This window comes from Erpetoichthys calabaricus, chromosome 8, assembly GCF_900747795.2.
Source record: "Erpetoichthys calabaricus chromosome 8, fErpCal1.3, whole genome shotgun sequence".
Taxonomy (NCBI): domain Eukaryota; kingdom Metazoa; phylum Chordata; class Cladistia; order Polypteriformes; family Polypteridae; genus Erpetoichthys; species Erpetoichthys calabaricus.
Genome location: NC_041401.2, coordinates 23,393,877 through 23,970,592, shown reverse-complemented (window position 1 = coordinate 23,970,592; position 576,716 = coordinate 23,393,877). Strand labels below are relative to the sequence as shown.

The 576,716-nt window shown below is 40.8% G+C and overlaps 3 protein-coding genes across 5 annotated transcripts; 2 read left to right on the top strand and 1 right to left on the bottom strand.

The window, feature by feature from the left end:
- Positions 1-75,924: 75,924 nt before the first annotated feature.
- On the top strand, positions 75,925-105,962 carry b3galt1b (UDP-Gal:betaGlcNAc beta 1,3-galactosyltransferase, polypeptide 1b). The gene is made up of 2 exons (XM_028791310.2): positions 75,925-76,004; positions 104,568-105,962. The coding sequence occupies exon 2, from the start codon at positions 104,834-104,836 to the stop codon at positions 105,812-105,814; it is 981 nt and encodes a 326-aa protein (XP_028647143.1). The 5' UTR covers positions 75,925-76,004; positions 104,568-104,833; the 3' UTR covers positions 105,815-105,962.
- A 56,503-nt stretch (positions 105,963-162,465) lies between these two features.
- stk39 (serine threonine kinase 39) lies at positions 162,466-297,301 on the bottom strand. Of its 2 annotated transcripts, XM_028806362.2 has the most exons (19): positions 297,034-297,301; positions 274,529-274,641; positions 257,140-257,248; positions 256,701-256,842; positions 249,594-249,649; positions 246,787-246,896; positions 246,595-246,696; positions 246,198-246,331; positions 245,459-245,507; positions 238,672-238,737; positions 225,226-225,297; positions 224,727-224,849; positions 213,649-213,675; positions 213,021-213,077; positions 209,001-209,062; positions 188,661-188,713; positions 187,595-187,663; positions 186,979-187,043; positions 162,466-164,568 (listed from the first exon to the last, which is right to left on the bottom strand). In XM_028806362.2, exons 1-19 carry the CDS (start codon positions 297,140-297,142, stop codon positions 164,494-164,496), a joined length of 1,593 nt encoding a protein of 530 aa, XP_028662195.1. In that variant the 5' UTR covers positions 297,143-297,301; the 3' UTR covers positions 162,466-164,493. The 2 variants fall into 2 exon arrangements, with proteins under 2 accessions (XP_028662195.1, XP_028662196.1); XM_028806363.2 differs by lacking the exon at positions 225,226-225,297 and having other exon boundaries at positions 297,034-297,299.
- A 27,911-nt stretch (positions 297,302-325,212) lies between these two features.
- cers6 (ceramide synthase 6) lies at positions 325,213-540,560 on the top strand. 2 transcript variants are annotated; one of them, XM_028806360.2, is made up of 11 exons: positions 325,213-325,599; positions 398,916-399,021; positions 416,583-416,713; positions 426,572-426,629; positions 490,895-490,945; positions 497,578-497,670; positions 507,507-507,635; positions 510,851-510,957; positions 526,938-527,094; positions 529,796-529,819; positions 539,755-540,560. In XM_028806360.2, exons 1-11 carry the CDS (start codon positions 325,430-325,432, stop codon positions 539,911-539,913), a joined length of 1,185 nt encoding a protein of 394 aa, XP_028662193.1. In that variant the 5' UTR covers positions 325,213-325,429; the 3' UTR covers positions 539,914-540,560. The 2 variants fall into 2 exon arrangements, with proteins under 2 accessions (XP_028662193.1, XP_028662194.1); XM_028806361.2 differs by lacking the exon at positions 529,796-529,819.
- The last annotated feature ends 36,156 nt before the right edge of the window (positions 540,561-576,716 follow it).

The following is a 576,716-nucleotide window of genomic DNA, read 5'->3' as shown; positions in this document are numbered from 1 at the left end:
CTCATACCTTCATGTTCCTTTGACGATTCTCCCCTTGGATATCATTCACTGCGCATTAATTTTTTTCTGACGTTCACAATTATGCTTGGTCTTCATGTTCCCTTAACAGATTTAGAACTTTTCAGTCGTGATGCATAATCTAGCCTGTCTATAAACAACCAAGGGTGCATCAATGTTCATTTCTGGGGTATACCATACATAAAATACACCAAAAGAGTATTGAAAGTCTGTAATGTCCTGATGCCTAGTTAACCCATTCAGCACAACCTCACATTACATATCCCATATATGGGTGGATGAGGTACCACAGGTGATTTCCTGATGACTTCTCTCCACCTCTTCCTGTTCATCGCAGCTACCTGGGAGTCACTAAGGTGCAGGTCTGTCCTCTTTTTAATGTTGCCCTCCCACCTCTGTTATGTCTGTCAAGGTTGTTGAAAGGCCTAAAGCTTTGACGAGGTGCCCATGCCATATGAGAATCCATATATATGCAAAGTGTAAGCAGATCATCATGAATTCCAATGGCCTGTGTCATCTTCTGGTAGACTTCTTCATTTGTAAAACGTCTGCTGTATAAGTTGTTCAAGAGCTTCTGATATGATTTCACTTCCATGCCTTGAACTTTTCCTATGGCGGCTCTGTTGTTTCACACTTATACAAGAAAACTGACATGACAGGTCTCACTTAAGAATCTAATGGTGGTCTTGTTGTCATTTCAGGTGGGCTTAAGTCACGTGAGTCCTGCTGCTGTTGAAGCTGTCCAAGCGGGGATATCAGGCTTTGAACCTTCATCAGAGAAAACTGCTAATCAGGTACTTGTAGCTCAAAACTGTTCTAAGCATCTGGATGTTGACTTGGATGGTGATAGGGTGGTCTTTTCTTCACTGATTTCCATTCCATAAGCCCTTGTGGTGGGATCCAGGTCTACAGCTAAGCTGACCAGCTGTTTGTCAGAAGGTTGTATTGAAAAACTACAGGCTCCCTCTTTTTTACCTTATCATGTGCCCACTCTATAACTGTTACACCAATTCAGAAGAACTCATAAACTGAATGGATGTTGACTGTTTCTTCACGTCTGGCCTCAGATGTGCTCATTTTCAACACATTAACCCAAATGGTGGCATTCACGTACAACGAATGAGTCATTGAGTATTCCAGTCATCTCCACTCATCTGCTAAGAAATTGTTGTCAATTCTCTGCTGCAGGCATTAGAAGAGAAGAGATGTCACATTTAACTCAATTATTTATTTCTTTTATTTGTTACATTAGACTTCTATAATTAAGCATATTCTACAACTGTTTTGTCTCAGTAGCCATTGATTGCATATACTGTAGCAGCAACAAAAACTCAGTGTTAAAGTTCATTTGTTAATATAGTGCCTACAAGAAACAGGGCTATCTGCTTTGCTCTTCACTCCGTACACTTCTGACTATAAATATAACACCAGGTCAGGTCACCAGCAGAAATTCTCAAATGATTCTATCCTAATGGGGTGTATTGATAATGGGAATGAGACAGAGGAGAGGAGTCAGTTGAAGAACTTTGAGAACTGTCTGCACCTTAACATCAGCAAAACCAGGTGTATTGATAAAGGGGATGAGACAGAGGAGAGGAGTCAGTTGAAGAACTTTGAGAACTGTCTGCACCTTAACATCAGCAAAACCAAACAACTTCTTAATGACTTTTACCGTAGTAAAGAGTCTCGATGTCAAAATTCAGGGAGTTGTCAAGTTGTTGTGAACAGCTACAGATACTTGAGGGTTCACATCAAACACTTTGACTTGTCTCAGAGCACAAAGGAGCAATAGAAGAAAGGGCAGGCTCTTCTTCTTTAGGGGACTGTGTTTTTTTTAATGTGGGAAGTGACATCCTTCGCATCTACTAGGACTCTGTGATGGTCAGTGAGATGTTCTACACTGTGGTGTGCTGGGCTGGTAACATCACTTCAAGAGAAGCCCACCAAATTACCAAGCTAATTAAAAGGGCAGGCTCAGTAATGGGGTGTACTCTGAACCCCCTGGATGTAGTAGAGAATTAAAACAAAACACGCACATCCCCTCTCTGACACACAACAACTGAGGACTTTTGGCCAACAAATTATTCAGCAGAAGTGAGTCAATCAATGTGACTGGGGCTTCTTTATACCAACAGGAACACACATGTGTAACACCTCACTGGGACAGGGACTGTGGAGTGCTGGGCTGCTAATATCACTTAAAGAGAAGTAGAAGTGAGTCAAGAAACACTACAGGGGATCATTTATACTAACGGCAATGCGTCTGCGTAACGTCTCACTGGGACTGTGACAGCCAAGTCAGAACATTTGTGTCTTTTTCATTTTCTTCTCTTTTAGTCATTCTGGTATGTGTTCAGACCAAAGTGTATATATACTTATCTATCTATCTATCTATCTATCTATCTATCTATCTATCTATCTATCTATCTATCTATCTATCTATCTATCTATCTATCTATCTATCTATCTATCTATCTATCTATCTATCTATCTATCTATCTATAATAATGGACAGCTGGGACTCCTACCCGGCTGGGATGTCTTCTTAGGGAAGGACCAGGGGAAAGATTTTGCACAGGGCAGTACCTCCCCTGGAACAACAGAGGGCAGTACCCCTGGTTTGTTACAGTGCCACTGGTTTGGAGCATGAAAGCTCAACCCTGCAGGGGCCCATGGTCACTACCAGCGGGCACATGGGGAACAGCTGAGCCCTTTTCTGCAGGACTGCCACCACACTCAGAAGTACACCCTGAAGGAGATCAAGGGACACCTGGGGAACTTCCGGGTGCTCTACAAAATGAGCCACCTCACTCAATTTGAGAAGCCAGAGTCGGGAGGAAGAGTACAATGCTTGCCTCAGGAGGAGTGGAGGAGGAAGAGAGAAGGAAAAGAAAGAAGAAAATTGATGCATTGTGCTGCGTGTTTGTGATTATACTGTGATTAGTACTGGTGGGAAACTTGTGAAACGTTTCCCACTGAATAAAATCCTTGTGTTGTGCTGGGACTTTTGTCTATGTCGGTTGTGTTTGGTGTTGGGGAGCCCACTGGTGGTCTGTCTGTCTATCTATCTATCTATCTATCTATCTATCTATCTATCTATCTATCTATCTATCTATCTATCTATCTATCTATCTATCTATCTATCTATCTATCTATCTATCATATAGTGCCTTTCACATCTATCTATCTATCTATCTATCTATCTATCTATCTATCTATCTATCTATCTATCTATCTATCTATCTATCTATCATATAGTGCCTTTCACATCTATCTATCTATCTATCTATCTATCTATCTATCTATCTATCTATCTATCTATCTATCTATCTATCTAAATGATTTAGATCGCTTGTGCATTAGCAGCGAAGCAACTTTGTATTTTTTCGGAGGTTTCGTTTTGCCAACGTGCTCGCCTTACTTGTATATTAGCTGTGGGAGGAAAAGTAAAAGGGATACCATTTTGCCGATTTGCTCGCTCACCTTGCTTCTGTATTAGCGGCTAAGTGAGTGACTCTTTCTTTGGAGGTTTCGGTTTGCTGATGTGTTCACCTCGCTTGTGTATCCTCAGAGGTGGAGCCCTTACCCCGACTCCACCTCTCACTTCCGGGCCGGAAAGACAGACACACTTCCACGCATAGACGTTTATACTTAAGATATGATTAGGGCAGTTGACGAAACTGAAGTCATAACAGGAGCAGTGGGTCTGAGCCAAGGGGTCATAAATGAGAGGCAAATAGGTTTCAGCTTATTATCAAAGACAGCCATTTGTTTAAATACACATAGAGGGCAAAGGCTACATCAGGAACAGAGGACGTGGCAAAGTCAGAGATCTAACAGACAATTGAAAATGTCAAAAATCTCAAACATGCAAAACAAAGACGATGGGCAGGGAAGTCTGGAGGCACAAAATGAAACAAGGCCCAGAGTGATGCAGTTGGGCCTCCCAGAAAGAGTAAGGCAGATAATACCTTAGAGTGGAGCCTGAGGACAAGATGTGGAGAACGATTTCCTATTTGGGAAGCAGGGCTGCGTAATATGGACTTGTGATTTTATCAACCCAAATTGTGATATTCAATATTTCTTAATATGCTCTTTTACATGATCAGATTTTCACTGATTCAAGGAAGTTAAAATACACATAAAGAAGGTTAATTGAAAAAGAAGAAATCCGTATACCCCAAATGGCACCCTGTACCCTCCAACAAAGCCATCCTCCCAGTAAAGTGAGCCTAGCAGCACAATTAAAATCAACAAATGCAAAAATAAATAATCAGGATCATCGCCAAATGAACGTAAGTGGGCCGTAACGGCATTAAATAACAGGGTTTTAATATTTGAAACTGAGGAAGACCAATTCTCAATGGATCCTGAGGATGCTCCCATAATCCGAGAGGCAGCCAGTTCAACAAGAATTAGATTTAAAAAGGAAGATTGCCAGTTCTCAAAAGAAAGAAGCTCAGGAGATTTTCAGTGAGAAGCAAGAAGTAATTTAGGTGAACTCTAGTGCCAAGACAGAGTCGTTCACGCTGGTGAGAGGTGACAGAAAGCTTTGAAAGGTCCAGCAGAAGTCGAGTCTGAGGAATAGGAACGAAGTTTACTGACATAATGGAAGAGAGGAACTGGCTTATCTATAATGAGAAAGAGAGAACAGGAGGGTCACGCCATTTCTCGATATCTTCTCAAAACACCTTAAAGACTGAAGATCAGCGACATATAGACAAATATAGTTACGGCAAAAAGTAGGTTAGCCCTTGCGATTCACAGGTTTATGATTTGTGGATCCACTTATTTGAGAGTTTGTCATCATTAGTTAAATGGAAATTATTTTGCAAGTTTTGTGATCTATTGCTGAAACCACAGATGACACTGTAGCAGCACTACTTAAACGGACTGCAAATCCCAGCAACCCTAGTAGTACTGAATCATTTGACAGCTTTGGCGGTTGATGCAAAGGCTGCTGGGTGAAACAAGATGAGAACGCTAGATTTAAAAGTGAGCCGTAAGAAGCCAGCAGGATCACAAGCAGTGGTGTCTTGTTGTTTCAACGCTTTACTGCACAATTCAATTACAATTACACCCACCGGATTACAGTTTTCTCAGGATTTATGTTCTAGTCCTGTGCCTGCTAGTTCGCGTGATTTCGTCTGAGTTGGAAAACATCTTTGTCTGGGAAGTACTTTTGACTGTTAAAATACAGCAAAATACTGAAGAAAGCAAAAAGACAATCCAAAAGCAAACAAGTTCTAACATAAAATAAAGTAGAATCCTGATTATCCAAGGTAATGTGGACCGATGCAACCGCAATTAACTAAAAACTTAGATAAAATAGATGGTTGCGGCCATCATCGTTGTAGATACACAAAAATCCTAAAGTGAATGAAACAGTAGAGCCTGTGTACACAGTCAGTGCTGGTGGCACACTGACAATGGGCGAGGGGATCAGTTGGGGAGGGGCAAGTGGGCCAAGCCCACATTCCCACCATCACCAGTTCCTTGACCACCCGCCCAATACAGTGAAGGTTAAACATGTAGGTGTAGTATTTACACTTTGTATAGTATTTATGGAAAAGCTTTTATAAATAACTATCTGTTTAAGCCTGTGCTGTAAAAAGCCTGGGGTCCTAGAAACTATTGAAATCATCCGAAAAAAAATTGAAATGTAGAGATGTCTGTTAATTGAAAGGAACTACTCTGGGCATCTCTGTTCTAGGAGGATTCGTTTTGCCGGTGTGCTCACCTCGCTTGTGCATTAGCGGCGGGAGGAAAAGTAAAAGGGATACCGTTTTGTCGATGTGTTTGCCTCGCTTCTGTATCAGCGGCTAAGTGAGTGACTCTTTCTTCAGAGGTTTTGTTTTGCCGACGTGTTCATCTCGTTTGTGTATTAGCGGCTAATCATCATAATAAATAATTCAAATTGGAAAATGAACCAAAAAGACAAGGTAAAGGAATTTAAACATAAGGTAAGCAATGAACAATGGCTAGAACATGATACATGAAACAGCAATATCAGGGGGTCCCATCCCCTTTGGCTCAAAGTACAAAATAGGCTATGTAACCAATTGAATAGACATAACTGAAGGATGGAAGGAAAATACCAAAATAGCAAAAAAAGTATAAACACAATAAGACATTAACAAAAACACTTTAACAAACAGATGAAAATTATATACTGTGGCCACCAGCTCGCCAAACACCTGACACAAACAGTCCTAGACACAAGTCTCAATAAGCGATAGGTGTTTATTGTGGGAAACCCTTCCTTTCCAAACATTTCCCACGTCACAACCATAAATACAATTAACAGTAACATATGGGTTGGAGACGGTGGCACTGACCAGAAAGCAGGAGACAGAGCTGGAGGTGGCAGAGTTAAAGATGTTAAGATTTACACTGGGTGTGACGAGGATGGATAGGATTAGAAACGAGGACATTAGAGGGTCAGCTCAAGTTGGATGGTTTGGAGATAAAGTCAGAGAGGCGAGATGGTGTTGGTTTGGGCATGTGCAGAGGAGAGATGCTAAGTATATTGGGAGAAGGATGCTAAGCTGCCAGGGAAAAGGAAAAGAGGAAGGCCTAAGAGAAGGTTTATGGATGTGGTGAGAGAGGACATGCAGGTGATGGGTATAACAGAACAAGATGAACAGGACATGAAGATATGGAACAAGATGATCCACTGTGGCAACTCCTAACGGGAGCAGCCAAAAGAAGAAGAAGAAGATCAAGGCTCCGTACGACAGAGCAGGGTACATGCTTATATAATATGCCACCGTAATCAGTTACAGGCAAAATAGTACAGCTTCCACAAGATTTTTCTTGGCACTGAAAGTAAAGCAAGATCTATTTCTAAAATAAAAACCAATCTTCATTTTCAGCCTCCTAACTAATGTAGCTATAAATAAATAAAAGTTTATGGTCTATTCATATTTCCAGATAAGTTATATGAAGGCACCTTTTCAATAGATTGTGAAAATCATCTAAAAACTGTAAATGAGCTTTTGGAAAGACCATTGTGATGGAAACCGGGTCACCAGCAAGCCCCAAATCCCAACACGAACCCACAACCACAGTCCTGGGTTCAAATAAAGGATGTTTTTATTAGATAGATAGATAGATAGATAGATAGATAGATAGATAGATAGATAGATAGATAGATAGATAGATAGATAGATAGATAGATAGATAGATAGATAGATAGATAGATAGATAGATAGATACTTTATTAATCCCAGGGGGAAATTCACATACTCCAGCAGCAAAAAATATTAAATTAAAGAGTAATAAAAAATGCAGCTAAAAAACAGACAATAACTTGAATAATGTTCAGCGTTTACCCCCTCTGGTGGAATTGAAGAGTCGCATAGTTTGGGGGAGGAATGATCTTCTCAGTCTGTCAGTGGAGCAGGACAGTGACAGCAGTCTGTCACTGAAACTGCTCCTCTGTCTGGAGATGACACTGTTTAATGGATGTAATGAATTCTCCATAATTGATAGGAGCCTGCTGAGTGCCCGTTGCTCTGCTACAGATGTCAAACTGTCCAGCTCTATGCCAACAAGAGAGCCTGCCTTCCTCACCAGTTTGTCCAGGCATGAGGCATCCTTCTTCTTAATGCTGCCTCCCCAGCACACCACTACGTAGAAGAGGGCACTCGCCACAACCATCTGATAGAACATCTGCAGCATCTTATTATTCACAACTCCTCAGTTAAGTAGATAGTATATAAGTATAAAGCACAGTTTCTCTCTCTTCCACAATTACTCTCCCCTCTCTCCACCGCACTGCCCTCGTCCAGTCGAGTGTTGCCTTTCTTCTTCCCAGCTCTGACTCGCCTGCATAAGGGAGTGCAGTCCCTTTTATTACGGACCCAGAAGTACTTTGGGTGTCAGGGCAGCTGCCCATTGGAAGCACTTCCTGGTCATACAGAAGTCCAAAATCACAGGGCGCACGCCTCCCTGCAGCAACATCTTGTGGCACTCACAGACACCAGCAGGGCTGTTCTGCTGGATTACATCTCCCAGCATGCTCTACTGGTTCCCTATCGGGTACAAGATATCCGGTGCCATTGCTATCTAGTATAGAGTCCCCACTGACATCTTTTTCTTCTGATGGACTGTTCATCCATCCATCCATCCATCCATCCATTCTGGCCATCTCTTCCAGGTCTGGCACCTTTCTTTCTCCAGGCCAAGATGCTTATCTGCCTTCTAGGAGCCTCCTGTCCCGGTTAGGAGCCATCCCCTCTTCTGGACAGGAGGTTCGTCCAACCCATGTGGCACTTACACCATGAACTTTGTTTTCTGAGAATTTAAAACCAATTTTAAACTCAACACAGCAGTCTGTAATGATTGAAACACAATCTGAAGCCTCTTCACTGCCTGCGTATAAATAACATTATCATCATTGTAGAGATGTTTTTTACTTGAATGCCCTAACCCAGAGAACATAATTGGACCCTGAATGGAGCCCTGGGGGACACCTTTGGTTACCTCTAAAAAATCCAATTTGTGGCCCTCTGGATAAATGCACTTTGTTGGACTTACAGAGGTTGACTGTTTATTTAAAGGATGTGCTTATCATGCAATCTACCATTTGAGCTTTACTTGTTTTCATTTATGACACCTGGTAATATCTTTACCTGTGCTCCATATTAGCTTAAACATTACACACAGGATTTCTTCTCTCTCTCGCTGTCAGTGAAGACATTCCAAAAATGAAAGGCTCTCCCAGTCATCTGTTCACGTGTTACATAATCTCAGTCTCTCGTGAGCTGCTCTTCTGTTGCAGTATTTTTGAAATAGAATCCCAACTCCCCGACTTTCTCCTGGTGAACAGTGTGTGTGTTTTGACCGTTATGTGTTCCTCAAATGTGGATGTGTTGGATCTCTCAATCCCTGGATTTCTGAACTGAGGTTCAAGTGTACTTAACCCCACTATGTGACGATCAAAAGACTCAGGCATTCAAAAATTCCAAAAAGTTTAATTCAACGTCAAACTTCTTTACTTCTACAGAATGGAAGATTGCAGCAGACCATAACCAAGTAAGGATTTACGTTACACAGAGGATCTCATATGCTGGATGACATACCTGGTGTGCTTTGTTTTATTTTCGTGATGAAATCCTGAAGTTTAAATAATGTTAATGAGCAACAGAAACAGGTTTCTCATTAAATAAATATATATATATAAATATATATATATATATATATATATATATATATATATATATATATATATATATATACACTATATATACTGTATATATATATATATATATATATATATATATATATATATATATATATATATATATATATATATATACATATATATTAGGTGTGAATTGAATAAACCCAAACAGAACAAAGCACCTGCAGCTTTGTGGAAAGCTCTGGTAGACTTGGGTGTAATTTGGGAGTCAAGCTTGGGTCGGATGTTCACCCATCACAGGGCACACTTGTGCCCATGTCCACCCTTGCTCAGGGCAGGCTAGTTTCAGTACATTAATAACAATATATTAAAGGAACAGCTTATTATTTCACATGTAAGATCTTTTTCCATCAAGTAATGGTGATAATAACGTTTGTATTATTGTAACATGTAATAACATATAATAACATAGATAGAAACACCAGGGGCCTCATGTATAACGCCGTGCGTAGAACTCACACTATAACATGGCGTAAGCACAAAAGCGGGGATTGTGCGTACGCACAGAAAAATCCAGATGCAGGAATCTGTGCGTACGCAAATTTTCACGTTCTTCCACTACATAAATCCCGATCAGCGTGAAAAGTAACACACGTGCACGCGCCTTCTGTCCCGCCCCAACTCCTCCCAGAATTACGCCTCTTTGAATATGCAAATCAATATAAATAGCCTTCTGTGAAAAGACAATGGGAAAAGCACGGGGGAAAATATAAGAAGTTCAGCAAATACCAAGTGGAGGCAAAGGAAAAACGTACTATTTGTTGGTTTAAACAGTGGTATAATCAACAAAAGAAAGTTGATCGAGTGACAGAGTGTCGGAGAAACTCGAAAGCTCAAGTTCACAAAGTCGCACAGTGCCTGAAATAAAAAAGAAGTTGTCACATATCAAGTCGGTGTGAAAAAGCGACTTGTAGCGGACTGTCTGAGTGTCATATGAAAGCTTATTAGGGTACAGAGAAAAAAATAGGCACACAGTGGAAAAAAGCACGAAATGTCAACTTTAATCTCGAAATTTCCACTTTAATCACATAGTTTATTTTGTCATTAAAGTAGAACATCATAAACTTCATCTTAAAATAATTTATTTTACTAGTTTCTCAAGTAGCACGTTAAATGCTTTGTTCTGTGTTTGATCTTCTATGTGCTCTATGTGTGTGAATCACTACGTGCTTCCGTTCTTTCTCTTTCTCCGACAGGGCACAGAATCCATTACATTCGTGATATTACAGCTCTCTGAATAATTAAAATACTGATATGTATAGGTGATCTTTTTCATGATGATAGGAATGAAAGCATGTTATTAAACATGGGAACACCGTGGTGCAGTGATTGTTCATATCTCACGCAAGAAGCTTGCTGCGCCATGTGCAACCTTCGATGAAATAATTTATTACAGAAGTACTGTCTCTTTCAAACGTACTAACCTCCAATTCCTGTCCTTACTTTTCTTTCTCCAAATACCCAATCGCCACACAATCACCTCTGTAATAGACGTTAAGCCATATGTAAGCATAGAACGCCGATTCTTCAAAACTTTTAAGGAACATTGAAATATCTTCGTAGTACATGTTTAATTATTCTATCCGTCTATCCTTCCAGTGTCGCGTCAGTACCAGCAATAATACAGCGCAAGGCAGGAGCTATCCCTGAACTAGCTAGCGCTGCAGCACCGTGTCCTCACATGTTTAATTATTAACAATACAGATTATTTAAATGAAGTTAAAGTTTTATCTGTATACTATAAGCAACATATTTTGCTGCATTTCATCTTAAAAATGATATCGTCATCATACGCACTTTATAAAGTGGCGCAGGTTGTGCAATATTATAACTGTAGAGCAAGTTTACAGTGAGGTAATTGTACTTATAAGTACAAACAGTTCTACAAGGAGCACTTGATGGACTGATTGAGTGCGTTTATAGTTCTTGGGATGAAACTGTTTCTGAAACGCGAGGTCCATACAGGAAAGGCTTTGACGCGTTGTGGCTGAGGTAGTGTGTGCTTGAAACTGTATACCGATAATTCTCTTTCTGATCAGCTGCTGCTGTGATTCACACTCAGATACAGTGATATAAATACTCCGAGTGGTGCAGTGAGAGTAATATGGATAAAGATGATCCGCTGTGGCAACACCTAACGGGAGCAGCTGAAAGAAGAAGAAGATGCAGTGAGCGTAACAACGCTAAAGCAGTTATGGTATTTGGAATACTATGGCTATTCCCTGGACCATTATATTGCTGCAGGTTAATTACAATCAGATGCATTACACTAATAAACAATATGCAGTTAATTTCAGTGTATTTATAAAGCCGCGTCAGGAATGTGGGTCTAAGAAAGAAAGGGTAACCACACAGGAATAGTAGCACTGCTTTGACGCTGGGTGCCGCCAGTCTGCAAAACCGAGCGGAGAAATTGCGTACGCCAGGGTATGATGTACCGTGGAAATGGGCATGGCTTTATGCCAAGTTTAGGTTTTATACATCGTGATTTGAGCGTGGAAACATTCGTACGCAACATTTCTCTGCATACGCACCGTTTATACATGAGGTCCCAGGACACCCGATGGAGTCCAGTTTCAGGCTTACAGTCTTTTCTGCTCGCCTAACAAGAAGCCTCAGCAGCTAAACTCTGAAGCTGTTTTCTGATCCTTTCTAAGGGTAGCAGGGTCTGCACATGCAGACGAGTATTTTGTTTTTTGGGTCTTCAGATTGAAAAAGTTTGGGAACCCCTGGCGTAGTCAATGTGACTGAAGGTTGACTGGTTTACGTCAGTCCCAGATGTGCAGCACAAGGAAGGCCCCCTCTCAGATTCGCCTCCTTATTAAACCCTCACACCCTTCGTCATTGACACAGAGGTTTGTGATTCTTTTGTGAAAGTCCACCCTTACGCATTAGCGATTCTTATTTTTCTAGCTGAGATTGGAAGGGAGGAACCCACAAGTGGTCATCAGCTTTCTCATCTGCATCATCGTGACCACATTTTTTCAAAACTCATTTAATAAATAAGGAGTACAGTAAAGAGTGCAGGAGAATGCAACCCCACCCCCCCAACCTGTTAAATATCAATCAGATTACCAGTCGATTGTCATGCCGCACACACCACATGATTAACACAGTGGGATCCCTCATTATCAAGTCAAATTTAATTAAAGTTTCTGAAAAGAGAAAGCCGCGAAAATTATGACCTTCTACAAAATCTTTACGGTGTCTCAGCTCCTATTCAGACCCTGTGATGTACCGCAGCAAAATAAGCCATTTGATCTTTCGGATTAACACCTAGGAGTGCACCATTTCATTGGGTTCAAAGCCTTTGCAGGCTGAAGATGGGTTTAAATTCATTAATTTTTTTTTGGAAGTGGTTAAAAAAATATTTCTAATCTTTCTTTTCGAATTTTAGGATTTTGCAAAATGTTGTGGTCTCTTGTCCAAGTGCAAGCTACCCTTTCCAGGTCTGAGACACTCTAGTTTAAGGTAGCTGCCTAGAGATGAGGAGAGAGCCCACCCCATCAACGTGCTCTGCAGTCCAAATCAGAAGCCAGTGAAAGAGTGGTGTTCACTCCCCCAGCAGTCCCCACCACGGTCTGTAAAACACCCACCCAGACCCCTGTAATACTACAAGCTAGTGCTCAAGAAACACCTTAATGCAGTTTTATCCACTGTAAGGGATGGCCGGCCATATATTCCGGTCCACACCTCCAAGCCGCCAGATGGAGCCCTCCCAGCAGCACAGAGGTCCCCCGAATTCCAGCAGGGCCTCATGGACCTTATAGTTTTTACAACCAGCCCTGTTGGATACCATGGGGACCTCCAGGAGACGCTGTAGGGAGGCTCAGGGAATTCTACATGCCCTATAACCCAGAGGTACGTCGTAGGCAAGGCGAAAAGGGAAATGATGTGCTTTCGGGATGAAGAAAAGGACTTTTTATCTGACCCGGAAGTGATAAGGAATCACATGGACTGTACAGTGCATCCGGAAAGTATTCACAGCGCATCAGTTTTTCCACATGTTGTTATGTTACATGTGTGGATAGCGCTTTGAGTACTGAGAAAAGCGCTATATAAATGTAATGAATTATTATTATTATTATTATTATTATTCCAAAATGGATTAAATTCATTTTTTTCCTCAGAATTCTGCACACAACACCCCATAATGACAATGTGAAAAAAGTTTACTTGAGGTTTTTGCAAATTTATTAAAAATAAAAAAACTGAGAAATCCCATGTACATAAGTATTCACAGCCTTTGCTCAATACTTTGTCGATGCACCTTTGGCAGCAATTACAGCCTCAAGTCTTTTTGAATATGATGCCACAAGCTTGGCACACCTATTCTTGGCCAGTTTCGCCCATTCCTCTTTGCAGCACCTCTCAAGGTCCATCAGGTTGGATGGGAAGCATCGGTGCACAGCCATTTTAAGATCTCTCCAGAGATGTTCAATCGGATTCAAGTCTGGGCTCTGGCTGGGCCACTCAAGGACATTCACAAAGTTGTCCTGAAGCCACTCCTTTGATATCTTGGCTGTGTGCTTAGGGTCGTTGTCCTGCTGAAAGATGAACCATCACCCCAGTCTGAGGTCAAGAGCGCTCTGGAGCAGGTTTTCATCCAAGATGTCTCTGTACATTGCTGCAGTCATCTTTCCCTTTATCCTGACTAGTCTCCCAGTCCCTGCCGCTGAAAAACATCTCCACAGCATGATGCTGCTACCACCATGCTTCACTGTAGGGATGGTATTGGCCTGGTGATGAGCGGTGCCAGGTTTCCTCCAAACGTGACGCCTGGCATTCACACCAAAGAGTTCATTCTTTGTCTCATCAGACCAGAGAATTTTCTTTCTCATGGTCTGAGAGTCCTTCAGGTGCCTTTTTGCAAACTCCAGGTGGGCTGCCATGTGCCTTTTACCAGTAGAGCATGCTGGGAGATGTAATCCAGCAGAAAAGCCCTGCTGGTGTCTGTGAGTGCCACAAGATGTTGCTGCAGGGAGACGTGCGCCCTGTGATTTTGGACTTCTGTATGACCAGGAAGTGCTTCCAATGGGCAGCTGCCCTGACACCCAAAGTACTTCTGGGTCCATAATAATACTAAGGCCATGTGCCTTTTACTCTACCATACAGGCCTGATTGGTGGATTGCTGCAGAGATGGTTGTCCTTCTGGAAGGTTCTCCTCTCTCCACAGAGGACCTCTGGAGCTCTGACAGAGTGACCATCGGGTTCTTGGTCACCTCCCTGACTAAGGCCCTTCTCCCCCGATCGCTCAGTTTAGATGGCCGGCCAGCTCCAGGAAGAGTCCTGGTGGTTTCGAATTTCTTCCACATACGGATGATGGAGGCCACTGTGCTCATTGGGACCTTCAAAGCAGCAGAAAGTTTTCTGTAACCTTCCCCAGATTTGTGCCTCGAGACAATCCTGTCTCGGAGGTCTACAGACAGTTTCTTTGACTTCATGCTTGGTTTGTGCTCTGACATGAACTTTCAACTGTGGGACCTTATATAGACAGGTGTGTGCCTTTCCAAATCATGTCCAGTCAACTGAATTTACCACAGGTGGACTCCAATTAAGCTGCAGAAACATCTCAAGGATGATCAGGGGAATCAGGATGCACCTGAGCTCAATTTTGAGCTTCACGGCAAAGGCTGTGAATACTCATGTCCATGTGCTTTCTCAATTTTTTTATTTTTAATAAATTTGCAAAAACCTCAAGTAAACTTTTTTCACGTTGTCATTATGGGGTGTTGTGTGTAGAATTCTGAGGAAAAAAATGAATTTAATCCATTTTGGAATAAGGCTGTAACATAAGAAAATGTGGAAAAAGTGATGTGCTATGAATACTTTCCGGATGCACTGTAGGGTTGGAACTATTTCCAGGTCAGGGAATATAAAAGGACCATGGGTAATCCCAGACGACGAGCTGAGCTGGGTGGAAGGGTGGCAACACGTCTGGGAGTGAGGAGGATTAGTGTTATTATTGATTAGTGATTGTGTATTTATTTGAATATTGTGGAGAAGAGGGTGCTTTGTTCACGTTTTGTCTAAATAAATATAATATTTGGACATTTACCTGGTGTCTGACATGTGGTCAGAGGGTTCAAGGGGTCAAGGGGACCCTTAATCTGTCACACCACCCATAATACTCCTTAATCAAGTCAAGAAACTGCAGGCCATCCTCTGTACCCTGATCTGGGAAACATGGTAGTAGAGCCCCCCCGAGCCCACCCCACTGAGGCACTCTCGGATCTACACTAGCCCTTACTGGCCTATGCAACACCACAGTGGTGTTTATACCCACAGCAGTCCCCACCAGGGCCTGAATAACACCCACCCAGACCCCTGTAATACTACAAACTAGTGCTCAAGAAACACTTTAGTACAGTTTTCTCCATCCACAATACCCCTTAATCAAGTCAAGATACTGCAGGCCATTCTCTATACCCTGATCTGGGAAACACGGTAGGACAGTCGTAATGTAATTGTCAATAAAAGCCTTTGAAACTTCTGAAATGCTTGTCATTCTACTTCAGTCTACCATAGAAACATCTGACAAAAAGATCTAAAGACACTGAAGCAGCAAACTTTGTGAAAACCAACACTTGTGTCATTCTCAAAAACTTTGGCCATGGCTGTAGAGGCCCCCACCCCTCTTGACCAATCCACACCAGCCCGTACTGGCCAGTGAAACACCCACAGCAGTCCCCATCAGGGCCTGAATAACAGCCTCCCAAACCCTTGTAATACTACAAGCTAGTGCTCAAGAAACACTTTAGTGCAGTTTTCTCCATCTACATGACCCCTTAATCAAGTCAAGATACTGCAGGCCATCCTCTGTACCCTGATCTGAGCAACAAGGTAATAGAGCCCCCCAACCCTCCTGACCAGAACCGTTTCCCAATCCACACCAGCCCTTACTGGCCTGTAAAACACCCACAGCAGTCCCCATCAGGGCCTGAATAACACCCTCCCAGACCCCTTTAATGTTACAAGCTAGTGCTCAAGAAGAACTTTAGTGCAGTGTATTCATCCACAGTACTCCTTAATGGAGTCCAGTTACCGCAGACCACCCCACACTGGTCCAGAAACACGACAATGGGGTTCACCTCCATAGCAAAGCTTCCATATTCTGGGCAAATATTCAGGATCACCCCTCCTAGGTCTGGCACAAGCTAGCATAAGGTGATCTCATTGCCGATATTCCCAAACTCAATTCAGCTGCATCATGGTGGCCGGATCAGGGGCTCCCCGTTCTCTTTCCCTAAACTTATATAAATTTTGAATTTAAATGTTTTATTGCCAGGAAACATCGTTGCTAGGAATTTCTCTTGGCATTCCATCCATAACAAGGTAAATACAATTGAACAACACAATGGACAGTACACCACCATGATAACATTACACACAGTGATAATATCGCACAGAACACAAACATATTAATGCCCATTTGCACTCTTGTCCAGTAATATATCAAGTAAGTCCTTAGGAAATAAACAGAATTGAGATTTGATGGAGGAGAACAGAAATCAGGAGAAGACAGAGGTGAACCCGACACCGTGTCTACCATAGTGACTGCAGTAGAAATGAAGCTCTTTCTTCATCTAGTAATTCCTGCCTTTGGTGACCAGTAGCATCTCCTCGATGGTGACAACTGAAAGAGCCGGTGGCCTAGGTGAGGGTGGTCTTTGTTTATATTTCCATCATGTTTCCTGACCCCGATGGAGTCTAGTTTCAGGTCTGCTGTCTGCTGCTGATCCACCCAAAAAATATAAGGAACCTAGCAGAATTCGGTCACATACTTGGAAACTACATAATAAATAAATGACAAGTTATTCATACGTAACAAAAATAATAACACATTAAACATATCTACTAAATAATAAATGTGCAGAACAATATTAACTGACATGACCATAACAAATGAACAATCCTGAAGACTGAACGAAAACGACGTGTCACGCATGTTTCCTTGGCAGGAGAGCTCCAATGACGGTAATTTTCCAGCCAAGCCAGGGGTGGTTGCTCTTGTCTGATGCCTTCTCTCTTCCACCCTCTGCTCAACGGATGATTGACAGCCTTTCCACTGCTGATTTCACTTCCATTGCCCGCCCTACTGGACCTTCCCCTTCTTGCCTGGAATCCATATGATGTCTAACCCGGCCATTGCTGTCAGGTCTTTGTTTTGGACTCACATCTGAAAAGACGTTGCTTTGTCATTGAGAAAATACCATTCTCTCTGTTTGCTTTAAATTATATGGGGTTACAGACGCATCCCCAACCATTTTTCAGTGTAGGCACTCTTCTTTGGCAAACAGAAGAAACAAATTCACACATAAGCCAGGAGAGCAACCCATAACATCGACATTACATGTAAATTGAGCACTGTAACATTTAACAAATCAAAGCATGTCTGTTTGCTTTACTTCTTGACACCAGAATGATTAATTAGGCTTGTCAGTCAAAAATGCAGTTCCTGCCAATTAGGGAGCTGCTTCACTCTCTGTCTGCACCGAACATGGCCAGCGCTATTCATAGTTTATAATCCAGACATAGTGATGTTACTCAGTTTGTGCAGCCTTGGATCAGAAGTGAGGTTGCTGAGCAGGACTACAACTTTAGACATTACAGCAAAGTATTCTGGGATACTTGACATTAGTCTAATACTTAAATTTTCCACATCTCTAACTGATCTTTCAAACACATTATCTTTCTCTGAACCTGAGACAGACTTCCTCCTGCCCCCTCATTTATTTTGCCACTGGCTTCAGCTTTCATAAAAGAATTAACCATAAAACCCAATTCAAATGCTACATTTTATACCTGACCATTCTGAATCGTGATTAGCTCCGTCTGTGTTATTTCATTAGGAGTCTGATGTGGCTGACTAACATCAGCCTTCTTTCTGCTGTACCATCCTGAAGGTTATAAACTCGTTCAGCAAATGTTTACCCCAGCCTTGGCTTCTCTGATTCTACCACACCTTTTGACATTTCTGTGAGTACTCAACAAATGAAAGGAGAATTTAATATCAGCAGAGTTCACCGAGAGCTGAGCAGCGCAGTCCGAGCTCCGAGTTTTCTTTTTATTTATGACTTGATATTTGCTGGCCCTTTATTCGCATATGACAGCTGTGCAAAATTACACTGGGCATCCCTCGGGTACCATAGTGCATTTAATGGCCCGTTCCCCTTGTGAAACATCTCTTAGGTATACTTCAATCTAAACTGAATGGGAAATGCACGGCGCTGGATTGTAAGTGGCCTGATCTGTTTGTATATTGGATCGGACTAGCTCTCCCTTTTATTGTGCATCTATCTATCTATCTATCTATCTATCTATCTATCTATCTATCTATCTATCTATCTATCTATCTATCTATCTATCTATCTATCTATCTATCTATCTATCATATAGTGCCTTTCATCCATCTATCTATTTATTATATAATGCCTTTTTTTTTTTTTTTGTTCTTTATTTCGCCTTATACAATTTTTTGTATTAGGAATTTGTTAGTTTTCGCATACCCCTTGGGGTCAGAGCGCAGGGACAGCCATTGTACAGCGCCCCTGGAGCAATTGAAGGTTAAGGGCCTTGCTCAAGGGCCCAGCAGAGAAGGATCTCTTTTGGCAGTGATGGGTATTCGAACCGGCTATCTATCTATCTATCTATCTATCTATCTATCTATCTATCTATCTATCTATCTATCTATCTATCTATCTATCTATCTATCTATCTATCTATCTATCTATCTATCTATCTATTGTGATGGAAACTTGGGTGTCAGTGAGCCCAAAACTCCCAAACACGCTCACACAGAGATTCCTGGGTTCAAATAAAGGATGATTTATTCACCAATCCCTCCACAAAGTAACACAAGCACAAGTATACAGGAACTCTCTCTCCACAATACCTCTCTTCTTCACACCACTGCACTGTCCTTCTCCAGTTGAGTGTTGGTCTATGTCTGCCTGGATAAGGGATTGTGTTATCCTTTTATTAAGGTCCCGAGAGTACTTCTGGTGCCAGGGCCAATGCCCGATTGAAGTACTTCCAGGCCATACAAAAGTCCTATTTATTAGGGGGCTCATCTCCCTGCAGCACCCCCTTGTGGCACCCATGGTCCCAAGAAGGGTTGTGTTGCTGGACTACATCACCCAGCATTCTCTGCTGGTTCCCAAATAGGCACTGATATGGAGGGCTGCTGCCATCTAGCGTTCTGGGTGCATACCACATCCCCTGAAGCGTTTTTCATAACTGATGGGCTTTCCATCCATCCCTTCTGGCCATCTCTCTTGGGTCTGGTTCCTTCCTCTCCCCTGACCAGAATGCCTGTCCAATCCATGTTGCCACGACTGAATCTATCTATCTATCTATCTATCTATCTATCTATCTATCTATCTATCTATCTATCTATCTATCTATCTATCTATCTATCTATCTATCTATCTATCTATCTATCTATCTATCTATCTATCTATCTATTATATAGTGCCTTTCATATCTATGTATCTATTTATGTAGACTGCAATTCCTATGTAATTATCTATCTAAATTAATATTCTAAATCTCTATCCCAGTATATGTAGCATTATTGTCAGGTTAGTGGAACTTATAATATTCATTATTGGATTGGTCTACATTCACATCCTAAACTTCACACACACACACACACACACCCCATCCACTTCAACACTGATCATGAGTGATGAGTACACAGTTTATCACTCCTCAGTACTCCACAATGGGACTCACTGGCTTCAGTATGAACAACACACAAGTGGCCCCAGATACAGCACACAGTAATTTAGACCTAAAGGCTGATATAACTTGGTCACCAGGAATAATCTGGACATATAAAGGTTGACACACCCTCACCAAGTGCCCAGATATAGCATAGACCTAATGGCTGGCACATCTTGGTCCCTAAGAATAATTGTGACACATTGGGTCCCCGAGAACTACTGTGACATATGGAGGCTGATCTGTCTTGAGCAATTGCACTTACAAACCAGTGATGTGTTACTCCCACCTGGTAATGCCTCCACTAGGAAAGACAAACAAAATGAATTGATAAATGACCAAGAGCAGTAATGTTAAGCAATTCAGTAGTTGCAATCAGGAATCAAAGAAAGAAACAGAAGCCAAAAGACTAGAACTGGGAAATCTAAATAGCACTGCTCTGCACAAAAATGAAGGGTATTTTATTTAGTTATCTGCAAAATTCAGATGCTGATGCACATAGCAATCTTTATAGTGGCACTCCAATGATGCAAATTATGCAGCCGTCAGGACTGAATATCAGTAGTAACAGTCGTGACAACAGCAGAATAGATAGACGATGCCCCAGAAGAAATAACATATAACAAATGTATATTACAAAAAAAAAGACCCAAGAAATCCTGCTTAATGTCTTTGTCTGCTCTTAAATGGAAAGGCGTGAAGGGCAGGGGTAGGTGGTGGACTGCTGAAGGGGGGCTGTAGTAATAATAGTAGTAGTGACAGCCCAGGTGATCACAGCCTGTATGGTACGGCGTCCTGTTTTGGAAATGGTGCCATCACATCTCCAGCCGTCAGGCGTCAACATGTCGTGTCATCAGTCATCACTTGAATTCTTTCAGTTTGAGAGACATCCATCACTCATCTTTTAATTTGGTACAGATCTCAAGTCACGCCTCATTAACGTTTTCTGCCATGTTCCATTCATATCGTTGTCACTTCTCACTAGTCATTCTTCACTTCACTTTTTCATCATAACAAAGGGTCGTTAATGTTTTTCCCTTTAAACCCACTGACGGTGTGCTACACTGCTGAGAAGATCAAGCGGAGGACGTCAAAGCGAATCCATTGGTTTGTTCGAATGTCAATCAAAAGACAGCTGCATTAGGCATACCTGTACACACTCACTACACTCTAAGGACCACACTTTATCTACACAGACCCCCCCATTTCAGGGCACCATAATGTGTGGGACACAGTCATGGCAGGTCTAAAAAAGCCATCATATTTAGGACTTTGTCACATATCCCTGACATATCATGACTATTGATAGACTGAGGAGATCGTTCCCCCCAATACACACACACACACTATGCGATTCTTCAATTCCACCCGGGGGGGTAAACATTAACTTTATACAAAGTTATTGTTTGTTTTACCTGCATTTTTTATCACTCTTTAATTTAATATTGTTTCTTTATCAGTATGCTGCTGGAGTCTGTGAATTTCCCCTTGGGATTAATAAAGTATCTATCTATCTATCTATCTATCTATCTATCTATCTATCTATCTATCTATCTATCTATCTATCTATCTATCTATCTATCTATCTATCTATCTATCTATCTATCTATCTATCTATCTATCTATCTAAAGTCTACAAATTACCGAGGGTCTTCTCTGGTGATGCCCTGCCAAGCCTATAATGCAGCCATCTTCAGCTCCTGCTTGTTTAGTTGGCTTGTCCCCTTAAGCTTTCTCTTCAGCATATGGAAGGCCTGCTCAGTTGGATCTAAATCAGGTGACTGGCTTGACCATTCAAGAATTTTCCATTTTTAGACAGACAGGCAGACAGATAGATAGATAGATAGATAGATAGATAGATAGATAGATAGATAGATAGATAGATAGATAGATAGATAGATAGATAGATAGATAGATATGTGAAAGGCGCTACATAATACATGTGTAGGCAGTAGTAGGCTTAGCTCAGGGTCCTGTTCCAATGCCTCTCATTTAAGCAGGTCAGTCTCAGAGGACTTCTCTTCTCTTCTCTTCTCTTCTCTTCTCTTCTCTTCTCTTCTCTTCTCTTCTCTTCTGCTGCCAGCTCAGGCCCAATAGAGATGACTCCTTGCAGAGATGTCCAGTTTTTACTTGGACATCTTTTCAGTGCTGTGGATCCCCTTAGGATTGTTCCGGGGTGGTGTCTCTTTTGCAGACGACGCTGATATTTGGTGTGTTTTTAATGAAGAAGCCAACTAAGGACCTGTAAGGTGTTTGTTTCTCACGCTACAGATCCTGATGCTCTTCTTCCTCTCATGAAAGTGCCTATCTGGTCCTGCCCCTTCTTTTTCTTAGATCAAGTTCGCCCTCTTCAGTCAAGACAATAACAGACACTTTTCTATGAAATCTTCAGTTTCTTGTCAATCTGTTATACAGAATGGGCTTCTTTCCACAAAAAGAGCAATAGACTGACATGCTTCTTGGGAAAGCTGTTTCATTTTGGCCAATTTTGAACCCAGAACTGAACTTTAGGAATGACAGGACTTTGCAACCCAAGTGAACAGAAATGCAGGTTGCAGTGATGCTAATGCAGTCACAAAGGTTTCTCTAATAACCAACTAGTATTTCAACATAACTAATTAAGGATAAGCTAAGGGACTTGACCGTGAGGACGGTAGAGGATTGGCTGCTGAAACTGGTGCTTTGCAGCCATATGTGATTAATTCAACATCAGTCATTTCAAGCTCTAATAACCATTAGCAACACCAGTAAAGTCTTGGCTGTATTTTTAAATCAATTTTATGATTTCATGATAAAAAGGTATCACTTCCTATTACAAAACCAAACATTTCTGGCCATGTCCCATTTGACTTGTACTGTAGTTTGTAGTTCTGACCAGTAGGGGGACTCAGTGCCTCTTACTGGTTTAAGATGTCTAATCACAAGGCCCAGTTAAGAGAGAACTGTCATTAAGTGGCTGCTGAAGTTGTTTTCTTTGATAGTATAAATATTAGGAAACTTCTCGATTTTATTTCTTGCTAAATGCCATGAAAGGTTCATTATATATTCTTAAGGAAGAAAATCTAAAAATTTGAATTAGAATTTGTTATTACACTTCTCGCTTGCTTCTTTTATTGTTCAGCCGAGATTACAGACCTTGTAATTGCCTCGGACGCTTAATCTATCACTTTTTAATGCACGTATTAGCCCATTAACTCAGCCCCTTTTCTTATTTAATGCGTATTTGTAGGCTGGCAAATTGCTTGAGACGCACGTTGAAGCCATGGCTGTCTTTCGTTGGCATTAAAATTGACTGATTGTTGCATAATGTAAGAGGGGCGCCTGTGATTCCACGTAGGTAAAAGTCACACTGGAGGCAAATAATCTCTTCTCCACACTCCTGTGATTGAAGTAGTCTTATCTATCCGCCTTTCACGAGCCTTTTCTGTGCAGTTTGCTTTCTTTTAATCATTCCTGGCTGTAGTTAGAAGACTCTCTTACTTTCCTTTCTCTGAAGATGGCTTTCTTTGCTTGCTTCTGTTGGCAGTGAGGCCCTGTGGCTATAGAAACTGACGTCAAAACATAAAAGGGCCTTTCGATGCCAAGGGCGTTGATATATCTGACAGCATTCTAACTGAAAACACGATAATAATAATTTATTTAATGACTTAATAACAATAATAATAATATCACAGTACAGTTGTCTGCATGGATCCCTCAAAGCTCAGACTTTCATCTTGACCCTTTAGCTTTTTTTTGTGGAGTCGGCACCTTCTCCATGTATTGTTGTAACCCTAACCCCCTGACATTCCAGGCAAGAGCCCTCAGGTTCATGTAGCTTCCCACCCGGGTCGGCTGCAATTTATTTTCTATTTAAATCAAATTCAGAAAGCCAATCTCAAGCCCCAGTGCAACTTTTCATGTTCCACCCTCATCACAGAAAACACTCTCAGTCTCGCTAGTTAATGAATAAGTCTGTGCAGTGTGTTAAAGAAAAAAAAAAGGACAAAACAAAGATACAATATTCACCCAGCTCTGAAATTCAGACCTCCACATGGCTCTTAATTCCCTCACGATTAAAACCCCCAACCCCCTACTCTATCCACCTTAATAAAAGATTAAGTATCTGTCTGTTTGTCCATTTGCTGTGTCTCTGTCATTCCAACAAATGGCACATCACAAACATTAATAACACTGCTTTAGTGAAGCCCATACCAAATAACACACAACAGAGATGTATGCTTTGCATTTTTCATTCCAACAGATGGCACATCACAAACATTAATAACACTGCTTTAGTGAAGCCCATACCAAATAGCATACAACAGAGATGTATGCATTGCATTTGTCATTCCAACAGATGCCACATCACAAACATTAATAACACTGGTTTAATGATTCCCATACCAAATAGCATACAACAGATATATATGCATTGTGTTCGTCATTCCAACTGATGGCACATCACAAACATTAATAACACTGCTTTAGTGAAGCCCATACCAAATAGCATACAACAGATATATATGCATTGTGTTCGTCATTCCAACTGATGGCACATCACAAACATTAATAACACTGCTTTAGTGAAGCCCATACCAAATAGCATACAACAGATATGTATGCATTGTGTTCGTCATTCCAACTGATGGCACATCACAAACATTAATAACACTGCTTTAGTGAAGCCCATACCAAATAGCATACAACAGATATATATGCATTGTGTTCGTCATTCCAACTGATGGCACATCACAAACATTAATAACACTGCTTTAGTGAAGCCCATACCAAATAGCATACAACAGAGATGTATGTATTGCATTTGTCATTCCAACAGATGCCACATCACAAACATTAATAACACTGGTTTAATGATTCCCATACCAAATAGCATACAACAGATATATATGCATTGTGTTCGTCATTCTAACTGATGGCACATCACAAACATTAATAACACTGCTTTAGTGAAGCCCATACCAAATAGCATACAACAGAGATGTATGTATTGCATTTGTCATTCCAACAGATGCCACATCACAAACATTAATAACACTGGTTTAATGATTCCCATACCAAATAGCATACAACAGATATATATGCATTGTGTTCGTCATTCCAACTGATGGCACACCACAAACATTAATAACACTGCTTTAGTGAAGCCCATACCAAATAACACACAACAGAGATGTATGCTTTGCATTTTTCATTCCAACAGATGGCACATCACAAACATTAATAACACTGCTTTAGTGAAGCCCATACCAAATAGCATACAACAGAGATGTATGCATTGCATTTGTCATTCCAACAGATGCCACATCACAAACATTAATAACACTGGTTTAATGATTCCCATACCAAATAGCATACAACAGATATATATGCATTGTGTTCGTCATTCCAACTGATGGCACATCACAAACATTAATAACACTGCTTTAGTGAAGCCCATACCAAATAGCATACAACAGATATATATGCATTGTGTTCGTCATTCCAACTGATGGCACATCACAAACATTAATAACACTGCTTTAGTGAAGCCCATACCAAATAGCATACAACAGATATATATGCATTGTGTTCGTCATTCCAACTGATGGCACATCACAAACATTAATAACACTGCTTTAGTGAAGCCCATACCAAATAGCATACAACAGATATATATGCATTGTGTTCGTCATTCCAACTGATGGCACATCACAAACATTAATAACACTGCTTTAGTGAAGCCCATACCAAATAGCATACAACAGAGATGTATGTATTGCATTTGTCATTCCAACAGATGCCACATCACAAACATTAATAACACTGGTTTAATGATTCCCATACCAAATAGCATACAACAGATATATATGCATTGTGTTCGTCATTCCAACTGATGGCACACCACAAACATTAATAACACTGCTTTAGTGAAGCCCATACCAAATAGCATACAACAGAGATGTATGCATTGTGTTTGTCATTCCAGAAGATGGCAATCACAAACATTAATAACGCTGCTTTAATGGGGAATGCTGTGACAGTGCGGGTCGCTCTTTGCTCCCACTTCTGTGTAGGGAGCCCTTTGAACCCAACACCATCAATAATGTAGCTGCTGGCAGATGAGGACACATCATAAAGCAAGAGGTAGATGGAAAAATGCTTTAGTTTGAAACAATTCAAAAATCCAAACAGTGTCCAAAAGTACAGTGCAACAAAATGTTCAATAAATAAATAATTCAATAAAAAAGTGATGGTGGAGGTTAAAACAATCAAACACATATTCCTTTAAAACACATCAGGAAACTACTCCTTAAAAACCATGAGCCCAGGTGCACTCCTTTAAAAAAACTGCCGTCTCCTTGGCTTAACCCTAACGGGTCCTTGCAGCCAAGGAGGCACCTAATCTGCTGTTCAGCCACCCTTACACCCTCCCATGTGCACATGTATGACAACAACAACATTTTATTTCTATAGCACATTTTCACACAAATGATGTAGCTCAAAGTGCTTTACATGATGAAGAAAGAGAAAAAAGACACAATAAATAAGAATTAAAATTAGGGAACACTAATTAACAAAGAATAAAAGTAAGGTCCGATGGCCAGAGAGGTCAGAAAAAAACAAAAAAACTCCAGGCGGCTGGTGAAAAAAAAAAACAAAATCTGCAGGTGTTCCAAGCCACGAGACCACCCAGCCCACTCTAGGCATTCTACCTCACATAAACCTGATACCCGGTGACACCATCAAGTCCTGCAGATCACTACGGGAATCAGGGGCAGGAAGACTCTACAAATGTTTAATCAGCAATCGTAATGGATCTCTCACTCCTCAATAATATGCGCATACTACAAAACCATTACATTGTAATTTTGAAACCACATCCCAAAATGTAATGGTCAGGCTCATTGGTGAATCTAAACTGGCCCAATGTTAGTGCGGCCTGTGATGGCTTGGCACGCTGTCCAGATCTTGTCACCGCCTCTCCATGATCCTAAGGTTGGGTTTATACTTCACAGGATGTGTGCAACCTGTGGACGCTACTGCTACGCAACTGCTGTCCTGTTCATACTTGTGCTCATGCTTTATGTAAATCTGGAGGATTCCACCAGGTGGCAGTGTGAGATGTCATCACGGTGAGAACAGGTGTGGCTTTGCTGTGTTGTGAATTGCCTGAAACATCCATTAAATTCCGAGGACACCTTGCTACAATATCTCTGAAACAGGATGGACGTTTCATGATTAAATCCATCAATCCAGCGGTATGCCTATTCCAGCCAGCATAGGGCGCAAGACAAAAACAATCCCTGGACGGGGCATCAGCTCATCACAAGTTAAATACAAGCACACACACACACACACTGGCGTCATTGTAGTGTCACCAAATCCCCAAATCTTCATGTCTTTGGAAGGGAACCAGAGCTCACTGTGGAAATCCACCAGGAAAACATGCAAACTCCAGACAGGGAATACCAGCGACGTGACTCCCTAAGCCACCGTGTCACCCCCACATGTGTAATTATTAACAGTATTCATTATTTAAATGATGTTAACGACTCATCTATAAAATGTATCGTACATACTTTAACTTTTTGAGGGCTGAATATTTTTTTCTGAAAAGCGTGCAAAGTGAGGGTTTCACACATAAATTAATGTAAAATGTCTGCTGCTGTGTGTGCCTATCTGGGGAGGGTGGCTCGATGGACAGCACGGATGCACAGTGGGCCGGCTACCAGGCTGTCTTTACGTGGAAGGTGTGCGGTGGTGGCAGTCGCAGTGAGATGCAGTCTGTCATTGTAAGCAGAGGTCCTCCTATGTGAACGTTGCCGAAGGTGCATCAGGTACATGAACGTGTTCAGCACCACGATGAGCTGGGGACCGATCAGCTGATGCTGGTACCCCTTTTTGTTATCCATCTCCAGATCACTTGCATCAAAATCAGAGTCTGATTCAGTGATAATCTCAAAACCTCGTCCGCCAAGTATTTTGCTTTGGTTGATTGATGCCGGTTTAGAGGCTGTTTGCTCTTTCCTACTCTTCTCACGTGCATCGAGGTCAAAGCAATGAAGCGAACTTTCCTTCTAACAAACAGGGTCCAACTAAAATGTAATGGTGAGTTTTGTCAAAAAGTTACAGCTGATTACGGTCCTCTACCCCTGAATTGTGACAATAGTCGACATCCGTCCTGAAAGAGTTAATGCATTTCATCATGAAAGTGATATCAAGTATAAATCTAAGGATTCTCAATGTGCAGAGAGCTGGCATATCATACATTTAATGTGTTCTGTGGGACAATCGCTGCCAGTACAGGAGGAAGCCCCAGAAGCTCATAGCAATTAACAACTGGGTCGGTTGTAAGAGGATGTTTATGATGGTCTACTTTAATGTCAAAATAAACTACAAGATTAAGGTGGAAATTTTGAGATTAAAGCTGAAATTTCCACTTTAATCACAAAATATTCCTTTTCACTGTGTCCCTAACTTTTTTTTCTTACATTCTTGATGCTGTTGTGAAGGTGCAAAAAAAAAAAAAGATAGCACTGAAGATGGTATGTGAGACCTGTGAAATGTACAGCATCATTACGATGGGGAATATACGACGCTTGAATGTAAAAGCACCACGAATGCGTTTGTATGTCAGAATTTTGCTTCACCACATCTAAGCATTCATCAAACATCGAAGCATTCAGAGTGATCCTGTAAGCTCCATAAAGTGGCTTGCTGTCACTTGTAGATAGCAAAGAGAGACTCCGATGTCACATTCCAACGTGAACACACTGCGCCCTCCGATTTTTTGCTGGTACTGCAACTCGCGCACGCGTCATTTTAATTTCTCAGAGGACGTGTCAAATGAACGCTGGGAACGTGTGGCAGCCATTCTGAGCGTGAAGTATAAACAGGCCCTAACACTGCATGATGTCCATTCACTGAATGGACGGGTAGATATTTTTCAAATTTTCGTCTTCCACTGGTGGCCACAAATGTTATTAAAATCAACTCTTTTTCTGATTTTTTTTCCCATTTGAAATAGTAGTTTATAGAAATATGTAAATATAATATGAGGTGGGTTAATGTTGGGTCAAGACATCTCCAACAACGTCAACCAAACAGAAGGAGTGGAGTCTATTAAGGTTAATCAAGCTTCTTCAGTTCGCTAACAGCCTCTAACATAGCAAGACGTTTTTTGCAAGTCTCAGCTACAATGCCTTGGGAGTTTGCTCCTGATCACACCCGTACTTGATGGTTTCCATTGTCAGCCCTACCAAGATGAGGACAAGGATAGAAAAAGGAAGCAGCAGCAGCCAGGTGACTCATGTGAGTGTTATGGTGGGCCGAGGACCACCTTTATAATGAAGGACTGGTCAGACTACATTTACATTTGCTTAGCATAATTTTATCCAAAGCGACTTGCAAAATAGGTCAACGTAATCAAGTCAACATCAATATGAGGGACTGCTTGGGAGCAAGTGCTACAGAACAAGGATTCCAAACTGATCACCAGTGGTGAAGAGCTCAGAACAGAATACAAGCTGTTGCAATCCATCAGTTACAAAAGCCTATCGTCAGACAGAAATTCACCAAACGTGTGAGTCTTCAAACACTTCTTAACCAAATTGAGGAAGTCAGAAGTTCAAATCGAGGTGGGCAGCTCATTCCACCAGTCCAGTCCAGATTGAGATTTGATGGCATAGTGAGGTGACACCACCAGACACCTTTCACCAGCAGACCCAAGTGGTTGAGAAGGTGTCTGGGACCTCCCAAGTGTCTCCATATATAGGGCTGCTGACCCATTAACTACTCTGTAAGCAAGTATCAAGAATTGGAACTGAATATGTGCTGCTACATGGAGTTAATGTAGTCTGTACAGTATATTGACCTGGAAAATTTTTACACAGGATGCCCTTTCAGATGTTACCATGCCCATTTATCCGGACTTGGGACAAGCAAGAAGTAACACACTGGTTTGGGCATCCCCCATGGCTTTTACTGTATGAGGAAGTTGGAAGTGGAAGAGAAGTATATAAGAGTGGCACAGGATATGTACAAGCGGAGAGTGACAGTGGTGAGGTCTGCGGTAGGAATGACAAATGTACGTAAGGTGGAGGTGGGACTACATCAGGGATCGGCTCTGAACCCTTTCTTATTTGGGATGGTGATGGACAGGTTGACAGACAAGATTAGACAGGAGTCCCCGTGGTCTATGATGTTTGCTGATGACATTGTGATCTGTAGCGAGAGTAGGGAGCAGGTTGAGGAGACCCTGGAGAGGTGGAGATATGCTCTGGAGAGGAGAGGAATGAAGGTCAGTATGAACAAGACAGAATACATGTGTGTACAGGAGAGGGAGGTCAGAGGAATGGTGAGGATGCAGGGAGTAGAGCTGGCGAAGGTGGAGGAGTTTAAATACTTGGGATCAACAGTACAGAGTAATGGGGATTGGGGAAGAGAAGTGAAAAAGAGAGTGCATGCAGGGTGGAATGGGTGGAGAAGAGTGCCAGGAGTAATTTGTGACAGACGGGTATCAGCAAGATTGAAAGAGAAGGTCTACAGGATGGTAGTGAGACCAGCTATGTTATATGGGTTGGAGATGGTGGCACTGACCAGAAAGCAGGAGACAGAGCTGGAGGTGACAGAGTTAAAGATGCTAAGATTTGCACTGGGTTTGACGAGGATGGACAGGATTAGAAATGAGAACATTAGAGGGTCAGCTCAAGTTGGATGGTTGGGAGACAAAGTCAGAGAGACGAGATTGTGTTGGTTTGGACATGTGCAGAGGAGAGATGCTGAGTATATTGGGAGAAGGATGCTAAGGATGTAGCTGCCATGTAAGAGGCAAAGAGGAAGGCCTAAGAGAAGGTTTATGGATGTGGTGAGAGAGGACATGCAGGTGATGGGTGTAACAGAACAAGATGAAGAGGACAGGAAGATATGGAAGAAGAAGATCTGCTGTGGCAATCCCTAACGAGAGCAGCCAAAAAAAGAAGAAGAAGAAGACATGGAGACAATGAAGTGATCCTTGTTGGAATGTGTCCTTCTTGGCTGGCTTAACATTTTGAATCATCTGCAATGGTTTTGTAACACATGCCAGTATTCCTGCCAGCAGAGAGTTGCAGTAGTCCAGTTGTGCATTACCAAAGTTGTGCCGCATACTCTGTCAGTTGCGTGTGACTATATGAGAGCAGTTGGCCAAAAGATGACAGCCACAGCATGCACTGATCCTCAGAGCCACCGTGTCATTTCAGTCATCAAGTGCATCCCCAGGGAAATAAAGCCAGCAGGCTGAGGGGAAACAGCACAGAGTTCAGCCCATCCATATTGCTGTTTTAAAGTGAGCTGCGTCTGAGCCTGCATGAAGTAAAACAACATCTGCTCTGGTGAGTGAAATCATCACGGGCAGTCGCTAGCGGCCTGGCAGCTCTGGTCGCGGGAGGAGCAGTTAAATTACGGAGCTCAGCAGTCCAGCGACTTGATTGGCAGCTGTGTACTTTTCCAGTATGAACAAGTGAGCGAGTGTGCCCTCTGACAGGAGGCGTCTCCTGGGCATCACAGCAGGTTTGATTTTTTTTTTTTGCCCACTTTGTCCAATCTTGATAAAGCAAAGAAAAAAAACTAAGATTCACGTCATGATAACTGCAGTTTGAATGCATTGCATGAGTGGCGCGGTGGTAATCAAACACTGTAGAAGAATTTGATGTTCAAGCAGCTTTGATTCTAGTTATGTAGCGAAAGAAAGAAAGAAAGAAAGAAAGAAAGAAAGAAAGAAAGAAAGAAAGAAAGAAAGAAAAAGAAAGAAAGAAAGAAAGAAAGAAAGAAAGAAAGAAAGAAAGAAAGAAAGAAAGAAAGAAAGAAAGAAAGAAAGAAAGAAAGAAAGATTGTCTATCAAAATACACAAAGAAACAAAAAGCAGTGCCCTGTGAGATCGACGATCAAACATGCTAATCTTACACCATGAAAGTGATGCATGCATGTGGGTGATCTTCTTCTTTTTCTTCATCTTCCTCTTCATCTTTTCCCATTTCTATGTGGGGTCAATGTTCATGATCAACCTTCTCCATACACCTGCACCTCCTCCCCAGTCAAGCCCTTTTCCTTCAGATCTTCTTTTATTTTATTCATCCATCTCCACTTTGTCCTCCTTCACTTCACATCACAGGTCTCTACAACTCCAACCTTCTTTCCTGTACTTTCTTAGATATCTCACCCACTTTTGTTGTACCTCTGATTGTCTCATTCTTATTGTTGTTTATGTGTAACTCCACATATCTATCTCACCAATGTTACTTCTGCCACATCCAGCTTCTTCTTCTCCTGCACTCCCTTTACTGCCCTTGTCTCCGGTCCATACATCACTGCTGGCCTTACCACTGCATGTGGGCGATCACTTTTCAGTAAATGTTAATGTAGTAAATGTTAACCAGACATTCCAAAATGAGCATTGTTAACACAGTTTTAGAGGAGTTAAGTCCGTAGACATGACATCAACTATACTGAGAATATGTGGCTACTGGAGAGTAAACACAGAGCATCATACAGCTAATTGAAAGCCACCTGATACCATTACTGTCATTAAATTGAAGCATGAAGCATGTTAGTGTGTTCCCTCAGCAGAGCTTGGGGTGTTGTGATAAAGAGAACTTCGTTTCTTGGTGCAGAAACAACTGTCTGTGACTTAACATCAGCAAAACCAAGGAACTGCTTATTGAGTTTCACTGCACCAAAGATCCTCAATGTCCGGTCACAGTTCAGAGAGTAGATATAGAGGTGGACCACTCCTACAGGTACTTGGGGGTCCACATTAATGACAAGTTGGACTGGTCTTAGAACACAGAGGAACTTAAGAAAAAAGGCCAGAGCAGATTCTTTTTCCTTAGGAGACTGTGTTCCTTTCAATGTGGGTAATGACATCCTTCACATCTCCATCAACTCTGTGATGGCCAGTGTGGTGTGCTCGGCGGGTAACATCACTTCAGGAGAGGCCCACCAAATTAACAAACTAAAAGGGCAGGCTCAGTTATGGGACACACTCTGGACCCCATGGATGTAGTAGAGAATTAAAAAAAAACAAACACATCCTATATCTATTATATAGTGCCTTTCCTATCTATCTATCTATCTATCTATCTATCTATCTATCTATCTATCTATCTATCTATCTATCTATCTATCTATCTATCTATCTATCTATCTATCTATCTATCTATCTATCTATCTATCTATCTATCTATCTCTATCTATCTATCAGTCTGTCTGTCTGTCTGTCTTTCCCTCTCTTTCTGTAAACTCTGCTATTCAAGGAGCGTTCCTTTTCAAATCATGCTCAGAAGCTCAGTATTCTCAAGTACCTTCCTGTTGTTTGATAACAGACCTTTTGCTCACAGAGCTGTGTTTCTGTAAATAAACCAGAACCAGTCTGCATCAGCGCAGGCCTCCCTAATTCAGGGCGTTCATAAGAAACATAATGATTTACTTCACGAGGTAGAAGTACATAATTGCAGAGCCCCAAAGTGGATGTGGGTAGAAAGAAATGAATAAATTGTTATCAAACCAGGTAAACAACTTCATGCAGTGACTCTCTGACCCATGGGATGACGTTGAGAAGGTTTAATCACATGAATGGTCTCAACCTGCAAATGCAAATGCCTACAAATCAATAACAGATACTTGTAGAAACATCAGGTATAAACATTGAAGTATGGCTGCCATCTATAAATATGAGCTCAAGTGCTGAAGGTTCAGTCAAATAACATGTTACAAATATAACATTAGCTTTAACACTTCACTGGCTATGAGTTACTTAAATAAAACATAAAATAACTAGAAAAATGTGCTAACTTACCATGGACGCCGTCACAAGTGCTAACTAAGGGAGCAAACACACCACGCCTGCTAATGCTGCTCTCATACTGCACTCAACTAAAACTCAGAACTCGTCATTTCTGAACTCCAACTGGGAAAATGGAAAGAAAATGTGCCCTGAACTCGAAATCTCTACTGTACTCTCAAACTTGAGCCTGGGCTCCGAAGTCCGAGTTCGTCCGACTTCAGCATATGATGTCAATCCAAAACGGCAACATACACTGCAATCAGGAAGTACATTTACAATTTATGGGTTTAATTTGCTTATTAGAAGAATTTACTTTTATATAAATGACCTCAGTCCCCAGTACTAAATATGGAGAAGCTAAACGTTAATGTTACCAGAATGTTAGCATTAGTAATGTTAGTAACAGACTAACCGACAATAGCTTGATAGGCACTACAGTTGTTTTGTGTAGTTTTTTAATTGCAGCTTCCAAGCAGAAATAGGGCTATTCATAGTGGCAAAGAACAGCAACTGTTCAAAGTGATGTTACGGTGATCTTTGTGCCGTGTTGCTTTTCACTCCTTTTTAGTTTTTATGTTATGTGACAACAGGAACTGAATCAATATGAGACGATATTCTCACAGGTTAAGCGACAGCTCTTTTGCTTTCAACATATTTTTGTGTACAACAACCAGCACTGCAAGGCTATGCAGAGCGCAGATGCAAGACAATAACTAAACTATGGGAAAAGTTTTAATTAAAACGTGCGCACAAATTACATAACTCGAGAGAACGTTTAAATGAAATGCACGACTTAACTAAATCGAGAGAGTGTTTTAATTAAAATTTGCACATAAATTGAAAATCGTTGCCATGGTTTATTATTTTTTCCCTACCCACTTCCTCTCCGGGACTCTGTAAATAATAAATAAGAATAGCTGACATATTGTAATGTGTGCTTCAATTTAATTGTATAATATTCTCGATTGTAAGAGGAATTTGTCATTTCTTCACCTTCTGATATGTATTCTATCTACAGTATATATATGGAAGAGAAGGTCTGTGATACGGTTTGCATATTTGCAGCTGGAGATCCACAAAGGGAGAAAATGAATCATGTATCATAAAATAGTTTTTATTCCTGAGCTTTCAGCCCCTACCAGGGGCCTTCATCAGAGGATAATGCTTAGACTTACAAGAATCAAAGGCAATATATAGCAAAAGTTTCGTGGGGGGGACTATATATTGACTTTGATTCTTGTAAGTCTAAGCATTATCCTCTGATGAAGGCCCCTGGTAGGGGCTGAAAGCTCAGGAATAAAAACTATTTTATGATACATGATTCATTTTCTCCCTTTGTGGATCTCCAGCTGCAAATATATATATATATATATATATATATATATATATATACTGTATATACTAGCCATCCCCTGCGGCTTCACCCTCGTATTAGTGAAACAGGACAGTGTGCTCCTACTCTCTACTCCTGAAGTCACTCTGCCCCCTCCCCTCGGCCCGCAGCCTCTGTCTCAGATTAGCGTGAATATACTGTATCACTCCTGCAAGCGAACTATGATTCTTAGCGCGATGAGAGAAGTCGCAAAATCAACCAGAATGTTCAAGCAAATTATACAAAAAAAAGAGATCTAAATCCATTAAGTAGTTCTCTCGTTCGCTAACTAAGAGGAGTTAAGGTTACGCCCCGAGGCAGACACGTGGGTGAGGATGGCCCTGCCCCCCTCCCCGCAGCCCGATGAGTCTCTCTCGAACTTGTGCTAATAAATTGGTTCCGCAAGCGAACTATGATACTAAGCACGATGAGAAAGTCGCAGAATCAACTGGAATGTTCAAGAAAATTATAGAAAAAAAAACAGATCTAAGTCCGTTAAGTAGTTCTCTCGTGAAAGCAGACAGACATACGGGTCTAAAAAACTATAAGAAGTTTCACGCTTGGACCACAAAATTTTTAAAACCGTTTCTTAGTGAGCACCTATGGGCCAAGGGTAACCTACATTGCAAATTTCAAGTCCCAAGTCTTCATGGTTTGGGAGATTTTGTGATTAGTGAGTCAGTGGTGTTTGGCTTTTATATACAGTATATCCAGTGGCTGTGGGGCATCTGTTGGTGAAGAAAGATTCACGGATCTTGACTTTGCTGACGATGCTGTGATCTTCACTGAGTCAATGGAGGCTCTAATCGGGGCTCTCGAGAGATCCAGGTCTTTAATGGCCTCTTGAGCACAGCCATCAGCAGTGTGTCTGTCTGTGGAGAGAGTGTCGACCTTGTCAAGAGCTTTACTTACCTTGGCAGTGACATTCATGTCTCTGGTGACTCTTCCTATGAAGTCAGTAGATGGATTGGGAGAGCATGGGGGTCATGAGATCGCTGGGTGTGTGTTACTTCCGATCAGACAAAAGGACAAAGGTCCAAGTCTTTAGAGTCCTGCTGCTTCCTGTCTTTCTATATGGTTGCGACACATAGATTCTATCCAGTGACCTGAGATGAAGACTGGACTCCTTTGGTACTGTGTCTCTCCGGAAAATCCCTGGGTACCGCTGGTTTGACTTTGTGTTGCTCATGGAGTCCTGAATGAGGCACATCACCTGCATTGTGAGGGAGTGTCAGTTACGACACTATGGCCATGTGGTGCGGTTCCCCGAGGGTGATCCAGCTCGTAAGACCCTCATTGTTTTGTTCTTTATTTCGCCTTATACAATTTCTTGTATTAGGAATTTGTTAGTTTTCGCATACCCCTTGGGGTCAGAGCGCAGGGTCAGCCATTGCACAGCGCCCCTGGAGCAATTACAGGTTAAGGGTCTGGCCCAAGGGCCCAGCAGATTAGGATCTCTTTTGGCAGTGACAGGGATTCGAACCGGCAACCTTCTGGATACCAGCACAGATCCTTAGCCTCAGAGCCACCACTCCAAGTGGGACCTGAGTGGCTGGACCAGGCCAAGGGGTTGCCCATGTAACACCTGGCTGCGGCAGATAGAGGGTCATTTCCGGAGCATGGGATTGGACCGTGTGTGTACCTGGGGGGTTGCCAACCGGGATCCCGAGTTGTTTCGTCATGTAGTGGGTGTGGCAACGCACTGTACCAGTGCATGCTCCCCAACTTGACTTGACTTGATATATACTGTATATATAGCAATGCATGCACACCAGAGGGTCATCGATTTCAGCCTCACCCACCCTGGGGTAAGATGAGGCTCTGCTGTTAGCAGACTTGTCTTCTTCTTCGCTCCCAGCCTGGAGAAGCCACCCCTTAAGGGCAACCATCTGAATGAAGCACAGCATTTACGAACAGAGCGACCACAGAGATGGTCACCACATTCTGATGTTCACCTAGCTGAAGTAAACTGAAACCCACTTTATTCTCCTGTATTGTGAAGAAGAGCAGTTTTGTTTCCTTTTGAGCAACACAAGAAAGTGCAATGTTCATGATTTCCTCTGTTACTGTTTGTGAAAATAAAAGCAGTTTTGTTGCCGGCTGGCACCACAGCCTCCGTCTCGACCTGTGATCATTTATTTATCATATATACAGTATATACTCTGTATGTAGTCTGGTGCCGTTTTTAATGTATAGTGCTGTATTCCTTCTCTGTTGCTGATGCTGCATTACTCTCTGTGGGAGACATGCAGGTAAGAATCTCATTTTGCGGTGTACACATGGTTGTCCGTTTGAACTTGAACCTGATATTTCACACAAAGTCTCCTTACCAGATGCTATGTAATGCAAATGAGTTTGATTGAAATTGGATTCTGTGGAACAGATTTATTAACCTGTGTACACCATGTCGGTCTCATCAGTGCCTCAGGAGGCTGCTTGATGCCGTCTGACCCTTTTTTTTTGTTTAGGTTTAGTTTCACTGTGTTTTGTATTTTTCCCCCTCTTCATTCTACATTTTAAGATATGAGAGCCTGTCTGCTCCCTGTGAAGTCTTAAACTGTGCCTAGCCATACAGGACCTAATTACATTCCATATATTTACTTGGTGGAGGTGTGGGCTGGTTTGATTTCCCACGTTTGTTCGGTTTAGGATCCCTCCTGTGAGTGTAAACGCTTGTGTTCTGCGGCAGGTAATTGCAGCTGTCCGGGGTGCTGAAGTTTTCATTTCCTCAAAGGGAGGATTGAGAAATTTGCACGGCTGGACATTTCTAGCACTTCCTAGTGTTTTATCTCATATCGCGTTTAGCTGGGGGCTGTGGTGAGTAACGTTGTGGGGGGGGGGGGAGCGGGGAGTGGGGGTGTCCTTCACGATCTATCAATTCTTAGAGGAGTTTAAAACACAAATTCTCGGTTCTTTCCTTCCTCCCCGGCTCCCCCAGTAGACTCTTTTAGGTTTTGATCTAATCCAGCTAGATTTAGTAATGAAGGTGAATTTCAACACTCAGTGTGCTTGTCTTGTCTTCTTAATGAGCCATGGCAGCTCCACGGTTTTGTGAAGTCTAATAATGTATCGCCTACTGCACAGCTTAGCGTCGAGTACTCATAGGCCTGAAACTTCCTTCATTTTCTGAAAAAGTCCAGAGAGAGTCTGCTGAAATGTTACTCAGTCTGGAGATGGTTCAAAGAATCAGATCTTCATTAACATGACATTGTGAGAGAAGATACAGCCCACTATTGAGTTCAAGCTTTATATTAACAGCAACGTCATCATCGATCAGAAGAAGCTGTAGTGATATTACAGGACACAAGTGCCAAATCTAACCCACTTAATTTGATTCAGGGTCACAGGAGGCTCAAGCCTACACTGGCATCACTGGACTGAATGCTGGAAACAGCATTCTCTGGAGCCTTTTCAGATTCACCAGTTAGCCCTAACCTGTATGTCTTTGAAGGCACTGGAGGAAAACCAACAAAGGTACAGGGAGAACATGCAGACTCCACACAGGCAATGACTGGTCGCAGGATTTAAACCCAGGACACTGGACTAGTGAGGCTGCAACTCTAATCACTGTGCCACTCTGCTGCCTTGGGTGTAGAGCACTTCTTCTTCTTTTGGCTGCTCCCATTAGAGGTTGCCACAGCGGATCATCTTGTTCCATATCTTCCTGTCCTCTATATCTTGCTCTGTCACACCCACCACCTGTCACCACATCCATAAACCTTCTTTTAGGCCTTTCACTTTTCATCTTACCAGGCAGCTCTATCTTTAACATCCTTGTCCCAAAATACTCAGCATCTCTCCTCTGCACATGTCCAAACCAACACAATCTCGCCTCTCTGACTTTGCCTTCCAACCTTCCACCCTGAACTGACCCTCTAATGTCCTCATTCCTAATCCTGTCCATCCTCGTCACACTCAGTGCAAATCTTAACATCTTTAACTCTGTCACCTCCAGCTCTGTCTCCTGCTTTCTGGTCAGTGCCACCATCTCCAACCCATATAACATGGCTGATCTCACTACCATACTGTAGACCTTCCCTTTCACTCTTCCTGATACCCGTCTGTCACCAATTACTCCTGACACTCTTCTCCACCCATTCCACCCATGCCCGCACTCTCTTTTTCACTTCTGTTCCACAATCCCCATTACTCTGTACTGTTGATCCTAAGTATTTAAACTCATCCACCTTCGCCAACTCTACTCCCTGCATCCTCACCATTCCACTGACCTCCCTCTCATTCACACACGTATTCTGTCTTGTTCCTATTGACCTTCATTCTTCTCCTCTCATATCTCCACCTCTCCAGGGTCTCCTCAACCTGCTCCGTACTATCGCTACAGATCACAATGTCATCAGCAAACATCCATGGGGACTCATGTCTAATCTCGTCTGTCAACCTGTCCATCACCATTGCAAATAAGAAAGGGCTCAGAGCCGATCCCTGATGTAATCCCACCTCCACCCTGAATGCATCCGTCACTCCTACCGCAGACCTCACCACTGTCACACTTCCCTCGTACATATCCTGCACAGCTCTTACGAACTTCTCTGCCACTCCCGACTTCCTCATACAATACCACAATTCCTCTCGAGGCACCCTGTCATATGCTTTCTCCAGGTCCACAAAGACGCAACGTTATAATAACTTTACTATAAATTTAGACCTATCAGGATACTGGAAATTTTTCTGAATTATTTTCAGGTTACTTTCTGGCTCTGCATACCATTATGGTGGTTTTTGACACCAAGTTATCCAATTAAATTGTTTGGTATTTGATTCAATGCTTTGTTCTAAAGTTCCTTTTAGATTTGGGGCATTTGTTTTCTGTTCAGCTGCCCTACATTGGCAGGTTTGGCCCAGTAAGGCGTGTGGCTTCAGAGGTCGTGAGCCTGTCAGTCATTACTCGACAGGATAGAAGGGTCATTCCAGGTTCACTTCCTTATCTGACTACTTGGAATCCAAAACCCTTCTTGTGCTTTCATTTTGTCAATTTGTGTTGGATATTTACTGATTTTTGAACTTTGTAATCCTTTTTGAAATATTTCTTGTCTCACAGTTTTTGGTTTTTGGTGGGTTTTTGTTCTTCTGGTTCAGACCCGTTTTTCTCTACATTGTTTTCTTCTAGTCATTCTCATTTTCTCATGCCCTCTGGGTTGAACAAGAGTGTCATGTAAACATACACTAGGTGCTCTTAGATTAGTACACACATCAAGAACAGAGAAGAATGCACAGTGGAAGTCAGTTGAAATGAGAGGCTGTAACTCAGTAACGCACATTAAAGTCCACTTAAGAGACTCAATCCAGGAAGGTGGTGTCATGTTGGGTTTGTACTTTTATCTATATTACATTTTATTATTGTTTTTGTCATATTCAAATTGAGATTTTTTTCATATTACTATGTACTGCCCTTTTAAATATGCCTCCATGCCCTGACATCACCATTTCGGAACCCTCTAATTGGCTATTTAAGGTGAGAGCAAAGAAGGCTCAGAAAAAAAGATCATTGCGTTTTCCTCGACTTATTTGTTTTGTAGGTACTGCTGCTGTTCTCATCTGATTCTCTTTTTGTTTTGCGTCCTCCCCGACCATAACCTATGATCTATGGGGGAGGAGCGAAAGCTTTAGATTTGACAAAAATTTCAATTCCAGTTTTCGACATCCCCTGATACTGAAAACATCTATATCTCGATGAGGGGTGTGTGTCTGTCTGTGTCTTACAGTTTCTTGAGAACGGTCTGGAGCCATATCAGCTGGACGGAAAAATAGCAAACTGCTAAACGATGTGCTGATTAGTTTTGGAGTCATATCGTGCAAGAGAAAGAGGCACTCCAGAGGAACCCTCAAATACTGTAATAATGCAATTAATTTTCAATTCCTCTCGTCAATTGCAATTGTACTGACCTATTTTATAATCAGAAAGATCGGAGTGGTAAATAATTACTGAAATGTTATAGAATAGTTCCGGTAACTTGGTTCCTAGGCCGCAAAGCCCACTGACGCGCATGTCGAAATTTTATTTTTTTTTTTGAGTATTTTCTGTTCTGTCTTTGGATTTTTCTGCTGAATTTGACTCTTTTGCTGTAAGGTTGCCTTTTAGGCCGCTCCTTTTTGCCTCTTTTTGTTTTTTTGGAGCATTTTTTCCAGGTTTTCTATTTTTTCTACTAAACCCTCTATTTATAAAGATTTCCGTAACACTGAGCTTTTGAACTGAAGATCTGCCTCTCACCCTCCTACACTGGTCAAGAGTCCTGTCTTCAACTCCAAAGCACTGAATTATGTTTGGAAGTAGACAAGAACATGCTGAGAAATAGCTGTGGGGTACCAACTGGCCCCCCCACTCCATTAGTTGGAATAAAAAAAGACAGCTGTTAGGGTTGCAAACAAAATGAAGTGGCTTTTTGTCGTAAGAACAAATAAAGCTGGATTGTCCTCCTTGATTGTCAGATCAAAATGAGATGCCTCCTTCCACAAGCAGCTGCTATTCCTACTGTTGGGCCCAGAAAGGATGGAGCCTTCTCCAGGTTTTGTGGGCGTGGCTAGCCAGCCACCTTGGGCAACTACTCAATGCTGCAGGGAAAGGAGAAGATACTGTTAGAGTCAGCGCCTCCTCTCATGCTGGGGTGGTACTGCTTACTCGTTAGGGCTGGGCATTTAATCGAAAAGTAATCGACATTCAGAACCTATAATCGATCAAATTTTTCCAGGTCGATTATTTTGATTACTTTCCCTTTAAAAACACTACCGCGTGTGGAGTCACGTGACCCCGCTCCGTTACGTTACGTTATTCCGCCGACATGTCGAGCATGGACAGCTTAAACACTGACACAACTGAGCAACAAGAGCAGCTTGTACCAAAGAAAAACGCAGTCTCCTTCATTTGGACACATTTTGGCTTCAGTAAGGATGACATCGAACAAAATGAAGTCAGATGTAGACACTGTAGAAAAACAGTTTCGACGCCCAAAGGTAACACCACCAATTTGTTTCAACACTTGAAGCACAATCACGTTACTGAATATGAACAGTGCATGGCTCAAAAAAAACAAAAAGAGACTGACAAGCGCCCAGCAACAAGTGCCTCCGCAAAGCAGATGTCGATAACACAAGCGTTCACAAATGCCACACAGTATGAGAAGAGTTCAAGAAGATGGAAAGAAATAACTGACGCTATTTGTTATTACATCGCAAAGGATATGACTCCCTTGGCTACAGTGGAGCGAAGCGGGTTTAAACACCTCGTTAAAACTCTCGACAGAAGATACACTGTGCCATCGCGATCACATTTTTCTTTTAATAAGAAAAACATTGAAAATAATTTATTTTGTTTCCAAAAGTGCAAGTTATTTATTTTTACTTTTTTTATAAGAACAACGTGACTGTTCGTTTTAGGCAATGTGTGCTTTAATTTCAGTTGTTCAACATTGATGTTCAATAAATAATCACAGATAGTAGATAGTGTGTTTCCTTCAATTATTTTAAAATCAAGTAATGCACCCTTCATTCAAAAATCTCTCACTTGTAATATGTGAGCATATTTACTGTACAAAACTTGTCAGTGAACTATGAGGGCAAAAAAAAATAAAATAAATAAAATAATCGTTCATTAATCGTAATCGAGTTAAAATGTTCAATTAATCGAGATTTTGATTTTAGGCCAAATCGCCCAGCCCTATTACTCGTCAGAGCTAGGAAGGTGGTCCCCAGGCACGCTTGCGTGATAATGGGAATGTCTTTTCTGTTTATGTAGGTTGGGTTGTAAGCTGTTTTCTTGTTAATAATATTTTAGCAAAAATCACAATTTTCAGCATATGACTAGAAAACGGACATGTGGATTATATGACACAAGTAACATGAGAATTTTTTTTTTCCTTGAACGTTTTTCAGCATTGTTTGAATTTCCCAGTGCTGGGTATCATTAGGGATTATCATAAATGTTTCTTCCACATTCTGCGTTAAAAAATCTTTCTCAGCCATCACTAAAAATGACATGGGGTAAGTGTTCCTTTAAATGTAAGATTGCCAACTGCCAAGCACTATATGATTGAGAAATTCATTAGCTTACCATGGCACGAAGTTAAAACAGTCAAATTTATTTTGTCCTTACTGATAAAGATTCAAGCCCAGGAAAACTTGCAGCAATTTAAAGGCGGCCTTTGTGGCATGGAACAGAAAATCGCGAATTGGCAGATGCCTACGGACATCTGAAAAGATGTGTGCTTGGAATTTGATTATATTTCATCGTTTTTTGTCACATCTCTCATCTGTAGGTGCAGCAAAAGAAAAAAAAATCACCTCTGTTAGTCTCTGTTTGAGGTTTATGAGCAAACCGGAGAGTTCTGAGAGGAAACCGAAACTACAGGGGAGCGGCAACATGGAAAACGCCACACAAACAGAGCAAACGAAATAAAACCCGCTGGCTCCCCGGGCCTTCCTAACATGGCAGTAGTGTGGCGTTCCCTTGTTCTCACCTCTCAAAGCACTTTCCCTCTTTCTCAGTTCAGATATTTTCAGATCCAGTAGCTGTCTCAGCTAAGTGCTTACGGTGATTTAGTTATAAAATAGCAGCAGAAAAATCTAAAGGCATTCGATATTCACAGCCATACTGTAGTCATTTGTGAGGGAGAAAAAATTAAGAACACACTGCTCGGGAAGTGCCAGGGCTGAGACAAAACACAAGGGAGGTGGCAAGGATCGCAAATCACTCTCAATTTGATGACTGGCGAACAAGGACATTGTAAAAAAGACAGTCGATGCTAAAGCTGAAGTTGAGTTCCTAATGTAGTAAATCTGCGTCTTTGACAAACTTGGATTCTATCGGTCTAATATTTGGGCTGCTTGTATTTGTTTTTTTTTTTATTGTTGTATATACAGTGGTGTGAAAAACTATTTGCCCCCTTCCTGATTTCTTATTCTTTTGCATGTTTGTCACACAAAATGTTTCTGATCATCAAACACATTTAACCATTAGTCAAATATAACACAAGTAAACACAAATGCAGTTTGTAAATGGTGGTTTTTATTATTTAGGGAGAAAAAAAAATCCAAACCTACATGGCCCTGTGTGTAAAAGTAATTGCCCCCTGAACCTAATAACTGGTTGGGCCACCCTTAGCAGCAATAACTGCAATCAAGCGTTTGCGATAACTTGCAATGAGTCTTTTACAGCGCTCTGGAGGAATTTTGGCCCACTCATCTTTGCAAAATTGTTGTAATTCAGCTTTATTTGAGGGTTTTCTAGCATGAACCGCCTTTTTAAGGTCATGCCATAGCATCTCAATTGGATTCAGGTCAGGACTTTGACTAGGCCACTCCAAAGTCTTCATTTTGTTTTTCTTCAGCCATTCAGAGGTGGATTTGCTGGTGTGTTTTGGGTCATTGTCCTGTTGCAGCACCCAAGATCGCTTCAGCTTGAGTTGACGAACAGATGGCCGGACATTCTCCTTCAGGATTTTTTGGTAGACAGTAGAATTCATGGTTCCATCTATCACAGCAAGCCTTTCAGGTCCTGAAGCAGCAAAACAACCCCAGACCATCACACTACCACCACCATATTTTACTGTTGGTATGATGTTCTTTTTCTGAAATGCTGTGTTCCTTTTACGCCAGATGTAACGGGACATTTGCCTTCCAAAAAGTTCAACTTTTGACTCATCAGTCCACAAGGTATTTTCCCAAAAGTCTTGGCAATCATTGAGATGTTTCTTAGCAAAATTGAGATGAGCCCTAATGTTCTTTTTGCTTAACAGTGGTTTGCGTCTTGGAAATCTGCCATGCAGGCCGTTTTAGCCCAGTCTCTTTCTTATGGTGGAGTTGTGAACACTGACCTTAATTGAGGCAAGTGAGGCCTGCAGTTCTTTAGACGTTGTCCTGGGGTCTTTTGTGACCTCTCGGATGAGTCATCTCTGCGCTCTTGGGGGAATTTTGGTCGGCCGGCCACTCCTGGGAAGGTTCACCACTGTTCCATGTTTTTGCCATTTGTGGATAATGGCTCTCACTGTGGTTTGCTGGAGTCCCAAAGCTTTAGAAATGGCTTTATAACCTTTACCAGACTGATAGATCTCAATTACTTCTGTTCTCATTTGTTCCTGAATTTCTTTGGATCTTGGCATGATGTCTAGCTTTTGAGGTGCTTTTGGTCTACTTCTCTGTGTCAGGCAGCTCCTATTTAAGTGATTTCTTGATTGAAACAGGTGTGGCAGTAATCAGGCCTGGGGGTGGCTACGGAAATTGAACTCAGGTGTAATACACCACAGTTAGGTTATTTTTTAACAAGGGGGCAATTACTTTTTCACACAGGGCCATGTAGGTTTGGATTTTTTTTCTCCCTAAATAATAAAAACCATCATTTAGAAACTGCATTTTGTGTTTACTTGTGTTATATTTGACTAATGGTTAAATGTGTTTGATGATCAGAAACATTTTGTGTGACAAACATGCAAAAGAATAAGAAATCAGGAAGGGGGCAAATAGTTTTTCACACCACTGTACCTTACATCATTTACTGGTGACATTATCGTGTTCTTTGTTTTTGTATAGTTAGCCCCATTTTGTGGTGTCACAATAAGAGTCCAAAGACATTGAAAAAGGTTTGAGGCAGCCACCCACCCGTATATTATGCTTTGGCTGCAAATGGGTAATTTTGCTGGGATCTTCAAAGGTTTCAGTCTAAAACAGAACTGAACCAAGAGGGAAAATATGTTGACTTTAAAGGCCGGGACAGGAAGTGATGTCATCTGAACAGGAAGTGATGTCATTAGGACTGGCAGTGACGTCATCAATAGCGCCGGACCTGGAAGTGACATCTTCTGGCCCGGACGTGATGTCATCAATGGCGCCAGTACTGGAAGTGATGTCAATGATGGTGCTGGGACCTAGTGGGATTTTCCATGGATGGTCTGCAGAGGATTGACAGAGAAAGTCAGTCCAGCTAGCCACCCCCTGGTCTGGTGTGGTACTAGAATTATTATAAGAATTATTACAAGAACAAGAAAATACCAACACATAACTCCAGTTCTTAAATCCTTACACTGGCTCCCAGATAAGCTTAGGGCAGATTTCAAAAGCCTCCTTTGAACTTATAAAGCCTTAAATGGCCGCGGTCTGGCTTACATGTTTGAACTTATCATGATTTACAAACCAGAGTGCACATTAAGATCTCAAGATGCCGGTCTGCTCATGATTCCAATGATTAATAAAATAACAGTGGGAAATCGAGCTTTTAGTTACAGGGCCCATAAACCGTGGAGTGGTCTGCCTGCTACTATAAGAGATGCCCCTTCAGTCTCAGCTTTTAAATCCCGGCTGAAGACTCACTACTTCAGTTGAGCACACCCTGACTAGAGCTGCTGATTAACTGTACAGACTGCATCTCTGTTGTCAGTCATTAGCACTAAAACATAAGTAACATGATAGTTAGAATTTGTTAGTAACCCTCACCTATTCTGTTTTTTCTGTTGGTACTCAAATGTGGCATTGGTGCCACAGCCCACCTGCCAAGTTGTTTTGCCTGCCTAAGGTAAAGTCATTCCTGATGGAGGATCACTGGAATCGTCAGGTAGAGGGGTCCTTTCATCGGATTGGCTGGCCCAGCACTGACTCAGCTGTGGAATGGCCAATAGGGGGAGGCAGCTTGATGGCCGAGGTCTGCAGAACTCTGAACAAATCCAAATCATCTACTGTTAAACACTTGTAATATTTCTATTGCACTATTATATTGTATTGAGGATTATTTGTGTTCTGTTCTGTGTATTGTATTGTATTGACCCCCTTCTTTTGACACCTACTGACATCCTGCCTGGAATGGGGTCTCTCTTTGAACTGCCTTTCCCAGGGTTTCCTCCATTTTTTCCCTACAAGGGTTTTTTTTTGAGTTTTTCCTTGTCTTCTTAGAGAGTCAAGGCTGGGGGGCTGTCAAGAGGCAGGGCCTATTAAAGCTCATTGTGGCACTTCTTGTGTGATTTTGGGCTATACAAAAATAAATTGTATTGTATTGTATTGTATTGTACTACTATTATGCAGGCCCTCCAGCTGCCTCCCAATCGCACGTGTGTGACAGTGGCTATCTTTGCACGGTGTGGCCATGTAGTTTACAGTAAATACACCGATCAGCCACAACAATCAAGCCATTGCCAGGTGACGTGAAGAACGTCGAATACCTCCTTACAAGGGCACCTGTCACTAGGTGGGATACATTAGGCAGCAGTCAGTGAGCAGTCAGTGTTGGAAGGAGGAGAAGCTGGCAAATGTAAGGATGTGAGCGACTTTGACAAGGGCCAAATTGCAATGGCTGGACGACTAGGTCAGAGCATCTCCACAGCAGCAGGTTGTGGTCAATGGTCTATGAGGAGGCCTGTGAGTTACTTGTCCTTGTAGCAAACCCTTGACTTCTAGAAAGCGTGGAGATTGCCAGCAGATTTACGTAGCAAAGAAGCCACTACATTTTTAAAATGACGGGCGGATAGAATCAGGCCAAGACCGAAACTCTACAGTATTTCCACCCTGACAGATATACAGTATGAATATTCCTATTGTACTATAATAAGTGTTTACAAACACGGTAAAGAAAAATAACTTAAAAAGTGCCAAACAAACACCACGAACAAACCCCCATACGACGATATTTACAGTCCTGTAGTGGATCGGGAAACATAAACAATGGTTAAAGGATGGAAAGATGTGGCGGAATTCTCATGTTTAATGGTGTGCTTTCCCAAAACTTGGGTAATGAACACAATCCTACCACCAGAGTCCAGAAGCAGAATAGTCTTCGGAGATGTGCCTCTTCTCAAAGAGCATCGGTGGACTGGATTGGGAGGAAGAAGAACCCACTGCCGTCCTTAAATTCGATGGCCATGCACCATCCACAATCCGCTATGAATGCCCAGTTAATAAAAGGCTTAGGTATTGCTGATGATGGAGTCAGTGGAACAAATGGAACAATCAGCAAATTCCGCCACATCCTTCTCTTCCGGTTTTTACTGTACAGTGCCTATAAAACACAAACTACAAATCCCACAAATCCCCTATGCATCATTGCAAACCTGTTTAAAGACACAGACCCCAATTTATAAACAGGAATCTGTGCGACCAGCGTTGTTATTCACATTTAGAAATCGCTCAACAGGACATACGTACACAAAAATAAACCCCCACTATGTGGCATCGCTACATCCCCTCAAATGGCCAACACGATGCCCTTTTGTATTCTGTGTGATGACTTTCTGCCAGAGACTCTCGATGTCTTTCACACGAATGTGACTTATTTCGGAGACAGTTATATTGCGAACTACCCTCTGGAATTCACTGCCCACATTACTGAATCGAGACACTCTATGACAGCCATGTGGGTTCCTTTCTTTTCACCGTCTGTGCCACCCTGTGTGTTTTTGCAAGCTTCGTAGTCTCTTGCTAGCTGGTCAAAACATCCAACATACTGTATACTGTACATGCACCATGAAATTGAATCTCACTGACCTTCGGGGACTTTCTCCTTAACTTTTTATTATTCAGCAAGGCATTCACAAATTACTTTTGAAAGGAAGTCTGATGGAATAATGGCAGCTGCAAGAAAGAGCTATAAATCAGAGACCTGGCATGTTCCCGAGAATTTCCATTTGTAGTAATAATCCTGCGTTTTGGCTTTCAAGCTGTCAATTACCTGCTGAGTGGCGAGCATGAGAGGAACACGGGGTAAGTCGCGATGCACCTGAAGGCCCCGCGGACTGCGCACTATCAACCCACAGCCGTATACCGACATTTAAAATGGCAACTGGGAAAAAGCAAACCACCTTTGGATACAAGGGAACGATTCGCCACATCTGGTGTTGTATAAAATATCCATAGCTTCGATGTAGGGAATACTTTGGGATGACCTGTGGTCATGTTGTATGACAAACACTCAGGTCGTCAGCATTAATACAGAGGTGACAATCAAGCAGAGTGGGACGTGTGTCTGTTCTGTCGGCCATTTTCATTATTATGTGATCGGCACGGCAGTTCTTACAGTAAGTTCATTGAAACACAATGCAGTGTTTGATTATTTGAAATTTGGATTAGGTGGTGAGGTTACTACAATCTGACAACAGTTTCAGTTTAGCTCACAAATAATTTACCCTTCCAAGCCAAAAACAGATTTTGTTCTATTCTGTGTATGAAGCAGTGTAGTCAAAATATAACAAAAGTGCCTGAAAGAATAAAAAATAAAATCGGGAGTGGTCTCCCCTCGACCTTCTCGTATACTCAGGTATGGGGATAGATATTTGAGGAGTAAACCGCAAGACAATGATTATATCTTTATATTATGTACATTAAAGAACCATCAACAACAAATCAAATCAAATTAATAATATATTGAACAATTATTATAAAAGTAAAGTTGAATAACTGGGACTCTGCACCTGCATGAATAAAAAAGTACCACTTCCGGTTAGTGGAAATAGCTCAAAAGTTGATAGAAATCTACATTTTGTACCAAATACTTGTATGCAAAATTTGGTTGTCCTAAGTCAAAGTGTACTCAGGTTATCGTGTTTACACACAGACACACGGACACAGACAGACACACTGACATAATTCCAAAAATGGTATTTTCAGATTCAGGGAAGTCTAAAATGTCGACATTCATCAAAATCTCGAGGTCGAATATTTGGACGATTACAATACTATCCCTATACTTCGTATACGAGAAAGTAATAAAAATGTAGAAAGCCTGATGACTAATTGAGGACTTCATTCCTCCAGTTAAACAATATACAGTAGATAGACAAACACAGAGTGGTTTTTTTTTCTATTTTATTTTTGCTATTGTTACCTTTTGGACGTAGTGGATAATATTCCTCAACATGGGTCTGCATTTCTCAGAGACTCCAGAAGGTGGCGTTCATCCATTTTCACAGCCTGTTTTTAGCCCTATGTGAACAGGATTAGCTTTGCACCAGAAGGTGAGTAAAGTCAGGTGGGTATGTGCCAATACTTCAAACTGGCATTTTGGCATCCTTACCTCATAAGTACTGGTAGTGAATGTATGCATACTGGTGTGTACTGACTAGCAATCTTTATCTACAACAGCTATATAACAAGTCTGAACCGCTTAAGGGGACCCACCTGGATTTTCAATATTAAATTTTTTACTTTCTTGTATACAAAGTACAGGAAAATGTTGAAATTGTACAAAAATTCGATGTCCAGATTTTGATGAATCTTGACGTTTTAGACCTCCCTGACTTTCTCGTATACGAAGTGTAGGGAACGTATTGGAATCCTCCAAAAATTCCATTTTGAGAATCTGATGAATCTCAATGTTTTAGACCTCCCGGAGTCCAAAAAATACCATTTTTGAAATTATGTCTGTGTCGTCTGTCTGTCTGTGTGTGTGTAAACATGATAACTTGAGTGAGCTTTTACTTAGGTAAACCAAATTTTGCATACAAGTATTAGGTACAAAACATAGATTTCTATCAACTTTTGGGATATTTCCGCTAACCCGGAAGTGGTACTTGATCTTTCATTCATGCAGCTGCACAGTCCGATTTATTCAACTTTACTTTTATAGTAATTGTTCAGTGTATTATTAATTTTGTTTGATTTGATTTTGATTATTCTTTACTGTACATAATATAAAAGTATAATCCTTGTCTTGTGGTTTACTCCTCACATATCCATCCCCATATCTGACTATACGAGAAAGTCTGGGGGAGACCACTCCCGATTTTTTATGTTATCATGCTTTCGTATCTCTGAGGGGATACTCCAACACCTCCAGGTATTCATCTCGCACAACAAGGAGTTACAGCGATTTTTTTTTCCACTTCCACAGACATTGGGTAAAGTAATAATTATCAAAGGACTTCTGCAATTTTAGTTCCATCCGAATTGCTCAAATGATGGAATTCCACTGACATGTTGATTCACATGGGACTAGAAGAACCAGCAGACTCCTCATAGAAGGAAAAGGTCTCCATAATCTTTACTGAGACGTGAACACGCAGTACATAAAAAGGTACTGACATGAGCGACTCTGAGGGGACTAAAATTACAGAGGTCACCCAGCGATCACTCCGCTGCTGCACCTCATGGAGTAAAAGTAATCGTGTACAGTTAGGGCCTTAAAGTGACAGGTCATGGAGGCAGGAACTAACCCTGGACAAGTAGTCACTCAGTGCCATTTTGGGACGCTGCTTCCACTAACTGTGCCAAGCAAACCGTGATGCTGTGCTGATTTTAAAATAAATAATCACACCCAGTGAGATGCAGGCTATAATCAGGCATGAGGGTGCAAAAGGGGACAGTTGGGGAGCCTGGCTGAGAACCCAAACACATGCGAATGCGAGGGTCAGTCAGGTACCTCATTATTACCTCACTGGGAGCAGCGCCTCATACCCACAGCCAATTAGGCAGGCGAAAAAAGAGGAGCTTGCACAGCAGGATATTGGGGGGCAGTAAAAAAAGAAAAGCAAAACAGAAAGATGGAGGTTAACAGATGGAGAGGAAAGCAGGAATGGGAAAGCTGGTACGAGAGTGGGGACGAGAACCACATAGGGGAGCGTGAGACCGACACTGTTACATAGTGCCTTTAATCTATCTATCTATCTATCTATCTATCTATCTATCTATCTATCTATCTATCTATCTATCTATCTATCTATCTATCTATCTATCTATCTATCTATCTATCTATCTATCTATCTATCTATCTATCTATCTATTGTGAACAGTTCTCTCTCTCTCCCTCTCTCTCTCTTATTTCTCTCTCCTCCAGTGGGTTTTGCCTGCAACTCCCAACTTTGGCTCCCCAGGGTATAGCAGCAGGTTCCTTTTAAACTGGACGCAAGAGTACATCCGGTGGCACGATGTGGCTTGTTGGAAGCACTTCTGGTCATATGGAAACCAGGGAGGTTTTCCCCCAACAGCGTCCACTACCATCACCCAAGGACCCCTACAAGGCTGCGCTTCTGAACTCCAGTTCCCATGCAGTCTTGCAGGTGTTCAAACTGGGCTTACTTGCAAATGACACTGCCACCTGGGTTTAACTGTTCATGGCCTCCAGCTCTCACCAGTCCATCCTTCCTTCCAGTATCCCAGACAGGATAGGAATTATAAGGCACCCTGGCCAGGTAATGTTCACAGTCTGGCCATCCTTCCATTATGGCTTCCTGGCCAGGCAGCAAGTCCTCCTCAATCCTGGCTGGGATACCTGTCCATCCTCCTGGACACTAACATTATCTATCTATCTATCTATCTATCTATCTATCTATCTATCTATCTATCTATCTATCTATCTATCTATCTATCTATCTATCTATCTATCTATCTATCTATCTATCTATCTATCTATCTATCTATCTATTATAAGTAAGTAAATAAAGTTTATTTATAAAGGGCATTTCACAGACAAGAAGTCACAAAGCGCTGTACAATCTATATACAGTATATAATTCACTAAGCCGGCAGGGCAAGCAAGACAACCATGGGATACGCACGACATAGCCACGCCCGCAAAATCACAAAGACACACCCACCAACTCTAAGACCATGGGATACGACGACAACTCACCAACTCTAAGAGAATGGGACGAGAACGCCTGCCCACCTGCTCGCCCGCCCGCATAACTGTTACCAGCATTCACCGCAATGCATTCACTGCAATGTACTGGAGTGTAAAGCCATCGCTGCTTTTAACTCACAAACTGCAACAACTCACCAAACACCGCCACCCTGTCTCTCGAGGCATTCACACTGCAGGAAGACAACCATGGGATACGCAGGAAATAGCCACGTCCGTCAACTCACAAAGCCCCGCCCACCAACTCTAACACCGCATCAGACGCTTTCTATATCTAAGAAGATATATAGATACTCATTATTCCACGGCACACATCCACCCACGCTCTCAAGGCATTCACAGTGCCTGCTCATGTGCCCGAACGCAACAACTCACCAACTCGCTTTCGTCTCTGCTACAGTACACATGCACCACTGAGCCACGTTGACTTTTCATTATTCTTTTCGGTTTCGGCTGCATTTCTATATATAATCCACCAAGTCGTCCGACCATGGGATACGAATGACAGAGCACCGCCCAACAACTCAAACCGCTACAGAGACATGCCTACCAACTCTAAGAGCATGGGATGAGAACGCCTGCCTGCCCGCCCGCCTGACTGTTACCAGCGTTCACCGCAATGTACTGGAGTGTAAAACCATCACAACTACTAACTCACAAACTGCAACCATTCACCAAACACAGCATCAGATGCTTTCTATATCTAAGAAGATATATAGATACTCATTTTTCCCCAGCACGCGTCCACCCACGCTCTCAAGGCATTCACAGTGCCTGCTCATGTGCCCGGACGCAACAACTCGCCACACACAAATTTCGTTTAATTTGACTCAACACGGGAAACCTCACCCGGCCCGGACACGGAGAGGATTGATAGATTGATAGCTCTTTCTCGATTCTGTGAGTGGTGGTGCATGGCCGTTCTTAGTTGGTGGAGCGTTTTGTCTGGTTAATTACGAAAACGAATGAGACTCCCTACTGCTAAATAGTTACGCGACCCCCGAGCGGTTGATGTCCAACTTCTTAGAGGGACAAGTGGCTTTCAGCCATGTGAGATTGAACATTAACAGGTCTGTGATGCCCTTGGATGTCCGGGGCTGCACGCGCACTACACTGAATGGATCAACGTGTGTCTACCTGGCGCTGACAGGCATGGGTAAGCCGTTGAACCCCATTCGTGATGGAGACCGGGGCTTGCAATTGTTCCCCATGAACGAGAAATTCCCATTAAGTGGGGGTCATACGCTCGCACTGATTACGTCCCTGCCCTTTGTACACAACCCCCCTCGCTACTACCATGGTCGGGTGACTTGGTGGATTATATATAGAAAAGCAGCCAAGAACAATGAATGGTGGGGGGGGCCGGGACGGAGGGGGCGGAATGGCCGGCCTTCCCCTCTCCCCCCATTCCGCCCTCTGCGTCCGAGCGCCGTCCAGCCCCGTCCCTCGCTCTGGGAGGTGGAGGAGCGACAGCGGTCCTCCAGTTTTCACTCACAGACAATTGTATGTTGGTTCGTAGCGTGCATTGTAGCAATGTTACTTTTCTTGATGGTTTATTAAATTACGGCTTTTTCAAATGTTCATTTTTTTCCCTGTGCTTAAAACTCATTAAAAGAGTGGCGTGATTAAGCGGCGTTGGCTAGTATAAAGAAAAGTTAAAAAAGATTAATCATAGACACAATAAGATAAATAACAGAGTAAAATCTATCAAATACATTAAGTAAATTAAAATAAAATAAAACAAAATAAGTAAAATAAAAACAGTAACAATAAGACTTTAAGCAAAAGTCTGGCTAAACAAGAACGTTTTTAACTGCTTTATAAAAGAGTCAGCCATACAAAGGTCAAGATGGAGATTGTTCCAAAACTTCAGTGCAAAGGATTAAAGGGCTCTGTCCCCCCATGTTTTTAATCTCGTGTGAGGAACAACCAACATATTGTAAGTAAAAAGCAAGCCAAGGTCAAAGATGTGAGGCACCTTGTAGCCAACCCTATATCATCAGAATGAAGGATTTTGAAAAAAAAAAAAGTGTGTAAAACACAAAGAAACGAATCGTCCAGACTGCTGTCTCAGGTAGACTGCCTAAGATGGCGGCTCCTCTGGATTTCAGGCATTCTGGGAGGAAGAGGCGTGTCCAGGTGGACAGACCCCAGATGTGATGTCAGAGATGAAACACTGTCAATCTTCCTTTCTGCAGAAGGGGAAGAAGAGAGGTTGTTAGACCACAGCGCCATCTCCTGTCTTGGAGGAGAATTACCATCACCTAAGCCTTCAAGCTGTGTCCCATGTGCACATACTGTATGTGACATTATCTATTTCTATTATGAACGGTATATAAGACAGCTCTAAAAGCTATTTGGGCAGAGTGGTTGCTCTGAGGATGTGGATATGCGCTGACAATTAGAAGGTTCAAATCCTGTAAATGCCAGAAATGACTCTACTCTGTTGGGCCCTGTGGTGCTGAGGTGTTGCATGGCTGCACTCGGGTCCCAATCCGGGTGGGTGCAGCAATGCGGTGTAATCAGCAAACACTCCCAGCCTCCTCTCTCTAAAAGCTGTTTGACATCTTGAGCAACTGAAGTGGAATCCATTTCTGTAGGTGACTGGGAAACAATCTGTCTTACTATGAAGCTGAAAATGTAGTGAAGTCACAAAGAGCTTTTTGTCTTGATGGAACTGCAAGGGACACATGTGTCATTGTGAAACATAATGCACAAGAAGCATTTTGTCTTGATGGGACAATTTAAAGAGCCTAGAAAGTATGTGCCCGTTATCCGCTTTCTGCTGATTTTTATATAAGATTACATTCTAAAACCCATCAAGAGCGTATTTAGAAATCTCTTTGGACCTTTTTCTCACTCCATCGGTCAATTTCTTTAAGAGAATGGGATTTTGGTTTCAGATGCCACGGAATGAAGGGTTTTATTTTTTTTATACTGTGTTTGTTTTTACTTTAAAATATAGATAGATAGATAGATAGATAGATAGATAGATAGATAGATAGATAGATAGATAGATAGATAGATAGATAGATAGATAGATAGATAGATAGATAGATAGATAGATAGATAGATAGATAGATACTTATATAAAGAGCAAAGTAAGTTAATGCTATAGATCAATTCACATAAGTATTTGCTTAACTAGATTAGAATATTAGTTTTATAACGCTGCATAGATAATGGGAGGTTTTGTTTTATATGGAGGAATATTTTGGACCCAACTAAATAAATGAATGACTTAATTAATATGCAAAGAAATAAATATATTGTGAAATGTGGCAACATATAAATAAAAACATCAATAATTAAATATATCATGTGTGGATGAGGAAAGGCATTGGAGGAGTCCAACGAAATGGTAAAGTGCTGGCCGGGTAATCCCATTTAATCAGCTGGCACTAAACACAAACAACATGGGCACACAATGGGACAAAAACAACATAAATGATAGCCAATGGTCGCCTCTTTCATAAGAGTACAGCTCAGTCGAGCGGGTCTATGTAGGTGGAACTCCGCCCTGCGGCCAGCTCAGGTCCAAATAAGAGGCCTCCTTCTGGGGACGTCCAGCTTTTATAGGGCGCTGACCGGAAGGGGCGGAGTCTGTGGCACTCATTGGGCATCTTCTCTGTGCTGCGGATAAAAAACAGAGATAAAACAATTGGCAACATAGCCCCCTCTTGTCCTCTCTTGAGTGGTATTGCATACTTCTGATGAGCCTGGAAGGTGTCCTTGTGAAGTGCATTTGTGACACATGAATTATGGCTTTTGTGGCTTATTTATTTATGTACCTTTTTAAACTAATTTATTTGTTTGGTTTAGTAACCCAGCACACCACATGTAATATGCAATGAAATGAAAATTGGCATTTTCATCTGTCAAAGTTGAAAGGGTGGCCTTTAGCACAGGGCCGTCTTAACATGTGGGCACAATGGGCACTGGCTGGTGTAGGTCCCAGAAGCACAAGGGGCCCGTGGTGTTTCTGATGCCTATTTCCAGTATGTTTCTGTGTTGCTATCAATCAAAACAGGGGTCCCAGCACACTACTTTGCCCGGGGACCTTTAATGATGTTAAGACGGCCCTGCTTTAGTGAGTAGGCTACTGTGTTTTGGTTGGCAAATCATCCGAATCATGGATGTAATTTTTTTGTCATCAAGGTCCATATTTGCAATGGACACTTCAGATGCAAACTCCTGATGATGAGTTCAGAGATTCGTAAATTCAGTAATTCTGGGCAATGTTTATTTTGCACTTGTATCCGACTTGTGTGGTAAAAATCAACATCTTAATTAAAGAAAGAAACATATCCTTTAACAAGACAAGTCAGGAGAAAACTTTTGGTCAACAATTAGGCAGAAGAAAAGACGCTCATTGCATCATTTATTACTCTTCAGCTAATGCTTGAATAGGGAGCACTCATCTACGGCATGATGAGATAGATAGATAGATAGATAGATAGATAGATAGATAGATAGATAGATAGATAGATAGATAGATAGATAGATAGATAGATAGATAGATAGATAGATAGATAGATAGATAGATAGATAGATATTAATATTAATTAAAGAGTGATAAAAACACAGTGCAAGTTAAAAAATGCAAGGTGGAGAGTGTGAGGCAGGTATAACAGACAATAACTTTGTATAAATTTAACAAATACCCCCCCGGGTGGAATTGAAGACTCGCATAGTGTGAAGGAGCAACGATCTCCTCAGTCTGTCAGTGGAGCAGGACAGTGACAGCAGTCTATCGCTAAAGCTGCTCCTCTGTCTGGAGATGACACTGTTTAGTGGATGCCATGGATTCTCCATTATTGACAGGAGCCTGCTCAGCGCCCGTCGCTCCACCACAGATGTCAAATTGTCCAGCTCCATGCCTACAGTAGAGCCTGCCTTCCTCACCAGTTTGTCCAGGCGTGAGGCGTCCCTCTTCTTTATGCTACCTCCCCAGCACACCACCGCGTAGAAGAGGGCGCTCGCCACAACCGTCTGATAGAATATCTGCAGCATCTTATTGCAGACGTTGAAGGACGCCAGCCTTCTAAGAAAGTATAGTCGGCTCTGTCCTCTCTTGCACAGAGCATCAGTATTGGCAGTCCAGTCCAATTTATTATCCAGCTGCACTCCCAGGTATTTATAGGTCTGTACCCTCTGCACACAGTCACCTCTGATGATCACGGGGTCCAGGAGGGGCCTGGGCCTCCTAAAATCCACCACCAGCTCCTTGGTTTTGCTGGTGTTCAGTTGTAGGTGGTTTGAGTCGCACCATTTAACAAAGTCCTTGATTAGGTTCCTATACTCCTCCTCCTACTCACACCTGATGCAGCCTACGATAGCAGTGTCATCAGCAAACGTTTGAACATGGCAGGACTCCGAGTTGTATTGGAAGTCCGATGTATATAGGCTGAACAGGACCAGAGAAAGCACAATCCCCTGCGGTGCTCCTGTGTTGCTGACCACAATGTCAGACCTGCAGTTCTCGAGACGCACATACTGAGGTCTGTCTGTAAGATAAGAATGGTCATCGAAACAAAGGATAGAGGTAATAAACTACTGAATGTACATACAGTGTCAATCAATGCATATATTTCATACTCTGATTGGTTAAAAAACATGAGGTGTTCAGCATATAGCACATTAGAACATCAGAACAATCTGGACAAGAACAGGCCATTCAGCCCAACGAAGCTCACCAGTCCTGTCCACTTAATTCTTCGAAAAGAACATCAAGTTGAGTTTTGAAAGTCCCCAACGTCTTACTGTCTACCACACTATTTGGTAGCTTATTCCAAGTGTCTGTGGCTCTCTGTGTAAAGAAAAACTTCCTAATGTTTGTGTAAAATTTCCCCTTCACAAGTTTCCAACTCTATCCCCGTGTTCTTGATGAACTCATTTTAAAGTCGCCATCTCAATCCACTGGACTAATTCCCTTCATAATTTTAAACACTTCAATCAGGTCTCCTCTTCATCTTCTTTTGTTTAAACTGTAAAGGCTCAGCTCTTTTAATCTTTCCTCACAACTCATCCCCTGTAGCCCTGTCACTGGCCTAGTCGATCTTCTCTGGAACATTTCTAGTGCTGCTATGTCCATTTTGTAGCCTGGAGACCAAAACTGCACATAGAAGCTAAGTATGTCTTGGATGGCAGACTATTTAGGACAAGCTTGGGTTACTGCCTGAAAATGTGCTGGTCCATTTGCTTCATATGAAAAGGTTCAGCTCCCTCCATCTTTCCTGATAACTCATCCCCTGTAGCCCTGGAATCATCCTAGTTGCTCTTCTCTGGACTTTCTCTAGCACTGTGATACCCATTTTGTAATATGCAGACCAAAACTGCACCCAGTACTCCAGATGAGGCCTCACCGGTGTGTTTTAAAGCTTGAGCAGAACCTCCTTGGCCTTGTACTCCACACTTCAAGGTGCTATATAACCTGACATTCTGTTAGCCTTCTTAATGACTTCTAAACATTGTCTGGAAGTTGATTGTGTTGAGTCCCCCATGATTTCCATGTCCATCTCATAAGGTGGACTCGCAATTTTTAGACCTCCCATTGTGTGTTCAAACCTCACATTTTTACTTCCAACATGTAATACTTTACATTTACTGACATAGTACTAGGGTGTTGTACCGTGTTAGCCATTATGAATGTAGAGAAAAGCCAAGCAAAATGACACCTTTTATTGGCTAACTAAAAAGATTACAATATGCAAGCTTTCGAGGCAACTCAGGCCAGCCAATAAAAGGTGTCATTTTTCTTGGCTTTTCTCTACATTTACTGACATTAAATGTCATTTGCCACAACTCTGCCCAAGCCTGTATGCTGTCCAAGTCCTTCTGTAATGATATAATGGATTCCAAATTATCTGCTAATCCACCTATCTTGGTATCATCTGCAAACTTCTCCAGCTTGTTCCTTATATTCCTATCTAAATCATTTCTATATATTAAAAATATTACTGGGCAGCAAACATACAAGCCATAAAAACCTGGACACAAATAAATGAACATACACAGGCTTGGTCCGCAATAGAAGTAAAATCCTGTAGTACTTCTTTATACTCCCTGCTCTGCGCTCCAATAAATGCGAGTTATTGCAAATATACTAATAACCCAATTGTGCTTTACTCACTCAGAATATGGAACCAACTTAGAAAGCATTTTAAGATGGAAAATCTTTTATCTGTGGCACCTCTGCAAGAGAACCACCTCTTTCAACCCTCGCAAACATATCCAGTTTTTAATATCTGGAAAAGTTTTGGGATTAAAATGCTCAGAGATCTTTATATAGACAACATATTTGCATCTTTTGAACATACATTCAAAATTCAACCTCCCAGCTACACATTTCTTTCACTATCTTCAAATTACAAATTTTGTTAAACAGAAATTGCCCGATTTCCCCCACCTCGTACCCTCCACAATGCTGGAAAAAATACTGCTCAACTTCGAGGAATTAAACACCATTTCCGCATTATATAAAATCCTATTAGAGTCCCTACCTTTCAAAGATCCAAGACGACATTGGGAAGAAGATCTCTTAATCAATATATCAGAAAAGGAGTGGAAGGTAGCAAAGCAGAGAATTCACTCGAGCTCCATATGCGCAAAGCATAGAATTATTCAACTAAATATTATATATCGAGCTCATCTGTCTCGCTTAAAACTGTCCAAAATGTTTCCAGGGCTGCAACCAAGCTCCTGCCTCACTGGGTCACATGTTCTGGGCCTGCACCAAACTAACATCATTTTGGACCAAAATTTTTAAGTGCCTTTCAGACAGCCTTGGGGTCACAATCCCTCCTAACCCATTAACAGCTGTGTTCGGTGTTCTTCCAGATGGACTTGACGTGGAGAAGGACAAGCAAACGGTGATTGCATTCACTACACTTTTGGCACGCAGATTTATTCTGTTAAATTGGAAGAATCCTAATTCTCCTCTTATAAGTCAGTGGGAAACTGATGTTTTATATTATTTGAAATTGGAAAAAATCAAATTCTCAGTTAGAGGATCTGTACAAAATTTTTTCAAAACCTGGCAGAATTTAATCAATATTATTTTAGAATAAGAGAAATAACTATTACTGCATTTAATTCCCTTCTCCATCTCTTATTTGCCTATATATTTATTTCTTTCTTTTATTTATTGTTGCCTTATTAAAAAGCCTAAGCAATTCTCCTTTGGCTTAGCTCTCCTTCTCAGGGGTGGGGTTTGATTTGTCTTCAATTTTGTTTGGTTATAAATTGATCTATTTGTATGGAATGATTACAATAAAAATTAATAAATAAAATTTTTAAAAAATAGCAGCGGCCCCAGCACTGACCCCTGCTGGTCACCACTCTTAACATTGTCCAGTTCTGATGAAGTTCTTCACACCATCACCACCCTGCTTCCTGTGCCTGAGCCAATTCTGCACCCATCTACAAACATCACCCTGAACTGCCACTTCTTTTAGTTTGATGCCCAACCTCTCACAACCTGTCCAAATAAAAGTCTTTCTCCATTATATCCTCGTTCTTCAATATGTCTTAGTTTAGATATCACCCTTGAAATCTCAATGCATGTGAGGAAGAAAAAACATTATTACAGTAACTATAATGATTATAAGTATTTAACTCACAAATACCAAGGACTGTGTTTTGTATTAATCATGCTGAAGAGAGCTATATGATTTTCACTTCTATATGATTTGTTTTTCATATATGTAGAAAAAGAATTAAGCTTCTGCACAGTTTAAGGGACTAACTTGCATTCTCTTATGAGAAAATGCTGACGTCTTGATACTAAGAGAACACCCTGTGATATTATAAATCAATGTGAAAGTTTCTGAATTACTGCTTAAAGTTATTTGAGCCTACAGGTACTCCTCACTTTACGACCGAGTTCCGTTCCGATGACTACGTTGTTAAGCGAATTGGTCGATAAGCGAGGAGCTTCCGCTGGGAATATAGGATCATTGTAAAATTATAAAATTATGCAACAAACTTCAAATGTATTCATAAAAAGACATGCATATGTACATATTATCATTTGTAAATGATTCTGTCGATTTTTCGCCTTCACGTGCCTTCAAAGTCTCAAAGATACTGCGTGCCATAGCTTGAATTATTAAAAGGGTTATCGGAATATTATTTTGCATCTGGTTGTCAAACCACATCGCCAATAATTTCTCCATCTCATTAATAAGACCTTTTCGCTGCCTAGTTATTATGGCTTTAAATCCTGACGATGATTTCACCGCCTCTTTCACTCTAACTTTATCCTTTAAAATCGTTGAAATTGTCGAATGTGCCAATTTCAAGTCACATGCTATTTCATCCATCCATCCATCCATCCATCCTCTTCCGCTTACCTGAGATCGGGTCGCAGGTGCAGCAGCTTGAGCAGAGATGCCCAGACTTCCCTCTCCCCGGCCACTTCTTCTAGCTCTTCCGGGAGAATCCCAAGGCATTCCCAGGCGAGCCGAGAGACATAGTCCTTCCAGCGTGTCCTGGGTCTTCCCCGGGACCTCCTCCCGGTTAGATGTGCCCAGAACACCTCACCAGGGAGGCGTCCAGGAGGCATCCTGATCAGATGCCCGAGCCACCTCATCTGACTCCTCTCGATGCGGAGGAGCAGCGGCTCTATTCTGAGCCCCTCACGGATGACTGAGCTTCTCACCCTATCTTTAAGGGAAAGCCCAGACACCCTGCGGAGGAAACTCATTTCAGCCGCTTGTATTCGCGATCTCGTTCTTTCACTCACTACCCATAGGTCATGACCATAGGTGAGGGTAGGAACATAGATCAACTGGTAAATTGAGAGCTTCGCCTTGCGGCTCAGCTCCTTTTTCACCACGACAGACCGATGCAGAGCCCGCATCACTGCGGATACCACACCGATCCGCCGGTCGATCTCAAGCTCCATTCTTCCCTCACTCGTGAACAAGACCCCGAGATACTTGAACTCCTCCACTTGGGGCAGGATCCCGTTTTACCAGCTGTGTAGTTTTGTATGATTTTTATTTTCATTTCAAGGTCGATAGCTTTCCTTCGTTTCTTCACAATTTCTCCAGATGATGCCATATTTTTTCTTTTTGTCGACACCTGTACTATTTTGGGGTTAGAAATATGTAAAAAAAAAAAAACGAGGTTACACAGTGACTGCTTGTAGGAATAAAACTGACTGAAAAAGCGCATAGCAAGCCTATAGTTCGCTCAGTGCGCATGTCACCATTTGCCACTGACTGACACGCAAGATGAGAAAGGGGATTCCCCGAATTGCAGGTCGAAACTAAATTGGTTGTAAATGCGAGTGGTCGTTAAGCAAATAGGTCATAAAGTGAGGAGTACAGTAATCCCTCCTCCATCGCGGGGGTTGCGTTCCAGAGCCACCCGCGAAATAAGAAAAACCGCGAATTAGAAACCATATGTTTATGTAGTTATTTTTATATTGTCATGCTTGGGTCACAGATTTGCGCAGAAACACAGGAAGTTGTAGAGAGACATGAACTTTATTCAAACACTGCAAACAAACATTTGTCTCTTTTTCAAAAGTTTAAACTGTGCTCCATGACAAGACAGAGATGACAGTTCTGTCTCACAATTAAAAGAATGCAAACATATCTTCCTCTTCAAAGGAGTGCGCATCAGGAGCAGATCATGTCAGAGAGATAGAGAAAAGCAAACAAATCAATAGGGCTGTTTGGCTTTTAAGTATGCGAAGCACCGCGGCACAAAGCTGTTGAAGGCGGCAGCTCACACCCCCTCCGTCAGGAGCAGGGGGAGAGAGAGAGAGAGAGAGAGAGACAGAGTTTGTTTTTCAGTCAAAAATCAATACGTGCCCTTCGAGCTTTTAAGTATGTGAAGCACCGTGCATGTCGTTTCAGGAAGCAGCTGCACAAAAGATAGCAACGTGAAGATAATCTTTCAGCATTTTTAGACGAGCGTCCGTATCGTCTAGGTGTGCGAACAGCCCCCCTGCTCAATCCCCCTACGTCAGGATCAGAGAAAGAGAGAGATAGAGAAAAGTAAGCAATCTAGCTTCTCAGCCATCTGCCAATAGCGTCCCTTGTATGAAATCAACTGGGCAAACCAACTGAGGAAGCATGTACCAGAAATTAAAAGACCCATTGTCCGCAGAAATCCGCGAACCAGCAAAAAATCTGCGATATATATTTAAATATGCTTACATATAAAATCCGCGATGGAGTGAAGCCGCGAAAGGCGAAGCGCGATATAGCGAGGGATCACTGTACCTGTATTTCTTAAAACTGTGAGTGCTCTGATAACCTCTTTATCTGAAAGAAGCAATGTACACATTCCAATTCAAGGAGTAGTAAGCTATTATAATTTATGTATAACCACAAAATGAACTGCCATGTATATATTTTTTTTTGTTTAATACATGATGAAGATATTTAGAGGGAGGCCACACGTTAGACTGCAGATTGTCTGTTCTAACTAGTGACTGGTGGGGGGGGCTCTGCAGTCTCTTTAACTCACCAAGAATAAAGAAATTGCTTTTAATTTTAAATTGGTGTTTGTTTCCCATTGCTTTCGACTTCAGCGTTCACACATGTGACAGACAACTGTCCAGTTTCATTGTTTGCAGGACTTCTGCTAATCTCTTAATCACACATTTGGTGTATTACATTAACCTGCTCTCGGTACATTCTTGTCTTTGTTGTTCACTTGACCTTTATCTCATTTCCTATTATAACTGAGCAGGTTTCTGACATGCATTAACCCTTTAATACTTCTAAGATGGATGCTATATTTTAATATAGAAAGCCTATCAAAACACTTTATCCCAAATGGCTGTGTAACTCCTAAGTCTAATTCTTCTTCCACACCTACACAGACACAACTTTGACCATGCGCTTCACTGATGACTGACCAATCAAACTACAAGAGTCACAAGAGCCCACCCTTTCAAATATGATGGATGCAAATGACAGTTTTCACGTATTTCATTCAGTGAGTATTGTAACTGGAAAAAACAAACAAACAAATAAATTTAAAAAATCAATAAGCAACAAAAACATATTTTAATTCAATTTGATTTTATTGTCCCAAGGGGGAAATGTTGTTTGTCAGCAGAGACCACGACGTAACAATAAAACCTCATTAACAAGGAACACGGCAGTCAAACAAGTAATTAAAGGTAGCAGTGAATATGATACTGGCGGTATAACATTCATATTACATATAAAACTTAAAAGCAACATCAAGATGTGACTAATGATTGATGCGAATGATAACTCTTTCCACCCTAACTGCAGTTTGTAGATGTAAAGTTGGGGCTTATCCCGATCAGTAGGATGAAGGATTATTTATCCTTGGTACCCTGAACCTGAAAGTGAGAGCATAGCGGTGAGTCCTCTCTGACAGAAGACGCTCTGCTGCTCTTATTAAACAGGTCTGGCAGATTTGACGAATGAGGTCTTGTTATTTTACTGCTCCATTTTACAATTTCATTTCCTCTGCTTTTGTTGCTAACATTAAGATTCCTGAACCAAGACAGCACAGCACCACACAAGTAAAGATTCAACTCAAGATTTATAAAAGATTAACATACTGGTAGGAGTCACGCTAAAAGGACTCTGATTCCTTAAACGGTAGAGATGCTCCTGACCCTTTTTCCAGATAACTTCTATATTTCCATTAATAGTCAGGTGTTGGGTCACAAGGTACTGATGTATTTAATGGCAAGGGGTTGGGGATGGTTTGTGACGTGGACTGTGGTAGGTCGCCACGGGGTTGATTAGCACTTTGAATGTGAGGTTCAAGTTAAGTCGGATCTCACTGAGCCCTTCAATACGAGAGAAGCCATATCACAGTATACAGCCATTGTAGATGCTGCCGGCTAGTTACCTGCTATAGTGCTGCCATCTAGTAGAGAGCCATGGAGTTTTTATTTTTTGGTGGCAACAGAGCCTTTCAATCCTTTGCACCGAAGTTTTGGATCAAACACCATCTTCATCTTCGTATGGCTGACTCTGTGGACTGTTTTAAAAAACAGTTAAGAACTTTCTTGTTTAGCCAGACCTTTGCTTAAAGTCTTATTCTTACTAGTTTAATTTTATTTATTTTATTTTAATTTACTTAATGTATTTGATAGATTTTACTCTTTTATGTATCTAATTGAGTTTATGTCTTGCCTAGATTAATCTTTTTTATTTTTCTTATATTATACAGCGCTTTGTGGCTTCTTGTCTGTGAATTGCCCTTTATAAATAAACTTACTTACAGTAGATACAAACACAACCGACACAGACACAAGTCCCAGCACAACACAAGGATTTTATTCAGTGGGAAATGTTTCCCAAGTTTCCCACCAGTACCAAGCACAGTATAATCACAAACAAGCAGCACGATGCACCAATTTTCTTCTTCCATTTCATTCTCCTTCCTCCTCCACTCCTTCTCAGGCAAGCATCGTACTCTTCCTCCCAACTCTGACTTCTTGAATGAAGTGAGGCGGCTCCTTTTGTAGAGCACCGAGAAGTGCCCCAGATGTCCCGTGATCTCCTTCTGGGTGTTCTTCTGGGTCTGGTGGTAGCCCTGCAGAAAAGGGCTCAGCTGTTCCCCATGTGCTCTCTGGTAGTGTGGATAGTGTAAGTGTCCAGGATGATGGATGGGCATCCCAGCCAGGATAGAGGAGGATTTCTTGTCTGGTCAAGTAGCCACAATAGAAGGATGGCCAGACTGTTGACACTACTTGGCCAGGGTGTCTTATAATTCCTGTCCTGCCTGGAATACCAGAAGGAAAGATGGACTGGTGAGAGCTGGAGGCTAGGAGTAGTTCATCCCCCAAATTAACAGGTAGCAGTGTCCCTTGCAAGTTATCCCACTTTGGACACCCACAAGGCTGCATGGGAATTGGAGTTCAGAAGCGCAGCCCTGTAGGGATTCTTGGGTGACAGTAGAGGGCTTTGTCAGGGGAGAACCTCACTGGTTTCCATATGACCAAAAGTGCTTCCAATAAGCCACATCGTACCATCGAATGTACTCTTGTGTACAGTCAATGCTGGGAGTCGCGTGCAAAACTCACTGGAGGAGAGAGAAAGAGAGAGAAAGAGTATTTCAATTGTATATTGGCTGTTTTAATTGTTGTAATGGAGCCAAATGGATTAAACATCTGTTAATAGAACCTGGAGCTGTGTTGGGTCTTGTGAGTCTGGGATTTGGGGGCTCAGTGATGCTCCCAACCATTCACGATAGATAGATATATTTATTTTTTTTATACTGTTTTTTTTTTACTTTAAAATATAGATAGATAGATAGATAGATAGATAGATAGATAGATAGATAGATAGATAGATAGATAGATAGATAGATAGATAGATAGATAGATAGATAGATAGATAGATAGATAGATAGATAGATAGATAACAGAAGGTTACGCCGTGTTCCTGTCATATTAATACATATTAATAGAATGTCCTAATCTATTAACCTATTATTCTGAGGAGAAATAACTTGAAATTGCAGGATAAAGGCCCATTTATTCTTTATGCCCACTTATACCAGTGAGGGTCCAGGTGATGTATGTTTTTTTGTCAGTGGCCATGTGATCACATGCCTAGAGGTTTTTGTGCCCACACCACCCTGTGCGTGAGTCGACAGCGCTAGACAACAAAACACAGACACCTAAAAAGAGAAGGCCGTTGCACGAACGTCTAGCGATTCTGCGTCAGCACGGTGCCATGCACACACGTGTGTGCTATAAACAGAACAGGGCGCCCATCTCGTCCGCAGCTATTCAAGGGCATATAGTTGCCTGACAATACAATAGCTTGATGAATCCTTCAGCATTTGCTTAATGCAGTCTAAGCACAGAATATGTCGTTCAGAAGAAGCTCAGAATGTTGACCTCTTCAAAGGAAACCTTACTTGTGTGTGTGCGTGTGTGTGTGTGTTTGAGTTTTCTTCTCTCCTCTTTTTCACTTTTTATAATTTTTTTTTTTGTAAATTTCAGTAAAGTTTCCAATGAATCGACATGAACTATGGAGGATGTACTTCAGAGTTATTTCTCACACTAAACTTGGGAATTCGTGGCATCCCAGACATTGCATGACTTGCAGCAGAAATAAAAACGACAACGAAAAGAAGAAAACTGTAAATAGACAACCGAACACCTGGCCGTCTGTTTGTTTTGATTATATGTTATATGACAATTACAAGGATGCAGAATTTGTTATTTTGTACCGTGGTGTGAATTTAGTCTTTTGATGATCTCTTCAGCGGAGGAGAGAAGATGTTTTGTCTGTTTAATTATATGCTGCTGTTCAATTTTACATATTTCTTCTTATGGCACTTACGTATATGGTGTACCTCTTTAGACAGTAATTAATATCTGTCAGGCATTACTTTCTGTAGAAATATTTAAAGTGAGCACTTTTTGAATCAGAGACCTTCATTTTATACAGGGTGTCTTTTTAGCGAGCACCACTGAACATTTCCTCACACTTTATTTTATACAGCACCTTTTGTACTGAGCTCTGCTGCAAAATTAGGACACTTCCTCCACACAGAGAACCAAAAAGACATGGAATAAGTGACCAAGTACTGTGGTGGACAGTAGAACTTTAGGGACCTTCAAAACTTGACTTGATGTTATTTTGGAAGAATTAATTTGAATGGACTGGTGAGCTTTGTTGTGCCGAATGGCCTGTTCTCGTCCAGATTGCTCTAATGTTCTAAAATCCTTTGCACGTTAGCTAACCCTAATTTTAATTTGTTGTCAAGCCCATTCAGAGTCATGGGGCAGAGGCCTTGGGTTGGGCTGAGACAACTGGACCCCATCCCTGTAGCATCAGTTGTAGAGTAGGTGTGTAAGGTGCCACAATTGCTGGATTTGGCCAATTTACAATCATCAGCCAAAGTCACAAGGACATCTTTGAGGATAGGATGTAAAAGGATAACCAAAGTATTAGGACCAGCAGGAGAACAAGCAAATCATGACTGGGCTTGAGACTTGAACCCGGCACCTTGGTCTCATAAGGTAAGAGCACAGACCTCTGCACCATGATGCGGCACTAACATTCATGAACTTGTTTAATTTTAGTGTGCCTTTCCAGTAAGCACTGCGACCACAGCTTGTAGCTGTCGTGAAGATGCTAAGGTTCTCGCTGTCTGAAGACGGTGATTTATTTATTTTACGATGGCGACCCCAGGAACACACCCAGCCTTGACCAGACACGCACACACACTCACACATACAGATACTGATAAAGAAGCCCTATAATAAAGAATGTACTGTGCAGATAATGAAGGAAAGAAAAACAAATATTTAACAAACAATTCATATGCAAAAGCCCTCCCACATTTCCCGGCGGTGAAGATTTCTTTAATGCACTGCATAAATGAAACCTAACAAAACAATAAAAACTAGACCATAAACACCAAAGACTCACAACCCAGTCCAGTACAAAAGGTGAGTGAGTATGATGGAGGGAATGAATTGAGATGCCAAGTGAACTGTAGAATCTGGGAGAGCTCCCTGACCAAGACGCTTACTGACCCAGACGAAATCACACAAACCAGCAGGCAGAGGACAAGCACATAAATCCAGAGTGAAACTAAAATATCAGGGGCTCTTCAGCATAAAAAGATTGCTTCATAAGTATATAAATTATTTCAAACCTTTATATCGGTTGTTGCAGGTGGCTAGGGGGGGCGACCTGGCCAGGATGCCCCAGAGGACCGGAAGAGGGCTTATGCCCACCTTAGACCACGTTGGGGCTACCACCCTGGTTGCTATGGAGACCACAGGTACAGAGCTTTGAAGCCCGACCCTGTAGGGGCCCATGGTCACCGCCAGGGGGCACCCTGATGCCTTGGGAGCCCTGGACCTCAGCAGTTCCGCCACACCCAGAAGTGCTGGGGGGAAGAGGAGCAGGGACACCCGGAGTGTTTCCGGGGATGCAGCCGGTACTTCCGCCACACTGGGGCGTGTCGGTGGAAGATTGCTGGAACATACCTGGAGCACATCCGAGAGAATATGAAAGAGGCCGCCTCCCTTCATACGCAGGCTAGAATCGGGAGTGAAGAAGGACGAGGTCTCTGGAGGAGAGGAGGAGGTGGCCTGAAGAGAAAGTAAAGGCATTGTGTGGTGGCCAGGACTTTGGGGACTTTGTAAATATGGAGCACTGTAATAAACGTGTGTGGGGTGATTCAAACGTGTCTGCCTGTCTGTGTCTGGGTCATATTCCACACGGTTCAAATACTGTGGTTTACATATACAGTATACATTGGTTTGAATATCTGCATTCAAATATATACATTGCTCCAGATACATTGATTTGTATAGGTCTGTTCTGATATATGTAGCTCAACCGATGTATATATCTGAACTGATATATATATGTATATATATATATATATATATATATATATATATATATATATATATATATATATATATTCTGACAATAATTGAGTCCAGACATCATAAAAAGGTTTGGGGCAGCCACCCGTATAACATCCCTGGCTGCAAAAGTAACAGAGATATTCACCAGACCGAGTCGAAAACAGAACTGATTCATTGTGAGTAAGATGGCAGTTTTAAAGGCCTGTATAGGAAGTGACATCATCAAAGGGCCCATAACCGGAAGTGGCATCATCTGGGCCGGAAGTGATGTCTTTGGAGACGCTGGAACCTGGCAGGATTTCTCTGGAAAGGTCTGCAGGGAACTGAGAAAGACAGTCAGTACACCCCGCTGCCCCCTGGTCGGATGTGTTATTACAATTATTTAAGCCCTTTAGCTGCCTCCTACTCACACGTGTGTCACAACATATATATATATATATATATATATATATATATATATATATATATATATATAGGGCGGCACGGTGGCACAGTGGGTAGCGCTGCTGCCTCGCAGTTGGGAGACCTGGGGACCTGGGTTCGCTTCCCGGGTCCTCCCTGCGTGGAGTTTGCATGTTCTCCCCGTGTCTGCGTGGGTTTCCTCCGGGCGCTCCGGTTTCCTCCCACAGTCCAAAGACATGCAGGTTAGGTGGATTGGCAATTCTAAATTGGCCCTAGTGTGTGCTTGGTGTGTGGGTGTGTTTGTGTGTGTCCTGCGGTGGGTTGGCACCCTGCCCGGGATTGGTTCCTGCCTTGTGCCCTGTGTTGGCTGGGATTGGCTCCAGCGGACCCCCGTGACCCTGTGTTCGGATTCAGCGGGTTGGAAAATGGATGGATGGATATATATATGTATATATATATATATATACACTAAATGTGTAAGCCCGTGCTGTAAAAAGCCCGGGGTCCTAGAAACTATTGAAATCGCCAAAAAAAAAAAAACTTGAAATGCAGAGATGTCAGGTAATTGAAAGGAACTACTCTGGGCATTTCTCTCCTAGGAGGATTCGTTTTGCCAACGTGCTTACATCGCTTGTGCATTGGCGATGCGACGAAAAGTAAAAGGGATACCTTGTTGCCAATATTAACAGCTAAGCACCTTTGTCTTTCTTCTGAGGTTTCATTTTGCTGACGTGCTGGCCTCGCTTGTGTTATTAGCATCTAAGCAAGTTTTCTGTTTCCTCACAGGTGGAGCCCTTACCCCGACTCCACCTCTCACTTCCGGTGCTGGACAGACATACACACTTCCACTCGTAGATGTTTATATTTAAGATAGTGACACGTGAATCCTGGTCTTGCACCCCAAAACACGAGGCTGAGTCTCAGTACTTTAGCAAAACCAGCTTTACTCAACTTGAAACAGGAGCAGCAGAGTTATTTATTATAGTGTGATCTACCACTCTCCTATACACAGACACAGCAAACTGGCAAGGTCGTGGCTAGGTTAGTGGCCAAGTTATGCTGTTCCCTGCATTTATAATATCCCTTGCATCACCCATCGATGACAGGTGCATACAGTATAGCGCAATGTCAATCAGCTGGTAGTTGTTTCCGCGGCTCTCTACTGCTGTGCGGCGAGCCTGTGGTTGCCTCGGCAATGGAGAAGCAGTCCTCCACATGCACAGCAGGCACGCTTCGGCATGTCATCCCATTGGGGGATTTCAGGGACAGTATATACTATATATATATATATCTCGATGGCGAGCGCCTGGTGGTCGGGCTTACACCCATGGGGCTCGGCCGGGCACAGCCCGAAGAGGCAACGTGGGTCCCCTTTCCCATGGGCTCACCACCTATGGGAGGGGCCAAGGAGGTCAGGTGCAGTGTGAGTTGGGTGGTGGCCGAAGGCGGGGACCTTGGCGGTCCGATCCTCGGCTACAGATGCTGGCTCTTGGGATGTGGAATGTCACCTCTCTGAGGGGGAAGGAGCCTGAGCTTGTGCGCAAGCTTGAGAGGTTCCGGCTAGATATAGTCGGGCTCACCTCGATGCTCAGCTTGGACTCTGGAACCAATCTCCTTGAGAGGGGCTGGACTCTCTACCACTCTGGAGTTGCCCCCGGTGAGAGGCGCCGAGCGGGTGTGGGCATACTTATTGCCCCCCAACTTGGAGCCTGTACATTGGGGTTTACCCCAGTAGACGAGAGGCTAGCCTCGCTCCACCTTCAGGTGGGGGGACGGGTCCTAACTGTTGTTTGTGCGTATGCACCGAACAGCAGTTCGGAGTACCCACCCTTTTTGGAGTCCCTGGAGGGTGTGCTGCAGGGCATACCTTCTGGGGACTCCCTCGTACTGCTGGGAGACTTCAATGCTCACGTAGGCAATGACAGTGAGACCTGGAAGTGCGTGATTGGGAGGATTGGCCCTCCTGATCTGAACCCGAGTGGTGTTTTGTTATTGGACTTCTGTGCTCGTCACGGATTGTCCATAACAAACACCATGTTCAAGCATAGGGGCGTTCATATGTGCACTTGGCACCAGGACACCCTAGGCCTCAGTTCGATGATCGACTTTGTGGTTGTGTTGTCGGACTTGCGGCCACATGTCTTGGACACTCGGGTGAAGAGAGGGGCGGAGCTGTCAACTGATCACCACCTGGTGGTGAGTTGGCTCCGATGGTGGGGGAGGATGCCGGTCAGGCCTGGTAGGCCCAAACATGTTGTGAGAGTCTGCTGGGAACGTCTGGCAAAGCCCCCTGTCAGAAGCAGCTTCAACTCCCACCTCCGGCAGAACTTCGACCATGTCCCGAGGGAGGTGGGGGACATTGAGTCCGAATGGGCCATGTTCCGTGCCTCTATTGTTGAGGTGGCTGACCAGAGCTGTGGCCGTAAGGTAGTCGGTGCCTGTCGTGGCAGCAATCCCCGAACTCGTTGGTGGACACCGGCGGTGAGGGATGCTGTCAAGCTGAAGAAGGAGTCCTACAGGACCATGGGAGGAGTTTGGGGAGTCCATGGAGAACGACTTTCGGACGGCTTCGAGGAGATTCTGGTCCACCGTCCGGCATCTCAGGAGGGAGGAGCAGTGCAGTGTCAACACTGTGTACGGTGGGGATGGTGCGCTGCTGACCTCGACTCGGGACATTGTGGGTCGGTGGGGGGAGTACTTCGAAGACCTCCTCAATCCCACTAACATGCCTTCCAATGAGGAAGCAGAGCCTGGGGACTTGGAGATGGGCTCCCCCATCTCTGGGACTGAGGTCACCGAGGTGGTCAAAAAACTCCTTGGTGGCAGGGCCCCGGGTGTGGATGAGATACGCCCGGAGTTTCTCAAGACTGTGGATGTTGTAGGGCTGTCATGGTTGACACGTCTCTGCAACATCGCATGGACATCAGGGACAGTGCCTCTGGATTGGTAGACCGGGGTGGTGGTCCCCCTCTTTAAGAAGGGGGACCGGAGGGTGTGTTCCAACTACAGAGGGATCACACTCCTCAGCCTCCCTGGAAAAGTCTATTCGGGGGTTCTGGAGAGGAGGGTCCGTCAGATAGTCGAACCTCAGATTCAGGAGGAACGGTGTGGTTTTCGTCCTGGTCGCGGAACAGTGGACCAGCTCTACACCCTTAGCAGGGTCCTGGAGGGTGCATGGGAGTTCGCTCAACCAGTCTACATGTGTTTTGTGGACTTGGAAAAGGCGTTTGACTGTGTCCCTCGGGGAATCCTGTGGGGAGTGCTCCGGGAGTATGGGGTACTAGACCCCCTGATAAGGACTGTTCGGTCCCTGTACAACCTGTGTTAGAGCTTGGTCCGCATTGCCGGCAGTAAGTCGAACCCGTTTCCAGTGAGAGTTGGACTCCGCCAGGGCTGCCCTTTGTCACCGATTCTGTTCATAACTTTTATGGACAGAATTTCTAGGCGCAGCCAGGGTGTTGAGGGGGTCCGGTTTGGTGGACTCAGGATTGGGTCACTGCTTTTTGCAGATGTTGTTGTCCTGTTTGCTTCATCAGGCCATGATCTTCAGCTCTCTCTGGATCGGTTCGCAGCTGAGTGTGAAGCGGCTGGGATGGGAATCAGCACCTCCAAATCCGAGACCATGGTCCTCAGCCGGAATAGGGTGGAGTGCCCTCTCAGTGTTGGGAGCGAGATCCTGCCCCAAGCGGAGGAATTCAAGTATCTCGGGGTCTTGTTCACGAGTGAGGGAAGAATGGAGGGTGAGATCGACAGGTGGATCTGTGCGGCGTCCGCAGTAATGCGGGCTCTGCATCGGTCTGTCGTTGTGAAAAAGGAGCTGAGCTGTAAGGCAAAGCTCTCAATTTACCAGTCGATCTATGTTCCTACCCTCACATACGGTCATGAGCTATGGGTAGTGACCATAAGAACGAGATCGCGAATACAAGCGGCTGAAATGAGTTTTCTCCGCAGGGTGTCTGGGCTATCCCTTAAAGATAGGGTGAGAAGCTCAGTCATCCGGGAGGGGCTCAGAGTAGAGCCGCTGCTCCTCCGCATCGAGAGGAGTCAGATGAGGTGGCTCGGGCATCTGATCAGGATGCCTCCCTGGTGAGGTGTCCCGGGCACGTCCAACCGGGAGGAGGCCCCAGGGAAGACCCAGGACACGCTGGAGGGACTATGTCTCCTGGCTGGCCTGGGAACGCCTTGGGATTCTCCCGGAAGAGCTAGAAGAAGTGGCCGGGGAGAGGGAAGTCTGGGCATCTCTGCTCAAGCTGCTGCCCCCATGACCCAACCTTGGATAAGCGGAAGAGGATGGATGGATAGATGGATATATACTATATATATATATATATATATATATATATATATATATATATATATATATATATATATTTAATAGTATTTTTTTTTTCTTTTTTGTATGTCTCAATGTCAAACTGATTATTAGATGGTTACCTACCAGGTAACACCTGTGGTTGGTTGATCAGTCGGCAAACATCCGCCACATCCTCTCAGTTGCGAGAAGCAGCTCATAGATATGTGATGCAGTATCTGCCAAATAATACAAAGAGTACATGACACGTGTTTCACCCTAATTGGGGCTCATCAGGTGTACGCACCCTTTGCATCCCCTTACAGGGATCAATGCTCAGACATCAGCACCTGAGGCAAAGCCTCTGACGCTGCGCCACAGCGGCCTGTTCACTTATTTGGCAGGGTGAAGATCAAAGTATTACATTCTATTTTAAGTTTGAATCGACCAACCACTATTTGCTTTTAATAGAGACCACTTAATTATCTTTCTTCCCAACAACATTTGCATCCTCTGAATCTGCCCAATGGTATAATACTGCAGGGCCAGCTAGGAAGTGTAGACGATTTAAGTAGCGCTGCAAAAAGCTTTAATGAAGATTAACACTGGAGAGTCCATCATCATATATTTTGTAGCAAATATTATCAAAAATTGCTATGCAGAGAATAATAACTCTAGTCAGTCCATACTGTATAGTGCAGAGTACTTTTGGAGATCGCCTGGCACAACTGCTCCTCTTGACAATCCATTTGTGTTTTTTTCTGAATCAGTTTATTTCTTTAGGTCAGCATGGTGGAGCTGCTGCCTCACAGTAAGGAGACCAGGGTTCATGCCCCAAGTCCTCCCAACGTGGAGTTGGCATGATCTCCCTGTGGGTATTCTATGGGTGCTCCACAGACATGAAGGTTGGCAATACTAAATTGCCGTGTGTGTGTGTGTTTGTATTTGCCCTGTAACGGACTGGTGCCCTGTCCAGTGTTTGTTCATGCCTTGTGCCCTATGATAGCTGGGATAGACTCCAGTGCCCCCAACCTTGCTCTGGATTAAATGGGTTAGAAAAAATATATTTCTGTACAGACTCACAGCGGAAATTCTGTGTTTTGCTTGCTTTAAGCGTCATTGGTCTGTCCAGTGATGATGACAATTTGGACCTTTCCGTCTTTCTTCTTCTTTTGCAGATATCAGTTAGCATTTGCAGCTGAATCATCACCTTGAAGTAAGATGAATCTTGAAAAGATAGCTTGTATGACAATGAAGAAGCACGGTAAGTAAAGACATGCTTGCTACAGCTGATTTAAGGTACCACTGAGATTCAAAATGTTCTTGTTACTAAGAAATCAACAGTTGTTTAATGTCATATAGTTTTTACCAGATCTTAGTAGCCTGGTCTATGCTCACCAGACTTTATTTGCCTTTATTTGTAGTGCTGCATAACAACAATCTTCTTGATAGTATCAATCTAATTTCTTTTTTGTCCCTTCTTTACATCGTTGGATAGTTACAGTCATATAGTATTTTCTTTTCTAACCTACTTAAAATGCTTTACTGTACATAGACAGTGGGGAGCCATGTCAACCACCACCAGTGTATAGCATCCACCTGGATGATGCCACGGCAGCCTTTCTTGCACCAGTACGTTCAAAAAAGATTAGCTGTTGAAGAAGTGAGAGAGACAGCTTAGCCAATGAGAGACAGGGAGTGATTAGGGGGTCAGAATGAACAAGGTCATGGGGATACACCCAACTGAAAGACGCCCAGGAATCTTTTTTGACCATAGAGAGTCAGGACCTTGGTTTTACATCTCATCCAAAGGATCAAAGCATTTATTCAACACAGTGTCCCCGTCAGTGCAATGGGACACTGGGATCCACATACAGACCACACGGTTTGTGCCTCACCAACACCTCTTTCAGCAGCAAACCAAGCTTCCCCTAGATGGTCTCCCATCCAGGTACTCAAGATATTTGTCTTTCCACAGATCTTTAATACGAGTAGCATAAGATTCACAAGCCAGCTCAATCCAGATCAAGGCTGACAAAGCCTTCTTTGTTCATTTCTTTTTTTTTTCTTATTTTTCACATTATGTTATTAATTGCTGTTTTATATTTATAATATTTCTGATATTATGATTTTATTAATAATGTGTAATTTTTTACTCTGTTAACATTATGTGTAATAATTTTCTGTGTTATCTGGCCGGTTTCCTGTATGTAGAGCAGAGGTACAAATATATAAAAAAAGAAACTGTACTGGTCACTGCAGGTTTGGCATTGCATTTTTGTTTCTCCATTCCTCTTCTGGATGTGATTTATGAACCACAAAATAACAAAAAAAGGTGAGGCCTTCAGAAAGACCCACAATACAGCCTTAACCTAGGCAATCACTGTTTTTTTTTATCTCCATCAGACATTTTCTGAAAAATGCTGCATGTGCTGTCTTCTAAATGTTGCTCAACGGTGCTAATTTAAACACGCTATGTCTCTGTATACAGTATATAAGTTCACACCTCTTTTGAATTATAAACACACCCCTTCCTGTCTCTTAGGATTTCCACACCCCTGTCTTTGAATTGTTGCCGCCCTCTTCTACACACCGTAGACAGCATGCATGATCTGTTAAAAGTGTGCAGTCTCTTTGCACGTCTTGGACACCGAAGACTAGACCCCATAATGCGGCATTTGTCGAGGGTTACAAAATAGTTCAAAATGCAGCTAGCAGAAAGACGTTCTAGCACACAGGTGTCGAACTCCAGGCCTGGAGGGCCGCAGTGGCTGCAGGTTTTCATTCTAACCCTTTTCCTAATCAGTGACTTGTTTTCACTGCTAATTAACTCCTTTTCCCTTCCTTTTCATAGCCCTGTTTTTAAGGATTCCGTCGTCTGAATTGATTCGTTTCTTCATTAACCCCTTAACCGCCCTCTGCCGGATATATCCGGCATCGTAGCTTTAATGCTCACGCCATACTGCCGGAATTATCCGGCACATTTGCCTGTGGTTATGTGAATGCCTGGCGCGTAGTACAACTGACAGTTTGGCGTGGGTATTGTTACTACGTTGTATTTCGACAACTCTGCGCTTGTATTGGCCGATCACGTGATGTGATTTGAAAGTGAAAGCTGTGAATATGGCGAAACGTAAACTGACTTCAAGTGAGGTTTTGCAGGCGATTTTGGACAATAATTCTGATCATGATTGTAGCAGTTCTGAAGAAGATTTTAGCGACAATGATGATCAGCAACGTGCGCTGCATGATACTGTGAATGACGACGCATCGGATGATGGCGATGAGTGGGTGTATCCCCAGCATCTCAACTGGACTGCTGCCCGAGGTGAACTACCTTTTCTGCATCCGTTTGAGGCAACGTGTGGCTTTATTGTTGATGTAAACAATTACACTGCTGAGCAGTTTTATGAGCTGTTTGTGTCACCTGATTTGATCAGACATTTTGTTCATCAGACAAATCTGTATGCAGCACAGTTTATTGAGAAAAATCCCAATTTACCTCCACATTCCCGTGTTCGTGCTTGGGTAGACACTGATGAAAACGAAATGAAAAAATTCATTGGGATTTTGATGTTGATGGGAATAATCAGAAAACCAGATATTGAGATGTACTGGTCTACAGATCCTATGTATGCAACACCTATTTTTGCAGCTATCATGACACGTAACCGATTCTCTTTGCTGCTGAAATTCTTTCATTTGAATGACAACAGAAATGAGCCAGATAAGAAAGATCCAAACCGCGACCGCTTGTTCAAGCTACGTCCTTTGATTGACCATTTATTTGAAGCATTTCAGTTGCCCTACATGCCAGGACCGTCAGTTACAGTTGATGAAAGTTTATTGTTGTGCAAGCCTGAGAAAAGGTACATTTTGTGTTTTATTATGTGTTTGCCCAATTCTAGAACTTGCACAACATTTAGTGGTCAATACTGCTTGAATAAATGTAAAAAATGTAAAAAAAATGTAAAAAAGTAAAAAAACGAAAATTGTTCAGATTTCGCCTGGCGTGGGGAATATTTAGGGAGTTGGCGGTTAAAGGGTTAAATGGCAGCCAAACAGAAATGAGACGTGAAACGAGCCAACAGATGACCAGCTAAACTGGAACATCAAACTCCAACCAGTTTCATAATGAGAAGCCAATTCTTGCTGTTAATTAAACCCGTTACTTAATTCTATAGCTTGCTGCTGCTCTCATTCTGCTACAGCAGACATTTCCCAAAGTGTTGATTTTCTGTTTCTGATTATTGACCTGAGAAATCAACCTTACCGAGACCCTCACCTTTCTTTATGTTCAGAGGATGTGGTTAGCTGGTCACCTTTTTCTCATATTGTGTCTCATTATTGTTTGGCTGCTAATTAAGGAAATAGAAAGAACTAAGGTGTCTGAGTCAAGTTAATTAAATCCAAGGCAAAAGAAGTTAATTAGCAGGAAAAACAGGTCACTAATTAAGAAGGTGGTTAGAATGAAAACCTGCAGTCATTGCGGCCCTCCAGGACTGGAGTTCGACACCCCTGCAGGTAGTATGACTTGTTGCACAATAAAAAAAAAAGAAAAACTCCACAGGCCAAGTGTCTTCATTCTAAATTTTTTACTAAAATTCACAGCAAGCAATTCATACAAATTTTGTAGTACACACAAAAAAAGATGAAGGTTTTTGTCTATGATGTTCTGTTTAAGGTTTAAGTGTCTAGGTTATGTATACACATGTTATCACGCTCAGAAGACAATTTGCCCTCATCTGTTTAACAGTTCATGTTTCTTTCTGGCTGTCTAACTATAACCTGAGAGTTATTCAATTGTCACAAAGAGTTAAACATTAAGAACATCCCATTACATTTTAGCTTGTAGGGGGTAAAGCTTAATATTCCATTATCTATATTAGAGATTAATTCTGCTCAAATTTAATAAAAGCAAAAATTTAAATGAATATACCATTAACATTAACTTCCATGCGAGGGTTGATCGAGAGAGTCCTGCAAAGAATCACTTACCAAACTGGTTTTAGGCAGTTCACCCCGACCCTGTCATAAAATTACAAAGACTTAGTCCTAAAGACTTTTTCTTAACCATCAAGCCATTGCTGTTCTTTTCAATAATGTAACACTAATATTCCATTGCTTTGTCTATGTTACAAATAAAGATTTATCAACTTATATTCAATATTTCACTCCACAACATTCTCCAAAGAACTCCTTCAAATGGTTTGCCTGGACTTGCTATTTCAGCTTAACCCTTTGCAGTCGTATTTAATTTTCAACGTCACGCTACATTAATCGTAATTAATTATTGAAAAAACGCCAATAATTACAGCAGTTATTTTTTTCAAGCACGTAGGAATAACACAGGCCACTTTTCTCGACCAGGTGACTGTGCAAATCGGTCAGAAACTTGCAGGGCCACCAGCGGTGGCCTGACAACCTATAGCGCACTTTTTACTAAGGCCAGTTTTCTGGCCTAATGACCGCAAAGGGTTAAATATATGAATTCTGAAGGCCGTCCCCTAAAGATGAGGTCAGCATGGTCCGCCACTTGAGGATCCACCCACAAAATACAATGAACACTGCAAAACAAAATGAGACACATAGAAACTAAATAATTACAGAGTAAAATAATATAGATACAAAATAAATACGACAAATAATAAAAACACGTAAATGGTAGGAAAGTGTCCAGTGGTCGGAGAATATTGAGAGCTTTGTGTGCTAAACCAATGGTGGAGCTAAGGGGTTAAACTGGAGGAGCCACACTGTGTGTGGGCATCAGACAACAATCCTGAATGCGAGTTGTTAGGGTAACCATGTAGCAGTGCTACTTAAATGGACTACAAATCCCAGCAGCCCTGATAGTGTTTTGTCATTGGGTGTTGCCGCAGGGGTTGTTAGTTCTCCACACACTTTAAAGGTGAAGGAGCCGGACAAAAATATGGATCATATGCCTGTTCTTTATCTGGAAAAAAAAAGAAGAAGGGTCAATTGTCCATCTTTTGTTTTTCCAGTGTTCACCCCACCTCTGGATTACAAATGACCCAGTGGATTGCTGTTTCTTTTTTGATTTATGTTCTTGTCCTATGCCTGCTTTGTTCATGCTTGCTGGAGCACAGTAGGACAAAACTTTGAGAACATACAGGAAACCGTTCAATTTGAAATCATTTTCACTATCATCATATCTGTGGAAGCGGACTGTTTGTGGACTGTACTGTGAGTGTTTATCTTTAACTATTTGGTGCTTAATGTTTTTCCGGGTTTTGTTCTTTGTTAGTTAAGTAATAATGGCCATTGAGGTTTTTGGGTGGGAATTTGTGAATGTGTTTATTGTTATTTGTTTAATATTTTTTTTTTATTATCAATTTATTTGTGCCTTTACGTTTCTCTGTTTGTGAGTGTGTGAGCCGGATCAAGGCTGGGTGCATTTCTAGCGTCCCCAAATAAAATAAAGAAATTAAATACAGTGAGAATCTGAGCATTTTGCAGCTACTACAACTGAGCCGTGTATTAATTGCTGCTTCCCAGAACAGACAATTGTATTTTTCTTGCTTTTTAATGCATGGACTTTTAATGAAGATTACTTTGTGGGAACCCTCTATTTTAAATTATTTTTGTGTTTTAAAAGGATATTTAGATTAGATTAGGTAAACTTTATTTATTCCATGAGGAATTTTAGATGCATACAGCCAAAGAAACAAAATCAAGTATGCAGACTCACAGGACAGATAATACAGACAATCAATCAATTAATTAATTAAAATAAACTTAACAAGTACATCGGGTGGAAGTATTGAATTGCCTGATATCAGTGGGCAGAAAAGACCCCCAGAGGCACTTCCTAGCACACCATGGTGGAATAAAACTGTGGCTAAAATTGCTCCAAGAAGGAGCCTCCTGGAGGGGATTGAGGGTTTTCTTCATGATGCCATTTTTTCACCATCTTCTTTTCCACAACAGCTTCTGGTATGTCCAGGGCTCACCCTGTGATGGCACAGACTTTCTTGATAAGTTTGTTCAGGCATTGGGTTTCTTTTGAGCTCAAGTTGACCCACATAGAACACCACACAGGCTACTATGAACTGGTAGAACATTTCCGGAAGCTTGCTGAATACATCAAAAGACCTGAGTCTCCTTAGGAAGTCAAGTCTGCTCTGGTCCTTCTTGAACAGTGCCACTGTGTTGTCAGACCAGCCCAGTTTGTTGTTCATGTGAACCCCCCATAGCTCTGCATCATTTCCATGTCCTCCCCCCATGGATGGTGACTGGTCTCAGAGGTTTCTTGGCATGTCCGTCCACCACCAGCTCTTTCGTTTTGCTGATGTTGAGTTGCAGGTTGTTGTCCCTGCACCATAAGACAAAGTCCTCCACAACCTTCCTGATTGTGATTACTCTGGTTTGTCACCATTATTAATGCAGCCTGTGATGGATGAATCATCTGAAAAGTTCTGTAGATGGCAAGGGCTGGTATTGTGCTGGAAGTCTGTTGTGTGTGTGGAGGGTAAACAGGAAGGTAGACAGAACAGCTGTGTGAGGTGCTCCAGTATTACACCCCACCATTATTGACAAACAATCCCTCAGTTTCACAACCTGCTGTCTGCTGACCTGGCAGTTCATGATCCAGAAGATAGTGGGGGTATTAAGATACGCACCCTTGAGCTTTTTTCCCAATTGATGAGGCTGAATGGTGTTAAAAGCACTGGATAAATCAGAGCGCATTATTCTGACTCTGGTGCCAGCTTTGCTCAAGAAGGCTCTGTGGAGCATGTAGATACCTGTATGTGTCTGATAGGCAAACTGCACAGGGTCCACATATTCTGAAACCAGGGCTCCTTATTTATGGATTTTTTAAAAAAATTCTGTTTATTCCCGCTCTATTCTAATAATAGTTGTAGATGCCACACGGGCTGGATGGGCATCCCAGCCAGAAAAGGGAGCAGACCAGGAAGGAAGGACCGGAAAGGGTGGCCGGGCAGCCCATTAACAAGAGAATAAGTTGCTGGAGGTTTTTAATTCCCCCAACACACTAGATGAAAGCAGCCCCAGAGTTCCAGGGGATACCGGGATATGTAGTCCGGCAGAGCAGCCCTGCTGGGGTCACTGGGTGCCACGAGAGGGCATTGTAGGGAGACAAACTCCCTATTATGGACTTCCGTGCCACCCAGAAATACTTTCATCGGGTAGTCACACTGGCACCAGAAGTACTCCAGGGCTTGTAGTAAAAGGATACCGCACTCCCTTATTCAGGTGAGTCGGAGCTGGAAGGTAGAGAGGCAACACTTGACTGGAGGAGGGCAGTGCGCAAGTGAGAGAATTATTGGGAGGAGAGGAAAACCTGTGGATTGTGCTTTTTGTACAGTATTTGAGGTGTTTTTTGGTTAATAATTTGAACCCGGGACTGTGATTCTGTGTTCGTGTCGGGGCTTGGGCTTGCTGATTGCTGATTCCATCACACAGTGAATATCATAAAAATACATTTTGCCCCTTTTGCACTTTAAAATGGCTGTCTCCCCATTTGCTACTGGTCCATTATCAGGCTATGAGCTAAACGGTGTCCTAACAAGGGACAATGCCATGGGATACTTGCACAGGGCATAACGGCCATGGCCCACCTGCCAAGTTGTTTTGACTGCCTACGGTAAAGTCATCCCTGATGGAGGATCACGGAAATCGTGGGAAAGAGGAGTCCTTTTATCAGATTGGCTGGTCCAGCACTGACTGAGCTGGGGGGAGGCAGCTTGATGGCTGAGGTCTCCAGTACTCTGAACAAATCCAAATCCTATTATCTGATATCATCTACCGTTAAATTCTGCTCCGTACTTCTAACATTTTAATTTTTATACTGTATTGAGGATTTATTCTGTTCTGTGTATTGTATTGTATTGACCCCCTTCTTTTGACACCCACTGCATGCCCAACCTACCTGGAAAGGGGTCTCCCTTTGAACTGCCTTTCCTGAGGTTTCTTCCATTTTTTTCTCTACAAGGTTTTTTTTCCAGAGTTTTTCCTTGTCTTCTTAGAGAGTCAAGGCTGGGGGGCTGTGAAGAGGCAGGGCCTGTTAAAGGCCATTGCGGCACTTCTTGTGTGATTTTGGGCTATACAAAAATAAATTGTATTGTATTGTATAACATGGATACTGTAGAGAATGGGACCCTGGACTAAAAAAAAAACAAACTCTACAGGCTCCTTGAGTCCTGTCAGAAAATCACATTCAGGCACGTCTACTTCTTCTCCAGCCCATGTCTTCCAGCTCACCTGTTCATGTTCTCAGTGTGCTGCAGAGGCCAGTGCAAGTTGTCAACAGACATCTGCGGCAAGTCATTCCCAATCTGTCTTGCAGCCATCAAAACTGAGATCAAGCTGTGACTTTGTATTTTTGATGTTCACCTGATAGATGAGAACTTTAACAAAGTACAAAAACTTTCTGTGGGCTGTGAAATCTGCCGTGAAACGTCTGCCTTCTGTTTAAAAAGGATCATCAGTAGAAATTCAATTTCTGTCTGGTGCTCTTTGTAACTCTTACTGCTCCAGGAGGTTCATGGGAAGACTGCAGTGTTTTTATAACCCATGAAATCTTAGAGCCTTAACATGTGAGGGCTAACAAGAAAATTAGGAATTCCATCATATTAGCATATAATAATGTGACAGATCTACTGATTGTTACCCAGAGCTAGAAGCAGAAGATGAGAGGGTCTGAATGGGAGGTCTACAACTGGAAAGTACCCGTTATGAGAAGGACCAGAGAGTCATAGTGGACTGGTCATTATCCACCGCACCGGGGAATAATTCCAGACCTCCCTAACGAGCCACCTGACGTTGTCCCGGGTGCGGCTTAAAAAAGGAGTCAGATGGGAGAAGACGACGTAAAGTGAACTGAAGTGAAGTGAAGTGGAATGGAGTGGAGTGGAGTGAAGAGGAGTGGAGTGAAGTGGAGTGAAGTGAAGTGGAGTGAAGTGCAATGAAGTGGAGTGGAGTGGAGTGAAGTGTAGTGAAGTGGAGTGGAGTGAAGTGAAGTGGAATGGAGTGGAGTGAAGAGGAGTGGAGTGAAGTGAAGTGGAGTGAAGTGAAGTGGAGTGGAGTGGAGTGAAGTGTAGTGAAGTGGAGTGGAGTGAAGTGAAGTAGAATGGAGTGGAGTGAAGAGGAGTGAAGTGAAGTGAAATGGAGTGAAGTGAAGTGGAGTGGAGTAAAGTGAAGAGGAGTGGAGTGAAGTGGAGTGGAGTAAAGTGGAGTGAAGTGAAGTGAAGTGGAATGGAGTGGAGTGAAGAGGAGTGGAGTGAAGAGTGGAGTGAAGTGAAGTGGAATGGAGTGGAGTGGAGTGAAGTGAAGCGGAGTGAAGTGAAGTGGAGTGAAGTGAAGTGTAGTGAAGTGGAGTGGTGAAGTGGAGTGGAGTAAAGTGTAGTGGAGTGGAGTGGAGTGAAGTGGAATGGAGTGGAGTGAAGAGGAGTGGAGTGAAGAGTGGAGTGAAGTGAAGTGGAATGGAGTGAAGTGAAGCGGAGTGAAGTGAAGTGGAGTGGAGTGAAGTGGAGTGAAGTGGAGTGAAGTGAAGTGGAGTGGAGTGGAGTGAAGAGTGGAGTGAAGTGAAGTGGAATGGAGTGGAGTGGAGTGAAGTGGAGTGGAGTGAAGTGAAGCGGAGTGAAGTGAAGTGAAGTGGAGTGAAGTGGAATGGAGTGGAGTGGAGTGAAGTGAAGTGGAGTGGAGTGAAGTAGAGCAGAGTGAAGTGAAGTGAAGTGAAGTGAAGCGGAGTGAAGTGGAGTGAAGTGAAGTGAAGTGAAGTGGAATGGAGTGGCGTGAAGTGAAGTGAAGTGAGTGGAGTGAAATGAAGTGAAGTGAAGTGGAGTGGAGTGGAGTGAAGTAAAGTGAAGTGGTGTGAAGTGGAGTGGAGTGAAGTGGAATGGAATGGAGTGGAGTGAAGTGGAGCAGAGTGAAGTGAAGTGGAGTGAAGTAAAGTAAAAAGTAAAGTAAAGTAAAAAGTAAAGTAGAGTGAAGTGAAGTGAAGTGAAGTGAAAAGACAGAAAAGGAAGAAAGGCCTGTCTGTTTGTGCTATTTGGTGCTGTAAGGAGAGCAGAGAAACACAGCTCCCCAGTCTTGTGCTGGACTTGTGCCTCTGTGTCTGGTGTGCCAGGTGTTTGGGGGAGCTGTATGCCCCTTGGTTTCCACAGTAGATATGTGCCAGCCCGCGGGAACATGGTCTGGTATTTACTTCCATGAAAGTAAGCCACCGCAGAGATGTGCACTTTTGTTTAGGTGACGTGATGTTTAAAGTTCAGGAGGCTGTCCACGTCACAAGTGATTTTATTAATGTGCACCCCATGATGGGGCTTTGATGCTGACGCATGTTTTCTCCATTCCGGCCAGCTGCTTATCATCTGCTTGTAGCCAGCAACAGCTCTGATTATTCAGGTTCTTTTTTTATTGTGTGTTGTCAAATCATTCATATTTTCTGGACTCAGTATTAAAAATATATTTCTCATTGCCGAAGTCGGAAAAAAAATCAGAATGTGGAGCTAAATTGAGATTATTAAATTGTGCTTTTCTTGACTTTTGAAATGATCCAGCAGACAATTTCCCTCTTGCATATTCTGCTCTTATCTAAAGATTCCAGCATCTTTGAGCCCATTGTTCCGAGAAGGCTTTGCATGGCGGCTTCAGCGATTGAAGGCACTGGAGTCGGAATTGCACGGTCGCTAACTCATTCGGTCAATTAGGCCTCCCTCTTTTCTTTTTTTTTTTTACTTCTTAAACCCCTGCTCACCCCAGATTAGCCCTAACAGGGATTTGCTGAAGAACGTGGGAAAATGATTCACGAGGCGCAGCTTAGAGTCCTGAAAATGAACTGTCAGAGTGTCGTGAGGTGGCCGTGACTGCACATGTTAGCTGAGTATAAATGTGACAAAAGAACAGCCAGGCAGATGGTGCAATGGAAGGTTTCCAGTCAGTAATGGAGACCACGTTAGTCATTCAGTGTAGGAGGCTTTGGATTTTTACTGCATATATATATATAAAAAAAAAAAACCTTTGAATTGTCAAGAAAAGAACATATTGCCCATTTATAACGGTATGGACCCTCAGAATGAGCCTGGAATTAGAGCTGACATGTGCCAATAAAACTTTATAGTACCTTTAATTAATAAACTCCTACAAACCTCAACAATGCAGGAATTGTAATGGCCAGCATTGTCACTCTAGAGATGGGCGGGTCCTGGACAAGTGATTGACAGCAAGGTGTGCTGAGCTCTGCCTTCCAGAACTTTCTTGTTATCTCTTTAGTACTAAGGTGTTTCAAAAGACTTTGTTAGTGAGTTACCTTATCCAAAGATCTTGACCTTACATTGTTCTCATCTCTTGCTAAATTAATCTTAGCCTGGAGAGGTCTATTAATTTTTTACATTTAAGATGTCTCACCTAACATTTAACCAGTGCAATTTGTATATTTTGTAAAGTACTTTTATTACTATTTGGTTTGTTATTAAGTTCTCTCTTCTTGTCTTCTTAACTCTTATTCCTCACACTGAGTCGACTGCACGTTTAATTTCGTTGTTCCACTACTCTTTCCTATAACTTCATGCTGTGGCTCATCAATTTTATTCCCTTGTACTTACTGCAGTCCTGCACATCCCCCTTATTCTTAAATATCGGCACTAGTACATTTCTTCTCCACTCCACAGGCATCCTCTCACTTTACAAGATTCCATTAAACAATCTAGTTAAAAACTCCACTGCCATCTCTCCTAAACACCCCCATGATTCCACAGGTATGTCATCTGGACCAACAGCCTTTCCATTCTTCATCCTTTTCATCGCTGTCCTTACTTCCTCCTTACTAATCCGTTGCACTTCCTGATTCACTATCTCCACATCATCCAACCTCTTCTCTCTCTCGTTCTCTTCATTCATAAGCCTCTCAAAGATCTCTTTCCATCTCTACTTTTATATAATATATTGGTCTGGGCGTGTAGGGGGCATGTATAAATTTATATATATAGTAATATAGAGAGAGATTTTAAGAGTGTCCCGTATTTCTAATTTTCTAATCTGGCAACCTTAGTATTTACCCTAATCTGGAGATACAGTAATTGCCTTGTCCGCCTCAGGGTGTTAACGCGGCCACGTGAAAGTTTCCACCAATCAGAAAGCATGACGCACCAAGATGCTGCTGTTACTGGGAGACAAAGAAGGAGCATGAGATGTGCAAATAGTGGTGTAAGCGCCATATGCTAGTTATTTAAGTTATATTAAATGTTTGCTTATATATTAGTGCAAAGGTTCTTATAACCCCCCTAAGCTGAATTGAATTAGTACAGTATATTCTAACTGTTTCTTGTCTCACTGACTATTGATTAGTCTCAGTTAGTGACCTGCCTTGTTGTGTGTAAGGCATGGAGGGCACACGGTGTTAAACAGCACCTTAACATGCCCAATAGTGTAAATATGAACATGCTGTATTGAACGTGCAGTGCTGTACGTTTAGAGCATACTGAAGGCGAAGTAAAGCATCTTTAAGTAGAGAAACAACTGAGATTAATAATAATAATAATAATAATAATAATAATACATTTTATTTATATAGTGCCTTTCCCATGCTCAAGGCACTTACAGAATATAATAAAGAACGGCAGGGTATACAGTATATAGCATTGTACAGACCAGATAAATAAATAAAGAAGATTAAGACAGTGAATTCTGAAAAAAAAAGAAACAGACAACATAATTGATGGTCTCGCACACACACGCACACGCACACACACACACACACACACAGGTTACATGAGCATCTTGACAGAGAAGTAAACTGAGAGAAGGGTAATAAAGTCACGTAGAGCTAAAAGCCTTCCTGAACAGATGAGTTTTGAGTTGTTTTTTAAAAGAATTCATGGAGTCAGCTGACCTGATTAATTTTGGTAGGTCATTCCAGAGTCTATGGCACTATACAGCTGAAGGCCCTGTCACCCATGGAGTGTAGATTAGTGAGGGGTACAACAAGATTGCCAGAATCAGATGACCTTAGTGGGCGGACAGGCACATAGTGATGGAGAAGGTCACTGATGTAGTTTGGCGCGAGGTTATTTAAAGCTTTGTAAGTTATTAGTAGGATTTTATATTCGATTCTGTAAGACACAGGGAGCCAGTGAAGATGGAGCACAATGGGTGTGATGTGCTTGCTGCTGCTGGTTCAAGTAAGGACTCTTGCAGTTGAGTTTTGAATAAGCTGGAGCTGTGATAGAAGATTAGAAGGGGCACCTGCCAGTAGGGAATTATAATAATCGATGCGGGATGTAATAAAAGCATGGGCAAGTTTCTCATTAGAGAAGGAGAGGAAGGAGCGAACACGGGATATGTTACAGAGGTGAAAGTAAGAAAGTTTCTTAATGTGATTTATGTGGGCGGAATAAGAGAGAGGAATCAAAAATGACACCAAGATTTTTTACAGTAGAGGCAGACAAGAAAAGTTTAGAGAAGAGCCATTATTTCCAGTTTTGTTTTTGCCTTTTATTCTACGTGTGTAACAACCTTTTTTCTTTATTCTTGTGTGGACTGTTTGCTTTCAGTTTTCACTAAATCATTAGCCGTTTCAGCCCTGCCTTCCTATTACTAGGACTTAAATATGCAGCCATTTTTGTAAAGCACAGGTACGTTTGCAGCTGTTGGAACTAGGCGTGCTACTATTAGCGCAGACTGGAGAGAGTTGGCAGTTGCTTTGGGTGCCACCTGGTGGCATACAGTCTGCAAAACACAGAAGTGAAAATGGACGCTTCTATGCACCGCATACTAAGTAGCTCCACTTTCAATTTTATTTCCTCAAGAAGATGGAAGTATTTGGCAGCTTTTGTGTAATAACAGTGATTTCTTTTTTGTTTTTTCATTGTTGAGCTTCCTAGACACCCCAAAGGTAGAATATCTCACAAAATTATTTTTCCCATGAAAGCAGAAAATCCAGGGCTGAAAGGGTTAAAACAAACTTTTGGACTGAGGGATTTCATTCAGCACACGTTTGACCCGCGCTTGATCCTGTCTTACACACCAGCAGCTACAAGCGGTCATGTATTTTTTACAAAGTAAAAAAATAAAAACAATTTCAAAAACTTCACAAATCATAACAATGACAAGGTGGGCAGAAATACAGAATAGTCAAATTTACTGACTGCACACCTCATGAACAACAAACTTGTGTACAAGAAATAAAAGAGGCAAAATACTGTAGGGTTGGCACCAAGCACCACAACGGATGCAGTCTCTGCTCTTTACATGGCTCTTTGAGGTGACTCGCTATCCTTAAAAGGACTGCTTGCTTTTTGTAGCACTAGTTGGAAAAGCATGTACAACCGTGAGGAATTGTCATTTTTATTTGCGCCTCTGCTATAGATGATACAATGCCAGCTCATTCTTTTGGTGACTGTTCCCCAGCTGATGTAACTTGTCCAGTGCCATTGCATAGCCCTCCTTCACAGCGACCACTTCCAACTCCTTGCCAAATGTCGGGGTTGTCTTTTCTCCTGCTTTGGTTGTACAGCTGGTGTTGAGGGCACATCAGCAGGGATGGGGAGCACTGTGTTGTCAGATGGTGCTTGCAAGGGTGCCATAATATCTGCTCAGATTCAACAAAATGGTGCCACACTGACAGGACAACGCTTCACAGTAGAGATGGACAAGGAGCCAAAACATACTGGGACAACAAACCAAGTGCTTTTCAATGCAAAGTATTGGAATATTCTTCAATGGCCAAATCAATCAACCGACCTCAACCCAACTGGACACACATTTCACTCGCTGAAGACAAAACTGATGGCAGAAAGTGCAATGAATAAGCATCAACTGAAGACAGCTGCATTCAAGGCCAGGCAATGCATCACTGGGGTGGAAACCCAGCACTTGGAGATGGCCAGGGGTTCAGACTTCAGGCAGTCATTGACCGTAAAGGACTTTCAATCAAGTATTGAAAATGACTTTTATATTTATGACTATGTAAGTTTGTCCAAATAATTTTGAGCCCCTGAAAATGGGGGAACCATGTATAAAAATGGCTGCCATGTCTAAACATACAATGTGTTTGCTAAATGCTGTGGCAAGTGGCTGGGGATGGTACCCAGCTGGGTTGCCCAGGAGGACTGGAAGGAGGGCTTACGCCTCCTCCAGACCATGAGGGGGCGACCGCCCTGGTGGCTTTCGGTACCACGGGAACGGAGCTTAGAAACTCAACCCTATAGGGGCCCAGGGTCACCACCAGGGGGCGCCCCAGTGCCTGTGGAGCCCTGGCCCTCAGCACTTCCGCCACACCCGGAAGTGCTGGGGGGAAGAAGACCAGGGACACCCGGAGTGCTTCCAGGTGTAGGTACAGCTGGTACTTCTGCCACACTTGGGAGTGCTGGCGGAAGCTAATCGGGAGACGCCTGGATCACGTCCAGGTGTGTATAAAAGGGGCCACCTCCCTCCATTCGATGGCTGGAGTTGGGAGGACAAGAGGCAAAGTTATGGAGGAGAGGAGTGGAGGCGGACCAGAGAAAGGCAGAGTGAAGGAAGGCCTGGACTTTGGGGAAGTACTGGGGTTGTGTGTCTTCCAGGAGTTGTCTGTATGGCCAAAGTGGGCAAGAAGAGCCTTGGTCAAGGAGTTAACCAAGAGGACTAATGGTCACTCTAGCCAATCTTCTGAGGTCCTCTGCTGACAAGGGAGAACCTTATCTATCTATCTATCTATCTATCTATCTATCTATCTATCTATCTATCTATCTATCTATCTATCTATCTATCTATCTATCTATCTATCTATCTATCTATCTATCTATCTATCTATCTATCTATCTATCTATCTATCTATCTATTATATAGTGCCTTTCATCCATCTATCTATTTATTATATAATGCCTTTCATCTATCTATCTATCTATCTATCTATCTATCTATCTATCTATCTATCTATCTATCTATCTATCTATCTATCTATCTATTATATAGTGCCTTTCATCCATCTATCTATTTATTATATAATGCCTTTCATCTATCTATCTATCTATCTATCTATCTATCTATCTATCTATCTATCTATCTATCTATCTATCTATCTATCTATCTATCTATCTATCTATCTATCTATCTATCTATCTATCTATCACAAAGTGTCCATGCCCAGCCGGGACGCCCCTAAAACTGGGGGAGCAGCCCTGGACAGTGCAATACCTCCCCCTGGATGGTAGATGGCTGCCCCCCTGGAGTTGGAGAAGTGCCTCAGGCACCCACAGGGCTCCTCGGGAGTTGGAGTTGGATGCAGCCCTTTTGGGTCCCGCAGGCACTGCCAGGGGGTGCTGTAGCTGGGACTCCTGCGCCCCTGTGGGTCACGTACGCACCACAGCCAGAAGTGTAGCCGGAACAAGCCAATCATGCACCTGGAGCACTTCTGGGTGAATTATACTGTAAAAGGGGCCAGCAGCCACCACTCTTGGAGCCAGAGTCGAGAGGTGGAGGACAAACCTAGACGGGAGGAGTGGTGGTGCCAGAAGAGTGTGTGTTAAATTAAGTGCTTTTGGGACTGTGTATTGCTTGTGGGGTTCACAAGGAAGACGTGCCCCACAGGTGCTTTTACACGTGCCTCAGTGTGAGTCTGTGTTGGGTCGGGCACAATATAGCGCCTTTTACCACACCGCTTTATTCAACAAGGTTACTTATTGCAGCGGGAGCTACCACTCTACTACACACAGACACAGCAAACGTGCAGGGCTGGGGTCAGGTCAGTGGCCATGTTATAGTGTTCCCCGCATCATCCATTGGGCGACAGACACGTTGCGCGAGGAGGCAGTAATCTTTCTGTTGCCTCTTTGGCACTGCAAACTTAAGAGTTGCTGTGAACCTGCGGTTGTCTCGGCGACAGACAAGCAGCCCTGGACAGACACGCAAATCAGCATTTCGCCATGCTGCCCTGTTGGGGAGGGTCTCAAAAGAGTTAAAAAAATTTACAAATGAGACTTTGTTTATTAGAAATGTCTGGATTGTTTTTGATGGAATCTGTGGCTGCGGAACTCAATGATACAGAAGGCCGACTCTAATTTAATTGTTTTGCCCATTTTGTCTGAATGGACTGTGGCCAAGACAGCCACAAAGAGCTACTGTATTTTCAATGTCTGGCATGGAGACCACTCTAGGGCTAATCTGTGGACACCAAGAATGAAGGAAGGTATCATAATAAAGAAAAAAGGCCTTTAATGCAATGTTACTAGCAAGATCTCCAGATCTGACCAAAAGGGGCCCTTCCTGAAAAACGAGGGCCTGTGAGTGGGAGGAGCTTAATGTTGGCCAAGGGGATGTCATGTTTATATTTATTTATACAGATCAATTATTAATGTCTATTTTTTAAGAATAAAAGTTGGAATGTTCCTACTTTGCCAGAGCACCTGTGACCGAGTAGTCAGAATCAGAAGGCTGCTTGTTGTCCTACAGGCCTGCTCTTTAGATAGAGCTGGAGAGCTCAGCTTGCCCTTTAGGATTTATGGGTCCCTCTGCGAAATGAAATAAAGCACATCTGTAGAAGAGCTGAGGCAGCTCACAGTTTAGAGCAGCTCTTCAGTGACTTTTATCTTTCTATTTCTCATCATTACATTCCAGACTGTAAGAGGAGTGTCACTGAAGCTCTTGAATACCAGGCTCTGGCATATTGATATTCAGACTCTGGTGTTCTTTATTTAGAGCCAAATCATTTTTAATCACTTCACCTCAAGTGATATATCAAAATCAATTGGATTTTCCAGACTCCGGCATGGAGTGGAAACAAAAAAGCAGGTGCTGAATGTGTCAGAAGCAATAAAACCACTCAGAAGGCCAGCAATGGGGTTGTCTTGGAGAGGAGTCCCCAGAGTCTGACAGCTGTCTTTAAGTCCAAACCCCACCATATCGCTCCTTGTGTGAGATTGAATTATACACCTTGGTCGGTTCACTTCCGAAAAGTTAAATATAGAAGCTGACTTCAGTGATGCAGTTTGGCCAGCAAATCTTGATAATAAATCACATGGGCTGCTTTCACCGAGAAGAGATGACAACACTTCTGTGTAACAGTTAGATGCCCACCTGAGCCTACTAAATTTTCCTCTACTTAAGATTTCACACAAATTTCGCTGATCAGCAGGCACTGAATCATGGCATCAGTCTATTTATCTATCTATCTATTTAGACTTGGCATACCATGCCTCCCTGCCCTGAGTGTTGGCACCAACTATTCAGTGGACTTTAAATGTATTAAGGAATTGCTTCTTCGGTGAATTTGTACACTTGTGTGAGTGCTCAGATGTCTGCTACTCTTATAAGCTTTTCTGATTTTTACCAGCCTGTCTTGTTAACATCTTTGTCATGAACCCTAAGTGTGACTCTAAGTAATTTCAGTTATTTCCGAGTCAGACTCAGGGAGACGCTTTACAGCATTAAGCCTGAATAACTCTCAGAACAGTATTCTGCTGCCATCTAGTGGATTCAATAACATGCTGCACAAAATCATAACCATGTTTTTTGCGTTTGGCCACTCTAAGGGTAATTCATCAATATTCATGAGGGGGTGGAGCCTTCAACCAAAACACAATGACTGTAAAGCCAGTTTTAGAACAAACTAAAACTGAAATCATGGTGGCGCAGTGGGTAGCGCTGCTGCCTCGCAGTTGGGAGATCTGGGGACCTGGGTTCGCTTCCCGGGTCCTCCCTGCGTGGAGTTTGCATGTTCTCCCCGTGTCTGTGTGGGTTTCCTCCGGGCGCTCCGGTTTCCTCCCACAGTCCAAAGACATGCAGGTTAGGTGGATTGGCGATTCTAGATTGGCCCTAGTGTGTGCTTGGTGTGTGGGTGTGTTTGTGTGTGTCCTGCGGTGGGTTGGCACCCTGCCCAGGATTGGTTCCCTGCCTTGTGCCCTGTGTTGGCTGGGATTGGCTCCAGCAGACCCCCGTGACCCTGTGTTCGGATTCAGCGGGTTGGAAAATGGATGGATGGATAAAACTGAAATCTTAGTTGAATCAAGCAATAGTGATGACGAGATGAAGACCTGGATGTCAACACAAATATCGAATATGCACAAGCCTGGTCTGCAGTAGAATTAAAATCATGCCATACTTCTTTATATTCCCTGCTCTGTGCCCCAGTTAATACAAATTACCGTCATTACACTGATAATCCAATCACCCTTCATTCTCTCAGAATATGGAATCAATGTGGGAAGGACTGTAAGACAAAGTACCTCTACATGACAATCACCTTTTCCCACTCTATCAAACATACAGTTAGGTCCATAAATATTTGGACAGAGACAACTTTTTTCTAATTTTGGTTCTGTACATTACTACAATGAATTTTAAATGAAACAACTCAGATGCAGTTGAAGTGCAGACTTTCAGCTTTAATTCAGTGGGGTGAACAAAACGATTGCATAAAAATGTGAGGCAACTAAAGCATTTTTTTAACTATAATGACATCTCATTTTCAGTTGGTTTCTGCCAAGATGTCACTGGTAAGAAATTGCTAAAGGCCCTGCTCCTGTCCGCTTCACACCCTCACATGGAGAGGCCGCACTCTGACCAGCAGCTTTTCCATTTCCCCTTCTGCCCTCTGACTTGTACCACAACTTGGGGTGTATCATGTGACACATACATCCATTCACACATCTCTCAGAGCGATTTTGGACAAGTCTGAGTGTACCAGCTGAGGAATTTGCTCGTAGTGATGCCCCCCTCTGCCATTTGTCTTTTCTTGGACAGTAGTGCTGCGTCACAAACCTGGTGGTTACACAACAGCCTTTTCTGTGCCAAAGGTGTTCTGTTTTAGCATAACTGGTGTGGAACACCGGGGTGGGTGTAGCGCTCCCCAAAACCCGGCACAGACAGTCTTGCCAAATAGCACACCTTTTATTTAAGTGGGAAAATGTTTTTCTCTTGCCCCCCCACCCCCCACTGCACAGCACAGTACCCAAATCACCAAATACAACACAATTATTTCTTCCTCTTTCTTTCTCTGCTTCTCCACTCCTCCTCTTTGTCAAGCTTTGTCCTCCACCTCCCGACTCTGGCTCCCTGACTGGTGGTAAGGCAACTTCTTTTCTAATGCACCCAGAAGTTTTCCAGATGTTTCTTGCCCTTCTTCCGGCTGCACTTCCAGGTGTGGTGGAAGTGGTTCCTCCAAGTGGTTCCTGGCAGCACCCACGGAGCCCAACAGGGCTACTCCAAACTACAACTCCCAGGATGCCCTGTGAAATCCATGGTGCTGTAGCAACCCAGAAAAGCTGCCCTTTAGTGTCTTGGGGAAGATAGTGACTCCAATATAGTCTCTCCCTCTGTCCTTCCACCCAGCTGGCATCTTCTTGCCATCTGTCACACTGGATACATTCTAACAGTGCAACTGCTGTTTACTGCCTTCAGAGGTGCCGGGTTGATGACTGCCCATGCTGTTTGAGGACATGACACAGAGATGGTCAGGTCCTTGCAGCAATTTCTCAGTGTTGATACATAAACTTGGTCCTCCCAGGACAGACTCTTGCTCCTTGTAACACAAAGAGAAGATTGGTTGGGATAGTGTGACATAGTGATTAAGGCCGTGGACTTCAGACCCTGAAGACATGGCTTCAGATCCCAGTACTGAAACTGTTACAATGAGTGTGTCACTTCACCTGCTTGGTCTCCAACTGGGAAAACAAAAGAAATGGAGCTGATTGTATCTCTAAAATATTGTAAATCACCTTGGATAAAGATATCAGCCTCATGATAAGTAATAAAGGGGTTGGGAAAATGGAAGGTTGGATAACAAGATAAGTCATTTCAGAATGAGATGATGACACACAAAGAGGATGATTCGTGACATTTCAGTGGTGTATCTGCTGATCGTTGGGGGTATTGCCATAAATGTGTGTATTGCAGTAGTCAAAGAGGGAAGAAATGAACATATTCTCAAGATTTGCTGCCCCCCCCCACAGCCCCCCACCCCCCTTTGCTTACATCTTAACATCAGGCACGACCCGCAGAAAGTTTTATTATCTGCCTTTTCTCTCCATTATCTTGTCAGCGACTTCTTCATCCGATGATGGAGGGAGAAATTGGCTACAAAGGATTTACTAGGCAATATCTCTAGGGAATGGTTTCTTTTGTAGCTGATTTAAGGAGATTTTACAATTCCTTTGACATTGTAAGAGCCATTTTCCTTGTTCTATAAGATTCATGAATGTTTATTAGATGACAATGCATAAACTATGGGAGGTTGTATAAGGTGTAGAGGCATACAGTTTTTAACCGTGACCGCACGTGACCGTGCCTGGGCACTTGCCTTTTGAGTGTGTGAAGTAAATATGTATGAAAACAGCACTTAATTTATGTGTTGTGCCGTACGTAAAATGTACAGAAGAAGAAGCTAAGAATCTTTAAGTAGAGAAGAAGAAGTTAAGAACCTTTAAGTGTAGAAATAACTAAAGTCTTTCAAGAAAAGCTAAGTTTATAGAAGATACATTTTTCCCTTTTATTGCCTTTTATTCTACGTGTGTAACTATTTTTTCTTTTATTCTTGTTTGGATGATTTGCTTTTAACTTTCACTAAATAGCTTTAAAACGAACTCTTGCACTTTGAGAATTCTTTTGACACGCGTCTTGCCCGTGCCTGATAACATCTTATATTCCAGCAGCTACAGACATGTTTTATTTTGAGATCTCATTGCATTCGCACCGTTCCAGAATAGATGGGAAATCCAATGATTGGCATGCTGCTTTTAGTTTTAGCCACATAATGCCTTAAGTGCGGTCCATTAGTCATTTCACGTTACTCACTTGTTATCAGGGCCCTGCATACAGTTTAATCCTAAACCGTGCACTGAGCTGGAGTTGATGTCATGATTTACAGTAAAGGCACCGCTCACGTCCTGTTCCACATAAAAGCCTCAAATGTACAGTATCTACCAGGTTCAACTTACAGTCTGATTTTGCATGCATCTTTCTTTTTTTAATAATATAACAATGAATTCATAAAGGTGTAGCGGGGCTACATAGTAGTAATAGTGTTGTCAGTGTTAGTACCATGTGCGTCTTGTTTCCATCATCCCGTTTGCTGTTTGTGTGTCAATGAATGTCGTCCCCGTAAAGGGGGACGGATAATGGGAGGAGACCGCAACCCCAATCCTGGAAAATCACCTGATAGATAGATAGATAGATAGATAGATAGATAGATAGATAGATAGATAGATAGATAGATAGATAGATAGATAGATAGATAGATAGATAGATAGATAGATAGATAGATAGATAGATAGATAGATAGATAGATAGATAGATAGAAACTTTATTAATCGCAATGGGAAATTCACATTCTTTAGCAGCAGCATACTGATACAATAAATAATATTAAATTAAAGAATGATAATAATGCAGGTGAAAAACAGACAATAACTATGTATAATGTTAAATATTAACGTTTACCCCCCCGGGTGGAATAAAGAGTCGCATAGTTTGGGGGAGGAACGATCTCCTCAATCTGTCTGTGGAGCAGGACAGTGACAGCAGTCTGTCGCTGAAGCTGCTCTTCTGTCTGGATTTTTATTATTTATTTATTATTATTATTTATTATTATTATTTATGGATTTTTACCTGTTTGCTATTATTCAATTACATCCATGTCAGGACTATTTAAGTAATCAAGAAAAGAGAGAAGAGGAAAGAGAGGAGAGAAGGAGATTTTTCACATTCACGACCACGAGCCATCTGTACCTGTTATATTCCACATCGCGCATTTCCATCCAGTTTGTTTTTCTATCCACCAGACTTGCTTCAAGAACCTCATCATGAGAGACCCCGGGGTCGGAATTAATCATCCACCACGCACCAAGGATTCACAGTGAGGCTGCTCCATTTTGTCCGGGGAAAATCAAACGACTCATTTTTCGCTAGTTCAGTCAACCGCATTCAGGACAGTTTTTTATAACCGGACTCAAGTTCACATTCATTTCCGTATCTCATTCAGTTTTTGGTATTTGTGTTGTTTGTTATATGTTACAGGGGCAAGGGAGGGTTTATTGTGTGTATATATATATGGTGTTGTTGCTTTGGTGGAGCGATATATATATATATATATATATATATATATATATATATATATATATATTTATTGTGCATTTTGTTTTTTGTTGTTGTTTGTTTAATATAATTACGCACCTATTTTACATATCACCTGTTTTTGTGAGCTTAATTAAACCGTCGATTGTGGGGAAAATTTTTATTTGTTAGAGGTACCGCTTGATATTTAGATTCAGCTCAGTAAATTATCCAGGCCACAGGTCTTGGAAGTGTAGCTGCCGGCCGGGTAAGAGGTCGGCCGTTACAAAGGGGCCTATCCCAGTAGGGCAGACACACTCACACTGTCTTTAATGTCCTTGGACTGGGGTAGAAACTGGAAAAAAACCTGAAGAGGACACATAGTCTGCTCACTGGCAACTGAACCAGAGTTTGAGGGCTCCAGGCAAACATTTTATATGTGTACATTCAACTATCCATCTCTGAACTTGGTTTTTCCATTTCACAGTCATGAGAAATAGAGATCTCCATTCCCGCAGAAGTCCCATGGGACCTGACATAATTGTAATGGCGCAAGACTGAAATTTAAGAGAAGTGAACGGGTGCGAGTGATTAGACTTCATACCTGTGGTCAAGATCGGACAGTCTGAATGTACTGTAGATGAACCTCTGAGAAAATTCCTGGAAAATAATTTAAACTCTTTGTCTAATAGTTATTTTACTATTTTAAGTTATCATCTATGTTATAATCAATACGGTTTAACTGAAAAAAAAAAACACATTACACTCTGAGGCCTGTTGTTTCAAAGACGCATGTGAACAGTTAAAAAGAATATTGCAGGAGCTAAAATGTAGTTGTAGGGAATAATTGTAGAAAAGGCAAAAGATAACCCAAAGAGATTCTTTTAGTATTTTAGTAGTCAAAGAACAGTCAAGGAAGACGTGAAGGGTATCAGGAATGTTATACGTGAGTTAGACTATAAAGACAACTTGCTCTTTATTGAAGTTTATATGCGTGAAGAACTTAATAATCTCCAACAGTAACAGGGACAACTAAGGAGGTACTTATCAATTGGGAAATTTTAGAGAGAGAAGTGCTGCTTAGATTAAACAGGTTTAAATCTAACAAATCACCAGGACCTCATAAAAGTTATCCTTAAGTGTTTAAACAAGTTAGTGAGTATATATATTGTGGCAGAAGCGCTTGGTTGGCGCCAACCCGACACAGACTGACACTGGAGGTATGTGAAAATAAACATAAAAGATTTATTAGTTCTTCAGCCATGGGGCACGTCTTCCCCATGTCCCACAGGCCTATGCAGTCCCCAAAACACACACAAAAGAAAAACACCAACACACACTCTTCTTCCTCCACTCATCCCAGACAGCTTTGTCCTCCTCCTCCCGACTCTGGCGCCTCGAGTAGTGGCTGCAGGCTCTTCTTATAGCCCACCCGGAAGTGCTTGAGGTGATCATTAATCTAATTCAGGCTGCACTTCTGGGTGTGGCTGCATTCCAGCCCACACGGGCTTGTTAAACTGTGTAGCTCCTCCTGGTGGTGGCCACGGAGTCCAACAGGGCTGAGCCCTGAATTCCCAAGCCCTGAAGTCCCATGCCTCAATGTAACCCAGGAGGGCTGCCACCATGCATTTTAGGGGACGTAGTGTGCATCCCATGGCTGCTAACCACCGGTCCCAGTGTCAAAGGGGTGTCCCGGCCATCCGCCACAATATACAGAGCCTTGACACAAAAATCTCTGCTCACGGGGGAAATTCCAATGATAAGAGGCTAGCAAATATCCTGTTGTATCAAAAGGGTGATTGGGCTGATTCAAGTAATTATAGGCCAGTAAACCTAACTTGCATCTCAGGTAAATTAATTGAAGGAATTGTTAAGGAAAAGATCGAGCAACACATATCTAAAACATCAACATGGACCCTGACAAGGAAGGTCGTGTTTCACTAACATGCTGGAATTCTATGAGAAAGCAACAACAGAATACTATCAGAGAAGTGCATTTGATATTACTTATCTTGATTTTCAGAAGCTCTAAGGTATCACATGAAAGATAATGATCAGAATAAAAGAAGTAGGAATTCAGAGTGTGGTACATAGGTGGGTACAAAATTGGAAAACAAAGGAAACAGAAGGTTATGTTCTGAGGAACCTCATCAGAATTGGCTAATATTACGAGTGGTGTCCTCCAGCAGTCAGTGCAAGGGCCATTTCTATTTTTAATATATATAAAATGATTTGGATAGGAATATAAGTAAAAGGTTGCTTAAGTTTGCAGATGATACCAACCTAAGTAGATTAGCAGATAATCTGTGGAATCATTACAGGGTGACTGGGACACCATACTGGCTTGAGCAGATTTGTGACAGGTAAAATTTAATGTAAGGTAGCAGAAAGTAGAAATGCTAGATTTGAATACACAATGTGATGATAGGCTCTGTCCAGTCAGTGTGTTACAGCATGTCAGGGGTCCATGGCGGATCAGAGAGGTTGCGGGAGTTTGTTTAAAAATAGTGTGGCTCAGATTTCATGAGTGTAGGTGTAGGTTTTGTCTTGGTAGAGTTCTATATTACTCTACTTTCCCCTTTTGTATTATTAACGTGTAACCTTTGTCAGAATGCCTCAAATCTCACAAACTTGCCACTCTTTATAAGATGTTGTACTTTATAACGTCTCCCCACCTTCCCTTCTACATTTATTACCTCAGGCAATTAGGTGTAGTACAAGACAAGCAGGAGTTACGTTACACTTTAAATAATGTATCATTGATAGTATCCATAAACAATAACAATAAGCAAAGTATAAGTGAATACTGGCAACCATACAACCTGATAAATGCTGATGTAAATGCTATTTATCTGGACTTTCAGAAAGCATTTGATAAGGTGCCACATGAGAGGTTGGGCATCAATTTAAAAGAAGTGGCAGTTCAGGGTGATGTGTGTAGATGGGTGCAGAATTGGCTCAGACACAGGAAGCAGAGGGTGATGGTGCGAGGAGTCCAATCAGAATTGGGTGATGTTAAGAGTGGTGACCAGCAGGGGTCAGTGTTAAGGGCCGCTGCTATTTTTAATATATAGAAATGATTTAGATAGGGATGCTGGTTAAGTTTGCAGATGATATTTGGATTGGCAGTTAATTTTGAATCCGTTATATCATTACAGAAGGACTTGGCTAGCATACAGGCTTGGGCAGATTTGTGGCAGATGAAATTTAATGTCAATAAATGTAAAGAATTACACATAGGAAGTAAAAATGTGAGGTTTGAATACACAATGGGTGGTTGGAAAATCGAGAATACAGCTTATGAGAAGGATTTAAGAGTCATAGTGGACTCTAAGCTATCGACTTCCCGACAGTGTTCAAAAGCCATTAAGAAGGCTAACAGAATGTCAGGTTATATAGCGCCTTGATGTGTGGAGTACAAGTCACAGGAGGTTCTGCTCAAGCTTTATAACACACTGGTGAGGCCTCATCTGGAGTCCTGTGTGCAGTTTTGGTCTCCAGGCTACAAAAAGGACACAGCAGCACTAGAAAAGGTCCAGAGAAGAGCAACTAGGGCTGATTTATGAAGTTATGAAGAAAGATTAAAAGAGCTGAGTCTTTACAGTTTGAGCAAAAGAAGATTAAGAGAAGACTTGACTGAAGTGTTTAAAATTATGAAGGGAATTAGTGCAGTGGATCAAAGTGGTGACTTTAAAATGAGTTCATCAAGAACACGGGTTCACAGTTGGAAACTTGTTAAGGGTAAATTTCGCACAAACATTAGGATGTTTTTCTTTACACAAAGTACGACAGACACTTGGTATAAGCTACCAAGTAGTGTGGTAGACAGTAACACATTGGGTACTTTCAAAACTCGACTTGATGTTTTGTTGGAAGAAATAAGTGGATAGGCCTGGCGAGCTTTGTTGGGCTGAATGGCCTGTTCTCATCTAGAGTGTTCTGATGTGTAGTTTCAGACTTGTTAATTACTCAAAATGTCTCTAGTTAAGGCATCATTTGTAGTTTCCTTCAGGACAGGCCGCATGCCTGTCTCAATATGGCGGCTGAGCTGTGCTCTTCATTGTGTTGTGCTTTTCAGTCCATGCTGTGACAGAGAGATGTTCCTTCATGATGATGGTGTAAGAGAGAGAGAGAGGGAGGGGTAAAGCAAGCCAATGTATAGACTCTCTGTCCAAACACTACAGCCAATAGAGTGTTGTGGTACTCAATGGCTTCTGATTTAAAACCAAACAGGCAACGTTAAACCTAAAGAATTCTGGTGTAACACAATGGCTTCACACCGGCCCCCCGATACCATTTATTAAGGTGAAGCTTGCCAGTGAGGTAGATGGCCTCCATGTGGGGGTTAATTGAGGGAGTCCTGCAGAGAATCACTTGCCAAACTGGTTTTAAGAACTTTACCCTGACCCTGTCCTAAAATTACAACGACTCAGTCCTAAAGAGTGTTTGGGGGGGGAGTGTTCTTGCATTGCTTTATCTAAATTACAAATAAAGACATACAAAATGGGTGGCGCAGTGGATAGTGCTGCTGCCTCACCGTTCGGAGACCCGGGTTCGCTTCCCGGGTCCTCCCTGCGTGGAGTTTGCATGTTCTTCCCGTGTCTGCGTGGGTTTCCTCCGGGCGCTCCGGTTTCCTCCCACAGTCCAAAGACATGCAGGTTAGGTGGATTGGCGATTCTAAATTGGCCCTAGTGTGTGCTTGGTGTGTGAATGTGTGGGGTTTGTTTCCTGCCTTGTGCCCTATGTTGGCTGGGATTGGCTCCAGCAGACCCCCCATGTCCCTGTAGTTAGGATATAGCGGGTTGGATGATGGATGGTTCATACAAAATAATTATCATTTTATATACAACATTTCACACCACAACAGTGTATATACAGGAGAAACAGGCAGCCATGGAGTGTTTAATGGGAGAATTGGCTGAGAAATCATTTGTGTGCACAAGTGTGATTGGCACAGCCATCCCTTGTTATCCCTCCATAGATCATTAAGGAAGCACCTACACTCAAAAGGCTATAAAAGGTTCTGAGTATGTCGGAAATGAGGACAATACAGAGAGAAAGGATAGAACGGAATTGGGCAGTCAAACTAGTGTGAGAGCAGGCGAAGAGGTCACAGATGTCCCATGGTGGAGGAAAGTCTCCAGGGACAGATTGCCTCTACTGAGCTGATGGAGTAGGGGCAATCTGAGGCTGTTTGGGTCCTGCAGAGACCAAAAGAGGTAGCAGGAAGAGGAAACTGGGCTCTCTAGGTCCCAGCAGACATTGAAGGAGGTGGCTGGAGTGAGAACCAGACTGAGGTCCATGCTGAGTAGACCTTGTGGCTGAGCAGTGTAGACGAGAAATAAGCATCTTGGGACGAAATGAGAGGAGTCGATTCTGACTCTTATTGTCTTCCTTGAACGTATTTCTTACTTGAACTGAATTTGTTCATTCCTTTTATCTTCCTCCCATCGCTATTTTATGGATTGTTATTTATTGAAGTTTAATTGCACTGCACTCTTTGAACACGGCTTGTTGCCTTTTTTCCCTTTTAATAAAACACACTTTTGCACTTTGTATCATAAACTTATTGTTGTGTCCTTCACTTGCCTTAGTCTATCCTCGATTGTAAACTACCAGTTCTCTGGTAAAACGGTGATGTCCATATCTGTGGTCTTGGAGCATCCCACCCAGCCCCAATCATCCCCCCTCTCGTGACTATGATGTTGATTAATCGGGTTTTATAATATTCCACTTATGTACTTTCCACAGTTGTAGCCATCTGCAAAGTCTTTCCAAGCCTAACCATAATTCTTGACTCTGTTCTTTTTGCATTTCACAGACTTTAGAAGGAGAGCGCCCAGAATTCCCAGATGCTGAAGCCCATGTTCTTTGTCCTCACAAGAACTTAACTAAAAGATAATGATGATGATGATGATGCTCAGTCCTTGAATTGTTCCACCAAGGCCCAGGACCCAGTCCCTTGCCGGCATTTCATGTGTCGAGTTAACTGGCTGCAGCGAGATGCTGCCGCGTACGAGAGGACCTCTCTGACGACAAGGAAGCCTTTTATACTCCACTGCTCCGCACAGAAGTAAATGCAGCATAATGCCTTCAAAGGTCTCGTGCTTATATGTTTTGACAGTTGTTTGCTGGGCCAGCGCTCTCTGGTACCTGAGTATCAGCCGGCCATCCTCTTCATATGTCAGCCAGGGCCCCAGCAGTCGGAGCAAAGTCACCAAGAAAAACGTCACTTACAGCAACATCCGCACTCGACCGTTGAATCCACATTCCTTTGAATTTCTCATCAACGAGCCTAAAAAATGCGAAACCAATCCACCATTCCTGGTGATCCTGATCAGCACCACTCACAAGGAGTTTGATGCGCGGCAATCCATCCGCGAAACTTGGGGGGACGAGAACAACTTTAATGGAATTAAGATTGTCACTTTGTTTCTCCTGGGAAAAAACGTTGATGCCGTCTTAAATCAAATGGTGGAACAAGAGAGCCAGATCTTCCACGACATCGTGGTGGAAGATTTCATTGACTCCTACCATAACCTCACCCTCAAAACACTTATGGGCATGAGATGGGTGGCCACTTTCTGCTCGAGGGCTAAATACGTCATGAAGACAGACAGTGACGTTTTTGTAAATATGGACAATCTCATCTACAAACTTCTAAAGCCAACAACCAAGCCAAGGAGACGGTACTTCACTGGCTATGTCATCAATGGCGGACCTATTAGAGATGTACGTAGCAAATGGTACATGCCCAGAGATTTGTACCCTGACAGTAAGTACCCGCCTTTCTGTTCAGGTACTGGATACGTGTTTTCAGCGGACGTCGCTGAGCTCATTTACAAAACTTCGCTTCACACGAGGCTTCTACACCTCGAGGATGTCTACGTCGGCTTATGCCTGCGAAAGCTGGGCATCCACCCATTCCAAAACAGTGGCTTTAACCACTGGAAAATGGCTTACAGTCTCTGCAGATATCGAAGGGTGATTACAGTGCATCAGATATCGCCGGAGGAAATGCACAGGATCTGGAATGACATGTCAAGCAAGAAGCATCTGCGATGTTAGGGCTCCGTCCCAGAGTGTGCCTAAAGCGGGATTACCGATTGCGCTTATCAGCAACGACCAGTTCCAGAAATCTGGATGTCTGTACTGTTGTACATCTGAAGCTTTCTGCACATTGTTAAGTTGTATTTTTGTTAATATTGTTATTATTTTTTTAAGACTAACACATGAGTTCCGTGCTGTGATTTTAGTGTGGGTTGGGATCAGATAGGGGAGGGAATCAAAACAGAAAACTGCATGTATAGTTAAACAAAACTTGCCCCACCATTAGTTCGAGGGCAGTCGTAAGAAGAGTTTTAGCGATTTTAGCATATGGTATTACTTGACGATGCCAAACTGTGTACCACATCTCAATCGGGCCACCTGCTTCCCTCTACTCTACTCTTCTGTACCAACACCAAAAGATGAATCCTATTTTGTAGATATTTATGCCCAATCTACCGGTGATAACAGACTGTAAATAAATAAAAAGGGAGAAAAATCCCGAAAATATCGGTATCGTCATGGACGACGTGAAAACAACAGCAGATCTGGGAGAAAAAATGTCCAACACATTTTTGTACAACACAAGTGAAAAATTTGCAAAAAAAAAAAAAATTATTCTTAAAGTGTAAATTGGGATCTCGACTTCCTGAGAACGGCATTGTGTGCGTTTGTGTCTCGTGCCCTGTTGCTGTGTCTCCGGGAGCCTCTCTTTGAATGTGTCGATTGGTCTCACAAGAAACTGAACGTCAAAAATGCTGGATGTACTGTGAAATTAAAAAAAAAAAAAAAAAGAAAAAGAAAAATTCTGGTTGGAATAAATTGTGGGGGAAAAAATTCTCAATTCTCGGTATTCCGCCTTGTGTTTCTAAGAGGTAATAATATCTGTACAGAGGTTTATTTTTTTTTTTCTGCCACAACAATATGTATCCAAACCAATTACGCTGTAAGCCTGAGAAATGTCACTTGCAGTACATTCCTCTGTGAATGTAACCTTCATGTACTGTAAATGTGAGGTAACTCTTTGATTATAAAACTGAATATTTCTCCATGTATTGTAAACCAGTTGCCTCTCACTCACCACTCTACTTTTCCGCTCAGGGCAGCTCAGGACAGGGCTGTCTTAACGTATGGGCACAATGGGCACTGGCCAGGGGCCCCAGGAGCCCATGGTGATTCTGACGCCTGCGTATGTTTCTGTTTTGCTATCAAATCAGGGACGCAGGCGCGCTACTTTGCCCGGGGTCCCATGATGCCCTGTTTCCTATCTTCTGTTTCCTGAGCACATCTGGCTTGTGACGCCATACACCAGTGCCTGTCTCCTATATAAACCCGCCAATCCCCAGTTACGAGCAATATATCTCGACCCCACCACCCCCCTGGTCAATTACCTTGGACTTGCCATTCCTCGCAAAAAGCTCCAATTCTTCACCCGACCAGTTGTTTCAAAACTTAATCGCATACATCTTTCAATTTCAGATTTCAAAATGCCTCTTTCTTTTCTGAAATAAGGCAGTGAACCCCTAAATCTAACTTAGCCCCGGAGACTAAGATAAGGACACAAAGCAGTTGGAGCTGACGTTCTTCATTGGAAGCCAAGCCCCTCTGTTACTATGTCACATTGTCACTTTTGTGGATACGTCTGGTATTTTTCAAGTCGAAGTTATTTCTTCATAATCATGGTATACAGTATATATTTTATGCCACATGAAATTGCATAGTAAATTGGAGTGTATTTTATAAGTTTAAAAAAAAATAACTAGCTTGCTCCTGCTTTTTATAATGAAGTTAACTTCCTCAGCGTTTGACTCGAGCAGCACTCGGGCTGCTAAAGTGCCAGCAGCGTTAGTGCTGAGCGTTACTCGGGCAACGGTGTGGGTGTGTCTTACATAAGTGTCAGGCCCAAGTGTTACCAAGGCAATGGTGTCTTACGTATTTGTCAGGCCCAGGTGTTTCCAAGGCAACGGTGTGGGTGTGTCTTACGTACGTGTCAGGCCCAAGCGTTACTCAGGCAGCGGTGTAGGTGTGTATTACGTAAGTGTCAGGCGCAAGTGTTACCCGGGCAACAGTGTAGGCGTGTCTTACGTGTCAGGCCCAAGCGTTACCCAGGCAACAGGTGTAAACATGTCTTCTCTGAGCCTCATAATGGCATCTCGTTAGAAACGCCTCTCATCAGCAGCAGTGACATTGACACGGGCAGTGAAATCCAAAGCAATTCTGGTGAATCTAAAAGTGACACTCGCACATGTGCAGTGGGCTGTACATAATATTATTTTCTATTATTATTCATTATTATTTGTATCATTATTATACTTTCTACACTTCTGACTTGGTACTTTTAGTGTTTTGCACGTTTACAGTAGGAAGATGAGATATATCTACTCTCTATATATAAAATACTAAGCCTAAAAGTGCAGTGGTGACTTTTTATGTGATGTTTTTTGTCACGCTTTAAATCGGGCTTATTTTAAAACCTACATACGGTGCATCCAGAAAGTATTCACAGCGCATCACTTTTTCCACATTTTGTTATGTTACAGCCTTATTCCAAAATGGATTAAATTCATTTTTTTCCTCGGAATTCTACACACAACACCCCATAATGAAAACGTGAAAAAAGTTTACTTGAGATTTTTGCAAATTTATTAAAAATAAAAAAATTGAGAAAGCACATGTACATAAGTATTCACAGCCTTTGCCACGAAGCTTAAAACTGCATCCTGTTTCCCCTGATCATCCTTGAGATGTTTCTGCAGCTTAATTGGAGTCCACCTGTGGTCAATTCAGTTGGTTGGACATGATTTGGAAAGGCACACACCTGTCTATATAAGGTCACAAAGTTGACAGTTCATGTCAGAGCACAAACCAAGCATGAAGTCAAAGGAATTGTCTGTAGACCTCCGAGACAGGATTGTCTCGAGGCACAAATCTGGGGAAGGTTACAGAAAAATTTCTGCTGCTTTGAAGGTCCCAATGAGCAGAGTGGCCTCCGTCATCCGTAAGTGGAAGAAGTTCGAAACCACCAGGACTCTTCCTAGAGCTGGCCGGCCATCTAAACTGAGCAATCGGAGGAGAAGGGCCTTAGTCAGGGAGGTGACCAAGAACCCGATGGTCACTCTGTCAGAGCTCCAGAGGTCCTCTTTGGAGAGAAGAGAACCTTCCAGAAGGACAACCATCTCTGCAGCAATCCACAATCAGGCCTGTATGGTAGAGTGGCCAGATGGAAGCCACTCCTTAGTAAAAGGCACATGGCAGCCCGCCTGGAGTTTGCCAAAAGGCACCTGAGGACTCTCAGACCATGAGAAAGAAAATTCTCTGGTCTGATGAGACAAAGATTGAACTCTTTGGTGTGAATGCCAGGGGTCACGTTTGGAGAAAACCAGGCACAGCTCATCACCAGGCCAATACCATCCCTACAGTGAAGCATGGTGGTGGCAGCATCATGCTGTGGGGATGTTTTTAAGCGGCAGGGACTGGGAGACTAGTCAGGATAAAGGGAAAGATGACTGCAGCAATGTACAGAGACATCCTGGATGAAAACCTGCTCCAGAGCGCTCCTGACCTCAGACTGGGGCGACGGTTCATCTTTCAGCAGGACAACGACCCTAAGAACACAGCCAAGATATCAAAGGAGTGGCTTCAGGACAACTCTGTGAATGTCCTTGAGTGGCCCAGCCAGAGCCCAGACTTGAATCCGATTGAACATCTCTGGAGAGATCTTAAAATGGCTGTGCACCGACGCTTCCCATCCAACCTGATGGAGCTTGAGAGGTGCTGTAAAGAGGAATGGGCGAAACTGGCCAAGGATAGGTGTGCCAAGCTTGTGGCATCATATTCAAAAAGACTTGAGGCTGTAATTGCTGTCAAAGGTGCATCGACAAAGTATTGAGCAAAGGCTGTGAATACTTATGTACATGGGATTTCTCAGTTTTTTTATTTTTAATAAATTTGCAAAAACCTCAAGTAAACTTTTTTCATGTTGTCATTATGGGGTGTTGTGTGTAGAATTCTGAGGAAAAAAATGAATTTAATCCATTTTGGAATAAGGCTGTAACATAACAAAATGTGGAAAAAGTGATGCGCTGTGAATACTTTCCGGATGCACTGTATATATGTTTGGTATCATTCTTCTCAGAATTTATCGAACTTTGTTGTTGTTAGATTTTCAGATTCTAATACCGTTTTTAAATTCTAAACTAAAAAATATCAAGAACTCACGTCCTGCGAGACAAAAGATTTAACCATACCCGGGGCCATAAAATAAAAGACAAAGATTAGGACAGCTGCTGTACAGGCTTTTAAACGTTCAAAGCGCCATGCGAGATGCAGATCATGCAGCACAGCAACAGCACCAATCCAGCAGCTGATCGAGCAAAGAGGAGGTAAAAGAAAAAACTGTATTTGTTTCCCATTGTGTCACCGTTTAAGAGGGGGTATTGGAAGATCGACCACATCTCCTTGGGGTGCGTTCAGCCCCCCTCTTCACAACGCGAGCGGCAGAGACGCAAAGAGACTTGCATGTTGCGCATGCCGGGGGTGGGGGGGGGGGGGGGGGTTGGCGAGTAAAGCAATCGGGGGGAACCCCTTAGTTTGAGAAAAAATGTAACGCTAAGGAGGTAAGGCTATTGGGGTCCCAACTTGAAAAAAAGCATTAAAACATTTTGAATATGTCTATTTTTCAATCCAAAAATCTTAGCAAATATCAATCTGCATCTTGAGACTGCACTATGTCACAGCCCAAGGTCCCCCGTCAAAGATATTTCAGGACCTAAGAGAGTTTGGTAGAGCACCACGAGCACCAGCAGAACAATAAGGTGGGGGGCAGACAAAATAGGTGTGAATGCAAAAATGTCTTTAATTGCACAATAAATAATGAAAAACTGTATTAAGTGATCAACTTCAGTAAATACGTGTTATTAAAAATGAAGACATGGTGTCTTTTAAAAGGTCAGGTCAGGTTGGGAAGCATGCACTGGTACAGCGTGTTGCCGTACCCAACACACAACGAAACAGCTCAGGATCCCAGTTGGCTACCGCCCCAGGCAGACACGCGGTTCAGTCGCACTCTCCGGAAAAGACCCTTTATCTGCCGCAGCGATGTGTTGCGTGGGTGTCCCCTTGGCCTGGTCCAGCCACTCGGGACCCCAAGAATGAAGATCCTGCCAGTCGGGTCACCCTCTAGGAATCGTGCCACATGGTCGTAGTGCCATAACTGAGGCTCCCTCACAATGCAGGTAATGTGCCTCATTCAGGACTCTGTCAGCAACTGCTTATTCAACACAAAGTCAAGCCAATGGTACTGAAGGAGTCCAGTCTTCATCTCAGGTCACTGGATAGCGTCCATGTCTCGCAACCATATAGCAAGACAGGGAGCACCAGGATTCTAAAGACTTGGACCTTCGTCCTTTTTGCGTAGATATCGGGAGCGCCACACACCCCTTTCCAGCGAACTCATGACCCCCCAAGCTCTCTCAATCTGTCTACTGACTTCGTAGGAAGAGTCACCAGAGACATGAATGTCACTGCCGAGGTAAGTAAACCTCTCGACGCGGTCAACAGACACACTGTTCATGACCTTTTGATGACATCCGTTAAAAACTTGCATATAAATTGAAATATACATATAAGTTATCCCAGTTCTCTACTGCAAACCTCCACAATCAAAATTGTAACACAAAAAAAGAATCTTCCAAAGAAATAATGAATAACCGTTTAAGAGCTCTACTCCAGTTCTTAGCAATAATTACTAACCTTTGCGAGTCTCTCCTTCTTTTAACTCAGCGTTTCTCAACCTTTAAGTATTTGCGACCCGAGTTTTCATAACAGTTTTAATCGCACCCCCCTAACGTTTTTTTGAAAATTTGTTCCTATATTTTTTGCTGCCGATACACCGCTACAAGTTTTAAATTTCCTGACGAATAGCAAAATTACGCCACATATGGCAACATTCGCGCCCCCTTTTTTGTTTGAGTTTGAGAACCGTTGTTTTAACTATTCAGAGAGTGCAACTGAACCTTATTCTGCCCCACAGCACAATACTCGTGATGGGCGATTCGCAAACTGCTGATGGGCGAACTCTTTTCAGCGAATCATATGAAACGATTTGTGAGCACGAAATAACCGATTCAGTGGGAGTGCGAAACCTCCATGATGTCGTCGGAGTCTTTCGCTCCACCTCTCGATGTGTACAGAGCACATGTGAGAACCGCCTGAATCCTGACTCTCGGCTCAATAGCCGAGTATCAGTCTAACTATTCTTATTCATTGGATTCATACTCTGCATGGAAGTTGCACATTTTCCTCTTGTGCATCTCTTTCAAAAATCTAAAATTTTCATTATAAATATGATGCAGTGTATTGAGTTCAATTCAGAGTTACTGTAAAGTACGATGAAACTCTCACGTGCGCTGTTCACCACGACACTGCTAGTTAGCGTGACTCTGGCTCTGTAAGCTACGTAAAATGACAACGCAGAATGTAATGGGCGGACAATAGGAAAATATGAGTGGGCATCTGCCTGATGTTATAAACCTTGGCAGAACAAAAACGCTGAAGAAACAGAATTGCAGATATTAAGCAGAACAGAGCTTGATGATGGGGGATTCATAACTGTACCCATGATGCCCGCAGCGAGAGTATCCTTACCATAAGAAAAAGGTACCAAGAATCTGTATTGTTAACAGTTTACGTTTGATGTTCCAAGCACACAAACACACCTCAGAAACATGGAAGGCACATTTTCTTAAGTAGAAACCATTGGGAGTTTCGAAGTGGATTTAAGTCTTCAGTAAGTTTTAGATGTTTCTACATTGGGACCTCTGTACGCTTTAGCTCCATTATAAAACACAAGTCAAGTTGGCAAGCATGCACTGGTACAGCGCATTGCCGCACCCACCACATGACAAAATAGCTCAGGATCCCAGTTGGCAACCCACCCAGGCAGACCAGTCCCACTCTCCGGAAATGACCCTCTATATGCCGCAGCCAGGTGTTATGTGTTATTTTTAAGTATTTCTAAAATACTAACTGCGTGTGGGCTTGCACCACCACCATCTACCCAAAGCACCATGATGTTCCAACAATGATAGATGGATTAAAAGCCATAAGTCTGTATGACCATCAGCATCAAGTGACTCCGTGAGAACCCGAACTACAAAGAGGACTATTTCATTTATGTTAGGTAGAATGCCCAGAGGGGACTGGGTGGTCTCGTGGCCTGGAACCCCTACAGATTTAATTTTTTTCTCCAGCTTTCTGGAGTTTTTTTTTTTGTTTTTACTGTCCACCCTGGCCATCGGACCTTACTCCTTTTCTATGTTAACTAATGTTGCCTTATTTTAATTTCTTATTTTGTCTTTTATTTTTCTTTTCTTCATTATGTAAAGCACTTTGAGCTACTTTTTGTATGAAAATGTGCTATATAAATAAATGTTGTTGTCTTCGTGACAAAAAACAACCCAACTCCCTAGCGGTTTTACAATATTCATGAACATGGAGAGGCATCATCTCACTCTTAAAAATGACCCAGTGCAGAGGACATGGACCCCCACCTGTGTTTGCTGCCCCACTGGCTTTCATAAGAAGACACTGGTGATGCCATATCTTAGCCGTTTCGCTGGCACGTGAGTCCTATTAGTCTTTGTCTTGAGAAAATACCTCCAGATAGTTAATGTTTTAGTGAAAACTTCAAGCTTTGCCCTCCACTGATGAGGTGTTTCACTTGCAGGTTGTTGAGCCGCGGCGTTTGCTTCCTTTCTACATCATGTCTCTTCATCTGTGTCATTAGCACAACGTCGTTGATGCGCAGCGAGCGGTGTTGGCTGCACACAGGGTAGTGAGAAGTGAGGTGCAGGCGAGTGCTGAAAAAATGTAAAAGTGCATACATGCGCCATCTAGTGGCTGTAGTTGAGCGTGAGCAGAGCGGACTGCTCCATACACACACAGGCCTTTCGTTTATATATGTCCAATGCTTCATTGCAGAATACAATTTCATGTGGCAAATTAATATGAGGGTGAGTCAAAAGTGATCTGCACTCCGGCTGTAGAATTTATTTTAATCAACTTTCAAAAAAGACAAATGCATCATTTTTCAACATAACCTCCCTGCTTTTCAACACACTTTGTCCATCTCTCAACACACTTTCGTATTCTTTCATTAAAAAATTTTTGAGGCTGAGCTGCGAGCCACGATTGCCCCACACCTCTTCATCAGACATGAATCTTCATCCTCATAGGGCTTCGTTCAAAACCCAAGTCTGTCGTGGATTATTGCATAGACAGAGCCACGGCTGATTTGTAAATTATTTGCCTCATCATCTACTGTCACTCGTCTAGTCAGCACAATCGTTTCACATACACCCTCAATGTTGTCATCAGTCGTGGACGTGGACGAGCATCCGGCTCCTTCTTGACGGCTAACACTTCCTTGAACTTCTCTACACACTTCTTCTCGACAAGACACTTCCTCCATACTGTGCACAAAGTCTTCGATAAATATTGGCAACCAGGCCCACCCTCGGGCCATAAAAAACAAATCACTGTACGTTGCTCTTCTGTTGTGTAAATCACAAGTGGGGCAGCCATTGTTTCTCGCACAAATCATCTGACATCATACATTCACACCTGTACAGCAGTGACTGTGGAGACAGGGACCTCATACGACAAGCGCTGATCAGACAGGGCTGCCAACGGAAGTTTTAATATAACCGGAGTGCGGATCATTTTTGGCTCCCCCTTGTATTTACCCTCCTTGTGAAGAAATAGCCAAACTTTTCCTTCAGACCTGCATATTCAGTTTCCTTCGTCATAGAAGACGTGAGTTACAGAATCCTAGGCAGGCCCCCTGATGGTTAAGATGGTGTGCTGCACTTGGACAAATATTACTGTAACAGTTTAATTTATAAGTCTCTTTAGAACACAAACAAGCAGCCCAATATCCAAACGCTCTTTGAGGATGTCCTGGCGCTTTAGCCTAACCACGATGAATTGATGAACGTCTGCTCTCCATCCTCACCACAGCTCGTGTCTCCCTTGAGGACAGCAGCCTGTCGGCACACCAATACATCTGCATCACTCGGTGAAGGTGGCAACTTATTTTGTCTGATGAGAGGCAGGTGAAATGTACAGCACATGCTTCATTTTTTTTTATTATGATGTAGCATATGAACTGTTGTGATATTTTCCTGTGAACGCATAGCAGATTTTCTCCAAATGCAAATTATTGTACTGTACAGTATATCATTTTTTTACATTGAAAATAAACATTAATGTACATTATGTAAGAAACTCGCTTTCACAACCTGTCAACGTTCTCGGGTCGCTGTCTTTGACGGTAAAGGATGTCAACTGTCAGTCAGATGCCACGCAGTGGAAATTCTTAGCGGTACAGAAGTGCAGAAGGCATCTCGGCCATTGGCGTTCTTGTGCATCGGTCAATTTTCTGTAAGACAAGTTTTATTTTGTGGAAAAAAAACGGCAATAATACCTTAAATAGGATGAATGACAAATGTAACAGTTTAACACAGATTACAAGTGAATGGCCGTGCTCAGGATGCAGCAGGTTTTTATATCAGGGATGGAGGGGTGGTCTACATTTTCAAGGGTTAATTGTATTAAACTTTAAAGGTGTGAAGTTTTTGAGATACAAGATGACTATGTAAATGTACCTGATGAGTTTAGCTTCAAACGCCTGCCACTTTATTTATAAAAGACATATCCTGCTCGTTTTGAATTTGTTCAGTGGACTCACAAAGTACTGAGACCCCTTTTTCCACACTTTATTGTGCTGTAAATTTAATGTGAAATTGATACAGTTGCCATTTTTTGCCCATCAATCCACACTCATAAAGAGGAAGTGAAGACATGTTTGTGGAAAGGTTTGTATATTTATTAAAAATCAAAAACGTAATTCTGTCATGCAAGTATTCAGACCCTTAATTCCTTACTTTATTGAAGCCCACCTGGAAGCCATTACAGCTTTGAATTTTCTTCAGTGTGTCTCTGCAAGCTTTGCACAGCTGGATTTGGGCAGCTCATCCATTTGTTCCTGGTACATCCTCTCAAGCGTATTAGCCTGGACAAGTAGTGTCGGTAAACTGCCATCTTCAGGCCTCTCCTTGATGTTCTATGGGGTGTAAGTCTAAGTTTGGCTAAAGAACACTCTGAGATTTGTTCTGAAGCCACTTTAGCGTTGTCTTAGCTGTATGCATCAGGCCATTGTCACGCTGAAGTCTGAGGTCGCCTGCCCTCTGGAACAGATTTTCATTGAGGACCCCTCTTTATTTGTCTGTATCCGTCTTCCTCTCAATCCTTAACTGTCTCTCTGTCCCTGCTGTACCTTCATAGCAGAGTGTTGTCACCAGCACACTTCATTGTAGGGATGGTATTTGGCTGGTGAGAAGCAGTGCCTGGTCTTCACCAGACATAGTACTTGCAATTTTGCCCAAAGAACTCAATTTTTGTCTCTTTAGACCAGAGAACCTTTTTCCTCAGACTCTGAGGGTCCTCCAAATGCTGTTTGGCAAACTCCACCATAAACACCTGATTAATGGAGTGCTACTGAGATGGCTGTTCTTCTGTCTCTGGTCATCTATCTCACCAAGGCCCTCCTTCCCCGCTTAATAATAATAATAATTATTATTATTAATTAATTAATTATTAATAATAAATAAGTAATTCATTATTAATAATAAATAATTGATTAATTATTATTATTATTATTATTATTATACAGTGATCCCTCGCTATATCGCGCTTCGCCTTTCGCGGCTTCACTCCATCGCGGATTTTATATGTAAGCATATTTAAATATATATCGCGGATTTTTCGCTGCTTCGCGGGTTTCTGCGGACAATAGGTCTTTTAATTTCTGGTACATGCTTCCTCAGTTGGTTTGCCCAGTTGATTTCATACAAGGGACGCTATTGGCAGATGGCTGAGAAGCTATCCAGCTAACTTTCTCTCTCTCTCTCTCTTGCGCTGACGTAGGGGGGTGTGAGCAGGGGGGCTGTGTGCAGCTGCTTCCTGAAGGACATGCTGCACGGTGCTTCGCATACTTAAAAGCTCAAAGGGCAGGTATTGATTTTTTATCTCTCTCTCTCTCTCTCTCTCTCTGCTCCTGACAGAGGGGGTGTGAGCTGCCGCCTTCAACAGCTTTGTACCGGCGGTGCTTCGCATACTTAAAAGCCAAAAAGCCGTATTGATTTTTTTTTTGACTGCTTGCTTTGCACTCCTTTGAAAAGGAAGATATATTTGCATTCTTTTAATTGTGAGACAGAACTGTCATCTCTGTCTTGTCATGGAGCACAGTTTAAACTTTTGAAAAAGAGACAAATGTTTGTTTGCAGTGTTTGAATAACGTTCCTGTCTCTCTACAACCTCCTGTGTTTCTGCGCAAATCTGTGACCCAAGCATGACATTCTAAAAATAACCATATAAACATATGGTTTCTACTTCGCGGATTTTCCTATTTCGCGGGTGGCTCTGGAACGCAACCCCCGCGATGGAGGAGGGATTACTGTATTACTATATTATTATTATTATTATTATTATTATTTTGGCTGCTCCCATTAGGTGTTGCCACAGCTGATCATCTTGTTCCGATATCTTCCTGTCCTCGTCACCTTGTTCTGTTACACCCATCACCTGCATGTCCTCTCTCATCACATCCATAAATCTTCTCTTAGGCCTTCCTCTTACCTGACAGCTCTATCCTTAGCATCCTTCTCCCAATATACTCAGCATCTCTCCTCTGCACATGTCCAAACCAACGTAATCTCGCCTCTCTGACTTTGGCTCCAAACCGTCCAAACCGAGCTGACCTTCTAATGTCCTCATTTCTAATCCTATCCATCCACGCCCAATGCAGATCTTAGCATATTTAACTCTGACACCTCCAGCTCTGTCTTCTGCTTTCTGGTCAGTGTCACTGTCTCCAACCCATATAACATAGCTGGTCTCACTACCGTCCTGTAGACCTTCCCTTTCACTCTTGCTGATACCCGTCTGTCACAAATCACTCCTGACACTCTTCTCCACCCATTCCACCCTGCCTGCACTCTCTTCTTCACTTCTCTTCCACAATCCCCATTACTCTGTACTGTTGATCCCAAGTATTTAAACTCATCCACCTTTGCCAACTCTACTCCCTGCATCCTCACCATTCCACTGATCTCCCTCTCCTTTACACACGTGTATTCTGTTTTGTTCTTACTGACCTTCATTCCTCTCCTCTCCAGAGCATATCTCCACCTCTCCAGGGTCTCCTCAACCTGCTCCCTACTATCGCTACAGATCGCAATGTCATCAGCAAACATCATAGTCCATGGGGACTCCTGTCTAATCTCGTCTGTCAACTTGTCCATCACCATTGCAAATAAGAAAGGGCTCAGTGACTGGAAAGCCAACTCTAGGAAGAATCCTGGTGGTTCTAAATGTCTCCAGTTGTACAGCACTCTAATCTTTACTAATGGTTGTATCCCCTCACCACAATTTCATCCTGGAGGTCTACAGAGAGTCTCCTGGATTTCATGGTTTGGTATTTCGACACTCAGGTACCTGTCTGCCTTTCTAAAATGATGTCCAGCCAATTCAGTTTACCACAAGTGGACTCCAGTCAAGTTTTCGACACATCTCAAGGAGAATTAAAGCAAACAGTAGCCACCCAAGCACAAGTTGCAGTGCCACAGCAGGGGGCTTGAATGCTTCCAGGAATAAGGGATTTCAGATTTTGAATTTTAACGAATCTGCAAAACTCTCTGACAACACTTTGTCATTAGGGGTTATTCAGTCCACGGTACGTTGAAAAATTAATATCCATGTAAATTGAAATCTACAACGTAATGAAGGGGTCTAAGTGCTTTCTCAATCCACTGCTTCCACCGATGAGCCACAACATTCTGAGCAGCTGCCTGATATGGGCCTCTGTGTGCCACCAAAACAGTCCTGACCCTCAATGGCTCTGCAAGACCTGTGGAGCCTGGCAATAGGACGATAGCAGCAGATCCTTTAAGTCCTGTAAGTTGCGAGGTGGAAGCACAGCAGTTCAGACTTGTTGTTGTTCCAACACATCCCTTAAATGTGCGACCAAAGTGAGATGTGGAGAAGTTTGGAGACCAGGGCACAACCTTGAGCTCTTCATCATGTTCCTCAAATCCTTCCTGAACAATTTATGCAGTGCGTTACCCTGCTGAAAGAGGCCATCGGGGAATACCGTTGCCATGATGGAGTGTACTGTACCTGTTCTGCAGTGATGTTTAGGTGGGTGGTAATTACCAAATTAACACTCACATGATTGCCAAGACAGGGTTTCCCAACAGAACATTTCCCAAAGCACTGGTTCTTCCCAAGGTGCATCACACTGCCATCTCTTCCCAGGTTAAAGCTCACAGTTATCTGCATGTCCACATGATCTAACTGACACCAAGATTCATTGGACCAGAAGACCTTCTTCCATTGACCCAAAGTCCAGTTCCTGTGCTCGTGTGCCAATTGTGGGTATTTTTAATGCTGGACAGGATACATACATAGCAGAGTTCAATGCACTGTGTGTATTAACACGTTACTCCATTAGCCATTATCAAAATTATCTGCAATTTGTGTCATTGTGGCCCTGCTGTTGGTTTATACCAGACAGAATAGCCTTGATTGACCTCTCGCATCGATGTGTCTCGATTGCCCTCCACCCTGTCGATAGCTCATGGGTCTTCCCTCCTTGGCCCATAGGCAGTAGGTACTCTCCACGGCTTGCTGTGAGTGCCCCACAAGCCTTGTCCTTTCAGAAACGCTCTGACCCAGATGTCTTCCAGTAGCGATTTGGCCCTTATGAACGTCACTCAGGTCTTTAAGGCTTTCAGGCTAATTTTGAGCAGATGTGACAAAGTCTAAGTAGGATAGACTGGGATAAGCTTTTAAGTGTGGAGACAGTTGAGGAGCAGTGGAACAGGTTTAAAAATGTTTTACATGTAATGCAGGACAGATGCATACCTAAATTTGGAATTAATAGGAAACTAAAAAAAACTCCACAGTGGATTAATGAAGATTTAAAAAAGAAGTTGCAAAGGAAAAAAACTTCTTTATAAGGCATATAAGACTAATGACTGCAAAGTGAATTGTAGAGCATATGAGAACATGAGAGCAACCATCAAGAAGGATATCAGGGAGGCTAAAAGACATTTGGAGAGGAATATAGCAGATAAGGTGAAAGAAGACCCTAAGAAATTCAGTATTTTAGTAGTAAAAGAACAGTCAAGGAGGAGGTCAAGTCCTTCAGAAATAGTAAAGGGGAATTAAAAGATACAGACAGTGAAATAGCGGATGCATTAAACTTACATTTTTCTGAGGTGTTTACAAGTGAGCAAGTGGATAACCTCCCAGAGGTAACAGGGACTACTAAGGAGGTACTGAGGGATTTGGAAATTGTAGAGGGAGAAGTGCTGCTCACATTAAATAAGCTGAAATCAAACAATTCACCAGGACCAGATAATATTTACCCTCGAGTTCTTAAGGAGGCTAGCGAGTGCAGATATAAACCCTTGACACATATTTTTAGGAAGTCACTGTGCACTGGAGAGATTCCGAACGACTGGAAAATGGCAAATATCATCCCATTATATAAAAAGGGTGACTGGGCAGATCCAAGCAACTATAGGCCAGTAAGCTTAATGTGCATCACAGGAAAATTTATGGAAGGAATTATTAAGGATAAGATTGAGCAACACATGGCAAGTACCGGAGTTTAACTGAACAGTCAGCATTGGGTCAGAAGAGGGAGGTCGTGTTTTACTAACATGCTGGAATTCAATGAGGAGGCAACAAAAGGATACGATCAAAGTGGAGCAGATGATATTATTTATCTGGGCTTTCAGAAAGCATTTGATAAGGTGCCGCATGAGAGGTTGGGCATCAAATTAAAAGAAGTGGAAGATCAGGGTGATGTGTGTAGATGGGTGCAGAATTGGCTCAGACACTGGAAGCAGAGGGTGATGGTGCAAGGAACCTCATCAGAACTGGCCGATGTTAAGAGTGGTGACCAGCAGGGGGCAGTGCTGGGGCCACTGCTATTTTTAATATATAGAAATGATTTAGATAGGAATATAAGTAACAAGCTGGTTAAGTTTGCAGATGTTACCAAGATAGGTGGATTAGCAGATAATTTGGAATCCATTATATCATTACAGAAGGACTTGGATAGCATACAGGCTTGGGCAGATTTGTGGCAGATGAAATTTAATGTCAGTAAATGTAAAGTATTACACATAGGAAGTAAAAATGTTAGGTTTGAATACACAATGGGCGGTCGGAAAATCGAGAGTACACCTTATGAGAAGGATTTAGGAGTCATAGTGGACTCTAAGCTATCGACTTCCCGACAGTGTTCAGAAGCCATTAAGAAGGCTAACAGAATGTCAGGTTATATAGCGCCTTGATGTGTGGAGTACAAGTCACAGGCTTTATAAGCTTTATAACACACTGGTGAGGCCTCATCTGGAGTCCTGTGTGCAGTTTTGGTCTCCAGGCTACAAAAAGGACATAGCAGCACTAGAAAAGGTCCAGAGAAGAGCGACTAGGCTGATTCAGGGCTACAGGGGTTGAATTATGAGGAAAAATTAAAAGAGCTGAGCCTTTACAGTTTAAACAAAAGAAGATTAAGAGGTGACATGACTGAAGTGTTTAATATTATGAAGGGAATTAGTGCAGTGGATCGAGACTGTTATTTTAAAATGAGTTCGCACAAACATTAAGAAGTTTTTCTTTACACAAAGAACGATAGACACTTGGAATAAGCTACCAAGTAGTGTGGTAGACAGTAAGACGTTAGGGTCTTTCAAAACTCGACTTGATGTTTTCTTGGAAGAAATAAGTGGATAGTACTGGCGAGCTTTGTTGGGCTGAATGGCCTGTTCTCGTCTAGAGTGTTCTAATGTTCTAATGTTCTTTACACCTGCATGTATCATCTCCATCCAACACATTGACTATGAGTACCTCATGACAGCTTGTGGTCTGTCATAGTGCTTCTCATCATTCCAGGTGTTGCAATCTGCTTATTCCCATGTAAGGGCCCATTTTGAATTGAATGTGATCATCAGAACGTATCCTCCTTTTTGACATGAGCATGATTATCAGAGTTTGGCAAGTGCAATCATCGGAGCGATGACAGTAGCAACTCTGCCACCCACCAATGGAAGCTGACGACCAAACCCACTGGTTCAGAAACACTGGTCTAATGAAAGCCCTACCTGTTACAAGATCCTTTGTGTCGTTCACCTCCTGTGGAAGTGGTCATAATGTTTTGGCTCATTAATGAATACTAGTTTGTTTAAAATTTTAATAATTGTAAAATACTAAAGAAACAAATAAGAAGGGATAATGTTTGCGATATATAGTTGAAAAAATATTGTAAAAGTAGGGCTGATTAAGGATAATTAGATGTAAAATAGTTGTATCTTTGTTATTTAACATAAAGAATTTAAAGATGCACTTCACAACAGATCATCCACCTGAAGCTAAGCGAGTTTGGGCCTGGACAGTACTTGGAATGGAGACCATTTAGGAAAAGCTTGAAAAGGATATTCATTTTAAAAATCACTTCTGAGACACCACCAGATAAATCTCCTACGTATACAGTAAATCGCCACATGCTTAACAGGGCTCTCCACTCTATTGGTGTCCATCTTCCTGTTGTTCCAATACACAGACATACAATCTGAAGGACTGTTTTAATGGAATGGAGAGGGGGATCAGCTATCAGGAACATTCCTGAAAAAAAAGATTCAAACATTAGGTTATCTGAGGTGCTAAGTTAGATAGTATGGCCTGAAGGTGGGTCAAGGGCTGGCTTCTTCACAACAGGAGCAACGAGACAATCACAGCTGATTAAACTTTGGACTGTTTTACACGAATCAGCAGAAAAAAGAGTCTTTAATGTCAAAATGAAAACAAATCTGTTCAAAGTAGATAAATAGATAGGTACCCATCCAGCACACCACACTGGCCACCACAGAGAGAGGATGTGCTGTATCATTCATAATGGCCATCAGTTTTGTCTTCATCCTCTCCTCCACTACTACCTACAGGGGCTCAGGCATGTATCTCTAAATTAGCCTGCCTTCTTAATCAGCCTTTTAATTTGGTGGGCATGTCTTAAAGTGATGGTACTGGTCCAACAGACCACCCTGGCCATTACAGAGTTATAGATTACAGGCTGCTCTACCCTTTCTTCTACAGTTCCTCAGTGTTACAAGACCTGTCTCCAAGTATTTGCAGTAGTTCACCACATCCATATTCCATCCCTGAATGGTGACCAGGAGTAAAGGGTTTTTGGTGCAGCAAATGTCCATCACCAGTTCTTTGGTTTTGCTGATATTTAGTGACAGACAATTCTTTCTGAACCAATAACAAAGTTCTCCACTTGATTCCACAACATAGTCTCATCCCTCTTATCAATGTGTCCCATTAGTGTAGAATCATCTGAGAATTTCTGCAAATGCCCTGACTTGGTGTATAGACTGAGGTGGACAGGGTGAAGAGAGCAGGAGACAGGCCCGTCCCTTGTGGTGCCCCAGTGTCGTGTTGTCTACACAGTCCTTGAGCCACACCAACTGCTGTCTGCTGGAGAGATACTCCATGATGCAGGACACCAAAGGCTCATCCATTTGTATATCACTGAGCAGCATACCAGGACTTGGAAAGGGTGGGTGGCCACAAGAGTGTGGAAGGAAAGTCTGGAAAGAAACAGAAGGTGGTAAAAAAAACTTTAGTTATAGAAATAGGCAATGAGGAGGTAAGAAGTGGTGGAGAAGGAAGTGGAGTAGTAAGACGGGCAAAGAAAAGGGTCTGGAAAAAGAGAAGTGCAGAGTGCAGAGGGAGGCAAAGTCGTAGCAGGTTATACAAGATGACAAAGTCTGCCTGTTTCACAGGGTGAACCATCTGGTTGATCATCTTCAATTAAACAGAATGGTTGACTTGCTGTTTGCTGATCATCTAGAAGAATACCAAACTGTAGCTACTGAAAGTGCTTACCCAGGGAGCCAGAGATGGGAGGTGCAAACTTCTTTATGGGGTCTCATGTATAAACAATGCGTACGCACAAAAATATTGCATACTCCCGTTTTCATGCTCACATCGTGATGTATAAAAACAAAACTTGACGTAATGCCACACACATTCTCACGCCAGTTCAAACCATTGGGTGCGGAATTTTTTTAGCTCAGTTTTGCAAACTGGCAACACCCACCGTTAAAGCAGTGCTACGGTTCCCATGTGGATTCCCTTTATTTTTTAGATTCACATCCCTAACCTGTCTTTATCAAATACACTAAAATTAACCGCATATCGTTTATTAGTTAAAGGCATCTGATTGCAATCAACCTATAACAACATAATGGTCCAATGAATGGACAAACTTTTCCAAATACCATAGCTTCTTTGGCGTTGCTACTCTCACTGCACCACTCAGAGTATTTTAACCCACTGTATCTGAGTGTGGAATCACAGCTCTACAACAGCTGATCAGAAAGAGAATTATCAGGATACAGCATCAAGCACACGCTGCCTCAGCCATGCGCACAGTCTATTTGAACTTCCTCCATACAGTACAGCAAACGCTTCAGAGCCTTTCCTGTAGGGACCTCGCAATTCAGAAACAGTTTCATCCTAACTGCTTAAAACACACTCAATCAGTACATCAAGTGCTCCTTGCAGAACTGTTTGAACTTATAAGTACCATCACCTCACTGTAAACTTGCACTACAGTTGTAATATTGCACAACCTGAGCCACTTATGCTTTCATATTGTATATTTCTCATTGTTTTTATCATATTAGTATTAGTATTATTACTACTGTTATTTTGTCATTTTATAGGAAAATAAGGATTATAGGATTTGCATATTGAATCTCATTGCACCATACAATAACAATAAAGGAATTCAATTCAATTCAATAGAAGAGAGCGCATATTTACAAATGATGACGACTGGCTTCTAAGTCGATTTAGATCTCCAAGTGCTATCTTCTTGGAGCTCTTAATATCATTTTTAAGATGAAATGCATTAAAGCATGTACTGTATATTACATTATAGAAATAAAATTTTAACTTCATTTAAATAAAGTATTCTGTTAGTAATTAAACATGTGGACACGGTGGACAGCAGTAACGATGAACTGACGCCCCATTCAGGGATTGTTCCTGCCTTGCGCTGTATGCTTGCTGGGGCTGGAGCGACCTGGATGGACAGATAGATGGAATAATTAAACATGTACTACGAAGATATTTCAATGTTCCTTAAAAGTTTTGAAGAATCTGTGTTCTAAGCTTAGAGATGGTTTTACATTTATTACAGAGCTGATTGTGTTGCAATTGGTTATGTGGAGAAAGAAAAGGAAGGACAGGGATTGGGGTTTGTACGTTTGAAAGAGACAGTACTGCTGCAATAAATTATTTCATTGAGGGTCGTTTTGTTGTTTATACCACTGCTTAAATCAACCAATAGTATGTTTTTCCTTTTCTCAGTTTCGTATTTGCTGAAATTCTTTTTTTCACATGCTTTCATACTGTCTTTTAATCGAACACTGAACTGAAAGGGCTAATTATATTGATTTGCATATTAAAATATGTTAAATTCTAGGAGGAGTAGGGGTGAGGCGGCAGGCGTGTGCACAAGTATTACTTTTCACGGTGACCGGGATTTATATGTAGCATAAGTGCGTGGAAGTTGGATTTCGCACGGTTTTGGGCATCTGAATTTTTTTGTGCATACGCACATTTCCGCTTTGTCCTTACACCATGTTATAATGTGAATTCTACACACGGCGTTATGTGTGAGGTCCCTGGTGAGGGGACACACACTCAAATGTAGTGTGCACATCTTTGGGCTGTTCAAGTTGAACTTTACTGTTAGAGGTATATTTGTGCATATAGTACAATAAAATTATTACTTAAGAAGAATAATGAAGTACCAACAAAGAAACATAAACACACACACACTCATCCATCCATCCATTTCCTTAACCTTCCCATCCAAGGAAGGGTTGAGGATAGCTGGAGTCTGTTGCAGTAATTACAAGTTGCCAAGCAGGAACATCAGCCTGACAGGGCACCTCAGTATACAGACTGACTGGTGTGCTGTGGAGATGGTGGTCTTTCTTTCTTTTAGAGTCCACTATGCCTTGACCTCAGTCGGTCAGGACAGCACATCTTGTGTCAATTGTACCTAAAATGTGGAATACAGATATGGCCGAGATGGACCTTGATGACAGCTGTGGATATGTGTAACATGCTAAATAATAAACCTTTTGAAGCCGAGTTAAGATGCTGAGAAGTCCGCACCAACAATAAAACACCATCTTACATGAATGTATGAAGAGCCTGGAGCTTCAAATTACCAGCAGGGCTGGAAAGTCACCATTTATTTAGCCCCATTTGACATCTGTGTGTAATCTAAAAATGACAAATCCTTTATCCATTGATTTTCCAGTTCCAGGGTTACAAAGATCTGAAGGCAACCTGTCATTGATCAGTCAAAATTTATAACGCACCTTTAGTGGTGTGCACTGTGACCGTTACGATTAGTTGATATGGGAAAGGAAAAAGACACAGCCGTTAGGGTTATTTTACTTTGAATATATTAAACTCAATCATCCATTAAGTGCAGCACTGCCAAAGTAATTAAACAACAAATTAACAAAACAACTTGAAGCTAAACAAATACTTATTACCAGAAAAGAAAAACTTGTGAAATCCAAAGCTAAAAAAAAGAAACAAATTAACTAGCAAACTGCAACTGGGCAACAATCCTAAAGTAGCTTCTTCGCCCTGTAAGCAAATAAAGTATATGGGCAGGGGTGGGCTTAGCGGGGGGCAGAGGCCGTGGGACCCACCTGTATGTTCAGAGGAGACCACAGAAGATAGATAGATAGATAGATAGATAGATAGATAGATAGATAGATAGATAGATAGATAGATAGATAGATAGATAGATAGATAGATAGATAGATAGATAGATGTGAAAGGCACTATATTTCTGCCTGTCATACAGTGCCTTTCACATCTATCTATCTGTCTGTCATATAGCGCCTTTCATATATCTATCATTCTGTTGCATCAATGAGCCCCAGAGCTGCACACCTTACCGTCTGTAACAGATGTTGTAACTTCAGTTCTGAATGACTCAGTGCCTCGTGAATGTCTGGCTGATCCTTTGAGTTTTCCCAACAGAGGGCTTGTAGATTTTCCGGCGTACCCAGCAGTTCTGGTGTCAAGCCCATCACTGAGGTTAGTGCAGCTGGTTGGTAGGATTTTCACTTGCAATTTGGACATCGCTGAAATTTTCAGTGCCAACATCTGACTCTGGCACAATTTCCTTTTCTGATTATTTCCTGTCTCAAATAAAACCTAAAAGAGTTTTTCTGGTGAAGATATTATTAATGCATATCTTGCCTTGTTTCTGCCTAAACCATTAAATTTAGTGAGTTACAAGTTGATAGCTCTCTATTAATGTCATGTGTTTTGAGTTGCAGTGAATGGTTTTAAAGTTTAAAGTCAGTCTTACTTTCTAAAACGTGTTTTATAAATGTTCGTGGTAAAATTGCTGTCCAAATATATGCTTTCAAAATGTAAGCGTTAAATGAAACCTTTGTGAACCAGCACAGGGGCACCAGCCACCGAAACACCCGACATGACAGACACAGACACAAGTGCTGTTAAATAAAAGGCTTTTCTTCAGTTTTCTACCCGTTTCCCACTCGCACCAGTTACGGTACAGCCCAAGAATACACTACACTGCACTTCTTCTTCTTCTTCTTCTTCTCTCTTTCCTTCCTTCTTTCCACCTCGACTTCTCCACTAACAAGCTTCGCTCCTCTTCCTCCGACTCTGGCTCGTCTTTGTGAGGAAGCCGACTCCTGTTTACGCCGCACCCAAGGGCGCTCCAGTTGGCTCATTAGGGTGGTCTGGATTTTCTTCCCGGTGTGACGGAAGACCCAAAGTAGGGCTCTGCAGCCCCCCACAGTTCCCCCTGATGGCATCCAGAGAACCCAACAGGGCTGAGCCGATGCACACAGTAATTCCCGTTCAGCCCTGTGGGAATTTGAGGCGCTGTTGCAACTGCCAAGTAGCAATTTGGGGGAGACAGCTCCCTTCAAAAGCCATCTCCCCCTGGCGTCCCTCACACCGTATATCGATAAAGTTAACACTAAGATTGTAGCTCTCTTCACAACAACACAGACACAGGTCAGTTCTTTTAAACGGGCGTTTATTGCTTGGGCTCTTGTTACTCACTCCGTCACGCCTTGAGAACTCGTTGGCCGCTTGTCATGAAAAGAGGTCCTTAAATCACTTTGTTTTAGCTTCAGACGGTTCAGTTTGGAACCCTTTTTTGCAACATGGCAGAGCCTCACGAGAGACATCCGCCCACCTGCGGTTCATGGGGCAGGTCCTTCTCATGTTCTCCTGATAACCCCTAAGTGCATTCTCGCGAGACATTACTTTACATACAGTACATATTAAAGTCACTTAATAACAAATAAATTGGAAAATGTAAATTTACTATATACATCACGTTTTTAAATTTAGATATTTAAACTATATTTATAAGGTTATGTAACACATTATAAAATCCATTATCTACAACATGAACTTTACATTAAATACCATTCAACAACATTTACAAAGATTATCATTTTAATCAACGAGATGTGCATTAGAACAGGCATGTCAAACTCACTACCATTGGTGGGCCACTTCGACTGCCATACGTGCGTCAGCGGGCCGCACTGTAACAAATACTATTATACAAGTTACTGTAGCTTTCTTTCCAATACTGAAAACTTTAAAAAATGTAACACTTAAAGTTTAAAGTTTAAAGAAAAGCAATTTATTTCCATACAGTCTCCATAAAACACTAGAATTAGAGTCTTAGCCTCTTAGCTAGGTCCTTATTATATTATATTCATTATATTATATTCATTGCTTACAGTATGAGATTTATTTCTTTTGTCCTGACACTTGGCATCTCTTGTTAGTAACCAGTTCGTCAATATCAGGCTTGAAATCTTGTGCAGCTGCAACTTTTATAAGGGATGAAAGGTGCTCGACGGTAAGTCTTGAGCGATGTGGGGTTTTGGTAACTTTCATTAACAAAAACAATTGCTCACAAAGGTAAGTGCTTCCGAACATTGACAGTACTCTCGATGCCAACTTAGGGATCTGCACATACGAGGGTGGCAGGTAAGCATACAAGCCTGGCACACCAACTTCGTTGTATTTTGCCTTCAGAATAGAATCTGACTGCACTTCAATCAATTCCATTTGGATATTCTCAGGCGCATTCTCAACGTTGTAAGAGAACAGCGCAATGCCCTGTTTGTGTGAACTGAAATCACGAAAATGCTCACGGAATTCATTGCTCAGTAATTCAAGTTGGAAAACAAATCCTCCAAAAATCTAATTTTACTTTACTAAGTTTACTTCAAAGTTTATATTGTAAAATAAGCCGATATGCAAAAAGCCACCTGACCTACAATAATTTTACAAACTCAAAGTCACAAAAATATGTTAATAAACAACTCGCCAACTTCTCGCCTCCACTTCAGATCTTCAGCTGTAGTCTGCACTAACTGTTCGTTACAATACTAACACAAAATTACATGAAACTAGAGCAAAAAAACGTGAAAATATGCGGGCTATTACAACTCGTGATGGTCAGTTCTGCCCACTGGCCAGTCTCAGCAGCCCAGTCAGTAGTGTAGCCATAGCAGGGGCGGCTCTAGGCTCGTGGTGGCCCCTTTGCCTGGCAATGTCAATATGGTATCTTATGCACGGAGGATGGCCACGTCCGTTGCGGACACTGCATAGCCTCCTCGTGCTCATGACACGCTTCTATATGCGTGTGTCCGTAACTTGAAAACCAAGTGGCGGCCCATGATATTCTCATTATGGCAGAACGTTATAATACTACATATAGCTTAGTGCTCCGACTCTAGCGACATTTGTAAATACAGCATACGAATTAACAAGAAACACAATGTTTTTTGGCCACATTGCCGTCAGCTGTGTCGTTATTTTCTCTTTCTGTTTTGTATTCAATATATATTGGCGTGGTGGCCCCTGGGATTTGGCGGCACGCACATGTGCACATGCCTAAGGCCACCCCTGCTGCCCGTTGCTGCAGCATAGCACTTCAATTGTGACGCTGCGGCTCATTAACTTTGGACAAGGCTTGTGGGTATACTAGCAGATGACGTTTCCGGTACCGTAATGCCATGGGGAAAACACGCTTTTGTCAGAAGGCAGAAGTAAGAAAAGTCAATAAGTAACACCGAACATGCAGAATGATTCAATCACAAACGATAGTAATCATTTTGTACAAGTTCAGTGCTAACTAGGAACTGTCATGTGGGCCGCACAGATTTCTGTTGCGGGCCGCATGCGGCCCGGGGGCCGCGTGTTTGACATGCCTGCATTAGAAGTCATGTACGCAGTATAGACTCATTTTTATTGGTATTAAAATATACAAAACTGGATGTGCTGCAGAGAAAAGTGGGTGGGCACAGGACTACCCGGACCCTAAACTGTCACCACACACATTATGGGTGGGCCCTGAGATCCCACCCAGGGTTGGTTCCTGTCTGTTTGCCAAACTCTGCCAGAAGAACCCCGACTGCATGAAGAGGTTTTGAGGAGTATGAAGCTGCAGCACCAGCACTACCATGTTTAAAAACGAGAAAAGTAAAAACCGGTTTAAAATATTATTATTATTATTATTATTATTATTATTATTATTATTTGCAGCTCTTATCCTTAACAAATCAATGGATTTTCGGGTTGATTGCCAAGGCAGCTCTCACAGTCTTCCTCGAGATGTATGCCGTTTCCAGCTTGATCTGCTTTTATTTGTTCTTCTTCTTCCTCATTTTTACAGAAATTCAAAATACATCTGCAATCTGTTAGCTGCTGGCACACTCTGTTACATTCATTACGGTGTTGTCACCCGCAAGAGGAGAAGTCATCAACACCTTCTGTTTCGGAGAAATAATCTCATCCTTAAAAAAAATGCCTTATGCTTATTATTTAGCTATAAATTGTGCAGCGACTGGAGCCGAGCAGTCTGGGCTTCCCCACACTCTGAATTGTAATTCACTTTATTCTGATTTCATGAACATCTCGCTCAAGTGATATTGAAATGGACATCGACGCAGTCGCATCCAAATCCATTGTTACGCGTGCACTTGTGGATTTCAGTTTTCCCCCTAAAGTGCACCTCTGTCTGCCCCGAGGGAAACAAAGCAGGACGCGTCATTAGTGAGCATGCTGTTCATTTTCTTGATGATGTCAGATAAGCTCTCGCTCTCGTCTTGTAACTGTCACTGTCTGGGCAGACATCTTAGCCGTGCTGCCAGAGGGCTGTAGCAGAAGCTTTAAGGATTTCATCCACCTCAGGTAGTTGTATGGAGATTTCTGGCACGTCCTTCTTAAAAAAGTGTCAATAATTGAAATGAACAGGCCTGAGTGAGCAGCAGGCCTGTATACAACTGAGGCGTCCTACACCTCTCAGCACCAGGGCTGTGAGCCTGCAGAGCGACATGACACAAGTCAAGTCAAGTCAAGTTGGGGAGCATGCACTGGTACAGCACATTGCCGCACCCACCGCATGACAAAACAGCTCGGGATCCCACTTGGCAACTCCCCAAGCAGACATGCGGTCCAGTCCTACCCTCCAGAAATGACCCTTTATTTGCCACAACCAGATATCATGTGGGCGACTCATTTACCTGGTTCAGCCACTCGGATCAACAACAATGAGGATCCTGCGAGCTGGACCACCCTCGAGGAATCACACCATATGGCCGTAATGCCGTAACTGACACTCTCTCAGGTAATGCGCCTCATTCAGGACTCCATGAGCAACACAAAGTCAAACCAGCGGTACCCAAAGATTCTCTGAAGAGACACAGTACCAAAGGAATCCAGCCTTCGTCTCAGGTCACTGGATAGTGTCCATGTCTCTCAAGCAAGAAGCACCAGGACTCTAAAAACTTGGACCTTCACCCTCTTGCAGAGATATTGAGAGAGCCACACACTCCTTTCCAGTGACCTCATGACTCCCCCATGCTCTCCCAATCCATCTACTGACTTCATTAGAACAGTCACCAGAGACATGAATGTCGCTGCTGAGGTAAGTAAACTTTTCGACGAGGTCAACACTCTCTCCGCAAATCTGTATTACTCTAAATGGTCAAGAAGGCTTGGACTTTAAATTGGGTTTCGGCAACACAAAAATAGCAAAATGGGGAGCCAGCCATGCAAATATATATATACAGTGAATCCTCGTTTATCACGGTTAATCCGTTCCAGACTCTACCGCGATAAATGAATTTTCGCGAAGTAGGATTCTTTATTTATAAATCGAATATAGAAAACCTGTTTACGACCTTCTAAATACGTTTTTTAACATTATTAGAGACCTCTAGACATGAAATAACACTCTTTAGTCAGCATTACACTCGTATTACCCAATATATTAGACAAAATAAGAGAAAATAAGACATATTAGACGTTACAAATATCATATTATTATTTTTGTACTGTACATTTAATTACACACACACACAGTTCTTACACACAACCACTAACCTATGAAGGCACGACCTCAGTAGGAGAGTCTTCAGGTGGTGCAGTATCTTCAGCAGGTGCGTCGTTGTCTTCTTCCGCTGAAGGAGTACTAGGAGTAGGCAGTGGGTGTCTGGGTGCGCGGCTGAAGAACATCTTGATAGGCAGTTGCTGGCATTGTCTTTTCATATGCGTGAGGAGGCTTTTGTAGGGTATTGCCACCTTTGATCATATCCAAGAGTTTCACCTTCTCCTGGATGGTAAGCATCTTCCTCCGGCGCTTAGTTTCATTGTCAGAAGGCTTAGAAAAAGCAGCACATTTAGGAGACATCATGGGGCTTACATAAAAGTTCTCAGAAAGCGCATGCGTAGTGACGTAAGCGTGTATGAGAAAAACTCACGATAGAGTGAAGCCGCGAAAGTCGAAGCGTGATATAGCGAGGGATCACTGTATATACTAGGTCTGGGCCTCCAAAGTAAACCTCACCACAGACAGCCTAGCCCTAAACACGAAAGGCTACACTGGCCCAATACAAGTCAATTTGTTCCTGACATCAATGTAGAATCAGGCTGTTATTGTAACGTGCCTGTGCTATTCAGCAAAACTCGCAATAAAAAAATATTTTCTCTTAAAAAATCTATTTGAATTACCTCGTAGTTGGAGCAAGGAACTAAAAATTCTTTGTGCACGCCAGCTGCTCGATAATTCAACTGGGTCTAACTTATGAAATCTCCCACAATCTGTGGCACTCGAGTGTCACAGTTTCCATTTGAACTTCCATTTGTACTGGTGAGATCATTCAGAGATGTTCACATAGTTGTTGTTCTACTATATAAATAAAATGAAATTATTATTATCACTGCATGTTTATATCATTTTTTGATTAAAAATATGGGTGATAAGAAAAATTTAACTGAAGTGAAATACGTAGTCTGTTCTATGTTGCCACGCTGATTTTTAATTTTCGTTCTCAGTTGCCCACAATCCTCTATTTAACATGTGTTACCCACGATTATACTCGTATTTAGTGCTACAGCCTCGAAGGTAGATTAGGAGATAAGTGGTAGGTGACATCGATTTATCCATCACCTACTAAGAGTTGACTTATATTTAGCAGTCAATATGTTAAAGTTCAGAAATCTCAAAAAGTGAAAAACAATACCCTTTAAAGGAGAGGGTGACCATAAACCTCTGGTCTTTACATTTTGAAAATGTATTAATCAATCAAAAAAAGAGAACAAAGCAAGACGTATGGGCAGAAAAGGATCAAAAGGGTTCTGTCGAAAAGACCATCCAAAACACACAACTGGAGTCTGTTATCCAAGAACAGAATCCGATTAAACAGAACACAATATCAAAGAAAACTAGAAAACCGAAATGATGCTTTTCTGTTATGGTTCACGGTTGTGGCCTTCTGTAATTTGGTTTTGTTCATTTTTGATTTTATTGCTTCTCATTTTCCTCCTTATTGTTTTGATCGTTCCGAGAGTGATATCACCATTGTCATTGTGTATAGTTCCCTGTTGTGGGGCAGCACCGTTTCGTACAGTTGTTTACAGCAGACACCTTCTGCCATTCTGTCCTTCCTATTTAAGATGGCGGGATTTAGCATCCCAAGCTTTCAGATTTGCAAACAACATAAATGTTGAGATTAGAGTCAGCAAGGAGGAGTGTTGGATCGATTTTGACTGCAATTTTGATGCTGGCTTTGCACCTCAGTGCTTTCTAAAAAAACGATATCGACGCTGATAAACTTTTTCATTTGCCTTATAAGCAAAGTTTTACCATTTCTCACTATGACTACCCGTTTTATCAGCACAATTTTTTTTGTCGAGTTACCTGCAAAATTTAGATGTTGACACTACTATTGTGCTGATTTTTATTGCTGTATTCTGATGACATTAATTATGCCACCTCCAGGACTGTTCTACAAAGCAACCACCTCTACGACAGTAGTACAAAAATGACATCACCCTGAGGGAATCAATGTGGTAATGAAAACAATACAAAATAATTCTTAAATTACCTAAGTTCTGATACATATGTGTTATAGGATAGGGTCACCCACGATAGATAAATACAGTCATATGAAAAAGTTTGGGAACCCCTCGCAGCCCGCATAATAATTTACTTTAATTTCAACAAAAAAGATAACAGTTGTATGTCTTTCATTTCCTAGGAACATCTGAGTACTGCGGTGTTTTCCAAACAAAGACTTTTAGTGAAGTAGTATTTAGTGTATGAAATTAAATCAAATGTGAAAAACCGGCTGTGCAAAAATGTGGGTCCCCTTGTAATTTTGCTGATTTGAATGCCTGTCACTGCTTAATGCTGATTACTTGTAACACCAAATTGGTTGGATTAGCTCATTAAGCCTTGAACTTCATAGACAGGTGTGTCCAATCATGAGATATAAAGGTATTTAAGTTGGTCAATTGAAAGTTGTCTCCTCTAAAGAGTGACAGCATGGGATCCTCAAAGCAACTCTCAAAAGATCTGAAAACAAAGATTGTTCAGTATCATGGTTTAGGGGAAGGATACAAAAAGCTATCTCAGAGGTTTAAACTGTCAGTTTCAACTGTAAGGAATGGAATCAGGAAATGGAAGGCCACAGGCACAGTTGCTGTTAAACCCAGCAGGTCTGGCAGGTCAAGAAAAATACAGGAGCGGCATATGAGCAGGATTGTGAGAATGGTTACAGACAACCCACAGATAACCTCCAAAGACCTGCAAGAACATCTTGCTGCAGATGGCGTATCTGTACATCGTTCTACAATTCAGTGCAATTTGCACAAAGAGCATCTGTATGGCAGGGTGATGAGAAAGAAGCCCTTTCTGCACTCACGCCACAAACAGAGTCGCTTATTGTATGCAACTCATTTAGACAAGCCAGATTCATTTTGGAACAAAGTGCTTTGGACTGATGAGACAAAAATTGAGTTATTTGGTCAGAACAAAAAGTGCTTTGCATGGCGGAAGAAGAACACCGCATTCCAAGAAAAACACCTGCTACCTACTGTCAAATTTGGTGGAGGTTCCATCATGCTGTGGGGCTGTGTTGCTAGTTCAGGGACTGGGGCCCTTGTTAAAGTCGAGGGTCGTATGAATTCAACCCAATATCGACAAATTCTTCAGGATAATGTTCAAGCATCAGTCACAAAGTTGAAGTTACGCAGGGGTTGGATATTCCAATTTAGACAATGACCCAAAACACAGTTTGAAATCTACAAAGGCATTCATGCAGAGTTCAGCCAACCCCTCAAGTCTCTTTCAGCCCACCAAACCCCTCATGTCTGTTTCAGGCCAGCCAACCTCTTACTTCTCTTTCAGCCCACCCAAACCCCTCAGGTCTCTTTCAGCCCACCCAACCCCTCCGGTCTGTTTCAGTCCCCAAACCTCTCAAGTCTGTTCACCCAGCTCACCCCTCAAGTGTGTTTCAGTCCATCCAGCTCTTTCTCTTCTGTTTTAGGCCAGCCCACCCCTCAAGTGGGCTTCAGGCTAGCCCCTGACCCTGTCCGTCCTCAGTGATCTATCAGCGTGCCCTCAGTGGCCATCACTTCTAGCTCATTTAAATAATTTTCACCATTCTGAGTGGCCAGCTGAGCAGATCAAACACAGTGCATGAGTCCATCACCATCATCATCATCGTCGTCAACATCTTTCTTAGGATTCTGTTCCTTCTGGGACCATATCTTAAACCAGACCCTGGAAGGCAGGGGATGATGACGATGACAATCCAGAGATGAGCCACATGCCGCCTTGGCTTTCATGCACTCGCTGAGCTCGTGTGGCTCGGCCTGCAGCCTCATATCTGCATTTGCTTTTCTCCACCAGCCGCTTGGAGGTTCTGCTCTGAGGAATGAACCTTGAGCTGCGGCCTCACGGAGTGCTGCACATTCATGCTTTGAATCTTCATTATGGTGACATCATCTGTCAGATTAATAAAAGACTCACTCCGAGTAATTAGAGGCAGCAAGCAGCAAATAAGCCTCTCATGACTCACCAAGTGATTTTACTGTCACTCTGTTTTCATTGCTCTTCTTAACTGCTTTTTAATTGAATTTGGAAATCTGAAGCTGTGACATATCATTTTCTGAAGCCCAGGGGGTGCTATCTGATCACTGCCCCCCCACCCCCCACACTATTTAGAGCACTAAATGTCTATCACTGACAACACTGGCGCTGCCAACCAGGCGCCATTCCGACACAACTTATCTAAGTGTGACACCCGCCGAGGACAGGGAAAAGCGTCAGGGGTCTCGTAGGGTGAAGGGGTTTAAATGGCCTCATTTAACAGGACTTTGGTCAGGCTGTAATGGACGTGTGCTTTGGCTAACATGTGGTAATAAGCCTTGTAATAGGGCAGTGTGGCACAGTGGTGAAGGCTTTTTGAGGTTGGGGGTTCAAATCCCACTACTGACCCTGTGTGACTACGAGCAGGCCACTTCACCTGCCTGCACTCCATCTGGAAAGCCAAAAGAAATGGGACCAGTTGTACATCTCAGATTTACAACAGTTGTCTGTCTGTCTGTCCACTTTTCATGACAGAACAACTTCACGGATTTAGATCGGATTTTTTTTCTATAATTTGCTTGAACATTCCAGTTGATTTTGTGACATCTCTCATTGTGCTAAGAACTGATCACTGGAAACAAACAGTACGTAGCTAAACCATCTCACACTCCTTTAATAAATAAAAGCCCACCCATCTGCTTTTATACCAAGAGATGGAAGTGACATCAAACTGAAGCATACTGGACTGTACAAGCGTCATGCTCAGCCATAAAGACAGTGCAGGGCAATACAACTAACTTCTGGTGGGACGCTCTTCACTGCGTGCTCTCAACAATTCTCAGGTCACATCAAAAACACCGGGGAGAAGGATACACTTCCTGGCTCGCTGTTTTTAAAGATTTTCCTCTCCTTCTCTTACGTGGGAGTTAAATTTTGGTTTGTGAAGTTTGACTTGAGTTTATGGAATGTTATTTGCTTCAAATTAAAATCAATAAAATAATACAAGTGTAGATGATACTCATGACTAAATACAGAACTGGTTCACATATAAATGAAGATTTGTTAAAAAAACGTAGAGAACATGGTAGAAACCGGTCAAACATAAATGAAAACCAACAATATCTGCACATTAAATAATTGATGAACGATGGCCAGTTGACAAAATCGTAAAACAGAAAGTCGAAAATAAAGTCGCAGTCCTGGAGGCCTCGGCCAACTTACCCACTTCTGGGTCTTCTACAGTGGAGTCTGTGCTGGCCGTCCAATCTGATGAGAGAATCCTGACGTTTGACGATTCCAATGCGCCTTTATCTGAGATCGATTTATCTATGTCAGGCTTCACAACTGCATTGCTATCTATCTGCCTATCTATTATATAGTGCCATTCACATATCTATCTATCTATCTATTATATAGTGCCATTCACATATCTATCTATCTATCTATCTATCTATCTATCTATCTATCTATCTATCTATCTATCTATCTATCTATCTATCTATCTATCTATCTATCTATCTATCTATCTATTATATAGTACCATTCACATATCTATCTATCTATCTATTATATAGTGCCATTCACATATCTATCTATCTACCATATAGTGCCATTCACATATCTACCTATCTATTATATAGTGCCATTCACATATCTATCTATCTATCTATCTATCTATCTATCTATCTATCTATCTATCTATCTATCTATCTATCTATCTACCATATAGTGCCATTCACATATCTATCTATCTATCTATTATATAGTGCCATTCACATATCTATCTATCTATCTATTATATAGTGCCATTCACATATCTATCTATCTATCTATTATATAGTGCCATTCACATATCTATCTATCTATCTATCTATCTATCTATCTATCTATCTATCTATCTATCTATCTATCTATCTATCTATCTATCTATTATATAGTGCCATTCACATATCTATCTATCTATCTATCTATCTATCTATCTATCTATCTATCTATCTATCTATCTATCTATCTATCTATCTATCTATCTATCTATCTATCTATTATATAGTGTCATTCACATATCTATCTATCTATCTATTATATAGTGCCATTCACATATCTATCTATCTATTTATTATATAGTGCCATTCACATATCTATCTATCTATCTATCTATCTATCTATCTATCTATCTATCTATCTATCTATCTATCTATCTATCTATCGTGCCATTCACATATCTACCTATCTATTATATAGTGCCATTCACATATCTATCTATCTATCTATCTATCTATCTATCTATCTATCTATCTATCTATCTATCTATCTATCTATCTATCTATCTATCTATCTATCTATCTATCTATCTATTATATAGTGTCATTCACATATCTATCTATCTATCTATCTATCTATCTATCTATCTATCTATCTATCTATCTATCTATCTATCTATCTATCTATTATATAGTGCCATTCACATATCTATCTATCTATCTATCTATCTATCTATCTATCTATCTATCTATCTATCTATCTATCTATCTATCTATCTATTATATAGTGCCATTCACATATCTATCTATCTATCTATCTATCTATCTATCTATCTATCTATCTATCTATCTATCTATCTATCTATCTATCTGTCTATCTATCTATCTATCTATCTATCTATCTATCTATCTATCTATCTATCTATTATATAGTACCTTTCACATCTATCTATCTATCTATCTATCTATCTATCTATCTATCTATCTATCTATCTATCTATCTATCTATCTATCTATCTATCTATCTATCTATCTATCTATCTATCATATAGTGCATTTCACATATCTATCTATCTATCTATCTATCTATCTATCTATCTATCTATCTATCTATCTATCTATCTATCTATCATATAGTGCCTTTCACATATCTATCTATCTATCTATCTATCTATCTATCTATCTATCTATCTATCTATCTATCTATCTATCTATCTATCTATCTATCTATCATATAGTGCCTTTCACATATCTATCTATCTATCTATCTATCTATCTATCTATCTATCTATCTATCTATCTATCTATCTATCTATCTATCTCTATGCTGTTTCGCTGTCGGTCTGTGGTTTGATTACGTAGGTCTGTCGTAGGCGTGTCTGTGGGTTGCTGGCGGGAGGTGGTGGTGTGCGGAGTCGTCTTGTGAGTATTTTCTATTCTTTTTCCTAATCTTTATCATTTTTGTTTTTTCTAAAGTGTAGTGGTTCTTTTGCTGTCTACAGATTGTTTTTCTTATTGGCCCCAGTATTGTATTTGCGGCGTGGCCGTAATGGCCGCGCCGAGACAAACGCCGCCTGGCTTGATGCCGTGCAATTTTGAAAACTTAACACGCAGGCATGGCGTGAAGTTGCTGGTTGATCCGATGGTCTCTGTTGAGACGTGCGTAGTGGAGGTCGGCAAGTTAATCGGCTGCAAAAATGTCCGTTCAGCGTCTCGAATGAATAAAACTGTTGTTGTTTTTCTAAATGATGAGAGTTTGGTCCATGCTCTTGTCCAAAATGGTGTGATTATTCATGGCACGTTAATTTCTGTTTTGCCTCTTTCTACTCCTGCACGGAGAGTGATTATTTCAAATGCTCCCCCATTTCTAAAAAATGATATTCTTACTAAAGAACTTGAAAGATATGGGCAGATCATATCGAAAGTTTCAATGATTCCCTTGGGCTGTCGATCACCTGACTTAAAGCATGTCGTCTCTTTCAGGAGACAAGTTCACATGATTTTAAACGATTTACAGGGTGAACTCGATGTGGCTCTCAAATTCGGAGTGGATGGGTTTGATTATGTGGCGTTTGTATCATCAGAGTCCATGAAATGTTTTAAGTGCGGACAAGTGGGGCACAAGGCTAACCAGTGTAAGCGCTCTGAGGTAACAGCACACTCAGAAGTACCCGTAGTTTCAAAAAGTACCCGTGAGGACTACTCGATATTATATGACGATGAAGGCAGTGAGTCTTCCATCATTTTTTCTGATGTGGAGGAGGATTTAATGGAGGGTCCTGGTCAGAGTGTGCAGGATCAGAGCAGTTCTTTATCTGCTATGATGGCGCAGCCGGCACCTGAACGTGCAGCTGAGCCGGCGGCTGTGGCAGAGCCCGAGCCCGCAATTACAGACTTGCAGAGTGGTGAGAGCGCCCCAGAGAAGGACGCTGCGGCCGAGGCCGGATCAATGTCTACGGACGATTTTACTGTTAATTCTGCACACACGAGTGGCAGCGCTGAGCAGCCTGTGAGTGTGGCTGCCGTACATGATAACGAGGCTCTGCCCAGCGCTGAGATCATAGACGCAGAATCCATACAACAGATACGAGGGGTTGAGGAGAATGTTAGGGCTGAAGGTGCGATCAATAAATTGAGCACACAAGCGGATAACAGCGTGAGTGCTGTTCAAGAAATGGAGGATGAGACAGAGCGGGTAAAGCCCGTGACAAGAAAAAGGAAAGACGTGTCCGCATATAGCGGAGCTGCTGTTAAGCACAATAAAACTGAGAGCTCAGTCTCCGCTGCTGACGACTCTGTGAATGTTCAGGTTGAGCCTGAGGTGCCTGCAGACACGGGTACAACGAGTCAGGATGACGGCGGTGGCTCGGGGACATCAGTGAAGTCCGTGGTGGCTACAGTAACGACAGCATAATCCGCTTCGTGAAATTTATTGAGGGCAAGAGGGGTGTGAATGTTAGTCACCATTTCCGTGATCTTCAACTGTTTTTGAGCTCAGCTAAGGGGGTCCTACGCCAGGCTACAGTTTTAGGCCTTAAAAGAACTGAAGCGCTGCGGCTGAAAAATGTTATGAGCAGAGTGAAACGCTCCTTAAATCCCAAGCCAGTATGATGCGCTGCTGGACACGTCCTTCCATGTCTTTTTTAAAGTTGTTTTTGGTGACTGCTTTTCTTTTTTGCTTTTTGATGCCTTTGTGTAACTTTGGCACTCTTAACATCAATGGATGTCGACATGACAACAAGCGGGTCGCCGTGTTTGATTATCTGCTTAATAAACAGCTTGGTGTTGTGTTTTTGCAAGAAACTCACACAGACCCTGCTAACCAAGCAGACTGGCACAGAGGGTGGCAAGGGCAGGTGTTTTTGGGTCACGGGTCAAGTGTTAGTGCCGGGGTCGCCATTCTCTTTTCTACTTTTTTCTCGCCCGACTCGACTAGCGTGACAGAGGTGGTTAAAGGCAGACTGTTGAAAGTGGAAGCCAGCTTAGCGGGCACAACGTGGGTCTTTATAAATGTTTATGCACCCAATGAAGGCAGAGAGCGTTTGCAGTTTTTTTCATTGCTCCATGACTTGCTTTTGCAGTGCAAAGATGAAGATCTTGTTTTTGTGGGGGGGGATTTTAACTGCACCGATGACGCCATGTTAGATAGAAATGGCCTGGAGCCTCACCCCAGCTCCGCGGCTCACTTGAAGTCAGTCCTCAGTAAGGCCGACCTTTTTGATGTCTGGAGGGCATTACACCCAGGAATTCGCCAGTACACGTGGGTGAAGGGTTCGGCGGGCTCGATCTCCATGGCGCGACTAGACAGGGTGTATTGTTTGAATCACCACAGCAATCTTATAGCGAACTGCTCCATTCATCCTTCTGGCTTCTCTGATCACAGTCTTGTCCTTCTCAAAGTTTCTCTTCCATTTCAATCTTCTTTTCCGTCATACTGGCACTTCAATAACAGTCTACTGAAAGATGTCCGCTTCATTGAAGTTTTTGAGTTCTTCTGGAAGAGGTGGAGATTGACAACATCTTCTTTTTCATCTCTGCGGCAGTGGTGGGACTGTTCAAAAACTGAAATCAAAGTGCTGTGTCAGCAATACACACAAAATGTAACTCAGAATATGAGGAAGGCAATGGCAGAGTTGGAGGAAGACATCTTAGAACTCTCTTCGTCTTTGGAAAGTTCATTCAGCGATGGTGTCTTTGAGAATTTAAAGACAAAGAAACAAGATCTTATGGACTTACTGGACAGACGGGTGCATGGTGCTCTTGTGCGCTCAGGAATTCAGGAGTTGGCTGAAATGGATTCTCCTTCTCAATATTTTTTTGGACTTGAGAAAAAAAGATCACAGAGTAAAGTGATTCACGCTCTGAAAAATGAGGATGGCCGCATCATCGAGGAGCCTGAGGCTGTCAGGGCTCTAGCTCAGGATTTTTATAAAAAGCTGTTCTGTGCCGAAACAACAGAAGATTCTTCTGAGACCAGGAGTCTTCTAGACAACCTGCCACAAATCCCCGAAACAGAAAAAGAGCTTCTAGATACAACCCTCAGCTTGGAGGACTTGACTACAGCCCTCAGCGGACTAAATATGGGAAAGTCGCCTGGCATAGACGGCCTGACGGTTGAATTTTTTAGAACATTTTGGACTTTATTAGGTGCAGATTTATTAGCAGTCTTCAGGGAGAGCATAATGAACAAAGAACTGCCATTATCATGTCGAAGGGCTGTTCTCGCTCTGCTCCCAAAAAAAGGAGATCTGTCTGACCTCAAGAACTGGCGTCCTGTTAGCCTTTTATGTACGGATTACAAGATTCTGTCCAGGGCTCTGGCTACTCGCCTGCGTAGGGTAATGGGGAGCATCGTCAGGTCAGATCAGACCTACTGTGTGCCAAACCGCTCCATCTTTGATAATATATTTCTGGTGCGAGACCTAATTACGACTTCACAGCTTTTTGGTTTAAAGGCAGGATTGATCTCTTTGGATCAAGAAAAAGCTTTTGACAGAGTGGATCACAAATATCTGTTCAGAGTCTTACAAGCTTTTGGGTTTGGGTCCTCCTTCTCCAAATATATTGAGATGCTTTACACAAATGTCTTTGGCGTTCTGAAGATTAATGGTGCCCTGACAGCCCCCTTCTCTGTCACCAGGGGTATTCGCCAGGGCTGCCCCCTCCCAGGGATGCTCTACTCTTTATCAATTGAGCCCCTCCTACAGCAGCTCAGGTGTCGTCTTTCTGGCCTCAGCATCCCAGTTTGCCCCACTACATGTTTTAAGGTCGTTGCCTACGCAGACGATGTGACTGTGTTTGTGTCTTCTTCATCTGACGTAGACACTTTAGTCAACTGCTTAGATGTTTTTCAAAGACTGACGTCAGCAAAAGTCAATTGGCTGAAGAGCAATGCTTTCTTGGTGGGTGAATGGGGACTCGCATCTCCTCCGGCTCTTCCTGAGACCCTCCAATGGAACAAGAATGTCTTTAAGTACCTGGGAGTGTATTTAGGCACGGATGGCACCGCTGTAGACAATTGGGTGGGGTGGACAGATCTGATCCAAGCAAGGCTGAACCGTTGGAAGTGGCTTCTGAGGGACATTTCATGTAGAGGCAGGGTATTAATTCTGAATAACTTGATTGCCTCCATGTTTTGGCACAAGCTCAGGTGTGCTGATCCACCAGTAGCTCTGATCAAATCCGTACAGACGATCATCCTTGACTTTTTTTGGGACAGTCTGCACTGGGTCCAGAGAGGTGTGCTGCACCTACCAGTGGCAGAAGGAGGGCAGGGCCTGATTGACGTCAGGAGTAAAATCGAGGCCTTCAGGCTCCAGACGCTGCAGAGGCTGTTCTATGGTCCAGAAGGCCTGCCTTGGAGAGACCTGGCATTTGTACTTTTACACAAAGTGAACGAGTTAAAATTTGACAAACAGCTACTCCTCTTAGATGTTTCTAAACTAACTATCATTTCTGCCAAAATTTTATCAGTCCATGTTGATTACTTGGCATAGTAAGTTTAAGAGATCTTGTTTTGTTTTCGGTAATCTTCATTGTTTTTTGGAGGAACCTCTGATTTGGAATAATGTGCTGAAATCTCCTCTGCTCTGCTCATATCATTTCACCTCAGTCCTTATTAAAAGTGGAATTACGAAGATTGGCCATCTTGTTAATAACCACACTGGCACATGGCACACTGCAGCACACCTCACATCGATCCTGGGCGTGAGGTCTGAACGGCTCATACACCACTTTCTGTGCCAGTTTAAGGAGGCCTTAGTCACCTTAGGCGCAGGGTCACTGTGCCAGAGCGTCTCTTCAGACAATACGATCTTCAACTCAGATGTGAAGGAGCTCGTCATTCAAGTCAAGCCCAACGTCACAGACTGCACCGACCAGCCGGGCTCCATTCTGAGATTTGGCAACTTAATAGGCAAGCAGTTTGACACGATGGGAAAAAATGAGCTCTACCAGGTGTGTGTTAAGGTGACTTTCTATAGATTTCTTAGGGACTTGCCAGACACACGGTGGAGACAAGAACTGCATGTTGGAGTGAATGAAATTCCAGCGTGGAGAACTTTTTACAAACACCCACTGCAAAAAAGAATTGGCGACCTACAATGGAGGATTCTTCATGGGGCTCTCGCCACCAACTCCTCCTTATCGATTATTTCACCGGAAACATCAGACTGTTGTCCATTTTGTCAACAGCGAGAAACTGTCTTTCACCTTTTTTTTTAACTGCAAAAGGCTCGAACCATTTTTTACATTTCTCAAGACTCTCTTTGATAGAATAGGACTGTCATTGTCACCTGTTTGCTTTATTTTTGGTGTTAAGTATACTCTGAGACAGAGAAACAAGTGTGTGCTGGGCAATTATCTTCTGGGCCAAGCAAAACTCTCAATCCTCAAAACCAGGAGGAACAAAGAGAAAACCTCAAAGACCACCGATGTGCTCCTGATGCTTAAAGTGCTGGTGAAGTGCCGATTGAAGTTGGAATTCACATACCACCTCCTCATTGGAGACATGCAGACCTTCTGTGATTTATGGGGGCTTAGGGGTGTTTTATGTTCTGTTGAGAGGGACAAGTTGGTGACTGGGTGGTGACTTCTCCAAATGTCCTTCACAATATTTACATACTGGATGGTTGTAAGCCTAGAACAGGAGACGTCCTGAGGAATACAGTACTGTGTGTATAATGGAGTGTGATGTACGGGGTAGGAGACGAGTACAGGGGGAGTAAACTGATTATGAAATGTGTACTTATTAGGGACAATGATTTATATTTATGTGTGGATTAGGAGGCATATACAGGGAGTAGTGGTGTAATGAACAAATTAGGAATTACTTATGTATTATGGAAATTCTGTAATATTAGGTGTGGAGTAGAAGGCGTGTACGGGGCAATAGTAGTGGAGTAATGCAACATGTATATTAACTGCATTTTACTGCTGTGTTAATGTTTTTGTTATTGTGCTAAATAAAGTTTATTTTTAAAATTAAAAATTAAATATCTATCTATCTATCTATCTATCTATCTATCTATCTATCTATCTATCTATCTATCTATTATATAGTGTCTTTCACATATCTATCTATCTATCTATCTATCTATCTATCTATCTATCTATCTATCTATCTATCTATCTATCTATTATATAGTGTCTTTCACATATCTATCTATCTATCTATCTATCTATCTATCTATCTATCTATCTATCTATCTATCTATCTATCTATCTATTATATAGTGTCTTTCACATATCTATCTATCTATCTATCTATCTATCTATCTATCTATCTATCTATCTATCTATCTATCTATCTATCTATCTATTATATAGTGTCTTTCACATATCTATCTATCTATCTATCTATCTATCTATCTATCTATCTATCTATCTATCTATCTATCTATCTATCTATCTATCTATCTATTATATAGTGTCTTTCACATATCTATCTATCTATCTATCTATCTATCTATCTATCTATCTATCTATCTATCTATCTATCTATTATATAGTGTCTTTCACATATCTATCTATCTATCTATCTATCTATCTATCTATCTATCTATCTATCTATCTATTATATAGTGCCATTCACATATCCTATCTATCTATCTATCTATCTATCTATCTATCTATCTATCTATCTATCTATCTATCTATCTATCTATTATATAGTGTCTTTCACATATCTATCTATCTATCTATCTATCTATCTATCTATCTATCTATCTATCTATCTATCTATCTATCTATCTATCTATCTATCTATCTATTATATAGTGTATTTCACATATCTATCTATCTATCTATCTATCTATCTATCTATCTATCTATCTATCTATTATATAGTGCCATTCACATATCTATCTATCTATCTATCTATCTATCTATCTATCTATCTATCTATCTATCTATCTATCTATTATATAGTGTCTTTCACATATCTATCTATCTATCTATCTATCTATTATATAGTGTCTTTCACATATCTATCTATCTATCTATCTATCTATTATATAGTGTCTTTCACATATCTATCTATCTATCTATCTATCTATCTATCTATCTATCTATCTATTATATAGTGTCTTTCACATATCTATCTATCTATCTATCTATCTATCTATCTATCTATCTATCTATCTATCTATCTATCTATCTATCTATCTATCTATTATATAGTGTATTTCACATATCTATCTATCTATCTATCTATCTATCTATCTATCTATCTATCTATCTATCTATCTATCTATCTATCTATTATATAGTGCCATTCACATATCTATCTATCTATCTATCTATCTATCTATCTATCTATCTATCTATCTATCTATCTATCTATTATATAGTGCCATTCACATCTATCTATCTATCTATCTATCTATCTATCTATCTATCTATCTATCTATCTATCTATCTATCTATCTATCTATCTATCTATCTATCTATCTATCTATTATATAGTGTCTTTCACATATCTATCTATCTATCTATCTATCTATCTATCTATCTATCTATCTATCTATCTATCTATCTATCTATCTATCTATCTATTATATAGTGTATTTCACATATCTATCTATCTATCTATCTATCTATCTATCTATCTATCTATCTATCTATCTATCTATCTATCTATCTATCTATTATATAGTGTCTTTCACATATCTATCTATCTATCTATCTATCTATCTATCTATCTATCTATCTATCTATCTATCTATCTATTATATAGTGTCTTTCACATATCTATCTATCTATCTATCTATCTATCTATCTATCTATCTATCTATCTATCTATCTATCTATCTATCTATCTATCTATCTATCTATCTATCTATTATATAGTGTATTTCACATATCTATCTATCTATCTATCTATCTATCTATCTATCTATCTATCTATCTATCTATTATATAGTGTCTTTCACATATCTATCTATCTATCTATCTATCTATCTATCTATCTATCTATCTATCTATCTATCTATCTATCTATCTATCTATCTATTATATAGTGTCTTTCACATATCTATCTATCTATCTATCTATCTATCTATCTATCTATCTATCTATCTATCTATCTATCTATCTATCTATCTATCTATCTATCTATCTATCTATCTATCTATCTACCATATAGTGACATTCACATATCTATCTATCTATTGGTAGATAGATAGATGGTGCTATTATTATTATAAAATGTAATGAATTATTATTATTATTGCTACCTTTATATTAGCATAAACTGTTATAAGCTGATGTTTCATACTCATGTCAAAATGAAAACGAATCTGTGCAAAGTAGACAGATAGATATGTAGATAGACAGATGTGAAAGGCACTATTTAATAGATAGATAGATAGATAGATAATCTTAACTATTAAAAGAAATGAGAGCTGAGCGGGTGCATCACAGCAGATGAGAGGTAAACGAGGCCAAAGCTGGCACTGCCCGACAGTTCACAGGGTGCCCTGCTTATGCTGGCACAAATAACACCATTTAAACTCAAGTGACAGGCGTATGGTGGCTCTCCTGATAATAAAAGTATTTTTTCTTAGTTGTGCTGACACAGGATTGCAGGTCACCTCTGCCACGTCCTACAAGCTCTGCCTGCCCGTTTGCCACTAACATATATTTATATTGACAGGAGAATCAAGTGCCTTGTAAATAAATGGCATCATTTACAGCAATGCCATATTTTGTAATCAGGGACAGACCGCTCTGGCACAATTGTGCTGCTAACCTTTATGACTATAAAATGGAAGAGTTTTCCTTTGTCTTTTTAAGCGTATTTATTTTTTCCTGCTTTCTTTAAATGTGTATCATGTGCTTCAATTTCCATCGACAATAACAAGTCTTTGCAAATCAAAGCGTGCAAAAGCATCCAGAGACTGAATACACTCAGGCACAAAAGAAGGACCCAAGTTTCGAGTTTGTGTTTAAAGAGGCCTGAGTGGCACATGAGGAGTTTTAAGAAGAGCAGGCGTTGCACAAGTTTACAAGTGAAAGCCACTCTAAAAAAAAACTCAGTTTGCTGGCCAGATTACTTGAAAACTGCGTCTGCACACTTTCCTAAAGTTCGCATGACTAGATTTATATATTTGGCTTGTTGCTTATGTGCAGTAAATACACTCGCTGAGCAAATTATTAGGACTGCCTGCACCCCTATTCATCCATACAATTATTAAATCAGCCAATCACGGGGGAGCAGCGTCATGCAATCACAGGTGTAAAATAAGGACACAAACACCATCAACAGTTTGGGGGACCCACCCGTATACTGTAGCGACAAAAAAGGAAATGACATCTTCACAGACAGAGTTAAAAAATGGAACTGACAAAAAGAAAATGTATAGTTGGCTGCAGGAAGTGATGTCAGGGGTGAATGGCATTCTGGAACCGGCAATGATGTCAGGAAGAGGTGGGGTCTTGAGAGTTGGAATCGGAAGTGACGTTGTTAGGTTGTAGATTCTTCAGTTGTTCTGCAGGGAGAGAGGAGAAAGAGTTAGAGGGCAGAGCCAACCCCTGGTTCGGTGGGAAATGCATCTATTTGAGCCTGTAAACTCACGTGTGTGACACGGGACAGGAGCTTCAGTTGATGAGGTGAGGTTGGGAGCATGCGCTGATAGCCCATTGCTGCACCGACCCCACTAATGTTCACAAATGTGATGTCAGTGATGTTGGGCGTGGTGTGATTGTTGGTGCCGGACAAAGCGCAAGTCATCTCCAGCTGGTGTCATGAACGTGACAATGAGCTCAGTGGTCTTCAGTGGTCCCCAGATCTGAATCCAGTCAAACACCTTTGGGATGTGGTAGAATGAATGAACGTGCGGCTGACCAATCTACAGAAACCGAGTGATGGAATCACCTCAACATGGACCAGAACCTCAAAGGAATGTGTCCAACCTGTTGTGGAATGGATGGCACCGATGTTGTTTGGAGGCCCTTCCCGCTCTGAGTATAGTGGTTCTAAGAATTTGCTCCGTGGCTGGATATACACCCGGGAAAATAAGTGTGGAACACATCAACGTTTCTCTCAGTAAATAGATTTCTATTGGGGTTATTGACATGAAACTGTCACCAGATATTGGTAACAACCCAAGTAACCCACACATACAAAGACATCAAAACAAATAAGTCCATAAATTAACCCTTTAACTGTCACATACTTGGGGGGTTAATGCACCCCTGGACGCCAAATACTTTTTTGCTGCACTTGGCTACAATTCACCAAGAAAAAGTGAAATTTTAATGGAACACATGCGCCGGTGGTCATGAGCTAGCTGCTCATCTTCAGCATCCTGGCAGACGGCAGCAGATTCTCATCAAGAATGTCCAGGTACGTTTCTCCATTCATCCTTCCTTCAATGATCTGATCTTCCCACCTCCAAACTTCACTGTTGGTGTGGTGTTTTTGGGGTGATGTGCAGTGCCATTTCTTCTCCTAACATGGTGTGTGCAATGACATCCAAAGAGTACAATTTTGGTCTCCTCTGACCAGACTCTTTGTCCAAATGTCTTAAATGAGCTTCAAGATGCTTTTTCCTCAGCAGTGGAGTCTTGCGTGGTGAGTGTGCATAGAGGCCATGGCGGTTGAGTGCCACACTTATTGTTTTCTTTGAAACAACTGGACCTGCTCATTCCAGGTCTTTCTGAAGCTCTCGGCGAGTGGTCCTTGGCCCTTGGACAACTCTTCTGATTATTCTTTGGTCAGAAATCTTGCAAGGAGCACCTGGTCGTGGCTGATTTATGATGAAATGATGTTCTTTCCACTTCCGGATTATGGCCCCAACGGTGCTCACTGGAACATTCAGAAGTTTAGTAATACGTCTGTCACCAATGCTATCATCAGTATGTTTTGTAACAATAAGGTTGTGAAGGTCTTGAGAGAGCTCTTTGCTTTTACCCATCATGAGATGCTTCTTGTGTGACACCTTGGTAATGAGACCTTTTTATAGGCCATCAATTAGGACTAAAACAGCTGATATTCATCTGCACTGATAGGATTTAGAAAGCAATGATGCCCCCTGACATATTTCAGCGGGTTTCTTGGCTTTCCAGGTCTTTTTGGCCCTTATTTTTCCTTATTCCCTGTGTCATTCCACTTTATTACACATAATTTATGGACTTGCTAGGAGGCTTTGCCCCCTGCTCACTTCGTTTGCCAACCTGGCCTCCAATGGGGCTGCACTTCATGGCAACCACTTTGTGTCTCTGCCGTTCGCGTTGTGAAGAGGGGTTGGCTGAACATACCCCAAGGAGATGCAGTCGCTCCTCCGACACCCGTTCTTAAACGGTGATACAATGGGAAACAAATATTATATATTTACCTCCTCTTTGCTCGATCAGCTGCTGGTACTGCTTTACCACATGATCTATATTTCGTGCGGCGCACTTCTGTCATATCACCTATGTCCATAGATTCAATCTCTTTTCACTTTTACCTTTTTGCCAATATCACATTGAATTTTGATTCCGTGTTTGGAATTACATCGTGACAACGCAGCATATAACTGCCCGTGAGTGAATATCGTTTTTTTTCGCTCTACAAGAAATGTGTCTGACAATAGCATTCACACAAATGAGAAATGATTTCTCTCGTGGGATTTCACTTTCACCAAACAACAAATCTTTTATTTCTCGCAGATTCGCCTCTTCATTGGGATGAAACACTACTTTGTTTTCCCTGATGGCAACACGAATTAGACGATCTACAGTCTCTGACTTAAAGTTTAAATCCGAACAATATATTCAATCTCTTTCCGCTGTTCCGTTATTTCACCAAGTAATAATTTCCGTTTGCACTAATGCAATCTTTCCTATCCTTTTATTGAGAATTTCAAATTTTCCTACTTCCATTATCTCTAACCTGCTCTGTATATGTATCGCGCCAACATTTCTGAATTCTTCACAACGTTCTACTTTGTCATCTACTCTTTGACTTTTATTTCCAGCCCCGGGTGTGGTTAAATCTCTTGGCACAAAGTCTCGTCTCGTGGGACGTGAAAGTGTCTCTCTGAGAAAATCACGTCTCATCTCCTTCCAACCTCCCAAGATTTGTTTTTATAACAGAGAGATTTGTTTTGATGTCTTTATACGTGTGGATTACTTGGGTTGTTACCAACATCTGGTGAAAATTTCATGTCAACAACCCCAATAGAAATATATTTACACGTCCCACACTTATTTTCCCCACTGTATATCCAGCCATGGAGCAAATTCTTAGGACCAATATACTCAGAGCGGGCAGGGCCTCCAAACAGCCTCCGTTCTTCGTGCCATCCATTCCACAAGATGTTGGACACATTCCTTTGAGGTTTTGGTCCATGTTGAGGTGATTTCACCACACAATTTCTGCAGATTGGTCAGCCGCATGTTCATTCACTCTACCACATCCCAAAGTTGTTTGACTGGATTCAGATCTGGGGACCACTGAAGGCCACTGAAGACCACTGAGCTCATTGTCACGTTCATGACACCAGCTGGAGACGACTTGTGCTTTGTGATATGGCACTTATTTACTCCACTGTACGTCACGTTGGGCCATTGTAATTTTCATTGTCTTTCTGACAGGAGAGATGCCCGTTGACGTGTCGGTTAAACTGAACACCAGCAGCCCCTACAACCCACCACGGCTGACTTTGTAAGACCCCCTGATCTGAAGAATGAGATGGTAGGTGAGTCAACGCATCGCCAGCTAACGTGATCCCATTGGCACCCGTGTATCTACCATACGTTATCCATTTCAAATCAAATCAAATATTTGGAATGAAAACTGTGGAAATATGAATCCGCTCAGGACCACAAAACACAACTTTCAGAAGAGTGGAAACAAACAGTTTGGCAGAATGAGAGCCACCGACAGGCCATGGAATCAGATAGTGGGGCTTCAATAACAGCAGGCATTGACTTATAATGAAGAAGTCCAGTGGAGTGAATATTAAGACCCCTGAATTAGAGGGTCTTCCCTTGGCTTGATTTGCGTCTCAGTGCTAGCGAAGAAAACAAAAATAAGGACGCTCCATTAACAGCCATTAAGTATGCGTTTGGAACAAAAATCCGCAGCCCCTGAGCTTGACACTGACTCTAAGGTTTTCATTTCGAGGGTCTGCTTGTCGGCCTCTGATTTGAATTCACACAATAAGGATTAGAGTTTAAGCGGATTTCATGCCTACCCCCCCCCGACCCCCCCCCCACCCCCCCCACTTTAGCGTGGCTTCTGGAGCTGGCTTTGAATATTAAAACAAATACAAAAAGAGGGAAACGGAAAGAGTCGTTTGTGAGGACGTTGACGATGAACTCCTTACATAAAAGTGACCCAAAATCAGCGAAGCTTTCCACCGACAATCGCCACACGTCCAGCTCTGTGGTCGCTTGACAACATCTGAACTCAAAAGGTACAAAAGGCAACTCGAGCTTTCAGTTTGCATTAAGAGCGTCCTTGGAATGGCTTGCCAATGAAGACACCTTTCACTGCAGAGGGGCAAGACTCCCATTAGAGGAGTAAAGGCTGCATAAGAAGACAGCACTCCAGATTTGAACTGGCTTTGGACTGAGGCAGACTGTTAAAAAAAAAAAAATTAAAGACGACCACAGGATACAAAAACTGGAAAAGTTTCAAATGTGGGCTTTTCCACAACTATCAGCTTCATCCTAATTAAAGGAAACGTTCATCCAAAGGATAGAGGACCACCTGTCACACTATCCCTGAATCAATTTTATAACACTAGAATTCCTAAAGCCTACGAACAAACTCATAATCCTGCCCCATCTTAATTTCCTTTGCACCCCTCCTCATCAGCGTCTTTTGTTTTGTAAATTTGTCGATCAGCACAAGCAGCCTACTGTCCCATTACCCCCCTTGACAGAGCTCAACCCAGGCAAAAAGTTCTCCCAGTTCAAGCCAAGACTCCTTGTTTGTGTGTCAGGAGTGATTTTTGACAGACATATGTATCAGCAAGAGTGAAAGGGAAGGTCTACAGGACGTTAGAGAGACCAGCTATGTTATATGGGTTGGAGACGGTGGCACTGACCAGATAGCAGGAGACAGAGCTGGAGGAGGCAGAGTTAAAGATGCTAAGATTTGCATTGGGTGTGATGAAATGAGGACATTTGAGGGTCAAGCTCAGGTTGGACAGTTGGAAGACAATGTCAGAGAGGCGAGATTACATTGGTTTGGACATGTGCAGAGGAGAGATGCTGGGTATACTGGGAGAAGGGTGTTAAGGATAGAGCTGCCTGGTAAGAGGAAAAGAGGAAGGCCTACGTGAAGGGTTTATGGATGTGGTGAGAGAGGACATGCAGGTGATGGGTGTAACAGAACAAGATGGAGAGGACAGAAAGATATGGAAGAAGATGATCCGCTGTGGCAACCACTAATGGGAGCAGCTGAAAGAAAAAGAAGAAAATAATGACGTGATGTGTACAATGTGTGAAGACTTTTAGTCTAAATATCAAATAAACAAGTGCGCTTGTATTCAAGAATATAATCAAAGAAAAAAAAATCTATTTATATTTTGCTATCAATGAATTAAAATCCCAAGCTCAAATGTCAATCGACAGGAAGTTTATATGTATTCTTGAATGGTGCAGGGGTAAGAACTGCTGCCTTATAACCAAAAGGTTGCCGGTTCGAGACCGGGCACTCTGTGTTTTGAGTAGTGAGCTGATATTATTATTACTATAATACAATAAAAACATAAAGTACATTTGATTTAAATCGGTAACACTTGGTGTAAATTCTGGCTACTTGTAAAAGTTAGCACTTGTTTTTTTTATTATTCAATTTATTCTGTCAGTGACGTTCTTTCCACAAGGTCAGCGCTCTGGCTGATGCCTGCTCAGAATTATTTGTTGTACTGGCAATCAAAGATACGCCATCAGACTTGACAAAGGCAGGACCGTAACAACAGACAGCTTCTTCACCGCACTTTCGCTGGCTAACAGATTGCTGCACTCTGCTTGACTCCATAAAGTAAAATGGGACTTCCACCTGCACCTAAACTCACTTTAGTACACAAGCAATATGCCATGCTAGTGTTTAGATCGGCCACTCGGGTCCTCAACAAAAGTGGTCTGCCTGTCCATTTCAGGTCCTGCTGCAGCACCTCTGTTGGGTGCACACCTTGCGGCCATTCAACACTGATTTGGTGACACTTTCCGGATTGATGGATATCGACTACTTGTTTTTTGTTCTCGTCTCTTGAAATGTCTTTTAGGCATTACGTGCCTTTGAAATCTTTGTGCTGCCAACCTGACTCTGTTAGTAAGGGTCAGAAGAAGCGTGGTGAATATTGCACAGGGCCCGGTGTAATCAAGGCTGGCGGTGTTCAATCAGCTGACTCTAATTATCCCTGTAATTGGGTTGATTTAACGAGGACTAATTACATAATTACACAGTGCCACTTGCTGTTGGAGAAATCTCTTTTTTTCTGAGAAGAATGAAAGGATTTAAAAATGTTACTTGCTCACTCGGGGCGTCCTTATCTAATATTAGACTTTGATTGAAGACCTTAAAACATTGTCAAAAAATTGCAATTAAAAGAATAATTCAGGAACGGAGTAATGCCTTTTCCACAAAGGCACTGGAATGCTGGGTAATAATATGGCAATGGTTATGAAATATTATTTTAAATCCCTCAATAGTGATATTTGTGTGATGAGACAGTCTAGAAGGGGGGCATGGAACGATTTTTTTTTTTTGCACTGTTAACGCTTTCATCCCGTCAGCAATCTCACTCTGTGACGCATTAAGGCAGGTTGTGTAAGACCTGTGGGGCTTCAGCTGGGGTCTATGCATCCAAATGCCAATCATGTGCTGCATAAATTCAGCAAAAGGCTTACTTTATGGTCACATAGCATGACAACTACAAACCGTACATATTTCTTAAATGACGTTTCATTCATCTGTCATTTTTGTGTTTATTGTAAAATGTGTTACAGCAGTGCACGGGTTATGTAGCTTGCTCATTTCTTGTTACATGATAAAATTTAAACTTAACACAGCAAATAAACCTTATTAAGGACCACTGACTGATTTTATTGGTGTTAAAATTACGATTTTTGAGAGCCTTTAAAATGTTTTTGACACTTTTTTTTGTTGGCTGTCTTTGGCAATGCACACTTGTCACTAACCCGGCCACAGCTGGCACGTCCTGCTGTCTCACTGGCTGATGTGGTAGCAGAACTTTCTGGGGTGCCGTCTGGGAATGGTGGACTTCTTCTCGGTGCGGTCATTGCTTGTACTGTACTTGTACGGGCTGTCAAAGGTAAAAATGCTTTCTTTTTTCAAATGTGTATGTTTTGTTGTGCAAGACATCAAATCTGTTGAAATCTTTCCCTTATTTGGCAAATACCCAATTTTGATGGCAAAAATCTAATTTAAATTGCAAGTATGCAACCTAAATGGCCAATATTTAACTCGGTTGGCAAACCTCCCATCTAAATGGCAAATATTGAACTTGTAAATATAGAAAATAGAATATAGAAAAAAACTAACTTAAATGGTAAATATCCCAGCTAAATGGCAAACACCTCACTTAAATGGCAAATATTCTGTCTGGCTGGCAAATATCCCAGCTAAATGGTGACATCTAACTTAAATGGTAAATACCAGAAGAAAGTGACAAACATTGATCTTCAAATGGCAAATATTGGAGCTGAATAGGGAACAGTTGCTCAAATGCTAGCTCCGACATTCTCATGACGGCACACAAGAACACGCAACAACAATAATGAATGCCACTCAGCAAGACACCACCACACGTTGACATGAACACAGCTATGAGACACTGAGATACCAAAGTTATGAAACCTTACCAAGCTGTTTGTACAGTGCTGCCAACAGAAGTGCACAGGGGCAAGTTTGCAAACTTAATTTTCAGACCTTGTATACCCAAGTTAAATGCTTAATTCCTCAACCTAAATAGCAAGATCAATTTTGCTTGGCAAGTTTTCTACATAAACGGCAACTTTCTTGAGTTAAGGTTGCATGTGGTGCCTAAAGACAGCATGTATGTAGACGTCCTCTTTTTTATTTGATGCATCAGTTGTCCATTTGGTCTGCTATAATAATATACATCCAATCCTATTTCCTCATTGATCTGACCTACCATTTAGTTGAAGTGTTCTGCTGGGAAACTGCATTGGAGGTCGTTACCATATTGGCCTGATTTAGCGACACTAGCCTAGTCATGTTGGGGCTCTGCTTTCCTGATGTGTCGGTTATTCACTATTTTCACTCATCCATTGTCCACCATGTGAAGTCATCAGTCATTATTTAACATTACAACTATAAACCTCACTTACGTGGTCATGCTGCAATTACTGGCATATAACATCAGACAACAGAATAGGCAGTAGACCGATTTTCTTATTTGTAGACCCTTATTTTGTACTTTTATTATCATTTTTGGTTTCCTTTTTTTTTTGATCCTTCTCTGTCTCTGCCCATTTTTACATTTTCCTTCCTAACCGTAGCAATTAGACAGACATACAGATTCACGGACGCTCACCTTTTATTAAGGTGGATGTGTCGCACAATACAGAACTAAGGAGTCTCTGCTTTCAATTTCAGGGGCTCACTCAGGCAATTTAAAAAATCCCTCCAACACGCTCTTTATTATCTCCTGTGTTAAGTTTGTATTTGGCAGACATTAGAACTCTGTCTATCTTGGTGTGTTGTTGTTTAAGTCTGGTGGCTGTCAAATTATTGAAAGTCTCTGAACTGAGTAACACATTATTACAATTATTATTTTAGAAGGCAGCACAAGGTACATTAAGGCTTTCATTGAATTTGCAACAAAAGGCAAAGAAAACTTAACAGTTAATTAGAAGTGTTCCTGTTTCACAAAATCAGTTTAATAATTTATTAAAGAAAGAAAAATGATTTATCCATGCCAGCTGTCTAGAAAGTTATTTTAAAAAAAGTCTCAATGCAAGGTATGACTAATGCCTTTTAAAAAACTTGAAAAGCTGAGAAACTGAAAAGATTATTTTTGATATTCAAAGTTTTCACAGCTGGGAATGACATCCCATAATGATGCACTTTCTTTTTGAGAGAAGAGAGGAGATGTCTACCATTCATTGTATCCACCCCCATCGACTACTCAAGTAAAAGTAAAGTTTCACTAAAGTTTCAAGTCTCCTGTACTGCTACAAAAACAGTTTATGATATATGAAAGGAATATGCCACTCAAAATGATATTTTTTTTTGTTTGTTACCCCATGTGTTTTGTAGTGATGGCTGAGAAAAATGTTTAATCTCATGGCAGCATGAAGAACAGAGATAACACTTTCTGATAGAATGGGAGCACATAGTGACCAACACCAGACAGCAGCAATCAAAATCAAAAACATCCAGAAAAAAATCTCACAATTGCATAACCCACTTGTCAAATCACCTACTGTATGGTCATAATGTCCCTCCCAAACATATGTATTCTTTACTAAAATACTGTTAAATAAACTACTTGTTAAAAAAAAAACACTTGGGACTGAAGCTAGAATATGTTCAGGAGTAACTGAACATTTGAATTGAAGACCCGCCTCTACATCTCATTCATTGGTCAGGAGTCCTTCCCAGTAATAAGTTATACATTGGCTAACATTGCACTACATGTGATTCCAGCATTGCAAAGTGCAGTGGGAAATGAGAACAACATTAAAAGTTAAATAAAGCGAGTGAAACTGTAAATCTGCCTCGTACCTACGTATGTATGCGAGATGCTTCAACAAGCAGAAGGTCCGCTCACCCATGTAGTTTCTGCAAAATAATTCCCAGGTACTCTAGTTGTAGATATGAATGTAAATGTAACAACAAGAGCTGGGTCTACAATTCAAATGCCTAAAGTGCATCGGAGCGAGTTCCATTTTTGTTTTCTGGAAGCATTTTAATTTTTAACAGTATTTTAGCAAAAAACACATTTGTATTAGGTGTTGTAAGTATACAACTGGAGAACGTGATGTGTGGATTATACAACATTACTAATGTGAATCTTTTTCATGGACACTTTTATATTGTTTGCTATTGTTCAAGCATTGGTCAACACAGACACCTGTTCTATCAGAAATTTTGTTATCTTGTTTCGTGAGATTAATACTTTTTCTCTGGCATTTTCATTTCTGTTGCTTTTCATCTGCAAAAACTGACAGACTTTTCGGAATAGTATACAGTCTGCAAATCTTTCACTCAGTTTTTCATATGGCCTGTAATATCTCTCTATTATAAAATAAAAATCTTGCAACAAGACGTGATGCTCTGAAGACAGACACTTCACAGAGAGGCAGAGACACTTTCACTTCCCGCGACACAGTCAAGTCACGTCATACTGACATCCATTGGAAGCATGTTCCCGTGAGACGGTAACCTAGGCAAGGAAAGTAATAATCAGCCCGGAACAAGTGGAATTGAAAACCTGGCAGGTCCAAACGGGGTCAGAAATAAAAGACAAAGAGTAAAAGACACAGTAGAACTTCATAAAGACGTTCAAAAATGTTGGTGCCATACACATGCAAAGCAGGTTACAGATTATGAAAGCAGTGGAATTCGAAAGGCTCCAAAAAATCCTTGGCGCGATACACACGCAGAACAAGTTAAAGAATATGACAGTACTAAAATTCAAAAGTGTCAACAACAAGACAGTACAGATCGCATTCGCGTAAACAAACAGAAATTATTACTAGGTGAAATAACGGAACAGCAAAAAGGTTATATATATGGACATAGGTGATATGTCGGAAGTATGTAGATATTATTAGACTTTAAAGTTTAAGTCAGAGACTTGTAGATTGTCTACTTCGTGTTGCCATCAGGGAAAAGTGATGCTGCTTCCCAATCAAGAGGTGTTTCCGCAAGAATTAAAAGATTGTTGAGTTCAATTTCACCAAACAACAAAACACTACAGGCAAAATATACGCGTCTACAATAATTGTTTCGCGTTAGCATCATTCAATGCACAAAACGTCGATTTACACAATAATGGACCATACACTAAGAGAATCTGTGTTCCCGCAACAGCTACGACAAGTTTAATTTCGAAAACAAAAAAAAATACAATTTGCTCAGGTGTATCTTTATGATCACGGAGAAGCAATGCAACATAGAATCGAAACAGTTAAACGATCCGATGTAACAGAAATTATACAGCCAATAATGGATACAAATCCATAAGTCCAAATGTATCATACTTTACATGAGATTTACCAGCAACACACGGACAAAGACCATCCATCCATTTTCCAACCCGCTGAATCCGAGCACAGGGTTACGGGGGTCTGCTGGAGCCAATCCCAGCCAACACAGGGCACAAGGCAGGAACCAATCCTGGGCAGGGTGCCAACCGACCGCAGCGGACAAAGACCACAGTCACATTTATAATAAACCCACATGTGACGAAATCTCAGTGATAATACTTTCGAAAGACAGAGATATCAAAGACAGAGTAGATATTCGTGGATATCCAAAGAAAAAGCATACTTTGTCATTTATGTCACTTACATTGCCACATGCCGACCCTTTACATTTGCTTTTTCCCAGATGGTGAAACAGGATGGTCGTACAATATGAAATAAATGCATTCAGCAAAATGAATAACACCCACACAATATTTCAGGTCAAAATTAGCAATACGCTCCCATGTATTTAACCCACTTCTATCATCTTGAAGTTTATCGCAACATTATAGTATTAATGCGTATGTAAAAGTCACAGCTAATTGTCTCTTCTTTATTAAATCAAATCAACCTAATCTTAGAATGGAACATATGCAAGGTCTCATTGATCACGTTCAAAATTCAAATATCAATATTTCAGACAAATTCAAAATAGGTAAAGCAGTAACATTACCATCACATCAAGGTAGTCCAAGAGAATTGCAACAGTTATATCATGATGCAATGGCAATATCCCGAACTATTGGTCGGCCAGATTTATTTCTTACAATGACGTGCAATCCACAATGGCCAGAAATCCACAGCTTCTTGAGAACAATGACACCTGCTACATTGGCTCTGGATACAGTAATCCCTCGCTATATCATGCTTCAACTTTTGCGGCTTCACTCTATCGCAGATTTTATAGGTAAGCATATCTAAATATATAACGCTGATTTTTTGCTGCTTCGCGGATTTCTGCGGACAATGGGTCTTTTTACTTCTGGTACATGCTTCCTCAGTTGATTTCATACAAGGGACGCTATTGGCAGATGGCTGAGAAGCTATCCAATCAGAGCACACAGTTAAGTTCCTGTGTGCTGATTGGCTCAGTGACGGAGTGCCGAATTCGATTCCGCTGCGTTAACCAGGAAGTCTCGTCTCGTTCATTCAGCATCAACGTACTCCTGCTACTGCTTCAGGGACCGTGCCCAAGCGCCAATGGAAGATGCTAATGATTGTCGAAAAGGTAAAAGTTTTGGATATGTTGAAGGAAGGGAACAGCTACACCGCTGCAGGACACCATTACAGCATCAATGAGTCCACGATCTTTTTATTTAAAAAGGAGGAAAAGAATATAAGATCTACGGCCGCAGTGTCCTTTAACCAAGGCGCAAAACGAATTGCAAGTGGATGTAATAAGGCGGTAGTCCGGAATGGAATCTGCTTTAGGGATTTGGATTGAAGACTGCCAGAAGAAGAACAATGGCGGTGCTACACAGTCGCCTGAAGAGGCTCCTTTAGAAGAGCTATAACGCTCTCCTTTGTTGTGCAGTAAAATTAAACTCATTGTTATTGGACAAGTCGTCGTGTCATTGTTGGTGAGTAACCATAATTAATTTTCTACGTACTGTACTTATTACATGTACATAATTTAGTGTCACTGTACACACATTTTACTGTATACAATTTTTCTTGCATTGTACGTATTTATTGCTGGTGGCCCGTCTGTCGTAATGGCTGTAACATATGTGATATCGAAGACGCTTGATATCTTTAAAATAATATTTAGGTTTTACTGTATATAAGCAGTGTGTTTACATACATAATTTCAATGAATCTTACCTAATATCTAAGAGAATACAAAAGGTTTATCCTGTATAATTGTGCAGGAAATGTTTATAATAGTGTGGGAGAGTTTATAAGGGCTTAAAATTTATAAAAATAACCATATGAACATATGGCTTTTACTTTGCGGATTTTCACCTTTCGCGGGGGGATCTGGAACGCAACCCCCACAATCGAGGAGGGATTACTGTATATTATATATATATATATATATACACACACACACAGCAGAAAGGGTTGTATAGATATTTTATATTTTAAATTTGGGTAATTACAGTTGACCCTGAATCAGGACAGAAAAAGCAAAGTTCAAAAAAGACAACTGACAAAGGCATTGTAATAATGTGAATGTGATGGTATGCTGACGAGGAAGCATGTATACTGAGTGTCACGTTAAGTGTGTATAAAACATCTGTTTGAAGGAAACACAACTTGCAGATTTTTCTCATTTAGTAATTTCACTCCATTCATTATTATAAAGTGTTGCACCAAATTAATTACGCTATACGTCAGTTATGGCAGCATATAAGAGAAAACGCATCACTGCAATTCATTACAATCTGAAGAAGCTCATTGGGATTAATAAAGTATCTATCTATCTATCTATCTATCTATCTATCTATCTATCTATCTAAAAAGACCATATTTTTCTTTATATGTAAACTGATTAATGTGTATTATATATATATAATGTTATGTGAAATATTTTATTTAATCTTCTCACACATTTTATCCAAATCATTCTCCATTTCACAGCACTTACACAAAGATAAACAATTCAAACAAAATGATGAGTCACATGTTCTGTTTAATTACGTTCATAATCTGACTTGTGGCTGCTGTAAACCGGAGCGTAAAGCATAAAGCATAAAAAGAGGACAGACAACAAGATAAAATACAAAAATGAAAAAGGAACTACACAAAGAACATATTGTGCAGTTATTTATTTGTTCCTTGCTGTCTTCAAGTCCTGTTGCAGTGAACAAACAATATTTTCAAATAATATGCATACAATGAAGACGCAACACACTTTATGATGAATGATTCTAGATGACACCGTGTATACTGATTATAATAACTACACATAAAAACTGTTAATTTAAAGCTGCCATTTGGAGGTTTCAATTCGAAACACAAATTATCTGGCCTGTGTTCTTGTAGCTTTGAGTTAACTGCTTATTATCCTGATCTATAGCTGAACAATTTTATTAATAACCGAGGTCAACAAAACTGGAGTTTGTAAATGGAGTCACACTTCTAATATTACAAAAAAGACCATACTGCACTTCAGACTGTAGTCTCTTTTGCTGGCTGTTGTTCCTTAACATTTTTAAATACCCTTTTCATTTGTTTGAGAGGGAAGTTTTAAAAAATAAAAGAATCAAAGGCAGGTATTTGCAATTTTGTACAAAGAATATATTCTTCATGTAATTAGTTTTGTACTCTAAATATTTACAACAAACAGAATGGTTCTGTACTTATAAATAACACAATATACTATTAATGAAAATATTGCTTTTAACAATATAAATCATTACTTTTTTCTGTATGAGTCTGTTTCAACACAAGCAAATTTCAACATGAGTGATGCATCCTTGTAAACAATGGGGTGACCATTAATTCCTACCAAGCTTCGGTTTCACACTGGGGACATAGGCTGCCCAAGGTTTCAACCAATAAGTAAAACCTAAAATTACGTATACTTAATATTTCATCAATTTTAAAAGTTATTCAATGAAAAAATATGAACTTTTTTTAAACAGTATTCATGTTTGTTTGGTTTAAAATAAGTGGGGCTTTTGTATTTAATATGTCAAGTATATTCCAATAACAAAAAATGTTACTATTTTTATTTTAGGTAAGTATTAATTAATGTAGAACAATTCAATCTCAAGTGTTTCTTTCTCTCATGTATTTTTTTTGCATTTTATACGTACAGAATTACTTATCTACTACACATCCTGTCTTTTGGTATGTGGATGTTTTTGATATGACATCTTCACACAGGGTAAATAAATAATGGTCTTCAAAGTGCAAATGAACTTGTGTACCCTACATTATCTGTAGTCATCATTGGAATTAATAGTCTGGATGAAACTGTTTTCCTATTTTTAATTTAGCTATACAAATAACATAAATACATTTTCTTCAGGTCAGATTTCAAGTTTTCTCTTCTATTCATTCAAAACAATCTCAGGCACATTTTAAAACTAAGAAAGGCACCTGTCTCCCAGTAACACCAACAGTGAAGTATGCATTGGCTGAATTACATACTTGCTGTAAAAAACACAATCATGCCCTTTCCTAAAATGTACAATACTCTGGAACATATTTTTGTAAATGGTTAACATACAACTTCTGCAGAAATAGAAATGTTATAACTTAAACATAGTATATTTTTACTTTAAATATGTGGAATGCAAGAACTTTTCAAATAACGTTTTTTCTCTTCATAAACTTAAATACAAAAAGCAAATTTCCATTCCAATAAATAATTTAAAAGCATTAAAACACTCTAAGGAAAGCAGAGGTAATAGGTTAAAAATATAACTGCTATGGTACTTCACATACGTTAATAGAACCACCTGAGCAGATTTCTCTTTTTCATGTTTCTCCCTCAACTAAGTGAAATTAACACACTGTGTCCTGTAAGGGCTCTTCTAAATTTTAGCAGCAGTGTTTCAAAGAAAGCAAAGCAGTGGTTGCTGGGACTGGTGAAGAGCTGGGGATTGAAGCTAACTTCCGTCCATGAAGCTTTCTTGTATGGCCATTCTGCTAAGTGCAGTATTGCAATCAGATTTAGATATCTGACATCATCAGCTAATGCTCAGTTGAGCAAACCCAATCAACTTGGTCTCGTCGGGGATCTCCATTCCATCGCAGCCAGAAGCCTATAAAATGAAAATAAGAGAACCTCTTGAGTGCAGCAAGAAAGCACAAACATTTACAAGTACTGCTTTAAAGATTAAACTACCGTTTCAGATTAGATTTAAGGATGTTACTTAAATAAAACATAAAACAAAAAGTAACCTAATACCATTATTATTTATTATTTAGATATTTTGTAAGAAAGAACTGTAAAATTACTGCATTTCCATGGTGTTCACATTTATGCAATTTAAGAAATTATTATTATTTTTCTCTTTAATCAAAGGACCTTGTATGAAAATGAAGTAAAATATTTTAGAACAACATACCACACAAGTAAGTGAAAAATTGTTATTCAGGTTTTAATACCAGAAGTTAAAATGAAATGAATGATCTGATCAGGTATCAAGGGACATAATCTTAAATTTCATTTGCTTTTATCATTAATCTCATAAAACAGTCACAGTAGTACCACATAATTCATCCAAGGGAGTTCAGACAAGCAAGTAACAATACATTTAACAGTCCATAGACAGGTTTTGTGGACTTCATTAAAAATATCTTTTGATTGTTTGAATTAAATCAGGTGGTGCACCTGTTTAGCTGGACATCTATGTTCTTTGTTTTCATACATGACAAATAAGGACTAATTATAAATAGCCATTACACAAGTTAAATATGTTGACCTATAAAACCATAAAGATTGTTTGTACAAGGTTATATTGAAAGTCATGTGAGCATACACATCAGTGTAAAACAACAAATAAAAAAAATTAGGCAACATAGTACCCCACCAGAAAGTGGCCACCAATTGCTGAAATAGAAGATTTTAAATATAATTTTTCAAATGAATGACTGTTGACAAGTCTCTTATGCTTATTATATCTGCAAACAAATATACTTTAAAAATGTCTATTATTTATTAAACATAGTGCTTTAAAAAGTCTTATTGCTCATAATTTTTAAGGTACAAGCTGCAGAGGCTAAATTTGTATGTACTATTTAGGAATCATATTTTTGAGGTACACATTCCTGTGTAGCGGTAGATCTAGGGATAGTGGTGGGTTGTTATGAATTTTATCCAAAGAACTGCTCTGAGCTTTAAGAAATGTTTTGTTTGAAATGACTATGTACATTTTCTTGGGCATGAGCTTCTGTACAGTCTGACATTTTTCCTTCGATGACTACAAGGTTTTGAGGTAGCAGTTTGTATCTGAGCAAATTTAAATGTGCTACATTTTGTGCAAACTGCTAAAGGTTTTTGACATTTTATTTGACTTGAGAAAAGGCATACAAATTGGTACAAAATGTTAACCAAAGAACAAAAAATGAACTCCAATTGGACCTAATTCACATTTGAGACAACACAATGTGCCTGAGTGCCTGGAGCCAAATACTTTTTAAAGCACTTTATAATAGAAAATAAATGAAGTATTTATTAAAACTAGTCAAGAAGATTGTGGTTAACTTTAGTTGCTATCAGTTTTCATGCCAGCTAATTTTATAACATACACTTTAAAATTCTGTTTATATGTAACTATGTTTTAGGGGCCATAGATTGGAGATGATGGTCCCTATTGTTTTTGTAATATTCACTTTGACATCTTTGACTGTCTGTATACTTTAATACTGCCCTAATGTAGTACAGGAGGGACATCAAATGTGAAATGTAGACAATAAATAAAATATGGATTAGCAATATAAATTTTATCAATATGTAGCAGTAGTATCACACACTACTTGTCTAGAAGGTCTGATAGTAAATGAGCTCACTGCAGATTCTTGCTGGTATTTTTGTTCCCTTACACAATGCTAAGTGACAAGTTTGTTTGTTGTCATAATGACACCCTGTACACACAGCATCGTTTGTTGATTTTAAAACTGCTGCCAACAGCCAAATCCTTGGGTAACTCCAGTTTTCATTTTTAATCATGTCTTGGCTGATGTGAAGTCTCATATCTATGCTTGCAATATGTAAATTCCAGATTATAGTAAATGCATTCTAAATGGAGTATAAGCACACTGGCAAATGTCTGCTTTTGTGATGGCTAAAAACATGCCATAAAAATACCAATTCACTGATACACTCATGGAGAAAATAGGGTGTCACCTGTACATGGTTTAAAAAGAAAATTAAACTCACTTGATTTACATGATGCTCTTGGTTGACTTGGTGCATGGCAGGTTTATACTTCATCATTACTATGGTGTGAATGAGGTAAGCAACGGCTAGTGATTAACTGCATTATTTACATAACTGATGCCTGATGTGGAAAGATATACATTGTGGCTGTCCTGATTAGATTAAATGTAAGATATGTTTAGAAGAATTTAGCAGTGACCTCTGTAGAATCAGTGCTTTCATGATCCATAATCATATGTAATAGAAGAAAAAGATCAGTTCTTTCAAAAGAAATTGTTTTATCTACAAATCCCTGAAAAGAAAGGATCTGAGAAATAAATTATATATCCTACACATGTATCAGTCGTACAATGTACTATTCAATAAGAATCTTTTTGAGTAAAAAATAACATAACTGAAAAGCAATGGATGCTGCTTTAGCATTAGCTAGGATGCTGAAGGAAAAAAAGGAAAGCTAAGTTAAAATTTCAGTCCTTATTAAGAAAAGAGATGTAGCTTAATTTTATATTATACAGTCATGTGCCAATTTATGGCTGACCGAGTTGAAGTGATTGGTACTTACAGCAAAGAGTCATAGGAAAACAATTAAGTAATAATTATCTAGAACAGGGGTCTCCAACACGTTGCTCGCAAGCTACTGGGAGCTCGTAACCCCTTTACAATTAGTTCGCCAAAGGGTTAATGAATCCTATATAAATTTGAAAACTTGATTAGTTAAATTAGGAATGGTTGATCTTTCTAAAAAATCGTGTCACTATCCTTTAATACAAAATCACGATCCACAATCTGAATTGCAATCTATCTTTTCAATGTGACATACACTTAAAAGAATATCCGGACTCAAACTCATCAAGACCTAAGTAACACTTTATTTTAAATATCAAACAAAGTTGAATTCAGTTGTTCACTCGTTCGCGAGTTAAGGAACATGCCCTGAAGCTGGCGAGTGAGTGAGGGAGTCCCCTCCCCTCGGCCCGCTGTGCGTTTCTTGGATTCACACAAATAAATCTGTACCGCAAGTGAACTATAACACATAGCTAAATGAGAGAAGTCCCAAAATCAACTGGAATGTTCAAGCAAATTATAGAAAAAACCCTATTCTAAATCCGTTAAGTAGTTCTCTCGTGAAACGCGGACAGACAGAAAGACATTGGATTTTATATATTAGTAAACCTTCAAAATAATGTGCACTTAAAGTCTCAACAGCATTCTCAGCATTTCTGGAGCTTAGTAGAGCCAGATAACTATAAGAATCTTCACCAAGCAGCTCTGAAAATGTCTGCTTTGTTTGGGTCTCCATACCTCTGTGAGTCTGACATGAATGTCGTGAAATCAAAGTTCAGAACACGACTGACAGATGAACATTTAAATGACTCCATAAGAGTGAACCTGAGTAGCTCCACTCCACCAGACACCTGCCTCTCTTGTTGACTCCATGCAGTGCCAGTCATCTGACAAACTAAAAAACACATCACACATGCAACTGGACATGTGAATAAAGTAAAACAGTGACATGAAACAAAATAACAAATGAATAAGGAATATCTGTGTATTTGGAATTGCATTGTTTTGTTTTGACAGCATTCATGTTTTAATTCAATAGGTTGGAGACCCCTGATCTAGAACCATACAGAAATTGCCAGAAACAGCTGTAGTACTAATCTTTCTTTATTATTTCTTCACAGGGTCTTCACAGATTTGTTTTGATCAGTACTGTTCTACATGGCTAATTTTTATGTATTTGACCCACATCACCTTTACAACAGTGTTTTCTCAAAGTTTATGATCATGCACCTCAGATTTGTCATTGATGACACACTAGCAGCAACTGCAAACCACCCCCTTGGTGAAACAAACATGGACAGGGGTCACCCTAGGTGAAACAAGGTCACTTTTAAACATGGAAACACACGTTGCCAATCACTTTGCTGATTCATCACAACCCAATTAAAAAGCAACTTGAGTCACAACCCAGTGGTTGAGAAACATTGGCTTAGGCAACCTACTATGATTCATTTGCAAACCAATGATGGCAATCTGCAATCCACTAGTGGCACAATCCAGTGGTTTAGTGCTACCATAATGGAAATATTCGTTTGTGCTCTCTCTGTACGCCAGTTAAAGTATGCGTGCCAGAGACCCACACAGCCACAGTGGCAATGACCTCTATATTTTGTCACAGAAATACGGCCAATATGTCATATAGCCAAATGGAGCCATAACACTGTGCATGATGGTACCATAATTTAGAAATCTAATACAAAAGGATTACACTAACTGTATACATTAGCGATGAACATTAATAATAATATCAACATTATTTTAGTATAAAAGTAATATGAATAGGTTGCATTGTATGGACAAATTTAAATTAACCATGCTGGTTATTACGATTTTTGTGTCAACTTTTAAAATTTTTAAATGTTCGATTTTTTTATACATGCAGGGACTGGGGAAAAGGACCTGTCAGGGAATTATATATGATTGTAAGGTGTTTAAATGAATGTTAGCGGAGGAAGGAAGAAACCAGACATAGCTTTAGGCTTATGCTCTGAGAACAGATCTTGGCTCCAGATAGAAAAAGTAGGAGGTGCAACAGGGAAGGTGCCTGAACCCGAGAGATACAGAACATTGTTTTTTAATGCCCCCACTCATAAAAAATGTCTCTAATTAGTGAGAGATGCCTGACTGAAACCAGCAGGAAAAGGAGGAGATGAGGTGCCCTCCAACGTTCAGTGCAGAGTTATGGAACAAGTGAGTGTCATCTCTGAGCAGGACCCTCAAATTTTCACTACCCAAACATGTCTGAAAGGCATACACAATAATGGGACCAATAACAGGAGAGACAGGGTGGCTGTGAACTCCTGGGCTATGGCAAACAGTAACTGTCTAACCATGGTATCTGAAAGACCTTCTCCAAGGAAAAAAGAAATTAAGAAAAATGACAAGAGCAAAACAGGAGGAAAGCTGATTGAGAATGTTTAACCTTGTAGTCAGGAAGTGCTTCATATAAGTTAAATGGGTTGACAACATGGGGAAAACCCAGTAGGGGTGTTGCTAAAAAAAAAGAAAAAAAAAAAGTAATATGTCATTAGCACACAAGGAAACTTTTTGAGGAATATTTATAAACAATATTGGAGGGTGGGGTATGGTCTGAACAAGAAAGTGCAACTGAAATAGGCTATAATGAGAGAATAAAGAGAATTGGGGAGATAGGACAGCCCTCCTTGGCTCCTTGAAAAACACAAAAAGGAGGTGTTGGTATTATATAGAAGAACTGGACAGGTGTAGGAGTAGAATGTGAACCATGTTGATAGAGAGGAGTTTGTTGCAGCACTAGGACAATCAAAGCCAAGTTAAATAAGGGGTTAAGGAAGAAAGTAGAAATAACCTAATTAAGGATATGGAAAATAAGGGCCGAGAGCTGGTTCCAGAAGGCTAACAGAAGCTTTTGAGGTAGAGAATAGGGCCCCAGAATCTTCCCAAATCTCATGGAGTCTACAGCCCCTTTGAACTCAACAAGGGGAAGAGGAGTATCCATAGCATAAGCTTCTGACTTTGAGAGATCCAGGAGGGCAAAGATTTTAAAAAGCAGCAGAGCAAGCAACTGGCAAAAGCAACAGAAGCATCATGAAGGAAAGCTTTAAAAGATATCCAGTACAAAGCAGGGTCTTAATTTAACCCAGCACTGAATCGCGTTGCCGTCGTCATAGAAGAACTCCAGGCACTCGACAAACAGATTCAGAAACTCCTGTCCAGACGAAGGTACCTTAGGGATTTGAAGTCTCGGCTGCTGGATAAACCATCCTCGCCATCTGAAATCGACGTAACATCAACCCCGCGTTGTGCCGCTCACTTCCAAGGACAAGTAAGCTTCACCCCCGCGCCTCGTAGGAGCGACGACGACACCAATGAAGACCTCAGCGTGTTTCAGCTATGCAGGCGGGGGTTCAAGGCTAGAACACCTCCATTGGTACAGGCGAGCATCTCGACCCAGAACCGGTTCAACCCTCTCTGCATCCCCAGTTTGCCTTCAACCCCGGGTGATGTAATCGTGGTAGGTGATTCGATTGTAAGAAACCTCAATATCACATGCCCTAATCGGAAATCTTTTGTTTCTTGTTTTCCCGGTGCTCATATCCGAGATGTGATGAGATGTGCGCCGACAATCTACGAGAAGCACAAGAACAGGGCAATGGGATCCATTGTATTACACGCCGGCGTAAACAACGTAAGGCACCGACAGTCAGAGATTCTCAAGGCTGACCTTGCAGCACTAATTAAAGACATGAAGGAGAGGACCCCATCAGCAAGGATCTTCATTTCGCGTCCACTATCTCTCGTCAGACGATCAAATGAATACTATAGTCGTCTGCTGGGATTAAACAACTGGCTGAAAGGCTTCTGCGAGAATCAAGACATCGGGTTCATCGACAACTGGGACCTCTTCTGGGAAAGGCCACGTTTCTTCAAGTGGGATGGCCTGCATCCGAATAGATTCGGCACCCGGGTCCTCTCTGAAAACATTGCTAAGGTAATTCGTCTCTCTTGACTATCTATTTCTACTCGTAACCCCTTCCATAATGCTACTGCTTTGCTAGGACATGATAATTGCTTAACAAAGTCTTCCATAAAAGTGCACAACATTAATACTCTAATAACCATTCTCAATGCATGTAGAAAATCTAGGCAGTGCGGCATAAACACCAATAATTTAATTACAATTACTACTTTAGATGAACAATGTATTAAAACCATAAAAACAGATTATAGATTAAATAAAAAATACACACAGAGCGGCGCTAACAAAAATAACTTAATTTCTGTTCCAAATACCAATAACGCACATAGAATTCAGCTCTGCCCCTCCAAAACATTAAATATGGCACTATTAAATGTTAGAGCTTTAACTAACAAGACGTTTTTTATCAACGCTCTTACTAGTGATAGAAAAATTGATTTTATTGCACTTGCAAGTGAAACGTGGCTTAGCTCAGATGGCGCGGCTGTTCTAATGGAATCTGCGCCTCCAGATTACAGTTTTACTCGTGTGGATCGCCAAGGAAAAGAGGCAGCGGCTTGGCAAACATTTACTCAAGCCGGTTAAAGTGTAAAGATGTCAGTTTTGGTAAATTCAGGTCCTTTGAGTACCTCACCGTTGTTATTCATGGAGATTCTCACATTCTAGTATTATCCGTGTATAGACCTCCTAAATTTAATGCGTCTTTCTTTGAGGAATTCTCAGACTTAATGTCAATTTTAATTATGAACTATGACAGACTCTTAATAGTCGGCGACTTTAACTTTCATATCGATAATCAGTGTGACCAAAAAGTAAAAGAATTCATGAACCTCCTGGACTCTTTTGATTTGAAACAGCTTGTTAATCAGCCTACACATAAAGCAGGTCATACGTTAGACTTAGTAATTACCACAAGGACTAAAAGTTGATGTAAAGCAGGTCATTGATACTGGTCTATCAGACCACTTTCTTCTACTATTTAATATAGAAATAATGATAGAAAACATTCATGAGAAGTATATTGTTAAAAAAACGCTTCTTTGACTCATCAGCAGCTTTAAAACTTACAAACATTCTAAGCAATCAGTCCGTTTATAGTGCCAACTATAATAGCGAAGATAATGTAAATAGTAAGGTGGAAAGATTTAATACTAAAGTGAGAGCTGCTGTTGACATAAGTTGCACCTGAAAAGACAGTTAAAAAATCTTCTAGCATTGTTATACCATGGAAGACCCAAAGAGTGTCTGATTTAAAGAGAACATGCTGTAGAGCGGAGCGTAAATGGAGGAAAACTAAACTAACTATCCACCATGAAACACTGAAGGTTAAAATAACAGAATACAATAACACAGTCCGTCTTGAGAGGCACTGCTATTTCTCTAAGATTATAAATAACAATGTTAGTAATCCTAGAGTCTTATTCTCAATGATTGATCGTCTAGTAAACCCAGGTAACGCAAAGGAATGCCTCCAAAATACTTCCAGTAAAACCTGTGTATTGCTGTATTTTTCAATCAAAAAAAATAACATTTGAAACAACACAGTATATCTCCCCAACACTGCGGATTCTCCTAAGCCCCAGTATTCCGTTATAAACAAATTAAATTCTTTCACCAGGATAGATTTACCTGATTTACATAGAATAATTTCTCAACTGAAACCCTCCACCTGCATCCTTGACCCAATACCAACAAGTTTTTTCAAAGAAGTATCAGGCGTGCTAATTGATAATATTCTTGACGTAGTAAATTTGTCTTTAGATACGGGGGTCTTCCCAGACTATCTTAAGAGTGCTGTAGTTAAACCCCTACATTATTCATTAGACCATCTCTAACCTGCCTTTCTTAAGTAAAATTCTAGAGGAGGCAGTCATTATGCAGTTAAATGACCACCTCAATAAACATGTTATTCTTGATAAATTTCAGTCAGGTTTTAGAACAAATCACAGCACAGAAACTGCACTCATTAAAGTAATAAATGACTTGCGGGTAAATGCAGACAAAGGCCGTTTATCTGTTCTCATCCTCCTAGATCTGAGTGCCGCATTTGACACCATTGATCACAATATTCTTAGAAATCGCCTTAGTCAATGGGTGGGCATCTCTGGCAGTGCCTTAAATTGATTTGAATCCTACCTGGCAGGGAGAAAATTCTTTGTTAGTTGTGGTAATTACAACTCAAAGACACATGATATCCTATATGGTGTTCCACAAGGCTCTATCCTGGGTCCGCTGCTCTTCTCAATCTACATGCTTCCGTTAGGTCAGATTATCTCAGGGCACAATGTGAGTTACCACAGCTATGCTGATGACAGACAGCTGTATTTATCAATAGCATCTGATGACGCCGATTCTTTTGATTCACTAACACAATGTCTTACTTGTATTTCTGAATGGATGAATAGTAATTTTCTCAAGCTAAATAAAGAGAAAACTGAAATTTTAGTGATTGGCAAAAATGGATACAATGAGGTTATCAGAAATAAACTCGATGCATTAGTATTAAAAGTCAAGACGGAGGTAAAAAACTTAGGGGTAACTGTTGATTGTAACCTGAATTTTAAATTGCATATTCATCAGACCACTAAGACAGTATTTTTTCACTTAAGAAACATAGCAAAAGTTAGACCTCTTATATCATTGAAAGATGCTGAGAAATTAGTTCACGCTTTTGTTTTCAGTCGACTAGATTACTGTACTGTCTACCCAAAAAAGACATAAATCGTTTGCAAACTAGTGCAGAATGAAGCTGCTAGAATCCTAACTAGGAAAAGAAAATCTGAGCACATTTCTCCAGTTTTGATGTCACTACACTGGTTACCTGTGTCATTCAGAATTGACTTTAAAATTCTGCTTATGGTTTATAAAGCCTTGAATAATCTTGCTCCATCTTATATATTGGAATGTCTGACACCCTATACTCCAAATCGTAACCTTGGATCCTCAAATGAGTGTCTCCTTAGAATTCCAAGAGCTAAACTTAAAAGAAGTGGTGAGGCGGCCTTCTGCTGTTATGCACCTAAAATCTGGAATAGCCTGCCAATAGGAAATTGCCAGGCTAATACAGTGGAGCACTTTAAAAAAACTGCTGAAAACACATTTTAACATGGTCTTCTCATAATTTCACTTTATTTTAATCCCGATACTCTGTATATTCAATTCATTATAATAACTATTCATGGTGGCTCTAAAATATGTTCTAATCCCTACTCTCTCTTCGGTTTCTTTTTCCGGTTTCTTTGTGGTGGCGGCCTGCGCCACCACCATCTACTCAAAGCATCATGATGTTCCAACATTGATGGATTAAAAGCCAGAAGTCTGCCAGAAGTCCGTGAGAACCCTAAATACAAAGAGGACTGTTTCATTTATGTGAGGTAGAATGCACAGAGGGGACTGGGCGGTCTCATGGTCTGGAACCCCTGCAGATTTTTTTTTTCTCCAGCCATCTGGAGTTTTTTTTTTGTTTTTTCTGTCCTCCCTGGCCATCGGACATTACTCGAATTCTATGTTAATTAATGTTGTCTTATTTTAATTCTTACTTTGTCTTTTATTTTTCTTTTCTTCATTATTGTATGAAAATGTGCTATATAAATAAATGTTGTTGTTGTTGATAGAAATAAGTTCTTCAAACTTGATATATAGATTGGAGCTCTGTACTAAAGTGATTCTGAATTCCATTCTGATGCCCCAAGAACAACAGAGGGTAAAAATAATCTTTATACCAAACTTGTGTCATAATGGTAGGAGGAAAGGAATCAAAAGGAGCAAGGGAACAAGAAACAAAAGTGTCAACTATGTGATGAGACTTTCATTGGGGAGGATAAAAAGGATTATTATGTGACAAATTAGCTTATTAAACAAAATGAGTAGACTGGTTAAAGATCATCAACTAATTTACATAATTAAAGGAGACCCAACACCCCAGGAAAGAAAGATTTATCCAAGATTACATCAAGGACAACAATGGCATCTGGCAATACAGTAGCAAATTTTTAATCATGAAATTTAATACTCTGGTTTGTTCCCAAGACAAAGCACTTGAGTGAGGACAGCAATAAATCCAAATTTTCTACCTTCAAGCTTGGACAAGAGGTAACAGAAAGTACCATCAGAACTACAAAACAAACACTGACATTAGATCTTTTCTGACTGTTTAAGGCTCTAACATTCCATGATACTATAATCAATAACAAAATTTATTTATATAACACATTTTAACATACTAATGTAGATCAAAATGCTAGCTCAAATTTATCTGTGGTTTAAAAAAGGAGAACACTGAAACAAGCAAAAGAAAATTTACATAGCCACACATGTCCTTGTGCCTGCATGGGCTTCCTCACTTTCTAACAAGTCTAAGTTCTATTGTTCCCTTTTTGTGACCTACAGTTTATGTAACCCCTTTAACTCTGATGCATCATTAAAAGAAACCAGAACATTAGAAGATAGTCTGTCTTTAAGGAAACAAAAAACCCATGAAGATTCAAATAGAAAACAGTACCAATTAATGAGTTGAACTGTAAACAGACAAAATAAAAAACTGAATCATCCACAGGCAGGCAGTCCTCATAGCAGGATAGCTGAGGTAACTATGGTGACGGCTCATTGGAAATCTCTCAGGTAAAGATAACAGGTCAAGAGCATTTTGCTGGTGTACAGTAATTCCACGTGGTCCACAGCTTTGTCCATCTCAGCTAAAAGTACAAAGATATGCAGTCTCTGAAGGAAATTTGATCAAATTTATCCTGCACTCCTCACCGGATCATTCAAAGTGCAGATAAAAGACTCTTGTGAGTCTTCAGGTTATTTTTACTACCCCGATCAGAAACTGGAAAAAAGTAATGTTGCACAGTAAATAAAAGAGTAAGCAGTATTTATTTCATATTTTAAAACGTATACATCTCTTTGAAATATTTAACAAGTAACAAAGTGGTGGACATCAATTGTGGTTGTTGATTTGGTACTGCAAACTGACAGCCATATGAAAGGAGCATAGCAGTTTTCAATCTTTTTCATGGTTTGATTTAAATTTGAAGTGCACCCAAAAAGCAAGAACCTGCTATATATAAAAATCTTTTAACGATTTTTAAAAATACTTACTGCAGCATGTTGGTCCTTACATTAAGCTAGCTCTTCATAAAGTCAAGAAAATGAAGTGTCACCTTGTTGATATATGAACATGCATTTCAAATTTACAGTAGGTTATTTTGGAAAATATTTTTTAATGTTGTAACTGTTTTATGTTGTTCTGTTTATGTGTTTATGTTGTTCTGTTTTCACGAGTCAAATTATGAATGGTAGCTCAAATTTCAAAAGTAATTGGCAGCAGGATATATGTTTTTTTGAGGAACAACAAAAAAAAGCTGCTTGCAACTCAACTACTGGCTGGTTTCATACATCCAAAGTAATAAAAATATTTCATTACATTTGTGTAGTGGTTTTCTCACTACTCAAAGCGTTTTCTACGCAGGGAGGACACAGCAAGCAAACTCACAATCTCCTTACTGTAAAGCAGCAGCACTACCAATATAGATGCTATAGTAAGAGAATACATAGATTTTTAGATTATTTTTAAAACTGAATATTTTATTAAATTTGCACAAATTCTAGGAAAAATCTATTTGGGATTATTTTTTTTTACTCATTTTTAGTAGATGCCAAGGAAAATGTTTTTTTCTGTGGTTGGTTGTAAGAAGTATGCATATATTATCACATGGTCAGTCATATGTTTAAAGAGGCTTAACACTAGATTTACTGAAGCCTACGAAAAAACTTGTAATCCTGGCCAGCCTTAATTCCGTTCACACCTCTCGGTCAGCTTCTTTTGTGTTGTAAATATGTCAGTAAGCACAAGCAGCCTGCTATCCCATCCTCCTACCACCGCAGAAAAGGCGGAAAGTTCTCTCAGCTCAAGTTTGTTTACATGTGTGTCATTTGCTTACGAGTTGTATAGGGTAAATCATAGATTGTTATAGGGAATACATGCATTTCATGTGTGTTCCGTGTCTATAACAATCTAAATAAACACATCGTTAAAACAGAAACGTTTTTCATGTTTTAGTAATAATTGACAAAATGTAGACATGAAGTGCATAATGTGTGAAGCCTGAAGTCCAAATATCAAATAAACACTTTCACAAAAGGTACAAGTATAACAAAACAAGTGTGCTTTTATTCAAGAATATACCTGCAGAAAAAGAACCCGCGTTAGGGTGCGACATTGACATGCCCTTAATACAACCGCTTTGGTGGCGCAGCAGTAAGAACTGCTGACTGGTAATCAAAAGGTCCCCGGTTCAATCACAGATGGCTCCATTTTGAGAGGTGAGCTGCTCTTATTCTTACTATTATAGAATAAAAACATACATTTGATTTGAGTCTGTAACAGCTGGTGTAAATTTATGGTACTTGTAAAGGTTAGCATTTTTTTTTAATTCAGTTTTATTCTCTCAGTCACGTTCACACTTCCCCCGATCTGACACTGCTGTTTTCAAATAAAGATGTGCTATAACAGAGGTGAACTCAGATGAGGACTGAGGGTTCTACATCGGAGAAAGAATGTACGTGACACTTTTGCCTTCTCTGTACATTGTATATAAAAGCCAGATCGAATGTTATTTACCTATTTACCTTGATTTATTTACTTATTTTCTTACATCGTAAAGTCATAAGTAGCCTGCAGAGCTTCCTGTTGTTGATCAACACAGGTATGCTCAAATCTACAAGTGTAATGTCACGAAAAGTGCATGTTGACACTTCTGCTCGCAAGCAATGGTACGAGAATGCAGTCAGAATTCTTTTTTGGGGACTTACACCATCCAGATCTAAACACTAGCATAGAGAGTTTTACTGATAGACACATTTACAAAACAAAAAACGTTGACGGAGAGGTGCGAAGGGATTTAAGGTGGGCCGGGTTTACAAGTTTTTTCATAGGCTTTGGTAATTCTAGTGTTAAAGAACCGATTAAGATAATCAGGACAGCTCTCTCTCATTTATAGCTGTAACATAATCGACTATCGGATGTGTTGGTGGAACTGATAAGGTGGTTTTGTTAAAAAATAAAAGCACTTTAAATTCCAGGAAGAAATGCAGATTGTATTTAGAAGAAGAATAAAGAACAAGAAGGAAGAGTTCATAATGGTCAGAAGGGAAGAGCTGCAGAAATTGCTCATATAACGACTTAAAGTTTAAAAAAATTAGAGGAAGACATTAGGTACTTGCTAAAATCAGCATAAAGTATTGAATATTAACATTTGAGCTGACAGAGAAAGGCCAGCCTATTGTTTCCTTCCTTACTGGTCAGTTCTTGTGCTAATATTAGATTGCTGTGATCTTTATGAGCTTGCTGTTGGTACTGGCAATTTCATTAGTGGTCAACCACATCCTTGACTGAGGCAACACTTTGAAGTCAACCCTCAGAACATTCATGTCACTGGAGTAGTTATGCTGGATGACACCATGTTAAGAATTCACAGTGCCCCATCACTAAAACTTTCACCTCATTAAGAAAACTGACAATGAGACAACAGATAGCATTTTTAGGTGAGCCATCTTCACCCCATGGTGGCCTCTTCACTCAACTGGAAAAGAATGAAATCTGCTTTGTGGGGTGTTCAAAAGTAGCAGGGTAATTTGGAACTTGTGTACTATTCTGGCATAGTTTAGGTGTTGGGGCACTTCATATAGAGTGAAAAGTGGAAATGAGGCAAGAAGAAGCAGAGCTAAGCAACTTTCAGCAATGCATGGTACATTAACTATTAACAGACAGTATTTTTTAAACTTCTACTTTTCCCATTTTGAAAGGAATTACAATATCTTGGATTTCTAAAAGCCTTAGTGTTTTTCCAGCTCTTCTATTAACAGCTGATTGACCTGCAGCAATTCTGTTCTATTTATTGCCATTAGCTCCATCTTTCTTGCACTCCCAATGTGGTTTGCATTTATTAAATTTCAGATGAAAACGGCCACATATTTAATCCTGTGGTTGCAAGAAGACATTTGTGTATTATGCATAATCAAAAACTGTGAGGCTTTTATGGAGTGATGATATTAAAAGATCTTCCAAAGTACTGGTCATATTAATGTCTTGTGTAAAGCAAATTTCCATCTTGCCCCCTTGGTACAGTGGAAAAAAAATGCCTATTATCCGTCTAAGTAAAAGTAGTCTCTTTATCAACAGGTTATTTGGGCTTTTGCCTTAGAACAATGAGATCCCTGTCTAAGTGGCAAAGGCACAAATCCTATTATATGTGAAGAATATAAATTACATATAAAAAGCCCAGATTTGAAATGGGGACAAAACTGCTTTGATGTGGCAATGTTAGTTTATGTATCATCAGGCCAAGTAAATAAAATGAAATATCTGAATAAAATTTATTTCAATTAGGTGATAATTTTCTCACTATGTACTTATGTTTAAATATACATTGAACATAATAGCTAAAAATATTTAGTTTTGTAGTATAAAAGTCACAGAAAAAAGTAGTGTTTTCCATCTTCTATGAAGATGTATTTCCATTGATAGCACAAAAAAAGATACAAGTGCCATGCATTTTGCATAAAACCAAATACAACTTGTATTAAAAATGCATTGCTTTTACATTTTCATAGATAGTGAACTTCCATTTTTCTCCATTACTGGTATTGTATTATTATCACTAGTCTGGAAGACATGCAAGTAAGTATTCCATTATTATGTAAACACTGGCAAAAAAAACTTCAATTCACCTTTTTGCAATGTTTTGCGAAAGTTTGATAACTAATTATGAAATCAGTGCATGAACGGTTTCAAGCCATGTACCACAAGGACGTGTCAGCCGCTGTCTTGCACCCCAAAAATGAAATGCAAAACCAGCTTAATTCAACTTGACCCAGGAACAGCATGGTTACAGTGCATCCAGAAAGTATTCACAGCGCATCACTTTTTCCACATTTTGTTATGTTACAGCCTTATTCCAAAATGGATTAAATTCATTTTTTCCCTCAGAATTCTACACACAACACCCCATAATGACAACGTGAAAAAAGTTTACTTAAGATTTTTGAAATTTATTAAAAATAAAAAAACTGAGAAATGACATGTACGTAAGTATTCACAGCCTTTGCCATGAAGCTCGAAATTGAGCTCAGGTGCATCCTGTTTCCCCTGATCATCCTTGAGATGTTTCTGCACCTTAATTGGAGTCCACCTGTGGTAAATTCAGTTGACTGGACATGATTTGGAAAGGCACACACCTGTCTATATAAGGTCCCACAGTTGACAGTTCATGTCAGAGCACAAGCCAAGCATGAAGTCAAAGGAATTGTCTCGAGGCACAAATCTGGGGAAGGTTACAGAAAAATTTCTGCTGCTTTGAAGGTCCCAATGACACAGTGGCCTTCATCATCCGTAAGTGGAAGAAGTTCGAAACCACTAGGACTCTTCCTAGAGCTGGCCGGCCATCTAAACTGAACGATCGGGGGAGAAGGGCCTTAGTCAGGGAGGTGACCAAGAACCCGATGGTCACTCTGTCAGAGCTCCAGAAGTCCTCTGTGGAGAGAGGATAACCTTCCAGAAGGACAACCATCTGTGCAGCAATCCACCAATCAGGCCTGTATGGTAGAGCGGCCAGACGGAAGCCACTCCTTAGTAAAAGGCACATGGCAGCCCACCTGGAGTTTGCCAAAAGGCACCTGAAGGATTCTCAGACCATGAGAAAGAAAATTCTCTGGTCTGATGAGACAAAGATTGAGCTCTTTGGTGTGAATGCCAGGCGTCACGTTTGGAGGAAACCTGGCACCATCCCTACAGTGAAGCATGGTGGTGGCAGCATCATGCTGTGGGGATGTTTTTCAGCGGCAGGAACTGGGAGACTAGTCAGGATAATGGGAAAGATGACTGCAGCAATGTACAGAGACATCTTGGATGAAAACCTGCTCCAGAGCGCTCTTGACCTCAGACTGGGGCGACGGTTTATCTTTTAGCAGGACAACGACTCAAAGCACACAGCCAAGATATCAAAGGAGTGGCTTCAGGACAACTCTATGAATGTCCTTGAGTGGCCCAGCCAGAGCCCAGACTTGAATCCGATTGAACATCTCTGGAGAGATCTTAAAATGGCTGTGCACCGACGCTTCCCATCCAACCTGATGGAGCTTGAAAGGTGCTGCAAAGAGGAATGGGCAAAACTGGCCAAGGATAGGTGTGCCAAGCTTGTGACATCATATTCAAAAAGACTTGAGGCTGTAATTGCTGTCAGAGGTGCATCGACAAAGTATTGAGCAAAGGTTGTGAATACTTATGTACATGTATTTCACAGTTTTTTTATTTTTAATAAATTTGCAAAAACCTCAAGTAAACTTTTTTCACATTGTCATTATGGGGTGTTGTGTGCAGAATTCTGAGGAAAAAAATGAATTTAATCCATTTTGGAATAAGGCTGTAACATAACATCCATCCATCCATCCATTTTCTAACCCGCTGAATCCGAACACAGGGTCACGGGGGTCTGCTGGAGCCAATCCCAGCCAACACAGGGCACAAGGCAGGAAACAATCCTGGGCAGGGTGCCAACCCACCACAGGACACACACAAACACACCCACACACCAAGCACACACTAGGGCCAATTTAGAATCGCCAATCCACCTAACCTGCATGTCTTTGGACTGTGGGAGGAAACCGGAGCCCCCGGAGGAAACCCACGCAGACACGGGGAGAACATGCAAACTCCACGCAGGGAGGACCCAGGAATCAAACCCAGGTCCCCAGATCTCCCAACTGCGAGGCAGCAGCGCTACCCACTGCGCCACCTGTAACATAACAAAATGTGAAAAAAGTGATGCGCTGTGAATACTTTCCGGATGCACTGTATTTATTGTAGTGAGATCTAGCACTCTCTTATACACAGGCACAGCAAACAGGCAGAATTTGGGGCCAAGTAACAGTGTTAAGCATAATGCTCCATGTATAACCTTGGAAAGTTTTCTTAAAAAAAAAAATGCTAACATATAAAGTGGGAATAAATGCAACTGTCTGCCAATAAATTATTTATTTTTATGTTACAGTATGTCAAAAATTTGTGGTAGTTTATGTGTTTAGCTACACATCAAATTGTTATACAACTAGAAAAATAACAGATGCCTTCAGTGAAAGAAAGTGTGCTGAATGCAGCTCATCTTATAAACATTTTGAATGAAAGGGTGATGAAGTGCATTGCACTCTGTGTAATACTGTACTTCACTACAGAAGCAACATACCTAAAGTGTGTATCCACATACAGAACAAGCATGCTTTAGTGGCTACTTCATTGGCTGCATTAGCAAGGAAAAATGGTGAAGAATGCAGAAAAGAGGATGTGTAAAATTAAAGAAAAAGACGTCCAATCAATGTGGTTGACAGAAAGTGCTTTCAGCAGCTAATAAATAGTCTTGACCCAGGCACTATGACAAAAGCACCCACAGTAGACCCTGATATTCTGCTAATACCCTGCTACGAACAGTTAAAGATTTAAAATGCATCCTCACTGTGAGTATATCTGGAACTTCAGTCCTATAAGAGCAAATGATTTTGACTGCAAGTTTAACAGTCATTAGGCCGATCATGTTGATATGCTCCCAATTCTAAAAAAATGCATAATGCACTTTTCAGTACTGTAAATAGAAAGTTTGTGGCATATTTTTTTTATGCGCTCTTAAATTCATATGTGCACAAGACCTTGTTTGGGCAAATCAATACATAGATTTTGGCTTTATTAAACATGGTGTCTCTTCCGAATTTTTTTTTTTTTTTATTAAACAAGGAGAGGCAACGATCAATTGTGAAATTATATAATTTGCATACCTACTTCACAACTTCAAAGGTTATTTTTTTTGCAAGGTCTAAACATTCTGTTTTTGTTGAAGATCTTGCTTATTTGCCATATACTGCTTTCTCCCTTTGGGGATCGATAAAACACTATCATATCTATATGCCAGTTCCTACTTGTTCTGAAGAATGAACTGTATTTTTGGCGCATGTGCATATCATTTTAAGCTGGAAGATGCATCTTAATGGTTGAAAAACCTTAGAACATTTGTCAAACATATCAAAATATTCTGCACTGTGTTGATATAAGGGTGGGGTACAAAGGACCACACAACATAAACAAAAAGGTAACAACCATTGTGCAGTACTTTTTAAAATGTGAAATGAGAAATGGTTCTACGTTTCAAAGCCTAACTAATAGACAGGTCCATTCTACTGACTTTTCTCTTACTGTCATGTACACAAAAGTTCAATTTTCAAACCTGAAGAATATTTGAGACCTATATACAGTAAAGGTTATACTTTTGAACATAGGAAACCGTGATTCTCAAGGAGGATAGATAAAAGTAATTTTCAAGTCTACAGTGATGGTGTAGCATTCTATTCTTATTCAGTTAGTGATTGATTTTGTTTGAGGTTAATTGGTGGCAAGTACGATTCTAACACTGACTAGAAAAATGAACAGTACAGCTTTTGCTACAAACATTTCTTTCCTCAACTCTCTTAAAAGATACAGTATACAGTTTCACTTTGTTATCCACAGATTTTATACTAACAAACTATAAATTTGGCACATTGTTTAAGATGTCTACATTGTGTAGGGCAAAAGCATTTTTTTCCAACAATGTTCACAGACATAGTATTTCACTTTTTATTGACTATATCATAATTCTAGTGGGTCACAAGTTTACATACACTTTGTTAATATTTGGTAGAACTGCCTTTAAATTGTTTAACTTGAGCCAAATGTTTTATGTCGCCTTATACAAGCTTCTTGCAATAAGTTGCTGAAATTTTATTCCTCCAGACAGAACAGGTGTAACTGGGACAGGTCCGTAGGACTCCTTGCTATAACATGCTTTTTCAGTTCTGCCCACACATTTTTAATTGGATTGAGGTCAGTGTTTTGTGAAGGCCGAGGCATGCTTGGTGTCATGCATGTTTTTCTTTTATTGAAACTCAAAGAGGACACATTCGGTAATTTTTTTATGCTTTTAATTTCTGCTGGCAGCCTTGTGCCCCATAGACTTCATTGTAAAATGACAGGACTGGTTATGTACTTTTGAAATTTACAAAAAAATTTAATTTTAGAACACATTTCCTGTGGCAAATGCATATACAGTGGAACCTCGAGATACGATCACCTCTGTATACGAGAAATTCAAAATACGAGGAAAGTATGAGCGAAAAATTCAGATCTAAATATGAGCATTGGCTCGCGTAACGAGCCACGAGCTAGGCTGTGGGTATAGCTCGCGGCTTAGCAAGGGGGCGTGGTAGCAGTTGCGAGCCGCGATCTGCGGTGTCTGCGTTTCTCACTTAAGTGCACAGGTGGGAAACTGCCCACATCCATGATTGTTCCTGTGGCTGATGGGCTGCAGCTGCCATGTCCTCCCCGCATATATAGAGAAGCGCGAGCCGGTTAAGGGGGAGAAAAAGTAAAAGAAAAGAGAGGAGAGAGAGAGAGAGAGAGCGCAGGCAGGCGGGCGGGCGGGCGAGTGAGTGCAGGCTCGCGTGTAGCTGAACAGTGAGCTGAACAGGCGAGCCAAACAGCTGAAGCAGGACGGTGTAGAGAAGGTCAGCTGCATTAAGAGTGTCTCGCCTGTTGCAGAGCCCGCAGGTGAGACGCTAACAGAGAAGAAGCACCGGGGATTGTCATCTGTTTTTTAAAGACGGCATCCTTTTGACGTTTTAACCTCGTGTTAAAGGATTGTTATTCTTGTGTATTTTAAACCTCCACTTCACAACTGTTTTAAGGATTATTTATTTAAAGATTTATTGAATGCTCTACTGCATTTTGGACACCTGTTTTGATTCTTTTAATAATCAGTTATATTATTTACCAGTGTTATTTATTAAAGGTAGACTACAGTATATATAATTTATCAGTGTTATTTGTTAGGAAAATTGATTTTTATGTTAATATATTTGGGGTGCAGAACGGATTAACTGGATTTCCATTATTTTCAATGGGGAAGTTTGTTCTAGATACGAGAAATTCGCTATACAAGCTCAGTTCTGGAACGAATTAAACTCGTATCTAGAGGTTCCACTGTACCAAGTTTGTGAATAAATAACTTAATTGAAAAACACCAAAGTTATCCTTTACATAGTCTGAGTTTAACCATTTTCTGTTACTTTGATTTAACTGCTCAAAGTTTACTCATACTTCAGTCAATTTTTATGTGCCATATATCAAAATAAAAGACCAACATTTTCTTCCATTGTATTTACATTCACAAGCCTTTAACAATGCCTCTATCTGTAAGTTCACTTTGAATATTATTCAAACCTACATATATGTTGGAATTAGTTTCTAAATAACATAAAGAAATACAAAATGTGTAAAGGACCAACCAAACAAATTGTTAATAAATGTCCACAGCTAATAATGATAAATTTCAATGTTTTGGAAAAGAAAGAAAAAAATTCTCAGATTTTACTTTGTTGAACAGTTGTCTAAGTCAGGGTTGTCAAACTCATGGCCCATGGACTGGATCCAACTGTTTATAGAGTTTTTTTTTTTAAAACAGAACATTCAAACAACATTCAAAACATGTTACATACAGCCTGTGATAACCATTAGTTTTCTCAAATACCCCCTTTTAATGTGCACTTCATATATAGATTGTATCTAGATATAATTTAGCTAGGTTTCATTTATACCTGGAATTAAATTGCGTCTCCAGTGTGTGCTCACATTGATCTGTACAGCACAGTGCACCACGACTACTAACCTGTAGTTAAAATGGAAATAGCTGCTTACAATGACCTAACAAAAAAAAGTTTTAAAAGGCTGTCATGCCACACTGTTATAAAGAACTTTAATGTTTTAGCGTGATGCCTAGTCTCATCAAGTAGATTGTAGCTTGATGTTACACGTGCCTTTAATGCTACTTTGCTCATTTTTTAGAGCTGCGCAGGTGTCAGGAGGTGACCACCTTTCTGCAGCTTGCCTGACTGCTGCAGTTCTTATTGCTTCTGTTTGCTAGTCATTTATATAAAAATATAACAATTACAGTAACTAAGAACCATTACTAATCAAGCTCTATTCTGTTTCTCTTCTTGGAATCCTTCTGTGACACTTCCAAGTTGTTTTGCTGCCCATGTGAAAAACTGTTGAAGACAGCACAGCATAGGCTTAAACTATATGATGCCCAGGAGGGGGTGGGCAGCCAGTTGGCTAAGGTTTCCAGAAGAAGGACAGTGTTTGACTTTGTCAGTGAATTAAAACTGACCTTGGAGAACCCAGAGGTTTATTTTCTTCAGGGATGCTCCCGACTAAAGTTTCTGTTATCCTCTCCTCCTTTGTTAACTGGACATATGTCAAAGACAGTATATATATATTGACATATACCTGTATAGCAGTATATATTGATATATATTGTTAGGATCATATCAAGTCATTCTGCTTGAAATTATTTTGTTTTACAGCGTGTTTTAAAGTTTAAAATTTGTATTTTATGTATGAACCTATTACAGCATTCTTAGGCAACACTAAACAGAATCAACTGAATTGAACATTTAACAGTAAATATTAGACCTATTTTATTAAAATAGTAGAAATTCAATCATAAAATGCATGTAACAAGTTAGACAAAAAAATATTTTAGTCAAACATTATACAGAATATATTCTAAATCATTTTACATATCACATAATTTGGTAGTAAATCATGTTAATTTGTTTTAACTATATACAAGAAAGGCAAAGAGCTTCAAATTTCTGCATAAATGTGCTAAACTAGTATAGGTCACTCACCAATTTGAAAGTTAGGGCTTTGTATGTGTTAGGTTCATCTACAATCTTCTGCAGGTTAGCAGCTACTGTAAAATGAAAAATAAAATGTTAAATATAGTAGTCATTTCATAAAATTTCTCAATAATGTGTTATGTTAAGTAAAAACAAATTTGTGTAGCCTCTTGGCCCACAGGAATTTACTTAGGCTACATAGACATGAGGAGAACATGCAAACTCCACAGATACAATAATTGGACCAAGATTTGAAAGCGGTCTCATAAAGTGTTAAAGCAGCATTGCTAACCATGGCAATCATACAAGTTGGAGAGTCATAAACAATAAAAAATGCATTGATGATCCATAATTATTTAGATTGCTACAAGTGTAACTACAACAGACTTATAAATTTCATAGTGTGTGTCACTTAGGATATTTTAAATAATTAATTTAGTGTTAGCAGATGGTAACAGTTGAGATTTCAGTAATGTGTAACAAGAGCTTAAAAAAGCAACATATTTAACTGATCACTCCCCCACAGAGATCATCAAGCAGTACCCTAAAACATGCATCTAATTATTAGTAGTAACACGTTTTCTATGTTTCAGTACATGCAATATTAAAGTATTTTAGATTTTACCTATAACTACATCATGTCCATCAACAAGACCAGCTGAGAAAAGTTCTTGAGAAACGCCATCAGCAGTATCTTTGAATACAAAAGAGAAGATTTAACATAACCTTAGATACAAGACATGAAAGTTGAAGCCACTCATCTATGTATACTTTGCTCCAGATATGGGTCTCTGTAAATGGGTCCTCTCCCCTTAGCAGCTATTTACAAAGTTCCAGAAAACAGCATAAGGGAGACATTAAAATTGCACTTGACAGGGTAGTTAAGATAGGGAGAGTAATGTTTTAATACAAAACTTCACTCTCCTTTGAGACTTTGGAGAAGAAATTGGCATGACTTACAAACAAGGTTTTAATTCTTTGTGTGCTCACTTATGGGCTGTAACCTGTCAGGCCAGGATCATGGGATGAAAAACATGCCAGGAGGTATGGATTTTGTCAGACTCTGCTTAAATGCAGTGTGGTCTTTAGTTACATCACCCATGTCTAAACGTAACATGGGATCTTGAACCAAAAAATAGGCACACATTTTGCAAACACATGATATAAGAAATATATTCATGCAAATTCATATGCTTTAACATTTTTTGCAGACACTGTGAAAAAAAGAAAAATAAACTACATGTTGTGCTATGGCAATAACACGTAGTGTGTTAATTTAGTAAAGCAAGATTAATCTCTAGTTTCTACTATTATTTTATTTACTACATTACTGGCAGATATAAACAGACTTTCATAAACAGTGCATAAAGTATAGGTATGCAGTTTAGGAAATCAGCTTCTTTTCATTAACATCATTTGTGTTACTATGACTACCATTATGCATACTGTATCTAAAGCTGTATAATCTTTACACTCTTCTAAAAAGATTAAGTACATAATTTTCTAGTTATATCAATATCTCATTTTCATGCTGTTCATATGGAATTGCATGATATTTTGTTGCAGAATTAAAATTAATATAAACAGGCCTATATTTATGCTGTGGATATAATAGTATTTATACTCATAATAGGCAGATAAACAAAAAATACCATTTACAGAATACACATGCATTTCTAAATCTACCTTACCTCTCCCTGGGATAAACTCAAATCTTATGTCATTCAGTTCTTTCCTTGAGTTTCTGAAGACCAAAACAAGAAATAAAATCAAAATCACAGTTGTCCTTTATTAATGCTTCAGAAAGAATATGTTATAGTTATAGATATAAACAGAGAAGAGAAGATGACCTGTTAGTTATAGAAAAAATATTCCTAATTTTAGAAAGCAAGTAAAAAGCATAAATTCTGACAGCAAAGCAACAATTCTAAAAATGACTGATCAAGTATTGAAGGGGATGTAAAGGGAAGTAATTTGTGGCTTAGATTTTTTAAATTTATGAGGTTATGCAGTCTGGTGGGCAAGGAAATAGAAGCAAGTCAAGGTGATTTCCAGTTTAAAATACTTGGGACTTTACAATCTTAAGCAAGCAACTTAGATACCTTTAAGATATTGAAATATTAAAATAAAAAAACTACAAATGTGTGGATGCAGTTGTTGGAATATAATTCATATAGAAGTCTCTATAAAAAGCTTTGAAATTGCATAGAAAAGCTAATAAAGCTACATGCATGCAGAAATCGCATTTTTAATCAAAAACATTCTCTCAAACTGCGGTGGGCTGGCGCCCTGCCCGGGGTTTGTTTCCTGCCTTGTGCCCTGTGTTGGCTGGGATTGGCTCCAGCAGACCCCCGTGACCCTGTGGTTAAGATGTAGCAGGTTGGATAATGGATAGATGGAACATTCTCTCAAATATTATAAGATAATGTATCTAGAAATAGTAACAAGATCAGTCATCCTAGTCCAAACACTGCTGTTTGTTTGCATAACCAAAGGCAAACAATATTATGGTAAGTTAATTATCTTTAGATTCTTTAATAAGTCAATTCTTATTTACACAACATCCTTTGATTATGATCTCATACTTTCAAAGTTATTTGATTACGGTACTAATTAGTATAAGAAAAAAGTTATTCACCGTGAATTAAAAATTTATTTAGTTGAAAAAGTGCAATGAGGAAATTAAGGCATAAATGAAAAAATACTTTACAGAGGATTTACTTAAAGCATAACAAATGGGTTTGAGACAACAAGGTGACTTAAATTGAATATTTCACTTCTATGGTACCTGTATGACTGAACTCGAATGAAATTTCTTACTTCTTTATTCACTAATGACCTAGTAATCAGTTTTCATATTTAGAGATTGTATTGTGCCTGGAAACTAACTATTTTGTCATTCTTATAAAGCACATTTCTATTTTCAGACTCTGAGCACAGAAAGTATTAGTCTCAGTATATCTACTGTAATTATCTGTTTATTCTAGATCCAGTACCTTCATATAAAATTTGCTGTAACAAACGGATAGAAAATGCATCCTGCAGATGACCCAAATTAAGATGGATTTGTCACCACTAATCATTTTTGTCACCTATAACACCACAACAATGCTTAATGTTGAAACCATGGTGAAACTATAAAGTTGGATTTTAGCTCATCATAATTAAAATTGCAGTTTCACATTTTGTAGTTCTGGATGTTGAGTTTAGATCAAGATTTATAGTACACATAGGCATGAATTGCACGTTAAGTAAGAGTTTTGACTTAAAAAATAAAATTCTTCATTGGTCATCATTCTCACTCAAATTCACCTTTGTGCTTGTTGAAGTTTGTGATGCTCAATTAATTAAATAATGGCAAGCCTGAGCCCAAACTTGATCAAACACTTGTGCAGAAGCAGTATATTAATTCATTTGGAAATGCAAAAAAAAAAACACTCATTTGGTGGTATAAGCCAGTTTTTGTTTTTTTGATGAAAATATTTCTTTTAGCTGACCTAAGAAAAACAATGGTCCAGCTGTCATTGTGCTCCTTCAATGAAAATTGAGCCTACTTTGTGGTTCTCATAAGCAAGCACTTTACCGTATTGTCCCCTCTATCTTTCCCGTGAATGATGACACCACAGTATGTCCACAGATCTGAAACCTGTCAGCAATTATTTCTTTTTAACAATACTAGTCATTTGCTTTCTAATATATTCTGATACATCCATGATAAATTATGGTGGATAGATTATGAAAACAAAGAGAAAGAAACCAAACACTTAAGTTTCTATTATCCAATTATGGCATGCATCTGAAACTGCTAAGCATCACATAATATTCTGAAACATACTTTATCCAATTCATGGTCAAGGGCCAGAGAAAATGTTAGCAGTACAGGCAAATCTAAGAAAGGTAAGTAACAGCTCTGGATAGGGTGACAGTCTATTGTAGTACCTACACACACAAGGGCCAATGTAGAACCCTCTCATCTTTGAGCGTGCAAATGCCACACAGACAACACCCAGGAGTGGGATTTAAATTTTGAATGCTGGATCCAAGAAGCAATAGTGCTAACCACTGTGGTACTATGCCACTACATTTAAAGCAGTGACTAGTGTTAATACACACTTGAGGGTCAATCTTTGTAGAAACAGATAAGAATAAAACTGTAGTCTTTTAATATATTCCCTTGTCTACCTCATATACATTCATTTGGTTTTTGTGCTTTTAGCAAGTGCTTATCCCTAACATTATCTACATACCTTTACTTTCCAATCGATCACTCCAAAATTAACATCTGGAAACTAACCAAAATATAAAACAGTGACATATATTGATTTGCTTAAAGCTGGAGATTGTAAAAATCTAATATAGAAACATAGAAAGAAACATAGAAAGATGATTACTTCATGAATAAAATATATAGTTCAACATCTCCATCAGATTAGTTATAAACTGCTGCACTTTAATTACTGAATATAACAGATTTCCATTAAAAATGTGCTGCGAATACGGGCACTTCTTAAACAGCTCAGGGAAAGATGGGCTCCAGAATAACTCTTGAATGTTAATGCTGTTTTTGTATTTTTTATTTTATCTGATGTTTTTATTTAAAAGCAACCTGGAAATTTAAAAAGTGTTTTTGTTTACTCTTTTCTAAAGCTTCAGTCCAGACTACACACATTACCTCAACTCATATACTAAGTCATTAATGGGGCTTGCACCATCAAATATTCTGAACTATAAAACATTCCCTGTCCTTTCGTATCCATTAAAAGTACTCTTCACTCAGCTTTTAAAAATCTCCAACAAAGTGTGCTTTCTACAACTAAAATGTGGGTACTATGCCTCCTGGTGGCCACTGCAGTTAATGCAACCTGAATCTCCAACCACTATTAATAAAGCAGTTCATTTTGCAAACATGTAGTGTTCTCAGCTTGTAACTGCTAGTTTAACTACATGACATTTCTTGGTTCTTAAAAACGGGAAACTAGATAATTGGTTGAAATACACCTATATACTGATATCTCTAAACAGATACCAGGAGACTGCACCTTTCTCTGGTTTGAAACACTGTAATATATTTTTCTCTCTCTGAACTTGCACACTGAGATGGTTAACCTGCTCACAAATGAAGGTCTTGAATAGATATACATATGCATACACACACATCATTAATAGAGCATACAATTTATTGTTAACTTGCTATTATTTTCAATGCCAGATGCAAAAATTCCAATATTTCTAACAACTGAGCAGGCTTGCTTGATTTAGCTTTTTTGTGATGGCACAATTTCCCCACCTTGTGGCACTTTCAGCATATCACTGTTAAATTAGAAGGTTTACCTCTATGTTGTTAGGTTGATTATCAGTTAAAAATATATATTTTATTTATTTCAATTAGGAAAGAAAACTTTCCTTGCATGTGGTTAAATTAATAACATATTTAATTTGATTGCTTTGTTAAAAAATATAGTGTTGTGAATTTTACAAGCGCAGTATGATGCCAGACATTACACAGCATTAGAATAGCATAGCATTACAAAAGGGGTCTGCATAGTTTTGTGAATCTGGGTCACAATTAGTGTTTTGTTCAAGTTTCATCTGTTTATCATGTCTACAGTAGTGCTTCATGTAACCATATAATAGCAAAACCTACGTTTTCATTTTATAATTCTAAAAACCTTTTTCTTTGATCTTAATAGGAATGAAGATATTTCCCATTTATCTAAACTTAATATCTGAATCTATGTGCACTCATATTGATGAAATTACTAAGAGTGGAATTTCTTTGATTTTTAAAAAAATCTTGATATCTAAAATACACAAAAAGCAAAACAAAACTAAGCCATAATTTATAGTAAGAGCAAGGTGGGAGTGTATCTGGAAAGTAGGGTGCCTTTTCCTTTGTAGACACAACTCTAATCATCAGTTAATAAATGATCACAGATCTACAAACATTTAAAAAGCCTTTGGTATGCTCGAGGTAGATGTTTCCCTCCCAAAGTTTCATTTGAATTATAACTTCATCTCTCTCATATCTAGAGAACTTTAACTTTGCTTTCATATTATTAATGTCACTGCAATATTTGTGCTGCCTTTTCTTGTGATCAAACTGTTACTGATGTTTTACCAAGTGCTCCTTAAACCTGAGATTATGTTTACTAATAAGACTGTACTTTTTCTACTTTGTCAGTGTTATTACTTAGATTTCATGGAAAACAAGATTGACATGATTTAACAGCTAATTTTTTAACCAAAACAAATTGCATCAACTCTTCCTCATTTACAGGAGGTCCTGAAAAAGCTGTCTTCTCTCAACCTTTTAACAATGGCATAATATTAGCAGACAAAGATATTTTTCTGTGTGATCTTTTATATGCTAATTAGATAGTCTTCTTTCATTAGTATATTAAAAGGAAGTTTTTTTTCTCTTACTTTTATAATTTTTTCCCATAACTGTCTTTTTTCCTCAGATGTTAAAGAGTCGCTTTGTAAATGAACATCCTAAAATTCTAGCTCCAGTGTTAACGATATTAAGATTAATATAGATAAGATCAAACATTGTACCATGATTAAACACAGACTGCATTTCTCACAGATATATGGCTGACTTTGAGTCTTAACTGATCCTTAATACTGCACCCTGCTTGATATGATTTAATCCACTCTCATCAACCATAAAGTACTACATTAATAATAGCATTGTTGTGTTGCAAGGATTTATCTGAAAGTCAATTCCAATTTAATGCTATTAATCTAAGTTAAATTTTAGTCTTCTTTGAACACTTATTCATTTCCATCCCTAACTCTGCCAGAATGATATACACAGTAAACTCGCCAGAGAATTAGTCTCACTACATGAAAAAGGCACATAAACATGTGTAGAACAGAGAAATAAAATTTAAAAAAAAGGCCATGCTGGAGGAAACTTTTGGTGTATGCAATATAAAAGTAAAAATCAAAAAAGGCCATGTTCTTCGGTTGGTGTATGCAGGAGTAGGTCACATCCAGGGCCATTTTCTGGCTTGTGCCCAATGCTGCCAAGATAGGCTTCTGCCCACTGAAACCTTGAATTGGATTAGGGAGACCTTATGACAGGCATATTCAAGTGGCAGTCTGTGGGCCACATGTGGCCCAGAAGCAACATCCGAGTGGCCCGGCCCGGCCCGTGGTCCCTCCAGGGCTCCAGACTGCAACTAAAATCCACTCAAATTCAACCAAAAATAGGCTTTGGCGATTACCATTTCTACTTAGTTCAGCAGTTGCGAATGAAATCAATGAAAATTCAATTAATTATATTGTAACAGATGCAAAAGGCCATTTTTTTCTATTGTTAAGCAGATGTGCTTTTAACAAATCTGTCCGTCCAGGCTCCCCCTTGCATATCCCTGAGACACATAAAGGCTAGTATATGTCCCGCACTTGGTGCAAGGGAATCACAGTGAAAATGATGTCAAAGTTGGAAATGAACACAGGGAAATACTTCTAAGTACATGGCGTTGCTGATGGGACAGCCGTGTATTCCAAATGCTAAATTTCAATGAGAGGCTGGTTACGCTTGTGTCAGAATAATGAATGAAGGGCTGAATATCACTTAATCATCAAAACAAAAAAAAGGTAGGCACACAAAACATTTGAAATTCATCTGCCCATCATATAGGTCCCCTGGTTTTGAATATATCTGTGCCCTGTGGAATTCATTTATTCCTTCTGATTTGGCGTGGCACACTATGGCGTGATTGTCACTGATCTCCTTGTGTTAACGCATCTTTGCATACCATTTCTCTATTGATTTAACACATACTCCAAGCAAAAAGCCGTCTGCGCGCTATTTCGTCACGAACGGGGTGCTCTGTAGTTGATAGCATACAGTAAACTTTGTTAAAATGGTATCAAAAATGCCTCTTTGTTAGTCGTTACTTCAATCGTTTTGGCGTGCGCACAATATGTTCTGTTATCAATAAATTCTTCAATGGGAGACATGGAAAATAAAATTTAGTAAAAAAAAAAAAAAATAGTAATAATTATAATTAATAATTTATTACTTGACACCCAAGAACTATGTACAAAGACATTTTAAAAACAAATCATTAAAATAAATGTACCAATCCACTTCCACGCCATATGTGGTGCCTTGCTCATTTACTCAAGTAGTTTTTTTATGGGGGGGCGGGGAAACAATTTCAAAAGGAAAGGCTTTGCTGTGGAACTCAAATTTAACCTCTGTCATATAAGTGATTAAAATTGTGTGAAATAGTTTAAGTTCTATGAAAAAAAACCCTTGCCTGTCATGACCACCCATTTAAATTGGGGTAGGATCTTATAATTTCAAAAGTGAAACAAATATTATTGTTAATACTGTGCAGTTTTTTGATTTTATGCACTTTGATACGTGCCTGGGTCAGACGCGAGTGAAAGGTTTATTTTTTTTTATTTCAAAAGTGGAAAAAAAGTATTGCTACAATCTCAGATTCTGTTGTTATAACTTTTTTAGTTTTTTTTTTTTTTATACATTTTTGATGTGCCGGTGTCAGATGTGACCAAATGTAAAAGGGAAAAAATGAATAAACATTACTTGTTTTTAAATACATTAATTTCTGTTGATTTAAAATTTGTCATTACCTGCTGCTTACCGGCAGCTGAAAATGTCTGGCCCAGCTAAATTTCCTAATTTGAAAATCTGGCCCAACTGAAACTATTATTGAATACCACTGCCTTATGATTATGTTATGCTAACTATCTCACTATTAAGTTTGTTTTTTAAGTTAGTGGATATGAAGAGACTTGGTTTTCCAAAATGTTTTTCACAAACTGTCTATTCAAGTGTAGCATTAAGTGTTATTCCAGAAATTATTAAGTGATTTTGAAATGAAACTACAGACAATAATGTGAATCACAGTTGGTTTACTGCATAAGCCATCTGTACTTAGCTTTATGATGCATTTGACTAAAACTTGTAACTCATAATTTTTGACCTTCGACACAGAAAACAAACCCCAAACTCAGATGGCCTCGTCTCTCAATTCTGAGCTTATCCGATTTCAGATTATGACATTAGTCCAAAATGGTAACGTACACTGTGAACAGGAAGTACAGTGACACTTCATAAGTTATTTTATTTAAAAGAAGAATCTACTGTAAATAAATCACATCAGTCCATAATACTGAATATTGAGAATGAAAAATATGACATTACTGTAACAAGCAGTAACGGACTAGCCCATGTTAGCTTGATGGGAGCTACTGTTTGTACATTGCACTTTGTAGTTGCTTTATGCAGTTATTTAATTGCAGCTCCCAAGCAGAAATAGTACTAATTTATCATTGCCAAGGACATAAAAATCTTTTTAGACACAACAACATACTTTTTGTGCCTTTCTTGCTTATCGGTTTCTTCTCTGAACCAGGCTATAGAACTACTAGTTAGCATTTGTTGCTGAAACGCTAGCTTTCATAGGCACATCCATGTTCGCTTTCCCAATTGGGCAGTGCAGATGCACAGATATCGCCATATGACAGATGCAGCAAAAGTTACCCAGATTGTCCAAGTTGTGATGGGACACTGAACCTTTCACATTAGTAAATTATTTTAAATAAAATATATAACCTGGTAAGCCAAAATGACAATTGCTATGCATTATTATTTTTTTGCTCTTGACTTCAATAAAAATGCATTTATCTTTAATTGCTTTTTTTTTTTTTTGCAGATCAAGTAACAAATCAACAGCAACCTTGTGTTTCTCTGAATAGTCCACATGAATGCATTTAAAGTGAAATTTCACAACTTGGACCAGTAACCCCCCATCCTGACCTTACATTCTCACTTGACCCTAACCCTGCTTGTGGGTCATCAGCACACTTAAAATGGTAAAACTGGGTCAAGAGACAGTAAAGGCTGAGAAGCACTGGTATAAGGGACACTATGATACATCTTTGATGCATGTGGGTGATCATCATGAATGTGGTCTTACTGCATTAAATGGTGTTCCCATATCAACCCAAAGTAAACAATAGTGGAACTTGGCACCTAAAGCCAATTAAGCATGCCTACATTTAGAATCTTAATTTTGAAATGGTTTACCCTCTGCTAACTGGTTTAAATTTCTGTGCAGTGGATTGGAAACCATATATGTGGGAAAAAGATTAAAAAATAGTTGCAAGTAACATAACCAAAAAGTGGTATTGCATGTAAAAACATGCTACACAGACCTTAATTTAATTTTTTATTTCTTCAAGCAGTCTTACAAACGAAAGCACAAAGTTGGTAAGTGAAAGATAAGTTAGGCAGGACTCCAGTTGAATGCTGCATTCTGAAGCTGGTGGTCAAAGAATAACACAGGGCTAAATTAACTCAGTTTTCTATATTTACTCTTTACATTTATGGTAAACACACAATACATGTGACTTTAATATTTACTTTTCAGTCTTATTGTTTTATTGTGTGTCAAATAAGCAGATTGTGATTTGTAGTTATATTTAAAAAGTTACATTTGATCAGTCAGCCCTATAATGTACACTGTAGCTGACTGTGTTTATAGATTCAGCACAAAGCACACTTAATAACTAATAGAATATTAGTGATGATGTGGTAATGGCAGCTCTACAGAATTACCAGACATGCTTGTAATAACAAAACAATGCCAAAAGAGAAAACTTTAAATATTTCAGTCCCAAAGAAATTTACAACCGTATGTCTGAATAACTATGTCTACCTCACACCAATATCATAAAAATGCTTTAAATGGTAAGTAATGGGACATATCAAGTCCAACATCCAAGTCTGTGCTGAAATCATTTTGCATGCCATGTAAACAAAATTAGAAAGAATGCAAATTACATAACTATCCATGCAGCACTTATTACCTTGACAAAGAGAATAATTAAATATGAATGATGCTTACAAATCTTTTTTTAACATTTAATATTAACAACCAGTAGCTACTAGCAAGGTTCAATAAGTTGGTGTAGCTATATACAGACCTTGTAAGTGGTAGACCTAAGACAGCCAGATGAGGGCAGCACATATTTAAGAGTCGCTCCTGGAGCACTACAGCACCCACTGCTGTTTTCTGCATCATTGCTAAGAATAACACAAGTTCTTTTATCAAGTTTATTGAAGACACAATTGTAAATGTCTCTGATTAACTTCCTCACTATAGGCTATCTCATCATTTCTGGTAAACTTTACAGAGTGGCACAGCTAACATTAACTAAGCCAATGACATTAAACAATGGCAAGGTAAATTGTATTACCCTTTACCTTTAAAACCATTTTTAAACAAAAATCATTAACTGGTGATTCACTTGAGAATTTTTAAAGAATTCACTAAATCAAATTTAATCATCAATTGACTTTTTTTAGTTGTTTCTACAGGGGATTACAGTTGATCTGACTGGACAATAGCTTCCAATATCACTTAAGTGGTTTTATGCCATGAGGGTAAATTATGCTGAAAGACACTGCATGTTTCCCATATACAGTACTAAAGGAATACACCCAAAAATGATAATATATATATATATATATATTATTATCTGTGCTTTACCCCACATTTTTTGCAGTAACAGACAAGATTAATCTCATGTTTTTATGGAGAAAATATATAAAGATCCTGACACAATAGGCTTCCATAGAGAACAACATTGAGCAAATTGCCGTAATACCCAAGCATCCACAAACAAAAAACATGAATTTACCCATGTCATATAATGCATATATCAGATTTTCAGCTGTATGCTCAGAATGTGTCAAACACGTGTATTTATTTTTGATATTGTTAAATAAGCCACTTCCATAAAAGATAATGGAACACAAGGAATGGGTGTATACAGAATCAGAAATCAGATTCAAACCAGATGATTTTCATTAACACAAAACAAAACAAACACAAAATAGCAGCCAGAACTGACCAGGACTAATCCAGCCAGTGCAACTCTACTTAAAAGAGAATATTTCACTTAAGTGCCAAATATTACTTAAAAGAGTGGTGCTCTCATTCTTTATTTGATTCTGCCCTATGATATGCTTTTAAACACTTCAGCTAGTCAAATGGTTGCTTGGTAATAAACACAAAAGTGAAAATGACATTGAAGTAGTTCTTACCTATTTATAGTGGCCTGCAGCTGTAGGCATTTTTACACATTCTACCTCTCCTCTGGCATTACTGTTAAATCACTAGGTTCTGTGTATGTGTGAACAAAGATGAGTACACATTCCCAGGATAGTCAACCTGGCAATTTCCCCAGTAATTATCTAGTAAAAGTCCTGAAATTTTCATACATTAGCGCATGAATGGTTCACTCTCATGAACCTCATTTACAGCGGAATGGCTTCTATTTCACAGGTAGTTTTCAACCAGTGAAAAGGGCAAAGGAATCCACAGATATGAAACAGATTCTTAATAAATAAGGAGAACAAACGTATCACTAAACCACTGCTAAATACCAACATACTATCTTTCAGACAAGAAAAAAAAAAAGACTGTAGTCAGTAATAGTGTACCTTTTGTGCTCCCCACAGCCTAACCTCAGATGAGACTTTAATGTGTGAATAGCATCAGCCTAGGAAACTGCTTGGTCACCCCAATCCTACAATGTTAAAGGCCAGAATTACTTAGGTTAGTTATAGGTGTGAAAGGGACATGTGTCAGTATTTTCACAAGAGCAAATTCTGCAAGACAACAGTAAAATAAAGACAACATTGAACAAAACCCTTCTGTATATTAAAAACTATGACAAAAACAAACCACATACCACAGTGTCTCTTTCTGTGTACATAAGTACAGCTGGAAGGCCAGCTTATTTATCTATAACTTTAATTTAAAGCAGAAACAAGTCTCTGATTGTAAAATTATTTTAACCTAAAACCTATAGGTAAAGGGCCCTCACAAGTAAAATCATTATTAGGTGTGCAGATGAGTTGGAAGGTATCTGGCATAACAACAAAAAGGTCCCAAATATCAAAAAACATCTTTTAATGCATTATCCATTGACATGTTATGCAAATAGCAGTGATTTGTGAAAAGATAATTTTCTCTTTTTAAATTCACCCAGGGACCATTTTCTAGGTTTATGTAAGCAAAGAAATGGTCACTTAGATGCATTCTTTGATAATAGCACCCCTAGATAAAATTTCAGCTACTGTCAGCAGAGTTACTAGATATTTGAATGCAAACTAGATCAAAGCCCAATCATAGATGGTCCAAATCCATATATGGCTAGAAAAGGACAAACACTTTTATAGCTAATGTGGGGAAAAAATGGCTTTGATCAAGCATAATTATGAAGTCACTTCAAATTTATTGCACTATAATATCAGTCAACATATAGAAACCCTAATATTGGACATCTCAAATATTCACTTTTACTGAAACAATTGAAGATGCAGACAAATCCTTTTACAATAATAATATCCCTGTGAAACAGCAAAGCAAGCAGAACTATCAATTCACTAGTGAAAATTTCAAAAATTGTATTTTTTTTTCTTTTAAATATTCTTTGTTGTAATGTCTGATTCCCTCAATAGGCCAGCTGGTGGGCAAGAGATGAGACCTGGAAGGCACCTAGTTTCACTTAGGTGGGAAAACAAAACAAAACAAAAAAAAAACAGTAAAACCTCTCTGAAAGCACACAACTGCAGCACTAGGAATGACCCAGCAGGATTAAACAGAACAGTCGGACTATCTATGACATCACCCCAAAAATCAGGAAAAAAAGAATGTGTGTAGGTGCAATTGTCTGAGAACAGGTTAGTTATTCTGATCTGTTGTACAATGGTAGTTTCATATATGGGCTGCTTGCAAGAAAATACTGTAAGAACAACATTTTAGAGAACAAATCAAACCCTTAATTGACTTCTTAGACCAATCAGAGTCTTAGATATACAAGGATTACAAAGAGGTGCTCCTGTTTCGCTGAATCATCAGGTGAAATTAGCATGAGTACAGCCTCACCTTGTTTTCAGAATAAACAGTGTGGCCTGAAGAGGGCGCATTGCTGCCCAATCCCGACACAGACAAATGCAGGACACACGTTCAAGGCACAAACGTTTTATTTTTTTTCTTTTATACCTTATGGGAAACACCTTTCCAGTTTCCCACAAGTCCAGCATAGTCTCACAGCAAGCACAACACAATTTCTTCCTCTTTTCTCCTCCACTCCAGTTTCGTCTCCCTCCTCCCAACTCTGGCTCTCTGAGTAGTGGCTGTTGGCTCATTTTATAATGCACCCGGAAGTGCTCCAGGTGCTTGATGACCTATTTCCAGCAGCACTTCCGGGTATGGCAGAAGAACTGCCCATAAGGGCTCAGCAGATCCTGCTGCAGCACCACCTGGCGATGCACACCAATCCCAAAAGGGCTGCACCAAACTCCGATGGAGCCCTGTGGGAGTCCGAGTCACCATTGCAACCTGGGGGGCTGCCACCTAGTGGTCCGGGGGTAACGTGGAGGCGTCCCGGCCAGGCACGCTATAACAGATTTGTATTCATTTGCATGGAGAGACCAGGTGTACAGCGTTATTTAAACAGGGCATCCAAAGGTATTCACAGCTGAACATATCCTGCATTGAATAAATAATTGCCTTTTTGAGGGGCTTGGATCAATTTGAAGATAAGCAAATACCTTAAATATTCTGTTTGCATTTACTCACACATAAGCATCTGTGTTTTTATAAATACTATACATTAGTGCCATTAGGGGACACTGTGCAAAGCAAAGTGAAGGATGATGATGGACAGTGAGCTATGAAAGACATTCCATGCCACAGACCTGTAATTCAATACAATATGCAAATGAGAGGGGTTGATCTTTCCAGTGAACTTATTTAGTACTATACCAGCCACTACAAATTACACTACACTACTGAACATTATGTTGACATTTGTAACATAAATTGTTATATTCTTCACAATGAGATCTGGAAAGCAAAGGACACTGAGCCAATGAAACACATCAAGTTTGAGGAGGACTCAATTACATGGTGTGTCATGTCTGTTTCAGTTTTAACCATCCCAGGTCCCAGTCCAAAGACCACATATGGGAGAAGGAAATATTTGATATGCTCACAAGAAACTCCCTGGCAATTCAAGGAGTATAATACACCATGTTGTCCAATTCTGGACAGGAACTGTTTTGAAGAGTGGGACATGTAAACAACTTTCTAATTTTTTAATAGAAGAAATACTGTAAATGTATTGTATATAGTTCAATGTGTTTTGAGTGGAAAATGTTGAGCCACCATATAATTTCCCAAAACTGAGGAATTTGTCAGTACTTTGTGTTTTTTTTAATTGAAAACTAAAAATTCAAATGAAGTTTGTCCAATTTTTGGTTATTTATATCACTTTGTTAGTTAAACTACAATATAAACATGGCTCTACTAGACCGTTTTGAAAAGTGTATCTTCAGCTGAAAAAATTATATCTTATATATAAACGCCTATGCGTGGAAGTGTGTGTTTCTATCCGGCCCGGAAGTGAGAGGGTAAGGGCTCCAAATCCAAGGAAACCGAAAACTCGCTTAGCCGCTAATAACACAAAAGAGGCGAGCACGTCAGCAAAACAAAACTTCAGAAGAAAGACAAAGTTGCTTAGCCACTAACATCAGCAAAACGGTATCGCTTTTATTTTTCCTCTCGTCCCTAATGCACAAGCGATGCGAGCACGTCTGCAAAACGAATCCTACTAGGATAGAGATGCCCAGAGTAGTTCCTTTCAATTACCTGACATCTCTACATTTCAGTTTTTTTTTCTGACAATTTCAATAGGTTCTAGGACCCCGGGCTTTTTACAGCACAGGCTTACACAGCTAGTATAATATAGCACTCCAATTCCAATTTCATGTAATAGAAAGGCAAAGTTCAAAGACACTGAAAAACAACAAATGTTTTAGATTTTAGAGGTATAAAGGTGAAGAAATGTGAAACATAAATGGTGTTTATTTTAAACTATACATCAACAAAAAAATAAATTTCCATATTTACAAACTTCTGCGTTCCACTGTGTCTATGAAAATTAAATGATATAGCACAGCATTCAAACAGTACTCATCTGAAACAAGAAATAATTTCCAGGGTCTTCATGTATAAAGCTTGCTTATGCTGAGAAACATGTGCAAGCCATTTCTTAAACTCGGGATTTATAAAACATGACCATGGCATGGAAATTGGCTTCAAGATATGCAACATTGCGACCATCTGCAAGTCCTACGTAAAACTTTTTGGTGGTAGCAGCAAAATTAGATTAACCTTAAGTCTCATTTCATTCTCGCCAGTCACACTCCAATGTCATGTCATGTTCTAACCCACTTAATTCAGGTCAGGGACGTAAGGTGAGAGGGTAGGACGGTTGAATCCTCTCCCAGAAAGCACAGGGCAAACACACACACCAAACACACACTAGGGCTAAATTAGTATTGCCAGCTCACCTAACATGTTTGTCTTTGGACAGTGGGAGGAAAACAGGAGCACCTAGAGGAAACCCACATAAACACGGGGACAACATGGAAACTCCACATAGGGAGGACCCAGAATGTGAAGCCTGATCTCCATAATGCAAGGGAGCAGTGCTAACACTGCGCCACCGTGCCTTCTTCTTTTACTAATTATATCACAATTAACTGGTATGTTCTCTCAATACCGCTGTCTTAAATGTTGTTAGTAATGCCTAATGTATAGGCAGTTAATGGTAACTGTCTCAGTATTAAGCTGATCTGTTTCGTCTATAAAAAGGGTGACATAACTGGCAATGGTAACCTTTTGGAGGATACTGCCAATGGCAGGCTACGTAAAGTTTTTAGATATTACAATGATTTTTGGCTCATGATGATAACTGGCTAATAAGCTGATTTAGACATCCTAGAGCCATCCTTTTAGAGTCATGTGCTGAATTAGAGCCTACATTACACAGACCATCATGTAGAAATCACATAATCCCTGTCATGTTGCAGGTTTTAACAACTGTGAGCTATTTGGCAGCAGGTGCATTTCAGCGTCACCGCTGAGCTGTGTCAGGTCATCTGTATAATATGGTAAAATTATGATGCTATCCAGATAAATCCAGTTTCCTTACAGTCAGCAGGAGCAAACCGATATCAAAAGGTAATTTGCAGCGATTGCTGATTTTCCTGTTATCTATATAAAAGACTGTACACATGATGCAATAAAGACCATTTTTTCAAATTTCCAAACGTGGTACACGTTACTAGCTTTCATAATAAACGGTTTTATTAACTTTACTTATTAGTTGTTGATTGATTATTTTTTAACGAATTGGCCATTTACTTTGAAGCTTAAGCCAAATTTATACTTCAAAGAGAGTGAATCTATGGTTGTTTGGGACAGTAAATGAGGCCCGCAGCAAATTGATAGCTTCTACACTTTGCCTTTAATTTTACAGATTTCTGCAACTGGATAATTCTAAATCCTCACCATATGAAGTACAGTATATATTGTCATTCAGACATTCTTGTTAACTTGAGGGGAGAGGCCCTATGTTGTACTTTTACCACAGAGTTTAAAATTTAAACCTAAATGATTGACATTTAATTAGGATATAGAATTTTGTGTCAGAATCTCTGCAGCAATGCTAACTTTACTATCACAGAATCTATTGGAGTTTAAAAGCAATGCATTTTATTTTACAGTACATGAATAAAGAATAATATGCATGACTGATGAAAAGAGGCTGAGCTAAATCCTTCCATCCTAAACAAACTAAGATTAAAAGGTGACATGATGGAAGCTTTTTAAATTACAAAGTAGTGTAGATATTGGTTGTTCCTTTAAAATAAGTTAATCAACAAGAAAAAGGAAAAAAAATAAAAGTGAGTTAAAAATGTATTTCTCACAAATATTTAGGAGTACTCTTCTCCACTACAAATACTGTATATGGATTAAATTACCAAGCAATGTAATCGATAGCACTATCTTGGTGACCTTTTTAAATCTTAACTTAAACCTAGATTTAGCTGAGTGAACAGGCTGACAATCTACAATTGGGATAACAGTCTACTCTCATCAATGCTCTGTTATTTATGGTCCACATGATAAACTAAAATAAATTTGACAATATTTAACAAAACTAATTTTACATTTTACAAAACAAAGGAAGTTATTAAAATTAGTTTGGCTGCTTTCCCATTTGGTATTCAAACAGATAATAAATAAAACACTTTATATATGTGTTGGCTATCTGGGTAGTAATAAAAAGAACAAAATAATAGGTACAAGCAGTATTCTTTGAAAACAGCTGTCTCTTTAGAGCAGTGCATCTCAAATAGTGGGGCGCGCCCCCCCTGATTTTTTTTACTGTTCTAGAATAAAGTGCAATACCACTCCACTACATTAAGGGGCAGTGGCGCTCTCATTGGCAGAGTGTGCGCAGGGAGCATTCGCTCGGTGGTGTAGGGGTTTTGTTTGCACTGAGCATGCGCGCTTTGCACACAGTACAAAGTATGAGTATGAAGTGTAGACACGAAGTGTAGCAGACCCTCAAGTGATATCATGAAAAAATTTTTAACAGGGATGAGAAGACAGGCGGAGAAAGAAGAAGATAAAGAGACAAACGAAAGTCTCCCGAAAGCTAAGACGAGGAAATATGACGAAGCGTATGTAGCGCTTGGCTTCACTGTGACTACGGTGGGAGACGAGGAAAGACCGGTGTGCTTACTGTGTCTAAAAATGTTGGCAGCGGACAGCATGAAGCCAAATAAATTAAGGCGTCACTTAAAGACATTACACCCTAATCACGCTGATAAGCCGCTTGAGTTTTTTCAGCAAAAACGTGTTGAATATTGCCAGCAATCATCCCGCTTTCTGACTGCTACTTCAGTAAACCAGCGAGCGTTGTTGGCATCATATAAGGTGGCGTACCAAATTGCTCAGTGCAAAAAACCCCACACCATAGCAGAAGAGCTGATACTGCCTGCAGTATTAGACATGGTCTCTGTCATGCTGGATGACGCAAGTGCTGCAAAAATAAAAACTATCCCTCTGTCAAATGACACTGTTGCTAGACGTATAAATGACATTGCTGACGATCTTAAAGAACAGCTGGTAGAAAAACTCAAAGATAAACGTTTTGCCTTACAATTTGATGAAGCAATTGACAGCAACAAAGACTGTTTGTTTATTGCTTATGTACGTTTTGAAATGACAAATTCCCTGTGTGAGGATCTACTTTTTTGTAAATATGTCAGAGACAGAGCCACAGCCGAAGAGCTATTCAAAATCCTAGACTGCTTCCTGACTGAGAATGGGCTAAAGTGGGATAACTGCATTGGTGTTTGCAGTGATGGTGCACAGACCATGGCAGGGATGAGAAAAGGACTTCGGACTCTCATAAAGAAGGCTTCACCTAATGCTGAGTGGACACACTGTATTTTACATAGAGAGGCACTGGCATCAAGGCACCTTTCCTCTGAATTAAGTGAGGTTATGACTGACATTGTAGGAGTAGTCAATTTAATAAAGACCAGACCACTAAAAACAAGAGTTTTCTCTGCTATCTGTGAGGAGATGGGAGCTGAACATCAAGCTGTGCTGTTTCACAGTGAAGCAAGGTGGCTGTCACGAGGAAAAGTGTTATCCCGAGTTTTTGAGCTCAGAGAAGAGATAAGAATGTTTTTGGAGCAGGAGCACAAGTATGAAGTTGCAAGAAAGTTTAGTGATGAGAACTTTCTGATGAAACTTGCTTACCTGAGTGACATATTTGGAAAGCTCAATGAACTAAATCTACAGCTTCAAGGGAAAAATCAACACCTCCCTCAGGTCACAGACAAGATCAACTCTCACTTGAAAGCTTGCAATGTGGGGCAGGCGACTTGATGAAGGAAATACTGTGTCATTTGAGAACTTGCAGGAATTTGTTGACACTACTGACTATGATGTCACCTCAGTGATTCCATATTTTAAGCAGCATATTTCATCACTGATGGGATTCTTTACAAAGTACTTCCCTAAAAACAGTTCCCAGTATGACTGGGTGAGAGATCCTTTTAATGCACCAGCTCCAACTGGTTTTAGCCTTGCAGAGAAGGAGCAGTTCATAGAAATCACATCTGACTCCATATTGAGACTAAGTTTCACATCCCAGACACTGAGTGAATTCTGGCTGAATGTGGAGAAGCAATATCCACTCTTAGGACAAAGAGCTGTGCACATTCTTCTTCCATTTGCAACTTCTTATTGTGTGAGACTGGCTTCTCTGCTGTTGCTGCTCTGAAAAGCAAATACAGGTCCCGGCTACACATTGAGAAGGAGCTGAGAGTTGCTGTGTCCTGCTTCAAACCCCGCTTCGAAAAGCTGTGCATTGCAAAACGTGCTCATTGTAGCCATTAATCCAGACATCATCTCTGATTAAAAAATCAGCTCAAATTATTTTATATATTTTTGTTTTGCAGGTTAAAGTTTTTTTAATATTGTGCTCCTGAGTAAATGTTGGTGATCAGTTTGAATGCATTATTATTTATTGATTTTATGTATTTTTTTTCAGTATCATATGGTTTGACATGGTCAATCAAAAAATGTTTATAGTTTAATTAAGGATTTAATTTTTTTTGAATTTAGAATGCACTTTAAATCTTTTCTGTTACATTTAATAAAGCTATTCTTTGTTGTAAATTGGTCCATATTTCTTTCTTTTTTTATTCTCTTATACGTTAATAAGGATACAGTGTTATGCAGAGGTGTACTTATAACAATTTTATAGACAAATGATACTATTTATAGTCGCGTGGGGGGCGCGAGATGTTTTCTTCTTCCTAGGGGGGGCATGACAGAAAATAATTGAGAAGCACTGCTTTAGAGTAAGAAGAACAGCTTAACATAGTTTTAGCGTCTCAAACTCCTGGTAGCTACCTTAAGAAGTTTACCAGACACACTGCACCTGGAGAAGACCTAATGTCAAACTCAGGATACAGTAGGAAGGTTAAATATCTTGGCTGGTTTAATATGGAAACCATAGCTAGGGACAGTATAGTCTGGTCTTGGCTTGGCTTGCCAATTCAATGTGTTACTACATGACTCTTGACAGCAAGCTGACATAAAGTGAATTAGTGGGATAATTTTCAGGTAACTTCATTGAAGGGGCTTGCAACATAAGCATCCATTACAACAACAACATTTATTTGTATAGCACATTTTCATACAAACAATGTAGCTCAAAGTGCTTTACATGATGAAGAAAGAGAAAAAAGACGAAGTAAATAAGAGTTAAACTTAGGGAACACTAAATAACAGAGTAAAAGTAAGGTCCGATGGCCAGGGAGGACAGAAAAAAAAAAAAAAACTCCTGACGGCTGGAGAAAAAATTAAAATGTGCAGGGGTTCCAGGCCACGAGACCGCCCAGCCCCTTCTAGGCATTCTACCTAACATAAATGACCTCAATCATTCCTCATTGTATTCAGGGTTCTCATGGAAGAATCTGATGAGGATGGTCATGTGGACTTCTGGCCTTTAATCCATCAATGTACGGTGCTGTACATTACATAGATAGATAGATAGATAGATAGATAGATAGATAGATAGATAGATAGATAGATAGATAGATAGATAGATAGATAGATAGATAGATAGATAGATAGATACTTTATTAATCCCAATGGGAAATTCACAACAACTCCTTACATATATTTTGTTACATAAAAACAGAGTGTGACTTGATCCAGTGTCATAAAATGAGTAAGAGGCTATAAAATAAGCAACTTTGTGGTTAAAGACCAGTGCCCTTTGGCATACTGCCATCACACATATAATATACAAAAACTGGATAACAAACAGTTAAGGATTCAAAAGTTCAAAATCTTAACAGGATCTACTGACTTGAAAACCTGGTAAATTTCTCTTTAACTGGGTCTAGTAGACTACCTATTTGAAAACTACCAAAGAACTGATGCCTCATATAAAAAGAAAAACCTTTACAAAAGTGACAACTGTTTATCAGTAAGTTAAACTAGAATTAGCTCGAAGTAACAGCGTATGAGATTGATATCATTATTATGATGATTATAAAAATGAAATTTTATTTAATTAATCTTTTTTCTTACCTTAGCCTTAAAACCAGGTTTATAGAAGTCTGCCCATGAATATATTGGTAATTCTTCACTGGCTGAATAAAGAAAAAACACAAAAATGTATTGCTATATAATTTACATTCCTAAAGGCTATGTATTCATAAAATATTGTGCTTCAAAAACTGTTACCTAAAAGTAAGATGAATTGAATAAAAGAAAACCTAGCAAAGTTTGGAATTATTTTACTTTTTGATGTAACATTAAGTTTTGAATGCAGAGTGTTTATGGAGATGAGTGTGTCTGTAGCTTTATTAGTATGTGCCTTGTATGGGACTGGCATAACATTAAGGAACAAATGCCTACCAGCGGCTAACTTCTGTTTCAGCTTCCTAAGTTTGTGAATTTTATGCAGGATGAACTATAACTTTATAAATAGCAATCCAAAGGTGCATACTGTGATGCTTGGTACGCATGGGCTGGAGTCCCTGTTGTGATGGGTTCCAGTCCATTACCTGGCCAGGGGTCCTTGTGAATGAGACGGCAGGAAGTTCCCTGCCCTAAACAGAATGCTGGTAGAAGATGCCAATATAAAACTGGGAACGAAGGCTTGATGAGGATGGATGAAAGAACCTATCCGAGCCACGAGGCTAGTATAATGGAGAGACAGGGAGCGACAACACACCTAGACCATATACTCCGACCAAGATGCTAGATTGCAGCATCTCTGGTCCTCAGTACTTGTATGGTACTTGCATGGCATGCTGGGAACTGTAGTCCCATGGTGAAGCCCTGTTGGTATGCATGGGAGCCACCAGGGGGTGCAGCAGGGATTTAGCAAACCCTGCTTTATGGGATTTCTGTATGACCCAGAAGAGCTTCCTACTGATCATGTCCTAACCCCAGCTCACAGTAGTAAAATACATATTGGAGGTGTCACGAGACAACAACAAAAACAATAATTAATAAATATAAATCAAGGGACCTTTTGCTTATTTAATTAGGGAACCATATATTTGAGAAAACTAAAGAAACGTTAATGGGAAGTATATTGTAAATAGGATGTGAGAATCTGGAACAAACATTAGGCTCATGTAGCTAAAAAGCTAGATTCTTGTCAGCTTTTAAAAAATATCTGGATGAAATACTGGAATGTCTTTGCTATTATATAAACCTGTTATTTTGGATGCACTGAACAGTATCCACTTGCTTGTAACAATTGTGTTGTAATGAAAAACAAAACACTTTCTAAAGCATACAACCTTCATTATTTATCTAATGAGTAATGTAGTTGCTGCTCACTCTTTTTGAACATGTGTGTAAACTAATGGAATGAATGGCTCCAATTTGTAAAATCTCTTATGTTCTTATTATAAATGTATACAGTAATCCCTCGCTATATCGCGCTTCGCCTTTCGCGGCTTCACTCTATCGCGGATTTTATATGTAAGCATATTTAACTATATATCGCTGATTTTTTGCTGGTTCGCGGATTTCTGCAGACAATGGGTCTTTTAATTTCTGGTACATGCTTCCTCAGTTGGTTTGCCCAGTTGATTTCATACAAGGGACACTATTGGCAGAAGGCTGAGAAGCTACCCAACTTTTCTCTCTCTTTCTCTCTTGCGCTGGCATTCTCTGGTCCTGACGTAGGGGGGTTGAGCAAGGGCGCTGTTCACACACCTTGACGATACGGACGCTCGTCTAAAAATGCTGAAAGATTATCTTCACATTGCTCCCTTCTGTGCAGCTGCTTCGTGAAGCGACTTGCTGCACGGTGCTTCGCATACTTAAAAGCACGAAGGGCACGTATTGATTTTTGATTGTTTGTTTTTATCTGTCTCTCTCTCTTTCTCTGCTCCTGACGGAGGTGGTGTGAGCTGCCGCCTTCAACAGCTTTGTGCCGCGGTGCTTCGCATACTTAAAAGCCAAACAGCCCTATTGATTTTTGTTTGCTTTTCTCTCTATCTCTCTGACATTATCTGCTCCTGATGCGCACTCCTTTGAAGAGGAAGATATGTTTGCATTCTTTTAATTGTGAGACGGAACTGTCATCTCTGTCTTGTCATGGAGCACAGTTTAAACTTTTGAAAAAGAGACAAATGTTTGTTTTCAGTGTTTGAATAAAGTTCCTGTCTCTCTACAACTTCCTGTGTTTCTGTGCAAACCTGTGACCCAAGCATGACAATATAAAAATAACCATATAAACATATGGTTTCTACTTCGCGGATTTTCACCTTTCGCGGGGGGTTCTGGAACGCAACCCCCGCGATGGAGGTGGGATTACTGTAAAATGTAATATCTAGCTTTTAACTAAGAGATTTTTTTCTTATCTGCTGTCTCGTGTGACCATTTATATTTGCTGGGTAAAAAACTAGAAACCGGGACTTGTAATTCTTAGTAACATACTACTTTCAAAAGGAAAACAAACAAAAGTTTAGCTACTAAAATCTATATATATAATTCACTAAGTCGCCGACAAGTAGCCACCCAGGGATAGAACGCAAGATAGCCACGCCCACCAACTCTAAGACCATTGGATACGATGAAAACTCGCAGAGCCACACCCACCAACTCGGACGCAGCAACTCACAAGACATGACGTCATTGGATACGACGACAACTCGCCGAGCCACGCCCACCACCTCGGACGCAGCACCTCACAACACAGGGCATCATTCACGTTCGTCTCTGCTAGACTCCACATGCACCTCTGAGCCACGTTGACTTTTCATTATTCTTTTCGGTTATGACGAACGCACAACCATCGCAAACTGTTTTACACGCCATGGTCTTAGAGTTGGTGGGCGGGTCTCCGTGAGTTGCTCTTGCGAGCGGGTACACACCGAGGATGGACGCGGCAGGACCATGTAAGAAGAGGCATGTTTGTCACGGATGTGAATCGCTGAATGAGCGTGCGACGGCAGTCCTCCAATTGTCAGTCACGGACAATTGTATGTTTCCCTCTCAAAACACAACGAAGGAAGCAGTCTTTAAAAACCAATAAGCCCTGTGCCTCTGTTTCATTAGCGTCTCACCTGCTTCACCGATGCAGGCCCTGCAACAGTCGAGACGCTCTCTCAGCAGCTGACCTTCTACACAAGCTGTGTGTGTGTGTGGGTGGGTGGGTGTTAGTTAATTAGTTACTCGAAGGATTTCAAGATTTAATATGCACAAGCGGTATCACTGCAAAAGCAGCCCAAACCAGAAAAGACGGCTGGCAAAAAGTGGCCGACAAATTAAACGCGTGTGCATTGTACTTACTGAAAGCAGCGTTATGGATTTTGCAAATGTTCATTTTTTTCCCTCCTTTTAGACAACTGTTTCTTTCCAGAAGTGTTCAGCCATCAATAAATAATTATGTGGCGTATGCCTGTAGGAACACGTGCAGTGAGCGAGAGAGAGCGAGCGACACACACACACATACACGTGCACGCACGCGAGAGAGAGAGCGCTGGACACATAAGAATAATAATACTTCGTTACATTGATATAGTGGTGTTCTCAGTATTCAACGCGCTATCCACACAGGGAGGAACCGGGAACCAAACCCACAATCTTCCACAGTCTCCTTACTGCAAAGCAGCAGCACTACTACTGCGCCACAAAGCAGTTAAAGAATGCACCAGGCACGATTTTTGTTTTCACTTCTGTTTACAGCGATCGGGTCGTAGATACCATTGTTGCAATGTTACTTTTCTTGGTGGCTTATTACATTACGGATGTTTCACATGTTCATTATTTCCCCTGTGCTTAAAAGACATTAAAAAAGTGTTTCTCAACTGGGACTCCGGAACCTCACAGTACGCAAGCTATATTAAGCGTCAACAACGAAGACCCGCTACACCTTAATCTACAAGTACTGACAACTGTGTCGTTCAGGAAGTGTTCACCCATCAATACATAATTATGCGGCGTATGCTACGCCGCGGGTTGGCTAGTATGCAATATATTCAAATGTTTTTAAACGGTATGAAGGAATGTGAATTTTACACAAACTAATGCAATACATCAAACATGTCACACATATTATAAATATTATAGTCTGAAACATACCTGAGATTCTTGCATTGACAGCTCCTGCATAGGAATACTGTTTGCATTGCATTCATTCTGCACAGAATAAAACACGGCTGTTAAAATTTATTGTGGATTGTGAAGTGTCTTGTATCTTAAATAAAAAGATTTTGAGATTAAAATGCTGTTACTTATAGTGTATAAAATGAATGCTTTTTCTATATAACTCATTAATTCCATTCATACCCTAAATTAAAACAAAGTGAGTTGTAGAATCTTTACAAAGTTTTAAGTAAAATTCTGCTTTAATTCAATAACTCATTTACTTAAAAATATTTAATTAATGCATCATACTAGCATAAAGGAGAACATATTGCTCTGCAGTTCCTATGTTTTCAAAAAGGTACAATCCAATTCAACAAGTATTTTATTTTTAGATAAGAAATGGCTCAGATTTTACAGGCTAAAAAACTGATTAAAAAGCAAATTTCAATATGTGAAAAATGTATTTAATTAGTGATGAGTTTATTTGTAAATGATTTATTTTACAAAATCTGTGAAAACAATGAATAATTTAGATAAGTGTTTCATTCATATATAACTTGAAACACGTGTATTGTTCATATTAAATCATTTAACTACCTGTGTAAGTAAAAATAAAAATTACCTCAATTTCATCTTTCACTCTTCGAGACTGTAAAAGAATATTTGCATAATTTTATTACATTCTATAGGCATTTTAATAGACAACATATGTAACAATTATATAATAATTCTCAAATACCAAAATGTATGATGGCGATTTAATGAGTTTACCATTAAATACCCCACAGACTAAAAGATTCTATATGAACAGTATTAATTAAACATTATTTAAACAATATAATGGACTCTATAGTGTCAAACATCATATGATCATCTTTTACAGTATTCATAAGGTTAAAAACACTTAAAAATTTGGCAGAAAAACATGCTGTACACCAGGGCTATTCAATTACAAATTTTGCTGGGCCAGGTATTTTCAGTGGCCGATAAGCAGCAGGTCATAAAAAATATTAAACCAACATGAATGTATTGAAAAACAAGTAATGTTTATTCACTGTTTCCCTTTTAAATTTGGTCACATCTGATACAGACACATCAAAAAGTGCATAAAAAAACAAAACAATGTAAAAGCTATAATTGAACAGAATCTGAGGTAGCAGCAATATTTTTTTTTCTACTTCTGAAATAAAAAATAAACATTTTGGTCATATCAGACCTAGGCACATCTCAAAGTGCATAAAAACAAAATAGTGCACAATATAGAGGTAGCAGTCTGAGGTAGCAGCAATAACATTTGTTTCCATTTTGAAATAAAATAAATATTTTACAAAGCAGGTTTGTTTTAAATCACCACATGTCTGATTAGCAGTACCTTTTATTTATTTATTTTAACAAAAAGGAGGTAGTACACATACGTTGGTATTTGGATCAAGTCTGAGCTACTGTAATGGCATACAAAGGCAAGGAATCCTAGAGCTACTGGTTTTGTTAATTTGGTGAAAAAACAATGTTTAAAATTTGAAACTGACATATCATCAAGTACAATAATAATAATTCTTTACCCTTCTATAGCGCTTTACATGCTACTCAAAGCACTTGGCAAACTCCACACAGTGAGGACCCGGGACGTGAACCTATGATCTCTTTTATGCCACCTGAAAAGTTGTACTGTGCTGCATAATATTGTGCTTGATAGTTTAAAATTAAAAACACACAAGTTCTGAAATCGAAGAATATTAACAGCAGGTTAATCATGAGCTCTACATTCTACAAAAAAGTTACATAATCCTGCAAAGCAATCAGTGCTTAATTTGCTTGAGTTTTAAAGAAAATTCCAAACTTTTTTGCATGTTTTCTTCAAATACAGTCTTTCTAATTCGTTCTTTGCTTGGAATGTTAATGGCTGATTGTCATCCTTGTGACAGCCACGAATCCGCAGGATCAAAGTGTTTGAGTTGAGGGCCAACCAATTATATGAAGTGTGGAGACAGTGCTTGTCAGTAGTGAGGCTCTCATTGGAGTAATCATTAGATTCATTTGCGAAAACCCATGTTCGGACTAACTTGATGAGAGTGGAATACAACTAAGACTCAGCACACAATTGATTATAGAATCATTTAATATGTAGTTGGATGTCATGACCAGCTGTCACAGCCGAGGTGCGTAAGGTCACTAAAAGTAAAAAAAAAAAAAAAATCAGTTTATTATAGACTACTATCACCACTTTTAGACAGACAACTACGTGCTGCATTGTGGGTTTGGTTGAATGTTGCTAGGCTATGCAGAGTGCTGCATTCATGGTCTGTACTACTGTAGGAATTTATGTAGGAATTTCATGTGGCCCACAAGACGCCATTTGAGTATGCCAGCTGTACACAAAGGTACACTTAATATTTTTAAATCTTTGGTGCTACTTATATGTAGGTTGCAATGAAGCACATATACATCGATAACATCCTTTTTTCATTGTAAAGTATTAAACTTTCCTACACAACAAAACCATTTTGAAAATTACTCAGCTCTCAAATATTGATCAAAGCTCCAATTTGATTAACTAGATGAGTCATGTTTCATATCCCCTTTAATTTTTTTTAAACACTGGCCAGACAAGACAAGAGCAAAGCAAACATCTGCAAGAACTTGCAAAAACAGTAGCCAGATATGTAAAGTTACTTCAACTCATGTTTTTGGCTTCCCCTATTTCTCTTTGATTACACTGATTTGTGAATTCTAAATTCAGGACAAATAAACCTTGAACCCTCATACCTATCTGTAGTTGGAGGAACAGTAATAATTTGCAGTAGGACAGACAATTTAATTTTATGACAGCTTTTCAAAATGCATGCTTCATATTAAGCTTTACTTGCTGAAGCACTGAAAAACAAAATTAATGCATCTGCTGGAATGAAGAAAAACCAATACAATAAGGGCATGGGGGTATATGAAAATAGTGAATGAGACTTGGGAAAAAAATTGCAAATTAAGCAATGTACATATTCATTTTTATATCTTTTTAAATAAAAAAATACCATAACATAAGCAATAAGCAACATATTTATTCCATCAGACATGTATCATGTAAGTCATTGTGGTACTGAAAGTGTTTCAGATCTAGGACCAACTTGTAAATGTCAAACATTCAGTGGACCTTCTAACAACCACTTGCCAATGTGATTCTATGTTAAAATACACAGATTTATTTCACTAAAGGCTATTATGTGAAAAATACTAACATTTTAATCCATTGGTGGAGTATTTTGGGTTTCAATGCCAGCAATCCATTATATCCCCTCTGCCATGAAGATGTATAACAGCAGACTGTCAGTCAGAACCGATACAGCAGAAGAGGCACACCAGGAATTAAAAGATTTTATTAATGAAGATTCCTTAATGATTGCCAGTTATTAGTACAACTGTTTCATTCTCATCTTCCAACCACAGGTGTGCTTTACCAACTGAGGAATTAAAAGATTGCAATGGCAAGATGGGTAACCAAACAGACATTAATATGTGTTCATAACAGAGATCCATGTAGAAGTGGAACTGAGTTGCTGAGCTTGTAAAAGTGTCGAGGAACACTACCAGAAAGAGAGGGACGATCACAAGAAGTGATCAACTAAGTGGTGTCACTGTAGTATTTGGGTGGCCTTAGTATACAATACCACTGACATGGTAATGTGTGGCATACAGTATTTAAAGAATTACAGTAAAACTGAATAATGGTTGATTATTGTTTTAGACATGTTTCTATGGGATCCATATTTATTTAGTACCACAGATTCTGGACAACAACCTGACTGTTACAGATAAATACCTAACTTGAAGAACTGACCTATCTAAGCAATTTAGAGGTCACTGCTATGATGATTGTTTTTTGCGGACCACACTTTTTGATTCACTGACACAAGTTCCCAATTTTGTTTGCTAATTTAACATTTTATTTGGCATTAGCTAGTCTATTGGCTAAATTAAATAAATAAATAAAATTATGGAGAAATTAAACATCACTCATCACATGCAGACATGTGATGCTAAGTAGATTTGTACCCTTTTTTTTTTTTGTTTTGACACCCTTCACAAAATCCCCACCCAAACTATGAAGGAAAGCTCAGAAATTTTTGCAATACATATGAGGTATTTTATCAGCAAGCATTTCAATCACTTGCCAATCTAACTTTTATTTTCTGACATTATGCTGCTGGTGGTGTTACTCTCCTTCATGCTAGGAACAGATTTTGCAATTGCCTGTCACACAATGAAGTGACCCATTTTACAAAAAGGGCCATTTACTTAGTCAAATGTGAAGGTGGAAGTGCGTGAAGCAAAAAAAAAAGCATGATATGGAATGGGAGCATCAAAGCCAGACTTTAGTGTGATTGCACTTTTTCCCCTGTCCTTGTGCTGTAAAGAGGCAAATATATTTTGAACACTACATATAGTAGATTGTTTCTACACTTCTACAGATGGTGCATGCATGCACACAAACTACAGCACTGCTGTATGGATTCCTTTACTTATAAATGCCAATAAATACTTATTCTCCGTGCACTAATGATATATAGTTAGAAAAAAACTGCAGTACTGTACTGAATTGATTTTTTCCTCACCTCTAATGACATTATAACTTGTACAAATATACAACAACTCTAAATTGCATGGTTATTTACTATATAATATACAGTACAGCGTGCACCATAATCTACTATAAAATAAAACACTACTGCCTTTGTGTGTATGTCCAGTTCCTCCGTGAAATCTAATTGGTCAGTTTCATTTTGTTTGCTTAGCCAAACATGATCAAGACAGGTTGAGACACATTTGGATACCAAGGAAAGGTGTAGAAGGAATGCTGAGCCACCTTCAAACAAGAAAGGTATTCACAAGAATACAAATGATGTTCTCACAGAAGGTCATTTGGGCACATCTACCACTGATGGCAGTCAAAAAGTAGACAGGTGGCGAGCAACACGCCTTGAAATGACAAAGTTTGATAAGTAGGCTGTACTGTACAGGAACACAATTGAGACAGAAAGTAGAAGCCAAGACAGGTTGAGACACACAAAGATATCAAACAAAGGCATGTGACAAATGCTGACAGTACACACAAGGAAAGATGTATCGAATATTTTAAAATGTATTCTATTATGCGTCTTCAACATGTAGCATAGCTAGTACAGCATATTTATTGTAAAACTAGTTTATGACATCTTCCAGTTAATGATTGCTATGGTAATTTAAAACATACATTTACTTATCATTACTCAATAGATCCTACAACTCAGATGGTGATCAGCAAGAAAAATAAAAGAATTTCTGATAAATACAGAAGACTTACAGATGGTAGAAATGTCAAGTATTCCATACTTTCCTACAGAGTGAAGACCTTGCCTGTGGTCTGCTGGGTTAGTAACAATTCACCTGAAAACCTGATCTTCCAACAGTGGAGGGGATGCTGGTGCACGCATGTTGCAGCAACTCCTCCCACGTTTTAACAAAACGTTTTGTTAAAAATCACATTAACCTTGTACTTTTTGCACAGGTTTCACTTTATTTTATTGTATGTATACTTCATTGATGCAATCGACTTAAATTGTATTGATTTTGGATTTTTTTTTTATGGACTTGACTGGGTTCACACCTCGGGGACAACTGAATCTTTCTGTGGTTCACTAGACGAGACTTTCTTTCAATTGCCCACTCCCGTCTGATGCCTGATCTATGAACATTTTTACTTTGCACCATAGAGATCCAAGAGCTGGAAATGTTCTGTCTTTTTGATTATAAAGATATGATATGATGGATTGCTGTCAATTCCTTCTATACATGCTTCAACTGGGAATAACTGAGAAATTATCTGATGTTTGCACCCACCTAGCTTGTGGCTCTGGGATGATCATGTCTATAATACCGTGTGATAGACGGCTGGCAGCTCATCCCAGCCAACACATCCAGGACGTTAGATGGCGTCTCCCCTGCAGCTTAGAGGTGCCCCGGATTCCCGCAGGGCACCATGAGAGATGGAGTTCGGCTTCACAGCCCCGCTGGGTGCTGTGGGTGCCGCCATGTGACACTGCATGGACACGCAGGGATTTTTATTTTCCCTATAGACCAGAAGCACTCCCAAGTCACGGGGACAGAAGAACAGAAGTACTTCCGGGCTGAAGAAAAATACAAGTCTTCATCTGACCCGAAAGTGCTATTGAATCACATGGACAGAAGGACAGGAGCACTTCCGGGTCAAGGACTATATAAGGGACGATGCGAGACCCAACAAGCTGAGCTGGAGTTGGGAGGGAGTATGACAGAGCTGCTGGGACGAGAGAAGGAAAAGAATTGTATTATTGATTATTTGTGTATTGTGGTGGATGTGGTGCTTTAGAGGCACTATATTGAAGAAAATGAAATTACTTCTTGGTGCTTTTAAACCGTTGTCTGCATCTGTCCGTTGGGTTTCACGGGGCAACAGCACCCTCAAGCATCTTATTGACACCTGCATTATATGCATGTGTTTATATGCTGGAACCTCTGAATTCTAGCAGTTATCGTTCATGTGCATCTTGCAATATCTCCAAATATGCTTCTTCTGGATTGGATTTTTTGCTGCTTTGCTATCTGCGCCACCCCACCCTGCCTGTCTCACCATCTCCACTGTGCTGCACCGCATCTCTGCTACTGTCAGATGAGTACTGCTCTATAATATACTGAAATACTCTAGTGATAAACTCCTTCATATTAAACAGTTTGGTCAGACCAAGTAGTCAGACTAAATTATACTAAAAGACCCTGGCATTGTGGGGCACCCAAAATATTTACATCGCAGGTTAGGTCATTGCTAGTGCTGGGGTGCGAATGAAAAGTTCACTAGCAGCATTTGTTCAGGAATACACTGTCCTACTCACGGAAATAAGAATGTCAGTGTGCAAAATTTTCAATATGCTAAAATAACCTCCGGGTACAACAAACTCTCATTAGCTAATACTGCAATGATTAACTCAAGATATCTTAATGGCAAAGCATTGGTGCTGTCAGAATTCATTACAGACTCAAAACTGGATATGCTATGCTTAACAGAAACCTGATAAAAACCAAACACAGAGGCTCGCAAATCAAGGCAAGGAGGAGGGGTCACTGTAATTGGTAGATTTGAGTTGCCTGATGAAGGGGCCTGAGCTGCTCCAAAAGCTTGCATATTGTAATCTTTTTAGTTAGCCAATAAAAAGTGTCATTTTGCTTCACTTCGAAATTGCATCCATGATGGCTAACATGGTAAATCACCCTATCACTACATGTAAACTAAGAATGCAGACTCCAGGAGCAAAAAGCAGAGCCAGCAACTATGCATGCCTTTTACCAACAGGCAAATCAAAAGGAGAAACAAACAGATAAAGAATCAATCATGCCTTGACGTGCCTGTACTAAATAAAAAGGGCACTGAATTCTACAATGGTCAGATATCTTCATAACATCTTATTCTGCTTTATCTTTTTATATCAGTTTATGTGCACAGAGAATCTCATTTTTTGAACACCCATGTTTTCAAGTGTCTTATTCATTCCAAGGCTGTATTTTACCTGCTTTTTTTTTTGTGCACATATACATATATATGTACACACACACATATATATATACACATATGCACGCATAGAAATATATTCCATTATTGTGCCCACCCAAATTTTTTTCCAATTTGGGCACTTCAGTCTCTAATGAGCGCTCTTTTAATCCTACTTTAGGCTGCGTTTAGCCATCCCACTTACTAAAGCTCAAAGCTTTCTTTCATAACAGAATTACAGCCCATCAGTCATAGCCTAAACCGGCTCATAGTCATGTGCAACCCTGGATGTCGTATGATTAGCTTTTTTCTTTCTCCACCTATCTACTTTGCTGACAGGTTTTTATTAGTTTCTCCCATCAGCTGACAAGGGACCTGGCCACCATTCCCCTGTCATGCATCCCATGCCCCTTTAAACAAGAGTTAAAAATGCATGCACAAGGGCGATACTGTTGATTCTCTTTTTGATCCTATACCAAGTGATACGGAGGCCTGTTTGCCAAAAACAGATACCAATACCAATACTGCTTTTATAGCCCGAGTGAAGTAGAGCTAATATTGAGTAACTATTATTATTATTTTTACAAAAGGAACATAATAAATATTGAAAATATGAAAATGTGTTCCAAGTATGTCCATTCATCAAGCTATAAATGTAACATTCTCATCACTAAAAACAGAAAATTTTCTCTTCAAACAATTACAACAACCCTACATCTGTTTAAAGTACTAATGTTACCTGGGTGCTACCTGCTTCTCTGGAAGGCTTCTTTAAGAGTAGACTACAGCCATTTGGCAACCGTGCCTGGCTTTTTAGCCGGACTGTCTGTGCTCTCTTCTGATCCCCTCTGTTGTAACTCCTCATGTTCGGCAATGTGACTGATGTCCATGTGTTTTACCAGGTTTGTGGTGTTGCCGCAGTAACGTACAGTCTTTTGACATGTATCAAATTTTGCTTCGATATTGTTCATTGGAGTAAAATAACTCCAAACAACGTTTTGCTTTCTTTCTGCGATTTTCTCACATACAGTATACAGTCCCAGTGCTTTGGCTGGTGGATTGCAGCATTGCCAGAGTGAAGGCAGGACGATAAAAAGCAGGAAGGAAAAGGTCCCGTTTTACACAATATGAGATGTTTAATTTAACACTAGAATTACCAGAGTCTACGAAAAAACTCATAGATCCGGCCCACCTTAAAACCGTTCTCACCTCTCTTTTGTCTTCTAAATGTGCTGATCAAGATGAGCAGCAAAAAGCCGGCTATTCCATCCCCCACCATCACAAAACGTTCACTAAGTTTTCCCAGCTCATGCCTTGTTTGATTATCTGGGAGTGCCTGAACTAGAGTTTTAGAGTGGAAATAATAGATCGCTATTTGGAACACAGGCATTTCATGTGTGTTCCGTTTCTACAGTAATCTGTGTAAATACATTGTTAAAACAGAAACTTTTTCATATTTTAGTAATAAATGTTACAAAATGTAGGCATAAACTATAGAATATGTGAAGCCTGATAGCCAGACACCAAATAAACACTTTCACAAAAGGTTCAAGGCTGTAACAACACCTTCCGTGGTGTAACGCTGAGATTTGCTGACTTAGAGCACGGCTGCCCTGCCGCGCCGTTAAGACCCGAGTTCGATTCCCCGCTGGGGAGGAAGTTTTTTTTTTACTTTGTAGCCTCAAACGGACATAAAATTTATAAATTTGTATGCACTGTAAATCATTAAGTTTACAATGTCGATCACGGTTATTTCTGTTGATTAATTCATGCTTTTTTACTTAGAGTCAGAACAGGAGCTTATTCAGCTTCTGATCTGACTCTAAGTAACAGCGCCAGTATAAATCACACCCAATCTGACACCGTTCGTTTTCCTTCGACGATGTTTTCTGATTGGTACTATTCGCGTCATAAAATGATTTCTTCAAAACGTCACATATATTTGTTTTGAGATAATGAATAGAGCTGCAAATTACAGGTGCTTGTTCAGTGTAATAGGAACCATAGCACAGAGAGGTGTGTACACTCCAACACAAGTACACATGTCATAAATGTAGGAAGGGCGCTCCTTGGGTGAGCTATTGCGTGTCTTTATGTGAAAACAGCAGTGTCAGATGGGGAGTGTCTGATGATTGCATATAGCGCTGAAGTTACTGCTCTTTACTATGCTTTCCTCTGCATGTCCTAGAGTACAAAAGAAACAGCATACAGCAACATGTGGGGACTGGCAAGAAAAAAAACACGCGGTTGTATGTATCATGATACATTGCAGAGCTATAGCGCATCTTATGTGAAAACAGCAGTGTCAGATGGGGTAGGGAAGGATCCTGAACGTGACCGAGAGAAAAGTGAATAAAAAAAAACAAAAATAAAGCTAACCTTTACAAATATCATAAATTACACCAGCTGTTACAGACTCTGAAATCAAATGTATCTTTTTATTCTAAAATAGTAAAAATAAGAGCAGTTCACTTCTCAAAAGGGAGTCGAGCAGGATCGAACTCGTGACCTCTTGATTCCCAGTCAGCAACTGATACTGTTACGCCACGGGGACGTAGTAAATGAATATCAATGTCGCACACTAAGGCGGCTTTTTTTTTCTGCAGTTATATTTTTGAATAAAAGCGCACTTGTTCTGTTATATTTGTACCTTTCGTGAAAGTGTTTCTTTGATATTTGGACTTCAGGCTTCATACATTATATAGTTTATGCCTACATTTTGTCATTTACTACTAGAATATGAAAAACGTTTCTGTTTTAAAAATGTGTTTACACAGATTACTGTAGAAACGGAGCACACATGAAATGCATGTGTTCCAAATAACAATCTACAGTATTTCCACTCTAAAACTCCACTTCACTCCCAGATAATCAATCAAGGCATGAGCTGGGAGAAGTTTGTGCATGTTCTAAGTCGGTGGGGGGATGGAATAGTTGGCTGTTTGCAGCTTGTCTTTATCTGCACATTTAGAGGACAAAGGACGCTGGCGGAGAAGTGCGAACGGATTTAAGAAGCGATTTAAGGTGGGACAGATCTACGAGTTTTTTCGTAGGCTCTGGTAATTCTAGTGTTAATAATAATAATGCTCTCACCATCAAATGCTTTTAAAAATAATTTCTAATAAACTTGCATATTATTGAAAATGTGTAATATCAACACTTTTAATGTGAACATCGATGTTTAAATTAAAATGTCAGGACAGGAAGCATCGATACTTTAGTATCCATCTGCCCAACCCTAGTGCGTGCGCTCACCTGCTCAAAAGATGCCATTGGTTCACACTCCGGTACACCTCCCGACTCCTCCGCAATGCTTTGCCTAATCAAGCGCACCTTCTCGGCTAGCAACAAAGGCCGCAAAAAATAAAATACAGTTCTTAAAACCTTACCGTACTTCCCTATCCTGACACTTTCTAACCAGTGGCATCAAGTAAGCGATTCCAGGAGAGATGCCCACAACGCTATCCAACCCTGTTGGCGCTGATATAGTCCTACAACTCTTCATGTGCACCTGAAAGGATGCAGGTACTTGCCATTTCGATAACCTTTATTTATAATACTGAGGAATTAACAGGGCACAGTTAATTATAGTCTGCAGAACACCTCCAGGAAAAACTGTACTGTACTACAGAAAGTTGGTGAGGACAAATACACCACTACAATACAACTCCCTTCATAACAGAGTATCTTCACAAGTTCTAATCAACATGCTACAAGAAATGAGACTCTAGACACTGTGTTCACAGAAGGAGCCACGAGCATTCCTGGAAAGAAGATGTTGGCCAAGGCAATATTTAGTTTGATCAAGGAGGGCTAGAAAGGAACCAAAGCCAATCTTTAAATTTCAGTATAATCAATAACATTTATTCAGCAGAATTCCTGAAATGAGAAAATCAACTGCATGCACTAGGACACTGGTGTACATTATTAGGAAATATAGCACATTTCAGACAAAAAAAACAAGTCATGTGGTTATATCATAGAATGTGACAATTTAAAGCAATAGTTAGGATAAGATTTAAAATAATATATTTAATAATAATATTTAGGATTACATTACCAAAAAATTATCCTTGTCCTTATATTTTTATGTAGCAGTATGTACCTTTAAGCTTTCCATTATAATTTCTTTTTTTACTAGTTCTTACCCTTCCCTGAGTAACTGCTGCTTGTCCTTCCTCACTCCTCTCATCCAGCTCGTCATCACTCCATTCCCAGTCTCCATCTTCTGTTTTATGAAGATGACCGCTAGATCCTGGCACCCTTCTAACCTATTTTGTTAAACAAAAATGGAGTTGTTTCATTTTTTTAAAGAAATATTAAAAATAAAAATGCACGTGCCAACTAAAAAGATAAATGCAGAGATCAGGAAACCATTTATTAATTTTCTAAATCTACATGATTAATGAAAGTATCACAGAAAATTAAATAAATGGTAATAAGAGCAATAAAAGTGCAAAGGAAAGTGTTTTCTTCAAAACAGTTTAATTTTTTTTTGTTAATTTAATTAACAAAAATTGGCAGCCCAATGCCTACAGGAAGCATGCAAGCAGCACAGAGTACAAAACACAGACACCTTCAACAGGCACCTCAGAGCAGCCTAAAAGAAGCACCCAGCAGCTAATTGCTAAGACAAAAAACAAATACCCTTCTGTTGCCATCTTGCTCTCTCTCAGAACCTGACACCATGCTTGCTTTCCCAGGACTCTGCTCAGGTTCCTTGAGCAAAACAAAAAAGCATCAGGCCATTCTAAGAGACATTTTGGCAAGCTTGATTTTACATTAGTGAGTATGCTAAAAGCAGTGCACGATTATTCCGGAGACTTAAGACAAAAAACAATGTCTTCTCTATTGTTACACAAAACAGAAAGGCTGCAGCAAAGCATGAGCATGGTCAAATGTAGGCAGCAACAGCACAAAGGCTTAAGTTGTACTGATTCTGAAAACTGGCACAAGAATAGGTTTTCTATTTAATACAAATAGCAGATGGCAGAGGTAACATAGCAAGATTCCAGCCTCTGTGACTAAAGTGTTTTTTTTTTTACTCATTGATTCCCATGATAAAAAACAGTTATTCACTGAAAATGTACATTTTAACTAAAAAATGTGTTTGATAAAATAAAAAAAAAATCCATTTGATTTATGCTACTTCAGTTACAAGTAAGAATGACTTGAGACGCCTAACATCCTTATGCTTCAAATCTGATCTGACACCTGGTATTTACTACTAATAAGAGTATTCATTTCTAACAGTGCAATGTACTAGAATCTAACCAAATCCAACACACAATTTATGATTCAGGGTTTAAAATGCTTGCAACATGGATCACTTAAATGTATTATTCTTAAATACTGGGAATCTAAACCTTATGCTAGATGACAGCATTTAAGACAGTAAATAGAGAGTAAATAGTATAAATCAACAACCTGTGCTCAGTAAATCAAATAACTAAAGATAAACTGTTTAAGTTAAGTTTTAGCTAATTTTCTGAATGTAACAAACACTGTCTGCCATTTCAGTGTGAAACAAATTCCATTATGACTGTTCTATCAAAACACTGTTATAAACAAGTAACAAAAACTCAAAAATACTAAAAAAAAAAGTACTAAAATATAGAGTATATAGAGTTGCATTAAAGCATATGACAGGGTGCCTCGAGAGGAGCTATGGTATTGTATGAGGAAGTCGGGAGTGGCAGCGAAGTACGTAAGAGTTGTACAGGATATGTACGAGGGAAGTGTGACAGTGGTGAGGTCTGCGGTAGGAGCGACGGATGCATTCAAGTTGGAGGTGGGATTACATCAGGGATTGGCTCTGAGCCCTTTCTTATTTGCAATGGTGATGGACAGGCTGACAGACAAAATTAAGACAGGAGTCCCCGTAGACTACGATGTTTGCTGATGACATTGCGATCTGTAGCGATAGTCGGGAGCAGGTTGAGGAGACCCTGGAGAGGTGGAGATATGCTCTAGAGAGGAGAGAAATAAGGGTCAGTTGGAACAAGACAGAATACATGTGTGTGAATGAAAGGGAGGTCAGTGGAATGGTGAGGATGCAGGGAGTAGAGTTGGCGAAGGTGGATGAGGTTAAATACTTAGGATCAACAGTACAGAGTAAAGGGGATTGTGGAAGAGAGGTGAAGAAGAGAATGCAGGCAGGGTGGAATGGGTGGAGGAAAGTGTCAGGAGTGATTGGTGACAGACGGGTATCAGCAAGAGTGAAAGGGAAGGTCTACAGAACGGTAGTGAGACCAGCTATGTTATATGGGTTGGAGACGGTGGCACTGACCAGTAAGCAGGAGACAGAGCTGGAGGAGGCAGAGTTATAGATGCTATGATTTGCATTGGGTGTGACGAGGATGGACAGGATTAGAAATGAGTACATTAGAGGGTCAGCTCAAGTTGGACGGTTGGGAGACAAAATTAGAGAGGCGAGATTGCATTGCTTTGGACATGTGCAGAGGAGAGATGCTTGCTATATTGGGAGAAGGATGCTAAGGATACAGCTGCCAGGGAAGAGGAAAAGAGGAAGGCCTATGGGAAAGTTTATGGATGTGGTGAGAGAGGACATGCAGGTGATGGGTGTAACAGAACAAGATGCAGAGGACAGAAAGATATGAAAGAAGATGATCCGCTTTGGCAACCCCTAACGGGAGCAGCAAAAAGAAGAAGAATGAAAGTGCAGTATTAAACATAAAATAAAAGATATCTAAATTAACATTATCTTGCAAGCTAGAAAAACAAGACACGAGTTTCCTCTCCAAAAACAACTGTAATATTCGTTAAGTTTGTACATTCTCTTCCAACAGAAACCTTTAATTACAGCATACAATGACTTTTGTGGACAATCATTGCTTTATATCACTAATGAAAAACGTGAGTAAGATTCTGAGAAGTGTATGAAAACAAAACCAACACTGCCCTCTGCTAAGCAAGCACTATATAATTTAAAGAGTTTCTAGATTAACAAAAATAAGGTTACCTTATGCATGGCCATGTTGTTTTTATGGTAATATTGGGTTCTAGCACATAAATATTTATAAAAAAGTGGCACTTGCTTCAAAGGATTATTACGTAAGCTGACATACCTTTAAACTTATTTCAGTGAAGATGTAAGTTTATACAGTACTAAAAACTGACATTGCTACAAAATGGCACATTGTTGCATGATAGTAAAATAAACTGCATTTTCAGAAACAGAACTTAATATATTTTATTCTTCAATTATTTAGGACTGGTGTCTAAATAGGCCTCTTTCTGTTAGTTGTGGAACATCAAGTTAATATTCTTGATTTACTTGTTACTTGTCTTGTAAAAAATTAAATATTTAACTAAAACTAAATAGATTTAATATGATTAATTGACTGGTTATAACAGTCCTGGGATATCAGAAACAGAAATGTACATAAGAATATTAAAAAATGAGAAACAGATCAACTAAGTGTATAGTCTAAGCATAGAGTTAATGAAACCGGTATATAATAGCAATACAGTTCGAGTTTTGTTTGTACAAAGCTAAGTTAAGCAAGTTTGAAAAAATATCGTATGCATGATATAATCAAAAAAGCACAAAACATCTAGTATGCAGAGTTATTTCATGTTTGAAAGTAACAACACTGAAGTGGGTTATCAAAAGCAGTCCCGTAAAATGAAATCCATTATACTCTGCTAGTTATTTCTAATCTGTTAAATCATGATGCATAGATGTTCAAGTATTTTAGATTTATTTTTAATAAACTTTATAAGAATATTAATGTAGTAAATATATATGGCATGCCAACATTGAAATGAGTCACCCACAATAAGGGCATCCATTCAGTATGGTAACTGCATATGTGAAAACTGATTTTTATTTGCTTAGCTGTTATCTCTGAATATGAAAATACAGAAGCATATCTGCTCAAATAGTAAATGAATTAGACAAAAAAAAAAAACTAAAAAATCTAGTGTTAGGCTGAAATAAAAATAAGCCATGTTTACGAAACCATATTTGAAATGACACAAGACTTTGCTCTGTGGATATAAAGAGTAACAGTGTTTTCTGTGTTTATTTTTAAAATTATTTATATTAATATTTGAACACAGAATTTTCTTCAGTGTGATTTCTAAATAACTTGCATATTCTGTTAAATTCAATGGATCTTGACATTGTGTGGACCTTTTGAAGTAATGTGCAGATAAAGTCATCTCAATTAATAAGAGTTAAATACTGTTAGAAACAACCGATACAAAAAATGGCACATGGAAATGGACCATGCCATTTGTGTAGTCATTAAAACAAGACAAATCTTTAGCAGATGCAATCAAAATATGAAGGTGGCAAGCTCATTTCCATCAGCTGACAAAGAAAATAAATTGAGTCAAGCAAAAAAAAAAAAAAAAAAAAAAAGGTAGCATCCTATAACCATTTCTTTTGTCTTGCTACACAGCCACTTCTGTTCATTATTATTAATGTAATTACAAATTATTGTACATATCATTATTTCTGCTACACGACATGCAGCATCTTAAATTTCCACACCATACTTATAGAGTTCTCCACTTAAATCAAGTGGTACACATTTGGAACATGGCTGAAATTTCTAAATTTTTTCTACTTGCTTTTTTCAGGAGTATTTGACCACAACATACTTTAAAAGGTCCAATTGATTTTCTGTTGAAGTGTCTTTAATTTATTTAGGAAATTGATTTGGACTTTGTTGTATCCCACATATTTGCTAAATAGCATGTTTCATCATTAATAACAAATGCAATCCCTCTTATGGTTTACTTTAGTAATTAACACTAGAATTACCAGAGCCTACGAAAAAACTTGTAGATCCGTCCCACCTTAAATTGCTTTGCACCTCTCCATCAGCGTCTTTTGTCCTGTAAATGTTTTGATAAGCAGCAAGCAGCCTGCTATCAATTCCCCCATCGCCACACAGTTTTTTCAGCTCAAGTCTGTTTGCCTGCGTGTCAGTTGCTTGGAGTTGTATAGAGTGAGAAGTCAAGCAAAATGACACCTTTTATAAATACTAGATCGTTCTTTGGAACACAAGCATTTCATGTGTGTTCCGTGCCTACAACAATCTATGTACAGTAAACACATTGTTAAAATAGAAACGTTTTTCATGTTTTAGTAATAATTTACAAAATGTAGACATTAAGTGTATAATGAGTTAAGTCTGAATTCCAAATATCAAAGAAACACTTTCACAAAAGGTACAAATATAACAGAACAAGTGCGCTTCTATTCAAGAATATAACTGCAGAAAAAGAACCCGCGTTAGGGTGTGACATTGACACGCATTTGCTATGACCGCTTTGGTGGCGCAACGGTATCAATTGTTGATTGGTAATCAAAACTTCACAGGTTCCACCCCGGACGAGTCCATTTTGAGAAGTGAGCTGCTCTTATTCTTACTATTTTAGAATAAAAACATACATTTGATTTCAGTCTGTAACAGCCAGTGTAAAATGTATGATACTTGTAAAGGTTAGCTTTTTTTTTTTTTTTTATTCAGTTTTATTCTCTCTTGAGAGTATTTCAGCATAGGATTTATAAAGAGTGATACCATTATGGACTACCAACTAATTATGTGTGCATTCTAAATTTATTCCCTGATGTTTTCTCTCCAGTAACTGAAAATACCACTTAAAATCAATACTAAACACAAAAGCTCAAAAAATGAGTTTTAAATTACTGAATTTCAAGATAATATTTTAACATAAAAAAACTCTTTAAAGCTGTTTTTCTAACACGTTTAAAATCTGGTTTGTCAGAGAATTACTGTTAGGTTTTTAACATTTCATATTGTTAAGATTAATATTTGAATCATTACCAGGTTAAAAAAACCTACTAAGGAGTAATATTTAATAGATGAGTCAAATTAATTCATATTTCAAATGGCACAGGCTTCTGTTGCTTTAATTGTACAAAACTGTCCCTCCATTTTTTCATTTGTCCAAACTTTAATTCTTGCGATTTCAGTTTTATCAGGTTTAAATTAATCTGTTACTTTTAGAACTTTGTTGTGCTGTTTCCAAAGTATTTTATATAAGCAATAACTTTGGCTTTGCTTATCCTATGCACAACCTGAGAAATAGTAAATTTACTGGACTGAAGCTACCTGCAGTCAATTAATGTTAACCATTCCAATATATAATATATGTGCTTTACTATGTTCGTCACAGTTTAGGGGTTATGCTCATAAACATTAGTTTGCCTTCAAAAACCAAGCAAAAGACACACGTTTACCCTTTGTACAGTCATATCAATAATGAAGTACGCCGTTTTTCCTGTCCCAACTCAGGGCTTTGGCAATTATATGTTCCTCTTAAACCAATACATGTTATATTAATTCAGAGATGTGCTTTGTGCTTTGAAACATTGAAGCACTAAATTTATTTTATTTTGGCATTAACAAATGGGGCAGATCATTAATTTTAAATCGATTAATCCCATCATCATTTCAGTTGCTCTTACAACTTCATGGCACTGTAAGTTAAATGATTACACATCTTCCATTATCCTTGAATAAACTGCATTGTTTTTTATTGTGGCATTTGTGTTTGGGTTATTTACTGAAAAACAGTTCATCAACAAAAATAGTTTATCATGTAGAAACTACAGAGAAAGTGGGAGTTAATATCGTTTATAAACTGGACAGACCTTTTCATAGTTTTGAAGGTAGTCCAGGGTTAAGAGTGAGAAAGATCTCCCACAACTGCAACATATGCTTATAATACATAAAGATATATCTTTCAAAACTCTCCTTTTAATCCTACCCTTTCAAAAGATACTGTAATTTTGACTTAAATATCAAATACCACTTTTTGATTAAATATAGTCTTTGAATTCAAAATAAAAATTATACTGTATATATTTCTGTCTGGTTTTCTCTCTATATTAGTAGGCTAGTATTGTAACAGATATAGTTTTTTTTTTTCTAAAAATGTCAAGGAGTAAATTTATAAAGTACCTTTTAATAGACTGTCATTGTAACAACCTTCAGAGAAACTTGCTTATTGTTTGATAAACAGAGAACTTAAGAATGGAAGGTAATTGCAATACACAGTAACACCTCAGTTTTAACTGCATCCTGAACCAAACCCATGACCAACCGTTGTTGTCAGATTTTATGACACAAGTCATTTGATTGTAGACTTTATTTTATGCTTTTCTATGATAGCGTAGGGTGGCACAGTGTTGTAGTGGTAGTGCTGCTGCCTTGCAGTAAGGAGACCTGGGTTCACTTTTCAAGTCATTCCTACGTGGAGTTTGCATGTTCTCCCCGTGTCTGTGTGGGTTTCCTCCGGGTACTCCAGTTTCCTTCCACAGTCCAAAGACATGCAGGTTAGGTGCACTGGCGATCCTAAATTGTCCCTAGTGTGTGATGGGTGTGTGTGCGTGTGTGCCCTGTGGTGGGCTGGTGCCCTGCCTGGGATTTGTTCCTGCCTTGCACCCTATGCTGGCTGGGATTGGCTCCAGCACACCCCCATGACCCTGTAGTTAGGATATAGCGGGTTGGATAATGGATGATAGCTTAAAAATACAGTCTGTAGATATAAAATAACATGCAGAAAAAAAAGAACTTTCAGTAAGACTGCTGGCATTAGATTTAGCTGGCAAAACTGGAATGATCCTGCTGACAATGGACATTATTTGAAGGTGGAAATTATAATTAGCTGTTACTGTAGTGTTAATTTAAATTTTGGGCAATTTTATCAAATCGACATTTGTTCTGTGGCTATAGGTCTATATAATAATAAACAGAAAATAAATAGTCTCCGGTTCTGCACTTGGTACAGCAAAAGCCACACAACCAACTAGAACTGTTAGTAAAGATTATCCAACCTCTGCAACAAGATACCAATTCTTGCAGTAAGTAAATTCAGTCAATAGTTTCAAGATTTATTTTTTACTTGCATGGACAGTATGTTGATTGAAGGGATTAAAAGAAATGCTAAGCTCTTTGTACTCAAGTGTCTGATGACAATGGAGACCAACAGCAAGTCCAACTAAATTATGAAACTAATTGAAGCAACTTTGAAATGTTAATTGATTATTATAGACAAAATATTAAAATATGAAAGTGTTAAAAAACTGTTTACAAAAAGGCATTTTAATCTTTAATTTTCTTTTTATTTTAGCTGACAAGTTAATACTTGAAATACTAAGTTATTAGCCTTGATTTGCATGCTCACTCTACAACACTTGCCTAATTAATATTCACTTATCAGTCACTCTCATCACAGACCTTTCCACATTGCACAAGACATGAAATGTACTGCACTATATGCTCAATAGCACTTTATTCTCACAGAGGTCTACAATACATTAACAATGTATGTCTGCTCACTGGCTATACTTTTGCTGTGATGCCTATATCCTCCAGCTGCTAAATCGTTAACACTAAATGGGCTATGCTTAAAACTGCCTTAGCAAAGGCCAAGAACCGCTTCAATAGTTGCACTCCTGCTGGGATTCACGGATGTGGTGATACACTCCTAAATAATAACCTTTGAAAGGACTACACAAATACTCTAACAAAGGCCAGGAAAACCACCTGCCAGGTTACCAATATCCTTCGACTACTGGAAAGTTTCCTCTGACAGAGCTGAACATACAATGAATTTCTTAAAAGAGAACTCCTCAGAAGTCTTATTTAGGTGCATTAGCAAATTCATGGTGATGGCCATGTCTGTCTGTCTGTATGAAACAACCCGGCCACCTGTGGACTGATTTTGTTTAAATTTAGTACTCTTACTCTTCAAAGAAATTTGGTGAGACGGTTCAGTTTTAATATACATATCTGGAACAGATTGCTCTGTACAAAGTTTCAAAATATCAAAATCTGCCACATCTTAAAACAGAGAAACATTCAGTGTGACTTCAGTTACAGATTACTGTTTCAATTTTACCTTGACAGTGGCTACAACAAAGTGTATATTTTTAATATTTTCATCTTTTACTTGTCCGCCAGCTGTTTGGAATACCAGTATGTTAGAGTAAGGGCATGTTCGTGCAGACTTACCACATATCACACAGCAGCACCCTTCCCCATTGCTTTAGGTAAGTTAACGATAAGTATAAAAATAAAAATAAAAAAGATGCTTCTCTGGAAATTAAAAAAGGAAAGCAATTATGTAAGAATATGTAGGACTGAATTGACTAAATTAGTATTAAATGCAGGATTATTATTGTAAGGAACCGACTTTATCAACCTGCATCTAACCAGTGTTTGAACTAATTTAGTACACTGGAAAGGAACGACTCAATTAAATGAAATAAAAATAGAAAGGGAGGTGTAGTTGATCTGCAGGGAAAATACTGGAGCTGCTGGGCAATCTGTAGTATACAGTTTCTACAGTGCAGGAAGAGGCTGACTGTGCCTCAAACATCAAGGGCAGGGCAGTATTAGTTTTCAAGTGCATAAAGATTTACTTATGGTATAACGTACAATAGACTGAATGTGCATTAAGGTTTATCTGAGCCTTTAGACCCGCTATTGCTTTTCTGCACCTTCAGTCTGGAATTAAAACCTTTAAAATAACTGTCACCTTTGGTATACCTGTTATACAATAAATCAGGTCCTTTCTAATTTCTTAGTAATTTCTAATTCAAATTACTGCACATTAACTAATATAAATAGATAGATGAGGAACTTATTTCTTTAGCTTCATGGGGTAATATTAATAGTGATTTTATGCAAGTATTGGTCATTTTGTATTAATAGTTAATTCTTCTTTGGTAATTATTGAGTACTACTCTATTGGGTATACTTTCAAAAATGTTATGTTTAAGAAACCTGAGCAACAGCTAAGTCACCCTCCACCACTACCAAACATCAATCAATTCTACAGTAATTTTACATCACTTAAATTAGAATCTGCTGCATATGAAAGCTATTGAGCCACCAAATGCCTATTAAGGCTACATTTTTAACTAAATGACAATGTAAAGCGCTGTTAAAAAGCACATATTGAATGTAGTCTACTGTATTAATAAATGTAATTGCATTTAATCATAGCTGTTATTTTTGAATATGACTTGTTAACAGAAAATTATTAGTAGTTAATAAAAATGTGGCCAATGATTCTTAAATGAAGTAACTAAAATTTATGAAATGCTATCAGTTAACTTTGTCGCCGCACGCACCTGAATGTTATGGCATGTGTACATTTTCAAACTTGTTTCATTATATATTGAAAAAATAATGGAATGAATTAATTTACTGACAAAAGATTTTATTAATACACCTGGGATCATCACTTTGCAGTTTGTGGGCCAAATCTAGCCCACAAGTTTTCTGTGTTCCAAAGCAATCCTTCAAAACATTTTTTTACAGTCATATTAAAATTATATAGAATCTATAAATAATGAGCATACAAAAAGTCAGGCACAACAGAGCCTGAAAGGGGCAGATGCTGAATTAATGTTAAAAGGGCACAACAGAAAATACAAAATGAAACTACTTCATTGCAGATCAGATGGGTAAACTAAGCACTTTGCAATGATAACACTATAAAGACATTCATCATTAATGAGGATTCATCATATCAATTTTCCTCTAAAGATGTTCTGACAAACATTTCTGCTAGCTATTTTACTGTAACACTTAACTTACAATGTGAATTTTGATCAGTAAAAGTTATGTGATTTGATAGAACCACTGCAGATTTTCATAGGAAAAGCACATGAATTTAAATGACTGAGTCTGGCCTCTCCAAATGATAACAACGGTTATTACACTTGATGATTCAATATCTTATGACATATGCTTCCATATTTTCAACATACGCTTGACAATTCCATATCCTGCATACATACAAATTTAACAGGGAGTGTATGTTCCGATATATACAATTGTGGTGGGAGGCTGAGGGCTGTGCCTAGCCATGACACCTGGAAGGACCGTGAGAGGGACTATGCCTCCTCTGGACCACGAGAGGGCAGCTGCCCTGGTTTGTATCGGGGCCACGGGAATTGAGCATGGAAGCTCAACCCTATAGGGGCCCTTGGTTACTGCCAGGGGGTGCCCAGGCGATTGTGGAGCCCTGGACATCAGCACGAAGGAGTACCAGGGAATTCCTGCGGAGGTGCCACAAGAAGTTTATCAGAGCACACCTGGCGCACGTCTGGGTGGGGATAAAAGAGGCCACCTCCCTCCAGTCATCAGCCGAAGTTGGGAGGAAGAGGATGAAGCTCGGAGGAGAGGAGTGGAGGTGGTGAAGAAAGGACTATTGGAAGGCCCAGACATAGGGGTGTTTGGTGTAAGGACACTGGGTTGTATGCAAGACTTGGATAATTGTAAACAGTGCAAATAAATGTTTGTGTGTTTTGAACCACCGGTGTCTGCCTGTTGGTGTTCAGGCTGGTTTTTCACAATGGCATCCCAGATGGGACTCTCTGCCTGATACAAGGCGGGGGGACCCGTTAAGAAATAATTTTGTGGCCAGCCCGACACGGCACGACACCCCACACATGCACCGTGGTAGAACGGTACGCACACAACCCCGCAAATAATAGCGACTCACGCCAAAAGACCACCTATGGTTCACGGAAGAGTCGTCTGTGTCCGATGGGGAGAAAGAAGAACTGGAAATGTTCTTCATTTGGTTCAGGAGGTAAGTCCCTTCTCCAGCTGCAGTGGGTCCTGGGGAGATGGATTTGCCAGATTACCTGTGTTTTTCAGCCTGGGACTACCTGGACCCGCGTCGGAGGCCGAAGCAGCCTGATCCGGGGAGTGATGCCAGGACGACGGCAGTAGACAAAACTGGGGAGGAGGAACTGCTGCGCGGCAGACGACTTGCCGGCAGGCTCGTCACCCCATCAGGTCCCGGAAGAGCAAGACAACAGAGAATCGAAGTCCCTCCCCGAGGCTGGCGAGGGATTGGATGGTGTGTTTTGTGTTCCTGCCAATGATTGGTCAGAGGCGGGACCAATGAATGTCCGTCCTGAGCCAGGGGAGGACCCGAGTGAGCCGGGGAGAAGGCTTGATGGCATGCAGCCGGCGCGTAGGACCGAACAAAGTGTAAGTCCTCCACCAGCTGTCGTTCTGTCTTTGATAGCGGCTATGTGCGAGCTGGAGGGTTGCCTTCAGCTGTAGAAACGCTCTTCCAGGTAATACGTGTCCTCCATGAGACAGTGGAGAAGCTGGAGGAAAAGGTGATCGCGCCACTGAAGACACTACGCCAGTGGATGGATTCTCCGGCCGGAGGGATGTGGCAGTATAGGTAAGTAATACCGGTGCCGTAAAAGAAAGGGGGGTGTCGTGCAAAGGGATTCCGGTATTGTTCGGTTCCGGAAATCAAGTAGCCGCATCTCCTATAGTGGACGCGATGGTGAGAGTTGATCATGTGGTGGGGGTGGAAAGAGCAAGAGGGCAGGTAAGACGCCAGCTGTTGTGTGCCAGGGGTCAAGGTGCCCTGCTCCCAGAGCCAGCGACAGTCTCACGCCACTCTACAGGAACGCAGACGGCATGGGTTCTTCTTCTTTGCCATAAGTAGACTCAGACCGTCAGGGCGCCCCAGAGAAAGAGAAGGACCCGGAGGAAGAAAGCCAGCTCATCCGACAAGGGAGGACGTGAGCTCACGTACAGTGACATCCACCCTCTGTGGTGCCAGAGGGAAGCCCCGAAAGCAGCTGAGAAGATGGGGGTGCGAGTGTTTCCGTCAGATGGCCTGGTCTTAGGGGCACGGAGACGTAGGAGGGGGTGCCGAAGTGGCGAGTGCCAGTCGAAGGGGGGAGCATTGCCTGTGTAGAATGAGGAGAGATGCCCCCTTTTCCAGCTTTTGTTTTGTAGGACCGGGCCCTGAACAGGAGTGTCGTGCCGCGGGAGACCTGCCCTTGCGGGACGGGCTGCTGGCCCCTACGGATCTCAGCTGACGGAGGGGCAACGTGGCGGGCGGCTGGGGGCTGTGCCCAGCCAGGACACCTGGAAGGACTGGGAGAAGGACTATGCTTCCCCCGGAACACGAGAGGGCATAGTGTAAATTGTGTGTGTGCTTTGAACCACTGGTGTCTGCCTGTTGGTGTTCGGGCTGGTTTTCCACAATATATATATAATTTCACTGAAGCACACACTTTGAGGTTTTCTATATAGTTTGAAAATTAGTCCTAAGCAGAACTTCTTATGAGAAACATCACTTCAGTTCTATGCTTACAACTCTTCAGCAAGCCTTAAAAGTTCTGATAAAGATTTTTTAAGTCCTTCAAAAGTTGCCAAAAGCAGCAATTCCTAGCAGCATGACATGCATTACAGAGCACATATTCACTCTCGAGATCTAAAAATATGTGAGGACAGTGAAATAAAAATTAAAGCCTCAAGAGACAACCTATAATACTGGTAAGAACAAATTATATCTTAAAAATATGAAGTCACTTTTAGTATATTTGTGGAAAGCCTAGGGAAATCAAAGAATTCCAGACTTTATTCAAGGAAGAAGTTTTAAGTAAACAAATTCTTTCATAAACTAAATCCACTGAAGAATAAAACACCACAGAAGAAACTCAACAAGGGTTGAACTGAAACATGTCACTTCAGCAACAAATTTGCTTCATGGCACTATAATAGACGGGCACCCAGTGACAGGCTATTTCCTGCCTTGAGTTCAGTACTGCCAAGGCAGGCTCTAGCAGCCCGCAACCCTGAATTGGATTAAGCAAGTTTGTGTATGTTATCTTATTTTATACTTTGTAGTTCAAATAACAGTGAAAGAAAGTAGTGAAGTAAATGTTCCTGCATATACAAATTAATCTAGCAGCAGCTGTTATCAGCTCCTTGCTATATTAGACCTATCAAGTTTATTGTTTGATTTTTTGCATGCAGTAGACACTGGTGGTAAGAGACATGAATATTTACCTTCCAGTGACATCCTAAAGATATAACTAATATAAAGCAATGTGTTGTTTAAAATAATATGAAAATAATAAATCTAACATTCCATATATTTTCAGAATATCCAAACAGAAATCATTATTAAATTTATACAGCACTGTATAATGAAATTTCTATTGGTATTTCACTTTTAAGAATCAAATTTCATGCAAAGGAAATGTACATGCCAATATTCCTATATTCTATCAGTGTAAGAATAAAATATTACCTTTTTTGCTCTTTGAGCAATATTAGGCGCTTTATGCAGAAGTTTTTCTATCAAATACTCTCTATTCTAAAAAAAAAAAAATTAATTTGTCATTTTCATCCGAAGATAAGCAAATTATATACATTTGAAATTTTAAAAGAAAAAAAGTTAAACAGGAAAAGAAGCTAGAAAAAAACAAAATTGGCAAAGTATTACAAAAAATACTGACCTGGTTCATATAAAGTACACTTTCAATACTTCGCGAGTAAATAGTTTGATAAATAACTCAAAGACTCCATCATGATCAACAGGATTTTACAATGGATGCAGATGGGTATATTATAAATTGTAAGCTTTGAACCACAGTTAAACATTTCTATTTATAGGAGGGATGTTGCACGCTGCCTTTTTCCGATTCCCAGATGCTTCTGTTGCTTCAGTCCAACAATGTTGTAATGTATGCTGCCTCTGAACACAACTGCTATAAATAGGGGTCATGTCTTTTGGGAATTCTCTCCTTTGGTGTGCAAAATAAGGGAGATGTGCAATGTTTTATGTTTCCATAGGATGCATGTGTAGTAAGTGTGTCTGCTGCAGTAGCAAAAATGCAACTCATTTATTTTTATTTAATATAGAAATTCCACCATTTCACACCCTAATAGCTGCCAAACAAAACTGAAAAGGTAAAATGATAGACTGATATAATGAAAATGAAGTAAACATATACTGTGCAAGAGGAATGTATAGCAGACAAAAATTAATGTTTTGACTTCACTTTTTCTCACATACTGAGTAAAAATTTACAAATCAAAAACATCTGCAGCAGCATTTATCCGTAACAATAATATAACCTCACTTTTTCTCTCTTGCATTTTAATGAATACACCTCACATACAGAGTAAAATACTAAAACTCGAGAAATCTTCGGACGCATTTATTTTTCATACTAATACTATACACTCATATGCGATCCTAAATTGTACCTAGTGTGTACTTGCGTGTGTGGGTGTGTGTGCCTTGCGGTGGACTGGCGCCCTGCCCAGGGTTTGTTCCTGCCTTGTGCTGGCTGGGAATGGCTCCAGCAGACCCCCATGACCCTGTGTTAGGATTAAGCAGGTTGGACGATGACTTACTGACTATACTTTAGTATAGTATAAAGTTTGACACTTTACTCTTTCATTTTAACACTAGAATTACCAGAGCCTACGAAAAACTCGTAGATCCGTCCCACCTTAAATCGCTTCACACTTCTCCATCAGCGTCTTTTGTCCTATAAATGTGTTGATAAGCAGCAAGCAGCCTACTATCACATTCCACACAGCCGCACTGTTTTCTCAGCTCAAATCTGTTTACCTGCGTGTCAGTTGCTTGGAGTTGTATAGAGTGAGAAGTCAAGCAAAATGACACCTTTTAGAAACACTATATCGTTATTTGGAACACATGCATTTCATGTGTGTTCCGTGTTTACAACGATCTATGTAAACACATCGTTAAAACAGAAACGTTTTTCATGTTTTAGTAATAATTGACAAAATGTAGACATGAAGTTTATAATGTGTGAAGCCTGAATTTGAAATATCCAAGAAACACTTTCACAAAAGGTATAAATATAACAGAACAAGTGCGCTTTTATTCAAAAATATAACTGCAGAAAAAGAACCCACGTTAGGGTGATACGCATTTACTACGACCGCTTCCGTGGTGCAACAGTATCAGCTGTTGACTGGTAATCAAAACTTCTCGGGTTCAATCCCCGACGAGTCCGTTTTGAGAAGTGAGCTGCTAGTATTCTTACTATTTTAGAATAAAAACATACATTTGATTTCAGTTTGTAACAGCCGGTGTAAATATATGATACTTGTAAAGATTAGCTTTTTTTTTTTTTTTTTTTTTTTTAATTCAGTTTCATTCTCTCAATCACGCTCACAATTCCACCCTACCCACATCTGACACTGCTGTTTTCACATAAAGACGCGCTATAGCTCTGCAGTCTACTTGTGACTTTACTCTGTAGGAAGTAAGTAAATAAACCAAGGTAAATAAAAATAAGTAAATAACATTCGATCTGGCTCTTATATATGTTACGGCCAAAACCCGAAATTGGCCAAAGTGGGAAATGTCCGGCCAAATCGGGAAATGGCCAATGTCGCTGTAAATTGACCGGCCAATGTCCGATCTTTTCCTCGATTTCGGGATTTGGCCAGCCAGTTTGCGAAATGGCATGGGGAGATCGGCCAAAGTCGGAAGGAAAAAGGCATGAGCAGCGATTTGGTGCGCACTTAGTAGTGCAATTGCGATAAGTGTACTCTTGGCGGCTCATGTTCAGAAAGAGGACGCAACTTGGTTGTTTCACAATAATTAAGATCAGGTATATAAGTAGATTTCACATTTCTGTTATCATTTTAGCAATAAAATAGTGACTTAACATCAGGGACCTATTTTATTAACGTTAAGGTTAGTGTTTGGGCGAGGGGAAGGCCGTCTCAAGTGGCGTCCGCTTTGCTGAACAAGACCCGCCTTGAGCAGTTTCTCGTGCAGAATGGAAAACTCACTTCTGAATCTGCATCTGAAAATTTTTAAGCATCTTCGCACCTTGAGCGGTCAGTCTTACATCAGCACATCGGATTTTGACCAGAGAGTTCTCGCCACTTCGTGAAATGGCTGGCCAAAGTAGCATATATGCCGGTCATTTCTAGTACTTCGGACTTTGGCCACACCTCGCGGCCAAAATGCGAAATGGCCGGTCAATTCGGGAACTGGCTGAACTTCGGGTTTTGGCCGTAACATATACAAAGTACAGTGACAGCAGCTTCCACCTGCAGCTATAGACTCTTCAGTTCGCAAGCGACTCTCCAAGCTAGTGTTTACATCTGGACGGTGTATATGCCCTAAAAAGAAGTCTGACTGCATTCTCGTACCAATGATTGCTAACTGAAGTGTCTGCGTGCACTTTTCGTGGCATTACACATGTATTTTTTGAGCATGGAAAGGCGATGGAAAAAGAAAAGATGATGCAGCATCAACAAGCTTCAGTTCTAAGACCTCAGCTTCCTCCAGGGAAGAAAGTACAGTGCCAGGTGCATGTTCAGTGTAATAGGAACCACAGCACAAAGAGGTGTGTACACTGCAACAAGTACACATGTCGTAAATGTAGGAAGGACGGTCCTTGGGTGTGTGGGAACTGTTAATATTTGAATGTGATGATTTTATATAGCACGGAACGGAAATCAGCAGTTCTTGGCATTGCACCACGCAAGCTGTTGTATCAACCGCCTACTGTAACTTGCTTTCTTTTATCTTTGGTTATAGTCTTGAATAAAAGTGCACTTGTTTTGTTATACTTGTACATCAACATTTCTATGTTACTTACATAAAAGCCAGATCGAATGTTATTTATTTGGATTTAGTTACTTAGTTCCTACAGCGTAAAGTCACAGGTACACTGCAGAGCTTCCTGTGTTTCAGCGACACGGGCATGCTCAAAAAATACATGTGTAATGCCACGAAAAGTGCACGCAGACACTTCAGTTCGCAAGCATTGGTACAAGAATGCAGTCAGACTTCTTTTTAGGGCACATACACCGTCCAGATGTAAACACTAGCTTGGAGAGTCGCTTGAGAACTGAAGAGTCTATAGCTGGTGGTGGAAGCTGCCGTCGCTATACTTTGTATATAAGAGCCAGATCGAATGTTATTTACTTATTTACCTTGGTTTATTTACTTACTTCCTACAGCGTAAAGTCACAAGATAGACTGCAGAGCTATACCGCGTCTTTATGTGAAAACAGCACTGTCAGATGGGGGGATAGGGTGGAATCGTGAACGCGACTGAGAGAATGAAACTGAATTAAAAAAAAAAAAAAAAAAAACAAAGCTAATCTTTACAAGTATCAGATATTTACACCGGCTGTTACAGACTGAAATCAAATGTATATTTTTATTCTAAAATATTAAGAATACTAGCAGCTCATTTCTCAAAATGGACTCGTCAGGGATTGAACCCGTGAAGTTTTGATTACCAGTCAACAGCTGATACCGTTGCACCACGGAAGCAGTCGTAGTAAATGCGTGTCTCCCTAAAGCGGGTTCTTTTTCCGCAGTTATATTTTTGAATAAAAGCGCACTTGTTCTGTTATATTTGTACCTTTTGTGAAAGTGTTTCTTTGATATCTGGACTTCAGGATTCACACATTATAAACTTCATGTCTACATTTTGTCAATTATTACTAAAACATGAAAAACGTTTCTGTTTTAACGATGTTGTAGACATGGAACACACATGAAATGCATGTGTTCCAAATAACGATATAGTATTTATAAAAGGTGTAATTTTGCTTGACTTCTCACTCTATACAACTCCAAGCAACTGACACCCAGGTAAACAGATTTGAGCTGAGAAAACTGTGCGGCGGTGGGGGATGTGATAGTAGGTTGCTTGCTGCTTATCAACACATTTACAGGACAAAAGACACTGATGGAGAAGTGTGAAGCGATTTAAGGTGGGACGGATCTACGAGTTTTTTCATAGGCTCTGGTAATTCTAGTGTTAATGGCTATGCGTCTAATTGTGTTCATAAGAATTTCCATGTGAACGTTCTGTAGTAGTAGGGTGTTGTACCGTATTAGCCATTATGGATGCAATGAGAAGTCAAACAAAATGACACCTTTTATAAATAAAATGAATACAATATGCAAGCTTTCCAGGCAGCTCAGGCCCCTTCTTCAGGCAAGATGTAATACAGAAACTGGAATTCCAGGGTTTATATAGACACCAGGACAGATACAGCATTGAAAAACCTTTAAGTGAGTACACTTAAATGTAAAAAATGAATAGACCTCTCCAGGTTAAGATTCATTTAACAAGAGAGGAGAACAATGTATAGTCAAGATATTTTGATAAGATAACTGTTCAACAAAGTCTTTTCAAGATTTTGATGAGTTTTCCCTACAATGTGGATCTATAGTCAGGTTGTCTGGGTCAGTCCGAGAGATGTAAACAATCTTCATATCTGGTCATAAAACTCTCATCTCTATTTTAAACCATGTTGTAATGTGTTACATTTTAGCATCAGATTAACTTCCCATTCCTTTCTCTCTTCTTGTGTTTTGAAGTTGCCCATAAACACTGACTTTAAAGTCCTTCTCACAGTGGCTGCTGAAAGGAGCTCCTACAGGAACATCTCTATTGCCATGCTTAATGTGGAACCTGTCCAGGTTCTCCCACATAGACTACAGTGATGGGACATTCATACAAAGAATTAGGTAGACCACATTAGATGATCTGCAGGAAAATTATCCCTTTATGCAATATTCTTGTCGGAAATGTGGTGTAACTACCTGATCTGTATTATAAATGTGAGCACATATTTTACATCTTTTCTGTAGGCAGGGAGATGTGCCATTATCTGTTGGTTTATTCAGGAAGCTTTGGACAATTAGTTGCTGCAGATTTGATGGTTGTCTGTATGCCAGGAGGGGAGGTTCTGGGAATATATCTCTGAGCGTGTAATCATTATTTAGCATTGGCTGTAGTGACAAGTCAAGTAAAATGACACCTTTTATTGGCTAACTAAAAAAGATTACAATATGCAAGCTTTCGAGGTAACACGTTGCATAGATTGACAGATTGGCTTAATGTCTCTGTGTACATAGACCAAAGTTTGTATGTGTGTGTGTGTTCATTTTATTCTGTTCATTATCTAGCATATGCTCTGGTACGGCAAACTGTCAGTTATCTTCACTTATAAATCTCTTTGAGAATGTGAGCATGTGTGCTTGCACATACACTTATATTTAAATAATCAACTACTCTTGCAAACATGTTGCAATCCACTAGGCCTGGTCCTATGACTTCTTTTTCTTCTTTCGGCCGCTCCCATTAGGGGTTGCCACAGCAGATCATCTTTTTCCATATCTTCCTGTACTCTACATGTTCTGTGACACCCAGCACCTGCATGTCCTCTTCTCACCACACCCATTATCCTTCTCTTATGACTAAACAGAGCATACTGCAAAAATACTAGTTAACTTAAACGGTTCCTATAGCAGTTATCGTTGGGAAGAGGTCATGCCATTCTTGAAAGATATGGAAATGGTTTCCTCCCCTGCCCAAATGCACACAGTGAGGTTAACTGAAAACTTTAAATTGGCCCACTAAGAATGTGGGTGTATGAATGGGTGTACTCAACAATAGACTGGCATCTCTGGAACAATGCTTGGTCCTGCCTTACCCCCCCAGGCTTCCAGAAGAGCCACTGGCTCTTTATGACTCCTGTACTGAATAAGCAGCAGTTTCAAAACACTAATAAAATGAATGATGGATGGATAACTCTCATCAAATTAGGTTTTATTATCATCATCATCTTTCAACTTTTCCTAGTAAGTATATCATGCAGCAATATGCCAGGGATGACTGGACCTCCAATCTCCAGTATTCTCCAGTTTTCAGGGGAATATAATCCCCACAGAACATTCTGGGTTTGCCTCTTAGTCTTCTCCAAATGGTTTCCATGTACAACTCATGTGGGTTTTGCCCAAAATTATGTTTAAGTTTGATAAAAGTCAAATATATATTACCAAAATAAGGTCAGATTTATTGATACATTTAACATTAAACAGAATGGAATAAAGCACAATGCTTTTGACTTTAGTTAAAGTTTAGTTAGGATGATAAAAATATCAATACTGTTCTTGTAAAACAGCAGATATCATACAACAAAAACATACATATTAAAAAATGAAACAATGATATGAAAAGGCTAAATTAAGTCTAATAGGTATTTTTAAAATATTGGAACTCCTACAGTACCTTTGCTTTTTGGAAGAATTTACATTTTAACAGCTCTGCTGCTGTAGGCCTGAATAAAACAGACAAAACACTGAATATTATAGAAATATGTTAATGATAAAACAATAAAATTTAAACCATGAATAACATTCTTCATTTAGAGTCTACATTAGATGCACACTACTACTACAAAAGCATCAATTTTACACAGAAAATTCAGATCTCCAACACCTGTTTTAGAATAAAACCAATCCCAAAAGTAAGTCTAAAGAAACACCTAGCAATAACACAGATTTGTTTCCCGTAAACATCAGGTGACTGCTCACATGTTCATAAAGATAAACGTATTTACAAGAGCAAAAGAGGAATTATGTGTCATCTGCATATCCATAAACCACATTGTGTCAGGATGAAACAAATGCCCATCAGAAAAAAATGACCCTTTACTTACCCTTTCCTGTTTAGAAAATAAAAATTTTACAATTTTCCTGTCTGACATGAGTATAGTATTTGTCAAAGTAAATAAAAATAATTGACTTCAAAATGAGAATATTGATATTGATGAATATAGTGCTTGTTATACTGCTAAATACTTGATAAAAAGTATTTTTCATATTCATAATACATAACTAATATGCAAAATCGAATGTCACTGAAGTTTATATTCAATAAATAATGGTTACTTGAATTTTCATCATACGTGCACTTAATTAACTAATTCTTTTAAAAAGAACAGGCAAATGTGTATAAATCTGCAAACCTCTTAGTTGGGTCCTTCTGAAGGCACAGTGTTATAAGTTTTCTAAATGATTTTCCATATTTTTTTACCATTTCTTTATCCTCCACACCTGTGTCTAAAGTAGGAGGATCGTTTTGCAGGGTTAACATTAAAACCTGCAAAGCAAAAAATGTAATCAGATTATAAAATATCATTTTATGAGAAAAACTATTTTTAATGTATATTATGGATTTTTCAAACAATTTTAAAGGGGACTAAGAGACAGACTGTGTGTTCATGTTCATACCATGCAGCTTGACCATTAAATGAAGAGTAATCAGATAAATTGTGTACATTACTTATTATCCATTTACTGTTCTGCAACACGTTAAAGAAGCACTAAACTAGAAGAACAAAAGTGGTGAAAATACACCTTTACCTTCATAGGTGGATATCGATGATACGGTGCTGCCCCCGTGGCTAATTCAATTGCTGTAATTCCAAAACTCCATATATCCGCTTTGAAATCATAGCCACGTACCTGTGAACAAAAATATTAAGAATGTTTAGAACATGTTGAAAATAACCTCAAAAGTATTTTTTTGGAATAAAAGTATCATAATTACATCACCTGTTCCATCACTTCAGGTGCCATCCAGCATGGAGTCCCCACAAAAGTTTTTCTAACTTTGTTTCTTGTAACATCTCCTCCTGTTGCTAAGAATGCACTAACTCCAAAATCTATAAAGAAACAATTGAAATAAGCTCCGTCAATCTGTATGCATTCCTCTGTTATCATTTAAGGGTGATAACTTATGACATTTCACATTTCAATTAGATTTTAGGTAATGGACTTGGTTACACAACCTAATTTTAACATTTTTAGTAACAGTAAGAATTTAGCTTTTAACCTTTTTAATTAGCAAGAAAGAGCAACAAAATGTACATGCTGCTTGTATATGTACAATTTAGGCTTACTTGTCAAACTTTAGGAAAGTCATAGTCTATAACATAAATTGAAATTCAGTTTGGCAACATTCAATAGTCTACCATAACAACACTTACTGCTTGCAAAATACTCAGCAGGAGAGGACCATAGTGATACTTTTATATAAGTAAAGCAACTCCAACACATTTTAACTTCTTTATCTCAACTGGACAAACTGCCATTTTACTGGCTCAGAATCCCTTGCCAACCTCTCCATGCAAGGATGTGAAATGGATGGACCCCTGAGCAATTTATAGCCAATGATATCTTGCCTCTCCCATCACTGGGAGAATCTCAGGTAAATTTTAAAAAGTGGATATTTTGATTTTATTTTGAACATCATGTGATAAGCTTTTCTTTCTTGTAAAGCAATGAAATTGGGCAGGCAGGCAGATTCAGTTAAGTGACTAGTGATAAGTTGACATATTTTGTATTGCATTCATTCTTTACATTAGACTTACATATTTGAATGTTGTCTCCTTGTGACACTCCGATTTTTGGGTCCCTTGTTCCAATTTGTAAATCTGTCAGTGTCACTGTCTCCTCCCTCTCTTTTTCTCTCTCACTCAGCCAAAAATGTTAATAGTCTGGTCATCACAGTTCTGGCATGCTTTACACAGAGCTTTACCATTTAGTTGGTCCATCATTAGCCATTTGTAGTTTTTCCAACCACTGAGCCCTGAAGCATCTTGTTAAACTGGTCTCTGTCTCTACTTTCCTGACTGTTGCAGTTTGGGGTATTTTGGCAACTCTGATTGCAATTTTTCTTTTAAACCACATTACTAGCTTGGGCACTGTCAACTGAGTAAATGTTGTTGCCATCTTGAGAATTCAATAAGGGCCTGGCCTTGGTCAATCTTGGATCTTGTACTGTGTCAAGTAAAGCAGTTGTTGCGTTTAAGTTTAGGTCTGCATGCTCTGGAACAGATACTGGATTTTCAACTAAAGGCTGAGGACTAAGCCTTTGTTTATCATTAGTTTACCATGACAAATAATCCATAGAAAGTACCCTGACAAGAATTATTACTGCCTGCATCAGAATAAACCACCCAAGTCTAAGAAAATGTTTTTCACACAGTATGTGAATAGTATGCAATTTAACTATTAATTTTACTGCACCACAGCTGTACCTCTGTACCTATACTTAGTCAAAGAGTGCGGTACAAAAATAAACTGATATTGAAATACAAGAGTTCCAATTTCAGGTTTGGAATATATTGGAAATAATCACTAAGGTTGAAATTCCAGTGTTTTAGTAACTTCTTGTCTGATTTAAAAGAAAAACAGTTCAAAGTACAACCATTTGAGTCCTTACTCATCTGAGCCAAATCATCACAAAGCAGTGATTACTTGGCAGTTTAGCATATTTCTTTATTCAGCTATCAAGAATATACAGCGTCTGATGTAGTGACATAACTACAAAGTCAATCACTGATTGTTGGCAAAAGTTACTTTGCTACTTAGGCAACCTTGTGATCAAGCATTATGTTTGTTATGGACAGTAAATGATTAGCACAGAAATCAATTAGCAATTCACCACACATACTGATCAAGCTGACCCTTCCACCCAATGATGTCTGGGCAGGTACTTCTCTCATTACTCCTTAGACTTATGGAGTCAGTCGGTGGTATCTTTTCAAGCATCAAATCAATGTTCTTTTAAAAAAAGTGTTATATACGCTCACATCTGTTAGTTGTATATTTTCAAACAACCAAAAATTTTCTCTGTCCATCTCAAATTTGAATTAAGTTAACCCTCTCATGTATAGGTACAAAATTCTAACTGTACTGCACCCATCCAAAGGCTTATAAATACCACCATTGCCTTCCAAGGTGTATTCTATAGAAAAACTTCACTTTAGGAGACATTCCCCCTTCAATCAACAAGGCTGGTTCTAATCCTTTGATTATACTCAAGTATTTCCTAAACTCTACCACAAGCTCTGGTAGCCCTCCTCAAAAAAAAAGAAGTTATATACCATATTCTACAGTTAATTTCCATTCTAATGTCAACATCTGTCACACCCTTGTCTTTCACCACCTGGTTGAATTAGTTTCAGCAGAAGAGCAACAGTACATCAGAAAACCTTTATTCTCACTTATCCAGTTTCCCTCAAATCTATCCCCTCCATCCAGCCCTTGTAACTTCCTTAAGTTGAAACAATTATTGAAATATGACTTATTCTTAACAAACCTAACATCAGCACATCCATTTATGTATTTTGTGAGTTCTTTTTAGCTCTTGATTTGACCACTCCATCACAGTAAATATCTTCATCCTGTCAGTCACTCTTTGTCTTTCACTTTAAAATATTCATTTATTTTCACACTATACAATGAACAATATGCAGAAATAACAGCTAAACACATTTCCAATCATTCACAGCATTAATATTTAGTTTCATATGACTGAAGTCTTAAACGTGCTGGTTTATCACTAAATTGTTTACCTGCTATTTGCACGGATCCATCTTCTCCCAAAAGGATATTTCCTGCTTTTACATCCCTATAATTACAGAAAAGCATTATAAAACATTGGGAACATCTTTATCTACACTGTGGTTAAAAACTCATTTGTCATTTAATCTATTATAAACATATTTCTCAAAAATAATCTTTTATATTTAATCAGTGTAGCAGAAAATTAAACAAAATTGATATTTTGTGGAGGAGAATACCACACTCATGTATTGACATTCATAAATATTAAAATACAATGCAAGACTTGAACTTTAATGTGTGGCAGAGGTAGGGATCCCCACATTGCAATGTAGGGTTTGTTGTAAAACAGTATGAACTACCAGAGTTTACTTAGCATACACACATTCTAAATTTATTCTCTGACATTTTCAGTACAACTAATGAAAACTACTACTGAATATCCATACTAAATACAAAATTTAAAAACATTATTATATATGCACTGTGAAAATATATTCTTATCATAGATAATAGTATACATAAGGCATTTTCATATATACTGTAGATTAATTTCAGATAGTGGTGAAAGTGTAAGCACTTATTTACTCAAATCTTCTCAACTATAACTCAACTTAACATGTTTAATTAAATCCAACGATTGGACTTGACTTGCGTGAATGTAATCATCATAACTTGAGACTTGACTTGAAACATGAAGGTCAGGACCTGAAGCTTAATTTTCAACTTGAATATGTAACACTTAGTCCCATCTTGGCCCTGTCTCCTTTGCAAACCTCAATTTGCAAATAGCCAAACTTTAGTCCTAAATTAGAGAAAACATTTGATTATTCTAAAATATCTACGCACTACTATTCTTAACAGTGTATGGGCATCTTTCACTGTTAATGTACTAGCTTTCTGTAGTTAATGTAGCATTGCAACACTCCCATCATTCTATCTGATAATGACCACATTGGATGTCTAATCTGGGCTAAACAGCACAACAATATCGCCCTTCAGCATTTCCTGAAGATGTGCCTCTCCTCTTTACCTTGGAAGCCAAGGGGAGTGTGGTGTGCTGCCTGATGTCTGCATCAATATACTGTAGTGGAATACGGCTGAAAAATGTCCACAGTCATAATCAAAAACTGCAAAACAGTTTGATACTCCAGCAACAAATAGAGTAGTTTAATTTTCTGCTCCTCTGATAATGCTTCACTGTTATTAATAAGTGTTTGCTGATGCTGAGGCATGTTTAAGATGCAATGTTCCTTATCTTTTTTTTTCTAGATCACAGTTCTGCTCAGAAAATGCTTCAGTTAAGATCCCTAAACAGACTCCTTTAGCAAGTATTTTGCTGTCACTAGTAATTAAGCAGACAAATGCAGTAATAGTGCTCTTCATTTCTACAACAAAACTTCCAAAAGATATTCCATCAGCCAATCCCAAAGATTCTAGTACTGCTGAAATTCCAAGTATGGAATTAGTCACAGAGTTCCACACTACACATTCACCTTCTGGGCGTATGATAGTGTCTCTGTCCTGTATTACTCTAGAAACTGCACAATTGTATCCAGTCCCACCTGTTATATAAGATGGCATAGGCTGTAAACCCATGAAATATTTTCCTGGGGTATGGATAGTGAAGTCACCTTCCTTCAAGAAATCCAAACCTCGAAGAAGTGAATCATGAATGGGAGTGATGCATATTTCCCAGTGTATAGTCTTGTTTCCAACAGAAATTTCAACAAAACTCTCTCTGCCATCTCTCTTCCAGACTCTGTATTTTGCAAACAAACCTTTTTGATTCCAGAAAGTGTCATAGCTGGAAGGAGTAAGGTTTCCTCTGACATTACTGTAGCTTATGAAAAGACTAGGTCCTGTTTTCTGCTCTTGCTACATTAAGAATATCTGAGTCATGGACTTACTTATTCACACTGAGGAACTTTCCTTGTTACATGGAGCTGATGGGAGCTATTTGGGTTATACCTGCCTGTGGAGTGGGTCTAAGGGCCTTGTACAGTTTCTGTGAAAATTATCCTCTTTGCCATAACAGTAACAATGGGCTATGGGCTTTGTGCTTCATCCAAAGAAGCTGGTTCTCACTTCATAATTTCATTGGCCACCTTTTGTTTGCAAAAACTTTAAGAAAGGCAGCAGTTACAAGCTATTCACTGAATTCAAATTAAATACCAAGAAAAAGTAAGTGCAACGAGTCTATGTACTTATTTTTATCAAACTCTGCTGTTGTTTTCTTATGCTGACACATTTCTCCAAGTTGAAGAAGAAGAAGAAGAATGTGAGCTTTGGCCAAAATAAAAAGTCAGGTGTTCTTTAAGAATCTTTATCAAACCTGTTCTGGCAACAAACACTCGTATCTATATGATGGCCACCCCCCTCAGGCACTCATGTAGCTTATCCACACAGTCAAACCTATTTCAACCATAAACATATCATTGCTGTTTATAAAGCACAATAAAAAGAACCCAAGTTTTCCATACAATCTTAAGTAGTCAGCTTAGATCTAGGGCCCATTGAGCATCAACAACTCCATTATTGTATATAAATAATGCATATATGTATGTTTGGAAAGTACTTAGTGGATCATCATAGGTATTTCTGGGAACCATGGCACAAAACCAGGAGTTTGAGACAGTAGAAATGGCACTTTAGATCTAGTAACAAGATGATTTGTTCTAGGAAAAGTGAAAATCTCTTACTCCATCATTACTTTCAAGTGCTTAAACATACCACCAAACTCTCGGCTGTGCCACCAAAAAACAACAAATCTGTCATACTTGAATTAAAATTTCAGTTTGAAAATTGTGAATGTTTCCAATCAGTGTTATATATTTTTGGACGTCATCAAAAACTCTGCAGTTTTCTTCAGACTGCCATCTCATATTTACACATAACTTTTGATTGGACAGTTATTACTGTTTAATTTAAGAAGGGGAAGCCTCTCCTTTACAAATGTCCTATTGTGATTTAGCTAAACCCTTTGCTCCCAGTGAAGGAGATATTCAGTGTGTGACTCTATAATTTGTTTAACACCAGACTTCAGCGAAAGTGTCACTGAAGTTTGATTTGTAATTTAGTTAGAAGTAAATTTTGGCTATTCCATGAACACCAAGTGACATAATCAAAGTATCAAGTGGAGAGACACATAATTTGTACTATTTACAGTATACACTAAAATTCTCATTATAACTACTGAAAATACAACAAACATTAGTGAAATTGCCTTGAGGCTGGTCAAATACCTTACACACAGAATCATTATTTATCTCTTGTTTGTTTCCTGTAACTACAGTATTTCTCTCTGGTGTGTAATGCCACTGTCCGTGTCTCTTTTACAGAAACTGTGGCATTGTTGGCCTTTACATGTTTCAACAATTAAATGAAATCATCTATATATATATAATTCACTAAGCCGCCAGCAAGCAAGACACCCATGGAGCACGCAGGATGGCCACCAACTCTAAGACCATTGGATACGACGACAACTTGCAGAGCCACGCCGACCAACTCGGACGCAGCAACTCACAAAACACGGCGTCATTCGCGTTTTGTCTCTGCTACAGTCCACATGCACCTCTGAGCAATGTTGACTTTTCATTGTTCTTTTCAGTTACAACGCACGACTGCGTCCATCATCGCAAACTGTTTTACACGCCATGGTCTTAGAGTTGGTGGGCGGGTCTCTGTGAGTTGCTCTTACGAGCTGGCACATGACCAGGCGGTGTGTATGCTTCGAGAACAAGGGTGGACGCGGCAGGACCATCTAAGAAGAGGCATGTTTGTCACAGATGTGAATTGCTATATGCAGCGTGTAAAACAGTTTGTTTGTCGTGGATAATTTGCCTTTTACTTTTACATGAAGACAATTTCCTGTTAGATTGGCCTTTGCAATGACAATTAATAAAGCACAGGGCCAAACTTTCAAAAAGATATGCATGTATCTGCCAAAACCAGTTTTCAGTCACGGACAATTGTATGTTGATCTCTCCAGAGTTCCATCTTTTCATTCACTTACTGTTGTATCCTCAAACCCACCCCTTTTAGACAACTATGTCTTTCCAGAAGTGTTCCTCCATCAATAAATAATTATGCGGCGTATGCCTGTAGGAACACGTGCAGCGAGCGAGTGAGCGAGCCAGAGAGAGAGCGACACACACAGGCGCGAGAGAGAGACACACGCGCAAGAGATAGAGGGGGCTGGACAAATAATAATAATAATAATAATAATAATACTTCATTACATTGATATAAACGGTGTTCTCAGTATTCAAAGCGCTATCCACACAGGGAGGAACCGGGAACCAAACCCACAATCTTCCACAGTCTCCTTACTGCAAAGCAGCAGCACTACTACTGCGCCACAAGGCAGTTATAGAATGCACCAGGTTTGATTTTTGTTTTCACTTCTGTTTACAGCGATCGGGTCGTAGCGTGCATTGTTGCAATGTTACTTTTCTTGGTGGCTTATTACATTACGGATGTTTCACATGTTCATTTTTTTCCCTGTGCTTAAAAGACATTAAAAAAGTGTTTCTCAACTGTGACTCCGGAACAACTCAGTACACAAGCTATATTAAGCGTCAACAACCAAGACTTGCTATACCTTAATGAACAAGTACTGACACTTATCCCTACCGACGAAGTAACTTTCACCAGCGTGGCCTCCATCGTCACAGACGATCCTGCTTTCAGTCATGGACAATTGTATGTTGCTTTCTCCAGAGGTCCATCTTTTCACTCACTCACAGTCGTATCCTCAAACCCACCCCATTTGGACAACTGTGTCGTTCAGGAAGTGTTCACCCATCAATACATAATTATGTGGTGTATGGTACGCTGCAGGTTGGCTAGTTTAATGTATTACACAAACAGAGCAAAATGGGTGTAGATACTCAGTGGACAAATAGTAGACAAAAAATGCAATACAGTGATGCTGAAAGTGAAAGTCCTGCTGGATGCAATTACTGCAAACTTTTGAATTTGAAATTATAAAAATAATGAAAAGTATTTATCGTTCTTAAATAAACTGTAATGTTATGAATTAATCTGTAATCATTTTACAGATATATAATCTATACATTAGATTTTACTCTTAACAGCAAAATAGATGGTTCAGAGCTAATGAAAGAACTCACAGGTCAGCCAGCAAACCAACCTGGACAAAATAATTACCTACAGTGCATCCGGAAAGTATTCATAGCACATCACTTTTTCCACATTTTCTTATGTTACAGCCTTATTCCAAAATGGATTAAATTAATTTTTTTCCTCAGAATTCTACACACAACACCCCATAATAACAATGTGAAAAAGTTTACTTGAGGTTTTTGCAAATTTATTAAAAATAAAAAAATTGAGAAAGCACATGTACATAAGTATTCACAGCCTTTGCCGTGAAGCTCGAAATTGAGCTCAGGTGCATCCTGTTTCCCCTGATCATCCTTGAGATGTTTCTGCAGCTTAACTGGAGTCCACCTGTGGTAAATTCAGTTGATTGGACATGATTTGGAAAGGCACACACCTGTCTATATAAGGTCCCACAGTTGACAGTTCATGTCAGAGCACAAACCAAGCATGAAGTCAAAGGAACTGTCTGTAGACCTCCGAGACAGGATTGCCTTGAGGCACATATATGGGGAAGGTTACAGAAAAATTTCTGCTGCTTTGAAGGTCCCAATGAGCACAGTGGCCTCCATCATCCGTAAGTGGAAGAAGTTCAAAACCACCAGGACTCTTCCTAGAGCTGGCCGGCCATCTAAACTGAGCGATCGGGGGAGAAGGGCCTTAGTCAGGGAGGTGACCAAGAACCCGATGGTCACTCTGTCAGAGCTCCAGAAGTCATCTGTGGAGAGAGGAGAACCTTCCAGAAGGACAACCATCTCTGCAGCAATCCACCAATCAGGCCTGTATGGTAGAGTGGCCAGATGGAAACCACTCCTTAGTAAAAGGCACATGGCAGCCCATCTGGAGTTTGCCAAAAGGCACCTGAAGGACTCTCAAACCATGAGAAAGAAAATTCTCTGGTCTGATGAGACAAAGATTGAAATCTTTGGTGTGAATGCCTGGCGTCACGTTTGGAGGAAACTTGGCACGATCCCTACAGTGAAGCATGGTGGTGGCAGCATCATGCTGTGGGGATGTTTTTCAGTGGCAGGAACTGGGAGACTAGTCAGGATAAAGGGAAAGATGACTACAGCAATGTACAGAGACATCCTGGATGAAAACCTGCTCCAGAGCGCTTTTGACCTCAGACTGGGGCGACGGTTCATCTTTCAGCAGGACTACGACCCTAAGCACACAGCCAAGATATCAAAGGAGTGGCTTCAGGACAACTCTGTGAATGTCCTTGAGTGGCCCAGCCAGAGCCCAGACTTGAATCCGATTGAACATCTCTGGCGAGATCTTAAAATGGCTGTGCACCGACGCTTCCCATCCAACCTGATGGAGCTTGAGAGGTGCTGCAAAGAGGAATGGGCGAAACTGGCCAAGGATAGGTGTGCCAAGCTTATGGCATCATATTCAACAAGACTTGAGGCTGTAATTGCTGCCAAAGGTGCATCGACAAAGTATTGAGCAAAGGCTGTGAATACTTATGTACATGTGATTTCTCAGTTTTTTTATTTTTAATAAATCTGCAAAAACCTCAAGTAAACTTTTTTCACGTTGTTATTATGGGGTGTTTTGTGCAGAATTCTGAGGAAAAAAATTAATTCAATCCATTTTGGAATAAGGCTGTAACATAACAAAAGGTGGAACAAGTGATGCGCTGTGAATACTTTCTGGATGCACTGTATCTCCCAACAACATTACAGAATACTGTTTAATGAAACAGTAAATATAATCATGTAATGCACAGCTAAAGAATATGAACAATTTTTGTAAATCACTACAGATTTAAGACTTATATGTGAGGCTCAGATTCATTTTTTATTATTTCAATGAATTAAAAAGTGGCCTAATTATACTTTTATAAACAAATGAAGAATGACATCAAACGGAAACACATATTTGCCAATTATGAAATAATTAAAAAAATATACATTTCTTCTATTAGGGCTGTATTCTTTAATGCATAAGAATACAAAGCAAAACCATAATAAACATACACAGTGTACCTGTGAATCTGTCCATTCCTATGCAGGTAATCTAAACCTTCTAGAACTTCCTTCAGGATTGTAGCTATTATTGGCTCTTCAAGAACTCCACTTTTGTGTTCTCCTCTGCTGAATATGTATTTTATTATATCCAACATTGAGCCTACAAAGAAGTTTAAAAAACGGTTTTGTTTTAATCAGTGCAGCACATTAAGACTTCAGATAGAGCCTTGAGCATGGGAAAGGTGCTATATAAAAAAATGCATTATTATTTATTATTATAGATAGCATCTAACTATAATAAACAGCAGCATAGGCAGGACTGTTACAGTTCAGAAGTCCTCAGAGGTTATAATCAAAATGCAGTTTAAATCAGGATTGCTTTGTTATATCTTAAACAAAATTTCTAAATTTTAAATGGTACCGTATTATAACATTTGATAAAAACACCAACACTTACCTCCGCTTAGCAATTTCATAACTAACCACAGTTCATCCTTTACCACAAAGGAGGTATAATATGTGACAACATTGGGATGATTACATTGGCTCATTGCTTGAATTTCTTTCTGTGGTTAAAAAAAAAAAAGTTACATTAGCTAAAATTACACTCAAAAATAATATTGAGAATTGCACTGATGGGAAATGTTGCTGAAGAATAAAATCATACTATTAATGATAGCAAAAACACAAAAAAATCTTCAAAATGTGAGTACAAACATATACTATGTTAGCAAAGACAAAGTATATTTGGTTATTTTAGAGATTTATGTAAAGATAAAAGCATCTGGCTACGTACAGGTCAATGTAGCTCTAACTGCTTTTATGATAGTAAAGTACTGTACTTGCACAATGTTTCCCAAGGATAATGTGGCCATTACAGTCACACATATACTCCCAAAAAGTACCTAGTATGACAGAATAAAATGATAAACATCTCTACATAAGCATAGTTCTGTTGCGAAAAACTATTGCCACCACTAAAGGGCTACGTTTGCAGATAATGCTAAAGTAAAGGGATTGTCAAATCAGTCAATCTTAGAATCATCAGATATGGACCCGGACAGAATTCAGACTTAAGTGCCAGATGTTGTTTACCACAAATAAATGTTAACTTTTAAACATAATATAAAAATATTTATATTATTAGACAAGATGGGTTTGAAACTTAAAAGTGAAGAAAAAAGTGTACTATTGAACTGGGTGTTGCATTCTGGGAAAGAAAATGGGGAATGCAAAATATAGCACTATACTGTTTCATAGCAAATAAAGAAGTTTCTTAAAGTAAAGGAAACAAAATCAAGCTCTAGGCTTTTCTAGGATATGCTGATTTTCTTTCACCATCTAAAGAAAATATGTCATACCAACAGTTAATTTGCCTGTTATAAGCCAGTCCAGGCATTTGAATGAAAGTGCCCAGTAATGGATGGCTGTATTGATTCATATATTAGATAGATAGATAGATAGATAGATAGATAGATAGATAGATAGATAGATAGATAGATAGATAGATAGATAGATAGATAGATAGATAGATAGATACTTTATGCCCAATTAAGACCAATTCCTTGAACTAAGTGATGGATAAAAAGGATTCAGAAAATGCATTCATTGATAGCTAATGGCAAATGTAAGACTGATTTACAAGATAATGTAAAACTGAATTCACTGAATTTAGACATTGCATAATACAAATGCTAATTCTGTGGAATCCCACACACATCATGAAATTTTATTTGAGCCTCTGTTTGCAAACATGTCATTTATTCCATATAATTCACTGTAACAAATTTCCAACCTCTAGTTTGCAGCATATATAGCAGGGAAAATAAGAATTGAATGCGTCAAAGTTTTTCCCAAAACCCACCAGCGGGTTTCTTGGCTTTCCGCCTTTTTGCCCCTCCTTTTCTTCATGTGTTCAATACTCATTCGCTGTTTCATTCCACTTTATAAAAACAAATAAGTCCATAAATTATTTGTAATATGTGTGGATTACTTGGGTTGTTACTGACATCTGGTGAAAATTTCATGTCAATAGCCCCATTAGAAATATATTTACTGAGAGAAACATCGACGCATTCAATACTTGTTTTCCCCGCAGTACCTGTACATACACAAAAAGTTTTAATTCTCTTTTGAGCATTCCCTGTATCATCTGTTCAAAGAACTCTGTACCACGTTTTGTGACCCGACAGTATTTGTTTATTTTCGTTGCCATAAGAAGTCAAGCAAAATGAAACCTTTTATTGAATAATGTTTATTTTGGTTTAATTATTGACAAGTGTCTGGCTCTGATCAAGCCAGTATTTTTTTAAGGTGTTTGTTACCTCTTGTCTGTGCAAACTGCTGTTGAATTTGATGCCCTGGTAGTTATATAGTGCTTGGGTAGTACCCATAGTGGATACGATCTTAGCAGGTATGTAGAACTATAGAACCACATTTACGTAAGAAAATAATTTCATTGTACAGAACTCATTGACAATTAAAATAATTATTAGTTCAGTTTTATTAACAATTGTTAATTGCCAGGAGGACAGTTGAAACCTGGCAGGTCTAAATACCCCTCCAACATCATAGGGAGCAGCCTCCCTTGGAACTGGAGTCCAATAGGGGAGCCTTGTCAGGTTCCATGGGTACTGCCAGGGGGTGCTTCAGGGATACGTAATCCCTACTTGGTGGAACTTCCATTTGACCCAGAAGTGCTTCCAGAAGGCTATGCCCTAGCACCAGAAATACTCCCGGGTCTAAGATAAAAGGAGCTGCTCCGCTTCATCTAAGTGAGTTGGTGAAAGAGGACAAAACTCTTGGGAGGAGTGGAGGAATAAAAGAAGGGATTGGAATTATGATTGTGCATATTAAGAAGCCTTTGTAAAGGTAATTATTAGGGATGCTCCCATCGATCAACTACCAATTAAAATTGGATGATTTTCACTAAAAAAAAAAAAATATATATTTTCAGCCCCTGCTTTTCTCAGTTTTATTGTAATTAAGGTGTAGTGCTCTTTTACACAAGGAATTACAGTAGTTGAGCCAGCGTGCATCTTTTTTCGCGTTTTTTTTTTTCTTTTGTAGAAAACTTTCTGCAGTGTAAACAAACAGCAGCAAGTAGAAGCTTGTTTTATCAGTGAACTAGAAGTGATTGGTATTTCAGCCTTTAAGATATAAAAAGTGGAGTAATAAACTAAAAAAATTAGAGAAGTTGTCATGTGCAAGTAGACAAATTGCAAGAAAAGCCATTTATTTTGTCCTTTAAATTAACGGACAACACTTGAGTTTGAGACAAATCTGAAATTGTTGCATAGTAAACAATAGGCTTCTTTTAAAGATTTGTAATGTGTTTATTATTTGTTGCTGTGTTTCATACAGCACAAGTTTTGGTAAGAAAAAAGTACTAAATAATTAAAATGGTATTCCATATTTCATAATTACACCTCAACAATTATGAATGTCTAGTGGATACACTTAATAAAAAACACACCTGTATAAATTTAGTAAATGTTTATTTTAACAGCAAAAAGCTGTGGTGCAATTAATGATTAAAAATGATCAAAATGTACAAGTGCATGCATATTTACATTTAAGCAGCCGTTTAATTTCCAGTATCAATTCATATTGTGTGAGATATATAGTCATCCCTCACCTATCACGGGGGTTACATTCCAGAGCCCTAGATAGGTGAAAATCCGTGAAGTAGCAACCTTATATTTATTTTATTTATTTATATATATTTTAAGGCTTTATAAACCCTTCCCACACTCTTATAAACCTTACCGCCTTATTACATCCACTTACAACTCGTTTTGCGCCCTGGTTAAAGGACACTGCGGCCGTAGATCTTGTATTTTTTTTCCTCCTTTTTAAATAAAACATATCCAAACCTTTTACCTTTTCGGCAATCGTTAGCATCTTCCGTTGGCGCTTGGGCACAGCCCCTGAAGCAGTAGCAAGAGCAGATCATTTTAGAGCCATAACGAAGGGCTTCACTATGCATAAAAATAAACACAAAAGAGCACAAAAGTTAACTCTTTACACAGCGAAACACGTTGATGCTGAATGAGCGAGACGAAACTTCCTGGTTAACGCAGCGGAATTGAATTCGGCGCACCTTCACTGAGCCAATCAGCACACAGGAACTTAACTGCATGCTCTGACTGGGTAGCTTCTCAGCCATCCGCCAATAGTGTCCCTTGTATGAAATCAACTGGGCAAACCAACTGAGGAAACATGTACCAGAAGTAAAAAGACCCATTGTCCGCAGAAACCCACGAAGCAGCGAAAAATCCGTATTATATATTTAGATATGCTTACATATAAAATCTGAGATAGAGTGAAGCCGCGAAAGTCGAAGCACGATATAGCGAGGGATTACTTTACAGTATATGTATTTTTTGCTTTTGTTGTTGTTAAGAGAAATGGTGAAAACTACTGGTTTTAATTAAGCCTTGTTTCAGATAGATACATTACAGAAAAAAAAATTAAACAATGATAGCTTGTAAATGTGAGAAGCATTTTATTTTCTTTTATGTCATACTAGGGGGCAAAGACCCCTGCTAGCTTCACTCAAACACCCCCGGGTTTGGTTAACTGGATATACAATTTAAAAAGATTGTTATTTTCATGAGAATTGTTACATACTGTTTCGATTCTATGTTGCATCGCTTCTCCGTGATCATAAATACAGCATACCCCCAAAATTCATGGGGGTTACGTTCATAGTGATACAATTGTGAAAAAACATGAATTTTGGATGTAGTTAGATTTTTTTTTTATAGTTTAAACCCTAAATATGCCCCCAAAACACTTTAATTTCAAACTCAAAATAAAGAATGTAAAGGTAAACCTGTATACTGCACTGCTATGTCTCCTGCAGTGCTAGAATGTAAAAAAACAGATGTTTCTGCTATATGTACTTCATGCAAGCGCATTTTCATTGCCAGAAGCCTTAGAAGGTGCAGGGCGTTTCAGCAGCATCTTGGGGCTTTAACCCCTAAACTGCCATATACTTGGGGGTTAATGCATCCCTGGACGCCAAATACTTTTTTGCTGCACTTTTTAAGTAAATGTCACAATTCACAAAGAAAAAGTGAAATTTTTTCATGCAAAGAGCATCACAATTACTGCAACACTGATCATTTTACACGCACTCAGCCTTGGCCCGACCCGCACGCACTCACAAACAGAGATAAAAACAAAGTAAACCGGTAATCAAACAGCAAATAAAGAATGTAATGAAAACAAATGAAATAAATGAAAACAATGATACCACCCCTGTTCCCCTTATGCCGATTACACATTAAACACAACAAAGCACAAACAAAACACACACAGTAAATCATGAAAAACGTTCATGAAAAACGGCAACAGATGAAATGTAATGATGAAAGTAGATAGTCCAGAGATCTGCACATTGAATGGGAATGTAAAGATAGTCCTACCGCAAGTTTCTGAAATGGTGAAGACGAGTGGACAGGTTCAGGAGCGGTCCTTTCTTTGCAGGATGGCCATGAATCCACTTACAGTCCTCATGTACACAGGCAGACGGCAGACAATCCAGACGTCAACCACGAAACGATCCAGGACAAAATGAATAAGTACAGGCAACCCAACAGAAGGCAGCCAGACAGGAACTTGAAACACAAATTACAAAAACTTTTCTTTTGCTTTTGGTCACTGGCCCCCTTTTTAAAAGCTGTGCTGACATCCTTTGACCCCAACAGCACCAGCACCCTCAGCAGAAGACCAATCAGAGCCACTGAAGGGACTGCTGGGAGTTGCAGTTTCAAATTCTATTGGCTACTTTCATCATCCCAAGCTGTGTTTTCCTCTACAGTTGCTTCCTGTTCTCTCTACAGTACAGTATTGCCACGAAAAAAGCGACACAAATTGCGGAGGATAGTTGCGGTTTCCGCTAACAATTATTAGATAGGTTCTAAGGAAAAATCCGCAAATGACTGAGGCCGCGAACTCTGAACCGCGACTTTGCGGGGGTCTACTGTATACACCTGACCAAATTGTGGTTTCTTTTAAATTAAACTTGTCGTAGCTTTAATTGTTGTGCGACCACAGATAGTCATAGTGTATGGCCCATTATTGTTTAAATTTACGTTTTGAGCACTGTATGATGCGAACACGATAAGATTATTGTAGATTCAGATATTTTGCCTGTAGTGTTTGTGGATTTCACTTTCACCAAACAACAAATCTTTTAATTCTCGCAGATACGCCCTTTTCCCTAATGGCAACACGAATTAGCCGATTAACAAGTCTCCGACTTAAACTTTAAAGGCTTACAATATCTACATACTTCTGACATATCACCTATGTCCATATTTTCAATCTCTTTTTTCTGTTCCATTATTTCACTGAGCAATAATTTCTGTTTGTTTGTGCTAATGCGATCTTTATTATCTTTTTTTTGATACTTTCTTATTTTCCTACTTTCATATTCTTTAACTTCCTCTGCATGTGTATCACGCTGTTTTTTTTCTTGAGCCTTTCGAATTCCACTGCTTTCATAATCTCTAACCTGCTCAGCATGTGTATCGTGCCAATGTTTTTGAACGTCTTTATGAACTCTTTTATTTCTGACCCCGATTGGACCTACGAGCTTTTTAATTCCACTCTGAAGTGCCATCTAGAATGTATAAAATTTTTAAGAGCTGGGAGCACATGAAGTGTGTCTGCCAAAATCATTCCAACAACTGAGAGGTTAGATGTCTGTGATCTTGTTTTAAATTGTTTGTAAGTAGGGTGTGACATGCAAAAGTCACCATCTCATGGGTCTTGCTTACAAAGGTAGTAAAGTCTACTCACGTGGGACGTCAAAGTGTCTTTCCAAGAAGAACACGTCTCGACCCAAGATTTTTTTATTATAATAGAGAGATGTATTATGGATAATTATTTTAATACATATTTTATTAGTTAAAATATGCATTTTAAGGAAATGTTATTTATTTTACTATCACTGAACAATAAGCATACAGCCTGTTAATAAAAAACTAACAGTTAACACCTGTGGTGTATAGTTTAGTTATAATAATACACTTTAGTATAGATCATAAAACTTCTATTTGTCTAGTTATGTAAGAGATTAGTGTAAAAAGGTTTTTAAAGGGATAAAGGAAAAAAAAATCAGTATCGGAATTAGCCTTAAAAGACCTGATCAGCGCATCCCTAGTATTTATCATTGAAACACCTTGTACATGCACCAGGGACTCTGTTAAGTTGAATCTGAGGTTGGTGATACTACACTGCCCCTTACTGGTCACACAGTGCTTTCTTCATTTTATTTGTTAACTTTTCTTTAAAGTTATATTTGTACCAAATTTATATATAGGCAGTCCCCGGGTTACGTACGAGATAGGGACTGTATGTTTGTACTTAAGTTGAATTTGTATGCAAGTCAGAACAGGTGCATTACTTTAATAAATGTTATTGATGACCGACTGTAACCAAGTGCTCTGCCAATGAATGATGGAGTTTCACCTCTTTCTGACCTTTTTATTATTTCTACTTTATTTTCAATGGTAATGGTTTTTCTCTTCTTTACTGTAGCACCAGCACTTGCATCAGATTTGTGTTTCAGAGACATTCTTGAAGGGTGAAGACAAAAGGTTAAGATGAGCTCTTCTGTACAGCACTGTACACGCTATCACAGCAGATTAGGCACCAGTCATCAACACGTCTGATGTACAGGGTGGTCCAGATCTAATTATGCAATTTTCATTACGCTATAGCTTATTCAGTTTATTACATAGAAAATCACCCGAAAAATCCCGGACCATCGAGAAGTGTGCGAACTGACGACACGAAGAATCGTCTTTGTGCCGAACTAGAATCGTCCCCGCATAAATCAAAGTCATCCAGACAATCTGGATCTGCAGAATTAAATCTGGACCACCCTGTACTGACAAGAGACAACTTCCTGCTATGTGCGTAACAGTACAAGCAGGCTTGCTATTGAAAATGAATGGGGGCAGTAAGGCGCGGTTCATCACCAGTCCACATCACAGTCACCTCCACTACAGTATGCTGCCTGCAGTGTTCTGCCGCACCACCGCACCCATTCAACACGCAGCCATCCAAGGCACACTACAATGCTACCTCCGACCTCCCCGTTCACCCTCAATGGCCTCCGTTCAGCCACAACAGGGTCACCACTTGCAGTGGGAGGCAGGCAGTGAAACCGCTTGCCGCCAGGAGCCACCTGACGGACACTACACTGCGCAAGCAGCGAAATTGACCCCCTCCCGCCTCTGTCCAGCCACCGCTTGCAGCGTCCCTGGGCTGAAGATGACGGAGCGGCAGTTACTGAGGCGCATGCGTCACAGCTGCAGCCCCGTTCGTATGTTGTAGGTCGTGTGTCCGTAACCTGGGGACTACCTGTACTGTATTACAGTTTTATGATAAACAACAGTAGAACAAAATTAAGATTTAAAAGTCTGTTGAATTAGAAATACAATCAATCCAATGCATCACAAAAACAATTAAGATTTGTAAACATAAGCCAGACTAAAACATTTCCTCATTCCAAAGTAGAAAGCTAATTAGTAATTTAAAAAAAAACATCCACTGTGTTATAACATTTCCTATTAACTAAAATAATTGGAGTTTCACTGATACATGGGCAGGAGCTCACCAGAGTTATTTTAGAATAACATTGATGAATTCCTGCCAAATTCTAGCAAAGCTCTACCCAGTTCCAAGCAAAGAAAAAACATTTTTTGAGATTATAAAATTGATATTTTGATATTATAAAATATTTTCCTACTGAGGAATTGAAGGTTCATTAGGATTCTTCCAACTGAGCACAATCAGCTGACAATCTAACAAAGTAGTATAGGAAACAATGGTCAGTTTATTACCATGTAGGTAGTCTAAACTCATCTCTATATATATAAAATCCAACGTGTATATATGCATGTCTGTCTGTCTGTCCGCTTTCATGAGAGAACGACTTGAACATTCCAGTTGATTTTGCGACTTCTCTCATTGCGCTAAGAACCATAGTTCGCTGGCAGGAGTGATATATTTGCACTAATCCAAGACAGAGGCTGCAGGCCGAGGGGAGGAGAATGCATGACGTCAGGAGTAGGGAGCCAGGCAGGGTCCTCCTCACAGTCCTGTTTCACTACTACAGTCATATGAAAAAGTTTGGGAAACCCTGTCAGCCTGCATAATAATTGATTCTACTTTCAACGAAAAAGGTAACAGTGGAATGTCTTTCATTTCCTAGGAACATCTGAGAACTGGTGTGTTTTCAGAACAAAGATTTTTAGTGAAGCACTATTTAGTTGTATGAAATTAAATCAAATGTGAAAAACGGGCTGTGCAAAAATTTGGGTCCCCTTGTAATTTTGCTGATTTGAATGCATGTAACTGCTCAATGCTGATTACTTGCAACACCAAATTGGTTGGATTAGCTTGTTAAGCCTTGAACTTCATAGACAGGTGTGTCCAATCATGAGATATAAAGGTATTTAAGGTGGTCAATTGCAAGTTGTGCTTCCCTTCGACTCTCCTCTGAAGAGTGACAGACAGCATGGGATCCTCAAAGCAACTCTCAGAAGATCTGAAAACAAAGACCGTTCAGTATCATGGTTTAGGGGAAGGCTACAAAAAGCTCTCTGAGGTTTAAACTGTCAGTTTCAACTGTAAGAAATGGAATCAGGAAATGGAAGGCCAAAGGCACAGTTGCTGTTAAACCCAGCAGGTCTGGCAGGCCAAGAAAAATACAGGAGCGGCATATGCGCAGGATTGTGACAATGGTTACAGACAACCCACAGATCACCTCCAAAGACCGGCAAGAACATCTTGCTGCAGATGGGGTATCTGTACATCATTCTACAATTCAGCACAATTTGCACAAAGAACATCTGTATGGCTAATGAGAAAGAAGCCCTTTCTGCACTCACGCCACAAACAAACAGAGTCGGTTGTTGTATGCAACTCATTTAGACAAGCCAGATTCATTTTGGAACAAAGTGCTTTGGACTGATGAGACAAAAATTGAGTTATTTGGTCATAACAAAAAGCGCTTTGCATGGCGGAAGAAGAACGCCACATTCCAAGAAAAACACCTGCTACCTACTGTCAAATTTAGTGGAGGTTCCATCATGCTGAGGGGCTGTGTGGCTAGTTCAGGGACTGGAGCCCCTGTTAAAGTCGAGGGTCAGATGAATTCAACCCAATATCAACAAATTCTTCAGAATAATGTTCAAGTATCAGTCACAAAGTTGAAGTTACGTGGGGGTTGGATATTCCAACAAGACAATGACCCAAAACACAGTTGGAAATCTACAAAGGCATTCATGCATAGGGAGAAGTACAATGTTCTGGAATGGCTGTCACAGTCCCCTGACTTGATTATCATTGACAATCTATGGGATGATTTGAAGCAGGTTGTCCAGGCTTGGCAGCCATCAAATTGAACTGAACTGGAGAGATTTTGTATAGATGAATGGTCTACAATACCTAATTCCAGAATCCAGACACTAATCAAAGGCTATATGAGGACAGCGTCAGTCAAGAGATAGTTTTGTTAACAATTTTAAATATCCTGATTTTCATTACTCTTGAAGTAAATTTGTCCCTGTTTTTGTTTAATCTGCTCTAATGTATATATATATATATATCTACACAGTCAAATAATATGCATTTTTTTGATTTATTATTTTACTACAAGAATGATGCAAATCTGCTGATTTACTCGAAACAGAAGTTTATTGTCTAAAGAAAAGAATGGAGCATTATCAAGTACTTTGTTTTACAATTACATTGTTTGAACTATTCAATAGTGCTATACATCAGCTTGAAGTTACTTCTGAAACAATGAGATCATTTTTGTATTATAAAAGGAATAAGAACAGTAAGATTTTCCAGATATCAAAAGCAATACAACCAAAATCACACTCCAACCCATACTTTACCCCTATTTAACTCCACTTTACCACCATCAAATCCAAAACACAGAATCAGTAAAAATGTCTTTAGCCCATCCAAACCCCACAGATTTTCCCTTCAGATATACAGTACATAAAATGTCATGATTGAAATGTTTAACATTAAAAGATTTGGGTTGAAGACCTGAAAAAATATAACAGAAAAAGAATAGAAATAGATAAAAGGCACCCATGTACACAAATGATCAGTTTTTTAATGCAATTTACTTATCTAATTAACAAAACTGTCCAACATCAACTGAAGTTTCAAAATGTAACTGCCCCATACTTAAACCAACCAAATAAAATAATAAATGGAGTTGGTGATTGACTAATTCTTGATTACACACAGCCTTCCTCAATATTTAACAAGCACATACACTAAAAGTCAAATGTTTTAGGACACCTCAGTGTTTCTTCAAAATAAATCAGTTGAAATACAATGAATGCCCTAAAATGGTGGAAAGGAAAGCAATAAACTGGCAAAGGTTTAAATTTAAAGTTGAGGTTAGCAATAATTGAAAAAAAAAGGAAATTTCATAATATTACAAATGGGCCATCTTCAGGGAACAACTAATAGATTATAACCTACAGATGTTCTGCAGCAATTACAGTAAATTAAGCCTTGCAAGTTGAAGCCCTTCAGGTTTCAACTTCCCACAGGTGTCCAACTTCTTTTGATTACTTAGAAACCCCCTGTCTGTCTTAAAGTTAGAATAGACTGTAATACTGCACCTTCTGAAGTACTAATTATACATTATTACACTGTAGAAACGTGTAAATTCCAGTGATAAAGGCAAGAAAACAGCAATTAACAATGCAATGAGAGCACGTTATTACCCTTACAAGTGTAGGTTTAACTTAGAGAAACTGCAGAAAAAATGAAAGTGTCAGTGAGTGCAGCGGTGTCCTACACAATCCAAAGGCAACTGGAGGAAACTCTTGACTGGAACAGACCTAGCAGACCCAAACTCACAACACAATCAGAAGACATGTTACTGAGGGTGACCAGCTTATGTGATAGGCACCTCACAGCACAACAGCTCCAAGCACAGCTTAATAGTGGTTGAAAAAAACAAGTCTCAGTTTCTGCTGTGTAGAGGAGAGTTTGTGTTGCAAGTTTGACAGGGTGAGTGGCAGTCAGATATTCATTGCTTAAAGGACAAAACAGGGCCTTGAAATACCAGCTGCGGACTACTGCAGACTAGAAGAAGGTCTTATGGACCAATGAATCAGAATTTGAAATTTTGGGGCATTTCAAAGGGCATTTGTATGCCATCGAGTTGGTCAAAGGATGTTTCCTCAGTGTGTGACACCAACTGTCAAACATGGAGGTGGAAGTGTGATGGTTTGGGTTTTTTTTGCAGGAGGCAGAGTTAGTGACTTGCACAGAGTGACTGGCATTCTAAATCAAAAGGATTACCACAGTTTGGCTGTTATTATCAGCAAAAGGTAGCTACTTTGATTAATCAAAAATTTGAATACAATTTTGTACACTTAATGATTCCTTGAGTTATTTTTTTTTTTTATTTGGCACTGTTTATTTGTTCTATGCCTTGATTTCATATAACATGACATTAAAGTGCATACATTTCCATAAAAACTGAAAAAGTTGAGGTTTTCTAAAACTTTTGACCAATAGTATAATGCCTCTATGGAAGTTCCTGAAAAGATCAGAAAAAAGTAGTTGAATTATATGAAGCATATGATTGCAACTGGTTATTAAGCATAAGGAGCAATTAGATTTTTCACACAGTGCCAGTTGGTGTTGGATAACTTTGTTCATTCAATAAATAAGTTACATAAGATTTATAACAACAAAAATGACAATAATAATTCAACAGATTAAATAAACAAAACAAGACATGACATTTCAAACTGGATGACAACTATTAAATCTAAAAATAACTGCATATAAAGAAAAATAAAATATAAATATAAAAAAAAACTGAACATAGTGAACTCAGAGCTACACTGAAGGGATACTAAGAAATCCTTGACAATTTCCTGCATTTAACACTTTTTTCCCTAGTCGGCTCCAGGAAAAACACTACATGGCTGTTCTACAGTATTACAAACTCTCCTCCCCCTCTGCTTAAGTCAGAAACTGCTCAAACAAATGTTCAGAGTCTAAGTTAAACCTGTGCTGTGCCAATTTGTTACCTTCAGGTTATGTGTATAAGGTATATTTGAAACTAATAAATTTTGCGTTTAGGCTTGGGTCCCATCCTCAAGGTGCATATGCAAATATTCAAAAATCCAAACATATCTGAAATCATAAACGTTTCTGGTGGAAGACATTTTAAATTAGGGATGCATAATCTAATAATACTACTAATAATAAATTTAGCAAATTGTATTTTGTTTCTGGATACTAAAAACAGAATAAAATGCAACAAATCAAACGGTGTACTTCATTCTATCTGGACAAGATCAAAAAAACTAGCACTGGACTTGTTTAATGTAAATTTAGTTTAAGAATATCAGGAAAGGGAGAGGTAAATGAGAAAAGCTATAAATTAGTCTAAAAGCCTAGTACTGAATTTTCAATGTCAATATGCAATTTGCTTTGTTATGTCTGTCCATTACATTCCCCTATAACAAAACACATTACATCCCACAAATGACATAGCACTAATTTAAGTATTGCTGCAGAAATTTCAATGCTAAATGCTATATCTACATTTAAGTTACATCTTACTTTATTTTAGTTTTCACAATAAATCAGAGAAGGAATACCTTAGTGTGAAATATGCAATTTGTAAGCCTTCAAATCAAGTACTCCAGCGCACTAAAAACTAGGATTGTCTTCTTCCAGGTAAAAGGAATTCTTAAATACTGATTTATACCGATAAGGTGCATTAATTAATGCACTTAAAGGTGAAGAGAAGAAGCTTGGTTTTCCTACATTTGGATTCACTGCCCAGGGAATTACAAGAAATTTCAGCAGGGATCACTTAGCACTAGAGATATAACAGTATCAGAATTTCTGTTGTAGTCATGCACGTATGCATGAGAGACTGCTGAAGGGCTCTAGTGATTGTAATTCTACCGCTGCTCCAAGGGTTGGAGCTGTATCCAAAAACCTTTTTCTTCCTCCCCCTGCAGACCATACGATTGATGGCTATAACACCTCTGATGTCACATCTGGTATCCATCCATCTGGATCACGATCCTGCTGGAAGGATTGAAAACTGGAAGCTCCTCCATTTTTGTCATTTCTACCCTGAACTCACGTTTGTTAAGAACTATTTTAGAACCTGTGAAGCATTACACAATGCGTCTCTCTACCAATAAATAAAAACCCTATTAAGCCTTAAAAAACACCACAGTTCACATAAATGGTATTTTCTGTGAATAGAAAGTGACATGATCAAAAAGTAGTGTAGAACTAGGACACTTCAAGTGCCTTTAATGCATATGTATAACCCATACAAAATTGCTCACTATTATCCTGCTCCCTCCCCTGCTATGTGCCTTTCTGGTGCTTGGGTGAAAAAAGACATGACGTCAGAGCCCATCTATATCTTCTATAAGATAAAGCATGGGCAGTCTGTTCATATTTCACAAATGGAGTTACTGAATATATTAAATATTGCATGACCATCAGCATCAAGTGACTCCGTGAAAAACCCGAACTACAAAGAGGACTATTTCATTTATGTTAGGTAGAATGCCCAGAGGGGACTGGGCGGTCTCGTGGCCTGGAACCCCTACAGATTTTATTTTTTTCTCCAGCCTTCTGGAGTTTTTTTTTTTTTTTTCTGTCCACCCTGGCCATCAGACCTTACTCCTTTCTATGTTAATTAATGTTGTCTTATTTTAATTTCTTACTTTGTCTTTTATTTTTCTTCTCTTCATTATGTAAAGCACTTTGAGCTACTTTTTGTATGAAAATGTGCTACATAAATAAATGTTGTTGTTGTTGTATTATAATGAAGTTTCATTTCATTAACAACAGCTAAGTAAAAAAAATCCATGGGTCAAAGAATAACATACAGGATTAAAATAAGCAAGGTACTTTCTCCCTTTACAGATTCAGCAAAAATATAACACACTTAACCTTAATACTTACTTTTAATTTGTCAGTTTTTTAGGAATTATGTGCCAGCAGCCTCCAAAAGATACAGGGTGGTTGAGGTAGCTAAGTAGTGTTTCCCCGACACTGAAAATGCTCTTTAAATTGTTATTTTAAATTCAAAAAAGCAAACCTAGAAATATGGAAGTTATTTCCCATTATGTTTAATAGGAAAGGAAACTGACTATAAAATAGCAGGAAATCCAGGATCTCATGTTTAACAAGAAACCAAACAGGATAGGAGTAAAACAGTATTTCTTGAGCACTGGATCAGTGTTTAAAATTTGTTTGTTAGTACAATCTTTAACCAAAAAGCAGAGCAGTGCACTGCAGAAATCTGTTTTATAATTGATAATGGAAACTAACAAATTAAAAATGATAAAATTGCTGATTATGGAAGTGATGTGCAAAACACATGCAAAATACAAAAGTACTGCAGTATAGTGTGTCTGGAGTAAGACAAAGCCAAAATTAAGCTGAAGGCATCATGGAAGAACTGTAGCACTCTCTGCAAGGACCTGTAATACATAGGAAATCAGGCAACCTTTTTGGGTATTGGAGTCTCAACCGAAACCACTTTAAATATAAAGAACTCTTTGCTCAGTGAAAAGAATATTTGGCTTGAAGTAGTCGAGTATCATTAGTGCCCAGAATGCAGGTGCTCGGTGTTAAGGGCAATATTTATGAGGACAAAGAGCGCTCTCCATGGTATACAAGCATACAGAAGCTATGCTTCCGGCATTATAACTTTTCCTTTTACTGGAATGGGAGTGTTAGTTTGACAACTAACTCATATTAGTTGCTCTTTACAATAATCAAGTTTTCTTGTGTTTATTTTTTTATTGTTTTGCTAACAGCAAAACATTTAAGTTTAATTATACTGATATCACTTCATTCAGATTTATATTGCTATTTATATATAAATATACACTGTTATTTACTTTATGGATATATACTTTTCTGATAACAAAATTGACACTTCTTTGTACATAATTAAAATAATCCAAACTGTATGCACATTTTGTTATGAAACATTTATTTGAATATTTTTATAACAGTTTTTTTCCTTTCTTTTTCTAAACCAGGGGAAGGGGCTATTTATTGGCCAATAATATTGGTCACCATAAATCAAAGACTCTTTTTTTTGGATTTTTTATTAGTGGCAAAAATCTGTAATCAGTTGGGCTGTAGTATTTAGTATATAAGGTTTAAAATGGTGTCATTGCCTTCATGTAGTCACAGAAATATCATTTACATGAACTAGTATTCACACTCATTTATACTGAAATGCAGTGAATTTTCTGTTGCACAGCTTACTTTGTTAACTTCTAGCAAATTTGCTGTTTGCTGTTGAATTTGTAAATTAAATATATATATAACATTATTATCTTGTTACTGCAAGTATTATAAAAAATTGCATTGTCTCCCTGGCAATTATAACACTTAGGACAATGCTTCCCAAACTCAGTCCTGGGGACCCCCTGTGGCTGCAGGTTTTTGTTCCAACCAGATTCATAATCAGTGACAACAACTGACAACACTGATCTAATTTAATTAGCTGGTATTTTTTTCTCTTATTCTACATTCAGAAAAGCACAACCACATGATTTTTACATTTATAAGACATTTAGAAATATTTCTGCTTTTGCTATAAATTTAAATGCTTAACTCTTTTGTTGATTTCATTATATTTTGCCTTTTCTCTGTGCAGTTTTCCCACTTCGCTGTATCTTATTAATGACAATTAAAAATGAGCAGAGCAGACAAGCTGGCTAACAACTCTGAATAATAAAAGGCTGCAACTACTTTAGCGTCAGACCCACTAATTAGTAAATCATGGATTAATTAAATAATTAGAACCCCTGGAAATGTAGAATGAAAATCAAGATGAAAATATTGCTAAAAAAAAAAAACCAACATTATTCCCATATAAATGCTTGGTACATTTTACATATGTAAACATACATGATATGTATTAAGAACTGATCTGTCAACTGTGCAACACACATGAAAAAAACATTGATCCATGTTGCGTGGAGAGAAGTCAGCACAAGTGCCATGTACATTTACACGGCTGAAGGTGCAATATTCATTACATTTCAATAAACTGATGTGGCCCTCTGGTGTCTGGCAATGATGCTATTTATAATCTTTTTAATTCTGCATGTTAGACTCCACCTCCAAATTTCATATTCTACATAACATAAGGTTATTTATTCCATCTATGGCTACCAGTATAGAATGTAAACATGCCAGCAGAACATGTACTAGGTATAGGAAACATGTATATGATATAGCAGAAGGGTATTGAATGACAGAAGATTACAGTTTTCATACATGCATTACAGTAATGTCAGTCAGTCATTATCCAACCCACTATATCCTAACACAGGGTCACGGGGATCTGCTGAAGTCAATCCCAGCCAACACAGGGCATAAGGTAGGAACAAATCCTGGGCAGGGCGCCAGCTCACCGCAGCATGCATTAATGTGTTGACTATAAATATGGAATCTCAATCAGCATTAATTTTGCATGGTGTATTTCATGTAGTGGTAATATCAATAAATACACAACATTACTAAAAAGAAAGCAAATAAAAAACATATTTTATCTTTATTTGGAATAAAGCCAGTCTGATTCTGTGTCATTGAGAACAAAGTACCTCCAGCAAAATCATGTGATAGTATTTTTTTGTCCAACTATGTCCTTTTATTGAAACCTTTTCAAATTTATTGATGACCATATGAAAAACGAAACAGGAGAGTTGCTAAGACATTGATGCAGAAGAAGAGAGCAAGCATATAAAGTAAAAGTGCATAACTCAACTTACCAAGAGTTCGTCCATACTTGTCTGACATTTTTCTAAATTAATTCTTTTTATTGCAACTCGTTCTTGCCTGGGTTTGCAAAGGGCTGCTTGAACCACAGCTGTTGCTCCACTTCCTGCATGACAAAATAGTAATTAATGCATCTGTTAAACATTTTAGTAAAAAAAAAGTAATTTCTTAACATGGCAAGTATCATAACAAACAAAATCAGTATCTGAATAGTTAGCCCTGTCAATATTTCAGTTAAAAATATTAACTGACATGGAAGTCAATGCAGATAAACTATCATCAAGCTATCCATACATTTACATCACAACACCACATTGCATTAAGAGGGCTTGAAAATGCAGTGTTGCATTATCTGAACATTAAAACTATAATGCAGAAATGCTGATTTTCACAGCCACCCACCAGCTCCTTATAAATGGGAACATAATTACACAAGTATACAGAGAATTTGGGAAGTTTTCAGACTTTCCGTACACTTTGTTGTAGATTTAAATTTAAATAGATAAATGTGCCATTTTTGTCAATCTACACTCAAAAACCCCTAATGACAAAGTGAAAATTAGTTTACAGAAATGTTTGCAAATGTAATTAAAATCAAAAACTGAAATCTTTCATTCATAAACACATTCTGACTTTTAATTCAGTACTTTGTAGAAGCCCCTTTGGTAGCAATTACAGATTCATGTATTCTTGGTAAGTCTCCACAAGTTTTGCACAATTGCATTTGGGCAGTTCATCCCATTCTTCCAGGATGATCCCCTCAAGCTCTGTTAGACTGGATGGGAAGCATCTAAAAACTAACACATTCAGGTCTCTCTACACATGTTCTATGGGGTTTAAGTCTGGGCTTTGCTTGTGCCACTCAAGGACAATCAAGAGGCTTGTCTGGAAACCACTCCAGCATTGGCTGTATGATAAGAGTCATTGTCTTGTGGAAAGTTTAATAATCGATGCAGTCTGAGGTTGTATGCACTCTGGAGGAGTTTTACCTCAACAACCTCTTTGAATCTGGTGGCATTCAACCATAACTCAGTTCTGACCAAGTCTCCCCGTCTCTGCCACTGAGAAGTACGCCCACATAATGATGCTGACACTACCATGCTTCACCACTGGGATGGCATTAGGCAGGTGATGAGCAGTGCCTGGTATTCACCAGACAGGGTTTGGAGTTCTATCTAAAGATTTCAATTTTTGCCTAATCAGACCAGAGAATCTTTTTCCTCTTCCTCTCTGGGTCCTTTAAATGCCAGAGTGCTGATAAAATTACCATCCTTCTTACAGGTTCTCCCGTCTCAGCACGACTTTTGAAGCTCTGCTAGAGCGATTATTGGGTTCTTAGTCACTTCCTTAACCAAGGCTCTTCTTGCCCGGTTCCAAATTTCTTCCATGTCACAGTTATTGAGGCCACTGTGCTCCAAGGAACACTCAAAGCTTTAGAAATAGTATTATACCCTTGCCCTGATCTATGCCTCTCCACAATTTGATTGCAGAGTTATACAGACAGTTCCTTAGATTTAATGGCTTAGATTCTGTCCTGACACAAATTGTGAATTGTGGGTCCTCTTATACACAGGTGTGTTCCTTTCTAAACAATTTCCCATAGGTGGACTCCTATCAAGTTCTAGACACAGCTCAATAGCTGAATGATAATGAAAGCAAACAGGATTGATTTGACCACAATTTGGAGACACACCACCCAAGCCACCTAATCTCCATGTCTTTAGACTGTGGGAGGAAACCCTAAAACCCGGAGGAATCCCACGTTGACATCGGGAGAACATGCAAACTCCACGCAGGGAGGACCCTGGAAGCAAACCTTGGGTCTCCCTACCTCAAGGCAGCAACACTATCACTGCGGCAACATGCTGCTCTTGAGTGTAGATTTGTAGGTAATGATGGCAAATGCATCCATTTAAAATAAAAACTACAACACAATAATGGTTTCAAACCTGTCCGACAGATAAGTAAACATCTTATATGATACGGTCTTCAGAGTAAGTTAATCCCAAACATGTAGCTAAGTGAGGCAGAATCTCTCTTTTTTGAGAGATGGCAACATGCTGTTTAAACATCTATATACATGCAAAGATATTGTATACTGACAAAATATTATGCATTAGTTACAGTAATGAAGAAGAACAAACTTGAGGCAGGTAGCCTATCCACAGTCTATGGTATGAGTTTGGTTACATTTTGTGGTTATTTTCAGACTCTTCAATCTAGCTGCCTGGACAAGCCATAATGTTATCAGGCTTAATGGATCAGGTCATTCAACTGTCCATTGCATACGCACACCATGTAAGCTTGTATACAAACCCTCCCTTTTATTGAAATTGAATATGTTTTGTAATTCAATTGATAAAATGTAATATTGCTGTTTTGCCTGAGAGGTGTATATATAGAACATGTTGTAGACCCACTTGGGTTGTATTATAAAAAGCATACCATGACATTTACAAAATGCAATTTGTGTGTTCATAGTGTGGGAATCCCAATGCTGCTGTTGTTCTTTTTTTTTTTTCAATAAAAAGGCTCAACATTCTCTCATCTAAACTAAAAGTGAAGATTGTTTCTTTCACAGTACTTTATGATGATGTTACTAATACACATATGTAGATTATTAATTATGTTTAACTTTGTTTTAAAATATGATGATTTATATTAGACAACCCTTTTCCTCCCCTTTTTTCATGTTTCCATCATCATTTCTAGACTCACATTTCTACTTACGAAATCAAGAACAAAATAACAAAATAAAACAAAACTATCAAACTTTTTTATTATTATTATTTTACAGCATATTATATAGCCCTGCTTAAAAGACGCAAACTCTTCAAGAGGAAAATAATTTTATATACTAGTATCTGTGTAAGCCCATGCTGTAAAAAGCCCGGGCTCTGAGAAACCATGAATTCTGGCACTTCAATCATTCAAACGCGAGGTTCTTTCCTCGGAGTTTACTTCTGCCGACGTGCTCAACTCTGTTGTCTTTCGGCGGCTAAGTGAGTTTCCCTCTCACCGGAGGTGTCGTTTTGCCGATGTGCTCGCCTTGCTTGTGTATTAGCAGCTAAGTGACTTTCTCTTTCGTCGGCGGTTTCACTTTAGGCGACAGAGTCGCTTTCTTTGAGCATCATGCTGCAGCCTCGCACTTCTGGGCCAGACAGACAGACACACACACACACACACACACACACACACACACACACACACACACACACACACACACACACACACACATACTTCCACGTGTAGACGTTTATATAAAAGATAGTTATATGAACCTGTAATGAATATATAGAATAAAGTTCTCCCAAATATAAAATAGGGTTTGAGCACAGTTCATTAGACTGTGGCATTTAACAAATGACCATATATTCTTTTGTGTAAAAGTTAAATGAACAACTGAAAAAAGCATACAGAAAACTGAGCATACTGTAAGTTAGGGGTGGATGGTATAGCCAAAAATTGTTATCATGATATAATAAATAGGTTTCTGAAAAATGATTTTCAATGTGTAGATTCAAAGACTATAATTGACTTGAAAGGGTTGATAAAAACCTCTATTGATTTAATCTAACGGCTCTAGAGGCTATTCTCACATAAACAAACTCAATAAAGCCTGAAGAGTTTAAAAAAAAAAAAAAAAAAAAAAAAAATGCCCTCCTAAAAACAACCAGCCGCACCAAAATCAAAAGATTTCTCAATTGAGAGAAATGCCTCCGGTTCCCATTAGTTGCTAAAAAAATGTGGAGAATCAGTATGAAACGCACCTCACTACCCTCAGCTCAACAAGCCGACTGACTACAGATCAGATGTACTGTATTATGAATGTCGCTAACCCTCTAACCCTTCTATGCACAGGTACAGTGGTTAGAAATGGTAATAAGGTTATCGCATTAAACAATTCCGAAGTAACATTACTATTGTTACTCTCCATTATGTTCTTATGCAATAATGGACCCCAGAAAAGACCAATCTTACCTGTATTCATGAGGAAACCCCCTGGTATGAGTCTGCAAGCTGCATAATTGCATACTTGGGGGATGACCTAGAAAATGGATGCAGCAGTCCATCCTAACTGATTACTCTCGGACAGGACTGGACGGATCGCAAAGCTCAAAGAACTCCATTTTTACCCGTTGAAAACACAGGCATGGCTGTAGATGGGAATTCCCCGACTCCAAGTGCTCCCATAAAGGCCCAAAAGACTCTCGTAAATTTATAAGGAATATAATTGTCGCTGTAGAAGGTCAAAGGACGTCTAATTGCTTGCTACAGGGGCTGCTGTTTTGTTAAACAGAATGATTTGCTTTATTGCGTGACTGAAAAATGAGGGTGAGGTCAGGAAGCTGCTAATACTCCCACATGCCTTCCAGCTGGAGGTAAGCAAGCTAACACACTCTTGCCTCTTAAGTGCCCATTTAGGAACCAATAAAACACCAGAGAGAATTAAACTCTGTTTCTGTTGTAGGAATGGGAAGGGATTTAACTTGGTTATATGATTATTCATCTTGTGGTAATTAGTTAAATAATTAGATTTGGTACAAATTGAGTATTTTTTTTCTTAACTTTCTTTGATGTAGGAGACAGTTTCCAGCAGTTAGACTTAAATCAAGGTAACTGAAGCACACTTGTTTTAAGATACAGAATAATACAATTTATTGATAAACACAAGGATTATAGAAATGCTAATTGCATACATATTTCCACATAAAACAGCACACAAGACTGACAAGACTGAAAAACATGGAATGTAAGGAAGGTTAATAAGGTCACACTCTCGACTGGAAGTTCTTTCCTGTTCCCGGGAGTTTTGCTTTCCACCTTATCGGTTTACCTACAGCATGTTTGTTAGTTTATTGTTATCACCTGTTTGTTACGTTAAATAAAATATAAAATACTGGAATTCAGCAGTCTCTCATCTCCAGTCATTTGACAGTGACTCCTACACTAGACTTTCTGTTAGCTAAACCTCTGAAACCCCTCTTTTACATGGAACATTGAAGAAACTGGCTGTTCACTAGCTATTTACAGTTCTAAATCATCTTGGCACAGATAGTTTTACAATACCAATTCTATAAAGATGTTCAATGTTGTGTGGAGTTGCTGCTGCTCTGTGTTCAGGTGAAGGATTCTTCTTGCGTTGGAGCGCAGTCTATATCTTTGCGACATGGTCCTTTATTCAGGTATATTGAAGCTCTTGGCTATGTTGTCTGCAATTTCATAGGGAGAAACCATTACTCTTTCTGGCAGAAGAGTTTACATGCTTAAGTTCCCTTTTTGAACTAATATCTACTCAGTCTTCTCAGATTGCTGGCACAGTTTGGCTTGGTAGAGGGGTCTCAGCTTTCCAGTTCACAAAGAAAAGAAACTGTCAGCGTTTAGCTCCGGAAGGATGGAGCAGCTCATCAGCTTTTGGGTTTCAGTGAGTGAATTTAGAGGGAAAAAGTTAATTTTGGAAAGTGTGAGAGCAGAGTGTCTGTGGGATTTCCCTCAGAATTGCCTTGAGAGAGCAGCAAGGAGTATTCCCAGTTTTAAGGCATGTGTGATCTTTCATGAATGGATTAAAGTCACTTCTAGTAACAAAATCAGTGCCTTCTCATAGGTGCATTATTTTGTCCATCACAGTCATCATTCCTCCAATTATACCTCTTTGTTTGAACTTGGGCAGCCATTTGGCATCTTTGGTTAAAAGTAGCCTCTGCAAAGATGTCAGTTCAACTCTTATCAAAAAAAGGAAAGGCTGAGATAGGTACAAACTATAGTTTAGCCACTTAGAAATGTAAGCGGGTATTTGGTGCAGCTAGATGTCTGCATCCCTAGCAGAACTGGCAAAGCCCAGTATAGTGTTTTACACTATTGGCCCTGGGTCATTGAGGAGGTCCAACAATTATGTATCTCCTGTCTGGGGTGTCAGCTTTTTGACCATGCTAATCTTATCTCCTTGTCTTTAATAAACACCTCTTTCTATTGGATCATGATTGACATCATCAAGCCACTCAAACCCATCACCTGAGAAAATAAATATATTCTGGCCTTTGTAGATTATGGCACACAATATTCTGAGGCCATCCCATTAAGGCAGGTTAAATAAAAATATATTGTGCGGGAACTTGTGGGGGGTCCACAGGGGCTAGGGAACACCCTTTACCTCAGATATGTTATGGGAGGTTACCAAGCTACTTAAAATCAAACATTTACAAACCTTAGTATATCACTGTCATACTGATGGCTCAGTGGAGTGGTTTATTCAGATTCTGAAGCAGATGTTATGGAATGTGGCTAGTGAAGACGAAAGAGACTTTGATCAGCTCCTCCCTCTTGTCCTCTTTGCATACTGGAAAGCCCCCCAAGCTTCTACAGAATTTTTTCCTTTTAAATTAATTTCTCCTTATAAATTCAACTTCCAGCATCACCATAGTTCCCAACACGCAAATGCCAAAACCTTACCTCGTTTACACGAGCTACCAGTTCAAGTTGCTCAACCTAACTGATCTAGGTGGGGCAGAGGTTGTGTAACACACATGAGTAGGAAAGATTCTTAGGGCTAGTGTGACAATTGTAATTCCAACCTGAGTCAAGAGGGTGCAGCACAGCTGTTTGGGGCTTCTTTTTCATCTACAGACCAGAAGCTCTGAAATACGAGGAATCATGAGGTCATTTCCAGTTCCTTGCCTAAATCATAAATCCTGTTCCGGTCAGGAGATTATATAATAGCCAGCTTTATTTAAAGTTTTATCCTACATTTGTAAAAATTCTGTGCAGCTTGCTTTCTCTTGGTGCTCTAAACATATGCTTATATTACTTAATGGATAATGAACGGCTATCTCATTATCACAGACTGTGGGAAGTATCTGTATGTAAGCAATAAATTAGAGATTTATTTTCTTTTGGTAGCACAGAGTAAATGGCATTAGTAACACTCATTTTCTTAATTTTTTGCATCTCTGAATTGGTTTTAGCTAGATTTAGCTTTAGCTTTTGACAAGAAAAAAATGTAATGATGTTTCATCATGTAATAAAGCTTGCGAAATATAATGAAACATTCCAAGGTAAGCTGGAGGAAGGACTGGCACAAAGACACAATTGTTTAATAGTCCTTGGAAGGACCCTGCTCAACTCCACTGTTAGGCTTGGAAAACTTTGCAAGAAGGAACCTCTGTCCTTACAAGCCTTTGTGTCAAACACAATGCCTTCTCTCTTTTGCCAAGTCCAAGTGGGATCGTCCTACCTGCTGCACTGTTCATTGCACTTTAAGCTCCTTCAGCACGCATGGTCTTGCTCTCCCCATTGTGGGGACTCACTTGCCCCTTCTCTCACAAGTTGAACTGCTACAATACTTGGTGTTTGGTACACTATATTAACCCCCAAGGGGAAATTGTCTTTCTGCATGACCTTCAAAAATAACTCAAAATACAAATTTTAACAAAAGTAGTCTGAGCTCTACTGTCATCCGATTCTGCTGTCCACGATTATTATTACAGCATTCATTTTCTACAATACACACCTGTTTATATACATTCAATCACTGCAATAAAAACTATCAATTTTAGGACATGTAGGGCCATATGCTACATAATTGCTTGTAAATATTCAAATTTAGCTACTGAAAATGGAGGCCTGGATGGACTTTCTTCTTGAGTGTACCAGCATATGCTGTGCCTTGTCAGAAGGACATTTCTAACCCTCATTAGAAATGATAAAAATTTGTAATGGTTGGCCAATTTTTACCGGTGTCTCAGATTTACTGGTGTACTGCCCACCCCATGTATAACACCCAGAATCATTAACCTAAGTCTGAATATATTCAAATATTTACTTGTTTTTAATTTCAATATTTAAACCTTATTTTTAGGCTAATTTGACAGCCCTGACACAAACACACAGACAAATACTTGCAAATACATATTGCATATACTGTATATACAGGGTAATGAACGAGTTCTATTGCTGCCATCGCTCATAAATCAATTTTTTATACAGGTCAGAACTTGCACTTAAGAATGTCAGTTAATGCAAACATCAGCAAAAATGTATAATTCACTGCTTATTTTACAGAAAAAAATGTAAAATGTGTTAGTAAAATGACTGTGAATCAATACTACTGTACTTTAAACTACAAAACACAACTAATTTAAAATAAAATTAACTGATGCTTAATAAACTGATAGTTTTTAATAATGACACAATACCTCATAGAGATGAAAAGGCATACTGATGGCAGAAAAAAGCCCACCACTAACAAGAAAGTAATAAACATTTTTATATGAAATCATCAGTTTCAAAATAACCTTCATTCTGCAAAAAAAAAAAAACAAAAAAAAAAACAATAGACTGACATGGCTCTTAAAGACAGAGGTCTCAGTTTGGCCATTTTTGAACCCAGAACTGAACTTTAGGAATGCTAGTACTCAATTTAATAGTATCTTGATAAAAAGGGTATACATTTCTATCAAAAATATGAAAATATCTGAGTAAACCCAAACTTCTGACTGGTACTATATATTGGTTTAATTTACAAATAGAGAAGTCAGAGTCTGTGGTACCATACATTGAGGAGTCAGAGGTTTTGTGCACCAACTCTACCACCATGGAAAATAGTGTATTGGACAGTTTAAAATATTATTTTTGCAAAAAGTAATAAAATAAGATAAAACACCACAATAATAGACCATTGTCCAGTTAAAAAGCTTTGAGATCTTTATAGGCATATAGCTCAAAGCCCAATATACACACATATACACACTCACGCATAATATAATATACACACATATATAACACCAGAGCTAAGTATCAATTACATAATGTGCAGGTTGAACCAAAGTGATTAAACTGAAACAGCTGTGTAGTGGGAATAAAACTGGGCAAGGAACGGCCATACTGATTACACACCTTGGAAAAAGTGAGCATAGTGACAAGACACAAGGTGGTCATCCTTGATCATCAAAATCTTTACTGAGCAGAAATATCATAGCAGACAGGTGTTTACAGATGTGTTGTCAAAGTTCTTCTGCTGAAGCACAAACCAAAGGGCAAGGTTCAGAACAAGAAACAAAGTGACTGGTCACAGAAATTGAGCTAGATAAAAAAGAAATACATCAAGCATACTTTCCTTTGAAATCAGAACATGTTCAGCACTGCTGTCAGCCCAGAACTAGCAGAAAACACTACAACCATGGTACAGCCAATCTACAATCCAGAGAAATCTTACCAGAAGTGGTTGTCATGGTAGATTTTTGACCAAAAAGCCATTTCTACAAAGTTAAAAGAAAGCCGCCCTGCCCGGGGTTTGTTTCCTGCCTTGCGCCCTGTGTTGGCTGGGATTGGCTCCAGCAGACCCCTGTGACCCTGTAGTTAGGATATAGCGGGTTGGATAATGGATGGATGGATAAAAGAAAGCCAAAAGACTCAACTGCACATAAAAACAAGGACTGGGGTGCAAAAAATGGCTCAAACAAAAATTGTCGGCCTAAGCGTTAGAGAAGGACACATCGATCAATGTTTCCAGACAACAATGAACCACTGTGGATATTTCCTGCAGCCTTGGGGTATTTTGTAGATGGTCATTTGATCAAAATCAACGGCCCCACTAACTGCTGATAAGTACGGGCAAATTCTTATCCCTTATACAAATCATTCAGTGTTGCATCTGACCAGTTTCAACTTCATTCTACATCAAGACAATGACCCCAAAGACATGGCCAAAATCTTAAATGAAAATAGAAACACAGAATCCTGGAACAGTGGGTTTGGTCTGGGATTCCTTGCAGAGACAGAAGCAAGTAAAAGAGCTAAAGTAGTCATAGGAACTGTGACAAGCTCTCCAAAGAGGCTTAGAACAGAACAACCTACCATGCGAGTACCTTCACAAAGTGCATGTAAGAGTACCTAAGGGAATTGATCTTATTTTCTTTAAGGCAATGGGGTAGTAACACCATGCATTTTTTTCTGTTTACTGCACTTTCTAGGAAGTTAATTAATTAATTAAAGCAATTCATGGAATTATTTTTGAAAACACTAGACCTAAGATTTTGCGTAGTACTGTGTATATACACATAAGTTGCATGCTATGTATACTTGTATGTGTTTCGGTTGGTATATTATTACTATTCTTAGTAAGTAATAATTTTTTATACTATGTACATTATGAACTTTTGAACATTTATATAGTGAACACCATATCAAGGAGCTTTGCAAGTATAGAGGTTTATGTAACAGTTTACAAACCTTTATAGCTGGAGCAAAGGTGGGCTCATTAACATGTTCAGGGTCATATAGTGACTCCCACACTTCATCAAGTATCCTAGGATGTTAGTGTTGACAGATTTGATAACTGGGACCAAAGGTTTATACATGATTCTGCATCGGACAGGAAGCTAGTAAGAGACAAAATGTAATCAGCATGCTCAGTCCAAATTTAAGAGTGTTACAGGTACTTTTGGAACTGCAAGTAGTCTAGGAACAAAGAATGAACAAAGGACTTTGGCACTGGGAAAAGACAGACATTGCTCACACTCTAAGCCAGGTTATAGAGTTTGTACAGAAAAAGTCCCGACTGCAAGAGAAATGTGCGATTTACACTTACCAAGAAAAATTGTTTCAGACTTTGGCTGAATGACTGAACAACATCTAGCAAGGAGAAGGATTGGTTTTTGAACAGCATTTGAGATATGAAGATAAACAATTCTGTATCCTATTAATATTCAGTTGAAAATGAATTGCATTTATCAATGTACTGGTATTGGCCAAGCTTGTTTACATTTAATGTACAGCCTGTAGTGATTTTCATGTAGAACGAGCTATCCTCAAAGTACAAGTGTACCATGAGGCAATGCTGGCAGATAATGTAAACCAATAAAAAGCATGACAATATTGAAGGGCATGTGATCAAGCATCAATGACCCCACCTCGATTTAAAGAAGTTTATAGCAGTAAATAAAATTAAAGAAGACTGGCAGTTTGTAATACAAGAGGTAGGAATACAACCAGGTCTAACAGGCTTAAATTAATCTAGTACATCTCATCAAGGGTTAAAAACTTTCATGTACAACCATGTCAAAAGCAGGAGTGAATGCTGTGATATCATGCAATGTGAGAGAAAGAAATTAAAAGTTTCCAAGTGGATGTTTCATCTGAGTGCTCACTGTAGCCCACAGTGGAATAATATTGTAAAAACAGTCCTAACTGAATAGGTTAAGTTTGACACAAAATGTTGTCCACTTACAGTTAGGTCCATAATTATTTGGACAGTGACATAATATTTATAATATTTGCTCTGACAACCACCACAATGGATTTGAAATAAAGCAATCATTATGTGATTTAAGTGTAGACTTTCAGCTTTAATTTAAGAGATTTACCAAAAATACTGCATGAGCCATTTAGGAATGATAGCCATTTTTTTGTATAGCCTCCCCCTTTCCAGGGGCTCAAAAGTATTTGGCCATTTGACTGAAAAGCTGTGCCATATCCAGGTGGGAGCAGTTCCTTTATTATTTCATTAACTATTAAGCAGGTAAATGTCTGGAATTGAATCCAAGTGTGAAATTTGTATTTGGAAGCTATCACTGAGAACTCTCAATATGAGTTCCAAACAGCTGTCCATGCAAAGAAAAACAGGCCATCCTTAAAAAAAAAAAAACAAAACAAACCCTTCAGAGAGATAGCAGAAACACGAGGACTGGTCAAATCAACTATTTGGTACATTCTTAAAAATAAGGAACACACAGGTGAAGTCAACAACTCAAGAAGGTCTGGAAGACTACAGAAGACAGTTGTGCTGGATGATTGCAGAATTCTGTCCTTGATGAAGAAGAATCAATTCATCACATTTAACCAAACCAACAACATTCTTCTGGAGGTAGACCTATCATTGCCAAAGTCTACAATCAAAAGAAGACTTCATGAGAGTAAAGACAGAGGGTTTACCACAAGGTGCAAAGAAGTATGGAGAAGAGAAAAAAAACATGATCCGATGAATACCACATTAACTGTAACATGGTGAAGGAAGTATTGTGGAATGATCAGCATGGCTGCAAATGGAAGTCAGACACTAGTGTTTATTGATGACTTGACTGCTGGTAGAACTAGGAGGATGAATTCAGAAATGTACAGGACTATACTATGCAGGTATACTCAGCTTCAGATAAATGCTACAAAACTGATAAGATGATACTCCACAATACAAGTTGTGGCAGGAGGCTGGGGACCAGACCCAGCCGGGATGCCTGGAAGGACCGGGAGGCAGTCTGTACGTCCCCCGGGCCATGAGGGGGCAAGCGCCCTGGATAAGGTGGGGACCACAGGGACGGAGCAAGGAGGCTCAAACCCAGTGGGGCCTGTGGCCGCCGCCAGGGGCGCCCCGAGCATCGTGGAGCCCAGGAGATCTGCACTTCCGCCACACCTGGGCAGGTGGAGGAAGGACCTTCCAGGGATGCCCGGGGTGCTTCCGGGTGCTCATGCGGCACTTCCACCACACCAGGAAGTGCCGCAAGAAGCTCATCAACAAGCACCTGGAGCACATCCGAGTGACAATAAAAGGGGCCGCCTTCCTACAGTTGGGGAGCTGGAGTCGGGTGCTGGAGTAGGACGAAGCTCCAGTGAGGAGAGGAAGGGCAGCCCACGGACATTGAAAGGCCCGAGGAAGGGTGTTGTGGTGTTGGCAGCACTATGTGTGTGCGGGATTTGGAGTTTGGGGATAAATTGTAATAAACGTGTGTGTTTTTTTAGAACTGCCGGTGTCAGTCTGTTTCTGTCTAGGCTGAAGGTCTCACAAGGTGAACAATAAGCCAAAACATACTGCGAAAGCAAACCAAGTGCTTTTCAAAGCAAAAAAGTGGAATATTCTTTAATGGCCAAGTCAATCAACTGACCTCAATGCAATTGGTGATGAATTTTACTTTCTTAAGACAAAACTGATGACAAAGTCCAACAAACAAGCAGCAACTGCAGTAAAGACATGACAAAGCATCACTAGGTTGGAAACGCAGCACTTGGAGATGGCCACGGGTTCAGACATCAGGCAGTCATTGACTGTAAAGGATTTTCAACCAAGTATTGAAAATGATCATTACATTTATGATTATGTCAGTTTGTGCATATACTTGTAAGCCCCTGAATATATAGGGGCCATGTATAAAAATACCTTTTATAAACAGCTCATACAATGTGTGTGTTAAACAACTTGGATTAAAGCTTAAAGTCTATAACTTCAATCATATCTTGATTGCTTAGTTTTAAATCCATTGTGATGGTATACAGAGCCAAAATTATGAAAATTATGTCACTGTCCAAATACTTCTGGACCTAACAGCATCTCATTCAATAATGTAAAACAAAAAACAATAACAACTAGGTCACCCAGAAATTTCATTTTTGTGGTTGCAGCTGTATTTAGAGTGATGAGCAAGGCCTTGATGGCTTTCATGCATGGACACAGGAGCAAATCAACAGTGAACATGCGTTTCTCCCAAAATGCAGACCAGAAATTTAAGTGAACAGTATGAAGTAAGAGACGTGGCCACTGAAAAGGAAAAACTTTTTTTAATAAGACAGAGTAGACTTTTCAGTTTCAAAAGGCAAATGCTTTGCAGAACAATATTGTAACTTGGGAATAAAGGAGGAAAATTTCAACAGGAAGACTTGATAAGCCGTTTAGCTGGAAATATAAAGAGTAGCAGGTCTGGCTGAAGAAACATACTGTAGCTATATTTCAGCAAAATGAAAAGGACAAAGTAAAAAAGTGTGAAAATTAAGCTCCAACAACCAAATAAGAACATCCATCCATCCATTATCCAACCCGCTATAACCTTACAATAGGGTCACAGGGGTCTGCTGGAGCCAATCCCAGCCAACATAGGGTGCAAGGCAGGAAACAAACCACGGGCAGGGCGCCAGCCCACCGCAGGGAACACACACACACACACACACCTAGCACACACTAAGGACAATTTAGAATCGCCAATGCACCTAACCTGCATGTCTTTGGACTGTGGAAGGAAACTAAATACGAACATTTTACAAACAAAACAAAACATTCAATCAATTAAGCTTGCTTGGCCAGCTAATGTCCTAGCTTGTCAATACCTTGTCTGTGCTCCAATTATAACATGTATATTCAAAATGTGTGCTTGGATAAGGGTGTCTGCCAAAGGATTAAGAACAATTATGGGTAGAATGTCAAGAAAACCTACTTAGGCATCTGCTTTATTAACAATACTGGACAGGCTGTTCCAGATTGCCTTACATTTAGTGTGAAAGTAATTCCCAAGGTGTACTCCACAAAGGGTGACTAGCGAGTATGCCATTCTTAAATCAAGATGCTGTGTGTACTTTAGCTGGTTTCACATTGCCAAAATAAATTTCAGCAAGTCATGCTTGGTAACTGAGGCAACTTATTACATCTCTTAGCCTCCTCCGTACCGGTATAAAAATAAAGGTTACCAGGGTGTTGTAGATTGAGAGTTAATTAAATTTACATTGGATAAGAAACAAAATCTGAGAAGGGTTCAAATTATTTTTTTAGTGTATCTAATGTTGTTACACTGTTTGTTACTCTGTTGTTTAAATGAGTTTGATCTGTTTGGTACAAAATGGTAAAACGTTAAAATGCAAAATGTTACTGCCATTTGAAAAATGACAAATTAACAATATGTGACATTTAAATTATTATGCCATTCATCCCAATTGCTCTTTTGTGACAGGCAAAAGGAAAAGACATGGTTATAAAAACCAGGTTAAAAAGATTATGTCCCACAATGTCAAAATTGCCAAGTTATAAAAACTACCAATTCTTAGTCTGTAAACCTCTAACACTAAGCAGCACAAATATATTTTATAGTAATGTAATGCACAAGAAAAAATTTGGACATGAGCAGTCAGTAGGCTTTGCGTTCTTGAAACCAAGTTACCCAAACTATTCTATAACATTTCAATAATTATTTACCGCTATGATGTTGATTTTTCTGATCATAAACTAGGTCATTATGATAGCAATCGATGAGAAAAATTAACAATTAATTGCAGAATTACGGTATTTGAGGATTCCTCTAGAGTGTCTCTTTGGCTTGCACAAATTGGCTCAAGTTTCGAGTTTGGTATTTTTCCATCCTGTTGTTTTAGCTCTAGACCTTCTTCAAGAAAGTATGTCACACAGACACACACACACGCACACACAGACAAACACACCCCCATCATCAAGATATTGATATTTTCGGTATCAGGGTTCCTTAAAACCTTGAGATCTGTCAAAAACCGGAGATCAAAATTTCATAAGAAGCTTTTGCCCCACCCCCCATAAACAATAGGTTATTGTGGGGGAGGATGCAAAGCAAAAAATGGCACACTTTAAGACAGGCATGTCAAACACATGGCACCCGGGCCGCATGCGGCCCGCAACAGAAATCTGTGTGGCCCGCATGACAGATCCTAGTTAGCACTAAACTTATACAAAATGATTACTATTGTTTGTGATTGAATCATTCTGCATCTTCGGTGTTACTTATTGACTTTTCTTACTTCTGCCTTCTGACAAAAGCGCCGTTTTCCCATGGTATTACGGTACCGGAAACGTCATCTGCTAGTATAGACACGAGCCTTGTCCAAATTTAATGAGCCGCGACGTCGCAACTGAAGTGCTAGGCTGCACCAGCCTGGCAGCAGGGGCGGTCTTAGGCATGTGCAAACTGTGCACCTGCACAGGGCCGCCACGCCAATATATATTGAATATAAAACAGAAAGAGAAAATAATGACACAGCTGACGGCAATGTGGCCGAAAAACATTGTGTTTCTTGTTAATTAGTACGCTGTATTTACTATTGTCACTTGAGTCGGAGCAGTAAGCTATATGTAGTATTATAACATTCTGCCGTAATGAGAATATCATGGGCCGCCACTTGGTTTTCAAGTTACGGACACACGCATATAGAAGCATGTCATGAGCACGAGGCGGCTATCCAGTATCCGCAACGGACGTGGCCATCCTCTGTGCATAAGATACCATATTGACATTGGCGGGCAAAGGGGCCACCGATTCTTTCTCTGCCCAGGGCCGCCACGAGCCTAGAGCCGCCCCTGGCAGGCTACACTATGGGCTGGGCTGCTGAGACTGGCCACTGGGCAGAACTGACCATCACGAGTAGTAATAGCTCGCATATTTTCACGTTTTTTTGCTCTAGTTTTATGTAATTTTGTGTTAGTATTGTAACGAACAGTGCAGACTACAGTTGAAGATCTGAAGTGGACGCGAGAAGTTGGTGAGTTGTTTATTAACAAATTTTTGTGATTTTGATTTTGTAAAATTAGCGTAGGTCAGGGGGCTTTTTGCATATCGGTTTATTTTACAATATAAACTTTGAAGTAAATTTAGTAAATTAAAATTTGATTTTTGGAGGATTTCTTTTCCAACTTGAATTACTGAGCAATGAATTCAGTGAGTGTTTTCATAATTTCAGTTCACACGAACAGGACTTTGCGCTGTTTACTTCACCATACTCTTACAACGTTGAGAATGCGCCTGAGAATATCCAAATGGAATTGCTGCAGTCAGATTCTATTCTGAAGGCAAAAAACAATGAAGTTGTTGTGCCAGGCTTATATGCTTACCTGCCACCCTCGTATGTGCCGATCCGTAAGTTGGCATCGAGAGTCTGTCTATTTTCGGAAGCACTTACCTTTATGAGCAATTGTTTTTGTTAATGAAAGCTACCAAAACCCCACATCGCTCAAGACTTACCGTCGAGCACCTTTCATCCCTTATAAAAGTTGCAGATGCACAAGATTTCAAGCCTGATATTGACGAACTGGTTACTAACAAGAGATGCCAAGTGTCAGGACAAAAGAAATAGATCTCACACTGTAAGACTCCTATATAAGCAATGAATATAATATAATGAATATAATATAAGGATCTACTGTAGCTAAGAGGCTAAGACTCTAACTGTACGCTGTTGTATGGAGATTGTATGGAAATAAATTGCTTTTCATTAAACTTTAAGTGTTACATTTTTTAAAGTTTTCAGTATTGGAAAGAAAGCTACAGTAACTTTGTATAATAGTATTTGTTACAGTGCGGCCCGCTGACGCACATATGGCAGTCGAAGCGGCCCACCAATGGTAGTGAGTTTGACATGCCTGCTTTAAGACCTTCTAGTATTAACTATGGTGTGCTTCTGTCCTCGCGTATTATGTAGAGCCTGTAAATCACCAGAGCAAATAATAATTAGAAAGAAAGCCCACTGTCATGTTTGATATATAATAAAGATCAACATATATTAAATATTCACTTGCACAGTTTACCTCTTCATTATTTTATAAAAGTTTATACATTTCTTTTTCATTAGTAAGATAGTAAAAAATACAAAACATTTTGTAATCGATCTTACCAGCACAGTATAAACACTCATTATAAAAACTGACAAGTATGGTCTGGTACTCATAAAGATGATTTTCATATAGATGTTTGTTGTTGCATTCAATGCATAAAAACTTAGGTTGCTTTCAGAAATCCAACCCCATCATGCATGACATGTCCATTTCTTGAAAATCCGATGAAAGAAGAAACAAAAATTGTCCGTAACATATATTGTTAAAGGGTAGGACAGACCCCTTAGCAATTTCTGAGGACTATAGAATTGCAAAAAACAATTTTTGTATGCAATTAGTTGAAGCCATACAGTGCAAAGTCAACTCACCACAGCAAATACCTGACCTTCGCACAAACTGTTTGCATCAATCTTACTTTTTTTATATATCTTTTGTTTAATAAGAGAATCTGTGAAAAATGTACTTCTCCAAAGTTGTTATCAGTGACACTGACTAATGTTACTTAGGCTTCCCCAAACGTCATATGAGCAATAGACCACACTCGTGTGAATAATGGCACCGCCAACCTAATTAGAGGATGGCTATGGAAAATATGAATCATTACATCAATGCACAGGTAAGCCCTTTTAAATGGCATTGACGTGTATGATGAATTGTGCAATCTGACATTCTGATGAGGGCAAACTCCTTCAGCAGAAGTGACATTTGAGCATCACACCAGGGGGAGAAGCTGTAGTTTTCCTTTTTGGTTGCTAAATGCGCACTACAAGTTTGCAAATAAATGTACTGTTTACCCTAGTAATTAAGAAGTATGTTCTTGTATATAATTTTCATTTTCTTACAAATGTGGTTCATACTGCTACTGAATAAATGTTTTAAGTTTTTGAAGCATGAAAATTAATAAATTGCTACATTTTCAGTCAAACAAGACATTTAAAAACTGTTTGCTAATCTGATTAATGCTATTAACATTTATTTATGCAGTACATAAATTTTGATCCATAATGTACATGGGCATCAGCCTGCTATAGATTACTACGTAGCCTTTCTTGCTTCTTTAATAGCAGATGCATTTCACTGTTGTTTTTATAGATCACATATTATTTCTTAATCAATTGCTGAAAAGACCATTACTACCTCTGATACATTTACAGTACTTCTATTTTATTACAATTTAATAAAACTCCCAAGCTTTTACAAGCTGCTCTATAACACACCATATAACTCTTCAGCTTCATGCTTAAAATCACGTGTGCTGAACCTGCCGAAACTGCATTCTCCTTTATGCCTTTTTGAGCCATGATTAGTGTACGATGAAAGGCTGCTTAAGTATCACAAGTTCATGCATAATTGTGGATTGCACCAACCCATTTTAAGTTAATGATACACACCGTTCATTGGATTAAATTCATTTTTTTCCTCAGAATTCTACACACAACACCCCATAATGACAACGTGAAAAAAGTTTACTTGAGGTTTTTGCAAATTTATTAAAAATAAAAAAACTGAGAAATCCCATGTACATAAGTATTCACAGCCTTTGCTCAATACTTTGTCGATGCACCTTTGGCAGCAATTACAGCCTCAAGTCTTTTTGAATATGATGCCACAAGCTTGGCATACCTATCCTTGACCAATTTCGCCCATTCCTCTTTGCAGCACCTCTCAAGCTCCATCAGGTTGGATAGGAAGTGTCAGTGCACAGCCATTTTAAGATCTCTCCAGAGATGTTCAATTGGATTCACGTCTGGGCCACTCAAGGACATTCACAGAGTTGTCCTGAAGCCACTCCTTTGATATCTTGGCTGTGTGCTTTGGGTCGTTGTCCTGCTGAAAGATGAACTGTCGCCCCAGTCTGAGGTCAGGAGCGCTCTGGAGCAGGTTTTCATCCAGGATGTCTCTGTACATTGCTGTAGTCATCTTTCCCTTTATCCTGACTAGTCTCCCAGTCCCTACCACTGAAAAACATCCCCACAGCATGATGCTGCCACCACCATGCTTCACTGTAGGGATGGTGCCAGGTTTCCTCCAAATGTGACGCCTGGCATTCACACCAAAGAGTTCAATCTTTGTCTCATCAGACCAGAGAACTTTCTTTCTCATGGTCTGAGAGTCCTTCAGATGCCTTTTGGAAAACTCCAGGTGGGCTGCCATGTGCCTTTTACTAAAGAGTGGCTTCCGTCTGGCCACTCTACCATACAGGCCTGATTGGTGGATTGCTGCAGAGATGGTTGTCCTTCTGGAAGGTTCTCCTCTCTCCACAGAGGACCTCTGGAGCTCTGACAGAGTGACCATCGGGTTCTTGGTCACCTCCCTGATTAAGGCCCTTCTCCCCCGATCGATCAGTTTAGATGGCCGGCCAGCTCTAGGAAGAGTCCTGGTGATTTCGAACTTCTTCCACTTACGGATGATGGAGGCCACTGTGCTCATTGGGACCTTCAAAGCAGCAAAAATTTTTCTGTAACCTTCCCCAGATTTGTGCCTCGAGACAATCCTGTCTCGGAGGTCTACAGACAATTCCTTTGACTTCATACTTGGTTTGTGCTCTGACATGAACTGTCAACTGTGGGACCTTATATAGACAGGTGTGTGTCTTTCCAAATCATGTCCAACCAACTGAATTTACCACAGGTGGACTCCAATTAAGCTGCAGAAACATCTCAAGGATGATCAGGGGAAATAGGATGCACCTGAGCTCAATTTTGAGCTTCGTGGCAAAGGTTGTGAATACTTATGTACATGTGCTTTCTCAAGTTTTTTATTTTTAATAAATTTGCAAAAAGCTCAAGTAAACTTTTTTCACGCTGTCATTATGGGGTGTTGTGTGTAGAATTCTGAGGAAAAAAATGAATTTAAATCCATTTTGGAATAAGGCTGTAACACAACAAAATGTGGAAAGAGTATAATATATATAATATAATATAAAATATAAAAATGCCATTCAAGAAGTCAATTGAGTACATTCTACTACATTAATTCCAGATCTGCAGTATGTTTGATATTGGAAAAGATTGACAGCATTGTTTCTTTCAGTTTACAAAACAGAAATGAAAGAAACTTTTAAAAATTTAAAGATGTTCTTCTCTGCTCAGGGCTACACAGGATTAATTCCCTTAGCTTGATACAGAAGAGCCATCATAAAAGGAACTACATTCATGCACCGATTTACATCAATTCATATTTATGACTGAACGGCACAGAAAACGTTAATAATGCTCTAGAAATTAGAAATGTTAATAATGCTGTAGAAACTGGAAAGACCACCAGTAGTAATAAACCTTTCATTACCATTTCACAGGGTCTTGAATGTTTTCTGACTCTTGGAGTCATTTAAGGTTTTGATCAGTGCTGCTCCCTGTGGCTATTTTCCTGTATTTGGCCCACACTGCCTTCCTCACAGCAATATTTCACAACCTTTACAATCCCACAGCCCCAGTTTTGCCTTTTTAAATTCACTGACAACTCACTAATGGGGGGTCCCCCTTGGGAAACATATAGCACAGCGATGGCAATCGCTTAGGTGACCCACTTGTGAACCAGTAACAGTAACATGGGTTGTGTTACAGTGGCTGAGAAACACTGGCTTAGGTGACCCACTTTCATACCAATGATGGCATCCTGTGACCCACCAGGCACGTAATCCAGTAGTTGAGAAACACTGCCTTACACTTGGCATGCAGCTGCTGAGATGCATACAACAGTCTGTGCTTCTCTGTACTGGCAGTTAAAGTATGTGTATCGGTGACCACACCAAGCCCACAGAGCCTCAACGGCAATGACCTGTACACTTTATGACCGAAATATTGCCAGATTGAGAAAAGGCCAAATTGCTGGTTCCAAATGAAGCCACAAGTCAGTGCATGACTGCATATGGATAAATATTTTATTGATCTTAAATGTAAAAGCAATCATACAACAGTACACATTGCAGAAGAAAAAATGTTTACTTTGTAAGTAGTTTGCATAGAACTGCACGGTGATCGGCACTGCTTCAGGAATCCAGCATATTGGGTTTGCGGCCCAAATCTGGGTGCTGTCTACTTAACCTATGCATATTTTCCCCATGTGTCTGCAGGGATGTTTCTCCAGTAGATGATTCCAAATTCATATGTGTGCGTAAACAGGAGTGGATTATTTGACAGACTGGGACTCCATCCATGGCTGGCTTCTGCCAACTACTACCAACCCCTCTAAATACGAATTAAGAATCTTAATGCCACTGTTTAAGAAATCTAGTACGAATAAATAATCAGTGCAGCTCTTTAAACAGATTACTAAAAGTACATCAGGCAGAACGTGAATAAAATGAAAAGTAAATTATGCAAAAATAAGATTTTCCACTTAAAAAAAAAAATAAAACATACGTACACATCTCAGGGCATCGCCTGCAGAGGCAGTGTGCGGCACACAGTAAGTCGGAAACGATAGATGTGACGTGCCAAAGGAACATTTACTTTTGGTTTAACTAAAGTACTTAACACCATTTTATTTTTGTTCGTTATATGTTAAACGCATAAAAATATTTTGAAGTTAGTCCAAGGTTTGTCTTCAATATGAGACGATGCTAACTTTAAACGTACAAGGAATAGAAACACTTCCATTACGAAACAAGCAATCCATACTATTTACAGGTCTACCTAACCCAACGACATGTTATCGGCTTGTTAAAAGTTCTATTTCTCGTTATAATTATCTGGGCAAACTGTCGTTTGGTCGTGTACCGTGTATGTAAAAGAATGCGTCAGAAAAAAAAACTTGAAATTATTCTAAAGGAAGGGCCGCTCGCTTCTCTTGGAAGTCTTAAACAGCACAACCGGTAATTATCTCCATTAGGAGTTCAGTGTTTAATAAAAATGCATTGAAGCTAATAGCCTCTTAATACTGCTGGGCTCAGCCTCGAGCTTTCAATACTGCGAGCATCATGTACGCCAGACGCAGATAAGACGCCACTTCCTCATAGACGGCTTACAGACTCACGACTTTTTCGCTTTATATACACAACTTAACATAAAAAAATGTTATAGCTTTTAAATCAGTTAATGACAACGGTTTAGCGTCAGGGTTGCTGAGAAGGGATGCCGGTAGGCCTTGTCGTCCTTGCCGTCTGATGACTGGTCTTGTACCGCTAGGGGGGGATAAGCAAAAAAAAAAAAAAAAAATTAAAAGCTAACTCACCGATGACTTCCTGCAGTTCGTATGACTCCCTGGTGATGGGCCAAACGGTAGTCGGAGGTGGAGGTGCCGGTGCCTGGTTATGGACAGGAGATTCGTTTGGCTCCGCCATGGCGACGCTGGTGCTGCGACTGCTGCTCCTGTTCACGCCGTTACGCGCAGCCACTAGGACGATCTCGCGCTGCCAAACTCGCTGTCACCTTGCAGACTTGAGCGAGGCTGTCAGCCCCTGTGTCGCCAAACCGCCTGCAGTGCCAACCAGTGAGCGACTGCGAGACAGAGGCAGCGTTTGTGCAGTTAGACAGACTGGGCGAGCGAGCAGGCGCGCGATAAGAGAGACAGCGCGCTCCGACTCTGACGACATTCTCCCGCCCGCCCGAGCAAATGAGCGCTCCGATCGGCACACTTCTCGCATGGCACTTTCATTCGCAGTATCGCAGGCAGCTTTAGTATATGAAATAACTTTTTAAAGGTAGGGCAACAGAGTCATTCGAGGAGAAATGTGAGTGAATGGTGAGCAAAGGATAGCGATGTAGACAGAGTTTGACATGATAATCAAATGAGAAGAACTTAAAAGGGTGAGTATCTTTGTCATAGAGGGTACGTGTGCCTTCATTAAATAGGCATAATAAACCCACGGGGTGTCATACGCAGATCTTGGAGGATTGCATTGGCTGCTGGTTTTCGTTCCAGCCACTCTTATAATTAGTTACCAATTACAGCTACCATGCTTGCCTTAATTATGTAAACATTATGATGCAGTACTGTTCCTTTTTTCTTTACACAGCAGCCAAATCAGATTGATGATTATGAGTAAACCAATGGGTGTCTTCGGCAAAAATGATCAGAAGGACTTGAAATTATGCATGTTACAATCAACTGACCACAGGGGTTCACCCCCAGTGGGATACGAAGGGTCAAAGTTACTGCTTTTTTTTCCAGAAGTTAGAAAAATGGGGATTGGTAATACGGGCATGTGGAAATATGAATATAATAATTTTTTTGATACTTTGCCCCCTGCTCGCTTAGCTCACCAACCCCTGGGCTTGTGCTACACGCTAGCTTCTTTTCGGTTCTGCCGCTCGCATATGGAGATGCAGATGTACAATTTAAACAGATTGTTATTTTCATGGGAATTGTTACATATGCATAATAGAACTAACTATTTTACATTACAGCGAGTAATTAACTATTAAAAAATAGTTAAACGTAATAATTTGAAAGTAAATTATGTTTCATGTTGCGTTACACTTATTCGTTGCATAATATGATTTTGTTCTGTTTGGCTTTGAAATTAACACACAAATACTTTTTAAACTTACACTTACTGTAAAACTTCAGTAAAAACAAATTTTTGAATTAATTTTTTGTCAATATCGCATTGAATATTGATTCTGTGTTTGGACTTTCATCGTGACAATGCAACATATAACTGACCGTGACTGAATTTTGTTTCTTTCTCTCTATTAAATAAAACAACTTCTTTGAATGTTTGGCTCTGAGATTTGTTAATTGTCTTTGCAAAAGCTATTCTAACAGGAAACTGTTAACGTTTTAATACGAATGGCATATCAAGATTTCTTTTGTTGTCTGTTGTTGTCTACCAGCAAAACCAAAGAGCTAGTGGTGGATTTTAGGAGGCCCAGGCCCATCATGGACCCCATGATTATCAGAGGTGACTGTGTACAGAGGGTACAGACCTATAAATACCTGGGAGTGCAGCTGGATGATAAACTGGACTGGACTGCCAATACTGATGCTCTGTGCAAGAGAGGACAGAGCTGACTATACTTTCTTAGAAGGCTGGCGTCCTTCAACATCTGCAATAAGATGCTGCAGATGTTCTGTCAGACGGTTGTGGCGAGCGCCCTCTTCTACACTGGTGTGCTGGGGAGGCAGCATAAAGAAGAGGGATGCCTCACGCCTGGACAAACTGGTGAGGAAGGCAGGCTCTATTGTAGGCACGGAGATGGACAGTTTGACATCTGTGGTGGAGTGACGGGCGCTGAGTAGGCTCCTGTCAATCATGGAGAATCCACTGCATCCACTGAACAGTGTCATCTCCAGACAGAGGAGCAGCTTCAGCGACAGACTGCTGTCAATGTCTTGCTCCACTGACAGACTGAGGAGATCGTTCCTCCCCCACACTATGAGACTCTTCAGTTCCACAGGGGGTAAATATTAACACAATACAAGGTTATTGACTGTTATACCTGCCTGGCACTCTTCACCTTGCATTTTTTAACTTGCACTGCATTTTTATCACTCTTTAATTAATATTGTTTTTATCAGTATGCTGCTGCTGGAGTATGTGAATTTCCCCTTGGGGATTAATAAAGTATCTATCTATCTATCTATCTATCTAATGTTATTCATGGAAGATGTACTACAGTACCTTTCTTGGATACATCCTTCTTTCTACAGTAATTTGTGCGGTGGAAGACCATACAGTGTTAACGGTTGTAGATATTCTTCGGGATATTGTAAGTTGATATTTTCATCTTCCTCACGATCACCACCAACTGTTTCAGCATAGTCTATTGGTTACATGGCAGATTGGTTAAATGCGTATCAATCAACATTTTTGGCGTTAATTCGTTTGACTTCATCGTTTCTCAGTGGTAGGATTGCCCGTGGACTCATTTTTTCTGTTGATAACCCTTCGTGATGAAATTCTTCAATAAGATTTGGACATAATACATCTTCTTTAATTGGGAACTTAAAGTGAGGAAAGCGTTAAAATTTAAAAGAGCTGAGAGAGCAGGAACTGTGTCTGTCAAAAACATTCACAGGAATGAGAGGTGAGAGTACTGTGTGTGTGGTTGAATATGATTGAGAGGAGGGCGGGACTTGAAAAAATTTCATGGTCAAAGTCTTGTCTCGTCCCAGGACTTTTTTATATAATAGAGAGATTTGATTCTCAGAATGTTAACAATAACACATTCCTAACATAAGCATGTGGGGGATCTTTTTAGATCTTTTTTGTTTCAAGGTCAGCAATTACAAAAATTATGTTATTTTTTGATTTTTTAGTATGGATCTAGCCCTTTGTGGACCTCAATCAGAGGGTGAAAAATGATAAATTTCAAAACAATGAAGAATACTTAAACATTAAACATTTAAGCTTAAGCACATATTTTACCCACCGCTCTAAATATTTGAGACATACAATCCTATAAACAGTGCAAATTGTAGTTATGTACTTAGATCAAGGTTTTTATTTAGTCATGTTTACACAAAGAAAACATGAAATTTGCCCTCTCAGTTGCATCCAGTAACAGACTGAATTAAATATTAAACAGGGACAAGACAGGTTAAAACTTACACAGAGATTCTAAAAAGTTTTCATAACTTGAAAACAGTTTCTTTGCTAACTAATTCTACTGTGTGTGGGAATATGGGTCCCTGCCAACCCCTGAACCCGCAGACAACACGTTCTGACACCAGGTAAAAGTCCCAATATTAAATTTATTATAATAATAATGTGCACGAAGCACCTCCACTATACACAATAATTAGCAATAAATCAATACAATAATCAATCTCAATCCTCCAGTCCACTCAGCAGCTCTGTTACACACCCTCCCAACTCCGGCTCAGTCTGCTGGGGTTTCCCATAGTCCTTTTATATTCCTTGACCTGGAAGTGCTTCTGTCCCTCAATCCATGTGATTTCACAGCACTTCCGGGTCAGATGAAAACTTCTTCTTTTCTTCAGCCCAGAAGTACTTCATTCATTCCGTCTCCGTGATTAGGGAGTACTTCCGGGCTATAATAAAAACCATTGTTCCTCCCTGCAGCGTCCCCTGGCAGGCCCCATGGTATCCAGCAGGGGTGTGCAGTAAAACTCCATTGTCCATGATGCCCTGCTGGAATTCGGGGCACCTCCATGTTGCAGAGAGGACTCCATCTAGCGGTGTGGGGGTATTGGCCGGGATAAACTACCGGCCATATATCACAGGTGTCATTTCCAAAAATGGTTATATGATACATATGAGAAACTCTACATTTCTGAAACCTTTTTATTACTTCTGATATTCCTTATTATCACCACTATGCGACTCTTCAATTCCACCCAGGTGGGTAAACATTAACATTATACAAAGTTATTGTCTGTTATACAGTACCTGCATTTTTATCACTCTTTAATATTGTTCTTTATCAGTATGCTGCTGTTGGAGTATGTGAATTTTCTCTTGGGATTAATAAAGTATCTATCTATCTATCTATCTATCTATCTATCTATCTATCTATCTATCTATCTATCTATCTATCTATCTATCTATTAAAAGGTAAATTTGATATTTTTCAAAGTCAAAGTTATTTCTTCACAAACATACTATATGTGCATTTGCCATGGCTAAAGTTAATTGCTTTCTATAAATGTAAAGAAATATTTTGTCCGCTCCAGCGCTTTACATTGTAGTCTATGGGACATGGAGGAAAAGCTTAAAAACTTGCCAAATATGTCTGTTTTTCAAGTCAAGGCAGTTGCTGAGTATTGATCCATGTGTTGAGACTACACACACATTGTAAAATAGTTTATATATGTCATTGTTGAACAAAAAAGAACACCATATTTAACAGATTCAGCCATTTTAAAAGAAACCCAACTGTGAGCAATAGCTCAGCACTTAGTCTTCCTGCGTAAAAACCTTTCCTCCCAACAGACCAAATCACAGTAAACGTTTCATGTCACGTGGTTTAGTTTTCTTTTGATGTACTTTTGTACTTGTGTGAGAATTTGAACAAGAGAATAGAAAAAAAACATGTCTTTGTCATTAGAAAAATAGTACCCATGCATCTATAACCTGAAAGGCACAGATCAATATTCAACAGCTGTATTCACTTGAAAAATTATCGTATTTGGTATATTGTGAGGGTTTTAGTCTTTGCCCCATACCCTCCATAGTAAAGCAACATAGGGAATAAAATATTTTAAAACAATTATAAAAAGTGCTGAACTTTAGAACACAGTTTCACATGGCAAATGCATATAATACCACATTTGTGAAGTAATAATTGACTTGAAAAATACGGAGCCTTTCTTTTAAGAAGATGTATGACACTTGAAAAAAGGAATTTCTGGAGCGATTTGTGTGGGTGTTTAAAGAGACTGTCCTCCCTGATTTACTGAAGTTAAAGTCTGCATGTAATGCATATCTGTCTTCATTTGAGATGAATTCCAGTCTTTTAACATTGCCCACTGATTCACAGTTCACAAATCATCTACATCAGCTCTAATAATTTTAGCTGCATGTTTAGTAATTTTCTTAAACTTTGTGTGTTCATAAAAATTACTTATCAATGCCTTGAAATTACTTACGTTTTTTGCTTCTTTTAAGCCATTGTCCCTTTTTTAGGCCCAAGCAGGCCCTAAAGCCTGACTTTTGAGTCAAGGTCTAGCTACCTGTGGCAAAGCCTATTTTGAGGCAGACTAGTGAGGTCTTGGTATGACCTTTGTGTGCATTTTGTGGCCTGTAGCCCCTTTCAGCCATTTTGCGCTGTAGATTAATAACATGGATGATCAAGTAAGGAGACCTATGAGGAAACTACACAAAGGAAAAGGGGTGGCACAAGGTGGAGTCAGTTCTTGAGTATTCTAGATCTCTGCTGACTATCTTTGTGCTGTCCTCCTGTCACTAAACCTCCAGAATGTGCCACTGCTGTGGAACACGTCCTGCATTTTCACAGATCCAAATAAGGAAGGCGCCTCTTCACCTAATGACTACAATCAGTAGACAGCTTATGTCCCTCAAGAAGACTGTCAAGTGGTTGGTTCTGGACTATATTAGTCATCTTATGAAAGACCACTTGGACCCACTACCTTTTTCCTATTGGGCGAAGATTGGAGTGGAACATTCAATTATTTGTCCACTCTACAAGACTTGTTCCCATCTGGACAAAGCTGGCAGCACTGTGAGAACTGTGTTTTTAGATCTCTCCAGGGCCTCCAGTACCATCCAGCCACCCCTTTATGGAGTAAGCTCAGGAATACATGGGCAGATGTGCTTGTGGTGTCCTGGTTAATGCACTATCTGCTGGGCAGACCATAGTTTGTCAGGCTCAAGGACTGTGTGAGAAATATTGGACCTCATGGAACAGTCCTGTCCTGTCACCTTTTTTCTTCAATCTGTACACCTCAGAATATAGGTCATGTCACTTGCAAGGTGTTGTAAGACAGATAATAGGAGTCAGGTATTGTTTCTTGATGCAATGAGATTTGTCTGCAACTCAGCATCAGCAAAACCAAGGAATGGCTTATTGACTTTCGCCGAACTAGAAATCCTCTATACCCGGTTAGTATTCAGGAAGTAGATATGTAGTCGGTGCTCTGTCACAAGTACTTGCAGATCCACGTCAATAACAGGCTGAACTAGCTTGGTAACACAGAGGAACTACAGTTAGGTCCATAAATATTCAGACAGAGACAACTTTTTTCTAATTTTGGTTCTGTACATTACCACAATGAATTTTAAATGAAACTACTCCAATGCAGTTGAAGTGCAGACTTTCAGCTTTAATTCAGTGGGGTGAACAAAATGATTGCATAAAAATGTGAGGCAACTAAAGCATTTTTTTAACACAATCCCTTCATTTCAGGGGCTCAAAAGTAATTGGACAATTGACTCAAAGGCTATTTCATGGGCAGGTGTGGGCAAGTCCTTCGTTATGTCATTATCAATTAAGCAGATAAAAGGCCTGGAGTTGATTTGAGGTGTGGTGCTTGCATGTGGAAGATTTTGCTGTGAACAGACACCATGCGGTCAAAGGAGCTCTCCATGCAGGTGAAAGAAGCCATCCTTAAGCTGCGAAATCAGAAAAAAACCCATCCGAGAAATTGCTACAATATTACGAGTGGCAAAATCTACAGTTTGGTACATCCTGAGAAAGAAAGCAAGCACTGGTGAACTCAGCAACGCAAAAAGACCTGGACATCCATGGAAGACAACAGTGGTGGACGATCGCAGAATCATTTCCATGGTGAAGAGAAACCCCTTCACAACAGCCATCCAAGTGAACAACACTCTCCAGGGAGTAGCCGTATCGATATCCAAGTCTACCATAAAGAGAAGACTGCATGAAAGTAAATACAGAGGGTGCACTGCAAGGTGCAAGCCACCCATAAGCCTCAAGAATAGAAAGGTTAGATTGGACTTTGCTAAAGAACATCTAAAAAAGCCAGCACCGTTCTGGAAAAACATTCTTTGGACAGATGAAACCAAGATCAACCTCTACCAGAATGATGGCAAGAAAAAAGTATGGAGAAGGCGTGGAACAGCTCATTATCCAAAGCATACCACGTCATCTGTAAAACACGGTGGAGGCAGTGTGATGGCTTGGGCGTGCATGGCTGCCAGTGGCACTGGGACACTAGTGTTTATTGATGATGTGACACAGGACAGAAGCAGCCGAATGAATTCTGAGGTGTTCAGAGACATACTGTCTGCTCAAATCCAGCTAAATGCAGTCAAATTGATTGGGTGGCATTTCATGATACAGATGGACAATGACCCAAAACATACAGCCAAAGCAACCCAGGAGTTTATTAAAGCAAAGAAGTAGAAAATTCTTGAATGGCCAAGTCAGTCACCTGATCTTAACCCAATTAAGCATGCATTTCACTTGTTGAAAACTAAACTTTGCACAGAAAGACCCACAAACAAACAGCAATGGAAAGCCGCTGCAGTAAAGGCCTGACAGAGCATTAAAAAGGAGGAAACCCAACATCTGGTGATGTCCATGAGTTTAAGACTTCAGGCTGTCATTGCCAGCAAAGGGCTTTCAACCAAGTATTAGAAATTAACATTTTATTTCCAGTTATTTAATTTATCCAATTACTTTTGAGCCCCTGAAATGAAGGGATTGTGTTCAAAAAGTGCTTTAGTTGCCTCACATTTTTATGCAATCGTTTTGTTCACCCCACTGAATTAAAGCTGAAAGTCTGCACTTCAACTGCATCTGAGTTGTTTCATTTAAAATTCATTGTGGTAATGTACAGAACCAAAATTAGAAAAAAGTGGTCTCTGTCCAAATATTTATGGACCTAACTGTATAAGAAAAGGCAGAAGAGACTTGTTTATTCTTAGGAGGCTCTATTCCTTTAATATGTATTGAGACATCCTTTACAAGTTATATGCCTCTGTGATATCCATAATTTTGCCAGTTGAAGGCAGTAGTGGCTCGCTCATGTGACTGCAAGTCATGCAGTCTGACATCCCTAGTGACCCCAGTCTGTGACTTGCCCTAGCTAAATCATACAGGTCTGATTTTTTTCTAAAGTCTTTAGGAGCCATTAATGAGCGCTAACCAGGAAGTGCAGTTCATATAATGCAGGAATATGTATGAAGAATGTGTAGTCAATCAAAAGTCTCTCCTCAGTAAAAGACCACTTAGAGTTTGGAAAAAAGCACCTAAAGGACACTCAGAATAAGAGTAACAAAGTTTTTTGATCTAATGAAACCAAGATTGAATTGTTTGGCCTCAATTCCAAGCATCGCATCTACAGAAAACTGGGCACCTCTCATCACCAGTGAAATACTATTCCACAAGTGAAGCGTGATGATGGCAGCATCATGCCTTTGGTTTTTTATACAGTTGAAGAGACTGGGAGACTATACAGCATTGAGGGAAAGCTGAATGGAGCAAAGTACGGAGATACCGTTAATGAAAACCTGTTCCAGAGTGTCTGGACTTCAGACTGGGCCAAAGGTTCACCTTCCAAAAGGATAACCACTCTAAGCACAAAGCAAATACAATGCAGTAGTGACTTGAACCCAATCAAACATCTCTAGAGAAACTGATGTTTTCCATATCATATATTAGTTTTAGTTATTTTTAACACATTTCCAAAAAATGTCTAAAATCCTGTTTTTGCTTTGTCATTCTGGGGTATTGAATGTTGTTTGAAGAGGGAGAACATGAATTTAAATGATTTAACACATGGCTGTAACATGTGTAAAAAGTGAAAGGGTCTGATTACTTCCTGAAGGTTCAGTATATTCTGCCAATAGAAGAAATGTGGCAGTTTTTTTAAAAAAAGGAACTGCGTGCTGAAGCATAGTCAAAGAAATGGGCAAAATCGCTACCCGGGTAGCTAACAAAGCTATAATCAAGATTAAATAACAATACATCCAGTACCAAAAAAACTAAATCACAACAGAAAGCATGCACAATAGAAGTTTGGTATGTATCCACAATCTTGGACAACCAAGAGGTGCAGAACTCTGGCCTTTATATAGTTTAGATGATAGCACAGCATAGCAATGTGGTTGCAAGCACAACCAAGTAGACTACAGCCATGAAAACCAAATCAAAATGCGAAAATAATTCAATCAGTAGAATAAAAAGCTGAAAGTTAAAATCCTGCAAATGATCGAATTTAATTCTGCTCTGGACAAAACCCATGTTTCAGAACAAAACACACAAAAAAAATAAAGCAAGGAACATATGAACAATTTCAAACATGGCTAGATAATAAAACTACAAAAGGTGAGTTTATTGTTAGTGGCTGAGGTCTTGGCTTTCCAGCCGCGTGCAGGTGCCTTGATTTGGACAAAAGGTCCAAAAGTGGGCAGAATAGTGATGTGCTAACTAACTAGTGCTAACTGATTTAGCATCCTGGATTTTAACTAGCACACCCAGTTTTCTGAGTACCGTATATACTCATGTATAACTCGGGTCTTGAAACCCAAAAAATCGATCATAAAATCAGACCCCGACTTATACGCCTTGTCAAAAATGTGACACTTAATTTTTTTTTTTTTTTACATCTTCTTGCCTCCTCCAATCACACAATTCCTCAGATGCATCGAATTTTGTTGCAGCAGCTCAGTTACCAATTTCTTTCGCTACTTCAACGACGTTTAATTTAAAACCAACTTCATATTTTCTTCTGATTGAACACTCAATCGTAGATAAGGGATGCTCTTACGATAAAGGTGTATGAGGGTGTGAGATACAAAAAACACAAATTAGTGCAAACTTGCTTCGGAATAGTTAGGGTATTACCATGTGGTCATGTAGGCACATTAGAGTGAGAGCGAGAGAGAGAGAGGTTAGGAGGACACGCTGATACAGCACATTGCCGTTCCCACATTGAAAAATAAGGCCGTGTGCTCCGTGGTTACTCTCTCAGGTGGGCATTAGCATATCGTAATCTCTTGGACCAATAGCGTGAGTTTTCCGCATTCGACTTATGCGACCGACATTATAAAATAACAGAAGTTATACAGTAAAATCAAGTCCCGACTTATCAGTAGGAGAACTCATCCATGAGTGTATACGGTATGTGTAGTTTACATGTTCTCTTCACATCTTTCTCCAGGTACTCTAGATTTCCTCCAGTATCCCAAAGATTTTGATATTTTAAACCTCTAAACCTGGCTCCATGTGAGTGTGGAACCTTATCTAGCTTTGGTTTCTTCCTTGTTCCCAGTGCCACTGGGATAGAATGGCACAGCCAGAAAATACTAATAATGGATTATCATTTAAGCTCTGTCAAGTCCAACATTCTTACACATTCATAGGTGCGGTGGACGCTAGAGGGAACTGTTGGTCCTCAAACTCAACAGACAGACACTGAGGACATAGGGTAAAAGCACCAAGAATTAATTTATTACTTTTAAACTCTTTCATAGTGCCTTCTAGCACCACAGCCACAAATAAACAGGCAATCAGCCACAATTATTCTTTCTTTTCTCTTTCCTTTTCTTCTCGTTCCTCCGCACCTCCCAGCAAGCGTTGTCCACCTCCTCCTGACTCAGGCTCGCTGGCTGGGTTTAAGGCGATCCTTTATATACTGTCCAAAACAAAAGTACTTCAGCTCTTCCGGCCACATGATCTGCCAGTATTTCTGGGTCAGGCAAATAATTTATGTCCCTGAGTTTATCTGCAACACCCCCTGACAGTACCACTATAAAGTAGGGAAGCTACCCTCTAACGTCTTGGAGGAGGCAGTGTCCTAAAAAGCTGCCTTTTGAAGTTGATGGCTGCTGTTAATTGATAACCAAGTAAGTGTTGTTAAGGCACAGAGGGTCTTGAGAACTTTGGAGTGAGTATACCCTTGGAGACTTAAAGGGGTAGAAGGCACTGAAGACAAATGTCACTTTGGTTTTCGTGTAGTGTACTGTCACATGTCCATCCATCCTCTTCCGCTTATCCGAGGTCGGGTCGCGGGGGCAGCAGCTTGAGCAGAGATGCCCACACTTCCCTCTCCCCGGCCACTTCTTCTAGCTCTTCCGGGAGAATCCCAAGGCGTTCCCAGGCCAGCCAAGAGACATAGTCCCTCCAGTGTGTCCTGGGTCTTCCCCGGGGCCTCCTCCCGGTTAGACATGCCCGTAACACCTCACCAGGGAGGCGTCCAGGAGGCATCCTGATCATATGTATCATACTGTCATATATGATCATACTGTCACATGTACAGAGTACATTTAAAGTCCTACTTACATTGCAAGTATTATATTGGTTGTGTCTTGTTTTTGCTTTACCTCTTTATTTTACATTCTTTTTTTAAATACAGTGTCACACACATGTGCTTAGGAAGCAGCCAACAAGTCCTAAGGTGAGTGTTATTTTGCAAGATGGATAATTGGTTACATGCACTGATGTCTCTCTCTCTTTGTCTACAGAAATAAAGAAGAAAAACCATGATACAGCTACCTTACTTCCACTGTCTCAAAACGGCCACCATCCCATACAATGAAACATCTGTGACATCACTTCCAGCTCTGCCATGATGGCGTAATTTCCGGCCACTTCCGATGACATCACTTCGGGCTCTGCCATGATGGTGTCACTTCTGGTCATTCTCGATGATGTTACCTCTGGCCATTCTCGATGACGTCTCTTCCGTTTTTGTTACTTCCTACCGCCATGTTTTTTCATTTGTCTTTATAAACACCATTTACCTGAATATCTGTATCGAATGTGATCAGTTTATGAATTATTTTGACGTTTTTTTTTTTCATCTTTGTCTGTCAGACAATATACGGGGTCATTCTCCAACTCTTTTTGAGTATTATTTTCTAGTTAATTCATTCCTCCACAACAGGAAACCAAAGACACTACTGTCTTTTCGCCAGATGAATGTTACTTTTTCAGTAATGTTAAATGTAATCAGTGCTGTTTTAATAAATCATGAAGAGAATTTACAGTGGCATGCAAATGTCTGGGTGCCTTTGCTTAAAATGTCTGTTACTGTGAATAGTTAAGTGAGAAAAAGATGAACTGATCACCAAAAGGCATAAAGTTAAAGATGACACATTTCTTTGCAGCATTTTATGCAAGATTAGTGTTTTCTTTTTGTTTTATACAATTGTATAGTGAAAAAAGTTTGGGCACCCCAAAATATTTCAGTTCTCAGATAACTTTTCCCAAGGTGGTCTCAGACCTTCATTACCCCGTTAGGCCTACGGCTTATTCATAGTCATCGTTAGGAAACCCCAGGTGATGCAAATTGCAAAGCTGTATAACTTCTCAGACTCCTCAACAGTCAGCAGCCATGGGCTCCTCTAAGAAGCTGCCTAACACTCTGAAAAATAAAATAACTGATACTCACAAAGCAGGAGAATGCTACAAGAAGGCAGCAACACGTTTTCAGGTAGCTGAAAACATTCCTCAGTTCCTCAGTTCCTAATGTTATTAAGAAATGGCAGTTAACAGGAATGGTGGAGGTCAAGTTAGAGTCTGGAAGACCAAGAAAACTTTCTGAAAGAAGTGTTCATTGGATGCTAGAAAGGCAAATAAACCTTCTGTTTAACTGCATAAGACCTTCAGGAAGATTTAGCAGACTCTGAAGTGGTGGAGCTCTGTTCTACTGTGCAGTGACACCTGAACAAATCTGACCTTCATGGTAGAGTCAGCAGAAGAAGACCTTATTGCATCCTAGCCACAAAATTTAGTTTGCAAATGAACATCTTAACAAGCCTGATGTATTTTGGAAAACAAGTTATGTGGACTGCTGAAATCAAAATAGAACTTTTGGGCCACACTGTGCAAAGGTATGTTTGGAGAAAAAAGGGATCCGATTACCCGAAAAAGAACACATCTCCAACTATTAACCATGGCGGTGGATCAATCAGGCAATGGGCTTGTGTTACAGCCAGTGGCCCAGGGAACATGTCAATGGTAGAGGGAAGAATGGATTCAAATAAATACCAGCAAATTCTGGAGACAAACAGCACATCATCTGCAAAAAAGTTGAAGTTTAAACTAGCATGGGTGCTACAACAAGATGATCCAAAACACACCTCAAAATCTACAATGGAGTATGGCAAGAGGCGCTCACTGATGGTTTTGCCATGATCCTCACAGTCCCCTGATCTAAACATCACTGAAAATCTGTGGATGGATCTCAAAAGAGCAGTGCATGTGAGACGGCCCAAGAAGTTTGCTGAATTATTTGACTTGCTCTTGAAGACTCAAACCCTTTAATTGTTTCTTTTTCTTTAATTAGCAGCCAAACAGATAGATAGATAGATAGATAGATAGATAGATAGATAGATAGATAGATAGATAGATAGATAGATAGATAGATAGATAGATAGATAGATAGATAGATCTTTATTGTCATTGTCACTTTTACAAAAGAACAACGAAATTGAAGGTACTGTCGACTCAGTGTCAGGCATAAGAGTTAAAAAAACAAGAAAAGGAATAGTAATAAAAGTACATTACAAATATATACAAATTACACTTGTCATATACAGTATACAAATTGCACTGGTTGACTTAAGGTCTATATTGCACATTTAGGCAATGATATGGAACAGGGGCGGCACGGTGGCACAGTGGGTAGTGCGGCTGCCTCGCAGTGAGGAGACCCAGATTTGCTTCCTGGGTCCATCCTGCGTGGAGTTTGCATGTTCTCCCCGTGTCTGTGTGGGTTTCCTCCGGGCGCTCCGGTTTCCTCCCACAGTCCAAAGACATGCAGTTTAGGTGCATTGGCGATTCTAAATTGTGTGTGTGTGTGCGTGCGTGCCCTGTGGTGGGCTGGCACCCTGCCCAGGGTTTGTTTCCTGCCTTGCACCCTGTGTTGGCTGGGATTGGCTCCAGCAGACCCCCGTGACCCTGTAGTTAGGATATAGCGAGTTCGATAATGGATGGATATGGAGCAGTTTTATTTGAAACGATAATGAGATACAAAATTAGTCAAAACATGACCAGCAAACTGTGTCCATCATATAATATCTGAAAATAAAGAAAGACAAAGGTCTCTGGAATGCTGATCTGCACAGGTCCACAAAACATTTTAACAGTGCTTTTAGAAAAGAGAAAATTAACAATTTCAGAAATGTATGCCATTGCACAATGAGAGCATGGAATTCAAGAACAGGGGGTTTAATTAGCAACAAGAATCAGCACCTAATTAAGCAACTGGTTGGAGTGAAATTGGTTGGAGTTTGAGGCCCTGACTTGTTCTGTTGGCTCACTCACTTCACATTTCATTTCTATTTAAGGAAAGAAATGAAGCAATTAGAGGAACAAATCTTAAACAAACAAGACAATTAAAACGAATTCATCCATCCATCCATCCATCCATTATCCAACCCGCTGAATCCAAACACAGGGTCACGGGGGTCTGCTGGAGCCAATCCCAGCCAACACAGGGCACAAGGCAGGAACCAAATGAATTCAAAAGAAGTTAATTAGCAGCACAAAACAGGTCACTCATTAAAAAAAAGGTTAGAATGAAAACCTGCAGGCACTGCAGCCCTCCAGTACCAGAGTTGGGGACCCCTGTTCTAAGACCTGCTTTTAGTACCTTGCAAATTGTTGCCTCTTGTAATTTCCTCCAAGCCCAGCAGATGGCAGACAAAATTCACATATTCTCAATTTCAAGCGCTCCTGGTTCAGGTTTTGAAAGTAAGACTAGGATTCCACCACTGGTTTTAATGGACATTCTTCACTTAATATTAAACTCAAGTTAGAGACTACATTTCCAAAGCTATCGTATTCTACAGTTGAAACAAAATGAAATTTGAGTAAGTTTTATAAATTCTTATAAATTAAGTACCTTGTTATTTTTTTTCCAGAAAGGTTTGCAAAATTAAAAATCAAACACTGTGATCTCTCCTTTTTATAAATATTTAAACTTTCAATTCAGTACTTTGTAGAACTCCCTTTGGCAGCAAGTTTTATTTGGATAAGTATATGCAAGCTTTTCATGCCTGAAATTGAGCAGTTTATCACATTCTTCCTGGCCGGACAGATCCTCTCAAGGTCTATTCGATTGGATGGGAAGCGTCTGTAAGCTGTCACCTTCAGGTCTCTCCACAGATGTTCTATGGGGTTTAAGTCTGGGCTTCGGCTGAGCCACTCAAGTACAGTTAGACTTGTCCTAAAGCCACTCCAGTGTTCTCTTGGTTGTGTACTTCAGGTTTTTACATTGGGGTAGTGTAAACACGTGAAGGTCGAGTTCTCCATTCTGGGGCATATAGCGAGGACATGAAGCAGCGAACACCATTCATACAGTGGAGGGCTTTACCCACTGGGGGACCTCAGTTGTTTTCACGTTTACTCATGGACTGGACATTTTCATGTAAAGGAACTGGCAACTTGAACTTGTTTCCATTATTTCTAAAGTGTGACTACCAGCTTGTAAAGGGTTACATCGTGGGGCAAGGGGGCTGTGAATTGTAAAAGTGTCCTCACTATTAATGCAAGTATTACCCCAATGACTAAATTGTATGAACTACTTTACAGTTTCTGTCCACATCATTGATTCCATTTGTAACTCTCATAAAGTAGTTGAACCTGCTGTAATAAAAATGTAATTCTTATATATAAAAGCTTCAAAGCACCATTATATTTTTTTTACAAGGAAAGGCACAATTACCAAATTACCAAGCTGACCCCCTCAGTCACCAACTCCATCTCACTCCATACAGTCCCTTCAGACGCTAGTACTCCCTGTGGACTCTTACGGGTTACTGGCTTGTAAGAAAAATGTTGATGGTTCAGTACAGCTGAGAAGCCCACTGCAGACCCTGGTGGCTAAGCCACTGGACTAAATGAAAATGCTGCCAGTTCAGTCTCCAGATCAGACCAGGCCTTAAATGAGTCATTTTACCCACAGTGCTCTCTGTCACCCTCTAGTGTTTAAATCACTATGTTTTAAGAAAAAAAAAAACAGTTCAGTCCCCACCACTGACTCCAAGCTTTACTTTCACTTCCAGGGCCCTACATGTACTCACTGTGGGCCAATAGCAGCTAAACTACTGTCTCACATGACATGTTTAATGGCCACCCTAGGTGAGATGTTTCTCCTGGCCAGCACTCACCGCAGCCCCCTAAAGCTCAAGCCACTGTCCTTTAGGAAAAACGATGGCAGTTCTGTCACCTGTAGACCTCACTGCAATCACTGCAGGTCTGAAACACTGCTATGGATGAAAAAAATGTTGGCAGTACAGTCACAGCATGGACTCATTCTGTTACCAATAAGTGAGTCATTTTACTTGCTGCCACTTTAGCTGTGAGAGGAAGAGAAAAGATTGCTCTTTACAAAAGTTAGGAAGCACCCTGGAATGATGTTTGGTATGAAAAAACACGATATGCATGTTTGAAATTAGCAGTTCAGTCTCCACCATTGCCACACTTTGCAGCCTTGCGCAAGCCATTTCACCTACCTATTGTCACATTATAAAATTTAAAAAGGTACTGTAATAGATAAATATATAGGTGCCATACAATAGATAGCTAGCTATGTAGACAGATATGAAAGGCACTATATGATACACTAATAAGAAATACACTATTACACAGATAGATAGATAGATAGATAGATAGATAGATAGATAGATAGATAGATAGATAGATAGATAGATAGATAGATAGATAGATAGATAGATAGATAGATAGATAGATAGATAGATAGATAGATAAGTAATTCACTATATAATAGATAGATAGATAGATAGATAGATAGATAGATAGATAGATAGATAGATAGATAGATAGATAGATAGATAGATAGATAGATAGATAGATAGATAGATAGATAGATAGATAGATAGATAGATAGATAGATAGATAGATAGATAGAAAAGTACAACACAACTGTTACTTCTCCCAAGGTTACTTTTTGCCTTGAGACTAATGTTATTTGGATAAGATTTAGCTTCTGAAACCAGATTTTGTAAAATGGGTGGCTGAATGGAAATCACAGCACAAAATTTAAAGCAACTAAAACAGACCTTACAAATACGTGAATGTACACAAACCTGGTGACTGATACAGTTTGGAATGATCTCTTTTCATTTTGAGATTAAAGAGTCTTTTTCTGTTGATCTGTGTAAAAAAAAAGTGATTCCACTGTGATACTGTGATGTTTTATACCATTAGGAAGTGAATCCTTCCACAGTGATGCATAGTACCTTTTATAGGCACTATATGATATAGAGTTAGGAAAGGCACTATAAAGTGGATAATGACAGAATACAAATAGTTAAACACTATATGATATGTAGAGACAAAAGGCATTACAGGATTCTAAAAAACAGATCATTTCCATTTCATTACTGGTGACAAACCTGTGAATAGATGGGTCCACAAATTATTAAGCCATGAATTGCAAGGGACAACCTATATACACTTATAATAGATAGATAGATAGATAGATAGATAGATAGATAGATAGATAGATAGATAGATAGATAGATAGATAGATAGATAGATAGATAGATAGATAGATAGATAGATAGATAGATAGATAGATAGATAGATAGATAGATAGATAGATAGATAGATAGATAGATAGATAGATAGATAGATAGATAGATAGATGCAAAAGGTGTTATATGACAGATAGGAAAAACACAATATCATTTTTAGATATAACAATAGATATGACACGGACCCCTGGCTGTCAAAGCTCAAAAGACCCCCCTTCACCTCATCTCACCTCACCTCACCTCACCACCCCACATGATTGTACTCACCTGCCATTAACATCACATATATAAATCATTAATCAGCTACATGAACTGAAGTTGTAAAACAATCCCAAACTTGACATTAGGCGAACTTCACTTCCCCTTTCTTTTTGCTTATTTGTGCATTTCAATGAAGATGAAACACTAAATGATGAATGTAACATGACACCTGCAGTATGTTATCACAGCTAACAAACATTTATTAAACACTTTTAAAAGGCCTGCTGTTTTGTGCAAAAAACATACTATATACCAGAGCATTTTGGATTTGGTTACTTGCTCGAAATAAACCAGCACACCATTTGATGTGGATTGGTGTGGTTTGGTGCGTCGTGTCTTCTGCAGTAGTTGTTCACCCTTACGTTGGTTTAATGGAATGTCACAGAATAGGACTGCACTGTCTTTAAAGTGAGTGTCAATAGTCTCAACTGCATATATGTGGCATCTTTAAGATGCTCGTTGAAATTGTCATTTTGGTTTACTTTTTAAATGTCAGGTATTATTTTCAACCAAAACACCGTCTTTTGTTTCTTTCTCTTTTAATTTTGTTTTCTTTTCGCTGCAACACTGGGCTCTTGTTTTGAATGGCCATCCATTTGGAGTTTTTTTCTTTTGTGTTATGATAACACATCAGATGTATGATCTCATAAAAGTGACCTATTAGACTGCAGCCCTGATTTTAACCAACCAGGACTCATATGTTTCTTTAATTTTTTTTAATTTGATTTATTAAAAAATAGCATTACATACAATCAAGTTGAACATATATAACAAATGACTTAAAGGGTTAAACTATAAAAAAAAATCAGAAAGTTTAAAAAAAACAGGAACTACCAAAAAAAAAACACAAACCCTGACAAAACACAACAAAACCGCCACCTGATTTTTAAAAAGATTTTTAATGAGATCTAATTGGAAAGGTTTAAAATTGTGAGGATTGAAGTGGCGGCACAGTTAGTGTAAACAGAGACTTTTCCTGTTATTAGATATTTTTTTCTTGCATACACTAAGGCCACTTTGCAGGCAGAGACCTGGGGTGTGCTTCTGAGTCACAGATAGACAGATGACATTTACTGATTGAGTCGATGCCTTTTTGCCGGGCAGCTTACAACATGTGAGTTACAGTTGGTTACGTTTCTTTTGTCTTTCCAATTAGAGTACAGGCAGGTCAAGTGACTTGCTCAGAGTCACACAGTGTCAGGAGTGGGGATTAAAAGTCCAAAGCCTTATCCACTGTGTCACCCTGCCTGTGGATGGATGGATGGATGTGAACAGAAAAGGTGGAATATAAGACTTTGCATGTTAACCCAGCCACAGGGGATGCACAAACCAGTGTGTTCCTTCGTGCCGGTCCCAAGCCCAGATAAATGGGGAGGGTTACGTCAGGAAGGGCATTAAAATTTTGCCAAATCAATATGCGGACAACAATACAAATTTCCATACCAGATCGGTCAAGCCCTGGGGTAACAATGACCGCCACCAGTATTGTTAGCCAACAAGGTCCAGGGGAAATTGGGCTACTGTTGGCCGAAGAAGAAGAAGGAGAAGGAGAGGGGGGAGACGTGTCCGGAGGCAGGAGTTGAGTAGAAAGGTAAAGAGAGTGGAACTGAGGGTAGGAACTTTGAATGTTGGCAGTATGACTGGTCAGGGGAGAGAGTTAGCAGATATGATGGAGAGAAGGAAGGTTGATATATTGTGCATGCAAGAGACTAAATGGAAGGGGAGGAAGGGGAATAAGGCCAGGTGGATCGGAGGTGGATTCAAATTGTTCTATCATGGTGTGGATGGGAGAAGAAATGGGGTAGGGGTTATTCTGAAGGAACAGTATGTCAAGAGTGTTTTGGAGGTGAAAAGAGTGTCAGACAGAGTAATGATTATGAAGCTGGAAATTGGAGGTGTGATGATGAATGTTGTTAGTGCATATGCACCACAAGTTAGGTATGCAGTGGGTGAGAAAGAAGATTTTTGGAGTGAGTTGGATGAAGTGATGAACAGTGTACCCAAGGGAAAGAAAGTGGTGATTGAAACGGATTTTAATGGGCCACTGAGCTGACCCTCTAATGTCCTCATTCCTAATCCTGTCCATCCTTGTCACACCCAATGCAAATCTTACCATCTTTAACTCTGCCACCTCCAGCTCTGTCTCCTGCTTTCTGGTCAGTGCCACCGTCTCCAGCCCATATAACACAGCTGGTCTCTCTACTGTCCTGTAGACTTTCCTTTACAGTCTTGTTGATATTTGTTACTCCTGACACTCTTCTCCACCCATTCCACCCTGCCTGCACTCTCTCTCCCTCACTTCTCTTCCACAATCCCCGTTACTCTGTACTGTTGATTCCAAGTATTTAAACTCATCCACCTTCGCCAACTCTACTCCTTGCATCCTCACCATTCCACTGACCTCCCCCTCCTTTACACACGTGTATTCTGTCTTGTTCCTTCTGACTTTTATTCCTCTCCTCTCTAGAGCATATCTCCACCTCTCCAGGGTCTCATCAACCTGCTCCCTACTCTCGTTACAGATCACAATATCATCAGCAAACATTATAGTCCACGGGGACTCCTGTCTAATCTCATCTGTCAACCTGTCCATCACCATTGCAACTAAGAAAGGGCTCAGAGTCGATCCCTGATGTAATCCCACCTCCACGCTGAATGCATCCGTCACTCCTACTGCAGACCTCACCACTGTCACACTTCCCTCGTACATATCCTGTACAACTCTTATGTACTTCTCTGCCACTCCCGACTTCCTCATACAATACCACAGCTCCTCTCGAGGCACCCTGTCAGATGCTTTCTCCAGATCCACAAAGACGCAATGCAACTCCTTCTGGCCTCCTCTAAACTTCTTCATCAACATCCTCAGAGCAAACATTGCATCTGTGGCGCTCTTTCTTGGCATGAAACCATACTGCTGCTCACTAATCATCACCTCACTTCTTAACCTAGCTTCCACTACTCTTTCCCATAACTTCACGCTGTGGCTCATCAATTTTATCCCCCTATAGTTATTACAGTCCTGTACATCCCCTTTATTCTTAAATATCAGCACCAGTACATCAGTCACCATTAAACGTGCTATATAGAACATAAGAACATATGAAATTTGACAAACGAGAGGAGACTGTTCAGTCCATCAGATTAATTTGTTTAGCTAACAGAGAAGCTGTTTCAATACCTCAAATACTTCTATAAGGTTTTCAAGGTTTCTTCTTCAACTGCAAGAGTTGGTAGTTTGTTCCAGGATATAAATGCAAATTTGGGAAAGGGTTATAGAGAAAGGGCTTAGGGAAGAGACTATCATAGGGGAGAAACAGTTTGGTTTAATGCCATCAAGAAAACAACTGATTCAGTCTTTGCATTGTGACAGCTGATAGAGAAGCATTGAGATAAATAGAAAGGACTTCATATGGTGGTTATTGATTTGGAGAAGTCTTATGATGGAGTGCCATGTCAAGAGGTCTGGTGGTGCATGTGAGAGAAAGGAGGACCAGAGAGGTGTGTGAGGATTGTCCAGGATATGTATGAGTGAGTGTTGAGGTATCAAGACAAGATCTCATTTAGAGGAGGTCTGCGCCAGGGGTCTTCTTGAAGTCCTTATGTCTTTGATCTGTTTATGGATGTGTTCATTCATGGGATAAAAGACCAATCCCCCTGTTACAGACTTTGGGCTGATGACATTGTGTTGTGTAGCGCCAGAAAGATGAAGTAGAGAGAGAGTTTGATGAATGGAGAATGGCTTTGGAAGACAGAGACTGGAAGATAAATAGGAAGAAGAAGGCAGAATATGGGAGGTTTAATGATGAGCAGGATTTAGAAGTTAGCCTGCAGGGAGAGAGCAATTGAAAAGAGTGGATAAGTTTAAATATCTAAGTTCAATGGAAGCCCAAGAATGAGAATTAGATGCAGAGATGATCCATGGAGTGCAATTTGGATGGAACAACCGGAAGAAGGTATTAGAAGTATTGTGTGATCAAAGAATTAAAGTGAAGGTTAAAGGTGAGGTTTTAAGACAGTGGTAAGACCAACACTGGTGTCTGGAGCTGATATATGGCCTGTGAAGGGAGCACAGGAGAAGAAATTAGATGTGGCAGGAATGAGAAGGTTGAGATGAATGTGTGGACTTACAATAAAGGACAGAATAAGAAATGAGACAATCAGAGGTACAACAAAAGTGGAAGAGATATCTAAGAAAGTGCAATAAATTAGATTGAAGTATTATGGACCTGTGGTGAGGAGAGACAAGGAATATGTGGGCAAAAGTGACAGGAGTGGAAGTAGAGGGGAAGAGAAAGTGAGGGAGGACAAAGTGGAGGTGGATGAATAAAGTAAAAGAAGATCTGAAGGAAAAGGCCTTGACTGGGGTGGAGGTGCACGACTGAGCTGTATGAAGTACACTGACCCCACACAGAAGTGGGAAAAGAAGAAGACAGGATATAAATCTTTGAGCTATTATGTACCTTGACTAACCACCCAGAGCAATTAGATAAGATTTTGGAATCTTTCTGGAGGGGTCTGTGTAAAAACATGAGACTGGACTTGAGTATCCTGGTTAATTTATTTAGAAAAAGAGTAGATGGCACTGAAGCCCCTTTTTGCTGTCTGTCTGGTGAATCTATGTGGGTGCTACGTGTCTGACCTCATAAGGACTGTAGTCTGCAGTCTCACTCTGTTGAGCTTGGAGCCTCAACCCAAGTAGGTGAAGCTGACTTATGCCTTGGAGGAGTCCCATCCTTTGGACTGCACATTTATGTAACTTGGTTTACTCAACAGTCCTCACTCTTCTAATCAATAATATTTTAGAATAAGAAGAAATAATTATTTCCTCATTTCTTTTCCTTCTCCGTTTACCTTTTTTTGCCCTATTAAACTCAATAATTTAGACATGTTTACAAGCCTTAAATTTTACTCCTTTGGCCATGCTCTCCTTCTCAGGGGTGGGTTTTGATTTGTTTTCAATCCTATTTTTTGTAAGAAATTGATCTATATGCACTGAATGATTACAATAAAATTAATATAAAAAAAAGAACAGTCCTCACTCTTTGAGTCAGAAAACCTTCCCACAACCCTAATGTTAACCACAATGTAATAAGGCGTATTACGTAACTCCACCTTATTGTGGCTCCAGGGTTGAGGGTCTGGGCTCCTGACTGAGTGTGTCAGATACAAGTGTTCAAAATGTTGCCCAGAATTATTGTGCAAAGTGTAATTCAACAGACTTCAAGTTAATCATTAGATTTCTGTACCTGAAGTGTCTGCTATAAAGGTACCACCTGATGACCACGCCTCCTCTAGCGATGATTCACCAATCAACAGACAGTACTCACTGGAACCTGCCCTCTCAACTTTGACAGGTGAAAGTGACGGTTTTCTTTTCATTGTGTATTTCATGTTGTGTGATGTCATTGAAATAAATAAACAACTGAAAATATTAAATACACACTTAAAGAAATAAGCAACAGAATATATTTCGTGAATTCAATTTGTTGTACAGGTGATGTTATACCTGCTTAGCATTGCATGATACAAGGTCAGCTGCAGGATCATCAGCTGGTGCCACTGATACAGGGAGGATCACTCGAAAGAGGCCTCGAATATTTTGTAATAACTCTCTCTAGGACGAAAGAATCTGAACGTAACAATGTGCAATGTGCTCCTCGGTATATGGAGCTTCAAACAAGCCGGGATGCCCCTGCGTCGGAGTGATGAGGTAGGTGTTGGACAGCCATTGTGATGTTTAACCTCTGTTTGCATCTTCTGGGTGTGTACCGCCCGTACCCCTTCACTCAATCACTCGATTTCTCATCAGGATGGTGCTGTACAGTACTGAGCAGCATGTCTTCATGGTGCAAACCTAATGGGTCGCCAATTCGTTTAAGTGATGTCAAAATTAACTGGATGATTGTGAGTTAACAGAAGGTCACTTCCAGCAAGATGGAGCAACGTGTCACACATCGGCAAGGAGAATGGCAGAAACTGAGTCCTTCTTCGGCAACAGGGTTATTTCAAAGTGGCTTTGGCCACCACAGTCGCCGGATCTGACACCACCAGACTTCTTCCTTTGGGGTGTGCTTATGGTCAAAGGAAAAGTCTATCGGAACAACCCTCACACTGTGGAAGATTTGAAGGCAAACATCCAACGTGAAATTGCTGCTATTCCCCCCGAGACGCTTACCGATACATTCAGGAACATGGAGCATCGTGTCGAAATGTGTCTGGCAGAAAACGGAAACCACTTCCAGCATCGTATGTAATGCAATTGATTACACATATACAGCATAATTTTTTGGTTCAGATCGCTTCATCCTAACGGGAGTTACAACAGAATATTCAGGGTATCTTTTGAGTGAATCTTGTATTTCGCCCCATACCCCTCCCAGTGGGTGGGGAGGGGCAGTGGCCAAATGGGGACGTTGCCCCCCCCACTCCCTACAGCTGACCTTACTGAAGTGTTGATCCCCACAGCCACAACGAGTAGCTAGCCTTCTCCACCTCCTCTGCCAGCTCTTTAATGGCTCTCTGTAAGTTGGCACCAGTCATACCTGTAGCCCGTAGGAGCCAGATTACTGATTTACCCACAAAGTCCCTGCGTCTGACCTCTACTGGGTAGATGGAAGTCACCCAGCCTGCCTCTTTGCACTCTGCTGCCAACTCAGAGTACTTGAGCACTTGTACTCATGTGCTACTGGTAGCCTCTCATCCCAGGGGATGGTAAGTTCAATGATGAGGACCTTCCTGGCAGCTGTAGACCACATTACGACGTCTGGTCTTAGTGATGTTTGACTGATTTCTGATTGAAAAAACAGCTGCTTATCCAAGTTCACCCTCAACTCCCATGCTCTATCCCATGGGATGCCCTTCCTGTTCTATAGGCTTGAAGACATAGATGACTTGATCTTCATCCTCGCCCATGCGGTCAGGTCATCACGGTGTCTGAGGAGCCTTGTTGTGCAAGGGGCAGTCTGGAGGGTACTTGTGATGACATCCATGTAACTCCTCAGAGGAGGAAGTCAGTTGCCGGGTGGTAATTTCATGCCTCTCACTACTTGTCGAGCTCCAATGACAATTACTTCGAAGGCAGCCACAAACAGCATTGGAGAAATGGCGAATCCCATCGCGATGCCAACTTCCAATTGTTGCCTTCCAGTCATAAAACTCCTTTGAGCAAAGCACATGTGAAAGTTGCTAAAATATTTGGCAATGATGATAGTAATACTTCTTGGCACATGGAAACATTCCGGAGGAAATTCAATCAGCTTGTGCGGCACAGATCCATACATAATTTCCAAATCAAGCCACACCACGTGCAGGTGACCCCTCTCTCATTCAGCATGCTGTGTCTATTCCCAAATTGCCAAAGAGTGGTCAATGCATCCCTGAAATCCAGGAATTCCAGCTTTCTGGCTGCTTATTTCAATTCAGTCATTGGCCTTAAGGAAGCTGGACATCCATCTTGCAAGCACTAAAAAATAAAATCTCACTCTCTGTGTTCAACAAAATGATGCTTCTGAACTGGCTGATGGCAGAACAATTTTAAATTTTGGGAATGATGACACACATGGCCTGCTGTCACCCCAATGATATGAACTAGATCAGGGGTGGGCAGCGTCGGTCCTGGAGGGCCACAGTGGGTGCAGGTTTTTGTTCCAACCCAGTTTCTTAATGAGAAGTCAATTATTGCTGATGAAGCACTTATGGCTCCATTTTAGTGGTCTTACTTGTTAAGGTTCCCCACCCTTACTTGCTTATTTCAGCCTTAAACAGCTGCATTCACTGTTTTTTAATGGCTTCTTATTAGCCACAAGATACAAATGACAAAGGTGTCAGCAGTTCTCCATCTCACTTGTTTCCATTTACACCTGTGGGGATTCATCCAGCACTATTTGGTTTAATAAAACAGAGAAAAATTTGACAGACTGACATTTATACATTTTAGCCTTCAAATCATTTAGATCAGGGGTCTCCAACCCCCGGTCCGCAGCTCACTACCAGGCCGCATCTGTCTGACAGAACTGCTGGTAACGGCGACTCGCTCAGATTTTTCAGAACGCTTGCCGGGCGGGGCTTTGAGAGAGGAGAGAGGCCGAGGTGAGAGAGTATTACAACAAAGTATTTTTATGGTCCCGACAGTTTCCCCATATGACACGAGTCTATAGAAATCACGTTACTACGAAGTACATTCAACAGATGCTTTCATTACAACGAAGTGAGCTTGAAATGCTTGAACGAATCATCCACAGAGCAGTTAGATCTGTGGTCGCAGCTCAGATGTGCACGTTTGCACAACGACCCCCAAACACAAACATTGTAAAAAAATCACTTTCTTCGAACTTTCCTCGTACTGTTTTTTTTTTTTTTTTGCTGTTTTTGTTGTCTGTGGTTTTCATTGCTTCCTTTTGCTTATTGCTTGTCAACATTTGAAAAACATCCATTGGAATTTAACTCATTGTCACCCTCCTATAGAAATGGCAGACACGAAAAAAAGATTGCAGTGTTAATGTTTGTGATGTGCAATCTGTTGGATTGGCAAATGTAAAGCATATGTCTTTGTTATATGCAAAAAAAGAAGAAAAATCTCAGATTGCAAACATATGCGAACTGCTTAATAACTTTAATAATAACAGAAATGTTATGTAAATTGGGGCAGCACGGTGGTGCAGTGGGTAGTGCTGCTGCCTCGCAGTTGGGAGATCTGGGGACCTGGGTTCGATTCCCGGGTCCTCCCTGCGTGGAGTTTGCATGTTCTCCCCGTGTCTGCGTGGGTTTCCTCTGGGCGCTCCGGTTTCCTCCCACAGTCCAAAGACATGCAGGTTAGGTGGATTGGCGATTCTAAATTGGCCCTAGTGTGTGCTTGGTGTGTGGGTGTGGGTGTGTTTGTGTGTGTCATGGGGGTCTGCTGGAGCCAATCCCAGCCAACACAGGGCGCAAGGCAGGAAACAAATCCCGGGCAGGGTGCCAGCCCACCGCAGGACTAACAATCCATACAATTAAATAAGGTCTGAGAGGTCTTGGCAAGGATTGGTTTCTAATTAAGCAATCGGGTTGGAATGAAAACCTGCAGCCACTGCGGCCCTCCACGACTGACATTGCCCACCCCTGGACTGGATCTTCCATGCAGTCCTCATCAGCTTCCACAAGCTCTTCAACATGGCGCGACAGACAGTTCATCTCACCTTATAAGAGAGCCCATTTAGGCCTGGCGCTGAGGCTGAGCTGGTCTTTTTAATAACCTCTCTCATTTCACAAGGCTTTGGTGGCGATGTGTCAGATTCAATACTTGGAGGAGGTGGGCGTGGCACGTAACCTGTGTAGCACATTTGGTTGTTTATAGGCCAGCATTTTATTTTGGTTTTATGTATTGACAAATTTCGCAGTGCTGTTATTTTTCTGCATTTTATTTTTCCCCCCATACACTCCAGCTTCACAAGATCAGACAATATTGCCGACTCCTCGCAACCTTAAACTGGATCAGCGAATTTTAAAATAAATGGACGGATGAGTGCATGGATCATTTTCCAACTGGCCCGTTTGTATTTAGCGCTGCGCTGTGAGGATATGTCTGCCATCGGCGCGCTTAACGTTAACGAACATTAGCCGTTACTATCACTCATTACTTCTTGGGTAATGACTTTTATAAAGCTGCTGGATGGCTGATAAACACTGATATCGGCCGATCAACACATAAAGTGAGCAGATCGATTTCGCGTGTCTGTAAACATATACGAGAACTGATACAAGCGTATTGAAACTTTGCACTCATCCATTCTTCAAATTTCCAGAAATACGCTGGTGTAACGAATATGATGGCACGTGTCCATTCATTCAAATGGCAAAATCGGTTGCGTTGCACGTCTTCTTCCTTGTGCTTTACCCAACAGAAATTCAAGCTGTCGAGAAAAGTCAGAAACGAACATTTTGTAAATCTTAAAACGGGAGTTTAAAATAAATGTGCCCACTTGAGACCAGTTTTCTCCATAGATGTCGTACACCGATTACCAAGCGAGTGTCTATTCCACTGACATCACGTTGTTCCTATGGGTACACCTTTGTTGATGACCACGTGTGACATTTTACAGAACCAATCGCAGTCGTGGCAATAGATGGCGTCCGACAACGCTTACTTCCCCATAGCTTTAGACTGAGTAAGAGAGCGTGTGAGCGAGAGAGAGAGAGAGAGAGAGAGAGAGAGAGAGAGAGAGAGGGGGTGGAGGAGAAGGAGAAGGAGGAGGAGGAGGAGGAGGAATCAACGGGCGGTGCTGAATCTGCTCACATCACACACAGCCAGACCTGCTCGAAGCAGCCGTCAGGCACCATTTCTGTAAAATCGTAAGCGCTGATGAAATAACGAAACGATCAGCTGTACAACTTGCAAGTTTTGTACACAGGAACAGGCACACAGACACACATTCACCCAAAACAAAGAACACGCACACACACTCACGCGCACCAAAAAAAAGAAGCAAAATGGCTGGTATTTTAGCCTGGTTTTGGAATGAGAGATTCTGGCTCCCACATAATGTAACCTGGGCAGATCTCAAAAACACTGAAGAGGCAACCTTCCCACAAGCCGAAGATCTTTATTTGGCGTTCCCATTGGCAGTCTGCATTTTCATGATCCGCCTGGTTTTCGAAAGGTATGTGTTGCAGGGCTCCTTTGACATTTTCTTTTCAAATGTCTCTGTGCAGCAGAGCGATCGAAACGTGGTGCCTGTTTCTTGTGCCTTGCAATCTTGTATTCAATGTGGTAGTGCAAAATGCCCTGTATCCAAATAATGCAGTACGGGGGCACAAGAGGCGTGCCAACACGCTGACTGGTCGAGTGTGGGGGGGGTTGGGGGGTGGGTTATTTAGTTGGGTTTTTACAGCAAATCGTATCATCGCATTGCGAAATTACTACGACTGCATGGCTTTTGACACGCATCTGGAAAGTTACCAGATTCGTTATCATGTTGCGCCCGGAGCGCCATTCACAGATAACAATGCAATTTAACTGGCCTAATGCTTGCGGCTGTCACTAGGAGACCACCAGCTTGTTCGGTTTTCTGCCGTGACACTTAAATCTGCACTTTGAAAGCAAGAGCACACTTGAATATTCAACGTTTATTTGAGTGTACAGCATTTATTTTCTTTGTATGCTTACGGTGTGACGTCAGGTACCGTTCACGTGGAGTACAAATAAGCAGGAAGTGATCCTGTCATATAAGGCAATTATAGTGCCTTTAAATACTGTCTAGATATCCTTTACATTCACTTTTCTATCTATCTATCTATCTATCTATCTATCTATCTATCTATCTATCTATCTATCTATCATAAAGTGCCTTTCACTACCTATCTGTCTGTCTGTCTATCTGTCTGTGTATTATATAGTGCCTTCCACAATCTATCTATTAATGACATAGTGTCTTCTATCTATCTATCTATCTATCTATCTATCTATCTATCTATCTATCTATCTATCTATCTATCTATCTATCTATCTAGGTATTATATAGTGCCTTTCCACTATCTATCTATCTATCTATCTATCTATCTATCTATCTATCTATCTATCTATCTATCTATCTATCTATCATATAGTGCCTTTCACTACCTATCTGTCTGTCTGTCTGTCTATGTATTATATAGTGCCTTTCATATCTATCTATCTATTAATTACATAGTGCTATCTATCTATCTATCTATCTATCTATCTATCTATCTATCTATCTATCTATCTATCTATCTATCTATCTATCTATCATATAATGCCTTTCACTACCTATCTGTCTGTCTATCTGTCTATGAATTATATAGTGCCTTTCCACTATCTATATTAATTACATAGTGCTATCTATCTATCTATCTATCTATCTATCTATCTATCTATCTATCTATCTATCTATCTATCTATCTATCTATCTATCTATCTATCTATCTATCTATCATATAGTGCCTTTCACTACCTATCTGTCTATCTGTCTATGAATTATATTGTGCCTTTCACTATCAATCTATTAATTACATAGTGCTTTCTATTTAACTATCTATTATATAGTGCCTTTCACTACCTACCTATCTGTCTGTCTGTCTGTCTATCTGTCTATGCATTATATAGTGCCTTTCATATCTATCTATCTATCTATCTATCTATCTATCTATCTATCTATCTATCTATCTATCTATCTATCTATCATATGGTGCCTTTCACTATGACATCATATTACATTTAAATCCTAACATTTCCTGCCAAGTTTTTTTCAAAGTAAATGTGTCCAGAAAGTGCATATTTGATTCAAAAGTTGAATGGTAGCTTGTTCAAATTGCATAATTGTATTAATTTAGCAATTTACAAGTGAATATTTATGTAGACACACACACACACACTCACATATACACACGTATATATATTTTTAGCTTAATGGGATATATCCTAGTGTTATGGGATGCTTTTGCCGTAAATGCCACATCAGTTTCTCAAACAGTGCGTGTCGGGTTCTTCAGCCACCCTTGGATAATTTATTCAGCCTATTTATAACTTCTTCAAGAGGGAGAATTTCTCCCAGTCTGCCTATTCTTTGCCTGTGCTTGTAACTCTTGATCCTGCTTTCTGGCGTAGCCGGCAGCCTAGTTTACTAAGTCCCTTAAGAATTCAGATGATCTACAGTGTGTCAAATTAGCGCTCGTCTATCCTTCCCTGATTGTTGCTGCAGAATACGCGTATGGAGGTGGCATCCTGCACTGTGCTGTTTACTGGTGTTACATTAAACATGTCCTGTTATATTAACACCTGACAGCAGTTACTGATCACTAACTGTGGCCTGGTCACCCATCCAGGGCTGACATCTTCCCTGTTCCTGGGGCTGCCAAGATAGGCGTCTGCTTCCCAAGGCCTTGAACAGGCTGGATGAATGGCGGCATGTATTTTTGTGTGTAGGGTAATGAATAAAGGATGGGTAAAAAATCAAAATGCTAGAAACATTGTAACTGTGGGTTATACAGACACTGCAGTAGTCAGAATGTTTCGTTTATGTAATCCCATTGTAATGAGCACCATAGCTGGCCATTACCATGAAACATGAGGTATCTTTAAACTTTTGCTAAATGGTCCAATGCCTTAGCCTCTAGGTGGGTGCTCATTTCTCATTTTTTTCAGATGCTTCCATGCATTTCATATTTTTATGAGTAAACTCCAATGCCTGTCTTAAAACATTCAAATGTTTTCTGTCAGATGTCACATGAAGACGTGCGTTAACATGTTTTGAATTAGAGGTAGTGGTAGTTTTAATTTTTAGATCATTACCATTTAAGAAGAATAACTTAAGAAGCATGCGCTACAAGTATGCTCATTGACCCCTTTAATTCTGTCTACTGCTTCCAACGAGGACTTCCTGAATCCCACTGACACATCTTCCTTAGAGGAAGCAGAGCCAGGGGCTACTTGGAGGGGCACTCACCCATCACTGGAGTTGAGGGTCGCTGTGGCAGTTCCAAACAATGTGGTTGGCAAGGCTCTGGGGTGGATGATATTCATGCCGAGTTCCGGACGGTTATGGATGTTCTTGGGCTCTCTTGGTTGACACGTCTTTTCAGCTTTGTGTGAAAGTGTGGAACAGTGCCATGGGATTGGCACATGTCTTAGAAACTCATTTTTATGGAGGGGTACTAGAGGGTGTTCTCCAGCATTACAGGGGGAAATCGCACTTCTCTACCTCCCTGTAAAGGTCTGTGCTGGGGTGCTAGCAAGGAGGGTCCGTCTGATAGTTGAATCTCAGATTCAGGAGGAACAATGCGGATTTTCTCTCAGTTATTGAACACTGGACCAGTTTGTTACCCTCACGAGAATTCTGAGGGGTTCAATGGAGTATTCCCTAACCAGTCTATGTGTGTTTTGTGGATTTGGGCAAGGCATACGACCATGTCCCTCAAGGTGTCCTGTCTGGGGGGGGTGGGTTGCTTTGAGAATATGGGGTACTGTTGTGACAGGTTGTTCAGGCCCCATGCAACTGGATTAAGAGCTTGATTTGCATTGCAGTAAGTTAGACTTATTCCTAGTGGGACTCTGACGGGACTGCCATTTGTGACCTATCCTGTTCATAATTTTTATGGACAGAATTTCTAGGCGCATTAAAGGGTTAGAGGAGGTCCTATTCAGTAATCTCAGGATTGCATCACAGCTTTTTGAAGATGACGTGGTCTTGTTGGACTCATTGTATGGTAACCTCAGTTGTGCACTGGGTGAGGATCAGGACTTCTTGAGCGTGAGGTCATGGCTGGAGTACCCTCTTCAGTTTGGGGAGGAAGTGCTACCTCAAGCTGAGGAGTTTAAGGATCTTGGGGCCTTGGAAATGAGTGAAGGGAAAAAAGCAGCCGAGAGGTTGACAGGCAGATCATATCAGAGTTGTACCGGTCAGTCGTGGTGAAGACAGACCTGAGCTGAAAGGCAAAGCTGTTGATTTACCGGTTGATGTACATTCCTATCCTCACATATGGCCACAAGCTTTGAGTAGTGCCTGAAAGATCGAGATTGCAGATCCAAGCAACAGGGCATCTGGTCTCAGCCTTAGAGACAGGGTGAGGAGAGCAGATGTTAGGGAAGAGCCCAACATACTGTAGAACCCTTCACAGTTAAAGCCATTTGGGCATCTGTTAGGATACTTCCTGTACGCCTCCCTGCGGAGATGATTTGGGCATGCCCACCCAGAAGGAGACCCAGGGGGGTGCATACCCAAGACATGGTGGAGAGATTATGTCTCCCAGCCGGCCTGGGAATGTCTTGCTATGCCTCTGGAGGAGTTGGAGGAGGTGGCGGGGAAAAGCGACTTAGACTTCTGCCTCGGGTCCCGGATACGGGTATGTGGTAGAAAATGGATGGATGGCGTGATATCGCTTCAACGTCTTTCAACCCTCACCCCTCTAAATCTTCATCTATTGTGTCTCTCCACCTTCTCTTTGGCCTTCCTCGTCTCTCTGTTTATGTGCCCATAGCCAACGTTCTTCTGGCCACATCTGTCACCTCCATTCTTGCCACACGTCCTAATCAGCAAAGTCTTGATTCTTACTAACCTTTGGAGATTTCCCTAACATGATATATTCATTTCTTCAACTTATCTCGTCTTATGAACCCTGCAGACCGCCGTTTCATCCTCATTTTGACAACGTCAGGTCTTGATCCGGACTTTTGTCAGTGCCACCGTTTCTAAGCCGTACATCATAGCGAGACTCACGTCTGTGACATGCATCTCTCTCTTAACCTTCACAGGATGCTTCTGTCACAAAGCCGTCCTGTCATTTTTTCACCAGTTTTGTTCACCCTTGTATCGTTTTTTAAAGTCCCCTATCATAGTCTTCATCACTTTGTACCACAGATCCCAATCTGTTTTAATACTAAGGAAAGTAAAAGTGCACTTACTGTTCCAAAAGCTTAAACTGACTCATTTCAGTGCTATATAACCCAAAATACTTTTAGCTTTTTAGATGTTTCTGTAAGCTGCCTGCGTGTGGGCAATGACAAATCCATTGGGAGTTTCTTAGAATGTATATAACAATAGCAAAATTGTTAACCATTGTAACTGAATTGGCATTTCAGAGAAGTAAAGTAGTTACAGGGAGTGTTTATGAAGATGGCCCATCTCCTTGGGAGTTTTCATATTTTATTCTTACACAACATTGAATCACTGCGGACTGAATTTGGCTTTTTTGATAGTGAACAGCATAAAAAGACCCATTCAAGTCAACGTGAAAACAGATCTCTGGAAAGTGGGCTCAATTGATTACAAATGTAAAGCACAAAATCATAGATTGTGTAGGTATTGTACTCAAAAAAATTAAAGGAACACTTTATAATCCGAGTATAGCATCAAGTCAATGAAACCTCTGATCTATTGATCTGGTCAGTTAAGTAGCAGAGGGGCTTGTTAATCAGTTTCAGCTGCTTTGGTGTTCATGAAATTAACAACAGGTGCACTAGAGGGGCAACAATGAGACGACCCCCAAAACAAGAATTTTTTCCCTCTAATCTTTTCTGACTGTTTCTTCACTCGTTTTGCATTTGGCTACGGTCAGTGTCACTACTGGTAGCATGAGGCCATACCTGGACCCTACAGAGCAGGTACAGGTAGTCCAACTTCCCCAGGATGGCACATCGATACATGCCATTTCCAGAAGGTTTTCTGTGTCCCCCAGCACAGTCTCAAGGGCATGGAGGAGACTCCAGGAGACAGGCATTTACTCTAGGAGAGCTGGACAGGGCCGTATAAGGTCCTTAACCCATCAGCAGGACTTGTGTCTGTTCCTTTGGACAAGGAGGAACAGGATGAGCACTGCCAGAGCCTACAAAATGACCTCCAGCGGGTTACTGGTGTGAATGTCTCTGTCCAAACAATCAGAAACAGACTTCATGACGTCCTCCAGTGGGCCCTGTGCTCACTGCCTGGCTGGCACTCTGGAGCTCGATTGGCATTTGCCATAGAATACCAGAATTGGCAGGTCCACCACTGGTGCCCTGTGCTTTTCACAGATGAGAGCAGGTTCACCCTGAGCACATGTGACAGACATGAAAGGGTCTGGAGAAGCCATGAAGAACGTTATGCTGCCTGTAACATCGTTCAGCATGACTGGTTTGGTGGTGGGTCAGTGACAGTCTGGGGAGGCACATCCATGGAGGGATGCACAGATCTCTACAGACTAGACAACGGCACCTTGACTGCCATTAATTGTCAGGATGAAATCCTTCGACCCATTGTCAGACCCTATGTTGATGCAGTGGGTCCTGGGTTCCTTCTGGTGCATGACAATGCCTGGGCTCATGTGGCGAGAGTATACAGGCAGTTCCTGGAGGATGAAGGAATTGATACCATTGACTGGCCTCAATCCAATAGAAAACCTCTGGGTGGGACATTTTGTTCCGGTCCATCTGACGCTGCCAGGTTGTACCTCAGACTGTCCAGGAGCTCAGTGATGCCCTGGTCCAGATCTTGAAGGAGATCCCCCAGGACACCATCCATCATCTCATTAGGACGTTGTCAGGCATACATAGAAGCAAGTGGGGCCATACAAACTACAGAGTACGATTTGGAGTTGCTGCAATGAATTTTCGGTAAAATGGACTCACCTGCCTGCCGCATCATTTTTTCACTTTGATTTTCAGGGTGTCTTTGAATTCAGCCCTCTGTAGGTTGATCATTTTCATTTCCATCAAATGATGTGACATCCTTTTGTTCCTAACACATTACCAGTCCATATCAGTAGAGGTAGCCAGCAGGATTTTTTTTCCCATTGAGATCTGATGTGTTTTCAAAGTGTGCCTTTGACCCCCAGTCAAGCTAGTCTGTGTGCACAGGTCACTTTCTCTGTCAGCTTTGCACATCCTCAGTCTGCCATTTTTCTCCGTTCTTCCTTCTTGAACTGCTCATGCTCTGTCAGGTGCCCCGGAGATCCCGAGTGAACAGTTTTTTTCAAGTCCAGCCACAAATTCTCCAATGGATTAAAATCTGGGCTGTGACTTGGCCACTCCAGTGCATTCATATTGTTGGTATGAAGCCATTCCTGTGTGGCTTTGGCTTTATACTTGGGCTTGTTGCCTTGCAGGAGAACAAATCTTCTCCCAAGGTGCCAGTTGTTTGTAGACCATATCAGATTTTCCCATGTTTTGCTGCCCTCATTTTATTCTCACAGGCCTTCCAGGGCCTGCTGCAGAGAAGCATCCCCACCGCCTGATGTTGACACCACCATACTTCACAGTGAGGTTACTGTATTTTTTTGATAATGTGTAGTGTTCAGACATGGCTTTTAGTGTGATGGCCATAAAGGTCAATTTTGGTCTCATCAGACCATGCAACTTTGTTCCAGATGCCTCTTAGTCTCCCAAACTGTAGCGAAAAATGGTGTTTGATTTGTTTCTTAGCCTCTCTCCCATGACGCTGCAACTGGTGTAGCACTTGGGCAACACATGTCCTCTTCACAGTCTCTTCAGGCTCAGTCACTGTAGCTTGTAAATCCTTAGTGGCCTCCCTGTCTACTCTCCTTGGACAATCACTCAGCTTTAGTGGATTTTTTGTATGACGCTATAGCCTCACCGGGACGCTAACACAGTATAGTGCAGACAGATACTGGACAGCAAGATTCTCATTAAGCATTCTGCACGAAACGCAATGAGCAATATGTTGGTGAGAGAAAAAAAAAAAAGAATACTTAATAAGGTTTTTGGACTTACCGGCAGGTTGTTTCTTTTGTTTTTTTTTTTGTTTTTTTTATTCAGATGTTCCACCATTTGTTTCAGGTATAAGCCTTGTGTGTAATATCCCACATTTACTGGGCCGGTGTTTTAAAGGTGGCGCCGAAGATAAGCGCAGCCATGGATGCCTGGGAAAGTTGAAAGATGGCTATAGGGGAGTCCAGTGTGGATTAATAGTGTAGGTGTACTGTAACGTTTCTGTGTGTGTCTTAGTAACCTCCAGGTTAGGTATAAATATTTATTAAAAGTTTTGTTATTTAGTGTTTAATTATGTGCATTTTGCTGTCGGATACTTTGAGTTTTGCTTGAGTTGTATGATTCCCCGGCAAGCCTGAAATGGTATCTCCCCATGTTTATGCAAGCTGACCAGGGGAACTGAGAAGTCTTTATAAGTACAGTTGTGGCAGCAAGAGGGGGGACGATCGTTCTGAGAGATTTGAGAAGGGTTAGGTTGTGCGAGGTATGCCAGGCTAAGAGGCGCCTGGTGGCTGAGCTATTGGTTCATGTTAACGAGCGGCTTAGGCGCTTGACAACCAAAAACAGCTTCTGAGATTTTTTTTTGAGGAGTTGCATTTAGGACTTGGGCTGAAACAGAATGCAGTTTTGCTTTATTTTAAGGCTACTGATACACTTACATGAACTAAAAAAGTGACTGTGAATATATCAGGGTGTGACGGGCGGCCGGGTCCCATGCCCGGCTGGGACACCCCTGCTGCATATGTTCCGGGGGGAACAACCATGGGCAACTCAGTACCTCCCCCGGGACACTTGGTGGCAGCCTCCCTGGCCAATGGTGATTCCCCAACTTCCACAGAGAGTCCTCCACAGCCTGGTTGGGAGCTGGGGTGGCCGCTAGGGGGTGCTGTCTGGATTCAACAGCCCGGCTGGACGAGTCTTCAGCCCCACTCAGGTGGGCTATAAAAGGGGCCAACCACCACCACTCCACAGCCAGAATCGGGAGGAAGAGGACGAGGTTGCCTGGGAGGAGTGGTGGTGCCAAGGTGGAGAGTTGTGTGTTGGTCAGTGTTCAGTGCTTTGGGACTGTGTTGTGGATGGGGGGTTCACGGGGAAGATGTGCCTGCCATCTGAAGAAAGATAAAAGCCTTTGTGATTTTACACATGCCTCTGAGTCAGTCTGTGCCGAGTCGGGCTCTATATAGCGCCTTATTACAAGGGTAAGAGCCTCTGTGTTTCACATATTCTTTCTTCTTTTTTTCTTTGCATTTTCATAATTAGATTTGTTTTGTCACAGGATTATATATTGTATATACTTGCGGATAAGTTTTCCCGTGGATAATTCAGGGCTTGATTTTACCGTATAATTTCCTGTATTTTATAATGTCAGTCTGTAGAAAGTATACCCCCGGACACAGACAGACACCACAATGCCTTCCTCCAACACTCTTTTCTCTTTCTCTTTCTCTTTCCAACCTCCTCTCCCCTCCTCACAAGCTTCGTCTCCTTCCTCCCAACTCTGGCTCAGCTTCTGGAGGGAGGCGGTCCCTTATATACCGACCCGGATGAGCTCCAGGTGCTCCTGGTGTGGTGGAAGTGTCGAGAGAGCTCCTGGAAGCACTCCGGGTGCCCCTGGGAATTCTTCCGGCAGCACTTCCTGGTGTGGTGGAAGTGCTGCCATCTAGGACCTCACAGCTGTCTGGGCGCCCCCTGGCGGTGGCCAAGTCCTCCGGTAGGGATGAGTGTCCCAGCTCTGGTCCAGTGACCCATAAGTAGCCCCAGGCGGCTGCCCCCTCGTGGCCCAGGGGAGGTATTGTCCATTACGGGGACCATCCAGGCATCCCGGCTGGGTAGGGTCCCCATCCATCTGGGACACGGTCGTATAAGTCGAATGTGGAAAACTCACACTCTTGGTCCAAGAGATTACGATATGCTAATGCCCATCTGAGAGAGTAACCACGGAGCACACTGCCTTCTTTTCTATGTATTGTGCCTACGTGAGCACACGGTAATACCCGAACTATTCCGAAGCGACGTTAGCACTGTTTTGTGATTTTTGTATCTCACACTCTCATACACCTTTATTGTAAGAGCATCCCTTATCTATGATGGAGCGTTCGATCAGAAGAAAATATGAAGCTGGTTTTAAATTAAACATCGTTGAAGTGGCGAAAGAAGTTGGTGAGTATGCAGCAGCAACAAAATTCAATGTGTTTGAGAATCTAATGTGAGATTGGAGGAGATACAAATAATAATAAAAATAAATAAGTGTCGTATTTTTGAACAGGCATATAAGTCAGGGTCTGATTTTATGATCGATTTTTTGGGTTTCAAGACCCGACTTATACACGAGTAAAGACGGTATTTTTTTTTTTTGTGTGACAATTTACATTAGCAACTGTTTTTTGTCTTTATTGTGAAATAATAATATTACCTTTTTTTTGAGCATCTGCCTCTCTACTATTAAGCCATCTGCTTTAGTAGACGGCTTGTGACATTTTGGCGCCCACTTCTTCCCATATAAGTGTTTTTGTGACCCACCTATGGGAGGGGGGTCCCCTCCTGCTTAATTGAGCACGGCCATTAGACCATGAGGGGGGTTGAGTGGCGACTCGCTGCGACCCACTACAAATATAAATAGCAACTAGTGGTTGAGAAACACTGCTCTAGTAAGATTTTCATACTCTTTCCATTTCTTAATAGTTGATTTAACTGGATATTCGGTGACGTGGATATTTTCTTGTCTCCGTTCCCTGACTTGTTCTTTTCAAATCCCCTTTTCACAGAGTTGCTAAGAGTGTTCTTTAGTCTTCATTGTTTCGTTTAGGCCACCATACTGACTTACCACAAGTTGACCCTTCCACATTCAGGTGCCTTTAGACGGGCAAAGAGATTAAAACCCAAGGCTGGGGATCTCCGTTGAGCGAATTCTGTGATTTCTGCAAGAAAATTGTTTTCACCAGTCATGAATACTTATGAGATCAGTCATTTTGTGTTCTGTTTTTGTAATTAATTTAGACCACTTGGCGGAGATCTGTTCTCACTTTGACATTAGAGAGTCTTTTTATGTTGATCAGTTGTCAAAAGAGCCGAGTGAACTGCACTGTGACTCAATGTCGTGTAACAAGAAAATGAGAAAACATCCACGTGGCTGAATCCTTTCAATCAACGCTGTATACTCATTAATGATGGCGCCAGAGAGTGACAACGTATTGCATGTTGATTAGCATTTACAAATCTGCAGTTCACCGTACTCTGTCCATGTGACAATAAGGACCCCATGAAGATATAAGGAGACCGACAAACAAGGGGAGACCACTGAGCCCATTAAGATCATTAGGTTTGTTAACACCCAAGACTACTGTATATTCACATTACCAGGCTGATGTGACTCAAATCCAGCTTTTTGTCTTAATGTGACACACATTTCTTTGTCGGATCTTTCCCAATCAGATTTGAGTCACTTTCACATGTGATCAGATACGTATTCGATTCATGGCCATGAGCTCATATGCATGAGCTGAGCACTGTGGTCATCAGGCAGAGCAGCAAAACAACAATGGAGGAAAGCTGCAGCTGTGAAAACGGTCACAGTCCCACCATTGCTGACTCTTTTCTCGTACCCACACATCTCTTGGGGCAGCAGTAGCATCGGCGTCTGTCGCTTTTTCACCTTGTCGACCTAATCGTGTACAGCTGACAAACCGTTTACTGTCCTCCACAGCTAAATGCGATGCGCACTCTAGCTACTAGCACGTCCGTTTTGTTGGTTTTAAGTCGTCTCACAGGTATGACGTGTTTTTTGTATTTGGTGACGCATGTGACTCGTCCACGAACGTATCAATGTGAGCATGCCCACTGCTTCAGATGTGTTCACAATACACTTAGATACGCGTCACTTGTACTTATAAATGTGAATCATCTGATCTGACCAAAAAATCGGAATTGAGTGATGCGGCTTATAGTGGGAACAAAGCTTTTTAGTTCATTCAGATTAGGAAGGTTTCCACTTCAAATCCATCCAACATGTTTCTCTATGTATGATGAAGTCCTTTCTGTCTTTAGTCTTCTGTCCACGATGGTCTCCTTGTATTCATGATTCACCACTGGATCAACTTTATCAGTGGATCATCTGGTGACCACACGGGTTTCTCTGCTCTAAGACTTAGCCTGTCATAGTAGGACATTCTTGACTCATTGTGTTAAATATTGGAATGTCCTTAATGAGCAACCTGACATTTACTGTATTTACAGTACATCCCAGCTCATTTCACTCATATCTGCCTAATTCCACTGGGGATTCTGCTAACACTCCCTAGTTTAGTATCATCTTCCCATTAAACTCACATAGTCGGCCTTGTGTAGCAGGGCGGTGCAGTGGGTAGCGTTGCCGTCTCACAGCTCCGGCTTGAATTTGGGTCTTTGTGGAGTTTGTATGTTCTCTCTTTCGCCGTTTCATATGTTTGGATGCTCTGATTTTCCGTTTACACCCTAAAAACATGAATATTAGTTTGACCAGCCCTGCAGATGATGGACTGATACTCCATCCAGAGTGGCCCCTGTAAGTTCTAAATGCCTTCCATTGTGCATACCTGTCTGTGAGACAGGCTATTAGTGTTAGCTTTGGTGATTTCGACTCATCCTCAGTTCCTCCTACTTGCGGTATTCCTCAGGGTTCGTTTCTTGGGCCACTCCTTTTTTCTCTGTATGTGCTTCCTTTAGGGCCCATTTTTAGGAGTTATGGCATCTCGTTTTACTGCTGTGCATATAATACACAGCTTTACTTACTTACTCTTTTTAAAACTTTTGTTAGACTGCCTCGAGGATGTTAAAACTTGGATGGCCTTAAACGTATTTAATTTTCAATGAGAATGAAGCTGTGGTCCCGAAGTTTGGGCCAAGTCTGATCAGTGGAGCCCCTCAAATGGACAGGTGCTCCCTGAAACCCACTGCAAAACATTTGGGTGCAATAATGGATAGTGATTTTAAATTAGATAAGCAGATAAGCTCGGTAATTAAAGCAAGTTTCTTTCAACTGAGGCTTTCATCTAAAGTTAAGCCCTTCGTATCATTTCACAATTTGGACAGAGTTAGATGTGCCTTTATTACATCCCGACTTGATTACTGTAATGCCCCTTATGTTGGTATCTGCCAGGCTTCTATCTCACGTTTACCGTTGGTCCAAAATGTGGCAGCTTGTCTTTTATCAGGAACACTCCAATGAGGACACATTTTCCCAGTGCTAGCCTCCCTGCACTGGCTCCCCGTTCATTTTAGGATTGATTTTAAGGTTTTATTGTTTGCTTATAAAATACTAAATGGCCTAGCTCCCCCTTACCTCTTCTACCTTTTACAATTAAATTGCCTTCCATGGCCTAGTCATTCTGGCCCCCTAATCATCCCCTCTCTCTGATTGGCTATCTCTCTCACCACTTCTCCACCTAATGGCTCATGTGTGGCGGGCATACTGATGCAAAAATGGCTGCCGTCGCATCATCTTGGTGGATGGTACACATTAGTGGTGGTTCGCTCAATATGAAAAGCGCTTTGAGTACTGAGAAAAATGGTATATAAATGTAAAGACTTAATATTATTTTTATTGTTGTTTCACATTCCTTCAAAGACAGTCAGGTCTACGGATCAGTTGCTTCTGGTGGTCCCTAAATCAAAAGTGCAGAGTAGGGGAGATTGTGCCTTTGCAGTTGTAACTCCCAGACTCCGGAATGAGAGACCACCTCATGTTAGGCTGGCCCTTACTTTGCTTATTTTTAAATCACTTCTTCTTAAGGCACATTTCTATTCCTTGGCTTTGAATTACTTATAAGAGCTATGTTTGTCAGTTTTATTGTCTTATTGCTTATTGTCTTTTGTACTGTATAATTCTTAATTACTAGGGGGCTCTGCCCCCTGCCCGCTTCGCTCACCAACCCCCGGGCAGGCGCTACACGCTAGCCACTTCGCGGATCTGCTGTTCGCGTATGGGGAAGCGAATGTACAATTTAAACAGATTGTTATTTTCATGGGAATTGTTACATATGCATAATAGAACTACAGTGATCCCCCGCCTGTCGCGGAACTTACGTTCCAGACCAACCTGCGATAGGTGAAAAACCGTGATATAGAAAGACTACATTTTACTTATAGTTTAAGCCTTAAAATACCCTCCCACATGCTTTAAACACATGTAAACTTATTAAAACACACTTTGGATACACATATGATACACGGAGGTCGGGCTAAAGATATGAGTAACATAACAATAATCATCATCAGTTTTACCTTCTCCTGTATGGTCAAGGTCTTCCTCTGGCGCTTAGGCTCACTGCTACCAGAAGGCTTACAAGATGCAGGACACTTGGGAGCCATCGTAAGGCTTAAAACAACTCACAAAAGTTTGCTCACAAAAATCGCACCACAAGTAAGATACGCGATACGCGATTCGTCGGGGACCCACGTTCGCTGTTCTTGCGAGATTACACCACGTTAGCAGAAGCTAATCAGAGCCCAAGAGAATAAAATCCGCTCTGATTGGTTGACTCTCCTCTTTCAGCCAATAACGGGCTTTGTAAGAAATCATCTGGGTGCTGTAACGCAAAATTCTTTGTCTGCTGAAAACCGTATGCTTTGTTATGAATTGGCTGCAAAGTACACTACAGGTAGGATGTACTTATTGAATTTTTCCGCGATATTGCAGGGGCGTGATAGCTGAACCGCGATAGAGCGGGGGATTACTGTAACTATTTTACATTACAGTGAGTAATTAACCATAGTAAAAAATGGTAAAACGTAATAAATTGAAAGAAAATTATGTTTCATGTTGCGTTAGTGGTATTCATTGCGTTATACGTTTTTGTTCTGTTTGGCTTTGAAATTAACACACAAAAATACTTTTAAACTTATACTTTTGGTGTAAAATTTCAGTTTGCCGGATTTTAGTTTTGAGTTTTTGTTAGGCATAATACATAAAAACAATTTTGACAAGATTGGGCCATTTAGCTCTACCTAAGGTGGCAACATTTATTTGGAGGATAGCAAAAGTGATAGAGCCCGGCCCTAAACGTACGTAGCTCCTCAGTATTATACAGCATGGTAAATAATTCTACATGTCAATGGTAATTTTTGTGAAGAAATCGTTTTGAGCATTGGTATCAAAGATTCCCCTTGACCTTCTTCCATCTGTGACTCTGTGTTCTTATTGGAGAGCTCATTTTAAAATAGCAGCTGGCATCCATTGTACTAATTCCCTTCATAATTTTAAATACATCCCTCCTATCACTTCTTGATCATGATTTGATTAAACTAAAAAGTTTGAAATCTGTCAATCTATACTCATAACTCATGTTCCATGTACCGTAATCGGTCCAGGATTTCCTCTAGTGCTGTAATATCTGTTTTGTAAAACTGCTAAAAGTACTTGAGATGAGGCATCCCACCTTAAGTAGGTGCTCTGCTAATCTGTACCCAACAACTTGTGGGCTGCATGGACCCCAGAATCCTTTTAGCCTTCTTAACCATTTAGGTAGGCTCTCTAGATGTGAACAGTCCACTATGACACATAAGTTATGCTCAGAAGTTTCGATTTCAAGTGTCATAATCTTCTACTGTATAATAAAACATTACTCTGTGAGTGTGTGTGTTTGTCCGGTCCCTCTAAGCAATCTGATTGGTCAGTTTGGCTTTGGTCTGATTGGTTAGTTTGGCTTTGGTGATGCAATCGATAGAGGAAGTGGCAGGCAGGAGAGGTGGAGACACCTGAGGAGGAGTCCAGATACAGGAGGCACGCTGAGAGTCGCCTTCAAAGACAGGAAGTATTCATTAAAATACGAGTGAATTTTTCTCAGCGGGTAATGGGGCTCCATCTTCCATTGATGGTAGTCAGAAAGCAGGCAGGAAGCAAGCAAGGTGCCTCAAAATGACAGGCTTTACAGGAACGTGATTGCGAGAGGGAGCACCAGGCAGGAGAGGTTCAGACTCATGTAAATTGCGAGGAAAGGCGTACGAGGAATACTGAAAGCACATCTAGAGCAAAAGATAAAAACATTTTTTAAATGTATCGTGTTACTTGTCTTACCTTACTTCCTGCGTGTTCTTCTTTAAATATTTTGTATTAGTTTCTATCTGCCATTATATCTGCCCAAGTATAAATTCATTCCATAATGACCGTATTGACTGTGAGGTATGTGCCATTCCACTTAGTTTAGCGTCATCGGCAAATTTCCCAGTTAGCAAAAGTGTATAAGAATACAAATGTACAAGAGACGCTTCATGTTTGTTTTCCATGGCTACGGGCACTCAAGAAGCAGGCCTGTAATTGCTGTTAGTAACAGCAATAAATCAGGAACTGACACACCATATAATTAAAAGAAAATTCTGTAGAAGCTACCAAAACATGTCAAAGGGTAACAATTGTAAAATGAATTTTCAGTTTCATTAAGACCGCATCTGAAGGAGGCCGCCCATCTAGCACGATTACGTCCCTCATGCCCATTTTGTCTGCTTTAGTCTTTGCCTTTGTTGACCGGAATCACTTTAAGCAGGTTCAGAATTGTATAAAAAGCCGTATGGCGTGTATGTAATGCTTTAGTGAAGTTGTCTTCTTTTTTATTCAATAGAGAATAGTGTCTGTAAGCAAATGAGCAAAAAGTACCATCATGGTGGGTTTTGGCATCAGTTGTTCATTGTAACTATGGGCCTGTAAGCTTGCTGTGCATCACCTGTAAATTAAAGAAAGGAATTAAAAGAATGCGAGTTTTAGTGAACAGTCAGCAAGGGTTCTGATGGAGGAGCTCATGTTTAACTAATGTGCAGGCAGGAATTCTAGGAGGACTCAACAAAAACATACGGTAAGAGTGGTGCACGTGATATTATTTATCTCGATTATCTTAAGGTATTGGACATGTGCAGAGGAGAGATGATGGGTATATTAGGAAAAGAATGGTAAGGATGGAGCTGCCAGGCAAGAGGAAGGCCTAAGAGGAGGTTTATGGATGTGGTGAGAGAGAACATGCAGGTGGTGGGAGTAACAGAACAAGATGACGAGGACAGAAAGATATGGAAGAAGATGATCTGCTGTGGCGACCCCTAACGGGAGCAGCCGAAATAAGAAGATTTGATTAGATCCTACTTGTGGGGTTTGGACTCAAACTTAAAGAAGTTAGAGCTTAGGGTGTAGTATTGTCTTCTTCTTCTTTATCTTTTCCCACTTCTACGTAGGGTTGACCAATCTTCTCCATACAGCTCAGTCCTGCACCTCTTCCCCATTCAGGTCCTTTTCCTTCCTTAAAGGCGGTGTGTATAAATGGGTACAACATTGTCTCAGTCACAGAAAGCAGAGGGTTAGGGTGTGAGGAACCTTATGAGAATGAGGTGATGTTAAAAGTGGGGTCCCTCAGGGGTCAGTGCTGAATCCACTGCAATATCTTATATATAAATGTCTATGCGTGGAAGTGCATGTGTGTCTGTCTGTCCGGCCTGGAAGTGCAAAGCTACAGCATGAAGTTCAAAGAGCCGGCAAGGCGGCCCCAAGTTAACGAGTCGGAAGAAGAAAGAAGTGCGAGGCTACAGCATGAAGCTGAAAGAAAGCAACTCCATCACCAAAGTGAAACCGCAGAGGAAAGACAAACGAGAGAGAAACTCACTTAGCGGCTGATAGACAAGGGGGGCGAGCAGGTCCGCAAAATGAAAACTGCCGACTCTGCATTTCAAATATTTTCTAATGATTTCAGTAATTTCTAGGAGCCCGGGCTTTTTACAGCACAGGTTTACACAGCCAGTTTAATATATTAAAGGATCTGAATAGAAATATAAATAAACAAACTGTTGAAGTTTGCAGATAATACCAAGCCAAGAAGATAATCTGGAATCAGTCAAATTGTGACCGAGGGTCTTGGACACCATGCAGGCTTCGGCAAATTTGTGGCAGAAGAAATTTAACGTGAGCAAATACAGTATGAAGTATTACACTTTGGAAATGAAAATGTTAGGTTGGAATACACAATGCGAGGTCTAAACCTTGAAATACCTCTCATGACAAGGACCTTGGAGTCACAGTGGACTGGTCACTATCGACATCTAGACAGTGGATAGAAACACACATTAGCCAATGAAGAAGCTGCTCCTGGGCTTAAATCCTGATCAGTTCTTTCATTCAAATTCTTATTTGTGTTTGAGTTTTGTTCCTGAGAGGTCATTTATTTAACAACATTTTAGTGAAAATGCATGCGTTTTGGACGACTGGATGACTTGACATGTGTTACATGACGCAAGTAGTATGCCATGTTTTTCCTAGATGTTTTTGTCACTGATCTATCTATCTATCTATCTATCTATCTATCTATCTATCTATCTATCTATCTATCTATCTATCTATCTATCTATCTATCTATCTATCTATCTATCTATCTATCTATCTATCTATCTATCTATCTATCTATCTATCATATAGTGCCTTTCACATATCTATCTATCTATCTATCTATCTATCTATCTATCTATCTATCTATCTATCTATCTATCTATCTATCTATCTATCTATCTATCTATCTATCTATCATATAGTGCCTTTCACATATCTATCTATCTATCTATCTATCTATCTATCTATCTATCTATCTATCTATCTGTCTGTCTGTCTGTCTGTCTGTCTGTCTGTCTGTCTGTCTGTCTGTCTGTCTGTCTGTCTATCTATCTATCTATCTATCTGTCTATCTATTTGTCTGTCTGTCTGTCTGTCTGTCTGTCTGTCTGTCTGTCTGTCTATCTATCTATCCCCATTCAATGTGGCAGAGTGAAGGCCTGATCCTCATTTTATGTATCGATACTATAAAATGTTGACAGAAACCATAAATTGTAATTTCTGTGTGTTTGATAATTGTGCTCATGCAAAAATGCCTTTTTTCTGTCTCTTTTTAGCCTTTTTTTCTGTTTTATAAAGAATATGCTGATAACCAATCAACTTTTGTCTAAAAATGCCTGTTGGAGTAAAGACCCCCGCATGGGAACCATGGCTGCCCGTGCGCTGCTGCCTCTGTAGTGTGCTTCTGCTTCCATGTTAAATCAATGTGTGCTTTGATCATTTGTTTTATGCTTTTTAATATTGCAAGGCCAACTGAAACCATAATAATGAATCTCCATTTTTATTGTTCATATGGGAATGATGTTGAATATGGATGTCACTTTATTGTTTGGCAGTGAATTGACGCTCTGACTCGATATGCAATAACGGAGAGTGCTACAGAGGAGGATTTGAAATTTGCTTGTCAGCATGTGATTGTTTTCTTCTTCTTCTTGTATTTAAATGTTATTTCATTCTGTTTTTTTTCTTTGGCCAGTAGCTGTGCAGATGTGTGCCTGAGTGTAGAATGTCAGGTCCCAGCAGTGTCTCCTGGGCTCTGTGACCTTGACAGTGATTTGCTTCCAATGTTTACAGAAGGCAGAGGGCCTGCTAGTTGTGACTTTGCATTTCTGGTTAATTTCGCAATAGAATGAGCAATAAAGCAATGAGTCTCAGTTAGGATGCTTTGAGTTCTGTGGCTGTAATTCACCCATTTTTAAATTAAATGAAGATTCATGTTCTTCTATCCTACCGCCTACCCAAAGCCAGTCCCCATTGCCAGGGTCTAGTCTGTCTAGATAAAGAGATACAGAAGGGACAATGTAGATTCTGCCTTGGCTATGGGACAGCAGACCAGCTCTTCTCCCTGGCGCTGTTGCTGGAGGGTGCATGGTGGGAGTGTAATAACTAGGACTACATGTGTTTTAGATCCGGATAAAGAGTATGGATGTGTTGTGGGAGGTGCTGCACAAATATCAGAACATTGGAACAATGTGGATGAGAGCAGACCATTCAGCCCAGCAAAGCTCACCAGTCCTGTCCACTTAATTTTTCCAAAATTACATCAAGTCGAGTTTTGAAAGTCCCAAAAGTAGTCCACCACACTACATAGTCTCTTATTTCAAGTGTTTATGGTTCTCTGTGTAAAGAATGTTGGTGCAAATTTACCCCTAGCAAGTTTCCAACTGTGTCCCTGTGTTCTTGATGAACTCATTTTAAGCTCACTGTCTCGATCCACTGGACTAATTCCTTGATAATTTTAAACACTTCAGTCAGGTCTCATCTAAATCTTCTTTTCCTTAAACTGTAAAGGCTCAACTCTTTTAATCTTTCCCCCTAACTCATCCCCTGTAGCCCTGAATCAGCCTAGTCGCTCTTCTCTGGACCTTTTCTAGTGCTGCTATGTCCTTTGTGGCATATGTTCGGGTTGCCTCCACGCTGGAAGGGAGTGCAAGGTGGCTCTGGTGGGATCCAGAGTTGGGTGGGAGAAGATGAAGCTTGGCAGGAGGAGTGGAGGAAAAAGGAATAGAAAGAGAATGAAGAAGAGGAGTTTTGTGCTGTGCTTGATGACTGTGTTGTGCTTGTGGGAAACAGGGGGAAGGCGTTTCCCACGAGGAAAAATAAAAATAAAAATCCCGTGTGCTCGTACTTGTGCCTCCGGGTCTGTCTGTGTTGGGTTTGGGTGGCAGGAGCACCCTCTGCAGGTCACACCTTTTTGTAGCCTGGAGACCCAAACTGCACTCAGGACTCCAGATGAGGCCTCACCAGTGTGTTATAAAGCTTGAGCAGAACCTCCTGTGACTTGTACTCCACACATCAAGGCGCTATATAACCTGACATTCTGTTTAGCCTTCTTAATGGCTTCTGAACACTGTCTGGCAGTCGATAGCTTAGAGCCCACTACGACTCCTAAATCCTTCTCATGAGGTGTACTTTTGATTTTTCACTTTTCAATATGGAGTAACAGACCTGTTCTTGATTGCTGTTTGATGCAGTGAGAAGTGTGTCCGAATTCTTGGCATTATGGCGTTAAGTAGAATTCATTCAGTGTGGGGTGTCGGACTCCATCAAGGCTGAGTGTTGTCACCGCTCCTGTTTGTGGTTTTCCTGGACATCAAAACACAGCTGAGGACGTGAGGGTGTCCAGTTGGGGAGGCTCAGAGTAACATTGTTGCTCTCTGCAGTTGATGTTGGCGTCTCTGCTTCATCTGACTGTGGCCTTCAGCACGCACTCCATTAATTTGCTGCCGAGTAGAAGAAGCAGGGATGAGGATCAGCACCTCCAAGTCTGAAGTCGGGGTTCTGTTTTGGAAAAGATAGATAGATAGATAGATAGATAGATAGATAGATAGATAGATAGATAGATAGATAGATAGATAGATAGATAGATAGATAGATAGATAGATAGATAGATAGATAGATAGATAGATAGATAGATACTTTATTAATCCCAAGGGGAAATTCACATAGTCAAAAGAGTGGATTGCTCTCTCCAGGAGGGGGCTATTGTGCCCTTATTGGAGAAGTTCAAGTACCTTGGGGGTCTTGTTCACAAGTGGCAGGTAATGGGAACGTGAAATCGACGAAAGTGGCTGTGGGTGCTGTACTGGTCCACGATGGTAAAACTGGAGCTGAATCTAAATTTCGATTTACTAGTTGATCTGCATCCGTTATCTTGCCGGTGATCATGAATTGTGGGTAATGAGAGAAAGTATGAGATTGAAAGTACAAGCATCAGAAATGGTCTCTGCAGGGTGGCTGGGCTGACACTCCGTGATTGGTTGAGAAGATGAGTGATTGAGGAGAGCCTCAGAGTGGAGCCAGTTGAGATGGTTCGGTCATGTCGCAAGAATGTCTCTCCGGTTGGCTCCACCTGGAACTGATCTATAAACGTCCCTCAGGGTGGAGACCTAGCAGCAGCTCCAGGGCACACTGGAGGGATTACGTCTCTCGGCTACCTTAGGAATGCCTGGGAATTCCCCACAAAGAAGTAGCTGGAGTCAGGGAAGTCTGGGCTGATCTGCTTGGCCTGCTACCACTTGCAAACCTAACGAGTCAAAGGAGATCCAGATAATGAGATGAGACATCTGCCCAACTCAGAATAAGCACCAAGAAACATCCCAAAATAAACAGAAAAAGTGTGTTTTTTTCTGCTTCCAACAAAGAGGAGGGATGGTTACAGGGAGAACACCTGGAATCAAAGAAAAAATGGACGGGAAGCAAACTCTGTGCCTGCTGTTACAGATATTTGTCCTGTCTGTCAGGTTGAGGCGTCTCCCCCACGTCCTTCTTTGAGCCCGACAATACCAATTGTCACAAAACGACTCCAGATAGGTAAAAAGGTTTGGGGCAGCCACCCATATATTATGTTTCTGGCTGCAAAGGGTTGAAATAAATAATCTGGCTGTTTACAAGACTGAGTCCAAAACAGTGGAGGTAGGATGGCGGTTTTAAGGGCTGGTGGTGGAAATGATGATGGTGGAACCGGAAGTGACATCTTCGGCGGGGGCCGGAAGTGACATCATCAGAGGCCTCTGGGCCGGAAGTGCCATTATCAGAGGCATCAGGACCTGAAGTGACGTCCTCAGAGGCGCCGGTACCTGCCGGTATTTCCCAGCAATGGCCTGCAAGGAACTGAGAGAGACAATCAGCACAATCCGCCACCCCCTGGTCTGATGTAGCATTACCATTACTCAAGCCCTTTAGCTGTCTCCTAATCGCATGCGTGTGACACAATCAATCAATTAACCATTTGAATGCCACGGCCTATCTGAGTATTGTTGCTGACCACGTGCTCCCCTTCATGGCCACAATCTGTGCATCTTGGCAGAGTGGTGGCTCTGAGGCTAGGGATCTGCACTGGCAATCGGAAGGTTGCCGGTTCGAATCCTGTAAATGCCAAAAGGGACTCTGCTCTGTTAGGCCCTTGAGTAAGGTGCTTAACCTGCAATTGCTGAGCGCTTTGAGTAGTGAGAAAAGCACTATATAAATGCAAAGAATTATTATTATTCTAATGGCTACTTCTATGTCACAAAGCACAAGTCATCTCATGCTGGAATCATGAGCATGACGATGTCTTCAGTGTTCTTGAGTGGCCTTCCTTGTCACCGGACGTGAATCCAGTAGGACACCTTTGGGATTTGGCAGACAAGGAGATTCACAGCATGACAAATCTGCAGACACTGCTGCAGTGATACACTCATGTTAGCGAAGGCCTGAATCTCAAAGGAATGTTTACAACATCTTGTGGAATCCATGGCATGAAGAATTGAGGCTCTTTTGAGGGCAAAATGATGCCCTACCCAGTATTAGTGTAGTGGTCCCAAGAAGTGACTCATTGAGCGCATGTTATAAATGTAACACCAGCAGGTCATCAAACTCAATTAGGGTCACACGGCTTAAAAACGTCTCATTCCAGCCTGTGCCGTGAAACTGTCAGAAACGACTCCAATTGTATTAAAGAGGTCTGAGAATGTTATGTTATGGAGTGGGTGGTGCGGTGGTAGCTCTGCTGCCCTCTCACAGTAAGGAGCCCAGGGTTGGTGTCCAGGGTCCTCCCAGTGTGGAGTTTACATGTTCTCCCCACATCTGTGTCTGTTTCCTCTTGGTGCTCAGGTGTCCACCAGGAACTGCCATGTAACATTGGTCCTCCCCAGGCATCCCAGTTTGGCAACCCTGCAGGGGCGTATGGGAGTTGGGAGTCCGGCAGTACGGTCCTGTCAGCAACCCTGGGTACCGTTAGAGGACTCTGTCAGGAGAGGAGCTCCCTAGTTTTCACACTGTCCAAAAGTGTGCAGGTCCGGTGAATTGGTGACATTAAATTGTCCCTTTTATGTGTGTGTGTGTTTGTGTTCACCCTGTGATGGACTGGCACCCTGTCCAGGGTTTGTTCCCACCTCGTGCCCTCTTGTAGCTGGGACAGGCTCCAGCCATGTGACCCTGGTTGGGATTAAATGGTTCAGAAAATGCAAGGCATGTTAAATAGTCAACATGACAATAAATTGAGTTTAGGATGAGGTTGGAAACTAGGAGATCAGCAGGAACAGACAATCAATATTTTTAATTTTTACTTTCTTATATACGAAGCATAGGGGGAAATATTGGAATCATCCAAAAATTCGACCTCAAGATTTTGATGAACTCGACATTTTAGACTTCCCTGAATCCGAAAATACCATTTTTGGAATGATGTCTGTATGTGTGTGTGTGTGTGTGTGTGTGTGTGTGTGTGTGTGTGTGTAAACACGATAACCTGAGTACGCTTTTACTTAGGTCAACCAAATTTTGCATGCAAGTATTTGGTACAAAATGTAGATTTCTATCAGCTTTTGGGCTAGTTCCGCTAACCAGAGGAGGTACTTTTGTATTCATGCAGCTGCAGAGTCCGATTTATTCAACTTTACTTTTATAATAACTGTTTCATATATTATTAATTTGATTTGATTTGTTGTTGATGGTTCTTTAATGTACATCTCTCTATTATAAAAACAAATCTTGTGACGATACGAGACGTTTTTCCTGGCGATGAGACGTGATCTTTGGAAGAGAGACAGAGAGACACTTTCACGTTCTACGAGATGGACAAGTCACATCATACTTACAACCTTTGGAAGCAAGTCCTGTGATACACATGCAGAGCAGGGTAGAGATAATGGAAGTAGGAAAATTCGAAAGTCTCAAATAAATGAGAGTAAAGACCGCATTAGCGCTAAAAAACTGAAAATATTACTCGGTGAAATAACAGAACAGCAAAAAGAGATCGAATAGTGTTTGAGGATATCTGGGGGAGAAAATAGACAAGGCAGTGAGACAAAAGGACAGCTGCTGTACAGGCTTTTAAATGTTCGAAGCGCTGCGCGACAAGCAGATCACACTGCACGGCAGCAGCAGCAAGTCAGCAGCTGATCGAGCAAAGAGGAGGTAACAAAAACAACAGTTATTTGTTTCCCATTGTCTCACTGTTTAAGAGGGGGTTTTGGAGGAGCAGCCACATCTCCTTGGGGTGCGTCCAGCCCCCCTCTTCACAATGGTGTATAGCACTGGCAGGGGGGGGGAAGGGGTTGGCGAGTGAAGTGAGCAGGGGGCAAAGCCCCCTAGTAGCATAAAATATAATCCTTGTCTTGCAGTTTAGAGATAGACCAGCAAACCTGCGATTCTCGAAAGAATCGCAAATCTAAGAATGGCAATCACTTTCTGTTCCCTCCGATATTTGGAGGGAAGAAAAATCACGGAGGGTGGGTGCATCCTGGGAAAGTTTTCATTTAATTAAATAAATATATTTGTACTAAAGCGGTTTCTTTTTTGAGCCATGACTCATCTGGTTCTGGTGTTTCAGAAGTGCGTTGTAGGCGCCTGCGTTTATTGTTTTTATCCATGCGGTCTCGTATTTGTTTATCTATGGCTGTGTCGTTAGCTAGAAGTCGTTTGCTGACGGCGGCGGATTTGCGTGCTGAAGTGACGATGGCGGCGGACCCGGGCTTGGAGGGCTACATTACTAAATGAAGGTGGTATATGCAGTGGTGTGCGCAGTCGTGTTCGGGCGGAGGTTGTACTGTGTACGGCTTGCTTGTGACCTCTGGCATCTATGCATATATACAACCTGGCATGCACACTTTACCTCAAGTTTAGTTTACAGGTCGTGTTGTGTTGTTTGGGCACCACCTACTGACTCTGTGAAGCCGCTGGGTTTGATTCTGGAGCGCTAAGGCGCAGTGCGCGTGCTTTCGGTGCGTCTGGCATCTGTGCATATATACAACCTTCGGATAGATAGATAGATAGATAGATAGATAGATAGATAGATAGATAGATAGATAGATAGATAGATAGATAGATAGATAGATAGATAGATAGATAGATAGATAGATACTTTATTAATCCCAAGGGGAAATTCACAATTTTCACAATTTTCAATCACAAAATTCACAGGTTTACTCCTCAAATATCCACCTCCATATCTGAGTGTATGAGAAAGTCAAGGGGAGACCACTCCCGATTGTTTTTCATTTGATACACTTTGTTAATCCCTGAGGGGGAAATTGTCTTTTCATGTGACCTTTTGAGGGGTCAGAGTGCAGGGTCAGTCATCATACAGCGCCTCTGGAGCATGTAATCTCTATCCATTTATTTGGTTCCTGGGAGCCCAAGCCTGTTCTGTTTGCAAAGGGTGCAAGTCAAACCCATTCATGGACGAGATGGCCGGGCCATCACAGTGCACACTTCTGGAACTAAAGTTCATGTTTATTGAGATGAGGGAGGACATTTGAAACATCCAGAGAAAAATGTACCCAGATACAGGGACAACAGGCAGATTGCACAAAGACAGTGACCATGCTGAGATTCGAAAGCAAAAGCAGTGATGTGTTAACTGCTGTGCCACCTGGCTAAATAAGCCCCAATGTGAGAAGCGGGGTGCATGCAAACCGTGTCTGTGTATCAGGCATGTGCTACAGATAAGATGATAAAACATTTAATTTCAGCACTTTGCAGACAAATCAATTTTATGAAACGATGGCACTCTCTTGATTGGTAGAAAATAAATTCCCTGCGCAGAGAAGCACTTCATCATTGTGCCGCCCAATGTTTTGCTTTGCCATAAAGAAAAAAAATTCTTTCTGTACCCATTTTTGCAGAGAGCAGCTAAAAATAGTGTACAGCACTTTACTGTCTGAAAATTTGACATATGGGAGAATGAAGTGAGCTCGCTGTGTCGGCCAAATGAAAAAGCCTCGTGTTCTTTTGCTCCGTTTTTTTAGAACTGGACAAATATGGATTTGCTGGCAGACTGCCAGGCTTAGTGAGCAGGATATGGGACTTCATATTCAGCAGCAGTGCCACTAGACAAGTGACAAAGTGGCACGCTGGTTAGCACTACCTCCGGCGGTGTCTCTGCATTAAGGGCAGGTGGGGCACTGCCCCCTTCATCTCCTAAAAGATGGCACTGCACATTATGTTCTTCGTTTTTATGCTTTACTTGCTGATGTGTGCCATCTGCATGCCCCCCATGCTTGTTTGGACTCTTTTTCTGTGTTCTCTCACAGTCCAAATGAAGTTCTGAGTTGTGGATATGACCGAGGATTACTGATGGTGAGCAATAGACAAGGAGATGATATAAAGACGATCAATCAAGGCTTGCGAGGATCAGCCTTGAAATTGAGCAACCAGAAACCTGACATCAAATACAGTGGCGGTCAAAATCAGAGCACCAGCCTAACACAAGGACCACCTATCACTGAGGACAAAGAGAGATGTTTGCATCCCCCGAGGGATAACTCAGAATGTGAATGCTGCCATATTTATATTGCGACTTTCCTTGACATCGCAAGAGCAATGACCCTCCTTGCCACCCTCCTCAATGTTGGCAGGAAGTCCAGAAGTTTAATTTCAACCAGTTAAATGAGGCAGGAATTCTAGAGAATGGACTGCTTGAACCTCATCAGTCAGGCATCAAGAGGGACCATTCCACCAAGATGGCCTTATACGTTATGAGTGGCTGGAACTACCATCTGTCCTCATCCTTCTAGATCTCTCCAATGCCTCCAGCACAGTCAAACGTTGGGTCCTCCTTGCCTTCTCCTCAGACCTTGGCATCACTGGCACTGCCCTGAAGTCTCGAAGTTTAATTTCAGCCAGTTAAATGAGGCAGGAATTCTAGAGAATGGACTGCTTGAACCTCATCAGTCAGTTGGTTCTAGTTTTACTTTCATTTAATACTTTTCATTCTGAGCGATTTTGTTTGTTTTGACGTTTTGTTTTACTGCAGCGCCATTTTGGCCGCCACTCTTTTGAACGTTGCTCTGGTTGTGAACACATGGTCATGGTTGTCGTGAGCTCCAATGTCATCATCAGGCTGTTCCTCAGTGGAGACATTTCTGCTCTAATCCTTGTGTTAGATAGTGGTGTTTAGTATCAGGTGTTATTATTATTATTATTATTATTATTTTTGGTTTTGTCCTCTACTGTTGTCTTCTGAAATACCCTTCAGTATTATTTTGTCGTTGTTGGTTTCTGTCATTCCCTGAGTGTTCTTCTGCTTTGTCCCTTCTTGTAATCATCTCCCAGTCTTGTCCTTCTTTCTTGCAGTAATTCTGGGCTTTCAGTTGAGGAGTACAGAGGCTTCAGGAAGTATTCGGACCACCGTGCTTTTTTCACGTTTTTGTTATGTTGCTGCCTTGTGCTAAAATAATTTTTTGCCATCATCAAGCAATACTCAATGCCCCAGAATGACAAAACAAAAACACGAGTTTAGAAGTTTTTGCAAACTTATTAACAATAAAAACCTGAACTGTCCCATTGACGCCAGTTTTCAGACCCTTTCCTCAGTACTTCCTGGAAGCCCCTTTGGCAGCAATGCCAGTCTGGAGTCTTCTTGGGTTTGCCGTGATAAGCTTCTCTGCAGAACCCCTCAGATACTATCTGGTGGGCAGCTCTTTTCATGTCTCTCCAGAGATCTTCGATTGCGTTCAAGTCCAGGCTCTGGCGGGGCCACTCAAGGACATTCACAGAGTTGTCCCTAAGCCAATCCTGTGTTGAGCTAAGGGTCATCATCCGTCCTTATGGTCCGAGATCCAGAGGATTTTGGAGCTGGTTTTCATTAAGGAAATGTCTGTGCTTTGCTCCATTCAGCTTTCTCTCAACCCTGACTAGTCTACCAGACCCAATCCCACACCATGATGCCGCCATCAACATCTCTATATATAAAATCCAATGTCTGTCTGTATGTCTGTCCGCTTTTCATGACAGAAATATTTGTGTGAATCTGAGAGACATGCAGTGGGCCGAGGGGGGCGGGGCCTTCCTCACTTACAATCCAGCCTCAGGGCGTATCTTACATCCACTTAGCTAGCGAACAAGAAAACTACTTAATGGATTGAGATCTGTTTTTTTTTTCTAGAATTTGCTTGAACATTCCGGTTGATTTTGCGACTTCTCTCATTGTGCTATGTATCATAGTTTGCTTGCGGTACCGATTTCTTTGCACAAATCCGAGAGAGTCACAGCGGGGCCCTTCTCACTTACACTCCAGCCTCAGGGCATATCTTACATCCACTTAGCTAGCGAACGAGAGAACTACTTAACGGATTGAGATCAAGTTTTTTTCTAATTTGCTTGAACATTCTGGTTAATTTTGCGACTTCGATGATTGTGCTAAGTATCATAGTTCGCTTGGTGGAGCAATATATTCGTGTTAATCCGAGTCAGAAGCCCTTACCTCCGCTTAGCTAGCGAACGAGAGAACTACTTAACGGATTTGTTTCTACAATTTCCATGAACATTCTGGTTGATTTTGCGACTTCTTTCATCACGCTAAGAATCACAGTTCACTTGATGGAGCGATATATTTGCGCTAATCTGAGTCAGAGGCTGCAGGCTGAGGGGAGGGGGAAGCGTGACGTCAGGTGTGGGGAGTCGGTCTACTTCCGTGTTTTGGAGTGTAACTTGCCACTTCTTAGCTAGCGATACCTTCTTGTTTATTGATTTTTCAAGTTTGTCCTGTTTCACTACTACGCGGGCAGAGCCGCGGGGGACAGCTAGTGCTTCATATTGGAGGAACGGGGCCTGGCTTTCTCCTTACATTATGCAAATCTTGGTTTCATCAGACCAGAGAGTCTGTTTCTCACACTCTGAGTGTCACTTAGATGCCTTTTACAGCTCCAACGTAGCTTCCATGTGTGTTTCACTGTGGGGGCTTCTGAATTAGCCAGATCAATGGAGTACTGGAGAGTTATCCTTCTGGAAGTCCCTCCCATCTCCACACAGGTTCTCCTAAGCTCAGTCAGAGTGATCTTCAGGTTCTTGGTCACCTCCCTTACCAAGGCCCTTGTCCCACGGTTACTCAGTTTGGCCGGGCAGCCATCTCTAGGAAGAGTTGTGGTTGTTCCGAACGTATTCCACTTAAGGGTTACGGAGATCACTTTGCTCTTGGGAAACTTTAATGTTGCAGGAATATTTTTGTAGCCTTCCCAAGATCTGTTCTCCGACACAATCCAGTCTTGAAGCTTTGCATTTTATTATTTTGACTTCATGCAAGGTGTTTGCTCAACGGTGGGGCCTTCTACAGACAGGAATCTGCCTTTCCTAATCAGTCCAGTCCAGTCCAGTCAACTGAATTGACCAAGGTGTAGAAACATCTCAGTGGTGATCAGTAGAATGGGATGCACCTGAGACACATTTCAGTGTCATAGCAAAGGGTCTGAATCCTTGTGTCAATGGGATAGCTCTGCTTTTTATTGTTAATAAGTTTGCAAAAATTTCTAAAATCCTGTCCTTGCTTTGTCTTTCTGGGGTATTGAGTGTTGCTTGATGTGGAAAAAAAAAAGAATCTAAATGATTTTAGCACAAGGCTGCAAAATAACAAAATGTGCAAAAGCAAAGGGGTCTGAATACCTTCCGAGTTCAGTGTATATTTTCATATTTTTTCATTTCTTCAGTTATTTTATATCCAAGACGTGAAGGACAGACATGAGAAAGTTTCAGCATTTCAAATAAAGTGTCAACTATTCGTCCACGTTCTGTCACAGCGGAATCACAGGGCAGCAGCCATGAATGGGGTGCCAGTCCGTCACAGGTGCCACTCAAGCAGACCCCCTTTGCAAAGTCATGGGGGCCGATTCTGAGTCACCACTTAACTTATCGCACATCTCTTTGGGAAAAAAAAAGAATTCAATTTACTGTTAAAACAAAAAAAAATCAAATTGTCAACCTGTGTAGGATGGTTTCCCTTGAGGCAATGTGTAGGAACAGACTCGTCCCTGCAGAAAGCTTGTGGCACATTGGGAATAATTAAATAGTCTCATTAGCCCTCCGTTTCTTACACTAATGCATTTCACAAAGCACAGGCACACAAGTTCATGTGGAAACTCTCGGTGTATTACCAAGGTGTACAGATTTATTATGTCCTAGTCGTTCTGCCGCTTTGATCAGTCCATACAGCCGGTCCTGCATTGCCACTTGTCTGGTATCCGGTGCAGCCAGTAGGGGTCCTGACCTCTTGGACTGAGAAGATTAGAAGAGTGGATGGTGGGGACATGAGTGTGCATTCAGATTCAGGCTTGGTTCCCACCATGTACCAGCTACAGCCGGCCCCAGCATCCACACCATATATTGAATTAGGAGGGTTTAGGAACTTAATAAATGAGTATTGAATAAGGAACAGCCATTTTATTGAAATATAGTAGACCCCCGCGAATTTACGGTTCAGAGTTCGCTGCCTCAGTCGTTCGCTGATTTTTCCTTACAACCTAACTAATAATTGTTAGCGGAAACCGCAAATATCCTCCGCAATTTTTTTATGGCTATGGTACTATAGAGAGAACACAAAGCAACCGTAAAAGAAAAGGCGACTTGTGATGGTGAAAGTATTGCCTTACTCCTTTACTCCTTGTCGCTGATTGGCTGCTGCTCCGGCAGATGCAACCCAGCATTCCCATATCATAACAGTTTACCGCCTGTAGCTATCTCGAGTGTTTCACTGAGTGTTATCGTGTTTTTCGTTTTGTACTTCTTAAAGCCCTAATATGCCGCCCAAACACCCTGCACCTTCTAAGGCTTCTGGCAATGAACCTAAGTGCCAGAAAACGTTTAAGACAGTCCAGGAGAAGGTTGAACTACTGGATTTGCTCCCAGAACTAAAAAGTTATGCTGCAGTAGCCACCTAAGGAGTTGTAAATCTTCTGCTTTGCTGTGCAGTCATTATCTTCATTACATACCTTCATCATACTGCACAGCTAATTCATCATCATCATCATCATCATCTTCAATCAATATCATTCATTATTGGTGAGTTCCCTTACATTTTACTGTATTTTTATTAAATTAAATTATTACATATTTATCCTACTTATACCAAAGAAAACGACAGTGCATACCAAAGAAAATGCGCTTGCAGGAATTACAGTCTATACAGTTATATGAAAAAGTTTGGGAACCCCTCTCAGCCTGCATAATAATTGACTCTCCTTTCAACAAAAAAGATAACAGTGGTATGTCTTTCATTTCCTAGGAACATCTGAGTACTGCGGTGTTTTCCGAACAAAGATTTTTAGTGAAGCAGTATTTAGTTGTATGAAATTAAATCAAATGTGAAAAACTGGCTGTGCACAAATGTGGGTCCCCTTGTAATTTTGCTGATTTGAATGCCTGTCACTGCTCAATGCTGATTACTTGCAACACCAAATTGGTTGGATTAGCTCGTTAAGCCTTGAATGTCATGGACAGGTGTGTCCAATCATGAGATATAAAGGTATTTAAGGTGGTCAATTGCAAGTTGTGCTTCCCTTTGACTCTCCTCTGAAGAGTGACAGCATGGGATCCTCAAAGCAACTCTCAAAAGATCTGAAAACAAAGATTGTTCAGTCTCATGGTTTAGGGTAAGGCTACAAAAAGCTCTCTCAGAGGTTTAAACTGTCAGTTTCAACAAAAGGAATGTAATCAGGAAATGGAAGGCCACAGGCACAGTTGCTGTTAAACCCAGCAGGTCTGGCAGGCCAATAAAAATACAGGATTGTGAGAATGGTTACAGACAACCCACAGATCACCTCCAAAGACCTGCAAGAACATCTTGCTGCAGATGGTGTATCTGTACATAGTTCTACAATTCAGCGCAATTTGCACAAAGAACATCTGTATAGCAGGGTGATGAGAAAGAAGCCCTTTCTGCACTCACACCACAAACAGGGTCGCTTGTTGTATGCAAATGCTCATTTAGACAAGCCAGATTCATTTTGGAAGAAAGTGCTTTGGACTGATGAGACAAAAATTGAGTTATTTGGTCAGAACAAAAAGTGCATTGCATTGCGGAAGAAGAACACCACTTTCCAAGAAAAACATCTGCTACCTACTGTCAAATTTGGTGGAGGTTCCATCATGCTGTGTGGCTGTGTGGCTAGTTCAGGGACTGGGACCCTTGTTAAAGTCAAGGGTTGGATGAATTCAACCCAATATCAACAAATTGTTCAGAATATTTTCTGTTAATCTGATAAACTTAATGTCACTGCTGAAATCCTACTGTTTCCATAAGGCATGTCACATATTAAAAGGAAGTTGGCACTTTGAAAGCTTAGCCAATGATAAACAAAAATCCAAAGAATTAAGAGGGGTTCCCAAACTTTTTCATATGACTGTATAGGGGTAACATCGGCATTTTACATTCTAGCACTGCGGGAGACATAGCGGTACAGTACTGTACGGTATACGGGTTTACCTTTACATTCTTTTTTTTAGGGTAATGTATTAAGCTGAGTTTGAAATGAAATTAAAGTGTTTTGGGGGCATATTTAGGGTTTAAACTATAAAAATAGGAATTTTTTAGACCACATCCAAAATTTGCGGTTTTTCACAATTCATTGGTGCTCTAGGAACGTAACCCCCGCACATTTTGGGGGTCATCTGTACTCTAAGGTCATGTACTCTCTGCTCAAGAGAAATGACATCCAGTAGAAAATGGTGTCATCAAACCCAGAGCACAAACAGAATAAACATCTGGGGTACCAGTTGAGCCCCTCTTTATTTCTCAAATTGACCAATTGCTATCACACTGCTGACTGTCATAGTTGTAGTTTCTTAGCCACGGGTGGTTGTGCTGGATGGCTTTCCGTGTTGCTGTGTTTGGAGTGTATGTGTGTGTGTTCATGCTGTGGTGGGCTGGCACCCTGTCCAGGACTTGTTCCTGCCTTGCACCCTATGCTAGCTGGGATAGGCTCCAGCAGACCCCCATGAACCCATTCAGGACTAAGCAGGTTAGAAAATGACTGACTGTTTCCCCATGGTGTCATCTGAGTCTTCTTTTATGGAGCTGGATCTATGGATGAAGGCTGGAATGTGTTTTCATAATGGAGTTGTGCTTAATTTTCTAGGAAATGGGTTGACAGCCACTTGTGCTCAATTCTACTCAGATTCTCCACCAAATCTTCCTCGTAAAGGTAGTGTGATGCTCCCATTTGTGAAAATATCCACTAGTAAGAAAGCAAGTATTAAAAACTCTCCATTGCATAATCAATTCAGTTCACTTTTATTTTTCTATCAGCCAAGCCACCTGTGGAAGACAAGTCATAAAATCATTTCAAAATATTTCACATCTCTTGGCCTACATGTACCTTCAGTGTGAACATCTCTTCTCCCGCACCCCTTCTCTCAAGTGTGTTTCCGTAAAGCCTGCTTTCTCAGACTCTGTCATTATTTTCAAGGTGGCTTCCTCACATCCTGTCTTCTTTTTTACTTGCCTCCCATGTCGTTTTTCCTCCTTGTGTGTCTCACACTTACATTTCCTCATTTGTCGCCTCACCAAAGCCAAACTGACCAATCACATCAAAGCCAAACCGACCAATCACTTCAAAGCCAAACTGACCAATCAGATTGCTTATAGGGACTGGACACACAGACTTTAGTGTTTTACAGTAATAGATAGTGCTCTTCACTGAGAGCGCAGCAGTTCTAGGTTGGAAGCTAAGTTTAGGGTTCAGTGTGAACACTTTAAAGGAGCTCTCCCACCACAGGAACTTTACTTTCAGGAAACAATGAGTTCCAGTTGTAACAAAGGTGCTATACGAGCGCTCAACCAGACACAGACAGACACGGGAGGCACACTTATAAAACAAATACATGTTTTATTTTTCTTCGCCTGTGGGCAATGCCTTCCCCGTTTCTCACAGGCACAACACAGTCCCAAATAAAGCATGAACCCACACAATTCTCTCTTCTTTGTCTCCTCCAGTCCCTCTCCTCCTGACCCTGGCTCCCGGAGTAGTGTCTGCTGGTCCCTTATATAGGTCACCCGGAAGTGCTCCAGGTGCTCGTTGACCCACTTTCTGCAGAGGAACCGCCCACACAGGCTCAGGGACAGTTGCAGCACATCCTGGCAGCACCCCCGGATCCCAACAGGGCTGTAATGAACTCCAGTTCCCATGAAGCCCTGTGGGAGTCCGAGGTATCGCTGCCATCCAGGGGGTTTGCCATTTAGCGTTCCGGGGTAGGTGATGTGCTGTCCACACTTGCTCTCGCGGCCTTTCCAAGGCAGAGGCATCCCGGCCGGGCAGGGGACCCAGCCATCCATGACACAGTACAATGAAGGCCCTGGGCCACTTTTGTGTTTTGTGTTTCTACTGCACAGCAGCAGTTGTAACCTTTATGCAGAAAATGTGATGTGCAAAAAATAATTAAGTGTGTCATGTTTGTGAGTGGCCGCACGGTGGCGCAGTGGTAGCACTGTTGCCTCGCAGTTAGGAGACCTGGGTTCGCTTCCTGGGTCCATCCTGCGTGGAGTTTGCATGTTCTCCCCGTGTCTGTGTGGGTTTCCTCCGGGCGCTCCGGTTTCCTCCCACAGTCCAAAGACATGCAGGTTAGGTGGATTGGTGATTCTAAATTGGCCCTAGTGTGTGCTTGGTGTGTGGGTGTGTTTGTGTGTGTCCTGCGGTGGGTTGGCACCCTGCCCGGGATTGGTTCCCTGCCTTGTGCCCTGTGTTGGCTGGGATTGGCTCCAGCAGACCCCCGTGACCCTGTGTTCGGATTCAGCGGGTTGGAAAATGGATGGATGGATGGATGGATGTTTGTGAGTTCATAGGAGACTTATTGCTTCGGTGTGGTGTGGCACTTTGTAACATTTATGCAAAATGTGATGTGGTTCGTAGTGCATCACATTCAGGGGTTTGTGGAAGACTAATTGTTTCGATGTGTTGCCTGGTATGGCGCACCACTGAGGTGGCTGTGATGAGTGATGTGCTGCAAAGGGCATTGTGTTCAGGAGATCACGGAGGAGTTTATTTCTTTGAAGCGGTGCATGGTGGGGCACTGGGGAGGCAGCCATAAAGCATGATGTGGTTCAAAGTGCATCACATTCGGGAGTTTTTGGATGGACTTATTGTTGTGATGCAGTCCATGGTGTGGCGCACCACTGAGGTGGCTATGATGAGAGATGCGGTGCCAAGTGCGTCATGTTCAGGAGTTCACAGGGGGCTTATTGCTTCGATGTGGTGCATAGAGTGGTGATCTGCAACCTTCATGCAAAATATGTGATTTGCAAAGAAGAATGATGTGGTGTGAAGTGAAGTGCGATTGGGAGATTATTGCTTTGATGCAGTGCAAGGTGCAGCACCACGGAGGAGGCTATCAAGCGTAATGTGGTATAAAGTGCAGTGCAACTGAGAGTTTGCGGTGGACTTACTGCTTTGATACAAACTACTAACAGATTTGTAAGATAGTACTTGTGGCGAACCAATCAGCATAAATCATCACCTGAGCCCCACCCACAAGAGTTCTTGGTTGAAAGAAAAGTACATAACCTTAGAGTAGGAGCTAAAAAACATAATCAGGAACTCCCTACCTGGAACTACAAATGGTCCTGCAGTGGCAATGCTACAAAAGATCCTGAGTTTCTGAAAAGCTTCAGGCATATCAGGAAACCAGATAAAGGTCAAGTGAAGAAAAAAGACAAAGATATCCATCCATTTTCCAACCCGCTGAATCCGAACACAGGGTCACAGGGGTCTGCTGGAGCCAATCCCAGCCAACACAGGGCACAAGGCAGGAACCAATCCTGGGCAGGGTGCCAACCCACCGCAGGACACACACAAACACACCAAGCACACACTAGGGCCAATTTTGAATCGCCAATCAACCTAATCGGCATGTCTTTGGACTGTGGGAGGAAACCCACGCAGACACAGGGAGAACATGCAAACTTCACGCAGGGAAGACCCGGGAAGTGAACCCAGGTCCCCAGATCTCCCAACTGCGAGGCAGCAGCGCTACCAACTGCGCCACCGTGCCGCCCAAGACAAAGATATAATACATAAAATATACTAAAAGATGACTAATAAATCAGCAAATGTCCTGTAAACAACAATATTGGACAATTTCTGTATACACAGAAATTTCAAGGGTGATGGCTAAATCCAAAAGATAAGAGAAGAATCAGAATATAATAAAACAGTTGTTTATTTTTAATAATTCAGCTGGGTGCAAACCAGTGGACCAATCAGAGTAAAATTTATGCTTTGATTGACACTGTATGCAAATTCAGTAGTCTTTAAAATGAGCCTCTACCCTCTGTTCATTTGATCATTCTGGCCCAGCTGTAACAGGCTGCTGTGATGAGTGCTCCCTCTTCAGTATGGTACTGCAAGTGCAATAAATGACGTAGATGGACAAGCTTTTCTGCTGCCTGACTACTGACTGAAAGGTTTTATCAAACTTGTCCTGGTAGAGGATACATTTGTTTCTTTCATTAAGATGTTGATTTCTATCTATCTATCTATCTATCTATCTATCTATCTATCTATCTATCTATCTATCTATCTATCTATCTATCTATCTGTCTGTCTGTCTGTCTGTCTGTCTGTCTGTCTGTCTGTCTGTCTGTCTATTATATAGTGCCTTTCCTATCTATCTATCTATCTATCTATCTATCTATCTATCTATCTATCTATCTATCTATCTATCTATCTATCTATCTATCTATCTGTCTGTCTGTCTGTCTGTCTGTCTGTCTGTCTGTCTGTCTGTCTGACTGAATGTCTGTCTGTCTGTCTGTCTATTATATAGTGCCTTTCCTATCTATCTATCTATCTATCTATCTATCTATCTATCTGTCTGTCTGTCTGTCTGTCTGTCTGTCTGTCTGTCTGTCTGTCTGTCTGTCTGTCTGTCTGTCTGTCTATTATATAGTGCCTTTCCTATCTATCTATCTATCTATCTATCTATCTATCTATCTATCTATCTATCTGTCTGTCTGTCTGTCTGTCTGTCTGTCTGTCTGTCTGTCTGTCTGTCTGTCTGTCTGTCTATCTATTATATAGCACCTTTCCTATGTATCTATCAGTGTCTAGTTCCTTTTTATCTTTTTCTTTCTAGAGCTTATGTTGCGTTTACTGCTAACAAATCAAAAATGGATTTGTCATCAGAATTTATTTTTTCTTGTTTGGGTCATAAACAGACATATATTATTATTAAGTACGTACTTTACTATGGAAAGGAAACAGGATGACAAATAAAATTACAGGGTAGCCGTGTGTCTTTTTTTCGTTCTTTTTGCTTTATTTATGTTTCATTCCATGTTCTTGCTCTATCTGTACATTTTGATGGATTTAATTATTAATATTTTAACATAATGAGCTCTAGGCATACAGTTTGTATCAGTGTAACATTGATGCATTGTTTAACCTTTCATGTTTGGGTGAATTCTCTTTTTGTTTCTGGACAGACTTGCCCAGTTATTTCCAGGCTGGCCTTCAGCTTATTTCTCAGTGCTATGGAGACGCTCCTGACACCAGCACTTTTTTTTTGTTTCTCTTTCTCTTTAAGAGGTCCTCCAAGTGCAGGTTTCTGACCTACAGCACTTGTCGTGCTCCCTTGGGTGAGCTAGAGCTGAATCTAATAATTAGCCATTATTGACTTTATCGATGGGCTCAGGCTTTAAAGCAGCACAGATCTGGATGGGGATGGCATTTTTGAAAACAGCGAGGTCAGCATCCTTGTCAAGGGAGAGATGTGCGCAGGCATGCTGCTGATCAGATTAGTGGTACGAGATGGCTCGCTTGTTCCCAAATATACAATTACGGCTTTTGTTTATTTTTATTTTGTGATCTTCATAGCTCGTTTTGGTACCTCTTGATTATTTTAATAGGTGGCACGGAGTCGCAGTAGTAGTGCTGCTCCCTCGCAGTTAGGAGACCTGGGTTCACTTTCCGGGTCCTCCCTGTGCGGAGTTTGCATGTTCTCCCCGTGTCTGCATGGGTTTCCTCCCACAGTCCAAAGACATGCAGGTTAGGTGCATTGGCGATTCTAAATTGTCCCTAGTGTGTGCTTGGTGTGTGGGTGGGTCTGTGTGTGTGCCCTGCGGTGTGATTGGCTCCAGTAGGTCACTGTGACCCTGTGTTAGGATATAGTGGGTTAAGAAATGACTGACTGATATTTTAATAAGTTCTTTTTCAACTGAGGCAGTGTGGTGGTGCAGTGGTTAGTGTTGTTGTCTGATTGATCCTTCATCTTGTTTTTTCAAGTCTGGTACCTGGTAGCCAGCCCCCTTTGTGATGTCTGCACATTCTCCCACATCTGCATCTGCAGACAGTCACTACTCCCACATATCAATAAGCCGATGTCAAGTTGCGTTACGTCTTGTCAGACGGGATGATAAAATATTCAGGAAGCAAGACTATGAACCCCAGGTAGCGGAGGAGTCTTCGCTGCACCATGACCATATACAGTAGCTGTTGTCACACACGTGTACATGGGAGGCAGCTAAAGGGCTCAAAAGAAGGTAATTCCTGATCAGAATAGGGGGTGGCAGAGTGCACTAATCCTTTCTCTGGTCTCCCCGTAGATCAAATGTGGGTAATTCCACCTGGCTCCCATGAAGACGTCACTTCCGGTTCCGCTCCATAGACGTCACTGTATATAGATTTTATACCACGCTTTCAAATAATATGGAGTTCCTCCGTGACCCTGAATTTGATTAAGTGGGAGTGAGAACAGGGTGTTATGCTAGTGTTTCTTCTCAGCTGTTGGGTATATTCACACTTAGGGAGTTATTAATAGATTTTTAGTTATGTAGAAGTTGTTTTCTGTCTTGTATGTATTTAAAGTAGGCTCATGTATTGGGCACACGACAGATTCAAACGATAATAATTCTAATTTTTAGTTCCTCTGGGATGAGAGCAGCAAGACCTGCTTTGTTCGTTTTTTTACCTCCCTTATAACCTCACCCGACAATAAGAGAGGTCCTAAAATAGTTTAGGGGATCGTAATTTAATACGACTCGATTGACTGATTGCTCATAAATCTAACTTAGAGATGTCCTGCCTGAATGACTAAGGAGAATTATCTTTCGATTGCAATGCACGGCAAGCAGGGTGAGCCGCTACTGGCCTTATCCCAGACGGGGGGTTTGGAATTCCCTGCTGTGGTCCATGTAGAACTGAAACTGCGGACGTGACTTCTCTCCAGGTTGGGAGGGAGGGAAGGCTTCTCTGATGTCTCCCCTGATTTTCAGTCTTTACTGCATCATGCTGGGCTGTTGGATCGTGGGGAGCCCCAGCAGGGGGTGACCGGTAGGGGTTGTCTCGATTTACGGGAGCTCATTATACACACAAAAGGCGTGTGATCACCGTCCACGAGACAGTCACTCAGCATGAGGCCTTTACTGTTGTCTTTCTTAAACAGCACCTGGTGACGTCTGGGAATCTGAGACTTCGAGCAGTCATTGCAGGCAAGGAATGTGCGACAAAACCCTAAATGTGACGGCTTTAATAGAGCGGCCATTCCTGTGTCCCAAATGGAGGGACCGTGTAGGAAAAGTATAGAAAAACCAATTTGTATGTAAATACCTTTAAATGAAAACACTTTAATCACAATGTCTGAATTATTTGATTTGTAATTTTAAACTGTGAAGCAGAGGGGGCAAATTAAGGAATTATGTCTCTTAGTCACAAACATTATTATTTTTTTAATATTCTTTGTTAATCCTCAAGGGGAAATTGTCTTTTTGCATCACTTTTTGGGGTCGGAGCACAGGGTCAGCCATTATACGGCACCTCAGGAGCAATTTTAAGCTTAAGGGCCCAACAGAATAGGATCTGTTCTAGCCGTATTGGGATTTGAACTGGCAACCTAACAGATACCAGTGTACAGAGCCACCACTCCTCCACATCTATCTATCTATCTATCTATCTATCTATCTATCTATCTATCTGTCTGTCTGTCTGTCTGTCTGTCTGTCTGTCTGTCTGTCTGTCTGTCTGTCTGTCTGTCTGTCTATCTATCAATCTATTATATAGTGCCTTTTTTATCTATCTATCTATCTATCTATCTATCTATCTATCTATCTATCTATCTATCTATCTATCTATCTATCTATCTATCTATCTATCTATCTATCTATCTATTATATAGTGCCTTTTTCTATCTATCTATCTATCTATCTATCTATCTATCTATCTATCTATCTATCTATCTATCTATCTATCTATCTATCTATCTATCTATCTATCTATCTATCTATCTATCTATCTATCTATCTATCTATCTATGGAGGAATGAAACCCAACAGCGCTGTAGCAAACACTAACTTCTATTCTGAGGCACTGCTGTGTGCATGTAAGGGGCCTGACCATTTGCTACTATGTATGCATGTGTGTATATATATATATATATATATATATATATATATATATATATATATATATATATATATATATATATATATATATAGCAGCTGTGTAAGCCCATGCTGTATAAAGCCTGGGGTCCTAGACACTTTTGAAATCGTGAGAAAAAAATGGAAATGTAGAGATATCAGGTAATTGAAAGGAACTACTCTGGGCATCTCTCTCCTAGGAGGTTTCATGTTGCTGACGTGCTCGCATTGCTTCTGTATTATGTTTAAGCAACTTTGTCTTTCTTCCGAGGTTTTGTTTTGTTAACATGCTAGCCTCGCTTGCATATCCTCGGATGTGGAGCCCTTACCCCGACTCCACCTCTCACTTCCGGGACAGACAGACAGACAGACAGACACTCACACTTCCACGCATATATATATACGCTAGCCATGCCCCGCGGCTCTGCCCACGTAGTAGTGAAACAGGACAGTGAGGAGGTCTCCGCCCGGCTCCCTACTCCTGACATCACGCTTCCTCCTCCCCTCATCCCGCAGCCTGTGTTTCCAATTAGTGTGAATATATCACTCCTGCAAGTGAACTATGATTCTTAGAGCAATGAGAGAAGCCACAGAATCAACCGGAATGTTCAAGCAAATTCTACAAAAAACCTGATCTAAATCCATTAAGTAGTTCTCTCGTGAGAAAGAGGAAAGACATACAGAGATACAGACAGACAGACTTTGGATTTTATATATATATATATATATATATATATATATATATATATATATATATATATATATATATATATATATACTGTATGTAAAAACATATATATTGTGAAGAATAGAGACCAGAGAGACAGGTTAAGGGTTGGGGAACCATCCCCATATACTGTCGGTCAACCAGAATTAATCTTGTACATAGTCTTATACAGCACTGTCCAAGTAGTTATATACATTCAACAACTATGTTGGGAAGGCGGATGGATTTATGGTGAATGAACTGGAAATTGGTGCAGGTAGGAGATGTCGTGAACAGAGGGTGACAGAGGTGAGGTCATCAAAGGGCGACTGGGGTGAAGTCATCAAGTGGGGACGGTCGGAATGCGGAAGTTCTTCCTATGATGAGATCGGTTTTGGCGTAGAATTCATGACACGGGATTCATCTGGTCTTCGGGATTTTCTGATGAAAAAAGGAGAGAAGCATGAGTATGCCATCTTAGATCCCCGTCTGGTGAGTTTTCGTGCTCTGTCTTTTGTTCTGGCTACCCCTTAATCACGGGTGTGTGACAATATATACAGTATGTGTCCCTCGGAGCACCCGTGCCGTCATCTCCCTTTTGTTGTCCACCCTATCTCCTGTGAAGCCATCCCAGACACAGACAGGCAGGACACCAGTTTGCCACACTCCACGCGTTTATTAAAGTGCACAAAACACCGACACTGACAGGTGCCCAATGAGCTTCTTCCAGCCGGAAGTGTGGCCAAATAGATAGATAGATAGATAGATAGATAGATAGATAGATAGATAGATAGATAGATAGATAGATAGATAGATAGATAGATAGATAGATACTTTATTAATCCCAAGTGGATAAGGCCCAAGAAAGGTCCCTGCGTCCCCTTGGTGGAGGTCACGGTTCCAACAGGGTTGAGCTTCCATGTTCATGACCCGTGGCCTACCAAGGGGGCTACCCTCTGTCAGCCCGTGGGAGAAACTAACCTAAAAATACTCTCCCCAGGTCCTTCAACACTCTGAGCGTCCCAGCTGGATAAGGGTTCCGGCCGCCCACCACACTGCCTATCTGTTTATTTCGTCTCCTCAAAGTGTAACGCTTCTCTCACTTTTCAAATGCTCCTTTGCTGTGTGCCCACTCTCATCTTGATTGCCATAATGCCTTCAGCACATGGTAATTACCAGACTAATTCAGGTTATTTTCAACACTCCAGTGTGGCAGACAGCCTTAATGGCAGCTGCATGCCCTGATATATCCAATGACACGTGGCAGCTCCACGAGTGGCTCACTGATAGTCCTGCTGTGGAAGACTGAGCCCTAATGTTAGTAGATTGTGGGAAACTAAAAAAATGTTTGAATCTGATTCTGATCTTCCCTTTTAAAGTGTTGAGTACACTTCAGTGAACTGGTAATTAATGCTTTTACAGCCATTATTATCATTTATCCTTACCAGGAGGAGATAAAGTTAGCCCCAGTGTTTGAAAAGCGTGTATTATTTGAACCGAGCGGCCACAGTCAATGTCACCCCTCCACACTTGTGTGACTTTGAGCTTTCAGTTTGACAAATAGTATTAATTTCAAGCAGCACAGATGAAAACGTAACAAACAAATTGCATCAACTTGTTTTCCTGTTGCTATTTTTAGTATCCCACTTACTACGCTTTGTCGGATATAATTGATGTTCTCTTGAGTAGTTGACAAAAATGCTGGAAATCCCAACACTATTATACTTGCCTTGCTTTCCACTTTGCTTAGAAAACTCACAAGTAGACTAGAAGTCTACAAGGAGATGTTTTTAATGGTCATAAGAAAATAAACGTTTGCTAATTCATTTGAGAAAAGGGCATTAGGACGGTACCGTGATCGGCTTCACAGATTCCTGGGTTCAGACCCCAGCCAGGCCATCGTCTTCCCATGTCTGCTTGAGGATTTCCCTGAGGCTACGTCCACACATTTTTGTTTAAAAATGCAGACATTCATCTCCATGTTCGCCTTTAGTCCACACCACTCCGGCATTTTTAATGGAGACTTTTGGAAATGCTCTACAGAGCCACATACTTCTAATTTATTTTGGTTTAATAAATGCACTTGTTAAAATTGCCAAAACATTAACCAAATACCTGAAATACAATTAAACTTAAAAATATACCTGGAATTTTAAGGTTAACAAAAAGCATATGAAAAATATTTAAGCAGTGCTCATTAAGACGATTATTATGTCATACTAGCTGTGTAAGCCCATGCTGTAAAAAGTCAGAGGTCCTAGAAACTATTGAAATTATCAGAGATAGAGATGTCAGGTAATTGAAAGGAACTAATCTGGGCATCTCTCTCCTAGGAGGATTCGCTTTGCTGATGTACTTGCATCATTTGTGCATTAGCGGCGGAAGGAAAAGTAAAAGGGATACCGTGCTGCCGATGTTAGCGGCTGAGCGACTTTGTCTTTCTACTGAGGATTTGTTTTGCCGACGTGCTGGCATCGCTTGTGTTATTAGCGGTTAAGTGATTGTCTTTCTTCCAAGGTTTTGTTTTGCTGACGTGCTTGCCTCGCTTGTGTATTAGCGGCTAAGTGACTTTCTCCTTCTTCTGAGGTTTCGTTTTGCTGACATGCTCGCCTCACTTGTGTTATTAGCGGCTAAGCGACTTTCTCTTTCTTCTGAGGTTTCGTTTTGCCGACATGCTCGCCTCGCTTGTGTTATTAGTGGCTAAGCGATTGTCTTTCTTCCAAGGTTTTGTTTTGCTGACGTGTTCTCCTCGCTTGTGTATTAGCGGCTAAGCGATTTTGTCTTTCTTCTGAAGTTTCGTTTTGCTGATGTGCTCGCCTCACTTGTGTTATTAGCGGCTAAGCGACTTTCTCTTTCTTCAAAGGTTTCGTTTTACTGACATGCTTGCCTCGCTTGTGTTATTAGCGGCTAAGCGACTGTCTTTCTTCTAAGGTTTCGTTTTGCCGACATGCTCGCCTCGCTTGTGTTATTAGTGGCTAAGCGATTGTCTTTCTTCCAAGGTTTTGTTTTGCTGACGTGTTCTCCTCGCTTGTGTATTAGCGGCTAAGCGATTTTGTCTTTCTTCTGAAGTTTCATTTTGCTGATGTGCTCGCCTCACTTGTGTTATTAGCGGCTAAGCGACTTTCTCTTTCTTCAAAGGTTTCGTTTTACCGACATGCTTGCCTCGCTTGTGTTATTAGCGGCTAAGCGACTGTCTTTCTTCTAAGGTTTCGTTTTGCCGACATGCTCGCCTCGCTTGTGTTATTAGCGGCTAAGCGATTGTCTTTCTTCTAATGTTTTGTTTTGCTGACGTGCTCACCTCGCTTGTGCATTAGCGGCTAAGCGATTCTGTCTTTCTTCTGAAGTTTCGTTTTGCTGACGTGCTCGCCTCGCTTGTGTATTAGCGACTAAGCAACTTTCTCTTTCTTCTGAGGATTTGTTTTGCTGATGTGCTCACCTCACTTGTGTTATTAGCAGCTAAGCGACTTTCTCTTTCTTCGAAGGTTTCATTTTGCCGACATGCTTGCCTCGCTTGTGTTATTAGCGGCTAAGCGACTGTCTTTCTTCTAAGGTTTCATTTTGCCGACATGCTCGCCTTGCTTGTGTATTAGAGGCTAAGCGACTTTCTCTTTCTTCTAAGGTTTCGTTTTGCTGACGTGCTCGCCTCACTTGTGTTATTAGCGACTAAGTGACTTTCTCTTTCTTCTAAGGTTTCGGTTTGCCGACATGCTCGCCTCGCTTGTGTTATTAGCGGCTAAGCGATTGTCTTTCTTCTAAGGTTTTGTTTTGCTGATGTGTTCGCCTTGCTTGTGTATTAGCGGCTAAGCGATTTTGTCTTTCTTCTGAAGTTTCGTTTTGCTGACGTGCTCGCCTCGCTTGTGTATTAGCGGCTGAGTGACTTTGTCTTTCTTCTGAGGTTTTGTTTTGCTGACGTGCTCGCCTCACTTGTGTATTAGCGACTAAGCGACTTTGTCTTTCTTCTGAAGTTTCGTTGTGCTGACATGCTCGCCTCACTTGTGTTATCAGCGGCTAAGCGACTGTCTTTCTTCTAAGGTCTCGTTTTGCTGACGTGCTCGCCTCTGTTATTAGCGACTATGTGGCTGTCTTTCTTCTGAGGTTTTGTTTTGCTGACATGCTTGCCTCACTTGTGTATTAGCGACTAAGCGAATGTGTTTCTTCTAAGGTTTCGTTTTGCTGACGTGCTCACCTCGCTTTTGTTATTAGTGGCTAAGTGACTGTCTTTCTTCTAAGGTCTCGTTTTGCTGACGTGCTCGCCTCGCTTGTGTATTAGCGGCTAATCGACTTTCTCTTTCTTCTGAGGTTTCGTTTTGCTGACATGCTCGCCTCATTTGTGTATTAGCGACTAAGCGACTTTCTCTTTCTTCTAAGGTTTCGTTTTGCTGACGTGCTCTCCTCGCTTGTGTTATTAGCGACTAAGCGACTGTCTTTCTTCTGAGGTTTTGTTTTGCTGACGTGCTCACCTCGCTTGTGTTATTAGCGGCTAAGCAAATTTTCTATTTCCGCTGGGGTGGAGCCCTTACCCCGACTCCACCACTCACTTTCGGGCCGGACAGACACAGACACACACTTCCATGCGAAGACGTTTATATACATATAAGATAATGTTTTGAATAATATATCAGAGTTTCAATAAAAATTACAGTCCTATTTTTGATTTACTCTCCAGGCCAGTTGCACCAGCTATATGTTAAAGTCACTGGTATCTCCGTAGTCAAAACAAATTAATTTAACATTTAAGATAAAATAAAAAATTTGAGAAAATCATTGTTTAAAACTTGAAATTGTATGCAATGCCTCTAAGGTAATAATCACATTACGATTTTGAAAATCTCAGACCATTCCTTTGATTCTAGCAGAAACTGCAGCATTCTTCTTGTTTCTTTGATTTGCCTGAATTGCCTGCAATTAGTTGTGTGATTTTGAAATTGTGCAGCCCTTGTTGTTTGTTTAAAGAATCAATGAACCGGTAAATATTTGTGAATAAAGTAGAACAAATTTCCTGAAATCCCCTGTGCCACCCTGTCATGTCGTTGTTTGTACGTTGCTGATACAGGTAATAATAATTAAAAAAAAAGTTTAAATGATCCAGATAGGTGATAGGAAAAATATCTGGGGGGGTGAAATTGTATCAGGCCGAAACGAGGGGGCAAAGTGTGAGGAGCTAAATGGGGGGGGGGGGGGGGGGGGGGGGGGGGCAACTTTTCCAGATCCCTCTCGCCCCAGCTTGGTACTACGTACCTGTGATGAACCCGCACATACATGACAATGGGCAGACTCTAATTGCACTCTGATTGGTTCATGCTTATTATGTAGTCTTTCCCTGATTGGATCCCTCTCGTTACAACATCTCATTCTCTGACTCTTCACTCTTCACAGAAGAAAACCATATTTCAACATAACTTATATGGAAGAGGCGCTCGTCGTGTTGCTTACCTTTATGCATCTAAATTGTGTTTTTGTACAGCTTGAATGCTGCATACTTGTGCAAAAGGCAAATAAATTACCGGTTGCCACATGTTTAAATCATTATGCGTTTTCGGTCATTTTAGTGTGGGTGGAAATGCTTCAATAAATGATGTGAAAAACGCTAGCGTGGGTGGAGATTGTTTTCGGTAAAACATGCCATTTGTGTGATGTGAACGAAACCTCCGTACTTCAATTTTCGCTTACATCCCCATGATGCGTGCGTTTTGTTATCTGTGGACTCTACATCTGCCCTGTCTGGGTAGGCAGGTAGGTGGGTGTATGTAAGTGAGAGACTGTCGCCATATTTAGGCCGACATTGCTGGGATAGAGTCAAGCCACCAGGACCAGAACAGGATTAAATGGGCTTGGAAATCGAATAGACAGATGGATGGATGTGAGGAAAATACATGAATAACTTGTTGAATTGCAGTGAGCTTCTCGATTGTAACTTACTGTTGGGCCCGTCTTCATGTATCAAGCTGTGTTTTGGTTCCCCCTCTCAAACTACTGCAGTCAAAATGTGCGGGCTTCAAAGATACAAGGCTCACTTCATAAGTAATTATTTACTCTATCACTACATACCGTGTCGTATGGTGGAATATTTCAGACAAAATAAAATAAATGTACCAAAAAACACGACTCGCTAGAGCCCACCCTCTCAAGTTTAACTGGTGAAAATGACCGTTTTCATTTCATTACTGTATTGCGTTCATAAGAATGACTTCAGAACGCTTTGAAATTGCTTCAATTTTTATTTAGTGTTGTGCCTCCTGACTCACCGGTACGAGACAAACCCCCTCATATGATCCACCGCTTAACTCGTCTTGATGTCCTGTTATGCAAGAAGTCAAGCTTTTTGACATCCGTGGTGATCCCGTATAATCTTCTTATATAATACGCTACCGTGCCGTGGCTGTCTGTTTGTCTCTCCAGGATTTTAAATCACCTGTAACTCACAAACCGTTTGACCGATTGACCTGAAATTTGGTACACATATACTACATGACCTCTGCTGTCCTCTTCTGGGGTGATGATTGACCTCCAAGGTTATTCCTCTTTTTATTTTTATTTTATTATATTGTAGAATCAACTCTTGGCAGCAGCCAGCGGGGTGGCCGTGTGGTGTGTGTGTATGGGCGCCGTTCTCATCCCTACCACCTTCGCCGTCACTTCCCATACCTCTTCATATCTTAAATCATTCTTGAGGCAGATTGAAGACTTAAGTGCCAGCTTAAGTGAAAAATTAAGAAAAATGTACTAAGTAACTGCAACACAAGCACTGACTTAATCAGTTGTAACGCGAAAAGTTGCCGACGAAAGAAGAGAAGAAGCGGGCCGCTAGGGTGGAGAAAAGAAGAGCTGCTCAGGAAGTAGCAAGTGCATCAACCTCTGAGCAAACGAATGGTAAACATACAGAGAAAGAAGATGAAAACAAGTCAAGTGTATTCACTGCACGTTATTGTGCAGTGCACCGTTACTGGTGAAAGATAAATGAAAGCAAAAATGATCTTCAGACAAAGACGAGAACGTCTTTTCAGATGGGTGTCCAATGCAGAACTGACGGAAAATGGCCAGACTGCCAGTCATATGGATTTTAGGCAGGAAGGGGCAGGTCCAGGAGAGTGAGCGACAAAAGTGACGTCAACGGTGGAGTGGCTGTCAAATCTCCGTTCTGTGGAGGGATGAAAAGAGAACACAGCGCCAACCCCTGGTTCGGCGGGTACTTACCATCAGCAGAGCCCTTAAGCTGCGTGACATGGCACTGAGCATAACAAATACAGTATCTATGTATATGTAACCTTTTACGAGGGATGTTCAAAAAGTTTCTGCACTTCTTTTTAACTCTATGTATTAAGAATTTCAAAAACAAATGACATCACTTTTCTACACAGTCACCTTCCTTTGCAGTGCAATTTTCCCAGGGTCATACCAACTTTTTAAGGCCGTCATCAAAAAATGTTTTTGGTTTAATGTGTAGCCACTGATGCACCGTTGCTTTCACATCATCATCATCACATGAAAATCTTCTTCTTGTCTGGAGCGCTCTGCATCCATCACACTAGTGTGGCCATTTTCGAACATTTCAATCCACTCATAGATGACTCTTCGAGAGAGAACGTTATCCCCATACTGAGCACACATGCAGAGATGAATTTGTGCTCCCGGCACACCCTCTGTCCACAAAAAGCGTCATGACAGACCGCAGTTCCTCTTTAGTGCAGTTTACAGGTTTCCCAGTCATCTTCACCACAGGGTGACATCTCTTATACTAAACTGCAAGGGCAGCCGGCTTGCCAGACAGAACGATTCACATGACACTCTCAGACACAACCAATCACTACTCCTCCCGCCTTCACCGTTTCCAACGAAAATATAAAAGTGCAGAAACTTTTTGAACGTCCCTCGTATTATGCTTCAGCATACAGTAGATTGCTTAGGCCACTAACTGGTAGCACATTGATGGGATGATGTGGACACTCCTGGCGACACTTGTGAGGCATGGGGTGCCATGATTTACAAAGACGCACTCTTCTTTAACATTTGAAAATGTAAGAGCACAATCCTTTAAGTTAATATTAATAGTAAACTAGGGGGCTCCACCCCCTGCTCGCTTCGCTCGCCAACCCCCGGGTTTGGTTAACTGGTGTGACTGTTTAAGAGTCCCCGTGACCCCTTGAACCCTCAGACCAGACGTCAGACACCAGATAAAAGTCCAAGAATTAACTTTATTATTATAAATAAGTGCACAAAGCACCACCACTCCACTATACTCAATAACAATCAATAATCAAATAAACAATCCTCCAATCTCCCAGACGCTTAGCCACCCTGCCTCCCAGCTCAGCTCAACGCTCTGGTCTCTCACAGTCCTTTATATAGTCCGTTACCCGGAAGCGTTTCTCTCTCTCTGTCCATGTGACTGTGAACACTTCCGGGTCAGATAAAAGCTCCTTTTCTTCAACCCAGAAGTGTGTCATTCGCTCTGTCGCCGTGACTAAGACGCACTTCCGGGTTATAGGTGAAATAAAAGTCTCTGGGCCTTCCTGCAGCATCCCCTGGAGGTTCCCATGGTATCCAGCAGGGCTGTGATGAAAAACTCCACTGTCCATGATGCCCTGCTGGAACTCGGGGCACCTCTATGTTGCAGGCAGGGCTCATCCTGGCGGCTTGGGGGTATTGGCCGGGATGAATGGCCGGCCATATTCCACACCGGATATACAATATAAAGAGATTCTTATTTTCATGGGAATTGTTACATATGCATTATTTTCACTTTTACTTTAAAACTTCAGTTATAACAATATTTAGAAGTAACTTTTCGTCAATATCGCATTGAATTTTGATTCCGTGTTTGGACTTACATCGTTACAATGCAACGTATTACTGCCCGTGAGTGAATATCGTTTCTTTCTCTCTAATAAATAAACCGACTTTTTTGAATATTTGTCCCTGTGATTTGTTAATTGTCATAGCAAAAGCTATTCTAATGGGAAACTGTAAACGTTTTAATACAAATGGCATATCAAGATCTCCTTTGGTGTTTAATGTTATCCGAGGAAGATGTACTGCATTACCTTTCTTGGATACATCCCGTTGCCTGTTAATATTTTACATGTTAGAATTGTTTGACCAATTTTGAATACAACTAATCTTGTCCTACTGCATAGCCCATCACTCAGAAATAAATTACATAATAACATTACGATACATCCTTCTTTCAACAGTAATTCAGCCGGTGGAAGACCGAACGGTGTTAACGGTTGTAGATATTCTAAGGGTTATCGTAAGATGATGTTTTCATCTTCTGCACCATCACCACCAACTGTTTCAGCATAGTCTATTGATATGCATTTAACCAATCTGCTGTGTAACTGATCAACAATTTTCACGTTAATTCATTTGAATTCATTGTTTCTCACTGCTAGGATCGCCCGCGTACTCATTTCGCATTCACACGACTAAGAGCTGAGAGTGCAGGAAGCGTGTCTGACAACAGCATTCACAGAGCTGAGAGGTGAGATGACCGTGGTCTTGTTTGAAAATGGTTGTAAGCATGGCGTGACTTGAAAGAACCTCATGGCAAAAGTCTCCATCACGCGGGACAGGCTTCCAAAAATTCTCTTCAAAAAGTCTTGTCTCGTCCCAGTATTATTTTATACTAGACAAAGAGCCCGTTTCGACAACGTAAGATGAAACGGGCACGAGTGGAATAGTATAATATATAATAAGTATAAGCACCACAAACCTGATATAGGTGTATTGAATGAATGCGTAATTAGGCCTCGAGCTGTAGTCGAAATCGCCTTTCAGGCCTCTAGAGCTTTAATCGAAGTCGCCTTTCTCTTTGAATTTTCGCGGCCGTAAATCTGCCGCCTGCCGCGATGTCGGTCTCGTAAGGTTTTTCGGGCAGCTGCGCAGAAGGCGACTGCTCATTCAGCTTCGGACATGCGCAGAAGGCGACGTGCGCAGAAGGCGACTGCGCATTCGGCTTCGGACGGATGTGAGTGAGGAGACTGGCGAATTATGTATTAAGATAATAGAGAGATTTACTTTGGTATTGCTTAATTTGAATAGAATGTAGCTTTCACATGGGTAGTAGAAGATTCTGTTTACCCTCCTATAAGGTAACAATTTAACAGAATGTTCTTAATGCTCTGCTGTATTTGTGTATTTATCCAATAGAATGACCTCAGATTGAAGTAAACAGCTTGAAAGAAACGTGAAGTGTTGGACAGTGTCAAGGAACACACAAACACACACACACACACACACACACACACACACACACACACACACAGGGACGGGTGTCCTGGCTGGGACTGGTTTTATTCCCTTTACCAGCCAGGAGACCAGTGTGATAGAACAATGGAGGGAGGCTTAGTTCCAGGAATATGCTAGATGGCAGCATCTCCGGAGGCAGGTTCACACGTGGACAACCGCAGGGCATGCTGGGACTTGCTGGCGTCTGATGGGTGCTAAAGGGAGTTACCCTCCTTGCTTTAATGCACTTCCGATAGACCCAAAAGTACTTCTATTCCCTGGCGCCGGAAGTACTGCTGGGTCCAAGATAAAAGGTGCCGCATGTCCTCATGTGATAAAGTCGGCGTCGGGAGGAAGAGAGAAAGAAGAGAAATCCTGGTTGTTGTTGTGATTGCCTTTGGGAAGGAAGATATTGTGGAAAATAAATATGATGTATTTGAACCTGTGACTACAATACAATACAATACAATTTATTTTTTGTATAGCCCAAAATCACATAAGGAGTGCCGCAATGGGCTTTAACAGGCCCTGCCTTTTGACAGCCCCCCAGCCTTGACTCTCTAGGAAGACAAGGAAAAACTTCTAGTAGGGAAGAAAATGGAAGAAACCTTGGGAAAGGCAGTTCAAAGAGAGACCCCTGTCCAGGTAGGGTGGGCGTGTAGTGGGTGTCAAAAAGAAGGGTGGGGGGGGGGGGGGGGTAAATACAACACAATACACAGAACAGAACACAAGTAATCCTCAATACAATACGATAGTAAAATAAAAATATTACAAAGTACGGGTCAGTTGTGTCTGGGGTTTGTGGCTCTGTGGTGCCCCCTGTCTTCCACAACAGGAAGGCATTATGGGTATATAGTTTTCTGACCATATGTATGTACAGTGGGTACGGAAAGTATTCAGACCCCCTTCAATTTTTCACTCTTTGTCATATTGCAGCCATTTGCTAAAATCATTTAAATTAATTTTTTCCCTCATTAATGTACACACAGCACCCCATATTGACAGACAAAAAAAAGAATTTTTGAAATTGTTGCAGATTTATTAAAAAAGAAAAACTGAAATATCACATGGTCCTAAGTATTCAGACCCTTTGCTCAGTATTTAGTAGAAGCACCCTTTTGAGCTAATACAGCCATGAGTCTTCTTGGGAAAGATGCAACAAGTTTTTCACACCTGGATTTGGGGATCCTCTGCCATTCCTCCTTGCAGATCCTCTCCAGTTCTGTCAGGTTGGATGGTAAACGTTGGTGGACAGCCATTTTTAGGTAAAAAAATTAATTTAAATGATTTTAGCAAATGGCTGCAATATAACAAAGAGCGAAAAATTGAAGGGGGTCTGAATACTTTCCGTACCCACTGTATGTCAAACGTGTACGTGATAACAGATAGAAACTTTAAGAAATGTAAATGAGCCACCAGAGCCTTAAATAGAACATTATACACTAGAAATCAAATTGTATTATGGGATATCATCTACTGTTGAATTCTGCTTTGTACTTGTATTTCTATTGCACTGTTATATTGAATTGAGGGTTTATTCTGTTCTGTTCTGTGTATTGTGCTGTATTTTCACACCCACTGCACGTCCAACATACCTGGACAGGGGTCTCTCTTTGAACTGCCTTTCCCAGGGTTACCTCCAGGCTGGGGGGCTGTCAAGAGGCAGGGCCTGTTAAAGCCCATTGCGGCACTTCTTGTATCATGTTGGGCTATACAAAAATAAACTGTATTGTATTGTAATTGTTGTTTCTTTTTGTGTGTGTATTATCAAGTTTCTTCTTAGTTTTTGTGTGAATTATTAGATTTGGATTTCCCTAAAACTCAAAGTGAAGACACTTGGACTGTAGCCTATGGAGTTTTTGTTTTTTTATTGTACAGTGGCTCACACAAACTGCTGGAATGTCTTTCTGGTAACTGCATTTTGAATTATTTGAAAACCCTCGACAAGCACAGCTACAAAAAACCGTTACTCCCTAAGGGGCTACGGCATGGCCCTACATTGAGATTTCATCTCCATCGCGTGATACTCAACAACAACAACAACATTTATTTATAGAGCACATTTTCATACGAATAATGTAGCTCAAAGTGCATTACATGATGAAGAAAGAGAAAAAAGACAAAATAAGAATTAAAATAAGACAACATTAATTAACCTTAGAAAAGTAAGGTCCGATGGCCAGAGAGGACAGAAAAAACAAAGAAAACTTCAGACGGCTGGAGAGAAAAAATAAAATCTGCAGGGGTTCAGAGGCCACAAGACCACCCAGTCCCCTCTAGGCATTCTACCTCACATAAATGATCTCAATCAGTCCTCATTATATTCAGTGTTCTCATGGAAGGACTTGATGATGATGGTCATGTGGACTTCTGGCTTTTAATCCATCAATGTAAGGACATCATGATGCTTTGATCAGGTGGTGGTGGTGCAGGTCCCCACCACAGAAAAATGGGGAAAAAAAACAGAAGAGAGAGTAGAGGTTAGTATGGATTTTAGAGCCACCATGAATAGTAATGATAATTAATTAATATACAGAGCATCAGGATTAAACTAAAATGAAGTTATGAGAAAGCCATGTTAAAGTAGTGTGTTTTTATCAGTGTTTTAAAGTGCTTCACTGTATCAGCCTGGCGATATCCTATTGGCAAGCTATTCCAGATTTTAGGTGCATAACAGCAGAAGGCCGCCTCACCACTTCTTTTAAGTTTAGCTCTTAGAATAATAAGCAGACACTCATTTGAAGATCTAAGGTTACGATTTGGAATATAAGGTGTCAGACATTCTGAAATATAAGATGGGGCGAGATTATTTAAGGCTTTGTAAACCATAAGCAGTATTTTAAAGTCAATTCTGAATGACACAGGTAACCAGTGTAGTGACATCAAAACTGGAGAAATGTGCTTGGATTTTCTTTTCCTAGTTAGGATTCTAGCAGCTGCATTCTGCACTCAGAGTCCAATACCGACCTCTGTGGAGAGGTGAAGCAGGTAATGGAAACAGAATGACCGACTGGCACGAATGCCGTGAATGTTAACGAGACAAATATTTAAAACCTTTTCAACAAGTCGTGATCAATGGCTCCTACCCATCTGGCTTTTGTAAGCAGTGGATGATCACCTGCCAGTTGTAGATGGTGGTATGTGCACTTCGCACGTCATCTTCTATCTGACTTATTAGGAAAGCAAGTCTGCTGAGATAATCATAGTAATAAAAAGAGTTGGGTATGTTTTGATCGTGTGCCTGCCATTCTTAGCAAGTGAAGCACTCCTAGCTGGTAAGGACTGAAAAGTGAAATGGCTCTGCATTTTGTCGTATCTGACAGATGGCTTTTGTAAAGTGTTTGTGGACAGGAGAAGGAGGAGGAGGAGGAATGCTGGTACTTTGACAAGAATCTGGCTTTGATTTGTCCAGTGACTGTTGGGGTTGTCTTAATATTTAGATTTCATACTTGGCTGCCTTACTCTCCCTCCTCTACAGCTCATTTCGAATATTAAATGCAGCTTTAAAACCTCAAACAGCTCCAGATCTGTACGTCTCTACTAAGCATCCATGTTTCCACGTATTTAGAAATGATTCTCGGATAAGTACTGTGCAATCAATGCAAAGGAAACATTGACCAGTTTGGTAATTGCGTCATTTATATTCCTCGTTTGACATGCTTTTCTTTTTTCAAATCTACAAAACACATTTTACAAAGACTGGGATATCATTCTCTCAAGCAGCCTCCAGCAACTGCGCCAGGGAGAAAAGCTCATTTGCTGTTCCACAGTCAGGACGGAATATAAATTGGGCATCCGGTATCTTTGGCTCGGCCATCGAATGGAGTTGTCCCTCCTGCAGCCTTGCATATGACCTATATGGGAGGCTGAAGAGTGCAATCCCTCTGTGTTGGGATTACACCCGCTGGTCACCCGTCTAAATCAAGAGGAACACGACACGAGTCTGCTGTTCCATGGGCACTTCACCCGCCTTCTGTGCGACATTCAATGAAAGTGTTAAACATGCCGTGCCAACAATGTCCAGCCTTTTCAACATCTCTGGTCAAAATGTATCTGCCAGGGTCCATTGACTATCAAAGTAACTCCGGCATCAGGGATGAGGTCTCCAAACCAGATGTGTCCAACACTGCCTCCTGGTAAGAGGGCATGACCATAGATAGATAGATAGATAGATAGATAGATAGATAGATAGATAGATAGATAGATAGATAGATAGATAGATAGATAGATAGATAGATAGATAGATAGGAAAGGCACTATATAGTATTGTGGATTATATTGTGGATCGTGATGTGATTTTTTGGAAAGATCTCCTACCCCTAATTTGACTAATCAAGATTTCAAACTTATGTAGGATTCATTAAACCTTTGGTGAGCTACTTGGAAAGGGGTGTCGAGCTACCGGTAGTCTCGCGAGCGACGTGTTAGAGACCCCTGCTGCACACAGTTCATTAAATCAGTAGGCTATGACCTAATAATTTTTGAACCCTGATTCTTAGTGGCACATTTAATACTTTTATTACGTTAAATGTTACCCATTTACAATTATTCCAAATTTGATGGGTACTTTATGGTGCTGGATTCAGTTCTTGGGCTGATTACTGTGAGGTATTTTCAGGTTCTCTCCGTGTCTGTTTGGGCTTTTGCCCAGATATTAATTACATGAAGGAGACCTGAAAATTCCCAGAATAGTTAAAAAAGAAGACCCCTTTATTGTAAAACTTACAGCGATTCCCTTTCAGTCACCTTCACGATACTCTCCTTGAGATGCCATTCCCTCCTCTCGTGTTCCTGCTAACATTTCCTGTACTCATCTTCTGTTACCGTGCCCACATCCTCCAGCATGTATTCCTGGATTTCTAACACGGTAGCAAATCTTTTTCCCTTTCAGTTTTTCATTTTAATTTTAGGATCAAAAAATCAGGAGTGGTCTCCCCTCGACTTTCTCATATACTCACGTATGGGGATGGATATTTGAGGAGTAAACCGCAAGACAAGGATTCTATTTTTATATTATGTACATTAAAGGACCATCAACAACAAATCAAATCAAACTAATAATATACTGTTTAAATTGGACTAAAAAGGTCAAGTACTTCTTCCGGTTAGCGGAAATAGTCCAAAAGTTGATAGAAATCTATGTTTTGTACCTAATACTTGTATGCAAAATTTGGTTGACCTAAGTGAAAGCGCACTCAAGTTATATACAGACACACACAGAGACACACAGACAGAGTTCCAGAAATGGTATTTTCAGACTCAGGGAGGTCTAACATATCGAGATTCATCAAAATCTCGATATCAAATTTGTGGACGATTCTAATACTTTCACTTGAATATGTATAAGAGAAAGTGCAAAGAAGTCGCAGGGCACGAGATCTGGCAAATACAGAGGGTCCGAGGCAACAACCACATTGTGTTCGGTCAAAAACTCGTTGACTGACAATGCGGTGTGCACAGGTGTGTTGTGATGGTGTAAAAATCCAGTTTTGGGTGTGCCACCATTTTGGATTATTTTTTTTCCTAAAGATGCTTCAGCACTTCAGCATAACGTGATTGACTAACAGTCTGGCCATGGGGAACACACTCTTTATGACCATGTTGAAAAATGTGATCATCATGGTCTCTAGAAAACTTGCTATGGTGGTCTGTACATGCTATGCACAATTGCAGAATAAGCCCCCGAAATACGCCATCGATCAGCTCAGCATGATGTCACTCGGCGGACTGATGAAACACACTGTGTTACCTCACAACATATTTGATAACTACACCCTTCTTTTGTGCGACTGGCCCATTCTAGTGATTTTTAGGTCCCCCCTGGTATGTGATATAACGTTTCTGCAATTTGAATTAGGCGAGCTGGAGGTTCAGTCAGTCAGTCAGTCATTTTCAATAATTGAAATGCAGAGTCGGTGGTTTTGTTTTGTGGATGCGCTCCCCCCCTTGTCTATCAGCCACTAAGTGAGTTTATTTCATTGCTTGTCTTTCTAGGTAAACCCCTTTCTAGGTAGGTTGGGCGTGCAGTGGGTATCAAAAAAAAAAAAAGGGGGTAAATACAACACAATACACAGAACAGAGTACAGAATACAAGTAATCCTCAATGCAGTATAAGAGTAAAATAAAAATATTACAAGTACGGAGCAGAATTTAACAGTAGATGATATCACCTAATAGGATTTGGATTTGTTCAGAGTCCTGGAGACCTCAGCCATCAAGCTGCCTCCCCCTATTGGCCATTCCACAGCTGAGTCAGTGCTGGGCCAGCCAATCCGATGAAAGGACCCCTGTACCCGACGATTCCTGTGATCCTCCATCAGGGATGACTTTACCTTAGGCAAGCAAAACAACTTGGCAGTTGGGCAGTGGCACCAAGTGCCACATTTGAGTACCAACAAGAGAAATAGAATAGGTGAGGGTTAGTAACAAATTCTAACTATCATATTAGTTATGTTTTAGTGCTAATAACTAACAACAGACATGCAGTCTGTACAGTTAATCAGCAGCTCTAGTCAGGGTGTGCTAAACTGAAGTAGTGAGTCTTTGAAATCTGAGACTGAAGGGGCATCTGTTATAGTAGCAGGTAGACCACTCCACAGTTTAGGGGCCCTGTAACTAAAAGCTCGACCTCCCACTGTTATTTTATTAATCCTTGGAATCATAAGCAGACAGACATCTTGAGAACTTAATGTGCATTCTGGTTTGTAAGTCATGATAAGTTCAGACAAGTAAGCCAGACCTCGGCCATTTAAGGCTTTATATGTTAAAAGGAGGATTTTGAAATCAAAATGAGATTATGAGAGCGATTACACCACGTCAGTGTCATTTTTTTTAAGTATGTTACCTTTATCTGTACCCACTGTGTGCATGATGATCTACTATTTACCTATTCAAGATTTGTTGAAAAAGTCAACAGTTTCCACGGGGTACACTTACTTTTTCACATTACTGTATGAACTCGGGCTCTGAGCCAATAGTTTGTGAAAAGCACTGTACAAAAATAAAACAGAGTTGAATAATAAATCCTTCTGAACAGCACAGTGGTGCAGTGCTTAGCACTCCTACCTTATAACTTCAGAATCTGTACCTTGAAGTTCTCTCTGACCACAGTGTAACGCCAGAGGCAGGAGCCAGCACAGTGGCGTAGTGTGGGTGTCAGCCGCCCGGGGCGGAGGAAAATTCCGCCGCCCCCTTATTTAGGTATTTCAATTTAAAAGACTAAAATATACAGTAATTCTAAAGAATTTTGCCGCCCCCTAAAAGTGCCACCCGGGGCGGGCCGCCCCTGCCACCCCCACTACGCTATGCCACTGAGCCAGCAGTAGTGAGGTCACCGTGGCCCCACCCACCAAGCACAAGCAATGGCAGCACATTTCAAGATACAGAACAGGACACCAATAGTAAATGCTAAAAAAAATATACAACTGAAATGACACAAAAGCATGAAAACGAATAATTCACAAGTAACAAAAAGAATAATAAATCAGAAAATGCCCAGCTTGAAGCATTAAAACTTCCTACTGCTACACTCTCTGGTAGCCACAGCTGTCCTGTTTACATCAGTTTCTGAGAGGAGCTTTCCAGAAAGGTGTGGAAAAGACTGTGACCTTCCGGAGTGGTCACTGTCACTCAAAAGGCTGCACTTCACTTAGAAATTATTCTTCTGCCAGTCTGGAGTACTGGCCATGATGAGTAGCTGGCCTCACCCGATCTTTAAGTGCATTTGCCTACTGGCTGCTGCAATCCACCTTTAATACATGGATAAGTGCCAGTGTGTCTGTCAGCATGTCTTACTGGTTGTTATGTCTCTGACATTCCGAAAGATGGCACATCACTGTGGTGTAGCGGGTCCACAGCTCACATGAAAAAGTCAACTTTTAAAATACAAAATCACCGCACTCACGGCTTAGATAGATAGATAGATAGATAGATAGATAGATAGATAGATAGATAGATAGATAGATAGATAGATAGATAGATAGATAGATAGATAGATAGATAGATAGATAGATAGATACTTTATTAATCCCAAGGGGAAATTCACAACCAAGGGGAAATTCACATAGCTTAGCGAGGGGGCGTGGTGGGGTGTGGCCGAGCGGTTCCCGAGGAATTCGTGATGCGGGCGGTTCTCTCTTAAGTGCACAGGTGAGGAGTCATCCGCATCTGTAATTGTTCCTGGGAGCTGCTGATTGACACAGCTGATTCATGTCCCCGTGATATATAGAAGCCCGAGGCGGCTAGTAGGGGAGGATAAAGAAAGAAAAGATGGACAGAGGTTAAGAAGGAGAAGACGGCAGGAAGCAGGAGGGAGAAAGCAGGTGCAGGAGAAAAGGAGAATGCAGGCTCGCGCCAATAACAAGCAGCTGGGAGAGGCGAGCCCGAGTTGGGTGTTTGGCCTGCATCCGAGTAGTGGTCACTCCTGCTAAGCACTTATTTGGAGCAGGAGTGACCGGGAGAAGGTTGGCTCACCGCAGCGAAGGCAAGTGGGAGTCGGAGATTTGGAATAGAAGCCCCAGTGTGAGCGTCCTGGTCGCTGGGGAGCCCAAGTCTCGGTCTAGGTGAGCAGAACCAGAGCCAAGAATCGCAAGGCCACCAGACCAGTAGAGCAAAGAAGGTCAGCTGCATGTAGGGTGACTCCCCTGGTGCATAGCCTGGAGGGGAGAAACGGGGGAGTCACCAGTAATAGAAGGCACTGGGCTTTGTGTTTTTAAAGAGACTGCTTCTAGCCATTGTTTTAACCTCATTGGTTTTTAAAAGGATTTTTTTTCTATTGGATTTTAACTTCCACTTTTCACCTCTGTTTTTATTGGATTATTTATTTAAGGAATTGATTGCACTGCACTATCAATTTGGACACTGTTTTGTTGTTTTGTTGGTTTTAAAATAAAAGCAGTTAGCACTTTTGCCCCATCTCCTTGTTTCATTGTTTTGCCTCACTGCCAAGCTCACCGGAGACATTACCGGCAGTGTCGGGTTCAGGGCTAAGGATCATCACAATCACACACATTTTTAATAATTGAATGTATTGCATTTTTCATTCCAACAGATGGCACATTACAAACATTAACACTGCTTTTACGAATCACATACCAAATGGCAGATAATAGAGACATGTAGAATGCAACTGTTTTTCCAACAGGTGGTGGATCACAAACAGTTTTAGTAATAAAATGCATTGTATTGTCATTCCAACAGATGGTGCATCACACACATTTATAGTAACAAAAAACATTGCATTTGTCATCCCAACAGGTGACGCATCACAAACATTAACACTGTTCTTATGATTTCTAACCCTAATGGCATATAATAGAGCCATGTGGATTGCACTAGTCATTCCAACAGGTGGTGCATCACAAACATTTTTAGTAATAAAATGCATTGTATTTGTCATTCCAACAGATGGTGCATCACACACATTTATAGTAACAAAAAACATTGCATTTGTCATCCCAACAGGTGACGCATCACAAACATTAACACTGTTCTTATGATTCCTAACCCTAATGGCATATAATAGAGCCATGTGGATTGCACTAGTCATTCCAACAGGTGGTGCATCACAAACATTTTTAGTAATAAAATGCATTGAATTTGTCATTCCAACAGATGCTATATCACAAACATTAACACTTCTTTTATGTATCATATACCAAATGCCAGATAACAGAGATACATAGATTGCATTTATCATTCCAACAGATGGTACATCGCAAACATTAACACCACTTTTACAAATCTTATACCAAATGGCATATAACAGAGACATGTGGGTTGTACTTGTCATTCCAACAAATGTTGCATCAGAAACATTTTTAATAATAAAATGCATTGCTTTTGTCATTCCAGCCGGTGGTGAATTACAAACCTTAACACAGCTTTAATGAATCCTATACCAAATGGCAGATAACAGAGACATGTGAATTGCATTATCCATTCTAACAGGAGGCACATCACAAATATTTTTAGTAAAAATATGCATTTTATTTGTCATTTCAACAGGTGGTATATCACAATGAATTAAAACAGCTTTTATGAATCCTATACCAAATGGCAGATTACAGAAACAGGTGTATTGCATGGAGCACTGCAAACATTAACTCTGAGGTCTATGTTGATTATCTAGATTTCAACCTGTCTTAGATGGTAGCACAGCTGATATAATATAATATAATATAATATAATATAATATAATATAATATAATATAATATAATATAATATAATATCCTTCTGTGACCCCTTTATTGTATTTCGCTAGTTTGAGAATGTTCTGGTGTGTTGTATTATAATGAGCAGCAGCACTGAAGTAGTTTCGCCAAGAGATATGTTGATCTCAGTTGTGACAGTGATCGCACTTGGCCTGCTTGCTCGCAGCTGGTTGCACGCTTATTGTGTGTGTGTGTGTGTGTGTGTGTGTGTGTGCATAATTCTAGTCCCTTGTAATTAGATTAATTTCTCTCGACTGTGGACGAATTGCTCCACTGCACAATCAGGCTGAACATTTGTTCTGCCAAAATGCAAGCATCATTAAGGAACTGCACATTTCCCTGGCTTCGGTCCACAAGGCTGAGTGCAACGATAAATAAATAGGTGAAGGAATCTCTAGCATGCAGCAGCAAGATATCATCTCTAGTAGCATTTAGCTGGCTGCCTAATTAAGTGCCTGCTGGCTGAATCCATCAGAATTTCAGGACTTAGTCATACTGTAGGGTGGCAGGCAAGTGCCTGAGCCGCTCCCGCATGGGCTGCACTCGTTACATTGAGGGTCTTCCAACGGCTCAATTGGAATGCAGACTTCACACCCACTTGTCACCTCGTGATTTGACTGTAGAGCTGGCCTGAATGCCTGTTTCCCGGGATTTAGTCACTTATAGTCGTGTGCTGCTTTTGTCTTATTTCACTTCCATGACAGTACAATAATCTTTCACTTAATTCCTGCGTCGTCTTTTCACATTTACTTTATGTCAAATTGTCCTTGACCTATACGTTAAGGAAACACTCCACCCAGAAACGACATTTTTATAAAGTATTTATCCCATGTAGTTTATAGTGATGGAAAAAAATATTTAGTCTTATTTGCTTATGCAGAATGGAGATAACACTTTCAGATTAGGCCTGAGACACTCTGCTTATCCCAAGATGCAATTCATATTGCGATTCAGGCTTCACAGTATGAAATCTTCATAAAAAGACATGTATATGTTTAGTATTACTTATTATTAGACATTGATATATCAAAACAGTATGCAAATTTGGAACGCTTTTGTGCTAACATAAAATAAATTAATTGTAGCAAACACTGAGATAGAAAGGCACCCACATTACGACCTAAGAACAGATTTGTTTACATAGCAATAGCAGTCTGTGAAGCAGAACCTTCAAACTGTTATGTCCATGAGAAACGCCTCATAAAGTAGCGGACACTCACCAGCATCTAGCCGCGGTTATTCTTGCTCCCAATCGTCTTCTGCTGTCTCACGCCCAATCCGGAGATGACCACTTATCTTCTGCGAAGGCTTTTGTTTGTCTTGTTCTCCTATGCTGTATTCTTCAACTTTCTCAGGCTTGTAAAGTGTATCGTGAATAATCCTGGAATTTATTGAATTCAGAGCTCAGTTTATCTGTGTGGATGCTTGCTGTCAAGCATGCATCCAGCCCCGCCCATCTTTAGGGTCCTCTGCAGACTACTACAATATTAACATAAAATGTATTCACTGTTGGTTGGTTGGGAGCATGTACTGATACAGCTGAACCCTCCATGCGACTGCAGTAAAAAATATGTGTTACATGTTAATAACCACCTGAAAAGTACAAATCTTGCTGTAGATAGATAGATAGATAGATAGATAGATAGATAGATAGATAGATAGATAGATAGATAGATAGATAGATAGATAGATAGATAGATAGATAGATACTTTATTAATCCCAGGGGGAAATTCACATACTCCAGCAGCAAAAAATATTAAATTAAAGAGTAATAAAAAATGCAGGTAAAAAACTTGAATAATGTTCAACGTTTACCCCCTCTGGTGGAATTGAAGAGTCGCATAGTTTGGGGGAAGAATGATCTTCTCAGTCTGTCAGTGGAGCAGGACAGTGACAGCAGTCTGTCGCTGAAACTGCTCCTCTGTCTGGAGATGACACTGTTTAATGGATGTAGTGGATTCTCCATAATTGATAGGAGCCTGTTGAGTGCCCGTTGCTCTGCTACGGATGTCAAACCGTCCAGCTCTATGCCAACAATAGAGCCTGCCTTCCTCACCAGTTTGTCCAGGCGTGAGGCATCCTTCTTCTTAATGCTGCCTCCCCAGCACACCACTGCGTAGAAGAGGGCACTCGCCACAACCGTCTGATAGAACATCTGCAGCATCTTACTGCAGATGTTGAAGGATGCCAGTCTTCTAAGGAAGTATAGCCGGCTCTGTCCTTTCTTGCACAGAGAATCAGTATTGGCAGTCCAGTCCAATTTATCGTCCAGCTGCACTCCCAGGTATTTATAGGTCTGTACCCTCTGCACACAGTCACTTCTGATGATCACGGGGTCCATGAGGGGCCTGTGTCTCCTAAAATCCACCACCAGTTCCTTGGTTTTGCTGGTGTTCAGTTGTAGGTGGTTTAAGTCGCACCATTTAACAAAGTCCTTGATGAGGTTTCTATACTCCTCCTCCTGCCCACTCCTGATGCAGCCCACGATAGCAGTGTCGTCAGCGAACTTTTGCACATGGCAGGACTCCGAGTTGTATTGGAAGTCCGATGTATATAGGCTGAACAGGATATAGGCTGTACTCAGTGCACGTGACAGTAGATAGATAGATAGATAGATAGATAGATAGATAGATAGATAGATAGATAGATAGATAGATAGATAGATAGATAGATAGATAGATAGATAGATAGATAGATAGATAGATAGATAGATAGATAGATAGATAGATAGATAGATACTTTATTAATCCCAATGGGAAATTCACATTCTCCAGCAGCAGCATAATGATACAATAAATAATATTAAATTAAAGAATGATAATAATGCAGGTGAACAACAGACAATAATTTTGTATAATGTGAAATGTTAACGTTTACACCCCCGGGTGGAATTGAAGAGTCACATAGTTTTGGGGAGGAACAATCTCCTCAATCTGTCACCCTATAAAACTCTAATTTTAAGTTACGGCACCGGGGAAGCCATTCAAATTTATAATGATCTTTTTGTTTTCTGAGTTAACATCAACCTCTGCTCCAACAATGGCTAATCTTTTATTTCCTGCTTGAATTCCACACTGAACTGTTAGCTGGTTCTTTAAAGAAATTTTTGTGTTATTTTCTATCAAGGAAAATGAGAATGTCAGGACCCTGCCTGATGCTGAGATCTCTCAGCTGTGATGATATCCCCCCCCGCACTCACTGGCTAAAGATATAGCAGGGACAGACTGCTTTTACGAATCCTATACCAAATGGTATATAACAGAGTCTTGTGGATTGCATTTGTCTTTCCAACAGATGGTGCATCACAAACATTTTTCGTAAAACAATGCATTGTATTTGTGTACAATAAGTAACACTAATTTTACGAATGCCATACTAAATTGCATATAACAGAGTCATGTGGATTGCATTTGTCATTCTAACAGATGGTGCATCACAAACTTTTAACACTGTTTTTACGAAACCTGTATCAAATGGCATATAACAGAGACATGTCCATTTCATGATGCACTGCAAACATGAACGCTGAGGTCTACATTGATTATTTAGATTTCAACCCGTCTTAGATGGGTGGCATAGCTAATATAATATAATATAATATAATATAATATAATATAATATAATATAATATAATATAATATAATATAATATAATATAATATATCCATCCATCCATCCATTATCCAACCTGATATATCCTAACTACATGGTCATGGGGGTCTGCTGGAGCCAATCCCAACCAACACAGGGCACAAGGCAGGAAACAAACTCCGGGCAGGGCGCCATCCCACTGCAGGGCACACACACCAAGCACACACTAGGGGACAATTTAGAATCACCAATGCACCTAACCTGCATGTCTTTGGACTGTGGGAGGAAACCGGACCACCCAGAGGATACCCACACAGACACGGGGAGAACATGCAAACTACACGCAGAGAGGACCCGGGAAGCGAACCCGGGTCTCCTAACTGCGAGGCAGCAGTGCTACACACTGCGCCACTGTACCGCCCTTAATATAATATAATATAATATAATATAATATAATATAATATAATATAATATAATATAATATAATATAATATAATATAATATAATATAATATAATATCCTTCTGTGACCCCTTTATTGGATTTCACTAGTTTGAGAATGTTCTGGTGTGTTGTAATATGCAGCAGCACTGAAGTACTAATATCAAGCAGTGCTCTCCATTGTTGCTGTACAGTGGTGATCTTTCCTCATGCCAGTAGAGATGCCCTTTAAGTCCACTTGTGCCGTTTGTGCGTTTGCCAAGAGATGTGTTGATCTCAGTTTTGATAGTGAGTGACTGCACTTTGATTTGACCAGAAAATGAAATGCTGGGCATTTGTCTGCTTTCTCTCTCCACCATCTTAGTGTGCTGCTGTTGCAAGCTCCACTGCTGTCCACTTCCCCCTTGCATGTAATCTGCCTCTATTTCCGAATCGGTAACAAGTTTTATCGATGCCGCTCATTGTCATGTGACTGCAGAGTCTGCCTGTATCGTGAGAACTGTTCCAATACGATGGCAAGTTTGGGCTTTGAGAGTTCAATTTGAAAACAGGCCTATGAATGCAGTGGTGCAATTTATGAAACAATGTTATGGTTCCACCTACTCATCCGAGGGTGCGAGTCACTAAATTAAATGTGCATGTGAAACACTTAACCAACATTCTGCGTAACGCATGGGATATTGTGGGAGGCAAATAAGGAATCAGAGAACTCGAGAAAACTTAGGGTGCCAACCGGGCCTCCCCATTAACTGCAAGTGTCCAGAACAATTGAAGTAAAGAGGGCACATAATGGCGCAACAGAAAGTAAGTGTAACGAGTCCCTCTTTAGCCTCAGCGACTTCTCAAAACAATCATCTCTCTCGAGCAGATCTGTGTCTGGGAGCTCGTTTTGCATGGGATGTTTTTCCACCAACTGAGACGCCATCTTCTTGGGGTACAGCTTAATTGACTGGGGGGTGCCCTCCTTGGACAGGTTCTCTTAGCTACGGAAGAGAAAATATATGAAGTGGCAGTGTCTGCTGTCCCAGCAGGTTATTGCATACCTTATCAGACCCTGGAGGGTGCTCCTCAGATGCACACGCGTGACAATGTAGACCGCAATGCTTATCTCCACTCTGCTTGCTGTTGTTATGCCATATAGTGATTACAGAATGATATCATAGCAGACAGAGGCTTTTCTCAACCGTGTGGGGCAGCTCTGGTGGTCTACGTGTGTCTCCACTGTCATAGCACTCATTACGACGTGCAAATTAATTCTTAAGCTTCAGTTACCTTGTGCTACTGAGCTCCTGAATTGATAACAGCAATTTTAGCTTTTTATTTTCTCTCGGCATCACGTCTTTTGTTTTGTATCTTTTGTTCTGTCCCGGTGGTATAAAATGCACAGACTGGAAGAATTGGGGGCGGGTGTTTTAGGAGGAGGGCAGCACGGTGGCGCAGTGGCAGCGCTACTGCCTCGCCGTAAGGAGACCTGGGTTTGCTTCCCGGGTCCTCCCTGCGTGGAGTTTGCATGTTCTCCCCGTGTCTGCGTGGGTTTCCTCCGGGTGGTCCGGTTTCCTCCCACAGTCCAAAGACATGCAGGTTAGGTGGATAGGTGATTCTAAATTGTTTGATGTGTGTGTGGGTGTGTGTGTGTGTCCTGCGGTGGATTGGTTCCTGCCTTTGTGTTGGCTGGGGTTGGCTCCAGCAGACCCCTAGCAGACCCCCATATCCCTGTAGTTCGGATTCAACGGGTTGGAAAATGGATGGATGTTTTAGGAAGAAGCCCTGTGGGTGGAGCCATTGCAGTGCAGACTTTCTAATGGGTTGTCCCCAGATGTGCCTTCTCGTTTGAGAATCACGTCAGGCCGTACGAGTCTACTGGGCCAAGGTCTGGATGCATGTTAAACCGTTAAGTCACCCTGAGACCACAGTGAGAGGGTTAATCGCATTTGCTCTTTAGTTCTATGAAGGATCTCTTTGGGATTGCTAAGCTCCGTTCTGACAGCTCATTGAAAAAAAAGCACTGCTTAAAATAATGAATGGCGGCGCCTAACGCTTTATATCCTCCAGTGATGTTCTCTACAGCGCTGCCTAATGATCCTTAGCGGGGTGATATTCTTAGCCATTAATATAAACGTCAATGTTAGTATTTGTCATTTTCTTCACTGGCATGGCTGTAGTGCGGGGGGGGGGGGGGCAATTAGATGGTGAAAAAGTGATGGCGACAAATGGTGAAAGAGCGCACAAGAATCGAAGAGAAGACTGCGTCTCTGTGTCCAGTGGTGAGGAGAAGGCGCCTCTTTATAAAAAAGTTGACCTCACTTGCCATGAATTTCAATGGATGAAGAAGAAATCTGAGTGATCACTTGTGCTAATGTCGTCAACTCGCTGGTCCAGCAGGGCTGTCTTCATTGATTTCACTGAGCCGAGAAACATTTTTTTCATTTCAAGTCCGTATGATTCACATTACGTATACCTTTTATATTATATTATATTGCAAGATGGCATGCTGTAATATAATATACTCGAAGCTCCTTAATCCAATTCGGGTTACAGTGGGTTGTTGTAATGTAATATAATCCACAGCATTCAGAAAGTCTTCAGACCCCTTCACTCTCTGTAAACTTTATTGTCTTGGAGGTTTCATTTTAAATGGATGTATTTGCAATTTTTGTCCTTCAGTCCACACTCATTTTCCCATAATGACAAAATGAAAAAAAAAAAAAAATTCTTTGCATTTATATAGCGCTTTTCTCACTACTCAAAGCGCTCAGCAATTGCAGGTTAAGGGCCTTGCTCTAGGGCCCAACAGAGCAGAGTCCCTATTGGCATTTATGGGATTTGAACCGGCAACCTTCCAATTACCAGTGCAGATCCCTAGCCTCAGAGCCACCACTCCGCCAAAATGAAGATGTCTGCAGAAAACTTTGCAAAATTATTTAAAAAAAAAAAAACATACACAAATAAATTTCATTTCTCCTTCATGGAAGTCATCAGGGAGGCATGGTGGCGCAGTGGTAGCACTTCTGCCTCACTGTTAGGAGACCCGGGTTCGCTTCCCGGGTCCTCTCTGCGTGGAGTTTGCATGTTCTCCCCGTGTCTGTGTGGGTTTCCTCTGGGTGGTCCGGTTTCCTCCCACAGTCCAAAGACATGCAGGTTAGGTGCATTGGTGATTCTAAATTGTCCCTAGTGTGTGCTTAAATCTTTGCGTTTATATGGCGCTTTTCTCACTACTCAAAGCGCTCAGCAATTGCAAGTTAAGGGCCTTGCTGAAGTGCCCAACAGAGCAGAGTGTTTGCCCTGTGGTGGGCTGGCACCCTGCCCAGGGTTTGTTTCCTGCCTTGCGCCCTATGCTGGCTGTGACTGGCTCCAGCAAACCCCCGTGACCCTGTAGTTAGGATATAGCGGGTTGGATAATGAATGGATGGAAGTCTTCAGACCCTTAACTCAGTAGTAAGCTGTGTCCCATCGGGCAGCAATGGCAGCTTTGCGTCTTCTTGATAAGTCTCTACAAGTTTTGCACACCTGGATTTGGGCAGTTTATCCCATTCTTCCCAGCAGCTCCCATTAGATTGGATGGGAAGTGTCTCTAAACCTGCAATCTTCAGTTGTCTCCACAGATGTTCTATGGGGTTTAGGTCTAGGCTTTGACTGGGCTACTCAAGGACCCTCAGGGACTTGTCCTGAAGCCACCCCAGTGTTGCCTTGGCTGTATACTTCAGGTCATTGTCATGGTGCAGCGTGAATCGTAACCCCAATCTGAGGTCACATGCACTGTCGAGCAGGCTCTCTTCAAGGACCGCTCTGTATTTGGCCGCATTCATCCTTCCCCTAATTTTGACCACTCAAGTACACTCTGAGACTTGTCCCAAAGCCACTCCAGTGATGTTTGGGCAGCATGCTTTGGGTCATTGCCATGCTGAAAGGTGAACCGTCACCCCATTCTGAGGTCACATGCACTCTTGAGCAGGCTCTCTTCAAAGATCTCTCTGTATTTGTCTGGGGTCTTCCTTCTCCTAATTTTGACCACTCAAGTGCACTCTGAGACTTGTCCCAAAGTCACTCCAGTGTCACCTTGGTTGTATGCTTCGGGTCATTGTCCTGCAGACAGGGGAACCGTCACCCCCAGTCTGGGGATGTGTGCACTTTAGAACAAACAAGGACCTCTCTGTAGTTGGCAGGCTCCCTGTCCCAGCATGCTGAGAATTCCCTAACTCATTGCATGATGTTGTCACCACCATGCTTCATGCTAGGGATGGTATTAGGCGGGTGATGAGCAGTGCCTGGTCTTCAGCAGACATAGTGTTTGGAGGTCTGCCCAGAGTGTTCAGTTTGTGTCTTATCAGATTGAGAGAATCTTTTTCCTCATGCTCTCAGAGTCCTTTAAACCACCTCTTTTTGTCAAGGATGTCTTTCGTCTAGCCACTCTTATCATATCCACCTAATTGATCCAGTTAAATCAACCACTAGGAAATGGAGAGAGTATGGAATAGTAGGCCGTCCCCAAAAACTTAGTGAGGGTGCAAGAAGAAGACGAGTAAGGGGGGCCACTAAGAGACCTGTGAGAACTCAGAAGGAGTAACAAGCTACAGTGAATCAGACTGGAGAGACTGTGCAGACAATGACTGTTGTCCAGGTTGGAGGTTGGCAAAGAGAAATAACACACAGGACATGATGGCTAGAGTGCTGCTAAGACAGACGTTCTTCCAGTAGGCTCTCAGCGGAGGACCTCTAAAGCTCTTTTAGGCCAGGTTTATACTTCACGTGATGCGTGCTGCAGCGGACACTACTGTTAATACTTGTATGCGCACTTTACGTAAATCAGGACGATATTCCACCAGGTGGCAGTGCGAGATGTCATCACGGTGAGAACAGGTGTGGTTTCGCTGTGTTATGAACTGCCTGAAACATCCATTAAATTCCCAGGCCACCTTGCCACGATATCTCTGAAAAGGATGGATGTTTAATGATTAAATCCATCAATCCAGGGATGCACCCATTCCAGCAAGCATTGGGCACGAGACAGAAACAACCCCTGGACGGGAAATCAGATCATCACAAGGTGAATGCAAGCACACACACACACTGGCGTCATTTTAGCTTCACCAAATCACCAAACCTTCATGTCTTTGGAAGGAAACCGGAGCTCACTGTGGAAACCCACCAGGAAAACATGCAAACTCCAGGCAGGGAACACCAGGGATGTGACTCCCGTTCGAGACAGCAGCGCTACCACTCTGCCACCGTGTCACCCACAACATGTGTAATTATTAACAGTATTCATTATTTAAATGATATTAACGACTTATCTGTAAAATGTAACTTACATACTTTAATGCATTTCATCATGAAAATGAGATCATGTGTAAATCTAAGGATTCTAAATGTGCAGAGAGCTGGAATATCATAAATGTAATGTCTTCTGTGAGGCGATTGCTGCTGTCAGTTCAGGAGGAAGCCCCAGCAGCTCCTAGCGATCAATAACTGGGTCGGTTTTAAGGTGACGTTTACGACAGTCTACTTTAATGATAAAGTAAACTACGAGGTTAAAGTGGACATTTCGAGATTAAAGCCAAAATTTCTACATTAATCACAATAAAAATACACCTTTTAGATAGAGATAGATAGATACTGGGCGGCACGGTGGCGCAGTGGTAGCGCTGCTGCCTCGCAGTTAGGAGACCCGGGTTCACTTCCCGGGTCCACCCTGCGTGGAGTTTGCATGTTCTCCCTGTGTCTGCGTGGGTTTCCTCCGGGCACTCTGGTTTCCTCCCACAGTCCAAAGACATGCAGGTTAGGTGCATTGGCGATCCTAAATTGTCCCTAGTGTGTGCTTGGTGTGTGGGTGTGTTTGTGTGTGTCCTGCGGTGGGTTGGCACCCTGCCCGGGATTGGTTCCCTGTCCTGTGTTGGCTGGGATTGGCTCCAGCAGACCCCCGTGACCCTGTGTTCGGATTCAGTGGCTTGGAAAATGGATGGATGGATGGATAGATAGATACTTTATTAATCCCAAGGGGAAATTCACATCATGTCATTTTCATCATGTCCTTAATTTTTCTCTCTGTGGCTGAAATGCACTGCCGGTCATTCTGATGCTGTTGTGAAGGTGGTATGTGAGACTTTTAAAATGTAAAGTGTCATAATGTTGGAGAATATGCGACACTTGAATATAAAAGCACCACAAATACATCTGCATGTTGGTATTTTGCTTGACCACATTGAACCATTCATCAAACATCGAAGCAGGCACATCGGTCCTCAAAGCAGCTTTCTGCCACATGTAGATAGTGTAACAGAGACTCTGGCGTCACGTTCCAACTTTTTTCACACTGTGCTGCCCGAGTTTTTCTCGCACGTGCGTTGCGTTAACTTCTGAGGACGTGCTCAGAGGACATGTCAAATGAACGCTGCAAACGCGTGGCAACCATAATGCCTGAGCACCCTCATTCTGAGCGTGAAGTATAAACGAGCCCATAGAGTAACTATTGGGTTCTGGGTCATCTCCCTGACCTGTCCCTGGTTACTGAGTTTGGACAAACAACCAGCTCTAGGAAGAGCAAACTTCTGCCATTTCACAATTCTTGAGGCCACGCTGCTCCTTGCCCTGATTTATGCTTCAGCACATGTTTGTCACGGAGGTCTACAGAGAGTTCCTTGAACTCCATTGGTTTTTGTCCCAGCACTGTGAATTGTGAGACCTTCTGTAGACCAGTGTGTTCCTTTCTAAGCGATGTCTAAGGATGTCTTCCATCAGTTCAATTAAGTTTACCACAGGTGGACTCCCATCATGTTCTAGACACATCTCAAGAACAATCAAAGCAAACAGGACAGCCTGACCACAATTTGGATTGCAATACTGAAGGGTGTGAATACTTCTAGGAATGAGAGATGTCATTGATTTTTAGTAAACCTGCAAACCTTTCTGAAAAAAAACGTCTTCACTTTGTCATTATTGAGTGTAGATTGATGAACAAAAATGGCAAATTTATCCATTTAAAATCAATGAAGAGTACAGAAAGTGAAGGACTGCGAATCCGCCGTATATTTTACAAACCCTAAAGTGGATAAGCAGATCAGGAAATGAGTTGATGAATGACTGTCATATAGCATGTCAGGTACTGAAGATACTTCAACCGAAGGTGCATAGCCCACCACAAATTGAATTTCAGCTTCAGATGAACCTCCATGTTATCCCTGCTCACCCAATATGTGTTTAGGTGCAAACAACACCTCCTTGCTTATTCCATTAACTCCTGGACCACTGAGTACATATACAGAGTGAGGCTGGGCCCCCGTAGCCCACACAGTTGTTCACTCACACTGGTTACCAAAATGTTTCTCCTCTCACAATTGGATGCACAATAAAAAACGTGACTTAAATTACCCCCCAATCCATTTAAGTAGGCTGCCCGCAGACAAGTGGGTACGTTGTCTTTATTTACTATTGTAAACAGTGAAGTAACTGAATGACTAGAAGACTGATGCACTTGACCTACTGAAGGTTTTTACGTGAAGAGCAGGATGAGATGAAAGCTGCTCTGCACGTTGGTGTGTGTGCATGGCATTCAAAATCAAAGTAAACGGACCCTCCGTGTTAACCGATTCACGGACATTTGTGCATGAGGTGTGTAAGTCTTTGTGCTAACGCTGTGCCTCCTTTGTCTTTTTAGGTTCATAGCAAGACCGTGTGCCTTAGGCCTTAAGATCCAAGCAAATGGACCACAAAAAGCTCAGCACAATGCTATTCTGGAGAAGGTCTTCACCGCGATTACTAAGGCAAGTAGACTGGGATGCTGGTGATGGGGCTTCAGTGGTTTGCACTCTCAGATCTTTGGTCCTAACATGATGCAATTTGACATTGATAAGCTCAGAGCAGTAGGCCGGATCAACTAGGACTTTTGGATGACGCGTCACTTTTGACATTAAAGCTCAGAGGTGGTTGCTCTAATGTCTACAACTTGTTGGCTGTCTCCATTAATCTGAGTGCAAACAGAAATTTGTTTTACTTTTGATTTTCACAAGTTCTTCCCTTTATTAAATTATATTATCCTTCCATCCATTCATTATCCAACTCGCTACAGTATATCCTAACTACAGGGTCACGGTGGTCTGCTGAAGCCAATCCCAGCCAACACAGGGCACAAGGCAGGAAACAAACCCCAGGCAGGATGCCAGCCCACCGCATGGCACACACACGCACCCACACACCAAGCACACACTAGAGACAATTTAGAATCACCAATGCACCTAACCTGCATGTCTTTGGACTGTGGGAGGAAACCCACGCAGACACGGGGAGAACATGCAAACTCCACGCAGGGAGGATCTGAGAACCGAATATATTATATTATATTATATTATATTATATTATATTATATTATATTATATTATATTATATTATATTATATTATTCTTTATCTTTCGTCTGCTCCCGTTAGGGGTTGCCACAGCAGATCATCTTCTTCCATATCTTTCTGTCCTCTGCATCTTGTTCTGTTACACCCATCACCTGCATGTCCTCTCTCACCACATCCATAAACCTTCTCTTAGGCCTTCCTCTTTTCCTCTTCCCTGGCAGCTCTACCCTTAACATCCTTCTCCCAATATACTCGGCATCTCTCCTCTGCACATGTCCAAACCAACGCAATCTCTCCTCTCTGACTTTGTCTCCAAACCTTCCACCCTGAGCTGACCCTCTAATGTCCTCATTCCTAATCCTGTCACACCCAATGCACACCATAGTATCTTTAACTCCGCCACCTCCATCTCTGTCTTCTGCTTTCTGGTCAGTGCCCCCGTCTCCAACCCATATAACATAGATGGTCTCTCTATCGTCCTGTAGACCTTCCCTTTCACTCTTGCTGATACCTGTCTGTCACAAATCACTCCTGCACTCTTCTCCACCCATTCCACACTGCCTTCACTCTCTTTCTCACCTCTCTTCCACAATCCTCATTACTCTGTACTGTTGATCTCAAGCATTTAAACTCCACCTCTACTCCCTGCATCCTCACCATTCCACTGACCTCCCTCTCATTCACACACATGTATTCTGTCTTGTTCCTACTGACCTTCATTCCTCTCCTCTCTAGAGCATATCTCCACCTCTTCAGGGTCTCCTCAACCTGCTCCCTACTCTCGCTACAGACCACAATGTCATCAGCAAACATCATAGTCCACGGGGACTCCTGTCTAATCTCGTCTGTCAACCTGTCCATCACCATCCTAAATAAGAAAGGGCTCAGAGCCGATTCCTGATGTAATCTCACCTCCACGTTGAATGCATCCGTCACTCCTAATGCAGACCTCACTACTGTCACACTTCCCTCATACGTATTCTGTACAACTCTTACGTACTTCTCTGTCACTCCTGACTTCTTCATACAATACCAATATAATAACTACATATTATATTATATATCTCTATTATATAAAAAAATCCTGAGACGAGACAAGACTTTTTCCAAGAGATTTTTTCAAGTCCCCCCCTCCTCTTAACCATTTTCAACCACACACACAGTCCTCTCACCTCTCATTCGTGTGAATGCTTTTGTCAAACACAGTTCCTGCTCTCTCAGCTCTTATACATTTTTACCTTTTCCTCACTTCAAGTTCTCAATTAAAGAAGACGTATTATGTCCAAATCTTATTGATGAATTTTATCCTGAAGGGTTATCAACAGAAGAAATGAGTACACGGGCAATCCTAGCACCGAGAAACAATGATGTCAAAAGAAGTAACGTGAAAACTGTTGATCAGTTACACAGCAAATTGATTAAATGCGTATCAGTAGACTATTCTGAAACAGTTGGTGGTGATGGTGTGGAAGATGAAAACATCAACTTACAATATCACGAAGAATATCTACAACCGTTGACACTGTCTGGTCTTCCACCAGCCAATTACTGTTGAAAGCAGGATGTATACAAAAAGGTAAAGTAGTACATTAGACAACAAAGGAGATCTTGATATGCCATTCGTATTAAAACGTTTACAGTTTCCCGTTAGAATAGCTTTTAATATGACAATTAATAAATCACAGGGACAAACATTCAACAAAGTCGGTTTATTTATTAGAGAGAAAGAAATGAAATTCACTCACGGGCAGTTATATGTTGCATTGTCATAATGTAAATCCAAACACGGAATCAAAATTCAATGCGATATTGATGAAAAGTTAATTCCAAATATTGTTTTACTGAAGTTTTACAGTAAAAGTGTAAGTTTAAAAAATATTTGCATGTTTTTTTCAAAGCCAAACAGAATTAAACCTTATAACGCAACGAAAAAACTCTAATGCAACATGAAACATAATTTACTTTGAAATTATTATGTTTACTATTTTTTACTATGGTTAATTACTCGCTGTAATGTAAAATAGTTACAATAGTTTGTAACAGTTCCCATGAAAATAACAATCTGTTTAAATTGTATATCCGCAACTCCATACGTGAGCGGCAGAACCTCAAAGTGGCTACCGTGTAGTGCAGGCCTGGGGGTTGGCAAGCGAAGCGAGCGGGGGGCGGCCCTAGTTATATTATACTAGCAAAATACCCGCGCTTCGCAGCGGAGAAGTAGTATGTTAAAGAGGTTATGTAAACATATATATACATATACATATATACATATATATACATATCTACATATACACATATCTTTGGTTTCCTCCCACAGTCCAAAGACATGCAGGTTAGGTGCATTGGCGATTCTAAATTGTCCGTGGTGTGTGGGTGTGTGTGGGTGTGTGCGCCCTGCGGTGGGCTGGCACCTTGCCCGGGGTTTGTTTCCTGCCTTGTGCCCTGTGTTGGCAGGGATTGGCTCATGTATTTAGGATATAGCGGGTTGGATAATGGATGGATGGACATTTGTATGCATAGCCCCATTTGCCCGTTTTTGTTTTTTTTTCATTCTTCAGTAATATTTCAGCAAACCCGGAGCTTGTCAGTTCAAATCCTGGTACTGACACCACTGTGTGACCCTGAGGAAGTCACTTCACCTGCCTGTGCTGCAAAAAAACCAAAGTAATGTAACAAATTGTACCTCAGATGTTGCAAGTTGCTGGAATAAAGGCATAAGTCAAATAGATAAATATGTATTATACACATTGGAACTATTCATTTATTTTCAGTTAAGTCATCTGCAGCAAACCTTTATAAATGAGGGTTTCTCCTTTTTAGATAGTGCAAACTGTTTCTTCTTCATTGAGGTTTTCTCTTGGAGAGCTTTTTTCATTTCATTGAAAATTAAAGCAGCAGCTGCCAAAATATGTAGCTTTCTTATTAATTTTTCAACATTGTGTAAAATAACTTTATAAAGTAACATAAAAGGTTTAAATACTCGTTATCCTTTTACACTAAAATATTACTAAAGAGATACAAAAAAAGTAAAATGCATATGTTGTTTTTCTTTAAGGAGATTAAATATTACTGAAGAAAAAAAAAAAACCTTAAACAGCCAAATGGGGCTATGCATATGAAATTAAAAGGTTTAAATAAAACAGAAATATATACCTTTTATTTTTACTTCCTTAACTTGTGGAGGGTGTATCTTGTAGCAAAGCCCTAAGTTTTTTCATGAAAGCCCGTTTCAGTCAATAAGTCTTAAAAAGAGGTGTAAAGATATTGACAATAAGGTACGCAAACCCACCAAGACATGCAATCGTTTAAATCAAGGCGCGAGTCGAAAAACACCATCCGATACTATTAGTTAACGATTAACACATTTCTATATGTATTGTAAGCATACAATACAACTGATAATATGTTGCGCTTATTTATCTGGTGTACCGACATTTTTGCGCATTTAACGGCTGAAATCTAACGTGGTTTGTGCCCTTCAGAATGAAAACAGTTTGCATTTACCTTTTTAATAAAAAGCGAGCTTTTAAGCTTGAGAAATCACTCCGTAAATGCACACGTTTAATTCTTGATCACTTCAAACAACTGAACTATCCAGAACATTTCAGGCATACATCCAGCATTCAAACTATGTACAAAAAGCACAACTGTTAAAGGAATTCAGCATTTCTTAATTGAAAATGTTCCTTTAATCCTCAACATGTCTCAATGAGTCGTTCTGGTGGTTTTACTTGACATTTTGATATTCTGGTTAATTGTGTTTGCAGTTGAGATGTTCTTTCCTGATTTATACTTGTTTTCTCGTTAATATTTGTTTCGCTGGTGTTAGTGTTCTGATTAGAGGTTATTGGTCCTTTGATGTCTTGACGGTTTCTTCTTAGAACGGCTCCTATTACGCAATTCCGTCACATACTGGTCTATTGTTTCTCCGCTTTTCTGGAAACATGTAAAAAAACTTGTGCCGCTCAACCGTCACATTGCGCTTTGGGTTGCAATACGTTTCGAATTTTTCAACTATTTTGTTCAATTTCATATTGTCTCCATCTTCTTCAAACTGAAAATTGTTATACACCTCTAGCGCCTCTTCACCAATTACATGTAGAAGCATAGACGCTTTCATTTTTTCACTTTTCCTATCTGCTTCAATCGCAGCAAGATACAACTCGAATCTCTGTTTAAATCTTTTCCAATTTTCAGCTACATTTCCCTTTAACTGGAGATTTGGTGGGGGCTGTAATCCTAGCATATTTTTTTTTCTCTTTTGCTAGAACGTCTTAGCGCTTTCTCATCATGTTTTCGGGTTACTCACAGACACGCAACTCGTTCAAAAGCTGAACCTCTTCTTCACATTCCTCTTCCAATCCGCCACTTCTGACACCATGTAGTGATCTTGTTAGGTTCGTAGTTTAATCAATACACAGGATTGAAAGATATAATAACTTTTTAATAGACAGACTTTAGAGACATGTACTGTACAAGTTACTAATCATTCTTTAGTTCACGCCCATTCTCCTACTTGCATCGGTATTCACAGGCATTACTAATCATTCTGTAAGTATCCCTTAATAGACCTTACTAATCAACTATCATTACAAAATCCAACGTGATTTGTGCCCTTCAGAATGAAAACAGTTAGCATTTACCTTTTTAATAAAAGGCGAGCTTTTAAGCCTGAGAAATCACCCCGTAAATGCACACGTTTAATTGCACATGTGTTAATATGCATGCTTACACAGTATTAAAAGACACTCAAAAATTAACGTCATTTACCTTCGTTCCCGCGTTTGACTCGTGCTGTAAATCTCTTCCTTGTTTTTAGTTCAAGTGATTACGTAGGAGGTGTGATGACGCGATACGTGACTCCGCCTCCTCCATTAGAGTATATGGACAAAAAACAGGTTCCAGTTATGACCATTACACGTAGAATTTCGAAATTAAACCTGCTTAACTTTTGTAAGTAAGCTGTAAGGAATGAGCCTGCCAAATTTCAGCCTTCCACCTACACGGGAAGTTGGAGAATTAGTGATGAGTCAGTCAGTCAGTCAGTCAGTCAGTCAGTGAGGGCTTTGCCTTTTATTAATTAGTATAGATTATACAGGGTGGCACAGGAAAATGGGAAATTTTCAATTGATGTTCAATGCACGAATAAACACATTACAAAATACATTTAATGATGAAATGTATTGTACGGGATATGCAATTAATGATGGTAATCAATATTCATTTCATGTTTTGAAGAAAACCTCATGAAGGTGATGTCCATTTCTCTGTACACATTCTGATAGCCTGTTGTGGAAATTCTGCATTGCTCGATGTAACATATTTCCTCTTCAGTCCTTTTTTAGTTCAGCAATGGTTGCAGGACGTGTGCAGTACACTTGACTTTTAAGATGTCCCCACAGAAAAAAATCACAAACGGTGAGATCTGTGGGTCTCGGAGGCCATGGAATGTCACCATTGTGTGAACAATCATCAAATAGCTGCCATCGACTATCTGGCAGTATGCAAAGTGGCTTCACCTGGGGACTTCTTTATTAAAGCTGAACCCGTTTCTTCAAAACTACGCACCCATGTTGTAATCGTGTGAGCAGATGGAACATGATCATGACGTCCTAACTGGTGATGACGCCGAAATTCCCTTTGCGGAGTAGTCACACTGTCACCATTCTTATAAAAGGTTTTCACAGCGAACGCTCGTTACGTACCACTCTACTACTACATTATAACTAATGGCATGGGGTCCTAAACGAGGTCACATTGGTCCCAAACAACTGCTGATGCCCCAGGGTCACCAACACCTAGTTCCAAAATGTCCTGTTTCCCTGCGCCACCCTGTATTATATTATGTTATAATGATGTAACATAACATACTCAAGCATGTCTAATCCAATTTAGGGTCACAGGGCCAAGTGCCATGAACATGATAAAGGAACTGTAATAATAAAATGCATTATTATTATTATTATTATTATTATTATTATTATTATTATTATTATTATTATTATTATTATTATTATTATTATTATTATTATTATTTTAACTCCTGTTCTATTGGTTTCATTGTGCACAAACTAGGAACCAAACTCAGACATGATGGAAGTCCACTGCAGGGCTCATTTAGAAACACACACAATATTCTGTATGTCCAGTGCCTATAAAAAGTATTCAACCCCTGGAACGTGTTCACTTTGTATTATTATACCACACGGAGTCACAGTGGACTCAGTTTGGCTCTTTTGGCACAGACCAATAGAAAAAGACCCTTGAGTGTCAAAGTGAAAACAGACCTCTGCAAAGTGCTCTGCATTAATCTCATGTACAGTGTCCTCCATAATATCTGGGACAATGACACATATTTTTCCTTGATTTACTTCTCTGCTCCACGGTCTAAAATGAGCAATCAAACAATTCAGACATTGTGATTAAAGTGCAAATTACATACATACTGGACACACCACATAGAAATAACAACACTTTTTTTTACATGACCACCCATTTTAGAGCACCATAATGTTTTAGATACAGCAATGGCAGGTCTCTTAAAGCTGTCATATTTAGGACTTTGTCGCATATCCCTGAGTTGCAATGACTTCTTGAGGTCTGAGATTCATAGACATCAGCAGGTGCTCAGGATCTTCTCTGCTGATGCTCTGTCAAGCCTCTAATGTGACCATCTTCAGCTCCTGCTTGTTTCAGATTTCTCTTCAGCATATGGAAGGTCTGCTCAGTTAGATTTAAATAGAGTGACTGGCTTGGCCATTCAAGAATTTTCCATTTTTTAGCTTTGCCAAACTCCTGTGTTACCTCAGCAGTATGTTTGAGATAATTATCTTGTAGGAGGCAGCACTGTCCGACAAGTTTGGAGGCCTTTACTGGAACTCGAGCAGATCAGAGGTATCTAATAATTCTTTGCATTTATATAGCGCTTTTCTCACTACTCAAAGCGCTCAGCAATTGCAGGTTAAGAGCCTTGCTCAAGGGCCCAACAGAGCAGAGTCCCTATTGGCATTTACGGGACTCGAACCGGCAACCTTCCAATTGCCAGTGCAGGTCCCTAGCCTCAGAGCTACAGACCTCAGAATTAATTGTGCCACAGCCGTCAGAAGTGAAGAGAAGTGCGCCAGGGCCTGTGGCAGCCATATATGTCGAAGCTATAACACCCCCAGCACTACCATGTTTAACAGATGAGATGGTCTGCTTTGGATCTTTGGGCAGTTCCTTCTCATCTCCACACTTTGCTCCCGCCATCACTCTGATCAGGTTCATTTTTGTCTCTTCTGTCCACACGACAGGTGAGAATGCAGAAGAATTCTTTATTTGCACACAGATATACACAAAGTGTATATCAATAATACAATTCATTTGCTGTTATATTTTTCTGCTGCCATTACCTCATCTGACACATCACATCATCTGACTCTTGATACTCAGAATTCTGTCATTTTAACCAATCAGCTACAGCCACCGATATCTCCAGACCCTTGTAGACTCTCCCATTTACCTGAATGCCGCCTCACTGAAGGGGCTGTCCTGCACATTTTACTATTGACTTAGTGCTGCTTCTTAGGAGGGGTCTTTGGGCTTTCCCATTAGTTTATCCTCACGTTCATTACTCATTTACTTCATTTTAGGAAATCAAGCTGGTGGTTTCTCTAAGATGAGGCAAACCTCATGTGCTCCAGCTTCATGTCATGTTAAAATAACCCTTTAGTTACCTTCAGTCTTTTTCCTTATGTTTTAACTCATTCATTACCACAGCTTTGTGTAATTAGTTTATACTTGTAATACTGTAATTTGTAACGATTATATACATTAACTAAAGATTCCATAAGCTCAATGTGTGTGTGTGTGTGTGTGTGCGTTCTTTATGCAGTTTCAAACTCTTGGTCCAATCTCAACAGACGTTTGCACATATATCTCCCTTTGTCTGTAAGAGACTCTACACTACTTTGGATCCCAAAATTTTGACCCGGGGGGTACCATTAGTTGTTTTTTTTTTCACGCCGTGTTTACGGAGTGTTGTCTTCCACATCACACAAACCACAGAGCGTAACACCGTCCCTTCTTTGCTACCAGTCCTTCCACCTGCACTCCTCCTTAGGCTTTGTCCTCTTTTTCCCGACTCTGGCTCCGTTTATAGGGCACCTAGAAGGACTCCAAGTGCTGCCAAATAGGGCCCTGGAAAAGTACAGGCGCCCCTTGGTGGGAGCCATGGGCCCCAGCAGGGTTGAACTTCCGTGCTCATGACCTGTGGTCCTGCTGGAAACCAAGAGGGCTGCCCTCTGTTGGTCAGGGGGAGAAAGGGTCTTATAAATACTCCCAAACCAGGTCTTCCATACTCAGGGCGTCCCAGCTGGGTAAGGACTCAAGGCCGTCCGCCACCATATACTTTTATGCGTGTGTGTGTGTGTGTGTGTTTTAACTAAACTCCATTGTCCCGGCTTGGCCTCAGGCCTGAATGTGTTCATTGTACTGACCTGAGCAGACTCACTTATGCATTGTCATGGCCTTAAATTCTAATTTGCTAATTTAACTTTAAGTTTGCACTTTGCGAGCCTGGGAAGTAACTGCAGCTGGCAGTTAATGTGGATTATTTTGGGATCAATGGAAAAAAAGTGTTTTAAGGACCAGGCAGAGAACAGTAATTATGCTTACGTCTGCTGTCTCAAGCGCAGATATCTGAAAGCCGCATTCATGTGCCGTAGCCGACCTACCAAACTTGAATTTCTTTTTATGTTTAAAGTGGGCCCGTCACCTAGCAAGTCAGAGGTTCTCAACTCTCATCCAAGGGGGATCCCTGCAACTGCTGGCTTTGTATCTAGGTAGCTTTTATAACCAAATAATCTTTTGGTTTTAAATGAATTTAATTTACTTTGATATACAATATTTACTGTTAGGCACATAACTAGAGTTGGACTGTGCCTTAATCTTGATGCTGCTGGATTAGCCTGTGGCCATCATGATCATGAAATGGATTAAATATTGTATAAACACTCGCGTTTAAGTTCTCCCACGGAAAACTCAGGGTTTAATTTTTACCGTATAATGTCGGTCGTATAAGTCGAATGTGGAAAACTCACGCTATTGGTCCAAGAGATTACGATGTGCTAACGCCCACCTGACAGAGTAACCACGGCCCTTTCTTTTCTATGTATTGTGCCTACGTGACCACACGATAATACCCAAACTATTCCGAAGTGACGTTTGCACAGATTTGGGATTCGATCAGAAGAAAATATGAAGCTGGTTTTAAATTAAAAGTCATTGAAGTGGCGAAAGAAATTGGTAACCGCGCTGCTGCAACAAAATTCGATGTTTGATTTGTGTTCAATCCTTTTTTGTATAAATGGGTGTATTTGTATGGAATGATTACAATAAAACTAATAAATACAATTAAAAAAAAAAAAAAAAAAAAAATTCGATGTGTCTGAGAAACTGATGCAAGATTGATTGAGGCAAGAAGATCCATCCATCCATCCATTTTCCAACCCGCTGAATCCGAACACAGGGTCACGGGGGTCTGCTGGAGCCAATCCCAGCCAACACAGGGCACAAGGCAGGAACCAATCCCGGGCAGGGTGCCAACCCACCGCAGGACACACACAAACACACCCACACACCAAGCACACACTAGGGCCAATTTAGAATCGCCAATCCACCTAACCTGCATGTCTTTGGACTGTGGGAGGAAACCGGAGCGCCCGGAGGAAACCCACGCAGACACGGGGAGAACATGCAAACTCCACGCAGGGAGGACCCGGGAATCAAACCCAGGTCCCCAGGTGTCCCAACTGCGAGGCAGCAGCGCTACCCACTGCGCCACCGTGCCGCCCCAGGCAAGAAGATGTAAAATAAAAACATTAAGTGTCATATTTTTGACCAAGCGTATAAGTCGGGGTCTAATTTTATGATCGATTTTTCGGGTTTCAAGACCTGACTTATGTGAAATGGACGCTATATAGCGCCCGACCCGACATAGACTTGAAACTGAGGCACGTGTAAAACTCAACAAAAGACTTTTATTTCTTTCTTCAGCTGGAGGACACGTCTTCCCACGTGAACCCTCCAGCCACAACACAGTCCCAAGCACAGTAACACAAACCACAACCCTTCTCTCTTTCACCACCACTCCTCCACAGCTTTGTCCTCCTTCCACCCGACTATGGCCACTGAGTGGTGGTCGCTGGCCCTTTTCTATAGTCCACTTGGAAGTGCTCCAGGGGCTTGATCACCTGTTCCTAAATGCACTTCTGGGTAGGGCTGTAGAGTTTTCCAGGCTGGCTCCGGGATCCATGCAGCACCCCCTGGAGGCCACCCCAGATCCCCACAGGGCTGTGGAGAACTCCATCTCCCATGGAACCTTGTGGGAAACTGAGTTACCATTGTCAGCCAGGGAGGCTGCCACCAAGAGTCCCAGGGGAGGTACTGAAGAGCCCATGGCTGCTCCCCCAGAAAATAAGTAGAAGGGGCGTCCCAGCCGGGCATGGGACCCGGTTTGGCCGCCACAGCGAGTAGATATACTAAGATGTTTTTGTTCCGTTTATGGATTCTGATTACAGCACTGTATTTTTGGGGATTTTACTAAGGATGGTCTTTTAGCCTCTTTCTGATCTTTTCATTTTTTAAAACTTTTTTATTAATATATCTTCAGCCTTATGAAGATTCTTTTACACTTACATATTTGTCTGACGTCTTTATCCAAGGTGACCTACGGTACAAAATTTGAGATACAATTGGTTACATCACTTTTGGCTTTCCAATTGCAGCACAGACAGGTGAAGTGACTTGTTTAGGGTCACACAGTGTCAGTGGTGGGATTTGACCCCTCATAACCTCAGGGTTTGTAACCCAAAGCCTTAACCACTCCAGCACATCTGACTCCTGATTCTTGTGACTTTATCTCTACCTCCTGCTCCAGTCTTTGTGGTTTCTCACCCTGAAGGAACAGACTTTCAGTTTTTTTTTTTTTGACATGCTTTGCTATTTCTTTTTTATTTAAAGCTATACCCTTCATTTTGAGTCCCAGTCAGGCCTTAAGCCTTTCATTCTCCTGGGGCAGGCCAGTTAGCATTCTGGTTTGTATTTTTAGATCTTTTTTGAAGGCCTCACTTTTTGCCATTTGTGTGCTGCTGCAATATAACACAAATTAAAAATGTTTAATGAATGTTTGTTAACTGCACATCAAAGATGCCGTTGAAAGTTGATTTCCTAGAGATGTGATGTTCTACTCATGTTGCAGGTGAGGATGACAAGGATATAACGCTATGTGCCATGTCAGGAAGGCTTCACTATAAAAGACCAGACTTATATGCGAGTATATATGGTACATTTGAAAATGTTATGTTATTTACAGTGGGGGATATGCGTCCTTTCCGGGGTGGACTTATACATCACATACAGTGTGACCTCAGCATCATTGAAATGAACATTTGAAGTGGATGGTTGGATTAATGCATTTCATTTATACTCAAATAAGAACTGGCAGATGAAGGGACTTGATCACGGTCATAAGGTAGTTCAGTTGTAGAGACCGAACCAAGAACGTTGTGATGTTCAATAGAACGCCTTCCCAAGGTGCTTTGCATTTACAGTATAATACAAGTACCGTTACAGCCTAATCCCGACTCCGTCAGCTGGCTAGTTAGTTACTCAGTAGAAGTTGTTGACCAAACCACTGTTGGACCTTTCCTGAGAATGCCATCCCAAAGTCATTTGCCGATGTAGTTTACTACAGTGTGAGAATGAGAGACAACTACAATTTCTTGTATTAATAAAGTTGATCTAATCTAATGTAATCTAAAAATTGCTGGAGTGGCTGTGTAATGTGACGGGGACCTTCACGTAAGTTAAGGTGAACATCCCAATTTTAGTGCACCGTGCAAATAGACGGTAGCATGAAGTCAGCTCTCTTGTGTGTTGTACACCTGCCTGACAATAGTATTATAATCATAACTGTCTCAAACCCCCTTAGTCCAATTCAGGGTTACGGGGGACCAGCACAAATCCAGACAGCACCCAGCACAAGGGAGGATCCAACCATGGATGGGGGAATCAGTCCATCCATCAATCTTAGTTGTACATAAACCCATTATCAGCATGAATCCTCACGTAAGACATGAAACAAGCAACCTTTTGGTCCATTAAGCAATGGCTAATAGTAAGTTGTTCTTGTTGTTCAGATATCTCATCGCCATCCTCACAGGTGGCGCAGTGGTAGTGCTGCTGCTTTGCAGTAAGGAGACTGTGGAAGATTGTGGGTTCGCTTCCCGGTTCCTCCCTGTGTGGATAGCGCCTTGAGTACTGAGAAAAGCGCTATATAAATGTAATGAATTATTATTACTAGACAATACACCAGACTTTGCATAAAGGGGTTTTAAACCCTGGGGACCTGGTCAGAAGTACAAAACACTCAGCTAGCCCGTATCTTCCTCTTCTTCTTCTTTTTCAACTTCTGTGGGGGTCCAGAGGTGGCCTAGAGTTGAGCAACCCCACGTGGGGCCTGTTACATCAAACGCTGTTACTGGTACATGTGGACTTTATAAACTTGTGCACAAATTTAATAAAAGTAATATTAACATACACCGGATTTTCTCATTACAGTATTCAGCTAAGTTTTTGCAAGATAACTTTATCAAAATATAATGATATAATCTATTCAAAAAGTGCAATTCATAATTCATAACAATACCACGACAGTGCGAAATGCGATGCGGTGTCATGCGGAAATTAACAGGGCCACTTCTAAAGTATACTCTGAGTCTTGATATGCAGGATGTCATAGTCATAACTCACGTTGATGTCATGTCAGCTGTTTTTGTGCATTAATGTTCGGACTATGGAATATTTTCAAAGACGTACATGTATGGAATTTGAGCTTAAAGAGGGATTAGAAGCATCTCAAATATATATATATGCTGGAGAATACAACTTGACAAATCCGCTCGAACGGGACACGCGAGCCTCAAAACAGGGCTCCCTTAGGCGCGGGGTCTTTGGGCGGTCGCCCCACTTGCCACCCCCAAACACTGCTCTTGGGGGGGGGGGGTCGATGTGCTTGATCAACCTTCTCCATACAGCTCAGTCCTGCACCTCCACCCAAGTCAGGCCCTTCAGGTTCTTTTTTACTTTATCCATCCACCTCCACTTTGTCCTCCCACACTTTCTCTTTCCCTGGACTTCCATTCCCATCACTCTTTTGCCCACATATTCATTGTCTTTCCTAATCACATGTCCATACTACGTCAAACTACTTTGCTGCATTTTCTTAGATATCTCTCCCACTTTTGTTGTACCTCTGATGGTCTCATTTCTTATTCTGTCCTTCTTTGTAACTCCACACATCCATCTCAACGTTGTCATTTCTGCCACATCCAAGTTCTTTTCCTGCGCTCTCTTCACTGGCCATGTCTCAGCTCCATGCATCACTGCTGGTCTTACCACTGTCTTCTAGACCTTACCTTTAGCTTTTGCCTTAATTCTCTGATCACACAATACCTTTTGATACCTTCTAATTGTTCCTTCCACACTGAACTCTGTGGGTCTCTGCATCTAATTCTTCATCTTGGGCTACCACTGATCCTAGATATTTAAATTTATCTACTCATTTCACCACTTTCACTGATCATCATTAAACCTAACATATTCTGTTTTCTTCTTCCTATTTATCTTCAATCCTTTGTCTTCCAAAGCTCTCCTCCATTCTTCCAACTTCCTCGCCACTTCCTTTTTTCTGTTGCTACACAACACAATGTCCTCATTGATGTACCTCATCTTCCTTCTCCATAAAGCTCAGTCCTACAGTCAGGGCGTTTTCCTTCAGATCTTCTGCTTTATGCATCCAACTCCACTTTGTCCTCCCTCACTTTCTCTTTCCCTGGACTTCCATTCCCGTCACTCTTTTGCCCACATTGTCTCTCCTCATCACAGGTCTGCACCTCTTCAACCAACTTTCCTGTACTTTCTTAGATTTCTCTCCCACTTTAGTTGTACCTCTGATGGTCTCATTTCTTATTCTGTCCTCTTTTTTGTAACTCCACTCATCCATCTCAACATTCTCATTCCTGTCACATCAAATGTTTACTTCTGGGCTCCCTTTACTGACCGTGTCTCAGCTCCATACATCACTGCTGGTCTTACCACTGCCTTAAAATCCTCATCTTTAACCTCCACCTTAATTCTGTGATCACACAACACTCCTGATACCTTCTTCCAGTTGTTCCCTCCACACTGCACTCTGTGGGTTATCTCTGCATCTAACTCTCCATCTTGGACTACCACTGATCCTTGATATTTAAACTTATCCACTCTTTCAAATGGTACTCCCCGCAGGCTAACATCTGAATCCTGATCATCATTAAACCTCATATATTTTGTCTTCTTCTTCCTATTTATCTTCAACTCTCAATCTTCCAAAGTTCTTCTCCATTCTTCCCACTTACTGTCCACTGCCTGTTTTCTGGCACTACACAACTCAATGTCACCAACACAAAGCCTGCCCCAGAGGGATTGGTCTTTGATCTCACAACTTAATACATCCATCACCAGGCCAAAGAGGTAAAGATTTCATGAAGATCCCTGGTGCCAACCTCCTCTTACTGAGACCTTGTATATTAGCCCAACTCTGCTTTTAACCCGAGCCCTCACTATCTCATACATGTCCTGGACGATCCTGACACACCTCTCCGGTCCTCCTGTTTCTCTTGGCTAGCCCATATGAGAGCCTATAAACCATGTTGGCTCTTCAAGTCAATGGATCACAATGAGCTTTTCGTTGGACCAGTACACAGTATGAAATATTCCAAGTGAGCAGGACAGTAAGGACACAGCAAATGTACAGTCATATGAAAATTTTTGTTTATCATTGGCTGAGCTTTCAAAGTAGCAACTTCCTTATAATATATGACGTGCCTTATGGAAACAGTAGTAGTTCAACAGTGAAGTTTATTTGATTAACAGAAAATATGCAATATGCATCATAACAAAATTAGGCAGATGCATAAATTTGGGCACCCCAACAGAGATATGACATCAATACTTAGTTGAGCCTTGTATTGCAAATATAACAGCCTCTAGACGCTGTCTTTCTATAGCCTTTGATGAGTGTCTGGATTCTGGATGGAGGTATTTCTGACCATTCTTCATACAAAGTCTCTCCAGTTCAGTTAAATGTGATGGCTGCCGAGCATGGACAGCCTGCTTTAAATCATCCCGTAGATTTTCAGTGATATTCAAGTTGGGAGACAGTAACGGCCATTCCAGAACATTGTACTTCTCCCTCTGCATGAATGCCTTTGTAGATTTCCAACTGTGTTTTGGGTCATTGTCTTGTTGGAATATCCAACCCCTGCGTAACTTCAACTTTGAGACTGATGCTTGAACATTATGCTGAAGAATTTGTTGATATTGGGTTGAATTCATCTGACCCTCGACTTTAACAAGGGCCCCAGTCCCTGAACTAGCCACACAGCCCCACAGCATGATAGAACCTCCACCAAATGTGACAGTAGGTAGCAGGAGTTTTTCTTGGAATGCGGTGTTCTTCTTCCACCATACAAAGTGATTTTTGTTCTGACCAAATAACTCAATTTTTGTCTCATCAGTCCAAAGCACTTTGTTCCAAAATGAATCTGGCTTGTCTAAATGAGCATTTGCATACAACAAGCGACTCTGTTTGTGGCGTGAGTGCAGAAAGGGCTTCTTTCTCATCACCCTGCCATACAGATGCTCTTTGCACAAATTGCACTGAATTGTAGAACGATGTACAGATACACCATCTGCAGCAAGATGTTCTTGCAGGTCTTTGGAGGTTATCTGTGGGTTTTCTGTCACCATTCTTACAATCCTGCGCATATGTCGCTCCTGTATTTTTCTTGACCTGCCAGACCTGCTGGGTTTAACATCAACTGTGCCTGTGGCCTTCCATTTCGTGATTACATTCCTTACAGTTGAAACTGACAGTTTAAACCTCAGAGATAGCTTTTTGTAGCCTTCCCCTAAACCAGGAGACTCAACAATCTTTGTTTTCAGATCATTTGAGTGTTGCTTTGAGGATCCCATGCTGTCACTCTTCAGAGGAGAGTCAAAGGGGGGCACAACTTCCAATTGACCACCTTAAATACCTTTATATCTCATGATTGGACACACCTGTCTATGAAGGTCAAGGCTTAACAAGCTAATCCAACCAATTTGGTGTTGCAAGTAATCAGCATTGAGCAGTGACAGGCATTCAAATCAGCAAAATTACAAGGGGACCCACATTTTTGCACAGCCAGTTTTTCACATTTGATTTAATTTCATTAGTGTATGAAATTAAATCAAATGTTTAATTTGATTTACTGCTTCACTGCTTTACTGATTTACCGCTTCACTAGAAATCTTTGTTCAGAAAACACCCCCAGTACTCAGATGTTCCTAGGAAATGAAAGACACACCACTGTTATCTTTTTTGTTGAAAGTGGAGTAAATTATTATGCAGGCTGAGAGGGGTTCCCAAATTATTTCATATGACTGTAAATGCCACACTAGATAGATAGATAGATAGATAGATAGATAGATAGATAGATAGATAGATAGATAGATAGATAGATAGATAGATAGATAGATAGATAGATAGATAGATAGATAGATAGATACTTTATTAATCCCAATGGGAAATTCACTAGCAGATCTTGGGGGGATCCCAGACAGATTATAAGCAGCAAGTCGCTTGTGTGTGTTTCTCATGATTTGTCTTCACTTCCATATTGCAGTGCTTCATTACTCACCCTGTGTGAACCCTGTGAATGTGTCTGTGGGCATCAGTGCCCTGTTCTGGACTTGTGCCACATCCAGGGTGGGTTCTTCTTGTACCTGATCCTGCTGGTATAGGATTTACTTCACTAAGATCCCAAATCGGACTAAATGGGACTGAGAATGTGTTATTTAATAAATATCGGCGTAGGCGTTGAACGTTGTTCTCATTGGACATTTCTTAACTTTCAGCACCCAGACGAGAAGCGGTTAGAAGGCCTCTCCAAGCAGCTGGACTGGGATGTCCGTACTATTCAGCGCTGGTTTCGACAACGAAGAAATCAGGAGAAGCCCAGCACCCTGTCTAGATTCAGCGAGAGCATGTAAGAGAATTTCCAGCATTTTTGGGTCATCTCATTTGTTCCAAATGAAAAATCAGAGGCAAACTGTAACAATAAGCTGCTATAAGACACAGAGTATCCATACGCACATCTAATCCAAATATATGCAAGTACAGGGTGAGTCAAAATTATGTTAACATTTGAATAGCGGAAACAGTTTATTCACAAAACATACTTCATATGTGCAAGATGACCTACTGGAATGTCTTAACCTGTTTGCCAGGCTCAGCAGGGCGCAGGTAAGTGGCCAGCGTTAAGACGCCGATCAGGCACAAGGGGCTGTAGGAGCAGATAAGGTAGTAAAATTTTATTTGTATATTTTACATTGAACAGTCCTTAGCAGTCCAGAGGTAGAACAGTTAAGCAGGCGACAGCGTAAGGGTTCATTAATACAAACAATGCGAGTGGAGAGCTTATGAGTAAGAGGAGCGCAAAGTTAGGAGAGACAGAGAAAAGTAAAGTTAACCTCCTAGAAGTACAAACAGCAGGCAGCTGAGAGGGAGAACAGTACAGGAGCTTAAGGGGAAAAGGTGTAAAATAACTGTAGCAGATCTTAGTGTTATCATTTAATTTTAAGAAAAAAAAGTTAAGGCAGTTTGACTAATCTAAATCAAATTTGAATAATGACGCCAGTGCAATGCAAGTACTGTTGGATATTGGATACTTTAGATAATGGTTTGGAGGAGCCAGTTGTCTAAGAGGGCTACATCTGCAGGAGATGCCAGCTGATCCATCACCTCGAGCTCAGGGTCACTGAACTGGAGGAGGAATTGGCTGACCTGCATTGTAATAGAGAATTGACGGATTTGGCCCAGGTGTCCTTTAGAGAGACAGTGTGCACCCCCAAGGTGGCGCAGGAGGAGATTCCAGACCAGACAGGTAGAAATAGGTGGGTCACAGTCACAAGGCGTAAGGTAAAGGGTGCACACTGTCCGGGGGCATCAACCCCAGAATTAAAAGTGTCAAACTGTTATCATGTCCTTGCAGAGCTAGACGGTGTCTCTGATAATTCTGAGGTGGGAGGCAAGGATGAGGAGCCCCAACGAGCCACCTCAAAACCAGTTCCCAAAAAGAGAGAGGTAGTGATAGCTGGGGACTCAGTCATTAGGGGGATTGAAGCACGCGTGTGCTTCAGAGACAGAGAGTCTTGCACGGTGTTCTGCCTTCTGGGTGCACAGATGGGGGACCTCCCTGAAAGGATGTGGATCCAGTTGTCCATGTTGGAACAAATGACATACATAAGGGTAGTCTGTCAGTTCTGTGATCCTAATTCAAAGAGTTAGGTGCCAAGCTGAGGAGCAGAACTGACAAGGTAGTCTTCTCTGAAGTTCTGCCTGTGTCACGCACCAGTCCAGGTAAAACCGAGAAGATTCGAAGGCTTAACGTGTGGCTCAAATCTTGGTGCAGGGTAGAAGGGTATAGGTTGATGGGGCATTGGGACTCCTTTTGGAACAGATGGGACCTGTTCCACTGTGATGGGTTACATCTGAACTGGACGGGCACCAATGTATGTGTAGGCTAGTCGAGGATTGTTTAAACTAGGGAATGGGGGGCAGGGAGTTTAAGACAGGCCAGGTTTAGATCTATACATGGAGGAACAAACAACATTATAGAAATAAAAATGCGTAGTAATGTAAATTCTAAGCAAACATTTAAATGTAGAAGGAGTAACACATTAAAAATCGTTGCCTTAATGCTACAAGTATCAAAAATAAGGTAAGTGAGTTGGAGTTGTATATAGCAGAGCATAATTATGATATTATAGCAATAACGGAATCCTGGCTGAATAACAAAGAGTGTAACACAGAGGGACACACATTTTTTAGGAAGGATTGACAGAACAGAAAAGGAGGTGGGGTTGCTGTTTATGCCAAACAGAATTTAAATGTAAGTCCTCTTCAGTTGGATGATGAGCCCCATCTTAATGAGGACATGTGGCTTTGCCTGGAAAATATTAGGACAAGAGGTCTTAGTTTAGGAGTGTGTTATCCATCCATCCATCCATCCATTTTCCAACCCGCTGAATCCGAACACAGGGTCACGGGGGTCTGCTGGAGCCAATCCCAGCCAACAAAGGGCACAAGGCAGGAACCAATCCCGGGCAGGGTGCCAACCCACCGCAGGGAGTGTGTTATAGACCACCCAATTCAGACAGTAATTTCAGCACACATCTTTTTAGTAATATCAAAAAGGCAAGTTTACAGGGAGATATTATAGTCATCGGGGACTTTAATTATCCAAATATCAACTGGGATAACCTTGCAGACGGAGGAGCACAAGAGCAGGAGTTTTTAGAAGTAATCAGTGACTGTTTTCTAACACAGCATGTTAAAGCACCAATACGGGGTGAAGCTTGTCTGAATTTAGTATTTTGTAATAATCAGGATAGAATTGAGGGTGTAGAGGTGATTGAACCACTAGGGTCAAGTGACCATAATGTAATACAATTCTCAGTATTTTGTAAGAGTGCAGATGCAAAGATTAAAATTGTTAAGTTGAACTTTGGTAGGGCTAATTTTGAGCAGATGCGACAAAGTCTAAGTAGGATAGACTGGGATAAGCTTTTAAGTGTGGAGACAGTCGAGGAGCAGTAGAACAGGTTTAAAAATGTTTTACATGTAATGCAGGACAGATGCAGTACATAGCTAAATTTGGAATTAATAGGAAACTAAAAAAGAACCCCACAGTGGATTAATAAAGATTTAAAAAAGAAGTTGCAAAGGAAAAAAATGCTTTATAAGGCATATAAGACTAATGACTGCAAAGTGAATTGTAGAGCAAATGAGAACATGAGGGCAACCATTAGGAAGGATATCAGGGAGGCTAAAAGACATTTGGAGAGGAATATAGCAGATAAGGTGAAAAAAGACCCCAAGAGATTCTTTCAGTATTTTAGTAGTAAAAAAACAGTCAAGGAGGAGGTCAAGTCCTTCAGAAATAGTAAAGGGGAATTAAAAGATACAGACAGTGAAATAGCGGATGCCCTAAACTTACATTTTTTTGAGGTGTTTACAAGTGAGCAAGTGGATAACCTCCCAGAGGTAACAGGGACTACTAAGGAGGTACTGAGGGATTTAGAAATTGTAGAGGGAGAAGTGCTGCTCACATTAAATAAGATGAAATCAAACAAATCACCAGGACCAGATAATATTTACCCTCGAGTTCTTAAGGAGGCTAGCGAGTGCAGATATAAACCCTTGACACATATTTTTAGGAAGTCACTGCACACTGGAGAGATTCCAAAGGACTAGAAAATGGCAAATATCATCCCATTATATAAAAAAGGTGACAGGGCAGATCCAAGCAACTATAGGCCAGTAAGCTTAACGTGCATCACAGGAAAATTAATGGAAGGAATTATTAAGGATAAGATTGAGTAAAACATGGCAAGTACCGGAGTTTAACTGAACAGTCAGCATGGGGTCAGAACAGGGAGGTCGTGTTTTACTAACATGCTGGAATTCAATGAGGAAGCAACAAAAGGATACGATCAAAGTGGAGCAGATGATATTATTTATAATGACACTCAGAAAACATTTGATGAGGTGCCACATGAGAGGTTGGGCATCAAATTAAAAGAAGTGGCAGTTCAGGGTGATGTGTGTAGATGGGTGCAGAATTGGCTCAGACACTGGAAGCAGAGGGTGATGGTGCAAGGAACCAAATCAGAACTGGCCGATGTTAAGAGTGGTGACCAGCAGGGGGCAGTGCTAGGGCCACTGCTATTTTTAATATATATAAATGATTTAGATAGGAATATAAGTAACAAGCTGGTTAAATTTGCAGATGATACCAAGATAGGTGGATTAGCAGATAATTTGGAATCCGTTATATTATTACAGAAGGACTTGGATAGCATACAGGCTTGGGCAGATTTGTGGCAAATGATATTTAATGTCAGTAAATGTAAAGTATTACACATAGGAAATAAAAATGTTAGGTCTGAATACACAGTGGGAGGTCTGAAAATCGAGAGTACACCTTATGAGAAGGATTTAGGAGTTGTAGTGGACTCTAAGTTATCGACTTCCCAACAGTGTTCAGAAGCCATTAAGAAGGCTTACAGAATATCAGGTTATATAGCGCCTTGATGTGTGGAGTACAAGTCACAGGAGGTTCTGCTCAAGCTTTATAACACACTGGTGAGGCCTCATCTGGAGTCCTGGGTGTAGGTTTGGTCTCCAGGCTACAAAAACGACATAGCAGTGCTAGAAAAGGTCCAAAGAAGAGCGACTAGGCTGATTCAGGGCTACAGGGGATGAGTTAGGAGGAAAGATTAAAAGAGCTGAGCCTTTACAGTTTAAACAAAAGAAGATGAAGAGGAGACCTGATTGAAGTGTTTAAAATTATGAAGGGAATTAGTCCAGTGCAGGGGTGCCCAATGCGTCGATCGCGATCGACTGGTAGATCGTATAGGTAGTGCAGGTAGATCGCGTTGCATTCAAAAAAATTTTTTTTAAGTTAGTCTATTATGTATCCTCCCTATGGCATTTGCCACTTGATTGACATACAGGGCGACCAGTCTGAGATCTCTGTTCTTCGAACATACTGGTCATCCTGCATGCACGATCAAACGCGCGAGCTACTGCAAAACTCCAGCTGTGATCTAGTTAGCCTTCCAATTTATATCGACTAAAGAAGGGATTTAAAAAAAAAATTGTTTGGGGAGGGTATGGGCTGGATGTGGAATTGGAAGAGGATGTTTTTCTCTCACAATGTCACAATCAAAGTGTGTTTGTCTGATCTGTCAATCTATCATTGCTATTCCAAAGAAGGAAAATGTGGAAAGGCACTTTTGAACTGTTCATAAAAAGTTCGAAACTGACTTCCTTCCGAAAAGCGATCTGAGAAAGAGAAAGGAGAGGGAACTAAAATCGCAGTTAATCGAACAGCCGTCATTTTTCACTCGGCTGAATTCAGAAGCAAAGGCAGACACACCCACATCAAAAATTGCAACACTGTTTCACCTCAAACTCCTCTACGGTGGAGGATGAGATTTTGATAGTACAGGATGACATTCAGCTGAAGTCTGGGGCTCATGGACAGTTTTGGAACTTACTTACAGAGTAACAGTACCCAGACATGAGGAAATGTGCTACCTCCTTGACTGCGTTATTCGGCTCTACTTATTTATGCGAGTCAGCCTTTTCCCACATGAAGATTATTGAATCCAAATACTGTAGTGACCATAAATGTATTGAATTGTTATTGTGCCATAAGAGTTATTCAGTTATGCAAGGTACGACAACATATATTTTATGTATAAAGTATACTCAGTATATATATATATATATATATATATATATATATATATATATAGCATTTTTAATGTAGGTAGATCACTTCGACCTAGTCATTTTAAAAGTAGCTCGCAAGCCGAAAGAATGTGGGCAGCCCTGGTCCAGTGGATTGAGACTGTGAGTTTAAAATGAGTTCATCAAGAACACGGGGACACAGTTGGAAACTTGTTAAGGGGAAATTTCACACAAACATTAGGAAGTTTTTCTTTACACAAAGAATGATAGACACTTGAAATAAGAGACCAAGTAGTGTGGCAGACAGTAGGACTTTAGGGACTTTCAGAACTCGACTTGATGTTTTTTTAGAAGAATTAAGTGGATTGGACTGGTGAGCTTTTTGGACTGAATGGCCTGTTCTTGTCTCGAACTTCTAATATATATTAAATGCAAACTTGACTGTTTGACTCACTCACTATTTCCTGTTTAGTTAAAAAGCTAGAATTAGGCAGGATAGTACATCTAAGTCAGTAGGTATCTGGTAAACTAGAGCATTTCTATATATCAGTATTTAAGGGTGGGGCGGCATGGTGGCGCATTGGTAGCGCTGCTACCTCGCAGTTAGGAGACCCGGGTTCGCTTCTCGGGTCCTCCCTGTGTGGAGTTTGCATGTTCTCCCCGTGTCTGCATGGGTTTCCTCCGGGTGCTCTGGTTTCCTCCCACAGTCCAAAGACATGCAGTTTAGGTGGATTGGCGATTTTAAATTGGCCCTAGTGTGTGCTTGGTGTGTTTGTGTGCGTCCTGCGGTGGGTTGGCACCCTGCCCGGGATTGGTTCCTGCCTTGTGCCCTGTGTTGGCTGGGATTGGCTCCAGCAGACCCCTGTGACCCTGTGTTCAGATTCAGCGGGTTAGAAAATGGATGGAGTGTTTAAGGGTAACACTACAATTGAAAAACTACATTCCCCAAAAATCTTTTGTTTCCACTCAGCACAGGCAGACCACCAGTTGAACACCACCAGCACACCAGAGCTACTCGCCAATAGTGCGAATGGATGAGTGAATAAGTGGAGGTGAGGTGTTTTGAGAAAGGGAACAGACACAGGATGATGATGTGTGGTGTGACCTCTGAAGTGGAAGAAGGAAGGTTCACCAAAGCTGACAGACAATGTAGTTACCCACTCGAGGTGGGCTATACACCTCAAGTCCATCTGCCAGGGAGGTAGAGAGAAATACAAGAGGATTCGGATTTCTTGCACCCAAGACAATAAACTCCAAGTAATGGCAGCGGCGCAGCTCATCCCATTAAGCGACATCGGGGTGTCCTGGTTGAACTGGGATTTTATATACTGTATATGGTGGTGTTCATACTGCTAACACTGTCATGAGGTGCTGCACAAAGGAAACAGGAATGCAGTACTAAGTAGTGCAAGATAAGTTCAGATAGAAGATGAATCACAGGTAAAGAATCAGAATCAGAATATCTTTATTGTCATTGTAACAAATACAACAAAATTAGGTGTAGTCTCCGCGGTGTCAAAATGTAAATAACTATAATTACAAAAGGATAAGAAGAAATAAGGTAGAACACAGACATTCAACATAAGACCTTGCACATGAACACTATTACACAAGATGTCATCTATTGCACTGCTGCATTGGAGGTGATTAGGTGGCATTCAGTGCCCTAATAGCAACAGGGTAGAAACTGTTATTCCGTCTATTAGTCTTTGTTTTCATACTCCTATATCTTTTGCTTGATGGCAACAGTTGGAACATGTTATGAGCGGGGAGTGAGGGGTCTTTTAAGATATCTTCTGCCTTCCTGAGGCAGCGAGAGCTGTGCAGTTCATCCAGAGAGGGTAAAGAACAGCCGATGATCTGCTGGGCAGTCTTTACGATCCGCTGAAGTGTTCTCCTCTGTGCTGTTGTGCTGCTGGAAAACCCCACGCAGAGGCAGTGGCACAGGATACTCTCGATAGTGCAGCGATAGAAGGACACCAGCAGTTTTTGGGGGATGTTATTTTTTCTGAGGAAATAAAGTCTCTGTTGAACCTTCTTCACCAGCTCAGCTGTGTTCACACCCCAGGACAGGTCTTCCATGATGTGGACTCCCAGGAAGTGGAAGTCTGACACCCTTGCCACACAGTCCCCTCTGATGTAAAGTGGTTTGATGTCCGTTTTCTTTTTCCTGAAGTCCACAACGAGCTCCTTGGTCTTAATGGTTGCTACACAACTCCATGCTTTGGGTCAGATTATTCGCAGACATGGCCTTAACTTCTACTGTTATGCAGACGATATACAGTTATATCTTAGTACAGACTCCCCTACAGATTCACCTCCCAGCACACTCACGGAATGCATCACTGATCTTAAGCTATGGATGGAAAATAACTTTCTCAAACTTAATGCCAATAAAACTGGTCCAAAATCCCAACTTTCTAAGGCATCCAATTTCTCTGTTTCTGTTAATGGTGCACTTGTCAAACCTGCTCCTGTTGATTCATCACTTAACTTTGAGCTACTCATTAGGTCCATCCATCCATTCATTTTCCAACCCGCTGAATTTGAACACAGGGTCACAGGGATCTGCTGGAGCCAATCCCAGCCAACACTGGGCACAAGGCAGGAAACAATCCCGGGCAGGGTGCCAACCCACCGCAGACACATTAGGTCTCTTTCCAAAATTTCATTCTATGATCTCCATAGCATCGCCCGCCTCCGTCTATTTCAGTCCTTGTCTGATGCTCAAACTCTGGTTCATTGTTTCATAATGTCTCATATTGATTACTGTAATTCCCTCTTCATTGGCCTCCCTGCAAAATCTATACAGAAGGTACAGTACATTCAGAACTGTGCAGCCACACAAAGCGTTCTGCTCACATCTCCCCTGTTCTCTCCCAGCTTCACTGGTTACCAGTTCCATCAAGGATTAAATTCAAGATTCTACTTCTCACCTTCAAAGCCCTACATAACCTTTGCCCCCCTCTACCTCACTCAGCTCCTCACACTCCTTGTCGCTCTCTCAGGCCCTTGAGCAGTCATCTCTGTAACTGTCCCACGCACCAGACTCTCCACCGTGGCAGGCAGGTCCTTCAGTGCTATGGCCCCTCAACTCTGGAACTCTCTTCTTCAGTCTCTCTGAGATTGCTCCTATTTCTGCACTTTTAAATCTCAACTGAAAACGTTCCTCTTCTACAAAATTTTGTCATCTGTGTAAAATTTTTTTTTTACTCTGTATGTAAAGCGACCTTGGGTTTGTGAAAGGCATGCGATAAATGTAACATTATTATTCATCCTTCCATCCATTATCCAACCCGCTATATCTTAGGTACAGGGTCACGGGGGTCTGCTGGAGTCAATCCCAGCCAACACAGGGCACAAAGCAGGAAACAAACCCTGGGCAGGGCGCCAGCCCACCACAGGGCACACACACCCACACACCAAGCACACACTAGCAACAACTTAGAATCACCAGTGCACCTAACCTGCATGTCTTTGGACTGTGGGAGGAAACCCACGCAGACATGGGGAGAACATGCAAACTCCACGCAGGGAGGACCCAGGAAGCGAACCGAGGTCTCCTTACTGCGAGGCAGGAGCGCTACCACTGCGCCACCATGCTTCCCTACCAGTTTTGATTGTTATTTGTTTGTTTGGAGGTTTGTATTTCAGGAATCAGGGTGGTGCATTGGTCGAAATTCTTGTTTCATTGCTCCAGCTTTCTGGATTCCTATCTTCTCAGTCTGCTCTTCCTGTAGGTTTTTCTCTGGGTGTTCCAGTGTTTCTCCCACATCCCAAAGATGTTCTTGTTGGTCTGACTGGTGACTCAGTGTAGTGTTGTGTGTAAGCCTTACAATGGACCAGCGTCCTGTTTAGGGTTAGTTGCTGCCTCACACATAATGCTAGGTTCCAGTGTCGATGACCGCAGAATGGATCGTGCAGGTTGAATAATAAATAGATATATTCAGCCTAGTTGTGAGATGATATGGCAGAGCTGGTTCCCACCTTGAAAATATTACTATCAGAATAGGGTCTAGGCTCATGTGGCCTGTACTGGATTGGACCTGGTTTAATAATGGGGGATGGATTTGGGTTAATAGTGAGATCTAGTTCTGGTTCTTGCTTTATTATTATTATTATTATTAATTGTGTTCAGGAGCAGGTTGTTGTCAGTCAAAGATAAAATCCCTTAACATTCATAAAGACAACAAGGCAGTTATCAGAGGTGAAGGCCACAATTCTAGTCGCCTGGTATTAGAAGAATACAAAAAAATCAAAGAAAGGAGGAATGGCAAACTGTTTGCTTTGTTGAGACTGATTTGGTTTATGGTGCTGTTTTCTTTTTTTGTCTTTTTAACAATCTCACACTTGTGCTGTGTTTTATTGTTTTAGAAAGCACATGAGAGCTTGTGTTCAAACCAGATATCTCTTAGAGGGAAAAACGATTCACAAATATTTAAAAAACAGAGGTGACCAGAGGAAATTATCTTTAAAAACCTTTTTGATAAAAATAATTTGTTTGGTGACAGTTTCAGCATTCTATCAGATACAGTTACAAATTAGAACACTTTTCTTATTTTGTTCTCAATCTTTTTGTATGCAGGTGGAGGTTCACGTTTTATCTCTATATATTCACATATGGGGTCCGGTTCCTTAAAAAGGTAAGCTTTCATAATAACATGAATTGTAATGTTTTTCTATTCAAATTATTATCATTTTTTCTTTTTGTTTCTCAGTTTGTGCTTGTTGTTTTATATTGGGAACTCACTGGGCCTAATTAGTCTTATTGTTCAGTGGTCAGGGAATTACAAAGTGCTGGGTGGTGCAGGGAAATGGGAAATTTTCAAATGGACGTTCAATGCATGAATAAACAAAATACATTCAATGATGAAATGTATTGTACAGGATATGCAATTAATGATGGTAATCAACATTCATTTTATATTTTGAAAAAAACATCATGAAGGTGTTGTCCATTTCTCTGTACACATTCTGACAGCCTGCTGTGGAAACTCTGCAGTTCTGCATTGCTCGATGTAACGTGTCAAGAGGAATGCCAGCGATTTCCTCTTCAGTTCAGTTTCAGTTCAGCAATGGCTGCAGGACGTGTGCAGCACATTTGGCTTTTAAGATGTCCCCACAGAAAAAAAAAATCACAAACAGTGAGATCTGGGGATGTGACCGTTGCGTGAAATGACGCGCCTTCCAAAAAATCGTCAAATAGCTTACCATCGATTGTCGGTCAGTATGAGAAGTGGCTCCACCTGGGGACTTCTTTATTAAGGCTGAAGTCGTTTCTTCGAAATTCCGCACCCATGTTGTAATGGCGTGAGCTGACTGGACATGATCATGACGTCCTAACTGGTAATGACGCAGCAGTCACCATTCTTATAAAAGATTTTCACAGCGAACGCTCATTACGCACCACTCCACTGCTCCATTATGACTAATGCCAAGGGGTCCTAAACGAGGTCACATTGGTTTCAAACAACTGCCGATGCCCTAGGTTCACCAACACCTAGTTCCAAAATTTCCTGTTTTCCTTAGCCACCCTGTATATTTTTATTAATATTATTATTAACAACAACAATAATAGTAATATCATGTATACCTGTATTTGCTATTTTATAAAGCCTGTGCCTTTCCTCATCGCCTTGGCATATTTTGAATCTCAGGAAGGTTTTTCTCATTTTGAGGGTTCTCTTTTTGCAGGTTTCATTTCCATAGCTACTTCCATGACTCGCCCTCTTGGGGAAATATTTTGTTTTTGCCTCTTAACAAGTGTCTAGTGATAAAAGATTACTGTTTTTAATTTGTGAATGCTGATCTGTCTTATCAAATTTGATGTGAGTGTCACACTGGGGCATGAAGGAGTAAATAAATCCTCTTTGCTTTGCTCACATTTCTGTTACTATGTCAGACTTGTGTCCCAGGACGACCATTTATGTTAGTCTATTAGCTTTAAAGTTATCTCCTGACATCATAAAACAAGGATTAGATGAACAGATGTGCTTGGAGCAGTATGATACCCCCTTCAGACTCATGCTGCTCCTTACATGATGTGTCAGATGGGGTGCATGCTGTGGACAGGCATGGTAATGACAGCTTCTAAGACAGCAAGGAAATTTTGGGGAGCTAACTGGGGTCATCCTCTTTATTGTCCGGAAACTGCAAATCAAACGAAGAAAAACAAAAAAAGACACTTGTAGGTATTTGTCCCTTGATTGTGAATGTCTGGAAAGAGTGAACAAAAGGACTGTCATTGGTGGGTTGCACTGGCCAGTAATGACAGTAATGAGTTTTATGGTGGCTTGACCAGAAGGGCGGGGTCAAATGCATTGAGGACTATGGTAGGGAAACACTCAATCACAGGGCACATTTGCAACAAAGGGGGAAAATGAGGGGACCAGAAGAAAATCATAGACACAGAAGGAACAAAAACTGAAAATATTGGGAATGGAGCTTATGGTCCCACATGGGGCAATGCCAGCCATTGTTCAGATGATCTCTATAGCAAGGGTCCCCAATTCAAGTCCTGGAGGGCTCCAGTGGCTGCAGGTTTTCATTCTAAGCCTTTTATAATAGTGGATAGAGATTGTACAACACTCATAAAATGGTTCTCGGGGGTCTTTTTGATGTTACACATCTAATTTAATTTGACTTTAATCAAAATGAGCAAGTTGTAAGGCTTTATGGATCCTAGTCTATTAGAACTGAATTATATTTCTTGGGTGTCACATTTAGTGTGTTTACATGCACAATAATCCGTATAAGAGAAGGAGAAGGCCTTTGAACCCTTTTGTTTTCAGATCTTTTGAGAGTTGCTTTGAGGATCCCATGCTGTCACTCTTCAGTGGAGAGTCAAAGGGAAGCACAACTTGTAATTGACCACCTTAAATATCTTTATATCTCATGATTGGACACACCTGTCTAGGAAGTTCAAGGCTTAATGAGCTCATACAACCAATTTGGTGTTGTAAGTAATCAGCATTGAGCAGTGACAGGCATTCAAATCAGACAAATTACAAGGGGACCCACATTTTTGCACAGCCAGTTTCTCACATTTGATTTAATGTCATATAACTAAATACTGCTCACTAAAAACCTTTGTTCAGAAAACACCGCAGTACTCAGATGTTCCTAGGAAATGAAAAACATACCACTGTTATCTTTTTTGTTGAAAGTAGAATAAATTATTATGCCGGCTGAGAGGGGTTCCCAAACTTTTTCATATGACTCTATATTTAATATATATGTTACTTATATATTTAACTTGATGATGATTCAATATAACATTGTCCTGTTTCAGTGCACAAAACATGACAACACAGTTAAAATTCTGTCAATATCTGAAGGATACACACTCAAATGCTGTCAATGTCCAAAGGATACACAAAGTCCAGAGGAATGATTGGAGGGACAGCCTGGCAGATTAGCCTTGTTTCATTCTTAATTTTAATTTTAAATTAAATTTTTTTAGCTTGTTGCCTCAAAGAACTGCAAAATAGCTCAGAAACTCCTTACACGCTGGTGTCTTGGTCCAGACTGAGACCTCTTCCTCCCTGGACACGCCCCTTTTTTATTTCATCCCATCCTGAAGGGGCGGGGCCTTCTCCTGGCACCATGGGCAGGATCTCTCCTGGTTTATCCTTCCATCTATTTCCAGAGAATTGACCATTTTTGTACCGGACTTTAGCTGAGAGTGCACCAGGTATAAAAACAGCAACTCTACTTTGGAGGGAGTTCATGTTGAAAGGTGCTGTGTAAAACCAGAAGGGCCAGTCTACATAACTGACTTCTTGCTTACCCCCAGGCTGAGTCATTTCACCTTCTAGGTGTCCAGATCTTACAATAGAAAATAAATGTAGAGAACTGTAGTGGAATAGAATTCACAAGGTAAAGCAGGGCTTGTTTAGACACTAACAAGACAAAAGGTTAAGAAGTTTTAATGGAATGAAATTTAAGCTGCCTGGACTCAACATAACGACATTAGCGTCCTGACAAATAAAAGAACACGGAATGAAACAAAATGCTAGTGATGTGGCTGATAGGTGGGCATGCAGCTACAAGCCATGTTTTTAAGATCACTTGTCCATGAGCTAACCAAGCACGTTCAGCTGGGTGAGTAGTCTTCTGCTGTTGGTAACCTTTCTTACAGTTTCCCAGTAGCATTGTATTCATGTACACATTGTCACTTTTCCTGCCTGAATGGTTCTTCAAGTTTGGTAGAAAGTTTGCTTCCATTTTTCCAGGCCAGTTGCTATCATGATGGACCAAATTCTGTGCTTGATATTCAGTGTCATTGTCTCTGTTTGTTTTTTTGGGTACATTTCTATTGTAAGAAAATCACAAACAGTCATAAAGAGTTGGGTCACACGTGGGAAAACCCCATACAATTGAAAACAAAGCGTGAACAATAAATGTGTTAAGACATGAGTCTCAAGAATGACTGCTTCAAGATAGCGACACTTCCAGTTAAGAACAGGCCAGGCAGGAAGAGACAGGTCCAGGTGGGTGGATACCAGAAGTGACATCAGAGGCGTTAAGGCTGTCAATCAATCGGCTCTGTAAAGGGAAGAAGGCAAGAGGTGTTAGTAAACAGCGCCATCTTGTGGATCATAAAGAAGCTTTAAGCCAGGGGTCTCTAACACGTCGCTCGCGATAGTACTGGTAGCTCGCCACCCCTTTCCAAGTAGCTCGCCAAAGGGTTAATGAATCGTACATTAATTTGAAAACTTGATTAGTCGAATAGGGGTAGGAGATCTTTCCAAAAAGTCCTATCACAATCCACAATCTGAATTGCAATCTATCTTTTCAATGTGGCATACACTTAAGAGAATATCCGGACTCAAACTTATCAAGACCTAAGTAACACTTTATCTTAAATATCAAACAAAGTTGAATTCATCCATTCTGTCGTTCACTAGCTAAGCGGAGTTAAGGACCACACCCTGAAGCTAGCGAGTGAGCCCCTCCCTTCGGCCCGGTGCGTGGACCTCGGATTCGCGTAAATAAATCTGTACCGCAAGCGAACTCTGATACATAATGAAATGAGAGAAGTTACAAAATCAACCGGAATGTTCAAGCAAATTATAGAAAAAACCTGATCTGTTAAGTAGACATTGGATTTTCTATATTATATATTAGTAAATCTTCAAAATAATGTGCAGTTAAAGTCTCAACAGCATTCTCAGCATTTCTGGAGCTTAGTAGAGCCCGATAACTATAAGAATCTTCACCAAGCAGCTCTGAAAATGTCAGCTTTGTTTGGGTCTCCATACCTCTGTGAGTCTGACATGAAATCAAAGTTCAGAACACGACTGACAGACGAACATTTAAATGACTCCACCAGACACCTCAGTGGCAGTCATCTGACGAACTAAAAAACACATCACACATGCAACTGGACCTGTGAAGAAAGTGACACAGTGACATGGAACAAAATGATAAATGAATAAGGAATATCTGTGCATTTGGAATGGCATTGTTTTGTTTTGACAGCATTCATGTTTTAATTCAATAATGTGAGATACACTAGAAAATGCATACAGACATACAAAATCCACTTGCAGGTGAGCAAAATGATTTTTTGTGATGTTTTAATGCAAAATGTGAGTTGTGGACACCAACATTTTGTAAATGTTCAGGTAAAACGAGCTTATTCAGTTTGTTTGGGTTGAAATAAGCTATGAGAATAAACGTTAGAAAACATGAGGAGCTCTCGGCCATTTTCATTTTGTAAAAGTAGATCTCCGTGAAATAAAGATTGGAGACCCCTGCTTTAAGTTGTCCCCAAGGCACATGTGTGTTACAGCATACAATAGCAAAAACACCTAACGCGATAGCCATATCAGTCTGTCTGCCCCTCTGTCTGTCTGCCTTTGCACGGGAAACAACTTGGCACGTTAATTCTTCAAGGAAATTTGTCACGAGAGTTCAATTTTCGTTGAGACATCTTGAACACATTGCTCTGCATCCATTTTTGAAATGTTAATTGTTCCATTGTAAAGTATTAGCAAATTTTTAAGTTCAAAACAGTGAGACATTCTCTGCAACTTCAGCTGGGAATGAGTTTAATGTTTCAATCTAACTTTGAGTTGGTTGCTTCAGCTTTTATAATTTGTCATATTTTTTTCTTTTGCTCCTTCCACATCTGCTGCTGATAGCAATGCAGTGAGACGCCTGCAGTCATGTACACTGAAGTAAATACACCTGGAACGGGGTGGGGTCACAGGTAGGTGGGTTTAACTGTCCGAGTAGTGATGAGCGAACCCTGCTGAATTTGCTGTATCTCATGTTCAGTGGAAATGTATGGAAATTTTAACAAACTCAGCAAAATGCATTGAAGTTAACAGGAAAGGAAAACAGAACTAGTTTTGAGTGGAGTATAATGGTGACATGATCTTCGCCTCAGGGCTAGGGAAGCATCTGCCAACTATGCAGCACCAATTACTGTACCCAAAAATGTGGCCCAAGCTGTGAGGCAGCAGTGCCAACCATGTGCCAATGTGCCTCCATGAAATAAAATTATACTCTGAATCCATAATAATGCAAGTCTTCTAATCTCCATGGTTCCTATCACTTTGACTGACTAACACCCACGGAGCCTGTATTCAAGGGATCAACCTTATAAACTCAGGGTGGCTGTCCCTGTCACTACCAGGTCTGTGCTACATAGAGATATGAAATGAATCTATGCAGAAACACAAAGTGTTTTCATAAAAGTCTCTTTATGTTCAGCTAATATACCCCTCAAATGAAGGTACCGTGATTTTTTTTAACACGTAGGGTACAAATCTGGCCGGATTAACATTCGGGTAGTGATGTGAATTATTCACGAGTTCACAAAGCTGATCAAGAAGCACCGTAAAGTGTGAGGTGGAGTATGCTTACAGTAGGCTAGCGTGAAAGTTCTGAGTGACACAAAACAGGCAAGTAGTGCAGATTGGGTAGTGATGTCCCCATTCAACATGGCTGCAGCAGCAGATCTTCAATTTTACACTGGCCTTACAAAGCATCATGGGGAGCTGGGAAAAAAAGCATTTGTCTAAGTTAGCTGCACAGAGAATTTTCAGGGAGACAAATTTGGTGAACAATGTCACTGGCCACAAACTTGCTGTGAAAAAGACTTTCACCGATCAACACTACTGCCATCTATGAAAGCAATTACAGCAACGTGATATTGTAAAATGGTATTGAAAGACGTGTTTTATGTACACTACTAGTACATGTAATTATATTCTATTGTCACTGTTATTTTTGACTTACTGTTGTGAAATACTTAAACAAAACTTTGGTAACAAACGCGTTGATGAAGTGACTAGAAAATTTAACAAGTTACACAATATAGATAGGCATGGCGTAACCTTCAGGCATGGTCTGCGTCTGTGTTAATTGATGTGAAAGTTGGAGCCTTTTACATTTTTTATTTACTTCTTTCAGGAGTCAGTTACTATATTTTTGTGTATTGAATAGTTTTGTAACAGTCATATTCAAAAGTAATAGCGATAGTAGAATGCAATTCCATGAGTTAGTAGACTCCATTACATATGCGCTTTTTAACAACACTTAACAATGGAGTTAAAAACAGAGCACAAGGAGGCTCATGGTGGGTCAGTAGCTTTATACACAGCAGAATACAATTTAAGTGATGTGACAATGTCATCGACTGATGTTTGTTAGTAGCGGAGAGTCTGTGACTGACTGTTGTTCAATTTTCTTAAACAAAGCAATTTTGAAAGAATACCCAATAGAATAGAATCCAATAATTAGCAATTGAAAAATATCTATGAATACAAAATGACCTTTACTAACATAAAATTAGTATCAATATTACTCTATGAAAGGAGAAAAAGAACTGAAATAAATTCCACATGTAGAAATTCATTAGTTAACACACAGTAGAAACCCTCCACCTTCGGACGCCACTCTCTATTTCTAAACCCGTCCTGTTTATGTCATCTGTTAGGGCAGCTGCACCTTTCCCATGTTATTTATTAGTTCAAACACTGTTTAGCTGCAGGTTGATGATGTCAGTTCTTTACAATAATAATCTGTAGATAATATTGTCCAATCAATTCAGTCTTATATGTGCTTACATAATTGCTTTCCCCCTTCCATTTATTTCCAGAGAAGTGTTCTCTTTGTACCCTGTTAGTTAATTTATCTAAAACAGCAGGAGAAGGTGGCCGCTGTGTGAATTGTTTGCATGCACATTTGCTCTGCCCGACATTTAACTCACTTGCATTGGGCATCTAAGCGACTGTTGGACAAATAAAAGAAGAAAATACACAAAATATACAAGTTCAAGCAAGGTAACATTCAAAATGGTACAGCACGATGTGTTTGAGATATCTGAACAAAAAGTGAACTGTCTCAACCAATTTCTTCGAATAATAAGTGTGCCACATTTCCGCAAAATTGGGCCATGGGGGTCCGAGTTGTTTCTTGAGGATGGATGGACAGACAGACAGACAGACTTGGGCATTTCCAGTAGGTGATTCATACATTATATGTGAATGCACATTCAAACCAGCTAACCATATCCTCAAATTCACCTGAATGTAACGCCATGCAGACACTTTCTTACTTGTTTTTTTTTCCCTTTTTTATTTTTTTGGCTTGAGCCCAGTGATGGACTGGTGCCCTGACAAGAGCTGCTTCCTGTCTTGCATCCTTTCATTAGATTAAACAGAATTTAACAACGTTATCTTCTCTAATCACCTAGCTTTCTACTGACACCTCAAACCCCTAAAGACTGACACATCTGGTTAAATGCCGTGGATCTACCCTCAGGGTGTTCTGGGAGTGCGTCCTGGGACTTCTGGCGGCAAGGGGCCTTTTCACCAAAGGTCATTTAAACCATTGATTATCCACATACAGAAATGACCAAGGGGGACTGGTCAATGAAATGATTGAGTATCTGCAAGTCAAAATGATTAAGGACCCCCAAGCAGGGCCAATGTAGTGTCAGACTGAAATCATAAGTAAGAAATTATATCCTGCCTTAAAGAACCTGGTGTCTGCCTGCTGCATTGATAAAAATATAATGAACCCTCTGTTAAGGAGCCACGTCACCCAGGGGCCTGTGGGATCTTTATCTGACCTTTCCTGTATGAGTGAGTGTGCCCTAAGATGGACTGGGGCATCATGCAAGGTTCGTTACTGCATTGCATCTAGTGCTGCTTTGATAAGCCCCAGCTCTATGTGACTCTGAACTAGATAAGCAAAAGGATGGAAAGGTATACCACACTATACCACACCACACCACACCACGTCATACCATACCATACCACACCATATCATACCAAACCACACCATACCATAGCACACAACACAACACCTTACCACACCATACCATACCACAGCATATCACATTATACCATACCATACCATACCATACCATACCATACCATACCATACCATACCATACCATACCATACCATACCATACCATACCATACCATATCATACCAAACCACACCATACCGTAGCACACAACATAACACCTTACCACACCACACCATACCACACCACACCACACCATATCACACCATACCATACCATACCATACCACACCACACCACATCATACCATACCATATTATAAGCTCGCTTGATCTTGAGCAGGGGTCAGGAGCGTATCCCAGCAAGCATAGAGTGCAAAGCAGGAACAAACCCCTGGGCAGGGTGCCATTCCATCAGAAGGAATGAAAGGATGATAGAATTAGCTGCTACTGTTATGGCTCACTGGTTAGTGCTGCTGTCTCACATCTCCAGGGATCAGTTTCCAGTCTCTGTGGATTTTGCATGAACATCTAAGTTCCCCATTACACTCCATATCGCAAATACACAAATGTCCATTTCATTAGTGGTTTTAAGTTAGCTATTGCCAATACCCCATAATGGAAATATTTGGTTCAGAAAATGGAAGCTGTGGCCTACAGGGGGCACACAGCTCCCCAAATCCGACACAGACAAACACAGGACACAAGTTCAGTATACACGTTTTCTATTTTTCTTTGTGGGAAACGCCTCCACCTGTTTCCCACCTGCACAGCACAGTTCCAACCACAGTACACAGCACTAAAGCACACTTTCTTTCTTTCTCTTTTCTTCTCCTTCTCTTTCTCTTCCTGTTTCCGCCTCCACTCTTCCTGGAAAAGCTTTGTCCTCCACCTCCCGACTCTCACTCTCGGAGTAGTGATGGCTGGCTCCTTTTATAGAACACCCAGAAGTGCTCCAGGTGTTCAATGAGCTTCTTCCGGCAGCACTTCCGGGTGGGGTAGAAGTGCTGCAACATAAGGCTCAGCAGCACCTGCAGCACCCCCTGGCAACACCCTCGGAACCCAACAGGGCTGCGCCAAACTCCAACTCCCATGGAGCCCTGTGGGAGTCCAAGGCACCATGGGGAGCTGCCATCTATCCCTCTGGGGGGAGTTTATGCCCTGAATATCTCCCAGTCCTTCCACTACATGGGTGTCCCGGCCAGGCAAGAGCTCCGGCCGTCCACCACAAAGCATATTACCGGTACTATAAAACATTTCAGCTCAGAAATTCAATTATTGGTCATTCTCTATATTTGCATTCACAATACGGTTGCTGAAAGAAATAGCAGAATAAATAAATAGGCTCCACCATTGACCTGATGTGACCACTTTTAAGTGCTTGCACAAAAAAACCCTAATTTTTATGAACAGCTGTCATCCTTGGTACGAGTTATTGTGTAAAGGTCACGGTGATCTTTAGTGCTGTCATTGCAGTCTGTTGTTAATGACTGCCAGTAGATGCAAGGATCCCATTAACTGTCCTCATGAGCACCCTGAGGAGCTTGGGGGGGCCAATCAGTCCCAAAATGACAAGTGCTGTCCAATTTATCAGGAGAACAAGTTTTACAAGCCCAGTTCTGCCTACGTTCTCCCAAGTAGGTCATGGAGAGCTCTACATTTTATCTGGGACGGGTGCCAACATTACAAGCCATTAATAATCTCAGGCTGGGCAGGTCTGGTTTTGAGCATTTATTTTTTTTATTTTCATTCTGTTTTATAACATATTTTTTAATGTAGACAAAAGGAATTGTTTTTTTTATTTTACCAGTCTTGGCATTGTCTGTTTATTGCTAGACTCCAGGGAGCTGACACCACTCACTGCTGCAGGGGTCACTTCACAAATGATGGCCAGGCCTCTTTGTTTAAAATATGGAGCTGACATTTAGGGCAAATCAACGATTCCCAAACCTTGTTACACATACTGACAAGCTATCGTTCATGCGTTTATTCATTTTTTAAAACTTACAGGGCATCAGAGAGGTGGACCCTTTATCCCCGGAGAATGAGACAGGAGAGCCTCAGAGTAGAGTCGTTGCTGCTCCGCAATGAGAGGAGTCAGTTGAGGTGCTTTGAGCAAGTTGTGAGGATGCCCCCCAAGGCAGTTCCCCCTGACAACCCCCAGTACAGAGCACGCTTATTTATGCAAGGCTAATTTAGAGTCATCAATCAACCTAATAAGAATGTGGAATGACTGGGGCTACAAGTAGGACTGGGTATGAACCACTGGAATGAGCAGACACTGCCATGGTGTGTTCAGCTCTGATGGGAGAGTGTCCTCCATGTGGGGAGAAGAGCACATGGCCAGCTACCCTGTAAAACATACGTAGCTCTGATCTCTCTTTCAAAAATGTTCTCTCGTGAAAAGTGGACAGACATACAGACAGACAAACAGATGTTGGATTTTATATGTAGTATATATAAATATAGTCAGTCAGTCAGTCATTATCTAACCCACTACTGTATATCCTAACACAGGGTCATGGGGGTCAGCTATATAAATATAAATTGAATATATATTGTGGCCGCTAGAGGCGCTGTTGCCCCGCTAAACCCACCAGACAGACGTCCAGGACACTCATGTAAAAGCACCAAGAAGATTTCTTTTAATACATTCTTCAGTACAGTGCACAAAGCACCACACACTCCACAATTCTCCAATACTTATAATAATAAACAATAATCAATCCTCCAATCCTCCCAGCAGCTCTGTCACTCTACCACACAACTCCGGCTCTCCTTGCTGGGTTTTGACCAGTCCTTTAAATAGTCCATGACCCGGAAGTATTCCTTCTCCAGGTCAAACACCACATCATCCTTCAAGTAGCCCGGAAGTACTGCGGGCTTCCGTCCTTCTGCCTCCGAAGTACTTCTGGGTCGTAATAACAGTAGGAGTCCCCAGGTTCCTTGTGAGCTCCCCCTGGCGGCACCCATGGCACCCAACAGGGCTGAGGAAATGGATTACATGTCCCATGATGCCCTGAGGGAATCCGGGGAACCATTTCTGTCCAGGGGAGCTGCCACCTAGCATCCCAGGGGATGCAGTGCCCTGAAAAGCCCGTTCCAGACTGTATATATATACTAGCCGTCCCCCACAGCTTCGCCCGCGTAGAAGTGAAACAGGACTCCTGACGTCACGCTTCCTACTCCCCTCGGCGTGAATATATCGCTCCTGCAAGCGAACTATGATTCTTAGCGCGACGAGAAAAGTTGCAAAATCCACCAGAATGTTCAAGCAAATTCTAGAAAAAAGCCTGATCTAAATCCGTTAAGTAGTTCTCTCATGAAAAGCGAATAGACATACAGAGAGAGAGACAGACAGACGTTGGATTTTATATATATATATAGATATATATATGTAGATGATACTTTCATTGTGTATTTGTTGTGGCGTCCAGACGTTATATAAAACAAAATGGTTGTGTGTGTACTAAGGTTGCGTGGTATACTGGTACTTGAGAAGAAAACCCCAAATTTTAAGCAGTACAGTACCAGCATTTTGGAACTTTAGGTACTGGAAGTAAACGACAGCCTTCCTTTCATTCCCACCATCTGAACCCCTTCACTCGACCCTCGCTATTGCAGTTGTGGAAAAATGTCCATTTCGTGGACTTCATGAAACAAAACTAAATGCTTCGTTGAGGTTGGAAACTTCACGGGGGACCTTCCCAAGCCTTATTGCTTTGAAGAGATTAGGACTTCACAGAGAAACCCAATGTTGCTTCCATGGTCTCATTACTTTACACTGACAAGTGGGAAGTGGTGCACAAAGTGGCACGATGGCACGGCTCACCATGGATGCTGGAGTAAGACAGGAAGTTTGGAGTTATTTCCTTCGAACCCATTGTGGTACTGGTAGTGAGGTCTGAAGGGTGGTATTGATCATAAAGTCAAAATTTTAGTACCAATCCAATGGTAGTGTCAACACCAAGAGTCAGGGCATCTAACAAAGCCACCTAAGAGGCTTGTTTGCTCTCAAACTGTATAACAGGGTGTCCTGAACCCACTTCCACAGCTCTCCTAATAAGCCTGTTCAGTTCAGTTGTTGTGCTTGGCCTTCCTCCAGACCACAGACATAAAAAAAACACTTCAGCCATTTTTCTAAAAGATTAGAAGTGTCTTGATGTGCAGAACTTGCATTGCCGCGTATATCACCTTAGGCGCCCTGGATTTTAGTCGGTGCCGAGGCTCATCTGTTCTACCACGTGGGGATTCCTAACTAACTGTCCTTTCTCCCCTGCAACGTAAACGGCCCATCTATTCTCTGTACTCAGTGCCATTCAGGCAAAGTACTCAGGACTCATCAGAAAATGAGTGTGGGTGGATGGAAGGTTTATTGCACTTGAAGTTATCGATTTGTAAGGTGAAGAGGAAAACAAATAAGAACAGCGGCCTGAGGTGCCCCATGCTGCCATGAAGCACATCTGAAATGAAATCCTTGAGTCTCACTGATTGCGACCTTGTCAACATCAAATTGATTACAGCAAACCTGTCCTTTCAAGACAGGCTGAAGGAGCCCACAAAGTCCCAAACTTCCCTGAATGGGTGTCGACTCTGTTTAGGGTGTCCAGGCCTAACTACTAGGCAGGTGACAGGGATACAAAAGTTCATCTGGCTGTCTTTTCAGGTGTTTGGTTATACTGGTAAAATACAGACACATTACTTAACCCATTTTTAAACATGGAGTGCTAGCAGTGTATGTAACACACTTAAGGTCACGCAGTGAGTCAGAGGTGGGGGCTGAACTGGCCACCATGGGCCTTATTGTCTAATATTCTCACCACTAGCAGGTCACACAACCTCCAAATGGTTTCATTAATTTAATTTTTCATTTCTTCTCATGGACCGCACGGTGGCACAGTAGGTAGCCCTGCTGCCTCGCAGTTAGGAGACCTGGGTTTGCTTCCCGGGTCCTCCCTGTGTGGAGTTTGCATGTTCTCCCCGTGTCTGCGTGGGTTTCCTCTGGGTGCTCCGGTTTCCTTGAACTGTTCAAAGACATGCAGGTTAGGTGCACTGGCGATTCTAAATTGTCCCTAGTGTGTGCTTGGTGTGTGTGGCACCCTGCCCAGGGTTTGTTTACTGCCTTGCGCCCAGTGTTTGCTGGGATTGGCTTCAGCAAAGCCCCGTGACCCTGTAGTTAGAATATAGTGGGTTGGATAATGGATGGATGGATGGATCTCATCTCATTTTCTTAACTGCTTGTTCCAGGTGAGAGTTGCAATGGCAGTAGACCAAGCAGGTCAGCCCAGACTTTCCTGTCCCCACCTATGGATTCCATCTCGTGGGGGGTAATTTCTAGGTTTTCCAAACCCAGCTGAGAGATTCAATCCCTCCAGCCTGTCCCTGGGTCTACCGTAGGGTCTCCACCCAGTGTAGACGTGCCTGGAGCAGCTCTGCTGGTAGCCACCCAGGGGGCATCCTTACGACATGGCCAAGCCACCTCAAATGGCTGCTCTCGATCGGGCTCTCTTGACTCATTGAGTTTCTCGCACTGTCACTGGGCTCAAAGGCAAGCCAACCTGCGAAGAAACGTCATTTGTGCCACAATCTCATTCTTATGGCAATTACCCACAGCTCATCACCATTGGTGAGGACAGGGATGTAGATCAATGGGTAAATCAAGAGTTTTGTTCTTTAGATTCATCTCCAGCTTCTCCACAATTGCCCCCAGTTCAGTATTCCCAGAAAGCTGCTTCCTCTCTAATCCACTTGTCGATCTCACGTTCCCAAGATACTTGAACTCCTCCACTAGGGTCAGTTGTCCCACCACCACACCTGGAGAGAGCAATCCACACTTATTTTGAGAGAGTACCATGACCTCCGACTTGGAGGTGCTGATCCTCATTGAAGCCACTACAGTGTGAGCCAAAGGTCACATTGAAGCAACAATGCTTAAAGCCTCAATGCTACCCCTAGACTACCCAACTGGACATCCTCAACCACACCTTGATATCCTATCCTTGAAAACCACAAATAGGAGCCTTGGTGGAGTCCGACACCCACAGTGAACAATGTCAACTTAACGTCAAGCATTAGGACATACAGTAAGTTTCACTGCATTCATATAAGGAATGAGGAGCAAACAAGAGCGGCCGTGTTACCCCACATCCCATACTCCTGCAGTAAGTCCCACAACACATGCCGAGGAACACAGCCACGTGCTTTTTACAGACCTTCAACACACATCTCGACTGAGTTATCATACCATACCATACCATACCATTTTTATTTGTTAAGCGCTTAAAAACACAGCATTACAACTGACCGAAGCGCTGTACAGTTAAAACAAGCAAGACTAAAAGCAAAATATTAAAAAACAAACATTAAGAGAGAATTAAAACAGAGACACTAAAAACAGGTCAGGGGACCCAATAAAGCAGAGAAATAGCAAAAAGCAAGTGGGAATAAGACAGGTTAAGAATTAAAAGCCAATGTGAAGAAGTGTGTTTTTAGGTGTGATTTGAATGTGGTGACTGAAGCGGCTTGCCTAACCACTAAAGGTAAGGAGTTCCAGAGCTTGGGTGCACAGACAGAAAAAGCCCTTTCACCACGAACTTTAAAATGTGCCTTGGGAACGGTTAGGAGCAGCTGATCTGCGGATCTAAGAACACGAGGGGGATTGTGACGATGGAGCAAGACACTCAAGTAGGCAGGGGCTAGACCATTTAGTGCCTTATAGGTTAAGAGGAGTATCTTAAAATCAATTCTGAAGCTAACCGGCAGCCAGTGTAGGGTTTTTAAAATCGGTGTAATGTGTTGGCTTCTGCTGCTTCCAGTTAAAAGCCTTGCAGCCGCATTTTGAACCAATTGGAGTCTAGAAAGAGTGGCTTTACTAATACCATATAGGCAGGAATTAGAATAGTCGAGCCGGGACGTAATGAATGCATGGATTACTGATTCCAGGAGGTGGTAAGGCAGAATTGGTTTGAGTTTGGCAATTCGCCTGAGATGGAAAAAGTAGGATTTTACTGTGCTGTTGACTTGAGCATCCATTTTCAGGACCATATCCATTTTGATTCCAAGATTGGAAACAGACGAAGTTACTGGAGTGGGAAGAAAGTCGAGGCCAAGGGGTAGGGTCTGTTTGCGGTCAGGACTAAAAACAATGACCTCGGTTTTTGAATCGTTCAAGTGAAGGAAGTTTACAGCCAGCCAGTCCTTAATGTCAGATAAGCAGTCGAGAAGAGGTTTAGTGGAGTCAGTTGACTTGAGGGAGAAATAAATTTGGCAGTCATCAGCATATAGGTGATACGAGATTGCATGTTTTCTAAAAATTGCACCTAAAGGCAGGATGTAAATTGAAAAAAGTAGTGGCCCCAAAATGGAACCCTGGGGGACACCACATGGGAGTGGGACTGATTCAGATGAAAAATCGTCTAGCATGACTCTAAGAGTCCTGTTGCAGAAATATGACCTGAACCAGTCGAGGGCTAAGCCAGATACACCAGCCCAGGATTCGAGTCGGGAGATCATGATGTCGTGGTCGATTGTGTCAAAGGCAGCAGATAAATCGAGAAGAACCATAATCACATGAAGTCCTGAGTCCAATGCCAAAAGGACATCATTTAGGACACGTAAATGCGCGGTTTCTGTGCTGTGTTGGGGCCTAAAGCCTGACTGAAAAAGATCCATTACCTGATGGTCCTGTAGGTGATGAATTAATTGCTCATAAACTACTTTTTCGAGTAATTTTGACAGGAAAGGTAGTTTGGAAATTGGACGAAGATTGGAGAAGACGGCAGGGTCAAGATCAGGTTTTTTTACGATTGGATGTACAACTGCGTGTTTGAAAGCACGAGGAACTATAGCCGAAGATAGACTACTAGTTATGATCTTTAAGACATCATATCGAATCACAGCCTCCAGCAACTGCACCAGGGAGAACAGCTGTAGCCACGCCCTGGAAGAAATCCTCATGGTGCCTCCTGTATCCTGGACTCAGCCATCAGACAGAGTTGTTCCTCCAGCACCCTTCCACATAATAATAATAATAATAATAATAATTACATTCATATAGCACTTTTCTCACTACTCAAAACTCTTCACATAGTGAGGTGGGACTACAGGTGCCACACTGAAATGATTCAAACATCTTCACATTTATAGAGTTGACAGACGCAGTGTGTCAGTGGTGGGAAATGAACTGGAAACTTTGTTCTTTTATATAGCACCTTTACACAGTGAGTGTTTTCCTATAGGAGTCGCTAGCTCCCTGGAAATACGTTCGTTTTGTAATTGTGGTGTCTTAAGTAACCCAAAACTATATAGATATAATATTAAAAGGCGATACCCCTCCCTTAATGACACAGCAGCAAGAAATCAAATAGGAGAAATAACTTAGCTTTCTTTAATGACGATTTACGCGGCATAACAGATGAAGGAAGCCAATGACGAGACTTTTCACTGAAGTGGGAGCTCGATGTATACAGTCTTCCATTTTCGTTGCTGCGCTGGAAGGATTTTCAGGATTGGATGACGTTATCTCCCATCCATCCGTCGGCTTCAAAGGTGTGCCGTGCAATGTTCCAAGGTTTTATAACCCTTTCTCCATGTGCAGGCCCCCACTTAGGTAAATCATGCCATTCCAAACAAGGAAATGCTGACTCTGTCACACAGAAATAGTACAGTGCCCATTTTCATAGTTGTCCCTTTCTTGTCTTCTAATGTTTGCCTAGCAGTTCTAAATGATGAGCCCCTAAATCTGGCCTTGTGTTAGCTGTACATGTGAGAAAAAGCAGATTTATCAAATATGTTTTGTACAGAGCACAGTGACGTATTAAACATATAAACTTATTACAGTGAGCTACTTTATTTGACAGGTACAGTGCAGTTCTGCAGTTGGAACACTTAATTGGTTAAGTGATCCCCTCAGTGCCAGTGCTGAGTAGGCAGCCTCGTGACTTTACTGCAGAGTGGGCTGAGAAAGTATTGAGACCCCTTCACTTTCTGTACACTTTATTGTGTTGTAGATTTCATTTTAAATGGATACATTTGCCATTTTTATGCCCATCTGTCTATACTCAATAACACCATAATGGCAGAGTAAAACATGTTTTCAGACAATAAACTAAAAATCAAAAACTGAAATCTCTCATTCATGTAAGTATCGGGAGCCTTTGCTGTGGCGCTCCAAGTTGTGCTCAGGTCCATCCTGTTTGCTTTAATTCTCCTTGAGATGTGTTAAGAATGTGATTGGAGCCCACCAGTGGTAAACTGAATTGATTGGACATCATTTAGCAAGGCAGACATCTACCTGTGTATAGAAAGTTTCACAATTCACAGTTGCATGTCAGAAGAGAAACCGAGCCAAGAAGTCCAAGGAACTCTCTGTGGACCTCCACAATCAAATTATGGTGAGGTGTAGATCAGGCAAAGGGGATAAAACCATTTTCAGCTTTGATTGTTCTCAGGAGAACAAGGGCCTCATAAATGGTGAAATGGAAAAAGTATGGAACCACCAGGACTCTTCCAAGAGTTGGCTACCCAGACAAACTGTGTAACCAGGCAAGCGGAACCTTGGTCAGGCAGGTGGGCATGAACCCAATGGTCACTCAAAAGAGCTTCAGAAGTCCTGCTGGAAAGGGAGGACCTGTTAGAAGGATAACCATCTCACCAGCATTCCATCAAATAGCTGTTTATGGTAGAGTGGCGCTAGACAGAAGCTACCCTTGACGAAAAGGTATTTGACAGTTTAAAGGACACTTGAGAGCATGAGGAAAAAGATTCACTGATCGGAGGAGACAAAAACTGAACCCTTTGAGCAGAACTCCAGGCACTGCTCTTCACCTTCCTAGTGAAGTATGATGGTGGCAGCATCACACTGTGGGGTGCTTCTCAGTGGCAGGGACAGAGAAACTGGTCAGAATTGAGGGAAGGATGGATGCAGCCCAATACAGAGGGGTTCTTGAAGAAAGCCAGCTCCAAAGTGCATGTGACCTTATGCAAGGGTGACAGTTCGCCTTTTAGCATGACAGTGACACCAAGCATACATCCAAGACAATGCTGGAGTGGCTTTGGAACAAGTCTCTGACTGTCTTTATGTGGCCCAGACTTAGACGCCATAGACCATCTGTGGAGAGACCTGAAGATGCCAGTTTACAGACACTTCCCATCTAATCTAACAGAACACGAGAGGGTCAGCCAGGAAGAATAAGATAAACTGCCCAAATCCAGGTATGCAAAGCTTGTAGAAGCCTATCCAAGAAGAATTCAAGATGGAATCGCTGGCAAAGGAGCCTGAATACTTCTATGAGTGAGAGATTTCAGGTTTTGATTTTTAACCCTTAAACCACTGGAACCGGCTATAGTCGGTTCCCAATGCGGTTTGCCAGCATCCCGGAGCAGAGTATTTATGGCAACGTACATCGGTTGAATGCCACAGCCGGCTATAGACGGTTCCCAGTGCAATTTGCCAGCACACCAGAGCCGAGTATATTCAGCGACGTACATTAATTGAACGCCACAACTGGCTATAGTTGGTTCCCAGTGCAATTTGCCAGCATGCCGGAGCTGATCAGTCAGTGCCGTCCATTCATTGAGCGGCCAGCTCATGACCACCACCGGCCCCTAGCGAATCAGCATCACTGTCCCTGGGATTGAGCCACTGCAGTAGACGAGCCTGCAAGTGTCAGCGTTGGCCTCTGTGTGCTTGCATGCAGCCAGTTCAAGAGCAGTTGGCTCGGTGATTTACTGACTTTCATCAATGGCGTCAGCTGCACCTTGTACATAATTGATTGTTGCAGTAGTTTTTTTTATAGTTTTTACAGTTCATTAGCAGTGTGTAAAATGATCAGTGTTGCAGTAATTGTGGTGCTCTTTGCATGAAAAAAATATGTGTTCCATTAAAATTTCACATTTTCTTGGTGAATTGTGACGTTTCCTTAAAAAGTGTAGCAAAAAAGTATTTGGTGTCCAGGGGTGCATTAACCTCCCAAGTATGTGGCAGTTTAAGGGTTAATACACGTGCAAACTTTTCTGAAAGCATAATTTCACTTTGTCTTTGTGAGTTATTGAGTGTAGACTGATGAGGAGAAAATGGCAAATGCATCCATTTAAAGTTAAAGCAACACGATCAACTGTGAAGATAGTGAAGAGGTCTGAATTGTGAATTTCCCCTTGGGGATTAATAAAGTATCTATCTATCTATCTATCTATCTATCTATCTATCTATCTATCTATCTATCTATCTATCTATCTATCTATCTATCTATCTATCTATCTATCTATCTACTGTATCTGAATACTGCATATAGCATCTTCTTTACAAACTCATATGGCATTTTACAGACACAGTGCAATAGTTCAACCGTTGGGGCATCAGCTAGTTAAACGATCCACTTGAGGTTAAATGGCAAGTCCATGCTAAGGACTGATTTCAAGTCCAATACCTCATCTTGTTGCCACGGGGTCTGTGCCTGAAGCCGGCATATTCAAACACGAATTACACGTTTTTCCCACTCCAGGACATACTATGCATGGAAAGCACTTTGTGACAATCCCTTTGTTACCAAATACACTCTAGATCATAGGTTCCCAACCTTTATTTGGTCAGAGCCCACTTTTTCAAAGAGTGATTTGATAGCGCCCCCCTTGGGTGAACTATACTATACTATATATTGAAAAACAAGGACAGATTTTTAAAATTATTTTATTTGAAGATATTAACAATATTGGTGTATTGCTCAAAGTATGATTAAAACAATATACAGTGATACCTTGAGATACAAGTTTAATTCGTTCCCTGACTGAGCTCGTAAGTCAAAATGCTCGTATCTCAAATCAATTTTCCCCATTGAAGTTAATTGAAATGAGATTAATTCATGCCAGCCCCCAAAAAAACACCCCAATTTTTTGTTAAATGTTTTCAACATAAGAAAAATGTATTTATAATGAACAAATATTGTATACAAACAAAATAAAACCTAATACATAAAAGAGAATCTCAAGAAATAAACAGATGTTGGCGAAGCCGATTAGCGTATTGTAATGTTTTTTTTATTCACTTCATTTTTGCTTAATTTTCTTCTTCACTAGTTTTTTTCTTTTTTGCCACGCTTTCATCACTTTAATTCTCAAGGCGTTTCAATAGAAGGAGCTTTGTTTTGTCCTCCCCTTTATGAGTTTGGCAAGTGTCATTAAATAGCGCCGCTGCACCATCAGTTGTAACGTTTTCAGGGTGTTTCTTTTCTTTGAAGTTTGAAACTTTTTCCCACATTGCAAACACTTCCTTTATCTCACTTTAAGAGATAACCTCCTCCACCATACCGATCTCTTGAAGAACCTCCGTATGTTGCCGCGTCTGTAGTTCCGTCAACTCCTCCGTCGTCAGTTCCTCTGAATGCTCTTTGATGGCTCGTATTTCGAATTTTGGCTCGTAACTCAAGGCAAAAAATCGACATAGTGATGGCTCGTATCTCAAAAAACTTGTACCTTGGGTCACTCGTATCCCAAGGTACCACTGTATATTATTAAAAAAATGAATATAATATTATTAGTGAGAGGGCTAAGCTTGGTGTGATGACACAAATTTTTCGATGTTTGGTGCCATTTTTGTCATCAGCAAGCTTAAATCGCCACTTTCCACTATTGACAATCGGTTTCTTTTCTTTGTTAATAGATTGATGACCATGCTAACTCCTCTTTCGGCTAAATAAGATGATGGGAGACTTGCAGATCGTCTAATTCGTGTTGCCATCAGGGAAAAGTAGTGTTTCTTCCCAATGAAGAGGCGTATCCGCGAGAATGAAAAGATTTGTTGTTTGGTGAAAGTGAACGCGAGCGGCAGAGACGCGAAGTTGCTGGTGTGTGGGGTTGGCAAGCAACGCGAGCAGGGGGTGAAGCCCCCTAGTTTTTAATAAGTAGGTCCACGTAAGTTTTCCTTTGAATGTGATCTGTAGGTACCGTACTGTAATTTTAGGTTTACACTTGCTCTGAAGAAATTCCAATACAATCTGGCATTGATAAAAAGCTTCTCACGTATTTATAGTAATGTTCAATGAACCTGTCAAAACATGCATGGATTCGGTCCTCTGCACATGTGTTAGGCTTGTAAGGACTTGCGTGATCTGAGAATGCATGACTTGTGTAAACTTGTAAATACAATGTACCAATACCTACTATTTAATACGGACAGGTCTTTCTTAATGGACATTTAGAATAATTGGTTGAAACATGCGTTCAATGATTTTTAATATTAATCAAACTTTTCAGCGCGTTCTTGCGAGTATTGTCCAGCCACCGCCCCCTTAATATGTCTTGGATCAGAAATGCCCCCTTAGATTTCTTCAGCGCCCACCGGTGGGTGGTACCGCCCCCGTTGAGAACCTTAACTCTAGATGATTGTCGTTTGTGTCAAAAATGCCGCTAAGCTCGTTTGCCTGGATTTTTCAAGCACAGCATACTTGTTGTGGGTCACGGCGTGAAAACAATCAGGTTTAAGTGACAGAGAGTTTACAGTACACTGTGTTTAAAAGCACTTTGTTAGGGAGCTCCTTGTTTACTGTAAATGTAACCGTCTGGCCTTTTGAAAAGATCTCTCTCCTTTAGCGTTGTTTTAAATTTGTGCAGTGAGGTTTTAGTTCATATTGTGTGGCTTTTTTATACTGGCAGTCAACTTTATTTTATGGAGTACCGATGTAGAGGAGCTAATAATATTGCAAAATACAAGCCAACCCTCTGAAAGCAATGCCAGATGGAGGTGGTCGGCTCTGTTTATTAACAATACCAATCAAGGAGACTGCCAATTCCTGCACTTCATATCACTTCAATAGTTATGCCAGCCTGTGAAGCTCATTACCGCAATGCCTAAATCACAAAGGGAGTGAACATTTTTTAGTAAATGTTTTGTCGGTGGTGATTCTATTTTCCCCTTATATGCTTTATTGTGTACAGGTCAGGTCAGGTCAGGTTGGGGAGCATGCACTGGCACAGCACGGGATTCCGGTTGGAAACCCCCCAGGCAGACATGCGGCCCAGTCCCACCCTCCCAAATGAAAATCCATCTGCCACAGCCAGGTGGTACGTGGGCCTTCCCTTGGCCTGGTCCAGCTGCTTGGGTCCTCAACAATGAGCAGGATCACCCTCTAGGAATCGCATCATATGCCCGGAGTGCCTTAACTGACGCTTCCTCACAATGCAGGTAATGCGCCTCATTCGGGACTCTGTGAGCAACACAAAGTCAAACCAGCGGTACCCAAGGATTCTCCGAAAGAGACAGAGTACTGAAGGAGTCTTCGTCTCAGGTCACTTGATAGCGTCCATGTCTTCCAACCATATAGCAAGACAGAAAGCACCAGGACTGTAAAGACTTGGACCTTTGTCCTTTTTGCGTAGATCAGCGTTTCTCAACCTTTAAGTATTTGCAACCCGAGTTTTCATAACAGTTTTAATCGCGCCCCCCCCCCCCCACGTTTTTTTGAAAGGAGTCCACTAATACCAATTTGTTCTTTTTTAATTAATGATATATCATAGATGCATATTTTATTATACCTACTTAACTTTTATCGACATTTATCTAACTCTATATTTATTTGTCTAGTATCAGAATATAGTTTAAGTTAATTTGTTTTGGTTTCAATAGATGTATTTTTCATATTTTCGATTCTTGTTTTCGTGCCCCCCTTTTTGTTACTTCGCGCCCCCCTAGGGGGGCCTGCCCCACAGTTTGAGAACCACTGGCGTAGATATCGGGAGCGCCACACACCCCTTTCCAGCCACCTCATGACCCCCCATGCTCTCCCAATCTGCCTACTGACATCATAGGAAGAGTCACCAGAGACATGAATGTCACTCCCAAGGTAAGTAAACCTCTCGACATGGTCGACGCCCTCTCCGCAGACAGACACACTGCTGATGGCTGTGCCTAAGAGGTCATTAAAGGCCTGATCTTGGTTTTTATCAGGACACTCACAAGCCCAGACACTCAGACTCCTCGCTCAGTCTCTCGAGAGCCACGATCAGAGCCTCCATTGACTCTGTGAAGATCACAGCATCGTCAGCAATGTCAAGATCCATGAATCTTTCTTCACCAACAGGTGCCCCACAGCCACTGGACCCCCACGACCCTGCCCAACACCCAGTCCGTGCAAGCATTGAACAGAGTAGGAGCAAAAACAGACCCCTGATGAACTGCAGAGTGAAATGGGAAAAACACAGACGCTCTGCCTCCACTCTGCACAGCAAGACAATTCAAATTATTTCAAAAGAAATTAATTAGCAGCAAAAACAGAGCACTAATTAAGAAAAGGGTTAGAATGAAAACCTGCAGCCACTGGGACCCTCAAGGACTGTTGGGGACCCCTGCTTCAGTGTCAAGTGTGCGTGGACAGAAAATAAAAAAAAAAACCTTTAGGGGTTTCCAGGACAAGAGACCACCCAGCATTCACTGGGCATTCTGTCTAATATAAATGTTCTCAAGTCGTCCTTTACTGATTTTTTAAGGGTTTTCCTTAGCTGATTTGACACAGCAGGTCTTGTGGCAGGTTGAGGTGTCCTCTTCCATTCAAACATCACAGGTTTCTGGACAGGACTGTCATCAGGTGGTGATGGTGCAGAATGTCACCTCTGAAGAACTATGAAAAAACAGAAAACAGAGAAAAGTAAAGATTAATAAAGTTTTCAGGTTCATTGAAGAGTACGATAATTCTAAGCATATCATAGTTTTTTAAGGGTAGCACTAAAATGTAGCGACCAAAAAAACTGATTACAAAGGAGTTTTTAGAAATGATCCACGGTTTCAGCCTGGTGCATTTCTACAGGTAAATTAGTGCAGATTTTTGGTGAATAACAGCAAAAGGCCGTCTCACCACTTCTGTTATGCTTGGTTCTGGGAATAACAAGCAGACTCCTACTAGAGGATCACAGATTACGACTTGGAATGTAGGGGAACAGGCACTGCAAGATATAGGAAGGAGCGAGATTACTTAAAGCTTCATATACCATCCATCCATTATCCAACCCGCTACAGTAATCCCTCGCTACTTCGCGGTTCACTTTTTGCGGATTCACGACTTCGCGGATTTTATATGTAAGCATATCTAAATACATAACACGGATTTTTCGCTGCTTCGCGGGTTTCTGCAGACAATGGGTCTTTTTACTTGCTTCCTCAGTTGGTTTGCCCAGTTGATTTCATACAAGAGATGCTATTGGCGGATGGCTGAGAAGCTACCCAATCAGAGCACGCAGTTAAGTTCCTGTGTGCTGCTGATTGGCTCAGCGACGGAGTGTTGCATTAACCAGGAAGTCTCATCTCACTCATTCATCATTAACGTGCTAATGCTTCAGGGGCCGTGTCCAAGCACCAACAGAAGATGCAAATGATTGCAGAAAAGGTAAAAGTTTTGGATATGTTGAAGGAAGGGAACAGCTACACCGCTGCAGGACATCGATTCTTTTTATTTAAAAAGGAGGAAAAGCATATAAGATCTACGGCCGCAGTGTCCTTTAACCAGGGTGCAAAATGAGTTGCAAGTGGACGTGATTAGGCAGTAGTGTGGATGGAATCTGCTTTAGGAATCTTTGCAACAAGGTCGACGACGTCATGACCACCTACAAGCTGCTACGTGTACTTCGCTATACAGTAAGTGTAAACTTATCTACCGATTTCATATTGCTTAGCAGTTGTCCCTGTTTTTAATAGAGTAAATGGTGGGTTGTAAACAATACAGGGAGGGTTTAAAAACGTCCAAATACACGTTAAATAATTAAATAAATATAGTGTCCCTACTTCGTGGAAATTCAGTTATCGCGGTCGGCCTTGGAACCTAACACAGGGTCACAGGGGTCTGCTGGAGCCAATATAGGGCGCAAGGCAGGAAACAAACCCCGGGCAGGGCACCAGCCCACTGCAGGGCACACACACCCACCACACACTAGGGACAATTTAGGACCACCATTGCACCTAACCTGCATGTCTTTGGACTGTGGGAGCAAACCCATGCAGACACAGGGAGAACATGCAAACTCCACACAGGGAAGACCCGGGAAGTGAACCCAGGTCTCCTAACTGTGAAGCAGCAGCGCTACCACTGCGCCACCGTGCCGCCCACTTCATATACCATTAGTAGTATTTAAAGTCATTTCTAAAAGACACTGGTAGCTAATGTAACGACGCTAAAACTGGTTTGATGTGCTCAGATTTTCTTTTTCTTTCTAGAATTCTTGCTGCTGCTTTCAGAACTCGCTGCAATTGACTGATGGTGTCTTTCTTAGGTGAACCAGTTAGGAGAGCATTACAGTAATCTAGTGGACTAAAAACAAAAGTGCCAATTCATTTCTCAGCATCTTGCAATGTTATAAGACAGGGGTGGCCAACTCCGATCCTGGAGAGCCACAGTGGGCTACAGGTTTACATTCTTAATTAGTGAATAGTTTTTGCTACTAATTAAATGGATTTGCTGTTAAAGACTCAGACCTTTAAATCAGGGCTGAGCAACATCGATCCTGGAGGGCTACAGTGGCTTCTAGTTTTTGTTCCAACCCAGTTGCTTCATGAGAAATCATTTATTGCTGATGAAGCACCTATTTGCTCGAGTGACATTTTTCTGCTTGTCTCACTTGTTAAGATTTTGAACCCTTAATTGCTTATTTTAGTCTTAATCAGCTGTATTCATTGTTTTTACTGCTCCTTATTAGCAATAAGATGCAAATGACAAAGGAACCTGCAGTTCTCCGTCTAGCTTGTCTCCATTTCCACCCGTGTTTAGTCATCATTCACTTTTTGGTTAAATTAAGTACTCAGAAGGAACCTGAAGAGAAAGTGAAGAACTGAAAATTACTCGTCCATTTTAGGCTTCAAATCACTTTAACTCTTTGTGGGTTGAATATTTTTTCTGGCAACTCTGCTTTCTAAAAAGCACACAAAGCAACGGTTTCACGTGTAAATCAACGTAAAACATCTGTTGCTGTGGCTGCTGTCGGCGCCTGTTCCCCGTCTCTGGTGGCTGTACAGGGGCAGCTCGATGGCTGGCAGGAATGCGGTGGCATGCTGGCTGCCAGGCTGTCTTCGCATGGCAGTGCAACAGAAACTGGTTTGTCCTAGCCGAACGTTGCCGTAGGCATATCAGCTTCACAAGCGTGTTCAACAAAATGATCAGCCGGGGACCAATCAGCTGAAGCCGGTACCTCACTTTCATTTTCAATCTCCATCTTCAGATCACTTGCATCAAAATCGGAGTCCGACAAGTCAGAATCCGATTCGGCGATAATATGCAAAATGTTGTCCGCAGAGTATTGTGCTTTGTGCATTCGCTTTGGTCTCTCGCCAGATGTCGATGCCGTTTTAGAGATTGTTTGCTCTTCACTACTCACACATGCGCAGGTAATTGAGGTTAAATCAACAAAGCTAACATTCTTTCTAGCAAAGAGAGTTGAACTAAAACATATTGATTACATCTGATTACCGTCCTCTACCCCTGAATTTCGACAAAAGTCGACATCTGCCCTGAAAGAGTTAATGATGCATGTATCGCTAGAGAGCGGAGGACAGGGGAGAGCTCATCATCATATCTTGTCATGCCACTGCCATATCCAGGTAAGAGTGGCGTCATTAGCATCCTTAAGATCTTCATCGGTACATGTAGGGCTTCAGGAACATTCATGGAGAATGTGGTCCATTATTTGGGTGGGCTCACCACAAGGGACATTCAGTACTTATTGTGAGGCCCCGTCTAAATAGGTTGTCCCTTGTTTTGCCCACCTTTGACCTAGCTCGGTTAAGCACAACCCAATCTTTCCTAGAGAGGGATGTCCTTGGGTAGATACTCTTGAGGTGTAGGAAGAGCTTCATTGGGAGGGCTACAGTCAGTCTCTCGCCACCTCTTGAGCCTATGTTTTGTGGACTGCTTTGGATTAAGGGCTTCCACTGTGACGAGAAGGTAGTTGGCGATTTACCTCCTGGTGATGGTGAAGTGGGCGTCTGGAGTTCATCAGTTGCTTGATGAACCTTTCTACTCTTAAACTACTTTCTCGTCGTATATGGGGAGGTGCAATCACAGCCAGCCTGTATAAAGCAGGAATGCTCGTTGTTCGCAGTGTGCCAGTGATGATTCAGAGAGGTTAGGAGCCTGCACTTATATGATGTTGTCGCACCCACCACACGACAAACCACCTCAGGATCCCAAATTAGGACCTGAACACATCAGCATCACATTAGTTTGAATGAAACAGTGTGAGGTTAGAAAGGAATACATTTAAGAATGAACTGACATGGTAGAGTTAAACCACTAAGAAGCCATGACATTCAATCAGATCTGTTATTGGTGAGGACTGGCTTTTAATTAAGAAAATGGTGTAAGACTTGCCCGGACACCACCAGTAAGAAACCACATCTTTATAAAATGCACACGTTTATTATGCATGAATACACAGTCCTGCACAACACACGGTACTCCCAAACACCAATCACCCCTGAATTCGACTCTCTCAATGTCCTTGGCCGCCTTTCCTCTCCTCCTGGTAGCTTCATCCTGCTCCCACTCCCGACTCTAGCTCTCTGATTGGAGGGAGGCGGCCCCTTTTATTCACACCCGGATGCGGTGGCTGATTACGTCCTTCCGGCAGCACTTCCTGGTGTGGCGGAAGTGCTGCCCTTTGCACCAGAAGCACTCCGGACGTCCCTGGAAGGCTCTTCCACCATCTTTCCGTGTTTGGCGGAAGTAAATGTTTCCCGGGTTCTACGAGGCTTGAGGCGCCCCCTGGCGGTGGCCATGGGACCCAACGAGGTGAAATTTCTCTCCTCCTCTCCTGTGGTGCTCTCCTGATCCAGGGCAGTTGCCCCCTCATGACCCGGAAGACATAAAGATCACCTTTACATCCTTCTAGGTGTCCATGGCTGGGTCAGAACCCCAGCCTGATGTAAAATATCATGGGGTCTCCGAAGTACAATCACCAAAACTAACAAAGAATTCTCTACATGTTAAATGGGACTGAAACCAATTTAAGGCAGTGCCATAGAGGCCTACCCATCGGTTAAGGAGATGTATTAGAATACTGTGGTCTATGGTGTCAAATGCTGCAACTAATAGAACAAGAGCAGATGTGTAGCCTCTGTCCACATTAACCCGCTCGTCATTTGCTACTTTAACCAGTGCAGTTTCTGTGCTATAATTTGTACTAACACCTGATTGAAACTTATCAAGAATACAAGGTGAGACAAAAAAGAAGTACCACATTTCAAACGTTTATTCTACAAAAACGCTACAAGGTAAAATAAATTTCATTATGACACAAGAAAGTGGATACAAAAATAGATATTTTTCAGTGTTTTAAAAATGATGCCTTCAAGGTGGTGGTCATCATTAGTGATACACTCTTCGAGATGATTTCTGAACGCTCGCATGACTCGCTAGGCCATTTCAAGAGGAAAGCGGCGATTAGCGTCCTTGAGGGCTTCAAGGTTTTGAGGTCGGTGTGTGGATACCTTCAACGTGAGATAGCTCCATAAGAAGAAATCGCATGGAACGAGATCAGGCAAACGTGAACGCCACCCGACATCACCGTGCAGGGAGATCAGCTTCCCTAGAAACATCTCCTGCAAAACTTGCATGGATCTCCACGCCGTATAAGCTGTTGCTCCATCCTGTTGAAACCAGGCATCCATCACATCCATTTCTTCCATTTGGGGCTGAAAAACTTCTCTAGCATTTCAATGTAACGTTGTTTAGTGACGGTGACAGTTGCTCCCCCTCCACAAAAAATTAAGGGCCTACAATGCCAAATTCTGCAACGGCGCACCAAATTGTAACATGCTCACTGTCCAGGGTTCTCTGGTGAAGTTTACGAGGGTTGATTTCAGCCCAATAGCAAAGGTTTTGCTTATTTACGCAACCATTCAAATGGAAATGTGCGCCATTGATGCACATGACGATGGCATCTCGATGAACGGTTTGCAGAATGTTGGCATACAACTCTCTACAGCTCTCCCAGTCTCTCTCAAGTGAGTTCCTGCACTACCATCATTTTGTATGGATGGAAATTAAGGTCCTCATGCAAAATCCTCCTCAGAAATGCCTAAGGCAGAAGCACATTGAACGTCTAGGAGACAGCAAAATCGATGTCCTTACAGCTTGGATGTTTTCAGGCGTTCGTACAGTCCGAGGACGGCCTGAAGATGTTCTGTTCAATGTTGTACCCATCCGTCTAAATTTCGCCATCCACTGAAGTATTGTTTTCCGATTTGGGACGTCACCGTTAGAAGGAATGCTGGAGTGCATTTGGAAGCCGCGTTGGGTATCGATGATGGATTCGTTGTTTTTCACGAAAGCTTTGACAGCGAAAGCACAGTGTGCACCGGACCAAGGCATGTTGCCGACTGGAAGCCACAAGGGATTGTCTATCAAAGGACCCCCAACCACCTCCACCCACTCGGCTGCATCCACCTCACGCAATGACCTTGAGAAATGTGGTACTTCATTTCGGCTCACCCTGTAGTATTTTTATCTAAATAGTCATTTCATTAGTTGGAAAAATTCTGTTTCTAGAAATTGAATTAAAGACAGGTTAGAAAAGGGCCTAATGTATCCAGTACACAGGAGTCGAGATTATTTTTCTTAGGCAGGGTTTTAACTACTGCAGTTTTTCAACAATCTGGGAAGACCCCCATATCTAATGACGAGTTCAAGTACACCGTCAATGAGCACATCTGAGATGTCTTTCAAAAATCTTATCGAGACTGCGTTAAGGACACAAGTGGAAGATTTCAGTTGAGAAATTCATCTACGGAGATCAGGAAAACCTAACGGAAGCGAAGGAATTTAATTCCCTAAAGAGAGGGAAGGTTCACCAGGATTCGTTTTGGAGGAATGTTTTATATTATTTCTAATATTGTTTATTTTGTGTTTGAAAAATGTTGCAAGAGTCTGACAGAGTTTTGCTTGAAGTTTCCATGGATTTCCAGCATTATCATTTATAATTTTCAAAAAATAGGACTGGCTCTCAAGATGTACTGCTTTGTTATATTCAGCCGTACTGTATGTGCCTTTAATATTCCACAGTGGACTGGTAATGTAGTTTTTCTCGATTTAGTCCTTTGGCATTTTCTCTTAAGATCTGACACTCAATGAGATTTCTAAGGTATTTTGTTGCTGGAGGATTTCTTAACAATTCTTCCAGGGACTACTATGTCAGCTACAGCCCTCACCATGATAAAGAATACCACTTTACTGGTGTTATTGTTGGCTGTGCTAGGACAAGCACTCAATTCAAACTGATTATTTAGAATATTAGTAAACGTGGACACTGTGAATGTGTTAAAATAACGACTTTTAGATTTGATTAGATACATTGTATTAATCCCATGGGGAAATTCAGATGCATACAGCAGCAGAAACATAAACAACAAAAATAAAGACAGGACAGATAATACAGTCAATCAATCAATCAACCAATCAATAAACGTAATGAGTACATCGAGTGGAAGCATTGAATTGCCTGTAGCAGTGGGCAGAAAAGACCCCCAGAAGCACTTCTTAGCACACTGTGGTAGAATGAGCTGGTGGCTAAACAAGCTCCAAGACAGCGCCTCCTAGAGGGGATCTTTGTGATGACATCCAATTTTGCCACCATCTTCTTTCCCACAGCATCTTCCAGTGCGTTCTGGGTTCGCCATGTGAAGACTTTCTTGAAAAGTATATTCAGGCAGTAGGCTTCTTTTGAGCTAAAATTGCTTCCCCCGGGAGACCACCGCATAGACCACCACAAAGGCTACTATGGACTGGTAAAACATTTCCAGCAGACTGCTGCACACGTCTTTAAAAATATGCTGCTCTTTAGTTCTAGTCACCAGTATTTCTATGTTAAATAGAATTCAGAACGGTTCACATATTCTGATAACCACAACCTGTCTCATGTCAATTTTTAGTCCTTTAGAAATTATGAAATTTAGAAATTTAGTGTGGTCCAGCCATCAAGTTATTCAGCAGAAGTGTGTTAAGAAACACTATGAGGGCTCCTGCATACCAATGGCAATACACCAATATAGCGCCTCACTGGGAATGTGACAGCCAAGTCTATCTATCTATCTATCTATCTATCTATCTATCTATCTATCTATCTATCTATCTATCTATCTATCTATCTATCTATCTATCTGTCTGTCTGTCTGTCTGTCTGTCTGTCTGTCTGTCTGTCTGTCTGTCTGTCTGTCTGTCTGTCTATCTATCTATCTATCTATCTATCTATCTATCTATCTATCTATCTATCTAATGCATCTGTTTTGTTTTGGTAGAGTATTATATTGCTCTACTTTCCCCTTTTGTATTATTATTGTGTAGCCTTTGTCAGAATGCTTCAAATCTCCCAGACTGTTTATAAGGTGTTGTACTTTATAACTCCTCCCCACCTTCCCTTCTACATCTATAACCTCAGGCAATTAGGTGTAGTAAAAGACAAGCCGGAGTTAAATTACAATTTAAACAACGTATTATTGATAATATTCATAAATAATAACAATATACAGTGGACCCTTGACTTACGAACTTAATTCGTTCGCGAGGGCTGGTTGTAACTCAAGTTGGTTGTAAGTCAAGACTATTTTTCCTATAAGAAATAATGGAAATACCCATAATGCGTTCCGAACCTCCCACTGCAACACTTACTTAACCTTTTCATAATAAAAAAAGGTTGTATAATGTGCATAATTTACCAAAACACCAATAATTTTTCTAATGTACTAACCAAAAAGTTATAAAAAGTGCCTAGCCTACCAGAAGTAGGCTAGATTAAGCTAGGAGCATGGCGGCGCGCATGGTCGCAGCGGCTCAGGGATCTCCTTTTCAGTGCACTTTTTTGTTGTTTTTGTACTTTTATTTCTTGCTTGTTTGTGCACGATCGGTTCGGCGAACATCCGCTACACCCGTCAGAACCTTATAGACATCGGTGTCCAGAGCCAGACATTTGTTTTGAGTGTTTTTCATCACACGCACAACATCCCAGACAACATAGCGAGACCAGCGGTCTCTCCGTGGATTGTTGTCAGGTCTAGGAGATGACGCAGACGGAGGAGGGAAAGGAAGCAGAAGCGGGGCCGCAGATCCGCCATTATGCTAAGGCTAAAGAAACAACCATACAAGCCCTATGCAGAACTTTTTTTTTGCAACTTATTTGCATCTTTTCACACCATTTGTTTATTTGTTTATTTACTTGTTGTGTTCTACACATATGTCTGCACTGAAGGAGCTGCTTTTAATCTCATTGTACATGTGTATAGTGACAATAAATGGCATTCTATTCTAGAAACAACAATTTCATACTGTGCTCACCATTTAGTTTGACATCTTTGGGCTGCAGGAAAGGAGGAGGAGGAGAATGAAACGGAAGGTGACTGTTTAGAAGGAGCCTCCTTATGCAAATCTTTTGTTTGTAAAATTGTCAAGATGGTGGATTTCAACATGCTGTACATATTAGCGAGATCGGTCACACGAACAGCACTCTCATATTTCCACACAATTTCCTTCATCGTTTCGATTGTGATCGCTTTCTTTACCTTCGTTACTTTCTCTTCCTTACTTAGCAATTATGTGTCTTGCTTGCATGGTCTTAGTGAATTATATATATATAGGTAAATCACTGCAATGACCGAAATTACGTCCACAAACACATGTATCTGGGCTCCGACTGACGCTTACAAACGCTCTCGGCTGTTTGTTTACAATCGCGCAAGCGGATACACTTGACTGCATTCAGGTCGTAACGCAAGACGTTGGTCGTAAATCAAAACAAAAATTTTGGTCGTAAATCAAGTTGTTCGCATGTCAGGCTGGTCGTATATCAAGGGTCGACTGTACAAAGTACATTTGAATATTGGCAACCATACAACCTGATAAATAGTGATATGTAGTTTCAGGTGGCACACAGACTTGTTAGTTACTTAAAAATGTCTCTAGTTAACACTAGAATTACCAGAGCCTACGAAAAAACTCGTAAATCCGTCCCACCTTAAATCACGTCTTAAAGCCGTTTGCACATCTCCGCCAGAGTCTTTTGTCATCTAAATGTGCTGATAAACAAAAGCTACTAGCAGCCAGCTATTCCATCCCCCCACCGACTTAGAATGAACTCCTAGCTCATGCCTTGCCTTGATTTGATTATTTGGGATTGAAGTGGAGTTTTACAGTGGAAATAATTCGAGCGATATTTGGAATACACGCATTTCATGTGTGTTCCGTTTCTACAGTATAGTAGTAGTCTGTGCAAACACATTTTTAAAACAGAAACGTTTTTCATATTCTAATAGTAAATGACAAAATGTAGGCATAAACTATATAGCGTATGAAGCCTGAAGTCCATATATCAAAGAAACACTTTCACAAAAGGTACAAATAAGAGAACACGTGCGCTTTTCTTCAAAAGTATAACTGCACAAAAAAAAAAGCCGCGTTAGCATGCCACATTGACACTCTTACTACAAGTGCTGCGGTGGCGTAATGGTATCAGCTCCTGACTGGGGATCAGAGGGTGGCGAGTTCAATCCTGCATGGTTCTTATTCTTACATTTTTAGAATAACAACATAAATTTCATTTCAGTCTGTAACAGCCGATGTAACTTATGATACTGGTAAAGGTTAGCTTTTTTTTTTTTTTGTTTAATTCACTTTTCATTCTCGCAGTCGATGCATACTAACGCTCTGATACATAAACGCTGGCGAAGCTGCCTTCTTCGTATCTCACATAAAATTTTCACACCTGATCTGACGCTGTTCGTTTTCAAATAATATTGCATTAGTGCGATGAAGTTTTCACATATATTGTCTCTTTCAGGTGTGTAATAGAAACCACAGCATAGAAAGAAGTGAGTACATTGCTTCTTACAGGAAAAAGTGATGGAAAAAGTGCATTGGTACGAGAATGCAGTCACGAGTATACTGCAGTCTTTATGTGAAAACAGCATAAATAATGTGAAATCATTCTCTCCTCTGCATGTCCTGGAGTACAAAAGAAACAGCATACAGCAACATGTGGGGACTGGCAGGAACACTCAATAACACTGAATAAAAAGAAAATCAAGTGACGGTGAGATACAAAGGAAGGCAGCTTCGCCAGCGTTTATGTGTCAGAACCCTTTTGGGGGGGGGGGGGGCGGTAGTATGCATCGACTGCGAGAATGAAAAGTGAATTAAAAAAAAAAAAAAAAAAAAAGCTAACCTTTACCAGTATCATAAGTTACACCGGCTGTTACAGACTGAAATGAAATTTATGTTGTTATTCTAAAAATGTAAGAATAAGAGCAATGCGGGATCGAACTCGCCACCCTCTGATCCCCAGTCAGGAGCTGATACCATTACGCCACCGCGGCGGTTGTAGTAAGAGTGTCAATGTGGCATGCTAACGCGGCTTTTTTTTTTTTGTGCAGTTATACTTTTGAAGAAAAGCGCACGTGTTCTCTTATTTGTACCTTTTGTGAAAGTGTTTCTTTGATATATGGACTTCAGGCTTCATACGTTATATAGTTTATGCCTACATTTTGTCATTTACTATTAGAATATGAAAAATGTTTCTGTTTTAAAAATGTGTTTGCACAGACTACTACTATACTGTAGAAACGGAACACACATGAAATGCGTGTATTCCAAATATCGCTCGAATTATTTCCACTGTAAAACTCCACTTCAATCCCAAATAATCAAATCAAGGCAAGGCATGAGCTAGGAGTTCATTCTAAGTCGGTGGGGGGATGGAATAGCTGGCTGCTAGTAGCTTTTGTTTATCAGCACATTTAGATGACAAAAGACTCTGGCGGAGAGGTGCAAACGGCTTTAAGACGCGATTTAAGGTGGGACGGATTTACGAGTTTTTTCGTAGGCTCTGGTAATTCTAGTGTTAAGGCATCATTGATGGTCAGCTTTCTTCAGAACAGGCCGCATGCCTGTCTCAATATGGCTGCCGAGCTGTGCTCTTCGTTGTGTTGTCTTTTTAGTTCATGCATCGGTTTGGTAAGAGAGAGTGAGGGAGTGAGCAAATTTATAGGTTTTCTGTCTAACCCCTACAGCCAATAGGGCGTCATAGTACTTAAAGGCTTCTGATACAAGCCAGTTCCCAACAGCAATACTTCAGACCAATGGGGGAATAGAACACCTTCACAGCTGTCCTCAAAACCATTTGTTGAGCTAAAGTTTGCCAGTTAGACAGCCTGACTTTCCTATGGGGGTTGACTGAGAGACTTCAGAGAAACATTAGCCAAACTTGTTTAAGGCACTTCCCCCTAACTCTGTCGTAAAATTCAGAGAGGCTCAGTCCTGGTGGGTAAGGGTTGTAAACATGAATGCTTCTCACTAACACTAATGTAACACTAATATTACATTGCTTTGCCTAAGTTACAAATAAAGACATACAAAATATTTATCAACTTATTTACACATCACAATAGCATCTATCTATCTATCTATCTATCTATCTATCTATCTATCTATCTATCTATCTATCTATCTATCTATCTATCTATCTATCTATCTATCTATCTATCTATCTATCTATCTATCTATCTATCTATCTATCAGACTTTAATTCTGTTAGATAAGAAAGGTCTGTTGTCTGAAATAAAGGCCAAATTAGCCATTCTGTGGGCCATCCTGTGCCCACCACTGAGAGGGCAAGCAGCAGGACCCTGCAACTCTGAAGTGGATAGAAAACTGGATAGATGGATGGATGGATGGATGGATGGATGGATGGAGAGAGAGAAAATTTATTGGAGGAAAGCATGCCTCCTGGTTGCTTGAATGGTCTAAATGTAGATACCCTGTATTTTTTTATTCATTTCCCTGCCAGGGTTAACCTTTTCTTTCGAACAACATTAAGATCTAAATGTAGATCCTTCCTTTAAACAGGATGGCCACCATGATGTGCATCTCCACAAATGTCTGATAACTGTGTAAATTACCAGCAGTTTGTGTGACAAACTAGAAGGCCAATCACATGACCAACATGTGACCCCCTTATGAGCAAAATGTAAACAGAACACAACAAATAAACAGAAATGAAAAATAACAACAGCATTCTCCATTCTGCTTTGTCCAGTTCAGGGGCAGGCAAACTGCAGGCCCCATCCTGGGCAGGGTGCCTGTAATCACAGGGCTCAGTCTTACACACCAACACGTCACCAAGTCCGGATGTCTTTTGATGTGGGAGGTAAGACAGAACAACAACCAAACCACAATTTGAATCCAGGAGACAGGGGCACTCTGTGAAACAATATTAACCAAGAAATCAAAAATATCAACACAAACATAATGCTGATCATTTCTAGAGATGAGTGTGTCCCAGGCTCCATCCACACTATAACATTTTACTTAAAAACAGCTTTTTGAAATGAAAATGATCTCCATCCTGTTATGTTAGGTGTTGCGTTTTTATTCAATACTCTTCAGTGTTTGGCATGATCTTACAATGTTTTGGGGGGAGGTTTCTGAGCCAGAGGTCCATTTTGGCCACCCTTTTAAGTTCGTGGGGTCATCAGCATTGTATCTAATGCAGTGGTGTTGAACTCCAGGCCTGGATGGCCACAGTGGCTGCAGGTTTTCATTCTAACTCTTTTCCTAATCAGTGATCAGTTTTCACTGCTAATTAACTCCTTTTCTCTTCATTTTATTATCCTTGTTTTAAAGGATTCGGTCCTCTGAATTTATTCCTTTCTTCATTAAATGGCAGCCAAACAGAAATGAGATGTGAAACGAGCCAACAGATGACCAGCTAAACTGGGATTTCAAACTCCAGCCAGTTTCATTCCAACCTGTTTCTTAATGAGAAGCTGATTCTTGCTGTTAATTAAACCCGTTATTTAATTCCATGATTTGTTGCTGCTTTCATTCTGCCACAACAGACTTTTGCAAAACTGTTGATTTTTCTGTTTTTTTTATGAACACCAATATCAAAATGTTTTGGTGACCTGAGAGATGAACCTCACTGAGACCTTCACCTTTCTTTTTTTTCAAATATCGTGTGATGGGCACTGGTGAGATGCTCATGTTACGGCTTGTTCTGTGTCTCATTATTGTTTGGATGCCAATTAAGGAAAAAGAGACAACTAAGGGGTCTGAGTCAAGTTAATTAAAACTAAGACAAAAGAAGTTACTTAGCAGCAAAAACTGGTCACTAATGAAGAAGATGGTCAGAATGAAAACCTGCAGCCACTGAGGCCCTCCAGGACCGGAGTTTGAAACCCCTGATCTAAAGCATTGCTAGACCCGCGTCCCACATGGTCAGGGGCTTGGCGTCTGTAATTGGCTGACAGGTTCATAAGTCAGCTGTAGGTGCATTTCCTTATCCGATCTGAGAATTACCAAACTAACATAACATCACTGACATATAATGCAAAGAGACAACCTCTTCAACAGAGTGGAGCTCTGGAGGCCTGCAATTAAACTCTATTGGAAGCTTCTGGAGCTTCTTCCGGATTGTGCTGATAAAGATCCAAAGCTTTAAAAATAGTGACATCTGGTGGTTCACAGAAATCATTGCAGCCACGAGTTCAAGGCAGCCAGCAGCTCACAACCCCTTGTTGATCACTTAGCTCCAATGGGACAGACGCACCAGAAACCTCAGGATACTCAGTGTGTTCATTCTGATCTCGTGATAACATTAAAATGGTGCAATAAAAGAACGTTAGTATTGGCAACAGTTTTCTACAATAGAATAATGTTTAAATGTGTCGTCCTAAAGATGTTGCCAATATGAATATTGTACCTCCAGTGCCAGTGCCCCTCTGTGCTGACTGCCAGTGGATTCTCACTCTTCTAGGTAGCTCACTATCCTTATGATGGACGGCTCAGTGTTGCCACAGCAGTTTAAATTCAAATGCGAAGACATTTGCCGTTTTTATCTGCTCTCTTACAGCTGGCACTAAAGCTGCTCATTTGTGTGATGGAATGGCAACTAACAGTGTTGGCGACTCTCCACCAGGCTGGCATAACTTGTCAGTGCCGCTACGATAGTGATGTAAACGGCAAGAATCCATCGGTGCTCAGAGTTAGCGAGCACCGGCAAGAACAGGGCTGTGGAGTCAGTAGATAAATCCTTCGACTCCGACTCCTTAGTTTCTGGTACTTCTGACCCCAACTCCACGACTCCTCTGTATTTAATATGCTAATGTATTTTCCTTGTTGAAGGAAGGCAACATACACATCATTTAACCACAGAACTACTGGCTAGGAAGCGGACTCTCTACCGTATTGGCCAGTTTAAACAAAAGACAAGAACCACTGAACACACATCCAGCCATAGCACACACCTCCACCTACATCATTACACTCGTTTATGCTCAAATAAACTTGTTAAACACATTATATCTGAAATAAAATGAAAACACTTTTTGTAATGTACCACAATCCAGATTACAATACGTGAATGTCAGGTTGTATAATAGCTCAGCTGAACTTCACACTAGTAGTAACACAACTATGCACTGGGCTTTATTCTTACATCAGTGAAGCACTTAATTATGAGTATTGTTTGCGAAATGGGACATTTGAACTTGCTGTATTTTTTTTTTCATTACAATTTAAATTTATTAGGAGTCGGAGTCGGTACATTTTTGTCGACTCTGACCCCAACTCCAGGTACCCAAAATTGTCTCCGACTCCTCGACTCCAAATCCGACTTCGACTCCAAGACATTGCAATGTATTATAAGCCACCACTGATGCATAATCATGTCATAACTTTTTCACGTCATGAGATTTTTGCTGCGAGGCAATGTGAAATGCTAATATTTGACCTTCAGCTGCACCAAGGGGCTTATGGGAATGCACTTGCGGAACTGAGCACAGATGAGGGGGTTTAGAGAATGTGCCTACAGTAGTCCAGAGCAGGGCTTCTTAAACTTTTATTCTTTTCTCAAATGTCCTGGCGATTGTCAGTCCTCTGGGAGAATCGTAGACAATCGTCAGGAAGGGTAATCGAGGACGATCGACGATCCTTTACCGTTAAATACAGCAGTAACTCTCGACCCAATGGTGGCAAACCGCGAGTCACAATTGGTCCCATCGTTTAAGAAGCCCTTATCTAGAGTATTCACGAAAACATTACAAGTTCCAGTACAGAAGAACAGTATAGCTAGTGGAAGACATACATTTTTGGGACCCTGAAGATTGAACTGTTATGGGGTCCCCTTCACAACCACCAATGAGGTTTTGGTAACCACCGTTATCTTCTTTAAAGGGGATTGTCCCACAACAGATCACATTTTTTTTTTAAATTTAATTACAACAGCTCAGATTTTGATTATAATTGCTGTACTGGATTATCATAATTTTTGTGTTATGAGGGTATGACAATTATTAAGACTGGTGTAAATAAAAAGTTACTGAAATGTTGTCCTTTACAGTGACTGCAAGCAATGAAATATGCTTTCATTTTTTTGATTATGGTTAGACTAAGATAAATGTGATCTCTGTATATAAAATCCTAAGCCTAAAAGTGCAAAAATGTTATGTGACATTTTTATGTCACCTTTTTTATCACTCTTTAAATCGGGCTTATTTTAAAACCTACATACAGTACTGTATATATTGTAAGCTGGCGCGCTGATCGCACCCTCAAAGGACACAGAAGCCCCTGGGAAAACCCCTGAAACAGCTGACAGTCTCCCTCAGTCTCGCTGGAGAGATCGGGTTCAATAACTAATTGGGGCTCTAGTACTCCTTCTTCTTCCCTCCCACTAAGCTCAACAGGGGACTTGATGACTGGTGAGCGATGTTCAGCCATTAATCTAGGAAAAAGGGCATTTCTTCTGCCTATCAGTAAAGGCCAAGGGCATGAGTCTGAAACAGCAGACCAAACTTTAAAGTGACGGCCCTTATAAGTTAAAGGAAGAAGTAATGTCTCATAGTCTTTAACATCTCCATGTACACAACGTATCTTTACAGTTTCAGTGTTACTAAGGTATCCGTCGTCAAGACAGTCCCGTCTGACAACACAAAGGTCACTGCCCGAGTCCGACAACGCTGTCATCTCGCGGCCCCCAAACTTCACCGAGATCAATAAGCCATCTTTCTTTTTTGATGAATCTGGAATATGTGAGCAACAAACCTCCGCCAAACCAACTTCCATTGATTGAGCTGGAGACAGGCGATATTCCTTTGCCAAGTGACCGGGTTGGTCGCACCGGAAACATTTTCGTTCAGCACCACTGCCGAAATATCCTCAGCGATGTCCGCGACCACGGCCGCTTTCTTCAGGACCAGACATCACATTAGTAACTGCGTTCCCTGGATGCTGTCCAGATGAAATCCGATGATCAGGTGCTGAAGTTGACGATGTTCAGGTCTACAGTCAAGGTGACAAGAATGCTCTGGGCGGTCTCTCTGAAGTTGTAACACAGCATACAGGGTACCAAACCCACCGCTTTTTCTCCAAGCGGTCTGCAGGCTTTCTAAACATTGAGATACAATCGTCAGTGATTCAAGATTATGACGAAGAAACTCATCTCGGAGAGGTGCAGGTATCCCGAACAGTACTATGTTCATGACAACCTTTTCTACGACTCCCTCCATCTTGTCCCCCTCAAACCAGCAATGCACTTTATGAATCAAATCTTGTATTTGTGCTCGGATGGGACCGTCCATATTCAGTTTCCAGTCGTAAAGTGCAAAACCTTTAGACAAAAAGGTTGTGGTTTTACACAAAAGAACTTGCTCCTTCAGAAAATAATAATCGCCAAGCTTATCATCAGGTACATTTCGTAAGGAAAGTAAGGCGTCACCAGACAAAAAAGGGGTGACGATAACGGCCCAGTGACGTTTGTCCCATCCCAACAAAGTCGCCACTTGCTCAAAAGCCAAAAGAAACATCTTTGGGTCATCGGAAGGACCCATCTTTGTCAGCACATTCTTAGCATTGTCCGGTAGTGGAGGCAGTGGAACGATTCGCCGAATATTGTGCGGCGTAGGCGGAACATACTGTTGGGGGATTGGACTATCCATTCGTCGAACATTTTGAGGGGGCGGAATATTCTGTTGGGGAATTAATTCATCCTCCGGATCGTAAGGGAGCGGAACATTCTGGGCAATTTGAAGAATGTATTCGGCATCCATCTGTGCAACCACTCCTGGTACCACTTGTTACGCTTGGGTCACAGATTTGCACAGAGACACAGGAGGCTGTAGAAAAAAAAGGAACTTTATTCAAAGCACTGCAAACAAACATTTGTCTCTTTTCAAAAGTTTAAACGTGCTCCATGACAAGTCAGAGATGACAGTTCCACCAGGAGCAGAGAATGTCTGAGGGAGAGAGAGAAACAAAACAACCAATTCCAAAGCTGAGAGGTGCTGCACAATACTTTTAAGTAAGCGGAGTACCGCGTGAGAGGTTTATCGTGCGTTATAGCGCAAGTAAGAAGGGTAAGGAGCAATGTGAAAGTAGACTGTCAGCTGTTTCATGGGTTTTCAAGGGGCGTCTGTGTCCTCTGAGGGTGCGATCAGCGCTCCAGCTTACAATATGTTTGGTATCATTCTTTTCAGAATTTATCTCTTTAATGTGATGTTGTTAGATTTTTAGACTCCTATTCCGTTTTTAAATTATAAACTAAAAAATATCAAGAACTTCCGTCCCTCGAGACGAGACTTTGTGCCAAGAGATTTAACCACGCCCGGGGCCGGAAATAAAAGACAAAGAGTAGGACAGCTGCTGTGCAGGCTTTTAAATGTTCAAAGCACCGCTCAAAATGCAGATCACACAGCACGGCAGAATCAGCAGCAAGCCAGCAGGTGATCGAGAAAAGAGGAGGTAAAAAAAAAAACTATTTGTTTCCCATTGTGTCACCATTTAAGAGGGGGTTTAGGAGGAGCGACTGCGTCTCCTTGGGGTGCATTCAGCCCCCCCTTCACAACGCGAGTGGCAGAGATGTGAATATTATCATTTTTTAAACCCCCTTCTCTTACAGTATTTTTAACCAATGTGGACTAAAGTCACTTCTGGGGCCCTGAAGCTTAAACTTTATTATTTTCATAGCAGATGTAACCCCGAGTATAGCACAGTATTTACTTTATTGTCGAATTACAAGTTCCACACTCCTGGACTCCATATTTACTTCAATATCTTTCCCATATAAAATATAACCAGCAGTTTCACATCCCCTTTTATATCATGTGGAGCAGCGCACAGCTTTGAAGCAGTCAAACTGAGATGAGTTGCTGTCCTGGACAGCCAATTGGATTGCAGGTTTTTGTCACATGGTTTACTCGACTTGAGTCAGATAAGCCTCCCCCAATCCTAATTTTAACCATAGAGTGACCAGGGGCCTCATGTATAACGCCGTGCGTAGAACTCACACTATAACATGGCGTAAGCACAAAAGCGGGATTGTGCGTACGCACAGAAAAATCCAGATGCAGGAATCTGTGCGCACGCATACTTTCACGTTCTTCTACTACATAAATCCCGATTTGCGTGAAAAGTAACGCACGTGCACGCGCCTTCTGTCCCGCCCCAACTCCTCCCAGAATTACGCCTCTTTGAATATGCAAATCAATATAAATAGCCTTCTGTGAAAAGACAATGGGAAAAGCACGGGAGAAAATATAAGAATTTCAGCGAATACCAAGTGGAGGCAAAGGAAAAACGTACTATTTGTTGGTTTAAACAGTGGTATAATCAACAAAAGAAAGCTGATCGAGTGACAGTGTGTCGGAGAAACTCGAAGGCTCAACTTCACAAAGTCGCACAGTGCCCGAAATAAAAAAGAAATCACATATCAAAGTCGCCGTGAAAAAGCGAGTCGTAGCCCACCGTCTGAGTGTCATATGAAAGCTTATTAGGGTACAGACAAAAAAAAAAAAGGCACACAGTGGGGAAAAAAGCACGAAATGTCAACTTTAATCTCGAAATTTCCACTTTAATCACGTAGTTTATTTTGCCATTAAAGTAGAACATCTTAAACTTCATCTTAAAATCGTTTAATTTACTAGTTTCTCAAATCCTATTGTAACTAAAGTGGCATGTTAAATGCTTTGTTCTGTATTTGATCTTCTATGTGCTCTATGTGTATGAATCACTACCTGCTTTTTAAACGGGCTTTCTCTTTCTCCGACAGGACACATACTCCATTACATTCTTGATATTACAGCTCTCTGAATAATTAAAATACTGAGATGTATACGTGATATCTTTTTCATGATGATAGGAATGAAAGCATGTTATTAAACATGGGAACACGGTGGCGCAGTGCTTGTTCATGTCTCACGCAAGAGGCTTGCTGCGCCATGCGCAACCTTCAGTTAAATAATTTATCACAGCAGTACTGTCTCTTTCAAACGTACTAACCTCCAATTCCTGTCCTTACTTTTCTTTCTCCAAAAACTCAATCGCCACACAATAAGCTATGTAATAGACGTGAAGCCATCTGTAAGCTTAGAACTTCGATTCTTCAAAACTTTTAAGGAACATTGAAATATCTTAGTAGTACATGTTTAATTATTCTATCCGTCTATCTTTCCAGTGTCGCGTCAGCACCAGCAAGAATACAGCGCAAGGCAGGAACAATTACTGAACTAGCTAGCGCTGCGGCACCGTGTCCTCACATGTTTAATTATTAACAATACAGATTATTTAAATGAAGTTAAAGTTTTATCTGTATAATATAATCAACATGTTTTGCTGCATTTCGTCTTAGAAATGAATACCGTCATCACATGTAAATACGCGCTTTATAAAGTGGCGCAGGTTGTGCAATATTATAACTGTAGTGCAAGTTTACAGTGAGGTGATTGTACTTATAAGTAAACAATTATATAAGGAGCAGTTGATGGACTGATTTAGTGTTTAGAGTTCTTGGGATGAAACTGTTTCTAAACCGCGAAGTCCGTACAGGGACTAAAGCGTTTGCTGTGGCTCAGGCAGTGTCTGCTTCATGCTGTATACCGATAATTCTCTTTCCAATCAGCTGCTGCTGTGATTTCCCACTCAGATACAGTAATATAAATACTCTGAGTGGTGCAGTGAGAGTAATGTGGAAAAAGATGATCTGCTGTGGCAGCCCTTAACGGGATCAGCTGAAAGAACATGCAGTGAGAGTTACAACGCTAAAGCAGTTATGGTATTTGGAATACTATGGCTATTCCCTGGACCATTATATTGCTACAGGTTAATTACAATCAGATGCATTACACTAATAAACAATATGCAGTTAATTTCAGTGTATTTATAAAGCGACGCCAGGAATGTGGATTTAAGAAAGAAAGAGTGATCACACAGGAACAGTAGCACTGCTTTGACACTGGGTGCCGCCAGTCTGCAAAACCGGGCGGATAAATTGCGTACGCCAAGGAATGAGTTACCGTGGAAATGTGCGTGGCTTTACGCCAAGTTTAGGTTTTATACATCGCGATTTGAGCGTGGAAAGGTTCGTACACAACATTTCTGTGCGTACGCACCGTTTATACATGAGGCCCCAGGTGTTAGCACTGACGTGTAATATAAAGCAACAGCCTCCTCAATGGAGTGGAGCTCTGGTGGTCCATGGCTAGAGACCATTGGTCAGACTGCTCCCGGTGCCTCAATGACGTTCAGAGCTTCGGACATCATCAGTCATGTGGTAATGGAGCTTCGATGCAATCCACTGCTTCAACACAGTGCGCTTCATTATGGAGATACAAGCTATGAAACTGCTGTGTCAAACGTCCCATACCTATTATCTTATATTGGATAAAAATACTTTTGGTGTACTTTGCTTCATGCACTTTTTGCCTTTCCTAATAAAAGGCTTCTGAATTTAGTTTACTTAATTACGCTTTTTGGTTCCTGATTGTTCTTTGGTAAAAAAAATAGGATTAATTTTTGGTTGAAATCTTTCTGTAGCTTTAGACTTACATTTCATCCCTCAATCCCTTAAAAACATTTATACCTTTACTACTAAAGGCATAACAACTTAACCTTCTGAATCTGGCAGCCCAGTTTCCACTTTAGCTGCATAACGAGACAGAACACAAGGACAAGATAAAAGTTTGGGGATCCACCCCATATACTTGAAAAAATGGTGCTCAAAATGTAAGGCAGGGGTGTCGAACTCTGGGCCTGGATGGCCACAGTGGCTGCAGGTTTTCATTCTAACCCTTTTACTAATCAGTGACCAGTTTTCACTGTTAGTTAACTTCTTTTCCTTTCATTTCAATATCCCTGTTTTTAAGGATTCAGTCCTTTGAATTGATTCCTTTCTTCATTAAATGACAGCCAAACAGAAATAAAGTGTGAAACGAGCCAACAGATGACCAGCTAAACTGGGATTTCAAACTCGAACCAGTTTCACTCTAACCAATCTCTTAATGAGAAGCTGATTCTTGCTGTTAATTAAACCCGTCATTTAATACCATGGCCTGTTGCTGCTTTTATTCTGCCACAACAGACATTTCCAAAACTGTTCATTTTTCTGTTTTTCCTATGAACACCAATGTCAAAATGTTTAGGTGACCTGAGACATCAACCTCACTGAGACCTTCATCTTTCTTTATTTTCAGATGTAGTGGGCACAGGTGAGCTGGTTTTGTTTTGGGTCTCATTATTGTTTGGTTGCTAATTAAGGGAAAATAGACAACTAAGGGGTCTGAGTCAGGTTAATTAAAACTAAGACAAATGAAGTTAATTAGCAGCAAAAACAGGTCACTAATTAGGAAAAGGGTTAGAATGAAAACCTGCAGCCACTGCAGCCATCCAGGGCCAGAGTTGGACACCGGTGATGTAAAGAGTCGAACAGATCGAGTAGTCTCTTGCGACTGAGTCCCAAATTATGACTGAGGTTGAAACAGAGGAGTGCTGGTTTTATAGAAAGGATGAAGGGAGAAGTGTGTCTTCACCCAGAAGTGAGGTCAGTGATGGGGTTGGACAGGAGGTCTGTCGAGAATCCAGAAGCAATGTCAGAGGTGGAACTGGAGGAGGAGTTGGAAGTGGGATCAGGTAGAGTTTCCTTCAGAGAATCCGTACAGAAGGGAGAAAAGGCATTAGTGTGCACTGCCAAGCATCGGTCTGGCGTAACAACACATTTAGTCAGGTCCATCGACTGCCTCCCATGTGCGTATGTGCGATACAGTATGCACCAGAAAGGTTTCTATGATGGCCCACCTATCTACCATCATGAATAATGGTCTAAATAAAGTCCAACGCATATTTGTTACGCTACTCTGCTCTCTAAATCTTGCAGTCCGCAGCCATAGTAGCGTATTCCTGAAAGGCCGCTACACTTATCTCGCATCATGAAACACAAAAGACTTCTCCATTTTCTGGTAACATTAGCCTCCTTTTAAGTGTCGTGCCGGCCTCCTTGTACCCAACAGCCCCTGCACCCCCAGCAGATGACCAATCAGAGCCACTGCAGGGACTGCTGGGAGTTGAAGTTTCAAGCACCACTACAACATCCCTGATATTTGTTATCCAGACATGTGTGTGTGTGATGAGGACACCCTTTTGTTGAACAAGGATGGGTGCTCGGAAAACTTGAACGCAGCAACACATACATTGAAGACGGTCGCCATGCTGCTGAAGATCAGCCTCGGCCTCTTTGTTCATAACAGAAAATTCATTTCGCTTACAGTATATTGAGGTCTGTAATAATGCATGGCGTCTGGAAAAATCAAAAGTGACGTCTCTTTCAACCGACGGCGAGGCTCTCGCAAGTTTTCACTTTCTTTTTATATTTAATAGGCTGTGGCTCCTTTCCCACTGATTCTTTTAATTCTATTCTTAGCGTTGCAGTACCTTGTGCAGTAATCACTGTTTACATTTAAGAATCCTCGCCCTCTTACATCAGGAACAGTTTGGGTCTTTCTCTTAATAGCAGAACAATACATTCTTTTATTATTAGAATTTTTTTTTTATTGAAGATGAGCAAGGTACAGTACATCTCATTCAATCGCAGTGAAGTACGAGCCCCCCACACAATGAATCAGTGAGGAATTCTGCCTGCTTTACTCCAGCAAAAAAGACAAATGAGTCACTTGTGTGAACTGTGATTGATGCTTGCTTGCACTGATTTTATTTCAAATCATGCTTATCACTGGATGACTTCTGTATGTGAGCCAGTTCAACCTGCAGGACATTCTGGGAATGGATTAACAAAGAGGTGGCCAGCTAGGCTCCCAGGGGGCCGGCCATGTTGACTGCTGGTTTTTATTCCAGCTGAAACTCGGCCTTCTACGTGAAATCGTAACTGAAGTTGGTTTCTTCTTTTGTTTCTACATTACCTTTATACTAGCAGCCATGACACCTGCGCTTCAGAACAGGTCATCCACCTGAAGCTAAGCCTGTTCAGGCCCTGCCAGTGCTTGGATGGGAGACCATCTAGGAGAGGCTTGGGTTGCTACTGGAAGAGATGGTGGTGAGGCCAGCAGGGGGCACTTAACCTGTGGTCTGAATGTGGATCCCAATGCCCCAGTGCAGTGACAGGGACACCTGTGGTGTAAGTATGGTGCCATCTCTTGGATGAGATATAAAAGTGAGGCCCCGGCTCTCTGTGGTCATTAACGATCCCTGGGCATCTTTTGTAAAGAGTAGGGTGTATCCTGATGTCCCGGCTGAATTGCCAATCATGACCTCGTCCATTCTGACCCCCTAATCATCCCCTCTCTCTAATTAGTGTGAAATAATCAGCCTCAACACAGGAAAAAAGGTCTGGGGCAGCCATCCGTATATTGTCCCTGGCTGCGAAAGGGAATTTGAAAGGAGCACAATGTGTACTCCAGACTGAACTGAACTGATTTGTGAAAAGACGGCGGCTTTAAAAACCAAAATTGGAAGTGATGTCATCTATGGCCAGGACCGGCAGTGACGTCATTCTAGGCACCAAAACCCGAAGTGTCATTGTTCTAGGTGCCGTAACCGTAAGTGCTGTCAGTCTTGGCGCCAGACCAGAAGTGAAGTCAATCTTGGCACCAGAAATGGAAGTGTCGTTGTTCTAGGTGCCAGAATCAGAAGTGGCATTATTCTAGGGGCTTGAACCGGAAGTGTCATTGTTCTAGGTGCCGTAACCGTAAGTGCTGTCAGTCTTGGCGCCAGACCAGAAGTGAAGTCAATCTTGGCACCAGAAATGGAAGTGTTGTTGTTCTAGGTGCCAGAATCAGAAGTGGCATTATTCTAGGGGCTTGAACCAGAAGTGATGTCAATCTTGGCACCAGAACCGGAAGTGTTGTCCTTCTAGGTGCTGGAACCAGAAGTGATGTCAGTCTTGGTGCCAGAAGTGGCATCATTCTAGGTGCTGGAACCAGAAGAGATGTCAATATTGGCACCGGAAATGGAAGTATCGTTGTTCTAGGTGCCGGAACCAGAAGTAGCATCATTCTAGGTGCTGGAACCAGAAGAGATGTCAATCTTGGCACCAGAACCGGAAGTGACATCCTTCTAGGTGCTGGAACCGGAAGTGATGTCAGTCTTGGTGCCAGAACCAGAAGTGGCATCATTCTAGGTGCTGGAACCAGAAGTGATGTCAATCTTGGCACCGGAACCAGAAAGTGACACCAGTCTTGTTGAATCAGATCAGGTTTTCCCATATTTGGCCTGTAGAGACAACAGAAGTAGGTTTAACGCGCCTTGCCACCCCCTGGCCTGGCAGGTAATTACCTTCACCTGGTCCACTCAGCTTCCTCACACATGTATGATATTAGCTAAGTATTTCTCAGCACTTCACCACTCAGCAGCTAATGTGTGGTGAGTGTACTGGTGCAAAAATGGCTCCCATTGCATCATGCAGGTGGGTGCTACACATCAGCCGTGGTTGAAGTAGCTCCCCACTCACTGAAGTGCTTTGAGTAGTGAAAAAAGCACTATATACATGTAAAGAATTATTATGAAAAATTTTAAGAAATATTAACCCACATGGAACTTGTCACATTTTATAAAGGCTCTTTAATGTCAAACAGATCTCTGTAAAGTGGTCTGAAATTAACAGAAATATGAAACACACTGTAGTTGATTGCATAAGTCAGTATTTAGTAGATGTCAGCCATGTCAGTCTGTGTGCTCAGGTCTCTCTTTCTCTGTCAGATTTGTGTGTCTCGACTCTGCCATTTATCTCCATTTTTTTTGATGAACTACTCAAGCTCTGTCAGGTGGAATGGTGGTCATGAGTGAAGAACCTTTGTCAAGCCCAAATTGGATTGAGATCTGGACTGTGACTCGGCCATTCCAGGACACTCAATATTGCTGTTTCTAAGCCATTCCTGTGTAGCGTTGGATTTATGCTTATGATTGTTGTCTTACTGGAAAACAACTCAAGGTGCAGGTGTCTTGCAGATCACATCAGGTTTTCCTCCAGGATTTCCCCGTATTTTGCTTGCATTCATTTTATCCTCACATGCATCCCAGTTTCTGCTGCAGAGAAGCTCCCCCACAGCCTGCTGCTACCACCTCCATGATTCACTGTGGGGATGGCGAGCTTCAGATAATTTGCAAGTATTCATATATGGTGGCCATAAAGCTCAATTTTGGTTTCATCAAACCATCTCATCTGACTTCAGAGTCTTGTCCATGCCCAACCGGTACGCCCCTGCACACTATATTCAGGGGGAGCAGCCCGGGACAGTGCAATACCTCCCCCTGGACGCTGGATGGCTGCCCCCCTGGGTTGGAGCAGTGCCTCGGATTCCCACAGGGCTCCATGGGACTTGGAGTTGGGTGCAGCCCTGTTGGGTCCCGCAGGCACCACCAGGGGGCACTGTACCTGGGACTGCAGAGTTTGCATGGGCAACATATTCGTCACACCCGGAAGTGCAGCCGGAAATCGGCGATCAAACACCTGGAGCACTTCCAGGTGAACTATAAAAGGAGTCAGCGACCATCACTCAGCAGCGAGAGTCAGGAGGAGGAGGACAAAGCTTGCGGAGGACTGGTGGTGGAAGAAAGAGTGATTTTGTGGTGGTGCTTAAGTACTGTACTTGGGACTATGTTGTGGCTGGAGGGATTACGGGAAAGACGTGCCCTCCAGCTGAAGAAAAATAAAAAGTTTCTTTGTTTTTATATGTGGCTCTGTGTCCAGTCTGTGTCGGGTTGGGCGCAATATAGCGCCTTTCTTACAGTGCGCTTCTGACAAACTCTAGCCGTGACATCATGTGTGTTGCTTTCTCTTTGCCACTCTGTCATAAGCCTGTAACTGGTAAAGCATAAGGTTTCATTTTTACTGCAATCAACTGAAGCTCCCTTGACTACAGACTGGTGATCTCCATTGAACTAATGCTTCATGGTGGGGATGGTGTGTTTGTGATAATATGTGGTGTAACATGGAGTTTAGCCTGATGGCCAAAAAAGCTCAGCTTTGGTCTCATCACACCATAGAACTTTTTTCCAGTTGCCTTCTGAGTCTTCCATGTGCCTTCTGGGAAACTCAATCCGAGATGTCTTGTGTGCATTTTCTCTTTCCTATTCTGCCATAAAGCTGAGACTGGTGACAATTCCAGCCAACAGCTGTTGTCTGCATAGTCTCTCCAAATCCAGTCACTGCAGTTTGTAACTCCTTCAGAGACCTCACAGGTGACTTTCCTCTCTAGTTGTCATCTTTCAGAATCACTTAGTTTTTGTGGAAGGCATTTTCTTGCCTATTTCCAGCCCTGCCATACTTTTTCCATTTTTTAATGAGTGATTTAATTGGTAGTGGGTAGCGCTGCTGCCTCGCAGTTGGGAGATCTGGGGACCTGGGTTCGATTCCCGGGTCCTCCCTGCGTGGAGTTTGCATGTTCTCCCCGTGTCTGCGTGGGTTTCCTCCGGGTGCTCCGGTTTCCTCCCACATTCCAAAGACATGCAGGTTAGGTGGATTGGCGATTCTAAATTGGCCCTAGTGTGTGCTTGGTATGTGTGGGTGTGTGTGTGTGTGTGTCCTGCCGTGGGTTGGCACCCTGCCCGGGATTGGTCCCTGCCTTGTGCCCTGTGTTGGCTGGGATTGGCTCCAGCAGACCCCCGTGACCCTGTGTTCGGATTCAGCAGGTTGGAAAATGGATGGATGGATGGATACAACAACAACAACAACAACATTTATTTATATAGCACATTTTCATACAAAAAGTAGCTCAAAGTGCTTTACATAATGAAGAGAAGAAAAATAAAAGAAAAATAAGAAATTAAAATAAGACAACATTAATTAACATAGAAAGGAGTAAGGTCCGATGGCCAGGGTGGACAGAAAAAACAAAAAAAAACTCCAGAAGGCTGGAGAAAAAAATAAAATCTGCAGGGGTTCCAGGCCACGAGACCGCCCAGTCCCCTCTGGGCATTCTACCTAACATAAATGAAATAGTCCTCTTTGTAGTTCGGGTTTTTCACGGAGTCACTTGATGCCGATGGTCATACAGACTTCTGGCTTTTAATCCATCCATCATTGTTGGAACATCATGGTGCTTTGGGTAGATGGTGGTGGCGCACGCCACCACCAACAGGACACCGGAAAAGGAAACAGAAGAGAGAGTAGGGGTTAGTACAGATTTTGAATGAATAGTTATTATAATGAATTAGATATACAGAGTATCAGGATTAAATTACAGTGAAGTTATGAGAAGGCCATGTTAAAGTAATGTGTTTTCAGTAGTTTTTTAAAGTGCTCCACTGTATTAGCCTGGCGAATTCCTACTGGCAGGCTATTCCAGATTTTAGGTGCATAACAGCAGAAGGCCGCCTCACCACTTCTTTTAAGTTTTGCTCTTGGAATTCTAAGGAGACACTCAGTTGAGGATCTGAGGTTACGATTTGGAATATAAGGTGTCAGACATTCCGTTATATAAGATGGGGCGAGATTATTTAAAGCTTTATAAACCATAAGCAGAATTTTAAAGTCAATTCTGAATGACATAGGTAACCAGTGTAGTGACATCAAAACTGGAGAAATGTGTTCGGATTTTCTTTTCCTGGTAAGGATTCTAGCAGCTGCATTCTGCACTAGTTGCAAACGATTGATGTCTTTTTTGGGTAGTCCTGAGAGGAGTGCGTTACAGTAATCTAGCCGACTGAAAACAAACGCATGAACTAATTTCTCTGCATTTTTCGATGATATAAGAGGTCTAACTTTTGCTATGTTTCTTAGGTGAAAAAATGCTGTCCTAGTGATCTGATTAATATGCGATTTAAAATTCAGATTACAATTGACGGTTACCCCTAAGCTTTTTACCTCCGATTTGACTTTTAATCCTAATGCATCCAGTTTATTTCTAATAGCCTCATTGTATCCATTATTGCCAATCACTAAGATTTCGGTTTTTTCTTTATTTAATTTGAGAAAGTTACTATTCATCCATTCTGAGATACAAGTTAGACATTGTGTTAGCGAATCAAAAGATTTGGGGTCATCAGGTGCTATTGATAAATACAGCTGTGTGTCATCAGCATAGCTGTGGTAGCTCACGTTATGTCCCGAGATAATCTGACCTAATGGAAGCATGTAGATTGAGAAGAGCAGTGGACCCAGGATAGAGCCTTGTGGAACACCATATAGAATATCATGTGTCTTTGAGTTATAATTACCACAACTAACAAAGAATTTTCTCCCTGCCAGGTAGGATTCAAACCAATTTAAGACACTGCCAGAGAGGCCCACCCACTGACTAAGGCGATTCTTAAGAATATTATGATCAATGGTGTCAAATGCGGCACTCATATCTAAGAGGATGAGAACAGATAAACAGCCTCTGTCTGCATTTACCCACAAATCATTTACTACTTTAACGAGTGCAGTTTCTGTGCTGTGATTTGTTCTAAAACCTGACTGAAATTTATCAAGAATAGCATGTTTATTGAGGTGCTCATTTAACTGCATAATGACTGCCTTCTCTAGAATTTTACTTAAGAAAGGCAGGTTAGAGATGGGTCTATAATTTTCAAGAGCAGAGGGATCGAGATTATTTTTCTTAAGTAGGGGTTTAACTACCGCAGTCTTAAGACAGTCTGGGAAGACCCCCGTATCTAATGACGAATTTACTATGTCAAGAACATTATCACTAAGCACACCCGATACTTCTTTGAAAAAATTTATTGGTATTGGGTCAAGGGCACAGGTGGATGGTTTCATTTGAGAAATTATTTTATGTAAATCAGGTAAATCTATCATAGTGAAAGACTTTAATTTGTTTATTATGGGGTACTGGGGTTTAGGAGGATCCTTAGTGTTGGGGAGATATACTATGTTATTTCTAATATCATTAATTTTTTGATTGAAAAATACAGCGATAGCCTCACAGGTTTTACTGGAAGTACTTAGGAGGCATTCCTTTGAGTTACCTGGGTTTAACAGACGATCAATTGTCGAAAATAAGACTCTGGGATTACTAGCATTGTTATTTATAATCTTAGAGAAATAGCAGCGCCTCTCAAGACGGACTGTGTTATTGTATTCTGTTATTTTAACTTTTAATATTTCATAGTCAATAGTTAGTTTAGTTTTCCTCCATTTACGCTCAGCTCTACGGCATGTTCTCTTTAAATCAGACACTCTTTGGGTCTTCCATGGTATAACAATGCTAGAAGATTTTTTAACTGTCTTTTCAGGTGCAACTAAGTCAACAGCAGCCCTCACTTTAGTATTAAATCTTTCCACCTTACTATTTACATTCTCCTCGCTATTATATTTGGCACTATAAACGGACTGATTGGTTAGAATGTTTGAAAGTTTTAAAGCTGCTGATGAGTCAAAGAACCGTTTTTTAACAATATGCTTCTCATGAGTGTTTTCTATCATTATTTCTATATTAAAGAGTAGAAGAAAATGGTCTGATAGACCCGTATCAATGACCTGCTTTATATCAACTTTTAGTCCTTTAGTAATTACTAAGTCTAACGTATGACCTGCTTTATGTGTAGGCTGATTAACGAGCTGTCTCAAATCAAAAGAGTCCAGGAGGTTCATAAATTCTTTTACTTTCTGGTCACATTGATTATCTATATGAAAATTAAAGTCGCCGACTATTAAGAGTGCGTCATAGTTCGTAATTAAGATTGACATCAAGTCAGAGAATTCCTCAAAGAAAGACGCGTTGAATTTTGGAGGTCTATACACGGATAATACTAGAACGTGAGAATCTCCCTGAATAATAATGGCGAGATACTCAAAAGACTTGAATTTACCAAAACTGATATTTTTACATTTTAACCTGCTTGAGTAAATGTTTGCTAGCCCTCCACCTCTCTTTCCTTGGCGATCAGCACGAGTAAAACTGTAATCCGGAGGCGCAGATTCGATTAAAACAGCTGCGCCATCTGAGCTAAGCCACGTTTCACTTAGTGCAATAAAATCTATTTTTTTTATCACTAATAAGATCGTTGATAAAAAACGTCTTGTTAGTTAAAGCTCTAACATTTAATAGAGCTATATTCAATGTTTCGGAGGAGCAGAGATGAATACTATGTGCGTTATTGATATATGGAACAGGAATTAAGTTATTTTTATTAGCGCCGCTCTGCGTGTATTTTTTGTTTAATCTATGATATGTTTTTATAGTTTTAATACATTGTTCATCTAAAGTAGTAACTTTAATTAAATTATTGGTTTTTATGCTGTATTGCCTAGATTTTCTATGTGCATTAAGATTGGTTATTACAGTATTTATGTTGTGCATTTTTATGGAAGATTTTATTAAACAATTATCATGACCAAACACAGGAGTGGCATTTCGGAAGGGGTTAAAAGCAGAGATAGATAGTCAAGATAAACGAATTACCTTGGATATGTTTTCGGAGAGGACCCGGACGCCGAAGCTATTCGGATGCAGGCCATCTCGCTTGAAAAAACGCGGTCTTTCCCAAAAGAGGTCCCAGTTGTTGATGAAACCGATGTCTTGATTCTTGCAGAAGCCCTGCAGCCAGTTGTTTAAACCAAGCAGACGACTGTAGTACTCGTTTGATCGTCTGATGAGAGGGAGTGGACCCGAGATGAAGATCTTTGCCGATGGGGTCCTCTCCTTTGTGTCTTTAATTAATGCAGTGAAGTCTGCCTTGAGGATCTCGGACTGTCGGTGCCTTATGTCGTTTACGCCAGCATGTAAAACAATTGCTCCAACTGCCCTGTTCTTGTAGATCGCCGGCGCACGTCTCGTCACATCTCGGACACGAGCACCGGGAAAACAAGAAACAAAAGATTTTCTATTAGGGCAAGTGATATTGAGGTTCCTAACAATAGAATCACCTACCACTATTACATCACTAGGAGCTGAAGGCGAACTGGGGACGCTTAGAGGGTCAAACCGGTTTTGGATTTAATTGGTGTGGCCTGCAGGGTGCACACCAGCCACCCAAACCCAATACAGACAGACACAAATTCCAGCACAACACATGTTTATTTCAGTGGGAAACGCTTCCTTATTTTTGCCTAGAGCAGCACAGTGCAGTCCACTTTACAGCACTTTCTTTGCCTTCTTCTCATCTTTCTCTCTCTCTCCCTCAGTCGACTCCACTTCTCCTCCGGCAAGCTTCGTCCTAACACTCTGGCTACCAAAATTAAGGCAGGCGGCTCCTTTTAAGCTGCACTGCAGAGTATTCCAGAAGTTCTGGAGTCGCTGTGTGGTGTGGTGAAAGCCCAACGTAGTAAGACTCTGCCGTCTCTGCAGCTCCCCCTGGTGGCACCCATGGAACCCAACATTGCTGCAGTGAACTCCAGCTCCCAGCATGCCCTGCAGGAATCCATGGTGCCCCAACAACCCAGGAGAGCTGGCCTCTAGCGTCCTGGGGGAGATAACACCCTGAACATGCTCTCTCCCCAGGTCCTTCCATCTGGCCAGGCAGGCTGTACATGACATTGGATATTCAGTTGACTTGGATATTTTCTTGTCTCCATTATCTGACTTGTGCTTTTCATGAAGTTAATTTTGTCTTCGTTGTGTAGGACAGACCACCATACTGACTCACCATAAGTTCTCTTCCACATTCAGATGCATTTAGACCCAGACAGGTGATCTCCATTATGTGTCATCTCAGACCAGTGGGCTGCAGCATTGAATCTTTAATGGTGTCCGATAAAAGGGTGTGAATACTTACGTGATTCATTACTTTATCTTTTGTAATTATAAGTAGTTTAGACCACTTTGCATAGATCTGCTTTCACATTGACATTAAGCAGTCTTTTTCTGTTGATTGGTGCCAAAAGAGTCAAATTACCACCACCGTGATTCAAATTTATATGACAATAAAATGTGAGAACTTTTTATAGGCACTCTGTGTCCAGAGTTAGTTCAGGCGTCCAAGAGGCCTTTCCATACCATTAATTGAACAGCCTGCTTAACTGGGCTTTTTATTGTCCTCTAAACCTCTAGGCCTTACAATCCTATGTAAGATACTAGGGGTCGCTGTTGCCCCTTTAACCCCAACACACAGACACTCAGGATACAAAGTAAAAGCAATAAGAAGTGTTTTAATTACTTTTCTTCTTATTAGCTGTGCCCAAAGCACCACAGCCACAATACCACAGGCAATAAGCACAATAATTACAATTCTCTTTCTTATTTCTTCTCCTCCACATCACCCAGCAAGCACTGTCCTACTCCTCCTGACTCTGGCTCTCTTGCTGGGTCTTCAGCAGGCCTTTATATAGTTCTTGACCCAGAAGTGTTTCTGTTCTTCCTGCCACGTGAATTGCCAGCCTTTCTGGATCAGCTGAAGAATTTAAGTTCTTTTAATCAGCCCAGTAACACTTTGGGGCTTCCGTCCTCATGATCCACTAGTACTTCTGGGATATAGGGAAAGCCTTTGACAGCTCCCCCTGGCGGCACCCACCAGGGCTGAGAAACCGAACTCCAGGGCATCTGGGGCATCGCTACACTCCATCTAGCATTTTGCGGGAGGCAGTGTCAACAAATAGCTGCCTTACCCTATCCTTCCATTTTTGGGGTGTCCCGGCCAGGTCTCTCACACCTACTACTGACGATGTATCCTAATTTCTCCATTTGGGATGCCAGCACACTCTGTACCAAGAGGGTCCTTTACACCTTGAATTCTATTGTCTGTGCAGGACATTTTAGATTGTTAGTCAGTCAGTCAGTCAGTCAGTCATTGTCCAACTCACTATATCCTAACACAGGGTCACGTGGGTCTGCTGGAGCCAATCCCAGCCAACACAGGGCGCAATTTAGGTTTGCCCATCCACCTAACCTGCATGTCTTTGGACTGTGGGAGGAATCCCACGCAGACACGGGGAGAACATGCAAACTCCACGCAGGGGGGACCCAGGAAGCAAACCGAGGTCTCCTTACTGCGAGGCAGGAGCGCTACCACCGCGCCACCATACTTCCCTACAGTTTTGATTCTTATTTATGAAATTGAAATTAATCATTTGTGGTTTTTAATTCATTAGTTATCCCCATTTCATCATGTAGCATGTAAGGTTTGTAATTCAGGAATCAGGGTGGTGCGTTGGTAAAAATTCTTGTTTCATTGCTCCAGCTTTCTGGATTCCTATCTTCTTAGTCTGCTCTTCCTGTAGGTTTTTCTCTTGGTGTTCCAGTGTTTCTCCCACATCCCAAAGATGTTCTTGTTGGTCTGACTTGTGACTCAGTGTGGTGTTGTGTGTAAGCCTTGCAATGGACCAGCGTCCTGTTTAGGGTTAGTTGCTGCCTCACACATAATGCTAGGATCCAGAATGGATCGTGCAGGTTGAATAATAAATAGATATATTCAGCCTAGTTGTGAGATGATATGGCAGAGCTGGTTCCCACCTTGTCCATATTACTATCAGAATAGGGTCTAGGCTCATGTGGCCTGTACTGGATTGGATCTGGTTTAATAATGGGGGATGGATTTGGGTTAATAGTGAGATCTAGTTATGGTTCCTGCTTTACACCCATTGCTGCCAGAATACACTCTGGATTATCTGGTTCAATAATGAATGGATGGATTTGGGGAAATGGTAGATGAAATGATACCCCACAAGGGCTTTGCACCCATTGCTGCCAGAATGGGTTCTGGCTTCTGAAATGGATAGTTTGGATCAAAAGTGGGTGAGTAGATTTTGGATAATGGTGAGATGAATTGGCACCCCGTCCAGGACAGGCTCCTACCTTGCTCCCATTGCTGCCAGTAGAGTGCGCCCACACAACCCTGACATGGATTGAGCACATTTGGTGATTGATAGATGGGCAGATCTTAAAGGTCAAATGATATGTCACTTGTGTCCACTGCTGCCAGGACAGGCACCGATCACCCCATAGCTTTAATTTAATTGGGTGTAATAATAGATTATAACCATTAGGGTGGTCCACAAAAAATAAAAATAACAGATGCAAGTTCTCCACAAGGCTAGTTTTCTTTGTTACTGTATTTATAACAAACACACACAATGTTAATGAAAAGAACATTTGCCGGTCACTGCATAAGATGGCTTTTATGTCATCTGAATTGAACAGTTGATTCTGGGGTTCGTCAGGGGTCTGTTTTTGCTCCTACTCTGTTCAATTCTTGCATAGATTGGGTGTTGGGCAGAGTCGTGGGGTCCAGTGACTGTGGGGCATCTGTTGGTGAAAAAAGGTTCACGGATCTTGACTTTGCTGATGATGCTGTGATCTTCACGGAGTCAATGGAGGCTCTGATCGGGGCGCTTGAGAGACTGAGTGAGGGGTCTGAGTGTCTGAGCTTGTGAGTGTCCTGATAAAAACCAACATCCAGGCCTTTAATGACCTCTTAGGCACAGCCATCAGCAGTGTGTCTGTTTGCAGAGAGAATGTCGACCTCATCAAGAGATTTACTTACCTTGGCAGTGACATTCACGTCTCTGGTGACTCTTCCTATGATGTCAGTAGATGGATTAGGAGAGCATGGGGTGATCACTAGAAAGGTGTGTGTGGCGCTCCCGATATCTATGCAAAAGGACAAAGGTCCAAGTCTTTAGAGTTCTGGTGCTTCCTGACTTTCTATGTGGTTGTGAGTCATGGACGCTATCCAGTGACCTGAGATGAAGACTGGACTCCTTTGGTACTGTGTCTCTTCAGTGAATCCTTGGGTACCGTTGGTTTGACTTTGTGTTGCTCATGGAGAAACGAATGAGGCACATTACCTGCATTGTGAGGGAGCATCAGTTACGGCACTACGGCCATGTGGCGTGATTCCCCGAGGGTGATCCAGCTTGTAAGATCCTCATTGTTGGGGACCAGAGTGGCTGGACCAGGCCAAGGAGATGGCCATGTAACACCTGGCTGCGGCAGATAGATGGTAATTTCCAGAGGGTGGAACTAATCCACGTGTCTGTCTCTTAGGCGGTAGCCAACCAGGATCCCAAGCTGTTTATTCGTATGTTGTGTGTGGCAACGCGCTGTGCCAGTGCATGCTCTTCAACCTAACCTGACCTGAATTGAACAGCAGACATCTGTTCCACACTTGTATGTCTAAAACATTAGCTCTGTCTTTGATGAAGGTGGAAAATTCTTACAATCGTTTGTGACCAAAGAATAAAATGTACCTAATCCTCAATCCTTTACCAGTATGTCATTGTACTTTTCGATGAGACTTGTTCCTCTTTTAGCTACGTTGTTCACTACCACCCTGTGTACCGACAGTTCACAACATACATTGAAGATTAGATCATCTGCCCACTGTTGTGGTGGTTTTGATCTGCCACACTCTTCCTCAGTTCCATGAGCCTGAAGCTCTGTCGGTGTCTGCACACCCAGGCTAGTAGACCTTAGGGGAATGAGAAGCCGTGGTTGGTGCTACACAGTTATCAATCTCTCGGCTTTCTCCATCCCTGTACTGCTGCTGCAAATGGCACTCCAGTTTACAGATCTGAGCCCCAAGACTCTCCAGCACCTCTTCTGAAGAGCCAAGCAGGTTTGTTTTAGGTCTCCAAAGCACTTGACGCTCTGCTAAGTCAGACAGTAGGGTCTTCTCCATGTCCTGCTTCCGACATAAATGTACAGTCGGCGTCGAGTGCCACAACGGATTGAGTCCCTGCAGTTTACACAGCTCTTTGAGGTGACTCGCAACCCTTAAAAGGACTGCTTGCCCCTTTGTCACACTAGTTGGAAAAGCACATGCGACTGTGCAGAGTTGCCATTTTTATAGGCGCTCCTGCTATAGAGGGCGGAGTGGTGGCTCTGCACTGGCCATTGGAAGGTTGCCGGTATGAATCCTGTAAACACCAAAAGTGACTCCACTCCATTGGGCCCTTGAACAAGGCCATTAGCCTGCAATTGCTCCGTCCTGGGTATGACGTTAATCTGCATCCAGCCCTTCAACCTGCAGGGAAAAACCTGGGGTTTGGTGGCAGAATTGACACTCCAGCCACCATAAAATACCTGACAGTGGTTCCATTCCATCTGAACTGGTGTGGTGAGCAGGGAAAAACCTGGGGTTTGGTGGCAGAATTGACATTCCAGCCACCATAAAAAAACTGACAGTGGTTCCATTCTATCTGAACTAGTGTGGTGCTGAGGTGTCATGCGTTGGATGGCTGCACTCGGGTCCTAATCTGGGATCCTGAGTTGGTTTGTCATTTGGTGGCTGTATCAGTACCTGCTCCTAACCTCTGCTATAGATGATGTAACTCCAGCTCATTATTTTCATGACTCATTCCTGGATGATCTAACTTGTCCAGCACCATTCCAGTACATTTGAGTGCAAGTGCTAAATTCTCTAAAGAAATGAAGGGATTGATCAGCGTTGCCAGGTCTGCGTGTTTTCTCACCCATTTGGGCTATTTCTGATTGTCGTACGTGGGGAAAAAAGTTGGCTCTTGCAAGTTGCATTTTTTTGAGCTAATATATTTTTTTAAACAACACAGCATTTTGGGCTATTTTAACACCGCCCCCCCCCCCCCCATTAATTTTTTGCCATGTTTTTCATTCATCTGCAGCCCCTCGTCCTGCAGTTCACACTTGTATATGTTCTTTACCGGTGTAAAAATCTCTAAGGGGGGACCCCCCTGTTGTGTGATGGTAAATTTACCAATCTATCACTCTTAGGAAATTTCTGAGGGGATCACCTGCCCCCTTGGACTTTGATGGTATGTACTTAACCCTCCTACTCTGACATTGCCCCCAGTGTGTCATTTTATCTATTTCAGACAGTGGGCTACTTTTTTCGGCAAACTTAAGCTGTCCTTGAGGTAGAAAAGTTTTAGAGATCTGGCAACCCTGGCATTAATTCTCAAATTCCCTATATTTATGACGTTGTTGGTTTGAATTCAAATGTGTTTTGAAGTATGCACTGCGTTGAAGAGCTCTGGGACTGTGCTTGAAGAAGTCAAATTTATTTTTTATTGATTGTTTTCTACAAGATGGTCAGAATTGCGATGGAGCCGCTGTACTCTCAGTGCTGTTGGCCAAGGACTTCTTGCAAAGTTAAATAAGTTAGCATTGTTTTTGCCAGCCTAAAAGACATGAAGTTGGGTTTACAGACAACGCTGAACTCCCCTGGTATGAGTGACTGTAGGTGGGAGTTGCGTGTCTTCTCATCCAGAACTTATAGAAGGGACTTTACCCCCCACCGCCCCGACTTTGTAACAGCAAAGCAAAGTTCAGGAAACCGATGGCTTTGAAGTACTCAGCTTGGGCCAAAAATACATCAGTTGAGTTTGACTGGTCGTTCATTTCATGCATAGTTTATTGTGAGGAGCGTGTGGGAGTTTTCATTCAATGCCTAAAGTGGAGCTAATATGTGAGAGAGAGGGGGGGGGGGGGATTAAACACCATAGATTAAAATGGTACTTCTTTACACTGATGTGTTTTTATTATGCAGCCCTGAAGTCTAGCTGAATAGATTATTTATCTGGAAATTAAGATATCACAGGTTGTACTAGCACATGAGTGGGCACGAAACCTCGACTGGGAAATTTTGTTCAAGAAAGGAGGAAACTTCAGAGAAGAAAAGAACTTGAAGCCAGGGAAGAGAAATCTTCAGTATCTGGTCTGACTAGAACAGGGGTGGGCAATGTCAGTCGTGGAGGGCCGCAGTGGCTGCAGGTTTTCTTTTCAATCCAACTGCTTAATTAAACACCAATCCTTGCCAATCTCAGACCTTATTTAATTTTATGGCTTATTAGTCTGCAATGTTAGGTGTGTGTATTGTAGATTTTTTCCTTTCCATGGATATCATCCAAATGATTTGAAATCTAAAATGGATAAACGTCAGTCTGTCATATTAAGTGTTTTACTAAACCAAATAGTGCAGGATGAATCCCCACAGGTGTAAATGGAAACAAGTCAGATGGAGAACTGCTGGCTCCTTTTTCATCTGCATCTTATTGTTAATAAAGAGCCATTAAAACAGTGAATGCAGCCATTTAAGACTGAAATAAGCAAGTAAGGATGGAAAAATTTAACAAGCGAGACCACTAAAATGAATCATCAGAATGTCACTTGAGCCATAAGGGCTTCATCAGCAATAACTGACTTCTCATTAAGAAACTGAGTTGGAACAAAAACCTGCAACCACTGCAGCCCTCCAAGACCGACACTGCCCACTGCTGAGCTAGAAGGAGGCAGGGGCTTCACAAGTCAGTGTATGAGCTTATTGGGCATCCCATTCCAAAATCACGGATATTAATGTGGAGGGTTTTGTATGACGTTGTATTCTTTTTCTCACTAAACAGTTTCTGATGATTTTTCACCTTCATTGTATATATTGCAATTTTTCAATGAAGGTTAGAATAAATTCTGAGAGAAGTTATCTTGGTTTCTTTTTTATGACACAAAATCTGTGATTTGGCAGGGGTGTGTAGACATTTTATATCCATTGAAGATAGATAGATGTGAAAGGCACTATATGATAGATAGATAGATAGATAGATAGATAGATAGATAGATAGATAGATAGATAGATAGATAGATAGATAGATAGATAGATAGATAGATAGATAGATAGATAGTGTCGCAGGTAGCAGGGGGGGCGACCCGGCCAGGATGGCTTACGCCATACGCCTCCCCCAGACCACGTGGGGGTGACTGCCCTGGTGGCTATGGGGTCCATGGGTGCAGAGCTTTGAAGCTCAACCCTGTAGGGGCCTGTGGTCACCTCCGGGGGGCGCCCCAATGCCTTTGGAGTCCTGGACCTCAGCACTTCCGCCACACCCAGAAGTGCTGGGGGGAAGAGGATTGGGGATTGTTTCCGGGTGCGCATCCGGCACTTCCACCACACTGGGGAGTGATGGCGGAAGATTGTCAGGAGGCACCTGGAGCACATCCGGGTGATTATAAAAGGAGCCACTTCCCTCCATTCAGGGGCTGGAGTCGGGAGAGAAGAGAGGACAAGGTCTGGGAGGAGAGACAAGGAGGCGGCCTGAAGAAATGAGGCATTGTGTTGCTGGCCAGGACTTTTGCGACTTTAGGGGTTTGTGTTGCACTTGTAAATATGGAAAATAAATGTGTGTTGGGTGACTTTAAAGTGTCCGCCTGTCTATGTCTGGGTCATCTTCCACAATAGATAGATAGATAGATAGATAGATAGATAGATAGATAGATAGATAGATAGATAGATAGATAGATAGATAGATAGATAGATAGATAGATAGATAGATAGATAGATAGATAGATAGATAGATAGATAGATAGGAGTACCCTTAGTTGGCATTCCCTCTGGAAAGGCGCTATATGATATAAACCTTCTTATATGTTGTCAGGAGTTTCATCAGGAAATTAAAACATTTTACTTCAGTGGTTTTAGCAGGACGACACCAAAGTGAAACAACATTTTTACAAGAGCAGGCCCAGTCCAAGTATTTTATGTCTAATTCTTTGTTTTCTCTTTAGACTTCCTGGCTGTGGGACACCAGAGACTGTTGGTACAACTATCCATATCAGGTAGGAGCCCAGATACTTTCTACCACTTGCTGAGCCATTGATTCCTTTTCTGGTGTCGGTATATGATTTTTATATTCTTGTATTTGTGAATCTAGTCTCTTTCAGCTAAGACTGCTTTTATAATTCAACTCATTTCTTGTACCGCACTCTTCACTGAGAACAGTAAACTTGTTTAAGCTCCACTGTTGTGTTCTACTCCATTTATTCCTTTTTTCTTGTTTACATCCACCTAACTAAAATAGATTATGGTTGCCCGATTAGGAAAATTAAATCAAACAACCCATGTTTGTCTTTGATGTAGCATCCTCAGAAAGTATTGGGCCCCATCACTTTTTAAGCATTTTGTTTTGTGCTAAAATCCATTATATTCAATCTTCCCTCATCAAGCAACACTTACTACCCCAACTGTAAATGTATTCAGACTCTTTACTTACTACTTCATTGAAGCCCTGGTCTCAGAGTCTTCCTGGGTTTGACACAACAAGCTTTGCACACCTGGATTTGTGGATGTTCTTCTGTTCTCCTCTGCTGATCCTCTCAAGTGGTGGACATCTATTTTCAGGTCTCTCCAGAGATGTCGGATTGGGCTGTGGCTGGGCCACTCAAGGACATTCCCAGAATTGTCCCTATGCCACTCCTGTGTTGGCTTTGCTTTGTGCTTAGGGTTGTTGTGCTGGAAGGTGAACCTTCAGCCCAGTCTGAGGTTCAGAGCAGGTTTCCATGAAGGATATCTCCATACTTTGCTCCAATCAGCTTTCCCTCAACCATAGCTAGCCTACCAGTCCCTGCTGCTGACAAATAATCCCACAGCATGATGCTGGCACCACCATGCTTCACCTTGGAATGGTATTACACAGGTGATGAAAGGTGACTGTTTTACTCCAGACGTGATGCCTGACGGTCCAGTCTTGGTTTCATCAGACCAGAGAAGCTTGTTTCTCATAGTCTGAGAGTTCTTTAGTGCCTCGGGGAACCTGCAAATAAGTATGGTAGAATGACCTCAGATTTTTGCAATGGGGTCTCCAGCGCGCCCCTCTGTTGAAGAGGTTGTCACTTTGCTTTATACTTCATTGACGTTATGCAAAGCCTGGTTACACCGTGGTTAAGATTAAGGTTGAGGGTTAGGGCTACCTGACGCAAACAGTGATGAATGTCGAGCAAACCAAGTGACATCAGCGTGCAATCCAATTGTTTGTTCACCAAATCTCCTAAACCGCAGAGTTAGTTTTGCTGCTTTTTTCATGGTAAATGACTTTGTTGTGATGAATTTTTATGATGAGACTCATAGAGGTGTGTGGCAGTGTTTATGCTTTTAAAATTATAAAATTGGCATAATCAGGAGGGGCGTAGGTGCAAGCAGTAGCATGGCGGAGCAGCTCCGGGGTGTTGATAGGATTTGGCTCGCCAGGCATTCATGTGTGGATTTGCGTGGCAGCCAATTACCTCATTATCCTCCTGAACCACAGAGTTAGTTTTGCTGCGTTTTCCATGATAAATGACTTTGTTGTGATGAATTTTTATGATGAAACGCATAGAAGTCTATGGCAGCAGCGTTGTCCCTTCCTATATGCAGATCACGCACTGTGCATGGGGAGTCCTTAATCAGAGGACTGGTGTGTTTTTTTCATTGGAGTTTTGCTGACCTCCACAATTCAGGAGTTCCACTGGTTAGCCAATTGGATTGCACGTTTCTGTCACATGATTTACTTGACTTGAGTCACATAACTCCTCCCACAACTCTAATCTTAACCAAAGTGCATCAGGGCATATCGAGTAACATCACCGAAGTATCATGTAATGCAAGAACCTCCTCAACGGAGCGGAGCTCTAGGGGTCCACAGCTTGACTCTACTGGGGGTTTTCTGTTTCCTAAATCGGTGCCTTTTTTTCTGCAAACTCCAACAGGCTTTCATGGGTCGTCTGTCCATGAATACCCAAATTAGTGTATTGTTGCAATGGTGGATGTCCTTCTGGAAGTTTCTCTCATCTCCACACAAGTTCTCTGGAGCTCAGCCAGATTGAATGTTAGGTTCTTGGTCACCCACCTTACCAAATTTTGTTTCCTTCTACTCTTCAGTTTTCCCGGGTAGCCAACTCTAGGTCTTCCATTTAAAGAATATGTTATAGAGCAGGGGTCTCCAACTCCAGTCCCAGAGAGCTACTGTGACTGCAAGTTTTCATTCTAACTCTTTTCTTAATTAGTGACCAGTTTTTGCTGCTGATTTAACTACAGGTAAAATTCCGTTACAACGAACTGCCAGGGACCTAAAAAATATTTTGTTATAATGAAAATTTCATAGTAATGAGATTCTGCATTTGTCACTATAGTGCTTTCTTTAACTTGCATCCAGGCATTTGCAATCATTTCAATAGTTTCTTTCACGTTAATTTTAATCTCCTCCTGTCTACAAGTTATGCTGATAAGAATTGTTCTCAGCATTTCCTTTCCGGGTGCTAATGATGCCCAAATCCAAAGGCTGAAGCACTGCTGGGCAATTGGGTGTGAGGAATTCAACGCAACACATTATCTAAATGCGGAAGCATGTTGTGGGTAGCACAGTTATCAATCAGAAGCAGAATCCTCCTTTTCTTCTTCTTCATATTGTGAGGTTTCTGAACTTTTTTGGGATCCCCCCACCACCCAACGGGAACATCACGCTGAAGTGCGTCCCAAAGCGCGATTGCCGCGTCTGTGTAAAATTGTTTGTCCATTGCCCGGGCAGGGCAACAGCAGGCTCACAGAAGCAAATCCTAAAAGATCATGGGCACGCTATAAGTCCCTGTCTTACACCCCAAAACATGAGGCTGAGTCTCAATACTTTAGCAAAACCAGCTTTATTCAGCTTGAAACAGGAATGGTACGGTTATTTATTGTAGCGGGATCTGCCCCTCTCCTATACACAGACACAGCAGTCAGGCAGGTTCATGGTCAGGTTAGTGGCCAAGTAATCCTGCGCCCTGCATTTACAGTGTTCCTTGCATCACCCATCGAGATCTTTTCTGTTTGCTTCGGTGAAGAGCCGCCCCAGAGCAGTGAGCCTGCTGTTGCCCCGGCAACGGATGAACAGTCTTCCACAGATGCAGTGATCGCACTTCGGGACACTCTTCGGTGTGTTGTCCGGTTGGGAGAGGTCCCAAGAGAGTTTAGAAACCTCACATTTTCTTGAATGAGTGCTGCATTAATAGGAACGAGCATCACTGAACCATACAGCTTTTCCAACATCTTCAAATGCAGCAGTTTGCATACGTTTGCAACCCGAGATTTTTCTTCTTTTTTTGCTCGGCCTTTCAAGAAAGTTGACAGCGTCGATAGCGAAATTCCAAATTCACTGGCAATGTCTTTTTTCTTTTTGCTGCAATCGAGAGCTGCAAAAATTTAAATTTTTTTTTTTTCTAATATGAACTGTTATCGTTTTTCTGTGTCTGCCATTTCTATAGGAGGGTGACAATGAGTTAAATTCCAATGGATGTTTTTCAGATGTTGACGAGCAATAAGCAAAAGGTACCACTGAAAACCACCAAAAACAAACAGAGGAATGTTCGAAGAAAGAGAAAAAATGACAATGTTTGTGTTCGGGATCGTTGTGCACAACTGAGCTGTGACCACAGAACTAATTGCTCTGTCGATGATTCATTCAGGCATTTCAAGGTCTTTTGGGCACTTCATTGTAATGAACATATCTGCTGAATGTATTTCGTAATAATGCGATTTCTATAGACTCGTGTCATATGGGGAAACTGTCAGGACTGTAAAAATACTTCGTTGTAATGAAAATTTCGTTGTAAAGATGTTCGTTGTAATGGAATTTAACTTATATTTCCTTTTATTTTAATTAACTTTTCTTGAGATTCTGACCGCTGAATTGATTCTTTTCTTCTTAAACGGCACCTAAACATAAATTTGATGTGAAGTGAGCCAACAGATGACCAACTAGGTTGGGGCGTCAAACTCCAAACAACTTCATTTCATTTAGTTTCTTAATTTGAAGCCAATTCTCTTGGCTAATTAAACCCGTTATTTAATTCCATCCATCCATCCATCCATCCATCCATCCATCCATCCATCCATCCATCCATCCATCCATCCATCCTCTTCCACTTATCCGAGGTCGGGTCGCGGTGGCAGCAGCTTGAGCAGAGATGCCCAGACTTCCCTCTTCCCGGCCACTTCTTCTAGCTCTTCCGGGAGAATCCCGAGGCGTTCCCAGGCCAGCCGGGAGATATAGTCCCTCCAGTGTGTCCTGGGTCTTCCCCGGGGCCTCCTCCCGGTTGGACGTGCCCGGAACACCTCACCAGGGAGGCGTCCAGGAGGCATCCTGATCAGATGCCCAAGCCACCTCATCTGACTCCTCTCGATGCGGAGGAGCAGCGGCTCTACTCTGAGCCCCTCCCGGATGACTGAGCTTCTCACCCTATCTTTAAGGGAGAGCCCAGACACCCTGCGGAGAAAACTCATTTCAGCCGCTTGTATTCACGATCTCGTTCTTTCGGTCACTGCCCATAGTTCATGACCATAGGTGAGGGTATGAACATAGATCGACCGGTAAATTGAGAGCTTTGCCTTATGGCTCAGCTCCTTTTTCACCACGACAGACCGATGCAGAGCCCGCATCACTGTGGATGCCGCACCGATCCGCATGTCGATCTCACGCTCCATTCTTCCCTCACTCGTGAACAAGACCCCGAGATACTTGAACTCCTCCACTTGAGGCAGGATCTCGCCACCAACCCTGAGAGGGCACTCCACCCTTTTCCGGCTGAGGACCATGGTCTCGGATTTGGAGGTGCTGATTATTTAATTCCATGGCGCTCATTCATTTCCAAAACTGTTGATTTTCTTTTTTAAGAGCGCTGTCAAAATGTTTTGTGGACCTGAGCAGATCAACATTACTGAGGCCTTCACCTTTCTTTATTTTCAGTTATTGTGTGATGGACGCAGGTTGTTGTTTATGTGTTGGTGTCTTGCTATTGTTTGGTTGCTAATTAAGGAAAAAAGAAATAATTAAGGGGCCTGAGTCTTTTAAAATTAAGGCAAAGAGTTAATTAGCAGCAAAGTCTGGTCACTAATTAAGAAAAGGGTTAGAATGAAAACCTGCAGCCACAGTAGCTCTCCAGGACTGGAGTTGGAGACCCCTGGCATAGAGCATTGAGCCACAGTGGATTTTGACTTGGATGTGCAGAAAAAGACTCTTTAAGGCCAAAATGACAATGGAATTCCACAAAACGATCTAAATGAATTTTAAAGATTAAACACAAAATCATTGGCTGATATCACACACCTAAATTCATCTTAGGTGGTGCCCGTTGGTTGTAGAAATCACAGAATTAGTTCATTGGAGATCACTGGTCTCTAATCAGGGGTGCTTCAGTTGATCACATTAAAAATGAAACCTTATGCTTCACCAGTTGCAGGCTTATGGCAGAGTGGCAAAGAGAAAGCCGCACGCACGCACGCACGCACAACGTCACTGCGAGAGTTTGCCAGAAGGCACATGGAAGACTCTGAAGTCAGATGAGACCAAAATTGAGCTTTATGGCCACCACGTATGAACACTTGCAAATTATCAGAAGCTCGCCATCCCCACAGTGAAGCATGGAGGTGGCAGCAGCAGGCTGTGGGGATGCTTTTCTGCAGCAGGCTCTGGAAGACTTATGAGGGTAAAATGAAGGCAGCAAAATAGGCAGAAGTCATGGTGGAAAACCCGGTGTGGTCTGCTTGGGAGAAGATTTGTTATCCAGTAAGACAACAACCCAAAGCTCTACATGAATGACTTCAGAACAACAACGTGAAAGTCCTGGAGTAGCCGAGTCCACATCTCGATGTAATTGAGAAGTTGTGGCCGGACTTGATAACGGCTATCCATTCACAATCAGCACACAACCTGACTGAGCTTGAACAGATCTGCAGAGAAGAAGTGGGAAAAATGACAGAGAGAGAAACGTGAGCACACAGACTGAAGGCTGTCATGGCTGCCATCTGCTAAACTTATTTTGCATCAGTTATTTTCAATCTGTCAGTACTTTAGATCTGTTGTCACTTTGACATGAAAGAGTCTTTTTCTGCTGATCCATGTCAAAAAAATCTAAATTAACTCTGCCGTGATTCAATGTTGTATAACAAGAAAAGGTGAAAACTTCCAAAATGGTGACCCATAGGCACTATAGTTAGACAAGGACTTGTGACACCATTTTACAGCTCAAGTCTTGTGGGCATTTATGTGAGGGTCTCACATTCTCTCCATGTTCACATTTTTGTGTGTTGAGTTCATTGATGACTTGTGGTAGACTGACCCAGGGTTGATTCCTGCCATGCACAAGAATCTGTCAGTTTTGGCACCTTATGACATTACATTACAAGAAATGGGTGGTAAGAATGGGTGGATATCTTTGTATCGTTTGTTTTTTTTTTGTACAAGTCATCATTTATTAATTAATTTTCCTTTCTACTAAAATCCATGTGATTCCTACTTCCATTGATGGTAGCAGTTCATTTGTCTGATAATTCAGTTGATAATGCCCTCGGCCTGCCCTTATGCTTTTAATCACGGGTCTGCAAAAGCAATGTGAGAAGAACAATGTGAAATGTCCCACCCTGATTACTCGGTCAAAACTGGACTTTTGTTTGCTTGCAGCCTCTGACGGCCGACCTGCATTATTATTACATCGTGGAGCTCTCCTTCTACTGGTCCTTGATGTTCTCCCAGTTCACTGACATCAAACGGAAGGTAAGACAACTCGACTCTTCGAGGATTTGCTTTCCAGATCTAGAAGTGGCCTTTGGAGTAGACTAAGGACAACAGAAAGGTGACGATAAATTATTGTGGTCAATTTGGAAAAAAAAAATGGAAATGTAACATTTATATAAAGAAATGTGCTTATTGTGATTGTTCACGTTAACATTATTATGATCAATATGATACACTAGCTGTATGTGGTCTTCGGGACAAAAAAACAACCCTAAGAAGTGGCCTTTGGGGTCTGACTCATTGGAGTAGACTAAGGACAGTAAGGTGGCAATAAATTATTGTGGTCATTTTGAAAAAAAAATGTAAATGTAATATTTATACAGTGGAACCTCGGCTCACGAACGTCTCGGCACACGTACAACTCGGTTTACGACCAAAAAGTTCGCCAAACTTTTGCCTCGGTTCACGACCAAACACTCGGTATACGAACAAGCCAAGTCCCCTTTCGGGGGTTGGGGGGGAGAGAGGCGCGCGCGCACACGCGCACACACACAGGAGCACGCTAGAGAGATACACACAGGCGCTCCAGGCTCGCAAAAGAGAGACGCACGCACACACACACAGAGCGATTGAGGGACGCATAAGTTAGAGAAGGCTTGTTTTTGTTTTCAGTTCTGTTTCCAGTGATCGGTTCGTAGCGTGCATTGTTGCAATGTTACTTTTCTTGGTGGTTTATTAAATTACGGATTTTTCAAATGTTCCTTTTTTCCCCTGTGCTTAAAACTCATTAAAAAAAGTGTTTTTAGCGAGAGCGGTTCCTAGCACTATAGCGCGAACTATTGCAGTGTTAGTTTTCTCTGTTGTTAAAGGTTTTCTCAGTGTTATTCAATGTTTTTACATTTAGTTTACCATTACGCTGTGCATTCTATGGTATAATTAACTATATTTGTGCTTAAAAACTAAAAAAATGTATCTATTTACATACAGTTTCTACGGTCTGGAACGGATTAATTGTATTTACATACAATCCTATGGGAGAAATTGCTTCGGTTCACGACCAACTCGGTTTACGACCAGAGTTTTGGAACGAATTATGGTCGTGAACCGAGGTTCCACTGTATATTGAAATTTGTTTATTGATCAGTATGATATGATAGCTGTGTGTGGTCTTCAGGACAAAAAATAACCCTAAGACTCCCTATCAGTTTTACTATATGGGTGAACTTGCAGAGGCGTCAACTAAGTGGGCTCAGGACAGATGGTATCTAATCTGAGATGGAAGTGTAGTCGAGTGCAGCTGTGGCACAAATTGAGTGGGACAGGCTGGCACCAGTCTCAGGCAAATGTATATTAGCTCATTGTGTGAACGTACAACATGTGTGTCCCACAAAGATGAGTTTGTCTGCATGGGTTGAATGAGAAGTAATAATAATTAATAATAATTCATTACATTTATATAGCGCTTTTCTCAGTACTCAAAGTGAGGTGCATACAAGTGCCGAAAAAAGTTAAAAGTGCATGCATGCGACATCTCACCACGTGCAAGTCACACTTGTATAAGCTTCTACATCAGCCAACTCCTGTGGCTGTGGTTGAATGTGAGCAGAGCAGACTGCTCCACACACACACACACACACACACACACACACACACACACACACACACACACACATACGTCTTTCATAGTGAGAAGTAAGGTGCATGCAAGCGCCAAAAAAATTTGAAAGTGCCTGCATGCGCCATCTAGTGGCTGTAGTTGAGCTTTGCACAGTAGACTACTCCACACACACACACACACACACACACACACTCGGGTCTTTCATTTATGTATGTTGTCGACCATCAGGGGTGCACAGCTCCCCAAGCAACTGACACAACAGACGCAGAGCCCAAGCCCAGCACACAACACATTTATTAACGTTTTCCCTCATTTCCCACCACTCCAGCACAGTACCAACAGGCAACAAATACACAGTCCCTTTCTTCTTCTTGACTCTTCTCTTCAGCTTCCAGTCCTCCCTCAAGTTTTGTCCTCCACCTTCCGACTCCCTTTTATAGAGCACACGGAAGTGCTCCAGGTGTTCCATGATCTCCTTCCAGCTGCACTTCCAGGTGTGGTGGTAGCCCTGGAGAGGAGGGCTCAGCAGTGTTGAGCTTCTATGATCCATACCCGTGGCACCCTAGCAAGCCAGGGGGCCTGCCCTCTGACGTCCCGGGAGTAGGTATTGCTCCCTGCAAGCTCCTTCCCCCAGTCCTTCCATCACAAAGGATCCCGTCCGGGTAAAAGTCCCGGCTGTCCAACACACTGTCTAATTATCATATTTAAACTTGATGAAGGAGCAGGATGCCCAACCATGTCAGCAGCATGATTCTGAAGAACCAACAAGGATATTTCAGCACATAAATAGTGGATCAGTGCCCACTGCTCTTCTATGGTGCAAACGGAGAATGGATGTGATATAGCGGGTCCGCGGCTCAGAACGGATGGCCCGTTTTTTCAAAATAAATAATCACCGCATTCGCTGTTTAAGGAGGGGTTATGCTAGTGTGGCTGCAGCGATTCCCAAGTGCGATGCAGCGCAGGCATTTCCTCACTCAAGGTGGTGAATCATTCGTGTCCGTAATTGATGCAGGGGGCAGCTAATCGCCATACCTGTGCCACATCCCCACATATAAGATGAGAAGCGCTAGTGTGAGAGGGGGAGAGAAAGAAAGAGAACAGAGGTTAATGGAAGGAAGAGCAAGGCTGGAAGCCATAAAGATCTGGTGCAGGTTTGCTGATAAATGCAGGCAGCTGGGAGGAGAGCCCCTGAGGAGGAGGATTAGGCCGACACTCGGTAGGGGCAGCAGGAAGCGGTCACACCAGCTGAGCAATCTCAGGAGCTGGAGTGTCACAGAAGGTGGAAGGCAGCGGGAGTCAGGGAGGCTTGGGAGAGTGAGCCCCACCATGAGTGCCCTGGTCATTGGGGGGGAACCCCAGTCTCAGTCCGGCGGGAGCGGTAAGTAGCTAGGGGACAGAAGGTCACTGGATAAGCAAGAGAAGGTCTGCTGCAGCTGCAGGTAGGGCGACTCCTGTGTTGCAAAGCCCAATGGGAGAAGCAGGGGAGCCGCCAAGTAGAAGGGAGAAGGTACCAGGATTTTAAAGGTAACTGCTTCCATCCATTGTTTTTAACCTGTTTTCAATTGGATTTTTTTTCTTGTTTAATAAAAGCACTTGCTCCTTTTGCACCATCCACTTGCTTAGTTTGATTTGTCCCCATCTGCCAGTTCAACTGGTTACACCACTGACAGTGTTGGGTTCCAGGGCTCCCAAATCTAGAAGAGGGGGTATGGAGCAGGACCCTCACCGTCATAGTGGAGTGGCCATGTCTATCTATCTATCTATCTATCTATCTATCTATCTATCTATCTATCTATCTATCTATCTATCTATCTATCTATCTATCTATCTATCTATCTATCTATCTATCTATCTATCTATCTAGCATGTAGTGCCTTTCACATATCTATCTATCTATCTATCTATCTATCTATCTATCTATCTATCTATCTATCTATCTATCTATCTATCTATCTATCTATCTATCATGTAGTGCCTTTCACATATCTATCTATCTATCTATCTATCTATCTATCTATCTATCTATCTATCTATCTATCTATCTATCTATCTATCTATCTATCTATCTATCATGTAGTGCCTTTCACATATCTATCTATCTATCTATCTATCTATCTATCTATCTATCTATCTATCTATCTATCTATCTATCTATCTATCTATCTATCATGTAGTGCCTTTCACATATATCTATCTATCTATCTATCTATCTATCTATCTATCTATCTATCTATCTATCTATCTATCTATCTATCTATCTATCTATCTATCTATCTATCTATCTATCTATCTATCTATCTATCTGTATTTTGTGGACAAAAAGAAACTATATTCCACTTATTCTTGCAATGTATGAGACTTAGTTTTTTTTTCATTTTTTTTAGTGAAATATGTAGAAGGTTAATGGGGAAATTTAACAATATCATGTTCATTTATGGAACAAAATATAATAAGGAAAATCGTCAAAAAGTTCAGCTATTAAACTATTTATTGGGTGAAGCAAAATTAGCAATTTTAAAGAGTAGAAATAATAAACAATCTGGGACAGGGGCTACTGATGCTGTGATGATTTTCAAGATAAATGTACGCTCCAGAATAATAATGGAATATACGTATTATAAATTGATGAATACATTAGATTTGTTTAAAAATGTGTGGGGGATTAAAGGGTTGCTTTGCTCAATTGATGATGGAGAACTAAAAATGAATGTATAAGACATTATTGAAGTTCTCCTTTTTGTGTTTTCTTATAATGATGTAAAATAGATGAGCTAATCGAACGGTGTAACATCATAATGTTTCTGTTGAAGTTTTGATTTGGGACTTTTAAGTGCTTGTTTGATACGGGCTCAGGGGGTTTAAATTGTAAATTAGAAGAATGGAAAAGTTTTTTTGGGTCATTTCAAATTAATATAAGAAATAGTATATCAAATACGGACTGCAAGGGAATTGATTCTCATTTGATGCAGCAGCCTGTAAAATTTGGTTATATGTTACCTGTTATATATTAATTTGATTTATTGCTATTTGATCAATAAAGGTCTTTTAAAAAAAATATCTATCTATCTATCTATCTATCTATCTATCTATCTATCTATCTATCTATCTATCTATCTATCTATCTATCTATCTATCTATCATGTAGTGCCTTTCACATATCTATCTATCTATCTATCTATCTATCTATCTATCTATCTATCTATCTATCTATCTATCTATCTATCTATCTATCTATCTATCTATCTATCTATCTATCTATCTATCTATCTATCTATCTATCTATCTATCTATCATGATAAATGAACTATGCTGAACTAGCATCCTGTCCAGTGTTGGTTGCTGCTCTGTGCTGTGCTGGTGCGAGGACAGGCTCCATCCTCCATAACCCTGAATTGAATGAAGCAGCTATGAATGTGTTGTGATGAGTGAGGCTCAGTATCCTGCCTTGTGCCCAGTGCTGTTGGGATGATCACCCAGTGCTGCTCAGCTCGGTAAAAGAAAAATCGGGTAAACAAAATAGATGGATGTCTTATTTCTGTACATCTGCTAATGATAGTATTGTCAACTCTCAAGATGCGACCGGATTATTAGCATTCTGTTTATGCCTTTACTCTAATCATTATTGTACTTAACACTTGTATGTGATATTATTATAATTTTCTTATAACCCAAATTAGTACAAGAAGTACAGAAGGATGAGATCCGATTGTTGGTATTCACATTGCAATATTAGTGGCAGTGGCTTTTAATGTTCTTACTCTCATTTTCTTTCCTAGCTGGTATAGGGTCGGGCAGCAGGTTGTCGCAGTAGTTAGCCCTGCTCCTTCCCACCTCTAGAGGACTGGGTTAGAATCTCAGCCCTGCTCGCTGTCTGTATGGAGTTTGCATGTTCTTCCTGTCCCCTGTATGTTGTTTTATTTTTGCCGGCTCTCAAAGACCTGCAGGTTACGTTGACTGGTGACTTTAAACTGAGTCACTGTGGGCATCCAAAGGACTCGCATCCTGGCCAGGGCTGATTTCTACTTTGCTCTTGTTATTCGGGAAAGGAAATTTTTTTTAAAAATTGATGGAAGAACCTGTTGAAATTGAACATAAAAATGGACAAAGAATTCTCTTTTATACTGTATTAGGAGTATTACTGCACCATATATTGTAGTAACATGTTTATCTTGTGTGTGAGAGCGGGTGAGTGAGTGTGTGTGTCCTTGTGATGGACTGGTGTGCCCTCCAGGGTTGGCGCTTGAATTGCTCAGTGTTGCCAGGATAAGCTGTAGCCCCGTGACCTTGTTTTTAAAAAAGAACACTCTGGAAATGAATCCAGAAATAATTTAATAAATAAGTTTTGCTGTATTTTTAGTTATGCTTTATTTACAGTGTTTACATTTGAACATATTCTTACTAGCTTTTTGTGATTATTAGTACTGTATGTTGTTGTTATGTTTATGTGCACAGGTAAATTGAGGTTATTAGTATCGGATTTATATTATGATTATTTCTGGTAACTGTTAAGATGGCACTGTGGGGTGCATTTCTAGAAGTGACCTTCAATTTTCTGCCTGCTATCTCTCCAGAAATCCTTCTGACAGGATTTTATCAGCACAATAGGAAGTCTTCAAGCTTGTGGCGTCCTTTGAGACCTTGGCAAGCATTTAATGCACAAAAAAAATACATTGTTTAAAAATATCATCAGAGATTGCTCAAGTAGAAATAAAAATGTAAAAAAAAGAATATCTAAATGCACTTTGTACTAAAATATTTATTTCAAGGGAGCTTGGAAGCTCAAACTCCATTTACGATCCCTAGGCTTTCAATTTTCTTGACCATATGTATTGTTCTTAAATTAAAACTCGGTTTATTAAAATCTTTAAAAAAATCTGTTTGTCTGCAATAATAATGGAATTTTTAAATTTGAGGACATTTATCATGTGTACATATTAGGAGATTCTTACTTGCATGTTTCTTTCACATCTATCACAGTATTCCATTTCTTTCTCTCTGTCTATCTAGTGAGAGGTCGAGCAAAATGTCACCTTTTATTTGCTAACTAAAAAGATTATAATATGCAAGCTTATTATTACTTATGGTTGCAAACTTATGATTACATCTTGCCTGAAGAAGGGGCCTGAGTTGCCTCGAAAGCTTGCATATTGTAATCTTGTTAGTTAGCCAATAAAAGGGGTCATTGAGCTCGACTACATTCATAATATCTAACACAGTACAACACCCTAGTACTACTGTCTGTCTATCTAAAAGAAGAGGAGGGCAGACCCCATTGCTGCTGCAGGACCACTGGATGTGTTACGCTGCGTCCATCACACAAGCTGCTGGCTCTCAGAAACTCATCTTCTCATCCCGTTGTGGCTTTGGGTCTGCCAGACCTGCTCCTCTCTTAGTTTCTTCCAGTTTCCAAAGAGGGAATCACCATTAGAACAGGGCAGTGGTGTTGGCTTCAATTGTCCATGGTGACCCATCACAAGACACTCCTCCAGTGTTGTGCACGTTCACACCTCACAAGAACTCGCTCAAAGTTCAGCTTACACATTTAAAATAAATACATTCACATTCATAGTTCACCATTTCAATTTTAAACAAGTTCATGTTCAGTTCATTTTGTATTTTTTTACGAGTGAGAATAAATGACCCACGAGTTTACTTTTTTCAATTTTACATGCCTTATATTAGGCTATTATAGTGTTCTTGAATAAAATACAATAATTATGAAGATTTTTTTTTATTTAAATACACTTTATTGAGTTATACCCACCAGCAAACATGTATAACCATATATACTAATATCCTCCCGGTCAAAAAAGAAATTAAATTGATGCGAATATCCATATAAATTACTGCTCTATTTCCAGCCGTGTGACACAAATGGTGACTGTGAACTGCCGTGTAGATGAACTTATTACACTGCCGGTCAAAATTTGCATCACATATTTCATGTCCAGTAGGGAAAAATATAAAGTGGCCTCGCCAAGAACAACATTTTCCTAAAACCAAAAGCGGAGTTTCACCGCATGCTTGTGTCAGTGGGGGTGCAGCTTAAGCACAAGTAGGCAGACACAGACAGTGCCTATTTGATTTGACGTTATCTTTTCCGAATACAAATAAATGGCAAAAAAAATTTGTACAAAATAAATTATTGTAAAAATCCACTATTTGTGCTTATCCAAATACCGTATTCTGATTCGGCTCCACCCCTGCATTACAGGATAAGGAAAAGCATTTAATGTGGACCTAAACCAAATCCAGAATGTCACATAAAACTGAACTAGCTCACATTCAAGTTCTTGACTTGCAAATACGTTACGTTAAATTCACCGTTCTTAGAAAAATGAGCTTGTTCAATGAACGCACTCTTTAGAACTAGCTCTTGCACATCATTGCACTCCTCAAACCGTACACGACCCTTTCCTTTCAATACTATTCTTGCCATTATGATAGATAGATAGATAGATAGATAGATAGACAGACAGACAGACAGACAGACAGACAGACAGACAGACAGACAGACAGACAGACAGACAGATAGATAGATAGATAGATAGATAGATAGATAGATAGATAGATAGATAGATAGATAGATAGATAGATTGGAACCTCGGGTCACGACTGTAATTTGTTCCAAACCTCTGGTTGCAACCCGATTTGGTCATAACCCAAAGTAATTTCCCCCATAAAATTGTATGTAAATACAATTAATCCGTTCCAGACCATACCAACTGTATGTAAATATATTTTTTTAAAGATTTTTAAGCACAAAAATAGTTAATTATGCCATAGAATGAACAGTGTAATAGTAAACTAAATGTAAAAACATTGAATAGCACTGAGAAAACCTTGAACAACAGAGAAAACTAACGTTGCAAGAGTTTGCACTACACCCTTATGAACCACTCGCTGTAAACACTTTTTTTTAATGAGTTTTAAGCACAGCGAAAAAAATGAAAATTTGAAAAATTAATTTATACAAAAACTAACCATAAACAACCAAGAAAACTAACCTTGCATGAGGTTAATAATTTCTTTCTTTAATTCGATTTCAATTTTCTTCAAACCTTTCTTCTCACCAACACTGTGCCAGTGTTTTTGTTCACCACCCGAGTGTGTGGTCATGAACAGATGCAAAAGTTTGGCAACCTTTTTGATTGTAACCCGATTTGTATGTGTTCCGAAACGTTTGTAACCAGAGGTTTTACTGTAGATAGATAGATAGACAGATAGTGTGGACACCAGGGGGCACTCGACTCCCCAAACACCCAACACAACAAACACCAGGACACGAGTTCAGCACGACACACATTTATTCTGCCATGGGAAACAATTTTTGATCGTTTCCCACCTATGCAGCACGGTATAATAACAATAAGCACAAGCAGTCTCTTGCTCTCTCTCTCTCTCTTCTCTCTCTTGTCTGCCGCCATTCCTCCTCCCTCAAGCTTTGTCCTCCTCCTCCCAACTCTGGCTCCCCGAATGGAGTGCTTTTATAAAGCACCCATGCGACGGGCCTCAGCAGGGTTAAGATTCAATGCTTCAAACCTGTGGCACCATAGCAAGCCAGGGGGGCTGCCCTCTATCGTTCCATGGAAGGTCCTTCCCTTATGAAGGTGTCCCAGATGGGCCAGCTGTCCATTACAATAGATAGAGAGATAGATAGATAGAAACTGTATGTGAAAGGCACTATATGATTGATAAATATGTGAAAGGTACTATATGATAGATAGAATTATTAGTTTGTAAAATAAATAAATTAATTAATTAATAAATCAATAAATACTCTTGTATGAAACTACTAGATAAATAGAACTGTATTTGTCCCAAGGGGGAAAGTTGGCTTTTTACAGAAGCTCTTTAAATAAATAAACACATAAATAGGTAGATAAGTAAGTAAATAACCACACACACCCGCACACATACTTTGGTCTGAACGCACACTGGAATGATTATAAAGCAGGAAAATTCAAAAGAAAGAAATTTTCCAACTTGGCAGTCTCAGTCCCAATGAGGCGTTATGCAGACATATTGCTGTTGGTATAAAGGAGCCCCCCGTAGTGTTTCTTGACCTACTTCTGCTAAATAATTTTTTGGCTGAAAGTCGTCAGTGTTGGTGTGTCAGAGAGAGGATGCCTTTTTATCTGGTTTATGAACATCAGCGCAGCCTGTTGTCTTGTACCTGTAGTGGACTGTCTGCCATTTTCTTAAGTTTAGGGTTCATTTTTATTGTCTGTTTTTTCCCCCTTTTTTTGTTTAGGATTTTTTAATTATGTTTATGCATCACATTGCCACAGTCTCCCTGATGACCTTCTCCTACGTGAACAACATGGTCCGGGTGGGAACTCTGGTTATGTGCCTTCATGACGCAGCGGACATTCTTCTGGAGGTACAGTAGGCCATCACAGTTGTCTTGTTACCTTCATGTGTGATTTATTAAATGTTTGTCACTTCACGTGTATTGGTTTTGATTCTTAACAATTATTGACTTTTTGGATACTTACTGTAGCCATTCTGCTTTGTGTTGTTTGCTAATTTAACAGGTGAAGTAAACCTGCTAGGGTTTCTGATCATGTAGATGATGGAGCCATGTTTGGCCTAGGCCAAACTTGCACGCCATAAGATTTGGTTAGATTAACTGAACACTATAAGCGTGAGCTACCATGTTCTAGACTGGCAGTCCATCCAACCCTGGTTCTTGTCTTTACCCAATGCTGTTGAATTGGACTCTTGTTTTCACCAACCTGTATTTGAATAAGTGATTTGGCCAAGTAAAGGAGTGAACATATACTGTACATTTTGTATATTCTGCAATGAACTGAAGCCCCTTCCAAGGAAGCTATTTGGCTTACTCCTGATGCTGCTGGAATAGGATCTGACCTCCAGCACTCTGTGTTCTTCTGCACTTCACAGAAATACTTTTAGTTAAGGACCAGAAGATAAAACTTAAGTCTGGAAGCATGCCATCCTTAACTCTGGAAATCAAGCCAATCTTCTTGTGTCTGTGTGTGTATATACAGTTAGGTCCATAAATATTTGGACAGAGACAACTTTTTTCTAATTTTGGTTCTGTACGTTACCACAATGAATTTTAAATGAGACAACTCCGATGCAGTTGAAGTGCAGACTTTCAGCTTTAATTCAGTGGGGTGAACAAAACGATTGCATAAAAATGTGAGGCAACTAAAGCATTTTTTGAACACAATCCCTTCATTTCAGGGGCTCAAAAGTAATTGGACAATTGACTCAAAGGCTATTTCATGGGCAGGTGTGGGCAAGTCCGTCGTTATGTCCTTATCAATTAAGCAGATAAAATGCCTGGAGTTGATTTGAGGTGTGGTGCTTGCATGTGGAAGATTTTGCTGTGAACAGACAACATGCGGTCAAAGGAGCTCTCCATGCAGGTGAAAGAAGCCATCCTTAAGCTGCGAAATCAGAAAAAAACCCATCTGAGAAATTGCTACAATATTACGAGTGGCAAAATCTACAGTTTGGTACATCCTGAGAAAGAAAGCAAGCACTGGTAAACTCAGCAACACAAAAAGACCTGGACGTCCACAGAAGACAACAGTGGTGGATGATCGCAGAATCATTTCCATGGTGAAGAGAAACCCCTTCACAACAGCCAACCAAGTGAACAGCACTCTCCAGGGGGTAGGCGTATCGATATCCAAGTCTACCATAAAGAGAAGACTGCATGAAAGTAAATACAGAGGGTACACTGCAAGGTGCAAGCCACTCATAAGCCTCAAGAATAGAAAGGCTAGATTGGGCTTTGCTAAAGAACATCTAAAAAAGCCAGCACAGTTCTGGAAAAACATTCTTTGGACAGATGAAACCAAGATCAACCTCTACCAGAATGATGGCAAGAAAAAAGTATGGAGAAGACGTGGAACAGCTCATTATCCAAAGCATACCACATCATCTGTAAAACACGGTGGAGGCAGTGTGATGGCTTGGGCGTGCATGGCTGCCAGTGGCACTGGGACACTCGTGTTTATTGATGATGTGACACAGGACAGAAGCAGCCGAAGGAATTCTGAGGTGTTCAGAGACATACTGTCTACTCAAATCCAGCTAAATGCAGTCAAACTGATTGTGCGGCGTTTCATGATACAGATGGACAATGACCCAAAACATACAGCCAAAGCAACCCAGGAGTTTATTAAAGCAAAGAAGTGGAAAATTCTTGAATGGCCAAGTCAGTCACCTGATCTTAACCCAATTGAGCAGGCATTTCACTTGTTGAAGACTAAACTTCAGACAGAAAGGCCCACAAACAAACAGCAACTGAAAGCCGCTGCAGTAAAGGCCTGGCAGAGCATTAAAAAGGAGGAAACCCAACATCTGGTGATGTCCAGGAGTTCAAGACTTCAGGCTGTCATTGCCAGCAAAGGGTTTTCGACCAAGTATTAGAAATGAACATTTTATTTCCAGTTATTTAATTTGTCCAATTACTTTTGAGCCCCTGAAATGAAGGGATTGTGTTAAAAAAATGACTTTAGTTGCCTCACATTTTTATGCAATCGTTTTGTTCACCCCACTGAATTAAAGCTGAAAGTCTGCACTTCAACTGCATCTGAGTTGTTTCATTTAAAATTCATTGTGGTAATGTACAGAACCAAAATTAGAAAAAAGTTGTCTCTGTCCAAATATTTATGGACCTAACTGTATATACTGTATATAAGGGAGGATCAAAAAGTAAAGGCAACCCGCGATTAGATAGACATAACAGTTCTTTCCCTTCTCCACACAGTCTCCCTGTAGGTCGATGCACTTCTTGTATCATCCATCCATCCATCCATTGTCCAACCCGCTGAATCCGAACAGGGTCACGAAGGGTCTGCTGGAGCCAATCCCAGCCAACACAGGGCACAAGGCAGGAAACAATCCTGGGCAGGGTGCCAACCCACCGCAGTTCTTGTATCATTCATTCCACTAACTTCTTCATTCCTTGGGAGAAGAAGCTTTTCAGCTACTCCTGAGTCCATGTCTGTACCTCTTCCTTAACCTCATCATCAGAGAAGAACCTGCGAGTCTTTAAGTGGACTGAAGATGTGAAGATGTCTCATAGCGCTAGATCAGGGCTGTAAGGGGGATGTGGAAGATGTTCAAACTGCCTGCACTGTTACAGCTAGTCGCATGGGGATGTGCTTTGTCATGGAGCAGTAAAACTGTTTTTGACAGTATCCCTCTTCTTTTGCTGTGATTTGCAGGTTTCAGTGTTTCTCTAAGGATAGCACAGTGCGTTGTACATTGTCATTGTTCAACAATGGTACAATCCAACATCAGAGCATCCATTTTCATTTGATTTTAGTTTCAACTGGACTAATGACAGAATGCTGTACTGTGCATGCTCAGACTACCCATAAGCCACCATGAATGTGTTATATTGCATCAGCTTCTTTCTGTTACGGAAACTGTGTGATTTTCAATTTGCCTTTACATTTTGATTTACCCACATACTGTATACAGTATATATCTATAAATATATATACAGTACATATATATGTAAATTTATGTATATGCAAATCTATACTGTATTTAGAGAGAGAGATTTACAATACATGTACACCATGTAAATATGTTTTACTTTACTTGCAGGCAGCTAAAATGGCAAACTATGCTAAGTGTCAAAGACTCTGTGACGTTTTATTTGTCATGTTTGCCTTAGTCTTCATTATCACCAGACTTGGCATTTATCCAATTTGGTAAGTGAATTTTAAATTAAGATTTTCTTATATAATTGCATGCTTTTGAATGATCTGCTTTGCTTTACTGGTTTTGTTTGTGTCCTTGAATGTAATAATAATAATAGGGTGGCACGGTGCCTCACAGTAAGGAGACCTGGGTTCGTTTCCCTGGTCCTCCCTGTGCGGAGTTTGCATGTTCTCCCCGTGTCTGCGTGGGTTTCCTCCCACAGTCCAAAGACATGCAGGTTAGGTGCATTGGCGATCCTAAATTGTCCCTAGTGTGTACTTGGTGTGTGTGTGCCCTGTGGTGGGCTGGCACCCTGCCCAGGGTTTGTTCCTGCCTTGTGCCCTGTGCTGGCTGGAATTGGCTCCCCCGTGACCCATTGTTAGGATATAGCTGTTTGGAAAATGACTGACTGACTAATAATAATAATAAAAATAATAATGCATTTTATTTATATAGCGCCTTTATAATCACACTGTAAATATGCACAGATGCAGTTCTTTTATTCATTTTTCTTTCTTTTTTTTTTTTGTAAGGAAGGCAGTCGACTGAAGTCCTTTTATTTCTTTATTTATTGATTGCTTGCTTTGCATTAATCCATCAAGGGTTGGCTGCTGCCTTCCACCCAGTGCTGCTATGATAATCGTCTGCCTTAAATTAGATGAAGTGGCTTAGATAACGGATGTACAGATCAGCAGATGCAGTGTCAGGCTAGTGTGCCATCTGTATTGTATTCAGGCTTCTACACTGGGGACTAAATTTGTGCAAGACGCTTTACTGAAATGTCAAGAACCATGTGGTTTATCTGAGATTGCAGTATTTTCCACGTGGTTGAAGCTGATTAAATCGTTCAGACGAAGGAGAGAAAGAAAGGACTGAGAGGACGGGAAGAGATAAGAGGTGACATTTCTTCCCCTCTAAGGGAGTAAAAAAAAACAGAAAGCACATTCCCACTTTTTACTGACGGCTTATCTGCCAGTCATCATACTTAGCTTTGCTAAATTTTAAAAAGTCCTGCATGACCTTATGATAACTTACTTATGTTAGTATAAACCTTCATTCTTTATGGACTCACAATAATAGGCACAGCTCCAGGAACCTCGGTAAGCAGGACCCTAGTATGACCATAACAGACACAGGGTGAAAAATCAGCCTTGGAAGATTCTTGGAACTGGCGATGTTTATTGTTAAGCTTCTTGTAATGATGGGCATTATAAAAAATACTATATGAAGTAAAGAATTATTGATTCACTGGGACCTAAAGGCATCCCTTAGAATTGTACACGAGACATTAGAAGGACACTCATTCTTCACATAGAAGGAACCACAACCATGAATGAACGTGACGTCCTCATGCTGATATAGCAATGATGATCGCTGCACCAAACGTCAGCTTTCTGATTACAGTTTTCTGCACATTTGATTTGCTCCAAAGGATGGAATTGGCTGAGTCTTTGTATACAGCAGTATACAGTTAGTACTACATGGGTGTTAATATTAACTTTACAAAACAACTTGACTTAAACAATCATTGATCTTCAGTATAATGATAGCATCCAGAACTGATTAGGAACACGGCAAAATCACCCTAGGATAAATGTTGACTAGATAGATAGATAGATAGATAGATAGATAGATAGATAGATAGATAGATAGATAGATAGATAGATAGATAGATAGATAGATAGATAGATAGATAGATAGATAGATAGATAGATAGATAGATAGATAGATAGATAGATAGATAGATAGATAGATACTTTATTAATCCCAATGGGAAATTCACATTCTTCAGCAGCAGCATACTGATACAATAAATAATATTAAATTAAAGAATGATAATAATGCAGGTGAAAAACAGACAATAACTATGTATAATGTTAAATGTTAATGTTTACCCCCCCGGGTGGAATTAAAGAGTCGCATAGTTTGGGGGAGGAACGATCTCCTCAATCTGTCAGTGGAGCAGGACAGTGACAGCAGTCTGTCGCTGAAGCTGCTCTTCTGTCTGGAGATGATACTATTAAATGGATGCAGTGGATTCTCCATAATTGATAGGAGCCTGCTGAGCGCCCTTCGCTCTGCCACAGATGTTAAACTGTCCAGCTCCATGCCAACAATAGAGCTTGCATTCCTCACCAGTTTGTCCAGGCATGAGGCGTCTTTCCTCTTAATGCTGCCTCCCCAGCACACCACTGCGTAGAAGAGTGCGCTCGCCACAACTGTCTGATAGAACATCTATACAATTACAATTTAATATTTTGACTACTAAAGAAGCAGAACAACTCATCTTTAGTTAATTAATACTTCCACATCGAGCCTACACCATACCTACACTGTAGCCTGACGCACACCTCCTCCTCGGACTCTAAGGAGACCCCTACGACTCTTATTGGCCAATTTGGTAACTACTTTCGCCTTCTGCTGTTCTAAAATAAACACGGAGCAGATTGTCAATGAAGTTATTATTATTTTTATTTCACTGATGCCTTTATCCTTTACTAGCAAAATACCCGCTCTTCGCAGCGGCGAAGTACTGCTTTAAAATTTTAAATAATAAACTGAGGGAAATTACACCAATAATTATTTGTTAAGGATCTCTTTGTATACCATGTTGTCAGTTTGCCCCTCCGGTTGTAATATGACCAAGTTGTGCGCTGAGTTTACTCTTGAGCATGCAACGTATACTTGGCGATGTGAAAAGCAAATCAAGAACAGCAAGACCGCACCAGCTGCGGAGCTCAGCTCGGAGCGAAATTAAGTGAATGAAATGAGGTGAATGGGAGGGGAGATGATCACGTGACTCCAACACCCGCCTTAACTCTCCATCCCTCCACAAACACACAAACACAGTCTCTCGGATCCCAACTCTCCTTTATATAAAGAGATAAATAGCAAAATACCCGCGCTTCGCAGCGGAGAAGTAGTGTGTTAAAGAGGTTATGAAAAAGAAAAGGAAACATTTTAAAAATAACGTAACATGATTGTCAATGTAATTGTGTTGTCATTGTTATGAGTGTTGCTGTCTTTTATATATATAATATACACATATACACATATAAACATATATATACATATACATATATACATATCTACATATACACATATATACATATATATATATATACATATACACATCCACATATATATACATATATATATATATATATATACACATATCAACATATATATATACACATACATACACACACACATTTTTTTTTTTTTGTTTTTGCAAATTTACTAAAAATAAAAAAATTGAGAAAGCACATGTACATAAGTATTCACAGCCTTTGGCATGAAGCTCCAAATTGAGCTCAGGTGCATCCTGTTTCCCCTGATCATCCTTGAGATGTTTCTGCAGCTTCATTGGAGTCCACCTGTGGTAAATTCAGTTGACTGGACATGATTTGGAAAGGCACACACCTGTCTATATAAAGTCCCACAGTTGACAGTTCATGTCAGAGCACAAACCAAGCATGAAGTCAAAGGAATTGTCTGTAGACCTCCGAGACAGGATTGTCTCGAGGCACAAAATCTAGGGAAGGTTACAGAAAAATTTCTGCTGCTTTGCAGGTCCCAATGAGCACAGTGGCCTCCATCGTCCATAAGTGGAAGAAGTTCGAAACCACCAGGACTCTTCCTAGAGCTGGCCGGCCATCTAAACTGAGCGATCGGGGGAGAAGGGCCTTAGTCAGGGAGGTGACCAAGAACCCGATGGTCACTCTGTCAGAGCTCCAGAGGTCCTCTGTGGAGAGAGGAGGACCTTCCAGAAGGACAACCTTCTCTGCAGCAATCCACCAATCAGGCCTGTATGGTAGGGTGGCCAGACGGAAGCCACTCCTTAGTAAAAGGCACATGGCAGCCCGCCTGGAGTTTGCCAAAAGGCACCTGAAGGACACTCAGACCATGAGAAAGAAAATTGTCTGGTGACATAAAGATTGAACTTTTTGGTGTGAATGCCAGGTGTCACGTTTGGAGGAAACCAGGCACCGCTCATCACCAGGCCAATACCATCCCTATAGTGAAGCATGGTGGTGGCAGCATCATGCTGTGGGGATGTTTTTCAGCGGCATGGACTGGGAGACTAGTTAGGATAAAGGGAAAGATGACTGCAGCAATGTACAGAGACATCCTGGATGAAAACCTGCTCCAGAGCGTTCTTGACCTCAGACTGGGACAACGGTTCATCTTTCAGCAGGACAACGACCCTAAGCACGCAGCCATGATATCAAAGGAGTGGCTTCAGGACAACTCTGTGAATGTCCTTGAGTGGCCCAGCCAGAGCCCAGACTTGAATCTGATTGAACATCTCTGGAGAGATCTTAAAATGGCTGTGCACCGACGCTTCCTATCCAACCTGATGGAGCTTGAGAGGTGCTGCAAAGAGGAATGGGCGAAACTGGCCAAGGATAGGTGTGCCAAGCTTGTGGCATCATATTCAAAAAGACTTGAGGCTGTAATTGCTGCCAAAGGTGCATCGACAAAGTATTGAGCAAAGGCTGTGAATACTTATGTACATGGGATTTCTCAGTTTTTTTATTTATAATAAATTTGCAAAAATCTCAAGTAAACTTTTTTCACGTTGTCATTATGGGGTGTTGTGTGCAGAATTCTGAGGAAAAAAATGAATTTAATCCATTTTGGAATAAGGCTGTAACATAACAAAATGTGGAAAAAGTGATGCGCTGGGAATACTTTCTGGATGCACTGTATATATATATATATATATATATATATAAATATATATATATATATATATATATATATATATATATATATATATATATATATATATATATATATATACACAGACACATATATACATAAATATTTACATATCTACATATATATACACATATATATACATATCTACATATATATATATAAATGTAATTGTGTTGTCATTGTTATGAGTGTTGCTGTCATATATATATATATGAGCAACACTCACACCAGGGCGGCCGTGGGCGGATGCGTATGGTGTATTCACTCCATGTTATCGTGCATTGCGCTGTCACTGGTATTTTGATAAAAGAATTTGAACAACATATAAGAAGCGTATAAATTATTAAACAGTAAAACATTAACATTTAAGAAGTAAAGTTACATTAAGTACTACTGCAGTGCCTTCGGGTATACCTCATTTTTTGTTTGCCCATTACATGCTTAAATGTATACATTTTTTGGTGTACCTACCCGAGAACACGCGACATATAACCGAGCGTGGGAGAAGCATGGATTTTAAACACACGTTGAGTTCATCTGCTGGTCTCCCTCGTGAAATAGCTGGTAATGTTTGACTAAAATCTACAGCGAGTAAAACGACATTACCTCCTATTTTTTTTTTTTTACGATCTCTGAGATCTTGCTTTTTTCGGTTCAAGGCTTCATAAGCTCTTTTATGTTCTATGGTGTACTTATCCCAAACCATCATCTTTGAATGTTGCAAGACTTTCGCCTTGTATGTAGATCGGGGTAATTACATTCATTGCATTCCTAGTCTGAATCACAATCTGATTGTATGGGTGGTTACCTGGCACTGTAGGGTTGCCACCCGTCCTTTAAAATACGGAATCGTCCCGTATTTGAGAATGAAATTGCGCGTCCCATTTTGAATCAATACGGGACGGGATTTGTCCCGTATTTTTTTTATCATTTTTTTTAAAGCAGCGTCTCATGCAAATCATCCCACACGCATTTTATGAAGATGCCTCCTTTCCTACTTTTGATTGGGTAATACTTGATGTCATCGTTAGTTTGATTGGTCTTTTTAACTGTCCAGTGAGGAGGGCAGGTCTTTTAAGTAGAGTCTGCAAAGTGTTGGCACTGGGATGTGGCACCCGCTGCAGTATGCGTCCCTTATTTTTTTGTATTAAAAGTGGTAACCCTACCTGGCAGGTAACACTTATGTTTGGTCATGAAGTCGTCTAAAATCCGCCACGTGCCCTCTTTTAATTGTGAGAAGCAGATATATATAGCCAAATTCTCGCGCTTCGTTGCGGCAAAGTACTGCTTTTAATTTTTTAAGAAGAAAATAAAACCTTTTTAAACGGATCGAAAATATACCAATAACAATTTGTTAAGGATCTGTTTTTTTGTGAACCTCGCTTTTCACAGCTGTCGTGCTACGGCGTGTGTTTCGTTTATTTGACAGTATGTAGATCGTGGTAATTACATTCATGGCATTCGTTTTCTGAATCACAATCTGACTGTATGGATGGTTACCTGCCAGGTTACGCTTGTGGTTGGTCAGGAAGTCGCCTTACATCCGCCACGTGCCCTCTTTCTGTTCCCAGAAGCTGATCATAGAATGGTTTTAATAGTTTACTTTCAAATAATGCAAAGAGTATGCGACACGTGTTTCTCCCTAATTCTAGGCTCATCAGGCATACACACTCACTGCATCCCCTCTCGGGAATCGAATCTCTATCGTCAGCGCCAGAGTTGAAGCCCCTAACGTTGCGGTCAGCAAGTCGGCTAACATCCGCCATGTGCCGTCTTTCAGTTGCGAGAAGCAGATCATAGAATGGTTGAAACTGTTGCCCCTAACGTTGCGCTACGGCGTGTGGTTCGTTTATACCTCGTGTCTTCTCATTAAACTTTTATCTCGCGAATATGTTATTGCAATCTGCAGCGGGAGCGTTTCTATAAACTTAATTTAAACTTACGTTTTACACCGTGCTTTGTTTCCCTTATGAACATGCTTGTATGCTTCACTCGCTCGTTTCTTATTGTTTTGCTCCCTTCTCAATTGTTTAATAAATTTTTTGTTCTTCGCTGTTTGCGGCTCCTCCTTCATTTGTCCCTACTGCGTTCACAGTCTTTTCACGTGATTACGTGGGAGGCGTGATGACGTGACACTCAACTCCTCCTCCCACGGCCATCGAGCTGCCGTCCATTACAGTATATTGTGAAAAAAGAGGTTCCAGTTATGACCATTACGCGTTGAATTTCGAAATGAAACCTGCCTAACTTTTGTAAGTAAGCTGTAAGGAATCAGCCTGCCAAATTTCAGCCTTCCACCTACACGGGAAGTTGCAGAATTAGTGATGAGTCAGTCAGTCAGTCAGTCAGTCAGTCAGTCAGTGAAGGCTTTGCCTTTTATTAATTAGTATAGATTTATGTGAATTTCCCCTTGGGATTAATAAAATATCTATCTATCTATCTATCTATCTATCTATCTATCTATCTATCTATCTATCTATCTATCTGTCTGTCTGTCTGTCTGTCTGTCTGTCTGTCTGTCTGTCTGTCTGTCTGTCTGTCTGTCTGTCTGTCTGTCTGTCCAAGGCAAGTTACAACTTTTAAGATACAGTTGGTTACATTTCTTTTGGTTTTTCCAATTGGAGTGGAGGGAGATGAAGTGACCTGCTCAGGGTCACACAGATTCAGTATCAAATTTTGAAACCACAGTTTCTGGGGTTTGAAACCTTAACTATATAAATTGACCACCAGAAGGCACTCCAGCTCCTAAACTCCCAACACAACAGACAGCAGGCACAAGTGCAGCGCTACACACATTTTATTTATAAGAGGGAAACACTTTTCCTTTGTTCCTTCGTTTCCTTTCCTTCGTTTCCAGCATACACTATAACACTCTGCCTTCTTTCTTCTCATCATTCTCTTCTGTCTCCTCTCCTCCTGGCAAGTTTCATCCTCTTCCTCCGACTTTGGCTCCTCAAATGAAGGCAGGTGGCTCCTTATATTCAGAATCCTGAGAGTACTTCCGGTGTTGCATAATTGTGTCCTGGGAGCACTTCCGGGTAAGGTTGGAGCCCCATATAAAAGAGCTCAACAGTTCCTGCAGCACCCCCTGGCAGCACCCCCAGAACCAAACAGGGCTGAGCTGACAAATACCACTTCCCATGCAGCCCTGTTGGAATCTGAGATGCCATTAAAACCCCAAATAACAGATTGGGAGAGATAATGCCCTTCATAAGATACCCCTGCCGTTCTTCCATTTAGGATGTGTCCCGGCCATCCCTCACTATATATATATATATATATATATATATATATATATATATATATATATATATATATATATAATGTATCCATCCATCCATTTTCCAACCCGCTGAACCCGAACACAGGGTCATGGGGGTCTGCTGGAGCCAATCCCAGCCAACACAGGGCACAAGGCAGGAACCAATCCCAGGCAGGGTGCCAACCCACCGCAGGACACACACAAACACACCCACACACCAAGCACACAATAGGGCCAATTTAGAATCGCCAATCCACCTAACCTGCATGTCTTTGGACTGTGGGAGGAAACCCACGCAGACACGGGGAGAACATGCAAACTCCACACAGGGAGGATGCGGGAAGCGAACCCAGGTCCCCAGGTCTCCCAACTGCGAGGCAGAAGCGCTACCCACTGCGCCACCGTGCCGCCCCTATATATATATATATATATATATATATATATATATATATATATATATATATATATATATATATATATATATATATATATATATATATATATTGTAGCAGTAGAGCATATTAGTGCTCCCTTGAACCCCCAGGTACCACTCCAAACACCCAGTAAAAGTACAGTTATTATTTATTATATAATAAAAATGTGCACAAAGCACCCTCCACTCCACACTATTCATACAAATCAATAATCCAAATACAACACCAATCCTCCTCTCACAGACACTTTGCCACCCTACCTCCCAGCTCAGCTCAGCGTCTGGGCTTTCCCATAGTCCATTTATACTCTCCAACACGGAAGTGGCTCCAGCCCAGCAGTCCATGAGTCCTTATCACTTCCGGGTCAGATTGAAAGTCCTTTTCTTCAACCCAGAAACACATTGTTCCTTCTGGTCATATGATCATGACGTGTTTCCGGGTTATAGGGCATGCATAAGTCCTTGAGCCTCCCTGCAGCATCCTCTGGTGGGCCCCATGGTGTCCAGCAGGGTTGGGAATAAAAACTCCACTGTCCATAATTCCCTGCTGGTCTTTGGGGCACTCCCATGCCACAGGGAGGGCTCCATCTAGCGGCCTGGGGGTGCTGGCCGGGATAAATATGTATATGTATATATATATATATATACATATATATATATATATATATATATATATATATATATATATATATATATATATATATATATATATATATTATATACAGTATATATATATATACAGTGATCCCTCGCTATATCGCGCTTCGCCTTTCGTGGCTTCACTCCATCGCGGATTTTATATGTAAGCATATTTAAATATATATCGCGGATTTTTCGCTGCTTCGCGGGTTTCTGCGGACAATAGGTCTTTTAATTTCTGGTACATGCTTCCTCAGTTGGTTTGCCCAGTTGATTTCATACAAGGGACGCTATTGGCAGATGGCTGAGAAGCTATCCAGCTTACTTTCCTCTCTCTCTCTCTCTCTCTTGCGCTGACGTAGGGGTGTGTGAGCAGGGGGGCTGTGTGCAGCTGCTTCCTGAAGGACATGCTGTACGGTGCTTCGCGTACTTAAAAGCTCAAAGGGCACGTATTGATTTTTGACTTTGTTTTTCTGTGGCTCTCTCTCTCTCTCTCTCTTCATGCTCCTGACAGAGGGGGTGTGAGCTGCCGCCTTCAACAGCTTTGTACCGGCGGTGCTTCGCATACTTAAAAGCCAAAAAGCCCTATTGATTTTTTTTTTTGACTGCTTGCTTTGCACTCCTTTGAAAAGGAAGATATGTTTGCATTCTTTTAATTGTGAGACAGAACTGTCATCTCTGTCTTGTCATGGAGCACAGTTTAAACTTTTGAAAAAGAGACAAATGTTTGTTTGCAGTGTTTGAATAACGTTCCTGTCTCTCTACAACCTCCTGTGTTTCTGCGCAAATCTGTGACCCAAGCATGACATTCTAAAAATAACCATATAAACATATGGTTTCTACTTCGCGGATTTTCCTATTTCGCGGGTGGCTCTGGAACGCAACCCCCGCGATGGAGGAGGGATTACTGTATATATATATATATATATATATGTAATGTATATTGTGGCGGACGGCCAGGTTCCATGACTGGCCGGGACACCCCTTCGACGTATGCTCTGTGGGAGCAACCATGGGTTACTCAGTACCTCCCCCGGGACACTTGGTGGCAGCCTCCCTGGCTGATGGTGGTGCCTCAGCTTCCCGCAGGGCTGCATGGGAGATGGAGTTCTCCACAGCCCTGTTGGGATCTGGGGTGGCCGCCAGGGGGCGCTGCATAGGTCCCTGAGACCAGCTGGAGAAGTCTTCAGCCCCACCCGGATGTGCAACCCGGAAACAGGTGATCAAGCACCTGGAGCACTTCCAGGTGGGCTATAAAAGGGGCTAACAACCACCACTCAGTGGCCAGAGTTGGGAGGAGGAGGACGAAGCTTGATGAGAGGAGTGGTGGTGCCAGAAGGGAGTGTTGTGTTTTTGCTTGTGCTTTTTTAATAATAATAATAATTCTTTGCATTTAATTAGCGCTTTTCTCCCTACTCAAAGTGCTCAGCAACTGCAGGTTAAGTGCCTTGCTCAAGGGCCCAACAGAGCAGAGTCCCTATTGGCATTTATGGGATTTGAACCGGCAACCTTCTGATTGCCAGTGCAGATCCCTATCCTCAGAGACACCACTCTGCCACGACGTTTTGGACTGTGTTGTGCTTGTGGGGTTCATGGAGAAGATGTGCCCCACAGGTGAAGAAAATAAAGTCTGTATTTTGTTTTTACACGTGCCTCCGTGTTAGTCTGTGCACCTTATTGCTATATATATATATATATATATATATATATATATATGTGTGTGTATCTATATATATAATTCACTAAGCAAGGAGACAAGTAGCCGACCATGGAAAGCACGCCGGAAGGGGCGTGGATTCACTAAACCGCCAACAAGTAAGACGCCAATGGCGCACGCAGGAAGGAGCCATGCCCACCAACTCTTAGACCATTGGATACAACGAAAAAATCACAGTCACGCCCACCAACTCGGACGCGACGCCTCGATAAACATGCCGTCATTTCTGTTTGTCTGTGCCACATTCCACTTGCAGCTCTGAGCTACGTTGACTTTTCATTAGTCAACCTCAGTGGAATCTTGGTTCACACAGAGGCAGCGCAAGAGAGAGAGCCGTGCGCGCACACACACACACAGAGGCATACACAGGCAGCGCGCGAGAGAGAGACGCACACACACACAGAGGCAACGCCAGAGAGAGAGAGACAAGCGCACACACAGGCAGCGCATGAGAGAGAGCCATGCACACACACAGAGGCAGCGCCACAGAGAGACAGAGGCACACACAGGCAGCGCAAGAGAGAGCCGCGCAATCCTTTAAAACTGAAGTTAAAACACAATGAAGGAAGCAGTCTTTAAAAATCAATAAGCCCTGTGCCTCTTTTTCATTAGCGTCTCACCTGCTTCAGGCCCTGCAACAGTCGAGACGCTCTCTCTGCAGCTGACCTTCTCTGTGCCTGACTCCACTACTGTCAGTCGCCTGATTAAAAATGGCCTTTTGAATGTGAGCTATGGACCCGCTATACCACAGGAACACATTGCCTTCGAACCTGCTCTCGCTCACTCTAACGTACCGGCTTTCTCTCTCTCTCCTCACTCGCTCACACACTGCACAGGGGAGAAATGCCCGCAGCACGAGTCTACATGGTGAGTGCGATGATTATTTATTTAAAAATGGGCTTTTGAAGGGGAGCTGTGGACCCGCTATACCACAGGATCACCTGTGACATTGCCTTCACATTGTTTTCCTTTTATTTATAATCCTGTTGAGCAGATCAGACACCCAGGCAAACAACACTGAATAATCAATAGCTCCAACTACTTTGCCCACCCCCACTCCTCACCTGAGTCGGTTTCGTCTCTGTTCAGCAGTGTTTGCCAAACTCGGTCCTGGTGAACCCCTGTGGCTGCAGGGTTTTGTTCCAACCAGATTCCTAATCATTAATGCCGGTGAAACTCATCCGGGATAAGTCGGTTTTTCAAACGCAGCCGTGTAGCAGATTAGTCTAGCAAGATGTAATAATCCGAGATGAATGTGCGCCCTCGCGCTGAGTGAAAAGCCAATATATATTGAGTCTACAAAACATGATCACCAAGTCTTTGATAGGCTGCAACAAAATCATGAAAGAACGGGCGCATTTTTTTCACACAAGCTGAGTGGGTGGGTGTTAGTTAGTTAATTAGCAACTCGAAGGATTAAAAAACATTGAAAAAGCGGTGCGGATTGGTTTGCAGCGTGTAAAACAGTTTGTTTGTCGCGGATAATTTGCTATCCACACAGGGACGAACCGGGAAGTGAACCCACAATCTTCCATTGTCTCCTTACTGCAAAGCAGCCATAGTACTACAGCGCCACAAGGCAGTTAAACAATGCACCGGGCCACATGTTCATTTTTTCCCCTGTGCTTAAAAGACATTTAAAAACTGTTTCTCAACTGTGACTCCCGAACAACTCAGTATGCGAAAAGCGGCCAGAATCGCAAACAACAATGAAAACTCTACGTGACTCACAGGTAGTGATGGGCCGTTCTGTACTAAGGTTTCGACACTGTGTCGAGCTTTCGAAGCACTGCAGATTTTAATACTTGATCGAATAATGACATCTGTGATTTAAGGATTTCACATTTTCTTTCTCAAATGTGCTTACCTATATCATGGCAAAGTACAGGGATAAACCTTTATTTTCTGTCTACTCCGTTTTAATTAAGACAGACCAAACAAAACATTTAAGGCTATTAAATGTGATCTCAAGAAAAGATCAGGGTTAATTATAATACTAATAACAGGAGCGATTATAATGATACAGTGCAAAAGTAAATACTAATTGAAAGAGCCGGGAATGCATGAGGTGAGGCGTCTTATTTTGTTTAACTCTTGCTATCGTATAGTGCATTCTGCCTGTCGGCATTAGTTATATTTATATTTTTTAGACATCAGACACTAGAAGCTGCTGACGAACCCTTCTCTTCGTTGTCAGTCTGTAGCTACGAAAAAATGAAAGCAATACGACTTTTAACAGATGTCATTGAAGTGTATCATAAGTTTCTGTAACGTTAATGAAAATGGCCAGGAGGTGTCCCTAGAGAGGTGAGTGTCAAATGCTTCGAAGCTTCGATACGATTTCCGACACAATTGCTTCAAACGTGTTGATGCTTCGCGAGGCTTCACCCCGCCCATCACTACTCACAGGTTACTGAACGAGAAATCAGCAGACTAGCATGACGGATGGGGTGTAATGGGCGTCCTTCCCCTCTCCTCCGGATTTTTCAAATGTTAATTTTTTCCCTGTGCTTAAAAATCATTAAAAAAGCGGCCTGATTATGCGGCGTATGGTACGCCGCGGGTTGGCTAGTGTATATATATATATATATATATATATATATATATATGGGTATATATATATATATATATATATGTGTATATATATATATATATATATATGTGTATATATATATATATATATATATATATATATATATATATATATATATATATACAGTACTGTATATATATATAATATAATATATAACGTCTACGCATGGAAGTGTGTGTCTATCTGTCTTTTCTGTGTAAACAGAATAGTCTGGCATATTTTTGATTATATAAAGGTATTTGTGCTTGACCTACAATTCTGTCTTTCTTTGAATGTTGTGAACCACTACAGGCACCAGAGTGCCCCAAACCCCTGACACAACTTCGCAGAGACAAGTCCCGTTCAAATAAAATTTGATTTATTTGCACTGTTACCTTTCACAAGGGTTCATAAGCACAATCGCCACAACTCTCCACAGATTCTCTTTCGCTTCTTCTCCTCGACACCTCCCAGATGAGCTTTGTCCACTCCTACCCGACTCTGTCTTGCCTGGATGAGGGCGGCAAGTCCTTTTATATTGGCTAACCCGGAAGTGCTTCTGCCCTTCCGCCTACATGGCCTGCAAGCACTTCCGGGTTAGGCAGAAATCCCATGCCATATGGCTCTTTCATTTTTGCCGTACCCCCTGGTGGCACCCATGGTTCCCAACAGGGCTGACACAAAGAACTTCAAGTCCCGTAGTGCTCTGTGGGAATCCGAGGCACTGCTGCAATTGGCGGAAGCTGCCATCTAATTTTCTGAGGGAGGCAATCCATTGTTCTCCCCAGTCCTTCCATTACACAGGCCTCCCAGCTTGGTATTGTTCCTTGATCTAACCCAGCCGGGATGCCTGTGTATTCCTCCTGCACCAACATCCTCTGCTTCTATTCTGGGCCAAGAAGAGTGTTCTTTGTCCCGTTTCTTGAAATGGCATAGGGCTGGCCTTAAGGAAGCACCCTCCTTCCCTGCCAGGATACCTGCCTCTGCATATCGTCCATCACAATGTTTACATTTGAAAGGAGCCATATTTGAGAGATCATATTACGTTTAACATAACTAGTAAAAGTGAAAAACTCTTAAAATTTGACTAAATACAAGCAAGCCTAGGCACACATACTGTAAGTAAGTAGAGCAGATAACATTTTCAACAGTAAGACAAAAACTTTTGTGTCCAAATCGATATCCAGTGACTTTCATTATGGCAAGATTAATACCGTATATATTCACAGATAAGTCAGGACTTAATTTTACAGTATAATTTCTGGTATTTTATAATGTCGGTCTTATAAGTCAAATACGGAAAACTCACGCTATTGACCCAAGAGATTACGGTGTGCTAACGCCTACCTGAGAGAGCAACCACGGAGCACATGGCTTTTTTTTCTATGTGGGTGAGTCAGTGCGCTGTATCAGCGTGTGCTCCTAACCTCTCTCTGTCTCTCTAGTGTGCCACACGGTAATACAGTAATCCCTCGCTACTTCGCGGTTCACTTTTCGCGGATTCACGACTTCGCGGATTTTATATGTAAGCATATCTAAATATATAACGCAGATTTTTCGCTGCTTCGCGGGTTTCTGCGGACAATGGGTCTTTTTACTTCTGGTATTTGCTTCCTTAGTTGGTTTGCCCAGTTGATTTCATACAAGAGATGCTATTGGCGGATGGCTAAGAAGCTACCCAATCAGAGCACACAGTTAAGTTCCTGTGTGCTGCTGATTGGCTCAGCGACGGAGTGCTGCATTAACCAGGAAGTCTCATCTCACTCATTCAGCATTAACGTGCTCTTGCTACTGCATTCAGGGGATTATCACCTTCATCGTCATCATTTTTACTGCGCAGCATATTCATCACCATCATCACGTCATATATAGCTACGTGTACTTCGCTATACAGTAAGTGTAAACTTATCTACCGATTTCATATTGCTTAGCAGTTGTCCCTGTTATTAATAGAGTAAAGGGTGGGTTGTAAACAATACAGGGAGGGTTTAAAAACGTCCAAATACACGTTAAATAATTAAATAAATATGGTGCCCCTACTTCGCGGAAATTCAGTTATCGCGGTCGGCCTTGGAACCTATCTCCCGCGATAAGTGAGGGATTACTGTACACAAACTATTCCAAAACGACGTTTGGTCTGATTTGTGTTTTTTGTATCTCACACCCTCATGCACCTTTATCGTAAGAGCATCCCTTATCTATGATGGAACGCTCGATCAGAAGAAAATATGAAGCTGATTTTAAATGAAATGTCGTTGAAGCAATGAAAGAAATTGGTAACTGCGCTGCCTCAACAAAATTCGATACTCGAGTTCAGAACTGATGCGAGATTGGAGGACGCAAGAAGATGTAAAAATTAAGTGTCGCATTTTTGAAAAATCGGGGTCTGATTTTATGATTGATTTTTTGGGTTTCGAGACCCGACTTATACGCGAGTATATGGTAGATGGCTGCCCATTTTGGAATGTTCCTTTAATTGCGACTCCACCTCATTTTATTTTACAGTCTTTAGCTCTTGGCTTAAACTTTTTGATCTTGTGCTGGTCTGAAAGTTATGTTCTCATCAAAGCTTAGGACCTCCATAATGTCAAATATGATGAATGAAGTGCCTTGGTGATAATGTCTTATCTCTGTTTATTCCAGGATTTTAAACACAACCCTGTTTGAAAGCTGGGACGTTGTGGGACCCTACCCTTCCTGGTGGGTGTTCAACTTACTTCTCACCCTGCTGCAAGTTTTGCACTGTTTCTGGTCATATCTCATCGTGAAGATCGCATGCAAAGCCGTTTCCAAAGGGAAGGTAAGTTACTGGACTGAAATACAGAATGGAAATTCAAATTAGCAGCTCGCTCAGAACGAAACAAATAGAACAGGCCCGATTGGTTTATCTCAATTTTTTAGCTAATTTTGTTTTATTTGGATGTTCTTCTTTTTAAGCCTGCATATGCTGGGTTCATGTCCAAGTGTCTGTTAATGGTGTTTTCATTTGATAGCCACGAATCAGCCAGCTCTCTGGCACAAATAATAAAAAACACTTTAAGACTAACATCCTCTGAACCCCACCTTACTAATCCCGCCCCCCCATTTCTCATTTGCTATATATTGCCTTTGATTCCTATATGTCTAATCATTTTCCTCTGATGATGACACCTGGTAGGTTGTCGAAAGCTTCAGAATAAAAGACTATTTTATGGTATGTGATTCATTTTCTCCCTTTGTGGATTTCTATCTAGAAATATATACAGTATATGCACTGTAGATATACACATATACTTTATAGAGTGAAAGCTAGGGGGTGCCAGAGAGCCCCAAATACGAACACAGAAGACAGTCCTGGGTTCAAATAAAGGGTGTTTAATCCACAATACCTCAGTGTACACAAGCACAAAACATAGATATCTCTCCTCCAGTTATCTCTCTCCATCATACTGCTCTCCTCCAGTCACGTGTTGCCTTCTTTCCTCCCAGCTCATACTCACCTGGTGAAGTCCCTTTTATTAAGGACCCTGGAGTACTTCCGGTGACAGGGCTGTTACCCGTTGGAAGTACTTCTGGGTCACACAGAAGTCCTACATAACAGGGAGTACCTCTCCCTGCAGCTCCCTCTTGCGGCACCCACAGACCCCAGCAGGGATGTGCTGCCGGACTACAACTCCCAGCATTCCCTGCTGGTTCCCGATTGGGAGCTGATATTGAAGGCTGCTGCTATCTAACAACCGAGGGGAATAAATAAGAGACAGTCCTTCCCTCTCCTCTTTTATCCCAACCAGGGAAGGTGCTATGCACATGTCCAGTTGGGACGCCTGTCCATTTGTTTGGGGCTTCCCGCCTGGGTAAGGAATCATCTTCTTCTCTGGCTGGGATGTCCGTCCATCCATTAGTGAAGCCATGTCCGGGTGTGACATCTGTCTCTCTCTCAGCCGGGATGCCTCTTTATTCACTCGGGACCTCCTGTCCCATCCATCCTGTGTGCCACCTACACGGGATGTATATACTGTATATTATACATTAACAAAAATACACATGCTGTACAGCAAACGTCTTGTAAATGAAAACACATAACATCCTATGCATATTTCAGTAAAAGTAAATCTAATAACAGAATGAAACTGAATGAGGTCAGGTGAATTTGCATTACTGACAGGTTCTCATTGACAAAAAGAAGAGTTTCAGGCTTATCACCCGAGTAAAGGGAAAGCTGCACTACACAATCTTTTTGCGCTCAACCTTCTTGCATTGTGCAAATAAAAATGCTCTTGCTGCTTACACATACGTGTGAATACGTCCATTACTCATCTACCAGTAGGTAGGTTTGATAGGTAGGTATCTTGAGGGTGATAGGCTGGTAGTTACATTGCTAAAGAGAATCTCCAGTGATGCAAAATGAATTCCAGTATGAATGGGCGCAGCTTACACTTGGCCCTGGCATGTTGTACGCCAATTTGCTGCTTAGGCATAATGAGGAAAAACTGGCCACTTCTGATCCATTACATAAAAAATGTCACATTGTTAAAGTGGTTGCCATTGTTGTCAACCAAAAGTCAAGAAATGGTTGCCAGTTACCTCAACATGGTTTCCAGTAGCGACCTGGCCATCATTTATGGCAAGCCCTGGCCAGTATGTTGTGGTATAGAATAAATGAGGTAAATTAGTTGTAATCATATACATTAACCATATCTGATCTGTGTTTACCAAGTGACTATTTGACTTTGTATTCTTTCAAAGGTTTTTCCATATTTGTTGCACGTAAATTATGTTTATGTCATGAAACACACAAACCTAAAGGATTCGACATGGTGTTAAACTTACAATTCATTTTGTTTGTCAGAAAAAATATTTTCATATTGCAGTTATGTCAGGTCGTGTATGCTGACCATTGCATACTCAAATTCCAGTCAGAGAGGACTTTCTGTGCTTCTTTCCATCAGTGCAAACTCTCAAACATGGACTCCAAGACAAGTTTTTGCCCTTTTAAAAGATGATGCCTGACTTGGGAGGATACCAAAGTTGTCCCAGCTAAAACGTCTTAAGGCAGTGCATGAACTTTATATACTTATCAGATTTGAAGTGCCGGCTGTAAACGTTTATTTGCTGCAGCAGTGCATAACGAAATTTGCCCCTTTGTCACTTTTGATGGTTTGGTTTCATAGTCTTCTGTGTGCTTTATCTGCTGGAAACTGAAAAAAATCAGGTAAGGGTAATGCCACTGAAGCTCTTGTTTCATGATTCAGCCATTATTTTGGGTAACGGGGAAAGAGTTTACCTCCCTGAAATAAAAAGTGTGAAAAGGGCTAATTATATTCAGTATAATAAAACATTTTAGAAATTAGCCAGGGATGGGGCTTATGCTACGTCATGGAGTCGAAATTGCTATAACAATGAGTAGACAAGTACAGTCTTTGACTTTCTCACTGGTGGCAGAAACATAGGAGTCTTCTTCTTCTTCTTCTTTTTCTTCTTCTTCTGATTTGTTTATTCTTTTCCTTGTGCCAATCTGGAAGGTGAGGAAATGGAACCCGTTACACGTAAGTCAAACCCTGTGTGTACTTATTAAAATTAGGGGTCTGCAAAGTCAATCCTAGAAAAGCTACGGTGATTGCAGTTTTTGCTCCAGCCCAACTTTGTAACAACAAGTCAGTAATTGCTGATGTACCATTATATTGCTCAAGGAACATTTTTATGCTTCATTTTAGTGTTTTTTCATGTAAAGAACCCTCACCCTTAATTGCATAAGGAAACCTGGTGGTGGAATGGGGAAGTACAGGAGAGTGTATTGTAATAAACAGGCAACAAAATCATAAAGGTTTGGGGTTTTTCCGGCCCCGTATACTGTACAGTTAATAAATTTCCAAGGTCAGTGAATTTTGCATAAGCATACAACAGACAGCATGCATATGATGAGGGGGGACATTTATGGTGTGGGACCAGAAATAAATGAGTAGAATGCTGGGAAGGAACCGAGGTGTTGTATGGGAGCCATGACGTCATCTAAGGTGGACCAGGGGAAAAATAGTGGAATGTGGAAGTGGTGGCGTGTGGTTAAGGAATTCTGTGTAGACTATGGCGGTGTTGTTTCTGTCTTTCTACAAAAACAAAAGAAAAAGAGGTTAGTACCCTGCCTTTGTCCCCTGGCGCAATATACTGTATTACGCTGCTCATTGGGTCTTTACGCGGTTCCCTATGCGCGCGTGCGTGACAGTATACAGAGGAAGAGGATGGCAAAGAAGAAGTGGGATAGTCTGAGAGATGCAGAAAGTAGACAGGAGTACAAGGAGATAAGGCGCAAGGTGAAGAGAGAGGTGGAGAAAGCTAAAGAAAAGGTGTATGATGAGTTGTATGAGAGGTTGGACACTAAGGAGGGAGAAAAGGACCTGTACCGATTGGCTAGACAGAGGGACCGAGCTGGGAAAGATGTGCAGTAGGTTAGGGTGATAAAGGATAAAGATGGAAACGTACTCACAAGAGAGGAGATTGTGTTGAGCAGATGGAAAGAGTACTTTGAGAGGCTGATGAATGAAGAGAACGAGAGAGAGAAGAGGTTGGATGATGTGGAGATAGTGAAACAGGAAGTGCAATGGATTAACAAGGAGGAAGTAACGACAGCGATGAAGAGGATAAAAAATGGAAAAGCCGTTGGTCCAGATGACATACCTGTGGAATCATGGAGGTGTTTAAGAGAGATGGCAGTGGAGTTTTTAACCAGATTGTTTAATGGAATCTTGGAAAGTGAGAGGATGCCTGAGGAGTGGAGAAGAAGTGTACTGGTGCCGATATTTAAGAATAAGGGGGATGTGCAGGACTGCGGTAACTACAGGGGGATAAAATTGATGAGCCACAGCATGAAGTTATGGGAAAGAGTAGTGGAAGCTAGGTTTAGAAGGGAGGTGATGATTAGTGAGCAGCAGGATGGTTTCATGCCAAGAAAGAGCACCACAGATGCAATGTTTGCTCTGAGGATGTTGAAGGAGAAGTTTGGAGAAGGCCAGAAGGAGTTGCATTGCATCTTTCTGGACCTGGAGAAAGCATATGACAGGGTGCCTCGAGAGGAGCAGGTGATGTCTGCGGTAGGAGTGACGGATTAATTCAAGATGGAGGTGGGATTACATCAGGGATCGGCTCTGAGCCCTTTCTTATTTGCAATGGTGATGGACAGGTTGACAGACGAGATTAGACAGGAGTCCCCGTGGACTATGATGTTTGCTGATGACATTGTGATCTGTAGCGATAGCGATAGTGATCTATAGCGATAGAACCCTAACCCTGGAGAGGTGAAGATATGCTCTAGAGAGGAGAGGAATGAAAGTCAGTAGGAACAATACAGAATACATGTGTGTGAATGAGAGGGAGGTCAGTGGAATGGTGAGGATGCTGGGAGTAGAGTTGGCAAAGGTGGAGGAGTTTAAATACTTGGGATCAACAGTACAGAGTGATGGGGATTGTGGAAGAGAGGTGAAGAAGAGAGTGCAGGCAGGGTGGAATGGGTGGAGAAGAGTGTCAGGAGTGATTTGTGACAGACGGGTATCAGCAAGAGTGAAAGGGAAGGTCTACAGGATGGTAGTGAGACTAGCTACAGTATGTTATATGTGCTGGAGATGGTGGCACTGACCAAAAAGCAGGTGACAGAGCTGGAGGTGGCAGAGTTAAAGATGCTGAGATTTGCATTGGGTGTGACGAGGATGGACAGGATTAGAAATGAGGACATTAGAGGGTCAGCTCAAGTTGGACGGTTTAGAGACAAAGTCAGAGAGGCGAGATTGCATTGGTTTGGACATGTGCAGAGGAGAGATGCTGGTTTATATTGGGAGAAGGATGTTAAAGATAGAGGTGCCAGGGAAGAGGAAAAGAGGAAGGCCTAAGAGAAGATTTATGGATGAGAGAGGACATGCAGGTGATGGGTGTAACAGAACAAGATGCAGAGGAAAGGAAGATATGGAAGAAGATGATCTGTTGTGCCAACCCCTAACGGGAGCAGCTAAAAGAAGAAGAATTGCTTATTTAAGTCTTAAACAGGTGCATTCCATTTTTTTACTTGGTCCTTATTGGCAAAAAGATTCAAAGGACAAAGGAACCATCTAGAGATGCAAGATAAAGTAAGTGACCCATTGATTTTGATAACTTTTAGATCCTCTTTTAGCATCAAATAGTTTCCTGTAGCTGCATATCAGACTCTTGGACCATTCCTCCTTACAAATATGTTTCAGTACATCAATATCTCTGTGTTGTCAGGTCATGCCGCAGCATCTCAGTCAGGGTAGGTCAGGACTCTGACTTGGCCATTCCAAAACACAAATCTTCTTTCTTTTTAGCCGTACTTGATTTACTACTCTGTTTTGGATCATTGATTTGTTACATCATCTAACCACTCTCAGGCATGAGGTCATGGACTGCTGCCTTATATTCACCTTTGAAACATCTCGATTCACATGTGAACTTATTGATCCTTCAATGACAGCGAGGTGTGCAGGCCCAAACTGTGATGCTCCCTCCACCATATGTCACAGCTGGGATGAGGCTTTGGTGTTGGTGTGCAGTGCCCTTTTTACCTCCAAATATAGCATTGTGCATGTGTGCCAAAACAGTTCAATGTCCAAAGATCATTTTCCAGAAGTGTTGGGGAATATCCAGGTGTTCTTGGGAAAACTTGAGATGTGCTGCACAATGTTTTCTTTAGATAGCAGTGGTTTTCTTCATGGTGTCCTTCCATGGGCACCACTCTTGTTCACTGTTTCCATGATAGTGGACACATTCATTTAGACTTTTGCAGTTTGCTACATTTTTTTGGAGGTCTTTTACTGGTACCCTTGGGTTCCTTTGCACCTCTTCGGGATTGCTGTTTGTGCTCTGGGAGTGATGATCTTTACAAAGACCTTGCTCAGTTCTGCATTTTCTCATTTTGTACTTTAATTGCCTTAGCATGGATTGATGAGCATCCAGATCTTTAGCAATGCTTTTATAGCCTTCTCCAGCTTCATGCATCTCTATAATGTCTCTTCTAACATCCTGATACAGTCGTTTGGATTGAGGAATAGTCCACACTAACCAAACCTTCTTGAAGAGAACAGATTTATTAGTAACCCCACATTGAGTGCTTTTATTTCACAGGTGAGGTGCCAGTACAAACCACACAATTCAAACAATTCTCTCCAATTAGCTTCTGCAGACGTCTTTAACACAGAGGGTCACTTAGTTTTTCCAGCCTGCACTGTGAATCATTACTCAGTGTGCATAAAATCTACTCTCTCTATATATAAAATCCTAAGCCTAAAAGTGCAACGATTTTATCTGACGTTTTTTTGTCACGCTTTAAATTGGGCTTATTTTAAAACCTACATATTTATGTTTGGTATCATTCTTTTCAGAATTTATTGAACTTTAATGTAATGTTGTTAAAGTTTAAGATTCTTATTCTGTTTTTAAATTATAAACTAAAAAATATCAAGAGGCCGTAAATAAAAGACAAAGAGTAGGACAGCTGCTGTCAAGTTAAGTCAAGTTGGGGAGCATGCACTGGTACAGTGTAATGCCACACCCACTACACAACGAAACAACTTGGGATCTCGGTTGGCAACCCCCCCCCATAGGCAGACATGCGGTCCAGTCCCGCCCTCCAGAAATGACCCTCTATCTGCCGCAGCCAGGTGTTATGTGGGCGACCCCTTGGCCTGGTCCAGCCACTTGGGTTCCCAACAATGAGGATGTTGTGAGCTGGATCACCCTCGGGGAAACACGCCACATGGCCGTAGTGCCGTAACTCACGCTCCCTCACAATGCAGGTAATGTGCCTCATTCGGGACTTCATGAGCAATCGCTCATTCACTACAAAGTCAAACCAATGGTACCCAAGGATTTTCTGAAGAGACACAGTACCAAAGGAGTCCAGTCTTCGTCTCAGGTCACTGGACAGCGTCCATGTCCCGCAACCATATAGCAAGGCAGGAAGCACCAGAACTCTAAACACTTGGACCTTCGTCCTTTTGTATAGATATTGGGAGCACCACACACGCCTTTCCAGCGACCTCATGACCCACCATGCTCTCTCAATCCGTCTACTGACTTCATAGGAAGAGTCACCAAAGACATGACTGTCACTGCCGAGGTAAGCAAACCTCTCGATGAGGTCGGCAATCTCTCTGCAAACAGACACACTGCTGATGGCTGTGCCCAAGACGTCATTAAAGGCCTGGATGTTGGTTTTTATCAGGACATTTTCGAGCTCAGACACTCAGACCCCTCACTCAGTCTCTCGAGCGCCCCGATCAGAGCCTTCATTGACTCCGTGAAGATCACAGCATCATCAGCAAAGTCAAGATCCGTGAACCTTTCTTCGCCAACAGATGCCCCACAGCCGCTGGACCCCACGACCTTGCCCAACACCCAGTCCATACAAGCATTGAACAGAGTAGGAGCAGAACACACCCCTGACGAACCCCAGAATCAACTTGGAAAAACACAGAGGTCCTGCCTCCGCTCTGCACAGCACTCACAGTACCAGTGTACAGGCCGGCCATGATATCCAGCAACCTCGAGGGGATCCTGCGAACCCTCAGGATGTTCCACAGGGCAGCTCTAACAACTGAGTCGAATGCTTTGCGAAAATCGACAAAGGCTGCAAAGAAACTCTGCCGATATTCGCAGCTGCTGTACAGGCTTTTAAATGTTCGAAGCGCCGCACAAGATGCAGATCATGCGGCACGGCAGCAACAGCAAGCCAGCAGCTGATCAAGCAAAGAGGAGGTAAAAAAAAAAAACTGTATTTGTTTCCCATTGTATCACCGTTTATGAAGGGGTTTCGGAGGAGCGACCATGTCTCCTTGGGGTGCGTTCACCCCCCTCTTCACAACACGAGCAGCAGAGACGCGAAGTGGCTGACGTGTAGCACAGGTCAGGGGGGTTGGCGAGTAAAGTAAGAAGGGGGTAAGCCCCCTAGTAATAATAATAATATAATAATAATAATAATAAATTTTATTTATATAGCACCTTTCCCATGCTCAAGGGGCGTCATAGAGTAAGAAAGAACAGCAAGGTATGTATATTGTAAAAGGAGACAAAACTGAGAGAAAATGTTTGGGGATCCACCCCAAACCAAGAGTAGTCTTATGAGACTAAGTCAGAGCATCACTGAATTGGTGAATGAAGATGGTGGACAGAAAGAGGTGGGTTCTTGGTGGAAGTGAGGTCAGTAGGAGGGCGTGGTCTGGCAGCAGAAGTGGGTGGAGCTCTAGCTGGGCTTCCCTTCTGGTGGTCTATGGAAGAGGAAGAAAAGGCATTAGTGCATTTCATCAACCGCTGACTCTGCGTCTTACCCTCAGTTAAGCCCTTAGACTCCCTCTCATGCGCACGTGTGTGACAGTATATACTAAAGACATTCAAAGTCCAACTGTGTGTGTGTGTGTGTGTGTGTTATTAGTTAAGTCAGAATGTGTTTGTCCAGAATGGTGACTTTGAGGATGATCAGACCACATTTTATTAGTAATCAATGCAGGAATCCATGGGATTCCAAAGGGTTCACTTACATCTTCTTGCAAGAATAACTTGCCATTTATACCTGTGTGTATCCATTGTTAATTATTTGGCTTAATAAAATATTAGAAAGGACAGTGAAAAGAAAAACGGTGAAGGGCTCAGAATTGGTCATCTGCTTCAGGCTACAAATCATTGGGATCAAATCCGTGGAGACGAAAAATCTGCGATATAAGAATGACCTGACATAAGCTCGGATATGGGCAAGAATTGGTTCCTAATTAAACAATTGGGTTGCAACATAACTCTGTAGCCCCCAGGATCAACTTTGCAGACCCTGCATCAAAGAAGGTGCTAGCGTCCATTCAATACGTAGCTTATGTGCTGACCCATGTACCTAAATATCATTTGTGTCTCCATCATTCTCCACCTAATGCAGCCATTATCCCTTGAGCTAACCAATGTGGATAGTTAGGAGCAAAAGGCAAAATTTGTCATCTTGCTAGTTTAGCCTCATCACCCCAGTGAAATGTGAGAAGATACGGATTTTCTTTTTGTTGCTTTCTCTTAACTTTTGGTATTTTCTAACCCATGTTTCTAACATTTGATATTTGCCCTCCTCAATCCATCTAATCTTCAGTTCTGACATCTTCTATGCTACCATACAAAAGTTTGGGGTCGCCCAGAAATGTATATGTTTATGATACTCTTTATTATCAAGCCATTAAGTTGATTTAAAAATATAGCAAAGGCATGGCAAGTGTGTATAATGGCTATTACTGCTTGAAAATTGATTTTTAATTTATTATTCACATATGGCTGCAAAGCCCCATTTTCAGCAGTTATCCATCCATCCATTATCCAACCCGCTATATCCTAACTACAGGGTCACGGGGGTCTGCTGGAGCCAATCCCAGCCAACACAAGACGCAAGGCAGGAAACAAGCCCCGGACAGGGTGCCAGCCCACCACAGGGCACAGACACACCAAGCACACACTAGGGACAATTTAGGATCGCCAATGCACCCAACCTGCATGTCTTTGGACTGTGGGAGGAAACCGGAGCACCCAAAGGAAACCCACGCAGACACGGGGAGAACATAAAAACTCCACGCAGCGAGGACCAAGGAAGCGAACCCGGGTCTCCTAACTTTCAGCAGTTCCTATATAGTGTCCTAATGGTTAACTTCCTTAGCTTATTTCACGTATTATATGTGTGATAAAAGGCGCTATATTGCGCCCAACCCAACACAGACTCACACTGAGGCACATGTAAAACACAAGAAGGACTTTATTTTTCTTCAGCTGAGGGGCACGTCTTCCCCGTGAACCCCCCAGCCACAACACAGTCCAAATAAGCACACAACACAGTCCTTTCCTCCTGGCACCACCACTCCTCCCGTCTATCTACATCCTCCACCTCCCAACTCTGGCTCCTGAGTGGTGGTTGCTGGCCCTTTTTATAGCCCACCCGGGCAGGGCTGTAGAGTTGTCCAGGCCAGCCCAGGTACCCATGCAGCACCCCCTCGTGGCCACCCCAGATCCCAACACAGCTGTAGAGAACTCCATCTCCCATGGAGCCCTGTGGGAAACTAAGGCACCACCATCAGCCAGGGAGGCTGCCACCAAGTGTCCCGGGTTAGGTACTGAGACGCCCATGGTTGCTCTCTGGAACATATGTAGAAGGGGCGTCCCAGCCGGGTATGGGACCTGGCCACCCGCCACACATGCTATGTGGTTATTAGAGAAACCTTTGTATTTACATTAGCACCTCTGAAACCCACCATTCTGTTCACTTGTGTTACAAGGCACTGGCATTGATAAAGTTCGGTTCAGGGTTCAAAAATGGCCAAAATAAAACAGCTCTCTCAAGAAACATGTCAGTCTATTGTGGATTTGCAGAATGAAAGCAATTCCTTGTCAAGAACCTGAAGATATCATGCAAGGTTGTATATTTCTCTCTACTTACCCTTTAACCTATTCTCATCAAGGATAAGTGTGCTCATCAGGTTTGTTACCGAGTTGGTCTACTGTCGCACTTTAAGATTAACACACACACACCTACATAGATATGTGCATACACACAGACCCTAACCACAACAGTACCGTATGAAAGACGTATACACATACACGTTATTCCCTAGCACTTTAACTCACACAAGTATCGTATGAATAACACATGGACAGTCCGCTTTCACTAGTACTCCAGGAGACTTACTTATCATAGGCATGAACAACGTGTGATGTCTTAGATATACCTCAGACCTAAAAATTACCTTTGGTCTCCAAGAATATATTCAGACATACAAAGGCTCAACATCCCTGGCTATATGCCATTTATCAACCAGTGAATGTTTTACTTTAACGCACTGTTTATTATTGGACAGAGCTCTTCATCCACAGCTCACAGTTTGGATCATATGGCACTTCCTCGCTGCTCCAAGTGCTCAAAATATTTACCTCAATCACTCTAGAGATGAAGACAAAGCATAGAAAGTTAAAAGCAACGTGGTATTTATTACACGAATAATAATACCAACTAGAGCAAGGAATAATAGAAAATAAGATGGACAGTAAAGTCTGAATATATATAGTCTTTTAGAAAAAGCTTACGTAAAATAAACGATGTCCCAGGGTGGCGTTGAGTTAGCAATCGATATTCATGGAATCCTTTAGCTGATGATCAGATGAAATCAGTCGCACGTTGCTGGAGCCCTCTTCTGACATTGCAGCTTTGTCCTTTTCTGCTGTTGCACTCAGATGAGGTACATCTCTATATTTTGTGATAAGAACAACACTTAGACATAATAAAGGTTTGGGGCAGCTACCCGTATATTGTCCTTTGGCTGCAAAAAGGTATTTTAAAGGTTAGAGAGTTGTTCACTCAACTGAGGCCAAAACAGAACTATTGAAGAAAGACAAAATGGCGGCTTTAAAGGCCAGTGTAGGAAGTGATGTTGACAGAGGCGGAACCATAAGTGATGTCATCAGAGGTGCCTGAACCGGAAGTGACATCATCAAAGGCGCCAGAAGTGACATCATCAGAGGCGCCAGGACCCTGTGGGATTTCCCGAGAATGGTCTGCAAGGGATCGAGAGTGACAGTTAGTGCACCCCGCCGCCCCCTGGTCGCACGTGGAATTGCCATTAGTGAAGCCCTTTATCTGACTCCTATTCACACATGTGTGACAATATATAAAATCCAATGTATGTCTGCTTTTCACGAGAGAACTACTTAACGGATTTAGATCAGGTTTTTTTCTAGAATTTGCTTGAACAGTCCATTTGATTTTGCAACTTCACTCATCGCACTAAGTATCATAGTTCGCTTGCGGGAGCAATATATTCGCGATAATCCGAGACACAGGCTGCGGGCCGAGGGGAAGGGGAAGCGTGACGTCAGGAGTGGGGAGCCAGGCAGGACCCTCCTCACTCACGCACCAGCCTCTGTTTGAGTCGGTCTACCTCTGTGTTTTGGAGCGTAACCTGTTTGTTTATTGATTTTTACAGTTTGTCCTGTTTCACTACTACACAGGCGGAACCGCAGGGGACGGTTAGTTTATTATAGACTTCCATATGAATTTCATTACGCGTGATTGTTACATACACTTGATTGGCTGGCTGTCAATATGATGGAGTTTCGGAGGAGCGGCCGCATCTCCTTGGGTTGCGTTCAGCCCCCCTCTTCACAATGGCTGTTGGCGAGAGAAGCCCCTTAGTATGAAGAAAAAATTAAAAATCAGTCATTTCAGGCAGTAAGAGCCATTATACCCTCTAGCAATATCTTGGCTGCACTTTGAAATCAGTGTAATGGTATCTTAATAAAAAGGTTTCAATTTCTATCAAAAACAAGAACATTTCTGGGTGACCCCGACCTTTTGAATGGCAGTGTGTAATGCTTTAATGCCATTCGATTACATATTAAATGTTGCTTCTGTCTAATTTTAAAACACCAGTGTTTGTCCCAATCAAAGCTTAAAACATTCTGTGCTCTTTTTCAGGTGTCAAAGGATGACCGCAGTGACATTGAGTCCAGCTCTGATGAAGAGGATGCACAATCCTTGGGGAAAAAGACACACGTCCCGGCCACGAACGGGACTAGTGGCTCAAACGGCACAAACGGATACCTCACCCGGACAGCCTGTCCTGGCGAACAATAACTGCTTTGATTTTAAAACGTTCAAACACTGGAAAACGATCAAACAACCTTTTTGCAATTTGATACTGGAAGTACAGAAAAGGACACGTGAATGCATATTTCTTTATGTTTATCGGCACCACTCCAGTTCTACAGAATATCGGGGCGTCTTATCTTAGTGCTCGGCTGAGTTTCCATTCCATGGCAAAATGGAGAATGACATTTTTCCTTACGTATAAGCATGCTGTATACTGTGTATGTGATCTCACACAATGGGAGCAGTATTTACACAAAAGTTATCTTTTGTTTTTTTTTTTGGCTATTATTTATTTTGATACTTTTAAAATTTTGTGGACATGTTCTAGGATATATTTTGTATTTTATTTTTCCTTTTTTTTTTTTTCTTTTCAACCAATTACTCCTCAGTAAGGAAAAGTGCACCTCGTTTTAATCACTTCGATAAATAACGTGCCATGTTTTTTGTCATTTTTCACATGTGAAAGCCTAATAGTCATATTTAGTGACTGTGTTATTTTTCATATGGGTTTTTCGCCCCCCCCTCCAACCCCCTTTTGTGATGCTTTTCAAAACATATGGTCTTAATTAAAAGAAAAAAAAGGGAATTCAGGAATTCAGTTCAGCAGTAAAGTTAATTGAGCCTAAACGGAATGTGACGTTTGCAGTGTTTTTCTTGTGTTGTCTTTCTTTCTAAAATGTGTAACCAAAGCTGAATACAATGTTTCAGTGTAAATGCTCTAATCAATCCATCCATCATCCAACCCACTATGTCCTAACTACAGGGTCACGGGGGTCTGCCAAGGCCAGGAAACAAACCCTGGGTAGGGCACACACACACACACACACTAGGGCCAATTTAGAATCGCCAATGCACCTAACCTGCATGTCTTTGGACTGTGGGAGGAAACCGGAGCACCCAGAAGAAACCCACGCAGACACGATCCAGGAAGCGAACCCGGGTCTCCTAACTGCGAGGCAGCAGCATAACCACTGCGCCACCGTGCCACCCTGTTCTAATCAATGGAGAAATAATCAAAATTTGGTAGTGTAGGAGGAATCCCCTAACGTCCAACACTACAACTGTGTCACACTTGCACAGGCCGTTCTACGAATTTTGTATTCATGTGCAGCTGCACAGTTAGGCCGGGGTTATACTTAACGCTTACGTGACGCGTACGCTTGAGGGCACTCCCGCTGTGTGGGCAGTGTACTGACTATCTGACTATACTTACGCACGTACTTTAAGTAAATCTGGAGGATTCCACCAGGTGGCAGTGCGAGAAATCATCACAGTGAGAAAACGACGTCTGGTTTCGCTGTTTTGTGAGTTGAGAGAAGAAAAATGTTAAAGATAATAATTCTTTGCACTCTCATGCTGTTGCGATGGTGCAACAAAAAAAAAAAAATCGGGAGTGCGCTCCCCTCGACTTTCTTGTATACCGAGATTGAGGAAAAGGTCATCAGAAACCACTTCCAGTTGCGCAATATTTCTCAAATATTATATCTCTTTGTTTCTCATCATAAATATTTGATAATATCGATACACCATCATTTATCTCTATTTATAATCAAACTTGATATTCAAATGATATTTTCGCACTTAGGGAGGTCGAAAACAGTGGTGGAATTTTTTCATGATTACATATGCATTACCGAGATTACACACAAAGTAAAAAGAGTTAAAGTCACCTAAAAACATAGAAAAAGTGTTAGAATTATATAATATATGTTGTAATAAATTGCTTTAGGTAAAACTGCATTTAGCTACATTTAATTATGACAATGATGGTGGATATAAAACAAAAATCTAATTAAATGTATTACCAGGAACACGACGAGGACGTAGCAGCTTATTGTCCCCATGACATCTTTATATTTACATGGCATGTTCAATGTTTACACATTATCGTCAAACTGATGATGTATAAATTGAAATCAATAATAGTTATTGAAAGAATATGCGTTATATTGAATACAGTTTTTAATATCGTGTATACATTTCCAATAATACAAAAAATAAGGATGGTTGTTTAAATAAAATACTACTTCCGGTTGAGTAACTTTTCTCACATGGAGTAATTTTGCTTGTTATCATTATAAATCTATATACAAAATTTGAATCATCTATCTGTAATTATAACCATAGTTTACTTGAAAATCTGCAAAAGTATTCAGTTAAAGTGGCCCAAAAGTTGATAGGATTCCTTTATATTTGATATAAAGCAGGTGTGCAAAGGTCAAAGTGTTTTCGAGTTATCGTGTTTACACACAGACAGACATAATTTCAAAAATGGTATTTTCGGACACAGGAAGGTCTGCAACGTCAAGATTCATCAAAATCTCGAGATCGAATTTTTTCACGATTCCTATACTTTCTCTATCCTCTGTATACAAGAAAGTAAAAGGATGGTAATAGAGACACAGAAGATGGTGTGTGAGACCATACGATATTTTTCGCATCATTGTGATGGGAAATATGTGACACTTGTATTGCCTATGTGTGAAATGAATGAAGAAATCTCATGTACGCATTTAAATTTGATGATTTGCTTCACCGCATCGAACCATTCACCAAACATCAAAGCACGCAGATTGATCCCGTTGGAGCTGCAAGCCTGCCGTCACATCACATACAAGAACTTGAGCACATACACCACTAATATTTTTGCTGACACTGCAACTCGCACACGCGTTGTGTTAATTTCTGATGATATGCTCAGAGGACGCGTCAAATGAGCGCTGGGAACGTGTGGAAGCCATGATGCCTGCGTTGTAAGCATCATGACTGTGAAGTATAAACCGGCCCTAAGACTTGAGGTTGATGTCTGATTCTAGGGGGACTTTGTGTGATTCCCCCATGAACAGTTAATCATAAAGAGAGCTGATAAAAAAAGCAGTGAAATAACCAAAATCCAAAAAGAGATGTCCTACTGCTCATTTCAAGAGAAATGGCTGGAAAATAAGAATTCTACACATGAACTGTGTGAAAATAATCAGCCTCAACACAAGAAAGATGTTTGGGGCAACCAGCCATATATTTTCCCTGGCTGCAAATGGGTATTTGAAAGAGCGCTTATGTGCACAGGTTGAGTTCCAAAATTGAACTGTTTTACTGTTAAAAACATGGCGGCTTTAAAGGCCAGGACCAGAAGTGACATACTTCTGGGCGCCAGAACTAGAAGTGATGTCTTCAAGGTTGAATCAGGCAGGTTTTGTAGAGACAACAGAAGAGGGTTTAGGGCACCCCACCACCCTCTGGCCTGGCATGGAATTACCTTCACTTGGTCCATACAGCTTCCTCCTACTCGCACATGTATGACAACTGCCATAGATTAATAAGATTTCAACATCTCCAACATACAAAATATGTAATTTATTTTTTTCCTTGGTTGTTAAAAATGACAGCATTTCTGCAGTAAGAACCCATCAATAACAAACTTTTTCTTGTATGGCCCAGAATCACACAAGGAATGACTCGGTGGGCTTTAAAAGGGCCTGTTATTCACAGTCCCCCCTGTTTTAGTTTGGGAAAATGGTTCCAAGGTTTTAAGAGAAAATAAGCAGGCAGGAATCAGAGAGGAAAGGTCCAATACTTCAATTGTTTACTTGTTCAAATATAGTATCAGTTACATACAATATAATAGCAATATAAATGCAGATATAGGAATTGTACTATTGACTCACAGTAATATATATATATATATATATATATATATATATATATGAATTATACTATTGACTTACAGTAATACAGATATATGAATTATACTATACTTACAGTAATATCAAAAGACCCAGAGCCATCATCCTAGACCAGTAGACTGACGGAGCCCGCGTGTCAGTCTCGTCAGAGGATCAACTCGTGAGCCTGGTCCAATACCGGGCGGTGTGCACGTTCCCCACGGTTGAGCTTCCGAAGAAACTGAGGGCGGAACCTTCCCTTATATACTAATTGAGTGTCCTTACCCAAAATGGCTTACGTGTAAGCAGTGTATACAGAAGTGATCAGTTTCAGCACACACCCTTCCACGGGACGTGGCATTGTTTTTCTTCTACTTGGCCCTCACTGAGATGGTGCCTAGTATCAGAAGACACACAATAACAAGCGTTGCTTGCAATGAAGCCCCTCGAAGTGAAAAACAAGTACATGGCCTTGACTGTATTCCCATAACATTCTGAAACTCTTTATGAGAAACAAGTTTTTGCACATTCTTTCGCTATCATCCCAAACATTCCAATCTTTGTAGCTGGTTTTGCACTGAAGCGACCAACCCCCCCCCCTTACTCCTTTATTTCATCCCTTCTCCTGTTACAGAGAAAACCTTTATATTACACCCCCCCAGCCTTGACTTTCTAAGAAGACAAGAAAACACTCCAAAAAAAATCCTTATGGGTAAAAAAAAAAAGAAGAAATCTTGGGAAAGGCAATTCGGAGAAAGACCCCCTTCCAAGTTGTTTGGGTGAGCAATGGGTGTTAAAAAATGGGGTAATAATTCATTCATAATAATTCATTAAATACAAGGCACAAAACAGAACACAAGTGATCCTCTTCACAGAGAAAGATGGCCAGTCAATCATGGCTGCCTCAGGAATACAATACAACACTCAAACGATTTTGTTCTTGCACAGCGCGGATCACCAAGTGCAAGGCAGAATGCAAGAACAGATGACACCTCTCACTAAATACAGAACTAACACATATAAGGATACAGAGATTTTCAAATACAGTAAAAAAAAAAGTAGAAACTAATAAACTTTAAATTAAAAATAACAACATCTGTCCATCAGCTAATTGTAGAACCACAGCCAGATTGTAGGAATGGAGTCAGACAAGCCAGACTGTTAGAGCCCTGGAGACTTCGGTCAACTAGTCGCCTCCCCCCTATTGGCCATTCTAGAGCCGAGTCAATGCTGGGCCAGCCAATCAGATGAAATGACCCTTCTACCCTATGATTCCAGTGCTCTTTATCTGAGATGGCTTTTCCACGGCAAGCAAACAACTTGGCAGAGGATACCAAGAAGAGAAACTGAACGTGTGAAGGTTAGTAACAGTTTCTAAACATCATATTACTTATATTTTAGTACAGTGGAACTTCGTTCACAAACCTCTCTGTACACGTACAAATCGGTTTACGACCAAAAAGTTCACCAAACTTTTGCCTCGGTTCATGACCACACACTCGGTATACGAACAAGCCAGGTTCCCTTTCGGTTTGTACATGTTCAGTCTCTCCCTGTGCATTTCCTGTGCAGCGAGCAGGAGAAAGAGCGAGAGTGCGCGACACACACACACACACACACTGTAAAATGAGAACAAGAGAGACAAAAAAGGTTACTGTACACTCTTCAAAATATAGTACAAGTAGGTCCAGGGAATCATAATATATTCAACACAAGACAAAGAAAAAAACAAAATGGGGGTATTTATAGAGGGGGGACCGGAAGTGCCAGAGGAATGCTGGGAATTGTCGGTGAACTGGATGCTGGGAGCCATGATGTCATCAGAGGGAAGGACTAGGAGTAAGTGTGTAGGCGTGGTCATGGATTTGTGGATTCAGGGTGGCGACGCTTCCTTCTTTCTGGGAAAATAAAGAGAGAGGTTAGTGCTCCGCCATTCCCGTTGGGCACGAGGTTGCACGTTACGTCTTGGGTCCTTCCGCGGCTCCCTAAGCGCACGTGCGTGACAACACACACACACACACACACGCACACACACACAGGCAGCCCGAGAGAGAGAGAGCTGGACGTGTAAGGTAGGAAGGCAGTTAAAGAATGCACTGGGCTTGATTTTATTTTCACTTCTGTTTACAGCGATCGGTTCGTAATGTGCATTGTTGCAATGTTACTTTACTTGGTGGTTTATTAAATTATGGATTTTTCAAATGTTCATTTTTTTCCCTGTGCTTAAAACTCATTAAAAAAGTGTTTTTAGCGAGCAGTTCGTAGCGCTATAGCATGAATTTCCCCTTGGGATTAATAAAGTATCTATCTATCTATCTATCTATCTATCTATCTATCTATCTATCTATCTATCTATCTATCTATCTATCTATCTGAACTCTTGCAATGTTAGTTTTCTCTGTTGTTCAAGGTTTTCTCAGTGTTATTCAATGTTTTTACATTTAGTTTACTATTACGCTGTGCATTCTATGGTTTAATTAACTATATTTCTGCTTAAAAACTTAAAAAATATATACTGTATATATTTACACACAGTTTGTATGGTCTGGAATGGATTAATTGTATTTACATGCAATCCTATGTGGGGAAATTGCTTCGGTTCACGACCAAATCGGTTTACGACCAGAGTTTTGGAACAAATTATGGTTGTGAACCGAGGTTCCACTGTACTAGTGACTAACAACGGAGGTGCTGTAGGTACAGTGGAAGTTTATCGGGAGGCCCCTGGAGCACATCCAGGTGAACATAAAAGGGGCCGCCTCCCTCCATTCAGCAGCTAGAGTCGGGTAGAAGAGGACAGAGCATGGAGGAGAGAAGTGGAGGCGGTGAAGAGAGGCATTGTGTGAGGCCTGGACTTGAGGGTGATTGGTACGGGGGCACTGGGTTGTGCGGTATATTTGTAAATAGTGTAAATAAAGCATGTGTGGTGATCTAAAACAATGTCTGTCTGTGTCCAGGCTGTTCCCCACACTTGATTAAAAAATGTTTTATCAATTTCTATCAAAAACAAGTACTTAGACCCTTAATTCATTACTTTGTAGTCGTGCCATTGGCTGCAATTGCAGCTTTGAGTCTTCTTGGGTATCTACAAGCTTTGCACACCTGGATTTGGGCACTTTATCCCAAAATGGAAGTGAAGCGAATGTAAACTCTCATCTTCAGGTCTCTCCATAGAAGTTCAATGAGGTTTAAATCTGGACTTTTGCTGGGCCACTCAAGCAGTTGCATAATCCAATGCGGGTAACGTGCCAGACTGACTAGAAAAGTTGGCACACTTTCAAAAGCAATGAATGGGATTTAGTTTAACGTTTAATGGACATAGTAAAGAGTTAAATTGTGTTGGGCCACCCTAATTGTCACAGCTCTGTCACATGGCAGATGTCTATGCTAAATTGCAGTTGTTTTTTTTATGGTCCTATGTGGGTACAACAGGTCAAACCTGACTGATAAAACTGACACACCAACTCATGTGGTACACTCACTCTTTTACACGATGTCTTCTTAATGCTTTATATTTTGTAAAATAAATAATGACAAAGGAAAATGAGTTAATTAAGGACTAAATGGCTGTCCTTTGACATGGTGCATACTGTAAAGCTGAAAGTGGCTGCTCTTTCTTTTTTACATTACAGCAAAAGAGAGAGTGTGCTAAAACCAAAATAAAAGACACTTGCTTTGCCTGTGACAATGAAGGTGTCCCAACACAATTTAACCAATGACATGACTCATTGCACATCATGGTCAATCCCATTCATTAGGTATAGGCGTGTGCCAACTTTGTCACCCTCTTTGGACCAGGCAAACCTCAACTGCAATTTAACAAAGACATCCGTCTTGTCACAAAACTGTGACAATGAAGGTGGCACTATATGATGTAACTCTTTTGTATACGTATACAGTAGCACATCAAAATAAAGAAAACTGATTTTTTTTCAAATGATGGATCAATTGTAATGACGGAAATTGATATAGACATTGCAGAATGTTTTGTCTTGCTGTTAATGCTGAATAAGTAACTGGGTTGCACAAGCTGTGTAAATGAGTACCTGGCTGGAAGAGAAGTAATCGTCAGAATAAGAAACGACCTTCAGCGTCGTGATAAGACATGGTAGGGGAGAACCCCCTCTGTCCAATAAAAGAAACACACAGAAGGGGAAGCACAAGTTGTAGTGGTTAAGGCTTTGAAGGTTGTGGGTTCAAATCCTGTTATTGACACTGTGTGGCCATGAGCAAGTACCTTCACCTACCTGTGCTCCAAATGGAAAAAAAAAATATAATGCTATATGTAATGCATCTCAAATGTTGTTAGCTGCATTTGATAAAGACATCAGCCTAATTATAATAATGACAATAATAATAATAATAATGATGATGACAAACCAGTAAATATAGCAGCCCAGCCAAGCATCTCAGTCGCCATTTGCTCCTTGAACAATCCACTGCTGACAGCAGCAAAATCCAACATCAAGAACAGTTGGAAAGAACATTATGGGTTAGTTTGAATGACTTTCATTACATGTGTTGATTTTCTTGTGTTAAGAAGGCTTAAGTGTGCAGATTGAGAGGATGGATTGAAATAATAATATAACAGATGGGGAGGACTGGGTCTGGAGACAGTGGAAATGACGGAATTGAACGGTTATTTTAAACAGTCAGCTACAACTATCCAAAGCTTTACACTCCACCACAGTCTCTTTTATACTAACACAGCACAGACAGAACACAATGGGGCAGTTGCAGAGTACCTGAGATAGTAACATACCAGCATTAGATCACAATGAGCGTCAGTGTCGTTATTATAAGTGTTAAGCTAATGTGTGCAAGCTTATGAAAAGACCTTGAAATCTATGAAAAGTATAAAGAAAGTAATGCCGAAAAGAGGTACACCTCGTATTGGAAGCTGAATTATCTCAGAAATCAATGAAAAGTATAAAGAAAGCAATGATGAAGAGACGTACACGTCATATTAGACGGTAAATTATCTCTGAAATCTATGACAAGTATAAAGAAAGGGGACAGGGGACTGGGAGGGGGAGAAGAGAAAGAGAGCAAGCTATTTCTAATCTATCCATTTTACCCCCACAATTGTAAAGGCCAACACAACAATAGGCTTCATAGTCATAACTCCTGGCAAGACTGGAAATTAAGGTTAAAGCTATCTTATGTAATAATGTACTTTCTTAATTTAAGACTATAAAATATCAACAAAAGGTCAGAAGCAGTGTTTCTATGAATAAAACAATAAACTTTGTGAGGTGGAATGCCAAAGGTCTCAGTCACGAATTAAAGAGGAAGAAAGTATTCTCTCACCTAACAGGTCCAAATGCCAAGATAGTACTTTTAAAGGATGCTAACCTTATTAAGCAAAGAACAGCACAGGTTGCAAAGAGATTGGACTGGCCAAATATTCCACTCCAGCAATACAAGCAAAACTAGAGGTGTGGGAATCTTAATACATAGAACAATTTAATTTGTAGTATCAGATGTAGTATCTGACCCTGAAGGCTGATATGTGATCGTGATGAGTGATTTATTTAATTGTAAAGTCATTTTGATAAATATCTACGTAACCAATGTGGATGATAGAGACTTCATCCAAAACGTATTTGCATCCATTCCTAATGTGAACACTCATAAAATGATAATGGCTTTAATTGCATTTTAAATCCAGACCTAGATAGGTCTTCAGCTACAGGGGCGATAACATCTAACACTGCAAAAACAATTACAGAGTTTGTAATTGATCATAACTTATCAGACCCCATGGAGATATCTAAATCCAAATGTAAGAGCATATTCCTCCTTCTCACCAGCACATCATTGTTACTCAAGAATGGATTATCCATCCATCCATCCATTGTCCAACCCGCTATATCCTAACTACAGGGTCACGGGGGTCTGCTGGAGCCAACACAGGGCGCATGGCAGGAAACAAACCCCGGGCAGGGCGCCAGCCCACCGCAGGGCACACCCACACACCAAGCACACACTAGGGACAATTTAGGATTGCCAATGCACCTACCCTGCATGTCTTTGGACTGTGGGAGGAAACCGGAGCACCCGGAGGAAACCCACACAGACACGGGGAGAACAAGCAAACTCCACGTAGGGAGGACCCAGGAAGCGACCCAGGTCTCCTTACTGCGAGGCAGCAGCGCTACTGCTGTGCCACCCCAGAATGGATTATCTCGTTATAAAAAACAATTTTTGGCCAAAGATCAAATCTTGCAAGTATGACGCTATAGTTATCTCTGACCATGCCCCTCTGATCATGGAGCTCAAATCACTATGCTCCACATACTCATCTTGTAGCTGACATCTCAACCCCCTGTTATTAGCTGACAAGAACTGTACAGAATTTTTATCCAAGCAAATTGATTATTTCTTAGTGGGAAATGTATCCTCAGAGGTCTCTGCAGGAATACTCTGGGAAACTCTGAAGGCGTTTTTTAAGAGGCTAGATTATATCATATCTCTCCCACAAAAATAAATCGGAAACCAAGAAGGGGTCAGAGTTCATCAGTGAAATTACCAGAATAGATCAAGGTCACTCCATGTCTCCAAATGAGGCACTTTATAGGAAAAGACAGCCTTTGCAGACTACTTCATACTAGAATGTGGTACTAGACAAGAATGACCCCTGTCACCACTGCTATCTGCAACTGCCATTGAACCATTGGCTGTTCACTTTCGAAATGCATCTGAGATAAAGGGGATTATCAGAGAAGGAGATGAACAGAAAATATTACTATATGCAGATGATATGGTACTGTATATATCAGATCCACAAAATGCTGTGCCCGCAGTCCTACCAGCACTAGCAGAATTTTAAAAGATATCTGGACTCAAAATGAATTTAAATAGAAGTGTGCTTTTTCCAGTGAACTCTCTACAACACAACATTAGATTGGACACCTTCTCTTTTATCATTGCAGATCAGTTTAAATATCTTGGGGTAAACATCACAAGAAAATATTAAGCTCTTTTTCAACAAACTTTTGCTGTCTGCATGGAAAAACTTAAACAAGACATGCATAGATGGTCTACTCTCCATCTCACTTTAGCAGGGAGAATTAACACTGTCAAGCTGAATATCTTTCCTAAGCATCCTCATATACACTAACAAATCATCCATCCATCCATTTTCCAACCCGCTGAATCCTAACTACAGGGTCACGGGGGTCTGCTGGAGCCAATCCCAGCCAACACTGGGCACAAGGTAGGAACCAATCCTGGGCAGGGTGCCAACCCACCGCAGTAACAAATCATTATTTAAGAAATTAGATTCAATCATAACCTTATTTATTTGGAATTCAAAACATCCACATATCCAAAGGGCAACCCTACAACAACCTAAAACAGAAGGTGGCATGGCACTATTTAACTTTCAATTTTATTACTGGGAGGCAAACATACACGTTATAAAATCCTGGACAATGACACACAAGCTTGGTCTGTAACAGAAGTAAAATCCTGCAGTAATTCTATATATTCCTTGATTTGTGCCCCAGTAAACACAAATTATCATCAATATACTAAGAACCCAATTGTCCATCATTCACTCAGAATATGGAACCAATGCTGGAATTACTTCAAGACAAAAAAGATTTTACTTGTGGCACCTTTACACAATCCTTTTTCCACCCTCTCAAACTTGCACAGTTTTTAATGTTTGGAAAATGTATGGGATTAAATCATTTAGAGATTAGTATATAGATAATGTCTTTGCCTCCTAAAAACAATTACACTCCAAATTTAGCTTTTCATCAACACAATTTTTCCACTATTTCCAAATTAGAAACTTTGCTAAACGAAATCTGCCCAGTTTTCCTCACCTCCCACCTGTTTCTATTTGAGAAGAAATATTGATCAGTCTTGAAGGCTCAGGCAGCATTTATATAATATATAAAAAAGTCCCGTCCTTTCAAAGATACCAGAGTACAGTAAGAAAAGGATCTCCCACTCAACATCTCAGAAAAGGAGTGGAAGGCGGCCATGCATAGAATTCACTCGAGTTCTGGACCAAAATCTTGAAATGCCTTTCAGACAGCCTTGGTGTCAAAATCACTCCTCACCCATTAACAGCTATGTTTGGTGTTCTTCCAGATGGACTTGAAGTGGAGAACGCGCCACCACCACCATTGATGGATTGAAGGTCAGATGTCCACATGACCACCATTGTCTAATTCTTCCGTGTGAAGCCTGAAAGCCATGAGGACTGAGTGAGATCATTGATGTTAGGTAGAATGCCCAGTGGGGGCTGGGTGGTCTCATGGCCTTGGACCCCCTGCAGATTTTGTTTTTTTCTCCAGCCCTCTGGAGTTTTTTTGTTTTTTTCTGTCTTCCCTGGCCATCGGCTTTACTTTATTCTCTGTTAATTAGTATTGTCTAATTTTATTTTTATATTTTGTCTTTTTTCTCTTTCTTCATCTTGTAAAGCACTTTGAGCTACATCATTTGTATGAAAACATGCTCTATAAATAAATGTAGTGGTTGTTGGAGAAGGACACACAGGTCGTAATTACCTTCACTTCACTACTAGCACGTAGACTTATCTTACTCAACTGGAAGAATCCCAGAATCCCTCCACTTTCAAGTCAGAGGGTAACTGATAGTATATACTATTTGAAATTGGAAAAAATCAAATTCTCACTTAGAGGAACTGCTCAAAACTTTTTAACAACTTGGCCAGATCTAATCAGTAACATTTTAAAATAAGCATTTATATTGAGGAAAAGGATTCTCTTCCCTCTTTTCTACTCTTAAAGTTTTACTCTGGCAGTTGGCCTTCATCTCTTTCTCTTGGGTGGAGGTTGAAATGAATTTAGTCTTATTAAGTTTGACTTGGTTTTATGGAACGTTATGTGGTTTTAATAAAATCAATAAAAAAAAGAAAAGAAAGTGATGGCGAAGATTGGCACACGTCTACGTGACGCTGAAATATCTCTCTGGAACGCATTTCCCAATTGCAAAGATAATACAGTAATACAGAAGAGTTGATACCTGTCACTCATTTTGTGCCCAGATTTTCCTAATGACCAAACTAATCCAATACTCACCAAAGTGTATGAAATACTGTCCTAGTCAGGCACTGGTATAGTGAGGTGTCGGGACCCAAAGGGTCCCATCACCAGATCACCTCAAAGTCAACCACATAAAAAAATTAACTGTTGCAGAAAGAAAAAAATATCTGGTGCATTTTTAGTCTAAAAATTGGCGTGTCACGTTCTAGGCAATAGATGGGTGAACGCAAGACAATCTGCATAAGTTAGTGAGTAGACAATGGACAGATCCATTATAACGATAAAAAGAAAATAATTAAGTGCTGCCCAAATCAAGCAACTGGCACAACAGGTCATCATCAGACTACTAAAGATAACATTAGTGTTTAAAGTATCGGTGGAATCAAATCAAATAGAACAGATTATTATCGGCACCCCTGGAATTTTCCCAGAAAATGCACCACTTCTCCCAGAAAATTATTGCAATTACAAATGTTTTGGTATACACATGTTTATTTCCTTTGTGTGCATTGGAACAACACAAAAAAACAGAGAAAAAAAGTCAAATCTGACATCATGTCACACAGAACTCCAAAAATGGGCCGGACAAAATTATTGGCACCTTTTCAAAATTGTGTGTAAATCGTTTTATTTCAAGCATATGATGCTCGTTTGAACTCACCTGTGGCAAGAAACGGGTGCTGGCAATATAGCAATCACACCTGAAGCTAGTTAAAATGGAGGAAAGTTGACTCAACCTTTCTGTTGTATGTCTGAGTGTGCCACACTAAGCATGGAGAACAGAAAGAAGAGCAGAGAATTGTCTGAGGACTTGAGAACAAAAATTGTGGAAAAATATCAACAATCTCAGGGCTACAAGTCCATCTCCAGAGATCTTCATGTTCCTTTGTCCACTGTGCGCAACATAATCAAGAAGTTCACAACACATGGCACTGTAGCTAATCTCCCTGGACGTGGACGGAAGAGAAAAATTGATAAAAGACTGCAACGAAGGATAGTCCGAATGGTGGATAAACAGCTCCAATCAACTTCAAAACATATTCAAGCTGTTCTGCAGACTCAGGGTGTAACAGTGTCAGCTCGAACTATCCATCGACATCTGAACGAAATGAAACACTATGGCAGGAGAGCCAGGAGGACCCCACTGCTGACACGGAAACATAAAAAAGCCAGACTGGAGTTTGCCAAAATGTACTTGAGGAAGCCAAAATCCTTCTGGGTGAACATCTTGCGGACAGAGGAGACCAAGGTAGTGCTTTTTTGGTAAAGCTCATCATTCTACTGTTTACAGAAAACGGAATGAGGCCTACGAAGAAAAGAACACAGTACCTACAGTCAAACATGGTGGAGGTTCTAAGATGTTTTGGGGATGTTTTGCTGCCTCTGGCACTGGATGCCTCGACTGTGTGCAAGGTATCATGAAATCTGAAGACGACCAAAAGATATTGGGGCGCAATGTAGGGCCCAGTGTCAGAAAGCTGGTTGTGCGTCAGAGGTCATGGGTGTTCCAGCAGGACAATGATCCCAAACATACCTCTAAAAGCACCCAGAACTGGTTGAAGACAAAGCGCTGGAGAGTTCTGAAGTGGCCAGCAATGAGTCCGGATCTAAATCCGATTGAACACTTATGGAGAGATCTCAAAATTGCTGTTGGGAGAAGGCACCCTTCAAATCTGAGAGACCTTGAGCAGTTTGCAAAAGAAGAGTAGTCGGAAATTCCAGTTGAGAGGTGTAACAAGCTTGTTGATGGTTACAGAAAGCGCTTGATTTCAGTTATTTTTTCCAAAGGGTGTGCAACCAAATATTAAGTTGAGGGTGACAATAATTTTGTCCAGCCCGGTTTTTGAGTTTTGTGTGAAATGATGTCAGATTTGTTTTTTTGTGTTGTTCCAATGCACATAAAGGAAATAAACAAGTGTATACCAAAACATTTGTAATTGGAACAATTTTCTGGGTGAAATGGTGCATTTTCAAGGAAAATTCTAGGGGTGCCAATAATTTCGGCCATGACTGTATGTCAGGTGACTCGAGCACCATGACAGGTGTGACACAAATGGCTTCTGCTGCTTGTCATCCTTGCTCACCTTTTCATTCTGCAGACAACCACCATCTTATTTATAAGAACGTGCTGGGAAAACTGATTATATATATATATGTATTATAAAAGAAAATCTTGGGACGAGACAAGACTATTGCGAAGAGATTTTTTTAAGTCTCACCCTCCTCTCAACCATTTCAGGTTAACGCCCACGTCCTCGGTCCTCTCACCTCTCTATCATGTGAATATTTTTGCAGACACAGTTCCTGGCGCTCTCAGCTCTTATAAATGTTTACGATCAAATTGGCAAATTGGTTAAATGCGTATCAATAGACTATGCTAAAACAGTTGGTGGAGATCATGTGGAAGATGAAAACATCAACTTAAAATATCCCGTAGAATATCTACAACCGTTAAGATCGTCAGGTCTTCCACCCGCTGAATTACTGTTGAAGAAGGATTTATCGTAATGTTATTGTGTAATTTATGTCTGAGTGATGGGCTATGCAATGGGACAAGATTAGTTGTATTCAAAATTGGTCAAACAATTCTAACATGTAAAATTTTAACAGGCAACAAGAAATGTAGTAATGTAATGTAGTCCGCGGATAACATTAGACACCAAAGGAGATCTTGATATGCCATTTGTATTAAAACGCTTACAGTTTAGTGTTAGAATAGCTTTTGCCATGAGGATTAACAAATCACAGGGATACTAGGGTGTTGTACCGTGTTAGCCATTATGAATGTAGTGGAAATTCAAGCAAAATGACACCTTTTATTGGCTAACTAAAAAGATTACAGTATGCAAGTTTTCAAGGCAACTCAGGCCTCTTCTTCAGACAAGATGTAATTCATGTAATTCACAGGGACAAACGTTTGAAAAAGTCGGTTCATTTATTAGAGAGAAAGAAACGATATTCACTCATGGGCAGTTATATGTTGCGTTGTCATGATGCAAGTCCAAACACGCAATCAAAATTCAATGTGAAATTGACGAAAAGGTAATTCCAAATATTGTTTTTACTTAGGTTTTACAGTAAAAGTTTAATTTAAAAAGTATTGGAGTGTTAATTTCAAAGCCAAACAGAACGAAAACGTATAATGCAACGAATACCTCTAACGCAACATAAAACATAATTTTCTTTCAATTTATTACGTATTACTATTTTTTACTATGGTTAATTACTCGCTGTAATGTAAAATAGTTAGTTCTATTCCCATGAAAATAACAATCTGCTTAAATTGTACATCTGCTTCCCCATACATGAGCGGCAGAGCCGCAAAGTGGCTAGCGTGTAGCGCCCACCTGGGGGTTGGCAAGCAAAGACAGCAGGATATATCCATCCATCCATCCATTTTCCAACCTGCTGAATCCGAACACAGGGTCACGGGGGTCTGCTGGAGCCAATCCCAGCCAACACAGGGCACAAGGCAGGAAACAATCCTGGGCAGGGTGCCAACCCACCACAGGACACACACAAACACACCCACCCACACACCAAGCACACACTAGGGCCAATTTAGAATCGCCAATCCACCTAACCAGCATGTCTTTGGACTGTGGGAGGAAACCGGAGCGCCCGGAGGAAACCCACGCAGACACGGGGAGAACATGCAAACTCCACGCAGGGAGGACCCAGGAAGCGAACCCAGGTCTCCCAACTGCGAGGCAGCAGCGCTACCCACTGCGCCGCCCCTACTATATATATATATATATATATTTATACATATATATATAGTATATATATAAAACTATAAAAATTGCCAGCATTTCACATGAATTAACTAAGTTTTCACAATAAAATACTGCATTGAAAACTCCACCATGTAACCACAGCAGGCTACGCCATCGCCACTCATAATCTGGACCGATCTGCGTTGCATTGTGGGACATTTTCAGCTTGTGCACTTTCATTCTGTTTCATTTATAAATGTGGTAAGATGGCAGTTAAAGGTCAAATTCTGGCTACAGGGACACTGATGGAAACGTGTTTGATATTCTACAGATATTACAACGTTTTCATTCACACAGAGAACCACAGACACGAGGAATAAGTCAGCAAGTAGTGGACAGAGAAGGGCCTCATGGACCTTTAGAACTCAAAACAGGTGAATGCACTGTAAAAGAAAATCCTGCAAAAACATATTACATTAACGGTGCATTTTCACAGTCAAAAATCTGTAATACAGTAAAAGGTCAAAACAACGATTTTAAACAGATAAATGCTCACATTAGACAGAGATTTAGCTGTCAGTATCAATTAGCTGTTTCAATGTGCAGGACTATTTTTATGACTAATTGTTGTTTTGCACTAAATTCACAATGAAACAGAAAACACATGCATAAAGTTAGTATATTTGCATAAGGACCTCCGCTTTACAGCAACACTGTACATTGCTCTTGATGACTCCCACATCTTTGCACTGTGAGAAATAAAAAACTTAAAAGATTGCAGGCAAAACTAATTTTTCTGTGCATGCTGAGCGTTTTTTGTGTGGTTACGGAAGCTGATTTATAGTGTTTTTCTTTTCTTCGATAAACTGATAAACATTAGATAGATAGATAGATAGATAGATAGATAGATAGATAGATAGATAGATAGATAGATAGATAGATAGATAGATAGATAGATAGATAGATAGATACTTTATTAATCCCAGGGGGAAATTCACATTAAAAAGCGCTCGAAGTTGAGTACTTGAATAGGCGAGTATCGGTGTGTAAAAATCCATGCCCATGTTGTAAAAGTAAGTGTGTCCAGGGAACAAATCCATATACAATAAAGTGGTAGGAGTGATCAATAAATAAAAATAGAAAAATAAAAGTAGAAAAATACACATACACATATAGTCCTACACGGAGCTGCTGAAAAGGCTGCCACTCTCGGCGGCGCCGGATGTTTATGACATTACAACACCCTACATCACAAAAGCAACCTTTCCCTTTTTACCAAAAAACTTGAAATCTACCAAACGCTTAAAGATGGCAGTCATTCACTGTTGGGTTGCAGACAAGTTTTTTACTCACAACTTAAAATACAATTGTTTAGTGAATATAAATTATTGCCCCTTTATAGTGTTGTATTTTTGTTGTAACATGCACTAAAATAATACACTAAAATACTCGTGAGGGGTCTGGTCAGTGACCTTTAGTGGCAGGTCCCTCTCCACAGGACCCGGTGACATTCAGGGGCCCTTTAGGAATACTGGGTAAGTGCTGCAATTAGGAGCCAGTAATTTACTGTATGCATATTTACAGTCTAATCTTTATACAGTGATATGATAAGGTCACGGCAGGATCCTCCAAACTGCAACGAATTGGCCAGGCCCAGCACGGGTTTAATTGAGATTCTAAACGTTTGTGTGAATAATTTGTGATCTCAGCGGAGAGGCAAACGAGTTTGAAATACAGGAGAACACCCGGGTAGCGTTTTTCAAGGAAGCAACAAGATAAAAATAAAGTATTTAAAGCAGGAACATTTTAAGGGTTTTTTAGGATCCCGTTAGTTCAGATTTTTGTTCATTGTGTTTTCTGCGCCAGTGGCCGGACAATATTCGTGAAGTCTATCTGATCGCAGTGGAGACTTCACAGCAGAGCACAGGCTTTATACAATGCGAAATCACTTCTGGGTGACACCGCCAAAGACAGATTTTCTAATGCATATTCTGGGAGTTCTTGTATTTTTTTTTATATAATATTTGTATTTTTAGTTCCTGTAACCAAGCGTTTCACTACATTGTGTATGATTGTATATGAGAAATAAAATTTGATTTGATACCTCCGCGACACTCCAAATGAATGAAAGAAACTGGCAGCATCTTTCAATGTACACTTTCCGCACCCGCAGCCGAGCGATTTCTTTTATGGTCTCTTTGCCTAATAGTTAAATGTGTGCTGATCCGTATTTTTCTATTTCTTTATTCCGCAATATGAACATTTCCTCGAAATACTTATCCTTTTCTGCGGCATATAATTAAATATATTTGATTCAGTATTAGGCTCTACTGTACTTAAGACGTAATATACATATAAAATATAGTTTTCATATTTTTTTAATGTTACACTTGTGCTTTTTCGTGTCCGTGTCAGTTTTTCTGATGCGTGTGTGATTTATTTTGTAAAACCGCCTACCGTACTAAGTCTCTCAAACCTGTTCACGAGGTGGTCTAATTAGTAAGCAAATTTGCACCCCTTCTCCGACTCCAAGAAGCACACCGCCGCTGCACTTGGTGTTGGTCCGCGGCTACTCCACAGCTCTGGAGCACACTGTAACAGCGTTAACCCTACCAAAATATCAGTACTGTTACCGTAAATACGTACTAAGAGCAAGCACATCAGCACGGAATCATCCCCTCACAGCACACTGCAACGGGCACAATCAGTCCAACGAAGGAAAACACACAGGTGTGAAACACGGAGTTGAAACAGCAAAGCCCCCAAGAATAAAACGCACAACTACTACGAACAGAGCAACCCGACCACGTAACACAGCAAAATCTACTGCATAAGCCAATGTTAATTTCTCCTCTTGTAGTCTTTAACGCGCTTTGCCAGCTAAAAACAGGCTGAGTGCCGCTCTATTTGATTTTCTTAAGGTGGAGGCAGATCGGACTGCTATGTCGCTGTTAATTGGTCAACCGCGACAAGGAGGCGAGGCTTATAGTATACATCATTTGTGTGTGTCTGAAAAAGAAGGCGTGACAAATTAAATGAGCGTTTCCACCTTTTGGAATTTGTTTTTAATTTATGTTTTCATTTCAGTGTGAAGTTAATGTTTATTTGTGTGGTAAAAATAATAAGGCGATAGCACATTTAAAATGAGCAATGTTTGCACATTCAGGGTTACACATCAATCAAGTTAAAAAAAAGTTGGCGAAGTCATTGTCGCTACCCGATATGCGTCACTTGTCCGATAGGCGCGCGCATGCGCACAAGGACTGCCCAAGCCATCAGGTATAGGCAATGCCAGACTCTTTTAATCATCGAAGAAATGCAGTGGAGCTGACAATGTGGCTCCTCCTGGGTTACGAAAGAACTTTGCGCCTGCCTTCCAGTATCTCCTGTCTGTTGATTGTAGGAACGAAGGGGTTTTTCCGTTACTTCCTCTTGAGTGTTTATTGTCGGCTCAAAGTCCTTCTTCTGTTGGCATCGTCTACTTTTTTTTTACCCACACTGTTGTAGCAATATTACAATTTATTCGTTGATATGGTATACAATCAATAATTGCATACAAGAGTTTAAAAATCTAAACCATTAAGTAAAAGAGGGGTTCAGAGATTAATATTACAAATTGCCAAGAAAGAGTTCAATCATATTTTTATTGCCCTTGTGTTTTTACTGTTTTTTCTTAATGCTGTTTCAAACATTTTAATGTCCATACAAACAAGTGAAAATGCAGACTTGTGTATGATATTTACCAAGTAAGGAGCGCGTATTGACTATATTGTATATATTTTCTGTTACTTAATCTTTGAGTTTATAAATAGAAAAAAAGAACTACCATTAAACACACCGGGTTGGATCTTTTGGTCTTACTGGAAAGTCAAAAAGAATAGATGATTCTAAAATATTTTAGTATAGGTGCAAAAATAAAAAAAAGGTTTCAGAAAGAATAATCTTCAACAGAAACTATCCATCCATCCATTTTCCAACCCGCTGAATCCGAACACAGGGTCACGGGGGTCTGCTGGAGCCAATCCCAGCCAACACAGGGCACAAGGCAGGAACCAATCCCGGGCAGGGTGCCAACCCACCGCAGGACACACACAAACACACCCACACACCACGCATACACTAGGGCCAATTTAGAATCACCAATCCACCTAACCAGCATGTCTTTGGACTGTGGGAGGAAACCGGAGCGCCCGGAGGAAACTCAACAGAAACTACACTTTGGAAATATATGAGTTGTGTACAATATATAATACTGGTACTTGTGAATTGATTGATTTGTTAGGTAAAATGTATTTATGATTTTAAAATGAACCTCTTTAACCTTGTGTGGTAGAAACAAAAATGGCACAGACCAGGGTCCTCATGTATAACGCCGTGCGTAGAACTCACACTATAACATGGTGTAAGCACAAAAGCGGGAATGTGCGTGCGAAGAGAAAAATCCAGATGCAGGAATCTGTACGTGCGCAAACTTTCACGTTCTTCCACTACATAAATCCCGATCAGCATGAAAAGTAACGCACGTGCACGCGCCTTCTGTCCCGCCCCAACTCCTCCCAGAATTATGCCTCTTTGAATATGCAAATCGATATAAATAGCCTTCTGTGAAAAGACAATGGGAAAAGCACAGGGGAAAATATAAGAATTTCAGCAAATACCAAGTGGAGGCAAAGGAAAAACGTACTATTTGTTGGTTTAAACAGTGGTATAATCAACAATAGAAAGTTGATCGAGTGACAGAGTGTCTGAGAAACTCGAAAGCTCAAGTTCACAAAGTTGCACAGTGCCCGAAATAAAAAAGAAGTTGTCACATATCAAAGCGTGAAAAGGCGACTCATAGCAGACTGTCTGAGTGTGATATGAAAGCTTATTAGGATACAGAGAAAAAATATAGGCACACAGTGGGGAAAAAAGCACGAAATGTCAACTTTAATCTCGAAATTTCCACTTTAATCACGTAGTTTATTTTGTCATTAAAGTAGAACATCATAAACTTCATCTTAAAATCGTTTATTTTACTAGTTTCTCAAATCCCATCGTAACTAAAGTAGGACGTTAAATGCTTTGTTGTGTGTTTGATCTTCTATGTGCTCTATGTGTGTGAACCACTACGTGCTTCCGTTCTTTCTCTTTCTCCGACAGGACACAGAATCCATTACATTCGTGATATTACAGCTCTCTGAATAATTAAAATACTGAGATGTATACGTGATATCATTTTCATGATGATAGCAATGAAAGCATGTTATTAAACATGGTAACACGGTGGCGCAGTGATTGTTCATATCTCACGCAAGAGGCTTGCTGCGCCATGCGCGACCTTCGATGAAATAATTTATTACAGAAGTACTGTCTCTTTCAAACGTACTAACCTCCAATTCCTGTCCTAACTATTCTTTCTCCAAATACCCAATCGCCACACAATCACCTCTGTAATAGACGTTAAGCCATTTATAAGCTTAGAACGCCGATTCTTCAAAACTTTTAAGGAACATTGAAATATCTTCGTAGTACATGTTTAATTATTCTATCCGTCTATCCTTCCAGTGTCACGTCAGCACCAGCAATAATACAGCGCAAGGCAGGAGCTATCCGTGAACTAGCTAGCGCTGCGGCACCGTGTCCTCACATGTTTAATTATTAACAATACAGATTATTTAAATGAAGTTAAAGTTTTATCTGTATACTATAAGCAACATATTTTGCTGCATTTCATCTTAAAAATGATATCGTCATCATATGCGCTTTATAAAGTGGCGTAGGTTGTGCAATATTATAACTGTAGTGCAAGTTTACAGTGGGGTAATTGTACTTATAAGTACAAACAGTTCTACAAGGAGCACTTGATGGACTATTTGAGTGCGTTTATAGTTCTTGGGATGAAACTGTTTCTGAAACGCGAGGTCCGTACAGGAAAGGCTTTGACGCGTTTTGCCGTGGCTGAGGTAGTGTGTGCTTGATGCTGTATACTGACAATTCTCTTTCCGATCAGCTGCTGCTGTGATTCCCCACTCAGATACAGTGATATAAATACCACGAGTGGTGCAGTGAGAGTAATATGGAAAAAGATGATCTGCTGTGGCAACTCTTAACGGGAGCAGCTAAAGAAGAAGAAGATGCAGTGAGAGTTACAACGCTAAAGCAGTTATGGTATTTGGAATACTATGGCTATTCCCTGGACCATTATATTGCTGCAGGTTAATTACAATCAGATGCATTACACTAATAAACAATATGTAGTTAATTTCAGTGTATTTATAAAGCTGCTTCAGGACTGTGGGTCTAAGAAAGAAAGGGTAACCACACAGGAACAGTAGCACTGCTTTGACGCTGGGTGCCGCCAGTCTGCAAAACCGAGCGGAGAAATTGCGTACGCCAGGGTATGAGGTACCATGGAAATGTGCATGGCTTTACGCCAAGTTTGGGTTTTATACATCGCGATTTGAGCGTGGAAACGTTCGGACACAACATTTCTGTACGTACACATCGTTTATACATGAGGCCCCAGGCCACTTTACCATTTTATATACCCTACTGTGGAAACCCATGAAATGGGGACATAAAGGTTTATACATCCATCCATCCATTATCCAACCCGCTATATCCTAACTACAGGGTCATAGGGGTCTGCTGTAGCCAATCCCAGCCAACACAGGGCGCAAGGCAGGAAACAAACCCTGGGCAGGACACCAGCCCACCGCAGAAGTTTATACATTTGCAGTCAAAAAAAGAATCACCATTTATTGAAAGTGTTCAAACCTTTTTCTAAACCTGAGAATATAAGCAATGTGATTTTATAAGTGATGCAAAATTATTGGGAATTTGCATAAATATTGTTTTTTTTTAATTATTTATTTAGCTGACACCTTTATCCATGGCAACTTACAAGAATGAAAGTGCAAACAACAGAGAACAAGATAAAAAATGAGCACAAGGGAATTAGAACAGCTACTTAATTCTATCTGATGCTGGAATACTACAAAACTAAGTATCCTAAAGTCTTTGACATTTCAGCAGCAGCTACCCTGTAGGAGAGAAAGTAAGCCATCTCAGAATATTTAACAAAAAGATGTGTTTTCAAAAGGCGCATAAACACAAGTAAGTTGGGTGCTGTTTGAATAGATAAAGTGAGATCATTCCATAGGTTTGGAGTGAGAACGGAGAAGCATTGTCCAGTCTTGACACATCTGGCAGGAGGAGGGATGATCAGCAGATAAGCAGAGGTAGATCAGAAACTTCTTGAAGGGATGTAAGGAGAGACCAAGGAGGAGGAGGAGGTTGGGCGCATGTACTGATAAAGAGCGTTGCCACACTCGCTACACGACAAACCATCTCAGGATTCCAAATTAGAACCCGAATGCAGCCCATGCAACGAGTGACATTTCAGCACCACAGTAGTTCAATTTTTTTACAGGATTTTTGATACTGAGGAGGAGAACTATTCAGAGAAGTATAGGTCAAGACAAGAGTTTTCAACTGCATCTTTGCAGCAGCAGGAAGCCAATGGAGAGAACAAAGGAGAGGAGTAGTAGGAGTGAAGCGAGGAGCAGAGAACACCAGCTGATTGCAGTACAAGGAAGTCCCACCAGAAGAGAATTGCAGTAGTCTAAAGAAATTGTTTAATGAAAATCTTTTAATGAATGCTCCATCCAAAAATTAATTTTTCATGTTGCTTACCCCTTGTTGTTTGTAGTAATGGCCAAGAAAAAAAAATCTTATGTTTTCATGGAGAATCAGAGAAAAACGTGTTTGATAAAATAGATGCCAACAGTAACTAATGCAGTACTACTGCAAATGGTGTGTAAAACATCTATGGAAAAAAGAAAAACAAACAGTCTCACATTACTCATGTCGCATAATCAACATGTCTGTTATAAACTCGTATGCTCAAAACATGCAAAACACATGCATTTTTGTTGCTAAAATATTATTAACAGTTACTTCCGGGAAAATCAGCATATTTCATGAAAGAGGAGATGCGTTCCTATAATGCTGTGCACTTGAATGAAAGATCTGCCTCTCCACTCATTCATTGGTCAAGAGTCCTATCTTCAATTCAAAAGCACAATATTATAATATTCAGAAAATTCAACCCTTCCTCCCTAACTGTGCCACACGACTCCTTGTTCAGGCACTAGTTCTGTCTTGGGTGGACAGTTCAGTTGTTACCAGACCTCTCCAGCTCCACCTGAATGCAACTGCTTGACTGGTGGGCTCTGTTCCTCATTTCACTCCTTTTGCTCCTCTGCTTCGGTCTACTCACTGGCTTCCTATAGCTGCAATAATCCAGTTGAAAACTCTGGCTTGACGTGCAATTCTCTGAACGGCTCTGCTCCTCAATATCTCCAGTCTTTGGTCTTGCCATATGTTCCTTCAAAAAGTCTTTGCTCTGCTGACCACCTGTCCTCTTGTCAGATGTCCCAAGACTGGCCAGTGCTTCTTCTTTCTTGTTCCATTGCTGTGGAATGATCTCCCTTTGGTCTTTTGGACTTCACCTAATGTACTCATGTTTAGGTGTTTTTTGAAAAATGTACCTGTTCATTAAATACTGTGGAACTGCATAGTCTATCTTTTACAGAATAGTTGCTGTTATGCTTGCAAAGAGTTGAAGATACTGATGTGTGTCTAGGATACAGGTATAATTATATAGCAGTAGCAATAAGACTCCCTCTTACTCAGTTGTGTTTATCTTGCTCTCTGTTGCTTTTGATGCTTGTACTTTCTAATCATTCTTGTATGTATTGTAGCTTGCTTTGTAAGTCACATTGGATAAAGATGTCTGCTAAATGAATAAATAATAATAAGAAGAAGATATGGCTTCAAATTAAGAAATTGGCTGTTACAAAAATAATGACCCTATTTGAACTGAGTTTCAGAGCCCAGAGTTAGATAGATAGATAGATAGATAGATAGATAGATAGATAGATAGATAGATAGATAGATAGATAGATAGATAGATAGATAGATAGATAGATAGATAGATAGATAGATAGATAGATAGATAGATAGATAAGCTGTTTAAATAGAAAAATACATAAGTAGGAAAATGCATAAAAATATACACACAAACTATGGCTTGAACACACATCAGAATGACTAACAAAGAAAGAAGATTTAAGAAGAAAGAGAACTTCTGACTTGGCTGTTACTGTCATAGTGCAGCACTATGCAGACGTATTGTTGTTGGTATAAAGGAGCCCCCGATGTGTTTCTTGACACACTTCTGCTGAATGATTTGTTGTCTAAAAGTCGTCAGTGTTGGTGTGTCGAAGCGTTAATGTGTAGCATTGTTCATACTAGCACTCAGTTTTGTTTTAATTCTCTCCTTTGCTACAACCTTCTGGGGGTCCAGAGTGTGTCCCATAATTAAGCCTGCCCTTTTATTTAGCTTGTTGCACTGGTCATCACAGAGTTGTAGATCATGTGAAGGATGTCACTTTCCACATTAAAGGCATGCAGTCTCACTAAGGAAGAAGAGACTGTTCTTCCCATTCTTCTATAGCTGCTCTGGGTTACAAGACCAGTCCAACTTGCCATTGATGTGGACCCACTAGTATTTGTAGGAGAACTCCCTGAATAGTGACCGGACATAGAGGTTCTTGTGATGAACGTCAATAACCAATTCCTTGGTTTTGCTGATGTTAAGATGCATGCAGTTCTCTTTGTACCAAGAAACAAAGCCCCTCCATGAGTACAAATGACAAATGGTTGAGTGACAAATGACAAACCTTCTTCACATTTGTTGAATGCCTGTCTGCTGGTTAATTAAAAATTAAGGTAAAAGTAGTCTGTTCCGCTAGCAGCAGCAATTTATTACTAAGTCAGAAACTGTCTGAAAGAAAATCTAGGAGCCACTGTGGCCCTTCAGGATCTGAGGCTCACACCTCTGCTTTAAACAAATTAGCCAACAAGACACCCAGTAGCTAACACACTGATGGTGTTGGCAGTTTAATGGAAGGAAGGCAGGAAGAAACTCTGATGGGAAGGAACTACACCATTATCTATCTATCTATCTATCTATCTATCTATCTATCTATCTATCTATCTATCTATCTATCTATCTATCTATCTATCTATCTATCTATCTATCTATCTATCTATCTATCTATCTATCTATCTATCATTGCTGGGCCCACTCACACACACACACACACATACAGTGCGAGTTGAAAGGACCCAATGAACCTCACATGCACATTGTTGGAAGTGTGGGGAACATCCCCATTGGAGCTTGGAGCAGGGGTCTCCAAACACATCGCTCGCGAGCTACTGGTAGCTCGCCACCCCTTTCCAAGTAGCTCACCAATGAATCCTACATAAATTTGAAAACTTAATTAGTCAAATTAGGGGTGGGAGATCTTTCCAAAAATCATATCACGATCCACAATCTGAATTGCAATGTATCTTTTCAATGTGGCATACACTTGAGAGAATATCCGGACTCAAACTCATCAAGACATAAGTAACACTTTATTTTAAATATCAAACAAAGTTGAATTTAATTGTTCTCTCATTCGCTGGCCAAGGCGGAGTTAAGGAGCACACCCCGAAGCTGGTGAGTGAGTGAGGAAGGCCATCAACCACTCGGCCCGATACGTGTTTCTTGAATTCGCGCAAACAATTTAGTACCACGAGCAAATGATACATCGCAAAATGAGAGAAGTCACAAAATCAACCAGAATGTTCAAGCAAATTATAGAAAAAAAAAACCCGATCTAAATCCGTTAAGTAGTTTTCTCGTGAAAAGCAGACAGACAGATAGACTGACATTGGATTTTCTATGTCATATATTAGTAAACCTTCAAAAAAATGTGCAGTTAAAGTCTCATCAGCATTCTCAGCATTTCTGGAGCTTAGTAGAGCCAGATAACTATAAGAATCTTCACAAAGCAGCTCTGAAAATGTCTGCTTTGTTTGGGTCTCCATACCTCTGTGAGTCTGACATGAAATCAAAGTTCAGAACAAGACTGACAGATGAACATTTAAATGACTCCATCAGAGTGAACCTCAGTGGCTCCACTCCACCAGACACCTCAGTGCCAGTCATCTGACGAACTAAAAAACACATCACACATGCAACTGGACCTGTGAGTAAAATGACAAAGTGACATGTGACATAATGACAAATGAATAAGGAATATCTGTGTATTTGGAATTGCATTGCTTTGTTTTGACAGCATTCATGTTTTATTTCAATAGTGTGAGATACACTAGAAAATGCATACAGACATACAAAATGCACTTGCAGGTGAACTAAATATTTTTTTTGTGATGTTTTAATGCAAAATGTGAGTTGCGGACACCAACATTTAGTAAATGTTCAGGCAAAACACACTTATTCAGTTTGTTTGGGTTGAAATAAGCTATGAGAATAAACGTTAGAAAACATGAGGAGGCCTCGGACATTTTAATTTTGTAAAAGTAGCTCTCAGAGGAAAAAAAGTTTGGAGACCCCTGACTTGGAAGCTCCACACTTGCAGTGACTGAGCTTGGATTTGAACCCAGTCTCCCAGAGCTGTAAGGCAGCCTTACAGTTAAACTGAACTGTCTGAAAGTGCAAAGGCACACCCACTGACAGAAGTCTAATCAGATGATCACCCTTCAGACAATAAAGGACACAGGCAAAGTCCTAAGTGCAAAGTCAATAAAAGGCACAGCAAACACCAACATGAGGGACCCGGTGAGCGGCTGCACTGTAAGTCATTCATTTGTGTTTTTGGTTTTAAATAATTCATTAAGAAAAGATTTTATTAGTCAGAGTCACAAATGCACCTGGCAGCTCATACAAGACTGCTATTATCAGTATGAAGTGACGTTTTGATTTTCTGTGAAATACAGAAAGTATGAAGCGTAGCGGGCAGTACTGTCTGAGAAAAAAAAGGAAATAGTCATCTATAGAGGGCACATCATATCGGTCTGTATAATAGAGCACATTCTCTGTCATCGTCTTCACTGCTGTTCATATCTATCATTATATACTGTAGTGCCTTTCCTATCTATCTGTCTACTATAATATATGGAGCCTTTCACATATCTGTCTATCTATCTCTTGTGGCGGACAGCCGGGTCCTATGCCCGGCCAGGACTCCTCTTCGACGTATGTTCCAGGGTAGCAACCATGGGCTGCTCAATACCTCCCCGGGATGCTTGGTGGCAGCCTCCCTGTCTGACAGTGGTGCCTCAGCTTCCTGCAGAGCTCCATGAGAGATGGAGTTCTCCACAGCCCTGTTGGGATCTGGGGTGGCCGCCAGGGGGCACTGCATGGCTCCCTGAGCCCGGCTGGAGGAGTCTTCAGCTCCACCTGGAAGTGCAACCGGAAACAGGGGATCAAGCAGCTGGAGCACTTCTGGGCGGAGCTATAAAAGGGGCCAGCAACCACCACTCAGTGGCCGGAGTCGGGAGGAGGAGGACAAAGCTTGACAGGAGGAGTGGTGGTGCCAGAAGGGAGTGTTGTGTTTTTACTTGTGCTTATTTTGGACTGTGTTGTGTCTGTGGGGTTCACGGGAAAGATGTGCCCCACAGGTGATGAAAATAAAAGTTCTGTTTGTGTTTTTACACATGCCTCCGTGTGAGTCTGTGCCAGGTCGGGCGCAATATAGCGCATTTTTACACTATCTATCTATCTATCTATCTATCTATCTATCTATCTATCTATCTATCTATCTATCTATCTATCTATCTATCTATCTATCATATTTTGTCTTTCCCATATCTATCTATCTATCTATCTATCTATCTATCTATCTATCTATCTATCTATCTATCTATCTATCTATCTATCTATCTATCTATCTATCTATCTAATATATAGTGCCTTTCACATATCTATCTATCTATCTATCTATCTATCTATCTATCTATCTATCTATCTATCTATCTATCTATCTATCTATCTATCTATCTATCTATCTATCTATCATATTTTGTCTTTCCCATATCTATCTATCTATCTATCTATCTATCTATCTATCTATCTATCTATCTATCTATCTATCTATCTATCTATCTTTAGATGCTTCGTAAGGAACATTTGAACCGATCTCTCTTTTGGGCTCCTAAAAAAACAAAAATGATATTTTATGATGGATTTTGTGCCATTTGTATTAATTCATCTCTGCTTTTCAATCTTCCCATAATTTTTTGTTGAACAGTTTGTTTGTTTTTTTTTAAACTGCATGTTTTTCTCGCTCCTGGTACAAAGTAGCCCTACCCGTTGATTCTGTCAGAAAAAAAGATAAAAGTAAAAAAGTTTCAGTTATCTCGCGGAAGACACATGTTTTATTAATGACACATCATTATCTAAGTCTGTAACAACCGCCCAAATTGCCGATCATGATCGTCCAAAAAATACCCTGAACAGCATAAGCCATCAGGTCGACCTGTCATCCAGCTTGAAGTGGAAAAGGTGTTTGAATTTAGATTTGATTTTACTCTTGATCCACATGACCGATCGCGCTGATTTTTTCAAAAAATGTGTTAAATACTTGTATCAAGACATGTGCAAAGTATTGTGTAATTTGGTTTTATATTTTTAAAGTTATTAATATTTTTTTAATTTTAACTGCCCCAGTTACTATTGGTCCACATTTAAATCTATAATAAATCGCGATTGAATTAATGGTGACACTTAATAACCTTTAGTATTTGAAAAAGGGTGTTTTGATGTACCATCTTTCCTTTTTAAATCGTAATTATCTTCTTTTATCTGCTCAGAAAGCAAAAAAATACTTTCGGGAGCATTTGTGTCTTCTATTCTTAATTAAGCATATTTTGGAATAACTGATCAGTTTTTAACAGCTGGGTGTCGTTTATGTATAAGTACATAAATGTCTCTGAACGTCCTGATCGTTTTGATGATCCGTGGTGAGCAGAAAACAATTCATTCAAGTAGCGGCACTTCAGCAAAAACTCGCAAGAGATAATGCATGTTGAGACGGCTTTATGAGCGCTCATTTCCCGGTGGAGCGCCCCCTAGATGGTTCTATTTTTTTTTTTTTTTCTAGCGGCACTTGATCAAAAAACTCGCAAGAGATAATACATGTTGGGACGTGTTTATAAAGCGCTCAGCGCCCGGTGTAGCACCCGCTAGATGGTTCAATTTTTTCCGTTACCGTTGTACTATACTGTACATGATTTTAATATTTAATCCGTTTTAGAATATTGCGTGATATGTGTAATGAGTGGATATTTTTGCCTATTGATTCTAAATGTCTCTTATTTTTACTGCTTTGTTTTACAGAAGCAATATGTTTTTACGTAATGGTCGTGCAAGAATATTTTTTTTAAATTTTATTTTAATAATAAATATAAGTCACTATATGAAATATAAACTGATAGTTTTGATATGCAGAGAAATGAATTTCAGGTATGAAGAGCCTTGCTTAGACATCGAGAAATGGAGCTTTTTCACCTATAAATAATATATACATATATATGTATATATAATAACAAACGTGATTTTTTCCGTTAGCATCTTATTAAATAGAGATGGGCGTGTTAATCTTGCTATCCGGAAGTGAATGAAATGACCGCTGCTGCGAGTTTTCAAGCACACTGGATGAAGACCTGCGAAAACTTGGAAGCTTCACTGATCTTTGACATCATATATAAGGTAAGATTATTCACGTTTTGTGCTTTCTGTACATTGCTTAAGTGTTTTTTTTTGGTACATATTTAACTTGTGCAAGTAATGTATTATATAATTAAGATACATTGTGATGTGAACTAATTAATCAATTAATTGTCCTTTCATTCTTTTACTTAACCTGCTTCCTATGGTCTTATTAATAACAGTGCACTGTTTTAAAAATGCAGAAATATATGCATTTGAAGTATAAGGTAAAGCTATAACAAAATCCAATACTAATCAATTTTTCCATCCAGCCACCTTCCTAACCGACTTATATAGGACAGGGGACACCTGAAGCCTATGCCAGTCCTTCACAGGGTGAACACACACACACGCACACACTCTTCCTCACACACACACACACACATCAGGGCCAGTTTAGTGTTACCCACCCACCTAACCTGCATGTGTTTAGACTGTGGGAGTAAATCCACATGAACATGGAGAGAACATGCAAACTCTGTGCAGGGCACTTGGGACATAAACCTTGGTCTCCTTGTTATGAGGCAGGAGCAGCACCACTGAGTCACTCTGCCATCTGATGATATTCATTATAGAAAAATGAATTCTCTAATTAAATAGCTTAGTGGTTCTGTGGAATTGCAGGTAATAAAGCCTTACAGAAAAGGCATATGAAAATATTTAAATATTTCAGTTAAATATGAAAAAGCTTCTGATATAAATCTTGAGCATAGAAAGAATCAAAAGTTTTTTTTTCTTTGTATAGTTAAACAAATTTCTAAAATATGCATTTAATTTGAAGATTCTACTTAATTGTAATTCATGCTTTTCCACCCTAACATATTTTGTGCATTTTCTTTAACCCTTCTGGATGGCATGATTGTTCAGCTCAGTGCCACAGTGGCAGTGCGGAGACCAGAATTCTCATCACAGGTCCTCCCTGCGTGGAGGCTGCATGTTCTCCCTGTGTTTCCCCAGGTGCTTCTCCTCCACAATCCAAAGACATGCAGGTTAGGTGTATTTGCCAATACTAGACTGGCCCTGGTGTGTGTGTGTGAACTGAATAGATGCTGTTCCTGCCTCCAGTCCTTGCTTACTAGGATAGGCTTCTGCTACCTGCAACCTTGTCCTGATTTAGAAAGTGGATGGTTAAATGGATGGATGACATGATTGCTTTGTGAGAGTTACTGTATACAGCAATGGGGTCTGTCAAATTCAGATAAACAATCAATGAAGTAACCCACAAGAATACAAAATCTTAGTTAGACCTGAAGCCTTTCAATACAAAACAACTACTGAAAATGTAGTGAGTACAAACAACATAACAAGTATGTTAATGAGTTAACGTATTAGAATACAAACTTTAAAGATGACAGGTTCATTCCGAACTAACAACATACGACTGTAAAATCATGAAATTCAGAGGTCAGACAATGTAAAGATGATCCTCTGATTAGAGAGCATGCTGGCCTTGTAGAAGAGCAGGGCCAAGATGGGCTCATTCTGTACTCTTTTTAATGAAAGAGAGAAATCGATCTTTAAACCAAATCACATTTTTTACATTGCATTAAGAAAAATGTTTAAATGTTACATTGTACAAGTTAAAATGACTGTGATTGTAAACTTGGATAAGCAGGTTTTGTAAATGAGTGGATGAACAAATAAAATCATTTCAATTTCACATATTCTTTAATTTGTCAGGAAATGGAAAGAACAGAAAATTAACAATATATCTAATTGATGTTTTCAGATACGGTATTCTTGTGGGAGACACAGCTTCAGAGTTTGGGAACCACAATTTGCACAGGTTAGTAGAATCAACTCAGTATGGGTGTGGTGTCAATGGCAAAGAATAAACACAAATTAGAGAATCGCCTTTGAGTGCACACAAATAAAGATATAATATTTAAAGAATGTAACAATTGCCTCTAATATATTATAAAACCATATATGAATAATTTTGTGGCATTAGGCCTGTGTTATTGTATTAACAGCAATCAATATTTTTAACAATAATTTGAAATCATTTTTTTCTTTTGGCTTCTAGAAAGTAAACTATGGAGGAGAACTTCTTGGGTCAAAACCAAACAGTAACCACAGACTGGAGAGAAAAATCTGTGATCAGCTGAGGGAAAGAGATCTCCTGTGAGCAAACATCTAGCTCTCCATGTCAAGAGAATCATCTTCTGTACGAGAGAGAAATCCCTCAAAGAAAGAGTGTGGAGGATAGTTAGAGACATCAGAAAAGCAGAACAACACCATAAAGGGCAGAGCGATAATGGAGAGTGCCACCACATCATGGCATCGGGCCCAATAGTACAAGAGATGGTGAAGAAGCTTTAGGCAGCTGCCCTGAAGGAGGGGAGGATGGCAGAGAAGTTTCAGATCACTCACAGTCTGACAAGAATAAAATATGAAGGCAGACAAAACAAACGTGGAGTACTTCACAATCACAAGCTGTGGATTTAACATTTGGTCAGAGTTTGTTAGTTATTTGAAAATGTTTATTTCACTGATTCATTATTGCATTTTGAATGAAATACTGTTTTGTTTAATAAAAAAAACTACACTGACATTTGTAGTTGTAATATTCTGTTCAATAAAATGTTTTTTTCCTGAATTGTGTTTTTGTATTATTTTTTCTCTCTTATTCACTTTTTTGCATTTAAACTATTTAGTCTTAGTCCCAGTGGAGTGCTACATACATAAAGCATGTACATGGTCGTGTGGTGGGGCCTTAGAGAGGAGCAGAAACAACTCGAGACACAAATCAGAATTGTGTTAGGCTACTGACACTTTACTGTTCGTTAATAAGAAAACCATCATACCCTTGTTAGCAATCAATCGTTATTGCTAGGATTCCTTATATTAATTTTTACTTTTTATAAAATTCACATTAAGTTACTAGGCCTTTGATTTCCTACTTTTCACATAAAACTACAATATTGTTAATCATTATTAATGTTTTTTGTAGTGACCTAATCCTCCTGACAAATTTCTCTTTTCTGAAATTGCATCTTTCCGCAAGCCTCAGAGGGGAAGCAAAATTTACCTTTAGAACAAATTGAAATTACTTAAGCAACAACATTTTTAAAAAGCAGAAATACACCAATTCTGTCAAATCAGCCCTGTCTTTGTGAGACTTCAGGATGTTTGCAGGTGTGCCCTTTGATCACAAAAATACACAAATACAACATAGAATTTACCAGCAAAACACACTGACTTTTAAAATTTGAAAGCCTCAGATCTCAGCTCATGTATGAGACATCAAGACCTGAACAACAATCCATCAGGATTAGAGCTCGGCCTAACAGTCCACCTCATCTTATCTTGGCAGTGAAGAGAAAATGAAAGAAGGAGAGGATGCAGGGGTGACCTTAATGATTCAGTATAAAATTTAAATATGTCTATATAGTTTTAAAAATTCACATCTATCTGTGTATTAAAACTGTAGTGTATCCAGCATGAAGTATTATGGTGCTATAGCCTTTCAACAAACAATGTGCTAAATCCAGGAACTTACTAAGGTTAAGATTAATGGTCAAAACAAATATAAACAGAAAAATATTTTTAAAACAATCACCTTTTTGTGTGACAAAAGTGCCAGTTGTGTTACAAAATTACCCTTTTTTGGCATGTTACTTTAAAAGCCTGACTTGTGTTACAAAAAGGCCCTACAAGTTACAAATGTTCCCTGTGCTGTGGTACAAATGTGCCTTAAAGTTACAAAATGTCCCTACTAGAGTTTCAAATGTTCCCTGTAGGTTACAAATGGGCCATTTAGTAGTTACAAAAAGGCCCTAACATCTATCTATCTATCTATCTATCTATCTATCTATCTATCTATCTATCTATCTATCTATCTATCTATCTATCTATCTATCTATCTAATATATAGTGCCTTTCACATATCTATCTATCTATCTATCTATCTATCTATCTATCTATCTATCTATCTATCTATCTATCTATCTATCTATCTATCCTATCTATCTATCATATTTTGTCTTTCCCATATCTATCTATCTATCTATCTATCTATCAATCTATCTATCTATCTATCTATCTATCTATCTATCTATCTATCTATCTATCTATCATATTTTGTCTTTCCCATATCTATCTATCTATCTATCTATCTATCTATCTATCTATCTATCTATCTATCTATCTATCTATCATATTTTGTCTTTCCCATATCTATCTATCTATCTATCTATCTATCTATCTATCTATCTATCTATCTATCTATCTATCTATCTATTATATAGTGCCTTTCACATATCTATCTATCTATCTATCTATCTATCTATCTATCTATCTATCTATCTATCTATCTATCTATCTATCTATCTATCTATCTATCATATTTTTGTCTTTCCCATATCTATCTATCTATCTATCTATCTATCTATCTATCTATCTATCTATCTATCTATCTATCTATCTATCTATCTATCTATCTATCTATCTATCTATCTATCATATTTTGTCTTTCCCATATCTATCTATCTATCTATCTATCTATCTATCTATCTATCTATCTATCTATCTATCTATCTATCTATCTATCTATCTATCTATCTATCTATCTAATATATAGTGCCTTTCACATTATCTATCTATCTATCTATCTATCTATCTATCAATCTATCTATCTATCTATCTATCTATCTATCTATCTATCTATCTATCTATCTATCTATCTATCTATCTATCTATCATATTTTGTCTTTCCCATATCTATCTATCTATCTATCTATCTATCTAATCTATCTATCTATCTATCTATCTATCTATCTATCTATCTATCTATCTATCTATCATATTTTGTCTTTCCCATATCTATCTATCTATCTATCTATCTATCTATCTATCTATCTATCTATCTATCTATCTATCTATCTATCTATCTATCATATTTTGTCTTTCCCATATCTATCTATCTATCTATCTATCTATCTATCTATCTATCTATCTATCTATCTATCTATCTATCTATCTATCTATCTATCATCTATCTATCTATCTATCATATTTTGTCTTTCCCATATCTATCTATCTATCTATCTATCTATCTATCTATCTATCTATCTATCTATCTATCTATCTATCTATCTATCTATCTATCTATCTATCTATCATATTTTGTCTTTCCCATATCTATCTATCTATCTATCTATCTATCTATCTATCTATCTATCTATCTATCTATCTATCTATCTATCTATCTATCTATCTATCTATCTATCTATCTAATATATAGTGCTTTTCACCTATCTATCTATCTATCTATCTATCTATCTATCTATCTATCTATCTATCTATCTATCTATCTATCTATCTATCTATCTATCTATCTATCTATCTATCTATCTATCTATCTATCTATCTATCTTTGTCTTTCCCATCTATCTATCTATCTATCTATCTATCTATCTATCTATCTATCTATCTATCTATCTATCTATCTATCTATCTATCTATCTATCTAATATATAGTGCTTTTCACCTATCTATCTATCTATCTATCTATCTATCTATCTATCTATCTATCTATCTATCTATCTATCTATCTATCTATCTATCTATCTATCTATCTATCTATCTATCTATTAAATGATCGTATTATTTTTTACTGTGAGTCTGTATCTTTGTTTTTCCCAGTGAGGACTGGCCTGTCTTTTCACCTGGAATCTCTACAGATTTTTTTTTTTCTCCAACTTAACTCGAGATTTTTTTCTGTCCATCTGACTTTATCATCTGACTGTCATTTAGAAACTTAAAAACAATTCTG

Excerpts from the sequence above, each read along its gene's own strand:
- b3galt1b (XM_028791310.2), top strand. The coding sequence starts at position 104,834 with ATGCCTTCAAAGGTCTCGTGCTTATATGTTTTGACAGTTGTTTGCTGG.
- stk39 (XM_028806362.2), bottom strand. The coding sequence starts at position 297,142 with ATGGCGGAGCCAAACGAATCTCCTGTCCATAACCAGGCACCGGCACCT. Across the intron at positions 245,508-246,197 it reads CAGAAGGACCCAACTAAGAG|GCCTACAGCAGCAGAGCTGT; the intron begins GTTTGCAGATTT and ends TGTTTTATTCAG. Across the intron at positions 164,569-186,978 it reads AAGCCCTAACTTTCAAATTG|GCTTCTGGCTGCGATGGAAT; the intron begins GTGAGTGACCTA and ends TTCATTTTATAG.
- cers6 (XM_028806360.2), top strand. The coding sequence starts at position 325,430 with ATGGCTGGTATTTTAGCCTGGTTTTGGAATGAGAGATTCTGGCTCCCA. Across the intron at positions 416,714-426,571 it reads TCTAGATTCAGCGAGAGCAT|GTGGAGGTTCACGTTTTATC; the intron begins GTAAGAGAATTT and ends TTTTGTATGCAG. Across the intron at positions 527,095-529,795 it reads AAGCCGTTTCCAAAGGGAAG|GTGAGGAAATGGAACCCGTT; the intron begins GTAAGTTACTGG and ends CCAATCTGGAAG.